Source organism: Botrytis fragariae (genome assembly GCF_013461495.1).
Source record: "Botrytis fragariae strain BVB16 chromosome Unknown tig00000012, whole genome shotgun sequence".
In the NCBI taxonomy this organism is placed as follows: domain Eukaryota; kingdom Fungi; phylum Ascomycota; class Leotiomycetes; order Helotiales; family Sclerotiniaceae; genus Botrytis; species Botrytis fragariae.
Genome location: NW_023500989.1, coordinates 163,095 through 715,686, shown reverse-complemented (window position 1 = coordinate 715,686; position 552,592 = coordinate 163,095). Strand labels below are relative to the sequence as shown.

The window sequence follows — 552,592 nt, the reverse complement described above, 5'->3', positions numbered from 1 at the left end:
TTGCGTGGTCCAGATTAAACCGAGTGAAGGTGTCTTGACATTCTTGGATGAGGTATAAGAAGGGTGCGGATCATCGCCCCAGCCTGTGAACCATCGTTGTTGATGGTCCAATGACATAGGATCTGGTGTTATGACGGAATAATCTCGAGATAATATTCGATTGCCAATGCTACTACCAGGGATACTTGACATGGGAGCATTAACTGAACTGGATGGTATTGGCATAGCTCCGTTTACGCCTAAACTCCTTTTCGCAAGTGGACTGCTTTGCAAGTCTCTTTCCCTTTCCCTCTTTTGACCATAGGCCATCGGACTTGCTCTTCCACTTCCGCCTGTAAATCGATCGGCTACTTGATTGGCGACTACAATAGCCACTCCGTGTTCCCTTGCTAGGTTCCTCAATAGTTGCCCTAATTTGACCAATTCTGCACTTCTCTGAGCCATATTTCCACCTCCCTTCGTCACACCAGGTCTCTCAAATTCAGCTCTGTAGTTTGCGGCTACACTGTCCAGTATAAGCAATCGAATACCATGACGTTTGATAGCGACAGGGACTTGAAAACGAAGAATGTGATCCTGGGATTCGAGATCAGGTGTTGAAATTGAGATAACTCTGTCGAGAGAAGGTGGTGATGGATGAGAAGCAAGAAGAGGGTGAGTGCGCAAGAGTTGGGATAGTCGAGTTATGGGGAGGGATGATTCGGTGGATATGTAAAGAGTGGGAGCTGCGAGACCATGGGGTGCCGGAAGTTGAGCAGAAAGAAGAAGTGTTAGGAGGAATTGCGTTTTGCCTGCGCCGCTGAAATTGTGAGTTAGTTAGAAGACTAGGCAGACAAGGAACAGTGGAATAGAGGGCAATGGAAATGAGATATACCTCTCCCCTGTAACCTCCGTAATGTAGCCTGTTGGAATACCACCTCCCAAAGCGCGATCCATGTCATCATCCAATGTACTTATAATCTCCCACTCATCTACAACTTCTTTTCCTGACTTCCTCAACTTCTTCACCTCTCCCTTTCCATCTACATTATTTTCGCCTGCTGCAGCATCCTTCTCTCCAGGATTCACCTCACCTAATCCAAGGTCTCCTCTTAAATGTTCTAGTACATCCGCACATAATCTTTTGACGTCCAAGAGAGGTAAAGTCGCACGTTTTGCTATCTCAACACAATCGAGAGTGAGCAGATCAGCGACGGTGACGAGATTCTTCTCGAGTGAAGGTAGGAGTCGCACATGTTTTTGTGTGGGGAAGTTGGGGAGAATATCCAGGAGGTCGGTCATGGAGGCATTTGGGGAAGTAGGAAAGTGTGAGGTCAAAATCGGGGAGGAGAAAGAAAGGCTAGAACGCGAAAAGGATCTCGCGTCGCTTGAAATCTCGTATCCACGTGATTTGATGATGTGATAAACTATGTTTTTGTCACTGTTGAAATATTTATGGTCTCAACCTCGGATTATTAGAGGTCTTAGAGTACTTTAATCATTGAAATACTTGCTATTTTTAGTGATCATTCGAAACTTTTGTGTGTGTTTGTGTATTCTAACAACTATCGGATTCTTCCTGATACTTTGCTTTGATTGAGCAAGTGTATCTTATCTTATCTGATGCTCTTATCGTCGACACTACCAAGAGAATAGCTTAGTGGTATTTGGGACCTTAAGGTGGGGAAGAATTTAATATCTACTCTGCAGCCGCCACTTCTACATCGGCTCTCTTTCCCGATTTTTCGGGCTCTGTGAATAGAATCTAGATGCTATTAGCATTGCTGATACTCTATTGTTTCAATTGTTCTACTTACAACTGGAATTGCAACAGTTGCAGTCAAGATTTCAAGACTTGAAACGAAAAATATCCAGCTTCTTTCTCCAAACGCGTAACTAGTCCAAGCAGGGCCGGCAAGAACTCCCGCTGCACTAGCACTGGTATATAAGGAGAAAACTTGACCGCTAGCTCCCGTCTTACCGAAAATTCCGGGCGTCTTCTTTTCCATACTAGCTACCGCTCGACTCAAGTCAGCACCTAATGGTGATGAACCGAAGACTCTGGTGACGCTTATGATTTATATCAGTAACTGCGAGAAGCAATGATCATATAATTGGAATGGGACAAAATTACCATAAAGTGTAAGAAGGATAGCAAGCCCAGCAATCTGATCAGTGCTATTCCTATGTATCAAGACGAGCAAGACAGTGAAGACAGCAGATATGACGAAGTATGATGCAGTGAGCCATCGAGAAGGCCAGACATCAGAGAGTTTACCAGCTATCGGGGCGAAAATTATGGGAAATGTTATAGTCAAGAAGATTCAGCCATCACCAGTTGAGTCCCAATTGAACTTTCGTTCCACAAATATTTAGAGAGCTGCATCGAAACTTGCGAGTAGAAATACAGTCACCCAAACACCGTACAAATCAGCCCATATGCGTGGGGATTTTAACAGAGTTACTAAGGCTATTGTATACTTCCTGTTGTCTGCTGGTGGAGTTTGATTTTGGTTATTCCCAAGCAGTGGTTCGGAGACTATGTTGTTGGTGGAAGGTGTAGACGAATTTTGTTGTTCGAAAATGGCATTGTCAACACTTTGCTGAAAAGTCCTGTACGTGTGTGCTTCGGCTACAGTTTTATCTTTCTTTAATCTTGCGGGAACTTTTTTCTCGATCATAAACAAACGCATGACGATATCGATCGCAATAAGGATAGACATCACGATGAATATAATGATCCGTATCCAAGTTTTGCGTACATTATGCCGCCTATAGTTGGGGAGATCAGCATTCTAATGTTGAGACTCAAAACCACGTATCCCATCCATTGTCTAATATCCTGTGGGCCGAGATTCTGGGTCGGACGTTGTAACCCATGTTCTTTCCTTCCTTTCGCTCTAGGCTTATTAATGTCTCTGTCTTAGCCCCTTGAAAGTTAGCGTTGAATCATACTGATCCAACTGTCTTCTAGAACAAGTGTAGTGAATGCAGATATTTCTCCCAGTACATCTCCTACAAATATTGGGCGTGGAGCAGGCGCAGTCACTTGGATTGTTGATACTGAGGATTCAACCCGTCTTCTACCAATCGGTGCAATTGGTGAACTGCTAATTGAATCACCCGCCATGGCTTCAGGATATCTTGGCGACGAGGTAAAGACCAGAGCCGTTTCTATCGATAGCCCCAAATGGGCTCGTAATTTTGGCTCCAGTCACCGTCATACACGTCTTTAAAAAACCGGTGATCTTGCTCAATACAATTCTGATAGAATAATTGACTATCTTGACCGGAAGGATACTCGAATCAAACTTCGTGGACTTCGCATAGAAATTGCTGATGTGGAGCATCACATACTCAGTCATCCACAAGTTAAAAAAGCCATGGTTGTATTGCCTACTTATGGGCCATATGCTGATCAGCTTACGGCCATCATTGAGCTGGAAACCTCAACAGACTCGGAGATAGCTAGTGGTATTGCGGTAGATTCTCATTTGGAACTTGAAGCTTCCGGATTCAAATGGTCTCGAATTGCCAATCACCTGCTAGATCGTCTACCAAGCTACATGATTCCTTCTTCTTGGGTCGCTATGAAGACCATACCACTTCATACCTCCGGAAAATTGGATCGTCCCAGGCTCACCAGGTGGCTTACTAGTCTTCCTGTGATCCAAAAAACTGAGAGTTACCCCAAGAGCAGCGAAGCACCTTTACTACCATCAAATGGCCATATTGCATTTAAAATTGGCGATAAGATTGCACAGCTTGTTGCTGCGAAGCCTTCTTCTCACCTCAATTCGGATATCATAGGTCGCGATGTTAATCTTGCTTCTATTGGAATTGATTCTATCAAGATCATGTCCCTTGCAGCTTTCATTAGACGATCGTATGGAATAACTATACCTATGCCCAAGCTCATCAACTATCAGACCACAATCTCGGATGTTTCAAAATATATTCGGGCTGCGACCAAGGTCGAAGGTGAGAAGCCCATAGAGTCAGCATCTAGTCTTGATTTGATGCAAGAAATTGCCGATCTAGATATACAATTAGCCTCGATGCAGCATTACTTTGGAGTTGTCTTCCTGACAGGGGCCAGCGGTTTTCTAGGCACTCAGATACTTCGAGAACTTCTTGAAAGACCTGGAGTCAAGAAGATTATCGTACATGTACGCTCTTCATCCAATGAGAATGGCAAACAACGAATCATAGCAGCAGCTAAATCCGCAAGATGGTGGCGTGAAACTTTCGCAACGAAGCTCGAAATATGGACGGGAGACTTAGCTGAACCCATGTTAGGTTTGAGTTTCGAACAATGGCAACACCTAAGCACAGTCGATGCCATCATCCACAATGGAGCTTCAGTGCAATGGAATGCGGACTTTCACACCCTTAAAGCAGCCAATGTCACATCTACCTTTGATATTTTGAAGAATATCATAGGGGCTATTTCGCCTCCGAGATTCGTCTATGTATCCGGAGGTCGTGACTTCGAAGGAGAGATGGATGATAATACGACCGCCATGAAATTGAAGGGACTTGATGGTTACAGTCAAACAAAGTTCGTTTCAGAGCTGATGGTAAGAAACTTTGCTCAGCGAGCCACATCTTTTGCCAAAGGCAATCACGTCTCTATCGTCAAGCCGGGACTGATCGTTGGTACAATCCGGGAAGGAGTTGCCAATACCACTGACTTCCTATGGAGATATGTAGCTGGCGCAATAAGCGTCGGTGCATATCCTATTCCAGACAAAAATGATTGGTTGACTGTTGCACATGCGGATTTCGTTGCAAATTCTACTATCAATGCTTTGGTCAATACTCCAAATAACTCAAATTGTACATTGGATATAACTGGCGGAATCGATATGCAACGATTTTGGGATATTGTCAATAAAACTATGGGACATCGGCTCCACCCGACGACTTCGAATGAATGGGCAAAGTTGATCCAGAAGGATATGGAGAAGAAGACGGAAGCACATCCGCTTTGGCCGGTAGCTCATCTTATCACTGAGGAGGGTAATTTTGGCAAGAGCAAAAGACCAAGGGAATTGGATACTGTGTTTGAGAAGCAGATAGAGGAGGCGATCAAGAAGAATGTGGAGTATTTGAACGAGATTGGTTATTTTAGGTAGGGGGTTTTGGAGGTCGTTAGGCAATAATGGCAGGAAGCTGTTTTTCATTCTATCAAAAGTCTGGATCCTTTGATGCAGGTTTTTTTCTGCTGTACCTCGATGTTTCCTATTTTTTCATAAGTTCACATTCTTTTTAGCTCCAATAAAATCTTGTCCCCAATCAAATCTTCCGTCTTTGGTTCTTGCTGATGATGTTGAGAAAATGAGCTATTTAAATGTTTTGAATAAGATAAGTTTCTTACCATGAGATGCTACCTGGTTACACGGATATAGACGAGTAGCACTGCAGCCTCCTCCGTTGATAAGACACTGGAAAGGCCCGCAAAAGGTATCAAGGAGGTTCTATGGCTCTAACAATTGAGGGTATATGAATAATGATTCAAATGAACTTCTAGTTCTAATTTGTTCAACCTCTAAATATCCGGATCTTTGGACCGATTTGAATTTCCTAAACAATATGCAGTCTCTGATCCTTTTTCCCCATCAATTTTTAGATAGACTGCTATAAAATTATAGTCATAGGATAACGGGGATGTGAGATAGAGAGTTTGTGAGATGAGATCAGGTTGGAAGAAGATGGGGATTGGAATGGGGAAATGTCTTGGTGGTCTGTTTTAGATTTTCGTACTTAGATGGATGGTAATGATGGTGGGAAGATGTACGGCCAGATGGACGAATGCTACATATTTCCAATGAGCTCCTGGTGAGCCGGATAAACCATTCGAAATTCTAGAAATTCGCCCAAACAAATAGTTACCTAGGTGCCAATCAACTACTTTGATCATTCAAAATATTGAATTATGAAACAAATATATTCCTTGCTCGGTATCGAAAACACAGATACCCCTCAGCGAACCAAAAAACAAAGAGCATCGCTCTCACATTGAACCGCGAAGAACCATCCAGATAAAATGTACAAATTGGGTATCTACCTATTGATTCTCCTCCTTACTACAAAAATGCAAATTCGTTTTACTCCATTCCATCTATCCCTACCTACATACAATAACTTTACAATTTATACATATCTCGTTAAACCACCGGAAACTTTTTTCCTAATCCTTCTGCCCATCGCGCATATAGTACATCAGCAAGTTGTTTTGTATGTTCCATTCCTGGCACTATTTGACCTGGTAGATTTGATTTTTCCTTTGCATCTACCTCGGGCATTGCGCTGGATTGTCGACGACGGTGACCTTTAAGGTGTGGGTTACTCGTCGCTAGTACCAATTTTCCATTTGCGCCTTTTTGGGGAGACCCTTGAGGTGTTCCGTCTCGAAGGACCAAAGCTCTGCTTGGAGACATGTGTGAGGCGATTTTGGGTTCTTGCTCTACTTTGTCTATCAAGAGCTTGAGGAGATGATATTCGCCCTCTGGATCAACAGCGTCAAGGGCAGCCCAAGCATCGGCTAGACGAGACAGTGCTTGTCGTTTGGCTTGATCTCCTGTTTGTGCATGCATTTCTTGGAATACTGGGTCAACGACTTTCGTATATGCACGTCGGCCAAGGTATGCTTCTTTAGTATTCGCTTCTGCTACCTGCACAAGTGCTTTGTTTTCATCACCCTGACGAGATGGAATGTCGGCTGAATCTTCGGGGCTGCTTGGTCGAGATGATGACGTTGAGTTATTTGATACTCGGCGGAATAATCGGACTGTTGAACCAGTATTTCCAAAACTCATGTCTGGTGCTAGTGGAGGTCGTCTCGTTGTACCAGTTTGACTCTGTGTACTGTTACCCCGTGGCCTGGTTGGTGAAGAGTGCTGCATCGCTGGTGGTTGTCTTCTGACGGTGCCTCTATCAGATGATAGTGACGGAGGTGAAGAATACTCTAAAGGTGAATCCTTGAGATCTAATTTCTTGAAAGCCTCCTCAGGAGGAGCTTGACTACCCTGGCCATTTGCGTGAATGGCAGAAAGCTTTCTTCTCTTGCTTCCATTCTTTCGTGATGGTGCTACAGTAATCGTAGAAGCCTTGACTGTATCAAAGACCCATCCATCAGGCTCATATTTTGGAGTCATTGTATTGCTGGATTTGTTAGTTGATGAAAACAAGCCCGGATAGCTTCGATACTTACAGTGTTTCCTCATAGAATTTAGGATGTGATGGTCGAGTCCTTGACCCGTCCCACTCCTGTCTTCTCTCCACTAACTCCTGCAAAGCCTCAACTTTTCCTGCGGAGCGTATGAATTTATGCTTCAATAATTCCTTTGCTGAAGGTCTTCGATCACAATCCTTGACCAAACATTGTGCCACAAAATCTTTAAAGTCCTTGCTGTAATCCGAACCTTCTAATCTTGGTGCCGGTGCTTTAGGTATCTGAAATAGAACCTTCATTGGATGTATCGAAGCATGTGGTGGTTCTCCATTAACCATCTCTATTGCGGTGATTCCGAGGGACCAAATGTCTGCTTTGAAATCGTATCCTGCTTGTTGAATAACCTCTGGCGCCATCCAGAATGGGGTACCGACGAAAGTATTTCTTTGTGATTTGATATTCGTGAGCTGTGCTGCAACTCCGAAATCTGCCAGCTTAACCTTGCCAGCAGTCGATAGTAAAATGTTTGCTGCCTTTATATCTCTATGTATCTTTCCCTCTTGATGAAGATACTCGAGACCTAATAAGATCTCTCGACAAACAATCGCAATATGGGCTTCGTGAAATGGAGCAGGTTTCAGCTGTTTCCAATTAGCAGTGTATTTACTTTCCCAAGTGAAAATAATCGTACCAAATCCAAACATGATCCTCCCCCCAGAAACTCCATGACAATCCATAATTTATGACCTCGTAGAAAACTTCCTTTGTACTGAGTAACGTATGGACTGGCGCAGGTGCTGAGGACTGATATCTCTTGTTGGATTTCCTGTATGTCATCTTCACTCGACTCTAAATCAATCAATTTAATTGCGCAAATCTCTCCCGTTGCTCTTTCAATGGCTTTGTAGACGACGCCAAAACTTCCACTTCCAAGTTCCTCGAGAACTTGGTACTGCGTTGTTGACATAATTTTGGGAGTGATGTGATATTTTATCGCAGCTGGTTGTTTCCTACTTATCGGCGGTACCCTACCAAAACAAAATGTATTTCCCTCGAGAAAATCAATCGACTTCAAATATTTAAATGAAAATGAAAATGAAAATAAAATTGATATAGATATTAAATTAAAAACGGCCGAGACCTTTTTCTTTTATTAAAATGTAAACAAAGTACGATCGAACGTGATCAATGTCTCTTAACGAAATCGGATAAGGTTCTTTGTTTACCCAGCTCAGCCATTTCAGCGTTGCCGGGCTAATGGTGAGGTGCCAACAAACCAAAGCTATTATATGTACCTATTCATATTACTGGGAAGATTTGCAAAAATTCAAGATCCTTTAAATTGTCTTAAGTCGAACATTTTGTTACTTTTGCTATATCACAAAATCTCTACATTGATTCTCAGATGCATTGATCTCGGACTTTGGGAATATTCCAACCCCAATGATTCACCGGTAGAAGTCGCAACACCTCAACCATGACGCCAGCCCCGGGTACTTTACCTACTCGCTTTCCATGCTGGTGCCGAGCCATATATTCCTTCAGCGGAGAGGTAAGTGCAATATACATTGCGATTTTCTACAGTCTAAAGCTCTAACCATACGATTGCGCAGTCAAAACGCGACTTGGGCTTCATTGAGGGGGATTTGATAGAATGCTTGAACGCAGGAGATGGATCATGGTGGATGGGTCGATTGCGGAGGGACAAGAGAGTCATGGGATTGTTTCCTTCGAATTTCGTACAAGTGCTGGATGAGAGTTTCCGACCAACAAGTAGAACATCGAGTCCAATGCCGGATCGAAGTCCCAGTCCAAACCCTTTCAAAAATCCAACAGCTCCGACGAAGCCCAAGACAAAATCGATGCGAAAACCATTCCAAGCTTATGCTGCGCCAGATATGGGGGCGTTAAAGAGAGCGGAAGCTAGGGAAAAGGAACGTCTTGCGAGTTTGAATTCTCGAATACCATCACCAGCCGCCAGGGGTGGACATAATGGGGCAAGGGCGCCTTCTCCTCAACCCCAGCCTCCTCTATATCAGTCGCGGATGCGCTCGCCAGCACCATTTTCTCAAATTCCAAGCCATGTATCTCGCGCACCCTCTCCAGGCCCAAGTCATTATACATCTCGCGCACCATCTCCAGGCCCAAGCCATTATACACCCCGCGCTCCCTCTCCTGCGCCAAACCACTATACATCTCGTGTACCTTCGCCTGCGCCTAACCATTATACTGCTCGTATACCTTCTCCTGCGCCCAACTATTACAACCCTCGTGTACCATCTCCTGCGCCAAATCACTACACATCTCGCGCTCCATCTCCCGCTCCTAACCATTACATATCTCGTGGGCCATCTCCCGCTCCTGACCATTACATATCTCGTGGGCCATCTCCCGCTCCTGACCATTACGCATCTCGTGCGCCCTCCCCTAGTCCCAACCAATATGGATCTCGTGCTCCTTCTCCTGCTCCCTCGTTTGGTTACCAAAGTTATTCTCGAGGTCCATCGCCTGCGCCTCAATTTGACAGAGGGGGTACATCGTCTCCACCGCCACCTCCACCGCCTCATCGCAGCACTTATGCTCCCCAAGCATCTAGAGATACATATGAAAGCAATTCGAATACCCATAATATACCATTGGCAGTATCACCATGTCCACCATCGCCGGCGGGCACAGGACGCACTCCCTCCCCTTTGCGAAGTGCAATGGATGATGTAATGCTATCTTTGGCAGATATGGGAGTAGCTCGAGAGTCAGAAATTCCGGAAGCACCAATCGATCCATGGTCTCCTGAGGCATTTGATCAGACGTACATATCATCAAAGCGTGCACCTAGATCTAATACAGCTATTGCAATTCCTGAAGAATATAATTCAACAAGTGCTGATAACTACGCCAATAACATGCAACCTTACCAACCTACAAATACTCCCCCACCTCAACTTAGCAATTACGTTCAAAGAATGGAGAATAGATTAAGTAAAATGTATTCCTCGACGCCTCGTTCCCCAAATGATGATGCCCGACCAGCAGCCCCTCCTAAAGCGAGTTCATATGCTTATGAGAGCCGACCAAAATCGTCTATGAGTACAAATACACAGTCAAGCAAGCTTCGCCACCGAAAATCTGCATATGAAGTCGGTAAATCCATGCTGGGGAGGACTTTCACGACAAGAACAGACAAGACAGATTCAACAACCTCTTCCTCTGGTACTCGCAGCACAACTACCAATGGAAGTTCGAGTACTCAAATGACTGATAAAAGTCTCATGAGTGGACCTTCCGCCAGTGGCATTTCTTCAACTAGTGCCGGAAGCTTAGCCAGAAAGCGGGAATTGCTGTACGGTCGAGCTCAGAGTGCGCTTGGTTCACGGAAGGATAATTATCTAGGGATGAATAACAGCCAACCTGATTTCACTACTGGTCGATCTCAGACGCCAATGACCGGCATTTCATATCACAGTAGTCATGCTTCAGACCCTTCTCGTATGCAGTCACCAACTGGCTGGCCAGGTACTGCAGCGGATGGTAATGCTGCTCTTGGTGGTCTCATGACACCCAAATCCAAGAAAAGCGGATTCTTTAAAAGAATGGTCGAGTCCGCAAAGACAGGTGCTGCGAGCGCTAGGAGCAGTATCGCTGTTGGTGAATCTTCTAGACCACGAGCTCAGGCTCACAGTTCATTTCCAGCGGGGACTACGTCAATGGGGGGTGGTGGTTTTGGGAACATACCGAACTCTAATCCCTCTACTAATGATGTTGGACCTGGAGGTAGCACCGTGGGAGTTGATTGGGTTCAGGTGCGACGAGACATCAACAGATCGAATTCCTTGAGTAAGATTGAGCGAGTTGAAAGAAAGGAGAGATGCCAGATGATGGACTATCCCGCCATAAGCCCTGTGGAAGAGCTTCTCGAGGGGTGCGATGGTGACGAAGGAGTTGATGGTAATCCAGTTGCTGAGCCAACCAATTTTCAAGCAGTAAACCTCAGCCTGGTTGACAAGAACACCAGATTCATCAATAGCCTTCCACCCATGTCTAACCCTATGAGCCTAGCCACAGGCTATGTGTGTCGACCATATAGAAGCGATATCCAGCGCTTACGAGCAATATTCACATGGGTTAGCGAAAAGATCACATGGGAAGAGGGCTTCGATAACGACACTGCCGATTCAAGAAGGGTGATTCAGACCAAACACGGTTCCTCGGAAGAAGTCGCATTTCTAGTTATGGATATGTGTAAAGCTATTGGGATACATGCAGAAGTTATCAGAGGATATCTCAAATCGCCTGGTGAAGTACCAGATATGGGCCCAATGCCTCGACCTAATCATTTCTGGAACGCAGTTGTAATTGATGGAGAATGGCGAATAATGGATTGCTCTTTAGCAAGTCCTTCTCATCCTCGGAGAAGCCAATATACTAGTGCCAGTAGCCAATATGCGGAACCCTGGTGGTTTCTGACTCGGCCAATCGAAATCTGCTGGACTCACATACCTGAGCAGCATGTTGACCAACATCTCTGTCCTCCCATGGCACATGAAATTCTGCTAGCTCTACCATGTGCTTGCCCCGCATTTTTCACTAACGAGATGGAAATGGTGGAATATGATACAAGTCTCATACGTATTGAGGATCTCGAGCTTGTTCACATCAAAATTTCTGTACCGCCTGATGTTGAGTGTGTAGCGGAGGTTGAAGCACGTGCCTTTGAGCGGGATGCTGATGGTGATCTATTCGAGACTGGCGAGATTATAACGAAGCCTGCTTTGGCACAAGCCGAATGGGTAGGCAGTCAAAAAAGATATACGATCAAGGGTCTGCTTCCTGGTGATGAAGGGTCGGGTATTCTTAAAATCTATGCTGGGAAACGTGGTCTCATGCATAGCATCAAGGATATTCCACATCCGTTGGCGGTTGCATTGCCTATCATTCACTCTGGCGACAATCCTCCATACGAGTTTCTGATCCGACATCCAACACCTCATGCGCAACGCCATGACCTTTATGTCGCCCAACCACAATGCCAGCGGTTAGCCATCAATAATACCTTCGTGTTCGCTGTGCGTCAGCATCCTTCCTCGCTATCCACGGGATCTCCAGATCCTGGGAGAACCTCGCCTATCCCATTTATACGACCAAACTCGGCCATGTCTATAACAAGTTCCTCGGCTTCTGGTTCAGGAACTGGTAAAAAGCCAGCCAAATTGGCAATTCAAGCACCTGGTGGAAAGATCTTGAGATTAATGCGAAAGGAAGAGAGAAATGGGGGTGTCAACTTAGAGGGTGGAGATGGGGGAACTTGGGAGACGATAATTAAATGTGGGGAAAGGGGTGTATGGAGAGGACTAGTTTTAGCCGATCGAAGTGCTAGATGGTGCGTTTTTGCTGAATGGACTTGCGTCTAATACTACCTATATATTCTCAATTTCGAGATGAAACGAAAGAGACGATCAATTAAAAGATTGGGAAGGACGAAAAACGGTATCAACATGAGACGAAATGTATGCATTTTATGGCGCCTTGCGGTTGTAATGGACGATTTTTATAACGAATAATTTGGGTTGGATTTTGGCGGTAATAAATGGTAGGCTTAGGCTGGATGGAACGGAATGGATAGGATGGTCGGTAGGTCGGTTGCTCGGTCGGAATTATTGTATAAAAGAATTCGCATTTGAAAGGCGTTTTTGCACATTGGGAGCATGTAGAAGTAATTTGGGGGATTAGTCGTCGCCAAATATGTTTATGCATCTTTGTATCAAAGGTGCTTGTAGTTCTAGTAGTGCATGCGTTCTAAATCTAAAATATATATTATATATTGAATTGTGTGAATGGTTATGGTGAGTTATGGCGTTTGCATCACGAGACTTCTATCTACTTTTTGAGTGAAGGAATGGTGGGTATATGAGAGTGGAAACATGGAAACGCTATTCATTCTGCCACTGAAATCCACGTGAACGTCGAGTTTCCCAGTTGAAGGTTAAAGATAATTGAATGGTAAAATTTGCTTATCGTGAAGGCTCTGCTCAGAGATTGTAGAAGCGTCAAAGGCAAATAGAACGTCTTATACGAAGCATTCGTATTATTGAACCGATTGATCTTGATCACTACCACAGGTTCGTTTACGGTAAAATTTTATGTGAGGATATCACCTAGTTACACATCCATTTCTTTTGGATTTCCTCAATATCGCAACTGGGGCCGCCCTGATCCAGGCCCTTCCATTCAAGTTCCCATACCAAGACCAGATGAATGGATAATCATACACGCCTTCTTTCCCATTCCTCCCCCTCTCAATTTTCATTCCCATCTCTCATCTATTTCTTCTTCCTACTCGACAAGCCCCTCTTCTCCGCATTCTTCGTCTTCCTCGCATTTGCCTTCCTCCACGCCGTCCATCTATCTCCCGGCTTATACAACCTCACCTTAACCTTCGCTCTCTCGGCCGCCCTTCCAATCTCCCAGTTCGCCTCGCGATACATATACCCGGGTCGCAACTGCAAATTTCTTCCCTCCTCTCCCTTCCTCTCCTTCTTCTTCTTCTCCTTCTTCTTCCCCTCCTTCTCTGCCCCCTCCACACTAACCTCCACCGCTACCGGCTGCTCTACCTCCGGCTCCTCAATCTTCGCAACCTCCATTCCTAATCTGCGTCTCCTAACCGTGTTCCGCGGTAAGGGGAGAACCTGCTCGCGCTTGAATACCACGCCGATATATTGGCGTTTGGGATGGCGCTCGGGATCTTTATAGTATTTCACATAACCGGGTTGAGTAGCATAAATCGTATGATCGCGACCCATCGCGCAATTGTCGCCGGGGAACCAGTGGGTGCCGCGTTGGCGGAATATGATGTTGCCGGGGATTACGTATTGTTCTGGGTTTTGTTAGGACGCAGTGGGAGGGATGGGAATGGGGATAGATTTAGATCTGTGTGGGATTGGAGATGAGAGAAGAGAGATACGCACCACCGGATTTCTTCGCACCCAATCTCTTACCCGGTCCATCTTTCGCTTTATTGACAGCTCCTTGTGCAGCGTGCGAAGCATGACGAACGCCAATGAGAGGGGCAAGTGGAGAAGAAGATTTCTTGAACGAGAGATGCGTGAGGGCTTCGCAAAGATGCGTTTCCGCAGCCGATGCTGATGATGTCCGCGCAATGCAGGTTATAGCGCCTCGCAATGGAGGCTGCAGGCGTTGAAGCAACATCTTGGATGTGTGGGTTGGGAGGTGAGGAGTGCGGATATTTTTGTGAGGTTTGGTGATGCTTTTTTTACGGGGACCGAGATGTGTGAGGGGCGCGGTGATGGGATTGAGGGATTGGGGAGGGAGAGATTGTGTATTTGGTAAAAACTCTAAGATAATTTAATAAAAGTAGAATAGAGAATTTGAATCTCTCATCTCATGTGATTTACTCGTTTGAAATTCCAAAAATATTGAAATCCTCCACCAAACCCCCAGTTTTGTCATTTCACCGTCTTATAGTCCCCCGTAAACATTTCTACCACCTGTCAATATCAAGCTATCACTATCTGCTATCTATCACCCATCATTACATTTCCATATTCCCATTCAAACATCACACTCCCATTCCGCATTGAATTCATCACCAGCAAAGATGGGCAAACTACTATTGTCTCTCTTCCCATTCCTCTTCCTAATAATAGGCGTGTCAGCACAATTTCAATTCTTCGAGCAAATGTTCAACGGACAACAACAGCAGCAGCGTCAACCACAAGATGTGCCTAGTGATTCGCAATGGTATCAGGATAATTATGATCGAGGTAATGATGCCTTCTCTTATCCTCCATATATCTCCCAATCACTCTCCCCATTTCCCCTCCTCCTCTCTACCTCTCCCTCCCCTCAACTCTAAAACTAACTCCCCCTCCCCCAGCCCACTGTGCATCCTACCTTTGCCCGGGCACCCTCTCCTGCGTCGCCTTCCCACACCACTGTCCCTGCGCGCACCCAACCTACGAGGAGAAATTCGAGCTCGCAAACGGAAACGCAATCTGTATATCGAAAGGAGGGTTTAAAGCTGGAGAGGCAGCGAGGAAGGTGGAATTGGCCAGGAAGGGATTGATTTGATTTGATCTGATACGATTTTATTTTCGGAGGGGATTGAGCGGAAAAAGGGGAGTTGATTTTGTGTTTTTACATTTGAGTTTGTGCATAGGGTTGGTTGCGTTGGGGTGGGAGATGTGGAGGGAATGGAAGGAGAGGGGAGGGAGGATGGGATATCGAAGAACGACAAGGAAGCAAGTAATGGAGTTCTTTGGGGGGATTATTGGGAGTGTGCAAGTGTCTAGAATGAAGGATGTGAAACAGATGAAAAGAGGAGTATGAAGATAGTTGAGGGATTGAGAATAAGGTGCGGATTCACGTGTACAACATTGTACTGCGTTACCTTTCATGGGCAAGACCTCGGGGTTTAGGAGAATTTCCAATCTACCATCTCCAGAGGGGAAGTTTACTACACAAAGTTCATGCATTCCAACGCTTGTTCGTATGAAAGTCAAGTATTAGCGTCACACGGGACACTCGATTATGACAGGCATAGAGTATAATATTTATCTAGCCCATCTCGCGTATAAAGCAGGTCCTGCAAAATATATTACAATAACAAAATATTGCAGTCGCTGACAAAAGTCTCCCCTAGCTTTCGCGACTCCCGATTTTACCATCCACTGCGCCGCTCCATATCCTCCAACCATCCGAAATCCCAGGTACTTGATAAAACACCGCCCAAAGTAGACCAGACCCAATCCATGCTCGATTGTACTTGTGAAAATCAAGGGTAAATCATTGACGCCAAACTCCATCTACTCAGATCCATCCTTTCCAATTGTTCGTACCATTTCATCCATCATTCATTCATCCGTCCACGCTAATCAGCTTCAATATGATGTACTCTGCTTTCACAATATTGTAGTAGAACGTCGGATTTAAAGAGCCACTATTTAAGGTCATAAAATATAAATATAAAAGGTCGTTCGTTATGCGAATCGTTAAAAATACTATGAATTAGTGATCATATCATGTTGTTGTTGTTGTTTCGGGGACAGTGGGTGCTTGTGCCCGTGTTCTTATTCGGAGAGTGGTTCGGAGTCGACCTGCAAGGCTAGCTCTTCTGCCTTGTTCTTCAACTCCGTCTTGATTTGGTACAGCCTCTTCTTGTTGGGATTGCTCACGTGCGAATTCGCGAAGGGTAGCAATACTCTCTTCAGGAGGAGCATTACGAAGATGCACAAGACGAGAAACGCGGTGGCGGGAGCTGGCCTCTCCGTTTTCAGAAGTACCGGCTGTGTGTTGACTAGCTGCCTCTCCATCACCTGCATCAAGTGGAGGCGGGAGTTCATCATCTGCAGATTGAGCATGGGTTGCTGTGGGTCGGAGATCATGACGACTGTGAAAGTTAGTATATGTTTGTACATTATAAAGTAAACAAGCCTACCATAATGGACAAGTTCCTGAAACATTCAATAGCCAAGGGTCTATGCAAGCAGGGTGATATTTGTGATGACATGGAAGCACTCGAACGTCTTCACCGGTAGCGAAGTCTTCTGTACAGATCGAACATTGTAAAAGCTCGGTCTCCTTCGTGGCCGCCGATGCTTCGTTATCCCCTGACTCAGGATGTGCACCCAAACCCTTCTCGGAGGTTGCTGCCGCGGTAACCGGAAATTGTGATGTGTCGCGGGCCGTGGTATCTGTTGTAGAAGTAACAGGAACATGGTGAATACTGCCATTCTCCAATTCAATATCACTACTCCCTGGTTTTCCCGGTTCTGGATCCCCGAATTTTACAATGGGTAGAGTTTCCAACATAGCTCGTGCAAGACCCTTTGCTCGACTTTGCCTTGGTCTTCCTGGAGCGTTCCGTGGCCCATATCTTTCCGGATGCCTGTGAGCGCGAATGGCTCCTGTGGCTATAATTATCAAGAATAGCAAGGTGATAATTCCAGTGATACTGTATAGAATGCTCATGGCAACAGCTGTAGTTGGTGGCGGTCCTCCATTGTTACTAGTTTGCGATGCCGAACCAGTGTCTGACGAGCTTTGGTTGGGTACGAACCTTGCGACCAAGGAGCCGTTAGAATAATTATTCAAAGTAACAAATAAAGCCATTGAATCGGAGGTAGACACCATTGTGTAAATTGAGCCATAAGTGTAATCGCCGGTAATGCTGCACTCCTGAGAGTATAAGCTATACAATAATATGGCCTTTGGCTGCGCATTTCCTGCGATGATAATAGCTTGTGTTGAATCGATGTTGGAGCTTTCGTTTGGATCACAACTCATATATGCTATATCGGTGATGGATAGATTACTCGCCGTTGACGCATCTCTGAAGACAATGGTTCCGTTGATATTGATTTGCTATACCATACAATATTAGTATTCTGCCTCATATTATACATATACAATGTAATCAGGAACGCATTTCTTACATTTACAGCAGTCTCACTCTGTCCTATTCCCGCCTGAGCAGTGAGCGGGGCAATATTGTACATATTCCTGATCAAGAGATCGCTATTCCCAGACGTCAAAGACAATTCAAAATCCGGGTTCGTCATGTTAGATGGTAAAGTATCATTCGAGGGCGAGAAGGAAGCGGTGGAAGTTTGACCAGCAACCACAGCGACGAAGAGTAGGAGGATCGCAAGGCCTTTCGCCACATTCCCTCCCTTATCTGGCAGAAGCATGATTGAGATGATGTAGTTGAGGAAAGGAAGAGACAATAGAGGACAAGAGAAAAATCAACGGAAAGTGGTAAACAAATAGCAATCGCTCAATTGAATTTCACATATCCATTAATTTAAGAGGACCAAATACTTTGTAGTTTTATCGAGGGTGCATTCCCACTACTACAAAAGTTGAAGTGAAACTCTCTTCTTGGCTTGGAGCTGTTTTGGAGAGGGCGATAGTCAAACTTTAATTGGATTAGTGTGGGTTGGATGTCGGCAGAATGGATCTCCGTGCGTTGAAACTGTAGGATGGATATAGTTCGGATGTTGAGGGATCGATCATCGATCACTCTGCGGCTTTGATTTATGATATGGAAGGATTTTTCTGTTCCTTTTGTCTTTGTCGCAAACACTTTGGGTGACGGGGTTGAGGGAAGAGTGGGAGGGAGATAAGGAAAGAGAGAAAAAAGAGAATGATAAGTGTGGGGGATAACGATAAATTATAGTTTGTGCTGTAACAGTAACAAGACATGTAAAGTACGTAGGTAGGTCGCTTCAACCTTTAACATGTAAGGAAAACGGGAAACGGAAAACGGAAAACGGAAAACTTCAAGAATGCGGAGAGGGAGAGAAGGAGTGCGAGTGGAAGAGCGAATGGAAGAGCGAATAGAAGACCAAATACTAACTAACGAACACGAATACTAAATAAATACCTAGGGGGTTCTTAATGATTCCAAAGGGTCTTGTCGATGATTACATACAGCCCAGCCCACCACGATGCAGACTGCGTACGGTACATTACAACTTCTCACACCTACCAATGATAATTGGAACCTGCGTGACAATTGCCACGGATGAAGACTGCCGGTGTGATTATCTACCCAGGTAGTAGCCATTCATATCAAGCTTTATCAAGATTTCAAAGAATCTGGAGAGATTGTGGGTGTGGGTGTGGGTGTGGGTGTGGGACAAAGAAAAAATAATAATAATAATGAATACAAATACAAATCATCCTCATTACATAATCATTCATGTCGTATTGATATTGATGTTAATGGTGGATCTACGGTATCTGTCAAATTCCGTCTACGTGTGAGAAAACTCCTTGGTAGGTACTGGGTAGATGGCTTTCTTTCTCTCTAGATATAATCATCATCACTTCATCACTTCATCACTTCATCATAGACATAGCCATACTCCACACAGCTTGCCTTCCTTGCCTTGTCTTTCCTTCCCTTCCCTTCCCTTCCCTTCCCTTCCCTTCAATCATAATTGACTAGGGTCGGTTATTACGATGAAACTCATATTCTCCTTTTTATATATTCGTATTTGCACTCCAAACACCAAACATTATGCATTAATTGAATGATGATGAACAGAAATCATTTCTTTCTCAATCATTAATCAAGAAAAGCCCAGCTAAAGCCAAGCTACTCAAGAAGTTTAGGTCGTGTCGTTTAATTGCTGTATCCAATGATGTCGCTAATTGCCACCCTCTCCTTTGTCTTGGAGGTCTTGGGGAAATCATTAATTATCAATAGTTCTTCTTCATCTCTCTCCTCAGGGCCCAATTCTAGAACACAGCCGTGTTCTACAAACCTTCTTTTTATGTGAATTTCGCTCAGCCCCCTCTTCGCCGTCTAATCGTACGTCACACTCCAAAAAAAAAAAAAAAAAAAAAAAAAACCTCAAGTAGTACTTCTGGCACATCACTTCTCGCCTCATCCGGATCTCTCTTTCTCTCTTATTCGGATTTCCCGGAAGAATCGTCTTTCTCAGCTCTTGTCGGCTATCAAATCACATGAAAGCTTGGTGAAGACTTGGTAAATCAAAGCTCAAGGCTTGGCTTACTTGATCTACTTTAAATTTGTTCTCAGCCTCGTCGTTGCCAACAGGCTTGGTGTTTTGGCTTTTTTCTCACTTACGTTTCTTTAATTCCTTGTCTAATTTTTTGGCTCGTCGCCTCCCAAACCTTCTAGAGCTCGGTGTTCTTGCCTTGATTGACACATTACGTGCCGCATGCATGCGGCACGAGCCTTTCAATGAAAGTCGGTCTGGGGTAGCGCAAACTCTATCTCCGCGAATCCAGGTGAGTGAGGTCACGTGCCCTAGACATCTTGCCATATGTTGAAGTTTCGAGATTGTTCCAGTAGTGAGGTTGTCTTGCTGTCAATAATTAGCTACACGTACATGTTTCTTTCTATTTTTGATTCGCATATCGCTGCTCAGATCTTTTTTTGTAATGCCTTATTCGCATAAGGTTATTGTCTCTAGTGAGAGGTATACATAGCATGAGACTCCAAGAAAGATCAAATGTCGGTATGTCGATATCAATCGGGTTTGTTTCGAAAGCGCATTTTCCAAACACTATCATGACTCTCGAGTATGTTTATCGGAAGAATACTCCTGCATGATGGATAAAGATGGAGTCGGATGGGTCGTCGTCGCGCATTCGCTTTCGATTGTCAAAACACTCGAAAATATCTCGATAAACACCCAGATCAAACCCTATCAAACCCTCTCAAACACATCATACTAGCGAGAGTTCAAAAACGAAAGACTTCAAACTTCAAACCCTCAATGAATATAACAACAAAAATTCAGGCGTAAGTATTTGGGAAAATGAACATGTTTCGCGACGTTGTCGTTCGTAAAACTTACCTGTTCTTGACGTTACCCACTTTTGAACTCACCGACGACAACGGAACAAAAAAATAACTATGCTAGAAGGTCTGAACTTCTCAAGGTAGACATTGAATTGAGACCTTGAGATTACGTTCTTACTTCTTTTTTATTCTGTTTTTGGATATATCCAACACCCATCCATCCATCACCTTCCAACTCTCCGTCAACCATCCACCAATCATCTAACTCTAAGCTATCTATTATATTGTTTTTATTGCCTTATTTTTTGGCTACATTCACACATGCATGTCTCACATTGTGGCAGCATACCGAGGGGTATTATCTTCGAGTGCCACGGCTCAGGACGGGCTTCTGAGGGAAGAAGTCGAGTTGCACTCCTTAACCACTCTACCAAGTTGTTCTTGTTTGTATTGACGCTTATATAGTATGCCTGTCCTTGCGGGTTGTGACCGCGCCCGCCCGGTTTCTGTCGAGGTGGATAGAGATCGTGAGATTCACTCAAGGATGCCTCATTTGATATTCTTTGTACGGCGGTAAAGGCTTTCGTAATTTGGCTGTCCTTGAGTACACGTAATCAAGATTCTTACACAATTCAATATTAAGAGATGGCCCTCGGTGCGGTCCAAGCATGAAATGCTGACCTTTGGTCATTCATCATGCCTGCAGGTAATTGGTACTTGCCTGCTACACATCAAAGCGTACCAAGTCAACTGAACAAAAGACCAGAAAGAATGAATTGAAAACGTGCGACTCGTGCTAAGTGGTTCTTCTTTACGCCAACCCTTCAGTGCTTGTTTTGTTTCGGCGATGCTCATTTTAATATGGAAGAGGCAGATTTCATCATTTTTCTATATAGGTGGTCCATTGGCTGGGGCTGATAGGGGAAAAACTCAATGTTCTTTCCGAAGTTCGAAAATGGGTCTCGAAACATCTTGTTTGCCTCTCTTGGTGATTGTTCTGAGTGATGAAGTAGCAAACAGCTCAAAGGTTTATACTGCACTGCTTAGTGAGGTTTCCTAGAGTGCGTGTTCGCTGGATTTTTTTTTCTATTGTCTTCTTCTCTATTTCCCTCTGTTCAAGCCTCTTAGTTCCTCTATTTCCTTTTCAAGTTCCTTCCTTTCTATTCTTATTTCTCTATCTTCCATGCGGATTTCTTCGCAATTTGAACTTATAATCATCTCCATTCTTCTTGATTTACAGACTTAGTCTACAATTTGTATCATAATTTCACTAATTACACGATATCAATGCGTGCCCGTTCATCAGAATCATGTATTTCGCATCAGTGGTACAATATTGTTTATTTCATTCAACGAATCTCACTGTTCAGGATTAGCTGGGTGGGATATGGATTTTTGTGCTTTCATTCAAGGTAAGGGTGGCGGGTAATGAGAACTCCTTTATCCAATTTGGTACCAGTATCTTGGGCATGAAAGATATCGCATTGTATGATAGTATAACGTTTTAGTAGAGTATGACACGATTCTCATTTAAGGTAATCAAGAATCATAGACGGGATTTTGTAAGGTTTAAGCGATATAATCACCAATCTCCATATTCTTCGTGACGAATTTTAATATCTAATACTAGCGCTGATATTTGTAAATCAAGCTTTCCCATTCAACGCACTATTCTCATGAAAAACATCCGACTCAATCTCCTCACTATATTTCAAGTCTCCCTGTCTTCGAACCTCATCCATGACCCTCATGATAGCCTCACTCTCCCTCCAATCCAATCCCTCACTCTCCTTCTTCCCATCCCTCAAACACCTACCCACCTCATCCGCCTCCCACGCCATCCCATGTCCCCAATTCCCCCTCTCCGGATCCTGCGGGATCTCACAATCCACCGCTTTGAAATCTCCCGCCTCATTCGCATTCTTCAAAACCTTGTATCGCAACGGTCTATACGCAGGACCAAAAACTTGGATTTCTCCCTTGGTGCCCTGGATTTTAATCGTCGGAGCTTCATCTTTACTCGCCTCCCCGTGCGCATCGGGTTGCGTCGCCACTCTCATCCCCGTAGTCGCGATCCCCATACTCTTATTCTTAGGAAACTGAAAAATAATACTGGTTTGTTCATCCACGCCTGTCTTGTCGTATTTCTGCACGGCGGCGAGAACAGAGGGTACTTCGCGCTCGATAGAGGGACAGGATTGACAGTGGTACAGAATTTGGAAAACCCATGTGATAGCATAGATACCCAGATCAAGCAGCGCGCCGCCCGCCAAATCAGGATTCACCATGCGGTTCTCAGGGGGAAAAGTAAGAGTGCCATCTTCATTTGCCTCTGCGATCGAGAGATCTGCAAACACGCGATGCACCTCTCCGATTTCTTTATTTCGTACCAACTCCCGGATTTGAATACTCAGCGGGAAATAGCGGGTCCAGACCGCTTCCATAAAAAATAGATTGCGCTCTTTAGCTGTCTCGAACAGTTTACGCGCTTGCGAGGAATTCACCGTGAGAGCTTTTTCGCACAGGACGTGTTTGTTTGCGTGCAGGGCTAACATGGCGTTTTGGAAATGATGGGAATGCGGAGTGGCGATGTAGATGACGTCGATGTTGGGATCGGCGACGAGCTCATGATAGGAACCGTAGGCTTTGATACCGGGCGGCGCGTTGATTTCTTTCAGAAATGTTTCAGCGCGGGAGGCGGAGGAGGAGGAGGCCACGGCGATGATGATGTGCTTGACGTCGTGGACGTCGCGCGTGGCCGGGTTGCAAAGAATGTCTTTGCAGAAGGCTGGGGGTGGTTAGTTTGAGGTTGTTTGGAGATTGGGGGAAGGGAAGGTACTGGTTGCGATGCCGCCGGTGGCTAAGATGCCCCATTTTACTTCGTATGGTTTGGATGCCATGGTGTTGTTTGTATTGATTATGTTCACGGGGCGATGAAGAAGACAGGTGTATAAACAAATAGGGAATTGTTGATGAATTAGAAATTCAACTGAAATCTGGGGTGAATGAGCTTAAGAAGTAAATGATGGGTAATGACGTACAAGGCAATTCTGGCACAATGCAGGTGTTTATAAACATTTATTACCCCGCCACGTCCGCCACCTAGGTATATTAACTCCGCTGTGTGCAATATCATCGGAGCTACTATATCAAGAAGTCCGACAGGACAACACAAACACATCCGGATTCCAAAACAATTGGTGTGCACATGCCCAATTTAACCATTCAACATTGGTAGGTATCACAATCCCACTGTCGCTTCTTCCTTCCGACTCATGGTTGATATTCTACAGCTCTAAGTACCTAATACCAATGCTTACCAATCCCCACATCTCTCCACTCGGGCTTCTCCAAGTTGGTCTTCCATAACATAGAACCAGAGGCCTCTTCCTCCAAATATCTCGTCTCCCTACGGAGAGGCGTGAGTATGGCCCGGCAAAATCAGTTGATATTGGATGGGGAAACGCGAAGAGGCCGACAAGAAATACATTCGCTAGTGCGGATTGAAAAGGGGGCAATGGGGAGACTTTGAATAAAGGAAATAAAGATCACATAAGCGGAGAAGACATTAATACTTCACGAAAGTATAAGAAAGATAAAATGGTCGACTTGTTACCAGAGGCAAAGATAATTTTGTCCTACCGAGCGTATTCAGAATTTGCAAACGAATCCCCATCTGGGAAAGTAAATACAAATAGATCATCTAGACACGCATGTCAATGGGTCGCCTGCCCCCGAAACCACCATCACCATACGCCGCTACGAGATCTTCGGAGAAAGCCCTCAAATTCGCAAAGCCGGATTAGTATGACGAGCCGGCCGAATCGAAGCGGCGCAAGAAATCGACCAGTCAAATTACACATCTCCCAATTCTACAACCTGCTCTCCAGATTACATCGACATGAGTAATCCTTGAAATCCAACTAGTTCTTCGGGTGTTTTACAAGAGTAGATAGGAAAGAGGAAAGAAACAGAAGCAGAATTTGGGATGAAAATTGATGTTAGATGACTTGGTCTAAGAAGGGGCTAGTCCAATGAGAATTCTGGAGGAGATCAAGAGGCAGGAGTGAGGGAGGGGTATTTAATAATGGGAAGAGACAGAAAGTGTACAAGTGTGGGGTAGAGGGACTACGATAGAAGCGTGGGAATTGATGCGGGAGAGAGTGATAGAGAGGAAGAAGAGGAGGTGAGAATTAAAGAGGACGTTGGAGAAGGGGGGGCGGCGACCTTGGGAGGGTGGATCGGTCCACTTAAATGGGAATGGAGGAATGGGGAGGGGAGGTTGGGAAAAGAGGGCGGGAGGAGAGCGCGGTGAGGGATAATATGATGACTTTTATGTGAATCTTCTCATTTCTTACTTCAACTTGGAGATTTTATTGGGATTGTATATAATCGTATTCAAATTTCATATGTAAATATTCCCCTACACATAACTAATTGCAATGGAGAAATCGAAGTTCTATTAGGGAATAACAAAGGATGCGAAAAGAACGTGAATTTTGAAAGAGATGCGAGAAGGACGCTGAAAAGCAATCACAAAATCAACCAATTCAAAAATTCAAAAAAAAAATTCACATCAACCAATCTATCTCAGCCTCCATTATCCAGCAGTATCCTCGACGTCACCGAGACCCTACCAACACGTCGAAGTCTCAAACGCTGCTCTTGCAAATTATGATAAGACTCGATTGATTTATACATAATACAATTTGGTGAGCTACTCTCAGGATACTAGGATTAGGATTTGAGGTTGATTTTCACTAAAAAGGATTTCTTTCACAGAATAGGGGAAATCCTTTTCAGTTCTGTTCGGTGGAGAATTTGTAGGTGAGATGCAGGTGAACGTGTATGTGTATGTGTATGAAGTAGGATATTAGGATTTATGGCATATAAGTAGCAAGTATACGGATAATTTACGAATGAATACGCAGCCACGCACCAAGAAAGTAGAAAATTACAATGAGCAGCTGCGGATGTAGACACAATATGCGATGCCTATGGAAATCAACAAACGAATAAAAGATAGAGAGCCGCAACGAGCAAAATGGTAAAGAGATGAGTACTAAAAGTGCTGATCGAGATGGGTATAATACATGAGAAGTGCTTCGAAGAGAGAGAGAGAGAGAGAGTATACTCTCCAAAATCAAAAGTATCATAATGATAGTAGGCTAGGCTAGGAAGGGAGATGAATCATGATGAGATAGGTAAGTTTGTGTACATGTATGTATATATGTATGTATGTGTATGTGATTAGAGTTCCAAAATCGGTACGAATACCTTATCATTATAAGTTAACAATACGAAAGAGAATGCGACAAGACGATTCAGGAGACGCACAGGAATGAGAAACAGATGTGATTGATTATTCATGAGGTGTTTTTACTTTAGTAAGATGGGAGATAGATGAGTTTTAAGCCTGCGAGGTGATCATCGTGCGGAGGACGTTGCGGGAGGGGGTTTATATACCTACTGGAGAGTTGTCGAGGAATTTCCTGTATCGAGCAAGCTGCTTTGTATGGTTAGATAGTAACAATGTATATTATTTGTTGTATTCGTCTTTTCCCCGGAGTGGATTGGGGAGTCAAGGGGGAGGATTGAAAAGCATAAAGGATGAAAAAGAGGTTTGTATACGGCAGGTTCAAAATAACATGCAATGTACACCTTAATCAATAGGAAGATATATTTTATACCCAAGTGAGAGAATGTAAACTTCAATTTTATGCGAATACAGGTCGCCTCTCGTTCAAAGGTATCTAAAAGGGATGATTCCACGAAAAGATCAATCCCAGTGCAAATGAGTCAAATGCTTTCTCACATTTCCTCCATGTCCTCGAAATCATCCATTGCTGGAAAATCTCCCACTGTCACTCTCTCAGGTCTAACAAAGACACCGAATTTTCCATCACCATCTTTACCCCAATATCTCTTTCCAGCTATGCTGCCATCATTCTTTCCGACGGGTTCATCTAGTTTAACTCCGATCCATTTTCCTGCCCCACCAGGGATTTCTGCAACGTCACCTACATACATCACTTCACCTCTTCTAGAATCGTCTTCTCCGACTCTACATCTCTTTCCTACAGAAATGCCCTTTGCTTTGATCTCATTATCGTAGACAGCAAGTTTGGCATCAAGGAGAGTTGGAGCATCAGGGTTGAATCGTCCGAGCTTTTCATTCTTTTTCCACGCAAGAACACTGTCGGTGCGTTTCTCGTAGGATTCTACGGGAAGGGTGTATTTCTCGACTGCAGAGACATCGGTATAATTCTCACGGAGACCAGGGGCGCGGGTATCAGTTACCTGGGAAGAGTTGTGTTAGCATGTTGATAAATAGCCAAGCCTAATTGGCGGAAGTATCGCTACATAAATTTGTTGGGAGAACCCGGTGGGAAAGACATAAAATGATACGTGTCCTCCAAAGATGATTGCCAAACTTAACAATGGAGAACAGTAGGTTTGTGCTTGCAAGTATCAGGTGCCTGTTAAGTTTTGGAATACAGCACACCGTGACTCAGAGTGAGACTAACGATAATGCAATAATATATCCACTTGATGGAGCTCAGACTGCGGCAAATAGTTCATGGACAACGAACAAAACTTGTCGTGTCCGTGACAAAACACTCCACTCTAAGCAACATGGAACACTTGGCCTAGCTGTAGGGCAGGAAACTAATCCACACAAAGCAACATCAGCGAGTTGAGTAGACTATAATTTAAGATTCATCATCTCAATGGCCCAAGTATCATGGAATGAACTATTGGGGCAACCCGGTAAACATCGGCATGAACTATCATATGATGTTGAAATGAAAACCTTGTCTAGTATGGATACGATACCGAAGATCAAGTCTCATATCGAGTAGAAAATAACATCCGTGGGAGCGAGGTGGACAGACAGCCTTGCAGAACGATAAGGTCTTAGAGTACCACGACATGTTTCGCGTTACGAAGCTAAAGAATTTTCCGAACTCACGTGAATAACGGCGTGTGGTGCCAGAGGAAAGTTTGTCAGTTGTGTATTCTCTTCATCCAGAGCTTGGATGTCGACGGATTGTTGATTGTTGATCCACAAAGTGAGCTTTTGATCTGAGGAAGGGATGCCGGTCACGGGTACAAGTTTTGATTTTAGTTGACCAATGGACCAAGATGGAGTAATGCGACGCTCTGATCCAGAGTTCTCTGACTTGACAATCATGGGGATATCCCCTGCTGTTTGCATACCACTCATGGTTGTTGAAGTTGGAAGGAATGTAAGGCGTACCGGATGAGGCTTTGACGATTGAAAATTTCCGATATAAGGCGACGAGGGAAAAAGGTCCGGTTACACAATCAATCAATCTGCGAGAAAGCTCAAGGTTGATGTTAATTGCGAATGGGATGATGATCCAATGGGATTTCCTTATCGATAAAGGGTTGGAAGGTATGGATGTGTATTTGAAATGTTCCACGCGATAGTATGGAATAGTATGGACGTTTTGGTTTTTTCTTTCCCTTTTCTATGCCTTATGATTCTTGAAATAGAAATCTATCCCGGTTGACGGATCTCTGCAGTTTGCCAGGCGTAAGATGGCCAGGTTGTTGTTACCAGGTTCTGTTTGAACTTTGAAGGCGGGAGGGACAACTGCCGTTTCTTCTCTTCTCTTCTCGTATACAATTATGAATTATCCGATAAGAGAGATTCGATGGGGGGATTCAAATTTCAATGCAGAGCCCGATGGGGAATCTGAAGGTTGGGTTATGGAGACAGATGAGGTGTCACTGTACTTTTCTTGGTAGAAGTAGGATGATTATGGGTCAAAAAGGAGCGAGTGAAGCGTTCATCCATGATACATCAAGTTGTTGTTGTCGACCCATAGAAAAACTGGTCTGGTTGCCACACGTGACACAGCCCCGAAGATTCACACAGAATGGGGAATAATATTAATATTATATTAATAAGGTGTGTTATTTCGAAATCCGTCAGCCAAGTTCCAAGTGACAAGTGACAAGTGACAAGTTCCAAGTGACAAGTTCCAAGTTCCAATCCATATTAGGACACTGGCATACTGGGTGGTGGTACAGAGCACCAGTATATGTAACATGAACGAGAAATAAGGAAGGAGCGTCAACGCATATTGCCGAAAGGTATTGTCAACGTTCATACTGTATGTATAGAGCAGAGAGTAGCAGAGAACAGAGAGCAGAGAGCAGACCAATGAGACCATACAATGGCGTACTGCATGCATACACCAACTGTAACCACACAAGACAGGCACGAGGGAAGCATCAGTTGATTCTGTTCTATCCATCTGTAGTAGACACCGGTTTGGTATACTGGTTTGGTGTACCTGGTGTACCTGGTGAATTTCACACAGAGACAAATCAAACACCATGTCTATCTATCTATTTCTATCACACGCATATCACAATCGGTCAATCAAAATTAATGCGATGTGATGGAAAAATTTGTTCTTTTTCTTTTTCTTTTCCTTCTTCCTCTGGTTCCTTCATTTACCATCATCATCCCTTGAGAAAGAGAGAAATATGACTAAAATTAGAACATGTTTATCACGACATCTCTATTTTTGAAGCTTCATCCATAATCCATTTCAGCAATTGATACATCGCCCATTCTTTCAACACAGAGTGAGCACTTTCTTCAGATCCCCCACCCAATGGATTGAAAAAGTCAATGCTTTAGAAGTTTCAAAGGGACGTTAACCTTCAGTCGATCGCCGGCTTAACTTATTACAGTATAGCAGGATGAAGTATCTGAGTCTCTGACCCATTTATGGATCGTGGATTATGGATTATGGATTGTCTTGTCGCAAGGCTCAAACATGATGAGATGTATGAAAAATAACAAAAGAAAAAAGAGGATCAGGAGGAGATCTCTAACAGTTCTTGTCCCAATTGGCTGGCTAACTTTTCGTTTGCAGTCTGCTTGTTGGTTTGTTGACTTGTTGACTTGTATCAATGTCTTCTACACCATTGGACAAACCTCAAAAAAAGATACGGGAACTCAGCATGAATAATTCTAAGCCCTACATTGAATTTGAATGAGAGGTGATCCTCGAACTCCTCTCGGCGCGATTATTCCTGTCGAAATGACTATAGTTAGTGCTATTGTTCTTCTCTGGGATTGCATAGCATACTACACCGCTCAAACAAACATGGGTTTGGACTTTTCTGAGACGAGTTCTTTTCCATAGCCCTGCCCTGTACAGGATACGCCACTCACCGAAGTGCCACGCGACTTGCATCTTTGCATCTTTGAATACCTATCAAACCAAGTTAAGCTACGCAGCTATGTACATACTTTTGACTTTGGTTTGGTGGTTCGCAAGATCTACCCCCACAATGATCGGACTACATTTGATTCGGGACGAGGGAGCGATAAACACGATAGCTGCATTACTAAGCTTCCCATCTTGGAAATTCTACACCGACGGCTAGAGAACTCACGATGAGATCATGCTTTCATGGCATAACATCGGCAGCAAACCGAGTTACGCTTAAATCCACCTATGCTTGTGCATGAGGCAATTAACATAACAGTTATGTACTAATTTGACAGCCGCCTTACTCAGGCTTCAATGGATGCAGAATACTCCTTTCCTACAACAATGACCATTGTAAATGGGAACAAACGGGCACAGCTACATGTCGACGGATATCTGCAGAATATGTATCCTACCTGAGACACCGCAATCAACAATGACAGCACAGCTATACTATTGTTGTCAAGTGTTGCTAGCATGCTAATGCACGCAATTGGGCGAGGGTGCTTGAGGCGCTATTTTCCAAGGCCGTGCGACAGGAATTGTCTGGTACTCTCGTCTGATCTGACAAGTTTCTATTTTTTGAGGCTAAGACGGATAGCTCAAAGCGTGAACTGGGCATTCACCGCCCCCAATCCTCCCGGATGGGATTATCAGGGCTGAAGGCGAACCGCAGAAAGCTTTGAGTGCCCGCCGTATATGCTATTTGAGATTTAGTCATTTAAGCTTTGGGCTGTATTCATGGATACCATGTTTCCGAAAGTTCTGAAAAAAGCTCTACTGACTCAAACCGTCTACACGATTATGGCGCCGTCTCACATGACAACATGAATTTACACCGCCAGATGTTGGTATCCGGAGGTGTGCTAGAAGGAAAGGACTGGTATGTAATTGTGCTCATTGTAATGGCTACCGACAGAAACAAACGCAGAATAGAACAACGCAATAGACTCCTCTTCATTAGGCATCAAGGGTTTGGACTTTGGATGAGGCATAGCCGACCTAAACGGTCGCGTAAGCTTTATTTTCAGCCACCAACGATCCAAATAAAGGGAAATTTATTCAGTGTGGCTTGATAGATTTCTTCGGTCTTTTCGGCTTGCTTGCCCCACGGAAGATCGTGGTTCATCGAGGACTTAGAGGCGCTGCAAGCCATGAAGATCATACATTATAATCCTTGAAGCAAAGCTCATACTACCCTTGCAAACCAGACCGCCAATTCCTTCTTTTCAGACGTCAATCTTGGATCTACAGTGGTTGGCCGATTGAGGCGACGACAAGCAATCCATATCAAATCATGAGCCTTTTCATTATTGTGGCATTCCAAACCTTCATTCTATTATAAAATTTGGTGAAATGCAGATAATTACATTCAAAGTCAAGTTTGATCACGATTACGCACAGACATGTGTCTAAAACAGCTTTGAGGGGTTGAAGGAGTATAAATCAGTTTCAAGCGCCAGCTCCCAGGTTTCAACTGTTCTTCCATAACTTTAACAATGGAAGCACTAGAATGCAACATTTCTAAAAGCATTACTATGCTCATGTTCATGTTCATGCATGAATTCGTGGCCGGCCTTCCTCCACACTAGCATACCCTGGTTTGGACCCCCCCCCACTAAGGACTCTATTCGCATCTCGCATGCTCCCGACCGACTGTCCAACATTCAACCTAGTTATTTCCTGTGGGGATCAGTTCGAACAATGCCCTTGTCTTCAACAAGCTCGTTAACAAACTTGACGTATGCTTCCGTTGGCGTTGGCTTCTGCTCTTTTCCATTTTCCGTCCAATCTACCGCGATTGGCTGCATCAATGATATATCTTTACCAATCAGGTTTATGGCCATCAAATTATTGGCGAGCCACGCATTTTCCTCTACCATGAAGGCCTGAAATAGGATCGTGGTCCTCCCGTTAGAAATAGTCCAAATCGTCTCAAGATAGTTTTTCTCGAACAATACAAGCTACCACGTCTTAAAGAATAATCTAGTCTGTTTCACGCCACTACATACTCACATCTATCAAAGACTTCTATCTTCTTTAGCATTTTATCTTTCGACCGACATACTACTCTTTTTGATTGTACAGCGCCGATTCTCGATAGAAGCCTCAAATCACCAGTCTTTGTGTCAAATTTGATGATCTACAAATCGAAAATCAACACAGAAACAAACCGTGCACCTCTTCTTCGCAGATCATCCGTCGACCTTGACGGTATCAGGGACTTCACCATCACCGTGGATATCTCCCTCCTCCTCAAGGACCCGGACTCTAATGAGTCCCAGACCACATCACCACCCGACAGAAACCAAACAAGATCTACATCCGTTCAGTCATCAATCACACAACCCGAAATACCAAACTACGCTGCTGCCGTCTCTGCAGCCGGCGGAAAAAGAAGTATGGGGGCCCATCCATCAGAATCTCCTGCTAAGAAGCAAAGTAAATGGTCGGCCGATGAAGATGCTCTAATCATTGATCTAAGAGGCAGTGGGATGAAATGGGAAGATATCTCTAAGAGGCTACCGGGTCGAAGTGCTATTAGTTGTCGGTTACATTATCAAAATTATCTGGAACGTAGGAGTGAATGGGACGAAGAACGAAAGAACAAACTCGCTAGACTCTATGAAAGGTATTACTCTTTCAAATATCAAGCTCATAATAATGTTATTAACATGACTATCTAGATTCAAGCAAGAAATGTGGTCAAAAGTGGCCGAAGAAATGGCAGTTCCATGGCGAGCAGCAGAAGCCATGCACTGGCAACTCGGCGAAAACGACATGGCAAGACGTGCTGGTGTCGTTCCCTTCTCTCTCTCAAGCGTAACTCTCGATGCTCCATCTTCTGGCTCGAGAGCTTCGCCTGCGAGGGGTCATTCATACAGTCAATCCACATCTAGCACAATGAATTCAGCATCTGGAGGATCTCGATACAGTAGACCTGGCACCGCACAAGGAAACCCGAATCCAAGAGGTGTAGGAGCCACTCGAACAATCGCCGCCAGAAGAGAAAGCACACCTAGATCAGTACCGCCCACAAGCCCAACAGATGGCCTGGCCTTGGCGGCTATTGGAGGCGGTGGTGGCATGATGATGGGTCAGGGTAGAGGAGGATATCTACCTAGTTTGTCGGAAATGACCACAGGTATGAGTCCGTATAGTACGCCTGCTTATGCGATGTCGATGCCCGCGCATTCGAGTGGCTACTCGAGTGGATATCCGAGTCCTGGCCCTGGACCCCTCTTACCGGCTATTGGCATGTTGGGGCAGAGAAACGATGGGAAGAGAAGGGGAAGTCCGGAGGGTGGGACACGGGATAGTATTAGGAGGAGACAATGAGGGTCGTCGTGATGTTTGATGAAAGTTTGTTATGTGCAATGATATGATGGATAGATGGATGGATGGAAACGTGTGTAAATGCGATTGGCGTTGAGGAAAAAGTTAATTTCTGTTTCTACACTTGTTTTCTTTTCTTCTAGGGTAAAGTAGGGTATGGACGGGATGGATGGGTAGAGTGAGCATATGGGGATGGACCTTGCATATTGGAATGGCGCGATGTTTTGAAAAAATATCCCTTGGCTTTGGATCAGGGCTTTATGAATTGGAACTTGCATTGAATGGGATGGAATGGGGTTGAGATGGGGTAGCGTAGCACGCATTGCTTGCAGGCACGCATGGTGTTCGAAACTATACCTTCTAGATTGTATTATGATTTTTTGTATCTTAACCCTTTTATATTCTTCTAATTGCTTTTATGATTTGTGTGTCTACTACGTATGCATGTGATGATGATGTATCTTACACAAATATGTTTATAGGGTGTCATTTCTGGATACAGCCTTCAGGTCCAGTGGGTAATGGTACAGTGTTCAAGTTCTCGTGATGGATTAATACTAACAGGCTGAACTTTATTTCTCGGCTGCCGCCTTGGAAGAAGTGGGTATTGACCTCCAGGTCCCTTTTGTACTACACAGGCGCTTCCTCGACTCGGGTCCTGCCACCCTCTCTATGGCCAGAGCGACGCCGATCATGGTTTTTGCATGTGTATATGCAGCCTGACGCGTCAGTGCATGATCGAGAGGAATCAGCATGTCGGCTCAGGCAGATCCCGAGTTGCTGCTGATCTCCCGTGGTCATCCCGTGCGAGCAATATCATACTATGGGTTCAGATGCTCGGGGTAAAAGTGAGTCTCCTTGAGAGCAGATAGCCCACCAATTGTCCTTCTCATACCCACTTTCTAGTACCGTGCCGCCTACGCTCTTGATGTCCTCCTCTAGCTCGCCGGCCCGATACAGGTGATAGTAGCGTTGAAAGGTTTTTTCGGAAGCTGGTTGCGTGATACTTCCATCTGGCGCGACTTTTTTGCCGGTACGCATTACCCAAGGGACCATCACATCTTGAGGATTTGTTTCGTCCCAGCCCCGGCGAGAAGAAGACTGTTCGAGAGCCCAGACGTAGATCAGTGCTTTTCCTGAAGGGGAAAGAGTAGCGAGGATGGATTGAACGGCTTCGCGACGACGATCTGGGGTAGATAAATGATGTATGACCGCTATACTTATCGCGAAATCAAAACTACCTTCTGGATGAGGTAATGCTAAAGTATCGGCTACGATTGCCGAATGGGGTTGGTGGGAACTAGCTATCTTTGCGAGATTTGTAGAGCGATCAGAGCCGACGATGAAGACGTCGGGGTTCACGAGGAGATATTTGCCGTTGCCGCATCCGACGTCGAGACCTATTGATCCGGGTGCGAGACCTTGGAGGAAGGATTTTACAATAGGCCAGGCTTTGTAGCGGGTGGAGGAGAAGTGGGAGGCGATTTGTTCGTAGACTTCGTGAACGTTGGTTTCTTCGTAGGTTTCGGGGGCGGCGGGGGGTGTGGTTATGGGTGTGGATTCGGGTGCTGAGGCGGGTTTGGGTATTTTGGGGTGGGTTTCTTCTGGTTGTGGAGAAGTCATGATTTCGGGGGTGAGAAGGCTGGTCTCGTGACTAGAGTTGGATTGAAGGGTTGGTATGTGAGGAGTAATTTGGTAGGTCCTTGTATTTATAGATTCGGTAGATGAGCGGTAGTTTACTCCCTCCCTTCAATCTGCGTATCTATTATAGAATCCTTTGCAATGTTTCAATTTCTTAATTGTGCATAAGGCCTTGTCAATAGGATGGGTAATATAGATATTCCCTGTAGGCGAAAAAGGGATACCGAATCTCGTGATCAGACTTTGGTGTGAAGGTTGTGTAATGTGCCGGGTAAATTTTGGTATATGAGGGGCAGAGTTTTTATCGTTCTTCTCTCTGAGAATAAGCTCGGTGATGAGTAACGAAAGAGAATGCAGAGGTCAGTTTAAGGTTTTATTGTCTCTGATCAAGCACTGCTGTTTGAGACAAGGGCTTTAATGGAAAAATGGTTGAATGCGACTGTGTGATATACTTTTGGCACTTTGCAGCAAGGAAGTAAACATCCAATGTGAGATGTCGGATGAGTAAGATGGTGGGATGTCAGGTTAGTGGATTAGATCCAGATTAGATAAGCTCGATAAGATAATCGTTGAAATAATTTATCCGGGCCCTCGGAATGATCGGAGCAGTCGGCCGCTCAATCCACAGATATCTCCAGTGGGTATGTGATGTGGATCACTGGTGGATGATGCTTTTTCGAAAAAAAATTATGCTCTTCTAAAATCCAAACCACACGTTCACCTCACTCCGGCGTGAATGAAAATACAACAACAACGATACGTCTTATTGCATTGCAGACAAGTCAATCAGAAAATCCTTCATGGTAAACCTCTCACACTACAAGATAAAACTACTACGCAACCAGACCACGACGATCGCAATTGTCCCACGAACGATACACAATTCCACGCTCCGGACTCGATGTACAGTTCGAAACTCAACGGTTTAAAGGCATCGATCAAGTTCCAACGAGAACTCCAATTTCTTCTACAATATATACAGATTTTTACTACAAATTTAAGAGGAAGCTGAGGCGGAAACCAAGATACAACTCATACTTGAAAACATTTCACTTTCACCTACAATATCGAACATCAACACAATATCAGAAGAGATATATAACCGGCATAAGGTAGACTTCATAGCGAAACTGAGTCCTTTCGAACTTTGGTTAGCCAATCGAGTCGCATTGTCGTCGTTCACAATACACGCTTGCGTCGAGGGAGAAAAGACAATAAACGTACTGTCGAAATTTGCTATTGTCAAAAAACTAACAATTTGACCGCGTTTTACGGCCACCGACCCGACCAAGAAGACAATAGAGGATTGACTTTCTTCAAAATGGCGACTAAAGTTATGAAGATGTACAAAACACCTCTATTTCCATCATTCGATTCTTCAAATACGCCAGCATACAACTATACGGGGGCATTCAAGTACAACCCAAGGTCATTCCTAATGAAGAACCCGCGTCAAAACAAGCTGTACGCACAGTACTTCGCTCAATCGAAGAATTATAGAAGAAGATCGGCGCGTAGTAGGAAGATGTCATCTCCCGCAAGATCAGCATCCTCCTCTAATTCGAGCTCGAAATCGTCTGTGTCTCCACCACCATCAACCAAATCTTCTAGCTCGCATCCCGCAGCAAAGTCAAATTCTCGTTCAAAGGCGTCTGTTTCACCTCCAAGAAAATTATCTGTCTCTCCGCCACCAATGAAAGCAGCTGAAACTACTGTTCACCCTAAGAAAATCGATACTCCTCCGTCGGTAGAGCCATCTACTTCTACTCCTCATTCATTGACGTCTGTTTTCCCTCGAGATAACCCATTTGCCTCCTCATCTCCATCAAAGAATTCCGAAAAGACGTCTACTTCTCCATCTATTTCTTCTATACCAGTAAAGGGATCTGACAGCATAACACTTTCATCTGTTTCTTCTATCTCTTCAAAATTGCCTCCATCTCCACCCCCTTCATCCGCTGCCTCGGCTATCTCAAGGACGCCTCTACCTTCATCTTCATCACCCGCTACTCAAAAGATACCACTACCCTCGCCTCCATCATCTGCAGTTTTAGCTCCTTCGGAGCCAGCCGTCTCCTTACCAAACAAACCACGTTCAGATGATAAAATTGGAATAACCACCAAACTCAATCCTTTTAAGCAAACAACTTCCGAGGCAAAGAGCAACACGATCACTATCAAAAGCGTTGACCCATCAAGACCTCAACCTGTTGTTAAAGACGAAAAGATTACTGTCAAGGTTAGCGCTCCAAAGAGATCACGGCCAGATGATGAGGATGAAAGAACAGCTGCTCAGAGTGAATCCCCAAAGAAACGACGAATTGCTGCCAAGGCCTCGAAAGCCGTTACCAAGAAAGCTACCACTTCCAAGCCGGCTGCAAAGCTCTCGAAAGAAGAACTGGAGAAGTCACGCAGTGACTCGCTAAGAAAGCGAAGATACTTGGTATGTTCATCAACCATCACTTGTTTATTTATACTAATTCTCATATTCTTAGGCCTCGAAAGTACGCAATGACTCAACACGCATGCCATCAAATGCACAGAGGGGGCTGTCCAATGTTACTGGATATGCGTGCTACAGAAACAGTCTTCTACAAGGACTTCTACATCTTCCCAAGTTCTTCAATTTCTTGATTGACCAACATCCTGTGGAAACTTGTAAGCTATTTCCCATTTGGGGGGTTTGTTGTTCATTAGCTAATAAATGTTACTAGGTGACATACCCAAAAGGGATTGTTTGGCCTGTTCTCTAAGCCTCCTCTCTTCAAAGTACTGGACCGTTGATGTTCCTTCCAAGGATATCACACCAATTCTGAGAAAACTCGAGGTTCAGTGCAAGCGTCTTGGGTGGTATCCTGGACCCTCTGGTCAAGGTGATCCCCATGAGCAAATTACCTGGATGTTGGAAAAGATTGAGGAACAGATCAAGGCGTCGTAAGTCTAATGTCCTTTCGGCCGTCTACGAGTAACATGTTACTGACCTTGTTTGTTCAGGAGCGTTGCCAGTATGCAGTCGATAATGCAGCTTGTTTTGAGCAGCAGAATCAAATGCGATCACTGTAATAACATCTCTGTGGGAGACTTACAAGATGAACTAGCCTTATCCATACCCCTCAAGCCGCGTATCCGAGGTGGTTCTGTTTCCTCGTACCTGCACAAGTACTTGGATGAGACCATTGAAGGTTACAAGTGCGAGAAGTGTAAGGTAACGGGGGACGTTCATCGCGTACAGTCGATCAGTCACGCACCGGATATCTTGTTCGTCCAGCTTAAACGGTTTGGTTATGATGGAAGAAAGGATAAGCTTGCTATTCCGATCGACCATACCCTCGACCTCAGTCCTTATCGCGACCCTAGTGGAAGCAAGGACTCCATGGAGTACGAACTTGTAGCATCTGTTTCGCACTCTGGTAGCCTCGACTACGGACATTACACCTGTGATGCTCGTGGACCCGATGGTCGCTGGAGTTGCTTCAACGATTCATATTACAATGCTACGACTCTGGCAAAGGCTTTGGGGGGTAACCAACCGTATTTGCTGCTCTACCAACGCAAACAGACTTAATTGTCGATCTGAGGTCGTATGCTAGCCGCTTTGAAGCGCGCTAGATCCTCTAAGTTTGCTGTTTGGATAGAAAACATCAGTTCTTGGTCGTTGTGCGAGTCGTCATTTAGTTGGCCTGGGTACCCCTACCTCAAACCTTCCTTGAACTGATGAGGAAGAGTCGGTGGTTGAATTGCTGCGTTCTTCCAGATGTTCATAATGGAGTCTAGCTCCCGCTTATGCTTTTGATGCATGTTGCGCTGGAGTTTATGTATAGATTAGGGTTGGATTATTTTGTGATTCCTACTTTGTGGTTCCATGGAGTTTGTGATTATGTCGAGAGAAAGGGATACCCCCTTGGCGACTTTGATGTGGCGTAAATAGCGCACGATACCAACTTTGTTTCTATCTACTTCACGATATAATACGATGAAATTTTTGAACTTTAATTAACGAACTTATGTGAATTTAATGATTCGTGACTTATGAGTCTTGCATGGCTATAATTTGCCGTTCACTGAAGCTAAAACCATATCCAAACATTTATTAATACAATCCGAAATCAGCAGCCTTTTTTCTATCTCCTCTGGGCAAAGAGCCCAAGCTCTTCGGCTCTACGGGAGATTCATGTTTCACATCGTCGATAGATCGTTCGGTTATCACAAGCCCAGACATGCCTTTCTCGATTCTTCCGGCCTCATTCAAGGATGAGGTAGATAACGTTTCCGGAGCGGTCAATTGTATATGCATGTCTAAATCATCATCATTATCAACCATCTGAATTCCTCCTTCATCTTCGGAGCATGAATAATAAGGAGATGGCGAGGATGGAGTGGTGGTATTTGGTGTGGCAAGTGTAGTTGTGCTTGTGGTATTACTAGGTGATATAGTGCCGTTTGAGTGCGAAGCGAAATGAGCATCCGAGATACTTTTGATTGTTGTACTTGTGACTATTTCTGTCGGGGTTGCTGGTGAGCCTAACAAATCTTCCATATCATACGAGTTACTAGCAGTCGAAGAGATGTTGGGATCCTTGCTATCCAAATGTCCGGATGGCAATGGAACATCGGCCTCCAACTCCGCTACCTCTCCAAAATCAATCAATAGCTCTTCCTCTATTTCATCTTTCTTGATTGGGCCCTCGCCATCAATCATGGAAATGCCTTCTTCTCCCTTTCCTCCATTCTCCCATTTCTCCCCATCAATAGCACTCATGCTAGGAAATACGTAGGTCCCCAAAATCCTATCAATGACCTCTTCGTATTTTAGATGCGAATTGAGTTTAGAACTCACGTCGATATTAGTGACGCCTTCAATGTGCTCAATTGGTTGCAGACCGGAAATTCCGTACTGCAGGGAGGTGAAACGATATAGGAAGGCGAGGAGGAGATCAGAAGGGTTGTAAACGTTTAAGAGGGGGCCAGAGATGACCGTGCGGAGAGGGAGAACTGGTGAGATGTTAGAGGGAGAAATAAGGATAGAAGAAGGGGGACTTACGGGAAAGAGTCGATGAGGGGATTGGAGAGCCGATTAGTACAACACTGTCGATGAGACCGAAGGCGTGGCGTTCAGCCAGAGAGCGGAGGCAGGAGTATATTACCTGAGGAGAGAATTAGCCAACTTTGAAAAATGTCTTCTAAACATGTTCTCCAAAGTCTAGACTAGTTCGATCACTTGAAAGTACAGTGAGACTGAAAAGAGAAGTTGACACATACCCGACTCCCCAATGAGTATCCAACCAGCATAACCGGACGTTCTCCTTGTGCTCTATTGATAAGCGCATCGGCCAGGACTTCTCCAGCTTTCTCAGCCCTCCTCTTGGCTCTCGCAAAAGGATTATCAATCCCAGTAGCCATCTTCAATAAATAAACTGGCCACAATGCCCCCCATAAAGTAGCCAAAACGGTCCGTTTCAAGATCTCCATTTTAACCATCGACCACGCATAACTCCCAACCGTATCCTTCAAACTATTTCCCAACTCTACCAATGCATTGGTTTCATACCTCAGCGCAAAAACTTCACATCCATGACCATTGTCCTCATCTCCCTCGCTCACAGCAAATTTTCTCCACGGCCTAATAATATCCCTCTGTTCCCCCACCCATCCATTAACTCCAATCAGCACCCTCAATCTCCTTTTCTCCACTTCTTCTTCCTCTTTCGTCCCAAATTCCCCCCATTCCTCTTTAACATCCAGAAACTTAAAATCCTCCACCTCCCTCGCATACTTATCCATCATTTCCCCCGTCATCCGTGCTCCATACGCTCCAAAAAACGTTCCCACCAGCGCCCCATTCATACAAAAAACGCCCAGAAAAGACGCCAAGCCTCCCAAACCAACTGAGCCCATAAGCCCCCAATAGCACCAGCAACTACAGGAGCCGCAAGCCCGCCCGTGACACCGATCAAAGCGGCGCCTGCTACCGAGGCAAGCCCGACTTTCCAGCGACGGGAAGACGTATTCTGGGTTGCGCGAGCGGCGGTTTCGGCGTCGGCGTTGAGGGCGGCTTTGGAGGCGAGGAGAAGGGTACGCGAGGTTTGGATTTCTTCGTGGGTGAGGAAGGAAGGGGGGAGGGAGAGGGAACTGGTGAGAATGCAGAGGAGAACGCGGGAATGGGCGGAGTAGGTTCCGAGGGAGAGAACAATAATCAGAAGGCTTGAGACGATATGGATGCGGTCTTGAAGGGAAATGGTAGTTAGACGGGTGGGGATTGGAGGGTAGAGAGTCTGAAAAGCTAGGATGTCTTTGCTAGGCTCGTTGTCGTTATTGGAAGCGGGGCTATAAGGAGGCGGCGGTCTCGAAGCGAGAAATTCTTTCTTTTTTTGATCTGCACGGGGATCATCTGGAGAATTCAAAATTTTGCCTAATTGTGTGATAATTGAATCACGCCAAGAATCGAAATAATTCAGAGCTGCCTTTTCCAAAGCTTGTAGTTTGGGCGTTGAAAGGTTTTGATTTAGACGGGCTTCGAGACGGCGCTGTTGGGCTGTTTCTAGATCGATTTCCGAAGTTGGTGTTGAAGCGGGCGAGGAGGTGTTGGAATAGTGAGGATTGGGGTAGGAAGAGACATTTGGATTAGGTCCTGGAATGTTGCTGTTGAGATTGGAGTTTGATTGATTTGAGGGGTTGGAAAAAGAATCTGTAATTGTTTTGCGCATGTGTTCTGTGATGGATCCGATTAGGATGTTGAGGGCTCGTCGACGTGCGGGGTTGAGGATTAGTTTGAGATCTTTTGGATCGGCCGCTGTGGGCGCCATCTTTGCAATTGGGTTTTGGGATCTATGATATGTATTGGTAAATCATTGGGAGTGATAGTATTGATTAGAGTCAAAGGGGTCAGCCATACAATGGGTTCGATCCCAAGGTATATGAGCTGAGAATATGTCATGTAACAGAATCCTGGAGCCTAATATGACTTGCTCCGTGATCTAGATGTGACACAGCCCCACTGTGGGTTTTTCTTGAAGATGTGCCTCTTCCGTGCAGATGAGAATTGAGAGCCAAGAGGTAGACGATCTGAATTTGTATTTCTAATCATGAAGGAAGTTGATCTTGAAGTTAGGAAGACAGGAAGCTTCCCTTGCGCTATACTGCCAAAGGGGTTATGTCAGCGTGGGATTATAATACAGGGGTAAAAGTGGACCAATTCTGCTTGGCCATCCGTATCGGTGTGTTATTAATTCCCGTATATATGAGATAGTCGAGAGTTAGCTGATATAGAAATGAATAACAAAAGAACAAAGAACCAATCATGTTGATTGTTAACTAGGGTATATTCAACGCAACGACGCCATATCTATCAAATACAGCTATCTCATCGCCTCAACAAGTATCGCCCCCCCCCTTCTGAATCTTGATTACAACCCGTTAATGCCATTCACATCATGAGCATTTTGTACCGATGACTCCATTCTGGCCACCAATTTCTTGACATTCGCCCATTCCTCACTTCTGGCACTATCCTTGCCCCCGAGATCCGGACCAACCTCAAAAATTGAAAGCACACCGTCAATACCACCAGTTGCGATACGTTTTCCTTCGGTTTTTTCCCAAGCGAGTTTGTTCAAGCTCTTGGACATAATGCTTCGACCACCCTTTCGACCGCTTGGCTGGACTTTAGACACTGGAACCTCGGTGTCGACGGTTATGTCCCATACTTCTAGATTACCTGCTCCATCAACGAGTGAGAATACACCAGGTTTAATAGGTGACCAGGCTGCATCATAAACAAGATCCTCTCGGGTAAAATCGAATAACGGAGCGACTGCCTGGCCTTCACCTGAGATAGAAGTGGTTGCTGTCGCAGTTGGAGCCCGGACTTTCCACAATTTAACGGTCCAATCCAAGGAACTGGTGAGAACAAGATCGCCAAGATCGACAGGACCCTTTGCTGGATGGAAATTCAAAGACATGACAGGTGCTGCATGACCACGGTAAGTGACTCTTTGATCAGCACCTGCCTTGGCACCTGCTCGATCATATCTATGGCAAGAATATACAGTTCCTTCTTCTGAACCAACGAGAAAATATGTCGGATCTGTTTGTGGAAAAGCCATACAAGTTGGGCTCATATCTTCGGTTTTTGCGGGTGGTGGAGTTGTTAATGTAAGTAATTCTTGTGGTTGCGCAAGCATATCTACAGTCCATCCACACATAACACCGTCTGTTGAGCAGGATATGATATTATTTGCGTTCTGGGTTCCTACGATATCGACAGAATAGACTGGGTGGGTGTGTCCTGATCCAGTCAAAGGCGTCTTTTGAACTGGTGCTGATTTTGCTCTTGTGTCCCAGAGTAAAACTTGACCACTGTAAGCACCTCCAATGATCAGATTGGGGTGGAAAGGGGAGAATTTTGCGGCGAGAACGTCTGATTGTGCATGAAACACAAATTCTGGCCTATCGTGAAGATGCATATTCCAGACCTGAACCAGTCCATCAGGATCATGTGGTGCAGATGGATTCTTTGTATATGCTGCAAGAACGAGCTCGGGAAATTTGGGTGAGAAATCGATGGCACTGATCATCCTCTTCTTTGACCATCGTTCATCGTAGAATTGGGCAACCTCCTTTATCTTCCGTCGACCCCTTCCGCCGGTATTACCGTATTCATCGTCGTCCCCAACTCCATTTGCGCCACTTAACCCGTAATCCGCAAGTACATCGTATTCCTGGTCTAATGCTCTTTCGATAACCTTACTTGATCTTTCAACAAAGTCCATAAAGTCTTCTGACGATGTCACAGCATTGAGCTCTTCATTTGTCAAAATTCTTGCAGGGAAATTTGCTGTTGACAGATGCTGAGAATCTGGTCTTACAGGGCCATCTACAAGATCTCGAGTTGCCTTCAGCTCTTCCTCAATTTCCCGGCGAATGTTCTCCCTTAATTCTTCCTCTCTATTTTTTTCCCTCCTGCTTAGCCGTTTGCTTGGTGAATGAACTCCAGGAGGTTTGTCGAGTTCATCTTCCGAATCGTCGAAACCTCGAGGCCTAGAGGTTTGTGTACCCCATTCTTCCGTTGTTTGTACCCCTTTACTGTATGAGAATACCTCCTTGATTGGAGATGGCGGAAATTCATATACTGTAGATAAGGGAACTGTGGAAAGAGACTGGGGAGTCGATATGGATAATGTTTGGGTCTGCGAGACTTGGGCAGTCGATATGGTCGATTCGGAAGGCTCATTACTTAGTTCACCGGCACTTAATACACTGTTTGGTCGACTCCCTCTCGCTGGTGATCCTGCTCCGCCAGGGCCAGTCGATCCGGGTCTACTATCTCCAACTAAGCTGGAAATTAGATTGTCAAGTTCCCTTCGATTATCGGCTCGTCCTGGTGTCGGTGATGCAAGCTATAGCTTGTAAGTTTAATTCATGTATGAGGGTAAGTTTAATTACATCACTTCCACTTCCTACGCTCTGTCTGCTTACGGAGACTTCTCTCGCACGAAGTTCTCTTTGCCTCTTTAACTCTGCAAGTTTGGCTTTCTTCGCCAGAATTTCATCTCGTCGTTGTTGCATTTTGCGGGAGTTCTATGCCCATCTCATGGGCAAATACCTTTATTTTACCGCAATATCGTGTTGTTGAAGAATCCTGAAGTTCGCAGATGGTGGCTGAGTATTCCAGCAAATGTATGAATCCAAATATGAAGTTGTGTTATTACAGTTCATAAATACAAGTAGACACGCATAACAGAAGTCGCGTTTGTTGAATGCGCATTATTGTAATTTAGATATCACGTGGAAGTCTAGTCCCGCAAAATGCCGCTGAAGCTTGCTCTCTCGCGATATTTCATCCGACCACCTTGAAAAAGTTTATCGCCGACAACAATCACCCTACCTGCCTTTCGTTGTGATACCGAGTTCAATTGGTATTTCTTAAGCCACTACCCTTCTCATCATATCATCCCCGGCATTTCCTACAACTATTCCCGATGGCTTCAACTGGGGTAAACGTACGTTTTAAGATTTCGCGCAATCCTTAACCCGGGGACTTCATTTCAAGTTGAAATTTATTCTTCGCAGGCTTATTGGTGAAAGAAAGTGCTAATATAGATTTTTCTACAGGTTCTGCGGTGGTCAGCCCTTGGTGCGGGTGTATTCTACGGATTCTACCATCAAATGAGCATATCTTCTGCAACCAAAGCAGCAGCAGCAAGCAGGGAATTCGAGCACAAGCAAAAGTTGATTGAGCAAGCGAGAGCAGAGTACGCAAAGAAGAACTTGCCTGCGAGCCAGAAAACCGGAGGTGGTGACAGTACGTGAAGTTTTAACAGATATCAATCTCTACCACATTTACACCTGTCCAAATCCGCAACAGAATGAGGATTTCTGAGTCCATTTTGATACTTCGAACCGAATTTCTTGGATAAAGCATTACTGACATTCAAAAACAGTTATACGGGACCCTATGGACAAGAATTTCGATCTCGAGGCATACTTGAAGGTTCTAGCAGCAGAGAACTAGGGGCATTCGTGGGATGGGGGTTTTAATTATGGGTAATGATAGAGGGGCATCGCTGAATGAGACCATTCGTGGTAGTTGGTATGGGCTCCGGCGATGTTTGGAGAGGGTTTCTAGGGTTTGAGCAAACACACAAAAGCCTTTAGACATCACTTAGGTGATACTTCTTGTACATTGTACTATAGACGACCAATACAGCTGGGAGCTTCTGTTGTTGGAGACCCAATTTTCACCTACGAGGACCACAGAAGAAGGAAGTACACGTCGAATGTTCCGAATTTGGATCATGAAAGATTTCCCAAACTTCCTTTAGTTCACATGGAATGAGTATATTGAGGTAATCATTTTTCTCGTCGACAGGCCAAACCAGCCAGGAACATATATAATCGCTTTACCTACAAGAAATTATAGAGGAAATAATTACACCTCAGCTTTTTACTATAGAGCATAAATCCTTCGCATTGCTTCGCTTGACAATGACTGGATCAGATAATAAAGCAAGGAATGCATTCGTCCCTTCAAATCAGAGCCGTATAAAATTCTTTCGCGCCCCAAAACATCATCACTTAAACATTCCAGCTTCTTGAGATATTGAGATAAGCATCCTACATTTGGTACACATCACAAACAGAGAATAAGCCATTGATGTGTTGACCTGTTCACGTGATGCTCAAACTAGTGCGGCGGGTCATGAACTTAATCCCTGTGAACTGACGCGGAGCTCTGAAAGTGCGGCATTGCGAACAGATATGTGTTAATCCAGAGAAACTTTCAACCAGCGACAACTTTCCTTTTCACCATAGCTGCCATCAACATGGTTGCCAAAACTCAGGAACCGTTCTTCCAAGGGAGTACGGGAAAGAATTCTCGTGGGGTTTTAAGAATTGTAATTCTTTGCTTAATTGCTGGCGCTGCAATCGCCAGTCGACTGTTTTCTGTGATTCGTAAGTACCTCAAGCTTCACACACAATGCTCTAGGCATTTTGCATTCTTCATGGCATTGAAGGACACAACGCTTTCGTTATACTTTCTGCCAATTCCCAAGCTGTGAAACAAACACTAATGTCATTATGTATAGGTTTCGAGAGTATAATTCACGAATGTTAGTGCCCAACGAACCCCTCAATGGACGGAGCACTCTTTTCTCCAGATCTACCCTCAATGAATGCCCGGAAACTAACTTACATTTAGTTGATCCTTGGTTCAACTTCAGAGCTACAAAATACCTAGTATCGAATGGTTTTTACGATTTCTGGGATTGGTTTGACGACCGAACATGGCATCCACTTGGTCGAGTTACGGGAGGAACTTTATACCCAGGTCTCATGGTCACCAGTGGTGTGATCTACCATGCCCTTCGAGCTCTTACTATACCAGTCGATATTCGAAACATTTGTGTGCTTCTTGCACCTGGTTTCTCCGGTTTGACTGCCTTCGCAACCTACCTCTTCACCAATGAGATGTCCACATCCCCTTCCGCCGGTCTTCTCGCAGCCATTTTCATGGGAATTGCTCCAGGTTACATTTCGCGATCGGTTGCAGGCAGCTACGATAACGAAGCCATTGCAATCTTCCTACTCGTATTCACGTTCTACCTCTGGATCAAAGCCATCAAGCTCGGATCCGCATTTTGGGGTGCTCTTTGCGCTTTGTTCTATGGATACATGGTATCAGCCTGGGGTGGATATGTTTTCATTACCAATTTGATCCCTCTCCACGTCTTTGTATTAGTCTGCATGGGAAGATTCAGTCCAAGAGTCTATGTCAGTTACTGTACTTGGTACGCACTAGGCACGTTGGCAAGCATGCAAATTCCATTTGTAGGATTTTTGCCAATTCGCAGTAGTGAGCATATGTCTGCTCTCGGTACGTTCATTCACCTTGTTTTGAAATGTCTATTTTGCTAATCTGTTCAGGTGTTTTCGGTCTTCTTCAATTGGTTGGATTCGTCGAATTTGTCCGCTCGGGTGTACCAAGCAAGCAATTCGCTACTCTCCTTAGAGGGTTTGTCCTGGCCGTTTTCACTATCTCCTTTGGTGGTTTAGTACTCTTGACCGTCTCTGGTGTCATTGCTCCTTGGACTGGTCGTTTCTACTCTCTGTGGGATACCGGATACGCCAAGATTCACATCCCTATCATTGCCTCTGTCTCTGAGCATCAGCCAACCGCATGGCCAGCTTATTTCTTCGATCTTAACCTCCTCATCTGGCTCTTTCCAGCTGGTGTGTACCTTTGCTTCTTGAAGCTTGCCGATGAGCAAGTTTTCGTTGTTGTATACGCAATTCTTGCCAGTTACTTCTCTGGTGTCATGGTTAGATTAATGCTTACTTTGACCCCAATCGTCTGTGTGGCTGCAGCGTTGGTATTGTCCAATATCCTGGACACTTACTTGACCTTCAAGTCGCCTGAAGAACCAACCACAACCGCTACTGTAACTGATGGTGCTAGCAATGGTGCCACAAAGAAGGCCGCTAAACAAGAGGAACTCCGCTCCATGCGTCAACCTCTTGTCGGTATCTATGCTAGCTTCTCTAAGATCACCGTTGTTGGCGCCATGACAACATATCTCTTGATCTTTGTTCTCCACTGTACTTGGGTCACATCAAATGCTTACTCATCTCCATCTGTCGTGCTCGCTAGTAGAATGCCGGACGGTAGTCAGCATATCATCGATGATTACAGAGAGGCTTATCAATGGTTACGACAAAATACCAAGGAAGATGCGAAGATCATGTCCTGGTGGGATTACGGTTACCAAATTGGTGGTATGGCTGACAGACCAACACTCGTCGACAACAATACCTGGAACAACACCCACATTGCAACCGTCGGAAAGGCAATGAGCTCTCGTGAAGAGGTCAGCTACCCTATAATGCGCCAACATGAAGTTGATTATGTTCTTGTTGTCTTCGGTGGTCTCCTTGGATACTCTGGAGATGATATCAACAAGTTCTTGTGGATGGTCAGAATTGCCGAAGGAATTTGGCCAGATGAGATTAAGGAACGTGACTTTTTCACTGAGCGTGGAGAGTACAGAGTTGATGATGGTGCCACTCAAACCATGAAGGACAGCTTGATGTAAGCAACGCTAATCATAATACGTTTGAAAATTTGCTAATATTTCAACAGGTACAAAATGTCATACTACAACTACAACTCCCTCTTTCCACCTGGACAAGCCCAAGATAGAGTCCGTGGCGTAAAGATGCCAGAAGTTGGACCAGTCCTAAACACTGTTGAAGAAGCATTCACTAGTGAGAATTGGATCATCCGAATCTACAAGGTGAAAGACCTTGACAATGTTGGCCGAGACCATGCATCGGCAGCATCATTCGATAGAGGAAACAAGAAGAAGAAGACATTGAAGAAGAGAGGGCCAAAAGTTTTGAGAGTTGAATAAAGAGATGAACTTTGCTTTGTATCATATTTCCTTATCCTCGTTTGGGCGCATTGAAAAATAGCGCGAGTCCAATGTTATGTATAGAAAGAAAAAAAATGTACTCGTAAATATGGCCCTATGTTAGGTTCAATTGGCTTCAGGTATTGATTGATGTGACAGGTATGAGAGGTATGAGATCCATTTGACATTTAGTTTGTTCATTTCATAGTCTCTGATAGAACTTTCAGATGGAGATTTTTTCAACACTTTAGTTTACTAACAGTGATCATTCACTTCATTATAATATACCACCTACCTACCTGACTAGGTAGTCATTACTAGTTTAATGTCAGCTGGAACAAAACACCAGCTCCTTCCCATAACACAGCTAGAAGAGTTGTTTCCCTTCACTTTTCCATCCCACGTTGTTCAACCTTTGGACAAGAGAGCTTCCTCACCTCACCTTCAAAGGTCGAGATGAGACTCTTTAATAACCGAGAAGAACCCGAGAGAACATTGCCCACCACCTATTCATGATTATGGGTCGATAACAGTGAATGATACCTTTTGAATTATCTCTTTTTGTGTATCTATTCATCGATGAGACATCTGGTTGGTCAATGCTAGTGATGTTGACGATAGCCGAATAGGGAGAGCCCGAGAAACCATCATAACATAGATTGAATATCTCGTTCCTCCCGTCTTCTTTTGCACACCTATACAACCAAGTTTTTCAAGACAAAATTGCACTTCAAATTCTCTTCTACTTCTTTCATTGAGTCGGCTTTGTATTCAAATTTTAATATTAATTGCTTAATGGTAGGCAAGAATCTTATGATTTTATGCTACCATTTTACTTCACTTCTTTCATCTACTTTCCGACGTTTTTACAGGATTTTCATTCGTCTACTTTGTGTCGGAGCAGTAACAAGACGACAACATAAAATCCATAGACAACAATCCTAGGACGGTCCTCGGCTGGTGAACAAATAACAATCCCCTAATTCGGTTGCCAATATGCTTACTATGTAAGTCTTTTCTCCTTCATTCGAGTTAAGCAATTCGATTGAGGTTCTTTCTCAACGTTCTCGGCACTAATCATTGATATCAGGTTGCGAGCTGGCTCTCGGAGCGATGACGGCTCTGATACTACCGAGGAGATCGTAAGAGACGGATACCCGTATTATTTTAAGAAAAATAATGGTCGCATGGTGATGGCAAGAAAGATTTCTACAAATCGTGGAAAGAAGAATTTTAGTTTGCTAGGTCAAGCTTTCGGAATTCGCGAGCCAAAGAGAAAAACTTCTATAGAAGCCTTGAGGAAGAAGAAGAAACTGGCGCGTTTTCCTATCCCACGACCTCCTTATTCGACAGCGCACCCACCACAACACTTTCCCGCTTTTGCACCACCACCAATTCCTTATGCACCAAACATCCCTCAACAGCCCTTTCCGAATCCCAATTTCTTTGCTCAAACAGCCCCTGGATTTCCTCCTTTCTACCCTGTTCCTGGATTCCCCGCTGCTCCCGCACCTGTGCCGGCATCGACAACAGCACAACAACCCATGCGATTCGCGTTTCCACCAAAAGCATCAAAGGCCCCAGATTTTGAAGAACTTCGAAAAGTAGAATCCGATTTTCTTAATCGAGCGAAGTCAAAGTCCAAAAGAGACGGAAAAAATGATGGCCATACAGAGATCAAGACAACCACAACGACCGTCATCACCAAGCATATCTGTGTCAGCTGCCAAAGAGATCGTTCTTCTAAATACCATCTTGATAATCCAATCAAGGCTGGTGAGACTCCTACTCCTGGGTTTTGTCGCAGGTGTCGCAGAAACGCTATCTCTACTAGTGGCTCAAGTAGCAATGATAGTGATGACAGTGATTCAAGGATTCATGCGTACGGAGGAAGAGGAAGAAGAAGAAGAAGAACAAAGGAGAGATGTTCAAAAGTGAGTTAATTTGCTCAGTGATTTTGTAGATTCCCTCATTAACATTTTTAAGAAGAATTACACACGCAAATCTGTGTCTCGAGTTCGTTCAATTGAATTTTCAAGCCGAAATGACGAGAGGAGAGACGATGCTCACTCTAACGACGATCGGCATGAAGTCATCGTTGAAGAAGAGGTTACACGCGAACGCGAAACCGCACCCAAAGATCCAGCTCGACGAAGTGAGAACAACTCGAGACACTCAACATCCAGAAGCTACACTCGTACTCTTGAAAGAGATCTCGTTGATGAAGACTCTGCTACTAGAGGAGAGCCAAAGGTGAGAATCAATATCACAAATCGATCCCTATCGGCCAGTCCACCATCAATCGTTGATGAAACCCGAGAAAAGTCAGTCCGCTTTGATCAGCAGGCGAGGAAAGTAAATGCTACTTCTCAAGCCGCCTCTCGACAAGATCTTCATAAATCATACAGATACGTTGAGCCGCTTCACTCAGCTGCTCGTTGCGAATCTCCGCCAATATCTGCTCGTTTCTCGAAAGAGTCTCTTCCAAGCTTACGTACGAAAGATCATGCTCAACGGAGACGTTCTGAGCGTGCATATCCTGAGCATGCTTATGATCATGATGATCATGAGCAAGTACATGAACACGTTCCTCGTCGTCGCTCCGATAAAGATATTATCGTGGTTGAAACTGAACACGAACAGCCTGAATTTCGAACTGGGCCAAGAAACATGCCTCGCCGTCGCCCGCGCTCCTCTGACGAAGACTTTATCGTTGTCGAGACCGAACATGAATTTCCCAGATCTCGAACTGGATCTAGACATGATCTAAGGAGACCACAGGAGAGACTTCGCAGCCCTCCACGTACCCCCATCAGGACTCGAGAAACATATATTACTTCTAAAATTGATCAGCATGGCAATGAGACGCAGTATAAATGGACTACTACAAGCCGAACGAGTTCAAGCTTAAGCTCTCTGAGGAGTTTCGAGCCGAGTATTCGGCGTGCATCTTCAGACATCTATCATCCTTCAACTATTCGTCGTTCTTCAGATTCTAGCGAAGAGTTTAATAGAGCTTGTAAGTCCCAGGTTATCTATTCTATGACATCTGCAACCAACGTGACTAACTCTATCCAGATGAAATGGCTCATCAGAATTTACCAAACCCAGGACTTCGTCGTCGTCAACGTAGCTCATTCAAAAGTTATGGAAGATTTATGGATGGCATCAAGACACCTCCTCGAGCACCAGACCCACCAACTCTGGACGGTAATTGGGACCCTAGATATGTGCCCATAAGTAGAGATCGTTCAACTTCTCAGAGCAATTTACCTAAAGTTCCTCAACATCAAAGCACTCCTCGAAAAAAACAGGCATGGATGAATGCATCGACAATCGATCAGCTTGATCAGCTTGATCAATGCTTGGAACAGAATCGAAAACTACGGGTCCATTCTCGATCATCTGATTCTCAATCCTCCGGCTCAATGGTCACTCAATCCGATTCTTTCACAACAACATCAACATCAGCAGGCTTATATGAATTTAGTGCTTCGGATTCTACACGTTTATCCATGGTCCCTCAACCAGTTTCTGTTCGCGACACCACAGACAGTGGGAATGAAGTTGAATCCACTCTTGCCACACCAAGTACAAAGGCAATTCTCAAAAAGAAGCCAATTATTGAACCTAGCCGTCGTCGTTATGAACGTGCTGAAATTACGAATTCCAAAGTCAACGACAACAGCCATGCTGTCCGTTCCACTTCCCAAAAGTACAGGGATCAAATTGGAAGCTATACAGCCTATGTTGAGTATGGCAATGCAGCAGTGATTGGCACTGAAACAAACCGTTTTAACGCCAACAATCGCACTCGAGATGTTGCAGGCAAAGATTATAATGCTACCATCATTGATGACGCTACTGATCTCACTCTCCGAACAGCTCGTTCCAAGGCTGCTGTGCTTGATCGTGTCAAGCTTCGACGCCGAGTATCTTTTCAAGAGAAGCCTGAGTATTCGGCTACTCCTAAGCCATCTAGAGAAAATTCTTGGGCCGAGACTACCAACCATGATGCGGAGCAATCATATGGTGGCAATACCTATACCAATGATCAATCTTGGGATGCCAATGCAGATCAATCCTATAGTGCTACTAGTAACGGCTATCAATCATGGGGAGGCCAAGCGACCGAAGATTACTCTCGGGGTACCAGTACCAAGACCACCGGCAACAGTTTCTGGTCAAGTCCTACAGATACCGAAACCGTCCTTCCAAACATAGGCGGCTACAGTGGTGGCGCTGGTGCGAAATGTAATCCCTTAGATTTCAGCGGGGGTGGTTATGCATCTACTCCTACACCCAAGTCCAAATCTGGTACGGGAGGGAATGGTAATACTGATGGTGATGGCAGTAATAAGAATAAGAAGGAAGCTGATGATGACGATGATAATGATGGCTGGGGTCCCATCCCTACATTTTCCTCTCTCAAACTTTGAGCTCTTCCCAGCATTTCTCCGTCCGCTTACTTCCAATGTTACTTTAGCAATGGGTCAAGCACTTTTCATTTCAAGACACTACACCACAGGCAGATGGTTCGGCAACTTAGGAATCGGTCAACGGCGCACGACTATTACTCATACTATGCTACCTATGCATACACTTGTTTACAAAAGATATACAAACAAAAGATTTTTGGATGTGTAATTGTTCACTATCAATCAATCACTCACATTCTTTTGATTTTTCTCGAGTTTTCTTTCATTTTTTCCTCTTTGCTTTAAATTTTTTCCTCTTCTTTTTCTTTCTTTGGTTTAGTTTTCGTCGGCTTAGGTTCTAATTTGAATAGAGATAGGAAGGCCGGCTTTGAAGGAGTTACATCTGTGGTCGAATTTGATTTTCATTCGTCGTTCACACGAAGTTGACGGAGTTGGTTTTCTATTTCTTTGCTTGATCTCGTTTTCTCTCTCTCGCTCAAATTGAACGGATACATGCAATCAAGACATGGGAACACAGTACCAGTACCAACACTACAGACTACAGATTACAAGAACCCGTCGCTCATTACATCCAGCATTCCACGAGAGATCTCGATCGGGGATATGATGGGATGCGTGGGGGATACTTTATGGGAGGACTTACTTACTTCGTTACTTGACTTACACTCTGGGATGCGTAAAGTGTCAAGATACACTTATGGGATACACTTATGGGATACACTTATGGGTCAATGACTAGGAATATGGATACACAGACTTGGGGATTTCTACAATGCATGCATGCAGTACTGCTGGCAGATGGCTGTTATGACTTAGGTTATTTTAATAATTGCTACAATACGATTCGCTTAGGAAGGAACTTTGTGGTATGAACTGAGATAGAAAAGTAGAAAAATAGAAAAATACTAATAAAAAAGGATTAAAATGATGTGCTTTCAGTATCAATGTTTGCATTATATCGTGTGAGTGAGCTACATCTGTAGGTAGTGTGAGGAACCTTGAGAAATACTAGATGGAATATACATCGGTGAGCATACCCATTTCTTTTGCAACGATTCCGGAGTTTGTTGATGTGTAAGTTTGCTAAGATACACCCAAATTGTCTCTGCAGGATTCAAACAAAACAATCCCCTTTAGCACATATGTCACAACAAAACTCTAGCAAACGCCAATATGAACATACTATCTACATTCCATTCCACAGAAAAGATGACACGTCTTCTCTTTAAATCTAGATTTATATATCTCATAAATCTCATTTCTTTCAATGCTCCAAGACCTGTGCAGAATATCTTTACAAGATCCACAGATGAGAGAAACTTTACAAGTGAACTCCAATAGATATAGATATTTAGAAATCCTCGATATTGGTGTTAGCACCTAGCAAATCCGTCCGCGAAATCTTCAACATCGATATCCATCCCCAGCCAACCAAACCACTCATTCTCTGTGTTTACCATATCTTCGATATCTTCTGATATATTGAATAGTTCTGATAAGGTATCGGGAGTGGCTCTCAGCGTTATATCTTCTGATGCGTGCTCGATAGGGGGCTTGGGTGAGGGTGTCGTTACATTGATCCAATCTTCAATGTCTGTATCAATATCAGCATCCATCCCTAGCCACCCAAACCATTCATTCTCCATTTTCATGATTTCTTCGACTTCTTCCGACGGGAACAAAAGCTGTGATAGCATTTCGGGAATAGAACTGGGCTAGCTATCTTTCGATGTATCCTCAAATATTGCGTCTCTAGTCTTTGTGCCGTACCGCCTCGCATTGTCTAAAATAACTCCGATATTTTGAGGTATTGAAACTAGCTTTGCAATGTCCTCCTGGTCTCCATGTTCAATAACAGTATCGATTTCCATGTCCAAGTTCTCCGGTAGAAACCCAGCATCTTTCAGCACTGGAAGGAGTTCCCCGTCTTGCGCTCCTTCCATAGCGTGATTTCCTTGCTCATCAAGTTGTAATACTTCTCGACTTTCATTCCTGAGCACGGAAGAACTGTTATGCCAAGGCTTTTGAGGAGCAGCGGGTGCGTATAATGATGAACCTTGATCTGAAAGTGCGGCTCGTTTTTTCACTATCTCCAAATGTGTCTTCTCCGAGACATCGCAAATCTTGGTAGGCACACTCCTTGACTTAGTATTCTCTATTGACAATCTGATCCGTTCCGATACCGAAAGCTCTTGCTCCTGTTCCCTCTTTTCCACCAACTCAACGTTATCTAGTGCTGATAATCTTTGTCTTCGCTCCTTCTCCCTCTGTAATAACACTCTGATTTCATCTGGTATTGAAGTGCTCGGTTCTCGCTCTTTCTCCGATGTAGTATATTTCCCCTACTGAAGTGAGGTTGCAGCATTGTTCTCACGACTTCTACAAATCATTGTGGGATTTTTTTGCGTAGGCTGAGGAGGGGATGCTGCGATTCCATATAATTTCTGTCGATCCAATGCACTTTGCTATGTATGTGCTCTCATCTTATCCCTCTGCTCGCGCAGCCTGACTTGATATGTTTTTGGGCTCTTGGTGATATGCTGATTTGAATCCTTTTTCTGCGGGCTGGCTCCAGAACCAAGATTCTCGCTTCCCATGATTTCGGGAGTTTTCTGTCTATTTTCATCTTCCTGGATGTTAAGAGGATTAAAGATTTTAGCTTCGGAGTTACCATCTCGGAGAGTTCGAATAAAGTTCTCTATCACGTTTTGCCGAGAAGGAGACACAGGAAGTAGACCCTGTGCTTGCAGCAAAGCTTTGCGTGCAATTATTCTCTTGCGTAGATCAGCGATTTGTTTCAGACGATCTTGCTGTAGAGTAAGCCCCTCAGAACTAAATCGCCCCATAGTCATTTCTCTACCCGCTTTCTGCCCTCTTACTTCCAGCTGGTTGTTATTTGACTTGGGGCGAAGAGCTACGCTATCATGCTGCGAAACTGTTCGATTGAATTGCTCCTGTAAAGGTTGCGGAGGAAGAGGAACAGGAAGTAGTCCATGAATTTGTAGCGAAGCTTGACGTTCTGCTGCCTTCTTTCTTTGCTTACTTCGATTTGATTTTTTTCGTCTTGTACGCGAGAGGCTTTCTGAAACGAGATTCTCTTCGTGTATGTCCACATTCGTATCCCAATAAACATCGCCATAGATATCCCCGTACGCGTCCCCATATATACCATTATGGATAGCCTGCTCTTTTTCTTCTTCTGTCCAGCCACTTGTCTCAGGAGCCACAGGTTCCTGCCGATTATTACAAATTGAGTCCTGGGACAACGGCGAAGGTGTGGAAGATACAAGAGGTAATTCTTCTTGAACATTTCGTGTACAGGCCGCTCCTTCCACGCTTCCCATACACTGCTTCCGCGCTTTTCCCCTCTTCATACTCTCCTCCCATATTTCTATTTTGGCAAGGCGCTCTGATTTATCCTTGGCTTCAAATTTAGCGAGCTTGAATGCTTTGAAATTAGGGATTTGTGGCGACCCTTCAATCAACTCTTCTTCCTCCCATCCTTCTTCTCTCATCCATAATATTTAAGTCCTCCAGAGACACATGGATCCTAAGCAATATGTATTGAGTAACAACAGATTTGTGTATTTTACGTTAGAAGCACTTACATTGATATTATGGATATCTTCCATTTTGGTATCCATATTGTGAGATATCAATGTTGATTACAGGATTTTGGTGAGAAGTAAACAAATAGAACGCGATTTGGTATTTTGCGTAGGTTTCGATTAATGTATGAAAATGAATGAAGGTGAAAGGAAAATAAGGTTATGCAACCAGGAGGTAGGCACTTCCTTCCTTCTTTCCAAGGCTCCTTCTGCACTTGAACACAAACAACTTTTACACAACGAAACACCGCACTGGACCAATTCTTGCGGGTTATGAAATATTCAATGTTCCAATTTAGGAATTCAAGTTCAACTGTTGAGTGATCTCTTGGGGTCTAAAGTAACTTTTACGAATCATGGAGTGCCTGGGCAATGGAATCGACATTTGATCGTTTGTTCATATATTCCATGTTTCAGCCCGCAACTACCTACCTCGAATTGCTCATCCACACGTGCATAGGTAGTCATCAAATGTGACGTTCCCATAACTCGTAGGATATACATACCGAGAGGTACCTCTCAGAGATAAAATCACCGAGTATCTTACAACGATACCAAAAGAAAGATGATGCTGATCTATTAGAGATCTGTTCGTGTGTATTGAGCCTCATTTTATGATGCGAGCTTGGTAGTTTAAGCTGCACAACAGGCAATCATTATTAAGATGCACCAGAGTTGGTTGTGCTTTCAAATGTTTGGTAGATGGATGATTGTTCTCTCCGTTGAGTGCTTTTTGGGTCTGAATATTGGGAAAATATACCCTTGTACCTGTTAACTTGAGCTCGCTATCTTTTGATTATCTTGATGAGCTTTGGCGAGACAGATAGTACGAATAAGTTTTCCAACTAGTGTTGCATATTCGTACTCCAACTCGAAAGTAATCATTACTACCATTCTCCTTACCAGAACGATGATGCTATCCGTATCTATAATCTCACACTGTCGGCTTCCGATCATCTTACATGCCAGAACATCTTGGCAAATACCAGACAGCTGGCTTTCTACCGGTATCCCAGTACTGATATTTCACTGGAAACACCAATTGAGATGTTGACGCGAAAAAGGAACTTCATCTTCGGCGCATTCATTTTCTTTCATTCGTGATATCTCGTAAGAGCGAACGCTTCTTGAAACCCTTGAATTAAGCTTTCTCTTCGATACACCATTCTCTCTTTCCACTCACCATATCCACATATGGAAATTTTGACGAAGAAATATAGCCAGTCCAACAACAAATAACGTCGACCTTGGAGCAGCTCTTCAAATCACGTGAGTTGGCAAAATTGGTCAGGCTCCAAGACCTCGTATTCGCCACTGATGCAGAACTAGTCGTTCTTCCGAAACATTGATGGACATTCGTAGATATTGTAAATGCAAGACACAGTGCGGAGGATGTGTTACAGTAGTGTGTGTGACTACGAGAAAGACCCCTCAAAGATCTGTGTTGAACCTCTTGATGATGCAATTATTGCGGAGTTTGATGGATCTATGTTTGAGAAAGAAAAGACTCCGCAAAAACAATCTTCTTTGGTGGTGAGTGGTCGGTGATTTTTAAGAATGTTGTTGTCAAATTTCTTAGAGCAACGAAGCAAATTCAATAATCAAGCCTTTTTGTGATACGCCGGACTACCGCTATGGCTTTAGTTATTGCTAGACAGGAAGGAAAGAAACCTTAATAATGAATCATGATAGGTAGCTAAAAATTACCGCATGGAACCTTTTGGAAAGCGCTCAAACTTTATATCAAATCTTATTTCAATCTCGAGCCGCGAGGTTCATTAGTTGAAACTTCTATAACATTTTAGACTTTGCACAGTTTTTGGATCCGAGTATCGAATCATTATTGACTGAATCTATCTACGGAGTATAAAAGGGACACCCCTTTCGATCTAGGCGACTTGTCAACGAATGGAGACGGGTCGAGAATCGAGATGAGAGCCCGAATTGATTGTTAAGAATTCACCAAGTGTTGACGTTATTTTTGGATATGGAGATGGATATGGATAGGTATTATGAACTACTCCTTTTCCGGAGCTGGATGTCCTTGGGGACGGAAAAAAAGACAACAAAACGCCACGATCTTACATTTTCCTACAAACCACAACAAATTTCCTTGGGAATGTGGAGGAATGCGATATATCAGAAAATCAACGGCTAACTGGATGAGATAATTGGTAGTTATGCCAACCTTTTTGAATGTCTCCTCATGTATAGTGGAATATGTGTGGGCTGAAGTCCGAAGTGAAGGGTAATAATCAAGTGAAGAGTGAAAGTAATAAGTGGGTGAGGGAAGTGAAGTGAAGTGAAGTGAAGTGAAGAAGTGAAGTGAAGTGAAGAAGTGAAGGGAGTGAAGAAAAGAAGGAACGGAATCTCAATTGATGATTGGTTCAATTGGATCAATAGCCCCCTGAGCCAATTTTTCCCCGTATTTTTCCAATTTCACTAACCATCGAGCTCATGCATATAACCATGTCGAAAGAACTCAATTAAAGTAAGCTAAGCCAATACGAGTATGATATAGGAGTACGTGAGAGCTTAGCGTGGAAGACTAGAGTGAAATAAAATGAGCATAAGCATTATTATCCTTGTCCACCTATCGATTCCCCTGTTGATCATCAAATAAACACAACCCTGCCCCGCCTGTCTGCCTACCATAGTACCCGTTAGCAGTACCATAATAAAATAAGCATGACAATAAGAAGAGCAATCAACCCATCTTCCAGCCAATTTCCGTTCCTTCCCAATTCCTTCATCTTCATCTTCATCTTCGTTCTTGCTTCAAACAAAAAGACTATCATTTCCTCTCATTATATATATTCCTTCTTGGATATTCACTGTCGTTCATCAACAACAACACCATTCATCAAATTATCATATAATCTTACTCTTCGGACATTCCGTAAGTGCATTCACGCGCAAAGTAAGTAATAAATATCCACCCCCATCACTCAATCTTTCATCGACACTTCGAATTCGACCTTGTTATATACCTGGTCAATCCTTATAACCAACAAACTGACCGGTTTCTTCTCTACGCATAGTCTTTTACAGTCAATCAATCGTCTTCAAGAACATCCCAATAATCAAAATGCAATTCAGCACTCTCTTCCTCGCCGCTGCAGCAGCAACTCTTGCCAGCGCTGTCAAATTGACCAACTCCAACTTCGCCGTCACCGCCGGAACTCCTTTCAACATCACTTGGTCAGATGCCGAGGGACCCGTCACTCTTGTTCTCAAGAATGGCCCATCCACTGCTCTCACCACCGTCTCCACCATCGGAAGTGGATTGACCGGAACATCCTACTCCTGGACTCCATCATCCAGCCTTGACACCGATCTCTATGCCATTGAGATCCAAGATTCCACCAGCACACCAAACTACAGTCAACAATTCCAAGTTTCAGGTGCTACTGCCGTTGCTTCAACTGTTACTGCTTCTTCCACAAGTGCTTCTTCCGCTTCAGGATCTTCTACTTCTGGCACTTCCACAGAATCTTCCACTGGTTCCTCCACTGGTACTTCCACTGGTTCTTCCACTGCCTCTTCTACTGGCTCTTCTACTTCAAACGGTACCTCAACTTCTGCTTCTTCTTCTCCTACTGCTAGCGGCAACAGCAGCACCACTCTCAGCGGTTCTAGCTCTGCCTCAAGAACCAGTATGTTTCCTTTGAATTGACTTGAACAATGAATTGTAACTAACAAACCATAGGCGCATCCTCATCCAGAACTGCCTCATCCAGCTCCACCGGTGGCACTGCATCAGCAACCTCCGCCCCAACCTCAGCAGCTGCTGAGTTTGCTTCCCCACTCGCATTCATCTTCCTTGCATTTGCAGCCATCGTTACCCTTAATTAAGAATACAATTTCCAAGTTATGGATGCATGATTTTTACTTCGTACCCGATTACTTTCGATTTCAATTCAAATTGTCGAAAGTTTTATTTTAATTCCTATAATGTACTTTACGCATGAACGATGATGGTTTGGAGGTTTAATTTTTTGTGATGGTTTCTTGGTGAAGAAAGGAAGACAGCATGAATGAATGGGTATGGTCATGAGGATTCTTGATTCTTTCTTTTACATTGAGAATACATCATGTATGATTGGTTCGAAAAGACAAAGCGTTTAAAAAGGCGTTTATTTCCGTTTTTCTTCTACAGTTGCGGATTATTGAATTTTGAGAAAGAGGAGTAGAGTTTACACAGCGGCTAGAGAGAGTTGAATTGTGATTTGAGACTACGGGTTTCGAAGACGATAAATTAATGGAATAGAAATATTCATCCACACAACCATAATTTCACTCGATTGATATTAATCATGACTCGTGAATTTTGATTGATCTGACATCATTTTTACCCAGCATTGCGAAATGACATATTTGAGCCTCCAAAAAGTAAGCTTACACAATAGTCTCACAACAGGCTCATCAGTCAGTGGTTATCCAAGATCTATCTATCTGTATGCTGGGATTGAGATTGGTGTTGAGATCTCCCTCGTGCTCATGTGATGCGATGCGATGCGATGCGCGTGAATGCTTATGGGTGATTGAGTCATGGATGGATGGATGGATGGATGCTCGTGTCTGCAGATGCGGATGCAGATGCACGGCGCAGGATCTTGGGATTGATTGATTGTTTGTACGACGTTGGGTGTGTGGTTGGTCGTGTAGATGTAGATGTAGGAGGCGGAGTGCAGAATACTATATGCAGTGTCGAGGTTGGCCTGGCTGTGTTACGGGTTGGGGTTTATGGGTTGGGGTGTATTTATGGGTTGGATATGTGTTGATAGGTGGGAGTTTATGGAGTACATGACTGATTGACTGATTGACTGACTAATGGTTGAGTTGATGATGATTTATTGAATGGATGGATGGGTAGGTGGGTAGGTGGAGAGGTGGAGAGGTGGAAAGGTTTGTATTGATTTGAATGTAAGTAAGATCTTAGTTCGTGAGTGTATGTTCTAGAATGTCGAATGTCAAATGTAGAATTTGTAGGGAAGTAGGAGGGGAAATGAGGGGCAGTGCTTGGGCTGAATGGATTGGATGAGTTGGATAGGGGGATACCGATAGATGGTTTGCCGATCCTCGAGTTGAGAGGTAGCTACTGAGGTACCTAGGTAGGACAAGATGGCAGATGGCCCGATCAACAATACACAAATAGAGACTCGTACATGGGTCGACAAATCAACAAACAAACCTCCAGCTTTGTGTTGTGCATTCCACGAGGTCGCATTCCGGGGGATATCGATGGGAGAGATGGGGAAGGATACCCTTGGTTGAAGATCCTTGCTACGACAACTTTGTTGGAATGTATACACGAATCAATGAACCGACGAGTCAATGAATGAATGAATGAATGGATGGATACATACATGATGAATCAGCAGATATCAAACTTAAAATTCCGAGGTTCGGGCCGGTTTGGAACTGGGTAATGTGATATAAGTAATTTTGATATAAGATAGTATTTATCATAATGGGAAATCCAGGAGAACGCTTGGGAGTTGGAAATTGGATTTCGAGAATGAAGAGAAGGAAGAGGATAGAGAAGAATGGGATTAAAAGGGAATGGAATGCTTGGAATTTGGATTTTTGAATACTTGAATACTTGAATACTACAATAAATACTCCATCTAACCCTACCGAGATTTCAATAACCAGATAGAAACCCGATCGTCAAATCAATACACACTCTACTGCATAAATACCTAATCAATTCGACCCAATGAACAACTCAACTCTAAATCTGAACCTGAATCTAAACCTGAATCTAAATCCGAATTTCAATCACTAATTAACCATCTACGCTAACGAGTCTATCTAACATCATTTTATACATCATCATCATCACCACCACCAACTCCAGACTCGGTATCTACCCATTGGTACTTAATACTAAATGATTATCTCCCTACTTATCTGTCTACTTCTTACAACCTAGTATCGATCTTCCTACCCACCTACCCACCTACCCAGACAGTAGTACAGTAACCAAACCTTCAAATCCACAACTCCAAGCTCCTGCAACTATCATTGAAATCAAATAGACCTCGTAAGTGAGTGAAATACATATCATATCATATCATATCACCTCTCCTCTCCTCTCTTCCCTCCCCTCCCCTCCCCAGCACACCCACCCCAAAACCCAGAACTCAGAATTCAATTGATTTTCCCTACCAAAAACCCTTTCCAAAACCTCACCCATCTTCTACCTGCTTCTCAATCGGCCAATCAATCAATCAATCAATCAATCAACCAACCAGTGATCTCGGCTCGCTCGGTTACAATACAACATCCACGATGATATATTTTTACAAGGTACTCTATTAAAGTTTTCCGCTCACGATTCATCATTCATCTCGGTTGCGATTTTCCAGCTCAATCATCGTAAAAGTGATACCGCGTAGGTAATTATAAGAATTGTTACAGGCGATCCATATAAAATACTCGTATAATATATGAGATGTAAGAAAAAATCATTACTAGTTGCTTCTCCGTATTTGGTTTGAGTGTCAGCTCAAATTTGATGTAGTGGTATGTACCTACTTAAAAGGCCATAGACTGCAAGAAATAGGGGAACTACTCGGTAAGAAAATAGTTTCTCTGCTAACAACCAATGAGGTATAGGGCCGCACTTATGAATAGCGTTAACTACTAACAATGTAAACTAGAGGGAAAGCCAAAGGGAGAGCTGAATATACTAAGAAGCTAGCTAATTCACAGTTTACCTCATCAATCATTTATTTAATATGTTTTTGTATTTTCTCGGATAATCTGAACTATATTTTTCTCTACTACAGTGTACCGAGTTCGCCCATGATACATATCATTCATATTCCCATTCATATCAGCAACCTGCAAATCCAGCCCAATCTGACCCTGTCTTTCCGCGATCCGACTGGTATTCATTCCACCCAATATCATTCATTCATCCCTCCCATACATCCATCTATTATAATGGCAAATTATCCACCCCACTCTCTTAAAGCATCCAAATAAGTTTTTGACCACATCTAAACCTCACACCAGAAGAAATATTAGCTCGTATGTAAACAAGCAAAGAAGTAAAGCAATTCAGCTAAGGAAGCAAACAAATAGTAAAAAGAGAAAAGAAAACAAAAGCTAAGCCAAAGCAGATAGAAAACTCTCGTGTGGTATGTGTAAGCAAAAGATGATAGTACAAAAGGAAAAAATAGGTCTCGTGTTCATAAGAGTACAAAAGGTTGTGTTAGAAAAATATCCCGTCTAGGTGACCCTAAGGAAGTGTTGTGGAGTTGGATTGCCAAAAAGCAATCGAGATCAGATGTCTACAGATTGTGTCCTTTGACGTTTCAACTCCTTGGCTAATTTTTGCTCCTCAATCATCTTTTTGGTGCGCTCCTCAATAAAGGCAGTTTCGAGCATGGTACATACTCTGTCAACCTTTGCAATATGATCTTCTTCTTTGTACAGGAAGAATTTCGACTCGTGGCGATTATATTTACCCATACCCCAGAAACAGTCGAATTTGAGTTTCAAGAACATGTTCTTTGTCGTACTAATCGTGATAATGTCGCCATTACGAATTTCCCCCCAGAACTTCGATTCAGCCAATGTCTCACTGATATTATGACTTGGAAGTTTATGGCCATTGATCTTGAGACCCGCCGAGGACTTGGTAGAGATCAAGAACCTGAAGCCTTGCTCTTCTTCTTCACTATGGCTCTTATTCCATACTTCCGTATACTTTTCACCGGAGTGATAGAAGTCATTTTTGAATAGTATCAGCTTGAATGCGTATCTAGGAACACCTATTCGGACATCTTCACGAGTTGCATAACGGATAGTGTTGGAGAAGCCGCGGCCCCAAGATGTGAATGCTTCCGTAATATTGAAAGCAATGGTTGGTAAACAAGAATCTGGAGTTGCAGAAAACTTTGCAAGCACGCGCTTAGGGACCTGAAAATCATCTGCTGCAGATGCATCGATTTTTGGGATTGTAGCTGATGTACCTTCCGTCGCGGCTTCAATAGAAGAAATTATTTCATCATCATTTGTCGCGTCTATCTTGACTGGTGAAGAAGGTTCTGAGTTCTGAGCTACTTCAGGCACAAGGGCATCGGTGGTGACGGACAAATTTTCCTTAGAAGCTATGCTCTGTTGAACAGAAGCGTCGTCGCTGAGCCTTCGTTCATCGCGCGCCAATGGTAAATATCGTTTTGTTCCTTCAACTAAAGGTTCAGATTGAGCTCGAAACGATACATTCGAGCCAATCGAAGGAGTTTTGCTATTGCTTCTGAAGCTAACCATTACATTCTCAAATATTGTACAGCCATGCTGAAATTTCTCTCCTTTGGATTTGGCAAGCTCAACATATCGATTCCAATCCGCTGCTGACATCGGTGGATAATGTTCATGATGAGTTGACTTATCTCTAGGATTCCAAAATGTTTCTGGGGGTACCATGACATCAATTGTTCGCGCAGACTTTCGGCGTTTTTGCGGTGGAAGCTCCTCAGGTTGCCAGCCACCAACCTCTCGAGGTCTTCGAAGACTAACATTGGCAGCCTGAGCATGCGATAGAGTTGACAAATGGGGAGTTATAATTTTGGTTGGCGAAATCAAGGGAGAATTCATCTGTAGATGACCTAGTTGAGATACAGCACCCAAAAGGCTCGAGTGGTTTTGAGCATGTCCATTTTCAAAAAAGTTCGCAGCTGGAGTCACAAAGCGAGGGTGAGGTGGAGGTGGAGGTGGAGGTGGCAGCGGTGTCTTTGGCATGGCGCTCGCAGTTTCAAGACGACTCCTGAATTTTGCGACTGGAAGTGTGTCGTCTTGTTTCAAAACCTGCTGATGTTTATTATTTCCGATGTGCTGGATGGGAGTTGGGAGATCCACTGGAACAGCCCCAGAACTTCCCAAGGCAGAAGAATTTACATTAACTTCGCCAAACAAGCGACCGGTGTTTGCAGGATTCCGGATGAACTCATAGCTTTCGTCTCCTTCGATTGGTTCGGCGGTTGTGAATTCTGTTCCCGTACCAAAGTCACTCGGAATTGAGCTTGCGAGCTCCAAAGCTCTCTCATCATCCGACTCGTTAGTACTGAAGCTGCCCGGCATCTCACGAGGTTGGAATTGAATCGTCTCGTCGCCGAAGTCGTCATTTTCACCATTTTTTTCGAGATCATCCAGCAAACTCAACTGAGAAGCGGGCACCTCAAGTTGTCCAACGTCTTCATCCTCTGTTTCATCAAGATCTGGGTCGTTTCCTGTCAACCAAGGACTCTGCTCTAGATCCTCGATGGTAGCACGATGCTCTGGATCGGTGTGAAGCATTTTTATGACAAACCTAATTGCATTAGGTGATACTCCACAACGTTGCAAGGGCCTAACATCCAAAGGCACTGTCATTATTCTTTGGAGTATTTGCGTATGATGCGAGGCAGCTCCAACGGGAAATGGCGGAGTTCCACAAAATGAATAAAAAAGCACACCAGCTAGCGACCAAACGTCGACAGCGTGATCATATCTCTGTTGTGTTGTTGAATCGGCACTGCGTCGATTGGTTCTTCGACCCGTACGATCATATTGGGGATATTCGTTATAAACTTCTGGCGCACAATATAGCAATGTGCCACAGAAAGTGTGCAGAAATGTGTCTTCTGTATCAATCATCTTTGACAGACCGAAATCGGTCAATTTAACATGGAGTGGATTTCGACTTTGGCAGAGAATGTTGTCAGGCTTGATATCGCGATGGGTGACATTTATCGAATGAAGATATTTCAATGCGCTAAGTAGTTGAATAGTCATACCCTTGACTGCATGTTCCGGAAGGAAATGGCACATTGTAACGAGGGATGTAAGGTCCCCTTCGGGAACAAACTCCATGATAATGTATAGATAGTCATCCCAGTCGATACATTCGACAAACGAAACCACATTATCCTGAAGCATGTGAGCGTGTGCATGAAATACCAAAGGGGCAAGAATGAACTTACATGATGAATCTTGCTCATGATCTTGATCTCCGAATCAATATTTTTAGCTCCATTCTTCAAGAACTTTTTCTTGTCAAGCTCCTTGGCAGCGAATGGAACTCCAGTTCGTTTATCAGTCACCCTATAAACAACAGCAAAAGCGCCTTTGCCAATCATATCGAGCTTGTTGTACTTCGAACCACCTCTCCATTCTCGCTTTCTAAAGATTGATGAAGACTCCGCACTACCTCGATTGGCAGCATTAGGGAAGAGATTGAGCTGAAATCTTTTAGCAGTTGTGCTTTCCATTAAAGGCAGAACAATTACTTACTGGCTGTCTATCCACACCACTCGCCACACGACGCCGAATTTGCCTTTCTTGAATTCGACGAACGTGAATGGCGAAGTTTGTTTCAAAAGCCTCTTGAGCTTCATCACTACGTCGGGGTATCCGAACAACAAAATTGATACTGAGGGCAACAGGCTTGTTTAAAGCAAGGGATATAATAGTCCCGTTTTCGATAGTTTGTCGATAAGGTTTCCCATTGTTTTTCTTCTTGAGTCGGAGTATAGTACCATCAACAGAGATACCATTAGTAGACATATCTTCTACCATGAGGAAGCCATGTTCATTGAGATAAATGCGGAAGTGTTGATTGCTTATCTGAGGAGGCGTGCCATCTCTTATCATAAAGTCGCATCGTTCCTCACTTCGACCAAAAATCCAGCCCAAATTTTCGTCTTTTAGATTGGCTGATAGTCGAAGTGCCAGGTCGCAGGGAACCTGACCTTCTGCTGTCAAGTAAGAATTACCACCTTCAAGGCTGATTGTATTCTTGGGGTGTAGTTTGTTGATTTCGGCACAAGCTTCGCGCGCCAGATCGGAATCAGGATGGAGAATGCAAACAATATCTGAAGCATCTTCGTCGGTCAAACCAGAATTTCTGTTAGCAAGGCGAATTGCTTCGTCGGTAGGTTGAGTAGCTTCGTAACCAGGATCATCAGTAATTGAGCTAAAAACAAACGCTGGAGTCTTGGGAGGAGGAGGATAAGTAGAAGGAATGAAGAAGGGTTCTTTACAGGGCTGGGTTGCATTTTCCTCCATTTTGAAAAGAGTGTGGAGAAAATGGTTGATTCAGCAGCAAAGTTGTTTTTAACAAACTTTGAGAAGAGGAGGAAGAAGAATCAATTGTCCAATGATGGTAGTATAGGTGAAGTATGCCGAGAACGTTTGCCAGGCAACGGTACTTTAAGAGGGGTATATCATCTAATGTAAACTTGCGTAAACCACACCAATTATTTCTTTCAAATCTTCAATATTGAATATCTTTCTCTGCCATGCAATTGAGTTCGTCTCTTTTATGGTATAAGGTGTCCAAGTGGTGAAAAGAAGAGGCAAGAATCAGGTTCCGATGCTTTCTCCAGCTTAGAGATGAAATGAAGGATAAAGATCAGATGAAAGGGTTTTAATGAATGACAAAACAACATAAATTCTTCTAATATTCACATAACCTCATGATATTCGCAGATAGTGAAGCTTGACTATGGTGATAATGAATGGTTCGTAGGTATTCTGAAGGTACTCGAACATTAGTAAACATCTCTCACAACAAACACATGAACATATCAATAACCTTACATAGCCTTACTCAAGACTCGCCTGCCCTTCGAGGGCCCACCAGTATTCCGTAGATCAATCGAGGATACTAACAAATCTTCATTCATTTATATGGATGGTTGGCTTATAAGATGGTTCATAAGGTCATGATAAGAAAAGTTCTAGACATTTTCCTTCCGTCGTTACATACCTCGAAGCTTTCGGAACGGATTAACTTATGTCATGGCGCGCTATACTAAAAATGATTTAGTGTCAGTGGGGGTTTTGGCTCGTGTCTCCTTTTTTTTCCAGGTCCCATCCACCATCTTCTCCAATTATATGCATTTCATCTATTACGTGCATTGCATCAGTTCCACACCATAATACAGCATTTTGCCGCGCATTTTCCCCATTCTTTATCAGAATTCGATCTTTTTTTTTTTAAGTTTGATTATATCTTCGAAATGCATTTTAGAAGTGGGGCGCCGTTAAGGTCTGAGGTTATTGTGGATGTCAGAATCTTATCTTCTACCCAAGATACACCCACCTTGTAACATATATCACGAGGCGCACAATGCGATCAGGTGTAAGTGTGAACGATAAGTATCAAATGATGCGCCTCGAGAATGTCATGGAAACCAGCATTGTTGCTTGTTCTTATTGAAGCTATTCGACTCATCAAGTAGAGTGACACAGTGTTTGAGACCTGTGACTCGATCGTTACTCATATCACACGAGATCTGTGTCTTGCCAAGTTTCCTCACATCCCACTACTTTGTTCGAGGACCCTTCACAGATTTTCGTGTGACAAAGGTAAAGGATGCTGAAATGAGCAGTCAAACCAGACGGAGTGTTTAATACACAACATCCTATCTCATCTATCTTCCTAACACGCATTAATTCTAAACCCATTGCCAGCACGAGTAGCAGTTGAAGACTTAAGCTTTTCCGAGGCTATGAAAAGCATGATATACTTCAAACTCAATTCACTCTGTCTATCTTTACCACTAATTGCCATTCCTGATTGAATTTATCTTTGTTGCTTCGCCCTTTTCACAGTTCCTTAATTTCTTTTCCAAGTCGACCCTCCACCGTCTTTGCTTTTCTAGAAGTTTATTTACGAGGACGTCGTCAAGGTCCACTTTCCTTTCATTATTCCTCATTCCCAGTTTCCCCAGCTCAACCGTCTCGATGTTTCCATCCTTATCTGTCCACGAACCGAAATTACTGCTCTTCACTTTACCTTGAACCGCCTCTACACAAAAATTCGCGCAATTCTCAAAAGCTGTTCTTCCAGCTTGATTCCACGGCATGAGAGCGAAGCAATGCGGCATACCCACGTGCCCATCAAATATGACTGTAACTCCGGCTTCGTGCAATCTACGCGCGAAAACCTCTGCTTCATCTTGCATACTCTCCCAACCTACACTTACGTAGACTGATGTTACACCACGCCAGTGCTCTCTCTTAGCCGCAAGCGGGCTGACGAGAGGATGAGTGACCATTGATGACTCGCAATAGGTCTCAACACGAGGTGATCGGGCTGGCCAGACTGAATCGTGAGGAAATCTGGGATGAGGCATTGTGCAATCTGATGAAGGTGGTGCTATCATATCGTACTGAATGTTCCTCAATACGGAAGGGAGGGATCGGGAAATATCAAGCCAAGGCGAAGTAATGGCAAGGCCAGCAACTTCGGTCGCATTGATTGGCACATTCACACCATGAAAACGAATATGGTCAATCCCCATGCGATTCAAAGTTGTAAATAGTAGCAAAAGCGACGTCGCTAATCCTGCCCCTGATGAGTCACCCGAGAAAATAATATTATTTGGAGGAATAGGTTCATGGAAAGAGCCAGGTGGAGGCGAGATCAATGATAGATAAGCGATGAACGCATCTAACAGTGCCGATGGAAATGGATCTTGGGGTGCCAGCCGATAGCGAACTGAAAAGCAACGGCCACCAGTTTGTTGAGCCAACGCAGATGTTGTCGGTCGATGGGTAACAGGATCCATGAGACTAGACGTTGAGTTCAGTTTGAGAAATGCAATATCATGATCTCCTTACCAGAAAGCTCCACCATGAAAATAAAGAATCGTGGGACTGTTCGGTGCCACTTCTTTCATCATCATCTCATACTGTTCACACTCAGATATATCTAGTCGGCGGGCAAAGGCTGAAACTCCACTACGATGGCCTGTCCACTCGGCTTCCACGTCGACGATTTCCGGCAATTCAAAAGCATTGTATTCCGTCCCAAGCTCTTTTATTGCTTTCACTAAAGCATGTTTAATACCATAGACTCTTTCGTTGTCATGGCTTTCATCTTGAGGTCTTGGTATTGTATACTTGGCAATCCACATTGGTCCCCATACTCCCCAGTCTATCTGAGATTGTCTTTGAGATTTCAAGATAGCTGCCGGTGTGCTAAGCATAGGTCTTGCAGTCACTACTATGACTTCAGTGATGACATCCTGGACTGAAGCATTTGGGGAACGAGAAAGCAATGCTAAAACGGCGGTTTTTATTACCAAAGGTAAATTAGGAATAACAGCCTTGGCAATTCCAAAAGGGCTAATATCCATTGTATAATGATAGGTAAATTAGGAAATTAGGAAATGAAGAGAATGGAGGAAAATGTTAGAGTTGTGGAAACATTTTTGGTTATCTTCAAGTTTCCGCTATGACGACATGACTTTTGGAACAATGTTGGTTTTGAAAGAAGGCTCGATGTATCAATAGTATTTGAGTGGTAAGTAAGCAGTAGTATACTTACTTCTTTTCTTTATTCGGGCTTGCTATTAGACGGTGATATACTTCAAGAATTCTAGGATCCAGAAGGAAATACATATCAAGAGCTACCCATTAGATAGAATAGCAATGAATACTAGTTAGATACCTAGCTACTTGGTTGCTTGGCCACTTTTGAAGACAGCTCAAGCTTAAGCAAGAGCCACGGAGTGACATGGACATATGAATCTCCACCGAACCACTTTTGTAAGCGAAGAAAGATATACCATAAATACCGTAAATACTACCTAACAAAAGAATAACCTTTAGGTAATTTTATAATCGATTGTTTCCATATTTACCCCATTTCCCCTGACTCATAAAAAGATCCAACAAAATGTCGTAAAGTCTTATAAGTTACTTGCATACATTTATTCCCTACAACCCACCTACCCCGTCCGTACTATCGTTTGTTCAAAGTTCAAACGCGTACCGAGTACTTTACTACTTCCAACCTCTTTCAACAAAAACAACTCATCCCAACCTAAATCGATCGATTATAAATCAAAACATTTCAGACTAAATATCTCAGCCAAGCAAATCATAATTATAGCCAATCATATTCAGATACTCCACCAATCATTGCCCCCTCGAGCCCCCACACAACTTCAAAGTTCCATTCCATTCAAACATCCCGACCTCCCGTATTTAGAAAGGAACAAACCCAAAATCACGGACAAAAGTAATCCGACTCCGCAGCCTCATATCTCCAACGCGCGCGGGCGCAAGCAATTCGCAATGCCCATCCTCAAGATTAAAATGCCTCATCCTACAGCGTCAACCTCAAATTCTCCTCCCTCTGCAGCGCCAACTCCCGCACATTACACATCGACTCAGACTCCCATTCAAGGAACTTCTCCTCCTTCGCATACTCACAAATCATCCAATTCGAGATCCGCTAGTCCCGAGCGTCCTCCTGTTTCTCCCATCACTCCTACATTGTCGGCCGCGAGGCTAGCTTCAAACTCCAATGTAAATACGAATGTGAACCTGGGAGTCGCCGTGAAAAATGGAACGGCGGGATTGGAATCGCAATCATCGGGTTACGCGCAACGAAATCATGTCGGAGGAAAGAATATCGCAATCATGAATAATACCATCGCAGCTCAGAATAGTAGTCCTCAGCAAATGCCAATCCATCCAGCCATGCAAGCGCAAGCCCATGCACTCAGAGAAACGTACGCCCATACACAACAAACGCCACAAGTATCGATGCCGCAACCGAAACCGCCGCCACAGACGATTGATTTGAGTCAGAATCCAGACGCTCTGGCTGTAAAAAGTGCGATTTCGATATTACAGTTGCAGATGAGAAATGCGAAGAGGGATATGGTTACGTTGCAGAGGATTAAAGAGAGGGCGATGGAGGATCCGGAGGGATTTATAGGAAGTTTGAAGGAAGGAGAACAGAGGGAAAGAGAGGAAAATGCAAGGAAGAGGGGAAGAATGGTCGTGGATACGGAAAGTAGTAGTGATGAGGATGAAGATAAAGATGAGGAGTCTGAGGAAGGGCAACAGATCAATGGAGCGCAGGCCCAAAATCCAAAGTGGGAGACCCTACCAACACCGCAGAACGTAGTACGGTGTCCACCGGTTAATTGGGCGAAATATGGAATTATGGGGGAGAGTCTAGATAGGCTGCACGAAGATCAAATCCGAGAACCAAGTCAAGGAATTCCGGCTACCATTAATGCGGATTGGAGCACGACGCACAAATATGGAGATGGAACGAAGAAGGAATACGTGATGCAGAAACCACTTGGGATAAACGAGGTGAAACCGAAGAAAAAAAGATCACCTGCTAGCAAAAAAGATTGAGCAGACTCGAGACAAGACAAGCTTCAATAGCAAACAAGAAACATATCACATGGGAAGGAGTTTTTGCATTTTATACATTTCAGCATCGGGATTGGGGCGGGTCTTAGAACATATGATATTATGAACACGAGGTTATGAATGGATTTTAGGATTGGAGATGGTATAGCGTGGCGTTTTGGTCAGGTAGCAGATGCATAGCAGCTTTGGGTTCTCTCTCTCTCTCTGTATATTGACTAGATTTGGGTTGCGTGGCCAGTTCCATATAAATGGCTGATCAAGCTACACATTCTTATTCTTTTTAATCAGCGTAAATAACACTTCGGGCGTTCATTCATTAATTCATTATTTCATTCTCTTTATATATCAGTCCCTCTTCATTCTTTCCCTTTCAATCCCCATTAATCCTTATCCCATGAAATCAACATCCTCCACCCCTACACTCATCTCTCCCCTTCCCTCCCAACCCCAAGTCCAAACAAGCCCTACTCCCCAGCAGCAAACAATCTAACCTTCACCTCATGAGGCGACATAGTCAAACTCAGTTTCTTCCCCAACATCCCATCTTCTCCACTCATATCAACCGCTTCGATTCTTTCGAATTTTTGAAGGAAACGCGCGATCACAAAACTGGCTTCGTTGAGTGCGTATTGTTCTGTGGAGAGGTGGGGTGTTAGTAGGCTGTACTGTTCTGCGTTGCCCTTGCTATTCACTTGGGATTTATTTCGCATCTATCTTCTCATGTGTCCAAACAATCTCAATAAACTACAATCAATCCAGAAATCCTCACCATCCCTAGAACCCTAAAAAAACAAGAAGAAAGAAGAAAAGAAAAAAACTCACGACCAATACACACTCTCGGCCCTCCACTAAACCCCCCAAACTCCCACCCCAATCGCCTCCCCTCCCACCTCTCAGGCCTCCACTCCAACACATCTTCCCCCCATATATCACCCCGTCGATGCATCACATACGTACTATAAGTAACCCTCTCACCCCTCCTAACCACTATCGGTTTTTTCCCATCACTGCCCCCACCAACCGGTAACACGGTATCCCGGATCGCGACGCGCGAATTCATAGGTACGAGGGGATAGAGCCGGAGCGTTTCGTAGAGAATGTGGGTTAGTGGTTTACAGGCTTTGAGGGTGGTGAAAGAGAGAGGGGAGGAGGAAGATAGAGGGCCAAAGTGAGAGAGGATTATAGAACGATATTTGGTGTAGCGTGTGGGATTGCGGGAGAGGAGGAGAAGTGTCCAAGCGAGGAGTGCAGCGGTGGTGTCGCGGCCGGCGAGGAGGAGGTGGAGCATTTGATCGCGGAGTTCGGTGGGATTGCGGGTTTGGGTGGTGAGTGCGTTGAGGAGGATGTATTTTTCTTTTTCCTCGGGGTTGGCTTTGGGTGAGGAAGGTTTAGGGGATGGAGGTGTAGATGCAAATGGAGAGGGTTTGGGAGAAGTAGATGAAAGAGCCCTCTGCACGAAATCTGCGGAATAATCTTTACAGATCTGGCACGCATCTAGAAACTTCTGAGAGCGCGCCAGCCACCAGAATTTGAAGAGTCGCACGCGGAAGATAATGTAGTCTTGGGAATAAGACATTGCTTGTACGAATTTCTCCTCAGCTTGCAATTCTGTGTCGTTGCCCGAGTCAATGGATTGCAGAGCGGTCGTTTGACTATTGACTGATTTTCCAAAGAGGAATTCTGTGCTAACATCCATTGTGAAACGTAGTAGAAGAGGAAGAAGATCTACCTCTTCTGAACTTTTTTGGGGAAGTGCTCGATAGAGAATCTGGAGATGATGATTTGCGGCTTCTAGATCACTTATTTGATCTCTGGAGAATTGAGGCTTGAGTTGTTGACGATAGTGCGCCCATGCTTCGCCGTCCGCGGTGAAAATGCCGTGGCCGAGTAATTCAAACATGTTTTGGCTTCGGCTGGGGCCGAGCTCGAAATTGGTAAAGTTGGTGGCGAGAATCGCTTGCATGTTTTCGGGGTCGGAGGTTGCTACTAGGGAGTGGAAGGGGTTGAAGATTCGGTAGGTGCCGACGCCCATTTTGAGATAGCGTGCGTGGACGTGGTCTTCGAGGATGTCCATACCTGTGTATGGTTAGGCTTGTGAGCTGGTTGATGAAAAGAAGGTCAGATGTATGGGAGATCCATTAAGATATGTATTGTGTAGAGAAAAACTAGGCTTCTTGAAACGCCCTCTTGACGTAAAGACATACACACAATTACCCAATGGTATTCAGAGAAACTTTGACTTCAAAGTGAAATAAATACATTCTCTTCCATCCCCATCCTATACCTTACCGAACCATAAAAAATCCCACATCATACATACCCTTCTTAAATTTGAGCATCCCCCAGTATCTTTCTATCCCTCCAGGCAATCTATTTTTCAACACCTTTGGCTCTTCACATCCATTCTTCCTCCCAAACCTCCTCAATCTCATCCAATTCACTTCATTCTTTACCCACGCATATACTATCCATACCGTTAGAAATAGAACTGCTCCGCTAAAATACGATGTTGTCATTGTCCTTTAACGCTTCGGTGATTCTCGATATCAGAAGACAAAAGTATATAATGAACAACAAGGCAAAGAAACCAAAAACAATGGTTCCAGACAACAAGAAGAATAAACCACTGCTTTTTTATATGATTTTGATAAGACAACTACAAGCCACAATCTAACGTCCTTGCATCAATACTCATCTGACGAACGCGTAATTTCAAAGAATAACCATATCCACTTCTCACCTAATCTTCATCTTTGTGTACGACCTCACCACGCCGACGGAGTAAGAAATATCAGACGAATCCGAATGCGAAGCGGAGTCGAGACGATAGAAAGTCTTTCATGAGCGGAAAAGGAATGAATATTTGAACCGTTCCCGTTCCCGTTCCCGCTGCCGCTGACGCCAAACTCACTGCGTTCTTTGTAGATCTAGAAGAAGTTTCTAGGGCTGTAGGATATCCCTAGGTGGTTAATTCCACATTGCAAGTCGTAGATTTTATTATTTTGGCGAACTGTTACCGATGTTATTTGCATTTGAATACACCACTGAAGTGGCTGAACTGGTAACGCCTCTCGGGATAACCTCAATTGTAGTCTTCCTGTCTTGAGAACGGGATGTAAACGATCACCCATCACATCTTACCTACCCGTACCCTGAAGTATAACAGAAGTTAAGTGTATTCTATCCAAGAGCGATGAATCTCTCCCTCCTCCCGGACAATTCCCACGTGCTCTCCTCCATCCGGAAATAATACCTCGGAAGTAACATTTTTCTAAAATCACACTCATGCCGAGCTAGTCTCTCTAACTTCCCCACTTTTCCATGTCTCTTTCTTCACTGGTGTCGATCAAATTTCGCTCATTCTCGTTCGTGTAACCGATATGCAACAAAACGATTTTGTCACTCATCATCTTCACGTGATATTCGGTCATAAACGACTAAATTAGGACATTGCCGGCTTCTTCGCATTCGCTAAATTTCACGATTCTGATTGGACATACATTTGCTAGTGATGAAATAAATGGGAAGAGTAAATGAAGATATTCGTAAAACATGCTAATGGTAGTGGGTATGCATTAAAAACGGTGTGGGTATGGAAGAAGGGATGGAGAATGAGAATGAGGTGGCAAGGTAACAAAGGAAGATGACAATCATTTTCCTCCCTGTTTTTGTTTGCATAGATAGGAACTAATAGGTAGACTGGTTAGCAAAAGAGTAATTATAGTATTGTACAGCATGCTGTGCTTCACCACTCACGGATATTAACATCAGCATGCATGAACTGCTCGCACAAATCTCAAATTTTACAGATCCCATGCAGATACCCTCAGCTGAAGAACCATCCCCCTCAATCAAACCTAAAAACTCATCTGTTTCGGCGTTTACGCCAGCCTAGGACATACTAGCTTAGCCACTTCCCAAATAGAGTTATTAGACACCACGTAGCTCAAATAAACGAATGCGAAATGCATCTCGACGTGCAACAAAAAAGTTGAGACAACATTTCCATTCATATGATACGCTGAAAATATCAATGCTAAAGTTGACACGAATCTTGTATCCGCAGTAGAGTACAATTATCCATATATATGACCCCACATATGTCTGCAATATTCCAAGATGTAGTGGCCTAGACCAGTGATGAATATTCCTTTTCCGATGAAATAAAATGAACAGTCGTATAGTCATTATTAAACTAATCCGAATCGCTATCAGGCTCCGAGTCAGGGAATCCATTAAAGGTGCCTTCTTCATCCGAATCTTCCAATGAGACTTTCGACTCCTGTGATGCTTTTCCTGAATCTTCCTCATCATCCTCATCATCATCCTCGTCATCTTTGACACCGAAAGCACCGCTGATGTCCCATCGATCACCTTTTGCGTTGTTACTAACGTATTTGACAAATTTCAACACACCGCTGTCTCTCAAGACAATGCTCATCTTATTCCACGAAGCTGGCATTGTGAAAAGTACTCCATCATCTTCTTCCTCTCCTGCAGCTTTGTAAATTGCTGCATCTTCGTCATTCTCATCATCGCCTGCCATGAATACTAAATGACCTCCAACATCATCTTCTTCCTCGGGTTCTGGTGTAGGTTCCTCTTTGGGCTCCGGTGCCTTCTTCTTGCCATTTGACTTTTCTCTGCCCTTTGACTTTTTGGATTTTGGTTTAGGCTCATCCTCCTCTTCCTCCTCCTCATTGTCATCCCCATTATCATCGTTTTCATCATCATCATTAGCATCGTCGCCCCATCCAGTTGTAGGTGTCAATCCCAAGTCAACCTCTAATCTTGGCTCTCCTTCGTAATTCTTCGCAAGAGCATAATCTAAACCCTTGCGAAATCTACGTGCCAAAAGGTCATAATTCTCAATTTGACATGATGTAGCAATCTCAAGCCATTTGCGGAATTGAGGGCTTGGAAGTAAAACATTAAGGATTTCTTCGATGGGGTTCAATTCCTTTTGACCACCTGAAACTCCACTGGATGGCTTTTGATAGAGGAAACGATGTTTGTGAGGTGGCTTAGCAACCTTCCAAGAACCCTTCTCGATTTCAACGCTGCTATCTGGTAGACCTGCAGCTTCTTGCGCCTCGACGTATTCTCGTACTTTGGTTGAAAACTTGACAGATAGAAGACCATCAAGAGTAACATTTGACTCCTCCTCGAAACGTTCGGCAATTTGCTCCAAGGTATCCGGTGTCAAGTAGGTGGGCGCCATATATTTGAGTAGGAAGTCCAAATCTGCCTCTTCAAGACCATTCTCATCGGCATCTTCAGCCGTAGATTCCGTCACAGTAATTGGCTCTTCCTTCGGGAAGTCATATTTATCTGGGTTGCCCTGCAGTTGCATCAGACTACTATTCTTCCCCCATTTCTCTTCAGCTCCCTTGACGTATCCTTCTTCTCCAATTTGTGGAATGTGAAACCATCCACTAACAGCCATCCTAACTCTACCACCATCTTTTTCCAATTCTTCTTTGTTTGCGGCATGATATACCTCTTCAACATCGTGGAAACTCTGACCTGGTTGAACAGCAAAGAAACTCAATTGATTCCATGCAGGTGGAATAATCTTCGAGATGTCAGGACTAGGAGTAATAGTTGTCACACCATCGTCCTCGAACTCTTTTGTAGGGAACAACCTCAGAGCTCCACCCCATTCTTCCTTCCAAGCCACATCCGGATCAGTTAAATACAGAATGTAACTGACTTTCCGACTTCCAATCACATCATCGTGACACAAGAGATGGCAACCTGGAGTATAAACATTGATAGCCATATCCGTTTTCCTTCCGCTCAATTCTCCAGAGCCTGTAATCTTCGCAACATATTTTCGAAATGAAGATGAGTACAATGCATCTCGTAGCCTGAGTAAAGAAGGCAATTTCTCCAGCGCACCATCATCCAACCCATCCAGATTTGCCAAGTCACCAGATTGATGGATTTTATAGATATCCGTTTCCTTGGGTGTGAAATGCACATTTTCTCGAATTTCGTTGCGAACGGCGCGGAGCAAAGCATCGTCGATTAATGGGCTGATAACTTGATGTTTATATGGTTCCGAGTTGGCATATTCTTTGGTGTATTTCTTGAGGACATCCTTGTCGAAGAGACCTTTTCTAAACGACTTCCTTGCATCTTCATCCGACAATGCTGTTACAACAAGATTGGGTCAGTTTGTGTGGCAGATGAAGAATAGTTGACGGGAATACATACCCTTCTTTGCACGTTTCTTCAAGATACTTTTGCCATTCTGGCCATTAGATTGAGTATCTGCCTTGCGCTTCATCTTGAATATTGTAAGAATGCGTTGATGAAAGATATCAGAGTAATAATTCACGACTGAGAAAATTAAAAGATTTTCGGGATTATCAGTTCATAATAAATTTGAAGCTTGCTTCTCCAATGACGATTTTGCCAGGGCGGTGAATTTATTTTTTGTGGAGCCCACCAGCTCCAAACGCTGAGGTTGTAGAAAAAAGGAGTTTTGACACTTGCACAACGTCACTGGTATATATGGAATGCGTATATTGACCATACGTATTTACTATATAAGGATATGAATCTACGCGCTGTGGAAACGTTGCAGGAACGTCTTCTTGAGATGAGAATAGTCTCAAGTTTGAGATTGAATATCAATACGTCCATCAATACTCCTGCATTGTGTCAGGAAAAGCAGTGAGGAGATACGTCATGCCGATTGGCTTGCGAGATTCAACGATTTTGATAGATTGGTCAATGTGGAAGCGCAAGTGCCTCGAGACTGCATTCGGGTTATTTTCGTCCGCTATTTCTGAAGAGGAAGCTCTATTGGGCAATCCTTGATTACGGCCCCTCAACCCCACGTTGCTATCCATGCCGATGATAACCATGTTATCGTGAAGTAATAAGGACAAGTCAACAATCTTCTTGCCATTCCGAGTCACTTCTTCTACTGTCACACCTACAAGATCAACTATTGAAACCATAACACAATGAGCTCCTTCGATATCACAGCTACAAGAAAGTGCTTCCCATCATTGGACAAGAAGCAAGTGTATTTTGACAATGCCGGTGGTAGTCAAACCCTAGGGACTGTCATAGATAGGTATAGTGCACCTCTCTACTACATTGCCTTATTCCATGGGATGTATAACAGATTATCTCACACATATAAAGCATCCATGATTACCTCATCAATTCCAATGTTCAACTCGGTGGTTCATACAATGTGGGCAAGAAAGCAAATACAAGTTACTCTGCAGGATATGAAGCAGCAGCAAAATACATCAATGCACCCCCATCCAATATTGGTAATCCCCTTTTCCTAATTCTCCTCACCCGTTGAGTGATCTGATCTTTGACGTTATCTATTAGTCCTCGGCTCAAGCACAACTCAGAATTTTCGAAACCTTTCCCAGGCTTTTGACTTTCCACCCGATTCTGAGTTGATCATATCATCCATTGACCATGAATCAAACATTGCCTCCTGGGTCGCTCTCGCTGCATCTCAAAAGTTTACTATCAAATGGTGGACTCCACCTGCGTCAAGTAACCCAATTCTGTCTCCTGAATCACTGTGTGTTCAATTCTCCTCTGGTTTCGTATTTTCAAAGATTAAACCCTGGCTGCATATTTTGTCCCGCCTGATGAACCCCCTTTGCTGCGCAATAGACGCCATAAGCATATATCTTTCTTGTAGTCCATCCCGACTAGACAGCTGATTGATTCGCATTCTAGTCGCCCCCTTCTCTCCTCCAAGACCGCTCTTGTAACCCTCACTCACGCCTCCAACATTCTTGGTACCATCCACGATATTCGCGGCAGTAAGCAATCTCATTCTTTTCACACAGCATACTGAAATTTAAAATCAATCTCGAATTGTTCATATCTCCCTCCATCCAACCCAACTTCCTCTCCAAGTCCTCCCAATTCACACTTCCTTCTCACTAAATCCTCCTCCAGTCTCCGACCTCGTGCACACCATCCCAGGTGCACTCCTCTGCGTCGACGGCGTAGCCTACTCTCCTCACCGCCCTCTCGACGTCCAGGCCCTAGGAGTAGACTTCTACGCCTTCAGCTGGTACAAAGTCTACGGCCCCCACATCTCCCTCCTCTATGCCTCTCCTCCCGCCCTCTCCTCCCTAAAGACCCTCGGTCACTTCTTCAACCCCAGCAAAACCCTCGCCGATAAACTCGCTCTCGCAGGCTCAAACTACGAGCTCACTGGCTCCATCCCAAAAGTCGTTGAGTATTTCGAAAACCAATCCTGGGAGGCAATCTGTCTCCATGAAGAATCGCTTCAGAAAACTCTCCTTCAGTATCTTCTTTCTAGACCTGAGATCCAGATTCTCGGTGAACAATCTTGGGATACGAAAAAGAGAGTTTGTACGATCAGTTTCTTCGTGCAAGGATTCGGAAGTCGGGAATTTGTGGAAAAGGTGGATGAGAAGAGTATGGGGGAGGTGGGGATTAGATGGGGAATGTTCTATAGTAACCGATTGTGTAAAGATGTTTTGGGGTGTGGAGATCAGGGCGTGGTGAGAGTTAGTTTCGTGCATTACAACAGTTGTAAGTTCTTGCTTTTCGTTTGATTTTTGTTTTGATTGGACAAAACTAGTGGTGCTAATATATGCGGCTTTAGTGGAGGAAGTAAATCGCCTGATTGGCATTTTTGACGAGATCCTTGGGAAAGCATAGATGTATGCACGTATATACACTAAGAAAACAATTGATTGTGCTTGGCTTGCATGCTAAATAACAAATTCAAAAACTCAACCGCAAAATCCACTGAACTACCGAGCATTAATTCCCAACCATTTCTTTCCTACTACCAATCTCCCTAACCCTCACTAATGTGAAATATCCAGTTACAGATTCCAAATTCAAGTCCAGGGTATAGTACTCCGTGCTAATTCCATTGGCCCATTCATTGCACGAAAGTTTTCCTTCCCATGACCCTCTCCGATTACCGATATCAAAGCTTCAAAAACACACACCAAAAAAAACAGGACATGTGCAAAACAAATATCAACCTCGTCCCCAGAACATTCCATTACTTCTTTTCGGTGGCCTGAATTTACCAAAAGTTTGCTCCAATTCTTCTTCCGACCAGCGACGATGAGACTCGGTGCCTATGTATTCACCACTGTGACCTCTCGCGAAATGTTTCAGATATCTTGTAGAAAGTTGTTAATCCGTGATTCATAGTCCTAAATCCGTGCTCTGGAAATAAGGAGGAGAAAGGAAGCATGGCTTAAGAAATCATGAACATACTCTTTCCTCGGCATATAGACTACCTTCGTTAACTTCTTTTCCTTATCATCTCCATTTCTGCCTTTGTCTTTCTTCTTCTTCACAAGTCTTGAGACTAAACCGGTTTTACTTTTCTGTGGAATGGTATCGTTATGGCTGCTGTCTGAGCCAGAAGAATCACGTCTTTCAGCGGGAATAACATCGACGACGATGGCGGGAATGATAGAATCATCGCTCACGGGGGTGTTGTGAAAGGAGGGGGCCGCATACATATGTTCAGAGTAGGTATGTGCGGTATAAGGAGAAGTTGAGAGGGCGGAAAGACGATGGGAGTGGGGAAGAAGAGGCTCGTTGTCGGAGCTAGTGATGGGGAGATGCTGTTAGTTTTGAAAGATGTAGAATGCGGAAGAGAGAAGGGGGGTTGAAGATTCCCATCAGAGAAGCATGCAGTGGGCTCTTCCTTTCACCCAAGAAAGTTTTGATTCATGAAGATATTGGAGATGAGTAGTGAGGATCGCGCCTTTAGTAAGACGAAATGTAAGGGAGAATGGAAGTGAGCACTTACTCATAGAGATTGGCGGAAGGATATGCAGCGGAACTGTAACGTTGATGGGGCACAGCGAGGTCGGCTGGGCATCGATAGTATAGGAGCATTGGAGCGGCAGCCATCATGGTCGATGAATCAAACGATTATCAAGAAGACTGGCCAAGGCCTTTAAATAAATAAACCAAGGAATTTCTGGTAGGACTTCCTACAATAAAAAGGCCGACAACGGTCCCGGAAGCTCCAAGGCTATTCAAAATGACCTGGATGAAGAGGCGGTTGAGCAATTTATGCCCTCATCCGAGATCACATTGTACGACTGAGTGGCCACGATCTTTCACTGGCTCGAGGTACTTTGGTCGGTTTGTTTGATCGATCGGTAATGAATATATGATCAATCACAAGATGTCGACACAAACACGAGGTTATTGAGGTTATATTGACAATTTGTATTCCCCGAAATGTGAGGAATATAAGATACACAAGAAATCACTCAGAGTCTAGATGTCGAAAATCAAGATTTAGATAGGGTCTGGTGTATCTTATAAGGTTTTTTTGACCGGTAAACGGAGTCCCGAAGGCTCATATTTATGCCCAGGTGAGACAAGAGTTGCTTGATTAAGTTTCCCCGCATTTCTTATCTCTTATCTTAGCGCATGACTTGTGGGTTGATGATGGATTGATGATGGCATGATATCAAAAAAAGCCCACCTCCAACACAATATGTTGAATGCCTGATATTTCAGTTGCTTAGGTATTGAGTTGAGCTCTCGGTGAGCGGGGACGAGTACGAATAAAACAAATACCCCCACCATAAATACAACTTTGTCTGACGTACTTTCAAGATCCAAATCTGCAAGACTTACTTCTAATTTCTTACTCTTTCTGTCAGCATATCTGCCGAAAGATTATTATCAAAATGTCACCTCAAGCTATTATTGCTCCATCTATTCTATCTGCAGATTTTGCAGAATTGGGGAAAGCATGCTCTGATACAATCGGTCAAGGAGCAGATTGGCTCCATGTAATTGAATACCAGCCCACAATGTTGAATTCATGCTAATCGGTGATTTTGTGATTTGCAGGTAGATATTATGGATGGGCACTTTGTGCCAAACATTACTTTTGGAGCACCTGTCGTTACGAAGATTAGAAGTCATGTCGATCGACCAACGGCTAAACACGGAAAGGGAACATTCGATTGTCATATGATGATTGCTGAGCCAAAGAAATGGGTAAAGGAATTTCAAAAGGCCGGGTGCGATCTTTACTGCTTTCACTACGAAGCTGCAATCTCAAGCACTGCGGCAGAAAGTCCGGAATCGACGAGCGAATCGAAGACGAACCCAAAAGAATTAATCAGATATATTCATGACAATGGAATGTTGGCAGGAATAGCAATTAAACCAGATACAAAGGTTGATGTGCTATGGGATATTCTCGAGAATCCCGAAGAAAAGGAAAGGCCAGACGTGAGCATTTCATGACGCAAACATGAGGGAACAAATCGCTAACAATTGTAGATGGTATTGATCATGACGGTCCACCCCGGGTTTGGCGGACAAAAGTTTATGGCATCTGAATTACCTAAGGTCACCGAACTCAGGAAACGATACCCAGACCTCAATATCGAAGTTGATGGTGGATTAGGTCCTGGAACAATTGATCAAGCCGCAGATGCTGGCGCAAATGTGATTGTTGCAGGTAGTGCTGTTTTTGGAGCCAAAGACCCATCCGAGGTTATTGCCAAGCTTAGACAGGCTGTTGATAGCAGAAGGGGAAAATTGTAATGACAATGCAATGTGACATACAAGTTCGTACACGGCGGTAACAACGGGACATGGGCGGATACATAAAAGTCGATACATGTGTTCGCTCGTATCGCAAAGGCCCAAACTTCAAAGCAAGCGGCTATGCATATAGAAAAATAGACATAGATTCCCCGTCATATCCGTCCAATGTAACTTCCAAATTCCTGAAATTTAACAAAAGTAGTTCCACATAAGAATGCTATGCAACGCAAATCCTTTCGGCTTCGAAGAAAGGGAGTTGAAGAGAATCATCTCATGGCCAAATACTAGTTTTGAACATCCACTTGAAGCAAAATAAGTATAGAGATTCCGAGAGTTCGCCGGCTGATGACTTATACCCCCTCATTATTGGCTGTGTGAGTCGAGTTGCCAGATTTAGCGTGGACCCGAGAACATGGGGATGCGGATGTGCCAGAATCAAGATTGCGGGGTGAAGACGGATTTCATAGTCGGCAGTTTTGAAGCTTCAACTATAATTGAACTCGATGTCGCTGGATATTTTATGTTGAAGTTATCTTTATATTTCAATTGAGGTGTGAACAAGCAAGAATATTTTTAGTGTTGTGAGATACCCCTGAAGCTATTGTTATCATTTTCCCCGGTGTTTAAATCTTGCATCGGACCCTGCAGCACATCCTTCCGGCAAAGGAACCGGTAATTGATCATCGCTCTAGTACACAATGGCCGTTGTCGATTTTCTTCTCACACCTTATGCGATTCCAATCGCATTGGTGCTCTTCTTTGCTGTTCCATATTTCACATCCAACACAGCTATTAGAGATATCCCCGGGCCCTTCGCAGCGAGATTCACAAGATTATGGCTACTGCTACAAGCTCGATTGGGGTATCGATATCTGAGTGTTCATGATGCGCATGCCAAATATGGAAAGATGGTTAGGATCCAACCGGATCATGTCAGTATCGCAGATGATGCTGCTATCCAGCAAGTTTATGGTCATGGCAATGGGTTCTTGAAGTCGTAAGTTGCTGAATGGTCTGTGAAAATTTTCAACTGCTAATTCGGTTCTTTGCAGAGAGTACTATGATGCTTTTGTCTCTATCCAGAGAGGTCTATTCAATACTCGAGATCGTGTCGAACATACGAGAAAGCGCAAGACTATTTCGCATACTTTTTCTACAAAGAGTATTGGCCAATTCGAACAGTATATGCATGGAAATTTGGATTTGTTTGTGAATCGATGGGATGCACTGTCAGATAATGCACATGGCCAATTCGCAAAAATTGACTGTCTTCACGTATGTTCAAATTTTCTGACATGGGCTGTATTGCCATATACTAACGAGTCTGTTTTTATAGTGGTTCAACTATCTCGCTTTCGATATCATTGGCGACCTTGCATTTGGAGCTCCATTCGGCATGCTTGAAAAAGGAAAGGATATCACGGAAATCAGAAAAACACCCGATGCACCAATTACTTATGCCCCCGCTGTCGAGGTTCTGAATCGTCGAGGTGAAGTTTCCGGTACACTTGGTTGTCTACCACAACTCAAGCCATACGCCAAATACCTCCCAGATCCTTTCTTTAGTCAAGGTCTTGCCGCAGTAGAAAACTTAGCTGGTATTGCTGTTGCTCGTGTGAGCCAACGTCTTGATCGTGAGAAGGAAGATGATCGCGTTGACTTACTCGCAAGACTTATGGAAGGAAGAGACGAGACAGGTGCCAAACTTTGCCGTGCAGAATTAACCGCAGAGGCGCTCACTCAACTCATCGCTGGCTCAGATACTACATCCAACACATCCTGTGCAATCCTCTACTGGATTTGCAAGACTCCAGGTGTCCTTCAAAAGCTTCAAAAGGAGTTAGACGATGCTATTCCTGCAGGCGTCGATGTTCCCACTTTCGATATGGTAAAGGATTTGAAATACATGAATAATGTCATCCAGGAAACCCTCCGGATCCACTCTACCTCTTCTCTTGGCCTCCCACGTATTGTCCCACCTGGAGGAGCAGAAGTGTGCGGAAAATTCTTCCCCGGCTACACTGTCCTTTCCGTACCAGCTTACACAATCCATCATTCTAAAGAAATCTGGGGAAATGATGCAGATGAATTTGTACCAGACAGATGGTACAATTTGACAGAGAGACAAAAGAACGCTTTCATTCCATTCAGCTATGGACCGAGAAGTTGTGTAGGAAGAAATGTGGCAGAAATGGAATTGGCACTCATTGTCGCGACGACATTCAGGAGATACGAATTTGACCTGTATCAGGATGTGTTGGAGACGAGAGAGGGATTTCTGAGAAAACCGCTGGAGTGTATGGTGGGGATTAAGAAGAGGGCGAATATTTGATGGGGGGTAGTGGTAGGAGGGGTATGTGTATGTTTAGCTTTTGTCTTGTATTCGGGATCAGATCGAGTGTCATCTGTTGTATATCATTGGAAATTGTATTTATTCATGAATATTGAAGAGATCTGGGTGGAAGTGATTTGCTTAAATGCATCCAATTGTTTGATCTGTAAACATGCAAAACACGGTGAAAATCCCAATAAAACAAAACCATTTTCCATTCACTCAACTGAATCAACAAAATTTATATCTCTCCCGTGCGAATTCCTCCTTCGCTTCATGAAAAGAATTCAAAGAAATTACCCCAAAAATATCAGTACATATACTCAGAACTCGTGCCCCTCCCATCGAACAACCATCCGAATTAGTGTAGGGGTTAACATAACTCGCTTTCATCATCATGTGACCATCACATCATGCGATCTGGAGCCGAGTAGCCCCGGGTTCGATTCCCGGATTCGGAAAATTCGCTTTTGTTTTGTTTTTGTTTTGTTTCTGTTGGTCGAGGGAAGGAGGGCAGAAGAGATATATGACGGATTGGTAAGGAGGAGGAGGTTTCTGCATTTGAGAAACTGGAGAGAAGAGGGTAGAGGTGGAAAAGAAAAGTTTTGTGCATAGCATGTCTGTGCGGCAATGGGATCCGCATTATAATGGATCGGTGGCGTGTGTGGTGAGGGGCGAGAGGGGTACTTGTTAATGTGTGATGAGGGTTTAAGCCTAGGTGTGGTAGGTATGGATATTGTAGGGCTTTAAGAGTTACTTCTTCGCTCTGCTGTTGAGGAAGTGATCGTTAGATTACTCGGAAAGGGGCTTGTTTTATTGATGAAGTGAACTCTCTCTTGAGCGTTATGAAAAATTTCTCAATGATTTTTTAAGATCATTTACACTTTTCACTTATTAAAGGCTTACTCACGTCTTCTCGATCGATTGTAAGAAACTGACTTGAATTCTTAAAAAAAAAGGCCAAAAAAATTACACTCCAAATACAGAAGTCAACACACCATTGCGTCCTATCAGGTTCCCGAGATATTTCTCCTGCTGATATCACTAAAAAGGGATACTGACCGATACTATGGTAGACTTACGTACTACCTAGTATGTATAGAGGTCAAGACTTGTGTTGAAATGTAGCTGAAGTAACTATCGCCTTTGAAGAAAAGAGAAGAATGCAGAGAAGTGAATTACAGAGCAACTTTTGCAAGCGCAAGGGAAGAATGGAATTCCTGAGGGCAAAGTGGGGTGAAGATGGACCCTGAAGTAGGAAGGCTCGCGAGATTCGGAAGAGATTACTGCCATGACTGGACAAAAGCTCAAGCATATCGCCATTCCAGATCTAAGCATAGAACTCAGTTGCAATCTTTGTTCTCATTCATGCAATTGATAAAACTCTTGTTCCGCTCCAGTCCAATCTCGTATGCGGTGTTTGACTGTTCGGCGACTGGAGTAAACTTTATTGATTTGATGACAGACTCGATCTCTTTCCTGCCGCAAAACTTTAAGGGACATATCCAGCGATTTGCAACTTGGTATTCCCACCACTCCAAAAACTCATCAAGCCATTCCTTATCGTGGTTGGCAAAATTGATTGCTCTCTAAAAACTGTTTTACATCGGCAACAACCAGGGTTGAAAGTATATCACCCGATGCTGAGCTAGCGAGACTACGCTCAGCCGATACAAAAGCATAGCGGGCAAGAGACCGAGTCTTAGTTTCTTCCTTTTCTTTCTCTTTGAGCTTGTAGGATTCTTGTTCAACAATCATGACAAAAGTCTACTCATTCGGAATAATCTCTCTAGTGATTTGAAAGATTCCATTGCTCTTTGATGAATCACCAATGCCCAAATCGTCGCTATAAATACCTGCGCAGAGCGGTAAAACCTAATATCCTGGGCCGATATCGTCGATTGGTTCCATGGCGAGAATCTTCACCAGAGTCTTTCTCAAGTCTGAGAACCACATGTGTCTCTCGCTGAAAGAAAATCCAATGAAGCGGGCTAAGCTCTGGACAAGTTGGAAAGGGTGTCGGTTCGTTTCTTTCAACGGCATAGCATGATACCCAGGACCATCAATCCCTGAATGCGACGATGATTTTTTCTGAAATCGATTAAGTATGTCAAGGCCACCTTCACTATCACGTATGCTATTTTCGTCAGTCTCACCACAGGTAATGTATATCATCTGCTCGGTCACAGGCGTAATACAATCCAAATCGCAAAATGGCGGCATTCCGTCTTCGAGAAGATGGTAAAATTTGCTCATATCATTCATGAAGCTTTGAGATTCTTCACTAATATCATTAGTTCGACTTGCTTCTTTATTCTCGGAACCGAGCTTCGGACCGAGCGCTGGAATGGGCTTATTATTGTATCTACGAGAGTTTTGATCGTTGTAGAATTTTTCGCGATATGCGAATGGCAGTGCATAGAGATCTGTGTCGAAAAATTCTCTCAATACTTGGTCTCTAAGTAGCCAAGACTACCTGTGGCTGGCTTGAATACCATGGAATATAACTCCGAATCATGGAAATCTGATACCCTTTTTCCCTTGGAGAATTTTCAGCTTTCTCAAAAGTGGTATTTCAGAAATGTTCAGGAGGTAGACATCTTTGAGATTTGGCAACACAGCGAGAATAGTTTCAAGGGCAGCCGGGCTGATCAAGTCATTGCCGCACACACTCAACGCAGTAACATTTCCTCGGTTCACAGAACTCATTGCTTTCTCCAAGATGTGGAGAATATGACCTGAACTCGGATTATAAGGGTGGCCTAGGTCTATAAATTCTAGCCACTTGGACAGGATGTCAGAAGATCTTGTACGGAAATAAAAGCTGTATCTGTGAAGTGTCTGTTCAAAATTCAAAAGAAGATGGCAACTCATCTTCGAGAAAATTCCTGATGCCACTCACCTACAAACAGGACTAGTAAATGTGCAGCGCTTTCTAATGTTTCTCCATGCTAGTACTTAGTCACATCGTTCATCTTCACTTTGGTGTCTGTATCACAAGGGCACAAAGGTGACATTGTATTGGTCATATTTTTCAATAAAGAAAATGTCTATTTTTATTTTTATTATTGTTTTTGTCGTGTAGTTGAAAAGTCAAGACGTTGTTACAAAGAAAGACTTCTACTTATCTATTCATAAAAGACTAGCTGAGCGCCAACAAAGGAAATTCCAGCTTACCTGTGCGAGGACCAGCCTCCAGGTCGTTGTCGCCCGTGAGCATGTACGAGATGGTTGGTATGAGTGAGAGAGGGTTCTCTCAATCGTTTCCTCCCACCTAGTACTAGTGTCCCCTACGATTCCTATATCTCTTACCTTTACGATCTTCCGCATCCAGCATATCCGCCAATTCCTCAGCATTAACTTGGTTGTTGTCGATTTCCCATCTGAGAGAGAGGGTCTTCTCAACCAATTCCCGATGCTCGATTTTGAAGATATTGATATATGTCTGCATAAACTCCATTTCAATAACTGATTCAAGGTAATGTGCAACGAGTTCTAGGAAGCAGTCGCAGCAGACGCATAAATTAGATGGATCAAGGGGCCGACAATCGCTGCGAATGGAATCTCGGCGTTCCGGTGGCGAGAATTTGATGGAAGAGCCGATGAATTCGTTGAGTGATCTTGCGTAGATTCGATTTACCCTTGCGTACTCTCGTGTCAAATCTCTGTATTCATCTGCTAATTCATATCGCGCCTCGTGGAGGGGCTCGATGAATTTCTGAAAGGACTTGTAACGCTCTAGGTGGTCGCAGCTGTCGAAACAATTTAGGTGGTTAGAAGGATTGCAATCGATTTGTATTGGATCATAGTAGTCTCCCTGTTCCTCTTCGTCATAATAGGAATTTCTAGATGCTTCAAATGAAGACTCAAGATCGCATGACATAGTTGTTCTTTGCATGTTAGCGGCCTTCATATTAACCTTCTGAACTAGTTGAATTCTCCTGGAAAGATAGAACTAAGATGTCCTGTGAAGAAGATCTAAGTTGAGATTATTAGTGGTTATGTAGGTATTAGAAAGCTAGAGAAGATTGAACTGGATTATAATTAATGTGTGAATCATTTCTTGAATAAATAGCCTGAAATTGGAACTGTTCAGAAATTGTTACTTGAATATTCTGCAGTTGAATTTTGAAGTTTGATAGTATCTGGCTCCCACATTGCAAATTGTTTCAACATCTCTGTATGTATAAGCCGGACTGTTATGGTGTTGTTTTCTTCGCCGCAATGCTATTGTACTTTGAACTTATAGTCCTTTGAAGCAGCTTGGTTTGGTTGTTTGATACCTCCAGTACAAGTCCTCTTTGTGACTGCAGCCAGGAAGAATCGAAGCTTAGAACTTCGAAATGCGGTAAGAAAAAATTGACTCGGACTCATCAAGCGCCGAAATATTGCCAGATTTCTTGACTCCATGTTTGCCCTGGCGAGTATCGAGACCAATACCAATTGGACCTGGTATCCCACCCTCTTCCTTTCCTATCACCCAAATAAATTATAACCGGTAAAGTATCGGTAAACCCCAATAACAATAGCCGGGATCGGCTATGCTCCATGCCACTCGGCCAATGTGTAGATACCCTTATCTTCCCGAATCAAGTGGTTTCGGGATATCACGTTTTCCCATAAATCAGGATTATGAGGACAATTCCCTCGAACAATCGATCGCGGGGTAAGCAAAATTGATATTCCGCTTATTTTCCCTTCCTTTTGCGGATTCCAGGCGTCTCTAGGCACTGTGCATATGCGCGTCCGTATCATTGACTAGTGAGAAAGCTGGGCCTCAACTGTTTGTAAAGTCACAGATTGAGGCGAATTGTTATGATCAATATATAAAACAGGCTTCTCCTCTTTCTTGTTAATTATTCCTTTTCATATGTACTTCTGTAGATCTCTTGCGGTACACTTACGCGCGATAATTGATCGGATAAAATTGTTCGAAAAGAGATAGAAAAGTCGCTCGATATGGGACAAAGACATCAACTCTTCGTTATTGCCAAGATAAATGGGCGGTACGTGGCCTAGCAGCAATACACCACTGTGAGTTTCTCTCTTTGACTCCCTGCAAAATTTGCCCTTAATGTTCAACCGCATACTAAAGAACAGCTCGTCAGAAAGGCTCTACGGCGCCACCGCCCTTCAAGCCTGTCTAGATATCCTCAAAATCTTGCAATCTCCGGCCAACAGAATTGCATTATCGCATAAACTTCGCCACGCAACTCGCCTTCAAGAGAAAGATTGGTCGCGGAAAATTGGATTTGCAAAAGTTTCTGTGGCCGACATCCCATTTCGCTTTATTCTTACATGTTTGGTTGTCGAAGCTGGCCTCAGAGCAAAGGATAGTTACCATGCTCGAGTCCACAATATTCCTTTCAATCTATCATTTGATGGGGGCGATAATAACGACGGAATTACGGTATTCGATATACGCTTTTGTGAGCGCTGCTCCTTCCACGGATACTGGAGATCCGACTCTAGACTCATATGTTCCGAAATTTATCATGCGGGATTTTCGTGGATTCCTTGACAGTACTATCCCTGATACGTCAGATTAGCAACAGATATTGGAGATCTGGAATAGAGCTGTAGAGCCGACTCCTCCAAGTTTAGCCATAAATTTGAGTGGAAGACAAGAAGTGGAGTCACTAATGCGTGTGCTTGTGTATCCGCTGAATGATCCAGGAGAACTAGAAAATTCAGGGACTACATTGTCAAGACCAGTAGATCGTGCATCGTCAATATCAATAGATTGAAGCGTGGCTGATATTCTCAGTTTGAGGGGGATGGGGAGAGGGTAGATGAATCTCTTGAGTTGAGAAATGATCATTATGTATCGACGCTTGCTGGGTCCGCTTACCGATAAATAGTGCATGTCTTGTTTCGTAGTATATGTTTCCTGTCCGTATCGACAGACCTTTCTGCTTATGAGCCCTTCATAAGCCACCCAAGACATTCTTTACACCTGCGATTAAATACACAAATCCGAGAGAACATTCTCTTCTAGTACCACTAAGTGAGCATGAAACTGAATGCACATTTGATATCTAGTTTCTTTGAATGAGAAAGAATATTCTGCCATTAGCTGGTCCAAGGATGTTCGTATATCTGTATAATAATAGACTGATCCATCTTGGTTGATGTAGGTATGTAAAGTGCATCCAATTACGTCGGGCCGCGTTTCTGTGGCCTGTCTGAAATGATCTAAAGCATGTTCTGAATTATTTTACATTGACTTCGATGATGCTGGTATTCTTAGGATCTCTCGGAGTATATGAAAATTAGAAACTTGTGAAACCTTTCGAGTCTGTGTTGCCGCCTGTCATCCAAAGAACAGGTAATTCTGATAGGACAACACCAGACTGGTATCTGAGGACTAGCAGGCTGAGTCTATAAGCCGGGCATAATCTGTTGGCCCGGTCAGATGAGAGGTCGGAACACAAGAAGATGACAACTATTCCCGACCATAAAGGACAAGGCTTAAGTGCGAAACATGAAGTCTCAGAAGCATCTGACTACCACGTGAAAGCATTTGTGTTCCAGATATTCAAGAATCAGTCGAACCATCTGCCTATACAGGGCTAGTAGTGCATGCATCAATATTGCTTAGATGAATGCATAGCCTGGCATACAGAATACACAGCGTGGGAGTCCACAAGCACTCTACATTTGCAATGTAAAGTTCAAGCAACTCGAGAGATTAATGTCGTAAAGCACAGAAATCAAATAATGTGGGTGAGTATGAGTAATATCATGTCAATCAGACGTAGCTCGATGCAAAGGTTTGGATTCTTCGGATAGTTGTGAACTTGTGTCAACGTCATTGAAGCAAAGTCGTTGACAATAGATGGAACAAGGAGTATTGAATGTTGGGGCATAATTTTCCGCTGAGAGAATATATAGTTACCCATCCACATAAAATGGTGTCTGAATAGAGAGATTCGGGGTAGATTGAAAATGGTATTCAGCAATCGGATGTAACCTTGTCGAAAAACGTGGTTGTCAAAACATGCAACATTCCCGCTAGATAGTACCAATAAGAGCGATTCAAGTGAGATTTTATGGATGGGTTGTGGATAAATGAGTTGAAGAAAGAGATTTTGGTTCAACTGTAGTCCATTTGGCAGTAGCACGAACGGGGGTTGATTGACCAAGCTCGCCAAGACAATGGATGAGAGACATTGGATGATAGGAAAAAGCACGGACTATGGTAAGGTTAGCGACACGTGACAGGAGCTTACACTTGGTTTGTGGAAACTCTCAGGTGGTATTCAAGATCTCCCATTCATTCAACCATCACATCAATGACACCTCAAACATCTTTCGAAAACAGAGGATCAAAGATATAGTCATGATGCAATAGTCAGACGCCGAGGTACATATATGTATAAAAAGTATACGGATATGAATCTTCACCCGGGACTGCTTAGCTGGCAATTTTTGAATGCAGGTACCTCGATCATACCGCCAGCAAATATACTGTACCTATATTTCTGCTTCACACAATCAGGCTAGCATGACTGGTTGGCAATATTCATCGGCGGATATTTCTACTTACAGAAAGTCAAAGTATATATAGGGAGCCCACCCGTCACCTATTTCTGTCCTCATTTCTACATGGGTACTTCACGAATCAAGTGTATAAATCAGAACATCACATCCAGTCGTGCAAAGTTGAACTACGATCAAGTCAAACCCAGTCTAACTCGTGGTGCATTGAAATCCATCCCCATAGGTCAGTCTTTTAACCATTTCTATTTTTACGCGCCGAACTTGTGGTGTTCCCATGTATTAGCAAGGTTCTGCAGTCGATGAGCACTTTCATTGGTGGATGCTGTATGCAAGCGCTAACGGAGAACCTACCTCCTCAATTAATCGTTGCGCGCGCAATTTGCTAGAAAAATTGATTTTCTTCCCATTTCAGTCCTTACTTGCCAACTATTCGCTGCGGGGCCGTCATTGCCATGCATTATGGTTGAACAGCCACATCTTCTATTGGCTATACGGTCGTGAACCGACGTTGTAGTAGTATCTTAGTCAATCTCAATCTTTTATCCTTATTCTGGATGAATCTCTTGACTAGTGGAGATCATATTGGTCTTGACGCTTGGAGAAGCTTGTGAGTCCCTTTTGGTCGGTTCTTCAATAAAAATAGTTTTCTATTGGTGCCACACCTGCTTGCTCCCCTGGTCGGCTTTTGACGCTACCCAGTGACGATTGTACAGGCAATACAGGTATCGTCAGTATAAACCTTGAGTGGCCCAGTTACCAAACGCAAGTTCTTCTCGTCTCATTCTTTTTTGTAGTCTAGGAGGTGTATTTTTCTTGTCGTCGTTAATTCCTCTCTCTTTTTTTTTGGCATTGTTACAAAGTCTTCGTTGATCGAAGCATACTATCTTTTAATATCTCATTTTCCTTGCCTCACGGGACGCAGCGCGTTTTCGAAAATTAATTCACGATACCCAGTCGACAAGGAACGTAAAACAAAAAGGTCACGTTTTTCAAGTCTACAAAATGGCAACTCTAGATTATTTACCTGCCACAACATACCGGCCGCCAACTTCACCTGTGCAGGCACAGACAAGAAGACGGCTACTTAATACAATAATGGAAGATGAAGAAGAATCTGTACGGGGTTCAAAACACATGGAAATGCGAGGTCGGGATAGATCCCCCCTTAAGGCAGACTTCCTTTCTCCCCTCAGCGACCATTTTCCAACGCCTCGAGCCAATCAATTCATGCAACAATATCGTCCAGCTTCACCATCTTGCTCAGACTCGAGCAAAGACTCTTCTTCTGCTCCTTCGTCAGCACCATGGACAAGGACGAGTTTCACAACCGATGCTACAGATTTCGATGATCTCTATGATGCTTCATCCGACGACGATAATCGAAGGAGCAGCACTATGAGGCAAAGAACTAGTGCTGGGCAGTTTTCAAGGTCAAATAGGTCATCCACGGGTTCGACCCGAAGTAGAAACTCCCTAAGCTCATTGCCTTCACTTGTGATTCCGTCAAATGAAGATCCATGGGCTGAAGTCACCGCTTTCAAACGACAACTAGCCTCTCCAGTACCACCAACACCACCCCCGAGAGTAGCAATGTCTCCCGCTGTTCTCACGTTCCTCAAGAACCAAGAGAATCTATCAATTCCATCATCATCGACTCCGCCTTCGTTAGACGGAAGCATGGATTCAGAGCAGATGGCCCAAATATCTGCTCCACCAACTCCAGATGTCGGCTACGACAGTGAAGAAGATGGTCCCCGGGCTAGCTGGGGCGTTCAATTGCAACCTGCGGCTATGGCCACCTTAGAGGCGATCTCAGGACCTTCAAATGACTACTTTGATGAACAGCAGCCGGAACAGGTCATTGATTTGAGTACCGCACCGCAAGAAATCATACCTGGTCAAGAAATGCAGCAAAGCTTGCCACCATTGAATACAAACATTCATCGCGCTAACTCTCTAGTCCTTACCCCAAGTCAACAGCGAGCTATGGAAAGTTTAACAAATCTGGAGATCCCATCTCCTGGTGGCTTCTTTGCATCTTTGGGCCATGGCGCAAGACATACCTGGCACCTTGTACCTATTACGCCAGACGAGCCTCTTCCGCCTTCATCAACCACCGCCGAAAACTTTTATAACACTCCGTGGGCACCTCATCCAGTTGAGCGTATCATCGAAGTTCCAGAGCCCGCTGATACTGATGGGCCACCGACTGCTAAATTCATCCGACCCGAGATCCGTCACGACAATTCTGATGAAACAATTGTCCCTGTCAGCTCTCCACCACCGAACAAAACTCACTTTGAGGAAGAAATTGTCGCTGATGAGATCCTAACGGATTACGCACCTGGATATATCAACAAGCTTGAGGATACTGCAACTGCCAATGTTGACCGCACAGCACTGTGGCTTGCAGCTCAGCATGACTACCTCTCAGAACTCATCAATCCTACAGAGGCTCGTGATGATGAAGTTGCCTTGTTGAAGCGAGCTGTCAGTGTAAGACTTTCAGCAGCAGAAATAAACATCTCGCCAATTGAGCCTGAACAACTGCCTTTGCAACGTAAAAAGACTGTTCGATTTTCCACAGACCCAATCAATCATGATATCTCCACTCCAGAAGCCGCTACTGCTACACTTGCCACACTGGCTGGAAATGCCTGTCCGCTACCCAAAGCCCTTCCTCAAGAATCGACATACCATCGTGCCTTCAAACGCTCAGTTCGTAAAACTCGTCGCCGTGATGTCTTCGTGCATCGTGTGCCCAGGTTTGAAGCTATCCAATCTCAACGCGTCTCCTTCCCAGCAGCTCATCGTGCCAGTCTTCTCGGTAAATACCAATTGAGCGTTCTTCCCATGTCCCCAAAGCGCCGCATGTCTTCCAACGTGGCTCGTGGCGATGATACCCCATTTGAAGATCCCGAAAAGCTCCAGCATGACAAAGAAGCCGAAGCTCTTGAGCAAATGTCACCTGCAGCCTGGAACGTCACAGCAACTAAAATGCTTAACGGAGGTCGCTTAATCGCAGCTCCGGTTGCCAAGCGCCTTGCAAGACTTTCCTCAATGGGTCCCACCATCAACGGTACCCCTCGAGACCGCGCTCGTATTCTCGACCTGGGTGGACAAGCCACATGTGATTGGGCATGGCATTGTGCTACTGAATATCCCAATTGCAAAGTCTACACTGTAACCACCAAGGCTCTCCGTCAACTCTCAAACTCCAACATTCGCGGTCCTAAGAATCTTCGCCAGGTAGCTGTGGAACGTCTCGTTAAGCTTCCATGGAAAGACAACCAATTTGATCTCGTTTCCGCTCGCGAAATCTATATGATTCTCAAGGAGCGCGGTGAGAACGGTGAAGATGAATGGGAAGCTTGTCTCAATGAATGCATGCGCATTCTTAAGCCAGGCGGATATCTTGACTTCTCCATCATGGATTCTGATATCGTCAACGCGGGCCCAATGGGCTTGGCCAAAAGTGTTGAGTTTGGATTCAATCTCAAGACCCTCGGTTACGATCCCTCTCCCACCAAACTTTGGCTCGGTCGTCTCAAACGCGCGGGTTTTGTAGGTATCAAGCGCGCGTGGGTGTTTTTGCCCATGGGTGCAGATCCTGACCACAGATTGGATGTAGAGAGAAACAGTGTAGGTGATCCATTGGAAATGGAAGCAATGGTTAGCGGAAGTACTGGAGATGCAGCTTGTGTCACTGGGTTAGTCGGTGGCTGGGCTTGGGAAAAATGGTTGTTGAGATGTAGAGTTCAGACAGTGGGTGATGAGGGCACGTTGGAGGGTGTACAGAATCTCATTGAAGAGGGTAGAGCTTGTGGTGCTGGATGGAGAACCGTGAATGGCTGGGCTAGAAAGCCATTGGGAAAGATGTAGGGTCGCCTACTTCGGTGAGGGTGGACGTGCAAATTGGTTTCTTTAGATTGTTTTGATTTGATTTGGTTATCTTGGTGACGGTGATGGGGGCATGATGATAAGGATTACGATGGGACGAGCAAATGGCTGATTTCTTTTGTCGGTTCATGAACGGTGGTTGGCTGGATGGTTGATGAGTGATGAGTGATGAGTCTGTCGGTAGTGTGGGTTGGCTGAAGGGGCATTTGGTGGAGGTTGTATATTATCTTTCTCTTGACATAGCAATTCATGTGTTTTAAACTCATAGTATTATCTCATTATACATACATTGAGTGCAGATTGCTCATTTTCTCATGTTTGTTCTCAATGCAAAGGATACGAATGTTCGTAAAAAGAGGATTCTGACAATTGAAATTCGTCGTGGCATCTTCTCCTTTGACAGATGCTTTGTAACCCTGACAAAGGATTCAAGCTCGAGGACAACAAAATTGTTACCTTTGTTATCCCTCAAGAAGAAAAACATGCATGGCATACATGGAACAGACTTTGAATAGACCTCATTTTTCAACTATATTACACTTCTGGTTTGACTTGTGTATTTCATTTCAGTATAGCTTCCCATCCTCATTCAATACTTCAAACATATAGCTTCTAATCTAAATCTTCCATTGCACATTCAAGACCCAGATTATAATCAGCAAGATGAATTGGACACCAATTTTGATTGACTGGGATACCAGCGATAGAACTCAGATGGATTACACCCAAGATACCATCAAACCAATAAACACATCAGCCATCACAGAAGGTGTTCCTACTGGAGAAGCCGACCCTAGCTCGGGTACCGATATAGAAACGATAGAGGGGTTAGTGATGTTCGGTAAATTGATTTCTTCGGCTCATAAAGAGTGCATGGAGATAGAAACTGACCTTAGACTAGTCCCACAATACTCCAATTTTGAGCACTATTTGGCATATAAATACAAATTTTCTACTTCTGGTAATCATTGCTATTGTAATCGCTGCATTGGATCTTTGGAAATGGCCCACTTCAACGTCATCAAGACCCGGAATATTCTGTACAGCAAGCTTGTTACTTTAGCAAAGAATAATCTAAAGTATCGCGAGAGATATTCAACACTTTACCACCAACTCACCGGCTTCAGTGTAAAATTCTCCGATATGCCTTTTGATTTGCCAATCATGGATAATTCTTGCTACGATTACCAACGTCCCACCCCTCTGGTTCTTGGAATCTGCCACTTTCGTCGTCGTTATGAAAGACTGGAGGCTTGCCATGTCAAAATTGTTCAGACCAAGGATACTTTATGTCAACAGATCGATGCCATGACTATCATGAATGAAGATTTACTCGATAAATGCGATCAGCTATTCGCGATTATGCAAGAGAAGATTTCGGCCAATTCAGAAGCATTTGATGAGCACTACGAATACGACCCTGAGGATTCTTGCCCCTGCCATCATAACTGCAGTGACTGCAAAGAGATGATGGAAGGACAAATCGAGGATCTCTACCGTAAAAGAACCAAATTCCATACCGAGTGCGATACCACCATGGAAAAATACGAGACACTTAAGAGAAAATACAAAGCTCTAGTCCGTGGTGTTACCAACTCTTCAAGGTTTCAAGTTCCTAGGGACCCATACGATGTCCAAGAGCAGCATAAGTCTTACGTGTATCTCAGATCTCAAACAGATGAATCTGTCGTAGAGCTGTTTGGAGACGCCGAATCTTACCAAAACGAAAATTCGGATACACCTCGCGATCGTTGTGGTTCGTGTTCTTACTGTGCTCTTGAGCTGAAACTCATCAGTGCTGCCAAGTTCAACCGCATTTTTCTTGAAATGTTTAATTTTGATAAGCAATACAACGATTTATTCGAGAAGTATTCGAATTTTCGAGATATAGTCACATGAGATTGGTAGAAGCTGGTCTTTGCGCGTATGTTTGGTTTTCCTTCTAGTATTTTCTTTCTTGATATCTAGGAGTTGGAAAATTATGAATTAAATTGAAATTTATAAAATAATTAGATGCTTGTATAAACTGCAAACTTGTGAAATGAAAGTGACCGTGAATATATTGAGAAGAAGATTGCCACGTAGTTTGAGGTCGTGAAAATACTGGCCATTCTGGGGTATCAGAGTCTATGTGGCTCCACATGGTTCTTCCGTGTGGCTTTGACGGCAGTGGTAGTGACCTCTTTAACATATCAAATAGGCGACTTGTATCTTCGCAGACATGAAAGTAATGAAGACTTCCTTTTCTTCATGAGCCTGCTGAATGTATCAATGGTTCGAATACTATAGCTTTGATTTCGATTGCCAGTTGAGTGCATGTAATTTTCTGGATAGATGATTATTTTCAGGATCGAAGCGGGCATCATCATCGCATAACGCGTTTTCAATTGAGAGGTGTAGCATAATTCTTCCGCTCGCTGGTATTTTACAAATCAATCTGGTATCGTCTTGAGAGTCTGTCGATAGATCGGAGGTAAAGCGAATATTGTCGCTTGATAGAATATGAGAAAGAGTGGGAGGTCTCGGATACTTTGTTAGAGTCATGGACACAGATCAGACAAAGGATTGTGATGGAGATAAAGAATTGCGCCTCTCCAACAAAGAACTTGGACCTGCATTCTTTCAAACTGAGTACAACAACAAAGCAAAGCTCGAATAGTATGGAACAACATTGAATAGCTCACATGCTAGCTAGATGATAGAGAAAACTTGTCTTACTAGATTCAGCCGTGTGGAATATTTTCAGGGAGGGAGCCACAAAGGTCCAAGATAACAGATTCTAAACAATTGCATATCTTAAATTATAAGATCATGCAATATCTCCCTTGTAAGCAACATTCCATCCTTATACTCGCCATCAATCGCCTATCACATCACATAAGTATCAACAGCCCCACTCTTCTCTAGACTTACTGCCTCTCAATCCAGTCTTAACAGAAAGAATTCAGCGAATCATTTAGGTTAGACAATCGAACCCGCTAATATGGATCAAATATTGATGATAATTGATAGAGACCTTGCTGAAGTAGTTGAGAGACTCGAGGAGATCACAGTGACTCCTGAAATAGATGGAATTATTGATCTTATTGATGAAACTATTGCGGACATTGCGGAAATAGCCTTCGAACGCGAAAGCGAAAGCATGCCAACCCCAGTGACATATCGAGATCGTGAGTCAAATGATGGAGATATTGCGGGCGTCATTGAAAACTCGGGCATTGTCACATCTGAATCTAACGAAGACCAATTGGAACAAGAATCCGAGAGCAATTGCAGAACACTTGACTGCTACGATAGCTGCTATGGGTACAGATATATGTTAGAACATCAATTTGAAATCGTCAAAGTTCAGCATGCTCTCCATTCCGAACTCGTTGCGCTGGATAGAGAAAATCAGAAAGTTCGCGAGAAGTACGAAGCTTTGGTCCACCAAATTCCCGGACTCTCAAGACTTTCTCTCCCACTCAAAGTAAAGAAGGGGTGTCTTTTTGACAATTGGGAGCATTATAGTCCTGGGGGTGAAATCTGTGAATGCGAGTATTGTTTCAACGACCTCAAAGAAGAACACATCGATTCGCTTGAAATCAGAAAAAGCACACAACAGGCACTCAAAGGCTCGAGAAAGGAGCATCGTCAGTTAATCGAGGAGTATGATGCTTTCAAAAAGTTCATGAGCAGAGACTCATGACTGACAAACTCAACCTGAAGGCTGGTCCTCATACAGGTATGTTTGCACTTTCCTTTGTCGATGTTCGTTCTTGACGTTATTGAAAAACACTAAAATACAATAAAAAATACATTTGCCCTATAACTTAAATATGATATATACTATGGAAACCGCTAGAATAGAAATAACAGTGAAATAAAACTTGTGTGGGAAAGAGCTGGTGCGTTCATTTAGAGCATAATTATGTCTCTCCTTCCATTCTTAAAGAAATCGATATGCAGAAGCTACGTGTTTGGACAACATAAGTATTTGAGCTTTCCGCCTGACCAGCTTTCAAAAACATGTTACTCCCTACTAGAATTTCACCTCCAGATAAAGCCCAATTTTCATCTACGCCGCTTTCTTCAAGCAAGAGATTGCAGAAATAATCGCGATTGGAGCCGCTGTTCCATTTGCAGGAAGTTCGACTATGCTGCGCTGCAAACCCTCTCAGAAATGTGTCAAAGATGTGGCATTCGCTTCGAGTTAGGGATATTTGACACATTTACAAGTCATAGAGATGGAACTTGGGATGATCTAGGTAACAATCGGTCATTTGATCTACCACAAGCTTGGACTTTGTAGATGTTGCTGCGGAGCTAGAACTTGGCTATACCACGACTTTGAAACTAACCTAAAGTTTGGCGTGTTGTAGGCATTTTCTCCACTTATCCTATTAATTCTCCTCAAAAGGAGAAAGAATTGTAACATAACTTCAGTCTGGAAGTCAATAGAAATAACCGAGAATAGCATTAGGCGAAAGGACTGCAAAAAATGGTGATTAGGGTTGAAGGAATTTTCAATAACTTTAGCTATTATCAAAACGAAATGAGGTAGCTATCCAAAGTATTCACGGCAAACTAAATGTCAAGAATGATGGCAAAATGTTATGTGAATTCATAATTATGATATCTCTGTCCATGAGAAAGGAAGTCTGGCTCACGTCATTAAATGCTAAATTTTCAACAGCCTTCCTTCCTGATAATACTGTATTGGAAAAGAAGTCTTTTCGAAAAGAGAGCAGGATGATTGATATTTCCACTACATCAATATTTAGGTAATCAATGTGATCTGATGTGAAATGGAATATACACAACTCTTTAAAAGACATGGTGATATCTCAGAAAACAGAAAGAAACTGCTTTGATTAAATAGATTCATACTCAATTTATTAATTGACTGGTCCTAGACTCCTGGAAGCCCGGTCAAGGCATTTAATGGACTGCCCTAAGTGACAGTTCTCTAAATCAACGATTAGTGATTCTCGATGAATTCTATGCAGAACCTCTTCAATGGCTCCGATCGAGGAGAAAAGAGAGAGAGAAAGCTTAGCATATTGTACTTATCTGTAATCTAGATGTAAACAAGAAATCCGGAGAAGATGGTCACGTGATTGCATTTAGGCGCTGCGCTTAACATGATTTGCAGGACCGAGACTAGGCTTACATATTCCCAAACATCGCAAAATCTTCTCTGTAATTTCGAAGCCTTGCTTATAAAATGTCGCTCCTCAATCTACCCAACGAAATATTTGATAAAGTCATATCGCTTGTTTTGCCAGAAGGATTTGAGAGTCTGGCTTTGACCTGCCAAGAAACTCACGCATTATGCACACCTTTCCTCGAATGTCACAATCAGCTTCGGTCACAATTCCATAGACTAGCATTAGGACCATCGTCATCAATCAAAACATTGCTGGATCTCATCCTACGAATTGATAGCGAGCCTATAATTGCCCGTTATATTATACACGCAGACTTTGGCATTGACAGATATCATTCTTATATTCAGGATTTTTACCGTAGGCATCATGGACCTCTGAAAAAGCTACTCGCTGATTCTCCATATTTGAAGAAAGCAGGACTGGACTGGAAAGAATATCATGATTTAATCAAAGCGGACCTGAGAAGGAATCGGCACTCGAGGAACTATTCACAACATATCACTGCTTTTGTCTTGACACTGTTACCAAACGTCAAGACTCTCGTGCTATCTCCTTGGCAGCCGCTCGAGGCCCCCAAAAGGCTTCTTGAAGCTATCGTTGCCGAAAGCAAGCTGTCGACGTTCCCATTTGAAGATCCTAGTCTCGCTCAACTTACCAAGATCAAGATATCAACCTACACTAGACTCAAATTTGACTGGTGGAAAGACTTTCCGTTGTTAGCACTGCCAAATTTGCGGTCATATCGGGGCCCCAACTTCGTAGCAAGAGGTGACTTATCAATTGCATACCCTTCCAAACCAATATCGGATTTTCGTTGTGGTCAGAAACTCGAAACAGTCTATCTTAAAAACTGCTGTATCAATGACGTAGCCATTGCCAATCTCCTCAAACATGCCCCACATCTTAGGAGCTTTAAATATACCCATTCGCCTGAGAAGGAAAGTGATAGTGAGGTCTGGAATATTTTCAAATTCATCGCAGCAATCGAGGGCGAGGCAGGAAGTTATCTCGAGGAACTTTCCATCAAAATTTGCGCCTCAACGTCCACTGAGGACACCTCTCTGAAAGACAGACCAATAGTTTCGATCGCCCCTAACGAAGTGTTCATGCGTGGCTTCAAGTGTCTCCGAAAGCTTGAATTACCATTGGAAATTGCGATCTGTGATCATGCCAATACCGCATTTCGAGCTACAAATTCAACTTGCATTTTAGCGAATCAAGGACCCAGAAACTTCGAAATATTCATCAATGAGCTTTTACCTGCTTCTGTTTCCTATCTATCGCTATTATCAGGCGGAATAGATGCGGGCGCAAGAAGTGATATCATGAAGGCCATTGGAAATCATTTTGTTACAGAGCAGTCTCGGTTCCCCTCCACCAAGGAAATTCAACTTTTATTGCCAGGGGATAATAGTGCAATCTATTTGTACAAAGAAAATCATTCAGAGGCTGCTGGAGAGGTCGAGAAGGTAGACGTCATTTCAAACTCTGCATCATGTGGTTTTTCTCTCGTCTACTTTCTCTAGTGGGCGCAAATACTGGCACCAGAACGATTTTTAACAAACTGAAGCGAAAATCGAGTAGAATAATATCAGTTGCAAGACTAATAGTGTCACGAGGTTCCTCAGCATGTTTGTAGATATGATACAGGGCACCAAGCAAGTCGTTTTCCAGCGAGAGGGGAAGACGGGTCGCTTGATACAGATCGCTCTCTTTATTGAAGACTGCTCAAAGTCGCCTTCTGTATCTGAGACATGGGGTTCATGATAAATAAAATCTTTTGCAAGTGGAGTCGAGGATCTTGCATTGTTCTTGAATGGTTGTTGTAATGTATTTTGTCTTAGTGGAGTGATTTTGAATATTGGTTGATGTGATTCTGGGAGTAACGGGTGGGAGAAGCAAACAGCAACTGGAGTAACGATCACGGTATAACAGTACTATATAGATAGAGAACTATGTAATATATCCACTTGTTATTATTTACTCATTATACTGGGATGGCAGATGTTCGATGCTATGCTAAGCTGAACTAGAGGTGTACGGTCATAAAGCAAAGATTATCAGTCAAAGACTATCTATTCCTCTACCATCGACCTGCATATGACTCATGAGCCAATTCTGCTCGCGTCGTCCCATTGCCTTAAGTCTTTGACCAAATCGTCCGTTTCAACCAACCTGGCATAGGAACCATCCAAGATCCCCATCGCTACTTTATGCACCTCCTCCGCTCCTATCTTCTCTTCCTTGAAGTAATCGACCCCAAAAGAAGCACATGCATCTACGACAACCACCATGTTTAATCCTAAATCCTTCGCGCCTCTCACGGTGCTGTTGATACATTTTGCACCTTCCATGCCAATCACTACAATCTCTCTGTCCTTACAGTCAAATTCTGGAAGACGTTCCTTCAGTTTACTAGATGCAAATGCACTCCCAGTGTTCTTGATAAAGACTGGCTCATGGGGTAAAGGAACGGCACAAGCATGTGGTGCGATGAAGCTAGCGTTGGCCTCAATTGGGTACAGTTCATCGCTGGGATCAGGCGAATGGTGATGGACATGAACCACTGGGAAGGATTGTTTGCGGAAGGCACTGATAATTGCGGTCACATTTGAAGTCAGGTTGGGAGTAGAGCGCGGACCCCAAGAGGATGGCGGATCGACCAAAACTTGATGGAGGTCGACGATGAGGAGAAGAGGCGATTTTGTGGGGGTGAAGACCATATTTGCTTTTTTTGATCAGATTCAGCTACTATACGAGTTGGAAATATCTATTTCATCTAAAAATGAAGATAGGAAAGCCGCGTTATATGAGTCAGACATGCCGAGATTCACAAGAATGGGCCAGAGTCACGTGGACTTGACGCGGAATCTGTAACAGCTGAATAATTTTGAATCATTTTAGAGTCACGTAGATAAAATAAAAAGTTTAATGTAATACCATGGGAAAACTGTTGGCAGCTTCCTGCATGTGTAGCTTGGAATGATGCCAGCGATTGTGAGATAATCTCAAAGACTTGAACTCTTTAATTTTCAAGAGTACGCCGTTTGATTGTGAGTGATTCGGAGATTTACCATGAAGAATTCACTTTAATAGATTGCGATTTGACAGAAAGGAGAAGTATACACAACACATTGATCTAAATTGCTGAAGGATCTTTTTTCGTTTTCAATCTCTACTTAATTAATAGTATGAACCGAGCACCAATATTCGAAGACCCAGATCTGACCTCTTTATGTCATGCTTGCACAATGCGGATAATGTGGATTCTCAGTGATTCAGTGATGAATGTAAGATATAAGCATTTTCATGCTAGCTTAAGCGCTTTGCTGTTTGAAAGGATGCAGAATTCAGAGATCTTAAGAATCTATGGTTTACATTGGCATCATTACTGGATAACACGCCGCACGCTCAAAGAAAGCTTGTGATTTAGGTGAATTTGACTTCAGCTCATTGAGATCAATATTCCTCAGTATCACGAACTTCTAAATTTTGTGATCCCATGGAGTTTCGGATGAGATAGATGTTCACAATACAAGTTGTGGCTCTCGGTGGGCAGAAGTTGGCAATATGACAACAGTTGCTGCAGGATGCAACCTTTTACATTTCGTAACTTGACTCATTCCATTAGATATTTTGCAGCTTTCTACAACTTCCATCCATCACTGTTAAGCTTCTTATACCTAGAACCCACCTCGCCTTCATCCCCCATGTCCACAATAACCTCATTCACTCTCCCTCGCTTCATTCCGCCACTCAAAAATTCAACCACTCGCTTATCACATAACAACAACAACCAAAAGACATCAAAAGAGAGCTTTCTCTAACAACCAAATCACTGCGATACTTTCCAAGCCAGGGCACAAAAAGAAAAGCCAGTCAGAAATGGCAAAACCTTGCCGCCCCTCGAGAGGGGCGGGAGGAGAAACCCCGCGACGGGATTTTTTCCAATTCGAACCAGGCGTGTTACCACTCCACCACCAGACCGCATTTGACCTGAACAAACAGGCCTGTTTGTCGCCTTTGCGATCTGGATGTGGAAGAGTCATTTATCGCGGTATATATAGTCGTTTGGGGTTATCGTGTTTGATAAGGTGATGAACTGTGCGAGATTTCTGGGTGGTCGGTGTTGAGGTTGTGGTAAGGTTTGGAGGAACTAGAATTATTTCAGGATTGATGGGTCGTACTAGGGCTTCAAAATAATGGTTCCATCTTCTTTTGATTACGATCATGCCATAATAAGAAAATTATTCTTGCAAGGTGGACGTTGAAGTTCAAAGGCGCATTGTGTGTTGGGAACATCTTTCATTCTTTGCTACATAAAGCCAATCATTCACCATAACGTGCAACACATCCCAAATCCCATCATCTCAACATCAATTCCCGACATTTTCCTCACTCTGAAGTCCAAGCACCTATGTTTTAAACTCCATCATGAAACAGTATAAACACCACTTGCGCTGGCGGTTGGTGCAGCAGGGAGCGTTTGCGTAACTGAGGTTGCACCACTGTAGAGAGTAGGACCAGGAACAGTATAATTCGAAAGAGTTCCATAAAGACTGAACAGTATACCCGGGTCGGTCGGAGTATAAAAGCTAGTCGCAGGTACACCAGCAGGTTTTGTTGTTCCAGTACCCTTGATTGCAAGACTGACACACTGTGGATAGTTTTGAGCGCCATTTGCAGAGCTAGCAGAATGGAGAGCAATGATCTCGTGGCGGAGAACATAGTTGCCAGTTGCGATATTTGAGGGTATTGTAACAGTCCAGCTGTTATTATTGGCAATCAATACATCAGTGCCCCATAGCCCACTGGTCTCTGCCGTTGGACTGATCAATCCAACTTGATCAATCTTGAACCATTGCAGTGTTGTTTTGTCGACAGTTTCGCATGGACCATTGCAGTTGGCTAGGTAATCGATGACCGGACCCTTATGAGATACGGGCCATGGTGTCCACTGAAGCTCAACCTTTCCACCTGCCTTAACGGGAGCCTCGATTTGGGCTGATGTTGCGCCAACGTGGCAGATGATATCGGAAGACGTGTACGCAGCCGGAGAGATGAAACCGTTGTCGAGGTCTTTAGGTATCAGCCAGCCAACAGTTACGGGGGCGGGTGAGGTATATTGATAGCTTGGATTGTACCCATTGTAGCTTGATATTATTAGCTCAGTTTCCGGAGAGACGTAGCATTTTTAAGGAGGGGAAATCTTACTAAATTCCATCAGCGACGATTCCAGAGACTGTGCCATGGGCTTTTACGGCTGTGACGAGTACTAAAGCTGTGAGTTGCTTGGAAAACATGATCACTGTCTTGATGGTACAGACTTTGGCGGTTGTATACTCAGACTGTATCTAGGAATTTGGTGACCGATTTATACTTCGACTGCCAAGCGTCGATATCTCCTGCCTTTCCTGGTTGATAGAAGCCAACACGGCAGTTCAATCTTACAAATGTCCAAATGAAACTGCAGCGATGACAGAAATGTTGGCAATCAAACTTCTGGTCACAGGAGCAAATAACTCGTCTTATGATCGATACTGAAAGCCTCTATGTGAAGCAGATCGACTCTATATTAATATGTTGAGTATTGGTGGTCATATAAACTCCGCCTATGGAGTTGCAAATCTTGAGCGACCCTCCTTAAATCTTGCCTTGAAACGCCCCACATGCGGTGTTCCTTCGGCAGTGTTGCCACATACCCCGGATTTTCATTTAACGTATCTCAATTTCCCGGCGAGCCGTCGGGAAGTGTGTATTCACATTTTATCCGGAACCTGGGTTATGCAGGGGTGCGGATAAAAGGAAGCATATGCATTTGGGCGATAATGATATCTCATGATCTTTGATATGATAACAAATGGAAAGGCGAAGAATAGCATGTGTCTACTATATTGGAGCAAACATGGCATATTTGGTGACAAATCTGCGAGGGAAAGCTTTGCAGGGATGGGGGCAATGCTCCGAAATACTTTGCGACGCTTTCGAGTGATTTCATTTAGCACCAGATGTGGAATACTCTTACGAAGCCTTTGCTATCTTTCAAACTTAGCAGGGTAGAGCAGCGAGGGGTTGCGAGTCACTGAATCATTAAAAATGCACCTTCTCCTAAGTCAGATGCACCTCCAAATATTTAACAATCAATCATCATTGGAGGATGACACTTTGATTTGTCCGTCCAATTCTATGAACACTGACAATTGTTTGGATTCGTTGTGGTATTATAATGATACTTGCTACTCTAGCTCAGATATAAACAAAGTTTACAGAGGAGCAATTTCAGAATCTAAAGCTCCCATGGATAAGTATTGATACCCAAGTTTAGGGAGACTCACAAATCACTGCAAGAGTAAAAACCCCATCAAAATTTGAGGGTGGAAGCTCCTTCGCCAGTTTCAAGCACCGCAACAAATTTCAGTGAAATCTCAAGCATGTTTGTCAGAGTAGAGTAGAAATACAAGTCACCAGTCAGTTTGGATGGATCTGATCAAACTAGTGAGATATTTGAAGTGAGATCAGGAAATGTTCCGCATATTTGAACGTGAGATTGGGTGCGATATAAACGTATCTACTGCTCGGTACCAAAAGTTATCATAGCTCGACATCTTAGATGCGGTTGCGGTGTCCAAAATTCCGGCCACAGAATTTGGATTATAGAAAATAAAACACCAATACTGAGACTATTCCAGAGACTGAGATGGTCTTCGATTCAAACAATCTATCTGTCAAAACGGTTCAAATATTATCGTTTTCCAAGGTCTCATGTCTGACTGTAGTCTAGACTACTGAATAATCAACTCTTGAAGTTGATAATCTGGTTGCAAAGTAAGAAATCCATGCACAAGAATAAAGTGGAAATGTAAAATCGATGCTTTCTCAACCCAAATCACCCGGGTCCAGAAGGTTGACCGAGACAGGGTTTGTGGTAATATATACTAGCCCTCAACCTCAACTTTAACTCGAAATCAACATGTGCATTCATTCTTTAGAAAGTTTCCTATTTATATTTCTTCGCCTAATCGGCATGAGCGCTCACTTTGCAGCTGAGGTTTCCAATCGCGTCACGTGGAAAAAAGACCTCTTCAAATTGCAATGAACAAGGTTCAATAGGGAGGATACCGCATAAATTTACACAATTCAACTTCGCGCATATTCACATGGGAAACTTTTCCAGGTGGTTGAAACAGACGGAAGTCTTGATCCACTGATGCTCCAGCTTTTCGTGGAAGTTTTAGCATCTCGCGCATGTGTATGTTTCAAGGGCTGACAGACTGGTTGTTCCTAGCCTATAGAACTACAAGATGAATATAAAGCTCACAAGTATGCTTGAATTGAATCTGTTGATAGTAGTGAACAAATTTGCCAGAATTAGATTCCAGGTGCCAGGCGCCAGGTTACGCACTACATGCTGAGCAACAGCAGAAGAGAAGATCGTAGAACTTCCCACTCCCACTCTCAGCATTGGATAACTTCAAACATTGCGATGGAATCTTCATAAAATTCTCCAAGACCATTTCACTTACAAGAGTCTTTCAAAACAACTTCATGCGCTTATGAAATGCCGTTGAAGTGGATATAAAGTTGTCGTTCAGCTCCACAGCGAGGTGGATCAAAAGCGTAGCTACGTCAGCCTCAGGCCAAAAGATAGCTTCACCACCCGACACCTCTCCTTGAACTGACGCAGCTTCAAGCCCCTCTACATTCACAACTTGTACACCTCTTCCCATATTTACAAACGCAAATTGTTCAATATGCCCGTAAGTGTTTGATACAATCTTATGATTCAATTCTTTTAATCAGAATATAATCTCGAGATAAACATTTTAGAACCACTCTAATCTTCAAACACCTCACCCGTCATACCTTGGACAAAGCTAACATACCACCTCTCCTAGGCCTACAACAGCATATTCAATGAAGACTCCTCCACTCCTCTCCACATAATTGGAAACTTCCCTCTCCTTCCCCTCCGCACAAAAGTCCGCGGACCCGCCTACACACTTCCTCTCGATCCCTCTCTCCCAGCACATCTCTCTCCAGAGCCCGATTCCGAATCCTACGATGCATTAGACGAAGTACTTTCGCTCTTTCGCGCCAACACATTTTTCCGCAATTTTGAAATCCAAGGGCCCCCAGATCGTCTTTTGATTTATGGAATCTTGTGGGTTAGTGAGTGTATTGGGAAAGTGAGACCGAAGATGGAGTTTAGGGAGGCGCAGAAGGAGGTCCAGAATATTGCGCTGGATAGCAATTTTGCCATTCCCGGAGAGCCGGGGTTTCCTTTGAATCAGGTGGGTTTGGTTTCCGTTTTATTTCTGCTGTTGGGTTTCTAGATGTGGGCTTGGAATTGGGAACTGGGAATCGGGTATTGAAATAGGAGTCAAAATAAAAGAAGGGAAGCTAACATGTACTCCGAAACAGATGTTCGAAGCGCCCGCCTCGAGACAAGAAGCCGAAACCCTGCGACAGTATCTAGGACAAGTGCGTCAAGAATTGGCAAGTAGATTGTTAGCACGCATTTACGATACCGAGGACAGGATGCCAAGTAAATGGTGGTTGAGCTTCACGAAGAGGAAGTTTATGGGGAAGAGTTTGTGAGAAGATGTGTAGATATGAATATGAGCTGCTTGAAAAGAAGAAGATGACATTGCAAGTTGGGAGCATGCATTTGTTAGGGAGTTGGCGGTGTTATTATGGGTGATACAAAGATATAGTTGTGGTTACGAAACGAAGCTAGGTGAAGGTGATTGACCAAGAGAAAAGGATAGGCAGACGAAGTTCACCAATCTTCCAGACTACTTTACCGAATAAAATATCGATTCTATACCTCACAGATACGTGCAGTGCAAGGAAAGTGCCATATATTAATCGCATTGGGGTCTAGCTCTATATTCCCATATTTACATCTTGTTCACCATTCGTTTGAACCTCCAAACTCCCGGGTTCCAATTTAATTTTCTTATTCGCACTCCCCTCAATATCCTCCGTAGCTCCCGTACTCGTTTTCTCTCCTTCAACTACCTTGGGTCTTTTCGAAAACTTTCCTCTGGCCGATACTTTTCCCTCCGCAGGAACAACTCTCGTTCCCGTAAACAGATATCCCTCAGCACCACCCTTACTCGTCATCAAAGGATGAGTTCTTCCTGGTAGAACTTGCCATTCGCGTTTTCTGCAGCTCTGTACCGATGTATTTAAGATAAGCGAGGGGTTCAGAGGGAAATCTTCATTTCCTTGCCATGTGGCTATTTCTGCTTGTGACAGTCCCTTTAACTCTTCTGGGGGTGATTGAATGAATGCCGTTCTTCTGCTCGTACTGTAAAGATCTGCGAGGGCGACTAGGGGTTCAATGGTGGGAGAATAGATGGTGATGGTAGCACTGGGTCGTAGAAGATGAATGGTGCGGCGGATAATTGATATAGGGTCCATGTTGGAAGCTACTACCAAGCCGGTGAAGTCGCCATGCTGTGTAGTCGACACTATATGTCTAATTCTCTCACAGCGACGCTTCTTTCGAAAATAGGTTCCTCTCTTGCCCGAACTCCATTTTGATAATTCTTCTGGAGTTGCTGAAGGAGGTGGAAATGAATACAAGCTATCGCTTTCTGGCGAAATGAGTTGAAGCCAGGATATAGGTAGGAGTCGTCTAGTCAGAGGGTGCGATGCTGCAGGACTATCGATATTGAAATTGAAATATTTCAGGAGTGAAAGATTTGGTTGAGAGTTGGTGTGTATTAAAGTCAAAGTATTAGTACTGGCATAAGGTCGATATTGACGATCGTGCTGGTGTCGAGGAGCTGGTTCTTTATCAGCTTGGGCTTCTTCTGACGCCCCTGTGAATTCCGTGGGTAAATCTTGATCTTCTTCTGGGTACAATAGGCCCATTCTCTCGGCCATAGCTGCAACGAGTAAACCACCAGTCTCATCCACAACTAATAGTCGCCCGCCACCACTTGTGTTGAGAGGGTCATCGGTATGCTCGCTTTCTGGATCCTCGGAGAAATGTACATTTGCCCAGCTTCCAGCCAAAGCCAGCATTTCATCTCTGCATTCCATGATCTTGCTAGCATCTTTCTCTTTCATCATCCAGTAATCCATCATTGCAACATCCATTGGTAGAATTGTGAATTGCCGCAGGTATTTCCTAGTTTTCAACAGCTTATATTTTGCTAATGAGAAAGAAGTCTTTTCGTCGAGGGCAGTGTGCGATAGCATTAGTTTGGCAATGAGATCCTTTCCTGCTGCTGCGCCGTCTCTTTTTAAGGTTTCAATTTCCTCTTGAGTTAGGGTCTGTCTGGCAGAGTCATCAATAGTTTCGCGATTCGAGCGCATGATAACTTCGCCATTCTCTCCAACAAGTTCGAATTCGACCCCATCCCCTCCAATTATTACATTTTCATCCGGAACTGGATTCGCTGCTGCATTTTCTTCTGCTATGGTGTCGGCATGGATCTCGGAAGCAGGTACAATCCTCAGATCCGAGTATTTTTGATCCTTTTGTCGGTCGACAAGTTCGTACTTGAGGTTATAGGGACGATCAATTATAAGATTGCTCGGAAATGTACCATATTTTCCCAGTGAGATTGGACTGGTTAAATTGTCAGCATTGAATTACCGTTAAAATCTGAGAAAACTGTAGACAAAAGAAAATTCTCCGCCAACGCTATCGAAACTCACTCACGTATTTGGAACAACTTGTAAGACTTTGAGGTTGTCTGAAGGTAGTCTTAGTGCTACCCAAGCATTTGCTTTAACCAAGTTGTGCATATTCTGAATAGTAAGAACACTCTCTTGAGCGGAGGTATTCAAAGGTATATATGCAATTGAGTGCCGATTGTTATCGTTGTCTATCAATCGATATTTATTTATTTTCGGAGTACAAATGAATCTGGTAGCCTTGCGTTTAGTTAATTTTTTCTTCTCCACAAGATTCCAGATCATTGGCCAAGCCTTTTGCTAGACATTTCAGCCTTCTATGTGTGGCGATGCTCAGCCACATCTTGAGCCACACTGAACTACCAAGTTTGAATAGTAGTAAGCTTTAAGACGCGCAATCAATTCCTTTTGATAAATACAAGGCAAGTTGAATGAAAACTCACTCTCACCAATATATTCTTCTGTGTCAACTATCTTTACCTCATCTTTTGTGAGAAAGAAACATCAAGTTTGTCGCAATTGCTCTAGTACCATTTATTTCCCAACCGCGTACATTTCGCATCAAGAGCGCAGATACGGATACGATACCCACACATCTTACTAGGTACTTATCGATACCATCGATAGTCTTTCAAGGCAATCGACCTTTGGTAGTTCTATTTAAAACATACGAGTAGCTTCTACATTCAAACCCTTTGGAAGAAGCTCGATTGTGTCTTCTTACAAATCTAAAAGCTTTCTAAGACAAATTTGAAAGCAGAGTTGTGGTTGCATTCTGGTGTCGTCTCACTTTGAATTGGTTATGACCTCATGGTTCGCTGATACCGATATTTGAGGAATTCATAATATCAATTTTACCCCAGATATCCAATCGACAGGAACAAACTTCACCCCGCTCTAAATAATACTCCTTGCTATCTAAGGACTATCACTCACGATGGTCACTCGAAAGCCCGTTCCCAAACCCAGCATCCCTTCCAACAACACCTCCTCGCCGCGATACCCCATTACCCCAGTATCTTCGGATCCACATCATGTCTCCCGTCCCGAAACGAATCACAATGCGATTTATGATCATTCTGCAGATAACATAGAGCCTAATGTTTGGAATGAAGAGAAGCATTCTCATCCTGATCACAAAAGCCTTCCCGACGCTTTAAGAGTTGGGCCATCGACAATCCATCCCAAGTCTTCTCAGGATATGCTAAAACCCAATTCCTCAATCACGAACCCATTTTTAAGAAGGCAGCAATCACAAAGTTCGCAAAGTGCAGTATCCGATGGAAAGGAAAGCAGTGCAGATATCTGGAATGAGCTCACAGAGAAACCCACACAGCCGGATTATCCACCACCACCTCCTCCTCAAATATCTCAAGGTTTGTCAGCACCCATCTAACCTGAACTTTGTACTAATCTTCTTTATAGTAACTCAACAGTTCTCGAACATGGGAGTGTCTGGGCAAGACACAAACCCTTGGCAACCCATCACGAACGAAAAGTTGCCATTACAAACATCCAGCCTTCAACGCGAAGATTCAGGAAACGAAGCCTGGTCAGGCGCAAATCCCCCAAATATCGGTACCTCTTCCAGCTTGTCCCAAGATTCGCAACAACCAGTTTTGGTAGATATTGATGAACCTGAATCTCCAGCATGGGATGAGGATGATTATGACGATGGTGAAGGGGAAGAAGGAACGCCAATTAGCCCCAAGAAGTCGACATTACCTACACACGAAACGCAGGAGATACTAGAAGATCAACATGCATGGGACTCAAGTCATGGCCAAAGTTCGAATCAGTCGCAAACGATTCCAGTTCAGTCCTCTGGGAACACACAGTATTCTAACCCTCCTGCGGAAGGGTGGAATCTAATTGATCATGATACCATACCGGAGAATTTTCAGCAAAGCGGTGTAGTCAGAGCAGATGGCACAGAGATTTCTAGAATAACCTCTGAAGAAATTGCTCCAGCGCTTCCACCGCGGAACTCTCAAGAACATCCTCCTCCTCAGCCTCCGCGCCCAGTCTTAGATGCGTCAAACACAAATATAATACCGATTACGACATCTGGTGCATCAGCCGCTGCTCTAAGACAGAAGAAAGAGACCTACGAGATTAAGAAAATATCTTGGCATGACATCAATGCCCAACATAACCCCAGAATTTCACCTATTCTGGTACAAAATGCCAACGGACCTTGTCCTCTGTTGGCCCTTGTGAATGCTCTGACTTTATCGACACCCGCAAATATGGAAACTGCTCTAGTGGAGACACTCCGGTCGCGAGAGCAGGTCAGTCTCGGATTATTGCTCGATGCAGTTTTTGATGAACTCATGTCCGGGCGACGTGGAGATGCTGCACAAGAGCTTCCAGACGTGGGCGATCTATATTCCTTTCTGCTAACACTCCATACGGGAATGAACGTTAATCCCCTCTTCTTTCCCGTTGACTCTACCCAGTCAGCGAATGATCCCAGAAATTCAATGGCACACATTCATCCTGCGCAGCGCGAGAGCTCGCTTCCAGGTACATTTGAGGAGACTCGTGAAATGATATTATATGGTACCTTCTCTGTCCCTTTGATCCATGGTTGGCTCCCGGAGGAAGAATCGCCTGCCTACATGGCACTGAAAAGATCTGCTAAATCGTATGAAGACGCACAAAACCTGATGTTTCATGAAGAGGTATTAGAAGAGAAGTTAGTTGCTGAAGGCCTCAATTTCGAAGAACAAGGGATCCTAGAGGATATTTCAACTATCAAAGCTTTTTTTATCTCCGCAGCAACTCAGCTTACAGCTCACGGCTTAGATCTCATAACTAATTCTATGAGTCCAGGCGCTGTAGCCATTCTATTTCGAAATGACCACTTTTCCACAATCTTCAAACATCCGACAACTCTTCAACTATTGCAGCTCGTGACAGATTCTGGCTATGCAGGGCATGCAGAAGTTGTATGGGAAGGCCTTATTGATGTTAATGGAGAAAGGGCTGAGTTCTATTCTGGTGACTTCAGTTTAGTCAGTGGACCTTCCACATTACACCAAGGAAATGAAGAAGGTAACTGGACCACAGTCACTGGTCGTAGAAATAATAATCGAGTTGAAACTTCACATGATACACCAGTGGGGAATCAACAAGAATCACAGAATCACGATCAAGGTACGAACACAGAACAGGAAGATCACGATTTCGCCTTGGCACTACAACTGCAGGAAGAAGAGGACGAGCGTAACCGAAATGAAACCGCACGAAGGCAAAGAGAGTCAGAGCTTTCACAGCAGTACATAGAGCAACAGGGGAGTGGCAACAATAGTAGTAATGCCCCTGTTAGCCAGCGGGGCGGTAGTGGGCGGGGTGGTACCAGAGGCCGTGGAGTCAATGTACCAGTCCGAGGAGGGTCAATTCGTGGTAGTACTAGTACACGAGGTCGTCCCGCAATTCCGCCTCGCAACAGTAATGTTGCCACTCCTGCCGTCGACCCAGAAGCAGGTATTGATGCACCACCTCCTACATACGAGCAAGCTGCTACCGAACCGGCTTACCAACCTCCAGATAATCATCCTGCACATCCAAACGCAGATCCAAGCCGGAGAACAAGTGCTTACACAGCAACCGCTAATAGTCAGCAACGTCCTCCAGCTAATGCTGCAGGTCGCCGTAATACGGCTTCCTATGGTGGCATTGGAAGGGGTAGTCAGACAATCATAGATCAGGTTCCTGGGCGCAGGATCCAAGCTCCAAATCAAGGGCTACCGACCTCTCAACAGCCAGAAAGGCAGAAAGATTGTATTGTTATGTGATTATTGCATTTTATGAATATATGGCTACGATGGATAAGCAATTGGGACATGAATTGAGCGGAATTTTAAGCCAGGCGTTTGGGCAATAGGCATTTTGATTTACAAGAAGGAATATATCACGAGCTACGGGTGGATGAGGGAAATTTTCTTAATGTATTATACGCTTCTTTTGCAAGTGATTGATTTGCACGCGATGAATGGGAGGACAGAACTGGAGGGTGATGTGGTTGTTAATAATCAGTTTACTAGTATACTTTGAAATTTGTGGACTTGATTTGATAATAGTATATATAGGTAATTCTCTCTTCTGCTTCAAACAAGATCATTCAATGATCGAGATTCGCAAATCAAATGACATTCTATCAATGCTTCAAATTGACTTTATATTCAAAATGAATTCAGGGGACTGTACTTGGAGTTGAAACATGTTGCAATTAATGAATGGATCTTGCTGTACCAGTGTACTTCAAGGAACGGAATTCCTTGGTCAGCCAGCTTTGTCGTGTCTGTAGCTAGATACCGGAATGCTGTTGCTATGCACGATATGCCTTGATTGTATCACAACATGAGAAGATATCTATTTCTTATCCTTAAATCAATATGAGAAATGCGAGTATAAATTCATCTTCCACGAGGATACTTGGAGAAGATAGATGGAACAATTTGCACATCAAGATCATGTGTTTTTAGGCCCAAAAGCGTTCTTCAGTGTTTCAATATGGCTTCAGTTCCTCGGGCTTTGGTTTTCACCTTGGCCTGCGGTTGATTTCTTAGTGGCCCCGGTTTTCTGTGTTGTCTCAACATTTCTTTTCACCATTTTGAAAACGTCTTTGCCCTGTATTGTTGATGTCATTTACGTTTATGATCGCCAAGCTTGTCTATTAAGCCTACGAATCAGAATGGACGAAAGGACCGACTCTGAAGATATTTACCCCTATTTAACCGCAACTAAACTAACCAGCATTATGGATAAATGGATAAATGCAACGAGCCCCCACCACAACCTGTGCCTGCATATAATATCCCCTCCTGTTCCTCATCTTTGGTTTTTATTTCTTTCAATTGCAACGTCTAAATATCTGATCAATTACGTACACCATGTCTGACAAAGAACCTCTTATTACTCACATCTACACCGCCGACCCTTCGGCTAATGTTTTCAACAACACTCTCTACATCTATCCCTCGCATGACATCCCGACCGATATCCAAGACAATGATAATGGAGATCAATATGCAATGGAAGATTACCACGTCTTCTCAATGTCCTCGATCCCCGGTCAGGTAACCGATCACGGCGTTGTTCTCTCTAACTCTTCCGTTCCCTGGGCCTCCAAACAGCTATGGGCCCCAGACGCCTGCACCAAGAATGGAAAATACTACTTGTATTTCCCAGCTCGCGACCATGATGGTGTTTTCCGTATCGGTGTTGCGGAGAGCGATAAACCTGAAGGTCCTTTTACTCCCGATGAGAACTATATCCCGGGAAGTTATAGTATCGATCCTTGTAGTTTTGTGGATGATGATGGAGAGGCTTATGTTTATTTTGGAGGAATATGGGGTGGTCAGCTTCAGTGCTGGGGAAACCAACATAAGGTTTTCGAAAAGGAAAAATATAGCACCATGGAGCCTACTACTGGACCTGCACTGGGTCCAAGAGTGGGGAAATTGAGTGAGGATATGCATTCATTCTCTTCTCCTGTCCAGGAAATATCTATCTTAGATGAGAAAACTGGTGAGAAGATTGGTGCGGAGGACCATGATAAAAGATTCTTCGAGGCATCGTGGATGCATAAATATAAAGGAAAATACTATTTCTCATACTCAACGGGTGATACACATTACCTGTGTTACGCGGTAGGAGACAAGCCTGAAGGGCCATTTGTGTATAAAGGGAGATTATTGGAGCCAGTGGTGGGATGGACGACTCATCATAGTATTGTGGAGTTTCAAGGACGTTGGTGGCTGTTTTATCACGATTCTACTTTGAGTCAAGGAAAGAACCATTTGAGGTGTGTCAAGGTTAGAGAGATCTTCTATGACGAGGATGGTGGAATGAAGGTTGAGTAATTGGAGAAAGATGGGGTGTTCTTTGTTGGCGGTGGCTATTTATTACGTGTTATGGCATGAGCAACTTCTTTTATGGCTCGCTGCCTCGTATGTGTTGAGAATCAAAAAGGAAATAATTCAACGGTACCTTCCTCAGTAACTTCCATCGTTCTTCTCAGTATGTGTACGTTACCGTTTCAACTAAAAACATCATTTTGATCCATATCTATAGAATAGTACTGTTAGGCCAGGATAGACTTGTCCATGGTAATATTAACTTGCGGCAGCTTCTTTACATTATCAATCCTCCGCTTTTCACTGTTTAGTTATTGTGATGACTTCAAAGCTGTAGGTCGTTGTCGAATCAGTTGAACATGTGGCGCCTTCTTTATTACTGTTCAACTAAAAAGCTGTGTCGATCGTAACTTACTCTTCACATTGAGTCTATCTCAATAATATCTCATTACACCTGATGAATTGAGAATTTTTTATTTCTTTATCGGAGCAAAGTATTGAATATTCATAAATTATCGAGTTATTGCACATCTATACTTCTTCTGGTGTCAGTTTACACGGATGGATCCTGCGTTTGTATCTCGGTTGTATGTAGAGAGTTTGTATTTATTTTCAAATTTCCTGCTGACTCCATTATTATAGCAATCCCGGTGGGTTTCCCTGGGCGGCTGAGCAGATTGATCGTGATTTGTTGACGGCAAGACTTTCACATCAATTTGGAGTTCAGATGCCGTTCATAGGGACAGATTGGCTTTAAACTTTAACGGCTTCATTAACTTTCCAAACGACGACGTTTGTATTCGGTTTTTTGAATATTATTTTTCAACACTCGGGCAGCTATTCGACGTCATCGACAAAGACGAGTTTTTTGCCAATAACAAAGCTCAACTCATCTCCCCAAATAAAAATGACAGGTTATTTTACTTCCAGAAAGCAGCTATCATTGCTATTGCATCCCCTCTACACCCGGTGCCAGCCCCCTTTGTGGAAAGCCATTTATCTTACGCAAAAGATATGGCCTTCGCAGCTTGGCTACCTATGCGTCTCAAAACGGTCGATGACTTTCCAGCGGACGTGCTCAGATATCTACAGACTCGTGTTCTGTCCTACCTTGCTAGAGTAAATGTGGGCTGTAGCCTTCTCAGTCTATATTGCGAATCCCAAAAAGTCGTCACAGACGCGGCTAAGATAGCCAGATCAAACAAGGAAGTTGATGAAACACTCAAGTGGAAGCTGCTTATTATTGTTGCCTGCCTTCATTTACAGATTTCATTATTAACAAACACCTCTCCGGGAGATGAATGGAGATACCTACAATTTCGCCTTGAATTTAGAGGAGTGGCTGCACCTAGCTGTTTCGTGCTCTCTTATGAGCATGGATATCCATCAATAACTACGGCCGAGGAATACGAATTTGTCATAAAGAATATTTGGCTTTCTCATATACAAACACAGCTTGATGAACAATGGATAAACTGGTCTCCGTTAAATAGGTTCAGAGGCATACTGGGTATGAAGACTTCCTCATCCGGAACTTATGTTTCCACATTAACATTTCCACATAGAAATTATGCATCTTAACAGAAATAAAAGAAACGATTTGCATCAACGCTTTTGCTTTCTATACGGGGAAGAATCAGACATGAATTCCAACGACAACAATGAAGCAGCGGCAAAATTTCATGACGAAAAAGTTATATGTTACAAACAGATCCAAACTTGCTCTGGACTTTTGTCAGATCAAACAATGACGAGATACAGGGGATTATTCAACGTCATGTTCCGATATGATTTAGAAGAGGCAAAAGCTTTTTTGGATCTGATCAACTTGGATAGTTGGAATGGGATAGATCAGCTACCTGAACTGGAAAAACGGCCGGGAACTATCGGAACCGCCGGCTTCAATGTTGTCATTAAGAAAGAAAAAGAAGATAAACGAGACTATGAGTATGTCATCGATGAGGAATTTTAGTGACTCATTACCTACCAGGGTATGAACAATCATTCAGTTACTCGGTAAATCCATCAGTCGTTGTACAGACTGACAAGTGGTTCAAAAATGTCCCCCAATTCCTCTGAAAATTATCGTTCGAAGAGAAGCGTGAGTATGGGTGAGCGTACGGAATGCCTGAAAGGCTTCATCAAAGCATTATTGATATGAGAAATACCGCGATATTAGAAGAACAGAATCTGGGCATGGAGAAAATCATTGTGCTACTTGGGACTGCAATGCGTTTCTACTGAGATTGATTTGTGCTCCTGCAAGCTGTTGGAAAAAAGAACTTTGGGCGAGGGAGTTGAACAACAAATTGGTATAACAGGTTCACGAAATCATATCTGGAAGTGTCTTCGAGTTTGTTTAGATAATGAGCAACGAATAGATTATTAGAACAATGGATATCTTTCTCTAAGCAACAAAAGCAAAAAGCAAAACTGTCTAGCTGATCTAAATCCCCCCACACCTAATGGCTCCGCATATACTATTGTATCATTCATTCAGTAACTTTGCAATCACACTTCCCGTCACCTGTGACTCCCTAATTACAGATGACCGCCACTTTATTCTCCCACTTCTGTCTTTCGGCCAACTCTACCATGTACCCCGCAACACTCTTCCTCGTACATCCCGGCAAGTGACCCATTCCCTTTCCCTCAGCCCCATACTCCACAACACTCTTCTTCTCTCCCTCCTTCAACATCGCACTTCTCACAACACTGTACTCCAAGCCTGAAGCCTTTAGCACTTCCTCCGCAGCAGCGTGATCCTGAAATCCAACCTTCCCCATCGTCGAATTATTGATAAGTAAACGCATGGGTAACCAAAGCGCACCATTCGAAGAACCCACTCCAAAAGCAGACATATAGACTATTTTCTTGACGCCATGGGCAGCCATTGATTGCGTAACTGTCGAGATGACATTTTTAAGGAAATCAGGAGGAGAAGTCGATGCTGCGAAGGGGGAATCCGACGCCCGACTAGACGAGAGGGTTACGAGGACAGTGTCGATTTTGGGTCCGCTAGTAAAGGCGCTTGTGAGATCGGAGGAGGAAGATGGTGTGCCTTTTATGACTGTGAGGCCGGGGGCTTCGGGGATGGAGGAGGGGTTGCGCGCGAGTGCTGTGACGGTGTGGTCTGGTGGGGTAGGGGTTAGCGAATGGGGATTTTTGGTAGGCTTTTCCTTATGTGTGGGGTGGCACTGAAATGCTTGGCTTGGGACCGGGGTAAAGGGATGAGGTATACATACTTTGTGAGAGAGCTTCAGCAAGTACAAGACTTCCTGTTCTACCAGATGCGCCTAGAATGAGGAAATGCATTTTTTCGATTGTGATTTTTCCTTTCTTTTTGGTTGTTGTTGGTTATTTGTGTAATGGGAAAGTAGTGGTTTGCATGTATCGAACACAAGAAGAAGCAGTTGAATATTGCGATTTTCACTTTATTTTTTTGCTTTCTACAATGCGAACTCTCAAATATATGTACTCGCTTCTCACAAGAAATCCACGAGTAGAAAGAACGAGGCAGTGAATAAGGAGGCTCTTCTTCCATACTCTTCGGATCCGGATCCCGGACCGGAGATAACAACTCCACAGAGCGGCCTCTTCGCGAATATCCCGTTTTTGACATTATGAATCAGCAAATTGATTGTATGACAGACAAAGAGTGAGAGTTTAATGCAGCTGACAAATATTAAAGCTGAGTTGGTCTCTCACAGAGAAATGGTTGGTATGGATGTTGTATCCCGAGTTTGATGTTTGGGGGCGAGGGAGGTGAGATGACTGTTACGAGCTCCGGACGAGGCAAATTTATATTAGGATGGTCAAGGCTGGGAAATCTCTCCTTTAACTTTTTTCTTTTCTATAGATAGATGATTCTACGACGCTTCCGCTATGCCCCATTGAGCAACCTGCAGAATGCGAGTTACTAGTACCAATTTTTGTGTGACTGCGAAAAGGGACATCGATCGGAGGAAGAGGAAGGCACCAACGTGCCCTGGAGGTGGATATCGTTAATCTCCGCAATTCTCTTCTCCGAATAGAGCTTTCGCAAAACACCAACAACTTCGGTATTATTTCATGAAAGGTCTTGTTATTTGCGACATTTGTAAAGATAATAGCAATTGCTACGTGGGAAATAACATACGATCTACACTAGCTCTTCGGTTGATTTAAGGAGGAGCCTAGGATCAAAACAACAGAATCTAAATACCCACGATCGTCTAGTCGCAACAAACCACTACCCATTTCTTCACCTCTATTGCACATCATAAAATTGCAACTCAAATCCTAAACTCCCGTTGAATGTCATGAGTTCACGAGATATACTCTTGTGCCCAGTAGCACTATAATAGATATGTCTTCCCTCGCTAGTACACTCATGACGTAAGTTGGGAGCTAGTGTTAGTATTTGTAGATTTACCAAGAACGAAATTTGGGATCCAATACGCATATACACATAAAATAATACTCGGTGATCGCTGATAATCAATATCGAAGAACAATAGGAACCTTTCACTTACTTTTCCATTTACAAATTATCATTATCAAGCTCTGGGCAAACCACTCAGATTTTCCCTTGAGAATAGGGCGTGTATTAAGCATTTCAAATGACAGCATTATAGTTAGGCAAAAGAAAACCCGACAGAATGGTTTGGAAGCAGCAGAAATTCAAAAAATCTTTAGATTTAGATATAATCTAGAGGATCCATATTTTTATGAATCCCCATCGCTAACGTCAAAATTCCAAATCACACCTCATTTTTGACCATCCATCCGTCACCCACACCTCCAAATATTGTTACATTTTCCCATTATCACCTAGCCTCTCGAAATCTACTTCAAATTCACCAATTATTTGGCAAAATGAAGATCATATCCTAGCCATTTTCTTGCGTTGACCTCGGAGACGCTAAGGCCTGGGTAGCCGTATGTCAATGGTAGGAAATAGTACCATCCAAAAAGCACAACAGAAAGAATGACTCCAACTGCTGCCCAGGACATCATCAAGTTCTGTCCAGCGAGCTTTTCACGTGCAGGAAGATGCTTCTTAACTGCACCTGCCTTCTTTGCGACTCCTGATGGAACATCGTCCATGATAGGCTCTACGTTGAAAATGAACTCAAGTAGCGCACCAGTGATCAAACATGATGCTAAGTGAGCAGGTAAATAATGATGCAAGAACAGTTGACGGCCCATAAGGTAGAATGGTAGATAATGTGTTGCCCAGGCAAGGAAAAAGAAACCGGTAGAATTGTAGAGACGGGATCGGGTACCTAAAATGATCGTTAGTTATGTCCTTTAAAGCTAAGCGAGAATAGGACTCACGGTTGTCTAATGCATCAACTCCGCGACGTAATGACAATTGATCAGCAGCCCAAATGCCGGCATAAACTGCAAGTAAACTACTTGCCAACCACCAACCAAGGGGATTTCCTAAAAAGTAGATTTGTTGTCTGGTGTCATTATGAGTCCAAAAACTAACACCTCTCAATAGAAATGGCCAAACGAAGGGTTCGCTAGCATATGGATGGCTGCTGGTCAAAGCATTGTTGTGATAGAACATTGCTCGTTGCAACTCGAACCATTTCTTCAAGAATGGAACGCTCTTAACCTTACGTTCCTCCTTAATCAGACGTGGAGAGTCCTTTGGAATGGATGGTATCTCATCCACATACCAGATGTTAGAGCTTTGAGCCAAGTTCTTGTTTCCGTTGATTTCTTGTTGTTTGTAGGCCCAATCTGGTAGAGGGGTTGTGTGTGTCCACATGGCAACCTTACTTGGCCAATGAATGAGCTTGAATTGTCCTTGAAGACTCTTGAAATCTTGGCGTGGTTTGCCGTTTTCAATTCGAAGTTCGAAGAGAGTATCATTTAGACGCTCACCCAATGCGTCTTCGATGGAAACTGTTGTGAATTCTTGGTTTGTTGGGTAATATGGAGAAGCAACATCGTGAGACAAGAGCATTGTGTTAGTGACAACGTGTCTTAATCTAACAACTTCATTGTTCTTGACAGGGCGGCCTTCAACTTCTTCAAATGTGCCTGCAGGAATGATTTGCCAGTGGTTGTTGGCATCGGCATAAGGATAACCAGTGACTTGTTGACCTTGACTGGAGACTCTACCATCATCATATCTAAGAGGATATGTATCGGGATGACTGTGAAGGTATCCGTGTGTTTCCTTGTGCTTGATTTGAATGTTATCAAAGTAATTGATAGTAACCGCGTTTGCGGTCATGGCGTTGTCGCTAAGAGTCTCTTGGAATTCAGGAGACATGAAATCGTCACCTGGACCAGACTTGGTCAAGATTGCGAAGTGAACTTGGAACCAAAACAAGTAGAACAGGAAAGGTACAATGATAAGGGCAACGGCGCGAGCGGCGAAATGCTTGCCAAATTCTGGCAAGCTCAAAGCACCCTGACGGCGGTTGATATCCAGCAAACTCCAGAGGTCAATTGCGACGGCAGAACCAATTGTAACAAATGCGAATGTACCAACATATTTGGTGGAGATGTCGCAACTCAAGGCGAATCCAGTCAAAAGGAGCCACTTCCACCACTTTCTCGAAAATGGAATATGTCGGAGTTTATAGAATTTGATATAGCAGAGAAGACTGCATGCCATTGCAAGAACAAGGGTGGCATCCAATAAGATCAAACGAGTTTGCCCAATATGCGCATTGTCGAATAGTACCAACGAAGCGGAGAGGACACAGGCAGGTAGAGTGTAACCAGATTCCCACATGATGGCGAAGACAGTTGGGACTGTCAAAGCTCCCAGAAGAGCAGGCATAGCGCGGAAAGCCACATATGGCACCTTGTTGTCGATGTATGAATCCCCAATGTTTTCAAAATGGAAATGTCCGTCGTATCCCACAAACCAACCCATCAAGGCGAAGAGAAGCTTTCCAAAAGGAGGGTGAACATCGAAAAAGTAGGTTCGCTCAAGGTAATATGAAGCAAACTATTGAACAATGGGTCAGAAAAAGCTAACTTTGAAGGGAGAAATATAATGCAAATTACCTTGCCGAAGTGGACTTCGTCAAACACCACCTCATTAGGATGACTGATTCCCCAGAATCTTGTGACGAATGCCAGAATTGTAATGATTGCCAATGCAATCCTGTAATCCCATTCTGGTCCAGTTTTGGTCTGTAAATCTTTCACCAGAGCATCGAGCTCAGGATGCGGCGCCGCAACAGTAGAGGCGTCTTTTGCTTGAGGTGGAACTGAACCACCTTTCCGTTTTCGAACGGAACCTTGAGAAGACATATTGGAGTATAAAGGGTATAAGAGATTCTAAGGGACGAAATACAGATTAGACATATGTACCTATGCGAGGTGTGGTTGCAGGAGCTATGATAAAACGATGCAACTGTGTCAAAACTGGGAACAACTTACAAGAGTGCTTCACAGCAACTTTTTTTAGAGAGTGTAAGAAGATAGCATTGATCTCAAAAGAGACCAGCAGGAATGAATTGTTGTCTCTCGTGTTGATTGACTTTTTTAAAGAAACTGAAGCCCCTTGACAGAAACGGGTTGAAATTATTACTCCAAGTTTAAGCCGCGTAAGAATAGGACACTTTGTTAAGAATCTCGCCTGTTTAAAGTGAGCTTTAGCTTCATCATCATTTGTTTGATCAACTCAGGGGTATAAAATGTATTTGCTCTTGAAACGGAACATGTTTATATTATTTTTGCATATGTAGCTATTCAGATTTATAGATCAATATTTGAGATCAACATTTACATTTTCATATTCACACCCAGTAATTGACCGGTTTTTATTAACCTTGAGACCAAGTGGGAAGGTACAAAAAGAAATATGAGTCTAAAATTAGCCCGATCACGTGAAGATAAGAGATGAAGATAAGAGCTCTGACAACTGCTCCAAGCAGAACTCAAGCGTCTCAGTAATCAGTTGCAATAGCTGGTATAAAAATACTTGATCGCTATACTGGACTCCCGCTTTGTCCCGAATCCGAACAAAAGTCATATTGATGCCACGGAGAAAAGATGTTTTCAAGAATCGTACTCAGACATCGTGCCATCAGACTAACTAGTCGTTCCTCGCTGACCACTACTCTTACTACAACACCTCAGCGAGGTACGATTTCGACAACACATACTCTGAGAGCTTATAACACAATCTTAGCTAGAGATTGGTCATGCTTCAGATGTGGTAGACATAAATATGCGAATAAAGAAGCGAGTCTGTGTCGTCAGTCTAAGAGGTCTATTACAACAATCAATAGCGCAAATCTCCCAGCTCGTAAGTTTTTAGATTGAGTTTACAAGATTAGATACTAAGCCTGCTACAGCAATTGGTCCATACGTAAGTCAGCATTGTTCAAACAGTATTTGAATATCCGTCCGTATTAATCAATATCTTGGAACAATAGTCCCATGCTGTACAGACACCTTTCGGTATCTTTGTTTCCGGTCAACTCCCTGCAGATTTCGAAGGAAACCTCGTAGAAGGAACAATACGTGAAAAGACGGAAGCAGTTCTCAAAAACCTCCAAGAAGTTCTTGTCACCGCCAAGTCCTCTCTCGATAGGATTGTTAAGGTCCAAGTTTTCTTGACAGACATGAAAGATTTCGCCGAAATGAACGAAGAGTATGAAAAGTGGATCACTCACAAACCAGCAAGAAGTTGTGTAGCCGTTAAGGAGTTACCGAAAGGTGTCAATATTGAGATTGAATGCATCGCCTTGCCCTCAATTACTGGGCCCAGGGAATAAGACTTATTGACTGCGCGGCGGGATTATCTTTCTATCATATGATACCCATCAAGGTATGGTGCAAACACACATAGATTTTATCTCGTTCTGTGTTGTTTTGGTGGGTGACTAGGTTCTGAGCTGTATGAAGGATGAAATGCGAGCTAGAGTAGAGACAGATATTCAAATGATAGTAGTACTTTCTGATTATCTAGCTGGAAATTGGCATGGACATGAGCTTTTTTACGACTTCGAGACTCAAAGTTGCAGTCATAATAGTCCGGTGTCAATGTTCTGGCGAGATTCACTAATGAATTCGGTATTGTGGTCGGCTATTACACGGTTGAGGTTGTAGATCCGGTGAGTGGAGCACAGATAAGACGAAGTATCTATGTATACCCTGCAGTCTGCTCTTTCGATTTACTGCTGGTGCATTTATCAAATCCCGAATAACAGCTTGGGCCCGGCTTCATTTTCTACTTCGGGACTTCAAGAACTGATGTTCTTACATATTCACCCGGTACTTCCGTTAGCCCTCGAACTAAACTGTATGTGACAGTGGGCATGTGACGATGAATTTAAATGGGTATTAGAAGTCTCCATATTATCTCGAACCTACAAAGTATATAATCCTTCAAGCGAAGTCCTTTTCTCACTAGTCAATACGTGGCATCCGCGTAAAATTCACTAGCCTCTGAACTCCCGTTCAAGCGAACCGGATAAATTGAGGCAAAATCACGAGTTCATCAACTTCATCATTTCACGGCCCGTCATTTCCTAGTATTAATAACAAATCTCACATATGCACCCCAGATAGTTCAACGATAATCTGGGGAATTGTGTAACCACTTAGGTTAGACGGCATTGATTAGTGGAAATGTCTGGGCATATTTGGAGTTCTGCAGGGTATGTTGCTGGGGTGGTTTGATAGTTTTTATTCACTTTTTTTTGTATAAATTGGTTCCCCCGAGATTTTTGTATTGCCTTTGAGATCAATGTGCGTTCTTTCCTTTGCTCAAGTACATTCCAGTCCGAATTCTCAAAAGGTTTAGAGCTCTCCAGCCTGTGTTGTAATAGGAATATCGCAACGAACCCACGCAAAGCTTATTAACAATGAAGGCCAATCTCGTTCTCTCTGCTCTTTTCTCTTCTCTTCTTCCCACACTCATCCACGCTCAAGCGTCCGGAAGTGGTACAACAACCCGGTACTGGGATTGCTGTAAAGCATCCTGCGGTTGGTCCCAAAAGGCCACCTTAGCCACTGGTTCCAACCCCGTCAGTTCCTGTGACATCTCAAACAATCCACTCACCGACTACAATGCTGTCTCTTACTGTGCTTCTTCCTCTGGTACTGCATTTATGTGTGGCTCACAAACACCTTGGGCAGTCTCAAATACAATGAGTTACGGCTTTGCAGCTACGACGATCTCGGGTGGAACGGAGGCGAGTTGGTGTTGTGCTTGTTATCAATTGACATTCACGAGCGGGCCAGTGGCTGGTAAACAGATGATTGTCCAGGCTACTAATACAGGTGGAGATTTAGGAAGTAATCAATTCGATCTTGCTGTATGTCTACATTCTCTCCTCGCCCCATCACTGAAACACGTGAATATTTCACTGATTCTCCCCTACTAGATTCCCGGCGGTGGTTTCGGTATCTTCGACGCCTGCACACATCAATATCCATCGACTCCAGCATCCGCATGGGGTGCCCAATATGGCGGTCTCTCTAACCGTACCCAATGCGCCTCACTCCCCGCCGCCCTCCAAGCCGGCTGCTACTGGCGCTTCGACTGGTTCCTCAACGCCGACAATCCCGCCATTACATTCCAACAAGTCGCATGTCCTGCTGCGCTCACCGCCAAGAGCGGTTGCGTACGCGCCAACGATGCTATCAACGAGACGCCCACAGGTTCAAGTGCAGTCCCTACCTGGGCGAGCTCAACCGGCGCTGCTGGCTCTACTTCTTCAACAACTACGAGCACGAGTAAGAGCACGAGTGTAGGTGCAACGATCAGTACCTCTTCGACAACAAGCAGTGCTGCAAGTGGCGGAACGGGAACACCCGTTGTGCGTTATGGACAGTGTGGTGGAATTGGATGGTCGGGTTCTACAGCTGTGAGTTGAGAATCGTTTTTTTTTTTTTTTTTGCGTCTTGAATTTTTCAATGATTACTTGTTGTCTTTTATTGTTGCTGCGTGCTGAACATTGTATCGACATGGCTAATGCTAATTGTTTGAAAATAGTGCGCGTCGCCTTACACGTGCTCGGTTTTGAATGCTTATTACTCGCAATGTGTATAAGGATTTATCGGGTCGGAAGGAAAGGGAGAATAGTTATTAGACAAGCGGAGGGGTGGCTGGCGGGCTGGTCGGGATGTCGAATTTGTACATATCGCGATGGTTCTCTGTACATATGGAGGGGGGTTTTCAATCATAGTACAATTATCGATGCTGTGGCTTCTGGAATATACAATCGGATGCTGGTCTCAGTGAGTATGAATTAGGGCATTGTCATGTTGTGGTGGGAAGCTTTGTGTTTAAGCGCATGTGATCTCAAAAGCACCGTCTAGCCTAGACTCGTCAATGAGATCAATGTGTCGGTTTCCAATGATTTCTTTGCCATAAACTGTCTTTCATAGTAATTCAACTTATCATGGCAAATGAGATTGTGCGCAACACCATCAAAGCATTGTTTCGAGAACTAAGTCAATCGAACACTCGTTTCTCATGAATCCAGATTATACAATGATATTATACAGATAGTTGATCCTCCTACAAGCGATCTATCCTATCAAGCCACTCTCTAAACAATAATATTATCCTCGTCATCAGACGGTGTAGACTCATATCCATCAACCTTCGAAACATAAGGCGGCCTACAAAAAATCCATCAGCAGGCTCCTCACCCCTCTTCCCACCCACAAAACAAACACACTCACCTAGCCCAGTTTCTCAATCCCACCAAGCCCGCCGTACCCACAGCATAAGCCCCCAATAAATTACTCCACCCCGTCTCTCCAATCTGTCTCTGACCAACCGCCAACGCTACCAAATCGTACACTAAACATCCACCGAAAATCCAATCACTATTACTAGCCAACATACCGAATCCCAATCCTGTAACGATTTTAACAGCGGTTGAAGGACCCTCATGGTCAAAATAGGCTACAGAGCCATTGTGCAGAAGATCCAAAACACCGATTCCGGCGAAAGTTTTGGAAACTACATGGGTGAGGATTGAAGAGGTGGATTGTGTGTTCATAGCTGGTTGACGAGCAAATATGTAGTAAAGTTGAGTGAGGGAATTGATCAGCACGAATATATTTGCGGTTTTGAGGGAAGCGGAGTTCCAGAAAATCATCCAGGCTGTTTGGGTTAGCACTGGTGTACATTTCATTTCGTCTAATCATCCCCCTCCATTGGCTTTTGTAGGAAAAAAAAATACTCACAAGCAATACACAAATTCCCCACGCAATAAAACGGTACGAAATCCATCATCTTATCTACCTCCTCCTTCTCCTTGATACTTTTCTTCGGATCCAATTTCCACAATCGATATAACCATACAAGTTGGAAGATCTGTTGCGGGAAAAAGAAGAGTGCAATGGCGTATGGTTGAGGAGACCAGAATGAAAGATGCGCATCGTGGATATCTTTCATATTTGGGGAGGATAGCATGCCATATTGTTGAGCTGCGAAGTCGATGATGAAGGAGAGGGGGCGACGTATCGCGCGGTGCTATGGGAGATGCCCATTTTGAGTTGAGGGTGGAGATGTATTGGTAGAGTTGTGGGATTGGGGTTGGGGGATTGGATTTTATGTTGAAATTTTATGATAACAAGGAGGATGTGGAGAGGCAAAGAGAAGAAGTGAGAAATATATATAAATGGTGGTATTGTATGGTATTTTGTTTTACTGGCGATGACGATGATATCGATTTGATAGCTCGCTCCTTCCGGATAATCCGCCCAAAAGTGATGATGTCAACGATCTAAATAAGTTTTAGGTTCGTCCCGGAGGCTTTGTCCCGCGTTCAATAATTTAATTACTACTCCATATTTTAGTCAATTGACTAATTATGTACATGTTGATTCAAGATTGTGTGTATCGAAATCCAAGTCGAATTTTCATTTATATCGATCGACCTCGCGTCTCGTTCATTCATGAGGGGAAATAAGAGGAGTTAGTTTTGTGGAGACCAAGATCTTCGAAATAGATAAATAGGCCCCCTGTCGTTCATTTATCTGCCTGCTTGTGCGTTTCTTTAGAGAGTTGGAATTGTAATTCTTATGGGTATGTGAGAGATCTATGTTTGATGTAGACACATCAATACAGATTCAATTCATCAGCTTCTGATGTGCTTCTTGTCTCTTCAGTGTGGGTAGTCCAAATACTGTGGATTATACTAGGCTCAAATGTCAAATCCTTCATTATGTCATTGTGAGACATTCGATACCTCGTTGAATCCGATCCGACATCACGGAAAATTTAGTACCATCTTGACTTTTTCTCAAACACTACTCAACTCAATCCTCATCGGCCCTAGACCACTAGCATCACTTCCGCTTCCCGATACCACGCCTTCCGTCTGTATCTCCAATCCTACCAAGATCGGTCCCTTCAATAGCCTCCTCAACCTCATCTTACCATTCATCTTTCCACCAGCATTCTCATCATCACTGCCGCTCTTCGTCGTCAGTCTTTGGAACCCAGCTTGGATATCCTCTAGAGACCTCAATCGCGTCTCTGGCATCCAGATAGCCATTACAAAAACGGCCAGCAATGAGAAGCCTCCAAACATGAAATAAGCACCATAACTAGAATGAGCCAGGAAAATCGGTGTCAAGAACGCCACCAACCAATTTGCGAACTATACAGCCATTAGCAATTTCATCTTCATGCCTTCATATATTCAATACTTACAAAGCTCACCCCCTGAGCCAAACTATTTGCCTCATTTCTAGTCTTCATGGGTTGAATCTCGCTAGCATAAATCTTTCCCATGACCGCCCATGTCGCACAATACGTCAGCGCAAATACAAAAATTAAAACCACGACGACCCAGCGTACAATCCCATAGGAATGGACAGAATCCGAAAGATATAGTGCGCCGATAATGAACATCGACGAGGATAGTATGATACCGCCAACTAGACCGGATGTACGACGCCCCCATTGATCGACGTAAAGGGTAGCTGGGATGGTGATGGCGACCATAAGTATGGCACTCACCCCCGAAGCGAGAAACGTGGACGTTGTTCCGGGTAAACCTGCAGTTTCGAAGAGAGTTGGTGCGTACTTTTTCATGTCAGTAATCTGAAGTTGAAAAGTCTGTGAAAGTGACTGCACACATATAAAACCCCATCAATCCCACTTAATTGCAACGCTCCCAACAAGAAAACTGCCAAGAAAGTTCTGCTCCTATACTCTTTCTCGAAGATTCTCAAGAAACCCCTGATTCCCTTCTTTACATCCACAGCAACTGGGAGTGGAACCAAAATGTCCTTCTCCGCTTCTTCTTTCTCAATCCCCAATCTTTCTAGTGCCCGCAATGCTTCTTCTCTTCTCCCCTTATGTAGAAGCCATCTTGGTGAATCCGGCAAGTAAGCACAGAAGGCTGCGAGGACAACAGCAAGTAACGACTGAATAATGAACGGGGCTCGCCACGACATCGAAGACTCCAAGCGGGCAGAGCCAAAACAAGTAAAATATCCTGCGCAAACACCAGCTGTGCACATGAATTGTGGTAGCGAAACGAGCGTTCCTCGTGATGCACACGGTGCTGTCTCGGTGATATATCTAGCTTGATGTTAGAAATACTACATATTATCCAAGTCCATTCTCTCAGTCAAACTCACACACTAACACACCCCAACCACAAACCCTCGCCTAAACCAGCGAGTGCTCTTCCTGCTAACAAAACCCCCAATTCATCTGCACCAGCTTCCATTCCCGTTCCTAATGCAAAAACAAGCGATCCAGCCATAACCACATAAAGATGGCCGATCCTCTCAGCCAGTTTACCACCGAAAATAGAGGGCATAGCACCAGTCATCATGATTAATGAGACTGTGAAACCACGGAGTAGGGGTGATAAATCTCCAATTTTCGAGGTAAAAGATGACATACTGGTGATTGCACCAATGGATCCGGTATCATAGCCATTGAGGAAACCACCCAGGGAAATAAGAGATGCAAAGATGGTGTAGCCTTTGGGTTTTGATATGGTGATGGGTTTAAGTGAGAACATCGGGACAGATCAATGTTGACTGACAAATTGGATGAAAGTTTTGATGAGAAATGAAATGAAAAGAAAATTGAACAATTGCTCCTTTTTAAGGCATCATCAGATGTAAGAGTTTGGAATATTATTTCGCTGACGTTGCATTAAAACCGGCGATCATATCGACACGCCCTTCACTCGTCGCGCCCTGCACTTGTCTTGTCAAGGCATGTAAGATTTGACATATGATCGACAAAGAATATCCAATCTCGTCATTTGCCATGATTTCGCTGCTGCCTTTATTAAATCAGCGTAATGTACTCTGATAACATTGTTCCACTTACTATTAGCAAATATACAACCTAATCAGAAGAGCGAATGTAAATTAAAGTCAGAAGAGGAAAAGAACAAGAATACTTTCGTACTGTAATCATCATCCGAACCTTGGGAGAAAACCAACCACAGGCTGCCTTTCCGTGAGCTGGGCTGCGAATAGTTGATATCGATGAAGGAGATAGAAGATGCACATTCCAGACCCAATGTGCGGATTGAGAATACGACGTGTTTCTAAATTTAATACTTGGAAAAGAGCGCGCGAAACTCCCCTCGCGCGAACTGCACTGAGTACTACTTGTTCATTATTGCTCCCACCTGAACAGAAGGTTCATCATGTGTGTAACAGAGCCATGATCTAGTTAGACTTGTTAGTAATTTAGGTTGAATGGAATTGCTATTAGGCATCAAGTTTCTAGGGGATTCGTTATTAAAATCCGATGTCCCTGATTGATGGTTGTTGTTGCTCAACCCACCAGGCCGCGTAGACCACAACCGACATCTTAATGATTCAACTACTCCTCTCAAATCTATATGAGATGTTTCACATCCAGATTTTCTTTCGACACTGGTGAATTTAGTTCATTATTTTATTATAACATTTAATCATTTACTTTTCCAATTATCAAGCTCACCGTATATCACTTCCGTGAAAAATGTCTACCGACCTCAAGATTCGTGCTAGTGACCTTCCAGACGGTACAGAGTCCTCGATGGACTTTCTTGATTCTTCATTTTTTCAAAATGATCGTGGCCAGTGTTTACCAACACCAGCAGAAATTCTCGCATTAGCTGGCAATGAGGCGAGGAAACCCCAACCTCCTCCTGTCATTTTCGAGCATTTGAATCTTCTTGTCAAATGGGGTCGTTACGTTACGGTAGCTGAAGCACAATGCCTTTGGATAATCCAAAAGGACCTTGGGGACGAAGTTCCTGTCCCGGAAACCTATGGCTGGAGAGTTGATGGGGATTATGTGTTTATATACATGGAATTAATACGAGGGGTCACATTGAAACACCAGTGGGATTTCATGGATGACTCTGACAAAACCATTGTTTGCGAACAGTTAAGCAAAGTAATATCATCGCTGCGGAGCGTGGAGCAAGATCCTCAGGATCCTTTCATCGGTATGTTATTAGAATACATGAAGACCTTAGCATCGTTCTCAATGTCTAACTTCTTTATAGGCTCCCTCAGTCGGGGTCATCTTTCAGATATCATAATTGAGAACCAACCTCCTGGCGGCCCATTTGCAATTATTGAACAATTCAACGAGTACTTTTCTTCACTACCCTGGTTTCGTTTTACACTTCCGAATAACTTCAAGGACCCTTGGAGAGAGTATCTACCAGATGACGGGTCGATTAAACTAACGCATGGGGACTTACATCGAGGCAATATCATCGTTTCTCCCACAACGCCGCCTCGTGTGCTTGCAATCATCGACTGGGCCCATTGTGGATGGTATCCTGATTATTGGGAATACTGCAAGGCAGCTAACACATGTTCGTATGATGGAGAATGGCGAAATAAATGGATCCCGACGTTCCTGACTCCACGGGTTGAGGTGCATAGAATTTTTGCCGAATATACACATGCGATGGGAGCTTTCTGAACTTGAATGCCTTTTCTGTATAGTAACTGATCTTTGGTTGAAGCTCTCAGTATTTTTGTCTGAATAAAGGCTGTCTAGAGTTAGTTCCTTTATCTTGAAGACGGGAAGGTTGGCGCAAACGCCGAATTTCGAGATGAGTTTTTTTGCATAATCAATTCATGGCATCCCAAGATTTGTATATTACTGCTATTTTCTCATGAATTAATCCTACAATTGCCTTTTCCAAGTTGAACGCACATTCTTTCAGCCCAAAAGTCGAGCTTTAGCCAAGTCATAACCCCCATTTCTTATTCATCAGTTAGCTGTATTAGCTTTGATAGCAAACATAATAAGCCGGTTGCTATTATTTGAGGGTGCCATTTTAAAAGGGCAAATATGAGGATCTAATATTGCTATGTTAGATTGAAAGAGACAGAAAAACGAGGACGCAAAGTGCGTGGCTTTTTGATCTTTATTTGCATGCCTTGCGTGTATATTAATATAGCAAAATTTGATATCTTTCAACCGACTTTCTGATAAATCAAGCAGTCATGTAAAATGAACCAGTACAATTAAGAGCACCGGGATATTCCTGAAAATCTGCAAATGTGAAGAGCGAAAAATCTCATGGCTCGCTACTCAACTTTTGCGAAGTGGATAATTGTTTTAGACGAAGTGAATATTTGATTCATTAATGCTATCTTATACACCAACGCCAGCTAATATACACCCCTCTAGTCTTTAACAGACTTCTAGTTGTATTGCATATAAGTGGCAGTGGAGTTAAACTTCAAGTTACCCTTGATGACCTTGTCAACTGCGCTCAAGAAGTCCTTTTCTGTCGCGACCTTTCTTCTAGCACGAATGGCAAACATTCCTGCTTCTGTGCAAACACTTCGAAGTTCAGCACCGGTAGAGTTAGGGCAAAGACGTGAAATCAATTCCCATCTAATGTCTCTCTCAACAGACATACTCTTGGCGTGGATTCTAAGAATGTTTGCTCGTCCCTCGAGATCTGGTAGCGAGAATTCGATCTTTCTATCGATACGTCCAGGTCTCATCAACGCGGGATCCAGGGTAGAAGGTCTGTTTGTAGCGAACATGACCTTGATGTTTCCTCTCGCGTCGAATCCATCAAGTTGGGTAATCAATTCCAACATGGTTCTTTGTACTTCGTTGTCTCCACCGGCACCATCATCGAAACGAGCCCCTCCGACTGCATCAATCTCATCGAAGAAAATGATACAAGCTTTCTTCGTCCTCGCCATTTCGAACAATTCACGAACCATTCTAGCACCCTCTCCGACATATTTCTGCACCAACTCACTACCAATAACTCGAATAAATGTAGCATCGGTTCTGTTGGCGACAGCTCTAGCGCAAAGTGTTTTTCCAGTTCCTGGAGGACCATAAAGTAAAGCACCTTTGGGTGGGTCGATACCAAGGTTGACAAATCGTTCTGGTGATAACAGTGGCATTTCGACGACTTCTCGTAGCTTTTCGACCTGTTCCTTGCAACCTCCAACATCACCATATGTAACATCAGGCTTCTCCTCAACTGTCATCATTGTAACGCTAGCATCGATCTTCGGAGGTAAGGGTAATAAGATTTGGTACTTGTTGCGGTCGACACTATTTGGGATATGATTAGCTTTTTAAATAATTGAGATCGCATTCCGCATACCCAACTCTCATTCCTTCCTCAATATCTGTAGGACTGACACGGTCGCCAAGGTTCACCACGAATTTCGCGATCTGCTTAACGTTGATGACATATTTGCTCTTTTCCGTATCCTTTTCGTCTTGAATAATCTTCGTACATCTTGCAACTTGTAAAGGTTGCTCTTCTGACATCCGTTGTCTATCTGCTGCTACATCCCACAAATGAGGTGGCGCCAATCCGGTATCTGATTCCTGTTGGAAGTTTAGGCCCTGCTTGTATATGCTACAAATGCTGATCTCCTACCTTTACGCCAATCTTCTCATTCACACTTGTTTGCTTCTCTTTGATCTGTTGTTCGAGTTTCTTTAGCGCGGCACCATATGGAGCTGCGCCATAGGTTTTTAGGACTTGAATATCTCTACGATTCGTTAAATACTGAAAGGATGCGATAATGCGATGACCTGGATAACCTTACTCATCTGATAAAGGTGTGATCTTCTTCTCCTCAACCTCGTCGTCGGCGAAGTCCTATGAATTTGTCAGGAGGAGGAGTCCTAGCAGCTTGGGTAATAATATATACCTTCTTGTAGTTCTCCCAGTTTTGCCCCTTTGCGCTGACCTTCGAGATTGTTAGTCAAATATATAAACTCCAGACAATACAATACGAACCATGATGAGAGCTGAGTGACGAAAGGTACGATGTTGTAAGGTTGTGTTTTAGCTGAAGATTTGATGGATGAAGCTTCGTGAAATTGGTCGTTTGCGTAGAGATTAAAAATTCAAGGGTAATGTAGTATCCTAACCCAAGTTCCTTTCAATGTGGTGGAGAAAATGTGGTTGTGAGAAGTTTAGTTTGTTGTGTTGATAATCCTCCCATAGCTCTTAGGTATCCAAAGGTACGTCGGCGTTGCTTGATAAGCTAGTCCAAGATAAGGTTAGCCGATTTTTCAAAATTCGAAATCTCAAGACAGACGCGCAGTAGCAGTAGAAACGCGACGACGTCACTTCTTAACATATTTTGAGATTAAACGTTCCAGATTTCCTATAGCCAATATCAGATACTTCAAGATGGCTCTTACACAATCAGCAGGAAATTCTACCAACAATGCCTTTAAGGTGGGACATTTAAGTAGCTTAGAGGGGTTGTTCAATATAGCTAATGTGGTCTATAGGACAAGGAAAAGCCTATGGCTGTTCGAAATGCCAACATTCTGGCTGCCAGAGGTGTGTTTGGAAAAGTTAAATCATGCGGAAGTAAAGCTGACAAAATACAGCTGTCGCAGATGCATGCAGAACCTCTCTCGGTCCCAGGGGAATGGACAAGATGATTCAAGACGGCAAAGGAGGAACACTTATCACAAACGATGGAAGCACCATGATGAAGAGCATGGCAGTTATGCATCCTTCTGCGAAGATGCTGGTCGACCTTTCAGCAGCACAAGATGTAGAGGCTGGAGACGGAACTACTTCAGTTGTGGTTATCTGTGGAAGTCTGTTGGGTGCTGCAGATAAATTACTAGGAAAGGGAATCCATCCTTCAGTTATTGCCGAATCTTTCCAGAGAGCTGCTGCAGCTTCAGTTCAAATTCTTCACGATATGTCGGTCCCAGTTGCTCTCAGCGACACCGCAACTCTTTTACAAGCCGCCAACACATCTCTTTCTTCCAAAATCGTTTCACAATACTCAAATCTTCTCGGCCCTATGGCAGTAAACGCTGTTACAAAGACAATCGATATTAAGACTGCAGAAAACGTGGATTTGAAGAACATCAGAATAGTCAAGAAGTCAGGAGGTACCATCGAAGATAGTGAGATGGTTGAGGGAGTTGTTTTGACTCAAGGTGTTTTAAAGAACGGAGGTGGACCTATTAGAATGGAGAAGGCAAAGATTGGACTTATTCAGTTTCAACTCAGTCCTCCAAAGCCTGATGTAAGCCATTTTGAGAAACTATGGATCGAGTGATGCTAACATATTTCAGATGGAAAATCAAATCGTTGTTAACGACTACCGACAAATGGATAAGATTTTGAAAGAAGAGCGAACATATTTGTTGAATTTAGTTAAAAAGATCAAGAAGGCGAAGTGTAACGTTTTGTTGGTATGTTATCTTATAGTTCTTTGCCGAGATGTCTTATTTAGCATAGGAATACTAACAACAACCTCTAGATCCAAAAGTCTATCCTCCGTGATGCTGTTAACGAACTCTCCCTCCACTTCCTCGCCAAACTCAACATCCTCTGTATCAAAGACATCGAGCGTGATGAAGTAGAATTCATCTGCAAATCCACCGGCTGCAAACCTATCGCCGACATTGACTCTTTCACCGAAGATAAACTCGGTTCAGCCGACCTCGTTGAGGAAGCCCAAACTTCCGGTTCCAGACTTGTCAAGATCACCGGTACAAAGAGCGCAGGCAAGACCGTTTCCATCGTCTGCCGTGGCGCCAACTCCCTCATTCTCGACGAAGCCGAGCGCAGTCTTCACGATGCTCTTTGCGTCGTTAGATGTTTAGTCAAAAAGAAGGCATTGATTGCCGGTGGAGGAGCTCCAGAGATCGAAATCGCATCGCAATTAGCACAACAAGCACGAGAATTAACCGGTACCGAAGCTATTTGCTGGAAGGCATTCGCTGACGCCATGGAGGTAATCCCCACCACTCTTGCCGAGAACGCCGGTCTCAACAGCATCAAAGTCGTCACCGAATTGCGCCACAAACATGCAAACGGAGAGAAGAATGCAGGTGTCAGTATCAAGAGTGGAGGTGTCAAGGTTGATATTGCGGATGAAAATGTATTGCAACCGCTTTTGGTCAGCACGAGCGCTATTGAATTGGCGGCTGAGACGGTGAAAATGATTTTACGTATTGATGATATCGCTTTATCCAGATAAAATGTCCGTATCTAAAGCAGAAATTTAAGGAAAAGTTGATGATTATGATATGAGATGTATATTAATGCATGGCGGCGAGTGGGATATCATTATAGAGATGGATATTTCGCTTAACCCCTTTTGGCATCAGCTCTAATGAATGAATCATGATTGTCCTGCGGAACAAATCCATGTTTACTGGTGCAAGTTTAAAAAGGACCTGAGCATGTGGCATTAAAGATGTTTGAATAATTATAAATCGTGAAATGAGGACAAATGTCCAAGTCTCTAAGCAGACAGCTTTGACTTGTGTTTCTGTTGTAATCAAAATACAGTGCAACTTTTTATTCGGTATTTACACTCATGGTCCCATTCATTCCATCCTAGGAATTATACAACCTTCTCTCATGGCTTCAGAGACTAAAAGGGTCTAAAGGGCCTCCAAGGGGCCTATCTATAACGATCAAACTCTAATTCCACTTCCTTTCTATATAATCCACCCGTTTTTCTTTCCCCTCCCACTTCCAAATCTATTTGACACCCACAACTACCAAATTCCTCGGACTCATCCCGTATTCAAAAACCCCCTCCACCCACGCATCCCTACACTCTCCCCTCTCCACCGCCTCTCGCAAAAACACATATCGATCAACTACAATCATCGACTCTATAACCCCAGCACTAAACGCCATTAGTGACCAAATGATACTGAGTTCTTTCTTCCTCGCCAAATATTGAGTTTCGTAAGCTTGGATTTCGGCATCGGTGATATGGCCGACTTTTTCTTGGACCATTGACGAGACATCGGAGCGGGGAACTTGTGGTTCCTCGGAAGAAGCGGGCGTTGAGGTAAGTTTTTGAATAGCGCCTCGCACGTAGCTGGTGAAGGATTCATAGCAGGATTTTCGGAGGGAACCGATTATGATGGGGGTTGTGGTGATGGGCTCCTCTTCTTTGTCGTCGCAACATTCTGTCGTGTTGCACTTTGTGGAAGTGGAAGTCCGTTTGTCGAGATGGTCGGAGGTGTCTAATGGGATGGCTTGTACGACGTCGTAATCTAGAAATAACTTTTGGAGTAAAGCGCGGTAGAAGTGGCGTGTGAAAAATGAATCGCTGTCTTTGGCGGTCCAGTTTGCAGGCGCTTGGACACCCATCATTCGAGATGTTATGTTGAGTGTGATGCCATGTTCGTTGTATGTTGATAGACGGTTAGACATGGGGAAACCGTGGGGATCTGATGTGGGGGCTGAAGTGGAAGAAGGGGGTGGGAGATTCAGAGCGCGGAGATTGGGACGGAGGAGAGGATGTTTGTAGGAAGGAGTGTTGAGTCGTTCGGAGAGTAGATTGTAACAGCAGCCTACGATGGCTATAGCGTGAACTGAAGGATTGAGGAGGAGAGAGCGGATTCCGTGATGTGAGAGGTTGCCGCAGGAATGGATGGATATAGCCATTAGATTTATTTCCGAGGGTATTGCTTCCGAGACGCGGGATATGATATCTTCCTTGGCAGGAGCGGCAGAACCGGGTTCGGAGATGATGTTGAGATCACCATCTGGGGCTGCAATCTTCAAATCCTCAATTTGTGACACCACATCTGATAAATCTCCATCTTCAACTCGATGTTCCACGTATTGAATATATCCCTTTCCAACAGCCGGGGTATATATCGTCTGTAAAGCCCTCGCCGGTCTTAAATCTGCCTCTTCATCTCTATCCACTTTCCCTACTGCTCTTTTAGTCTTCCCAACCTCTCCCATAATCTTCTCCCTAAAAACCTTCTTGTTTCTCATAACCTTTTCCCTCTCCGCCATCCCCGCCAAAATATCCATACTCTTCGCCCCCTCAATATTCCCCCCCTTACTTTCCACCGCCACAATCCATCTATTCCACGGTGGACTCGCCAACGTTCTCCCCAAATAATTCTGACCACTCCCAAAATCCACAAAATGAGTAATTTCCTTTCCACTTTCTTCCTTCACCTCATCTGCAACCCGCGTCACATAATCCGCAAAATTCGTCACCTCGTGTATTTTCTTCGGAATCATACCCACAGCCACATGTCTTGGTAATTTCCTAGCACTGAGATTCTTCTTCTCCACGCTTCGGATCAGAGAATGTTTCCGGATATTGAGGATATATGTGATGAGAGATTCTGGCGGCGGATTGGACGTATCACGTGCCAATGAAAGATCGTCCCGCATGAGCAAATCTAGAAAATCCATGGAGGGATAATCGAGTAACCAGGCGCGCCATTCTTCGGGGAGAATCTTATGATAGAGACTTGGCTCTCTGATGAAGAAGTCGAGAATATGAACGCCTCCGCATAGAGTTTGGAAAAGAGTAGAGGTGGTTGCAAAGTTTAGGAGTGAGTCGACGTATTCATCTGCGGTAGAAAAATCGTCTGAATAGGGAAGTGATTTTTCTGGAGGCATTGTAAGGTTTGATGAATACGTTTTTATTTGCTTTCTGATTTTTGCGGATTTTTTAAAGGAAGATTATATTAAACCTTGAATTTTTTTCATCATCTTTTTTTTCACAATGATACAAACACAGTGTGCGGCTAGTGTCAAAAATTCACGAGCCTCATCTTCCTTAACATTTTCCATTTCATAAACACATACTGTACATTATAATATCATTTCATCAATACATACGTATATATGTATATATCTACCTGGGCCTAGATATCTAATAAATCCCGAAATGTTATAATTCTAATTATCATCATAATCACAATCATCCTTATAATTATCGTTGTTTCATTCGTTATATCTTATAAATATTGATTAGAAATTATCGTATTAATCAGTGTTTGAAGGTCTCAAATCCAAATTTGACCTCTGACTACTAATTCTATTTTAAGCTAAGTAAGTGCATCTTGAATCATGATGGTACAGAATTATTATTAATAATTCAAAGACTTCTGGTATTTATCCAAAGATTTGTCCTGCCAAGGTAAGTCTAATTAATGAATGACATCTCAAAAAGCTTATTGTGTTAATCGGTACCAGACCTAAGGTTACTTCCCCCCCTCCCCCCCCCACATGGAAATCCGACCCTCTATTTGGTAGTCATTACTTCAAGTTGTGAACTCAATCACACAAATTCTAAGGTTATATACGCAGTAATTGGTGAGCTGCCATGAATCAAGATTCTGAACCTTCAAAAAATGGAACCTCCTCCACTACTCAGACTCCGTCATCTGGCAGCCGTCGACATGCCTGCGATCGTTGTCAGAGGCAAAAATTGAAGGTTTGTTCTAGTCTCGGATAAGTATCCGATCATGCTTCAGGGTGCTAGAAATTACATGCTAAAGACGTCTAGTGTGATATCGAAAAACCATGTCTATTATGCGTTCGCTCAGGGGCTTCATGTGTGACAACACCGTCTGGAGCTTCAAGGTATGTGCTATACAAGCTTATGGATGCTATGAAAGCTGACCAGAACGCTCGTTGAAAGAAAATCGAAGCAGACCCGGAGAAAAGCGGCTCGCAAAAGTACCACTGCCCCTAGTGCTTCGAGGACGCCCTTGGCCACCCACAAAGAATGGGACTCTGGACCGTCAAATTCGCGAACTAATGATTTCCTAGATCATACTCACCCCCCTAATGAAGAAGAAAAGGGTATATATTCAAGTTCAGCCGTTTCAAACTCACTGCATGACGATGACACAATATCTCAACAAACTACACCGTTTCCCGCGCCAGATAAGTATGCTGAAATGTCTACGATTGGACTTACAAGCAAGGTAAGTAAACACCATACCTGATAAGATGACCCTTTTGGTAACCTGTAAGATCTGACTGCTAAATATGGACAGCTTTTTCACATTCACAAGCAAGAATCAATCAACTCTTTGGTAGAAAGCTATAGTACAAATGCTATTCCAGGCGGAGACTTCGTAAATACCCAAAACAAAGATCGCCAGACGGTCGAGTCAGTTAGCTTAGACTCGCTTTTTCCAGGGTTTACCTTTCCACCAAGGCCAATTTGCGATTTTCTTGTAGAGTCCTACAAAAAGTCGGTGCATTGGTTCATGTTGCTTTTCCACGAAGCTTCGTTTGAAAGCGAGTACAGGGAGGTCATGGATAGTCAAGCGGCTAGTCCCCGTCAACTTGGAAGCGTTGTACTTTTTCTAATGGTATTTACTATGGGAGCGCGGTACACGACCAATGAAGAAGCTTTGGAAGCCTGTGGGACGAATCTGGACCTAGAAACGCTCCAGCAGCAAATGCTCAAAGAAGTTCAAGCACATCTTTTTGATGTTATCGATATCGGTGGAATTGAGTCGGTCCAGATTTGTGTTTTGCTAAGTTCATTCTACATGTACAATGGTAGACCAAACTTAGCTTTGGCTATTTTGGGAGCAGGGATAAGAAGCTCACAGGCAATTGGACTACACAAGGAGTCTTTGTGGGGACCCCTTACCGAGACTGTCAAGGAGGTTCGTCGCCGCACATGGTGGGCACTGTATGTTTATGATAGGTAAGTCTAGATTCTATATATCATTCATTCTCCGAATGTCGAAAGTCTTTTGTTACGTCGGAACTAAACCTTCTCTCAGGTTCTCGTCGATTACATACGGGCGGCCCTTATCCATCAACGATTCTGATTGTGATGTGCGCATGCCCGGTAATCTGGATGATGCCTCCAACGTTCATCCATTGTTGAATTCTCTAGAACTTGTGGATGCAAATTCTTCGACACAAGTTACCTTAAACTCGTACCATCGATTCAAATTTGCTTTGTATGCTATTGCAACTCCTATTATTGGTGACATTTATAATTTGAAAAACTCAAATCCCTCAAACATGGCACAACAGGCTATATCAATCAACACGAATCTTGTGAGGTGGTTTGACCAGCTGCCATCAGAACTAAAGCTAGATTCAAATACTGATCTCGACGTTAGCAATCTTTCAGCTTCTGAGGTCAATGTCTGCAGGTTATTCCAGCTACAAGCTCTTGTGTTACAGCTAGCATATGACAATATTCAAATAATTCTTCATCGGCCATTTCTTCGATACAATCATTGCTTGGCTGTACTTCCTACATCCGCTCCGTCTGATTTACGTCACACAAGCTTGGAACAATGCAGGCATTGTGCCAGACGAACGTGTAGCATTTCACCGCGTTACGCAAATCTTCTCCTAGCTGCTCGAGATACTCATGCCGTTGCATACGTCGCCATTCAGAATTTTACTGCAGGAGTCACATTAGGCATGGTGGCTCTATCAGACCCAGGTTCAGAGCAAGCACAGGATGCAAAAAGAGGGGTGTCGAATTCGATATCCCTTCAAAGAATGCTCGCGGTATCATCCATCGTTCCATTACAAACGGTGAAGGTTTTGGAGGAGCTTTTCCGGCTCATATTCAAAAGAGAAATGGAGATAATGCTCGAGGGTCCTCCACTAAATCTGGAGACCGGCAAAGTCGCTTCCAACTTTTCGCAGCACGAACAAGAAATCAACGAGTCGCCTCGTAATCTTGTGCAAAATAAGGCAACGCTATCCAAATCTCCATCATTGCAGACTTCGCAAGCCGTTGTGATGGACCCCTTACAAGTTTCCCGTGAAATTACAGACAAACAACCGCAAGTAGCGGAAATGAGGCCAGCGCAAGAGCTTGGTATTGGCATGGACTGGAACAATTGGTCTTTTGATGAAGGAATTGATAGTGCCCTAGAGTCGATCCAACAAGGTATTTTACACTCCACTTCAATAGCCTCCGCTATTTGCGAAATCTCTTATCCCAGCTGTCATTTTACTTTCAAGAAGGGAAGTCGTGCTGAGCTAACATTTTGACTCATAGTTCTCTGGCAAAATTCACATCCGGTGACAAGCTCAGAAACATTGTCTATGAATACCACTGGCTTATGTGGTAATACATGTGGGCCGCAAAGGCAGGTGGCGGTTGACGATTCTAAAGATCCGATCACTATCCCATCAGAAGAAGTTCAATCTTTCAACATAAATGAGACTTTAGGACAGAGTTCCTGCGATCTATATGGGCAGTGTTGGATGTGGAACTGGGATCCTTCTGATGGTGATAAGGGACCCAACTTCGGGTAAGTAAAGGCTTGCCTACCTGTCGGACGATTTAAAGAAAATTCAAACTCACAGCAAACGAACTATTGTAATCAAATATCCTATTTTCTTTTCGACGCTTTCGCATTTGTCATGTTAAGATCACTCGCATGAATTTGTTATTTTCGGAAGATTTTATTGTATCCTGGTATCGAGCCGTTGTATGAAGTACATATAATACAAGTGAGTAGGGATAATCCGCAGTAGTGACAGCGCGCGATGTTCGATGTTCTCTTTGGGAGTTATATTCTGTACAGCTCACCTCACGAACTGATCGACAAAATCTGCGCCCAACCCAACCTTTTCATAATGAGCTTTGGCGCTCGAAAGCTTCGAGAAAACATCCTCCACCCCCACCGGATTACCAGCAGGATCAACATAAATATAAGCGCCCGTAACATGAAACAGCGTAATCATCTCATCCACTCCCTCCGGCACTTCTAATGTATGAATATCCCCCGGTGGCTCAAAAGCATGGCTTCCTTCGGTCGCCCACCAATCGTGCTCCAGATAATGCCATTTTCCACGCAGCGTCGTCGCATGCACAGGACCGGAATGTCGATGTCGTGATAGAATCCCTGAGCGACGCACGCGTAGGATATTGACGAAATAGCCCTGGGAAACGCAGAGCACGAGCGGACGAAACCAGACGTTGGGGGCCTGTGGTACCCAGAGCTTCTCGTCGCAGTCGAAGGATAGCACGTTGGGGATTATGAGGTCCGAGGCGACGTGTGGGAGGGGCTCGCCTTGGTAGGGGATTGCTTCGGTGTCTGGGCGAGCGTGGGAGGTAGTCATGGTGTTTGAGGGGGTTTGTGGGCAGGTGGTTGGTTGGTTTTAGGGAATGCTTGATTTTTTGGTGAAAAGTTTGTTTGATTAACTCTGAATTTTAGTCTGCTATTTGATATATCAAAAGTATTCTACTCTATATAAATTCCCTGGAGAAACCCCTGCATCTGATCTCATATTTGAGCAGGTTTTACTCTGTAAAGTGATCTTCGCTACCCGGTGGAGACTAGCCACTAGACCTTCCACCGGACTCCATACTGAACTAGCCGAGAAGAATATCGAGGCTCACCATATAAACTTACTGCTATCGCTCTTTTCGACATCGATATTGATCTCTTGGATAGTTAGAAATGTGATTTGTTCCATAGATTAATTATGTTCTAAACAACTTTTACATGGAACTCGAAGCAGGAGACGCCGAGTCTGATGTAAGAGAAAATATTTTGTCAGTACTTCTCTCCCTTGAAGACACCTCGTCGGAAAAGTTGGAAAACTAGGTATGCATATGTATCTGGGTATGATATGTGTGATTTTCTACTTATATATTCGTGATACTGTATTTCTGGTATGATGGAGAATTTGATGGCTTATAAATTATGTATGTCACTGTGTTGTTATTTTAAATACATTTTGATATTTGATATTTCTGTAGATGGATTCAACTAGTTTTCTATGGGTGAGAGGCTCGTCAGAATGTTCGGGATTTTGGGGACGGGGATACACGTATGTCACAGTTGTTGATTTGTATATTGTATATAAAGTGCACGAATTAAGATGTGTTCGATGAATATTCAGCAAAAATATACTTCAAAATATTATCCATCTATCCTTAATCTATCCGTTGCCCTTCTTTATATAATAGCTATTCATCTACTACCACAATACTCAAAAACTCCCACCCAGCCAATTCTATCAACTCCAATAAAACCATTCCTCCTACAACTTACAACGACGCCGCAATCGTGGTCTCGAAATCTTCCGGCTCCCGTCCCAATAATTCCCTCAACAAAGGTGACACAACCGCCGCCTCGCCTCTGCGGAACGCTTCAAACGCCGTCGTCCAAAGCATCGAATGATCAAATCCATGGTATGTGAAATTTGGCGAAACCTGGGGCTGCTTTGCGAACTCTTCATTAGAAACCTGACGGATGCGCACATCTTTCTTTGCAAGTTTTGCAAGAATCTCCACCGTCTCCTGCAACGTGAGGATTTTCGCTCCGGAAAGAAGAACCGTTTGAAGACGGTACTTGAATCCCGCGGGATCCTTCACAAAACGAGCGAGAAGCTCTGCAGTGCCCTCACCGAGCTCCTCACGTTTGACCCATGCGATTCCCGGTGCGGCTCCATCGTGCGGAATACAGATCTCCTCGACGGGATTCTTGGGGTCGAAAAATGAGGTATAGAGAGGGTAGGATTCGGAATAGAGTCCCTCGCGCACAATCGTGTATGCGAAACCGGGATGGGTGCGCGTGCAATTTTCGAGGTATTTTTCGGTGTCCAAGTGAGCGCGCATGACGTGGGCGACGGATTCTTGGCTGCTTTCTTTGCCGGCAAATCCTAGAGAGCCGTAGAAGATGTATTTGACGCCGCTGCGGAGCGCGAAATCGATGGCGGTGCGGTGACGCTAGGATTCGTTAGTATTGGCTGGGCTCTGAGATGGAAATGGATTGGAGGGAATGGATCGCCCACCAACCTGGGAAGCTTACCTCTGCTCGATGTTCATATTCTACTGATGCGTAGGAAATGAGAAAGAGAGTATCGATTCCTTGGAATGCATTCTTTAGGGAATTATCATCGTCATAGTTCGCCTGACGAACATCCGCGCCGGCAGATTTAGCAGACTCTAGTTTTGCGGGATCGCGCGCGATGAAAACTAGATCTTGGGCTGGGAGACGGGGAAGCAGATGCTTGACTGTGCTACCTCCAATGCCACCTGAGGCAGGGAAAACACCAACTTTGTGACCAGACATCACGAGAATGTTCTTGAAGTTGACGGTTTGGGATGATTTGAAGTAGTAGATTTTAAGAAAGTAGGAGATCAAGGAAATGGAATGGAATTGATTGATTGATTTCTGGATTTGAAGTTAGCAGATGAGCTGTAGTTATAACTTATATCTCTTTAGCAAAGAATAGGGTTGGTCATCTGAATTCGGAGTGCTTTGAAATCAGATGTTGGAGGGAAAAATTCGACTGATGGAGAGAAAATTAAAGAAGTCAAACTACTACTTACTTTACGTCATGTCAATTTGATTGTGGGGTATCTGATAGAACAAAAAGTCTGTATCATCTGTATTATACACTCCACGAAGACATTAAATTAGATTTTTCCTATTAAACAACCAAGTATTACACAGCAAGTGAACCCCTAGGGCTAACTATGCTCTGTGAGGAATCCAAGCTGAAATAAACGTTGGACATGAGGAAAATAAAGTTAGCTGCCAAGCTATAGCTTAGAAGCTAGAGTTATGTTGTCCCGTTGGCTGAAGCTTTCTCTACAGATGTGTGAACTTGCATGTTTCTCCAAACCTTCAAATTTTCATCAAAGTAAGCGAGTGAGGTTTCTCCTGTCTTCCTCCTTCGCTTTCCCCTTTTTTAGCGACCTTTAAGATTCTGAGACTTGGATGTCTTTGAAGGCTGAGAACCTACCAATAACGAGTATAGCTTCGCCTCCATGCGTACTGAATGTAAGTATGTTATGTTCTGCTCTATTCTATTCTGTACCCATCACACAACTGTCGACTAAAAAGCGGGGGGAACGAGGGGCAAAAAGGACGAACGATTATTAAGCAAATGATTCGACACCTAGCCCAGAACCTACCCGATACAAATCCGTGCTAGTGACCGAACATCCAATCCCGTTATTCGTCCCGTCCCCATACCACACCCGTCTTTGTCATTGGGATTGTAGATGTTGATAGGTATACCGGTGTGAGATAAACTTTGCACAACTTCCACACTATACTTCTTCATGTCAAATCATCAAAGATCTTCGAGCTATCATCTTAGCCCACCGGAAGTAAATATTGGCACTTTGCCCCACATCGTTAGTTCTACATTTAAGTAGCTAAGCAGTCGGAAGTCCGGTGGACCTCCACATTTCAACAAGAAGCTATCTGTATACCTACCACAGTAAGGTACTGATATCACATAATATAATGAAATTTGAAGAAGGGAGTCTTTTTCGTCCGGCTTATAAATACAATTCCATGCAAGACAACACAAGACAGCACAGAAATTCATAACTAAGGTACCAAGCTTACTAACTGTGAAGTTTTGATCGTGGATACTGGAGTCTGATACTATCATCGATGGTCTGTCATTGAGACGATGGTATGATATGATATGATGCTAACTCGCTACTAGTAGTCGTGGCTATCCATCCGTTTCTTCTATGATAAGTTACAAGGTATGACGCAACCCAGTGTTAGCTTGAGTACCTTCTCCAGTAAGAGAGTTTCGATTCTATCTACCTATTCTAACTCGTAGACGCCTTCGTTCCTACTGTAAAATTGATTGATTGATTAATAATACACTGCTTTATCGCCTAGTTCAATCGTAAATCCTAAAGCTTCAGAATTCATCCCCTTTTCTTGTAGATATAAAAGGGTTGACATTACGAGGTAGAAGAGAGATCAGTGTTTTGTATCTTTTATCCGTCTATAAGGTTCAGAGCAACTTCTCAATTCTCTCATAAAGTTCTTGTTCCAAGCATCGTAACATAAGGTCCATTCACCTGCTACAAATCGACCAATAAAATGGCTCCAACACGATTCGCCAATGTCGACGACGAGTCATCTATCATAACAATAGTGAACGAGCCTTCACCAGATGTTAGTGATACCCCTCTCCAAATCTTCAATTTCTGAAAGTATTAACTTTACACAGGTTCCCTATTTCACACCCAAGCAAGATCCAGTTTCAGGCACAGCCATTGCGACAAAGACTGATGGACAAGAAATCCCACCTCTTTTCACCCCCTTGAAAATCAGAGGTGTAGAGCTCCAGAATCGTATTCTGGTACGTGTTTCCTGTTCTATTACTACAAATCCAAATCCAACTCATCACCTCCTCATATCACCATAACTAACAACCCAAAAGCTCTCGCCCCTCTGTCAGTACTCTGCCGAAGACGGCCACCAAACCGACTGGCACTTGGCGCATCTGGGCGGTATCATATCACGTGGCCCAGGGCTTTCCTTCATCGAAGCCACTGCCGTTGTGCCCGAAGGACGCATTACGCCCGAGGATTGCGGGCTCTGGAAAGATTCTCAAATCGCACCTCTGAGACGCATTGTACAATTTGCGCATAGTCAGGGCCAGAAGATTGGTATCCAACTTGCTCATGCTGGACGAAAAGCAAGTACCGTGGCCCCGTGGTTGAGTATGTCGCGTGGCCCGGCTGCAAAGACGAATGTATGTTTATATGACTTGTCTATGATGTTTAGGAGAAAGAAATGCTGATTTGAAAAGGTGAATGGATATGAAAATGAGGGATTTACACCGGTAAGAATATTGAAACTCAATGGGCCAACTCGAATGAATGTGAATAACTGACTTACTTGACATCATCAGGCTCATGGATGGCCAGACAATGTGATGGCACCTAGTGCCATCGCTTACAAGGACAAGAATATTATTCCTCACGAGATGACCCGCGATGATATCAAGTCACTGGTCAACGCATTTGGAGACGCAACCAAGCGAGCCATTGAAGCCGGCTTCGACGTAAGTTCCCAACCCCCTCGTCGTGAAATTCAGAGACAATCAGTTAACAAAAACGAATACACACAGTCCATAGAAATTCACGGGGCACACGGCTACCTCCTCCACCAATTTACCTCCCCAGCAACCAACAAGCGCACCGATGACTACGGCGGCAGTTTCGAGAACCGCATCCGTCTCTCCCTCGAAATCGTAGATACCGTTCGCCAAATCATGCCCAAGGAAATGCCCCTCTTCTTTCGCGTCAGCGCAACAGAATGGCTCGAACATCTTGCTCCCGAACCCAGCTGGGATATCCAAGAATCTATCAAACTAGCCAAGATCCTAGCCACTCGCGGTGTCGATGCCCTCGATGTATCCAGCGGTGGAAATGATCCCCGACAAAAGATCAACGGCGGCCCGGGATACCAGGCTCCATTCGCTCGCCAGATCAAATTGGCTGTAGGAGATAGTCTTTTGGTGGGAACAGTCGGATCCATCACCTCCGGTGTGCAAGCGAACGATTTGTTGAAGGATAATGGGCTGGATATGATTTTCATCGGCAGAATGTTCCAGAAGAACCCAGGTCTAGTCTGGACGTTTGCGGATGAGTTGGGTGTAGATATCAAAGTCGCAAACCAGATTCAATGGGGTTTTGGTGGACATCGCAGAAAGTGATCTATCAGAAGAAAGGAAAGTTAAAAAGTATAGAACAGTCAAGAGAAGGAATAGATGATTGGTAATCATCAATTTTGTTTATAGAGATAGAGAATTTCAATTAAATAGATTCAATACTTCTAATCAATTGTTTTTACTTGTGTTTGGTGATTTTATTGAAGGGCTGGTATGTATCTTCTCCTGGACCCCCCACCCCCCCTTTTCTTTTTTCTTTGCCCACCTAGTATGCATATGTACAACTATCAATGATATAACCATTATAAATACAAGGTTATACCATACCTATGTATTCCTTTTGTCTCAGCTATTCTCATCATTCTACACATGATAATCTCATACGTAATATCACTCTAAATCCCATCAGATATATTTCCAACATACAATCTCATCACTACTGACCTCAATCCCACAATTAACAAAGTAAATCATTCACATATTCTCACTTCACATCACCAGACACCCAAACCCAACAATACACCCACCTTACCAAGGTTATTCAACATTTCAATTTCTCTTGACCTACCTCAAAACCAAGCCAAAGTGTTACGAAAAGATCGATAAAAATGCATTCATTGTCTGTGGTATCCATCGCTCTAATATCCGCTCTTCAGGTTATCTTTTCTTACTGCATCTATTACAACCGTCCGATCTTAATATCAATCAACTCAAAAAAAAATCCTCCTAGTCTGCCATCCTGCCACCTTGCCCAACACTGATTTTGTCCCAGAACCAAACTCCTCCTCAGAGATACCATGCTATCTTTTACCCGACCAAATCTCTATTCCCAAAACCACTCTACTCAGCAAGTACACCTCTTAGCATGCTCAAGAATCCCTCCTTCAACTTATACACCTCAGCCACTTCTGGCTTAGCAGGTTCACCCGCAGTTCTCCTTAAATGATCCTGTTTCCTTGCTCTCCTCTTTCTTTCAGCAGCAATGGGGTCCAACTCATCATCTTCCTCATCCTCATCACTACTGTCTTCGTCTTCTCCATAGTTAATATCCTCGAGATCCCCTTCGTCCAATCCAAAATCAGTACTCTTGAAGGCTAGTGCGCCGGGTATCTGCTCTGGAGCACCTGTACCTTCTGCCGCCATCTTTTGTCTTGTTTTATCAGAATGCCACTTCTTGCGTGCTTCTTGCCAAGTAATCAATTGGTTTATTTCGTTGATAGCAACTTCTTTGTTTAGTTGATTTACGCTTACGGCACCTGTGACAAGAGCATTGATGTCAAGTTTCCCACCCTTAGGACCTTGACGGAGAAACTCGAGGATTCCCTCGATCCAACCCATTAATTGAGTAAAGAGTCCATTATCATGTGTATGTACTTCATGAACGAATTTGTAAAAATTGTGCTCGTGTCGCTGGCATAAATCGATAAATGCTTGAACTGTCTGATTAGGGTCTGCTGAGAAATCTTGCTCTCGGCACTTTTCAACAACCTGTTTTGTATACCGTTAGTTGTTTTGGTCTATCGATGGAATAGAATCACACTCACTTTGATCGTATCCTCAATGAACTCGGCAAAATCAGTGACACTGTCGTACACATTTGCTGATTTATATACTCGTACCAAAGGCTCATAGAAGATTGTGAACAAGTCGCGAAGAAGGCGTAATGTAACCGGCTCCTCAATCATGTTTAGCATCATAGCCTTATCTCGCTGTCTCGTGTACAATTTGAGGAGTTGTTTCAAGTATGAGAATAACTGTGCTCCTTGCTTCATCTCTTCATCAACGTTCTCCACAGCATTATTCCAAGCAACATAAGCGTTGTATATCTTGCCGATTTGAGCCGAGTTCAGGGGCGGTTCGATATCTTCTGACCTTAGGATGGAGACAATCAAGTCCACGCCACTCTCTTCTGCATCAGCTCTTATGACATTCTTGAAATCTTCAGGACTGTCAGAAAACTTCTTCAATTTTTCACAAAAGACAGGCTCATTGATCTTGTTTTGGAGGCCATCGATAGACTTTTGGAAACTTCGGATCCCATCATTTAAGGTCAAAGAAAAGATCCTTTGCATGAGCGATCTCGTTCCGAAAGGTTGAGCTAGGAAGATGTCTAATATGCTAGACATAACAGCCGCTGGATTAGCTATTCGAATTGCATTCTTGATAATTGTGTATGGTATCATTGAGTGAATCTTTTTAGCTTGCGCGAATAATTCCGGAGAGTTGTCTTCTGCTAGGAATAAATGATAAAGAGTCGCTGCTACTTCAATTCGTAGCCATTCCGCAAATTTCTGGTATTGAATGCTAAGATCTTGAATGGTTGGCTTATCCTTAATTTCTTTAAATAACTTGGTAAGACCATTGCTTTCCACAATGTCGCGGCGGAATCTAAATTATTTAGTGGATGTATGAACAGATTCTCAAACGGGGATACGTACTCTTCCATGTAGATGTCTAGTTCAGCGGCGCGCTTCCTGGCTATTTCATAAAACTGTTGTTGCTCTACAACCCTCTTTTCGTCCATCAGCCTTCTTCTCTCAACATCCTCTACATCATCATCGGTTAGTTTGATAGGTTGTTGTGAAAGGAAATCTTGCATCGCTCGGGTTCCAGCAATTTGAGGATTGGCAAGAAGGCCACGGAGGAATGCTCTCAAGGATATGCGTTGATTTTCTCGCCATAGAGTTATGCCCTGAGAAAAATTAGCTCGTGTTATTATAATCTATCAGCAAAACTGACATCTGAGTCTGCAACAGGAGTTGAAGGTTTGAGAAGCCTATCAACTGATGGCCGTGGGGACGATGTTGATGGTCTCGGAGATGACTTTCCGAATGATGCCGCTGATCCAGAGCGACGATGATCTGATAAAATTAGTTGTGATACATCGAAACTTGGAAAAAAAATTGTGAACTAACCACGGACAGACAAGTTCTTCATGCCAGATTCGGCGCCCATAGCCCCCATTGTCGAGACCGAGGAGATTGAAGACGCATCGGAATCTTTGCCACCCGTAAGACCACTAATCAGGTTCGATGCAGTTGAACTCTCCTTGTTTTTCCGAGGCATTGGTGGAAGGACTTTGCCAGGAAGTTCTGTTCGTAGCCTCTTGTGAAGTCTACTAAAGTCACCATATCGGCGTCCGATGAAATATGGGATTTCCCCCTTCTTCTTGACTCGGAGAACGAATTCCTAAAGCGGTATAAGTAGTTGTTCCACAAGTTACAGCCATGATCAACTCACGGCATGTTTGTGGTATCTGATGTTTCGTTTGACTTTTGTCGTTCTCACACCCGCCACATTTACATCCCAACCATGCAAATAATGGCCTTCTGGCAAAGTCGAAAGAACACCATGCTCGATAGCACCTGCATCGACCACTTCGAGTTCAGAGAACCTAATTCGCTCCTCGTATCCTGAAGCCGTAGGTATACCAGATACCATCATCAACTCCACTAGCTTCTGACATTTCAGTGATAGCTTTCTGCGCTTTGTTTCTTCGAGCCTATCTTCGGATGACGAGATGTGTTTCTCAGCGAACGATTGTAGAAACTTGCATAGCAAGTTCATTAGACGTGTTTCCTCAAAGATCCAGAGACTTTCTCTAACTCACCACTTGTAATTTATCCTGCCAGAACTCCTTCTCCTTCGCCTTATCCAAAAATGGAAACTCGCGAACATGATGTACAAATATGTATCTGAGAATCGGTAGCTCGGAATCTAGAGGAGATACTTCCCCGCGATCGGATTTGAATGGGGCGCCGAATCTCTGTAATGCTGTGGGAGAATTCAATTCGGTGATTTCAAATTTCACTTGTTGCGAGAGTAATTCGCGCTTTAAATCTGTAAAGAATGAGTCAGTGTCTATGCCAAAAAAGAAGGTATAGTTGCCGAATACATACAATGTTCTTGCTTTCCAGTAAGTGCTTGTCCTTTGTCATCTCCAAAGACGCTTCTTGTGGGCGACAGTATGGCACCATTTGCTGCCATCTTGGAGGGAGAGGACGGAGGAATAATGGGATTTCTTCCCTCAATCTTATTTTCGTCGTTCATCGAACTGTTATTTTGAGTATTTTGAAGTATGTTTATGAAGAAGATTGCGCGACTTCTAGATTCTTGCGATGTTGTTGCAGGCTGAGGGATTTCAATGTTCCAAGTTGTTTTAAGTTTTGAGGTCGGATGCGATGGGCTATGCAGTGCGTAAAGAAGCTTATGGCGCAGCGGGGTAGCTCATAAAATGATGCTTTTCTTCTGGTAACCTTAACAGATGCTCTTGCATCAAGGATAAATAGATTGGTATGTCACCACCACGAACGGTTCTAAAAATAACTGATGATCAAATACTCGTAGAAGTCAAATCACAAACACTGTCTTACTTGACATTCACACCAGAAGGAAATACTCAGGCATTATATACCATGTATTGGAATTTTGGAATCTCTTGACAATTACAATACAGGGATATATGATGGGTGGCTTAGGGAAATGACGACTGATGTCTATTGTGTGCCGGTCTACGGCCCACGGCACCATGTCACCATTCTAGAATCCAAAGTGTTAAATAGATTCCAAGGTTGGTAAATGTAAAGCCTTTGATTATATATATCATTGGTCATGAACCTTGCATAATCGACTCGGCATTCACCCGTCTATCCATCTACCTAGTATCTACAGACGCGAACCCCCAAGACTACCTGTGAATACATATGAATGTCACTCCTAATGCGTACGGTTAATGTGTATGATATGCAGTGTAATGTTCAACGATGCTAAGAAGAAGATGGGTGAGTATATGGATTGGGGTGTTGGTTTCGACCTTTACCAGCATCCGCTTCTCGGCATGTCAATATTATAAGTCATGGGACCGTCGACCCACTGATTTTTGGGTCCCGTAAGGCGTAGTATACTCGGAAAAGTGGTACTATTCATACTTAGACTCGAGCTGAGAGGTGTAAGCCCTGTGTGTACATTTTCGTACCAATAAATTATAACTCGTCGAGTACTTTAAGTCTTGGGTCCTCTGCCAACTTCTCTGCTTCCTTGTTGACTTCACTTCCAGGTGTTGAACTCTCCAATATATCGAGAGTAGGCTTCAGCATATTTCTGGTCTCATTTTGGGCCTTTTCCAACTCTCTCAGCGCGGTCGGATTAGAGATGTTGAATCTTACAGCCCCATGACCTTGCCCTTTTGAGGGAATATATGCCAAAATGACAATGGATAGTAAAATGGTTGCGCATATCGACATCAAAATCCACATCATCTTGAGTCGTTTTCGTGTTTTGTCTTGCCATTCCTCCTCTGCTTGTTCCCAGCCTTTGACGCGCTTTCTAATAACGTCTACCCGTCCACTCAATGTGGTGACTGTATTTCGTCCTTCCTTCACACGTTTCTCCAATGCTTTGATCTTTTGTTCCTGTGCTTCGAATTCTTCGAATCCTTCTAGTTGTGCTCGACTTTCTTGAACAAGCTCTTCTCCCTCTGTACTAAAATCCTCATTCAACTGTCTAGTCATGGCTGCCAACTCTTTGAGGGATCCGATTGTCTTGTGAAGATCCCTAATTTCTCCAAGACGGAATAATATGTTGCATCTAAATGTCGGGAAGTATTGTCCGCCACAACGTTCACATCCGTTAAGGTATTTCGCAGTTCCCTAATCCAGCGCATTAGTATCCGAGAGTAGAGGTGGTAAGTAAGACAAACGTGGCCATCATGGCGCCCTTCAGTTTCTCAGCTTCGAGTTCGCCCTCCCTTAGAGGCCTTCTCTCGTTGTTCTTAAACAAATCGAAGCCATCTACAGTAGAACCCAAGATACTAGGCCTTCGACTTCCATTCCGGCTCCCATCAGGTGAAACTCCTTCACTTTTGGATTCTCCCGATGGACTGAGAACCCTCTGCAAAGTAGATTGAGACGATTTCTCGTCTTTGTCTCGACGATGTATATGTGGATGGTGATGATGCTGGTGGTGGTGGTGAGATCGGTGAGGTTTCAGGGGAGGAGATGATACCTCAGATACCGACCGTGTGACTTGATGACGAGATTTATTTGGAGAAACATATTTGGATCCATCACCGTTGGAAGACATGACTCTTTTAGTTTGTGATCAGATGTTGTTCCGTTTCATATTGAGGTTCCGATGAATGCATGTGCTATGAAGCTTGTATGGTGGGATTTAATGACCATTGATGCAACTATAGGGGCGGCCGTTAGCACATCGCTGTACAAATTCGTTCATGAATGGTACTAGATATCAGGTATGTAGGTGTGTTAAAAGTACGAGTTAATAAATCAATTTAGAAGATGTAATGGAAGATTGAATCCTTTGGTTATTTCTGATATTATTTATCATGTATTTGAAAAAGCTAATATACCCAACCCAAGGTCCTTACTCCTGATCGAATCTCGTTGAATCGTTGTCGAAGTTTCTGTTTCGGCAATATCATAACGTCCTCCAACTTCCAAGAAGCTTCGCTCAGTCCGGGTTGACTTCGTCCTCAGCGATAGGAGATAGTCCTCGTTGGTGCTGCTGTATCCGACTTCTGGTAGGCATATATCATGCCATCAATAGCTGAATATCGCTCGACGTGCTATATGTGACTTGCGCAAATCAACCACATCACCTATATCAACCGACTGCTTTCAATGTGTTCCAAGTTATTCCATGCGCCATGCTCCGTCCCAGAAGATTGTCTATCATGACTTCAACATCTTGTTTCTCTTCTCTCTTCTCTTTAATCTGTCAACGCGCTTCTGGTGCATCTTTTCGGCCATTTTCTCGTATCGTTCTCTTTCCTCCTTGTTGGCGCGCTTTTCCTTGATTTTTGAAATATGGGCCTGTGATAATGATTAGACATGATCCAGATAGAGCTGAAATGGCGCTGACCTGTCTTGCAGCTTCTTTCTCCTCCTTCATCTCCTTTTCTTTGGCCTTAGTAGCTGCTATAGCCTCATCATTTGCCTTTCTCTTTTCATATGAGGTATTTCCAGCCTTTGGTCGGAAAGCTTTCTTCACGGGGTGCCATTGTTTGCCTACGCATATTGAGTCAGAGACTTGATGCTCGGGAAGGCATTGAGAACTATCAATTGGAGCGCATGCATACCATTCTTGCGCATTCCTTGTGGAAGGACGGTCGACTCAGCTGCAGGAGCGGTAGGGGCCACTTCTGTTGACATTTTGATAGAAGGAATATTAATCAAATATTGGGCAATGATCTGAATATCCGTATGTGAGGATAGAGGTTGAGGGATTTAATTTTTGGGCGTTATGGATCGTCGTACACCAAATTAATTGTCGACAGGAATTCCAAATTCCAAGCACATAAATTACGATGCAGGAACTTTTTTTTCTCGTTAGCCATACTGATAAGCGTGATTGATTGCTTATCAGTCGCATGCATCAATATTTTAACCTTACTAGGTATATAATTTATTATACTAGAGTGACTAAAACGCATCTGGACTCGTCTCTTTCTTCCCAAATTCTTTGAGCCATTTTTTTCGTTATTGCCTACGGTAGGTAGGTAGGTAGGTAGGTAGGTAGTCAGTCCACCGGCATCTCAAATCAATTTATGATGATTGTTGTCATCGTTATTGTTCAATGTTCTATTAATAATACGTTGCCTACATATGTAATGTATATAAAACTATATAAAACTACATAAAACTATATAATTAACGCAATCCTTTAGACTCGCCTCAAATCTCTTCATCAGATTGTATTATCCATCCTTTTCATCATCATGACTATCATGACTATCATGACTACCAGTACCTCCTGATCTTGCCTTATTTATTGAATCCCCAGCTTTCTTGAAAACACAGGACGGGACCGACTGCCAACCTTGAAGAAAAAGTTGTTTAGATTGTGGAGACTTTCGCAGATTTTCAATCTGATAAAAAAATAGCTCCATCTTCCCCCCCACCTCACTTGAAAGTTGACAGCCCCTCCGAAGATGATACTACGATAATCGGACTTCACTTTCCTATCCACGACTTTCAAACCTTCGAAATAACTCCACTAGTACCACTCTCGAGCCACTACATATCTATCTTTTACCTTGGCACACCCAGTCTACACTCTCTACCATGTTCTTCTAGCCATGTGGTTGGCTTGGTTGGGATCAATTCTTCCTTCTTCGTTTGTGGGTCGCACTCTGATTTTATAATTATTACGAGTTCACGGCAATAAATTACGAGAGAGTAAGAGAGACCTGGGTGCAACCCATTGTTGGAGAGAAAATCTTGCCTACAGAAGACCGCAGATATCTTGCAAACAATCACGCAAATCAACTGTTTCCTTATCTTGCAACTGTTATTCATTTGCAGCGTGGGACAGCAACCTCATTATCCACCCGGCACACAAGGAATCCCAAATCTGCCGTGTCTCCTCAACTTATAAAGAGCCATTCAAAACCCCTTTCTCCTTTTCGAACTCAATTCTCGATAGAAGTGCAGAAAGTCGAACCCAAAGAATACACACATTGATACAACCAAATAACAGTTTATTACTCTACTGGAAACATCTTCCTTTACTTTCGCATAAGAGAACTACGATCCAGTCATAATGGCAGCAACTATGACAGCGGAATTCACTCCCGACACACCACAGAAAGTAGTATCCAAGGGAAAAGAGGCTCTAATGAATTCTGTTGAGGATTGCCTCTACGGTTCCGTATGTTACATCCACAAAAACTGAGCAAGGCAATTATTAACAAATGAGCAGATTGCCGGAGTGGCTGGAAAATATATCGAATATCCTTTTGACACAGTGAAAGTTCGATTGCAATCACAACCCTATCATCTTCCTTTGCGTTATACTGGACCTCTTGATTGTTTTAAACAATCAATTCGCAGCGATGGGTTCTTAGGATTATACAGGGGCATCAGTGCTCCACTGGTTGGTGCTGCTCTAGAGACTAGCAGTCTTTTTGTTTGGGAACAAGCAAGTAGAGAAGCACTTCTCAAGGCTGGAGTATACAAAAGAGATCAACCACTTCCCCTGGAGGCATTGTGGATGACTGGTGCACTATCCGGTGCCCTTACTTCTTTAATCCTCACTCCTATTGAATTGGTCAAATGCAAAATACAAGTTCCGGCGACCGCACCAAATGGTTCAGTTCCCGTCGCTGCAAAAACAGTCTCATCAGTTATTCGCGAAGTCTGGCACCACCAAGGTATTCGCGGTTTTTGGAATGGGCAGCTAGGCACTTTAATCCGTGAAACGGGTGGATGCGCCGCCTGGTTCGGTAGCAAAGAGACTGTTTCTTCTCTTTTTCGAAAGCTGAACGCTAAAAATAGCCCCCAAAGTTCTTCCTCGGTTCTATCTACTGAACTAGCACCATTGCCTTTCTGGCAACAAGCTCTCGCCGGTGCCTCCGCAGGCATGTCTTATAACTTTCTCTTCTTTCCCGCAGACACCATCAAATCTCGCATGCAAACCGCCTCTACTTCATCTACAGCACCACGCACTACATTCATGCAAGAAGGTGCTCTTCTCTGGAAAAAACATGGTCTGAAAGGCATGTATCGAGGTTGCGGTATCACGGTTATGCGATCGGCACCTAGCTCTGCATTCATATTCATGATTTATGATGGATTAAAGAGTCGCTTCCATCTTTCTTAATACTTATTCCCCATTTGATCACTTACGGCACGACGCGCATGTACATAGAATTGGAATCTTTGCCGCTTTCCACTGTGCATATCACATTTTACCATACAAGGTGGGCGGATATACAAAACTCGAACTCGGGTCTCGTTTTTTGGCTTTCGGTTATGAAAATCTTGAAATTTTATTGGGGGCAGGCGTTGGGGAGGCGTTCAGGGATGTTATATCATAGATCTGTATAGTCGTTCGGTTGACTCGGAAAGGAGGGGTAGGGGTGAGAGTGAGATGAGCAGAGCTCAGGTGAATCCCTGATCAGCAAGAAGGATTCAAAGCTATTGTGTCGAGTTGGAAAAGCTCGAGACTGGAGCAAGTCAACTTTTGAGCGTTGCATTTTATATATTTATCATAGACGGGATTGGATGAGGTAGCATGGAGTAATGTGGGATTATAGAATTTAGAAATTAGAAGTTGTTTTGAGAATGAAGTGTCTTGTTTTGTTCAGATTGGATTTCCCTTTGTGTGTTTGGTTTGGTTTGGTGTTATTTGTTAAACTGGTAAGTGGGCATGGTGTGCTTAGATGGATGACGGGTATGGTTAGATGCTGGGTATATTTAGATGCTAGAGCAAGTGTATATCTATATGTATTAGAAGTACTAAATGAGATGTGTGTACATGGTAGAAAATACATGTATGTATATACAGATGGTCGCGCCACAAAATAGATGTACATGCGTCAATTATGATTATCACAGATAGAGTATATAGATACCCAAATAGGTAGCGGAAGGGCGTGAGATGACATCCCTGATTCATAGGTTGCCTAGCACTTTTTGTGTTCTTTACCAGACGAGGTGAAGTTTAACGTTATGAGATATGTATTGGTACATCCGCTTCTGTGTGTTCAGAAGCATGGAGTATATAGTAATTCATTCATGATTAAAAGCTATGGTATATTATCTGAAGACAATTAACTCAACGCAGTGCGAAAATCTGCGTGGAGTAATAGACTGGGAACTTGTTCGTTCATAAGATGATCGATCCTCCGAGAAGATGAAGGACTTTGGATTCGCCGCCGCGTGTGAGTTTGTAACGCGTGCTTTGTGCAAATTCGTTCTCGGCTTGCTGGCACCTCTTACTCTTCCTTCTCATCAACATACTTTGTTCCCTTGCCCTTGGGACTCTTCTCGACTTCCTTATCGCTGATGTTCCAATCGTTCAGATATCCGACGCCGGCGCTGAGGTATGTGGCGAATCCGAGCCAGCCGACGTAGGGAGCGAGGGCCCAGGCGGCGACGGAGTCGACTTGCCCCCAGATGTAGGTGAGGTAGGAGACGGTTCCGGTGAGGGCGACGATGTCGACGGTAGCGAGGATGGGACGTTTGAGGGAGAAGAAGAGGGGCATCCAGATTAGGTTGAGGCCGAGTCTGTGGGTGAGGGGAGTTAGTGGGGATTTGCTGGGAAAACTTGTGTGCGGGGGATTGGGAATTGGGAATTGGGGATTGAGAGTTGGGAAGTGGTGCAGGAGGGTGTGTTCGTGAGGAATTGTGGGAGCTTCGCTTACTGGATGGTGTAGAGTGTAGCACCTTGTTTGAAGAGGAGATGTTTTTCAGTAGATGCCAGAGGAGATAATCCGGTAGAGTATGCGCGGTAGGCGGAGTATCCCATCAGACCGTAGAGGAGAGTCCAGGCTGGACCGAAGACGTAGGGAGGTGGACGGTAAGGGGGTTGTTTGAGTGCCATGTAGGTTTTTTGAGTTTCTTTTGCTGGGAGGGGTGTTAGTGATTTGTTTCGGGGTGGTAACTTGCTTTGTGTTGTATGTCATCTAGTCGAGGATGTATGAGGAACAGAGATTCATGATGTATGATCTCGTCGTAGATGAATAAACAATGAAATGGCAAAAGATCAATACTTACGTCGAACTGCGAAACCAATAGCGGATCCAAGAGTAATTGGTAAGAGAACCGAAGCCGTTGGATTGGCAAATATGGCTGCCGGCAGCGTTAAGCTGGGAACGAAGGTCGTCATGATGGATGAACGGAGTAAATTTCTGATTGATGATGGGGTTGTTGATGGCGGCGTGAAAAGAAGTCTTGAGTAGAAGTTGAGCGTACGTTGTCTTTATATCCTTTTCTGGTGGAGAAATCAGTTCATCCCCTCAATGACGTACTCCTCGTGTTATGCGAAAGCAGTAAAAGTATGTGGAGTGAGAAAGTTGAGAAACCTCGGTTTGTGTGGTGGGAAAGGATTGGGAAGGGGAATTGATATGATTGCATGGAGGAATTACGAGTTATTTACTGAAGTTATTCACGGATTCTTTTATAGGGTAACAAGATATCTTATGATATGAATGTTGTGTGTGTATCTACTTATGTTGGGATCTTCTCATATGCTTCAATATACATGATTTGAGAAATACGATCGTAATTACTTACGTGTGTGGTGATCTAGAGATCTCCCTCCCTACCTGGCTCGAGCCTGGGTACCTACCTCATACCTAGCTTGATGAGTTCAATCAATAGAACTGCATTTGGCTGTGTTCGGGAATTGGATAGATTTGATTGGCTCTTGAATATGCCCTGCTTCACATCCTTGTCGCTCTCAATAACCCATTTTAATGATTGGCTGGAACGTGGATTATGGGTAATGTGGAGTAGATTGAGTCATGTGATTGGTCAGCGTATTAGTCAGAAACCTTTCACGATGGCACGCATGTCCATATATTCTTGAAGAGATAACCAATCATGAGCATTCACTACTGTATCACGTGTCCAGCCGAGACACCCTAAGCTACATCCGTCATCCTCATCGATCCACTTTCCGCAAGTGCGATGCTCACTAGTCTCCTTCCGAGTTGGACTGTGCCACCGACCCTAACCACTCTTTAGGCAAAGTTTCTGATCAACACCACTCCTCGCGAGGCTAGTAAGCATGTCAAGCGCGAGAGCTCCCTTTGACCAGCCGTCCGAATCCAATCCTCCGACATTGACCTTTATTAATCAACAACATCATCTATCCAATATTGATTTGGTAGAGGAGCTTTCTTCAAAACAACAGTTGATCATATCTGAATCTTGTTCGTCAGTCCTATTCTTCTACTCTTCTTACTTACACACTTTTGTCTCCCTCAAAAAGAAATTGAGAAACACCACAACACCATCGCACCTCTGATCCTTTTTCTGCCCCCATTATTATCATTGCGATAAAATCTATAGCAATTGCTTTTCTTCTTCTTCTTGATCGATTAATTCAAAATCCATCTTGAAATCAAATCAAGTTGATAATATCATATCATATCACATCACATCAAATTCAATTCAGAGATCGCATATCCATCAACAACAACAAGTTGTCGTCGTTTTTTTATCTTGCCATCTATAGGCACTGAACTTTTTTAATCCTCTTTTCTCTACTCTGCCTATTCTGCCTCTTGTCTCCCTGTTGCCATCGCATTTTTACTTCCCCAATTCAAACATACACTTGTTGATTCTATTACATTTTTGAACAATCCTCTAACGGGCAATCATGTTATCAAACAGCAGTAGCTTCGTTGTCAACACCTCCTCCCGACAATCACCAGGTGTCACTTGACAATCGCAATCGACAAGAACCGATTACCTACATCGATTTCGTCAAAAGGGTTTCTAATAACGAAGTTGTCCTACCAGAACGTCCGACTGGTCCATTACCTGAATATCAAAAGAAAGGCAAAGGCGGAGTAATTTTGGACGGCACCAATTACATCATGGACGGCTACGGAAGTTACAGCAGAGAGCCACCACTCGCTCGTTCACCAACTGAAAGAACAAATTGGGCTGGACGTGACGATGGCTTCAGAAGTGTTAAGATAGAACGCGACGATGGCTTTAGAGGTACCAGACCTGACCGCGACCGTGAATCATTTCACCGCGGTAGATCTCCTGGTATGTTGCTTTTTTTTTCTTGTCCATGATTTCACCTTTCAATGCTTCGTTATTACGATGTATCTGCTCTAGAACGATACCTTCATAAGTTGATATCCATATTTTATTTGCTCTCATGCTTACATAGTTGTTCTTGTAGTCGGTGGTGATAGACAACGTCGAAACACACGCGACCGCGACCGCTCCAGATCTCCTGTAGATCGTTATGAACCTGCTGGTAGAGCCAGAGAGAGAGAACACGATTACAGATCATCGAGGGATCGCGAGGACCGAAGACGAGTTGCATCACCGGCCCCAGCCAATATTGATCGATGGGTACCCGGTCAAGATTCAGGCCCCCCTCCTCCAATCACTGTCAATCCACTTGCGGATCCAGTCATCCTACCTTTTCAGGTAGGCTTTTCATATTATGGAGAATGGTGGCGTACAAACGAAAAGATCAAGGAAGAAAAGGAGCGAATTAGATGTCACAAGCGTGGTGAAATTTTCAGACCTCGCGAAGAAGACCGTGATACTGAAAAGGCACGCATCCAAGTTGCGTATGACGCGTACAAAGAAGAGCTCCAAGCCAGGATGGCACGTACATTTGTACAGGAGCACAAAGGTGAGCAATGGTTCATGGAAAGATATGTACCTGAGATGCGAGACGCTTTACGCCTACAAGTCAACGAGTTCCGCCGCGGCAACTACAGTCAATGGGAACAAGACCTCGAATCCGGAACTTTTGATGAGTACTCTTTAGAAGGCATTCCAAAGAGCGAAAGTAACGGAACGGGTGGAGTTATTGAGAAGGAAGAGGGAGAAACAACCGCGGCCAATGAAGTTCTTGGTGTTGGTGACCTGGTTCCCTCTAGAGGCGGTGATATCCGAGATGAGAACGCTTTCCAGCCTACATTACTCATCAAGACTATTGCGCCACATGTTAGCCGTTCGAATCTTGAATCTTTTTGCAAGGAGCATTTGGGCGAGGATGAAGGCGGTTTCAAGTGGCTTAGTTTGAGTGATCCAAACCCAAGCAAGCGCTACCATAGAATTGGCTGGGTTATGCTTCACCCTGCACCTGATTCGGTTCCCGTTCTCGATCGACCTGAAATCAAAGATGATGAGGAGGGTGACGTCCCTGCTGAACCAGCAGTTCCACTCACTACTGCCCAGAAGGCACTCGAGGCTATCAATGGAAAGACTGTCAAGGATGAGGTCAGGGGAGATTTTACATGCCATGTCGGTGTCCATGTACCACCCAACCTCCCACGTAAGAAAGCACTCTGGGATCTGTTCTCAGCTCCCGAACGTATCGAAAAGGATCTTGATTTGGCCACTCGCCTTGTCAGCAAATTCGAAGAAGATTTCGGTTCAGACTTCAATGCTGTCTTGAAGATTGAGGAGAAAGTAGACGATCTAAAGAATCAAGGCCGCCTCCAACCACCAGTTACAGCCCCTACTCCAAAGAAAAGCAAGACATCTAAGAATGGACTTGGTCTTGACGAAGCAATGGATGAAGGTGAAGATTTCGAGGAGATGGAGGAAGGGGAAGAAGAAGAGGAAGGCGCTTTCGATTTCGAGGATGTCGACGACGATGAACTTCTCGTTAAGAAGAAGCAGCTTGATCTCATGGTTGAGTATCTAAGACGTGTCTTCAACTTTTGTTTCTTCTGTGTATTCGAGAGTGACTCAATCCATGAACTTACTCGAAAGTGCCCTGGCGGACATCTTAGACGACCACGTAATACTCTTACCACGTCGGCTAAAGCAGCTGCTCGCGCTAGCGCATTAGGAGATGTATTCCCTGGAAAGGTTAAGGTTGAGGACAAGATGGATATGGATCCCTCCTCTCCGGATGGTGAGCGCAAAATCAATCCACGAAACAATATTTCCAAAGCAGAACAACAACTTCAACGCGCTTTCAATTGGGTCAGAACGTTTGAGGATAAAATCATGCAAATTTTGGATCCAGATAATGTAGATGTGCGAAAATTGGGTGGAAAGCCAACTGAAGATGCTCTCAAGGAAGAGTTGGTTAAATTCGTGAAGCAAGAAGATGACCACAAATTCAGATGTAGAGTTCCAGAGTGTACCAAATTATTCAAGGAAGAGCACTTCTGGAAGAAGCATGTCGAAAAGAGACATCCTGAGTGGCTAGAAAGCATTAAGTCTGATGTAAGTTATAATCTTTACCCTTCCTCAACGAGCTAAGCTAACCGACATGTAGTTTGATCTTGTCAATACCTATGTTCTTGACCCTGCACACATCGCTCCATCGAGATCAGATGCCAATAGTAACGGGCATTTCCCTCCGGCCAATGGCCATATGCCAGCGGGTACTCCACGAGGTTTCAATCTTCAAAACTTTGGAATGAATGGAATCAATCCTATGACAGGCTTCACGCCTTCTACCGGTTTTCCACCATTCCTTGCCGGACATGCTGTCCAATCACCTATGGGTTGGGTTGGTGGCTCTGATAACCGTGGTCCTGGTCCCATCAGAAGAGGTGCTGGTCGATATCAAACAAATAATCGAACTGGCCCTTATGATCGTCGACCCAATCAGAATCATCAAAACCGTGGGGATCCAAATGCTGGTAGATTAAGCCCTCTTACTGGTGGTGACCGTGGCGGTCGTGGAGGAGCACACCGTTTCGCAGGAGGAGCCAATGCCAATAACCGATGGGGTGACGGAGTAGCGCCGGGTGGTACAACTACTGGACCTCGTGAAGCAACAGCCGGTAGAAGCTTAAAATCTTATGAAGATCTTGACGCTGTTGCTGGAGCTGGATCCGGAGAATTAAATTATTAAATTCGAGGAATGGAATTGGGGTGGTTTAAAGTGATTGAGAGAAAATTGATATCTAGTGCTCATGGTAAATGAATTCCATGAAGAATCTGATTGGGGACAACGGAGAAAATTTGGTAATGGAATGTAGCAGTGTGCGTTTGCTTTTTCAAACTTTCCTTTTGGCGTTAAAACACATCTTGTGCAGGAAACAGTTGCTTTGCATTCTTCAATTGAGAGTCCTTTTTTGCTGGTTACCTTCTTTGATGTATACTAAATCACGGACAGGGGCTCTTTCGTATGCTTGTATTCTTCAAAATTAATGAGATAAATTTGCAACAGTATAGATGATGACTACTTATTGATGTTTTTCTTTTTGGAATCGCATCAATCATTCTTTTCAATTGAGATGAATTAGGAAGACTTTTGATTGATGTATAAATCGGAGCTTTGGGAGTGAAGATCAATGGGGTGTTAATATTGATTTGCCCCAAATCATAAGAATGAATTCGATGAGTGGGATGATCAAAGCCATATGAGGTTACTGTACATCCGCACGATCTTAATATTAAGACTTACTGATTAGGATTGGATTGGACTGGAATTTTCAATTTGCGGCACAGTACACGACCCAGTAGATACCAACGGCTTTGAGTAATGGGTGTAGGGAGGAAGGCAGCGAGGAAGGGGAAAAGGAAGAGTATATGTAGGTGGTGGTGGGTAAGTAGTAGGTAGTTGAAGGGGACTGTTGGTATATGTATGGCTATATAGAGAGGATAGGAAGTCTTTAGTATATATATACTTAGATGTGTGTGTATACAGAGAGATACATAGAGAGTAGAGCCTTCAATGATTCCCTTCCCTCTGAAGTGAAGCTATCTACCTAGGGAGGTATTCTTCGTGATTGTATATGTATCTCCATTTGCATTGTATTGTATTGTATTGTATTGTATTGTATTGTATTGTATTGTATTGTATTGTGCTAACAAGAACGCATAACAATTGATATTGATAACATTACCTTCACACACACAGCACGTGATATCAACCACTTGTAAACAGCCCCATTGGGTCTAGCGTGTATCAAAATGCCAAAATTCTAAGGTTCACAATCGTTTTAACCCCTGAAACTCTACTTACACCGCCGCGTTATCTCCCTGTACAGACGCCCCACATTCAAAATCAACCAAGAGGACTTTGCGAAATTCGAATTTGAACACTTGCCAGCAAATCCACTCTTTCACCCAAATAATACCAGCATTGCTGAGATCGCGCAAAGGGAACATCTTTTGCCATAGCTCAACGACGTCGACGACTTCAACTTAATCTCTTCCCTCATTCTCTGCCATTGCCATTCCCATTTACTTCGAGAAAAGGATAATTCAAGATGACTCGCGGAGAGGTAAATAAACAAATCAATTCTTGTTTGAACGACGCACTACACTACCTCCCCCACCAATTACTTCACTACTTCCCTTGAGCAGTCTATCTCTTCTCTGTTTATTGATTCAATGAATTCGCGTCGCAGTATTATGATTGGTAATTGACAAGTCATGTATTATAGATTCTTCACCTTCATATCGGTCAAGCTGGTACTCAGCTTGGTAACAGTGCTTGGGAGTTGTAAGTTGATTAGATGCCTCGAGTATACTCGATTGTATACTAATTTCCTTCTTTTTCAGATATCTTCTTGAGCATGGTCTCTTACAAGATGGCCGTCCTGATCCCGAGGCAAAGGCCGTCCACGAATCTGGTGAACTCGACACAGTCTTCACTGAAACCGGCAATGGTAAATACGTACCTCGATCCATCTTTGTCGATCTCGACCCATCTCCAATCGACGAAATCCGAACTGGTGATTACAGATCCCTCTTCCACCCCGAACTTTTGATCAGTGGAAAGGAGGATGCTGCCAACAACTACGCTCGTGGTCACTACACAATTGGAAAGGAGATCTTGGATGGTACTTTGGACAAGATTCGTCGCGTTCTGGTAAGGAAATATTTTATGTGTCTTCTGATGGGCGTTACTGATTTTCTACCCCCAGGATAACTGCTCTTCCCTCCAAGGTTTCTTGATCTTCCACTCTTTCGGTGGTGGAACCGGTTCTGGTTTCGGATCTCTCTTGCTTGAGCGTCTCTCCACCGATTATGGCAAGAAATCCAAGCTCGAATTCGCAGTTTACCCAGCTCCAAGAGTTTCTACCGCTGTTGTTGAGCCATATAACGCTGTTCTCAGCACCCACAGCACTATCGAAAACTCCGACTGTACCTTCTTGGTCGATAACGAGGCTGTTTACGATATCTGCCGTCGCAACTTGGACATTCCTCGTCCTTCTTTCGAGCACCTCAACAGATTGATTGCTCAAGTTGTCAGCTCCATTACCTCGTCACTTCGTTTCGATGGTGCTTTGAACGTCGATCTCAATGAGTTCCAAACTAACTTGGTTCCTTACCCAAGAATTCATTACCCATTGATCAGTTACGCTCCAGTCATCTCTGCTGCTAGAAGTTCCCACGAGAGCTTCAAGACTCAAGAATTGACCCTCCAGTAAGCTTCCCCACTTTAGCATTGTCATATTATACTAATTTTATGTAGATGTTTCGAGCCAAACAACCAAATGGTTGTCTGCGATCCCCGCAACGGAAAATACATGGCTGTTGCCCTCCTCTACCGTGGTGATGTCGTTCCCCGTGACTGCAACGCCGCTGTCGCTTCCCTCAAGGCCAAGACATCCTTCAACCTCGTCGAATGGTGTCCAACTGGTTTCAAGCTCGGCATCAACTACCAAAAGCCTATGTCCGTCCCATCTTCCGCACCCAACGATGGTGCCCTCGCTTCAGTCGATCGTTCCGTCAGTATGTTGTCCAACACCACCGCTATTGCCGAGGCCTGGTCAAGATTGGATCACAAGTTCGATCTTATGTACAGCAAGCGTGCTTTCGTGCATTGGTACGTTGGTGAGGGTATGGAAGAAGGAGAGTTCAGTGAAGCAAGAGAAGATTTGGCAGCATTGGAGAAGGATTACGAAGAGGTTGCTGCTGACAGCTTTGATGCTGAAGAGGGTGAGGCTGAGTATTAAGTTATTCAGTCCGTATATGACATTCTGAGCCTTGCGTCATTTTGATCCATATGGGGTGGTTTGTGTTCTGCGAATATCCGAAAATGAGCGTCTGATTATTCGGTGAGGTTGGGAAATGAGAGAGATGAGATGGAATGAGATGAGATATCTTAGTTTGCTAAATGATATTATGAATAGTCAATATGCAATACAAATATGAATCTCGATGACAGAAGTGATTTCAAAAGTCGTGCAGTGCGCTCTGTGCAGGGACTTTGAATTGATCTTGATTGAATAGTTCTTGGGCTGTAAACACTACTAGGTATGTGTTTCTATGCCATTAAGTATTGCCTCGTCTATCGATATATTCAGGTATATAGATAAATCGTTTAAGACATTCAATTACTCGCTTATTATAGAGCACTAGACGAGAGCAGATGCTCCTTCTGTTTTGTTTCGTTTCTTTTTGTTTTTATATCTCAGGTCAAACTTTGAACTTGAACTTTGAACTTTAACTTTGAATTTTGAAACTTGAAACTTGAATTTTGAATTTTGAATTGATGATAATTGGTTTATAGTTGTTATACTTCGCTGTTATACTTATTAAATGTTCGTTGGGTGGTATATTTGCTTGGTGTTGTACTTGCTTAGTGTTGTACTTGCTTGGTATTATACTTGCTTGAGTGATGTGGTTATTGAGGATGTTGGATCTTAATGGGGATTATGGGGTTGGGATTGGGATTGGCATGTTGGGGACTGAGGAGTGGGGAGAGAAAAGATATATTGGTATGTTAGTGGGTATCTTGGTTGGTAGTTGGCAATATTGAGTGGAGATGTGATGAGATGGTGAAGTAGGTAGTGCTGGGAAGGTTTATATGTGTGTGTGTGTGTGTATATTGGTTGTGTAGGAATTTGAGGTGTGTTGTGTATTGTGTATTGTGTATTGTGTATTGTGTATTGGGTATTGGGTATTGGGTATTGGGTAAGTTGATGAGATGAGATGAGATGAAAAGGTGTTGGAGTTGGTGTTGGGGAGTTGGGGAGTTGGTCTTCTATAGATAATGAGTACCTGAGTATTGTGAGTATGTGTTGGATATATTATTTTTGAGGCTCTTGTGTTTGGGAGTGGAAGTGGGAGTGTAGATTTGGTGGTATGGTATGGTGGATGAAGCGAGGAGGGATGCTAGAGGAGGTTTGGAGAAGGGGGTTGGAGAGGGGGGTTGGAGAGGGGGTTTGGGGTTGGGTTGTTGGAGGAGAAGTTTGTTTGGTAGGGGGTGTTGTTTTGTTTTGTTTTGAGGGATGTGGGATGTGGGATGTGGAATTAGACGATGGAGGGTTGGTTTTTTACTTCTTGGGATTGGTTTAAGCGTAAAGATTGGAGAGGAATGATGTAGTGATATTGAGTTTAGAAGGGTTTGTAGACGGGATGGTGATTTGGATTATGTTGTGTTGAAGTAGACAGCTTGCTATCAGATTTTTTTACTGAATTTAATGATTTCCAAGTGTTATCTAATATCATGCAAACTAATTTTCATCATCAAGTCCTCGCACTTTCCAAAGCTCTTCCCGTTTCTTTCCCGCATCATGTCAGAAGCGAAGTCGTGCTGCAGACCCTTGAAGCCCCTTCTTGGCCTTTTACCACATTAGGTAATCTTGCTATAACATGCTCAAAAAAGCTCGTAATAGCTCATGTTCAATTTTAGCTCTTGCTATTGATTCAGGATTTCAAGTATCGGCATATCAGTTGGGTATCATATGCGAAATGGAGGTATAAGACTTCGATCAAATATATAATTTGGCGAGCAATACATAAATATCCCGGAGAATCCACGTAAAGATACAAAACATCCCAACATATCTACCATGACCGACACCTCGGAGCTAGCAAAAGGCTACACCCTCGTCAACGACACCCAATACAAAGCCGGACAGTATCTCCTCGAAAAACTCGCCCTCACCAATACTCCCAACATCCAAATCCTAGACATCGGCTGCGGCCCCGGAAATCTCACCGCGTACATTTCGTCGCTCCTCCCCGATGGAAAAGTAATCGGTATCGATCCCAGTTCTTCTCGCATCGCGCTCGCTCTCTCGACTTATGGAGATCATCCACATCTTGAATTTTATGAAGGTATCGCGGAGGATCTCGCACGATTTGGGGATGAGAGTTTCGATGTGGTGTTTATGAATAGTACGCTTCATTGGGTTGGGGATCAGGAGGGGGCGTTGAGGGAATGTTTCAGAGTGTTGAAAAAAGGGGGAAAACTTGGGGTTTCGGGGGGATCGGGGGATTTTGAAGCGTTGCATGAGAGGATTAAGAGGGAGGTTTTGGGGAGAGAACCGTATGTGAGGTTTGTGGAGGAGGAGGAGGGACCGAGGTTTTTGAAGAAGAGGGAGATGGAGAGGATGTTGGGGAAGGCGGGGTTTGAGAACTGGGAAATAGGGACGAATGGGATTGTGAAGGTGGCGAGGGATGGGCAGGAGATGGTGAGGTGGTTGGATGTTAGTTCGTCCGGGAAGACTTATGGGGGGATTCCGGAGGGGCTGAGGGAGAGTGCGAGGAAGGAGATGGTGAGGGAGTGGGAGGGGTATGAGGGGGAGGGGGGAATCAGAATGGAGATGGAGTTGTTGGTTACGATTGCTGTGAAAGGGGGAGTCGGGAGCTGAGGGGTCGATGATGGATTGTGGGGAACTTTCGTCATTTCCTGAGCGTGTGTTTGGAGACTTTCAGTTCTGTTTCATTCGTATTCTAGAAATTTGAGTATCATGTGATAATTACCAGGTAACGTGTACATGAGTATAGGTCTTCTACCATTCATTTCGGTATCAGAGTTCTATGAAATATACTCAAGGATCCGATGTAACTCAGAAACCACTCCATCAAGTAGAATTTATCATCCAAAAAATCACGAAACTCTTAGCCTTCAACTTGGTAGAAAAGTGCATTCTAAACTTGAAACTTCCGCAGACCTCCCTCTCAAGCAGATCTTTTCCTGCACCATGCAATATATCCCATATACCAAGCATCATACATGGATGTACAGGGAATAGAGGGATTTGGAGCATATAATCTTCGACGTGCAGATAATTACACATATCGCAGGTAATTTTTGACAGAAGAGTAATAGCCAAGTCTTCAGCAATATATGTAGATACTATTAACCGGACGAGCCGAGCTGCAGGTGAGCACGCCTCGCATGTTGGTAATTAGATCAAATGTGCTCATGTGGAAGAGGGGGTTTTGGTAAGGGGGATAGAGAGGAGATGGATGATGGATAGGAAGAAATTTTGATATAAATGGGGTTTGTGTATGCGGTTTCTTGGTGCCAGATATTATGTTCTTTGAGTCGATTATCTGGAATAGATAGTATACTTAGCTATACACTCCAGTGAACTACACAGACACGCTCAGCATCACATCATACCATGCAACAAAGAGTTTCTATTCTCGGCGCTGGACCCGCCGGCCTCGCACTCGCAGCCGATCTCTCCCGCCACGGCACAAATGTCCTAATCTATTCCCACCCCTCGCATACCTCCCACTCTTCTTCTATCCTCCGCCACGGGCATCTCGAGCTCTATTCTCCCACTTCCATTGAATCCGCAAATCCAAAACTCACCTACAATATCCACGACGCGGTTTCCTTTTCAAAATTTCTAATTCTTACTGTTCCATCCACAGGACAGAAAACCATCGTTAATGAATTGCGAATTTTTGATTTGGAGACTCATACTATTATTGCTATACCAGGAAATTTGTTCTCGCTTGTTTTTCGGGAGATGCTAGGGGATATGAAAGTGAAGTGTGTGTTGGAGACGAATTTATCGCCTTATTCGTGTAGGATGAGTGGGGGGGAATTATCTGTGTCAGGGAGGAAGAGTCGATTCTCTATTGCGGCATTGGGGAGGATAGATGGGGGGTTGAGGGAGGAAATTAGGGGGATTTTTCCAATGCAGTTGTGTTGGTGTGAGAATGTGGTGGAGGTTTGTTTGGGGAATATTAATGGGGTGTTTCATCCGGTTATGATGTTGATGAATGCTGGTCGGTGAGTTTGCTATTCTCATCGAATGTAAATTTGAATAGTATGGATGAGCACTGAAATTCTCCAGCATCGAAAGTCCAGGATCTTTCTTCCTTTATAGAGAAGGACTTACACGCTCAGTATCAAATGTTATCCAAGCAATCGATGACGTGCGTCTTCAGATCGGGAGCGAGTTAGGATTTAAACTCGATTCTGTCCTGGATGTTTCGAATAAATGCTATGATCAGCATTTTACAGATTTAGTTGAGTTAGCGAGGAAATCGGAACCGCATAATGGACTCGAAGCGCCGAATGAGATGGAGAATAGGTTCATTGCGGAGGATGTGCCGGATTTGCTGGTGCCGTGGTTGGTGTTGGCGGAGGGGCTAGGGGTTAGGGCGGAGAAGGTTAGAGCGGTGGTGGAGTTGGCGGGGATGACGGTGGGGAGGGATTATTTTGAGGAGGGGAGAGGGTTGAGGAGGTTAGGGTTGTTGGGTTTGGGGAGAGGAGAGTTGGTGAAGAGGTTTGGAAGGGTTGGGTGATGAGGTGATTGACATGCATATGGTAATTGTGCTATACATACACTTGTATGTTGATGGATGTAACGAGATGGTAGCAACTTGACTGTTATGGATTATTGATACAAAGAGAAAATAAGATATGGGTATACTATTGCGCGATTGTGAGATGTATTGATACTTATCAAACACTGTGAATGATTTAATTTCTGCATGTCACTTGACTGTCGCCTTTTCAAAACGTATATTTTGGGTATTTGACATACTCTCAATTTTGATAAAACCAAAGAAAAAGTTCCGTGCAACATTAGAGTAAATATATAAACGTTCTGCAGGGAAACCAAAAGAAAAATACAAAGAGCGTCAAAATGTATAGAGAAAATTTCTTAGGTGTATTGGAAGGGGTTGTCGCTATAGCATTATGAGCGATGGCAAGTATATATTACCAAATGATGCACTTCACTGCAACAATCACTAAATCATTCATGGTTCAGTGGTACCCCGACCTGATCGAGTTCACTCGATTATCACTCTCGGTCGTCTAGTTGGTTTATGACGTCAGACTGTAATTGTTCATTGTAATCTGGATGTCGCGTGTTCGACTCACGCCTGAGAGACTTTCTTTTTGAACTTTTTTGGATTGATCTTAGATGATGATGATGGTAAAAGAAAGACTTTTCGTTTTTGGAGGATATAGCTCGGGCGGTTGGTGGTGGGGTATTGTAGTCTCACGTGCTGATAAGATAATGTTTCACAATGCTATATATAATGTGGACTTCATGGGTATGTTATATACAAATAATACAATACCTACAAGTAATCTAACAAGTAGTCTAAGAAATCTATTTTGACTTAACTTAATTGTAACCCACCTATCAACTATCATCATCGTACCCTCAAGCTAACTATATATCTTCTAACGCTAGCAATATCTTGCTGTCTATGTTGAAGAGCTAGATAAAATAAGAGGTTGAGTACTCGTATGCTAGCGCATTATGACATTAAAATGATTCCACATTCTCCAAAAGAGGTTGGGGCATTGTAGATCATCCGACCTTTACCCGTGTATGAGTCGCACTCATTTCACCGGCGCGGGGAAATTTAAATAATTTTTTTGTCTCCTCTCTCATCTCTAACCCCGCCATTCCCTCAAAATTAGATATCGAAAATTCGAACAATTCTCGAGTTGTGCTTTATCGCACAACAGGCAGAGACAGGATGGAATACCTTAAATTGCCTGGAGATTCTTGCTTCACTCCAGCTGAGGCTACAAAGCTCGCGGCTAGAATCAATGATGTTCATCAAGTGAAGGTGGAACTGACGGGTGTTTGGATTCACTACACGCATTTGAGACACTCGGATCCAGAAACTGAAGCCAAGATCAAGCAATTACTTCCAGTCTCAGGAGTGGATTTGGAGGCTAAATTGGGAAGCAAGATTTATTGTAAGTCGTCACTTATTCATTGTCCGACATAATTGGGCATTGAAGAGTGGTTATTGAGGGATTCAATGCGCGCACGCCATGGCCTCTCGTCACTTTTTACATACTGCAGTGCAGTGTAAGCAAACACTAACCCTCCAATCTACTAGATGTTACTCCAAGAAATCTTTCTCCATGGAGTTCCAAGGCTACAAACATCGCACATGTCTGCGGTCTCGAATCCCAAGTTCAAAGAATTGAAAGAGGTCGGGCTATTTTGATAAAATTTGCGGAACCATCTGAGGCAGAGGTGAGCATCAGTGATTTCATCTCAGTACATGTTTCCTTGTGTGGAGAATTATTTGGAGATTCAATTCTATCTGGATGCTCGAACCAATTACTGACATCCTAATTCTCAAGAGGGAGGATTTACCATTCAAAGATATCCTTTACGATCGCATGACTGAGAACATCAGTGCTGAGGAACCAGATGTGCACAAAATTTTCGAAGAAGGGCAGCCAATTCCTTTGGAAGTTGTTGATCTTTGGGTAGAGGGTTCAACACCAATCGAAGTTTTGAAAGCATACAACGTGAAGCGTGGTCTTGCTCTAGATACCCCAGAAATGGAATACCTTGTCGAAAAATACACCCAGCATGGCAGATCGCCTACCGACGTCGAATTGTTTATGTTTGCGCAGGTCAACTCTGAGCATTGTAGACATAAGCAATTCAATGCGAACTGGACAATCGATGGCATGGGTATGGATATGAGTTTATTTGGAATGATTCGAAACACCCACAAGAAAAATCCAGATTTCACCGTATCAGCTTATAGCGACAATGCTGCCGTTTTACAAGGAGAGATGGCCAGTCACTGGGCCCCCGAATACTCTACTGGTAGTTGGAAACAGACCCCTGAGGTTGTGCATATCCTAGCGAAGGTGGAGACTCATAACCACCCCACAGCGATCTCACCTTTCCCAGGAGCAGCGACCGGTTCAGGAGGAGAAATTAGAGATGAAGGTGCCGTGGGTAGAGGATCCAGCCCCAAAGCTGGTCTTTGTGGATTCTGGGTTTCAGACCTTTTGATTCCAGGACATAAGCAACCATGGGAAATGGATGTTGGCAAGCCAGCACATTATGCCAGTAGTTTGGACATTATGTTGGAGGCGCCAATTGGTAGTGCCAGATTCAACAACGAGTTTGGTAGACCATGTCTTGCTGGAACCTTCCGTACTCTCCTTACAGATGCAGATGCCTCAACGGACGAGTTTCGTGGATACCATAAGCCTATCATGATCGCTGGTGGACTCGGTACTGTTAGACCAGAACATGCCATCAAGAATGGCAACGACGTCAAACCAGAAGCTCATGTAATTGTTCTTGGTGGCCCAGCAATGTTGATTGGTCTTGGTGGAGGTGCAGCTTCAAGTAACACATCTGCTGGAGAAAGCTCAGTCGAGCTTGACTTCGACAGTGTTCAGCGAGGAAATCCAGAAATGGAAAGAAGAGCTCAGATGGTTATTGATCATTGCAGAGCCTTGAAGGATGAGAATCCTATTGCATTCATCCATGATGTAGGAGCAGGTGGATTATCCAACGCTTTGCCGGAGCTTGTTAAGGATGCTGGATACGGTGGTAAATTCGAGCTTAGAAACGTCGAGAGTGCGGATGGCAGTATGAGTCCTTTACAAATCTGGTGCTGCGAAGCTCAAGAACGTTACGTCTTGATTGTCAACAAGGAAGACCTTGGTAGATTTACCAGCATTGCCAGTAAGTTTCGTTTCAAGACGTGGTAAATTTAATACTAATCACTTACAGAACGTGAACGATGTGGCTTCTCCAATGTCGGAACCGTCGTTCCCAAGGATCAAGATGGAGTTGCCAAACTTGTAGTAACTGATCGAGATTCTACAGAGCACCCTACACCCATCGATCTTCCCATGTCTACTTTATTCCCCAAGGACAGGAAATTGGACAGAATCGTGCAGTCTAGGAAACCACAGCTTCTCCCATTCAACGCAGAGAAGTCCCTCAAAGAAGCATACCCCCAAATTCCCGATCATGATCTCTTAAGAATGGCTATCGAGCGTGTCTTTTCCCTGCCATCTGTTGGCTCCAAATCTTTCCTCATTACTATCGGTGATCGTTCCGTTGGAGGTTTGACCGTTCGCGACCAAATGGTCGGACCATGGCAAACTCCTGTCGCAGACGTAGCTGTCACAGCTAGTGCTCTTAACATTGGTGGAAAATTGAAGACTGGTGAGGCTATGGCTATGGGTGAAAAGCCTACGTTGGCTTTGATCTCGGGTGCAGCTTCGGCTAGAATGGCTGTTGCCGAAAGTTTAATGAACATTGGTGCAGCACATCTTCTCGGCAACTTGCCTCGTATCCGTTTATCTGCCAACTGGATGGCCGCAGTCAACCAACCTGGTGAAGGTGCAGCTTTGTACGAGGCAGTTCAAGCCATTGGAATGGATCTTTGCCCTAAGTTGGGAGTTAGCATCCCTGTCGGCAAAGACTCAACATCGATGAAAGCCTCGTGGAAGGATCAGAAGAGTGGAGATTCTAAAACAGTCACAGCTCCTATGACTGTGGTTATTTCAGCCTTTGCGCCAGTCGCAAATGTTCGTAACACATGGACCCCTGCACTCAGAAGACTTGAAGATGTCGGAGAAACTACATTGATGTATGTTGATCTTGCTCAAGGTCACAAGGCTATGGGTGGATCAGCACTTGCGCAATCTTTCGGCCAAGTTGGAGATGAAGCACCAGATGTCAGAGATACTGATCTCATCATTGACTACTTTGATGCTTTACAACAATTACACGAGTCAGGAGTTGTGTTAGCCTATCACGATATCTCAGATGGTGGTTTATTGACTACCATCGCCGAGATGATGTTTGCTGGAAGATGTGGCGCTGAGATCATGCTTGATGGAGTATCTAAGAGCGCATCCCCATCTCACGTCATCGAAGCTTTGTTCAACGAAGAACTTGGTGCTGTTTTCCAAGTTCGAAAATCAGACGAGGTCAACTTTATGAGATGTTTTGCTACCTGCGGCCCTCCACCAGGGCTCATCAGAAAGATTGGACGAGTACCAGCTGCATCGAAACAACAACTCGCCATTCGCTACGGACAGAAGCCAATCTTACACATGTCAAGATCTGAGCTTCAACAACAATGGACCAAGACATCCTACCAGATGCAACGTCTCAGAGACAATGTTGATTGTGCTGACGTCGAATTTGAGAATATCAAGGATGATCGTGATCCTGGTCTTCACTATACCCTCACCTATGAGCCTAAGGAGAACATTCTTCCATTGACGGCATCAATCACATCCACCTTCTCCAAGGCACCTCGCGTAGCTATTCTCCGTGAACAAGGAGTCAACGGTCATGCCGAGATGGCATTTGCTTTCAAGGCTGCAGGATTTGACCCTATCGACGTACACATGACTGACATCATTTCTGGACATTATTCTCTCGCTAATTTTGTTGGTATTGCTGCCTGTGGTGGTTTCTCTTACGGTGACGTCATGGGTGCTGGTCGTGGATGGGCAAATTCCATTCTTATGCATGAACAAAAAGCTCGACCAGAGTTTGAGAATTTCTTCAAACGCCCTGATACATTTGCATTGGGTGTCTGCAATGGTTGCCAGATGCTCAGTCGCATATCTGAACTTATTCCTGGTACTTCTCATTGGCCTGTCTTCACCGATAACCAATCTCAGCAATTCGAAGGCAGAGTCAGCATGGTGAAGATCCAAGACAATGCCAAGAAACCGTCTGTATTCCTCCACGGTATGAATGGTAGTTCCTTGCCTATCGTCGTTTCACACGGTGAAGGTCGAGCTTCGTTCAAAAATGATACAGACTTGGGAGCCTTGAACTCTGATAATCTCATCCCAATCAGATACACAGATAACTTTGACAAACCAACAATGAGATATCCATACAATCCAAACGGCAGTCCCGAGGGTATTGCCGCAGTGAGAAGTTTGGATGGAAGAGTTTTGGCTATGATGCCTCATCCGGAGAGAACTATCATGGCAGATGTCGGTAGTTACATACCAAGGGAGAGTGCAGAGGAGTGGGGAGAATTCGGTCCTTGGGTCAGAATGTTTAAGAGTGCCAGAAGATGGGTGGGCTGATTGGATTGTTGCAACATGAGATGATATGAATGGGATATATGGAGAAAAAATGGCTAGAATTGGGTTAAGATATCATTGCATGCATGCTTGCATTATTAGTGTCGATGGAGTTTAGGGGTGGATATTGAAATAGATAGATGGTTATCACGCGAATATTGAAAAAACTGGATTCTTGTTTTGCATGTTTTTGATGCATTGGAATTAGATGTGAAGTCTGAAGTACTTTGGAGCCAATTGCAACTATTCCTGGATAAGAGAAACGTCATTCTACGCCCTTCGCCCTTGTTTGAATGCATCGTATTACCATCTCTTCTTTTGTGACACCCTAAACTGGAGTGAGAATTTAGTCCCATGCTTAGTATTTGAATCATTCGTGGGCCCGTACTGTGGTGTGCTAGGACAAGGATCGCTATACTACGGCATTGCGTCTTCTTGCCAACGATATCTGGGGTTCCAGTAACCGCCATGCTCATTCTGTTCGAGGCTCGATATTAAGTTTCGCCCGTGGTAGTAATTAGCAGGGTTATTTGCTGATTTTGAAGCTGAGAGCTCTGAAGGATGTTTATATAAGATGGTGCGATGCGTGTGTATTAGAGCAGTAGATCGGCGAGAGGATTCTACGAGGGTCTGTAATTTTCATTCAAGGGTTTCGTCTTTGGCAGTCATTGGGAAAGTTCAGTCGCGAAGATCTTGAGATCTAGAGTCATATATAATGATGTCGTGTGGGTTATCAGACGTGCTAGAGAGGCTGTTGTAGGGAGCTGATTGCCGACTCCTGAAGCAAATGATCGTCGCTTCGAGGACATAGGGGATTGATCTGCTCGATAATCCCTGGAGTACACCTCTCCCCTCGTGCTCAAGTTGAAAGAATCTTAGCTAGCATTCTGAGCCCTGAGACGCTTGATAACTGCTTCATCCATATCGTGTTTATATTCGAGCTGGGTAATCTTTTGTTGGAGCTCTGCAATTTTTGTATCTTTGGTTTTAAGAGCTACGCGTGTGATATCCCGACCTTTCACGATACCCGATATTTTTAGTGCATGTCTGGCTAGCATTTGACGTAGCTGAGCGGATACTTCATCGTCGATATGTTGATCCTTGAGGAGATTCATAATGTCTTCCGTCATGTCGTAATTTTGCAGCGAATCCCCTGCACTGCTCTTTGAAGGAGAAGCCATGAACTTGGGAGGTGGACCCATCGTAGCATCTTTGAATCTCATGGGAGAAGGTGTCTCCGCTGGACTAAATAAAACGGATCGTTCATTCCCATCCCACATTCCACCATTTATTCTTTTGCGGCTTGTAGAAGGAGTGCCAAAAATATCTTCGTCCCGTGTACCTTTTGTCGTGGGCGTAGGATACATATTGACACCATTACTTTCTCCTTCGCCCCGCTTTCTTTTGCTGCCTGGTGTTGCTGTCTTACCATTCGTCGTTCCCTTTCTCGGAGTCTCTGGAAAGCTTCCAGGGTCCGTTCTCTCCACAGTCTTAACCACTTTCTCCTCATCCTCTCGAGTTAAAGGCCATGCCCCAAATTCATCATCTTCTTTCTTCCCAATATCTTCAAGCCATTTGTTACTAGCAATCGCATGCCCTTCCAACGTCCTTTTATCTTTTGATGGAGTCACTGGAGAGCGCGATTCAGGCGTATGAGGCTCTGTACTTGTATTGTTCAGAACTGCGCCCATCTCTCTTCCTTTGGCTTTATCGTCCCATAAGAAAAATCCGCAGCCAGAATCTTTTGGTTCTTGACATGTGTAGAACCATCGACCTTTATTTACTCCTTCTTTCTTGACTTGGAATCTTACGGCCGGTAGTCTGGGGTTGCAATTGCCTGTCGCTATATTAGCTAAATGAAAAATAGATATGTCATTTCGAAATAGCTTACACTGCCAGTTGCCATCAGAAAAGAGTCCATTCAGAGCAACCTTTGTTGGTGTTGCTTTGAATGATGGTGCTTTGGATGGTGTCGCTCTGGATGGTGTCGCTCTGGATGGGGTTGCTTTGGATGGTGTTACTTTGGATGATGTTGCGCCATTGCGCTTTTGAGGTGTGTTAAATACACTATACATTGTTTATTAGTATGGTATGGAATTAGGTGTAGCAAGTCTTTCAAAGTATCATCGTCATTTCAAGAAGTGGTGGTAGTAAAACATCTTGTTGACATCGTCACCATCGCAACCATTGGAGGGATGATTGACTTTATCCGTTATCTTATCGGAGAAGTCGATCTAGAAACTGCATCGATGAATATCGGATTTCGGATAAAGTCAAGAGCCGATCAGTAAAATAAGGTTATTATGTCATCAATTATGGGATTCATTAACTATCTCCAAATTAATTATTGTTGAATCTGTTGATTTGACACAACGTCCAATTCTTTCCAATTGTCATTGTCAAACATTTTTTCGTGTCTATGGACTTTGTATTATAAAACTTATCACGTCTGCCATTGCTGGCTTCGAATTGCCAAAACTACCACAGCCAAAATGGGTCTCGTTTCATTCATCACTGGCTATATAGCCCCTATGTTCATCATAATATCTCCCATAACGTCGTATGCGGATCAGACATACTCGATACATAGGAATAAGTCCAGTGCGGGATTCTCTTTGGATATCCCTTTGATCATGCTTGTAGCATCATTTCTGAGGTACGCTGTCCTGTAATGAGCGTTGGAAGACTGATGCTAATCCTCATCGTAGAGTTTTTTATTATCCTGGAGCCCATTTCGACACCTCCTTACTGATACAGTCATTCATTATGATTGCGATGCAAACCATGTTATTGAAGGTTGCGCTCGATCATCGGCCATCACCATCGTCGAAAGGGGGAGATGCGGCTATACCATTTGCTGGGCACAGAGAAGGGGATGGAGCGTCAAGACCATACAACTTCTGGCAATGGCGTTCCCCAAAACCGTACGCATTGATTCACTGTGTTGCTTGCCAAAGAGTTACATGATGCTAACGAAGAATTCACAGTTACTGGCAATTCCTCCTTTACCTATTCATAGCTCTCATCGCATGCGAACTCATTCTCTCTCCAGCTCCATGGTTCTATTCCGTCTACTCTGACGCGATCGGCTACATTGGACTCGGTGTAGAAGCAACCCTCCCAATTCCTCAAATCATTGCAAACTACAAATCTCGATCCTGCAGAGGTTTCCGTTTTTCAGTCATGGCCAGCTGGATTGCCGGTGATGTGATGAAGATGTTCTGGTTTTTTACTGCCACAAGTGCTATACCCTGGGCTTTCAAACTTTGCGGAATGTTCCAAATGTGCTGCGATTTATTCTTGGGGTTGCAATTTTGGATGTATGGAGATGGTGATGGAAAGAAGAAGGATGACGACTTTAGAGCACCAATTGGGGAGAAAGATGCTCGGTTATCATGAGATGAGGGAGCCGAGAATTGGAAGTAGGGGGAGAGCCGAACAAAATTTATAGATATCTGTTCATGAACAAGCGAGACGAGCGAACGAACGAAACTAGACATGAAAATGACGGGAAATGTTAGTTAGAATACATAATGAAGTTGGAGGATTTTTAAACTTATTAGAAAAATATTAATGGTACATAGAAATTTAATCATGCCCCTTTGTTGATGGGCATTTTCTCCTGAGATTAATGCGGTCCCCTCATGCAATCAAAAGAGCTTCATTTCGGACTCGGCATGGTGAGTAGTTTCCATATTGGTGACACCATTGACTTCCCTGTCAGCGTGTATCTAAAGAACTCTGTCAAGTGAGGGGAATCATCAAGCACCTAGGTAAATTGTCATCCTAGATTTCACTATTCGGCTTGGCACAAATGCTTCGTTTCATTTCTTGGGAGCTAGACGTCGCGCATTTAGCTAGTGCTCAAATTATTTCGTTGAATATACGTTCTAGTTCCATCTCACTTACTGGAGTTTTTTTCTTGAAATTAAATGAAAATAGATGAAGAAATTGTTATCATCAGGTTCATATTCGAAACTATGTTCACTAGGTTGCTGGTTGTTGTAATTTTGAGAAACCAGATGAGTATTCTACCATATAAGTTCATCAAATGTTTAAATGATCCGATCTTTGCATTTTTGATAGTTGAATTATTTTCGATGTAGTTTGGTAACAATTTTCATTTATTAGATGAATGGTTCGAAAGATCCATAACCAAGCCAAGCAATGAACACTCTATGTTGGTCAATTCTCTAATTCTCTTGATTTCATTACAGGATGGCATGTCCCTTGACAGTTTCATAGCCAAGCCTGGAAAAAGCTGGCTTCAGTCCAAGTATTCATCACTAGATTTTGTCCAAACAAGTTTCATTTTATATCCCAATTAGTGTTTGAGTAATTCATAAAGAAGAGTTAAGAGATCCACTTCAAAAAGTACGGTCTTCTTTCCCTCGACTCGTTTACAGAGATAACGAGTAGCGTATTGCTATATTAATGGCTTGAAGCAAGGGGCTTGGTACTTGAAGTTGTTTGGAATCAAGTCGTCTTGCTTATCTTCTCGCAAACCATATAGCCACCAGATCCTGCACTCTCTATTCTCTCAACTATCCATTCATTCACCCATGGCTCTCCCTCAAATATCTGGTTTCTATCACTATCACCTTCACTTCCATCCTCATGTTCCGTCTCGTGGGTTCAGTTACACAGCATTATATTGCACACACGGAATATTTGACAGCATCTCTTAAGCCCGCCCATACAGCTCGAGTCTGCATACCACCCTGCAATCATCTTTTCGAATCATTTATGTCATTAGCCACGCTCTCTATTTCTACACATATATGAACGTCGGGGTTTTCTACAAACTATCTATCGTATGTACGTCAAATTTACTTTCTACTAGCTAGCATTCACGAAATATCCTTAACCGTAATATGAATAGCAAAAAAGTCTCATTTTTAGTCCGTAACTAAGCGACGTACAAGATGATAGGCCATTTCTCGTTAAACATTTTAGTGAATGTATATTTACCACTTATTTTCTTCTGAGCGATGAGACACTGACCTCCTATTCACATGTCGCGTGGGTACCTATTATCTAGGTATGGAAAGGTCCAAAATAGAGAACGACATGAGAAAAGAAGAGCTGTCGGTTACATTTCGAATTTCGAATCGTCGAATGACTTCCAACAAGCAAGTGCACGAACCCCTCAGGATATACGTAAGGTTAAGCAAACCTAAACCATCCAATTGGCTATCTCAATTTCCCAAAGTATAAACGCGTCCATACCCCTCAAAACCCAACCAATCCAGCAACATAAATATTCTCTCAATGTAACACATTCAATTCTCTACAGCCTGAAACTCTCCCATTCAATTGGCCACAAAGCTTCCCGCCAATAAACCCCCAAGCCTCGTCTGTGCGAGCTCAAATGAGGGGTAAATTTAGCGGGAATGTAACAAAGGAGGGGTAAGCAACATCGAACCATAAAATTCAATAATGTTGCTGAAGCTCTCTACGCAATTGAAATCTCTCTTACTTTTATTTATCGCAACTCCAAAGTATTAAACAATCTCCATTGTGAAAACATATCAATTGAACCAGTGCAAAAAAAAAATGAGAGGCGTAGTAATCAAGGCCCGTAATTCCCCCTGGGAAGTCTCTAATGATCTCGAGAGGCCTGTTCCGGGAAAACATCAGGTTTTGGTCAAATCGCTGGTTACAGGAATTAATCCTTTGTGAGTCCTCTATTTCTCAGATTCCACATACACACATTATCTCTCACACTCTCTCATACTCTCTCACTCCCCCTTTTTCGTAAACGACCCATCTTACCAGCTTCCCTCACGAGCACACCACTAAGCCAAAAATAAAGGGACAACATAATGCGTCAAACCGGTTCCCTCATCCCTTCCTACCCAATAGTACTCGGCTGTGACGCCTCAGGAGTGGTTGTTGAATTAGGCCCTGGCGTTGAGAAATTCAGAGTTGGAGATGGCATTTTTGGATGTGCGACAAGAGTTGGAGAGGAGGGTTATGGTACTTTTCAGGAGTTTGTATGTTTGAGGTTCTTTATCCATTCGGACCGGACAATTTGAATGGTGGGTGAGGTGTATAGTCTGAGAAATGAGATTGAGTGGGAATGAGGAATGGAGAATGGCGGAATGAGATAAGATAGAAGCTAACTCTTAACTTTTACAATAGCATTTAATGGATGAGAAACTGGCATTCAAGAGACCAGAAAGAGTTTCGGTTGAAGAAGCTGCGACGATTGGAGTGGGACTTTTGGTGAGCAAACCTTTCCTTCTTGCTAGTTGTCATGTTATGGTGTTTGTGAATGAGCAATACTGACTGCGATAACCATAGACGGCAGCAATATGTCTAGATGAGGGAAACAATATCATGTATCCTACCACTCGCGAGAATCAACCAGAATGGTTTATTGTTTTGGGAGGTACGTCGAACGTTGGCCAATATGGAATTAAGGTCAGTGTGTCTATGATTTCCCCTGAATATATTGGCGTTGACAGACATCTAGCTTGCAAAATTGTGCGGATACCAAGTCCTTGCTTCATGCTCGCAATCTAATGCTGAGGTGAGTTTCGCAAAAGAGAACGAAGTTGAAATGAGATTTGTGAAGTAGCTAATCTAACCCACTACAGCTTGTCACATCTATCGGTGCAGATGCAACATTTGATTACAAACAATCTACCGAAACACAATTGTCTGATATCGAAAAAATTACATCGGGAGAGTTCGCGGGTATATTCGATGCATCGGCTGCTAGTTCCGCAGTAGGCTTAGCTGCTTTGAATACCAAATCCACAGCCAAAACACAAAAAACATTCTCGACTACGAATGATTGGTATGTAAAAACTTCCAATCTCTTCACGTCCCGGAAAAAATTACAACTAAATAATAAATAGGGACGAAATCGACGAGCAAAAGGACATCACAGTTTATCACGTCCACCTTGGACAAATGGGCAATTTCGGAGAGCCATTAGGCGACGCAACCAACAGCATTGTAGAGAAACTTATTCCAAGACTTGAAAGCTTGCTTTGGAAAGGACTACTAGAGCCAAATGAAGGAGAAGTAGTTGCAACTGGATTTGGAGGCGTAAGTTTTGGTGTTGATCTTTCGACGAAAAATGAGATTGGAGGGAAGAAGATATTGGTTAAGCTGCAGGATTCTTAATGCGGAGGCATATTCATCAATATGGTAATCATATGATGCCACTTATTGGTCTTTATTCAGAACCCTTTCGGTAGTGAAGACTTAGTTTATCTGATATGAGTTCTTGAATGATCAGAGTGCAGCCATGTGACGGGAATAGTAAGCGTGAGTGTAACGGGATGTATTTCAAAATCCATTTTGGGAACTTCTGGTTCAGCTATTTGTTGAATGATATGTGTGTAACTCGAACATCTCTTTGAAAAGTCCGGCCTTCCAATCAGAATTAGATGTTGAGCTTACTGCTGTCCAGACTGGGTCACAGCAAGGGACGGCATGTATGTAGGCCTGACTTGGCAATGTAACTCTCGGATGAAGATCTCTTGCAGCCCTTCAGCATTTAAGTAAGTCATTTACCTACCCGCTCGTTACTTGGTACAAGTAGTGAAAGTTTGTACTGTCTTCGCCTTTATACTGCTTCATCATGCGGTCGCTTTCAATCCTCACAATATTATCTTCGCTCACAATTGCGTCTCATGGAGCTTCTCTTAGCGGGAAGATAGTCGGTCGTGATACCACACTGTTGTCTAGTTATGACTTTATTGTTGTGGGTGGTGGAACAAGTGGACTTGTCGTGGGAAATAGATTATCAGAGAATCCAGGTTAAGATTCACTCATTTTGATGCTCTGGATCAAAAGCTTACCGTCATTAGCGACAACTGTTCTCATTATTGAGGCTGGTGAACTGTGAGTGTATGATTGCAGTCTGACGTAACCATCTGATGGCATATAGTGATCAGGGAGAAGACTTCATATACATTCCACTTTACGCAGGAATTGGGAATGGTGCGATAGGAACACAGTATGACTGGAATTTAACTTATGCTCCCCAGTCAGCTACAAACAACAGATCAATTGCCATACCACTCGGTAAAGTTGTAGGCGGTGGCTCTTGTTTGAACAAGATGACTTTCGATCTTGCTGGAAAAGAAGACTATGATCGTTGGACAGAAGTAGGAGCAGTTGGTTGGAATGAACTCTTTCCATATTTCAAGAAAGTAAGCACATTATGTGGAACACATTGAATAAACCATGAACTAAATCTTCTGTCCATCAGTTAACTAATTTTACACCACCTGCACCTGAAATTGCAGAAGAATGGGATATTCAAACGGATCCTTCAGCACATGGATACAAAGGCCATGTAATAAAATCTGTGCTGAGAATCGACGTACTTGCTGACCGTGTCTAAAGGTCCATTCAAGTTATCCAACATTTAATTGGCCATCATCCAGTTGAGTAAATTGTCCTAATCAAACTACTTCCGCTGACAGGTTAGTAGAGTACTTTTTTGCGTCCATGAAATACCTCGGAATACGTAAGGTGTTCGACTCTTTGAATGGGGATGCAAATGGTGCCCTGTGGAATCCACAATCACTAGATCCAGACACTAAGACCCGCTCAAATTCTAGAACCGCTTATTGGAATAGTGCAAGTAATCGAACCAATTTGCACCTCTTAACGGGCCAACAGGTGACGAAACTGATGACTAAAATAAATGATGAAGGGGTTGCAATCATTGGTGTAGAGGTAAATATTCGACCACCGCATTCTTTGGGTAACATTCTGACCACGAGAATAGTATGCAGCTGGCTCCAATTTTTCAGGATCAACCGTGCTTGCGGCGAAGGAGGTAGTTCTCGCAGCTGGTGCTATTCATTCACCTCAGCTGCTCCAACTCTCTGGAATTGGAAGCTCTTCTTTACTTAAACAATTCAGTATCGAAACTGTGGTGAGCTTGCCAGGAGTTGGGGCGAATTTCCAAGATCACCCATTGCTCAGAGCTAGTACCACTTGTAGGTTGCTATAGCAAAAATCTATAAAATCATCCACTAACTGGATCAATAGTGGACATTTACCTTTCCGCGAACAATTTGACCAGTAATGCGACTTTCAATGCTGAGATGCTAGCATTGTATAGGCATAACAGAACTGGTCCGTAAAGTGTATTAAAGTTCCCAGGTCAATCTAATCGGGCAAAATAGGTCCATACTCCACAGAAGGGGGAGGTGCATATGCATTTATTGGAACCCGTTCTTTCACCAATGCAACCTCACAGATTGTATCCTCCGCCTCATCTATCACACCGGCATCATATTTACCATCCGATGTCGACTCGACTATCTTAGCAGGATATGAAGCCCAATACAAGATCCTCACTCGAGATCTCGCATCCAACAAAATGCCAATAATGGAATTCATTTTCGGAGGGGGACCAGTTTTTACTGGTCTTCAGCATCCATTTTCCCGTGGCTCGGTCGCGATCACATCCGCCGATCCTTTCACTTCCCCATCAGCAAAGCCAGGATTTCTTACTCATCAGACAGATCTTCTTCTATTAAGCGCCGCAGCTAAATATGCTCGTAAAATAATAAACACACCAATATTCGCACCACTATCGCCGGTTGAGACAGTACCAGGCCCGAGAGTACAAACAGATGCGGATTTTGAGGCATGGGTTCGTTCGACTATTGGAACGACATTTCATCCAAGTGGCACTACCTCTATGATGAAGAGACAATATGGAGGAGTTGTGGATTCCAATTACAAGGTATATGGGGTCAATAACTTGAGAGTAGTTGATGCGGGTACGTTTCCAATGATACAGAGTGCGCATTTACAAGTGACTGTGTATGCCATGGCTGAGAGAGCTTCCGATGCAATTAAGAAGTCATGGAGGCTTTGAGGGAGATGCTATGATGGAATGATGTGCTGAGTACCATAGGAGCGCATAGAAGGGATAACTTTGGTCATTCCAATCTTGCTGCTCTTCTTGCCGCTGAAGTGTTAAAAAAGCAAAGTATGATGGCATATATTGCCACCCCCATAAATTGGTTTCGTGTTACCCAGTAGAAACTTGAAAATATAGATCATTGTCTACAGATTTAGTAAAGATTCGATAGTCTCATCCAATTGTACCGATTAGGCTTTATCGAACAGATCTTCGCTTTTATGTAGTGTTCTTGAGTTTGACAATTGTTAATTTGAGGTGTGGTTGCCAAAAAAAAACACGCTAGCATATTCTCCGACACAGGCAGGTACGTGCCTATAAGCGAACCAAAGCCGGGCTGTCCATTCCTTCCATCCAACTCTCCAATTACATTCCACATCGATTTCGGCATTTTGTATTTCTCCGTTGTTGATCTACATGCAGGGCAGGTTTGAGAATGAAGTGTTTGCTAAAGTTTACTTGATTATAACATTAATATTACCTTTTCTTCGATGAAGGCCAATAGACCCCCGGGATTGAAAATATGACATCCAGACAATCCGAACCCTGGTAACGGCATTCTTATATTCAGCATTCTACTAACCGTCAGGTCTACAGACGAGAACTCTTCATATATCGATCCAGGTGTATTGGTACATTACCAGAAAATCGCGGCGCAGGTTGCTTCCTCGTGTAAACGCAGTGTTGACGTTGCTCGTACGCATGCCTATGGGGGCTGGATCCATCCGGACTTTGCTAGACCTGTCATGTCTACCAGGCGAGAGTCGTTTGATCAGTGACAGATCGACTGCCTCTTGATAGATTGTAAGGGGACTTTGGGAAATTCCATCCAACGATTTTTCAGCTGAGCTGTCATGCAGCAGCCAAGAATATACTTTCCCTGGGTAACGTTCCACTCGAACCAATCATACGGATAAGCCCAAAAGCTTCTTGAGCCCTATATCATGCCATGTCAATGAATGTATAGTTATGGACACATCCCAGCTGCAGGGTCTACACCGTAACGTCTCACATCAGCCGAAAGTTACACATGAAACAGAAAGAGTACCGGTCAAAACACAGGATACACTCCAGGCTTTCTTGACAAATATATAACACACAACTCCACAATTTGATGAACATTATTAAAGACTGATCACGATCAAATTCACTCACAGCATTGTCGCCGATATTAACGGTGAACATTCACCAATCCTATGAGTTATCGCCTCAGGGCTACCCCACCAAAATCACTCCACCCGCCCCAAACCACCCCACTATAGCTACGAATACCCTCGTATCTAGATACATAAACAAAGCTCTTCCTCAAACATCTTTCAAATCAACATTTCTTCCAAAACATCTCTCAACATGTCTCATTTTTTCCATGAAGCCAAGGCAGCCATCGGCGACTTTGTACACGAAGTCGAGTCAGAGGTGTCGAAGGTTGCAGGAATCTCAGACGGCGAGAAACACAGCCACACTCATATCGGAGAGGCATGCCATGCACTTCATATAAATGGAAATGAGAACAGATTTGGCAGTTTCGCTCCTCCAAGAACTGGCCATGATATTAAATGGCATATCGACGGGTGTGCGTACATGTGGGCTGTATCTGTCGCCTTGGAAGAGGCACAGGAAAGTATCTGGATTCTGGATTGGTGGCTTACCCCTGAGCTTTATTTGAGAAGACCCCCATCGGCAAACGAGGAATATAGAATCGACCGCATGCTTTTAGCTGCTGCTGAGAGAGGTGTCAAAGTGAACATTATCATTTACAAGGAGGTTACTAAGGTCTTGACATGTATGTTTTATACTCATTTCTGGCCACATATCACGTGGACTAACCCCGATGTCCAGTATGCTCTGAGCACACCAAGAAGGCTCTAGAGGTTCATCCTAACATTTCGGTATTCCGACATCCGGATCATGTTCCAAGTGGTATTCACGTCGAATCGGAACTTATTACCGACTTGAAGAATTTCAGTTTGAGAGACTTTGATCTTGCACAACTTCCTAAAGAGGGTATTGAAGCGTTATATGGAGCCCGAAATGATGTTATTCTTTACTGGGCACATCACGAAAAGCTTTGCTTAGTTGATAGCAAAGTTGCTTTCATGGGTGGTCTGGACTTGTGTTTTGGTAGATGGGATGTGAATCAGCATCCAATTGCTGATGCACACCCAAGTGACCTGGACAATATTGTTTTCCCAGGTCAAGATTTCAATAACGCAAGGGTGTATGACTTCCAGGATGTAGCAAATTGGCAAGACAACAAGCTTGATCGTACTAAGTACTCTAGAATGGGATGGTCGGTATGTATTTCGTCAATCCCCAACGAATTGTCGGACAACGAAATCTAATTGTTGTAGGATCTATCAATGTCGTTAACAGGACCAGTTGGTAAGTTAATTAGAGATGCTACCACTATTGCACTCTCAGGTTTTAATGACTAACACTTCGTAGTCGAGGACCTTCGAGCTCATTTTGTCCAGAGATGGAATTTCATTTTCCGAGAGAAATACGACACTCAAGATACAAGATACACAGCATTGTCCTTGATTCCTAATGATATCCCTGATGGATATTATAACGAAGATGGTACAAATATCGGTGCATCTACCGAGGGTGCGATCTCCGATACATTCCGTAGAGCGGGTACATTTTTGGGCAGATCGGGAGGTAATTCAGGGTATGGGGATGATCAAAACGGCGTTTCTATCCAACTTGTAAGAAGTTGTACTGAGTGGAGCAATGGTGTCGCCACTGAGGTAATTATATCGTTCCAAAAACTATGCCGCAGATACTAATCTGGATAGCACTCCATTGCCAATGCCTACATTGAGGTTATTCAACGAAGCCAACATTTCATCTACATCGAAAACCAGTTTTTCATCACCGCCTGTTCCGATGAGCAACATCCTGTTGAAAATAAAATCGGAGCGGCGATCGCAGACAGAATCATTCGTGCTTATCAAAATGGCGAACAATACAAAGTTATTGTTTGTATGCCAGCAGTCCCAGCTTTTGCAGGCGATCTCCATGGAGATGATGCTTTGGGAACTCGTGCAATTATGGAGTATCAATATAATTCAATCTGTCGTGGCGGTAACTCAATTATGGAAACAGTTGCTAAAGCCGGAGTACCCGATCCAAAGGATTACATCCGATTCTACAATTTAAGAAACTATGATAGACTTAACGACAACGGCACGATGGCTCGAACCGAACAAGAAAGTGGCGTCAGTTATGAAAGTGCTAGAAAAGAGCACGATGATATAGTTGGTGCTGGATATGGCGGTTACGGTGAAGAAACTGGTGCTCGCAGAGGCCAAGAAAATTACGAGTATGACCAATACCAAAGAGCCGCCCCTCGTTCCCAAGAACACGACACAGTAGCAGCATGCTATTTGGAAGATGGTCCATCCATCACATCCATTCCTTGGAATGGTACCCCTGAAGCCGAGCTCGATGCCTTCGTCAGCGAGGAACTTTACATCCATACCAAACTTCTTATCGCCGATGATCGCGTTGTAATTTGTGGTTCAGCTAACCTCAACGATCGCTCTCAACTCGGTACCCACGATTCCGAAATCGCGATTGTAATCGAAGACACCGAAACCGTTGATTCATACATGAACGGTCGCGAATTCCAAGCCGCAAAATACGCCACTTCGCTCCGCAGACAACTCTTCCGAAAGCACCTCGGCATGATCGCACTACAAGATTGGACCAGACCGGATGCAAATTATATGCCCATCAACAAAGACCCCAACGATTACGACTGGGGGTCCGACTACGATATCGCTGTTCAAGATGTGTTTTCCCCCGAATTCACAGATTTATGGAATGGTCGTGCAAGAACTAACACAGAAGTTTATTCAAAAGTTTTCCATGCCATTCCGGCGGATAATGTGAGGAACTGGGATGATTACCATGAGTTTTATGAACAGTATTTTGTATCACCTAGTGATAAAGATACAGATGAAGAAGATAAGGAGCCTGCAAGATATCTCTATGGGCATGTGGTGAAAGAAGAATTCCCAGGTGGCGTGGAGGAGGTTAAAGAGGAGTTGAGCAGGGTTAAGGGTATGCTTGTTGAGATGCCGCTATCGTTTATGGATGGGGTTGATTTCGCCAAGGAGGGGTTGAGTTTCAATGCTTTGACCGAGACGATTTATACTTAGAAGGAAAGTTTGGATGGATATCGGAATTGGAAACTTGAGTCCTACTTGGGTTGATTATTGACAATGGTTTTGAAAGCTTTTGAAATCTTTCTAAATTTAGATTTGTCTTAAATATACAATTAGATACAACAATCAGAGAAGCCTGCTTGGTTACTAGTTACAAAGATGACTCGTGGTTGATCTATGTTTCTATTTTTTCTCCACCTTACTCAATTCCATTCCAAGGCTACACACAAACGGCCATGACTGATAGTCAACCCCCCGAAAAAGATGTCAGAAGCACCTATACCTGAGATAGCTCGTCCAATTATCATAACTTTGGAGCTGGTTGCCGTTGCACAGATCGTAGAGCCTGCCTCAAAGGTCACAAGAGCTGAAATAAATAACCACTTTACATTAAACTGAGTATAAAATCTTCCATACGTGAATTGGAAGAATATTATGCTAAAAGGTAAACCGAACCATACCAGCCAATTTCGTTGAGGCCATGGAACTGAGTGACTATCTTGGGAGTCGCTGTCCCTAAGTTTTGATGAAAATAAACATTAGCAATGATAGTGTAATTGGAAGTATAGGGTGACCTATGATGTTGGTATCCAAAGCGATCATGAATGTGGAAATCATGAGTGCAAATGTTAACGGAACAAGGATAAGTCGGCTGGGACGTTGAGCATAATCTTCGTGATCGTCTAGTAGGAATAGCCTAGGCTGTTCTGTTGGTTGGTCTGATAATAATCTTTGAGAAGCTTCTTTTTCATTTGTGTTGTTGTTGCGTTCAGGTGAAGAAATATCACACTTCAATTCCGAATCACGTCTATCTTCCATCACAAGAATAATCGATACAAGGCTTGTTGTCTCTATAGCAACTGAAAGAGAATAACGGCAAGAGCTACTGTCCAGGAATTAAGCGATAGCTAGGAAATATGGGCGCCTTACCAACCAGCCAAGTTTGAACACTTGGTGTAACGTGAATATGTGGCGTAGCAACCAGCGTACATAAAGTCCTCAAATCAGGAATTGTTATCTTTTCTGAAAAATAAAAAACAATAACAGCGTTACGGCTGGATGTAGGTCATCATTTCTAGACTCACGATATCTCGTTAGTGGATCTAAGTGAGCCCCGTAGGCACTTTAGTAGCGTTGCATCCAGGTGATATCATGCAGATGAGTTGCAAAGCCATTTAGGGCGAGGCAGGATGATAATAGTATGGATTTGGTTGATGAAAGATCCAATCTAATGTCGGCACCCCATACTAAGCAGCGTTATACCAGGCAGTACTCGTATCGTCCTGCTTGCACACTTATTTGCTCAATAAAATGCCTATGCGCTGTATACATTCTACGTGTGAAGTAGAAGTTCAAACGACGCACTTTCGAATAGTTTTGGCATACATTTGCTGCTAAATGCTGATCAGAATCTCTCTCGATATCGTTTGAAGCACTCATACTGGCCGGGATCTTGATCACAAAAATATATATTATTCTCAAAAAAAGTATACTACCCTCATCCACGTTCTCCCTACACTCACTCGCGGAGCCAGCAGGGGTTTGGCATCATTGGCTGTTCAAGCGAGCTTACCCATACCTTTACACACCAGCCTCCCCTCTTCAAAATCTCCGATTCTCCATCTCAACGACGAGCGCAGAGCCCTGAAAGCAGCATCCGATGGCAACATGGCTTTAGTTAATACTCCTTGCAGGCAGTGCCAGAACTTCACTGTTGACCGTGGCTTACCTGGCCGTAGTGAGGAAGATTGGGTGTATCAGATTGAAGTGCCATACCGTCGAAAAGATACAACGCCTGACTTCCCAGGTCTTTTGGCCTCGTTTAATGATGGTTGCAACCTCTGCGGAGTGTTGAGAGATGTTCTCTTGCGCAAGTTCGCTGAAAGCCGTTCTTCAAAGAACGGAGGTAGATATCTACATTAATCTTACCTGTGTGGAAATTGCTCACCGTACTGATTCTCCTCAGAGGTCAATATTTCCGCAAATTATGGATGTCAGTTGGAACTGCCAATTTGCAAAAATCTGATATTTGAAGTGGATGGAGCTTGGGAATCTGAGGCAGGTTTTATCTTGTACGCAGAATATGGTAAGATTCAATCCTGTGGGCGACTAGATTGCTAACTCACCTAGGCGACGGTAGAAACACCGCGTCGAAATACTTCCTGGTTCGCCCTGGATCACGGGCATGGAATTATGAAGCTATCAGCATTGCACAGATGTGGTTGAAAATGTGCGATAAGCATGATACTTGTCGAGATACGACGCGCAGTATCCTACCCACAAGGGTTATCGATGTCAAAAGCTCGCCTCCTAAGCTTGTCATGGGTAATGGTATCATCGATAAATATGTGACCCTGAGCCACTGTTGGGGAATATCCAAAGAACACCCATTTGAAGCTCAATATACGAGTCAAACATCAAATCTGTCGTCTCGGATGGAAGGAATGCCCTTGGAAGATTTGCCCGCTACTTTCAGGGACGCTGTCATTGCTACTCGTGACCTGGGATTTCAGTATCTGTGGATCGATTCTATTTGCATTCTACAAGACTCCATTCCCGATAAATCCGTAGAAATCGCGCGTATGGGCGATGTTTACGGTTATGCGGCCTTATGCATCTGCGCCACATCTGGTATCAATAGTAAATCCGGCTTCCTGCCCCCTTATCCATCACTGCAGCCATCGGTCGAACTGCCTTTATACCCGATGGATAACGAACCAGGGTCCTACATTATGTTCAGTCAAGATCTGTACGGGTTGCAGAACGAATTCCCTATTGATTGGACGTGGGACATTCATCAAAGGAGTATCTGGAATACCAGGGCGTGGACTTTACAAGAACGCGTTCTTTCCCCCCGTGTTCTACATTTTACCTGTGGTAGGATGTATTTCGAATGTGCAAAAGGATTTTTTATGGAGACAAGCCCTGAGCAAGAACTTACAGAGAATGATCTCGCAGGCTTACGAGTAGAAGCTGGCTTCATAAAAGCCCGACGGCTTGGACATCTGACTGTACTCAATTCTAATGATCTTAGTTTCGACGCACTTGTACGGCTTTATTACAATCTAGTGGATCAGTACTGTCAACGCAACCTATCATACTCTTCAGACAAAGTAGCTGCTTTCGCGGCTTGCTCTGCTTTGTTTCAGAAACGCCTAAAATTTGATACGAATACTTTTGGCACGTTTCTCGAGGACCTTCCTAGATGGTAAGTGATATTTGCACTGAACTTTCCTTCTCAAGGCGATACTCCAAATCTGAATCAAGTGCCACAAATTTCTTTTGTCCCTTATCTTTATTCCGGATTATGTAGGCCGACTTCTGACTCTCCGGCGCCTTCTATCTCCCTCAAAGCTAATATGAAGTATAGCCTGATGTGGATCCCTCTCGGAGACTCATCACTAGACTCAAGCTGGCCCTCTTGGACATGGTGTTCTCACCAACACCTCTCATTCTACCAGGGGATTTTCCACATGGAAGACTCCGAAGTGCTGAACACAGACCAAGAGCTTTCCCACCAATCTAACCACGAGTACGTACCTGCAACCGACTCTCAACTCCCAATACTCCGCCTTCATGCATTTTCGAAAGGCCCCGGTAAGCTCATAAGGAAGAAATCGTACCCCATGAGCGTCAAATTTTCGGTTAGGGACCATGAGTATGATCTAGAACATGTCGATATAACAAACAGCTGTGCTACCGGTAGAGAAGACCTCTGGCTTTTGAACTTTTGCAAACTCGGTGCCAAGGCCAACCCAATCTCCGGCTTAATTCTGCAGCCTGCTGTGGAGTCAGGTAGCAACCATTATCGTCGAGTAGGATTTTACAGATTGAAGACTGCTGAGGACTCGAGAAACCTATTTCAAACCGAAGCGCGACAATGGATAGATTTGGTCTGACCTCATTATTTAAACACTTCTAATCTCATTCATGGACGTGGATATACCCCTTTCGGATGTAATGTATTCACAATGATGGGTATATAATTGGTTCGTCTGGACTCTCAACTCAGACTGTCGATATATTTCTCTCTCTTCATTTTAATAGATTTTCAGTAGCAGAAACGTAAAGACTGTTGATGACCAAAGCAAATCCGTACAATGTATGAATGAGAAACAAAATTGGTTCAAAAATGAATTTGATTTGAGAGGCTGGAAAAGATTTACAGAGTAGAGAGTTCATGAGGAACCATGTAGTTGTCAAAATCATCATTTACCATACATAACATGATATCTAGAATATGAAGCTGGGTTAACACAACCCCAAAGCCCCCTCGCAACACCAAAAGATTTCATTACATCACTCCAGAGCACCCAACTCCCTCCCACATCCCCATCTCTAGTGGACATCAAATTTCATAAGGAAACTTACCACCCTGTGCAAACGAACCACTTACCTATGAAGTAAAAAATAGGAACCACAGCCAAAATTACCCCTGACAACATTGTAAAATTCCCTTCCAAACCATCGATCTATCTCACAGCTGAGTCTAAAACTCTCTTCCCAAAAAGCAATCCGCAAGTTTATAAATATATATATTCCGAGGCTATACGGCGGTAACATTCCTATCCCCAAAAAGCAAAGCAAAGCACATCAACATATACATACATGCAGTCTCTCTATACAAATCCTTTCCCTCCCATCTATCGCATCCATACACAACATAAATATTATATGAATATCATATAAATATCACAACAACCCCAATCTGGGAAAGCAAGAAGAAAAGCAAAAAAATCTGATCACTGGCGGTTTCGAACCGCCGACCTTGGCGTGCCAAACCCATTTGTTTCCGAAGAATCAGAAGCAAGAGAAGATATTAGCACCACGCTCTAACCAACTGAGCTAAGCGACCTGAGATGGTTTTTTGATATCTCTCCCAGATCTATCTTAGCAAATATTTATCTGTGCATCCCTACCAGCGTGCAAAACCTTCCACCCAAGTGGAGCAACCCCACATCCTCAATCCCAAAAACAAAAACCGGGATGTGCGGGTACTTTATTATTCATTATTCATTAGCGTACATTAGACACCTACAGAATGGATACCTCCCGGTACGCGGAGAAAAGTACGTGTGACAGCGGCATAGGGTGGGATGATGAGAATCACGAGATGAGATGAGGGGAGAAGACGCTAGGAATATTCTATTATGTACATACATATCATGGCGCAGGGATGAGAGGATCGGGAGATGGGGAGGGAGGGAGTGATCATGTGCTGTAGTATGGAGTATGGAGTATGGAGTATGGAGTATGGAGTACGGAGTACCTGGGTATGGATGATGTATCTGGTGGGTATGTTGTGTATGGGGTATGGCATGGTATAGTGCCGGAGGGAGGGAGGGAGGGAGGGAGGCAGAAAGATGATTCAGATAGAATCCTCATACTGATTGTACTTTACTTACCTGGTATCTGTGTTCTCATCTCAGTACTCTGTACTCCGTAGTGCGCACATGTAGGTATACAGGAATAAAATTGCTCAAAGTCGGTCAGATCTTCGAACAAGTTGATTTTGTGCTATTTTGTCTTTCATTCATTCTCTTTGTGATATCCTTTCTGCTTTCTCTCTCTCTCTCTCTCTCTCTCTCTCTCTCTCTCTCTCTCTTTCTCCAAGTCCGTAGAACTAGGAAGGGAGAATACAGCAGCTGCTATATTCATGCGAGGAGTTCCGTTCCAGCCTACTGAGATTCCGGTCCTCATCTCGTCTCATCGAGAGTGTATATCTTCTGCTTTTGATACTAGGAACTTCGTCGATATATCCTCACATCAATCTCATCTCAACATCACAAAATCAGTATTTGTTCACCGCATCAAAATCTCTCAAGAAACCATCCGTTTCAATGAATCAATCTCCATTCGTTTAAGTAATTTAATCATCACACCATAATTCTCATCACACCATTACCCGATAATATACAAAAAAGGCCGGTCATTCATATCCAGCTCGACCCCATCCATTCATTCAATCAAGTGAGAATGCCCCCCATCCCAAAATTCGTACTCCCAAAGTACATACGCGCCCAAGACACCTAACTGCCCATATCATATAACCGGAAATCGATATCATAAAAAAGCCTCCACCAATATGAAATTCCCTGTTGGGTATCATGCTTTTTTGCTCATTGCTTTTCGCTTTTCGCTTTTTGCTTTTCGATTGCTTTTCCCAAGAAAATAAAGAAGACCTCGCGACACAGTGCAAATGCTATAATATAGCCCCAAGATAACCAATTAATTTTGGTTATCCGCGCAAGACCAAGCACCGTGAGAAGTAGCAGTGTCCAAGTTCATAGAATAACCGCTAGCGTATAAACCCGCAAAACACATAATGCACGCCAAAATGATCAAGACAACATTAACGAAACTCAAGAAGATTTGCTTGGAGCCTTGCATGCATGATCCCCAGTTGATATAAAACCAGCAGATACCAGGGAGACCGTAAGAAAACCAAGACGCGAAAAGAGCAGAAATGAAACCGAGGAGATCGGAGAAGACGGGAATGGATTCGGCAATAATCCACGCGACAGTCCATGTTCCGAAAGCGAGAGCGACCCAAGTTCCGGTGGCGACCAATCCTCGGCTGTTCAAGTGTTTGGTTCCGGAGAAAAGTCGGACGTAGATGTATTTAACAGTGACGTGAGCGAAAATAACTCCTGCGATAATGATGGTTGGTAAAGCAATTCCCCATGCAACCTTGCGAACAATAGGACTGTTGCTGTTAAGAGCTGGACTTGCGACGTCTTCACCAGCATATCTGTAAATGACGAGAGCAGCGACGAAGTAAAGACTGATATCGACAGTTTGAAGAAGGATGAGAGACTTTGGAAATTCCTTTGGATCGCGGAGTTCAGCAATGAAGCTGACCCAGGCAACGTGACCACCGTATGCGAAAACGACGTTGGAAATACTGTTGAAAGCGGTTGGGAAAGATGGGCTGTAAGTTCCCTTCATGTCTGCAGCATCGGCTTTTGGAGAAACACCCAAGGCGACCATAGTGAGGACAACGGCGGAAAGAATACTGGTGAATGCTATTGCAATTGTTAGCGCATTCGGTAAAAGAAGACTTGGCAAAACTTACAAACAATGGACAAGAACGAGACATTTTTGAGAGTTCTGTTCAAGGAGAGGAAACTGAAAACAGCCAATCCAACGACACCCCAAATAATGGTACAGGTTGCATGGTTTGTGAGAACATTCATGGCAATGGTGAATGTCAAAAGATGCGATGCCATGCAGAATATGCAGTAAATGACGTAAGCAGCACCAAAGATCTCTCTGCCCCAGCTTCCCATCAAGATACCACCAATGTCTACATAAGTTGTAACCTAAAGAACCGGTTAGAAACTGAAAGTATTGTTCAATCACCATTCCGAGAGCTTAGCATACCTGAGGATATCGCATTTTGAATTGCCACAAGATGTAACCAGAATATGTAGTGAAAACACCAAGAGCAAGAATAGAGATGAGACCACCGATGAGGCCAACCTTGGCCAAGACAGCTGGTAGAGAAAGGATACCAAGTGAGATATTTTCAGCAATCATAACGATTGCTCCTTGCCACCAAGTCATGGTTTTGTCTAATGATACTGTCAGCTAATTCTTTCGCCAATCAAGGAGTAAAGAAGCTTACATTGAACCTCTGCGCCTTCCTCATTCCCAAAAGCATCGAGTACCTCTGCTACCTTCATATCGGAGGACTGATCGTCCGCCCTGATGTTACCACGAACATTGTTGGCGGCTGTGATATCGTCTTTGGTAGCTTTATTCGAAGTTGCCTTTTCGGGATCCATATTTGCAAATTTTTATGATTCTCCGCAAATTTTTGTCTTTGGTCTTTTCTCAACAGTCGAGAGATGTTGCTGTCGACTTCGGATGCTAATGATTGACGTTGGAACAAGAATAAAGGATTGAAGCTATCAGTTGAGGAAGGAGTAGCTGAGTGTTGAAAGAGAGTTGAAAGATGGCAAAATAACATCAAGATGTGGACACGAGACGAAAATATGTAGGGTTTCTGGACGGGGCTAGACACGCTCGACACCGAGATAAGCCAAAGATTGACAATCAATTTCTATTGAATTCAAGTAAGTTCAATGAGGGGAACGTCAGTGCGAATGGTAAGACCATGTTGGAAGGTGGTTCCTAAGACGTAAGTAAAATTCTTTTATATGGAGTTTCATCAGTGACAGTGGACCATTTGTTCCTGTGTGACTCCACTAAAAAGTAACTATTATGTTTTGGCGAGGCGACGTGAACAACGGTCTCCATGAAATCGCCATAATTTGACAATTTTCCAGTGTGATCTCGGTATCGACCATGTACGTTTTGACTAATTCAGGGTATTGAATCTGGGGTAGTGCGTGGTGTTGCATACCAAACCTTGAGGATATGAATCTTGCCAACAGCATGAGTTGGATTGGACTTGATCACTGATGCAAGTAATCGACACGATGTCCCAAAGTCACCACGTTTGGCTTCTCTCTTCTCCAACATCAAAATCTGGAGTAAATTGATGCTAAAAATTCGAATGACTTAATTTTTTTTCCAAGCTTGTACCTGACTGATTTCGCCTTACGTCGCAGATCATGCGAGTCAGTAGCTTTATTCGACAACTCCCGCAGCCTCTTCGGGCCGCCTTTAGACGAAAGTAACCTTAAATGGCTGAGGGTGTATTTTCCATCCATTCACCGTCTTGTATCCACTCCTTTCCTTTCAGTTCATTGAGGCGAAAGTATAAAAAACATACGAAGCACGCACTGTATTCGTACCCCGTAGATAAGAAAACCGAGACGGAATCCGGAATTGGTAAACAGATGTGATCATCTATCTTTGAGACATAAGCATATCTATCTATGGGGTAGAGTAGATGAAAATGGTCTCATATTTTCCCAACCCCTCGCTGCCTTGACGCGATATCCGCAGTGGCTCGAGTGGCTCGAGTGATTGTTATCCCCCCCTCATTTTGGGGAATCATCGGAATCGAAGTCGATGCGTGATGAAGGGGGAAGAGAACCATTGAGGTAAAGCGTGGGTGTTTCCTCCCGGGATCATAGTGTGAAAAAAGCTTCGTATAGATTATACTTTGTTCTTAATTCCGCAGTATAAAATTTCCCAGTGGTAATGCCTTGGCTCTGGGTAAGGCGTACCAAGGCATTATTAGCTTTTTATTAGCAGCATGAGATATTCATTTGAAGACGTTAGATTAGAAATGATACGACACGCTAGAAAACGCGACGAAAAACTTAATGAAAGTCATGACCAATCGTTGCCCTCGAGAAGAACGTGACATAGTCTCGGTGCTCGGAAGAGGCTTGTTTTAGCACCGATGTGGCCGTCGCTGATTACTAATACTGTAAATATACCTGAGGCTCTAACCTTTTCAGATCTCGGGTTGCAACGGCCTTGGACATCTTTTCCTTTTTCTCCATCTGCCGTTGAAACTTACTTTAGTATTACGCCTAGATAAGATTACAACTCATAGTCCGAAGTAGTAAATCTTCACATTTGCACGAAGATTGGTGGACGAAACTCGGAATAACCTTACTTTTCTTGCCTTTACCTTTCCATCTGCGTAGGTAATTGGACCTGGGTATAGATAAATCTTAAAAAACTTGGAACATCATCGCCCATCAATACTCCGGACTCCCGGAACATATGACGACGACTCACGAGAATGACAGGATTGACAGGAATGACAAAATTGACAGGATTTGACCCAAAGCACCGACAGACGGATTGACCGACACAAATGATGTCAATTTGATCTATCGTGCTGTGTCGTGCGTGTTGTGTCGTGTCGTGTCGACGAGCTAATTGGATTGATTTTACATTAAATCGCTCAACCTTTCTTTGCCGATTTCTGGGGTTTCAACTTTCACTTCACAATCAAATCACTGTGTCTTGGGATTGTGAAGATCACAAAACTAGGGTTCTCCAGAAATTGGAAGGATTCATAAGTTGTAGGGTTAATGCAAGCAGTTCTTCAATGCACTCACTGAAGATAAACGCAACTGAAATAAGTTCATCGTCATTAACCATGCACAAGATGATCCATCAAAAGGTACAGTGGTGAAAATGAGAACGAAACATAAGACGAAACCCAAATATCTGCAAGTGAAAGTGCTATTTTTAATTCCATCAACGAGTCAAACTGGAGTGGATATACATTACACAATTTTGTAATGTTTGAAATCTCTCGTCTTCACACCTCTTGCGAACATCAGATCCAATTCTTCATACGTCCTTCCTTTGGTTTCCGGAACTCTAAGCCAACACCAGATAAGACATAACACCGAACAACCACCTATCTAATCATCAGTCACTATGCTCTTTTCGATATTTATAGTTGTGAATAATGATAAGCAATACCTGCATCAATCGGCATATTCCTCTGTTGTGAAAAATGATAGAACAAAAGATTTCACTCACCATAGAAAAATCCAATCTTTCCTCTCCAATTCGCTTGATCCGGATTAATCATATAAGGAATGGCAACCGTCATAACTATCCCAACAAGTGCTTGCATTGCCGTAGCCACAGCAATAGTTTTCGAACGAACTTTAGTCGCTGATACCTCACAGAAAATCGTGTAGCAAACGGGGCCAACACTAAGATCAAAGATACCATTCCAAACGATCATGAGCGTCGATTGTGCCCAGATGACACCTGGACGATTCACATAATTTGGTACACAATCCAGAATCCCAATAAGAAACATAATAGTTGTAAGCATCGCAAGTCCGATGTTGTAGATGCGTCGTCGACCGAATTTTGATATCAGAATCCATGATAAAAGGGTTCCTACGAAGCCAACAGCTAAAAATCCGACGCTCATATCAAATGCTTTGGATCCAGCAAGACCGGCAACTGGAACGGTAAGTTAGTACGTTATCATTTAGTTATACACATAATACCCAAGTAGCATGAATGGATGTACATTCTAGAAAATGACCTTGAATATGCTCAAGGAAGAATCAAGATACAACACCAGAAGAAAAGAAGACTTACGTTGAAAGAAATAGGCCGCATAACCCACCAGATATATCCCACTGAAAACCTGCGTCACAAAAACCGCAATTGCAATCTCCGTTCTCCTGATATTAGTCTTGTTAAAAACATCCCAATAAGTTGTTCCCGTCTCCATCTCCAACTCCAACCTATCCGTCTCAATCATCATCGCCAGAACCAATTTATTATTAATTTCCTTCGATGACAGTCTATCCAGCGATTTCTCTGCATCTTCAAGTCTATCCTTCCTGACTAACCACCAGGGTGATTCAGGCGCGAAAGGAATTCCAATCAAGATGATAAGAGGCCAAAGCCATTGAATTGCAAAGGGAGCACTATATGCCCAATGATTGTCGAGACGAGACGTTCCAGCAATAACCCCATTTGCGATGAGTTGACCCATCACAAAACAAAGGTTAACATAGGAAGTTAGATGACCGCGAAGCGCTATGGACATACCTCCGATGCGTAGGTTGGGGCAATGGTAGTATATGTGCCTAGGATGAGACCGCCGATAAGTTCCCCAACGAGAAGAACAGGGAGAGAGCGCGCGAAGAATTGCATGAAGATAAATGCTGCAGTACCGGATACACATGCCATATATGTCTAGCAATTCCAAGTTAGCTTCGAGCGCACATCAAGTCCTTCGCAGTTATGAAGATTTCGAAAACCCACCCATTTCCTCCCATACCACTCCATCGGAAACCCAATCAGTAACGCTCCCACCACCTGTCCAATCGGGTTCCCCATTCCCAAGGCCGTCTGCCATTGCGCGCTTACGATATAAGCTCCCTTGTATTTATATCCAAAATCCTTTTGGAAAGCAGGAGTCGCATATAAACTTCCCAGTAATTGGGGATCAAAAGCCGTCATGATTATTCCGAGAGAGAAAAATGCAGACCAAGCTATTGCAGCGGGATAGAGACGAAGCGCATCGCGAAAAGACATGGAATGCTCGATTTCTGTTGCAGTTTGCGCATCGAGGTGGGTTTGTTTGTTAGGAAGATGCGGGGGGTCGATGGGGAGAGATACATCTTGGAGGTGTGGTTTTGTGGTCATGTCTTCAGACTTCCGCATCTTGATTCCTGGGACTGATGATGAGGAGGAGATGAGAGAATTCAAGATCAAACCAGTTTCCTTAGAAGGTGAAGCTGATCTCCAAAGATATCGCCGTCTGATGTGCAATACCCAATATTCAATATTCGTAAATCGTCACCCACTATGTATCCTCAAACACACCCGTTGGAATCATGCTATATTGTATGAAAATCTCGAGGAGACCCTTCATTAAATCTTAAATCCTTATCGCGCTTGCGAAAGCAGAAAAGATTGATCCATCCATAGATACTTATCGACGATAAGCTGCAACTCACACTTCTGCAGATACGGGATGCGACGTTATGATATGATATCAGATTGCCAAAATGGGGGTGGGTGCATGTGGGGAAAACCCTATCAAACCCCGCGGACTTGGCACTCCCGGAAAACCGATAACTATAGATAGACGCCACGGAACGGACAACTAAATTGGGAAGGTAGATAGGTAACTTGACGACGTTGCAAAGGTGGTTCAGTATTGAATTGGGCTTGTTTGAAGTTATCTACCGAAGTTGGGGTACATGCTTGCATCCAGTCTGAGTCAGCAGTATATCTTGACGAATAGAACAAGGCAGGTATGTCTTCAGGACGTTTACTTATCATTATCACCGCTTCTACATATATAGGTAGTATATCTAAGAGTGGAGCTTGGTTCATATTGAACTCGTATGTATACATCAGAAGCTAAACTCAATTTCCTCGTATATCTATTCAATGATACGTTACGAGCGGCCCACACGGTATGGAACCTTGACATTACAATTTATTTCTACTATTGCTTGATACAACGACTTGCAGTCGGTGATATCCTTGGTATCGATTTTTCTGCAGCCAAATGCATGAGAGTATTCAGCCGCGAGTGCGGAGTACTAAAGTTGCATGTTTGGAGAAGGGACAGCTAGCCATTACACAGAGAGTGCTCTTGGCTGTTACTTTGATATGCTGTACGACGTGAGAAGGATTGCGGGGTAGATGTTTTAATTTGTAGGAGGCATTCGTGGTTTTTTTAAGGTATGGTCCGTACGAGCTGTATATTTCTGCCTCTGCTTTGTATATGAGTAGTCTTGTATCGAGAGGATACATTATTACAATGAATTGAAAGAGAGAAACAACTTTCTTCACATAGTCGTGAGATAATTGTGCTTGAATATCATTGAGAGTGAGAAGGAAGAATCATTGCAATGTATTTTCCCGTGAAAACCATCATCCCTTGGTTTCTACAAAAAGCATCTCTCATTCACGTTCTCGCTTTAAGCACATCTTCATGTTCTCAAACCTCAACAACAACAACCTCTCCAACCGCCCAAGAATGCTCACCAGGTCCTGATCCCCCAGTTTCCCCACCCCTAAATAACAGTCTCGCCCTCACCCCTCCCATGGGCTGGAGCTCCTGGAATCAATTCGGTGATTTGATCGACGAGAACCTCATCAAGACCACCATTGATGCCATGATATCTAACGGTCTAAAGGACGCCGGCTATATTTATGTGAACTTAGATGATGGTTGGCAGCGATACAAAGGGCCTCGATCCGCTCACCCCCTCGAAGCCGATCCTGTCAAATTTCCAAATGGAATCAAAGCTGTAGCCGACTATGCGCATGAGCGAGGTTTTAAATTAGGTATCTATTCCGGTCCGGGCGATCAGACTTGTGCTGGATATACGGGGAGTCTTGGGCACGAGGAAGAAGATGCAGATATGTTTGCTAGTTGGGGGATTGACCATTTGAAATATGATAGGTAGTCTTATTCTCTTTCCGAGCATAACTTTGAACATTTTCTAATAATCATAGTTGTTGCTCCCATGGAGATGCTCCCAAATCCGTGATTCAAGAAATCGTATTGAAGATGTCCAAAGCACTCCTAGAAAGTGGTCGTCCCATCGTTTACCACGCATGCCATTGCGGTTGGGCCGATATCTGGGAATGGGCCGCTGATGAAGGAGCAAATCAGTGGCGCATTGGTCAAGATATTTCTGATGAGTTCAACTATCCTGGAAATCGGGAAAAGTACTATTTCGACGTCTTGGACATGATTGATCGAGGAAATGACTTGGTGCAATATTCAGGTCCAGGTCATTGGAATGATTATGATATGTTAATCATTGGGCTCAATGGGAATTCGACTCAACTTGTGGGAACTGGGGCGTCGAATATTGAATATCGGACGCATTTCAGTATGTGGGCCATGGTAGCTTCTCCTCTACTCATCGGATCCGATGTGAGGGCTTTGGATACTTATGAACTCCAAACTCTTACCAATAAAGAGATTATTGAGATAAATCAAGATCCGCTTGGAATATCAGCCCAAACAGTGGGTGTAGGCTACGAAGATGATGGAGATCTTCAAGTTTATGCTAAAGAAATGGTGGATGGGAGTTATGCTGTCGCATTACTAAATCGTGGAACTTTCACGGCGGAAATGAGTTTTAGTCCTCGTCGGGATATTCTTATGACTTGGGATCATTATCGAATTCGTGATTTGTGGAAACATAAAGAGGGTCTTTATGATGTTCCGTATACTGTGGAGGTAATGCCCCATGAAGCTAAGATTTTGAGAGTCTGGGAGGTGCAGAAAAATGCGTCTATGTGCTTTTTCCAGTGAGATATCAGAGGTAAGATCTGGGCAAGTGATCTTTGAATAGAGCTGCTAATAGGTACCTATAACCACCATTTGAAATCAGACCGCAAAATATTAAAGAACTCTCGTCTCATTCTGATAAAATACGTATGTGCCATTTGGGAAAATATAATCGATCTGTTGAATCAGTTGTCTGAGTAATAGTTGAATGAAAAGTAGAAATAACTCAAAGGACCGAAAAAATCATTGAAAAGAGACATCGTTGGAGGTGGCGAGGTTGAGCAAAATGAATTTCGATACCATTATTTACAGCATTTGATACTTTCCTCGCTGTCACTAGATTTCGTGAACATCAAAACACCATTCCCAAAGCCTCTTACAGGGTTCATTGGAATCAAACTCCATTTAATGCAGCCTCCGATTCAGGATCATGGTAGTGATGCATTTCAAACCCTCTCCCTTCATAACCACACTTTTCGTAAAAGGGTACCTTTTTGGCACCACAGTCAAGTATACTCTGTAATACGATCAGCTACTGATGTATTCTTAAAACTGCATACGTAACGAAATAAACTCACCTTGTAACAACCTCTCTCAGAGGCAATATGATCCAAGGCCTTAATAAGTTTTGTTCCAAATTGCTGTCCCTGATGATCCGCCGAGATACACACATCTTCCACATGGCCTTGTAGTCCCAAATTCCCAAGGCTTTACCAATAAAGCATTAGCCCTTCTGCTCCTCTCACTGATGTCTTTCCAAAATAGATTCTAGAAAACACTCACAATTTCATTTCCACAACCAGTGTCCCAGTCCCCATGATAAACTCTCCATCACCCTCACCACCCTTCTCCTTCACAATCACCAACACATAATAAGTATCCTCACACTTTTTCATCGCATCGAATCTTTCTTCCCATTGTTCTTCTGTAATGGGTCCTACATACGCTAAATCTCGAAGAACACCTAGATATCCACGATGGAAATCCGAGCGTTGGAGTGCACGGAATTTATAGCCTTCTGGGAGGGTATTTTGACATTCTTCGGAGATCAAATCGTGTGAAAAGAGTGATATTTCGGAGGAGGTCATCGTGAATGAAAAAAAATGCGTATCAACAAACTGTGGGAAGTTGACTATGTGACTAAGTTATGGAAATTTCAGAGACAAGTGGAATGAAATATAAATGGGGTGCATGGAAGTCACGAGAAACAAAAATACGTGGCAGATCACGTGATGCATATACCGACCAGCTTGTACACTGTAGATGAGATCTCCAATTTGTTTAATGCGCCGGATGCGAGTCCCTCTTTTGAAGGTAGCATTTGCTTGTATTCCCGGCGGTATTCATCTGGCCGCTAATGATATACTGCTATAGAGACAATCAAGCCCAGCCAGCAAGATTAATGGTAGATTTCTGACAGTGATTGATTGGTCGATGCGTCGGATGCAACGTATGTTTTGAGGCTTCTCAAAAGTGGGAAATCAAATACAGACTGATAGATATATGTGACACTATCATTTCCTGGTTACATCGTGATCTTCAAGATGACTTTCAATATCCATCTTCCTCTCAATGCCATTGATACCATCAATCAACCTCCACTGTATTACCTCCAAATCCAAGATACTCTCATACTTTCGACGGGGTTCTTTTGGACCATTGCATATCTTCTATACATTCGACAAGCGTATCGAGATGAATCTTATGGAATGCCTATTATTGCACTGTAAACATCATCATTCTATATATCGCTCCAACTAACAACATGTAATAGCTGTGCAAACATAGGGTGGGAGATAGTCTATGGCTTTCGCCTTCCATTCACCCTGACTCAAATCCTAGTTTTTGTTCCCTGGCTTATCATAGATGCCTTTCTTGTGTACACTACAATGAAATTTGGGCCAAACCAGTGGAATCATGCTCCCATGATATCTCAAAATTTGAAGACAATTCTTGGGGGAGGTATTGGAATGATGATGGTTCTGCATTGGGCATTTGCGGAGACTCACGGCGACGATATGGATGCAATGTTTTGGTCGGCGTTTGTTCTTCAGATGTTCCTTGGGATTTCCTCAGTTGCGCAGTTGATGGAGAGAGGCCATACAAGTGGTCATTCTATTGAGATTTGGTGAGTTGTATGGTTGATGGTTTGGCGTTTTCTCTGTGCTAATCAGGACAAATAGGTTTTGTCGTTTCACTGGTTCAGCATCTGCAATTTTGACGTATTGCTGGAGATACTTCCACCATCCGAAGGACTACACAGTGGTAGGCACACCTTTAACAGCATTTCTTTTTGTGGCGGCTGAATTGGCCGATTTATATTATCCTATCGTGTTCAAACACCTGCGAAAAAGAAATGATAAAAGCAAGGTGTTGTAAAATGAGTGCAGTAGGATGCGTTAGGCGGGGACCATGATTCTCGGCGGAAATGCTTCTGATTGGCTGAACACCGCGGCAACATTTAGTTAGTCGCGCAATGGACTTTCTGATTTGTTAAATTGTTCAAAATTGGTCATTTTGATATGGTGATGACAATCATTAATAAATGACCTAGGTAACATTCACTGTGAAGTAAGGGGGAATATATAAATAGGTTCACGCTCGAGTAATTGATAAAATCTGTGCCCCGCGAAGTTCTTTCACCAGTCTGAGAGCAGTAACGATTTACTATAAGAAGTACACGTCAATCCTCAATCAATTCTTCTAAACGTTGATATATATATTTTCGAGGTCAAAGTCTTCAAAGAATTCATCTAGAAAATCATCCAAAGGACGTTCAATAGCTTAGAATATCAGGTACTACTCTCCTTGAACTCTACACTCTCATCGAGTATCATATGGAGGGAGGTTATTTACTCAATCAATAATCAGCCCACATTGACCCGCAGACCCCGATCTCCATAGCTGACAGACCTTCAGACATTCAAAGCTCAACCTCAACCTCAACCTTACCCATCCCATTGTCAATCCATTTCCGAATACCTTCAAAATGTCCTCCAACTCCACTGCCCACGAAGTAGTCATTCTAGGTGGGAACTTTGGCGGAGTCAACGCCGTTCACCAATTGCTTCGTCAAACTTTACCTCAGCTCCATCGTCTCGATCAAACAAAATCCTATCATATCACACTCATCACCCCCAACACATCATTCTTCTTCAAGATCGCCAGTCCACGAGCTCTCATCAATGGAACTTTGATTCCTCATGAAAAAATATTCGTCCCATTGTCCGAGGCCTTTTCAAGATATGACGCCTCGCAATTCGAATTAATCCAAGGCGTGGCTTCAGCTTTAGATCCCGCAACGCGAACAGTCACCATAGCAACAGGTGATGGAACTACAGATGCCACGCGACAAATTCACTACGATTCTCTCATCATCTCCACAGGTACAACCTCCAAATCCCCACTCTGGACACTCCACGGTTCAGAATCCCACACGAAAACCGCTTTGAGTGCATTACACACTGCTCTCCCAAACGCAAAGACTGTCCTCGTAGCCGGAGGCGGCGCCGCTGGTGTTGAAACCGCAGGAGAGATTGCATCAAATTATCCAAATTGTAAAGTTACACTTCTCTCTGGTGCAAACAGAGTTCTTTCGAGGGTCAAACCGGCAACCAGTGCACGAGCCCAAGATTATCTCGAAAATATTGTTCACGTCGAGGTTATCAATGATGTACGCATTGAAAGTGCAAACCCCGCCGAGCCAGGTGTTTCCCCTACTACCCTAACTCTCAGCGATGGTAGTAAACGCGATGTCGATATATACATTGACGCTACTGGAGGAACACCCAACAGTGAATTCCTATCAAAATCATGGCTCGATGAATCAGGACGCGTTATCACACGTGATGCTTATTTCCGCGTCAAGGGAAATGGTTCAGACGATGTGAAGGGTATCTACGTATTAGGAGATATCGTAGCCGGAAGTTCTAATTCAGCCTTGGAAATGGATCCTATGCTTGCAACACTATGCTCTTCTCTCGCAGTAGATCTTGCCACCGATCTCGGCATCAAGAAGCCTGCGGAGCCAACTCCCGGATTGTTGGGCTCGGTATGGAAAATGATTGCTGGGGGTTCTGGAACTGGATTTCCCGTGCAACAGGAATTCAAACCAATGAAGGAAACAATTTTCGTACCTATCGGAAATGGAGGTGGTGTCGGACAGATTTTTGGTTGGAGAATTCCTAGTTTGATGGTGAAGGTTGGCAAAGCAAAATCTTTCTTGATAGAGCTTGTCGGACCAATGATTTCGGGGGAGAAATTCAAGAAGGCTTAATTTGATGCGTATGGATAAGAATGGGATTTATGGAAAGGTTTAGGTTCAGACAGCAGGTGCACTGGTCCCTAGGGTGATATCCTTTCCAAGATTTTAAACAATGGCGCAAATGAAAAATCTTCGTGTTACATTTTTCCATTTCTGAATCAAAGTCGCACGGGTGAGAATAGTTCTCTCAATTCTTCCTAGTGTGTATCTTCATACCAAGATCTAAATCCCATGTAACTTCCCCCGCCAGAAGTTTTTTATTTATCTGGTCTTCTAAAAATCCTCCATTTGCGTCAACGTCTCTCTTCTCATATATCTCCTCCTACTTCGCCCGTGGATTGATATCATTTCGAAGCTGTCATGTCTGTTGTAAAAGAATTGTTGACACAATACATACTAGGTATCTTCCGCTTCTTATACTGAAGGAAACTCTCACATTAGTCTAACCCAAAAGCAATAGACTGATGAGTACCCTCCAATATCGGAATCGCTCATCAAGAGTGCTTGAATATATTGCAATGGAAATGATTATCTGCCACATACGACCATAGACTGAAGAGAATTGGGCATCCCGTCCGCTCTGCCATACACAAGCTTCAGATCGGTGGATTAGTAGTTGGGTGGGTGACCACCAGCGAATCCCCACTGTTGTATGTTCTTTTGACATTTATTTTTGCTCTCTTCGATTTATACATGTGGTAGTCGCGTCGGTTGTTATGGAGGGTCGGATTTTTGCGAGGATATTGAAGGAAGAGAGAAAAGGGTGAAGGATTTGGAGAAATTGTCTGTGTCCGCAGAATGAGGTGATTTCAATAATCTCGATTTCGCAGAGTCTGTATGTGGTATGCGGGGTTCTATTGGTAATTGACAAGCGTCTATGTTTCGTTTCTTATCTTTTCATTTGTAAACACGAACTGGGTTTCGTATCATATACTTCGGAGTACATAATTTCGCAATGGGAAAGGTTTATGAACCCCGTCTCGTGTACCTTGCTTCTGAACAACAATTCAGTCATCTAGTCACTTCATATCGAAGTGTTGCCGGATATTCATTGCCGCGTATCATGGCGACTATATATCATCAGTTATTGGGGCAGGTCAAATTCATCAGATATCTACTGTCAATAATTGGCTTGGAAGGATATCCTCCGCATCTTTGGGATCGATGTAATTTACATAGGATCACACCCTGAACCTGCAATGGGCCCTTTTTGAAATTCACGTGTAGTCAGAACGGGGATAATTGATAGCTGAGAGACTGGATGGTCTCCGACTTGACATTTTTTGAGATCGAGTATCGGACCTAGGTTTAAATTGGATAGGAAAACGTATCGTGAAGGGAAAACATGACATTTTGTAATTGGCGAGCTAGGAGAAAGTTCAACGCAACAATGTTAGGATGCTGATCACAGGTCTGGAGTATTTGGCGGGTGGAAACAATCATGGTAAGAAGATATAGTGTAATGTTTTCTCAGAAATCAGAAGCACAAATATACTAGTCACCATCGATATTCCTAATCTGGTTCTTGATATGTCATATTTGTTTCATGGCGTATTCCTATGATCTCCTGGTATAATCTGCTCCCCTAATAGAACCAACCTATCCTAAAAACTTCACAGGAACCTCAACCCACTTATCCCTCAAGTAATCCGCAAATCCCTTTCCCAGGCAATCCAATCGACTACTGCTACTAACACCTCTCCCCAGATACCCATAGATCACAAAATGCACCGCCATTATTGCCGGAAACTCAACTCTTTCAATCAAATATTCTTCTTTCCAGTCTTCGCCTAATAATTCTTGCATTTTCGAACGACTGAAATAGTTCTGAAGCCAGCTGTATAGTTTCGGGTCAGAGGATGATGGGATAAATATCCCGCAGTTGAGATTCGCGCCTTTATCGCCGGAGCGAGCGAGTGCTATATCGCCTAGTCGAATACTTTTTGTAGGCCCAAATGTGGAGAGAGATTGGGGGGAGACAGTATCGTATGTAGCACGACGAGTGAATGGTTGATATCTTGGTGGGTGTCCGCATTCAAATGTCTGTACTTCATTGTCGGAACTGATGACATGCATTTGTTCATCAAGTTCATCTTGAGGGAAAAGTGCTGGATAATATGCCAGGAATGGTTTGGGGGTCGCAGTACGCATATCGAGGGATGCGTGGAAACCTGAGAAGTGTTGAAGAGATATTTCGGTGAGGGCTTTGACTAGGCCTTGGAGGGTTGCAGCTTCAATGGCTTCAGCGAATACACGACAATAAGTTGTGCTGCTGAGTTGTGTCGAAGGATTCGTTTCGGGTACACCGATGCTATATAATCAGTAACTCGTTTATTGAAAAATTGCAGATACAAAGGGACTCTTACGTTTGAAATTCCAAGAGTTCAAAAGATTTATCAATTCCAGCAATTTGTAATTTTCTTCTCATCTGTCTTTCAAATAGAGCCCATTTCTGTTTGGTGCCATAACCTGTTGCGTTTACTAGAATTTGGCATTGATATCCGGCATGATAAAATATTGCTGCTTTGGTTGTTGGAGGTGGCGGAAGACCAGTAACACCTGTAACTTTGACGCTTTTATCTTTACATGAGTAACAAATCTCGACATGGAGGTAAATTTGTGACACTCACCGGTTCTCTGACAATTGACAGACAGATATATTATCAAGGACGGCAGTCACATCACTATTCAGGTAATGATTACCTTGAATCTCGTAGAGAAATTGGGCCACGACAGTATCAGAAGTAATCATCCCACCAGTAGTTTCATGTTTAGTGATTGTACAAGAACCATCCGCTTCGATTTCCGCAATAGGGAATCCTGGATCAATGAAAACGTCCTGATCATATTCAGTAAAGCCAGAAAAATTGGCTCCAGTAACATAGGCTGAACATTCTATTAGATGTCCGGAGATCAAGGATCCAGCAAGAGAGTCGTAATCAGTTTCTGACCACGAGTGCCAGTACTAAAGCGTCCGGCAGTCAGCAAATGCGTATGATCAAAACATTTTCAACACACAAAATAAAAAGTTGTTCCACAGGAAACCAAGGAAGAAAGGAAGCGAATGAAACTGGAATCATCATTGAACTTACCCATGCAGCAGCAATCACAGGAGATGCGTCAGAAACTCGCCCGCAGATTATAATATCGGCACCTTCACGCAAACCCTTAACAATAGCATGAGCTCCAAGATAAGCACTACTTAACACAATAGGAATCGTTTTATCTTCCAAAAAAGAGAAGGTATTGGCCGGTAATTGTAGGTCCTGGTTCCATGAATCAAAGTGTTTCGGTAAATTTCCACGTAAGGAAGCCATATCTGGTCCTGCATGTGAAATCAGGTCATCCCCAGAAACCCAGCCAACCTTGAGAGCAATGCCGCGTTGTTTGGCAAGTTCATCAACTTTTCTTGCTAAGCCTTCGGGATTCAAAGCGCCACCGTTAATAACAACCTTAGTCTTTTTCTCGGCTAGCAATTCAAGAGATTGAGTCAATCCATCTAAAGCAGTTGAGATATATCCTGGATGATTTCCACTTCTATATGCCTCTGCATTCTCGGCCATATTCATCTCTTCCGAGGGTTTGTTAGTTTTGTTCGTGTTCCTTACACATCCATGACATACCAGCAAGGTAGTCACCGGTAATGAAATCTACATTTCCTAATGAAATCTGTTCGTACATCCTATAAGCGGGATCACCTCAGGGGAGAGTCAGTGTCTTTCTCAGGAACTCATATCAGAAATCACGAACATAAGTAACCCGAACAATTAGCAACTCTGACAGGTCTTCTGGGCTGAAAAGCACCATGGATTGCCGTTTCATTTGTCGTCGCCATAGTATCGAAGCTGGGCTCCGATTGACAAGAAATTGATATGTGAAGGTACTGAAAAAGAAGAGGAACGAAGAAAAGGCGAATCTGAAGAGATCAATGTCACATGAAGCTGATATATGAGTTTGGCTACATAGTTTTTCATCAACCTCGGTGGCTTGTAGTTAACCTCGGGGTTCGAGACTACTGAGGGTGATGCTGCGTTGGGTAATTTTTATACGAGCGGATGAAGAGGATCTGCCGTCAAGATCGGCAGCCATGACCACAACTAAGTTATGTGTAGTGTTTGACATACAACACATACTTCTAGCGATCATCATGGAACAATCAATGATAAGTCACTGCGGCAATGACGGAAATGGCGGGTCTCCTCTCAATGTGGTTGATACCAGGTTGTGGGGTAATAGCATGCGGCCAATCTGCGGCTCATACTGAATACGCAGAGTCTATTCCATCCCAATTCCCAAATAGGAAATTTTTCGTGAAATTATCGACTTACAAGAATCAGACAACAACACGACAGCCCAGAGCGTCTTTTGTGTCATTTGACTCACTCTCTTAATGTTTTCTTGTAGCAAAAATATGGAGAATGCGTGTCACTTAAGCCGAGGCCCGTTGCTGGTTTCCGGGCTAAAGTTGCAATCTGTTAAAAAGCTTGATATGGTAGCTACCACTCTGTTAGTATAAGTACTCCTATAAAGAGATTCCGATGGAAGGTACCTCCTCAAGTATCATCTGTCACTCAATCGATATAACGAGACGACAATGTATTCAGTACCAGAAGAGAGCAAAAAGGTTTTCCAACAAGGGATCTTGGAAAATCCCACAATCATTCCCAATCTGCCAAAGGACTTTCAAGATCATGCCAAGAAGATCAAATTCGAAGGAGAGGATGCTCCAACTATACCAATCAATTGGCGATTCGCTGAGAGTATATCTTCAATCAAAGCTTTGGAAGCGACGGTACTTTTATCGCTGTTGAAAAAGAAATATGATGTGGAGCCGAAAGAAGTTATCATCAACACGTGAGTAACCTTGATCATACTATAGCGACGCCGTCTCGTCTCCTAAATTCACACCCTTGCCCCTTCATCTCACATCACATCCGCCTTCGCTTTCGCAACAGCAGTTAACAAATTATAATAAATGCAGCGATCATGCACAACTTTTTATCATGTCTACTCTATTGTGGGAAATTAACCACGAAGGAACCAAGGTGACACTATTCAATGCCTCTGATCCAAATTCTGAGAATGGAAAACTTCTTGCAAAATGGTTCCCTTCAACCGATATTCACAGATTACAAGGAACACATCATCGTGCCTCTTGTACAAACATTTACAAGACAAAAGATGCAAAGTACTTCCATATACATGGTAAGAGTGCTTATAAATGATTTTGGAGATGATCTATTTGCTGACTTCCTTCAGGAAGCATGAATCCAGATCCTAGCTTGGATAGTATTGGACTACCCCATGAAATGGACCAGCCAAGCGTCGAAGCGTCTTGGAATCCATTCATAGAGAAGATAGGACAAATAGAATCGGATGATATGCAAAGAATAGCATCAGATGAGTACAAACAAGCAGGAACAATTTGTTGGACAAAGGAAGAATATAAAAATAGCGAGCATGGCAAAGCTAATGCTAACGCTGGATTGTTTGAAATCAGACATCATCCAAATACGACCCAAGTTGCAGGTTGGTGGCCCGAAACAGAGCAAACAAGCCCAAAGCGACCTTTGGCTGGCTTGAAAATCGTTGACATCACCCGAGTCATCGCAGCTCCAGCAATCGCAAGGGGCTTAGCAGAATTGGGTGCAAGTGTCATGAGGATCACTCCTCCGCATCTCCAGGACTACTCTCAACTGCACTGTGATCTGAATTGGGGAAAATGGAACACCCATCTGGACTTCAGAAACAAGGGTGATCTTGAGAAAGCCAAAGAATTGATCCGAGACGCAGATGTTGTTGTTACTGGTTACAGACCGGGAGTCCTTGATAAATATGGGCTCGGGAATGATGGCATTCGCGAGCTAGTCAAAGGCAGAAGTCGAGGTATTATTATCGCAAGAGAAAACTGTTACGGATGGCATGGTCCTTGGTCTTATCGAAGTGGATGGCAACAAATTAGCGACGCAAACTGTGGTGTCTCTATGGAATTTGGTCGAGCCATGGGTAACGATGAGCCTGTTACACCTATCTTACCAAACTCGGATTACTGCGCTGGAGTTTCAGGTATTGTTGGAATTCTTCAAGCACTGATACAGCGCTCAGAAACTGGCGGCTCCTACGAAATGGATGTGGCTCTAAACTACTATTCTCAATGGCTTGTCAACTCATGTGGCATGTATCCACAAGAAGTCTGGGAAGATCTATGGTCAAGGAATTGCAAACCTGTCTTTCGACACTATCACAATATGAACTATACAATGCCCAGGCTATTTCAGACGCTGATAAAGTCAGGCACTGGCAAAACCATTTTACGCGATGAATTCTTCGAAGATAGAGAAACTAAAGCTGTCGGGGTAAATATCAAAACTGTAAAACCTATTTTAAGGTTCCCAAACAAAGAAGTGGAATTGAGGTATAATGTTGGTACCAGAACAAACGGTGTTGATGCTGCGCATTGGCCGGCCGATCTGATGACAGAAATAGTAGTATGAATGCCTATCAAATTTAACTATTATTCACTTGTGAGTGACATGGCTACCTTTTTGCAACCAGAGAGGCTGTATCGAGAGGCGATACGCCGCACAACTACTGTGTCAGTTGTTGATATGATATATCGCTGCGCCGCAACATCTTGCGTGCTTTTCCACAATGAGCTGAGTTATCGCCGCCATCAACAATTGATATCTGCTAGTTTAATACTGCATCTACTATTTCTTTGTTAATGTTGCACATCTCTACTCCCCTATTCCCTTTACTAGTTGCGTAACTTCTACCACTTCACAATTACCAGTTAGTAATCTATCATCATGATGTCTCATCCGGAATCAGTTTCCAGCTCTCAACTTCCACAACCAGAGCTTGCACCCGAGATACTTGAGGCTCCATTCTTCGAGCGCTCTAAATAGGTCACCGGTTCTGTTCATATCGATCCCTTCTACACCCTCCCTTTAGGAAAAACTTTAAACCCCTCGGTCCCAGAAACCCTCCTAAAAGTCCAAGAAAGTGTCGATCCTACCTTATACTCTCTTCCGTCTCCCGTCTTTATCTCGCGTATCATTTACCAGTCCCTCGACCATACCGGAGACCCCGTTCCTGCCTCCGCGTAAAACACTTTGGCCTTTTCTCCCATGAAAGAACCCAGATGGTAGCTCCCAAATTGTCGCCCGGGCCCATGGTACCTCCGGTATATTCTCTGAACGCGCTCCTTCTCAACTCCGAAATTTACACCAGCACATCCTCGCGCCCTATGCTCCAATTCTATCCGGCTATGCTGTGGTTGCCACTGATTATGCCGGCCTAGGTGTCTCCAATTGCACTCAGCCACAGAACCAATCGATTATTCACCACTATCTCACCAATCCTGCTGCTGCGAACGATGTAATATATTCGATTAGCACGGCTCATTCCACATTTCCATCCCTAGGATCAGAGTCTGTATCAATTGGTCATTTCCAAGGTGTAGATGCAGTTTGGATCATTGCACAACATAATGCCAAGGAAAACATCGAAGGGTACCTTGGAGGTGTTGCAATCAGTCCTACAACAGATATTAGAAGTGATTTTTATCCTATTGAAAATGTCGTCTGGGCGGGAATGATGCTAGGTCTGAAGAATGTGTTCCCCAAATTCTAGTATCCAGATGTTTTTACCGAGGAAGGGCTCGCTGCACTGAACACTCATAGAGAAGTTGAGGGAGGTGGCACAGTGTAAATGGGTCTATTCTTATCATTGGTACTTGAAGAAAACTTGCTAAGATATGGGTGGAGAGACAATGAATGGGTTATCAAATATAATGATTTGATAATGAATGGAGCCAAGGAAATTAGCGGACCGCTGTTGGTTATCCATGGGGAGAAGGACCCGCTCATCGATTCTACTCTTATGGATTATCCTGATTCTGAGTTGGAATTCATGAGACTACCTACTACGCACGACTCGGCTATCACAGGAAGTCAGTGGATATGGATGGATTGGATTAGAGAGAGATTCGAGGGCAAAGTCATAGAGATGTGTGGCGAGATGCACTCAGGAAAGGGGAAACTGAATCGGGACAGAAGTATTGTTTTGGAGAAACCGGAGGGGAACTGTGAGTTCGAGACTAACTGGTTCATGGCACGCGCAACTGAGTCTTATCATAAATTTTGACCGACATAATTGCGGGACTATGCGATAAAGTTTTCATTAGTTTGGTCAACAATCCAAAAATGGAAGCCTCTCAAATAATGTGCCCAGTCAAGTATTTGATTTCTCTCATTCACTTGAGATATTGGATAGTTTCTAGAAGTAGAAAGTTCATATCTAATTTATGCTTTTGAATTCCCTGCACATGTAAGATAATCGCTTGTGTTTTGGGAATCATAAATGAACCTAATTAAGTGTCTGAATCTTCTTAGTATTGACTAATAATAATGAAAAAGATGTGATACTAGAGCGGATATCAGGACAACTTGCTGACGACGATGGTAGATAAAGTCAAAAACGCCCAAAACCCAAGACCACGGCATTGCCATCGGCTTCAAGAGACATACCATGTTATATGTTTTAGAGAGGGGAAGATAACAGATAAATCACAGGAATTGGTCAAAGTGAGTTGAGGGGTGAGACCCCTGGTCAATACCAAGTATCACACAACTTTAATTATTGGTAAGATAACGAGTGATTTATTTCAATACAGACATGCAATCCAACTCAGGACGTCATATCTCTTTGACAATCTATTTTAGGGAATCTGAGGTTGCATCAAGAGTTTTCTGGGGGGAATACCTATTATCGTCGTCGATAACACAATGCATGTAACCTATGACGAGCTTACGAGATTAGATCCACTTCAACCACACAGCTGTGTTATCAATGCTAGCATCTGGTACTATCTACACTGCCGATTGCGACCCCAGTAATGGCGCAATGAAACGTTAGAGTGTGGGATTTTATGCTGTTAGACGATTGGTTGCTCCGAACGTCGTACACTATCACGGCTGTGGTGCAATATCTCGCCAATTGTGCGAGCTGAGACATGGAGTTATTATGGCTGTCGTAAAGCTGCTTAATTTTGGTACTTATCTATGAGGCTCGCCGTGGACAATGAATATTCAATCACCGGAGACTCATAATCAAGATGTTGGAGACCAAGGATTCAGAAATTGTGGTAAACCGTCATACTGGAGAGGCGGAAATCAGGGAACTTGGAGCGCTGGAATTCGTTCACGAATACGGAAATAATGGATCGAAACCATCGTATCAAGAAGTTTCAGGAGCACCAGTCGAAAATGAATCGCCCCTTGGTTTGCAAGTTACGTGGTTCACTACAATCTTTTTGAACATTGGTATTGTTCACCCCATTCACGATTCAAAAAAAAAATACTAATTAGCTACAGGCCAAATGATTGGCACGGGTGTCTTTTCGACTCGTATGTTTTAACACCTATCACATGTAACCCAGGCTAACGATTTCCAGCTGCAAGTATCTTGTCAGGAGTAGGTTCAGTCGGTCTAGCTATGATCTATTGGACACTCGGTCTACTCATCTCTGGTTGCCAATTTTCAATCTATACCGAACTTGCCAGTTTCTTTCCGAATAGATCTGGAGCTGAAGTAGTGTATCTGGAACAAGCGTATCCGAGACCAAAGTATCTTCTTCCGACCACATTCGCTGTGCAATCGGTCTTACTTTCTTTCAGTAGTAGTAATGCTATTGGTAAGTAGCTTCTCCACCCCACACTTAGCATCAATGAAAACTGATAAGATGATTAGTCATGGGTAATTATCTGTTTGCTATGGCTGGTTACGCACCCTCAGCTTGGGAGCAGAAGGGACTGGCAGTTGCTTGCATAACTTTCATTACCCTCCGTTAGTATCATTCCCCTCATCAGATTAAAAGTGGCTGACGTAGCGTCAAAGTGGTGATCTTTAGCACTAAACATTCTCTGCGAATATCAAACGTGATCGGAGTGATCAAGCTCATAACGCTCATATTGTAAGTCGAGATATTCATTTTGCTTCTTCCATTTCAACTGACATATTCCTTTAGCATCTCAATCGCGGGTTTCGTGGTACTAGGTGGCCACACCAATGTTGCAGATCCCACAGAGAACTTCAAAAACGCCTTTTCCGGTACGACAAATAGTGGTTATGGACTTGCAAATGCACTGGTCAAAATAAACTTTGCCTACTCTGGGTATGCAAATGCATTCAATGTCATTGCAGAAGTGAAAGTCAGATTTTAATATTCCGCAACAGATTTGAGAAAATGCTGATATCTTCAAGGACCCAATTAGAACCATAAAACGTACCGGACCCGCTTCGCTTCTCGTTGTGGCTATTCTCTATATTCTTTGCAATATCGCTTATTTTGCAGCTAGTATTTAACCCCTCCAATCACCTCTAGATCCCTACTAATACACCCTCTAGTCCCTAAAGAAACCCTCAAAGAATCAAGTCAACTCGCCGCCTCTCTTTTCTTCACCGCAGTATTTGGTGCCGGTAAATCTGTTCGCGCGCTCAATTTCCTCATCGCTCTGTCGGCATTTGGAAACATTGTCTCAGTCACCATAGGTTCATCTCGCATCATCAGAGAATGCGGGCGCCAAGGTGTACTTCCCTATCCTCGTATGTGGGCTTCCACTCGACCTTTCGGAACTCCTCTTGCTGCTTATGTTCTAAAATGGGGTTTGACTATTCTCATGATTTTGGCCCCACCTTCAGGTGATGCTTTCAATTTTATCGTGGATTTGTATAGTTATCCGAGTAATCTGTTTTTATTCGCATTGACTGCGGGATTACTTATTATTAGGAGGAACAGAAAGAAACTAGGTATCGTGGACGAAGACTTTAAAACTTGGGATGTAGCGATTTATTTCTCATTGGCGGTTAATATTTTCTTACTGGTTATGCCGTGGTATCCCCCTCCAGGAGGAGCTAATGGTGGCGATGTGAGCTTTTGGTATGGTACTTATTGTGCTGTTGGCTTGGGTATCATGGGTGTGTGTATCCTCTACTACATATTCTGGATCTACATCCTGCCATACTTTGGTAAATACCAGATCCGGCAAGAATTGATAGTTATGGATGGTGAAAGTTCAAAAGCTCATCGGCTGATCAAAGTACCAAATGCTGAGCTGGAAGCTTGGGACAGAGAACATGATGCTCTGGGGAGGAAAATTGATTCAAGTACGCCATCGGAGGATGGTGGGGCTGAGCAGGTGTTGGGAAAAGAGTGAAACATTTAAGGGCAACTGAAAGAGTTTGGAATGCGGGGATGCAGCCATGACATGCAGAGCCATGAGACTGGAACGGTAGTTTTCATTAAGTCTTCGGTAATTAACCGAGGCTTAGGAAAGGACAAGCCGCGCCTGTCTCGGTCTCCTGGCCAGGTTATTCAAAGCATCTTTTAAAACATGAGGCTTATTATTAGGGCTTTAGCCACCGTCTAGTTGCGTAAATTTTACTGTCAATTGAACGTATTCATAATGGTAGCCAAAAAAAAACATTTGCAATGATTTTCTCAAAGTCGAGCATGGATCACTTTGGAGGAAATAATGGGTTGCTGGCCTAACAAAAGCATCTTGACTTCATAAAATGCTATTATATCTCCAAATGCCACTTTCTTTAAGCTAAATCTCAAACTCAACGGCGAAAACGTTGACACTGCCAATAGCTCATGTCATTTATTCTGCTCAAAGAATCATTCGTTGCAGCAATGCTATCCACAATAATTTACAACACGGCCTATCGATGGTTTGCGAAAATCGTCCATCATTTCCCTTGAATTCAGTGTGTTATGAAACTGGCAGCACTTTCAAGGATGTACTTTCCACCTAGTACTCAATGAGATCGAATCTGGAGGAACAGTGTCCTGAATAAATGTCGAGAAAGAGCTGAACTCGGCTGGGTTCTTGATTCTAATCTCAAAGCGCCGTCTGCGCTGAGTGCTCTGTCGTCACTATAATTTCGCTCAAGATATCAGTAAGAGAATCCCAGATTGTTTGTCGGGGCAGCCAATTCGGCCCATGCCAAAGCGAAAGGTGAAGAGCTTGGTTAGGTCTTATATAAAGCATCCAACTAGAGCTTAGAGCCTTTGAAAAATCTGTCGAGATCATTGAAGCAGGGTTAGTGAAGAATCTATTATGCGATTTAGGTATTTTAGCGAACGGTATCGATGCAATGAGAACCTATCCATATCAATAGGGACGAACAGCTACTAGCGTTTAGGTACAAGAGTCATTCAGCTAGGAGTTCTATCTCAATATTTTGATATCTGAACTTATAGTCCAGGCAATTCAAGCGCTGGAGATATTACCAGCATGGCTGCAGCAGGAAGTCAATGGCTTGATAGAGCCAATGTGGCGCCTATGTTAAGCAACCTTTGTAATTTGATGTTTTGTAATACGAGATGATGAATACTAGACCCGATGATGAAATCTAAGACATTTTTGACTCGAGTAGGGCTAACATAACGGCTATCGTAAATTAAGATTGCATCGAAGTCAAAGGTGGAAATCAGAATCTACGAAATGATCGAAATATAAAGAGACGAAGAACAATTGCCTGACTTGCTCCTTAAATAGTAGCCTGCACCGAGGTTTTATAGAGTAGATTGAGAAAGAATGAGAATAAGAAGCGCAAGTCCTTCGAACGTCAGACACCGAGCCCAAAATAGCTCGAGATAACAAAAAGAACAATGGTAATCAGCCGAAAATGGTTGTAGGCAGAGATGGATAATTTAAAATGCGATAATAGATGAAATGTGCCATGAATTAGAGATATGAAGGTTATCGAATTGTAGAGATGATATGGCCACCTCACTTGTTACCTGTCACATGGAAGGCACCTATACATGCGTGTGCGCTATATTGTTTTATATTAACTATCGCATCGTCGTATTGCTATGTTTTTGGCTACTTGAAGGAACCCCTAGGTAGCGAAATGGAGATTTATTTGCATAGCTCTTCTCCGACTATGAGCGTTAATGACTCAGCGAAAATGTCCAAAGTGTCCCTCCTAGTGGTTTGGTTTCGGTTGTGAAATTTTGAGACGCCTGGATATGTGATATGACAGGCTCAGTCGACTTGGAACCATGTTTTGCAACTGCAAAAATACAGAGTATTGCCTTCTCAATCGGTCCTTGGACGTTTGCTAGCCTCATCGCCCTCATCGTGACCATTTACTTCGGTCTCTACATCGACCTCATCGTGTCCCCTTACCCTTCCAGCGCCTTCACCAAGTACCTCAACAGATTCCTCACCTCCAATCCAATTTCCATCCGCGTCAAAATATTCCGAAACATTCTCCGCAGTGATCCAGCCGCCACTACCTGGAAATGGGGGGGGTAATCCACCATCCGTAGCTCCTTGTTGTACTCCCGGAAGTCCGGTGATACCTTCATATCCAACATTACCTTCGAATTGAAATTCAGGACCTCCTCCTTCCATATCTTCGTCTTCTTCGTCTGGTACAAGATTTGAGCAATTCGTTAAAGCTTCGTATAATGTTTGTGTAGAATCAGATTCGGCGGGAATAAGAACCAACTCGATAATCGATGGCATATCATCTCCGGCTTGAGGAGGTGTTTCTAACTGCATGAACAACCCAGTCACCTCTCCTTTCGATGCATTTGTAGGATCAGGCAGACGTTGAATAGCATGTAAGGATATAGAAGTATAGGGAATTGCGAGTCCAGCTGAAGTAGTATTATTAAATATAGTGACATTCCTAGATGGGAAAAGAAGTCAGCCTTCGCGCAATGTGTGCAATGGTGAGAGATGAACAATTACTCAGTAGAAATATAGGCGTCGACTGTCTCTACAACAGCTGCCTCTGAATTCTGTACTGGACCCTCTGCAAAAAATGGCAATTCTTTAATATAGTCTCCATACGCAGCTGCACGCGCACCTTTGGCATGATAATGTAACACAGGTCTAGCATCGTAGAATGTGCTTGGTGTTTGTGTTTGGTGTTCTACTAAAGGTGTGAATGAGTCCAAAGCTGGCGCCGAGTGTATTGTTGATAGAGGCATGTTGGTTCTCGAATGGAGGAAGCAAAGTAAGGGTATCTAAAGCTTCGACGTTCCTGATTCGTTTTAATTCGACTCCGAGTTTACAAGTTTCGTGAATAAATGACAACTGATTGCTGTCCAACAAATCCAACAGACCCCTCTAGAATTGTTTCTATAAGGCTGAATTGAGGGAAGGTATTCGGAGAAAGCGGCCGCTCGGACCAATATTTATCCGCGGAAATTCCCACTATCAGGACTCGTGCAAGTCTCAGTTGTGTCTATTCTATCTATCTATCATCGAGCCTACCGAGCCTACCTAAGATTACCTAGGTACCAGTAGTAAGTACAGATGAATTGCTTTGTTCGTGATTTATCACTTCGGCTCCTTAAACCGCCATGACTCTTTCGAGTGCATGGACGTCAGATATCAGAGCCAGCAAACATGAGAGACCCATCATATTGCACTGCTTCTATTCAAAACATTGAACTCTCAATCAGGGAAGGATCCATCGAAAGTGAGAAACTGAAGCTAACTAGTCCAACAAGCGAACATCTGACAGAAGTCTGTGGTATATATGCGGAACTCCGACGAGTCCTATACGATTCCAAGCAAAAAAGCAAAAGTGCAAATATTATTCCCCTTCTGCACTCTTTATGTATGGTTGTACTTATAGATACCAATTACTCCGTGTTTCCATTATCGTTTTCCTTCTTTTTCTCTTCGCAACTCCCTTCCTCGTTCTCTCTCTCCTCTTTCCACTTGATTCGGCCCATAACTAATTCCTTTAAAAATCCGTTTTCCCCTTCTAGTTCCTTTATTCTACATTCCATCATCCCTATTCTCTCCTTCTGTTCCTTGACATTGGTCTCTAGGCTCTTTTCTCTCTGTTTCTTTTTTTGGCGAAATCGTGCTGAGGCTGCAGTCGATGCATCGCGCTTGGCATTTGGTTCCCTTGGGGAAAGCGACTGTGTGGGCGAGGAAAGTGTTTTGGCATATAGAGGTGCCGATGGTGGGGGCTGAGCGTGCAGATATGGATGCATAGGTATGGCTTATCAGAGTTAGTACCTCGAACTTCATGGACTATAATGGTCTGCGGGGAATATTGGGGTATGACGATTGCCGTTATTCTGTTCAAACACTTTGTTCTAGAACACAAGTACATTTTCAATCGCCCGCGAGCGTATTCTTCTGCCCACAGAGCGAAAGAGATAAACAAGAAGAACTCACCAGTATTCTGCCTATCGACCCAATTCATCACACCTCCCCACATATCCATCGAACCCTCACTACTATCCGAGGCCGGGTATGGCGCTAATGGGGTATCATAGCTTGGATTCTGCGCCAGTCCTTGTGTGAATACTCTAAGATCGTGTTGGGCTAGGGCAGGATCTAAATATGAATGTTGTTGCTGCTGTTGTTGCTGAAAACTGGGTTGTGGTTGAGGATCGAAATGCTGCGATTGGTAGAGAAGCTCCGATTCTGTTATCGGAGCGATAGACGGATATATCTGCGTGGCCGTCATGGCGACTTGTTATATGGCAAATGGTTGTGCTAATCTGATGTGACAAGACGACAAAACAAATACACCAGAAATGCAAATATCACACAATCTTCGGGGTATTTATTATAGCACCCCGCCCAGTTGACTCGAGCACAAAGCTGGAAATCAAAGTTCGACGAGTGGGATATGTTTGATTTATGGATGTTTATTGGCGGTAGAGCGTACGAATGTTATGTAAGTATGCTCTATCTATATGCGATAGCGTGGAGAAACTCCCAGGGTCGTGCCGTGGAGATGGGGTGAGGCGTCGTAAGGCGCAGGTGAATGGATCCCAAGTATGCGGAAAGGAACGCCCGAGACCAGCATCTATGGAAGAAGCAAAAATATGCGTGGGATTCCCTCATTCAGTTTGATCCCAATGTAGAAGTGAAAAAAGAAACGTCTGATTTGATCAGTTGTTCTGCGAATGTGTTTTTCAACCGACCACTTGTACTGTCCAGCGAATGCGCGAAAATATAATCCAGGCGAAATGATACCGGCGAAATTTTAGAGTGACACAAACTCTAGAATACTAACGAATGATGAAGACGAGATAGACGGACTATCGAATTTTACCCGAATAACTTCAACATATAAAGCTTTATATGTTCCATTTAATCAGGCTCTCTCGATTACCGAGCGATAACTCTGTTCAACAAAAGGACCGAAGAAGACGAAGATATTACGAAATGTTGAACCTCTTTCAGCAGACAAAGAAAGTCGAGATCGAAGAATTTTGAACCTCCTCTCACGCAGCCCGCTTTACTAACCAAGTTGAAATTGACAGGACGTATTAAAATCCAATCAATTCTTCGTATAGTAATTAAATTTCCGATTTCCGATTGGACTCCACTTGAGTCGATGGCGTCTTGTATCGAAAACAATGATAGAGTGGATGAAGTGGACACGGTAGCTAAGAGCTTTCATATCTCGCGGACTGTTCCGAGTCCAAGTGCTCAATTCATGATATATAACTTCTCAAATGTCCGTTAAGTCCCAATCATTATTTTCGAATACTCAAGCTGAATAAGCTACGAAACCCACTCATGCAGCTGAGAAACATCAATAAAGCCACCAAGTTTATCAGGAAACCACCAGTGTCACGATTGATGAAGGGGTGGAAAGACATCAGTACAAATTTGTACTTCTTCCGAGTTGCTTACCCGGTCGAGTGGGGGTTCCACAAAGACTTGCTAGCATGCATGTGCATTGTAGAAACAAGTATCTCTACAGGAGTTATCATTTTGGGCCATGCGTCGCTGAACTCAAAATTTTGTTATCACTCCCGCCTTTCGCCGGCAATACTCACGAACCCTTTATCAAAATATTATAAAACATTCCCCAATAACCTTATCTAATTTTCTTTTTCTCTTTTATCTCTTCTCTATGTTACGATTCGAGCATCTTAGGAGCACCAAAGAAATAATCGAAAAGTTCGATTTTCCGAGGTGTATTGAGCACGCAATACAGGGGTTCGATGAGCTCTTCAATTTACGCGAGGTGGACGGCTGGTAGACCAATTTTTCGGAATTTTTATCTCTCTTAAGTTTCAATGCATGCCCGCTCATGCATTTTGTAGAGGATACAAGTTCTTGAAATCAGGATATTCCTCTCAATGATATTGATGATGATGATCATGAAGATCGTCGTCAATGGATGAAATAGGAGTTCGCTTGGCAAGTCTCCCGACATTTCTCCGTTGGGTGCCCTCAGACCTCAAGTTGAGGTTTTTGTGGGAAGATTGAAATTCGCGGCGTGGGGTAAGGAGTGGAGGGTGTGCCGATTTCTCTTATGATATCATATGGTGGCATTTTATCAGATAGTAGGGTGGTATTCCATTATTGAAGGGTGTTGTTATGCTGGGATCTTTGATGAACATTTTCCAAAAATATGTGCCGGTCCTGATAAACAGGGAAATATTAATCTAGATTTGCATAAGGTAGTTTCGTGGCGTTGTCTTGCATTGGAGTGGTCATTGTGGGTGATGGTCGATCGCCTTCAAATCTCCTTGAATACTGTGTATTGATCGGCGCTCAAATACTTGGGTTGAAATACTCATTTGGCGGAGACAATCCTAGTCAGCACTATTCATGATTCATACAGGCCATTTCCTCTCGCTGAGATTGTGTTGACAGAGAATATCGATTTTCTAACACAATATCGAGCTGCAGAGCTGCATTCTAACGATAATGACGTTTGTACACACAATATATCTTTTCGAATAAATAAGTTGTCAAAAATAGCAATTTTGCATCTAAGAAGCAATCTTATCTTGCTCACCACAAGATCTTTGCACTAAATATGGCTTTCAATACTCTCTCAAGTCTCGAACTCAATAAACTTTCTTCAAACAATCACATTTCTGAACTTTCATTTTGACGCGTAGAACTTTGATCATGGATTACGAAGCTAGGTGTACTATGCGTTAACTTCTCATCCACTTCCACCAACACCAGAACCAGCACCAGCATCACATCTCCATCTACCACGCACACATGCACGCACGTACTTCGATAGAGTACGTAGCTTTTCATCCACATCCACAACCACGCGCACCTCCACACAAAGCTTAATTAACAATGATATTGTGATTCGCCCATCTATATCTCCATCTCCATCTCTAACTACAGTTCCAACTACTGCTTTATCTCCGACTTCTCCACACTATCGTATATCTCATCTCAGCGGTGAGAATGACAGATAGCCTCTCCACATCAGCACTATAGCAGCAACAATACAGCAACACAACAATATGAAACTACAATCCTATACAGTAGTATTTTCCATAACAGACATAGTCTGGAGACGTCAAAAAGAAGGAGTGGAGAACGGCACCTATAGCGGTGAGTATTGCGTATGCGAATCTACGTATATATGTATTTTCTATTTACTTCATCATGTTGTAAGAGGTGGGTCATATGTGTATACATACCTAACCATTACATGGATGGTACTCAGAGATGTTCGTTTTGACGAACATAGTATGACGATTTTGGGAATAAGAAAATCGAGGGAAGATGTATCGCTTGATGATTAATGCTAGGTAGGTATGCAGATATTGTACATGTTCATACAGGAAAGCGAATCCTTTGAACGTGGGGAATGATGTAGGGTATCTAGTATCTAGGTATATGGACATAAACTCATCGCCCTCCTCTTTGAATCTTATTGAATCTTTCTTTTTCTCTACAAAATAGATGGAGATAGAATTCTTCATCATTTATAGCAAGATAACTCAACCCAACCTAACGTAAACCAGCCTTGAGGAATTATAATAAGGTTCTATATCTCCCACAGTTCCCACACTTTTTGCAAATTCACAACATCAAATAAGAATAAGTCGCTCGCTACTGTGTTCCCATTTTTCCATCTTCTTATATTTCATCTTCTCCAACAACAAACTCCAAACCTCAGAGCCGATTTCCATATCCCCCCACACCTTCACACCTCTGCATTTTTACATCTCCACATCTTCATATCATTCCAATCTGATATCTTCCAACTTCCAAATTCCAATATCAATTCCCAGGTAGACAATATCAGTTCCCGGATACATCCTACTTTCTACATCCAAACATCCAAATTTCAAATAGCCTTCATACCATTCATATCTTACAATCCCTACATCCTTACATCCTCACATGTCAATCAAATATCAACTTCCCTAAACTTCCCTACACTTCCCCATCAACCTCTCCCCCCATCCCAGAACCCAGAACTAACTCTCAACTCCCAGCTCCCAATACCCGCCTACTCACTCACCCACCTAACCAATCAAGAAATCCAAATTCACAGCCCAAGATAAACATTAACAGATACCAAGGTACTCGAGTATATCTTACAATACAATACAACATAATACCACTAAATGCGTTATCTCCCTCTCCAAACGACCCCCTTATAAATCAACTCCACCCCATATATACCTACCTATTTATTCATATACCTATCTACCTACTCATCCACACTAGACCAGACCAGACCGGAACACCGCACAATCTCCCCTCAAAACAATGGCAAAAGCAAAGCAACCATCCAAGATAACAGGCAAGAATAATTATCAGGCTCAAAAAGTATACTGATGACAATCTACCAGGCACACGGAGCAATCCATGCTAATCTTGATGTATACATTATAAGCGTCGCCTAGGTAGGAAAAATCAGTAAGGAAGTCAGTAATACCGCTTACGAGGTGACGATACCTACCTGTAGCATTATTCCCCCAAAACAACACAACAGTCTGAATTCATACATACACTGGACATAAGAAGCCTCAACGAATCAGGTAAAGACTTAAACAACAACAAAAGTCACGCTTCAGAACTTTCAAATATAAATTTAGACTTAAAATTGTATGCGATTGATGCATCAACAGTCTAAGTACGCAAATCATTGATCAAAATGTATCTATCGACCTAAATCGATCCCCATGGCAGCTTCCCAAAGAATATCACTGAGATGACCTCCAAGACGTTATCGATTATCATAGTAGCTTCCCAAAGTGCTCCCGATTCCCTTCCTCCCTTTGTATATTTGTATCTTATTATTTCTTACGATCACTACCGAGACAACGATGTTAGCTATGGTAAGTTGATTAAGGTTTAGGTTTGTAACTCACGTGCTAAGCCTTCTGGAAAGCAATTGTAACCCCTTGTCATTATCAGCCTCCCTCTTCGCTCTCTCCAATGCTTGCTCTCGTCCCTCTTCATTCTGTCTCGTGACTTCTTCGTGACTAGGTGGGAGACGTTCGTTTTGTAAATCAACCTTTCGTGCATCCTCGAAATTAGTAATCGCATTCTTGATACCTTCTGCTCCAAGCATCAAAGTTCCAGCTGGAAGTCTACCACCAGCTGCGGTCTTCAACTCGGTAACTCTCTCAGATTCTTCTCGTAAAACTTGGAAGACTCGGGAAAGACGACCGATTGCAAGAATTTTGTTCTTGATTGCTCTTCTCTTGTACTCGATGGATTCCGGATCCATTGGAGAATTGATTGGTGGCGATATAGGACCTGGAGAAGTGCTTGATGGAGTTTGATCATCCTTGAGCTCATCTTCCGAAGAAGTGCTAAGGATTGCGAGTAACATATCGGTAATCTTCTCTCCAACGAAGGGTAGAGACCAGGTGAAAACGTCCATGAAATTTGGCAGCCAGTAGGGATGAGGAGTACAGTTGAACTGTCTGATGTTCATAACATTGTTCTCATACTTTAATACAGCGGCCTTGTTGTTATAGACATCGAGGTAATTGGGTGCTGAGAAAATGGTCATAACACTAGGAAATCCGGTTGTGCGAGTCTTTCTGTACATTCTGTAACCGGCGTCTTGTGCCTCATGGGCTCGAATGATCGAGAGAAGGTTGTTTTTCTCAAGGAAGTTGCATGCGGCGGGATATGAGAAGAAGTATGAGCAACCTCGAACGTGATTGTGGATGAAGAACTCGGAAGTTTTTTCCTGTCCAAATTCCTCCAATGGATCTGCCCATAAGATATCGCACATAAGACCATGAGTGGGAGGTTCGCGGAATCGATCAATCTGCCAACCCAAGTTAGTGACGCCCTGAAAATGGTAACAACAGGTGTACATACGCTTTTAAGATCATCCAAGGTGTGTAGCTCAGGGCTCAAACCTCCATGAATACACAAGAATTGTTTGTTCATAACAGCCGCCAAAGGCAATGCACAGAATGAATCCATGCATGCTTCGTAGATTCTCTCCGAATACTTGTGCTTACATTCAAGCTTGAATGTGAAGTAATCTGTCAAATGCCTACATTCATGGTTTCCTCGAAGTAGCCACAAGCTGTTTGGGTACCAGATCTTTAAAGACCAAAGATATAACACACACTCAATACTGAAATAACCTCTGTCGACATAATCTCCCAAGAAAAGGTATCTGGTATCAGCTGGATCTCCACCAACTTCAAAAAGCTTCATTAAATCGTAATATTGTCCATGAACATCACCACAAACAGTAATTGGCGCATCCATCTCCAGAAGGTTAGGCTCTTGCTTCAATACTTTTGTACCCTCTTCGAGGATGAAAAGAGCTTGTTCTTCGGTCAAGCGACCTTCTCTGTAGAAATGTTGCTTCAAGAATTGTAAATTTGGCTTGGAAGGATCTTGTGGCGAAAAGAATTGTTGATCTGTCGGTGGGACCATAGCAGGTGCTTGTACATCTGCAATTATATAGATTTAGCATCGCGCTCCGGCAGTTGCGCATCTTGAATTCAAACATACCTTTGCATACTCTTTCCATCGTGCTCACTTGACTTCCATCTTCCATAGTATGCAGAGTAAAATCAATCTCTGGCACAGGTTTCTTCTGATGAATTGCTCGCAAAGCATTATCAACTTGCATTCTGTTCTCAATGCCCGCTGGCGCAAGTGGGGTCAGCGGGGTTTTGGGTTGGTCCTCGCCGTCCATGATGGCGAACGGTGTAAAGGATGAAGGAATATGGAATTTCCTGGTGACTGTCGTGTCACAAGAGGAATCAGTCGTAAGTGGATATTTGCGATCGGGATAGGAAAGCGGATGGCAAAAAGAAGCTGAAGAGAAAGGGGAGTTTGATCAATACAGGCGAATTGGACCCTTAAAGTAAGCAGACAAATTAAGCCGTAAATAACTTGTATCAGCTCCTGAGCAAATTGAACAAATCCGAACGAAGACTGTAAAGAAGCTTTGTTGAAGATCAAAGGAAAGGGCAGAGTATATTGAACTCGCTGTCGTTGGTAGCTGTTGTCAATAAGGCTGACAATCGGATAAGTTTTAAAGGGTTCAAGTTGTTTGTGTTTCGGGGAAGGTTAAGCCAAAGCTGGAGGTGAAGTTTAATAAAAAGGCGGCAAATCCCAGGGTGCTGCCAGACTGCGAGACTGCCTAACAAAATTGGTAAGGGTGAGTGCCTAAGCAAAAACGATTATCTGTGGGGATTCTTAAGCCTCGACCAACTTTCTACCCATTCACTGGTTCCACATCACCACAACTTATATTATCATTCATTACAAGGACAGACAGGAAAGACGAGGAAAGACGAGGATAGAAGAGAAGACCAGAAGACCAGAAAGTACAAATATCCATCTAACATATATACCTAGGTATATCTACTTCATATATACACATATATACGTCCTCCATATACACACACCTTCTTCTTACATATCTTCACATCTACATATCTACATATCTACATACATAGGCACATCTATCTACACGAAGTAAAGCAACCAATCCAATCTTCAACGCAAACCCATCTTCAGAGTTCATAGTCCTCGAGCCAGATCCAGATCCAGATCCAGGGGCATAATCGATATCGCTTTTCCAAGACTATCCAGAACCCAACCTTCTTCTCTTCCACTTCTTCGAGAACAATACACGCAATCCCTTTTATCGGGAAAAAAGACAAGGGTCGTCAATTGTTTGGTAAATCTTATTCCATTTAATTGTCTGTTATTACTTGGAAGAAACGAAGACCAATTGATAGAAGATTACTGGTCATAGCTCTTTCTCAAGATCCATTTAAATCATGGACAACCGTTGAGTGCCCCCTTGTACAACTTCACCGATAGAGGAACGCAAGAACTAACAATGCTCAGGTACCCATCCACTGTTAGCGCAGGTACCTCTAACGGTCTCACCGTTTGTCTCTCTTCCTACTGCGACTACTCTTCCATACACATATAAATCTCTTCCCTCAACGTTACCACCATCATCTACGGTAGCTTCAGCCTCGTCCAGCGACGGGAGATCGCAATACGTGGTATCATCGTCGGGCCACGCAGCACATCCAGATGAGATAATTGCATCTTGCAAAGCACTTCAAGCTTATATACAGAAAGTTCAAGACGATGCAGATAGGGAGTTGCAGGCATGGGAAGATGCGATAGCTGCAAGAGAACTGGCAGAGAAGCGTAGAGTAGCTCCTGGATGGTTGGACAGCGATGCTCGGATATTAGAGCCAGAGAAGAAGGCAGTTGCAGGAGGTGAAAACCTTATGGATGTTGATGTGTCAAATAATGATGCTTCACGCCTCGCACAAACCCCCGTGGCTGTACCAAATCAAGAAGGTGACGAACTCGATAGAGCGTTTGGAGGAATGGGATTAAATATACCATGATTATGAGACGACTACCAGAAGACGAACAAATGATTAATTTAACAGATACTACATATATCTACTTTTTTACTGTTCTGCAATTTGTGACGTAACTGAAGCTTCGAATATCGCGACATAAGCCTTGTATTCAAGGCACAAACACCAACCTTCAAGGTTGAGCTTCCCAAAATCTTCAAATTTGTCTCTCTTGCTTCGACCATAATGCCTCCACGAATACCTGGGGCGAGAACTGGCTGGAAAAAATCCCTTCGAACGCCAAATAACTTCGAGAAATTGCATATCTGCCCGATATGCACTTTATCTCAATATTCAGAGAGGCCTCGGAGTGAACCTCGACAACGCAAACTCTTACCCACCCCTCAATTACCAGTCCGGCAATCATCTTCTGCTCCTACAAAAGCTATAAATAATGGAAGAACTGGTAACATCTCCAGAATAGACCGCAGTTCTCTTAGAGAGGCATTACTCGACGTACAAAAACACGCCACGAATTATGTGAATATTTCCAGGTTACAACTTGCGTTAAGAGGCTTAGAACAACCTGAGGGTCAAGAGACAATAAGGGTTGCAATATTAGGACTGGCAGATGGTGGAACCTCTCTTCAAAAGGCTAAAGAGCTCCTGAGACTCATTTTGGCAGATCCGTTGAAGGCAGAGGAGGAATGGGAGCGGCGTATAATCCATGGTGATGACATGAATCGGCCACTATTGATAAGAGTGGGACATAATGAGGAAGAAAGCTCGGAGCGGAATGGCAGGCTAGTACATGAAATGAACATTTCTTCTCCGATGTTCAATGGGCACAAAATGGAGATTTTAATCTTGGAAATGGAACCTCCAATAGTCAACGGAACCGAACTTTTCGAAGAAACGGTGTTAGTACCGACAATGGAGATACCGTCTAGTGCAGCCCGTTATACTCCAGTTACAACGCCCGTACATAAATCGTTCCTTCTGGGTCAAGGAGTTATGGGAGCAGTCTCTCTTCTTTCGTATCCTCTGCATGCAAACCGAGAATCTATCGGAAGTGCTGTCAACGTTCCAAACTTCGAATCAAAATCTCTACCTATACCATCTATCGATATTTCATCTGGAAATGAAGCTCTGCAAACATTTCGTAAGAGTATTGAGAATGCGATGGCTTACGAGCGTCAATGGTTGTCAAGCGGTATTCCAGAAGTTATTGACTGGATGAAGTCAGGTGCATCCTCAACTCAAGACACTATCAAAGAACCACTCCTCAGATTGATCTTATCTATCATACAAAATGCGGATAAAAACCTGAAAGTAGAACAAGCCAGACAATTGTCCCTTCTTTTGTCTACTCGAATACCGTCAGCCCAGATGATATCACTACGTCACGAGCTCTCTAGTTGGTCTGAACGTGCTCATACTGAGCTTCGGGATCAATTGGATGTAGCATTTGGTGGTCAGAGATGGCGTAAGCTGGGTTGGTGGAAGTTGTTTTGGCGTGTCGACGATGTTTCTATGATCACGTCTGATATGCTGAGCCGAAGCTTCTTGATTGAGGCCGAAAAAGAGATCATCTTTCTAGCGGGACGGACAGAAGAAGCTGGAGTCTATCGAAACATATCTCTTGATTCTGACTCTACACAGAGCTCTGATTGGGCTTACACACCTGTCCAGGAGGCCCTTCCAGAAGGATTACCTCCTCCACCAAAACTTCGAGATGTTATCCCAATCAAAGCGGATGAGGATACACCGATGAAGATACAGCCGCAGCCTTGGCCTTTACATATTCCCATTGCTAGATCATTCTTATCTACAACTACCATTCCTGCTCTTCAAGCCTTAGCGCAAAAGCTTGTTCTGCAAACCCTCAGTACTTCCTCCTTGACTTCGGCCCTTGCCGGTCTAATGTATGTGAGTAACATGTCTACAACTTTATACGAAGCAGGAGCAGTCGCCGCCTTTGGAATAGTGTGGAGTATGAGGCGGATGCAAACCAAATGGGAGACTACGCGGGCATACTGGGAAGGAGAGGTTAGGGAAGAGGGTAGAAAAGCTGTGAGAAACGTGGAAACGATTGTTGGAGAGAACCTGAACAAGGCAGAGGAAGGCAAAGGATTAGATCCAGTCATTGAACGAGATCTGGAAAAAGCACGGGAAGCCATTAGGTCTGCGCAAGAAATCATACGTTGAGAACCAACGAATAATTAGCATCGATGTAACATTATTGTATTATGAAACAATGCTCAGCTAATTGTAAATCAACAAATAATTACGGAACATCATTTGCAGCTTGTGGTAAACGGGTTTCTTATAGCAAATGCATGGAACACTCAAAACATTTCACAACAGATTCTTTCTTTGCATTTTCACCCTGGTGTTTTTGCATGACATGCAAGGAAAGACTTATGCATGAACACTTCATGAACACCTATAATAGTTTTCCGTTCTTTACCCCATTTTTTCCCAATCAATTCACATGTCAACTTTGCAGTGAATTTTCAGTCACGTGCTGTTAATGTGGATGATATCCTCAGGCAATCATGCTTCTCTAGCGCCTGGCTGTTCCAAGGTTCGAAAGCCATTGGCAATAAACTCTCGAATCTTCAACTTTGCGACACCAATTAACTTTAATTATACAACATTTTGTAATTACTCTTCTCCGCAAATTATCTCTTGTAGCAGGCCACTCCGTTTCTTTTGTCAAAAGCTCTTTCTGATGCATAATAGATCCAGTGCAATATGTCTACTCCAGATTCAGGTACCATAGATACTCAAACGGCAAAGTGGACGAAAACCGATGTCGAAAAATCTCCAGAGGACGAGAACTCATCAATCCACGATAAAACAGAATTAAAGCTTGCAGAGGTCGACGGAGAATCTGCAGAATCTGAAAAATTAGAAAATCATGCGACATCCCAAGATTTATCAACAGGTACAGAAGAGCAAGGCGTCACTTCAGATAATGATACGAATTTGAATGAGAATCAAAATGGTGAAAGTGATTCAGGCGAGAAAGATATTGCTACCGAGGGCCCGCCATTACCTGAAGAACCTCTACCGCCCCTCCCAAATGAAGAACCTCCAGTTGTCGCACAAGAAGACGATGGTTGGGCACCAGTCTGGGATGAGACAAATCAAGCCTTTTACTTCTTCAATCGATTTACCGGAGCCACACAATGGGACAACCCTCGTGTTCCAGAAGTCGCGCAGCCTGGTCCACCAGGCGTACCAGCTACAAAGCCTGCTGTTGTACCTATAGAAATTGACCCAACTTCTCGTCCAGCCGGTGGCTATGATCCTGCTATTCACGGAGATTATGATCCGAACGCCTGGTATGCGCAATCAACGGCAGCCGAAGAACCAGCAGCTGTTGGGTTAGATCCAGCCGCCGCCTACGCAGCAACTGGCCAATTCAATCGATTTACAGGACGTTGGCAAGCCGCAGAAATCAATCCGGAGAACTTCAATGATGAGAACAAGAGTAAAAGACAAATGAACGCTTTCTTCGACGTTGACGCTGCGGCAAATAATCATGATGGTAGAAGTTTGAAGGAAGAACGCAGTGGCAAGAAGCTATCCAAAGCAGAACTAAAGCAATTCAAGGAGAAGAGAAAACAGAGAAAGGAAGAGAAACGAAGAGCGTGGTTGAGGGATTGAATATACCACAATTTTTTGCATGTATTAGCGTTGCATTGGGGTTACATAGGGATCAAATCCGGGAGTTCTTGGATGAATTTGAGTGGAAGGGGTCTCGGAAACAGACTTCAAAGCCAAGGAAGGCACAAATTAAAAACATATTAATCTTTATGTTCCACATATCTTCTTGTTTCCTTTTAAAAGACAATTGGAACGGCTACCGAACTACGGAGACTTACCCTTCGAATACTCCGAGTCCAGCAATCAGATTTTCCGATTGTATATTTCCAGGAGTTGCATGCATGAATTTCGGAATTTTGCCTTATTCGCTGACATTGTATTTTTACGGTCTCGAATCATCATGTTTTTGTTCAAATGCACCGCTGTGAATGAAACAGTCAACACCAACCCTTTAAATGGGCAACAGACTACCATTATATTTCACTTTCTGCCATACAATATCTATTTGGTTTACAATTGTTCTTAAATCTTCCAACTCTACTGCCAATTTCAGACTTCACGAGACAAAAATCTTCATCATGCGGCTGGCTTCGTTGTCAAATTATCAATCCATTAGCCTGCACTCGGTCTCATGTTGATTCGTCGAATGCTGCCCTGGAATAAAAAATCATCATACCATTCATGAGCTACCCCACCCCCACGAAGAAACGTCTCAAGTCTGTAATCAGACGCCACGGCCTTATCCAGGCAGTCTTCCGATAGTCCTTGATCGATATTTGATGGCGACTTTTATGCAAGTGATAAAGGGCGTCCTTACCATAAGTGTTTAAACTTTGCGGATCTTGCAACAATGCCAGGGATGATCTTTCGGCAAGTTTTCCGTATGACGTTTTCTCCAATGGATTTTTGTCGAGCTATCGGTAGACACAAAAATAAATGCTATTTTCGGTTATTTTTGTCGTCGCGTTGAATGCGGAAATCAACTGGCAATGTCGCAGTTGAAAAGATAAGGTAGTGTATCATTGCTTATGCACAATAAAAAAAATGGACGAGCAAGCTAGATAAGAAGTTGTTCTAGTCGGCTTACTGCATACTGCGGGGTGTAGAATGAACAAAATGGCCCCTTGGCGGAGTATCCCTCCTTAGTCATGAAACTCCTTTTTTCCCCGGAGTCGCTCTTTCAGAGACGAAGATCGACCGATTGGTGATAATAGTTGAATATTTGCCAGATTCCTCGTAGTTGAGTGGCCTCCCCCTATCGACCCTTGCCTTCATGTGCTAGTGATATGTCTGCAAGTCTTCGAACCATTTGAGGAATCTCAGAATAAAAATCCAGATCTCTTTTGTAGAGATTTTTTCCCCTGTCCGCGACTCCACTTGTTGATATCATCAAGGGTGCGGGAAATCATTGGATAAAAAAACGTTGGATAACTTTGCATTTCATATGAAAAATTGGGAAGATGTCGTTTACTATATATGTTCCGTAGTACTCCTCTTTTCTCCATAAATTTAAACATTGCACCATTCTTCTCCCAACTTCGTCATCGCCTCACAGCGCTTTCACATTAAGCATGTCAATTGCAACCAATGGAATGATTCAGAAGTCGAGGAATGATGAATCTACACCTCTTCTTTTGGATGCGAAAACCCCAAAAGTCACGAGTTACAATAAATCTTCCATTCACAGCGATGAGGAATCCACAATATGCACGATACCTCCTGCTGATTTATCGCCGGAAGGCTCGCGTAATATAGCAGGCGTCATTTCGATTCTTCTTTTAGGTAGGTGCAATTGTTTGGACTTCTTTTTTAGAGGCTCTGCAAGCCAGAGATTACTCTCTATCTATTTTCCTTTCTCAATATCAATACAACCAATCTTACAAACCCCTAGGTGTCTTTATAGCAAATGCAGACGGATCATTAGTTCTTGCCACGAGTGGAACCATCAGTAGCGAGTTCAATGATTTGGGAAATGCAGGATGGTTAATCTCGTCGTATATGCTGGCTATGTGCGCCACTCAGTCTCTGGTGTGTTGTCTAAGCTTGCTTTCAAGATATAAGATTACCTTCTAATTAGCGGCTAGTATGGGAAATTAAGTGATATCTATGGGAGGAAGAGTACGATATTGGCTTCTTATGTGTTTTTTGCTTTGGGCTGTGCTATTTGGTAGGTTCTTCCTTTGTGAAAAGATCTCGATTTTTATGGGTGTTTGGTGAGGGGGTGAATTGTTAGAGGCTTATTGCCGGTCGTTATTGCTAGCGCAAAATTATACGATTTGGTGGGGCATTACGGAAACAGTTAATGGACTTGATGTTTCTCACTCAAGAGTGTGTCTGATTAATTACTCGCAATAAGCTAACACATCTCTCAGTGGATTGGGATGGAATCTCCCGGTAGTGGTAATAGGTCGACTAGTCGCAGGCGTTGGTGGCGCTGGTATCAATTGTCTAGTTTCGATTGTCATCGCAGGTTTGTTCCTCAACCCTTATTTTCAACAAAGCTAATTTCATATCCACAAGATATGGTTCCAATTAGAGAAGTCGCTAAATGGAGAAGCTATGTCAATATTGCGGCTACAACTGGAAGATCATTGGGGGGTCCAATTGGAGGGTTCTTGACCGATACTATTGGGTGGCGATGGTCAGTACCTGATGCGTATGCAGTACTATACTGTCTAATATCTTTTTGTTCAGGTCATTCTTAGCACAATGTCCACCTACCATCTTGGCTTTGATACTAGTAATCTGGAAGCTGGATATCACACCGCAACAAATCTGCGGCAAACAATCGCACTTCTCGAAATTACGGCGTATCGATTTTCTAGGCTCGATCTTCCTTTCGGTCTCAATCGTTTGCGGACTTATGGTCCTTGATCTCGGTGGTCATCGAATGCCTTGGACTGATCTTAAACTGCTATCACTATTAGGCATCTCAGTTGCAGCTGGAATTCTATTCTTTCTTGTAGAAGGGTTTTGGGTTAAAGAGCCTATTTTCCCCTTGAGATTATTGCGGAATAGAGATGTGCTTACGAGTTACATCAATTTGGGGTTTCAATCGGGTGCTCAGATGGCGGTATGTGCTTTCTTGACTAAGTATTCGTTTAATTCTAGCTACTAATGAATGGTTAGATGATGATGCTAGTTCCGATCTATTTTCAAATAACAGATCATGCTTCTTTCACAACGGCTGGTGTGCATCTCATGCCTTCTGTAATTGGAAATGCAGTAGGAGGTCTTCTAGCTGGATATATTATTCACAAGTACTTCTTCCCGTCTTCTCCCTTTTCTTAGAACTGTTCCCTAATAGCCCCTAGAACCGGACACTACAAGCCCATCCTCCTCCTCGGTGCTTTCTCTTCTCTAACATCCTACACTCTCCTCCTCCTCCGCTGGCACGGCCATACTTCTTTCCTCGAATCCCTCTACATCATTCCCGGAGGTTTTGGTAATGGAATTGCACTTTCAGCATCATTTATAGGACTCACAGCAGGAGTAGAACAAGAAGAGTTAGCAATTGCCACGAGTGGACTTTTTCTAAGCGCAAATGTAGGTTGTGTGGTTGGCGTTAGTGCGGCGGGGAGCATTATGCAAGCGGGGCTTGAAAAGGGTCTCAGGGTTGCGCTTGAGGGGTGGGAGGGGAGTCAGAAGGTATGTAGATTTTTCCTTCCACAATTTTTTTTTTTTTGACTTCATACTTTGAAGTGACTAAATCACATCATCTCTTCGCTTCAGATCATCGAACAAGCACTCTCAGATATCGAATACGTACGGAATCTTGATGGAAAATTGGGAGAATTGGTAAAGAATGTTTATGTGAATTGCTTGTCTTATACTCATGGTATGTAGTGTAATTTTCTTCTGTGGTGTTTGATATTAGTGGATTGTGGCTAATGGGGATGAATTAATAAATAGCTGTTTCTGTTTTTGCGGCGCTTGTGGCGTTGATTGCGGCGTGTTGTGTGAGACAGCATCGTCTTTGAGGATTTCGAGGGGGAGCGGCGTAGGGCGGGGAGCGGAGGAGGAGGGTAGAAGAAAAGCGAAGGTGGGAGGTAACAAGTGTGTGGAGATTATATATTGAAGAACGAGAATAATGGAAACTCACGGGATAATTCATAACTACCAATTTTACACTCATTTAGTTGTATTTTGGTTTCAAGATGTCGTGATGCATGGTCATATGACAGAATTTCGAAAGTCGCGCTTTCAGGGTAAAACAAAATCATCTCAAGAACATCATTCATTCAGAACATTAAGATCTGCAATATTTTAATTTCTACAATATTTGCCTAGTTACGAGCATTGCATTCGGATGTCCAAGACCCGTCGCGTGCTAGAACGTAAAGCTATTGGTAGCGAACCCATATAATCCCATCGGACGCTGTCTCCGGGAAGGGGCTTGGAGGGATTGATGGGGAGATGAGATGGGCGTGAATTGTGTTTTCGATTGTGGGGGGAAAGGCGAAGGAGGGAAAACAGTGTATGATTGAAATATGCGAAGTGCCAGAGGTTCTTGCTTTTAGTTGTATATCAGGAAGTCAGCAGAAGTCTCGTTTGAGACAAGCACAGTTATGCACTTGACGCATTGATTTAATGGAGCTAAGCAGTATGCGATCTAAATACAAGTAGCTCAAAATAAAAAAGCGATCGCCATTACTCATGACTCAAAATTATCATTAAACGGGTATATAAACCAGATAACAACACGACAAAGGGTATCAGAAATGAATTCTAGTTAACAAAACCTCAAAGTCTAACATCGCTGAACGGTCCAAATCAAATCAAATGCAGTATAGATGAGGAAAAGAACGACCCATAACAATCTACCACCGCCTATATTCATAAACGGACTCGGAACGCGAACGAACTTGAGGAAAGCGGACTTCTCTAGAACCTGGCTGTTTCACTCGAATCCTTGGTTGTCTAATCTCCCACACTTCTTGACATGGCACTTCGGGAGCTAAAGGAGGTAAAAAGTATGGCTCCCTCTCTTCTAGCTCTCGCCGTGTGGGACGTCGTCTTGGATATTCGTCCCAACGGTCGACTTGTGCAGGATAAGGCAGGATGTGTACTTCTTCTGAGATAGGTGCAGGTGCTGAAGCCTTTTCTTTCTCTTGTGTCGGCTCATGACTCTTCGTCCCCCCGACCGTAATACCCTCTTTCTTCCCATCCTTCTCCATTTGTAATTGTATTTCCAAATGTGCCTTCTCGTACTCCTTCTCCATCATTCTTCTCTTATGTATGTGATGATGCCATTCATGTCGTACCTCTAACCCCGCAAGAATTAATGGGGCACTCCAGAGAACAAGCTTGCCGAGCTTTTTAACTGGATTCTCGAGTTTCTCGACAGTTTTGTAGACGCGCTTCCCTACTCCGACTACCTCCTCTTCAACATCTTTCTTGAATCTATCTTCTCTATCTCGCGTGTGATGTCGATGTGATCGAGAGTTCCTTGACATTTTGTGCGAATGTTTCCGATTGCCTGATGAGCGTGAGGAATGGGAAGAGCTGGTGGAGGATTCTCGAGACAAGGTTGATTTTCTGTAGTTCGGAGGCATTCGCAGAGCTTTGGGTTCCAGAGCGCACACTGCTGCTTCGTTTTTCAAGTATACAACGAGGAGCACAACGGTATCAGAGAATAATGAGTCAAGTCTGTATAGTTAATCTCGAGTGGTGATCCTGTAGCAATAGAGTTTTGCAAAGCAAGCCCTTCCACTTATGGAAAAGATCAGGCTGCTATATATTGTCATCTTAACATCTGCGTCAACTTGAGGCAGTGATGTTCAGCAGTTGGAGTCATGTGTAATCCATGACCAGCTGACCTACCCTATGAGTCTTTTGTCTCGACACATATACGTTGCGAGACTATATTTCGGGAAAAGATGACTCTTATTCATCATGATGCGCAATCAAATGATATTGAGGGAAGAGAAGTGTTGGACATTTCATAAGATGCGGAAAGTTCATAGAAGATAAGGACCAGAAGCGCGACGCGCTGCTAGCTCATATATTCACGTGCGCTTATATAAGCGAGATATTAACCCGTAGTCTCCGAGGTCCCCCATCGCATTCGCCAGTCACAAAACAAGCAATATTGCTCAAAATAAGCAACTTCTGTGATTTGTCGAACAGTGTCGTATTACATATGCAAGGATTTCTAGTGGAATCTTTTCGGGCATGCTATTCAATCTTGAGCAAGTGTATCTTCAGAGAAGCACCTTTCACGTGGTTATTCTCATGAAATTAGTCAGTTGATTATCTTGTCATCTGATTTAACCCATGTTTCGAAGCTCTATGAAGTGTTAACTGTGTTCTGAGTTTGAACCCGGCTAAAAGTAGTACCTAGTATCTATTAACGAGGATACTTCCATATCTTATCTGTTTTTTCTGATATTCGTTTACTGTTTTCTGGCCCATCGACAGGCCCTGGCACTACGTCACGTTTGTGATCTCTGTTGACTAGCACCATGTAACTTACTGTGAATGCAACATGTAGACTTGCTAGAGCTATGAGCTTTAGACGTTCGATGTAGTCTTTTACTTGCTTGAACGAGACACTTCCTTCAGCGATGCGATACGTATTAAACATCTACTCCTCGTAAAACAACATTCGTCTTTCATTGGATTTAGATAAGACATTCAAAACTATCCTTGTAGAGAACACCTAAAACTTCTCTATTGATTCGCCTGAACAAAATAAAGGGCTTTCCTCCGACGCGTCAGAAGCCCAATAATGAATTGCCGTCTAAATCTAGGGTAGGATTAGGGCACCTGGAAGTGACGTCTACCTACCCCGCTCTCAGCATACGTGGATACTTGATTTTTGTTGCCTTTGCCGCAATAGTGGCGCCTAACAGTTTAAGACACAAGGCTCTGCACATTTCCCCGCATATGGAATTGAAACTTGGTCAACGTCGAGCAGACAACAACAGCACTGAGCTCAACCATCCCAAACACTCTTAACTCTTAGACATTGAAACTCACGTCATGTCTCAATACAGCTATTTCACAGACCCACTGGATTCTGACAGTATTCGCTTGCTCGGTTTAATGCCAGATGAAGACCTGACCTCTCCAATACATTGCCGACTTCATGATTATTCTCTTCGAGAATCGGACAGGGGGATCCATCTCTATGAAGCTTTATCCTATGTATGGGGTAGCCTGGAGAACCCTAAGGTTGTCTATATAGACAATCGTTCTCTATCTATCACAGCAAATCTTCATAGAGCACTGCTACATCTTCGAGATCCCACCTTTGAAAGAATCATATGGGTGGATTCTATTTGTATCAATCAAGAAGATGACACAGAAAAGAGTCACCAGATTCAATTAATGGCAAAGATCTTTGGTCAAGCGAATCGCGTAATTGTTTACCTTGGTGATGAAGCAGATGATAGCAATCAAGCGCTCGAAAGTATACGTATAGCTGCAGAAGATGACTCTCCGACTTTGATAACCAATGAAGTAAACCAGGCGGGAATCTTTGAACTGCTTAAACGACCTTGGTTTCAACGTATCTGGGCAAGTCAATTTACCATCGATGATATCCAAGAAGAATATTAACAAGATTCGATGCAGATTCTTCAGGAGGTTGGCTTCGCTCAACAAATCCTGATAATGTGTGGGTCTGCAACAATAGACGGTTATACTTTCAGCATCGGCTTCAGCAAGCTTTTCTATAACCATCAATCAGACTTGCCAAATCTTATTCGTCCAGTGATTTACCTAATAAGAGGAGCAATATTCCGACCAAAACATGCAATTCGGTCATCAGGTGCACTTTCTCTAGGCGCATTGGTAGATATGTATCATACCCGCAAGGCCACTAAACGTCACGACAAGGTGTATGCCTTACTCAACATGAGTTCCGATAGTTATGATCTAGCCGGATTGTTGCCTGACTATAAAGTTACATGGGTAACGCTCTTGGAGCGACTTGTTAAATTTACAATCTCCCAAGATATATCTATAAAGACTTGGGAGGGCAAGGAGATAGCACTAATTGAGAGCAAGGGCTATGTACTTGGCCATGTACACTCAATAAATATTGACAGTACCAGGCACGAGAGACAGTGTGTTAATATCAAATTTAACAATCAGCCAAGTATCAACAACGAAAAGTACCACACTCGTTGGATTCTCCAGGCTTCGGCGAAATCTATCCAGCAAGGCGATCTCGTTTGTCTTTTAAAAGGGGCTCCAAAACCAACCATCATTAGAGCATACAAGGATTATTTTGTTATCATTGTAATTGCGGTTGCTTTGCAAAACAAAATGCAAAAAAAAGGCGGATGTTTTGAGTCCACACATCCCTTGCCTTCGATGAAGAACTTCTCGCGTGATTTTCTACTTATCTGGGACTGGGAGCAAAGCCCAGAGAATTTGCAATGCCAAGCAGAATATGAGGGTACAATTGAGAGCTATTACTCGGTACCGGAGTATCTAAAGACAGATAAAAACAGAGTAGCCAATTCAATTAATGTAGTACTAGCCTTGGCAGATGCGAGAAACTACGAAAACGAAGAGGATGTGCTTGAAAGACAGATAAAGCACTACGAAGGAATGCTTGGAGGAGAAGATTTACATGTATTAGCATTAAAAGAAAGTCTTGCATGGATTTATTATCAGAAAGATGACAGGATGAAAGCAAAGGAGTCCTTTTTGCAGCTAATACAGGCAAGAAATGTTTTGCAGGGTAAATATCATCAAGATACATTGAGAAGTGTGGCAAAGCTAGGATTGGTCTATATGGAAGGAATCAACTGTGATTTGAATGAGAGAGATGTGACAAGAATTTCGAACCGGATTGAAAGCAATATTCAAATGAGTGAGGAGGATATGATACAACTTGGAAGGTTATCTAATCATGAAATGATGGAACTTCTGTTGGAACAGAAAAAGGACAATGTTAAAGTTACAGAAGAGGTGGTAACAGCTGTAGCGAGGAATTGGATCGATGGGTATCAGATTTTGAAGCTTTTATTTGAGAAACGAGATGAAGAAATAACGATTACTGAAAAGGTATTGACAGCTGCAGTGGGGAATTGGGATCATGGGTATCGGATCTTGGAGCTTTTGTTTGAGAAGCGAGATGAAGAAATAACGATTACTGAGAAGGTATTAACAGCTACAGCAGGAAATCCGGATAATGGGTATCAGATCATGAAGCTTTTATTTGAGAAACGAGGTGAAGAGATAAAAATTACTGAAGCGATGGTTAAAACAGCAACAAGGATTTCAGCAGCAAGGAAATCGGACAATGGGTATCAGATTTTGAGGCTTTTATTTGAGAAACGAAGTGAAGAGATGTCATTCATTCAAGAGATATTAGAGATTGCAGCGGAGATCCGTTATTATGGAAAAGAGATTATAATGCTTTTGCTTGAGAAACAAAGGGAGAAAGTAGTCATTACTGAGGAAGTAGTGGGAGCTACAGGGAGAAGTTATGGTAATGGGAAGGAAATTATGATGCTTCTACTTGAGGAGCGAGGAGAAGCAACGGTTCCTGAAAAGGCAGTGATGCTGATTGCTAGACATTTCCAAGTGAAATTCATGGCACTTCTGCTTGAGAAACAAAGTGAAAAACTAATTATTACTGAAGAGATTCTGAAGGCCGCAGTAGGAAATTATCATTACGGACAGGAGATTACAATGCTTTTATTGGAGAAGAGAGGGAATGAAGTGATAATTACTGAAGAGGTATTAGAAGTTGCAGAAAGGCGTTCTCATTTGAAAGATGAAGTGATGGAGTTATTATTGAAGCACAGGCAACTAATGTCATGATTCCAGAGGAGATGATCCAGACCGCCACTAAAGATGAGTGATTGCCTGTACATAGGTGGATGGCCTCGAGTCACTTAGCTTACTACAATAAAATATGCAAGAGCGCTAGGCTCGTATTAATGCTATAAAAATTGCTTACTCTTGTATATAGCTTAGCTCTCTGGACAGAATACAATATTGACAAACGACAAACTTCCAACTACCGACACCCACAGCGATTACATGAACTGTATAGCAATATTCAGCTTTTGCAGCTTCATTTAGATTATTGGGCAGAATGCAAAATTTAAACAGAGCTGCTCGTTATATGCATCTCTGCTATATTTACTATCCCGCAATTATCTCATCAGCAATTCGATCTATTCTTTGAAGTTCTATCAGCTGTATCAGACATTTGGATTGGATCAAAACGAGATCTCTTATCCATCCCCCGAGAGATTTCTATTTTCCATTTGGGCTTTCTTCTAATCTCTTTTACTATTTTTCGAGTTATGAGTAGACTTTAACGATTTTGTTGTGACGTCGCGGTCTAGATCTAGATGTGGTCCTCAATAGCCGGTTTGAAGTCTACTCATATATAAACTTGATTTAATTTGCGACTGTCTCTTTAAAGGTGTACACGCTTAATTTGCTCTATTAGAATTGCATTGATGACAGTTTTTTCAAAATAGCATGAAAGAATTCTGAGTGTTTCGAGAGACCTAAAAGTTCGGATCGGGTATGTTGACGCTTATGGAACTAGTGACGAGTAGTATACTGAACCTTATTTGAAGAGTCCGTGCCATCTGCAACCCTAAAATGTAGAAGATGAAAGTTGAGGAATGTACGCATTATACAGAGATCAGCTTAATCTACGTCATAGGACTGAGTTATATGACAATGTTTGATCGTGATTTGTAGATTGCAGTGTGTAATATCAACGAAAATTAAACTCGTTTAAACTGGAAAATGAAAAAGATAAAAATAATCTGTCGTAAGCGTGTATATGTATTGCGATGCTCATAAAATTCTGCCCTCTGAAAATTTGTCTTCGTGTATGTTCTATGTAATTTATCTTATGCCTCGCTCATATTGATAGAAGTTTCCTCGTTACCACATCTTCCTCCAATTACTCTTCGAACTGCACCTAAGCCTCTTCGAGGGTTTTCTCTCGGACTAGAGCTGGAAGTCTTGGACTGTTCAGGCGCCACTGTCGTCGCATGTCTTGACATATCACTTTCTAAGCCATCGGAATAACTATTCCCCTGAAATGTTGGCTCTTTGCTTTTTCTCCTTTTCCGCCAGCCCGAGAGAAGCTCGGTCGCTCCATTAACAAAGAAAACTAGACCAATCAACGAAACAGAGACTGCGATGGTGATACCGACCAAAGACCATTAGCAAACTATATGAACTGATAATAGTCCTGCATCTTTCTGTCGAAGTTTTAATAAATAATTGATCTAATCATTTTAAACTCAGTTAGGAGACGCTACACACTCGTTAAAAGGGCCAAGATCTTTATCAATAGATAAAGATAATTAGATGTAAGTTAGTCTAATATGAACATCAACTAGTTCAATCATAAAGGGCAAAAAATGAGAGAGAAGGCTGGAAGGATAGGAGAGTGAGTAAGTAGTAATATAGTAAAGTATAAGAGACTTAGGGGAGACGGGTAGGAATTTGAAAGAGGAAAAATAGAGAAGTATAAAAGATGAATACTAATATACATTAGGAGAGCAATAGAGTAGAAGTAGTACTGATAGATTTTGGAAAGCTGGTTAAGAACCGAAATATTAAATTCGCATTGAAATGTAGCAATAGAATTGTTAGATATTAATAATATCTAAATATATCATTTTCATATTTTAGAGTGATTTCAATCAGGTTTTATAGATTCTATCTATCCACCTATTTTTGTATCCACGCAAAATCACATTAGATCATCTTTTGAGGCAGTCTAGCCATCCATCTAATCCGCCACCAATGTCTCAAACCCAAAACAATTTACCACTCCAATTGACCTCCCTCATAACTCCAAAGTTTTCCCCCATGACTCTCCTTCGTACTCTTCGTGATAAGCGGCACCATCAGGGCACATGAATCTTCGACTGAAACGGCTGCTTGATCCATTCCAAAATAGACGGCACCCGCGTTACCGAGCTCGGTTTGGCACCAGCCGGGATCGAGAACGAAGGCGTTCAAGGGGGGGTTCTCGAAGTTCATGCGTTTGGTGAGCCAGTGTATGGCGGCTTTGGAGGTGCCATAAGCGCCGTTCGGAATGGGGAGTTGGTTCTAGGTGGGAATTAGTGGGTGTTTTAAGTGGTTTGGGTGGGAAGGGGAGATGGGGGAAAGGGAGTTGAAAATGAAAAGTGGAAAGTGGAGTGATGGGACAGAGAGGGGGAGACAAGTGAAGAACGTGTTGCGAAGAGAGAAATCTCATCAAAGATTAGAATCAAACCTCAAGAAATACTCACAGTAATCATCCCCGCTGTACTCCCAATGGTAACCCATTTTGGACCCGTACTCTTCAACAATACTGGCAAAGTCGCCTGATACAATCTCACAGCTCCATAAACATTTGGAATGAAATGACCTTCTAGATCTTCAATCTTTAGATCGATAACGGTGGGCCACGCGTAAGATACACCGGCGTTGGCGATGACGAGGTCTAGGTGGTTTATTCCGAGGGAGGGGAGCGTGTCGATGGCGGTTTGCGCGGAGGTGGGGGAGGATCCGTCGATTTTGATGACGACTGGGGGTGGAGATGGGGTTAGCTGATGTGGGGGAGGGGAATCATGAGATCTTAATCTATTATGGAGTGAAAAAGAGCCTATGGTTGAATTCACAGAATACCAAAGTAGAATTTTGCCATCGCGGTGAAGGGTGATCCAATTCGGGAATCATGAAATCAGAAAAGAAAAGAATAAAAGAGAGTTATGCTCACCGAGCTTCGAATTAGCACCAGTAGGCAGCTCTGAGAGAGCTTTCGATGTTGGATGCGAAGGGTCCCGATTGGCGGCAATGACGATGTGATCGGGTTTGCTGATGTATTGGGCTAGGAGACCTTTTCCTGTTGGGTGAGAGTGTTGTCAGAAGTACGTCTATTTTGTTATATCGAGTTTGGGTTGGAGAATGAATAATAGGTGAAGCAGGAAAGTACTGTACCTAAACCTCTGTTGGCACCACTAATAAGAACGATTGTTGGAGCCATGATGAATTTGCTATAGATCAATCAATGAAACCAATTAACTAAGAATTGAAATGTGCGAAAATATAAGTATAGACTGTTAATCACAAGTTATCGAAGTAGACAAGAGTTTGAAAAGTATGGATCAGTAATCTTTAAATGAAAAAATACCTACACAGATATGTTCCTCCTGAAAGGTCTGTTGGACCAACAACTACGTTTTCCAAGGTTACTTGCATTACAATCTGTATTTCCAATCATGAAAATTACAAACTTACAAATCAACATCAATATTGTGCTTGATAATCAGAATCAAACGATAAGGAACTGAAGAGGTGTTGGAATAATACGGGCAAATGAAGTGTTTCAATAGTAAGATACTTGCAGGGGTGATAAGCAACATACAGATAGATTTGCTTTGCCGGATCATACCATTTGATAGGATATTGTTGGTTTGATAGTGTGGATTTCAATTGGCCTCTGAGGGTTGAAGGAGAGCTGAAGCGTATATACATATCCCCTGCTATAAATCCTGCTATCTAACTAGAGGGCTAAGCAATGAGCTCGGTCGTTTAGGGGTGAGTGCTTACTTTGAATGGGATGCGGGTTGCTTATCTGTGTCCCCGGACCGCCTACCGTGACGGTGTAGTGGGGTTGGGATTTACTAGGTACGGGTACTTATTCATTTATTGTACAACTTAAGAGGTTTATGAAATATACAAGACATATTGAGAGGCACTCCCCCTAGAAGAAGTTAATATTGAATAAGACTTTGAGATTTTCTTGCCAGGGTAGAATTGTTGGTGAATTGTTTTGGAGTTTCTAAGTGATTGAAATCGTTTGAAGATGACTATCTAGGCATTAGACATTAGACTCAGGTGAGGGAATATATGGCGTGATTCTTGAGTTTCCAATTATGAAGGGTTATCAATCAGATGTTTTCACGGGTAGTTAGCGAAAAGTTGCAGGCAGACTGTGTAAACTTAAACTTAAACATACTGCAATATGTATCTAATTCATTCGTCATCGTTTGAACAAGGCTCAAATCTCTATACAAACATCTCATTTTCATATCAATCAATGTATATCAGACATCAAAACATGTGTATCAATCATGAAATCAAAGTTCCATTTCTGTAACCACAAAGATTCTATAGAAAAATCCCAACCAACAAAAGAAACCGAAACTCAACCACTTTTCGTGAGCGGAGGCATCTTCACCACAATCTTCTCACATAAAGAAGTGAGGGAACTAGCATTAGTAATATCAAGCGTCGTCAATTCAGCCCCCAATTCCATTCTCACCCAATTTCGGAACTCGACTGCAGACAATGAATCAAGTCCATACACCGACAAAGGCTTCCCTACTTCCATTGGCTGATCTAATCTCAACATCTTCGTGAATTGCATGTTGACAACTTCAACTGCCGCTGCGACCATAGGAACAGCCTCGGCACCAGAACGGTAGAGAAGGAGGAAAACTTGAAGTTCCTTCGAACTATCATCCGCGCTTCCTTTTCCAGAGCCATTGGAATCCGTACTTGCGAAGAGGTGGCCAAATCGAGCATCTCGGATAAGAGGCGAGTCATCTGGAAGAGGCGCCGCAATACCAGTGATGAGCTGGGCGGAACTCGCTTTGTTGATTGGGGAAACTTGTTGAAAGATAGAGTAGCTGAGAATTTTTCGGAGAATTTGCTCGTTGATGCCTGTCCATTGTCTGTCATCGAAATGACTTGTCATTCCGCCTTGCTCGGCTACATATCCGACATCCTGAATCACACCGAGATCTACAGCATTGGCTGGGAGATTAAGAGATTGTCTGTAAGTAGCAAAGGCATCCATGAAGACGTTTCCGGCGGAATAATTGGCTTGTCCTTTTTGTCCGATGACACCAGAAATACTCGAGAGCATGGTGAAAAAATCGAGGGAGGTTTCTTGCTCTAAAGCTACATTGTGTAGATTCCAGGTTCCTTGCACTTTACTCGATACCGTGGTATGGTAATCTTCAATTGTCATGATCTCAAAAGGTTTATCCTATTCAAATCAGTACATTTCAAAGCAATTCTAAGCCGGATTTTACTAACCCTCAGAACCATTGCTCCTTGAATTACACCTCCGATTGGCTTTTTCGCAGCTTTGAAAGCATTTCTCACATCCTCAATACTCGACACGTCACCTTTAGCCTCTTGTATCTCGCATCCGAGAGCCTTGCAATTCAAGACTGTACCCTGAGATTTCTGATCCGAGCACCCACTTCGTGACATGGAGATAATGTGTTTGGCTCCGTTGCGTGCCATATGGATTGCAAGACTTCCGCAGAGACCTTTGAGACCTCCAACTATTAGATAAGAGACGTCGTCTCGGAGACGAAGTTTCTTGGTTGGTGGGCGCACTGGAAGTTCGATAGAGGCGTTTTCTTCCCTTGTTATCACAATCTTTCCGATATGACGTCCGCTACGCATGAATGCAAAGGAAGCTGCGATATCATTGAATGGGAAGGTTGTGATTGGATGAATGGGGCCGATGTGACCGGCTTCCAAAAGATCAAATATCCGCGTCAGAAGTCTAGGTGGATTGTAAGTAACCGTCTACCATAGAAAGAGATGGAAAAAGATAAGGAATCAGAAGAAACTTACTTGGAAATGAGTTGATCAGTAATGTGATTCGTGTACGAGAAATCTACAGCTTTAAACGAACAATTACGGTCGAATGGCTCCATGGAAAGGTAATTGCGAGCGACAATATCCTTTTTACCAATCTCGATCATGCTTCCACCATCAGCACAGATTCTCCATGATGCATCTAATAGTTCGCCTGTGAGTGAATTGATGATGACATCAATTCCTTTGCCATTGGTGACCTCCATGATCTCAGATGCGAATTTTGTATTTCGAGATGAAAACATGTGGTCGCGAGGGATTCCATATTTATCAGATAAGAGCTGTCGCTTCTCTTCGGTCCCAACAGTTACAAAAATCTGATTTTTTCAAATGTTAGTATGAAATTTGAGGATTGATATTTGAGGATAGATGGAATTGATTACCTCTGCACCGATGTATTGACAAAGTTGGATACATGAGAGACCGACACCTCCAGTGGCGGAATGGATCAAGACAGACTAAATTATCAGCTTATTTATCAAGAAATGAGACCAGAAGAACCGGATTGACATACCTGGCCCTCTTGTAGGTTTCCGATATTGAAAAGAGAGTAGATTGAAGTCAAATAAACAAGAGGGATTGTAGCAGCGTCCTATATGATATTAGCTTACTCATGCCGAGTGGTGTTTGGATAGCGTCACTTACCTCGAAAGACATGGAGTTTGGAATGCGATGAACACGTTCAATTGGCACTTGGACTCTGTTGGCAAAGGTACCGTTCTTGAGAATACAGACACGATCTCCAGGCTTGTATTTTTCGACTCCTGGGCCAATTCGTCGGATTATACCAGAGGCTTCGAGACCGAGCAGGTATTCGTTTTCAGGAACAATACCCATGGTTACAGCAACATCCTTTTCGGAAATTAGTATGATAATCAAGTGATAAGATAATGAATCTAGGAAATTGGAAGAAATATACCTTGAAGTTCAAACCTGCAGCAATAATCTCCACCTCCACGTTTCCAGCAGCAACAGGAAGTACTGTTTCAGACATCTCAGAGTAGCACAAACTCTCGAGAGAACCCAAACGCTCAGCTCTTAACATTGCAACAGTTTGAATCTCCTGCAGAGACTTGACAACCGGCTCAGCACCTGAACTTTCCTCATTCCTCGCATCATTGAGTTCTACATCCGGAATAATCCTATTCACAAAAATAATATTTTCGCGTTCCACAAACTCGTTTTCGGCAGTCTTGCTAGCGTTCTCGATATTCAAATGTTTCAACACGCGTGAAATAGCTGAGATGGTAGCAGCGCCTTCACTGGATTCCACATCCAGTGTTGCGAGTTGCAGACTTGGATCTTCGGCACGAATGGTGCGGAATAAGCCGTGAACGAGAGCGTTTTCGGGGGTTGGAATTTTATACTGGGAGCCCTTTGTAACCCAGAGAACCTTGCATCGTTGGGCAATCAGATGTTTGATTGCTTGCCATTGTTCTTCACCTACTTTGTCGAGTAAAGATCCGGAAAGCTCATCTAAGATTAAGACGGTCTTGCCAGACTCAACATCTAATTTGCCGAGAGTGGACTCGGTGATGTTGAAACCAAATTGACCTAACGACGAAATAATGCCGGATGAAATGGTGTTAGAAACATTGAGATGGGCCACAACTACGTCTTGGACAGAATGACCGACGATCGTAGACTCTTTGGAAGCTAGGTATGTCGAAGTGCTAAAGTCAGATGTTAATTCAATCTTCTTCTGCAAGCCCGCTGCAGAAATAAATGAGTCCAAAGCCCCAGGAGTGTTAATGCCGCGATTTATGTCTTCACCCGAAACAGATTCTGTTGGTGAGCCATCTTGAATTCCCTTATGATTAACAATGACAGTATTACTATCCAGGCTATAATCAGAGTGCGCTTGCTCCTGTTCCATCAAAAGAACATGTCCGCCATCAGAAAGAACATCTGGGATCAATGCAGCAACGTCTGCGAGAGTGGACTCGGAAAATTTGTTGGATCGAATGAGGAGGAGATCGACATCAGATGATGCTAGTCTCTGATCTGGGCTATGTAGATCCAAGAAACTGAATTTGACATCTCTCTGGGTCTCATACTTGGATTGCGCGTCGAGTAATGAACCCGCATCAATGGAAGCGTAATGATATTCAGCATATGCAGATCTATCGGTGTCATTATTATCGAGCCAGAAACTGGTACTATCGGCTGAGTCGAGATTTAGTTCCATGACTTTCAAAGTTGGTTTTTTGTGAGCTGCTAAGCTAGCAATTGTGTCGGACTTGGAGTTCTCGTCTTCCCATGGAAGTGTGGCAATGTTGTCCTGGGAGAGGAAAGTAATGTCAGGTTTCCAGATCGAGCGCATAAATGTATGGCCATCTTTGGTGCTCTTTCCAGTATCGAGTTTGTGGTATCGAAGACCTGTAAGTTGAAGCAGCAAAGACCCATCTTCCGGGTTGTACACTGAGCAAGAAGAGAAATAACTCTTGGCTTCTTCTATTCTTCCTCTTCCTGTGTATTCTGAGGTTGCGATCGAGATACCATTTTTAGGACGGGAACTGACTGGAGTAATTACGAGATTGTCTATCACAGCGGGAACTAAGACCCCATTGATGTCAGTCCTGTCACCTGCCCATAAAGATGGAGTAACTGTTTGGAAACATCCATCAATACTGGCCGGATGCATTGGGTATTCCGACTGGCGTTTCCAAGCGGTTGGCGGCTCTTCAAGTGAGACATACGATCTGCTACGGCGAGAACCAGAAATAGATTCGACTTCGAGTTGTTTTTGAAACGCGGGTCCAAACCCATATCCAATGCTTTCTTGGGACTTGTACCACAAATACCCTTGAGTCGTATGACGGAGTGGACTTAGGTTTGCTTCGGAAGCACCTATTGAGAGTTAGTAAAGCGAAATAAATGGGAGCTAAGAGGAAATCTACTTACGTTGTGACGTTGGCTCTTCAAGACGAATTTGACCATAACAATGCTTCATAGTAGTACCATTATTCAAAGAAGAGACCTCGAAGTTAAACCAGGTACCTTCAGCACCAGGATGAGGTGCGAGTGTAGTCATGACTTGTACCTCAATCTCCTCTTCTAGAACAAGCGCTTTGTCAAAGTTGATATTTCGCAACTTATATTGCAATTGACCAGAAGAAGTAACTTTTTCTTCAAGATCCGTAGCCTGAGTTTCTTGGTAAAGTGCCTCGATAGCCATGGAAATAAAACCTGAAGCAGGAAGAAGAATATCGGGTCCCATTTTATGGTCTCGTAGCCATGGTAGGTCAACAAGTCGGATAATGTTTCTCCAAGATGGCAAGTTCCATGATGTTCCGAATATTTTACTACCCAACAAGTCATGGCGGGTAAATTGACGGAAGCGCCAGTCTTTGCTCGCTTCACTCTCGTGCCAATATTTGACTGAGTGATTCCAGGAATAATTTGGAAGATCCACGACAGTAGATGGGAGAACTGATTTATCGCCACTATCGTCTGAATTGACTGCCTTCAGGTCAACAGATGCACCTGCAATGAAGAGATTACCTGCAACACTGAAAAGGGACTTGATTGACCCAGCTCCTCTAGAGAATGCTGGGCAGTACTGAATACCGGTGCCCTGTCCTGGAAGAGACTTCTTGATTTGAGACACTGGACCAGCAAGTGCACCACTTGGACCAATCTCAATGAGGAAATCAGGACTTTCCCGTCCGTCTGAAAGCATTTCCTTCAAAGCAGCATCAAAAAGAACAGGCGATACCATGTTTTTCTTCCAGTAGCTAGCATCAGCAGCTTGGTTCATTTTCACACCAAGAACTGACGAGAACATTGCTGGCTTGTTGTCGCTTCGGGCAGATTCCGAACTGAAATTTTGCTCGAGGAGCTCAAGATATTTATCTCCAATTTCGGTCATGAATTTAGAATGGTATGCAAGATCGACTTGGAGAAGCCTAGCGAAATGATTGTCTGCCTTCAGACGAGTGCTGAGAGCCTCGAGACTTGGACGCGCTCCTGAAATTGTGACGCTGTTTGGACTGTTGAAACAAGCAATTTGAGCCGTCCCTTCAAATTCCGCGAGATATCTGTTGACTTCTTCGGCGCCGAGTCCGACAGCCAACATTCCTACGACGCTTTCGCTGTCTTTTCTATTGCAGAGAACTGCTGCTCGTCCTCTGTAGAATGCGGCTTTGATGGCATCGGCTCGAGAGATGTAGCCAGCTGTGTAGGCTGCGGCGATTTCTCCAGATGAATGGCCTGCGACGGCTTGAGGTTTAATACCCCAGCTCTCCAATATGGAGACCATGACTAATTGAAGTGCAGTTACCAAAGGCTGTGAGAATTCTGGTTGCCGTAATGCCTCTGCCGTTCGAGGTTCAGAAAGCTCAGCTAGAAAAATCAGATAGTCTACACATTATTCTAGCAGATTGTGGACTTACTGATTAATGACCATGCAGGTGGATCTGGAATACTCTGAAGAACTTCGTCTAGCTCTTTCAATATGATCAATGAGGAGGGAAACGTCTCAATCAAAGCTTTACCCATTTGAGGCCATTGTGCACCTTGGCCTGTAAATACGAAGCCAATACGTGGAGTTTCCGCATCCTTCTTCCCAAACACAAAGTCATTCATCGATAAATCAGTACTGTTGGAAACAATATAAGCTCGATGAAAATGACGACTTCTACGTTCCGACAGGGTATACGCCAAGTCAGTTAATTTTGTCGTCACAGAAGGATTGATCAAGTGTTTACTGATATTTTCACAGTAAGCACGGAGTGAGTTCTCATCGTTAGCTGAGAAAACCAATGTTTGGGCTCTGGCAGACTCTTCGTCAATAAAGTCGTCGCTACCATTGTCTTCCATGGCATATGAAGATACATGGCGTATAGGGGCAAGAGATTTGCCATCCTCTAGCACCGCGTGGAAATTGGTTCCACCATACCCAAAGGAGTTGACACTTGCACGCTTAAGAGCTCCTTTTGGCCATGATATAGCTACTCTCGTAGCTCGAACTTTCAGTGCTTTGAAGTCAATTTTTGGATTGGGGGTTTCAAATGTAGGATTTCCGGGGATAATGCTGTGTTCCATGGCAAGAATGACTTTCAAGAGACCTGAAATACCAGCCGAGGGCTCCGAGTGGCCAATGTTGCTTTTAATCTTTGAATTATTAGCCTCGCTGACTGATGTCTCGTTCTCTGTGAAATCAAAATTATACTTACAGAACCGATTATCAGTGGTTGATCGTCTGAGCGCGTCGCAGCAAAAACAGAAGCAACTCCACCCACTTCAGCTGGATCACCGGCCTAAAAAAAGACTTCTATTAGCAATCAAAGCATTCAATGTACTACCTTAGAGTGTGAATGATCCTAGAAAACCCACCGGCGTTCCTGTTCCATGGCATTCTAAATATGTAGTATCGTTGAAATTTGTGATACCAGCATTCGCATATGCCGCACGAATAGCTTTTGATTGGGCCTCCGCACTTGGACTTGCAATTCCTGGTGTTCGTCCATCACTATTCGTAGCAGTGCCACGGATAACGGCTCGAATTGGGTCGCCATCTTGAATTGCGTCGGCTAATCTCTTTAGAATAATGGTACTAACAGCCTCAGCCTTGATGTAACCATCAGCTTTGGCATCAAAGGTGTGGCACTTTCCAGTGAGAGAGTGTGCATTTCCAATAGCTCCAGCTAGATCGTAAATAGTTAGCCTGTGCTATTTACTACTAGAACACTGGGTGATATATGATGAGAAAAGGAGTAGACTGAAGACCTACTATCCATGACATGCTCTGGGCTGAGATAAAGATTGCTAGTGGCGACGATCGCTCCGTTGATTTCGCCAGATTGTAAATAGCGGCAAGCAACATCGAGCGAAACAAGACTGCCTGAGCAAGCAGTATCTATAGTCATACTAGGTCCTTTGATGTTCAAGTAATGACTTATTCTGTTACTCAAGATTGCTCGCCCTACTCCCACCTCAATGTTTGGTGGTCTGTCCTCAGGGTCGCGGTTCTGAATATCGTGGTAATCTATAATATAGTCAGTAAGGAGATCATCTATTTAAGATTGTAACAGAATAAGCGAGCGCACCTGAGGCAAATGAGCCGACAAAGCAGCCTACAGAGGCTCCATTCAATGACTCAAGAGGAATTCCCGAGTTCTCAAGTCCTTCGTATACTACTTCAAGCATTTGTCGTTGATTGGGGTCCATAGATACAGCCTCGGACTTTGATATCCCAAAGAAAGGGGCATCGAATTCTGCAGGGTCAATATTTTCGAGGAACATCCCTCCTGGGGGACGCATGGTGCCGGGCTTGGTCGATCCATCATAGTGAAATTTAGAGAATCGAGTCTTGGGAATTTCGTTGCTAGCAATACCGCCTTGCTCGAGAAAATCCCAGAGTTCCGTTGGAGAATTACTATTGCCAGGAAGACGACAGGCAAAGCCAATTACCGCAACGGGATTTTGTACATATGCTTTAGAAGGCATGGTTGGATGATTAGTCTTTGTAATCGATAATGAAATCGACACAGAATAGTGAAAGAAAAGACAAGTTGTGACGAGCCTTTTTCACATTAATATTGAAATTTGCTCTGCCACAGAGTTTACCCTATCTCTCACCAGACTGATAAGGATGTTTGCTCCTCATTCCTTTCACATGTCATTGATTATGCGCTTGTTTACATCTTCACGAGAATATGCATATTGCTGACCAGAAATCTTAATACATAGGTCAGAAAGTAGTAGTAATAAACGTAAACTACTTCAATGCTGCTGACAGTAAGCCATTATCAGGTAAGTGAGAGATTACTGGAGCCTCTACTACGTGATATGCAATTTTGGTTGATATCCTATAAATATACTTGGAAAACCAGAAGTACCAAAACCACAGCAATACAGGCTCTTTTTCTTCTTTTTCCTCATATCCTATCATGCCTTCTTTAACAGGAAGTCATCATGAAGATGTCAGTTTCAAAACGGTGGATGGGCTCACTTTGCGAGGGTGGCTTTACCCCGTTGCTGGAAAGGCACCTGCAGTTATAATGTCTCCTGGAGTGATTCATCCCTTGTTTATCATTAATATCAATCAATTATCTAACTTAAATAGTTCAACTGCACCAAAGAAATGCTTCTTCCAGATGTAGCATCACAGTTTCAACTCTCGGGTATCAACGCCTTGATTTATGACCCGCGGAGTGTAGGTCTTTCGGACGGAACTCCTCGCAACGAAATTGACCCAATGAAACAAACTGAAGACTATTCCGATGCCTTGACGTACATGAGCGGTCTTTCGTCAGTGGATTCCTCAAAAATCGCTTTTTGGGGTATGTCATTTGGCGGCACAGTGGCTATGTGCGCTGCTGCCCTCGATAAACGTGCTAAAATGTGCATTGCCGTTTGCCCTCTCATGACTTTCTACACCGACTCTCGATTACGGAGTGTACTCAATAGATGCATGATCGATCGACAATCACAACTTCGCGGAAACCCTCCATTTAGTATAGCTCCCTTCACTGCCAACGGTGTCAATCCTGCCGGCATGGCTGATGGGGGTGGATTAGAAGCTTACGAGTTTATGGTTAATGTCAGAGATAAAGGAGCAGCGAGTTTTGTAAATAAAACAACTATCCAGTCGTATTACAAGATTGCTATGTGGCAGCCACGTAGCATTTTCAAGCTAGTGCAGACGCCAGTCATGATGCTGGTACCGGAACTAGATGTTATCTCGAGTCCTCAAGATCAGATGGCTGCATTTGATGGTTTGAACGGCGCAAAGAGAGCGTATATGGTCAAAGGACAGGGTCATCTGAATGTTCTTAGTGGTGATGAATTTCTCGGACTGATGGAACGACAGGCAGATTTCATTAATGATGTGCTGGAAGGAACATTAGACGATTGTTAAAGTTGTGCGGTTCTGGTTTGGTTTTTTATCGGAGTCTCTAGACCCTAAGTCTGTTAGTTAGAACAATCAGTCCATATATGAATAAGAATCAATGGCTCTAGCATTTGAATATCTGGTATTTGTGGCTGCTAAGATAACCAGAAAAACATCCGATGCTGCGTAAAATTTGAGTAGTCTATGAGTCTTGTAAGCACCTAATTGGTCTGAAATAGTTTTCAATCTACATGCAAAGCTGGAATCTCTGTCTTGGACAAAATATCCTGAAGATACTCTACTCTGTGACATTCGAAGCTCGACAAAGCCTTCCATCGCCGGCAACACTCCATTCATCGCTACCTACCGAGACAACGGCATAGAACAAATCATTTGGATCGTACTTCCTCTTCACCTCCCTCAACATTTCGTAGTTGATTCCAAAATAATCCACTTTCCATGTCTTCAGTCGAAAATCTCCTTCATTTATGTAGGTTCCAGAACCAGGAGTAATGCGCTCCAATTGAGGAACAATTTCATCTGTCATCTCGTATGCCGATGCTATACCTTCTTCTATAGCTGCTCTTGGGTCCCACAGAACCACAATAATGATTGACATGATTGATGTACGCCATGCTGGAAGCACCGCATTTGACTCGGGTTTGTTTCCTACCCGAGAATGGGCAACATTAGATGCTACACAATTCAAAACGAATCGCCCGCCAACCGTAATATTGCGCAGAGTGGCCGTGAAGCCAGAGTTTGTATCTTCCGACTCAACGATAGATCGCGGAATCAGTCGCCCTCCTGTTAGTTCGGAGATTTCGTAGTCGCCATAAGGCAGTCCCGGCGTGTAATGAGTGTAATGATCATAAAACCGAGGAAAACTAGTGTATTCGAATTGATAAATGATGTGAAGCTGATCCAGTTGGGAGATAAATGGTTCTAGTAAAGATTTCAATTCCTCTCCAGTATGGCCTGACCATGTCATCGAGTATATGCTAAATATTTCGTCGGTGAGCATATAAGTAGACTGAATACCTTCATCCACAACCTTGGGAAGGAAAGCATTCCAGAGATCAACAGCTTGCCAAAAAACGTCAATCGAATTTCCAGACGTGGTGAGGGTCAAATTTCCGCCACCCATGAGCCCCTCAGGATGTGCTTTAGTTGTCATCGAAAGAACAACGGCGTAGGTTCCTCCCCCTCCGCCGCTCAATGCCCAGTATAGATCGGAATTTTCGTAAGGTGTGGCTACCAGATGCTCTCCAAGTGCAGTCACAACCTCCCATTCTAAAGTTTGATCTGCTGCTAGACCGTACTCTCCGATTAGAGGCCCATGACCGCCGCCTTGTGTATACCCCCCGACGATACCAACAGTCGGGCACCATCCTGCAAGGACTCGTACTCCAGCCTCATTGGCGGCAGGTAAAATCTCATACGCTTGTCGACCAGCTCCAATCTTTGCAGCCCGTCCAGTATACAACTTGCTTTCGTAGTCCAGGAACTCGAGTTCCTTCAAATTATGGGTCCATATACTCAGAGCACCTGCACCAGAAGAACGACCGACGAAACTAAAACTCGTCAAACCAATTCATATTTTAGGGAACAGCGATCGTTTCAAACTCACTCATGGCCAGTATTCTTGATTATAACTCGGATATTGTTTTTCTCGGCAAACTTAAGGCCTGCTGCAACATCTGCTGCAGAAGAAATGTTGATTGCATATTCCGGAAGATTACCATTCAGGCAGGGCTTCGAACTGTCTGTAAATGGATCACAAGACTGGTTCAAGAAATATGGGTTCATGACCGAAGCAGAGTTTTCAGAGCTATTAACCGTAAACATGTGACTGACACTGAGGTCCTACAAAATGCTTACTGTGGCATAGGCCATGTCCATAGCTCCCGGGCTCTTGTGCACTCAGTCTCATCATAATTAGGCTCATGACAGCTAAAAGCAATAGGTTTTGTAGCGATTAATCTGCCATTGACAGTAGAATTGAGATTATCCCACTCGTTTTGACTTGGCCAAGACGCATCACCGGGCATATGACGACACAAGCTGTCAACTCTCGAGGGTATATAATTTTCGAAGAAGGATGAAAAAGAGATCCCCCAGGAAGCAAGGTACAGTTTAGATTGAGAATACAGCATGTCTTCAAAAAGTTCAATAGGAAAGAAACTGTGCTGATGGAAGTTATCCCAGAACTACCAAACTCACGCCGAATTAATCTGTATTATCACTTCGAACTTGAAATTATTCAACACAATTCTTTTGTCACACATTCAACCGCTAATTACTATCATAGCACGATTAGTCTCATAAAATTGGATACTTGATGTTTCTACCCTTAACTAAAGCTCATTCTACCCCACTTTCTTACCCCGCTGAGCTTATTTTTAACGATTATGCTTATGCTTATTTGTACCCATAGTTAAGCCTAAAGCCACATTTATGCTTATGCTTATGCTTACCCACACGGAGATACTCATCGAGTGCTAGAGTATTCTATCTTGCAGGAAAGTAAGAAAGTTGCAGGAAAGTAAGAAGGTTGCAGGAATGTGAGGAAGCTTGCCGTTGTGTGATCTAGCTTGCGCGAAATCATGCTGCCAAAGTTCAACATCATCAAACTACTCTTGTTCAATAATGAACCTTTAATAAGGTCAATATCAGACCATATTACGTGTAGGATAGAAAACTTTGGTCATTTTTGATATCGATTGAGGCTTCTCTGAACCAAGATGTCCACCAACAGCACCATGGAGTCCTTACCAGACCTCATGAGCCCTAAACTCGGATCTCTAGCAGGCTTCAACTTGCTCAGTAAGGAGTCTGCTATTGTTGCAATTGGCCTTTGGGTTACATATCTTGTTTGTGGTATCATTTATCGATGTAAGTGTACCTATTTTCCACGGTAGATGAATTAATTTTGAACTTTTGATAATACAGTATACTTTTCACCACTGGCATCAATTCCTGGCCCAAAGCTAGCAGCTATGACCACATGGTATGAAGCATATTACGATATCTGGCTTGGAGGTCAGTACGTGTGGAAGATTGAAAAACTGCACAAGAAATATGGTATGTGATTCGAGGATTGGAGGTATTATAACAAATGTCTGAGAACTTTGAACATAGGACCTGTAATCAGAATTAATCCCCATGAGATTCATGTCAGCGACCCAGATTTCATCGATGATATCTACACAGGCACATCCCGAAAAACAGATAAATATAGGTTTACGGGAAGAAGAACACAAAGTTTGTTTGCCCTCCATCTTCCCCGTTTCTTAACTGTGTCACAATCTGTTATAAAACATACTCATTGTGGTGGAAAGCTGCAATGTCAATGGTAGCGACAATTCCGCACGATATTCATAAGCGAAGACGCGGGGCAATGAGCTCTTACTTCTCAAAATCAGGCGTCCGATTGCTCGAGCCGATCATCCAGCGTAGTTTGGAGAAATTGTTGGCCCGGATGGAAAATGCTTCAAAAACCGGGGAGATTATGGAAATGATATATGTATTCAAAGCTGCCACTAACGATATCATTACCGACTACGCCTTTGGCAAACCCTCAGGCTTCATGGACCGGGACGATTATAACGCTGGATTCTTTAAAGATATTGAGAAGATTTTTTTGATATCACACACACTTATGCATGTGGGATGGTTGGGTCCTTTGCTTGAAAGCTTACCGAGGTGGATTACAACCATCCTCGCTCCTGGAATGGCTGGTTTATATGTGATGCAAGATGTAATTCACATCTTCTGGGGCAAGTCTAATGAATAATTGGCTGACGATACTTAGGGATGGTCAAAGCAGATCGAAGATATCAAAAGCTCATCTGATAAAGACGCAGGCAAGAATACAATCTTCCATGGGTTGCTCAATTCAAAACTGCCCGATTCAGAAAAGGAGACTCCAAGGTTGGTACATGAAGCTCAGTTGACGGTATTTGCTGGTCAAGACACTACAGGTGAATTAATTTCTAGAGTGTCGCATCGTCTGTATTTTTTCTAACATTACAAAAGCATCAACAATGGCTGCTACGGTCTTCGAGCTCCTGGCCAATCCAGACAAGCTCATAAAGCTCAAGAAAGAACTCGCGATTGCTATCCCGGACCCCAACATCTTGCCAAGTTATGCGCAAGTCGAGCATCTACCTTATCTATCTGCTGTAATTCAAGAATGTCTCCGCTGCCACCCAGGAGTTATTACTCGAATGGCTCGTGTATCGCCAGAAGTTCCTGTCATATATAATCGAAACGGACTCAAGTATACAATGCCACCAGGAACACCAATGAGCATGACTTCAACCATTATTCATTACGACCCCAAGTACTTTCCCAATCCCAGGAAGTTTGAGCCCGAAAGATGGTTAGAGAATCCTCGATTGGATAAATATCTACTTGCCTTTTCTAGAGGCACAAGGAACTGCCTAGGGTTTGTCACCACATTTTTTCCTCTCAATTTTTGCTTTACTGATAGATTCCAGAATTAATCTTGCTTACCAAGAAATGCATACTTTCATTGCCGGTGTGTTCAGAAAATATGATCTATATGATGGAACTGGAACCCAGAAAGGGCCTACCTTTGAATTGTTTGATACAATTCGTGAAAGAGATGTCGACATGTACGCCGACATGATCGTCCCGTTTCCGGTACCAGGAAGCAGGGGTGTTAGAATTGCTGTTCGTACCGTACACAGTTAGTTGGTGAAATCTTAGAAAAAGAGAGCGTAAATGTTATGTTACTTCAACCCTTTTGACGATTTAAGCTGTTTAAATGAGAAAATTTCTGCTTCGACTAACGCAATATTCAGCGATTTTACTAGAACACATTCATTTGGCTAGAGCTTTCTTTCAGAAGGAAGTGTAATTTGAGCTCAATAAATCAAAACTGTTACCTCCAGCCTGTCTCCATGCTTTCTGAAGCTCAAAATTCATTGTGAAAGTAGAGCTCCACATTCCCAATCTATCTAGCGGCCAATATCGTACTTCTTCCTTAATAGCGAATTCTGTGTCGACTCTAATACTTCTCAGCCTACTAAGAAACTAGTTCCCTTTGACAGGATCTACCAAAAAGTGAGACAATTCACTCATTTTGATATCCTTCCAACTCCAACTCAAAGTCTTGCCTCTAACGCAGCTTTAGTTGCCAAAGCCAACGCCACGCGAGGTGCGGCGAGCATGAATTAACCACGGCAGTGTAAATAATTTTATAGTGAGTTGTAGTCCAGATGCATCTTCTCATTTCGGTTTCTTTTTTGGTGCATATCTATTAGAGAACATGATGACTGCCATTTCATGCTCAATTGTAGTTGATGTTTATTTGCAAGCTAAGAAATTCATCCACCCTACCACCTTGGTTCCCGGTAAAATGGTACAACAATGGTGCGCGAGCGGCGATGCAAATTATCAACGAGAACGCCTAACATTTTGCACGTGAAATTTTAATCAACAATGGCGGCTTCTCCCAAAATGTGAATAGCTTCTGTCTAATCCAATATTGACTCCCCTCTTGTATCGCGAAATCGAAATCAAGGACAAGCCGAGTCAAAATAAGGCGCATCTCAGCGTACGCCAAACTAACAAACATCAGTAAGCTGATTCTCGTAATTGGATTATTGTTTTATCTCAGAACTAAACTTACTTTTTTCCTACACAGTTTCTTCCACCAACACTAAATGGCTGAGAGGCTTGTTTGTCGTCCTTTTCGAATCTCTCATCTCCCAGCCAGCGTTCAGGCACAAAAGCATCCGGATCTACAAAATTGTGTTTTGAATGCGATGCTGCCCATGCCGAAATACCTACTCCCGTCCCTGCTGGAACCGTCTTTCCATTGATGACAGATCCACCGTGTGGGACTATTCGTCCAAGGGCTAAAGAAGCTGGAGGGTAGATTCGTAAGGATTCTTCAAGAACTGCATGGAGATATGGAAGCGTTTGGCAAGATGTCATGGTAACTTCCTCGGCGCTCTTAAATGTGGAACGGACTTCTTCTTGGAGCTTTTTCAGAACTGGTTTGTTGCAAGACAGGTAATAAGTGGCCCCACTGAGAAGTGTAGCTAGCGTTTCACTACCTAAGGAACATTAGAACTGTGCCATAATAAGTTGGATCCAAAGATTTTTTACCAGCGGTGATAAGGAGATTAATTGAACTTTGTAGCTCTGGGTTCGTCATCCCCTTCTCATCATTTGCTCTACATCGATATTGTCAGTATATCGTATGATATTCAAGCTAATTCAAGTGTATACTTACTTGAGAATAGGTGTGATGAAATCTTTTCTATCAGTCTCTTGAGTCAGGCGAATGTTCACTTGGTCAATTGTGAATTCAGCATGTTGTCTTCGTTGACTGAGAAATGGTTTGATCAAAATCAATCCGGTGTCGTATACAATGGTCGGAAAATGTTTGAAGGCCAACAAGTATGTCATCGTTCTTGCGGCACCCGGCAACAAACTAATCCACGGATGTTCTTCGCCGGATTCCAGGCAGTCAAAGGAGTGGCCGAATGTCAAGTCTCCGATAATATCAAAAGTTGTAAAATTAATCCATTTTGCCTGTTTACGCATAAGTCTCTGAGTATAAAAGGACTGATCACTCCTACCAAGTCTACAACCCCCCCCTGAGGGCCATCTAAAGTTTTATGCAGCTGAGAAATCAATAAATTGACGTATTGCTGAAGTATGGGCTCTTGGTCTCGAAGAGCTTTCTCTGAGAATGCATTTGCGAGTAATCGACGGAATCTAGCATGGTCTTGTTCATCCGCATCGACCTAATTGGGATTGTCAACAGTCTGGTTTGAGTTTGATACGGTATTAGAGCAGTCACTTACAATTGAAGGAACTCCATTGTATCGACGAAGATAGACGCTTGGATCTTTGTCGAACCACCTCATACGTTTTTGTGTGCGATGTCCTTCATAAATTAGTCACACATCAAGCAAAAAATTAGAAAAATTGTCTAACCATGAATATCAAACCAGGCCTGAGATTGTGTGAATGATAGTTTGTTCGGGGCAAGTCGCACAGTAGGTCCATACTTTTCATGTGTCCTCTGTGAGGCATGAACAAGCTCTCCAGTGGCAAGCCAATATATATATGGAATGATTGATGCCCGCGCGTACCAAGGGCCAGGATAGACGCGGAGTGGTGAGATGTACATATTGTACACCATCCTACCAATACAAGTCACGACCACCTTGAACACCATGCTTAGCAAATACTTGACAATCCTTGAAGCTATGCCTTACTAATATGACCATGGAATATGACAATGAGACATTCTCCAATTTCCCTCTGACCACCGAATCCATGTTCATGGCAAACAAACAAGTATTTTGATAGGTATTCTTTGAAGCGTAGATTCTATCCACGTCGAAGTGACTGAGCCGCAAGTGGACGAAAAAGCTAATCTGCGCAGGATAATATACAATGCTTTCAAATGAGTGTGCAGATATAATATAAGCACCGAATCCTCACTTAAGAAGGAATAGATGGTCGAATAAATGCGCTTTTCAAATAATGCTTATTTGACATAAGACAAGATTATCCAGATTTATTGAGAATTTTGGTGATCATATCGTAAGGTCAAGAGATGATAGTATCTCTATAATCTCATCAGCTGATACTGCTGTTTTCTATCATAAATTGTAAAGTGGTGGTGAAAAAAGACAATCTTGAGGATCAGATAAACCTAGTTAGGAAGCTTCAGGGGGGGTGTTATCTGACATGGTACACTGACAGCTTCTTTGTATTGTATCGCATTGGTCATGTCTTACGACTTGATATGATCAATCTAAGCAAGTAACACTTCTCATTACTGATTTTGAAAGTGTTCAGAGACAGGAATCACAAAACTTCCATGTAACTTGTCTCCACATCTGATTGATATCGTCTCACATCGAGTCAAGAATGTAAGATTGTAAGCAAAGAAACCTAAAATCTGACAAGAATAATCACTCTGCATAGTACTCGTAGGTTCAAAATCCAGCAATATCTCGGTCTAACCTGTCTTTCGCCTAGGTGAAGTTGTCAGCTCGCCTTTTCTCCTCCACCATGCCACGGGAACCATTAAAAACTTATGGGAGATCATGTCCCGAAACATACTCATAGATATGATGTATAGTAGTATTAGAAGGTGTTTATCAGTAAGATTTAGTTGGGTATTCATGTAGTATACGCCCGATAAAAGAATTTGGAATTGGGCTGACAAAGCTCATCAATCGAGGAAGTCCTCGTCACATATCACGGTGTAATCTTTAAGACAAGTTGCTACTCTTGAGTTGGAGTCTGCGAAATTTTAAGAAATCTCGTGGCTAAGAGTTTACCTAAAGCATCCATCATTACTATACTCGATGGGTAACGTACGCAAGTTGAAGTGTTATTCAATTTTTCCATCTTTAGTTCCAACAGTTCCTGTAATTGCCGCAGCCACCGCATATGCTTAATCTCAGGACTGAAGAAATATCATGCAATCGGATGGGTTCGTGAATTTATCCTCTTTTATTAAAAATATGTAAGTCACGATGAAAGGGATATATTCATAACATACGTATTAGTGGCAATACTACGTACTGATTTGATACTTCGACATTTTCACTACTATCTTTCGTTTGAGCTTAATATTCATCTTACTGAGGCTTAAAGAAAGAATTTGAATAGTATACTAAGAATTGATTTCTGTCTAATACCATTTTTGATTTATGACTTATGTAATATACTTGTAGAAATATTAAAGAAGAAGTTAATACTATGTAAAATGAAATCTCATCGTATATTACTGTTATAGAATCCAATAGGAATTACAAAAAACAAATTCCATTCTTAGAATAAGATTTATAATATAATATATTAGATGAAGATAATTGTATAAAGTTCTTCCCCCCTATTGGACTAGAAAAATTAATCTTTAATCAATTAAAAGTTGTATATCTTATCTATAGTCTAATAGAAGAGGTTTTGTAGATCTATAAATATAAAAATAAACTTCTTATATGGATATACAATTATTTAATATATGTTAATTTTGTTACGGATCGCACTCAATCGCAATACAATCGCTCACATATACATAGCTACGTAATTAAGCATAGCACTTCTTTAAAGTGCCTATTCATATAATCACAAAACACTCTTTTATTATTAATATTAATAAGCTCTATTAACCTAATTAAACAACTCTATTGCTTGATTCAGGTATATAAGGTAGGTATAATCCTTATAATCATATCCTCAAGTTAATCTAGTTTATTATCACTATATATACCTATTTCCTAATCAAGGTAACCAATTGATATAGCTATCCTCCGTGATAATTAATTAACTAAAATAAGAAAGTTAAAGAGAAAAGAAATTCTAAAGGAGTTTCCTTATCTCTTATATAATCACAATTGCTCAGTTCAAGCTAACCTTGAATCAAGGTAACTGTGATAAGTAATTACAATTTTATATAATATTTGTTATAGTTATTCTAAGAACGCGTTTAGATCGATTTTCTTAATTAGTAGACCTAATTAACAGAAAAATATACGCTAAATTAATATAATTAGTTATCAAGTGAATTTAAATTCTAAATATAAATTAGAAGAAGTTGATGTAAATAATTCAAAACTATTTCGAATAACAAATATATAAACTTTACTCTTTTAATTATTAATAGTAGCTTTTTAAAACTAGTTAAAATTATTATTCAGATATTTTGATTACAAATCACAACTACTTCTACAAATATATTGATCTAATAATTTTATTGATTGAATAATAATTAATTATTTGACACATAAACAGAAAATCGATCAGAAAGCACCCTAAGCTACATTAGAGTTCCTATGGGGCTAGATTCGGGCCCGGAGGGGCCCAATCGAGTCTCCCGTGACTGATTTAAATTGTACCGTGACATGCACGTGGTGCACCGGCCATTGCCGGATACAGCCGACAGCACCCGATTTCTTATAAAATTAAATGTGAACACGGCTGTGTCCATGCATTATCATTGAATACAACCTCGAAAGAGATTTGTCATTGTTTTCAGCAAGTTCTCTTATTGCAGGCTGAGTCCAGGCCTTCCAATAGCTCCGGGCTTTTCTATAGTTTTTTGCCCGTATACGGGCTGCAACATGTATATACTTGCCAATGATATGACTTGTATTGTTGAAAGATCCTTATCACTATCCCTGCGGTGATGAATGTCTGCCTTGAGGCCGCGCCTCACCAATCAATTTCACAATTGCAACTCGGGCAGCCGTCATCATGCCACCAATTCCTGACCAAACGGCTCAGAAGAAAACCAAATGCCTGTCACTTTGCGACGTCGCTTATCTTGCTTCTACCCGTTGTAGAAAGTCATGATTTATTATGTTCGCTGGAAAACACGTGATGTGGTCCGTGCTCACAGCATCACCATAAGACTTTTCTTGATGATCTTACTAGATATATAGATTAACCATACAATATACTATATGTGTGAACAAAAGGTTGAATGAATGGCCTGAAGTCATTCAGAGCCTACATCAAAGGAGCTAGTCTCGTAGTAAGGCCTATATAAGGCTTGCTTCTTCATGTAATTGGCTAGCTCGTTAGACAGAATACATATTAACAATGAGAGCCTACATTCTAGGTTCTACGTCATATTTATCCTTCTCAAACAAACACTATATCTTATGTACAACTTGCTCTCTATTTCTGACGCTTTTAAACGTAAAAATAAAATTGATCTTAATTCCATAAATCGTTTTAATAAAAGAGGATTTAAACTAAAAGGAAAAGTAATACTATTATTAATATTATTATTATCAGTTTCAAGAATTAAATTGAATTGATAAAATTATCTTGTAATCAGATTTCAGATCATAATAATTTTGAAGCAAATTTCAAACATAGTTAAAATAGTATTATATATAAAAATAAAAGTATATACATAACAGGGTCGTGTATGTAGCGGGAATATCGGTTATTAAAGCGCAGGGGAATAAATTTCATCAATTGGTCGGTTTACACGGTTCCGGGCAGCTATCTTACTTCTTGATACAGTAGATAAGCAATTTACCAGCACACTGGCTCACTGGTTACAAATGGGAACATCGTAAGACCGACCCACTTCCCGCTGAGAAGAAACTGTAGCTCAACAATTTGATCCCAAGAATACACCTCATTGGAGTTCACTCCATGCGGAATCAGAATGAAACCTTCAAGCATGGATTTATCTTCAGCAGCGAGGCGTCTTTCGATCTGTCCGTTATATGCATGTCAGAAAAAAAGTATTCTTATCATCTTAACTTCTTCATTTGCTAGTAGGGCAGATTGCGACATGGCCGAAGGAATGCCATGGCATGTCTGACGTGCATACATAGTATGGAGATACCCTGCGAGCCTCGGCATAGATGTGAAAGTGAAATCACGGGCCGGTATCCATGCCGTCTTTTAGCGACAATATTCGAACTGAACACACCATTGCGGGCCTTGTTTAGATTGCGAATCATAGGTCCGAGATTGCGACATTGTAAGTTATGATTCAAGGCTGTGATCTGAGTTGCCCGTCGGGGTTATGGTTCGGAGTCATGTATCAAGGTCGTAGTGCAGAGTCGTGTTCACAGCATTGTTCAAGGTAATTTCTCAATGAAGAAATAGCGAGAACATTTCATTCCACCAATCCTCTTCTTTCTCTCATCACCTTCCCTCGAGCATCGGCCAAGCTCGGGGGAAGATTTTGGGAAAATATGGCTTTCTTGTTCCAGGTGCTCCACTTGACCATCTCCCAGAATATGAATTCCTGGTTCAATATCAACGTAGCAATCATTGACAATCAAAGTAAAGGGGGTGAACACGTTGGATTAGACCCTATACGAAGATCATAGAATAGTAGGGATTAAGTCTGCACCCCCACATATCGGACACCCCCACATTTCGGACACTTCAAAAACTGAATTTATATATATTTCAAACTTCAATTATTCAATAATCCTTGAACTTCAATATAATCGTTTGTAGAGTTACTATCTATAGTAATAAAAGATTCATTTCTATCAATTTTATAATCTCTAATTTCAATTTGAGCCTTTTTTATAGCTTTAATCTCTATAAACTTTGAATTTGGAGATATTCAAACTTTATATCTTTTTTTAAAAGCAAATTGATTTAATTGATATTCTAATTTCCTAATCTTATTCTTTATTTCTAAAAGTTTATAATTCTTGATATCGAATCTCTTTATAATCTTATAAAATAAAAATTGTTATGTTACTAAATTCAGGGTTTTATTCTGAATTATTATATCTTTATATTTTTGGATATTAAATACTTTATAAAAAGTTTTCTATAAAATAAAAAATGATTTTATATTTAATTAAATCAGAGGATTATAATTAATCTTAGAATTGAATAATAGAATTTTGTTATTATTATTTTTGAATAAAAATCGATTTATAAAAGATTTAGTTATATTCTTAAATCAAAGATCACTAGCTTTCTATTTAATTATAATATTTTGAAGTGTTAAATCTTTTATTCTAATTTTCTAATAATAGAAAAAAAAGTTTCGCTTTTTAATTAATATAGAATCTAATAATAAATCTAATTGATTAAGTTTCTTTTAATATATATTTTTCAAAAACAAAAACATTAATAAATTAAGTAATTATAGTATATATAATATATATAATAATAGAAATAAGAGATATATTTTATTAATAAAGTATTCTAATATAAATTTTATAGTTTTATAATTTCTGTATTTATTCAAAATAAAGAATCTTCATTCTTTAGAATTGAAGGAAGTATTTTAAGGAATAAACATTTTTTTTAATTATTTTAAAGCTGTACTATTTATAATTCATTCATTTTCTATAGTAATAAATTATTAGTTTTTATATAGAATAAGATTTATAGGAAATTATTATTGTTATACTGATTTTTCTTTATATATAATAAGTAAATTAAGTACTTTTCTAATAACTAAAATATATTTAATAAAAAATATTCAAACTTTTGAATTAAATTACTTTTTCTAAATAAATCTTTGATTAATATTTTCTACTATTAGTTTATTAAATCCCTAACTCTTTATAATCCTTATTTTATTTATATTCTATTTATTTTCTAATTTAATAATTTTGATTTCAAGAATTAAGAGATATTAAAACTACTTTTTAATAATATCAGATATAGTATTAAAGATTTATATAGAATTGACATAATATAATCTTTTGATTCCAATAAAAGGATTCTATTTGAAAAAGCTTTTTATTTATCTTTTTCCAATTAATAAATCCTTTTCTTATATAATAAAAAGATAATTCGCTATATCTTTTATTTATTAATATATTATATTAATATTAAGAGATTCTTATACTAATATCTAATTTGCTAATAGTTCCTCTTAAATCGGAATTATCTTTTATTAACTTTAAGTATTTTCTTGATATAATATATTATTATATATACAATTGTAAGGTATACTACATAGTACACCATAATCCAAGCTAGTTTTTCTAATACTAGCTCCATTTACTATTATTCTAAACACTTCCTAAAGATTATCTTCAAGATAATCATTCTTTATTATATAAATATAATAATTTCAAAATTTCGAATTAATTGATTAAAGAATTGTAGAGTTATTAAAGCTCTAAATATAATAATGACTCAAAGTAGGGTGATTTTTGATATGTCCGAAATGTGGGGGTGTTCGATATATAGGGGTGCAGACTTATTGACCAGTGAAAAACCTTACCAAATTTACCGAATTGAGCAAACCTGTTGCTAAAACTCACTTGCCAGGGTCTAGTCCAAGCTGTCCACCCCCTTTATATTGATTTCGTTCGATTTTGTCGCTCTACAATTAAATATCCCAGTGGATTATCGGGAGCTTGATATTGCTTGTGGAATTTAGCTCTGTACGGTGCTTAGACCCTGAGGGCCAAGCAGGTAGCTTTTTAATTTACAAAATTGATGACGGTCTAGCTGGGTGAATAAAAACGAACTATGAGGACTGATGCCCTTTCGCTATACGCGTTGCGTATTTTAAGCCTGTAAGAAAGGCTTGAAGGTATCAAGAGAGCATCCCTCACTCTCTTCTACTATGTTTTCCTCCCTTTCTTCCTGAATAATAGTTCTTAATGGATGTTATAATTTTCTTACGATCCTAGTAGTATTGATGAGTTCGATAGTCAGTCCTATATTAACTCTTATTTGGAGTATAAATTATATAGTGAGCTTGAAAGTTAAGATCCTTATGAATATTCTCTTTCTTTCTTTCTTACATAAAGAGTAACTAAGGAGAAAATGATATAGTGATTCTATATTTCTATGAATATATTTATTATTAAAGATACGATAATAACTTAATATAGTAAAACTTTATATGAAGGTATCTTAAATGTTAGAGTTTATAATTAATATAGTTTTATCTAGTTTTCTTAATATTCTAGTTTTGTCATTTCATACAATAGTCTTTTTTTAAATCTAAAAACTATTGATTTTAAGAATCTAATGTGTTGATTTTTCTTAAGAAAATCGAAAGAAATTAAGAAGTCGAAAAAGTAAAAACACTACAAAATTCACGAAAAAAATCAAAATTAAATGAATTTCTGTTCTTTTATGAAATAAGATAAAAATTTAATTGTCTTGTAGATTTTTTTACCCTAAGAATATTCCTAGTGATATTCAATATTGAAATATTACTAAATATCTTTAGTAATCTTTAGATCGATATTATTTACGAAAATATTCTCGAATAAATCGATATGTATCACCATACAGATCAATATATGGAATACGGGAAATACTAGCAAGTACACTGAGGTAGATTGTATCAAGGTTGCTTCCTCTACTAGTTTATCTACTAGTTCGTTTCCCTTACCTGAATAGTATCTTAGGACCCAACTTAGGGATATTTCGGCTCCTTTTGCTTGAATAGCTTCAGCTGCTTTGGTTGCTCTTATTTGATATACTTGTCCTGAGTGACCTGAGGGTGTTGTTAGTCGATATAAGCCTGCTTGATTGTCCGTAAAGATCTCAAATTTCTCGTTAATACAAGCAATTGAGCTAGTATGTTCGATAGCTCTAATAAATACACAAAGCTCTCCATTATATACTAGTTGATTATTACTAATATTAAGTTGTTCAAGATATCAGATTCGATCATTTCATTATATTACTACTATACCTATTCTTTGTTCAGTGGAGGAGGTATTAGTATATCATAGGTAGTATATTCGTATCTCTATATTTGAAAAAACAAAAGAATTTATGAATAATTATAGCACCTTCCTTTAAAGCGTTACTGATATCGACTCTGGTAGGGATTTCCTTTTTCCATGGCGGGAAATTGAAGTAAGTCTTTTCCTTCCTCGCTCTCTTCTCCGCAAAAGTTTCGCGTATCTCTCTTCTTCTATAATTTGGTCCATATCACAGGGGATGTAAGCCACAAGGCCCTATAGCCGACCTCTGTATCTAGCCCCTTTAAATACTACCATGTACGAGTAAAGTGGGTATCGAATACATGGATATTTTGTACTTATATCTCACCAGATGGAACTCAACGTTACAATTGATTGACGCCATTTTCGTTCTGAATACTATCAATCAGATTGGTTCGAGATATGAAGAGATGCATTCCTTGATACCTTGCTAAGAACGGTACTTGATCCTTCTGCATAGGTTAAATTTATACCAATAGCAATCGCTACAGGAGAGGACTATCATCAACGCCATCGTGGCCGTGATGCGGCATCTTAGTCAACAATGCAGAAGGTCTATCTCTTGGGATGATAGAATTTGCTTCTCTGGGTATTTCACGGCATCCAGTTTATTTAAGCCATCTATTCCATCTTTTTGTTCTTCAGTTGAGCACCGGAATGATAATCGGAGCGTGGGGTTAACCAGTCTTATCCTTGCTTCTTCGAGTATTCGTCTGACTCCCGGCTGCATATCGTCAGTTTATAATCTTACATCTACGAATACCTAAGTGTGAGGCTCTAGACTCAGCGGTACAGTAAACCGTGAAATCAATGGTTTTTGACCTTCTGAGCTTCCATCCTGTTTAAGCCTCCACCCCACACTTAGTATGATGCAATGGATTCGGCCGAAATCTTGCCTTCAAATCCCTTAGTACGCCGACGAATTCAGAATCGAAATGCGCAGAGGAAATTTCGCAGTATGTATACGAACTCTTGGATAGCTGCGTTTGATCACTTTTAACCCTGTACCCTAGATAAGAAGAACAAGGCTAAAGCCGAAAATCCAAAAACAGAGCAAAGCTGGCCACCAAGCGAGCCGTCTCTACCCGATAGGGAATTTCAAATCGAGGAAGATGCTCTGATGGATCTTATCGATCCTTTCTCCAGTTTCCTTCACGATCAGCTCGTAGAAAGCAACTTTAATGACTGCGATTTGGGACCTACGTCACTTAGTAGCGGATTGGGCTTACCAACATCGTTTTCCACAACACATAGTGACATATCTCATTCTATTGTTACACCCGATCCGATAGATCAAGGGAAGATGATATCTTCCAATAGCCTCTCTCTGTCGCTAAGTACCGCGGCATCCTCAGTTTCCACTCAACAAGCTGACCTGAACACCGATGGATGGGATCTGCACTCGATGTACAAAGCAGGTGAAAAGAGTGCGCCTGGGCTTGGAGAGGAAGGAAGCATGGATTTACTCGAAAGTAACTTCCAGCCCAATGAACCAGGGAAAACAGATAACAAGGTTAACACGCAAAATCCATTCGAAAGCAATGAAAAGCCATTAGTACATCTTGCTGCTGAAAAGGGTCGAGACGGGATTCTCAAAATTCTGTTGAAGCGAGGTTTATACGTGGACGAAATGGATAGTTCGGGTAGAACGGCATTACATTTGGCAGTGATGAATGGCCATGAAGATGTACTTAACTTACTTCTAGCCTGCCGAGCTAGTGTGAACCATAAAGACGCATCGGGGCGGACGCCCTTACATATGGCTATGTTGACAGAAAACGAAGCTGTGGCGAGATCGCTTTTAGGGAATGGTGCTGATGTTAATGCTATCGACGGGCTCAATTGGACGCCACTGCATGTAGCTGTTGATGTTGGGTTTGAGGCCGGATTACGGCTGCTTCTATTACATGGAGCTAATCTCAGTATGAAAGTAGGAGGTAAGCAAGATAGATGAATTTATTTAGATGAATAAATAGAATTAGAGGCATTTACGTTTCGCTGGATCCCACCTGAATGGTTAGACTAGTGATGGCTGCGAACAGACTACTGAGTCCGATCGTGCCATCTGATCAACTAGTTCTGTGTACTCAAGCTGATGGAGCCAGCCAAACACGTTTTTTGTTGGCGAATCGATGCGAAATTCGAGACAGAAGTAGAGGGAGAAAGTAATATGGATATTGCAAACTTCCGCTTACCCCCACGACTGCGGTGAAGTATCGCAGTGTTCTTCCACAAGACAGACTTTTGGCTTACATTCCTGCCAGTTTTGGCTTACACTCCCCTGACATTGTTGCCGGTATTTTAGCTCTTACAATATAGCAACTGCTGCCTTATTTTGAATAAGTCTCACGTTTTGTGGCCCACTTGATTATTGGCGGTGTGCGCCATGGCTCTAGCACGCGGCTAGAACGTGATGCCAGGGATTAAACACTGCCTCCCGGCCTGCTGGTACTAAGGGAACGCGAAAGCGAGGTTTACCCTGATAATGTCGAAGGATCGTGTAGCATGTTCAGCGACCCTGTTTTTGACATTCGGACATCGTATCAATTATGAGCCATCATTTTCATCGTGGAAAGTACGACAAAAGCTGATGATTGATGATAAATATGAAATATCAGCTTCAAGAAGTCCGAGCTCAGAAGAAGGTGAGATGGGTATATAAAGTTCCAGAGATCTGGTGTGAAGTGATTTTATAACCAGTCTTATCTCAAGCATACACTGCGTCGTAAGACAATAAACTCTCGTCTCTCCGCTTTTCATATTTGAAGAATGCATATTACTTCGTTACAACTCGGCATGGCCGTAACGGCTATAGCCTCCTTTCTTCCTACAGCAGCAACTTTAAGATTTCACAATACGACCAGTTGTCGCTATCTTCCAGGAGACTTGGGATGGCCTAGCGAAGATGAATGGTCATCACTCAACAGAACTGTTGATGGTAGACTTATTGTCGGAACACCTGTGGCACAGTCATCTTGCTATGGTGCCGCTACCAATTCTCTGGAGTGTGCCGTGATGCAGTCAACATGGCCGGATCTAGATCCTGTGTGAGTGAAAAATACATTCGTATCTTCCACTACCATTGCAAATTCTTTCTATCTCGGAGGAAATATCAAGACTTCTCGGATGTTCTTCTCTCACTCGCGAGTTACTATTCTTGAAACTTGGAAGAGTGCTTGTGTTGATTGGCTCTAGTGAGCACCAATGCCATCCGCAATCACTAACAAGTCTTTTCATAAGTTACGTCAAGAGTCATCATTCATATAGCCCATGGTTTACACTCCCCTCTTGTTACACAAAGCTAATTTCACATTCAGCCTGGTTAATCCCGTTAATGTTATGTCTCCCTACTGGGTCAACAATTCATGCAGTCCATTCTTAACTGGCGACGGATCATGTTCACTTGGAAACCAAGCTTCATACGCCATAAATGTGTCTTGCGTGTCAGACGTTACCGCTGGAATTAAATTCGCGCGTAAAAAGAACATTCGTCTTTCAATCAAAAACACAGGTCACGATTATCTTGGCCGATCAGCGGGTAAAGGTTCCTTGGCATTATGGACCCACAACCTAAAAGACATGACATTTATGAACTACAGCAGCGCCAACTACACGGGTCCAGCAGCCAAGGTCGGGGCCGGTGTTCAGGTTTCCGAGTTCTACAAGGCGGCGAGTGAACATGGATATCAAGTCGTAGGAGGCTCGTGTCCTACTGTGGGTGTTGCTGGTGGATGGGTACCCGGAGGAGGCCATGGGCCTCTCACTGGTGCGTATGGACTTGGTGCCGATAACGCGCTTGAGTTTGAAGTTGTTACAACAGAGGGTAAACATCTCATCGCTTCGCCCACCCAGAACTTTGATCTTTACTGGGCCCTCAGCGGGGGTGGTCCCGGAAACTATGCAATAGTCATTTCTATTACGATGAAAGCCCATATCGATGTCCCTGTCGTAGGTGCAAAGTTCGATTTTGAGAATACCGATGACGATAATTTCTACGCGGCCATTACAGCATACATGAAGCACTTGCTTGTTCTGGATAATTTTGTTGGGTTCAAGGCCGTGGGAACCTTCACCAACGATCTTTTCAGGATGGATTTTGCCACTTGGCCAGGAGCTACAGTTCAAGATATGAATGCCGCATGGGCACCTTTCTTAAGCGAGCTCAAAACCCTCAATATTTCACTGACATCCAACGACACGAGATTATTCCCTACCTTCTATGAGCACTACGGGTATTTCGGAACCGATGTTTACACCAGGAATGCAACCGCCGGCAGCCACTTTATTCCGCGCTGGCAAGTAGAGGATACTGAGTCTAGTCTTCCCGAACTAGTTGATACCATGAAAAGTATCGCGAAAAACTATTCAGCAGTTCTCAATGTGATTAACTCGAACGTGACACATTTACGTGTTGGCAACACTCCCGAGTCCAACTCTGTTTACCCGGGATGGAGAGATTCGCTGGCTAATTTGGTCATTGTTATTCCTGTTCTTGATGATGCGCCATGGTCTGAATTGAAAACCCACCAAGCGGTAATGAATGACTGGGAAGATCAGCTTAGGGACTTGGCTCCTGATGCTGGTGGATATATCAATGAGGGTACATATGATAATGTCCTATGGAAGGAGGATTACTTCGGAGTAAACTATGATCGATTGAGGGCCGTGAAGAAGAAGTATGATCCGTCTTTCACACTCTATACAGCCACGGCGGTGGGAAGCGATGCATTTACTTTTGAGTTGGGAGAGGGTAGATTGTGTACCGCTTAATCTTTGGTACTGTAATGCACACTAGTATGGGACGTATCGTCAAATTTTACAACTTCAAGCTTGTTTTCGATTTTGGAATTCTTCGCTTCAATAAAATTTAGAAATATATTATAGAAAGCTCATAGAATATTTGTCCTCAATACTTCATAATCCGCCCTAATAAAATTCTCTCTGCTATCCCACTTGGGATGTGATCCAATCAAAGAACTAATTCTCTTCAGCAAAGGAGCGGCCTGATCAAGTACCCACCTACATAAACCGAATTTGCGCCGCTTGGCAATTTTTTCAGATCTCTACTCCCGGAGAATAACTTCAGAATCCAGCAGTTGGCTCCGCTGGTTCCAAAGCATACAGTATCTGCTGCACAATCATATTCTTTTGGACGGAAATCGGTCTTATTGTACGATGTGGATTGGTAGAGATGATGGTACGACGCAAGTACGTTGTAATCCATCATTTTCCCTCACAAATTTGTTTCGTTGAAGGCACAGTCAATTTAATCATTGTGGCTATCACATAGGTTTCTAGGATATTCTTCTTCCCATTATTATGGTTCATATTCGTTTTTTGTTTGCTATGCAATCTGATATTTTTCTATTATCATCAAGATCCTCATTAATATATGGAGATAGTCAAATCGAAATTACTCTAATATGGATTTCAACTGGCAAGCATCGGCTTCAACGGAATCCTGATTCCGACCACAAATCTGGATACCATCACCATCAGCTCGAACAATTAGATATCTAGTATCGGCTCGGGACTACCATGGTGTGCTTTGTACTGTTGAATATCACGCTAATGCGTCATATCCATCCTCGATAGTATTCAAAGAGAACCTACACCCCCTATATATTGAAATAATAGGCATCTTTTTCTCCTCTCATACTCCTCCTGTATTCAACATGTACGAAGCGCTTAATCTATTGAGCTTATCAGTTATCGGTGGTGGAATTTCCCAGGCTGGTATGGATTGTTTAAATGTGAGTGGTATATGTAAAACGATCCGAATAATAGTTGCGTCATAGTGTTGATCGATTCTAGGTGGCTTGTCTTATTTTCGACTCGGTACGGATTGGCAGCTGACAATGTAAAGAACTTCGTGAGTGACAAGCTTCAATGTATCAACTCCGCGGCACTAGTTTTATTTGCTCCAATTTATCCATCTAACGTCCTTTTTCAGTCCATAACTGTGTAAATCTTATCATCTCTTGTCGCAGAACCTGAAGCGCGAGGAAGTAATCCAATGGGTGTTTTATCCCAAGTATGTTCATATTTGTATCTACAAACTATTTCAAGGTATATTTAGTAATAAATATCTATCTGATATTTCCAGAAGATAGATTAGTATAACTAATTAGACTTTCGCAAATAATAATAATAATAGCGTATCGAATACTACCAAATTAATTAATAACCAATTCAAAACATTTAACGCACTTTGAATCTCCATTATTGATATAAAACCCAAAATTCTCTGGTTCAACATGCATTCAGAAATATCAAGGAGATAATCCTAAGGAATATCTTGATCTCGTATGTAATGAGAGATCGCTTAGTTTAAGCTAGTCTTGAACTAAGGTTAGCATGATGATTAATCACAGATATATAATATTCGTTATATGATCTATAATTTACTCTCCCTCCCCTTTTCACTTTCCCCGTCTAGCTCACAAACCAGCACCCCCACCCCATATCCTCCCCTTCCTCTCCCTCTTCCCATTGATCTTCCTCCCCATCCCCAAAAATCCACTTCACAACCCCGTCCTTCTGACTCCTAACCTCAACTTCCATTTTCATCTGTCTGATCACACAGATAGTCTGGCCAGCCACTATCTGATCCCCTTTCTCTACGCAGACTTCGATGAGTTTTCCCGGGAAGGGTGCTGTGATGTGGTTTGGATTCTGGGAGTCACCTAGACGGTGGGCAGATTGTTGAGAGGTGGGAGTAGAGGAGGATGAGGTGAGGGAGAGTGTGTAAGGGGTCGTTTTTGTGGTGGTGGAGGAGGGAGAAGTGAATTGGATGTTGGCTTTCAGAGAGGAAGGAAAGTTGTTGGTGAGGATGCGGGTTATTCGCATGTGATATGGGATCGGCGTCGAATTCGCGGATTTTGTATCCATATTGGAGGATTCATCAGGAGTAAGTTCTATATTCCACGCATCTCTCGGACGGAACACCACACTCGATGAAGATGGTAAAGTTGGTAATGAGCTCATCGATACCGGTACTGCCGAATTCTTCAAGCCCTCGCTTATCTTCTTGGCGGATCTGAGTAACACCGGTAGGTTCATCTCCAACCATCTTGTATCGCACTCTTGCTTCTTAAATGCAACACTGTCGATCATTGCTCTTAACAAATCCAGGTTAGTTTCAATGCCAGTGATATATGTATCATCTAATGCTCGTTTAGCTTTCGCAATGATACCTTGCCAGGTAGGTGCGGTGATAATGAGCTTTGCTAGTAGACTATCGAAATCTGTGCCGATGATTGCAGGGACTGAAGGATGCAGATGAGTGTCTACCCGAATGCCGTTTCCGGAAGGGAAATGAAATAATGTGATTTTCCCGGGAGTGAGTGAGAAGTTTTGAGAGGGAGATTCGGCTGTGATGCGGAGCTGCAGGGAGTGGCTTTGAGGTGGGGTTAGTGGGGATTGAGGAAGAGATGATGGGAGGAGAGATAAGAGGGGGTGTCCTTGGGCGAGAAGAAGCTGTACTTGAACGAGATCAATACCGGATGCCAGAGATTCGGTAATGGTATGTTCGACTTGTAAACGCGGATTAATTTCCAGAAAATAGAACTCAGGCGATGATTGCCGAACCAAAAATTCGAAAGTTCCAAGCGAGTAATAATTTACCTTCCTCGCCATTCTCAATGCACTCTCAATAATCTTCTCCACTACCCCCTGTCGGGAACTGAACAAGGAGCAAACTCCACCACTTTTTGAAATCGCCTCTGGATACTACATTCCCGCTCCCAAAGATGTCTTACCCCTCCTTGGCCATCGCCAATAATTTGTACTTCCACATGTCTATATCCATCCACAGCCGCTTTCTCCGCAAAAACTTTCTTGCTTGGACTTTCTCTCAATGCTGCTTTTAACATCCCTTCTAGCTCGTCTTCTTTTGTCACGATCCTAATGCCACGACCTCCGCCTCCATCTACTGCTTTGATGATAATAGGATAGCCGACCTCTGATGCAAATTTCTGGAGTTGAATCACATCATCTGTGGGTACTTGAAGAGCTGGGAGAATAGGAACGTGACATTCCTGTGCCAGATTTCTCGCCATTAATTTATCACCTGTTCTATCTAGAATTCGGAATCCAGGTCCGATAACAACCGCATTAGCTTCTCTCCACATCCTTTCTGCAAACTCGGCAGATTCGGAGAGAAACCCATAGCCTGGATGGATAGTATCGATATTGTATTTTTGAACAATGGAAATCAGAGTTGGGATATCGAGATATGAAGATGGAGATGGAAGTTGAATCGATTGTGTTGAGTTGAGAGTGTGTGATGAGTCATTGGTGGTGTAGAGGGTGTAGGTTTCTATGCTCAGTTCACGTGCTGTGGATAAAATACGCGTTGCTATTTCTCCCCTTTCGAGGATTAGTTTGGGTGGAGATAAGAGGGGGCTGGTGGTTACCTATTTGCTATGAGAAGACGCTTGATAGGGCGGAAGGGTTGTTGTGTCATTTTCTGAATTGTATATAGAAATCTGGAAGTATGTGGAGCTGTATCCTTTCTGATAGAATTTGAAAGCAAAATGAATTGTGAGCTGATAACTATTGAAGCTTCCTCGATGTTCGAGATGTGGCCGAGCTCCAAGGTGTGGTTAAGCTTCTCCACAAAACACGGGGCGGGGGGTAAGCCGAGGTCCAAATCATGTAGATCATTAGATCTTCATCAACAAGCTCTCGAATCTTGACTTGTACTTTTATAAAGGGGTATCAAAGAATGTCATTTGAGAACCAAATATCACCTCATACATCATGACAAACGATAAGAAAGAGGAAAGCTCTTCCAAAATCGCGTCAGATCGAATATCTCAAGTAGCCGGTCATATCTCTAACACATCCAGTAAACGTCGAGGGCTGAAAACAAAAGATGATCTACCAGCCGATTATTCAGATATTCTCGGGACAATATCCTCCTTACAAAAGATAGCCCAAGCACCTGATCTCTCAAATAAAGGATACATCCGACAAAAGCAAGCCGGGAAACTCTGGGTCCGAGAACGAGTTCTTCAATTACTTGACGTAGATAGTCTTCGTGAGGTGGGTTCTATTTCTGGGACCGTGTCATGGAAGAAACTAGACCCGTCGGGAAACAAAGGAAAGAGAGAAGAGCCAATTTCTTATATACCAAGTAATAATGTACAAGGCTTTGGTTTATTGAGAGGAAGAAAAGTATTATTTACAGCGGATGATTTCAGCATTCGTGCTGGACATGCCGATGGTGCATTGACAGAAAAAACGATTTATATGGAAAAATTGGCTGTCGCGTTGAGATTACCTATTGTCAAATTGGTGGATGGCTCTTCGGGAGGAGGGTCTGTGACAACTATCAGGAAAGAGGGTTTTTCGTATATACCGCCCATGCCGTCTTTCAATCATGTGGTCGAACAGTTGAATATGGGTATTCCAAATCTAGGAGCTGTGTTGGGACCGGCTATTGGGCTTGGAGCTGCGAGAGTTGTTTCATGTCACTTTTCTGTGATGGCTGCAGATGTTGGGGCGTTGTTTAATGCTGGACCGAAAGTTGTTGCTGGTGAGTGCATTGTGTTGGCGGAAGGAAAATGCTAATCATCAACAGGTGCAACTTTTGAGGAAGGACTTACTTTCACAGATCTTGGTGGCCCAAGTATGCACTGTACCAATGGCACGATCGACAATATGGCGGGAAATGAACAAGAATGTTTTGAACAATTGAGGACGGTCTTGAGCTACTTACCAAACTCTGGTGCTTCTTTACCTCCAATTCTAAACACTGATGACCCAGCTGATCGACTTTGCGAAAGTCTAAGAACAATCATTCCACGCCGAAAAGCGAGAATGTATGATCCCAGAAAAATCATAAAGACTGTAGTCGATGCAGAAAGTTGGTTCGAAATTGGAGCACTTTGGGGAACTACTGCAATTGTTGGTCTTGCCAGACTTTCTGGTAGACCTGTTGGAATCATATCTATAAATTGTGAGATAAACGCTGGAGCACTTGATGCTGCTGGAAGTCAAAAGATCACTCGGCATCTCAAATTCTGTGATGTTTTCAATATCCCTGTACTCCAATTTGTCGATATTCCAGGGTATGCAATTGGAACCGTTGCAGAACGAGCAGCGACGATGAGGCATGGGGTAGCACTTGGGACAACATATTATTCTACAACGACTCCAGTCTTTAGTGTTGTGACGAGGAAAGTGTATGGGGTAGCTGGTGGAATCATGCTTGATTGTAGAGATCCTCGTTTCCGAGTGGCTTGGCCAAGTGGAGAATGGGGAAGTCTTCCATTAGATGGAGGTATTGAAGTTGGACATGCTGCAGAATTGAAAGCAGCAGACGCCAACGGAAAACGAGAGGAAAGATATAAAGAGTTGGAAGAAGAATATACTCGATTGATGAATCCAGTTAGAACAGCGAATGCGTTTGGAGTCGAAGAGATTATAGATCCCGCTGTTACACGACAAATAGTTTGTGAATGGTTGAAGCATGTGTGGGTACCTCTTCCTCTATAGTTTGTGATATTGACTAATGACATACAGATATGAGGAACTATTGCCCATCAGACTTTTGGATCGTGCGAATAAGAAAATACATCCAATCTTTTACTGAATTAGGACGTCGTCGCCACTGAGAGTTCATTTCTATTCCAAACTCCTCAATCACTGAACCGGCTAAATTGAAGGTGGCCACACCCCAATAGTTGATCGATTCGTAGACAATCCAGATTGACCCTCTTCATTGGTCGTGGAGAACAATTTACACCAACATCAATGATTTTGAGCACGTGCGATGACACTGCCCCTGCATCGAATGTTCTTCCTTTCTTCGCTGGCCCACACGTTCCCATTCATTTGGTGGCGCAGGCAGTACATAGGTGGCTTGCCTGTCCTGCTGGCTAGAGGAACAACGTATCTTATGAAGATCATAACCAATGGAATCTGATTCATCTCGTACAAAATCTGTGCTTGATATGTTGATGTGGCTCAGATTTGACGTTATAATGATTTGATCGACGTGACCATCTGATATTATCGCCAACGCATTGTGTATCAACCCATAGTAGATCTCACCAAGAAAATCAAGGCAAACCAGACTGCACCTTCCGAAAATTTCGCACAAATAAATTTTGAAACAGGGGAAAATATAAATTGTTATAAAAAGTAATCAATTATTTCTGTACCTGAATCCTGATATCGGTCGTTCAAGGACTACCTAGCATACGTCACTGGCACTAAGCGAGTGAGGCAATTCCAAGATCTATATCCAAGTTCCGCATTTTAAAACGTGAATATTTACCCCCTCCACCAAGACTATTTTTTCTCCACAAGAAAAGCAATCATACTTTGACATACTTTTGATAAATCATATTTTTGAAGTTATTCCCAAATTTCTGGAAAACTTTATAGAAAAAAAGAAATTCTACAAGACAAATTCGCAAATATGGGTGCTGTTTCAATGAGTGAGTTAATCTTACATGTGTTTTACCAACAACAATGAACGGCAGCTAACAATCCACCAAAGTTCTTTTGATCCTCGTCACCATCTTTATACCTCCAGTTGGTGTCTTCCTAGTATCAGGATGTGGACCTGATCTCCTCATAAACATATGTTTAACACTTCTTGGGTACACCTCTCTTTCTCTCCACCCGAAATCAAAACTAACATCCAAAAGATACATACCAGGACACATCCACGCATTTTACATCGAATATGTGTACTATGAACGACGAGAAGCAGGTAGAGAAGGAAGATTCCAAGCGGCGAGAGCTCCGGGAATTTATTCGGATAGGGTGCAAGGAGGTGGTTACGGTACGATCGTTGAACCTACGCATTAATGGGGGACATTGTCTGAGTTCAGCTTGTTTTGCAGTTCATGAGGCGAGGCCATAAATCGATTGGGAGTTCGAGACCGGAGAGGATGTAATGATGGGGTGTTTGGGGGGTTAGGATGAAGATAATATGGGGCACATAATGATGGAGATGATAGACGGTAGAAATTGTGCTATATATGGGAGAATCTGGGGAGAGACTTGGGGAGTTCACGAATAACTACTTGGGATACCAGCTTGTCTTTTGAAAGCAATATAAAAGCTGCGTTGGGTTGGCGATACCAAATTTGGATACCTGTTTCATTTTTCCCCTTTGATTGATTACAAGAGAGAATCTTGAATACAGAAAGACTCTGCGCACAAAGCCTCTCTTGATGCATCTGCAATATCGAGTACACAATACATACAATTTCCCCAATTTCTCCAATATCAAGTACACCGCCACACCGTGTTATAAGCTTCAGCCACATCTTACCCCACAATCCACTAAAATAGCTTAATCATGAAGCTTTCAGATTGAGACGTGTTAAACCCGAAAGTCCAGATTGCGACAATATCTCTATCTATCGATTCCGTCCACATTTGACGGAACATCGACCACTGCACTACTATCAGGACCCATACAACGACGGCGCATGTAGGAAAGGACTTTGACCGCATATACAATACCTTCCAATTGGACGCAGAACAATTCAAGCAAGCATGCATTCCTCAGTAGTGCGCATCCAAAATGTCTTTGGATTCTTCACCACAGTGGCATTTGTCGTCGCGGCTTTGATCGCATGTACAGATATTATTTCGCCGCGTACACCCAGTGCCAAAGTAGAAGTGAAAGATATTCAAGTGTACGTTTCCCTCCATGACTCTCTCTCCCTTCAAACACAACTAATTCTCCCCAGCGTAAAAGGACGTCCACATTACTATTCCACGAAGAAAGAAGAATACGCACACATCCGATTCTCCCTCAACGCAGACTTTTCCTCCCTCTTCAACTGGAACACTAAACAAGTCTTCGTCTATGTTTCTGCATCATGGCCTTCCAATTCTTCGGAACCTCAAGTTCTAAATAACGAAGCGGTCATTTGGGATACGATTATCACGAATCCAAGCGCGGATCATTTGCAAAATATTGGACCGGCTGCGATGAAGAAATTGATTAAGAGTAGTAAGGGAAAGAGTATTGATCCTTCGAGGTTGGTTTTCTACGTTTCTTTATCTTGATTGGAGCTTCCTCCCTTTGAAACTTATGCAATAGAAGAGATGTACTAACAATCACCACCCACAGAGGTATTCTGAAACTCAAGAATCAAAAAGCGAAATACCAAATCACACAACCGGGTGGAAAACTCGCATCAACAGAAGGAGTTGTGTTGAAGGTTCATTATAATGTGCAACCATGGGTTGGAGCCCTTACTTGGACTCCTCAAATAGAGTTTCTGAGATGGAAAAAGGTCAAGGGGGGTGTGAGTAAGGTTTTTGGATTACCCGCTTTGAAGGAGAAGAAGAAGGCTGCAGAATAGGGGACCAGGTAGAGGGGTGTTTGGTGTGATCTGGAGGGGAATGGGGTTAATGAGATAATGGTTATGGAACTATTTTTCGAGGATGGTATTTATGTATCGTTATAGATTTGGACTGGAAGAATGCGGATGCGAAATATACCATATTGGATTTCAGCAATGAACCATTATTTTCTAAACATCATTGTGCTGATTGCATTCCTATTCTTCTCCGTTGAGACATCTCCGCCATTGCTTTATTCTCAAGCGGGGAGACTACACTCCACTCTATCAAAAGCCTACAAGTGCATGCCACCATGGAGAAGTGGTATAGATCCACAACAGTTATCAGGTATCAATCCTCTTTTCTTCTTCTCCACGCCTGTTTATGAAAGGCATGAAGAGAGCGTACAAGCGATCAAATTATGCTCTGATCGCAGAAATGATCGACTGCCATGGAGAGGGCTTTGTTTTTCTTATGGGAAGGAGTTTGAGGTTCGTGCATGCAAATGAAGTTGTATGGTGCAAGTAGCAATTCAAGGGGGGGTGAGGGAGTGGTGATCATGTCTATCGAACTCTCTTTTTCCATCCTCTCCTTTCGTATCCCTGTCCATATCCCTCTCCCTAAAAGAGAAATATGAGAAAGATACCGCATGATTCCTCATCTCGATTTTACTTCTCTCCGACTCCCAAGCAGAACAAGCGAAAGTAACAAAAAATAAAGGAACGTGACTTGAATCCTGAATCATGTATAGAGGATAATAAGATATCAGCTAGAGATGAGAATCAAGGGGAGAGGCAGGAGGTGCAAGGTTTCCGAAGGCGTGAAGGTAACCGTTGATATTTTATTAACTTTATTGCTTTCTCTCGAGAAGACAGGGGCTTGAAGTGAGTAATCGCATGAATAATATATACTGGATACTATACGCTATTAGAGTATAAAAGCTTTGATTTCTTCACGCCCAGCAAGTCAAAGCTTTCTATGCGAATAGAGTTGTGGATTGATGGTCCTGGGCTGCGAATGGGCTACTAAGTTATTGGAAAGAGTTTCTACACTTTGTCATCATATCCTGAAGTCGCTTGAAGATTTGGAAGAAATTAGATAGGTCTGGGGAAGCACTAAGCGACGATGTTTTTCGTGAGTCGCAGTGATGAAGTGGAATGATGAAAAGGGTGGATGGTATAATGAGAATTCAATGACATTAAGAAAGTGAATAATGGTAAAAGTCTAGGACTATATACCTGTTTTAGATTTTGCAATTACATCCTGTGGTTTTGTCGGAAAGATCACTCTTCAGATATTGGTATACCGGGTAAGAGGAGGGGAATGTAATGCGCTAAGGGATTTTAGGAAGAAAGGACGAAGAGGGAATAGCGTCGTTTATATACTACAATAAGCTTCCGGAGGGGAGGGTGCAAGGCCATGGTGTGGTGCTCATGAAAGAAGCTCTAGTAATTCATGATCTTGTAGTGAATGAAATTCTCTAATGGTCGTGGGGGTTTCATATGGTAGAGTAGATGAATTATTCTCGGAGTGTGACATTATGTGAGCGAGGAGATCAAGATATTCATTTCTCTACTAAGGGTGACCAGGATTCAAGACCAGATGTGACTATAAAATACTTTGAAGTCTGAGGAATTTGAAGTTCGATATGTGCTGGTAAACTTCTGGAATGTCAACTAACAGGGAGTTGATCATTATGTGGTTGATCCCATTTCTAAGGCTCGATATGAATTACATCCCAAAAGATTTGGGCTATCAGAGTAGGAGCGAGTATTTTGAAGTGATGATGGAGAGCAAATTCCTGGCAAGATGATAGCAGTTAAGAAGTGACAACAATTATTATTTTGTATAAGTGGATGGCAATAATCAGATTCTCATCGTTGATACTCAACGTTCATTTACTCGCCTTACACTCTTCCCCATGCGCTTTATTTCACATGTCACTCTGTCTCATGCGCTATATTCTTTTTCACGTCAACCTTGATTCAATTTAGATTTGAATGCTCTGGAGTCCAGAGCAATGGAGGAAGGAAGGAAACTGGGCATGTATTTATGTGTATCTCCTCCATTTTCTCTCTGGCAAAGGAATGAAAAGTTGAACTTGCGGTGTCTAGATAATTTAGAAGATACAATTTTGGTGAACGGATTTGCTTGTGAGCTAATGTAAAAACCCGAATTGACGAGAGCTCGAATCTGTATCGCAATAGGACATCAACAGAACAATGGATGATGTAGGAGCGGGTAAGAGAAAAGGAGAAAATGGCATTTCAGAGTCAGAGCAAGTTTGGTAGTTGTTAATAAGGCAGATATTGAAGGCACATTGTTTTATGGTTGTTGAACCTTTTTATCAATGATGAGAATGTTAAAATGACAGCGAAATAGGCGAAGGTTCGTCGACAACATTAACGACAACGGAGCCTGAGTTTTAATAGTGAAATTATTCAGTCATCGTAATGACAAAAAGAAAGAAACGGCCATCTTCAACACATCTGACAGGTTTTGTGTAAAAATCTTACACCTCTTAGCTCATCTTAGTTTTGATCTAGGGCAAGGCAAAAATCATGAGAACGCCGGCACAAGCTAAGCGAGTAAAGTTGTGTTCTCTTGGCTAGATTGACTTTGGGTTAGGGGAGACTGATTACCGGAATGAGTATAGCGCGTCAATGATGAGCGTAATTCATGAATGATTCACACATTATGGAAGATAGCGCGAATAATTCACCAACGATTTGCACAATAGAGTTATTCATTTGCTTGTTACAAGAGTGTCGCACACGCACTAAGTGTGTGAATTACACACTATGTACATGATTAATGGCATACGTGATTCAAAATACCTATCTTCAGTAGATACAGAAGACTTCTTTCGAAGGGTATAAAGTCTCGACTTTGGCCTCCCCATTATCTTCAAACAATTCTCACATACATTCAAAGACTGAACAAAAACTCCTTCACGACTCTTCCCTTTCATTATCACATAGCATAGCTTCCCAATATGTCTTTATCTTTTGAAGGACTCAAACCCGAGGAGTTTCAAATTCTCGAGCAGGAAAAAATCATTGGCGCTTCCATAAATGGGAAGAGAAAGGTTTCCACCGGACTTTTGAGTAAGTTTTCTTGGCAACATCCTTCATTGATATCTTCCGGCTCCATTATACCAGCTACTGATATCAACATCTTTAGGTCCAGATCACAGCGATGGGAGCACTACATCTTCATTAAGTTCTGGATCCACAGCTTCAATCCGAGTCCTTCACAAAGCTGCAGCAAGTGTTGGAAGTTTCGAACTTCCGGAGAGCCTCGAGTGTCTAACACTTGTCGAGTATCTTGGATACACGAGAACCAAAGCTGCAGAGATCTTCACAAGATGGACTGCTCGTCCAGATCCAGACTCTAATCCATATTCCCTCAAGGAGTAAGTAGCAACACTTCTTGTCACTCACGCTACTAGCAGCCCTATGTTTCGCTTTTCTGAGCGTGTAGAACATTACTGACCTTGGTTCCTTCTAGTCACGCCCTTGTTGAGCTTAGCAATCTCGAGAGAGAGCCTCTCAGAGATTTTCTTGATCGACCAGCCGAGGCAATGAGACGTCTAGGGATTGCAGAGGAAATGGTGAACTGTATGACGGCTCCAGAGCATAAAGCTATGTTCAAGACCGAGACGCTTGCTGCTTGGTTGGACACTGCCATGCGCTCTAGATATGGAACCGCGATGCGATATCTGGATATCTTGAAGGCTCAAGCCATCCGAACCATCCGCTTGAAGAAGGGCAAGAAGAGAGGAAAGATTGATGGCGTTTTCCAGCCTGGTGGTTCCACTCCTGACACCGATGTCGCTTTAGCCACGAGTACTGCTTCCATGAGCTTGGAGTCCAAGTTTGCAGGTGAAATGTTCCCTCGCGAGTATGTAACGATTGTTCAAACCCCACCGCAAGCTCGCCCAGGATTCGTCACTTTGTACAAAGGAAAAAGCACAGGATTCGACTATCAGAAACCAACGACGCTCATTAAGGAAAACGGAAATCTCAACATGCAATTCATAACAACGTACGCTGGGGGGGATTTCAACGGCCAGGATTTAGCGTGGTATTGGACGAGGGAGAAGGAGACTGCGGAGCAGTACCGCGAATGGGCAGCAAAGTACGATGTCCACGGCGAAACATGGATCATGCAAATACAAGTTCCGGAAACATTTTTGCAGAGCGTCAAGATTGAGAGATTGTGGTATGGATATGACTGGAAGCAGTATCTTTGGTACTGCAAGAAGATGACTCGCAATTCCGACTTGCCGGAGAACTTGCACAAGTATGCCACCGCTGATGTCATGGAGGGACATATTTGTAAGCGCCATCCTTCCATTGTACCAAAGATTTTGAAACAAGATGTTCAGCGGAAACTCACGGAGGACGATTGTTTGGTTTTTGGCAATGGACGAAATTCGACACAGACGGTGTTCATGAACTGGGAGGTAGTCGATAGGCTTGAGCCTCTCATTAGAGGAAACATGTACATAGAAGTTCATCTCGCTTCGGTCAAACAAGCATAGATGATGAAGGGGCACGGTGTAACATAGTAGGTTGAAGCATGGGTTTTTGAAACGTAGTTTATATAAATAGCACAGTCTGAAGTTTTACTTTTCTGCAAATCGGTAGGGACATGTTGTTGTTTGGGATATACATAAGCTTTCTATATCACGTCTTTTAATCTAATTCTTAGATATATTCTCTCATTCTCATTTGAACAATCAAAATTCCCTTTCTCACTTATTCCCCCATTGTCCCATTCTTACCTGAACTTTGAAAATTCACTTTATTCCTCTTATTCTCTCCAATACACTCGGACATTCAGGATCCTTATATTCTCTACATCATCTCATCCCGATCAACATTTCAAAGTTCATACATTCTCTCATTCCTAATAACCAATTAAATTCTCTACAGCCTCTCATTCTCATCCCCATCCTCACTTAAACATTCAAAATCTCTATATTCGTTTATATTTCAATCAAACATCTAAAATCCAAACATTCTCTCATCCCATTCGTACATCCAAAGTCTCGATATTCGATCATCCTCACTTACTATTAATATTTAACATTTACCCTCATCCGAGTTCTACCATACAGATAGTCCACACTCTTCTTCTCACTCTCCTTTTCCTTCTCTTATTCTCTTACAAAGCCTCAAGTCTTCCCTTTTATTCTCATCCTCACTTAAGCATTCTCACCCAAGCATTCAAACAATCTCCCAAACATCCAAACCTTCAAACTCAAAACCCACCCCACAGCACTAATTCTCACTCTCTCCTTCCCTTCTCCCTCTCTCCCTTCCCCCTCATTCCACCTTGCACCTTCCAAATTCCGCCTTCCAAATTCTCCTACTCCCCAGTTCCTCATTCCCACACCCCCAAAGAATCTCCAAACCCTTAAAACCCCCTAGAAATCTCAAAAATCTCAAAAGTTATAGAAGATCAGGAAATTAAGAAATGAAAGATTATACACACACATTCTCAAACACTTTCGAGCACCACATCCTCACAAATATCAAGGGTTATCAAAGTTTAGATATCAAACATCATCACCTCTCCTCCATTCATCATCCACCACCCAACCTCAAATTCCCAAGACGGAAATCCCAAGACGAAAGTCCCAAGACGAAAATCCCAAGACGAAAATCCCAAGACGAAAATCCCAGAATCAAGATACCAAAAGTACCCAACTCCTCAATACCTACCTATCTAATAAACACTCAAAAATATCCATAAATCAAAATAAATCAAAACAAATCATACCTAGAAGGAATCCCTCTCTTATTTATTTTTTTGATTGAAAAATAAAACAATGGAGAGAGATTGTTTTAGTTATGAATGAATGGATGAATAGATAGATAGATAGATAGATAGATAAGAATAGTAACGAAAAGCCAGTACTAATACCGGGATATATACCTATATATCTATGTATGGATGGATGGATGTATATACACAAACCCCTCCCAGAAAGGAAAGAAATCCCAAATCTGGACTCCTTTTTCCGATTCACAATCTCGTTCATCTCCTCCCCCAAACCCTACAACCCACAAACCCCACTCCCAACCAACAGCGACCTCGGGTAAAAAATCCTCGGCGCACCCCCTACGATCTGCACTGCCAAATTTCCACTCCCATCCGTCGTATACGATACACAAGTTAAGATCTCGATTACTTGTAATGATGCTGTGAATCCCGTTTGGGAAGTGGTGAGGGTGAGGCTTGATGCTTTTTGGGGTTAGTTTGGGGTTCTGTTTTCGTGGGAGAGATGATGAATGAGTAGAGAGAGAGATGAAATTGAATGAAGCTTGGGATATCATTGAAAAGGATGAAGGATGGAATGACATGAGAGACATCGGTGAAGAGGAACATAACTGCATAAGAAAAATACCAAAAAGAAAGAAAGAAATATCCACATACTACTCCCCGAAGCCCCCAAATTACTAAATACTGCAATGATTTGTTTTCCTGTAAATCCCTTTCTCATCACAATCGTATGGGTATCGCTGTAAACTGGATATGCTTTATATGTGAGATAGGTTGGATCTACATAGATTGCCTGGTTGCGGATTTGGTTTACCGAGGCGATGACTATAGTTGTGAGTGGTGTTAACGGGGATTTTTGGTGAGATGATGAATTTTGAAGGGGGGATTAGAATATTAGTTTGGGGGGGTAGGGAGATGACTGAAGAGATAAACTCACGCTTGTAGTATACTCCTGTTTGGGAATACGAATTTGAGTTTAGCCAGAGGGCTTCACGGTTGTTAGGCACGCCGTTTCCAGATAGATGTTGTTCTTGGCCTTGGTATACTATAGAAAGAAGCTCACGATTAGTTGTGCGTCTTAGATTTCAAGGTCAAAGATACTTATTTTCGGAAAAGAAAGGGGAAATGAAATAGGAAACTTCTTACTGATAGGTACTCCATCCGCCAAGATCGTAAAAGCAATAGCATTTTTCGCAAGTGATGCATCGGATGTCAAAGAGGGAAAACGAGCTACATCGTGATTTTCGATAAAGGAACCGAGAAGTGTGGTGTCGGAACAGGTGGATTTCATGGTGTTGATTCCGTTTGCGAGGTTGGAGATGCTACCGGTTGTGGATTGGAAAGCTTGAGTTATCCAGTAGTAGCTGAGTGAATTGGGTTAGTGATGTTCAATGGAGTTTCATAGAGAGAGAAAGAAAGAGGAAGGGGAAATTGAGGAGAAAAGATCTTGAAAACTTACGCAGGATAGTTAAGAACTCCATTCATATAATTCTGATACGGACATACATATGTCGGATCACCATTGAAAATTTCTCCAACAACATATACGCCCGCTATATCCTCTGTTAGCTTAGTTCTTCTATCCTCTCTTTCTCTAATACTACACCTCTTCTCTTTTTCGACACAAAAGAAAAACAACTCACCTGCACTTTGAAAGCTCGGAAAAAATCCCACTCCCGTCTGTTGCGCACTATCAACTCTCAACCCATCAATCGAGTAATTCGCCACCAACTCTCCAATCCACGAATTCCACTCTGCCTGTACATTTGCATCTTCTGTGCGTAGATCAGGGAGTGAGACGATGTTGTCGCCTTCCCAGCAGACTTTGATTGAGGTGGCATTGTTATAGTCAATGAGACAGGGAGAATGATAGTAGGATTGCTGTTTGTGTTAGATTTGGAGAGTGTGGAGAGACTTTGTGGAAGCTTGGGAGGTGTATCTGCGGGACAATCTGAGGAAACGGATTCAAGGTAAGAAAAGAACGCACAGAATTAAACGGCGTATAGATACTATAATCCACACTCGATCCACTACCCATATATGCCATGTGGTTTGTCACAACGTCAACCATCAAATACATCCCTCTAGCATGTAGCTATCTCACAATTGTATCAGCACTCTAATCACTCTTAACTTATATAGCAGAGAATACTCACAGCAGCAGACAATGCTTTAAGATCTGCCGAAGTACCAAAATTTGGGTTTACTTGGTAAATGTTTTGAGCCCAGTAGCCATGGTAACTTGAACCATCCTAATTCTTTTGTTAACATATGTCCATTTCACTTGAAACTCAGCAAATGATTCCAACATCCATTGAACTTCTTCAATTTCTGTAGGGAAACAAGAAAAACGTGATTAGAACATACCACACTATCTCCCCCAATATTTTGCACAATTGGGGAGACCCAAATCTATCCAAATTGCATCAGCATTATTCCATTAAATTTCCTCATTTCCTCATTTCCTCATTTCCACTTCCTCTTCCCATTCTCATCTCCATCCACATTCACATCCACACCATCCTACCCCATCCCACACACTCCCCACGCTAGAAAAATACTCACAGCCGTAAACCCCATACTCTGGATATAATCCAACTTCGCGACAATACCCTCCCAAGTGCCTCCACAATACTCATTCACATTACACGCTGCCGTTGTCGAGCCATCTGTGCGTGCAAACCGATCTGTGACGACTTGGTAGATAGATTGTGCGCGCCAGTTTGCGGCGGAGAGGGCGGTGATGGGAGATAGATTGAGGGAGATGAGGAGGAGATGCTGGAGGAAGATGAGGGACCTCATGTTTGGATGAGAGAAGAGGGAAGAGGGGGTTGAGAGTCGGTATACTACGGGATTGAATGGATGTGATGGGATGGTGGGATGCGAGAGTTTGATATAAAAATCTCACTCGAGGCTCGGGAGCGGAAGGAAAAGAAGAAAAGATAATCGATATCGATAATTCTGAGACAGAAAAGTGAAACACAAAGCCCCTGTTGGGAAATTGAACTGAAAGTCAAGAAAAAGAAAGAAAGGATACACATATCACCAGAAGATTCATGTCATACTTATACCCTCAACCACGCATACAGTTGACCATAATGCGCGTATGAATGTACCCCGAGTCTGGATATATTCATGTGTACGTGGAGTGTATGCGTATGTATGTATGTATATACCCGTCCCGTTCTTGAAGGGGCATAGTAGAAATTCACAGTCATGGAATGGGAGCATGAGAGGATCTTCTCACGGGAAGTTCTTCAAGGATGGTGTTATAGGCTGATTATCCCACGCGTGTTGGTTTGAAAAGACCATGTTGAAGAATACTTGCAAAGGTGTCATGATAGAAGGAAGTTTCAAGTCATCATCTCGCTGACGGTGCAACGTGATAACTGTCCTATTTCAACTCAAATAAATTAGATATGAGCGCAGGAAGTTAGAGTTTCGATAAGATATCATTAATCAAATAGACTTTTCACAGCGTTGGGAAGAAACGTATAAACTTCGGTGCGCATGGCAATGGCTGGTCAATGTTAATTTCCATCAAATTAACCATATATCATCTCATTATCATTGTAAAGTATCATAATTGAAGACTTCTCCAATTTCACAACACAATCTTTGGATCCCTTCATAAGTATTCGGTCCTTTCCTTCTCACGATTCATCATCACTCTTGTAACCATGACGGATTAAGTTAAAGCCATGAAATCCCAGCCAAGTCCCCTCTCTCCAGAGTCCAGAATCCTTCTCACACCCCGCAACGCCCGAAGGCCAAAGAGACGTGATGTGATGCACCCCACAATGGCGGGGTAACAGCCAAAAACAACAATCATATGTCAAAATGTAGTGAATGTAGTGTAGACTTTTGATATTTCCAAAAAGAACTATCTGGATTGTATACTTGATCAATCGTTTTCCATGATTTTGATTTTGATTTCAATTTCAATTTCAATTTCAATTGATCAATTATCGATTTCTTCTCTCCATTGAATTCTCATCTCTCAATTCTCATCTCTCAAACCCAGATCAATTAAATAAAATTCTCAATCCAATTCCTTTTTCCATCCCGGCACCCCTCTCCCCCACTCCCACAAACAGCCCTCCAAAAGAATCAACAAATGCCGAGGACAATTCCCTTCCGCACCTTCCGAAAGAAGCCTTTTGCGCCGCATCTTCAAACAATCCGATCCAGATCACCAGTAACTAATTAAAGAACAAATCACTTGGGTCTTCAAAACGGACCGAATAAACTTTGTCCATCTCCCACCCCATGACTTTGTCACTGACATCTGCAGAATGCGCACGATGGTACCTGATCATCCGGATCATAAACCACGTGCTTTGAACGGCGTCGGAAAAGAATTTCCGTTTATGCGCTGCAATCAGGACTGTGTTACATCGTGCATTAGATGGAATAATGTCGGAAGAGAGTATATTTATTGGTTGTTCCTTTGGTCCAGAATTTTGAAACCGGAATTCGAATTTATAGTCGAGATAACTCGGCGCGATTTTGGAGCTTTGAACAAGGTGAAGGAACAAACCTGTTTGTCCTCTCGGTGAATGCACCTCTGACCCTCGCTCTCAAAAATAAGATATAAAGGAAAATGTGTGGATAATCGATGAAACTTGTCATGCGAAACATTAGCATGAATGAAATAGTCAAATGTGAAAGAAAGAGCATTTACAAAACCGCAAAAATACAAATACTCCAGGAAGGAGAGCCGATAAAATTCCATATCTCATGAACTCCCAATCGAAGCCCAGAAAGGATGGAGATCCTTGGAGAAATATTCCATCGTCTAAACAGAATTGATGAACGTCGAGAAAATATGTCTTCAATCGTATCTTCTCGTCTTCACTGGTAGTACATCTATTCCTTGTATAGACGTTGGAGTTCCAACATCATCACAGTATCCTCACAATAATGTTTTTCATCCATGCTACTTAGCAATTGTGCGATAGATCTAATACCATAGAAACAATATCATACACGTACCTGTACTTTCCACCATTTCATACATACATACAAAAATGAAATACCTACCCATCTATCAACCTCACCAGATGAAAATGAATCGATACTACCTAAAGCACTCTCTGCTTCCCTAATACTGTTTTCCTTCTTCCATCCATAAATACATACAAAATACACCCTCTCGCGAAGATCAACCGAATAATTCCTTCAAACATCGCAAATCTCACCATTTGCCTCTCTCCTCTCTCCTCCTCTCTTCATCTCTTTTCTTCTTTCCACTTCTTCCTATACCAACCCAATTGAACCAATCTATGGGAAAAAAAACCCCAAGAAAACCAATTACACGTCTTACTCTATACTCGCCCTCTCTTCTCTCCCTATGCAGCTAGCGTGACTTCCCCTCCATCTCGAAAAATTGCACTTTTGTTCCCTCATTTCCACACAACAATCACTCTTACCATTCCCAACTCCGATGCGCATCCCTCATTCACCAACTCCATTTACTTATTCCACAGAACACTATACCCGATATACACTGCCATCCATGTCCATCCATAGCTTTGTTGCATATCGCGTTATTCACCGCCTCTCCAAATAAACTCCATTGATGAGTGAAATGTGCTTTGTTGCATATCGCATTATCCACCTACATCTGTCCATAAAAGCTTCATGTCTGCTTGACCGAGTGATATATACATATCCACATACATAATCATCGCACTCCTCATCATCCATTAGATTTGCATCTCTTGCCCGATACTAATATCTCATATCACAAATCGTCTCGATACAAACACAATACCATTTCATCAGAGAAACAACCATATCCCTCTCCCACTACGATGCTACTTCATCATAGAAACAATTTTTTGTATCAAGTTAAAGAGAAAACTTCTCGCAGCAAAGTGAAGGCAGACTTGAAACCAAATAATCTCAGGCTATTGATCCTCAACATTTCTCGCGCTTGCGCGAAACGGAGAATGTATATCAACAAGTTTTAAAAAACTTCGAGGAGGTATTTATGGTGGCTGTAATTTTGGAGCTGGGAGGTAGATAGATATAAGTATTGAATTGAATTGAATTGGATGGGAAGCGGAAATTTAATGTGTAAGTGAGATCTCTTGTTCCATTTCAGGAGCTTTAGCTGATGATATAACTCGCCATGAGAATATTTCTGCTGCAATAAAGACTGACATGATAGCAAAGTATACTTCAAAAATAACCACAGCACTTAATAAACCAGAGATAGAGTTAACACATCAAAGCTCATCGAACCCGAATTCACAATCAAGAATTCCGTTACCAAAGCAATAAAACACACAACAAGCTAATCCATGAAACACCTCCAATCCAGCATCCCAAAAACCCAACCCATTGACGAATCAAAACATAGCAGCTTTTCGTATCCGGCAGCCGCACATTTTATCCGGAAGCTTGGGATGCCCAGTGCAAACGAGCAAGGATGATCCAAGCACGAATGTTTTAGGTATTGAGAGGTTCGTTGGAGAGGTAAAACAACCGAGATAGTGAACCCCTGGTTCCTGTATCAACGTTGAGGTTGTTCATGGATTGCTCGGATAGATGGGAATGAGGCTGGTAAGTAGTGCTGGTGAGTGGTGCTGGGCTTGTGAAGATTTGATGTCGAGAGTTGAATTGTCAGCGTCAAATATGCGATATGCATGGATTTTGATATTGTAAAGATCAATGTATTGCAGCTTTTGCAGGGCTTCAATTTGTAAGCGCCGCCCTGAACAGATAATGTGATGGTCGAAGTAAACTCCATCGAAAATATGAGCAAATATGAGCAAATGTACCAATCTCAGAGTTTCTGTGTTCCAATATCTCTTGAATACGGTGCTGGGATCTGGATATGTATGCGATTCATTTGTGCGATAATCGATCTCATTCTTTGAGAACCGCAGCCTCAAAATGTTCACGCAGTGAAATAGGGCTGATGATTCTGAAAATGTGTATGCCGCACACTGAATGAAGAGTAAAAAAAAACAAAAAATAGAACACTGCATTAACATTTATGACACGAACCATATCGGTTACTGCTCCTCACTGAACTGCAAAGCACTTGGTTCGAAATCCGAATCTCCCTTGAATGGATGTTTCCAGATCATTGATCTAGTAAGAAGTAACGCAAACACTCGATTGCTGAACTAAATGGGTTGCAATGAAAAATGAAGGATGATGAACATGAGAAGGATCAAGATTTCAATCCATCACCATCATCCGTAAAGCACGGCGTCTCCGAGCCATTGATATCTATGTTGCAAAAGAATCAAAACCAATATTACATGGGTGATACTATCACCATGCAGATATCCTCAAGAAGATTTGTACACTCTCCATCGACTGGTAAAAAGGAATCCAAAAATCTCGGAGGAATTGGATTGTGATAAGACTACTACACAATCACCACTGACTCGTAAGCTTGCATTTATCACACCAATACTCTATACTTCGAATCTACATTTTTGATTGGACAATTGTGAGTAAAATCATCGGAATCGATATTGTAAAGATGATGCCAAGGTAAGTCATGTAATCGTTTGGGTTGAAATACAGTATGGTGACGTGATTGATGGTTGTGATATTCATTCGTTGTGTTTCGGCCAAGTGACAGAGCACGCGCTTTCCATATTCTTGGTTTGACGGTTTTATTGGTGACCGGAATCATCAGTGATAAGAATAGAATGACGAAATTCCAAATTGTTCGGGTTTGAAGCCAATAACTCTTCAGGAAACAAAGTGTAAGTCAAGATCGAAATCAAAATCTCACTGTCAGATCCAGTGTGAGCCATGAGGCATGAAAGGTTCATCGAATCATGATGTCTGCGGAAACCGGTGCGAACCCGAACTGATGGTAACATTAACAAAAAGGACAAATCGAGAATCTACTAGGTAGTCAGGGGGTCTAAATATCATGTAGGCAATTCCATTTTCATCATAAATTTTGTCCAACTGTCACATAAGATTTCCCCTCAAAAATATGTGTGGAACGGCGGCTATCGCGTCAAGGTCATTTTTATACTTTCGTTTGCTGTTCCCTTGATCAAATCTCCGAGCCGATTTTGGATGCCGTATTCTGCAAATAGAAATATGTGATTATCCGTTTGGTGATATCAGACTTATCGAATACTTCAAGATATGGTGGCAACGAACAGAAACGCGATCACAAGAAAGAATCCAAGGGGATCTCTTAATCTCCAGCCTTTTTTTTTTTTCCCTTTCAAGAGGTATCATTAAGTCATATCAAGACCAACGTTTTTAGATAAACAATCCAGTTATGGTTATGAACAAGTGGCGGTGGATTACAACGGGTTTGAATGGTGATCGTTCTGAGTATAGTGGCACTGTGGTTCCTAATCGTATGAGAATGGGATGGAAAACTTATGGACGGACCCCCACGATGATGTACTGTTGAATGGATAGGGGCTTCAACAGATCTCAATGAATTGAATTGCACTGGACATTTTCCTTGGGTAATATTACCCTTTGCGTTACCGCTTGTTTTGAACATTTGATATGTTGTCCTTTCTGATTTTCTAATTACCCATTGGTTCATCAGATATTGTTGGTCGATATGATGACTCTTTGGTGAACCCGGATGGAGCCCGGGTATTCAAATATGATGATGAGGTTGTACAGGTACGGTACCGGTATGGGTTGTTTCTGAAAGACGGTGTACCAGTTGCGTATTTTGGGTTCATTTTGGATGCAGTGGAACTACTCAGCTGATTAATCAACGGCAGCCAAGCAGGATGGAAAGCCGTTGTAATTCATCAATTGGGCAAGCATTAGAAACCGATTGGTTATAGAAGAATGAAAGGACCGACAGCGGTGGATGATGATAGAGGTGACTCGTGGCATCGTGGCTTTCACGCAGTGTATCGTGTTTACCACGGGTTGTACAACTACTTGAATGAAATTCCACTCTCACACAGATACAAATGAGAAGTTCACAGGAGAAAGCTTCCGTCGCCCTGGCGGCCCCTTGGTGATACTTTGTAGGACTGTGGATCCCCTTTTGTTCCCGATGCTACGAGAAAAAGATATGGGTCAATTCCAGAGAAGTGGATTGAAAAAATCATCTGATCGATGCCGGTATATTGGATGTTCCCATGTACATATGGTTCCAAGCTTTATTACTCTGTCCTCCGTGAATTTGGGACAAAGTGTTGAAGATATCTGACCGGTAAATTGGAAGAAGGTAGTATTTCGAGATACCATACTTTGTAACTGGGTGGTAACTCGCTGGCCACTGGGTGGTACCTGGTCTGGTCTCTTATGTGGTGAAGTTATGACTCGGTAGAGATGAGCCCCCTGGGGATGATGTTTGGAACAAAAAGAAGATGTATATGTGAGACAAGGACCCATAAAGTTTTGACAGAAATCAATAAATATATATTTACTTATCCTCTCACCCTGGTCCTTGGTGGAGGAGACCGGGTAGGAGAACCGTGCAAAAAGCATAGTACGGTACCTACATACCTAGTAGGTTAGAAGAGCCAACGAGGGATAGCAGTCGTGGTAACGGTAGGTACGGAAGACTCACCGATCAATTCTTTAGGGCTAGAATAGCCGGGAAACTCAACCCTTTTTCCTCGCCTTCCCCATACTTTTTCAAGTGAAACTGACAGACAGGGAGATGGAGAAGGAGTCAGAATTGACGCTTTCCAGAAGACGAATCTGAATCATTTTATATCCCATTTTGATTGACAGGTACAAACGAATCCGTTATCGACTGGACCTGATTAGTTAGGTAAGTGCCAGTATCAATACCAAGGTACAGAGCCCTGGGTAGGTGTTGTTGTTGACATACATGATATACTCAAGTAGGTAATGATCGATAGCAGCTAACATGATTCGGTTAGAGTGACGGACACTAGAGAGAAAAATAGTACCTAGGTAAGGAAGGGTAGATGAGTGTAAGTGTAAGTTACTCTGTAAGTGGAAGTGTAAGTATAAGTGCAGAGTATAAGTGCAGAGTATAATTTTCCAGAACCTCTTTCGATGAGCAAGTACTAGGCATAGTACAGGCACTAGACATAGCGATTTTCACTCACCCGGAAGCTATGAATAATAAGAGTGTACTAGACAGAGATATCTGGCTCGGAACTGGTTGCTGGATGAACAAATAAGCTTCACACTACTACTGCTGCTACTACACACTCCGTGTATTGTATGTACGCATGTGTGGGTAGGGTTACCGCTGGGCCGGCGTAGAAAGATAGACCTCACCTATCCTTTGTAGGTATGAGAGATGAAGTCAAGAATCATCTCAAACCCCGAGCTCGTAACTAATACAAGAAGTAAATATCAACCAAAGTATCAAGGGCCAATCCGGACGTCCCTGAACTCTTACTTGCGTGAGGGCGCGATATAAAAAGCAAACTTTATCTAGGTCGGAAGAGGATGTCATTACTCACGATATGACAACAATTGAATGTATGGAGTCGGAGTCGGAGTAGGAGTTGGAGTAGGAGTAGGCGTGGTGAGTGATGAAGGTAGTGATGATATTTGAATGCTACCAATTTGAGTACCGATACCTATCTGAGTAAGTACATGAACAATCCATTGCTCTTGTTAAACATGTATGTGTATATATGTATGTGTGTATATATATATATAAATAATTAATCTGTAAGTAACGATATATCTCAATTGATCTGTAATGTGATGCGGTGCACAATCTTCTTTGGGGGATTTAAACTACAGGTGAAGTGTAATTTTTATTGTCTATATATTGACATGTTAAAATATCATCCTTTTTATTTAATCCTTCATATTCAATAAATATTTATATATCTCATCCTCTCTTCTGTCTATCTTCACTCCATATTATGGTCCCAAAGCTCCATTTCACTCACAGATCTCTTCTTCTTCGTCCTCTTTTCTCGTCCCGCTAAAATCTTAAATGTTCCCTGCCCGTCAAATTTCAAACTTGCTGTTTACCGTTTACCACAAGATTTTTTAGCTCCACATCCTCCTTTCCCTCTTTTCTCCAATTCTCAACCAACCTTCCTTTCCCGAAGGTTAGATATTGAATACCTAAGCTTAAAGCACATTTCTTTAAACTTTCTCTTCTTTCTTAATCTGGTTGCGAGTACCTGTTTACCTCTTTACCTCTTCCTTACCTCCCTATTCGTTTTTCGGAGGTCCCATCGATTACATCAACTACCCCCCTCCCCCCAACAACTCATCTCTCTCAATTCGGAAGAATCGTTCAGTCCCTCTACTTCGCACACTTCCAAAGCTTCCAAAAAAAATGTCGACAGCTATTCAAGGCCAGCAAGGCAACTTAGATCGATATGTTGTCATTCACGTTGCTACCACTTGTGATGAACATGGCGTTTACGTTACCAAAGATTCCGCTGAGGTGATAGAGCTTGGGTGGATTTTACTCGACGCAAAGACTTGTGATGAAGTGAGTTTTCATCTCAATTTAGCTTCCCTCTATCTACGCAAGTCAACTTGCTAATCAATAAATTTCCTAGCTTCACCGAGAGAGTGTTCTTGTTAAGCCCATTAACACTCCAATTACTCCTCTATGTAGTAAGTGCCGAACGGAACCATCTTATCAGATACGAACCTCAATCCTTCAGGACGACCTCGATACCGATCCTTCCGAATATTGGCTAACTAAATATCTACAGCGAGCTTGACTACTCTCACTTGGGAACATGTCCGCACTGCAGGTACCTTCCGCGATGCGATCAACCGATTCGATACATTTGCTGCCGAGCACCTCACATCTCAAAATCTCGACTTCTCTTTTGTTACACTTGATTCATGGGATCTTCGAGTCCAGCTTCCCCGCGAAGCTCGTGACAAAGCTGTTGTACTGCCTCCATATTTACAACATTCTAGAACTTTTGACCTTCGAACTGAGTACCAAAGATGGCAACAACATCACCCTGAATCTCTGCCATTCGGTCCATCCATGCTTTCAAATATTTGCGCTGCGTTGGAAGTCGAGCCTGTTCAAGCTAGTGCTCCAATCAAGCACAACCTTCCTTTCCACCTCCAAGCTTTGGCCCCGGCCTCCCCTCGTCGTGCAATGGAAGAAGCGGTTACACTTGCTAGAGTCCTCAGAGGGTTGATTCGCAAGTCACAACCTCCTCATGAACATCCTGATGTTCTTACGAGACCCATGGATGCCCGTGCTGATGTTAGAGCTTTTCTTTCGGAGCGCAGCAAAGTTCTCCATATGGCAGGACTTCCTCATGATACCACTCAATCTGAGCTCGAGAGCTGGTTCACTCAATTTGGTGGTCGTCCCATTGCTTTCTGGACGCTCCGAACGCCAGATCAACACAAGCCAACTGGTTCTGGATTCGCAGTATTTTCATCCCATGAAGAGGTCAGCCAAAATTCCCCCACTCATCTTTTCCTTTTTTGTGTGTTGTGCCACGAACATCAAATCGTGGTTTCAGCTTCTCATGAATACATTCTTTTACTTTACGATAAATTGCTTAGTCTATCTATTGCTTCACTTATCAAATTTTTCAATATTCGTGGCCATTCTCTAACACATTTTCAGGCCGCTGAAAGTCTCTGCATGAACGGACGAGCTCTCAATGAGAAAGCTATCGAGGTTTCACCATCTTCAAGTCGCGTTCTTGACCGTGCTGCAGAAATTCTCACTCCTTTCCCACCTAGCAAGAACAGACCTCGCCCTGGAGACTGGACATGTCCATCATGTGGTTTCTCTAACTTCCAGCGTAGAACTGCTTGTTTCCGATGCTCATTCCCAGCCATGGGTGGTGGCCCAGCTGCTGAGATGGGTGGTGGATATGGTGGTGGTGGTGGTGGTGGTTACGGCTACGGTCCACCAGCAATGATGCCCCCTCCACAACACATGGGTCATCACGGAGGTATGGGAGGTGGCCACGGAGGTGGAAGGATGGGAGGCGGTGGTGGCGTTGTTCCTTTCCGTGCCGGTGATTGGAAATGCGGATCTGAAGGGTGTGGTTACCACAACTTTGCCAAGAATGTCAGCTGTTTAAGGTGTGGCGCAAGTCGTGCTGGTGCTGCTGTCGTTGCCGATTCTGGTTATCCTTCCCCAATGGACGCTGCGAACAACTATAGCATGGGTTCCAACTCGATGGCTGGTACACCTGGCCCAGGTCCTTTTGCCTCAGCTGCTGGTGGCTTCGGTCCATCCGGTGGTTATGGTGGTCAACACTTTGGTGGCCCACCTAGCACTTACGCTCTTCCATCCGGTCTTGGCGCACCAACTGGTTCATACCCTTCATTGAATACTCACTTCGGTCCTGCAAGTGGTGTTCACTCTGCCGGCGCAGGAGGATTTGACAGCCGATCTGCAGAGGCGGCATTCCAATCAGCCAGCAACGGTCCAGCATCCGCAGGGCCTTCCAACAACTTTTATGCTAACCAAGGTGAAAGTGATCCATTCGCTTTCCTTTCATCTGGAATCAACAACTTGTCTATGGGTAGCGGTGATGCTCGTCAGAATGGTGCTGCTGCTCCAAGCAAATCTCCAGCTTAAGGTGTTCTTGGTATTTGCGCTCATCCTTTTCCATTTATACGTTTCGACTATCTCTTCTGTGACTATATTTCAGGACGGCTTTGGGGTTTGAATGAAAGATAGACATTTATCGGTCGGGGCTTTGTGGATTTGTTACAATGGTTTACAAGGTGGATTTAGCGCATACATGGGTGGTTGGGATGGGTAGTCGGTTGGATTGGTAGCGGTATAAAGAAAATGGCAAGGAAAATTTATATGATGTGGAAAATTGACATGGAACAAAGTTTGGAGGACGGAGTTCTTTTAATGCGGAAGGTGGATTCTGACTTCAGGGCTGCAAAGGGAAAGCGAGCAAATGGAAACGGATCGAAATATGCTTGATGGTGTATAAAGGGACGATTTCGACTTGAATCGGTTGGATCTTGGCTTGGTGCATAGCGAAGGAGTGCTGTCGTTAATGTGGTTGGGGTGTTTGGACGGGGTCCTCGGTCTTCTCTGTCTAATATCTGGTCTGATCTTCCTTCTTCGTACCGGAGTATGGAAACATGACGAACGCATTTTCGATCAAACAACAAAAAAGCATGGCGATGGCGATGGTGATGGATATTGGCAAAGGGGATTTTTCGAGAAGGGTTAGGATTTCTGCATGTTGTTTTGAAGTTTCTTTATTGCGCTTTCTTGTATTTTTCCTTTCGGTTTGTGTGTGCTCGCGATGAAGTTGTCTTTACCTTGTTTCGGCTTCTCCAGCACTTTGTGTCGAATATTTTGAGTCTCTTCTCCTGTTCTTTTTTTTTCCTTCGTAACATTTCTGGGAGAAGGGAAAACACATACTAGCATTCAAGCATTTATCGTTTTCTTTATTGATACGATAATTGGTTAGTTTGGGTGGGGGTGTAGGTGGATATTTAGGACATTTGGAGCTGGGTTGCTAGAAGGTTTGATCGTTTGGTCGCTGGGCTGGGGGTACTTGGGCATGGATGGGGTGGACGGATGGAAGGTGGGTGGTTTATTGGGTGGGTGTGGACGGTCTGATGACGGTCGATGGTTCGAGGATGGTATGCATGGACGGATGGATGGATGGATGGATGGATGGATGGATGTGATTAGGTTGTTATTATTTCTTTCATTGTAGCAAGCTTACTTTTCCTCTCGTGTCTACTCTTTCTGCTTTGCGGTGGTGCGTCGAGTTTCGTTGTGTGGTGGTGGATGGAGGGGAAAGGATCTAGAGGAGAGGAGTGAATTGCTGGATTGGTGAAATCAGTAGTATAGTAGATAGGCTGAAGGATGCAGATAACACTTCTCGTTTTTTCTGCTTCACCAATGAATACATATGGTTGAAGTTGAACTTTTTGGAACGTTGTATCTCGTTGTGATGGTGAATTTTGTGATGACTACACACTACTATGATTGGTCTGTGAAATAAGAGAATATCCTCGGACTTCTTTGTGACGATGGAGTACTTTCACCTGGGTTTGTGCTTGTGGAATCTGGGAAGGAGGATTTGGAAGAGTCATGAGATCGGGATGGATTGAAGCTTTAAATGGAGAAAGAGAGGTATTTCTTCCAAGATTCAAAGATTGTAGGCTCGTGCTTTGTGAGGTTCACATGTGGTAGTGGAAGATGTGAAAGATGTAAATTAGGATGCATTCGAGACTTCTTGCTGTGTTCTTCTTGCCTTCCTTGGAGCTGTTACTAGGATGTGAGGTTTTTGTTTGGAGATTTGGAGATTCATATTCATGGACATAGACGCGGGTAAGGTATGATAAGGTTAGGTAAGTAAGTAAGAGAGGTGGGTAGGTATTGAGTACTGGTGATGCATTATTTATGTAGATGGTTTCTATAGTACAATTAATGTCTTAAAAAAAGTATGTCTCTTCTGTTTTTTGGCCTGATATGATGTGGTAGAATAGCCTCAAGCTATTTATGTGTTTCAGAAGTGCGAATTTCTGTTCGTCCAATCTGAATTACAATCACAACCAAGGATCATCTTGAAAATCGTTTTCATCTTCCCATTCCTCTTCTCCCTCCTGCTCATCATCCTCATCCTCATCCTCATCACTCCCTTCCGCCCTCCCCAAAACAACCTGTTCCAACCTCTGCATATTCATCCCCGTCCCCTCCCACGGATCCCCCTCACTCTCCGCTTCCTCACCCTCCCCATCACTCATATACATTTCCTCTCTACTCGGCTGCAGATTCTCCCCCGTCAGCGGATCCACATATCCCCAGAGTAACATCATCACGATATGTTCTTTAAACCCTAATTCTCTGCGCGTGGCTTCGCGCATCACGAGTTCATCGATTCGCATGAGATGTTTGGATCCTTTTCCCCAACCTTCTAGATGCGCGATCCCGATTTCATGTTCCGGGACGTCGAAGAGTCCGAGATGCAAGTCTGGGGCGGGGGTTAGAGGGGTGTAGGAATAGCGCACGCTGTATTGGTATAATTCGTAAAGATCGGTAAAAGCAGTTCGTGTGAGCAATCGAAAGAGCGGAGTCAGTCCCCGCTGACCGAGCATGAGTTTGCGGAGGAAATCGGACCCCGGTCCGTCGGTGGGACAGTTGAGTCGCATGTCGAGTTTGACGATGAAGTGCTGGATGTTGTAGAGATCTTGATCGGTGAAGAAGGTGCGGTTGTGGATTAATCGGACGCGGTCGAGGGTTGTGGAGAGGTCCATGAGGAACCAGACTTTTTTGAGAGAGTGATTTGTACCGGGGGGACAGCGCAGATGCTGGCGTGCGAGAGAGGCGAGGATATCGCGGACGACGCGGCAGCGGTGGAGTACCATCTGGTGGTATTTGAGGCTGGGGACGCGGCGGATTTGACCGGAGGAGTTGAGGGTGCCGAGGGGATCGGGAATGCTGAGCTCGCGGTAGAGGTAGAAGGGGTAGATGGTGTAGGAGTAGGGGGCTTGGTGCTTGACGATGGATTTTATGGAGTGTGCCATCCAGTGGGAGAGGATGGTGTGGAAGGGACGGCAGATGGAGTAGAGTGTGAGGAGGGTTTTGGGGGAGAGGTGAAGGATGAATTCGAGGATTATCTCCGGGGTGAGGAGGAGTGATTGGAAGATATTGAAGGGGCCGGGGTTGCGGAGAGAGAGGTAGGGTGCTGGTCGGGGGGTGGCTTTGAGGTCTTCTTCAGAGGGATGAGAAGGATTGGGGAATGTGGCTGGGAGGATAATACCGGTTGCTGCGAGCTCGGGATCTGCGGTTGCGGTTTCGTTTTCGAGTTCGGAGTTATTGGGATATCGTGTGGTGTCGTAGCCACCCTGTGCGGTATCATTGTCCTCGAAGAGATGATCGTTATTATCCTCATTCCATTCTTGTTCGTTCCCAAAAGATCGCAAACCCAACCCCTCGGCCCATCGAGCCGTCTCTGCAGAATCTCCAAATAGATAATCTTCAACTTCCATTTCCTTTGGAAATTCAAACACTTTTCCCTTTCCTTTCCCCATGTTCTTCTCCTTGTTAGCATATTTCCTAGCAACCTCTTGCTCATCCAATTCTTCATCTGATTCCGCAGCTCTACCCTTTCCTTTCCACTTTTTGACTGGGGAGCCTTCATCGAGATCATCGTCTGAACCAGCAGTTCTCGCTTTTCGTTTCCCTTTACCGAATGACTTTGGATCGAAGTGATTCGCATCATACCCCATACAACTCTCCGTATCATCAAATAATGACTCAACATCCATTGCGTCAAAATCCCTATCAAAACCAAATCCTGGAATCTCTCCTCGCTCCTTGCCTTTCTTCCTGGCGAGTATTTCTTTCACCTTCCTCGCCATCATCGCTCGATACTCCACTTCCTTTCTCCTCTCTTCATTCTTATCTAATTCCGGTCCGTGAGTTAATGCCTGCTTAACCCATTTCGGGACTCCTCGTAACTGTTCATCTTCCTCCCCTTCATCTTCGTCATCGTCCTCGTCTTCTCCCTCTTCCTCAATTTCCTCCTCCCCTTCACCCCCATCACACCAAACTCTCTCTCCTTCACAACCATCCACATAATAGAACCCCTTCCCATTCCCATGAAACAACCCCCTGCACCCACAGTTCTCCTCACCGATCTCTCTCCTCTTCGCCTTGTCCCAATCCCTAATAACCCCATTGTCATCAAACGCACCCGGAGCAATACTCCACACGCGATTCCCAGGACCAATAATCGGAGGGGGTTTATTCCTCGCTCCGTGGGGGTTTATCTCATTACTCGGAAAACGAGGCGGAGGTCGGGGAGGCGAAGGCGGCATATTTGCGGGTCGGGGGGTGGAAAAGATGTTTGGTGGTGGAGAGCGCATTTCGTCGGGATGGATGGACCAACCGTCGGAATCGAGTTCGCATTCGGTTTCTGCGGCTTGGTCTTCTTGTCGTGGGGGTTCGGATTGTTCTTGTTTTTGTTTCTGTCCATATTCCTGTTTTGCGGTCTGAGACTGAGACTCAGTACCTGTTACCTCCTCTTGCTGTTCGTCGTCTTCCTCGTACTCTTCAATTGTTTCCGGGGGTGGAGCTGGATGGGAATTTTGGTCAGCAGTGTTACTTAGGTTTGGATGGGGATGATGAGGGGAATAACCATGGAAGGAGCTGTACTCAAAAGGTTGACCGTGGTGATGGTATTGCTGTGTTTGACTCGCATAACCACGGTGATGATATTGCTGTGGTGGATCATAATTGAATCCGACATTTTGATACGAGAAATCCAAAGGCCTATTCATACCTTGATCCATAGATGGATGAAGGAAATTACTTGGATGAATCAATGGATATCCTCGCTGATTCTGCATACCGTAATGTGATTGGAAAGTCGGACGAAAATGTTGGGTGATGAGAGGTGGAGGACGAAATTGCGAGTTTAGTTCTTGAGCTGACACCTTGTGACTTGCAACGACCTCTTGTTCCGAGCCTACTGGTATGAAAGATCTATCATCTGGATGATGAGAGTGACCCTTGCCTACGAGGCGATAGTCTCTTGGATCCTGGCCGAAGACTGGTTCTCCATGGTCGGAGGTAAGAACGTAATTTGGTGATACATCTGGAAATGAAGATGTAGGTTGTAGAGGAGGCTCATCACCCTCCTGAGTGTTTTGATTCTCTTCAGGTGGAGGAAGCTCAGGCAAACCTGCTTCTGCCCTGAGTCGTGCTTGTTTCGCGTTGAAATTCGATTTGATTGACTCAACATGATCCATGAATTTTTGGATATCCTCATTGCATGTTATCGGCCAATTATCCAGTCCTAAACTTTGCATCATTGTAATAACGCCTTCTTGCTCTGCAGGAGTAAAGTGAGAAATACATGATCCAGGTAAGATATTTTCGATGATCCAATGTTGAACAGGCCACATTGAGCGATGTGTGTCGAATCCATTCCAATATCTTTCTTCGGGTGCTCCACCTTTCTTTCCGGGAGCACGACCAGAAGATTTTTTGTTGCGGTTTGAGAGACTTCCTTGTCTTGCAGATGATGAATTTTGAGCTTGGTTGCCAAGTTGATTTCCTTGCATCTGATTTGTATTGCTGCGCACTGAACGAAATCGACTGGGCCTCAAGCATCCAGGCTTTGGCTGAAGGCTCAAACAATCGCTCACTTCGCTGAAATCTTCTTGGTTCCTGTACAAATTTCGATAGGTCTGAAGATTATAGGATGGGGAATGTGCAGGATCTTCTTGGTGCTGCATGCCTGCGGGAGACATGTACTGCTGATTGTTGTTCTGTGTCAATTGCTGAGATTGCATACCAGAGATTTCAAAACCATGTTGAGTATCCATTCGATTTTGGGTTGACATATCCTGGAAGCCATACTCAGATTGATCATGATTATTGAATTGAGGATCTGCACCAAACTGCAAAGATTGAGGGATTTTTTGGCCATAGTCGTTCTCTGCAGCAAGAATGGCATTCATATGACCCTCGAGATGTCCATTCTTTTCCAAAGGATGAAAGGAAGTGTTCGACCGACTGTATTGATATGGTTGATCATGGGACTGAGCTTGCGCACCTCTTGAAGCTTGATTGATGGGGGTGAACTGGTTTTGGTAAGAGATGTTTGGTCGGGAAGTAATCTCTGGATGAGCAAGTTGAGACTCAAAGGATGCTTGGTCTCGTGAAGTCTCTCCGTTATCTTCCATCTGCTGACCATAGTGAACTCGATGACCGTCGTCGGATTCAATTGCTTCTTCGTAATTACCATCAAGTTCCTCAGATTCCGAATGGTTTGTGCCAAATGATATGCCAAGACCGTTGCTGAAGTCCATTTCGTATGATTTGTCTGATAGACAGATCGAACCTTGAGGTCGGAGTAATTTGTGTTTAGTGAGAAACAATTATTGCACTGCAAGTAATGTTTTTACACAATGTTTTTTGGAATGTAGAACTCAAGAAAAGAAGTAAAGACTTTGTTTCTGTTATGTCTTTTTGGGGACTTGTGTGTTTATCCTACTGAGAATATAATGCAAGGTCACGAGAATATTGCTCGAACTGATAGAATACGCTAGTACAAAATGAAATGAGCATGGAAACTGTTCGAATGACCTTGGGCTTCTCAGATTCATCTGTTTTCGATCAGTAAATCTGAAAAAGTGAATGTACTGAAGTTCAGTGTTCGCATTGACAAATCAGTATTTCCCCCTTGAAGTTTCACTCGAACTTCGCCTATTTATTTCTTCCTTCTCTACCAAAACATAAAGATGAAAGACATCCCACTTGGTCATATTGAGTTTCAAACAAGAAAGGGTACAAGTAAAGCTTTGTCCAAGAATGGGACACTCATCACAGTCATGCAGAACCTGTGTGATTGTATGTCTATAAATCTTTTTTGACTCTATGGACTGGCTTCTCGTTTCAGCAAGGCTTTGGCTTCTGTTAACTAGGTATACTGCATACTCAAACCATCTGTGGAAAGTGTGTACTAGAATTATAGGAAATGTTAGAAAGATTCATCTTGCAAGTGTTCTTGGTGGCTTTCTCGATTGTTACATAATTTCTCGTCAAGTTTTTAAGTTTTTCGTCTTCCTAGCTAGGGGAAGATTCACTGGTTCGAGTCGATAGAGTAGCAGCCCTCAACCTGTTGGAGCATCAACGAGAATATCTCCCTCAGTTTTCTTTTGCAAATTGCTCTCCATCACAAGGCCATTCATCCTTGTAAATCTCAAATAGTCTCTCCCGTTTTCCCCCGTCCTCCCTCAAAGAACGCCTAAATGAAATCACATACCTCATCCAGCTACCTATCAATAACATAAAACTCTACTGAGATTCCAATTGTCTATGATCAAACCAATCAACTGGATTGAAAAGATTTGAGGACCTGAAGTGAGGGGGTAGAAGAACTGAAGAGCTAAGCCGCCTTTATCATCTGATTTCTTTGCAGCTATTTGTTGCTACTGAGCAGAATTTCTCATTCCTTGGGCGTTATACATTGAGCAAGCGTTGGTGAATGTACGTATCTAGTAGTATGCAGCTTATTATCAGATCTGCCTCTCATCAACTGAGAACCTACCAGAGCAGCAGATCAACGAACACTACATACTCAACCTGACCGCTTTGGATGGCCCAGCACATCATGTCATTAAACTACCCTCCATGCCTTGATGCCTGCTGACTTCTTACAATGCTAGGCTTCGACTTCGTTTCTGTATCGTGCACGCACTTGAGCCTGAGCTCAAGTTATGATTGGGGCAACCTTGTTGGGACATAATGTTGCCGCACAGTATGCTGGTTGACGACTTAGAAACGGTCCTACGCACATACCCACCACTCTTGAGGCGAGTCCGAGACGTCAGAATCCATGTTGAATTCTCATTCCACAGAATGGAGGTTTCAATCAACCAGCAGCAGCGTTATAAACTTGGGTAGCTCCGAAGATTGACTGAGGTCATCATGACCTCGTTCCCAAGTCTGGAATTACCAAGCATAGGCAAATTAAAGGTTCGCTTGCATGCTAATAGTTCGTCATCGGAAGATCTCGAGGCGCTGATGCCTATCTTCCACATGAATGTTGCTCACAAGGAGTTATTGGAAGTAGGATATAGAGAGAGGACAAACTTTACAATCGGTAGGAGGAATCGCGAGGATCATCGAATGAATTTCGAGAACGCAAGAGGTAGATTTACATGTCGATTGGTGAAATCATTCCTTTTATTGAACCAAGTTAGTATGTCCCTCTCACAAATGCACAACTCCAAGGCAAGCTGTCATTCCACGGCAGTTGACATATGCCAGTGATGCATGGCTAATCTGTTATCAGCTTTGGATAAGTGGTATGAAGACGTCGACAACGATAGACATGATCCTTTCATTGAAAGCCACATTCCATTCAACGGAAAGGACAAGGTACTCTCTTGGAGCAGGTGCAGAGTTTGGGAGCAAGTCGTACATTCAGGTTACTGGAATAAACGTGCCAGAGATCGTTGCAAGAATGCACTATTTCGTAAATTTGGAGCAGGCAATTCTCCATTGTCATTGGCGCAAAGATCTAGCTGAACGGTGTTTACTAATTTTGCCACACAATAAACTATGAGGAAATGAGGTTCTTAAGACGAACAGGATTCTGGCAGCCACATCAAGAAGCAAGTGTATGAGTGACTTTGACATAGCGATTGCTTTTCATGGTAGGTGGTGGTCAAACAAGTACAAGAAATCACAACACTCAAAACAATATAGAGCAACAGACCGGAATCAAACCACGATCCAGAGAGAGGTTGATCATCGTCACCATATTTGATTCATAACGACTATTCTCAATTCTTGACCGTTCATGTCGTCGATTTGGATTCATCAACGGCGCAAAATTATGCAGGTAATTTCAAGTAGTATGTAGCAGCCGGCGGTAAGTTGCGCATTCATAAAGCTTTTTTGTAAGAAAAGATTTCATTTGCATCCATTCCAGCGCTCAATATATGTTCTTCTAGAACACAAGATAGAGGAAGACTCGATTGATTGTGAATTGCTTCACTCAAGTACACCCACAATAAAAGTGTCCATTACAATTTAAATGAAGAAGAAAAGAAGAAAAAGATTAGAAAATTTCCGAATGTGAAGAACTTTATAGTGTGGGATATTAGTCATCTTGGGTGAACCAATCATGATGACGGGGAACGGGATTAGTAAATTCCACGATGTACGCTAAGAAGTTACATCCGAACGACGAGAGCTTCAAATGAATTTGGGGTAAAGAAGTAGATAATTAATCAATTGAAGGGTTTCCCCTCGCCACCTCTTTTGTACTGCGGAGTTTCTTTCTTTCTTCTTTTCATACCCAGATTCTACATACACACCATGCTGAGGTCAACGTTATCGAGATCCGCTCTACGAAGCAGTAGACAAAGTTTATATGTTGCAAGAACATTCGCGACTACAAATAGAAGACAGGCAGAGGTTACTCTTACTGTTGGTAAGCAGCATTAGATCTGCGAAGGATATCATAGAAGATTTGGCTAACTTCTATACTAGATGGCAAACAAGTTTCCATAGAAGGTATGCTGGGAATGATTCCATTGAGATACGAAAAAGTTGTTGACACGCCACAGCTGGTTCTGCTTTAATTCAAGCATGTGAGAAGGCAGGTGTCACAATTCCAAGGCAAGCTTTCAAAAGGAATACTATGTGCTGAGGTTTTCTGCTAACACTTTCATAGATATTGCTATCATGAGTAAGTCGACACGAGTGCACATATTACAAACGAACCCCACTGATCCGAATATTTTACTATAGGAAGCTTATGATTGCTGGAAATTGTCGTATGTGTCTAGTTGAAGTCGAAAAAGCACCAAAACCAGTTGCATCATGCGCATGGCCGGTACAGCCCGGTATGGTCGTCAAGACCAGTTCACCCCTCACACACAAAGCCCGAGAAGGAGTTATGGAATTTTTGTTGGCCAACCACCCGCTAGATTGTCCTATTTGTGACCAAGGAGGAGAGTGTGATTTGCAAGATCAATCCATGAGATATGGAGCTGATCGCGGACGATTCCACGAAGTTGGTGGCAAGCGTGCCTCCGAGGATAAAAATATTGGACCCCTCATCAAGACTTCGATGAACAGATGTATTCAATGTACAAGATGTATTCGATTCGCAAACGATATTGCTGGTGCACCGGAACTCGGATCGACTGGACGTGGAAACGATTTACAAATTGGAACATACCTCGAGAAGAACCTGGATTCTGAGATGTCTGGAAATATTATAGATTTGTGCCCTGTTGGAGCTCTTACATCAAAACCATACGCTTTCAGAGCTAGACCTTGGGAATTGAAGCACTCCGAATCTATTGATGTATTGGACGGTTTAGGATCAAACATTCGAGTCGACTCGAGAGGTCTCGAGGTTATGCGAATTCTCCCTAGATTAAACGACGATGTCAACGAGGAATGGATCAACGACAAGACACGATTTGCCTGTGATGGATTGAAAACTCAAAGACTTACTACCCCATTAATCAAGAAGGATGGAAAATTCCTTCCAGTCAGTTGGGAGCAAGCTTTGGTTGAGATTGGTGCAGCATACAAAGATTTTGCTCCAAAGGGTAACGAGTTCAAGGTTATTGCTGGAGAATTAATTGAGACCGAGTCTATGGTTGCTATGAAGGATCTTGCCAACAAGCTTGGCTCTGAGAACTTGGCTCTTGATCAACCATCTGGAAACGCCCCTATGCCACACGGAATCGACGTTCGATCGAATTACTTGTTCAACTCTAAGATCTGGGGTGTAGAGGAAGCCGATGCTATTTTGATCGTTGGAAGTAACACCAGACACGAAGCTGCTGGTCTTAATGCTCGTATCCGCAAACAATGGTTACGTTCTGACCTTGAAATTGGTGTTGTTGGTGAAGCATGGGAATCAACCTTCGAATTTGAGCACCTCGGTACTGACGCTGCCGCCTTGAAGGAGACCCTCGCTGGACCTTTCGGTAAGAAGCTGGCAGAGGCCAAGAGACCAATGATTATCGTTGGTTCAGGTGTCACTGACCACGCTGATGCCAAGGCCATGTATGAGACGGTCGGTACTTTCGTTGAGAAGCACGCCTCCAACTTCTTGACAGAGGAGTGGAATGGATACAACGTTCTTCAACGTGCTGCCTCAAGAGCTGGTGCTTTCGAAGTTGGCTTTACCACACCTTCCCAAGCCGTTGCCGAGACAAAGCCTAAATTCGTTTGGTTACTCGGTGCTGATGAATTCAATGCTGCTGATATCCCTAAGAACGCCTTTGTTGTCTACCAAGGTCATCACGGTGATCGTGGAGCTCAAATCGCCGATGTTGTTCTTCCAGGTGCCGCTTACACTGAGAAGGCCGGAACTTACGTTAACACTGAAGGACGTGTACAAATGACCCGTGCTGCTACTTCATTACCTGGTGCCGCAAGAACTGATTGGAAGATTATCCGAGCAGTCAGTGAGTTCTTGGGTGCTCCACTACCATATGATGATGTCGCTGCTTTGCGTGATCGTATGGTGGAGATCAGCCCTTCATTAGCTAGCTATGATGTCGTTGAACCAGTTGCTCTGAGACAGTTGAGCAAGGTTCAATTGGTAGATCAGAACAAGGGTAGCAAGCCAACGGGTGCGCCTTTGAAGAAGGTTATTGATAACTTTTATTTCACAGATGTTATTTCAAGAAGGTTAGTTCACACACATCCTATTTCCCTTTTCCCCACCCGCACCCTTCTCGCCCCTCAATCACCGGAGACACGAAAACTAACACGAATTACAGTTCCCCAACAATGGCCAGATGTTCAGCAGCAAAGGAAACAGGAAACCCAGAAACTAATTTCCTGGCCCCAGGCTACTCGAGCGAAAATCCTCGTGGAAGAGTCGCTTATGGTCCTTGATCTTGATCTGGATGGGTTTTTGTATTTGGGTTTCTTGCGTGCGTCAAACGATGGTGTTTGTGTATATATGGGTTGTAGGCAGTCAAATGAAAAAATGACAATTTAAGAAAATGATGATGTCTATTACCGGGTGTTTGGGGGTGGATAGAATGCATAATAATGTGAAGCTTTCGAATTGACATGAAGTAGACAGATATGTTTACCTTATCAATCACTTTAGGGCTTAGTTTGCACTTTCAATGGGTCAGAGATCATACTCTATGCATTTTACAAATACTGTACAAAATTGCTGGAGAAAACCTGAGCCTCATTTCCATACCCTGCTGTGCCTCGAGCAGAATCTAGACCCGTCTCCATTCAACGCCAAACCATGCTCATCATATCTTATTTTGTCTGTGGCTTCCATTCGACAAGGAGCCATTTGTCGTACAGGTGTTTCTTCTTCTTCTGTTAGTCTTTCTCTCCTTCGCGAACTGACTCGTCTGCGCATCGTTTTCCATTCATTCCCTTTGTATCGATCTCTGCTTTAGTAAAATAAAGCTTGGATTCAATAAAACCCTTCGAGAAATTTACACGGGTAAAGTAAATCTCTTTCCCTTCATAACCTTCGTGTAGTAAATCCAAAAGAAATCCGAATAAAGAACCGTCTGAATCACACCCGCAAACACGGCAATTCCATCCCAGTGACTCTCTTGGAAATATCTCCACAACCAATTCGGTATATATAATGCTCTGTAACTTCCCAACGCAAAGAGATAGTTCGCAGTAATCGTCTCGGCTTCTCCAGTTCTTTGGAGTAGGAAGAGTTGTGGAAGGATGGCGACGGATTCAAGCCAGATGCTGAAGGCCCAGAGGATTTCAGAGGGGTGTAGGCGTAGGGGTAGATGAAAGCGAGGGCGAGAGAACCACCAAGGAGATACTGTACGCGGAATGTGTCGAGATTGGGGTCGTGGGTGGGTTTGAAGGAGGTGGTCATGAGGTAGATTGTGTAGCCGGAGGAGCAGAGGAAGAGAAGCTTGAAAGTGGTGTTGTAGAGCGAATCGGTGAAGGTCCAGAAAAGATCGAGGTACCGGGTCACGTAGACGAGGAGGTAGAGTGCTTGGGATTTGAAAGATATGCCGGCGCAGGACTGGAGGGGGTTAGATGGTTGATTGGGGGGAGAGGGGAAGGGGTAGGGGAGGGGACGTACGTTTGTTTGGTGCATTTTATGGAGGAGGATCAGGATTGAGAGGAGATGGGAGAAGTCTCCTGGAAGCGCAACAAATCAGCTCTTGAACCTCAATGTGCGAAGATAACTGGAGGGATAACATACCCAGGATTCGAAAAAGATTCATGATGAGCAAGTCAAGGGAGTTTCCCTACACATGCGCAATCGCCGATACTTTGTTTCAAAGACCCAAAGGTTCAAAGAAAAGAGATTTAGAACCGAGTCAAGAATCAAGCAAAACAATTGAGATCAATAAATCAATTGATATAACACATTCAATCGCACAGTTGTCGTTGTAGTTGATGGACGGGATTGAGGACACGCAGCTTGAAGCTTAGCTAAGTGCTCTGAGTCTCGATTTAGCCTTGTAAAAAGGTACAAGCAGGCCAGGGATGATGAAGTAAGGTTATTGGCGGCGGAGGATCGGAAAGCTTGGCAAATGATGATTGTGGATTATGTAATCTTTAGCTTGCTTTTGTGGCAAGACGTCTGCTTTGAAAGTTAATGATTACGAAGCGGTTTTTTGCCTAGAAAGTTCTACTTATGATTACCATTAACTTAGTTATATTAAACTATGTATATTATTTAGCTTTCAATACAATATAATACATTCTTTTTACAAGTACTGGTATAGCTATTGCATTCATTCATTAGTTCATTCGCACTGTGTTGTGAATCATAAAACTATAAGATCTGGAAATCGCAGAGATCATGGATACCAACAACGACGACATGTCTACTAATCCCCAAGATCTAGTTTCCATAACCATCACTCATCATGGCAAACCTCACATCTTCTCTCTATCTCTAACAGCAACCATCACCGACCTCTCCGATTCCATTTCAAATACCCTCTCAATCCCCCTCAAAACCAAAAACTCATGGTCTCCAAACTCGGTCTTCTAAAACTCCCCTTCAAAGATCCCTTTCTCCCCATAACATCCCTCACCGACAAAAAAATCACTCTTATGGGTAGCACCATCGCCGAAGCATCCTCCGTTGCCGCCGGCGCCCTCGCCGCCTCCCGCAGCGTCAACAGTCCCGCCACCCGTCCCGCGCAAAAAGTCTCCGCCTACAAAACTCGAGATTGGAAGCGCGAACAAGAGGAAGCACAATACACATTCCAAACCCTACGTCCTCTTCCCTACCTCCCCAATCCCTCGAAATCTCTCCAATTTCTGCAACGATTGAAAGATGACGCGGGCATCAAGGCGGCGATGCGCAAACATAAATTTACCGTTCCTCTCCTGACGGAAATGAATCCGATCGAACATACGGTTTCGAATCATGAAGGCACATCGCGCACTTTGGGTCTGAATAGGAATCAAGGGGAAGTGATTGAATTGCGGCTGAGAACAGATGCGTATGATGGGTATCGAGATTACAAAACTATTCGCAAGACGCTGTGTCACGAATTGGCGCATAATGTCTGGGGACCGCATGATCGGAATTTTTGGAATTTGTGTAAGGAGATTGAGAAGGAGGTGGAGGGGAATGATTGGAAGAGTGGAGGGCATGCGCTGGGGGAAGAGGAGTATTATAGTAGAGAAGAGGTGGATGATCATGGGGGGTGGAGTGGAGGGGAATTTGTACTGGGAGTTGGAGGGTCGGGGGGTGCGGAAAGTACGGGGATGAATTCGGGGGTGAACTCGGGACAGGGAATGAGTAGGAGGGAGATTTTGGCTAAGGCGGCGGAGGAGAGAATGAGGAAGGTGAGGGAACAGAGTGGTGGAGAGGGGGGAAGTGCGGGTGAAGGGTCTGCTTGAGCATAGTTTTATGATTGAGTTGGGGTGCGTTCTTTTAGCGATGGCGTTTTGGACAATTGGATTTTGAGGGCTGAGCAGTTCTTAAGGCGTAGCATAGATCTTGAAGCAATGCATGTAGTGTCTGGCATTGATGTAGATAATCGATAGACTCATTTATGAAATTTGAGATTCCAATAATGTGTCACATGCGATCAGAAGAAATTTCTTGAAGTATCTGCCTGTGGCGATTTACATGGATTGTTTGTTCATGATATAATGCAATCGCGCAGTCAAGCCGATTGATTTTTCAGACCAAGGCCTCCTTCTTCATCTCACCCATTGAAGTCATTCATCACAAACGAACAATACCAATCAGCTCTCTAGAAGTGAAGCATATCCGATTGACCATCGAGTTACCTAAATCTACAGACCTACCACAATCAGATTAGGGATCAGCCAGCCAGCCAGTCAACCAACTACCGAAATCCATACCTGCTCACTGGCAATACTGCAGCATCCGAGTAGTAAAAGTCCAAATACAATCAGACAACCAACCGAAAAACACGCAAGCAAATATCTAAATCGATATCTAAATATCTAAGTATCTAGGTATCTAGGTATCCGTAAACCCCCTACTCTCAAGAAATGTGATCAAATTCCCACACACATGCAATGCTATGTAATGTAACGCAACACACTGCAAAATCCTCCCGCTTTCTTCTAAATCGAAAGTCGAAAACTTTTCCCGCCCCAATGCCATTTCTAACATTCTTCCTCGAGAATAATCAAAGTTCTAAACTCCATTCCTAGCCTAGATATGTACACCCCATGGTCAAATGCTCAATGTTTTTCATCCCACCCCTACCTCTCTCTTCCCATTTCTTGCCGTATCGTACAATTCACTTCTCTAGAAAGACTCCCTGACAATCGATGGGTTCCGCGACGCCCCTTTAATCTTAAATTTGGTTTTGTCCGATTGTCCTTGCTGCCATTGCTCTTGGTGTACACCATGCCTCAAATTCCCAGGCGTAGAGATTCGACTAGGAGGCAAATCAACATCCATACCATCTTTCAATCTCTCAGCAGTCTCGATATCCTTCCAATAATTATCCAACTTGACATGTCCGGTTTCGCCACTCGTAATATTGAAGCAGCGAAAGGTCGAGCCGGAGACGAATTTGTTGATTGCAATCATATCACCTATGGAGACAGATAACGTGATGATGTCTGAAGGCCCTCGAGGACTCTGGCTACTTGTTGCTGTGAAGACTTTGTTGATGTAATGGTGAGGTGAAGCTTTATCTTGGGGTTCATGTGCGGAATGGTCGTCCGGGATTTCATCAGCAAAATGGCGATGTTCTTCGTTTCCCCGGTTGTCATAAATACCAGCATAATGACCACGTGTGACATCTTCTCGAAGCAGATCAATGTAGAACTTGCCTCCCATTTGCCCGGTGCTTAGGTTGTTTCCCGTGTACAAATCTCGGCCTATGATGTTCGTGATTTCAATGGCATCACCAATGTTGATCTGTAGGGCATTAAAATCCGGATCGTATAGGCTGCTCGTGGCTGTGAAAATCTTTCCAATGTAGTCAAGAGCATCAATATCTTTCTGAAAGAACCTGGCTTGAAATCGGCCATACCTCTGAGTCCTGATATTGTAACCCTCATAGTTCCCCTCAAAATTGTCGTTGATAATTTCAATAGTATCGCCAAAGCCTATTGCAAGATCAATACCATTATTAGGAAGCCAAGAGTGTGATGAGATGAATTTTTTGCCAACATGTGTAGCGGAGGTGATTTGGGGATAATACTCGGAGTCGTCGGCACCGTCGGTCTGTGGAATACCAATATCATATGAGTAATTTTCGGAACGTCGAAACCCCGTTGCTGAGAAAGATTCTCCATTTTTATCAACAGAATTGACATCTCTCTTAAAGTATGAGATATTGACTAGCCCCATCCTATCTGTTCTGGCATTATACCCTTCAAACATGTCACCAAAATCATGCCTGACAAGTTCGATGGCATCTCCATATCTTATGGGCAGATCATCAGCTGCATCACCACGTGGATAATAGTCGTGTGATGCAATGAAAGTTTTGCCAACGTGTACATTCATGCTGTTTTGGGGGTTCTTCTTGGATGTGGATGGTCTGCCAATAGATTCAAGACTAGATTTCTTGACATCCTCCCAGAAAGTTTCCATGTTGAATTGCCCTTTTTCTTTTGATATCTTATTGAAACCCACAAAAGTGTTTCCAGAATTATAATTGGTAATTTCAATTTTATCGCCAATTCTAATATTTAGCGTAGCCACATCTTTAGGGTGTTTTGGACTCTGCGTATCTGTTGCCATGAAGGTTTTACCGATATGTGAGATAGGAGAATCGACATTATGATTGTAACGGGGGCCAGATCGCATGGCGATTTTGTTGATAAGCTGAGTGTCTTCGATATCCTTCAAATAATATTTCGTATTCAACATTCCCGCCCTTTTTGTTCTCATATTGAAGCCTACATATGCCTCGCCGGAGTGATGCGACGTGATTTTGACTTTATCACCATAATCAATCTCTAAATCATAAAAGTTGTTGAAAGATTTAGGATGATATTGGCTTGGAGATGTAAAGGTTACACCAAGCAGTCCGATGGGCTCAATGTCCTGCTTGAAATATTTGATATCAATATGGCCCGGCTTTCTCGAAGTCTTGTTAAATGCAATATAATCGTCCCTTGATTCATGTTTAGTAATTTCAATCTCATCACCGATTAAAATCTTTAGATCACATGGATCACCAGGCTTTGGGAGCCAGGTGAATGATGATATGAAACTTTTGCCAACGTGGAAATCAGTGCTTTTAGAATCTGTCGATGGTGTAGAGACCATGGACGGCGAAGCTGAACCACCTCGCAGACCAGCATTAGATGGCCGACGAGGAGAAGTAGAATCCTTTGGCGCACTCCGAGAATGGGAAAGATTGGGTGTAGATGCATTGGCATTCGCAGAGCCGGCGAGGAAGGTCGGCATATTGGGACTCTGCGGTCGACTCGAGGAGCTTGATGGACGCCTGGAATATTTAAGATTTGCCGGATCCTTCGGAACATTCGGTGTATTAGGAGTAGGAGGTCCACTCGAAGAATTTGAGGAACGCCTGGACTTTGCTGGGCCCGTGGGAGCATTCGTCGGGAAAGAAACCTGGCTCCGTGCACTGGTTGGAGTATTTATGGACAGCGGAGTTGAACTTGAACTTGAAGGGCCAGTCCAGAAGGGATCGTCAAGACGGACTTTCTTTGAAGCTCTACCAGTAATGTCCATTGGACTGTGTACAAGTGGTCTCCCCAGAACTCCATTTTGAGTTTTGGGTGGTATTTGAAGTGATATGGGTTTCTTTGAAGAACTACCACCATTCTCTTTTAGAGGATGGATTGATACCGACTTCTTCGAAGTACTACCGCAATCAGCCCCGCTCTCCAATGGAGTCTGGATCGATACCGATTTTTTCGGAATACTGGCTGTTGAATCCACAGGCGTTTGCATCGAAACAGACTTCCTTTTCAGTATACTCACATGAGGCCCGGAAGGAGTTGGTAAATTGATTTTCGACCCTATGTTCTTCAGTTGTTCACCCTCCGTTATGTCCAATCCAAGGCCATTGATAATATCCTGCGCCAATCTGTCTTTAAACCGTTTCACGGAATTGTCCGCATGAACATCATACTCCTTTATTCTTTTGATCCCCTCTTCCAGCAATTGCTGTAGATCTCGATCCAGCTTCTGTTCGAGCTCATAAAGTGCCGTCGTGTTAGACGGAGTAGTGAGTTCTGTGGGCGACACACTCGATGAATTCAACCCTCCCATCACAATATCTCTTTCACTATCCCTGTTGCCACCTATGTCTTCCGTAGTCTCACTCTCCGGCGTAGGGCCACGGAAATCCTTAGGGTTCCACTCATACTCTTCACTCTTATGCCCCTCCATTTCCTTCCTCAATCTCCTATCCCTATTCTGCATTTCCTGGTGGGAAACATCATTGACTCCCCCATTCCTATCCTGTGCTTGCAATTCCAACAACCATCTTGGACCTCTCAGCCAAGAGAGATCTTCAAGTTCCTTTTCATTGTTCTTCTCCCTCGCATGCTCCTTGATCGAAATCACAACTCGATTAGCTTTTCCTGTGTCAATAGCATCTTTCTGCTTCGCAATATCGTCTTTAAATTTCTCCAACAGCTTCTCTTTCTCAACCACGAAAGCTTTGACAATATTCGCACGAACAAGACGATTATGACGCTTCAGATTCTTGATTTTAGTATCGCGATCAGTGGATGCAGGGGGTCCAGTTGGAAATCCATTGAAGGCGACAAAGATTGAAGCATTGATTGCGGTATCCAGAGGCGTCTGATAATTTATTAGTCTTCACTCTCTCAAAGCAAACAGTAAGTGGAAAAATGAAGATCACTCAAGAAGAAGACTTAGGAAGAGTAGGGATGCAATCAATATCACGTGTGGACGTGAGATTCCAACTTACATCTCGTGGACGCGTTCCCAATTCAGATGTTTGGCCCATCGTGAAACGCAGGCTTGAAACTACTCCAATAGAAAGCCTGGAGTTATTACACAGATATCCTTAACCATTGATCTTCGTGCTTGGATGGTTTATTTTAGACTCCAGGAATTACTAGGTGACTTTGGATAACGCCGAACGCTGTGTCCAGGACTAGAATCTTGTGGTGATGTAAGGTTGCTCTGTACTTAGGGATAATAGATTGTCAGTTGTGGGGAGGGAGATAGAGGGGTCAAAGATTGCCGACGCGCTTTGTTCGATCATCAAGCTTGCTATATATCCTTGTTGTCCTTGCAGATATTGAATCTATGGATTATCAATTTGAAGGTCAAAGTGGCTTTAATTCACTCTGTACTAATTTTATATCATATTACCCAAAAATTCAGACATCGAAATTCACTTTTTGTTATATTTTGTCAATATCCGCCAGAGACTTTGACCCAGTGATCCCATCCATCCTCCCATCCTATCTCAATCACTCTAGCGGGATCTATTTCGTTGGAGCATGAAGAGGAAGCTGTTATGTCTATTTTGGTTGATTGTGGCGCATCTAGAGAATTCGTAGATAGAAAATTCATCGTTTCAAACAACTTGTCTTCACACTTGCAAAAACTTGACGTCCCAATTAAACTACAAACTATCGACGGAGCAACTACCTCCACTAATGATATCACGGACTCAATTACACTTAACGTTATTGTCGACAAACAAATCTTTACTGAAACATTTCTCGTTACTAAACTCGCACCGGAACATCCTCTTGTCTTTGGCCTCACATGGTTTAGGCGATATAACCCGACATAGAATGGACTACGTCCACTATTCTATCCTATCGCAATGAACAACCGAAACCTGTACTTGTCTCTTCGCCTGGGGGAGTAAAAACCCCAGGAAAACCATACAATCAAGCCGAAGAACAAGTACGAACCCTTGTACAACTCCGAACAGCCATTATTCACGCATCACACCTGAAATCGTTGACTAACGCAAAAACCTGTTCATCCACCTCAACGCCTCTGCCGCCTCGATCAACGGACTCACCAAAAATGACGAAAATTGGTTACTATCTATCCCGGAAAAACACCGCCGTTTTGCCCAAACAATCTTCTCTGACGACTCAGCATCTAAACTTCCTCCTCACAGAAGAGACCTAGACTGTGCAATCAACGTCAAACAAGGAGAAACACTCACCACAAGCAAAATTTACGATATGTCTAAATCACAACTAGATACCCTGAAAAACATCATCGACGAACAACTCTCAAAAGGCTTCATTCAAGAATCCACAGCCTCCAACTCGTCCCCTGTATTTTTCGTAACCAACGACAAAACCGAAAGACTCGTCATTGATTATCGAGCCCTGAACGCCCGCATCGAGCTCAATGAATACCCAATACCCTGTCCCGTACCGTCATGGAACGACTGCCCACCGCTAACATCTTCACCAAATTCGACGTACGCGCAGGCTTCTACAACCTACGCATACGAGAAGGAGACGAGAGCAAAACGGCATTTAAAACCTTCTTTGGCCTTTACGAATTCAAAGTCATGCCCATGGGACTGGCTACAGCACCCTCGGTATTCCAGCGATTCATCAATTCTGTCCTGGCCCCATATCTCGAAATCTTCTGTTTTGCTTATTTAGACGACATCATCATTTTTTCTGCAAACCCTGAGGAACACGATAAACATGTCACCCTTGTCCTGGAAGCTTTGGAAAAAGCAGAGCTCCACTTGAAACCTTCAAAATGCGTATGGTCCGTTCCTGAAATCGAGTTCCTCGGCTTTACTGCCGTTGCCGGTAAAGGGATCCGTATGTCCGATGATAAGCTTCAAGCGCTCCGTGAATGGAAAAGGCCCACCAATGTCAAGGAAGTACGCATGTTCTCGGCACTATCAATTTCTGTTCCAAAATGATGCCCCATTTCGCCGATAACGCAGCCCCTCTTAACTCTCTAACTAAGAAAGGCAAGGTTTTCGAATGGACTAAAGAATGTGAACGCTCCTGGTCACGCATGATGGCATACCTCCGTTCCGATCAATTTGTCTTCGCCCACCAACCTGACCTCCAGACGATCCTGGAGACCGACGCATCTGACGTAGCCTACGCTGGACGTATTTCTCAATTACATCCTGACGGTTCTACCCGAACAATCCTTCTGTATTCCCACAAATTCAAGGATGAAGAAACCCGATGGACCGTAGCCGAGAAAGAACTCTACGCTATCATTTTTGCTCTACGCCGCTACCCGTATTTTCTGACAAATTCTCTCCCGCTACAAGTTTATTCCGACCATCGTAATCTCGCACGATTTATGTTGACAACTAAACTCACCGGACGTCTCGGACGCTGGTACGACGAAATCACGCAATGTGGAATAAACTTCCAAATCCAGTATCGCCCTGGAGAAGAAAACACGATCGCCGATGCTCTCTCTCGCTACGGACTAAATTCCAAAGATGACGAACCCTCGTATGATGCATTACTACCTCGCCACCGATTTTCGTCCAAAGCATTGTCAGACATTGATGCCCAACGCACGCAGCCTACACCGCTACTTCCACCATTGGACAGCAAAAATCACGCATCTCCACCTTCGTCTCCACAGAAAAACAGGTTTTTAGGATTTTCGGTTGATCAGTACCTTGTTCAGAATAAGGCAGGCAGATGATTTGTATTCATGTTTTGGATCTTTGATGATATGAATTTCATAGGGGAAGGAAGAGGTATATATATAGTTCTTAAAGAGACAGCCAACGATCCATATCTATAATCATCTTATTGACTACTCACAACTACGTCTAACCTTTCTCAACTGCAATATACTATTAATTCGAAAATGCCATCAGGAGGATGTTTCTGTGATGCGGTATTTTGCCCCTCCTCCCAACACCTATCTGTCTCATGTCATTATAAGATTACAATATATATATATTACAACTGCCCACCTCCGTCTTATTCCATATATGCTGACTACGCAAATCCCATAGATCCGCATAAGCTACACCGGCGAGCCAGGAGCCCATCTCCTATGCCACTGTACCGATTGTCGAAAGATTACTGGTGCTACTTATAGTAACAACATCGTATTGCCGGAAGGACAATTCAAGCTTGAATCTGGTTCGTATTTCCCACGCCTTACAGCGGTTTCCCAATTCCCGCCCATTTCCCTGTTCTTCTCCTCTTTCCCTTTTTCCACCCATATCCCACTCCTCAAGTCCACCATTTAACACCTCCAGGAAAACCCAAAACTATCAGCAAGAAAGCCGATTCCGGCAATCAAATTACCTCCCACTTCTGCGGTGATTGTGGCACCACTCTCTACCGCACTGGTGATTCTTTCCCCAACCAAGTAATTATTAAAGCTGGCGTTTTGGATGATGGCAATTGGCCGAATGAGAATATTCCCAAGGGGGAATTGTATGTTAAGGAGAGGGTGAAGTGGCTGTCCGAGATTCCTGGTGCTGCGCAGATGGAGGGTATGCCTTCGTAGATGCCTCTGTGCGAAGAGCAGCGACTTGATATATGGTGGTAGTATATGAATATTGTTTGATGGGTATAATATAATTTTATCTTTAACAGGGAGTCTTTGACCGATCTCTGAATGTTTTCGTCCAATCTGAAGCAAGAAATCCGGCAATTATATCCGCTCTTGGTCGTTATTATAAGTTGTAAGTTTCAAAGGTCGATCCCTTATCACCGAGAGGGTAAGACTTTCCTCACGTATTCCCTCCCAATCCTTAGTCCTTCTCTTACGAGATCCTCTACTCTCCTGTCCTTCTTTCGTCTCATCCATAACAGAATAAGACCTAATAGCGCCATATCCACCAGAAAGTGTTTGATGGCGATCCATATAAACCAAGCCAGCCATTTTCTTGGAGACCTTGACTTCTTGCCCTGGTATTCTCTTCCCGTAGCAATCTGCTCTCTCAATGCTGCGATCTCAGCTGTCATTTTCACTAGCGCTTGTTCCACACTCTTCCTCCATTTCGTCTTGTTGTTTTTGCCGTCGGTATATACCTCTTCATCTTCACCATTGCGTCCCAACCGTCTCTCAGATTCCCTTTCCGCCTCATCGTCCTGGCTCATTGGACTCAATACTCTCATTGCGCCGTCGGTCCCTGACACTGGTTCTAGAAATTGTCTCGGTTGAGTCGTATACGATGGCACGCGATGGCCAGGCGAAGATCCCGTGGATGATGGAGTATTATTTTTGATTTGATCCCAGACAAATTCTAATTCCGCAACCAATTCTCTCGCATCTCTGCATTGCCACATCTGAAATTAGCTTATTCTCAATCCCCACAGATTGCGCTCGAAAAGCAGGAGATCCATGACTTACGCAGTAGTACTAGCATACTTATGCATAGTATCAATCAACGCTTCAATATACCTTCTCTTCGCTTCTGTTCTACTAACCCCTCTCTGCGCATCCCACGCATCCCATTTATCCCTTTCCCTCTTCAATTCTTCTCCCTGTAGTCCCGCCTCGCCATCTTCTCCCTCACCTCTAGAACTCGGCCGCATCATGACACCATCCACATCCCCCTCCATAGCTTGTTTGTATAATCCATAGAGACGTAATCGATCTGCAGGAGGGGGCCGCGATGCTCCAGTCTTGGGTATCTTTTTTACTGTGTTGAGCGCGTGGACGAATACTCGGTCTGGCATTTTGGGCAGAGTCAGACTTGTACAATTGGGAATCTCTGCAGCAGTTCGGGACAGATTTGGCAGGATAGGGTAGATATGTATCGTCATCAGGAACCGACAGCGCATTACTTACCCACAGAATCCGCCATCTTATCTCCAGAGCGTTCCTTCCTCTCTCATCTATTCAGCATAAAAGGTCCCAGCCCAATGTTATAAATCAACGGCTTGATTCTCGGCCAGGAAATGCGATCTTCACAAACTTCGAGCAAATGTTTCAAAAAGTAAAGGAATATTATTATAGATAGCAAAGTGGGAGATCTGAAATGAAAAGAAAAGCAAATATTAAATGATAATCATGCGCATCTTTTCGCGTTTGTACCTGCAATGACCAACCGAGGCTCGAAGAAATGGAGTAATTGCAAGGATCAGCGGTGCCGGAAAGGACCGCGCTAGTAATCTTACCTTGAGATCGTTACTTACACCCCTGACTCGGGGACTTTTTATATGTTGTGAAAGGTTGCTTTGGAGTGACAATATGGAAGAACAGAATATATTGCAGTTCCTGAGATACGGGAACATGAAACATGTAGAAGTGTCAATTGACAAGTGTTTGTAAGGATTCTTGAGGGTTTTGACTCAATGATCCACAAATGATGTTTTCAGCGCAAGGGGAACAACCAGTAAAATGATAACACACATTAGTTGATTGCTTGAGAATGGATCCAAGGTCGCTGAAAGTATGTATGATGGATGCATTCGAACACCTCATGAACGCCTTCACACAAGTAGCCCATGGAGAGGCGGATATGTTAATTATTTCGTGTCCTATCGGGAAACTTGATTCTTGGGTATCTATTCCCTGCTAACAAGTGACTTTTCAACAAATGCACTGTAACGAACCCGAACTCATGTTGACCGCTGCAACCCAAGCAATCCTTATTCATCTATGAATATCCCTCAAGATGAGAGCCTTTACTGACCATTCGACTCAAAGGTCATAATTTTCCTTTTGTAGTTGTTGGTCATGATCAACTTTCTTCTTGTTTTTGAAGCGCAATTCTTTCTCTTTCCTGTTGTGTATCGTAGATCTTCTTCTTCTCCAAGTACTTGGCCATCATCTTCTTGTTATTCAACGCCATCTCTGCGGCTTTGAAGCCAGCCTCTTTCTTGCCATTTGCACTTCCAAACCCAATCTGCTTGTCAACTTCACCCCATCCATCAAGAAAAACGCCCACTGTAAACACTGCGAGTTTAGTATTCTTGTCCTTCTTGGCTGTTCCAATATCCTTATACGTCAATTTACTGACTTTCGAACTGAGGGCCTTTTGTAATTTCTCTTTGGGATTAAGTACGCTTTTAGTTTTTGTCTGGACTTGGTCAACATTTCCTCTTAATCTCCATAAGGGGCTATCCAATTTATCCTCATTCCGCTCTTCTTGTTGGATTTCTTTCGACAATACCATGGCCCAAAGACTTTTCAGCCATTCTGATGCACGGGAAACTCCATTTTTCGGATCTGAGAGCACGATAGCTGCGACATACGCCTCAAAAATATCTCCCATTGCTTTGACTTTTTCCGGTTCTTTCATAGGATGGAGAGTATCTTCTGGCAATTTCGCGCGCTTTTCGAAACCGTATTTTCGTGCGAAATCAGCCAAAGTGACATTCTTGACGAGTCTTTCACGAAGTTGGGAGCATTTTCCGGGCAGTAAGGCAGGGAATGTCTGTGATATGAGAAGGGTAGAAATGGTGTAGATATATGCATCTCCTACCCATTCTAAGCGTTCATAACTCAAATCAGCAACGCTACCATTAGTACGACCATGGTGAGTGAAGGAAGCCAGCTCAAGAGTAGGATCATACACTTCTGGAAGGGGTGGAAGTTTTGATGGAATGGACGACAAAGTCCATGGTGTAATTTGTAGAGCTGTTAATATTTTCCCCGGGTTTCCAATGACAGGTTCTTGAGATGAACTTTCAACCTTAAAGTCCCGAGAACCACTATGGCTGGTATTATTCAAGTATGACTGCACTTGGTCTCGTAATGTATTACGAAGTTCGTTTGCTCCTGAAAATGCTGCACCACCCATCAAGGCCTCAACTTCGCCCACATCGTCTTCCCCAAGAAGTTCTTCTAATGCACCCAATAATTTGGAGATTTTGTTATGGGACGAAGAATCTATCTGATATTTGGATTAGCGTTGTGGATGTATTCAAGAAATTTGACTTACGTTTCTTTTCTTGTGCTCCTTACCGCTGCCATTCTCGAAGGGAAATGGACGCTTAGATGCCATTTCTAGCTTGACTGGTTTTCCCAAATTTGCTTCTGAGTCGGATGCATGCACCATTCCATTACAATGCTTGAAGTGCAACTGACTGTTCACAGTAAACGTCAATGAAGTGAAGAGAGGATTACCCAAAAGCGATTTTATCGATGAAAGAAAAAAATGTGTTAAGATTGTTTAATTGAAAATTGAAGAAATCGTCAATTATCTACATAATAGAAGATTCAAAAGCTCGCGAGCCTGAACTTCGAGAAAGGCACGTGATAGCCGGATCAATCAAGGCCCGAATTCCCGGACAGGGCCGCTAAAATCCACTGAGTTGATGAACAACCAGACTTGAAAAGTAAATCCACGCCCATATCACTAAACATGTCGGTCGCGAAGTCGAGAGTGCTGGAATTGATGAAGGTATTGATCTGTCTAATTTCAAAGCCGGGAACTTGAGACTAATCTCAGTTGTACAGGTCCAATGCCGGATCTTCTCAACCACATTCAATCCTGATAGACTTCGAACAGGAAACAAGATTCTTCGACAAAGATTAAAGGGACCGGCGTTGGCTGCATACTACCCACGAAAGATGGCTACGATCAAGGATCTGCAGAAAGCTTATGACGAATATGACGTCGAGACCTATGATGACGCCGAGGAAGATAGATTTGAACATATTACAATGTATGTGTATCATGTATACCAGTGTTTGAGAACTCCTTCTAATTATAATGTAGTCTGAAAGCGAGAGGAAAGGGAGCACCAAAAAAGAAGAGGACTGCAGAAGGTATGTGGTTCACTGCAGGCATGATGTTATCTACTAACAAACTCAATCAGATTCCAAGAAGTTCAAGGGAAAGAAGAGGTAGATGAGGATAAGCGTTATATCCTGAACATAACTTGTACAGCATTTTACAACTGTAGCATTACTGGCGTTTGGAATCAGCTCTTGGGACGGGGCTTGGTGGAGGGTTTCCTGAACTATTGCCAGGATCTTGAACGCAAACTGCAGAAGCTCAGTCAAATGAGAAAGATTATTATGAATCTGCATATATTGCTCTTGAAAGCGTTGAAATCTCGGCTAGAAGTCACAACACTGCAAGTGATTGCAGCCTTGGAATGAACTAGCTTCTTCTATGGTTACGAAGCATTGAAATCACGCCGATTTCGATTTCAAATCCCTCCCTGTCAGCTTATGGCTTCAACTTTCCAGATCGTGATGAAAGTTTGAGCCATAGATGGTTTCTTTCTATTGTAACGTGGAAGTATACAGTAATCAACGGAGGTCATGTGTGTTAAGTACTATTCATACCTACTACCATCTCTAGGCATGATCAGAGGACATGACGACCTGTCGTGCTTTCTACAAATTTATACAAGTCGCTATTTCCTTATATCACCATCATGGCAAGACGGTATTCTCAAAACAAATCGTGGTTTGATACTTCGGCCCGAAAGGTAATCTAGATTCATCGAATGTAAACTTTGGAAGTAGTTAAGATTCTTTCAGAGAAGTTATCCATGTGGGAATTTAAGTGATATTAGCACTCAGAAGAAGAGGCAAGAGCAACCATGCTGGAACTTTATATTCATCGAGCTTTCCGGATTTTCTCTCTTGCAGTACTTGATTTGTTTTCCTCTTTCACGGAGCCTCTTTACTTGCGTCTCCTATTTACCTGATCGATAGAAAATTCTGCCCATCTAATCATGCAAAGACTTTAGAGTTGAAATATGCGAGACGATAGAGCGTAAGATTCTCTGAGTGAATATAAAGCTTGCCGAACACCCGCACAAAATCACTTTCGACCTATTTTTTTCTCATCAACGACGGGACCTTCTTTCTTTCTTCAAACCTCAATTCCAAATATAGTGAATTATACTTTAATTTTTGCATGCCATTTGATAAAAAGGATAGAGCAGCTGTAAAGGATAGACGTTACTTCTCTATCTAAGTCTCCTTAGAGCTACGACTCTCATTTGTTTTTTTTGATCCTCCATACCTTCATTTCTCTTCATCTACTTTCAACTCATCTACGAGCGAGCCATTCAACAGTCAATTTCGATCTATTCAGTCAGCACAATCTGCGTTGGATTCTTACTTTCCTTTCAAGCGACTCATTAAGATATCTCACAAGCAACATGGCTTCCTCAGTTGCTTCCAATGGATCACCAACCCTCCGTCGTACAATCGATCGTAGCAGCCATGAGAACCCTGGATTCGGTGACGATGCTGTTGACAAACTAACAACAAGAATAGTGAGCCTACCTCTTCCTCAATTCTTCCGTCTTTTCCCTCATTTATTGCCGTTTCTGTGCCTCTGACACCTAATAAAACTTTACCATTTTTTCTCGAGTGAGCTCACTAGCAGAGTCCTCACTGCTTACCTTCCAATCAAACGCCGTCTATGCAATCTTGTTTTCTATATATCTCGCATATCTTACTGACCAATATCATTCAGGACAATGCTAATACTCTCAAAAAGGCAGCTACAGCTCTTTCTACAAACAAGTTGGGCAACCAAGCTGCTCCTAAGGTAACAAACCCCTCCACACAATGCTTTAATGCATACTAACGGATACAGAAGATGAAGTTAAGCCACGATACTTTCACTGCCCCTACTACCACAGCTTCGTTCCAATGCCCCACTTTCGACAACTCGCCAAATCCTGTTGATAAATTATTGGCCAAGCTTTCGGAGCAACAAGCAGTTCTCAATCGCCAACATGAAGCTTTGAGGAACTCGGATGACTATAGTTCGAACAATTCACGAACTCTCGACTACTGTTCTGCTCCTACTTCTGTCCCAATTACACCTGCCACGGAAAACTTTGACTCTGGCACAGCAACAACTGCTCCAACTACTCGTCCTCAGAGTCGTGGCGATGGCGATAATCAGCCTAGTGCTGAAGAGGTTCTACGTCTCAAGATTGAGTTGGAGGCTGCAAAAGGAAGAATTGCACGCATGGATCAAGAGCTTGCACAAAACCGCATTACAAAGCATACTATTGACCAAGCTATTGGTAGTGTTTCTGAAGCAGACTTTCCTCTTGGAAACGTTTCAGACCCCTCTGTCGGTATCCCCCCAAACCATTTCCGTCCTCACGTCACTCGTGAAAGCTCCTGGGGCAACCAAGAAGATGCAAATTCTGACCATAGTGATGCTCTCTCCGCAAGTGGCTACAACCGTACTCGGGCTATTTGGGGCAATAACAAACCAAATTTCCCGAGTGCTCCACCAATGCCTTCCTTTCAACCTTCTGGTCCACATACTGCTGGACAATGGATGGGTCGTGGTAGTTGCAATCAACCATTCGTTGAGCCAAACATGGCATTTGGTGGACCACCTCCAAATACCTTTCGTGGTGAGAGATATGAGCATGATATGGCAATGCCCGGTGGTGGAATCCGTCGTAACAATGGCAACAGATTCAACAACAATCGTAATCTAGGTTCCATTCCTTACTCGAGCAGCTCAAGCTCCTTTGAAGGTTTCACACCAGCTTCAAGTTCTTATGGATCAATGGGGGGAATTCCAACACCACTGGGCAATCAGATGAACATGGATATGAATATGGGAAGTGGAATGTACTCAGGCTACCAACCTCAGCCAATAGGCACACCTCTTTCGCCACATGCACCAGAGTTTACTTCAGCCAGTGGAACATGGAAGACCGAGGTAAGCATCAATCAATTGATTAGGTAGCATTAACTAACTTATCTTCAGTCGGTCGCTAATGAAGGCCACCAAACTTATCTACCAACCACTGAGCCATTGAACTATCGTCGTCTCCTGGACAGAACCGTCAACTGTAACTGGAAGTATATTGTTGACAAGATTGTTTGCAATAATGATCAACAAGCTTCGATCTTCTTGCAACAGAAGCTCAAGGTTGGTACAACCGAGCAGAAATATGATATTGTCGAGGCTATTGTTGCCCAGGCTTATCCTCTAATGGTCAATCGCTTTGGAAACTTCTTGGTTCAACGATGCTTCGAGCACGGTACTCCAGAACAAGTCATCAAGATTGCAGAGGCTATACGTGGCAATACTCTCAATCTCTCCATGGATGCTTTTGGTTGCCATGTTGTCCAAAAGGCTTTTGATTCTGTTCCAGAAGATTACAAGGCTATTATGGTCCACGAACTGCTCCGTAGAATTCCAGAAACTGTCATTCATAGATACGCTTGCCATGTCTGGCAGAAGTTGTTTGAACTTCGCTGGACTGAGTCTCCCCCTCAGATCATGAAGTACGTTAATGAAGCTCTTCGTGGTATGTGGCATGAAGTCGCTCTTGGTGAGACTGGTAGCTTGGTGGTTCAGAACATCTTCGAGAACTGTCTGGAAGAAGACAAGGTATGTCTGTATATTTGCCTCATATCGAACTGGGTCTAACTGTATCATAGCGTCCTTGTATTGAAGAAGTCCTTGCTAGCATTGACATTGTTGCCCATGGACAGTTCGGTAATTGGTGTATTCAACATATCTGCGAGCATGGAGCACCAGCTGATCGCAGCCGGGCTATTGACCATGTTATCCGCTACGCTTCCGAATACAGCATGGATCAATTTGCTTCTAAGGTTGTCGAAAAGTGCCTCAAGATTGGCGGTGTCGACTTTCTTGGTCGTTACCTTGATCGTGTTTGTGAAGGTCGCCTCGACCGTCCCCGCATCCCTTTGATCGATATTGCCAGTGATCAGTATGGCAATTACTTGATCCAGTACATTTTGCAGCACTCTAACCCACAACATCGAGAAATTGTCGCTTCTCATATTCGCAAGCATATGGTCTCCCTTCGTGGTTCAAAATTTGGTTCCCGAGTTGGTATGCTCTGCACCAACCCTGCCCTTCAAACTCGTCCAGGCCCAGGCTCTGGCCCTACAATCAGCAGCGCTCCACCACCACGTATGCCACCAACCAATGTTCGATACGGTAGTACCTACCGCTAAGCTACTTACAACTCATCATTTGCTTTTCCTGCTTTGTCATATTGCCTTTTGTGTTCGGGTCTTCATACGATCTTCACAAAGACAAGATTTTATGCAACCAAGATAACAGTACAACATATCCTCCGGGGCTTTTTGTTTTCCAACTTTCAGTCTCTCATATCTATGAAAACCTTACATTGGTTCTACATTATTCAGCAGATACAAAGTCAAGCTTGTATTGTCCACACTCTCGCTGTAAATTGGGATTTCCCTTCGTCGAATTACGACATGTTCATTCTGTTTAATCAACATTATCTTCGAAAAGCTATTCTACCATAACGAGTCATCCTAAGCTGAGGATTATCTTCAGTACTTTGGACAGATCATAGTTACTACTTTTGCATTACGTTATGCGAGAGGTGATATGTTTTCGAGTCTCTTATCGCCAAAATCTTCTCTTTTTATCGACTTTTGAATCATCCATTGTGTGGAGGTTTACTCCGCTTTAGTGTTTGTTCTCAGATCGGATACACTGTCTCTCCCTTCTTTTTTGTCAGATAAAAATGTTTCGGTGTGGTAGAAATTAATGTGGTGGAGAGGTTTGATCATACTCATATACTTCATTGTGCTCTTTCTGCTTGTACTTAAACAACCAAAGAAACACCAAGAGCTTTGTTATATAGTCACTCATTAGTAAATATAAAGCTTTTGGTCAATAGAATCCAAGCAGTCATGCATGCTCACTAAGAATAATGTAATGTGTATAAAGAATGAGTAACTTGATGTTTTGTAGGATGACACCGCGTAAGAGGACAGAAACTTTGTGAAACTCAATTTTAACTCTGATTTTGGAGGTACAGTACAATGAACTAAACGCCAAACCATCTCGTTCCAGGTCATAAAAATACATGCCCGTCATCCATCAACACTTCAAGCATACCACCCAAAAGCCTCATATTTATCAAACCTTTGAGGCCCCACTCCCAATTTGGATTCCAATCATCAACCAATCAATCATCCTCAATATCATCATCGCTCAAAACAAATTTCTGCTCCAACTGCTGCACAGGCATTGCTCTCTGACTACTAATTCCCTTCTTCATTACCACCCCCATGTTCCCACCTCGCTTCTCCTTCTTCGGCGTGCCCATACCATTATCATTGGGTTTATCGGTGGCCCAGTTTACAGCATCGGGATCGGGAGATTCGTCATCGGAAAGAGAGGCGGGATCGTCGGAGGTTTGCGCAGGACCAATGCCGGCGAAGGTTGTTATTTTGGAGAGGGAGGCGAGGAGGGGGTTGGATTGGAAGTTTGTGATGGTGGAAGCGGATGAAGAAGAGAATGGGTTGCGGGATTGGTGGGGGGAGGATTTGGATTTGGTGATTTGGATCATGTAGGGGAGACGCTCGAGGAGCATTTCTGTGCGAGCGGAGACGCCGAGGGTGAGGAGCGGTGGGGTGTCTTCTTCTTTTGGAGTGTTGGGGTTGGAAATGGATTTCGATTGTGAAGATAATGAGGCAGCGGTTTTGATTTTCCAGCTTTCGACTGTGCCAGCTTTAGGACGAGCGAATGCTGCGGCGCCAGATGTAATACTTGACGAATGCGTATTCGTAGGATCAATTTCTCCTTTCATTAAACGCGTGACCCAGAGATCTAACGTACTTTCCATTTCTTCTTTCATGCGCCAGAGCTTGAGACTGGTGGGATAGAACATTTTATGTGCATCGCCTGTTTTGCCAGTTCTGAATCCGGCTGCTGCAGGTGCTTTGCGGGATACGGGGTGAGGGAGTGAGAAGAGGATACCGCGGACGGCAATTTGAAAGGAAATTTCGTCTTGGCGGAGAATGTCGCCTCCGGTTCCTGTTATGCCCCCACCGAAGCCGGAGGATTGAAGAGAACCGTCCCAAGAGGGACAGAGGAGGTCACTGTCGGAGAGGGCATCGATGCAACCATTGACGTGATCGAGGGATGAGAATTCGAAGGAAGAGGGCGGTGCTTCGCATGAAAGGATATAATTCTCATGGAGAGCAGCGATAAAGGTTGGCGTGTCGGTGCCAGTCTCGTCGATAAGCTCGTTTATGCCTACTTCAGATTTTTTGGGACGAGAGTGATGAGATATGAAGTGTGGCAAAGATTCCACATTGTCTGATACCTTCCCTTCACGCTTGTTATAAACAACTTTTCCGACGGCATGGAAGATTCCCAAGCTAGCTTCGCGGCGAGTGATCAGTTCTAACGATTCCTCTTCCATTTTTGTCAAAGATGTATCTTTGCTTGTTTTCTTTCCCTTGCCAAAAACAACTTTGCCTCCCCAGTCATCGACGTCTCCTCTTAGACACATAAACTCCAGAGAGCCAATTGCACTTCTAATATCGCCCACCTCGCCAAGCTTTTTCAATACCTGGGGTCCCGGTGTCTTTTTTCTGCCTGATTTTCTCGACTCTTTTTGTACCACTGTCTCAAGAGCTTTTGCTAATATAGTCGGGGCAATAGCATTGAATTCTATCACTCCTACTCCCGGATGCTGAAGAATTTCTGGCCCAAGAAGGCGATGAGCAGTGAAGCTATCTGCAGACGCCGAGGTCGTTGTAAGCAAGGTTTCTGATACAATCATTACCACAGGAGTGATAGGATCACTTTTAGCTTTAGGATTGTATGATATTGAGAGAGGAGGAGTATTAGAGGCAAGGTATTGAAGTATCGCAGATCGAAATGATTGCAAGGCACTCGAAGAACGTGTGAAAGTGTTTGGAAATTCTTCGACTAGTATAATTTGCTTCCTTCGATCCAACGGTTTTACCTCTGCTTTCGCTGGAATATCTCCATGGTCGTCGGTGAATAAATCTAGTTGACCAAATTTTCCACCCCGACCCATGAACTCCTCAAATTGTGCAGCCATTGACTGAAAGCCGTCTGAGGAAGGGATCGATCCAACAGGGTTCCTCCATTCTAGAACATCACACCCCATATCTTTCGCTAATAGCTGTACTGTTGTGGTCTTTCCGGTTCCGGCAGCACCTTTCAAGATCAATAACCGTTGTCTCATCTGCCCTCCTATAACATTATCAAGCCAGGTTCGAACATCAATTACTTTCTTCTTGTGAACTCCAAGCTCTTCCAGATTATTTGGCCCAAAGCGTTCAGCCCAAGGTCGTATATCCTCTTCCTCAGCCACACGTTCTATTATAGACCCCTGAGACGGTATTACAAATCTTTGACTGGCGCTGGGTGTGTTTGTACCTGAATTTGTGAATACGTTCTTTCCAACTCCCCGTTTGGCGGCTTGCCCAACAATGCTAATTGCTTGCGCTCGACTCTCTCCCACATCGTCATCATCTGATATTAAATCATCTATTAAATCAGCCTCCTGTTGAATATCTCTCGAATTGAGAACCTGAATTCTTTGTTTAGGTATCGTCTCGCCTTCCGTTTCTGCCTGCTGCCTCTGTGATTGCCTTGCAAACAACGTATTAATATCTACATTCTGCCGCTTTTCCTCAACTTTTCTTCTACTTCTTGGTTTCTCTGGACTTGTACTCGGACTCTTTGTAGTGGACTCCTTGCGATGATTTGGTAAGTGGATCGGGGCAGCATTGGGAGGATAAATGGTCGCTTTTGTTGGAGGTTTCAAAAAAGAAGAAGATCTCGTGGAATTACTGGATTGCGACATAGACCTTGGGGCAGGCTCAGAAGAGCCCGATCTTTGTGGAGGAGAATGTGCCAAACTGCTCAATCGACTTTTGAACTTGTTCACCTGAATCGATTCATTGTCCTCGTTATCAGAGGAATGGGGAGAGGACTCAATGACATTGCGCTTCCGTCTCTTAGCTGGAGGTGCCATGACGGCAATAATGTATTCTTACCGGGAAACATAACCTTACTCATCAGAAAGGTTGAAGTATGGTGGGTCGACGTGTTAGTTGCCTAGAAGATCGAATGGAATCTCAATCTTGAAATGCATTGCAACATCAAACATTAAGCTTATCTTATCTCTAGTCACATGACTGTGTGATTATTATGTAATCTGTGCCTATAGCCAATTTCAGACCGGTACAATAACTCCTCATCCAATACTGTTTACCTTACTCATTACTCGTTTATCATACTACCGTAGGTACAACCAGCTGCACGTTTCTATCATCATGTTTTTATTAGATCGAATACAAAGTTGTTTCCCGGTCACTCATTCGATAGAGATATAAACCCTGCGCAGCAAAATTGCACGACGCATCGTGGGAGTGTTTGAAAGGGGGTTCAATCCACTCTGAATTACAGCCAAGGTTATTATGTTTGGACGAAAGCCGATGAAATCCTGATTAGAGAATTGAAATTTTATTCATCTACCTGATTCTGATTCGAGGCCAAACGACTTTGCCGTGAGGATTTTACGTAGTGCCGATCTATTCTGTATATTTTAAGTGGTCGCATGGAGCTTGTCTATTTCCTTGACTTCCAGTGTGGTCAGCAATCACTAGGCTATGCAAATTACAGAGGCTGAATTTTGTTGTGGAAATCATGTCTCGTGGTTCAGTTACGGTGTACCATGAATCGTGGCTATACAGCCCAACTCTGCATACTTGGCGGGGCCCCGCGTTGGGGAATATTTGTGCTGTTGCCTTCATACAAAGCATATGATTAATTTATGCGAATAGAGACGGGATATCTCAGCGCAAGCGAACAAGTCATTTCGAAGTTTGTGTTTTTTAATATAAATTCCTTTTCACATTGATGCTTCCCCTTGCAGAATGGGCTTGTCGCTCTTAATTTTCATTGGAAGTATTAGACAAGCAAGTCAATTGTTCACCCGCCCTACGTACTGCCTTGAAGACAATTGGTATAGAGTCTAGTGACTTGTCAGCCTCAACTTCTAGAAGCCATCCTTTTCCTTTGGTACAAGGGGAATGCTGTATCTAAAATGTCAGACTACACACAAACTGTGCCATTCAGGATTGAAGTGCTGCCTTCTCGTGCTTTACGTTCACGCACATTGATGATATTGAATACGTCAAACCAGGATTAAGTAAGTATTTTGCATACTAGGGCAGCCATTGTTTCTCAGGGTCGCTTAGGTAGTATAGAAATGACCAGAGGCTGCATTACTGGTGGTATATATGTAAATCTTATCCCCGATTTTCATTCATCGTCATTTTATCGCTCGTTTCAAGACAATGAACGAAAGGTGTGTACAATGCCAGAACCAAAGTACCTTGAAGAACATGTGAATTTTGTTCATCCGGAATGGTATGTTGTATTTGATACTCGTTGGGGTGAGTTTCTTATTTAATGTTGGCTGATAAAAGTCCAAGGACACGGTCGCATGCTACCGGCAATAATTTAGGTGGTTATACCGTCGAAATCGAAGCCAATCAGCACCATATCAACCTGAACAGCAACTTGGATGCTAAGTGAGAATTGCCTCGGATTCTCACAATACTCAAAACTTTGTTAACCCTCTAAAACAGGATCCAAAACCCGTTGTCTGGAATTCCAACGTCTTTGCTATACGATCAGGTCAAAGCATTTGCAACCAAGAATCAATTGCTGAGCGTCCTTCCAATATTGGTTAAAGGGGCACTGGTGGCACAAGATCCGACCAATTACGAAGATATTAGAGGGGAAAATGCCCTGAATGAAGAAGAAATTGAATGCTTGAGGGACGAAATCCTTCATAGATGGAAGCAGCCATGGGCGCTGTACATCACTATTATTACATGTTCCATTGGGTACGTCTCCACCCTACCTTAGCACTTCACTTTTTTAGCTCTCTGACTTTCGTCGTAACAGAGCTGCCGTTCAAGGATGGGACCAAACAGGTGAGTTAACTATAACTTTTCATGCTCGCACTGAAGATGGGGCTTGAGAACAAGGATCAGAGTGGTTTCGGATAAGCGAAGTTGAGGTGAATCCAAATTGCAACGACTCAAATCGGAACAACTTCGATTGTCTCTTCTCACTGTCCTAGTGGGCTCAGAATAATAATAGCTGTGATCTAAATACTTCCATTTGCCGTAAAATAATTACTAATTGATAAACAAATGCAGGCTCAAACGGTGCAAACCTATCATTCCCTGACCTCTTCGACATTGGAGGAAAATCTACCCGCGATACAATGCTAGTTGGACTCTGTAATGCTGCCCCATATATCAGCAGCGCATTTATAGGTTGTTGGATTTCTGATCCTCTCAACAATTATTTCGGACGCCGGGGAACCATCTTTGTCGCCGGCAACTTCTGTCTGTGGAGTGTGATTGGTAGTGCGTTCACAACAACATGGCAAGAACTTTTTATTTGCCGTCTTATACTTGGACTCGGGATGGGTGCGAAAGCTTCGACTGTCCCGGTATATGCGGCGGAAAACTCACCTGCAGGTACGTTCGCTCTTTTCTTCCCTCAATTCAATATTTTGACCTCGGAGCTAATGTTCGTTTAGCTATTCGAGGTGCGCTCGTTATGTCTTGGCAAGTGTGGAATGCTTTTGGGATCTTTCTTGGCTTCTGCGCAAATTTAATAGTTGCCAACGTTCCTCGAATAGCCTGGCGTCTTCAACTCGGCTCTGCATTCATACCCGCTGTACCTCTTTGTATCCTTATCTTTTATTGCCCAGAAAGTCCCCGCTGGTATATGAAGAAGGGCCGATATCCAGAAGCATATCAATCTTTGTTGAAACTTCGGAACAATCCTCTGCAAGCTGCGCGTGATCTTTACTATATCCACTCCCAGCTTGAGCTGGAGGCAGAGATTGTTGGAAACCATACTTACTTGACACGGTTTACACAGTTGTTCACAGTGCCTCGGTTAAGAAGAGCGACGCTGGCTAGCTTTACAGTCATGTTGGCTCAACAAATGTGTGGAATCAATGTCATTGCGTTTTATTCATCGACTGTCTTTCAAAAAGCGGGTGCCGGCAGGATCAATGCACTTTTAGCGTCATGGGGGTTTGGTCTAGTTAATTTTATCTTTGCATGGCCGGCTATATGGACAATTGATACTTACGGCAGACGAACGTTGTTATTATTTACGATTCCTAACATGGCTTGGAGCATACTTGCTGTGGCACTTTGTTCATTGATACTGGAATCCAGTCGAGCACATCTAAGCCTTATGGCGTTGTTCATATATGTTTATGCTGCTTTCTATAGCCCTGGGGCAGGTCCAGTTCCATTTACATACTCTGCTGAGGTATTTCCGCTATCACATCGTGAAGTTGGAATGGGTTGGGCTGTTGCTACGAACTTCTTTTGGGCCGCTGTATTAAGCATTACTTTGCCTAGAATGCTTGATATCTTTACTGTTGCCGTAAGATATACACTCATCTGAATCAGGGTCTCTCTCTTGGCTTGGTTGCTAATTGATCATACAGGGAACTTTCGGTTTCTACGCTGGATTAAATGTCATATCATTATGCATGATATTTCTTTGGGTACCGGAAACCAAGCAACGTACACTTGAAGAACTAAATTTTGTATTTGCTGTTCCCACGCGCACACATATGCATTACCAGCTTACTAAAGCCTTACCGTGAGCTATCTCCTCTTTTCTTCACAGTAGATAGCATCATTGACTGAATCAAATAGATGGTGGATAAAACGATATGTTTTGCAGCAAAAATACGCAACCCTCGAACCACTATACGATTTTGAGAAACCAATAGGCCAACAAGAAATCGACGAATTATATGAAAATGATAGGCTGAGAGCCCAGAGGAGACAGGATAGTGAGTGGATGGCAAAGCGTCAGAAACAAAGCTTTGTTGGAGGGGGGAGGCCCTGAGGGGAAGCACTCCGATTGGCAGGAGGGATCTATGATGTATTATCATAGGCTGTATTTTGTGTCAAACAGGTTCATAAGGTTCAAAATTTCGACTGAGGTATTTCTCCCTCATCCCAGCCAATCTACTAATCAAACCGTTCTTCAATCTATCATTCAAATGAAAACAATGAAAATCACTTGTTCCTTGACTTTATACTGTGAATCAACCCATAATCCTCGGTTTCACTGTTTCGAGTCGAGTTCATGATATAAAGTTGTGTGGAATAACCAGTAGTTGCTGGCTAGTTTGATGTAAGTATTATTTCAATTTTCCAGTACATGTTGAGGTGTTCAACCTGATAGCTAGGATCTAGTTATGATCTAACTACTTCGGTAACTGAAGAAGTTTCGATGTATTCGATGTGCATCCGCCTCCAGTCTCCCAAACCAAGTTCATTGCGCAACTCAACCACTCGGTAGACGCTAGTTACTTGATAAAGGAGTCGTTCTTGTAGGCGTGGAAGGGGGTGTAGAATTATCAATACTATGGATCTATATTATATATTGATCTACTACCGAGGTCGCACTCATTTTGCAAGAAAGTTTTATATCTTCAATACTGATGATGATGTGCTGATGATGGGCATATACTATACTTTAATTATTAACCTCTCTTGTTTCACTCCATTCAGTGGATATTACATGGCACTGAAATGTAAAGCCCCTAATATAAGTTGGAAAATTCTACGACCTCTGTATAGTCGCACTTTTTACATTTATCCGTAATACCGAGTTCCCCGCATTGAACCACACTTGTTTTCAAATTCCTCGCATTTGAAGTGCCGCTCAAAAGCTCCGTCTTATTTATGTGTTGACTATGCATTGCAAGCCGAGACATGTCCGAAGTGTGTTCAGGTGGTAGGAATTAGGAATATATATCTTGCCATCTCTCGTCATCTCTTGTCACTATCCATGTTTTGCTAATTCCTTTTCTTTCAGGGAATGCAAAACAACATGCTTCAAGAATTTATCTCCATGCCAATATGGGCACTTATTGCGATCCCAGTATCCATTTACGTCCTAAGTACCGTATTCCTTGCAATCATAGACCCTCTTCGCCATATTCCAGGACCGTTCCTCGCACGCTTTACTCGAGTCTGGTATTGTTGGGAAATATACAAAGGTCATTTCGAACGTACCAACAAACAATTACATACTCGCTATGGCCCTATTGTCCGCATCGCACCGCATGAATACTCGATTGATGATGTTAATGCTGCCAAAGGCATCTACTCTATTGGTGGAGGTAGTTTTCCAAAAACAGCATGGTATTGGGCATGGCAACCTCCAAATCTAAACGCAGCTTCGCTATTCTCTGAGCTTGATCCACATCGTCACTCTGTACAGCGACGTAAGGTCGCAAATTACTATAGCATGAGTTCTATGGTTGGATATGAAGGCCATGTGGATAATTGTTCCGAGTTACTCTCACGACACTTCCTGGAATCGACAATTTCGGGAGATTTTGTTGATATGCAGCATTGGTTGCAATGCTATGCATTTGATGTCATTGGAGAGATTACATTTGGCCAACGCTTTGGCCTTTTAGATATGGGAGAGGATAAGGATGGTGTGTTCAAGGCAATTGATAATAGAGGATGGTATTCTACATTTATTGGGATTTGGAGCTGGCTTCACGCTTGGCTATTTCCGTTATTGCCTAGTACTGGCGGGATGGCATATATAGTCAAGTTCACAGCAGATAAAATTGCAGAAAAAGAAAAAGTGTTAAAAGAACGAAGAAGTGGCGACAGGAAAGAAGAGGGCACTCCAGACTTCGTGACGAGGATTTTGATGGCTTCTGAAAAAGATCCTGAGAAGATTACGAGAAGGGATTTGAGTACCACATGCCAGTCCAACATTGGTGCAGGAAGTGACACAACAGCTATTACCCTTTCGAGTGTGCTTTACCACTTGTTGAAGTACCCACATACTTATCAAAATCTGCGAGACGAGATCGAAACTGCGGCAAAGGAGGGAAGAATATCAGACCCTATTACCTTTAAAGAAGCTCAAGGACTACCGTATCTACAAGCGGTCATCAAAGAAGGATTAAGAGTCCACCCTGCTGTGGGTCTGGGGCTACAACGAATCGTGCCAGTCGAAGGTACTACCGTCGCAAACCAATTCATACCAGGTGGCTCTACAGTAGGCATCAATGCATATGTAGCTCATCAAAATACTGCTGTCTGGGGTTCGGACGCAGATCAATGGAGACCCGAAAGATGGCTCGAAATTGAGGAGCAGGGTCGAGGTGCAGAAGTAGAAAAGTACTTCTTCTCTTTTGGCATGGGTTCGAGAACCTGTGTTGGCAAGAATATTAGTTTGTTGGAGATGAACAAGCTGATACCGCAATTGGTGAGGAGATTTGATTTCGAGTTGGATGCGGATGTGGAGAGAGATGGGGGAATAGTTTGTAAGAACAGATGGTTTGTGAAGCAACAGAATTTCAGAGCAAGGGTTTTGAGAAGGAGGGACGGTAAGATTGAATAGGATCGAACTTTATCTTATGTTTGCAATGTTTTGATTAGAATTGTTGATTTCAATAATTTGGTACTGGAAATTCGAGTTTGACCACGATAGGTGATAGGGAGGGAGATATATAGGATATGATTGGATCGGTAACAAAATTTGGATCAAATCATTTATCTCAATAATGATTGAATTGTGCGTCTCGATGATAATCATCACAAGTCTGCGATGTTATCGAATAATCAAAATATTTGAATCAACGTCGACGCTTCAAACACCATTATGTAACTCTACGCTAATTGTAGTTCCCACTCCTAAATCCATGACCTCATTATCTTCTCCAATTATCGACTCCACCAAGTCCTCCAACTCACCTAAAAACAACCATCCATTTCATATTTTTCCTTCACACATTCAAAAATGTCTCAACCATTTATCCTAACCCTCCGCCTTGACGCCGCCTCCGAAAAACTCCTCACTGCTCTCCGGGCCCGCTATTTTCCTTCTTCTCGCAACTACCTCTCTGCACACATAACTCTCTTCCATGCCCTTCCCTCTTCCCAGCATTCTCTTTATAAATCCGCTATCTCTTCTCTCTCATCACGAGAACAAAAATTCAAAGTCGGTATTAAAGATCCTTTTCCATTGGGAAAAAAAGGTGTAGCGCTCAATATTGCATCCTTCAAATTACGGAAGATTCATGAAGAATTACTAGGAGAGTTTAGAGAAAAGGGTGTTAAATTGACGGAACAGGATGATAGAAAAATTAGACCACATGTTACGGTGCAAAATAAGGTTGGAGAGGAGGAGGCAAAGAGGACGTTGGAGGAGGTGAAGGGGGAGTGGATGATGCATGGGGATGGAAATGGGGGGATAGGGGGGATGGCCGAGGCGATCAGTTTGTGGAGGTATGAGGTTAGTGGGGAGTGGACGCACTTAGAGGATTATGAGTTTGCGTAATGGAAAATTGAATGATGGAAAGAGGAAGGAGAGTTGTTGCACAACAAGATCTGCAAGATATCATTTACGAAAAATGATTGAGGAGATATTTGGTATCTCAAAGCAAAGATATTCACGCAACACTTGACCGTACATTCAATGATGGTCATTTTTTCTATTGCGAAACCATTTTCAAGACCAGTCATGAAATTTCAATATAAAGAAGTTCTTTTCCGGTCACTCTTCTATACGACTCTCCAAAGCATATTCTACCCAATGTTTATACTTCTGAAAGTCTGAGAATCTTGGTTTCCAATACTTATCAAAGCTACTAACTTCAAGCAGAGTTGGAAAACCCAAAATTAAGCTCTTACGCAGCATCCAAGATGAACGGTCCCTATTCAGAGTATTAGTACCACCCCCTTCACCATCAATATTCCTCACTTCATTACTCACAATAAAAACTAAATTTCGATTCACAATCTTCCAAGTTCCATTCGCCTTCTTCCACGTATCTTCATACCTCCCTGTCGCAAAAAGGGTATGACTATCATCCTCTATAGCCGGCGACGTATGCGGTAAGAAAAAATGGCTAGCTTCAAGATACGTTATGGAGATCGCTGACGTAGGCGAACATATCGCTATATATTGGGTACTGTATCTATGATGCGTCCCTGAGAATTGGGTTATTTGGGCTGCAACAGCATCGGTTATATTTTTGAGTCCATAGAGAACAGGTAGGGGCTCTGAATAATTCGCTCGGGCGTCTGGGGCAAAAACCCGGGAGAATGCTTGCCACTGGGTTAGGGAATGGGGTGTTAGGCTTTAATTACTTGACATTTTGGAGTGGGTATTGAGAAGTCATAGGGAAAGTAGATTTTTCATCTTTATCTTACATTCCGTCCGTCAATGGCAAATGCATATAGAGATAATATGTTACGGATAGTCTCTGTAGCAATGTGATCTGTGAGAGGGGATATGGGTAGAAGTTCCGCGAGTTGGAATGAGGATGCTGGACCGGGAGAGATGTTGGGACACTTTGAGGATTCTGAGGAGATAGCGTGCGATATCAGCCCCGTTGAAAGGACCAGAAATTTGAGGAATTGCATTTTGAGGAGATATGAATGCCGAAGAGGTCTGGGAGAGAATGGTGTTCATTTGGATATTTCCAGGAAGAGTGCTGTGGCTATAAAGTAATATGCTCGAGTACTTTACCCCTCATCCCACCTCACGCAATGTAACTATACCATCCCTTACTTCCACCTGCAGCCAATAACATCCATGCAGCTTTTGGCAGAGCTCCTCATATACTTGGTGGGGCAAGACGGACGAATCCTTCATCTTCTACACGGAACTTACAAAGTCACATAGCATTGTCTGATGCGGAATAATAATTGATTGGTCCTGGGTTACTGATTTTTGTTTCAGCCAACGAAAGTCTTCGCGAGGAATACCATCTATACTTGTTTTTTTTTAACTCATCAGACGCAAAAATGCTTGAATCTCCTAACTTAGAGACTGTAATATTCGTCCTGCTTAGGTAGTTGCATTGTTACTGGCTGGAAAGTTTCATCTTGAGTTGATTAATTGCCGAAATTCCAAATAGGGGACGCTTGAATCAAAGCCCAGATAATTTATTCAACCCTTGGTCTGAATGATGAGTCACTTCTTCTTGCTCACCGTTCACAAATTCTTTGTATGATTATAGCCTATGTGATTGGAAAAGACGCATATGGAGAATAAGATTTGAATCGATCAGCTTTTAGATACACCTTTGCTAAACAATTGCTTCATAAATGCTGTTATTCTAAGATTCATTACATTCAACTAGATAGAAACGATACAAACAATGATTCGAAACCTAAATTCAAACCCCTCAATTCAAAAACACTGAAAAAGTGTGCAAATCTCAATTCCCCCCCCCCTTCCTCAATTCCTCTGAACAATTTCACGCCTGCGATTAATGACTTCTGAGTTCCATCATCTTAAAAACACCTCACAGTACACTCGGCCACGAGGGTGAAGATTTAAACCCCAGAGAAAGGTCTACACTTATTCGCTGCACAGAATCCATCACAGCATGATCCGAGGAATTGTCCGTTCCTGTAGCAATCGCCTAGTATCATGAGATTAGCATTTTTCTTACTATTTCTCTCCTTTTACCTCGTTTTATCACGGCCACACACTCTATTTCTTCTCGTCTATCACTTTTTCCATTCTTCACAAACAACTCTCCAAGCCCCAACGCAAAATTCTGGAAGAAAGTAAGAAGACTCACTATAATTAGGAATGCACCTCTCATCCGTCACTTGGCAGCTCACCCCCGTAATGGGTGTTGGAGGACCCACACTAACAATGCCTCCATTATTCACTAATGCGACAGCATTATCATGGTAGAAAGTGCAGAGATTAAAGACGTCGAAGTTGGAGGAGCGGATGAGGGAAATGGAGAGGGGGTTGTCTGTGAGTACAAAGTTAGTTTTTTGGGGAGACTCAAAGGGTGGAAGTGAAAGAGGGAAAAGGAAGGAGGGGGAATCAAGGGAGATAGGAAGGGAGATGTACTAGTAGCGTGAAATTGTCCATCCGCAGGAACGGTCAAACTGTAACTCGCTGGACCACCGATAAATGTAATATCAACATCGAAGTAACTGGCAGGCGCAGCTGCGACTCCGCTGATAGCTGCGAGACCAAGAGTCAAAATGGTGGAGAATTGCATTTTGAATGTTTGAATATGTTTGGAGAGCTTGGATTGAGGATTGAGTGTATGAGATAGTGATGGTGATGGTGAAAAACCCCTTGACTTCAGGAAGTATCCTGAGTTTATATACTCTATTTCCCCAGACTGTCATGTCATTCCTTACTTACGTATACTGTGCTAGTCCATCTTCAAGATACCAATAAGCATACATCATAAGCTTAATTCCATCAACCCGTTGTCGTTGCGCTGTCAGATCATTGCTCGTACCCGTCACTCATCACCCACTATCCAAGACCCAAGCTCTCCCGATATCTCACTAACGTGTTCAAATTCCATGTAATAATTATCAAATCCGAAATACGAGCATCATCACTTAAACTCAGCTCTCCTCCCAAAAAGCACAAATATCGTAAGAAACACAAACTAGTAGAAGTCCCCAGCAGCCAAAAGCTTAAAATCACGAAAATATTTGAGAGTGTTATAAATAGTTTGACAATTCACGCGCTATGGCGTGATGTGGAGAAACTATTCTTCAGGTGATGCGGGCGGATTAGTGAGGTTCGTGATGTTTTGTTAAGCGATGAAGTCATGGTCTGATGTCCCGCTTACCGCCAAGACGGATCCGCGTTGAGGCTGAGAGCGTGCGGTGCTACAATACGATATGGCTCGTGATTCACGTGAAGGATACGAGATTGGGTTGCTGATGGCTTGGAGAATGAGGAGATAGATACGAATGGCGGTATTGAAGTGGGAGATGGAGATTGGGCGGTCAAGAACTTTCAATTTTTGTATTTGATTGAATGACTCGAGTATTTTAGAATACTGGATTTACTTTGGAAATTGTACGTATTAAGGGCTTAGTGGATTGTCACTCAAAATTATGGATTTTCTTGGAATTGAATGTATGAAGCTTCCTCGAACACTCAAAGTTAAACGCGCGTGTATTGTCAAGTAATATCCTAAACTTGTTAAATACGAGACAAGACACATGTCCAATCCACTTCATATGATCCTAAGCTGGTACCAGACCGTTAGACACATGAATATGCATACGTGCTTTATTTCCCTCCACACTCATAACTGTTCGAACATGTTCCAACTTGAGAAGCTCACCCTCGTGGCTAGCGAGCAACTTAGCCGTCTTCAAAACATTGTTAATTTGTCTTCCATTGATGTTTGAGTCCGCCAATTTGCCAATCTCAACATCAGTGATTTGATGATCATGTTCTTGATCCTCTCCACGCGATAGAAAGTTTCTCCAAATCTTCTCTCTAGCATTTTTATCCAAATGCTTTTAATCCATACTTAAATGAATGCGTGATTTGAAAGCGGGATCAATATTGTTTACACGATTTGTAGTCATGAATAAGATCTCTTCATAATATTCAAATGTTCGAAAGAAGATCGAAACAATCTTGTTCCGCTCAAGTGAGTTTGAAGTTAGTGCCTCTAGGAAAACATCACATTCGTCCAACAATAGGACCGCATTCCAACTGGTGACCATCTGAAGGACTGAACGCAAAGTTGACTCAACGTCTTTAGATTCTGTGCCCAAGTCACCGGCCAAAAGCATGTAGAGTGGAATTCGCATTTGCTCGGCAACAGATTCGGCAGTCAAGGGCTTCCCAATACCAGGGCTACCCGAAAGCAAAAAAATTATGCCTTTGCCCTTGCCGCTAATGACATCATCGAACTTCGAAGAGTTTGAGATCTGAGAAGTTGCGATGGCGTGAATTAGTTCTTTTGTTGAAGGAGGAAGAACTAAACTTTGAAATGTAGAGTTGCTCCAGACGATGTCGGTCGGAACATCAACCAAGAATTCGAGCCAAAGTTTCTCTTTTAGCGCATATCCTTTGAGAAGAGGGGAACAAATTATGAGATGTTCTGGCTGAGGGGTTTGATGGTGAACAGGTAGAATTCTTATCAGTTTTCAAAGTTGAGTTTCTAGGAGAGTAATCGACTTCGTCCTTGTACAGCTCGAACTCATCTTTTTCATAGTCTGACTCTAGATCGACAATTTCAGAAGCCTTCTTGTGGTCAAGAGCCTTGAGGGACGAAACTTTGTTGGGATTGAATTTGCCATATGCACGGGTATCACTGATGTCAGTATTGATCAGTGATTGTCAGCTGCGATGGAAGGAAATACTTACATGTTGATACGACTATCAACAGTTACTTTGGTAGGGCAGCCAAATCCAGGATCTTCACCAATGGCAAAAGACTTATAATATCTAAAATTATAACCACGATATTGTTCAAATAGCTTTCCACGTTTGAAAAGCTCAGCCTTGATCTTCTTTCAATCTGGATGAAACTCGAGTGGAAAGACAGGAAGTGTATCGATCTCGGCCGTGCATACAAACTCTGAAATATCGCAATGAACCAAGTCAAAGCCAAACTTTTCACCATCCAAATTCACCATCTGGCAGTATACTCGATAGAGGTGTCCTTTCTTCTCATCGTTGATAGGAACGTCATAAGCAAACTTTACAGCAGAATCACGACCCCATATTTGCTTGTATAATATGCAACCTGGTTGGAAAATTGTCTAAAGGTGATCGTAAGTGACAATTTTGTTTTCGATGTAGTCAATTCTGGCCTTGATCACGTTTTTGAGTTCTGATTCGAGAATCTTTTGTAAAAGAACAATATGAGCTTTTGTATCTTCGCATTTCTCGTTATGAATAGCCTGCGACAGCTGGATCTAGCGATGAACGAGTGGATTGAAGGGAGATTTGAATTCAAGTCTCTACAAACTTGTAGTTACACCCGGATAATTCTTAATAACTTTGTTCAGAACTCTCTTGAGCAATGGAGTCTGGATGATGATACTGTGTATTCCCATTTTCTTGCGAAAATCGAAGCATTTCCTGTAGCGTACAAGAATAGCATAACGGGCGGTCTCCTTATTCTCAGCAGCATCTTCCACATCATCAGGATACTTTGCAGACCAAGTGGTATTGCCGTATCGATCTTGCTTGACCTCATATATCTCCTTAGTATCACAATCCATGCCGTCATTGATAGGAGTAAATTTGTACATGTCCTGGCTTTCGGCTTCTGTTGATATTTTGCAATGAGTTCAGTAATCTCAATACCGTTTGGACAAGAGGATAAGAGAACAATAACTGAGAACTTAGGGCGAAACTTTGGTGGTGGGGGTTTGAGGAAGAAGGAGGGAGGAAGAGGTGAAGGTGGATGTATGAAGAGAAGAACAAAGAGGTGGATGGGGGAAGGTGGAGGACTATAAGCTGGTAAGAACACATAGTGGTGCCACTCGATACGGAGAACCATCGAATCACTTGCCAACATCAACATACCATATTGTTAAGTGAATGTAGTATCGTTGCGCCATAATCGCTGTATCCTATTAGCCTGCGTCCAAAGTTTGAGTCAAATTTGTACTTTCACGTCAAAAGTGTTTTCCTCTCTTATATCAAGCTATATCCAGAGGTTCAAATCATATTATCATGACACTAGGTAGTCAAATGGGAGGGATTTGCGGCACATCAGCTTTTAGAATGCATTGAGTTTGCGAAGTGGAAGATGTATGTCTCCCACACGAATGGATCACTTGATCACACCACAACACAAAAAGCAAGCCGCCAAAAGGGAGTTCGTCGACAACTGGATGATGCTGTCAAATGATTTCGATATACAGATATCACATATATATGTGGAATGGGCCTGCTAAGGAAGACGTTCAGATGTTTGATTCTCGGTCAACAATGAGAGGTATTCAGTGGACGATATAAGGGAGTATGGAGTCAGCATCAAAGATTGCTCTACCTATAGATGAATTTTATAGAAGCCTGTGCCAGCATGGGGTACTCCTCTTTTTATTTGGAAATTGGATAAGTTGTTAAGTGTATCTCCAACTACAACTTGGAGATTTCTGATCAAGGAGATATTCAGATGCTTCTTAAATTTGTCTCAGATATCCAATGTAGTTCCTACTTGTTAGTGTGCAGAAGTTGAATATGATGAAAAAATTCATGTACTGTAGGTGTCTTGCATTGTTCCAATCATTGTGATTCATCCAGATTCTCCTGTACTGTTAGTGCCTTCTTTTTGGTATTAGCTGGGGCAATGGAAACATTTAATGGATCACGTGTTGACGCACCAAAACCTTAAAAGCTCGTCGCGTTTTACTTCTTTCGCCACGATAATCTTATCTTACAGCATTTTCTCTTCATCATTCTACTCAAGATAACATTTTACTTATACTTCGACCTCAACTACTGCTTTAAACTGACCGACCAATTTGATCTTGAATATGAGAATATCATCATGTTTAAATCTGTCAGTTTGGCCGCCACGGCGGCTTTGAATGGAGATGGTGCAGAGGAATTTGATACGCAGAGGTGTCTGCAACTGCAAGAAGAAATCATATCGGTAAGCCACATATGTACTGATTTGATTGTTCTCCGCTTTCACACTCTGCAACCACCATTCCACAAATCACAGCATGGCAAAAGCTTGCAAGGGCAGCATTGACATTTTATCTTCACCAATAGAGTAGTCCGAGAGACCAGCCGCGGATAACGATATGTCATTTCCCGTCGTCGCGTCAAGCAATTTTAGATATAATATCGACGCGACAAACAATGAACGTCATGTTACAGGACATGGAAAACACCACAATCAAGCCCAGGAAGTTTTTCATGAGATAAGGACCGCCAGAGACTCCGAAATTAATGCTCGAGCATACGGAGAAAGTCCATTACATCCAAATCCTGTACATAAATACGAACGAACGAGAGATGGCCTACCAGTATTCCCAACAGTAAAGCGAGACAATGGAAAAAATTTGAGGCCATTCGATATTAACGGCAACCCATTTCCCTTGCCTTGTGCCCAATTAAGAGCAATGGAGAGCGAGGAATATACGCAGAAGAGCAATTTATCTTTGACTCAAGAGAATCCTGAGTCTCTTTACGAAGCCTTAGAATTGCAAAGGTTAAAAGACCAGGCTGTGCTTGGAACAAATACCCAATTTTCTTCAAGCCCACCGATTCCATTCGAACGGGATGATCTGCCAGGCCCACGATCAAATGGCATATCAGGAGACCCCAATTATACACATACTGAGTCGACTGCACGTACATATGAAGAGAATGACACGGGGCACATAAACTTTGATACATTTCAACCAGCGTCGGTACCTGATGAAGGTTATCTCCAATCAGAAGATCCGCCTGCTATTCATAGTACTCAAGATCCTGAGCAAGAAACTCTTCTTGACCCTCAGACTCCGGCTCCGTCGGTCAACCCATTTTCTGAAAAGGGTAGTGTGATGAAGCAGCATGAGCTCTTTGGCGCAACACAACCATCATCGATTGGTCGACTTGGTGGCAGTCCCACTTCCTCCAGGCCATCGCCTGATGTTTTTAACGGCTATCGATCCTCACAGGAAGTTGAACCCTCACCACTTGTACGACGCTCGGAGGTCGCTAGCGCAACTACCCAACAATCTGAGCAATCTCTTGACCGCTCAACATCTACCGAGACATCTATTCCAATTGAATCTGCCCCAGTGTCAAATAAAATCCAATCCTTTAATTCTGCTCTTCGAGAATTAACGTTGGTACGTGAACCTCAGGATACATACATACCTATGAAGGAGTCCCAAGAAAGAAGAAACAACTTAATCGCACGTGAGGTATCTTCTGGCTCGGACTCGGATTCTGACATTGAGGCACTACCTAAGAAGTTCCAAAAAGCAGCGAGAGAGAAAAAGAAGTTACGCGCGCAGACAGCCTTGTCTAGGAGAAGACCAACTCCATCGGATAGACCGAATTCCGCGAAAGAAGTCAATTCTATTCCTGTCACAGCTAGTACACACCAAAGGTCAATTAATCATCAGCGCAAGTCTTCAGAAGTGACATCTTCTCATACACCCCAAGTCTTCGAGTCAACTCCGATCGCTGTGGAGGTTCCTGCTAGTGGCCGACGCCGAAGTATGCAGGAGGACTATGTAGCCCAGTGTGAAGGCTTTGATGCACGAGGCACCCAACCAACACAGCAGGACATGATTGCTGATTCCCAAGGTGTTCCTTTGTCAAGCAATCTTGTTACAAGTTCTCCAGTATCCGGACCACGAAATCGAGCGCCAGCCTGCTCTGATGTTGAAATGGCAGGGCCGGAATCAACGAGCTCATCTCAGAGGCTACCAAGAAAGCTTCAACAGCCTCTCAGCCAGGATCGAAACCAGCCTTTGGAAAGCAAAAACGTCGTTCATGCAGATGATATTCAAGAAAACGATCCTTCTTTACCAGCCCCGTCCGACCAGAATATAACTGCATCACCTAATGAAGTATCTGTCAGCGACGTTGTTGAAGGACCTCTCACCCAAATACAGAATCCACCCTTGGACGGTGTCGCCTTCACTGTCCCGGAGACTAGTCCAGCTACTGATAGATTAATTCCTATGACTGAGATCGCAGAAATCTCTCTCAGCATAGCGAATAATGAGGAGTTAGATGACTTGCCAGGATTTAACATGGATGATGAGTTTAACGAGGTCATTGGTGTATCTAGTTATCATACCCCGAAACGCCAATCTCAGTTTCGACCACCGCTAGCTACTACGCCTCATCCCTTCGAAATCATCCCTAACGGTTCTGCTGCTACAGCCTCGTCAGGGCTTTCATCGGCTCCCAGTACAATAGAACCTCCGACTCCTGCCGCAAAAGTTGCTTTGACTTCCGCATTTCGAGAGGTCTCCGAAAGAGAGCTGTCGACTGAGCCTTCTAACTCAAACTTTTCAGCAGATACTTCCAAGACTGCTCTGGAAGATGTTTCTTCTCCGTTGGCTTCAAGTGAACATGATGCGAAGCTTTCCGAAACAGCCCCGACTGAAGAGGCACAACTTCCACCCACAAAAAGAGAGCAAGAAAGCGTACATCAAAGAACGCCACGTAAATCTACTCGATTCTCGAAGGGCCAATTCGGAAAGCCGCCTATCACACAGCAAGAACCAATAGTTGCTCGAAATACTAGGCTTTCGAGTGTGTCGTCTACAGTTTCGAATCCTCTTTCATATACTGCTGAGTCAGATTTGGTATCTCCATCCGTTTCTAATTCTAACTCAATCACAAGAGGTCGATCAAGAGGTCGACCGAGAGGCAGTGCTGCTAATAAGGTCAAGGGATCAATCGGAGGAACTGATTTACCAGCTACGAAAATACATCATACCCGAAGCTCTGTGAGCCCGGAAGAGCAAGAACATTCCATTCCAGCACCTCTCTTGAATCGAAAATCAATTCTGCCATCACAGGCAGAAAGTGAAGATCCACTGGCACTATCAACACCGCCTTCAAAACCCTCATTGGATAGTAAGAAATCAATGGACAGTCTATTCGAGGGGATGGCTTTCGCTGTCTCATACGTGGATGCAGATAAAGATAAACAAGTCGCGATCCGTTTAATCAAACAACACGGTGGTCGAATATTAGACGACGGATTCGAAAACCTGTTTACTCCGACGATTCCCCCTCCAAATCTCGTGCCGGAAATAGTGAGATTGGAGAGGCGGAGCTTGAGATTGCTTCTTCGGAGGTCAACATTGGTTTCGTCGCCCTAATTGCGGATGAGCATTCGAGAAAGGCCAAATACATGCAAGCGTTGGCTCTTGGACTCCCATGTATCTCAGGACGATGGATTTCTCATTGTGTTGAAAAATGCACTATTATCGATTGGCTACCATATCTTCTCTCGGCTGGGAACTCTTCATTCCTAGGTGGAGCTGTGAAAAGTCGATATTTACGCCCATATTCTGCTTCTAATGCAAATCTAAATGATACTTTCACTCAGAGATTAAAACTGCTCGATGGGAAATCTATCTTGATCGTTACTGGAAAGGGAAAAGCTAGCGAGAAGCGAAAACCCTACACATTTCTGACTCGTGCTCTTGGCCCAACCCGCCTTGGCCAGGCACAAGATCTCAAACAAGCAAGAGAAATGCTTCTCGATGCAGAGAGCAAAAATGCCAGCTACGATTGGCTTTATGTGGATAGAAAGCAAGATGTGGAGGCAGCTGTGTTCGAAAACACCCCAGCAAGCACTTCAGGTGGTGGCCGAAAACGAAAGCGAGCTTCGATACAGGAAGAGGATGCTTCATCACCATTGCCTAAACGCATCAGGGTTGTCAATGATGAGGTCATGATTCAAAGCTTGATATTAGGTCAACTTATTGAGGATTAAAGGCACACAAATTTCTTTTCAAACTTTCTTTAAGCTATCACTTTGGCATGTACGATTACGATTTGCATAATTTATATAGCGGGACAGACCATGAACATGTAAATTCATGGATAACTGGGTCATAAACGGCGCATGAAAAGGTGGGATTGCATGGGAGAGCTTGCTTGCATTAATGGATGGGCGGGAATACCAATTTACTTTTAGGGCGTTTTGTTAGAAGAATGATAGGGAATTGATATAAAGTCGAAGTGTAAGATATATAGCGAGCTGAAGATTGCTAGGAACTAGTCGAACAAATAATGCAGTTGATGTTGTAACTTCGCGAAGTTTTGAGAGTAGTGCGATGCTTGAACGTGTAGGTGGCATTGATTCCCTTTGTAATGATGTAGATACCGTTGGTCTTTGAGTAGAGTGCATTGGGATAAAGTCTTATTCAAATTGCATGCTTTTGTGCACCCCTTCATCATCAACAACAATATTTCAATGTACCAAGCGCTCTCGAATCATAGTACATCAAGGTAAGACTGAAGTGAATTTCTGTTGAAATATAGTGGTTCTGTTTTATTTACCACTTATCAGCTGTAAGTTCAGGATGATGTTGATTCACTTTGACAACGCATTAGATGTCTTTTTGAATTTAAGTACATTCCTGTACAAAGTCGATTGATCAATTGGAAGTAGTATAACATTAATCATCGGATTAGGAGTTCCGTTAGCTCTGTTTCACCTCTGTATTGTTCACTTTTCAGGATGCGTACTTCGGTATCTACAACAAATATTCACCAGTTCGATTGTATAATGCTTATGTAAGAATTTGATGCTAAGCGAGAGAACCTCAATATGACTTGAAGGTTGTATAGCTCTGGCTTTCTTAATGGAAGAGTGCTCTGTGCGGTATTGACCTAGGTAAGGCTCGCGAGTTCTTGCTTTCAGCCTTATCCTGATGGTATATCATTACTCCTATCGTGCAGAATAATGTCATTTTAGTAATGGAGAGTAGTTCTAGGTACTTTCTCTTTTTGGCATATTTAGCTTAGTGATTGAGCTTAGTCCGTGTCGTCGTATCCAATTAGATGAGCTCTTACTATCCTATTTTATTAATATATATTCCTGTTAACGTAAGCGCCTGCCGGATTTTATGTTTACGCGACGCGTTTAGAATTTTTCTAGTCGCGTCTGACTTCTGTCACTTTTAGTGTGATGTACTACTATGATTTAGCGTCATTTTAAGTAGATATTGAAAATTATTGGAAAGAACCGGTCCGTTCGGAAGCTAGGAAATCAAACCAAATGGTTCCAAATATTTCGATCCTCTAGACTTGGCTTTTGGATATATACTTTCTTTCGGCAGGAATTGGGGATGCGTCTACATGTAGATCTGAAATCGCTAGGTAGAAGTAAGTATCATCATGTTCAAATCACTTGAACAAATCGATTGCAATGGGCTTTAATTTGCAGATTTTTTTAAGGTACATACTAAAGTTTTTCCTTCATGCTACGATGTAGATTTCCTAGTGTACCGAATGATCCCGCAATTCACTTCAGCTTCAAAGGTCATCAAACTTGTGATACGCAAGTATATTTTACTTTCACAAATGGCTTGGGATCTATGATTATAACAAGCATGTATGCACTAACCATTCTCTAAGTTCTAGAGCATTTTTTTTAGCTACTCGAATGAGTTCAGTCAGTAAGCAAATGGAATGGTCAACTAAGTGCTCGTAGCCATTTCACTTTATAGACTATTAAAAGTGAGAGCGATTTTGACTACCCGTTACATGACAACCGTTAGCGTCGGGCTCGTCGCACAAAACTAACAAAATTATACTTTCAAAGTACATCGCGTTGTCAACAAACTTTTAGTAGTCTGGAAATCAGAATCTGTAAGTATTTATCTTCCCTCCAACTTTTCTACTCTTCTTTTCTTTTCCTTTTTGGCCCGATCTCGATTTTCAAAGTGTACGTATCCTCTTTTTCCAATGATCCAAATCTCTCTGGTATTTCACTTTGCTAATTTTTGAATAGAACAATCCACGACAACAATAAAAGAACTACAATAGCAGCAGCAACAACAACAACAACAACAACCATTATGTCGGGATCAGAGGTAAGACACCATTTCATAATGTCTCTCCCTTGGTCTGCCAGCCTTCACTTTCTCTATATACATGGCGTAATATCCCCAATGGGAGTTGCATTACCATTCCTCCTCTTTGAATGACTTGGGCATGTACGACTCCTATTGGATCAGTGGGATCATCAAACCAGCCTACTTTGGTATGGGGGAGTCGTCCTCAGACTTTTCAAGGAGCAGTTGCCTTGTATGAAGCAGTTGTTCAAAAAAGAAGCGAAATCCTACTTTTAAAAGTAGGCATAGTTGGACGCTCGGGATGCAGTTTCACCCGAGCGGAGCGTTAGGAGCTTGCCGAGTACTATGGTCCTGTGCTGTGCGTGTTTCACCGGCCAGTCCGCTTCCGTTCGTTCCTTTGGGCTGTGAGTGTGTCGCCGGCTCAGAGACAATCTTGAACACTCTCTTGAGATGCTGGGCCTTGGGTCAGACATTGGTGTCTTACTCAGCATTGCACATTGCTGACAGCTGTCTTATATAGAATCGTCGAAGACACCAACCTCGCTCCGAACTTCGTCGGGGTGCCGCGGCGGAGATTTCCTCTCTTCCTCCGACCCTCACCAACGACCATCACCACATACATTTGACGAACCAAGGTGATGGTCGTTCCGTGGAGAAGGAGAGGGATCTCCTTTTATTTGTAAGTTACTCTTGCCTCCCCGTCTCTGATTGTTTCGATCCATCTGGTGGTATGAACACGTCTGATTGTCCGACTTGCTCTGATGGTCTGCAATCAAGTGATTGTTCAAAATGACCTAAACCACCTCAATCACTCAGTTGTGTAAAGCTTCTGTATTTTCCCAAAGCTAATACCACATTCAGGAACACCAACTGCGAGAGGGGGAGACGGTGCGGGCTGCCGAGCTCCAACTGGAGCAAATGGAGTTTGTAAGCAATCCTTGCAAACCTACTTTTGAATATCCAATTTCTAATCATACCATCAGAATCATTATCTCCGAATGAGGGAAATGAGGCTGGCCCCGGGGTTCCGGGAAAGAGAAATCCTCCTTCGGGAGCGAGAGATGGGCCTTCGGGAACGTCATTGGCGCCTTCGGGCACAGAAGATTATTTTCTTCTCTTTTTTCGCGCTCTTCGGAGCTTATGTTCTGCTTCTGTTTCTCCGCCTTCGGGCAAACAACTATATTGCGGGGGTAAGGGGGGGAGGGGGTTGAGTGGGTGGATGAGGTGGTGGAAGTGGTAGCGGGATGGGTGGAGGGGGAGGTGGATGGTTGGTTGGGTGAGTGGGTGGATATGGATGTATAGTATTTTTTTCTTTTCTTTTTCCTTTTTCTTCTTTTGTTTTGTCTTTTGTTTTTGGAGTTTTGGGTTTCGGCGTTTTTGCTTTTTTGTATTTAATATGCTTTACTTGTTTCAATTCGCTATTTTTCCTGATATCAAAAAGTGAGTTCTTCAACGTCGCACAATGATATCCCATTCAAGTGAGCTTTATGATCTATCAGGGTTTAAAGAAACAAAATCAATTCAAGAAATCAAACTTCAAAATCAACATCCTCCATTTTTTTTCATGCCAAATTTTTATAGATCCTATCAAATCCCCATGTCTGCCCTCGAGAGCTATCTTTCACTTTCAATGATAGATATCTCGTTCTAGCCCCAAGAATTAATCTTCCTCTTCTCTTACTGAATACTTGTGCTAGTAGCCTGGCTTGACACCACCAAACTATCCCTCCAAGTCAATCCCTCATCATCAATTATAATTGGCGAGAAAGTCGACGGAGTAGGTGTGGGCCAAAACCCATTATCATCCCAAGTAGTGGTGCTTGTCTCTGTCGTCGTAGCCGTGCATATTCCAGCCGTTATCGTCTCGGTGGTCGTGTGTTCGATGGGCATAGGATCGATTACTAAAGTTACCGTTGTTGTAGTCATTGGTTCACATATTGCGGGCGATGGAGGTAGAAATGGAAGACCGGCAGTGACGGTACTGGTTATTGTAATGATTCGTTCGGATATTTGATCACAGTATGGTGTGTACACTGTAATGGTAGTGGCGCTCGGTGATTGCCAAGGAGTAGTGTCACATGGATAACGACCTGCCTGGTAGGTAGTGGTTATATACGTGAAGTAGTCGTAGATGGCTGTTACTAAAGTTGTAGTTAGGACATTTGTGGTGGTGGTACAAGGTGCCGAGAGATCTGAACGCGTTATGAATTGTGTGGTTGTGGTAGTAATGCGATTTGATAGTACCTGGTCGGCGACTAGTGTTATAATGGTGGTCACTGTCTTGACAATTCCGTCAGCAGTTCTAACGATAGTAGTGGTAGTGGGTACAGATGTTGTGACGATTTGTGTTTGAATGGGTGGACAGGTAGGACAGATCGTTACGAATGCTGTAGTTGGAACTCCGGGGCCAGCGTAGCAAGAACAAACTGATGAGATGGAGGACTGGATGGTAGCATTTCCAAGACCTTTTGTACATGCGCCTGCGGGTCCCTTCTTGTCAAATGAAAGAGTATTCCTGCGTCCTGGGGAGGTAAATGAGGAACAGAATGATTGCACGTAGGCATTAGAGGACGTGAAAGCTGTTGCCCAGGCACTCTGGCAAGCATTTTCTATTAGAGAAAGTTAGATATTGATAAAGAGGGAAAGAGCTATTGTGTTTTTGAATTTAAAGAATGGGATAGTAACAAAAATTAAGACAAAAAAAGAATTAGAAAGTCGATATACATACTTCCACATCCTATACTAATGGCCGATGTGGTACATGTTATAGGGATATCATCTACAATTGGAGAGGGACGAACTGTAGATCGTTTATCAGGTTGCAATGGTGGTGGAAGATTGGTAGCATGTACTTGAGCCGCAAAAACAAACGCGCAAAAGAGCTGAGCTAGATTTGAGACTCGTGTCATATTGAAGGAGAGAGATTGTAGCAGACACTCGTGTGTATATCTTCATGATTGAAGGATGCATTGTGATCTTTATATGTTCAAACTTATGGCATGTACGTGGTACTGAAACCTTTGACCAAATTCCAAAGTCACACGGGTCGACTTTTATTATGGCAGTAGCGATAAGTCAATAACAATCACAAGAATCTCCAACCCCGCCATAACTGTATCCTGAGATGATAGGTCAATTTGGCGCGTAATATCCCTCATAATTCTGGTGGAAGTCAGGAGAATACCCACATTCCTTTTTAAGCCTTGGCGGAATTGTCTCACATATCTAGAGCTTGAGAACGAAAGCTTCTCCGGGGTCCTCACTTACTATGAAGAATTCATGACTTTTTGAAAGAAACCTCTCGAGTTTATCCGTTGAACGAAAATTGAATGGTGCTGGGTCAAGTACAAGATCCTCGGCGATTCGAAAGGGAAACTTCATTCCGTTGTGGTTTGAAAGAACGATAGGCTGGATCTTTGGAAATCTCTAGGTACTTTTGTTTCTATTTTAGTAGTAAGAAACTCGTCAAAACTTTCTGGATTTAATTTGTAATAATTATTGAATATTATAATAATCAAAGAGCTCTAGCATTGACTTATACTAAAAGTCTAATAACCTTGAATCTTCAAGTCAACAGTAAATTATACAGCTTAATGCTTTCTAGGCGAGGGTTATCTCAAGCAATTGAGCTCCTACTGCAGTCTCGACACCATCCACATCAACATTCATTCCACTACCACCACCAGTTGTAACGTACAGCTTGTTGAGTTGACCTTGGGCACGACCAAATGCGGCACCAGTCGGCTCAGCAATTTTGGTTGAGTCCAGAGCACCAGCAATAATAGCAGTCTCATTATTACCACCAGTCTTAGCATCGAAGCTGATCTCCATAATTGAGTTGTTAACGGATGTAGCGAGGTATGCATATTTATGACCCTCGCTATTTGTTTGATTGGTCTTCCAGCCGTTGGGGGATAGGGCGAAATCGTCAAAGTTTAAAGAGGAACCGTCTTCCGAGCCGAGGGCAATCACTTCAGCAGTACTGATAGTAAAATTGGAGTACAACTCTGCACGGCAAAAGTCGGAACCAGCAGTCCAATATATATAACCATCTTGGATCTTGATACCATTGATACTGCTCATTAAATCATCCTCAAACGCTACCCAAGTTCTCCCAGTCTCAACATCGACGGCAGCGATGGCATTGTCGTGGCTGGCAGAAGCGAGGATGATGGATTCATTATATGCGGCTAGGCCATTGAAGTCGATAATGGTTGGATAAGTGGGGCTTGCGACGTGAGTTATAACTGGTTCCGTTGTGTTACCAGAGTAATCAACACGCCATACCTGGGTAGCGTTTTTGGGTGGATCACGAATGGTAGCAGAAGTAGTGTTGGCGCCAGTGATATAAAAAACATTGCGAGCACCTTCAGTGATTCCAGTGAGACCCAAAACGTTGGTAAAGGTAGCGACGACCTGCTTTTCGGGGGTTTCTTGGGTTGGATCAAAAGCCAAAAGTCTTGCAGGTGGACCAATCTCGGTAGCAAGAATGACCCCATCGGATCGAACAACAAGGTTTTCTAACCAAGTATCGTTGGACGCAAATTGATAAACAGTTCTTACTGGGAATTCTGCGGCGACCTGAAGGCCTGAAATTAGGGTTAGCCCAAGGCCGGCGAAGATTGATTGACGCATTCCAGCGGGCTTCGATTAAGAACAGTCAATGAGTGATGCACTAGAAAGGAGCAAGTCAATTGGGCATTCAATGTCAAATGGTTCATATCACACATACATATACACTTTGTATCCTAGCTGCGTCAGTACGCATATACCTCAGAATTTGGATAGCACATCTACGTAAACAAATAAGAGCCACAGTCCATTACGAATTTCAAAATGTTTCATCAGCTTTCTCGACAAGTGGTCTTGATTACGTAGTCTTTCAAGGGGATATCAGGGAATAACATTCAAATTAATGGGTTGAATTAATTTACTTTAATAATTTCAGAACTTTCCTGGGAGCTTTGATCTACCAGCCACGCCAGCTCACGCAAACTACCTGGGTAGCTCTAAGTCTTGGAGGGCCGTCCACTAGCCCCCCTCTTAACTCCCCGCGAACCCCACTTAAAACCTCCGACCCTCCAAAGAAAATAAATTTCCTTGAACAATCCCTCTTCTTAAACAGTCCTCGTAAAATTTTACTATGAAATATATAAAAGTCATATGAAATAATTTAATCAGTTAGGTATTATTATATAATCAATCAAAAGCTTTGATATTTCTTACTACAAATAAGAAAATTAGTACATATGACACTTTGCCTTAAAAGAACTGCGAGAACAGGGTACAACTTATCCTTAGAATCTACAACTACAGAATAGGAAGCAAAGCGCTCCTATATACTAGCTATGTATACGTGAGCGATCGCATTGCGATTGAGCGCGATCCGTGACAGCATATTGAATTCATTAAAACCAACAATATTTATGAGAATTCTATTACTTTGAAATTGAAAAACAATTTGAAAGAATATTCAAAACTTATGAATCAAAGATGTATTATATTTCAAAAGTATTTTTATATTTATATATAATCTGTATACAGAAGTATTAATGATTCGATTTAATAAAGAGTTTTAAAATATAGTATACTTTTTGTGACACTTTGCCTTAGAAGAACTACGAGAGTAGAATACAATTTATCCTTAGAATCTATAATTATAGAATTAAGAGCAAAGTGTTTATAAAGTGTTTCTATATATTAGTTATATACACATAATTATATATATATATATACATGTATATAAACAATCATATTACAATTAAATGTAATCTGTAATATTATCCCCCTCTTTAGAAAAGTTTGTTCTCAAGCTTTATAATTATCTATTTAATATTCAAATCAGTAATTATAATATAGTATCAATTATTATCTAATCAAATAATATAATAAATAAATGTATATATAAGTTTTTTTTTTTATAACAGGAAGGTATATGAAAAGCAAAGGAAATTATTTTATAGTTTAATAACAGCTCGAATCTTTTGAGGTATATAAAACTTCCAAATCTATTCTTCTTTTAAAATCCTTTTTAATTATTTATTCTCTTTTATTCTTTATTATTGTTATACCTTTAATACTATTAACAAAATATAATAGTAAGAGTAAATTGTTACTAATACAATTAAGATAACTAGAAGTAGTATATATAATAGTAAATTATTTACTTTGTCTTTTATATTTAATATATTAATATATTTTCCTAATAGCTTATAACAAAAAAAGGATCTATCCCTTCTGTTGCGCGAAGTGAGTGTGTTTTTGTAAAGAAATCGGATAATAATAAAGATAGAAGGGACTCTAATAAGGGTGAGGGTAGTAATAGCAAACTAGATTACAAGAATATATATAAGTGGGATTTTCTTTTATTTATTCTTGATATGTAATCAATTTGTCTAATAAATACAATTATAGATACTAAGAATAATATACTTAAAGATAAAGTTGATCTTTGATATACTTAATAAATATATCCATTTTATTATCTATTAAAACAAAATTTGAAAAAGGAATACAATCTATTTATCGATTATATTAAAGATTACAAAACAAAGTTCACTAATAAGTTGGCTATAGTGATATATTATTTTCGCGAATTTGGGGTTGATAGAAATATTATAACAGAAAAAGAGATCTTAAAGGCTTTACACCAAAATCAATCTAGTCATAAATTTGATATAGTCCGTCACAAAAGCATTGGTTTTATTAATATTAACAAATTAGAATCTTTAAGTAAAAGATTATTAAAGAAAACAGCATCACAATAGGAATAATATATTTAAAAGAACAACTAAATCTATACTAACTATATTCACAATTGTATTTCTAATAAAAGGAATAACATCTACTATCAACTTCCTAACCAATTATCTAATTAATCTTACTACTTACTTTACTTAACCAACAAGCATAAATATAAATACTTATCTAAGAGGGATATTCGCAAGATATTTCTTTAGTACCAATTGGTTATAGCCCTATACAGCAATATAGCAAAAATAAGCACTAATTGTTTTGAGATTAATAGCAATACTAACTTTTATCTAACTCAACTTACAGAAAAAGCTAAAGAATCATATTTCAAAAAAATACTTTTTTTTATTTTTAATTAGGAAAATATAAAATATTATATAACCAAAACTATAAAATAAGGAAATAAATTAGAGTAATAGTATCAACTTGCTATAATTTAAATAAAAACAAAGCTTTTAGTAATTTACAAGTAATTAAATAAAATTAAATATAAGCTCAATCTTATTATCATATATACTACAACTAAAAGTCACCTTATCTTTAAACTTATAATTATTATATATATTCTTATTATTATTATTAATTAAAAACTCAACTAATATTTCGATTTAAACCATCCAGTTTTTACTATTATATCTTATTCAACTATAACCGTTAATACTTATAGAGACTTTTTTTCTAGTTTGATCTAAACTTATTGAATAGGGGAAAAGACTTTCTTTATTATATTAGCTTAGCAATTCAGTTTTTATTTAGTTGTTTTTAACCTTTTGTTAGATTAGGATTTTCTTTATTACAATAATAAACTAAAAAAGTTTTTTTGATCTTTTTTATTTATATATTGATTATTATTTGTAAAATTGTAATTATTCTTTTTATTTTTGTAGAGACAAATCCACTTTGATAAGTGTACAGAGGGTTTTAATAAAATGGAATTTTATAAATAGAAATTATAGAGATGGTGTAGAATAGTTTTTAAATTAGAAGTAAAATATTAGATAAGGTTGTTATCAATATTTAATCATAATATCCTATATTTAAACTATCTATATATTTTCTTAATAGCAAGAACATGCTCTATTTCTTATTTAATATTATTGATAATATTTATTAAAGGTGGTGGTTCAAGGATTTATTTGGGAAGTGAATTATTAGTTGTTTTGTAGAGTTTATTAAATAAAAATATTGGGTGAACTTTTATAATTGGTAATAGATCTAATTTAAAAGAATCTCTGGTATATCCAATAATCTTGAATTTTCTCTAAATAAAGTAATCCAGTTTCTTGAAAGGTTATTATATTAGAAAGTCCCTTATATTAAATTATATCCAATCTCTAATATTGAAGTCTATTAGTTAGTGATACGAATTGACTAATTGAAATATCTTTTTTTATATATATAAAATATTCTTTTTTGCTTGATTGAAAGCTAGTTTATTATATTTAATATATTTTTTAGTATCAGTTATATTCAGATTGTTGGTTGGTGGAGTTGAATTGAGTTTCTAATCCCAGGGATTGCAAAATAGATAGCTATATAAAGTTTTATATGGAAATTGGCTGTCTAAAGATTTGTATAGAAGTATAAATTGAGTATAGTTTATTATTGGTAAGAATTTGGATTAGTTATCTTAATAATAGTTTATAAAAGGTTATAAGTATTGCTGAAGATATTAATTGTAAATCTCAGTTTAATTATTAATTTGCGGATAATAAATAATCAAGTACTTAATTTATATTCCTAAAATATTATTGAATTCTTCCTAGAAAATTGATATAAATTAAGGATTACAATTAGAGATTATAGATTCTAAAGGCTTGTAGTATTTATAAACATAATATAAGTATAAACGGACTTAATCTCTTGAATTAATCAATTTGTAATAAGATATAGAAATTGCTTGTTTAATAAATCGATCAATTATAATAAATATATTATTGTAATTGTATTTATTTTTATTGAAATTGTAATAATCCATAATGATATATTGTTAAGCTCAGATTAGAATAAGTAATGAGTATAAAAGATTAGGAGTATAATCTTTTGGAATAAAGTTATATTTGTATTAATAATAGTTCTATATATATTATTCTATAATTTGAATTATTTTATTCTAATAATATTGTTTTGTTAAAAAAATAAATATCTTTTTTATATCAAAATATACAATTGAGATTGAATTATGAATTTTGTAAATTAGGTAGATTTATAGATTATTGATATTTGATATATAAAGTTGATTATTGTAAAGCAAAAGTCCTTTCTCGAATATGAGATACTTATGCGTTTTGGTAATTTGTATATATAGAGCTTCTAAATTCGGATAGAATCTATTTACTTTAATAATTCGATTTACGATATCGAAAAGCGGGGTGATTATATGTATATCAATGTTTACAATTACATCTAGATCTTACTACAGAGATTTGTGTATAATCTTGGTATTCATTTAATTATTCTTAATAAATTATTATAAATAATTCTTCTTCTTAATATTATTTTATTAATCCAACTCTTTGGTATGGTATATAAGTGTATTTACGAGGGGATTGTTCTTTTCAGCATGGTATATGATAATGAAGTTATAATTAATGAATAGTTCTGCTTAGTGTGCTTAACAAATGTTTAGCTATTTGATTAATATAAAATATTTAAGAGCTTTGTAATTAATATATACTTTGATTTGATACAGGGATTCAGCAAGTTTGGCTTTCTAGTAGCTTAGGGATTTGATAATTATAAGCATTTCTTTATTATAAACTTTATAGTTTAATTCAATGGCAACTATCGTTTTCGAAAAATAGACAATTAATAGCTATTTATTACTATACTTCTAAAATAGTATATTAGCGACTATACTATTGGATATATCAGTTTCCAATATATAGGATAATATATAATTATAATGCTATAGGAGAGGGGTGGAGATGAGTTTATTTTTGAATATATCAAACGTAATTTAATAAATTTCATCAAAATGGAATTTAATATTCGCTTTTGTAAGTTTGTGGAAAAGTTTTGTTATTATACTATAATCCTTAATAAATTAATAATAAAAATTATAAAAACCTAGAAATAATTAGATATCTTTTATAATAGTGGGATAAGTCCAAATAGCAATCACTTTAATCTTCTCTAGATTAATCTGTATTCTTGTTACGGGAGCTGCCTCTAGGGTCACGTGGAAGTGTTTAGAGATCTCTCGAAGTGATTTAAACTAAACTTTAAATAGGAATTCAATAAGGTTATAACTGATTGCAATTCTTATAACTATAGTAATAAAACTAATGATTATTCTTGAGCATAAAGCTCTACATTATAATGAAATCTATTCCCTATATAGATCTTTATATTGAAGTTGATTGACAAATCAATTAACAAGTTGATCAATAAGTTGATCAGCTTTTGATCATATAACACTTATTCTATGATTTCTATTGTCCTAGTTTATTCTTTTATTCTAAAACTAATTCTCTGGGATATTATTAATTCTAATAAAGTCTTTTTATTTACTATATTCTATCTTTTTTAGGATCTATTATCCTAGAAATTATATTCTAGGTTTTTAAGATATCCTATAACTAATATTATATACATACCTAAGGCTTTCCTTAGATGCCTAGTGTTTCCTGGTATATTGTAATTAAATCATTAAGGCCTATAATATTATTATAGTTTATACATTAATGATTCTACAGTCTATTATTAATCCATTGTAATATTATTCTCTTCTTAACCTAATGTTTATCCCAAGTATTTATATTAGTACATCTTCCCTTTTGTTTATTTAAATAATTATAATATTTTCTTTTTTATTATATCTACTATACAAACAATTTCTGTTTACAATATTCTTAACTTGATTCATTATATCAAATATTCTAATATTAAAAGAGATTCTTATAATTTGTATATCAAATTCAATCATCATTATATTATTAATAATAGTTTATTACAACATTATGCCAAATATATTCATCACAAAAAAGGTTGTTATTGTTTTGAATCAAAAATGTCTATAAATTATAAATCCTTAAAGTGATAGTAGGAATTATTATATTTAGAGAAAGAAAAAGCTTTTGTTTAATTGTAAAAGATTAATATCTAGATTCTTCGATTATATAAATAATAAGAATTTTTTTATAAATATAAAAAGAAAATAATTTGTTAAGATTTTTATATACTAAAAAAGCTCAATCTAGCTAAAGAAAATAAATGATTAAAAAAGGAAAAATTGGAAAAAAAGTATATAGAAAAAAAATCAGCGAATATTACTATTGTGCCTACTTTTAATGGTTCTTTTTCCTTTAACTTTTTCGATCCCTTATTACCTTTACTATCTAAGGCAGAGCTTAAAGCTTTATTAACAGATATGAATACTTCAGGTAGAATGCCCATAGTTTCTCAGAACAGCTGAGATCTTTCTTGAATTCCTATATATTTTCCGAATATAAGTAGTCTAATTATTTGATCAAATATTTGATCTTATTTCTAATATATTTACAATTTAATATTATTTCAACATTGTATATAACATTTGGATTAACTAATTCAATTTCTATAAATAGCGCATTTAATACTTTTGATAATATTGGTTCAAATAAGGATATATAAAATACTAGGTGGATATTCATTATATTTAATAATTTCAATCGATAATTAATTATTCCTATTATTTTATCAATTTTAAATAATCCTAGTTTCCTATAATTGAATTTATTACTTAATCTCTTGATTTTGATATTTTGTTATAACAAATAAACTTTATTCCCCTTTTTAAATATAGATTCCATATTATGTTTTATATTATAATATATTGCTATTCTGAAAGATATGAATTTTAGATTAAAAACTAATTATTTCTAAAGATCTTTTAGCTATTTGATTTATACTATTATTAATTCAGTATTGATTTTTTATAATATCAGAATTTTATATACTTATGAATTAAATCCAAAATTAGCTTGTACTAAAGTGATTTTTGTAATTTCCGTTTCTAATGTATTATATACGAATTGTACTATGGGTAATAGCTCTATCCAATTATCTTATTGATAATTTATATAGTATTTAAGATATGCTTCTATTGTTTGATTGATTCTTTTTGTTTAACCATCTATTTGTAAATAAAAAAATATTAATAACTTTTTTTTGATATTTATAAGTACTAATAAGGTAATTTAGAATTTCAAGATAAAAAGCTTATCTCGATTCGAGATTATCTTATCTAATACTTCATATATACTTATTATAATCTTAAAAAATATATATACTAATTGCTCAGTATCCTATATTTCTTTGAATAGTATTATATATATAAATTTCATTAGCCTATCTACTATATTGAATATTGCATCATACTCAATTCCTATAATAAGATTCTTTAAGAGTAATAATTTGATTATAAAGTTCTATATAATGAATTTCTATAATTGAAAAGGTATATCTAGAATCTAGAACTAACTATACAACACATATCGTAATAATTTATTACATATACAAATATCACAATTTCCAATAACTTTTTTAACTATTGTTTTCATTTGTGGGAAATAACTGGTTTTCTATATTCTTACAAATATTCTTGTAATTCCTTGATATCCATATACCAGCAACCCATATTGTTCTATCACAAATTCTTTAATCATTTGATTTGGAATATATACTTTTCCTCAAAAGTATATAATATTATCTACTATAATGAATCCTGATTCTATTGTTTTATATATACATATAGCTATAGCATCCTTGTCATAATATAATTGGATTTTGGTTCTGAGATGATTATCTTCCAATACATAAATAACTGTAAGTTGTAATACATTATAAATTAGTGATTCACCTTCTTTCTTAAATATAGTGTATGATTTGTATGACTTATTTTCCTAATATTCTGATTTTCGGCTAAGAGTATTCGTTTTAGTGTTTTCTGATTCTTTAATATATGAAATCTTAAAATTGTAATTAGTCATAGTCTCTAACTATTTAATCTGTTATCTATTTAATTGCTTTGTTGTAGTGAAATAAACTAAGTTCTTATAATCTATATATATCTATACTATATATTTTGATTCTTTTAAATAAATTTGCCATTCTCTAAATACATCAACTATCACTAATAATTCCTTATTATATATTTTGTAATTTAGTTTGACTAAAAATAGTTTTCGAGAATAGAATGTGATTAGTTGTTATTTCTCATTTTGGTCCAATTAGCTCAAAACTGTTTTTATAGCGAAATCCAAAAAATCCATCTCCACTATGATTTCTTTTTTTGAATCGAAAATCAATAGTATTGGTTTTTTTGTCACTACTTGTTTAAGTATATCAAATGATTTCTATGCCTTGGTAGTTTATTCGAAATTTCCTTAATCTTTTTTGGTTAATGTAGTTAAGAATATAGTAATCCCTAAATAACTTTTAATAAATCTTTTATAGAAGTTAATGAATTTTAGAAAAGATTATATTTCCTTAATTATAATTAACTACTTCTATTCAAGCATTGTCTTAATCTTATCCTTGCTTATCTTGAGTTTTTAGCTTGATATAATGAATTCTAAGAATTCTGTTTCTATAATATAAAATTCGCATTTACTTAGTTTGTATAATAAATCAGTCTTAACTAAACTTTCAAGAATATTACTAATATCCTTAATATGTTGGGCCTTGTTATTTGAATATACTAGGATATCATCCAAGTAACATATACAACAAGTATCTAGATAATATAATAGCACATTGTTTATAAGTTTTATGAAAGTAGCTGGTATATTGGTTAGTTTAAATGGTATAATTTAATACTTGTATAGCCCATATCTGGTTTTGAAAGCGGTTTTTTATTTTTCGTCTTTTTTTATTCTAATCAAGTAATAATTATTGTGTAGATCCATTTTAATAAATATTGTTATTTTGCCTAATTGATCTTTTAATTCCATAACTAATAAAAATAAATATCGATCCTTTTTTGTAAGTATATTAAACTTTTTATAGTTTATAACTAATCTATCAAACCCATCTTTCTTAGGTACCCATATAATTGAATTGGCTATTTGGAATACGAATTCTCTGATTCATTCTTTAGCTAAATTATTATTGATATATTTTCTGAGCGTTTTTAGCTTATTCACTGATATTGAATAAATTAGGGTGTGTATAGACATCTTGTTTTCCTTTAATATTATTTTATAATCCTATGGCTTATATTTTGATAAAATCTTATAAATCTCTAGTTCCTTGAAAACATGTTTATATTTTTTGTACTATTCTAGTATCATAGACTTTTTTATTTTGATTACAATTTTTTATTGTGTCGTTGGTTTTTGTATTTATAAAAAAAGTATATTAACCTTTACTTTTAATAAAGAATCCTAAACTAAATATCTTATATTACCTATATTGCTTGTGTTTAATTCTTTTTAGTGTATATTATGTTTTATGGATACCTTGAATATATCTTTGTAATTGTTTTTATACTAATCAAATATCACTATTTCTAGTGATTAATCTATTATAAGATTATATACCCTTAACCATAACATCCCTAAAATAATCTATTATTAGCCTAGTAGCATAATGTCAAACTATATAACCTCCGAATATTAGATTATACTTATTTATACTAATTATATCTCCTATAAAACATTCCTGTTAAATCTTACTAGTTATCCATCAACTAATTGTAATTAATAGGGATTCTGTTTCTATTGAAATAGAACTCCCAAGTATTTTATAGTTTCTAGTATAATAAAATTTCCTATAACCCCTGAATCTATTATAACAACTTATATTTATCCATTTATCTTGATTTTGTAATAGATTTGTTCTGTCTATTCTGTAATATTCAATTGTAATATAACTTGCTTATTCTTATTATTCTGAGTAATTTTATTAGTAAATATTATTTGTTAAGATTCTTTTTTTCTTAGATATACAGTGTTTATTCCTAATCTTATTCTATTATTAAGTAAGTCTTTTTATAAAATATATTAATAGTTCCTTTAAATAACTTTTATTATTATATCTATAACTAATAATAATAATATGGCTTAAGCTTGGATATAATATTTTTTTCCAACTTTTCGATATAGGAATAAGTTCTTGTTTTTATTTTATTCGAATATATATTAATAGAATATTTCCCATAATTTTTCTTTATCTGGCTATTAAAAATGCTCTCCACTAATCCTCTTTATAAAGAATGTATTTGTAATAATCCCAAGCTATAGGATTTAGTACTAATCGATATATTTCATCTTGTACGCTTTTTCTTTCTCAGCATTTATTACACTAAGATCCTTATTGATAGTTCCTTTATCCATATCCTCAAATTTCCAGATATAATAATTCTATTAATCAATTTCCTGGATTGACTATGATTCTCCTAATTATAGGTTTTTGTTTATTTATAAAAGGTACTCGGCCTCCTCTTCTTTTTCGAATTCATTTTCATATACTGGTGATAGCGTGACTAGTTTTGTTATACTTGTGATATATAATTATAACATAAAGATAATATTAAGTTAACCCTTGCCAAACTTACCCTTAAAATTGCCCTTCTTATCTTCTATTTTCTTGCTTCGATATTTGGCTATCTAATGCCCTACTTTTCCATATTCAAAGCATAAGTTATTTTCTCGTCTTCATTTTTTTTCCTAATTATTATTTCTAGATATATAATATATAGCATCTAATTCTATGGGGTCTCTATATCTCTATGGATTATAATATAATCTACCCTTATTCTTGTAATAACGCTCTTACTTTTGATTTCTCTAGGGTTTGTATAATCTTTAACTTTGTCAATATTTATAAAGATGATTATCTGATTCAATAAAGTTTTGGATTAAGTTGTTCAAATTTGTATTCTTAACAAATCTTTTTAATTCCAGTTTAACTTCTAATTTGAGTTCTTTATAGTAGTAATTTATAATGGTAATATTATCCCACTTAATTGTTTTTGTATATCTTTGGAATTCTATAGTATACTTTAATGCTAACCCTATCTGCTTGAGATTAAAGATTTTATCTTTTGTTACCTCTAGCTTATTGAAGTTCCTAAAGATTCTATGAATCTCTATTTTAAAACCTTCAAAACTGTTGAAGATTATTTGTGTGAATTATATATAATCCTTGTTATCATATTCGAAATAGTTTTGTAAATATGATTAAATCCATTTGTTTACTTCTTCTTATAAATAGAATATAATTTATATACTCTTGGATTCTGTGACTGTAAACTTATTTTCATTAAATCTAAAATAGATTTCTAATTATAAGAAAAAAGTATCAAGTTTTTATTAACTATCTTGATATTTATTTAATAAGACTATCTTAAGAGTTTCATTAATAATAATCTCCTTTGGAGTATTAGCTATCTCAATGTCAATAATATCTGCTGCTAATGTAGACTAATTTATAACAACATTTCTGGATACTATATTTAGCAATGATTTATTGAATCAATACTTGAAGCAAAAAAGGTGTTCAAAGTGTTACAGGAACTGCCTCTAGGGTTATATAGAAGTATCTAGAAATCTCTTGAGATAGTTTAAACTAAACTTTAAATAGGAATTCAATAAGATTATAACTAATTGTAATTCTTATAACTATAATAATAAAACTAATAATTGTTCTTGAGCATAAAGCTCTATATTATAATAAAACCTATTCCTTATATAGATCTTTATATTGAAGTTAATTGACAAATTGATTGGCAAATTGATCAATAAATTGATTAGCTTTTGATTATATAATATTTGTTCTATAATTTCTATTGTTCTAGTTTATTCTTTTGTTTTGGGGCTAATTCTTTGGGATATTATTAATTTTAGTAAAGCCTTTTTGTTTATTGTATTCTATCTTTTCTAGGATCTATTGTTCTGAGAACTATATTCTAGGTTTCTAGGGTATTCTATGACTAATACTATATATATATTTGAGGCTTTCCTTGGGTGCCTAGTGTCCCCCGGTATACTATAGCTAAATCACTAAGGCCTATAATATTATTATAGCCTATACGTTGGTGATTCTACAGTCTGTTACTAATCCGTCGTAACAATTCTCTCAATAGAAATAATAAAATCTAAATACTTAATACATTTGATATTGAATTTGTATTTCTTGAGATCTACTTGTAAGCCAATAGACTCAAATTATTCGAGAATATATTTAATGTGTTCTTCATATTCATCTTCGTTTTCAGAGTAAATTAGTATATCATTAAGATAGGTAATACAGAAGTTATCTAAATAATCAAATAGAATATTGTTTATATATTATTGATAAGTCGCAGGGCCGTTTGTCAGTTCAAAAAATAAAACTTTGTATTTATAGAAACCATATCGAATACAAAAGGTAATATATTCTTCGAAAGCAGAATCTATATAAATATAATAGAATGCTTGTCGAATATCTAGTTTGGTATATACCTTTGTATTAGCAAGTTATATAAGTATTTTATTAATAAGAGATAGAGGATATCTATTTTTATATATTAAAGAATTAAATAATTGAAAGTCTATATAAAATCTTAAGTTTTCATTTGACTTTCTTATAAAGAGAATTGGTATTATAAATAAAGCTTGGCTAAATTTTATAAATCCTTTTATAAGATTTTTGATAATATATTCTTTAATGATTTTAAGCTGCTTGAGGGATATCTTATATAGAGGATTATATTTAAAGGCTTTTTCGCCTTTTTCTTTCAATATGATTTTGTGGTTATATAATTGAAGGAGAGGTAGGATATTCAATTTGTATTTGGAAAATACTTAGTGATATTGCTGATAAACTTTGGGAATCAATAGTTTTATCTCAATATCTACAATGATATAATTGAAAGCTATTAAAGTTTTTGATTTCAAACTTTTCAAATTAGAGATTATATTTGAGATATAGTAGTCTTTTTCTTAATTATATTTGTAAAGTAAAATAATATTATTGATCTTTATATAAATAATTATAAAGATCTTATAATCTTTATTTTTTTTACAAATGAATTAGAATTAGATTAACTTAAGTATACAAATATTGAATATATTAGAGATATAAAGAGAAAAAGATTTGTATATTATTTAAATAGATATTTGATTAAGAACAAATTTCTTTTCTAAATTAACTAAAATCTAAGCTTTAATAAATATTGTTTTTATTATATTAATCTTTTTTGGAAATATAATAAATATTTTTAATATAATTATTATTATACTCTACTATTTATTATTTAGTTAATAGTATATTTAATTCAATCAAATATTCTGATTATTTGTGTTTTTTTATTTCAAATAATTGATTCTATAATTTTAAAGATTATTCTTAATTAAAGGTATATTTTTTAATAATAAAATAATAAAAGAATGTTCTATAGACTAATTGAGATTTTGATTAAAATAATCTACCTTAACTCGAGTTTTTACCAGCTATATACAGCCTAAGATTATATTATATAATCCTAAATTGATAATAAGAAATAATAAATAGAACTATTATCGAGTGTTAATAATAAAATTAAGAAATATATAATAAATAATTACTTTATTTTTTGTACTATTATAGCTTTTGATTTCAATAGAGGGATTAAGCAATAAATAACAAGATTTAAATATAGGAAATAGTAATATAAAAAGTATCTTATTAATAAAAGCGAAATTGTTTATTTTGGAATTTATAAAAGATTGAGTTTGAAATAAATATTTATTCTTTGAAAATATGTAAAATAGGTTTATAAAATCATCTCCCATTAATTTTGTTAAATTGAGAAATCTTATATTTCAAATTATATTTAGAAAAAAACTTCTATCTAAGCATATTAATTTAAATATTAGTTTTCAGTATTATAAATAGATTTAATAACTTCCGCTTATACTTCTAAATTCAAATCCTTCTCAATATTATAGAAATCTTTATGAGAATCTTTATTCTCTCTAGTTTCTTCGATTTTAATCATAATAATAAAGTTGTCTGTATATAAAATCGAACTATAATTAGCTTCTAGTAAAAGAGATATAGTACTATAATTGAAATTGTTTCCTAAAAACAAAATAATATCTAATCTAAAGATTCCTATATAGCCATTTGAAGTATAAAAGGGATTTTGGAAATGAGATTAAGGAAATAGAGTAAAATTATTATATATATAGAAAGTACTCTTAAATATACTTTATATAAAAACACTATTAATAACTTTTTTGTTTGAAGTTTCTTTAATTTATTTATAATAATTATATTCTCGAATAATAATTTTGAGTTCATCAATCTCTATAAATTTATTAATAAGGTTTTTAATAGTAATATAATCTTTAATATAAAGATTAATAGCTTATTAAAGGAAATCGAATATTTTTCTTTTCAAATTGTAAAAGAGAATCTTATTATTAGTGATTTCCACTTGTATAACAAGCAATTGAAATTTCTAATATTATAATATAAAGTTACCTTTTTGGGCATTATTAGATATAATCTAGTATTTATATTCAATTTGTATATAATCGATTTTGATAGGATTCTTATAAATTGCTATGAGCTTATCAATTAATTATAGTCTTATTAAAAGGGGGATTTAGGTATATAAAGAGTATAGATATTATTAAGCTTCTTTTTCTATTTGATTTGTTATGTAAGATTAATATTGTAATTCCAAAACAAATGATATTGTATATAGCTCTAATCGTTTTATAACTAATAGTTACTATAAACCTACTTTTAGTTTTATATTATCTTTAAGTTTTAATAAGAGATTAATGAGTTTTGGAATATATGATTTTTCTATAAAAACAATATCAAAATGAAAGTAGAATATTTAATAAAATAACAAATTATAATTAAATATAATTATCAGTAAATAAATACTCTTTTCTAAATAAAAGTAAGATTATTCCAAAATATATTCTTAAAAACGATTTTTCTTTTTTCCAAACATAAAAGTATTCTATTTAATAAATTTTATAAAAATGTTAGAAATCTAGACTCCGCTTTTTTTAAAAAAAGATATATAAGATTGCTGAAAAATAATATAAGATAAATTAATAATACTTTGAATATTATTAATTTATGCTTATAATCTAATAACTTATTTTTATAAAAACTTGAGTATCTATATTTAATCTATAATTAATTATATTTGAGTATTAATTTGAATAGTATTATCTTGAGATTGATAAATAATTCCCTTTTTCTTATTCTTTTCTTTTTTATTAAAATTAATATCAAATCCAAAAACGATATTGTTATCATTTATATAAGTCTGCTTTCAATCGAATTGAATAGATGGGCTAATTGGGGACTATTATATATTAGATATTAATATAAATAAATTAATATTAGAATTAATAAATGTAGATATAATAATAATATTTATAATTTGTATATTCATTAATAAATTATTTTCATTGAGAATTATTCAAAATAAATCTTTTTCTTATAAATAATATCAAATTTATATAATTTATCTAAAAAAATATTAAGTTATAAGATATTATTTGATTAATTATTAAATAGCTATACAATCGTATAATAAATTATAGATAATATAACACTTTGTTTTAAAAGAACTATAAGAATAGAATATAATTTATTCTTAGAATTTATAATTATAGAATTGAGAGTAAAATGTTTATAGAGCGTTTCTATATATTAGCTATATATATATGATCGTGCATGTACGTGTATATGCATATAAGCGATCGTATTGCGATTGAGTGCGATCCGTGACACTTTTGATATACTATTTTTTCATTCATAATGAAACTTTTAATTAGAAATTTATTGAATTATAAAAACATATATAAATTTTATAAGGATCATTCAAGGGAACCTACTCCCTCTGGAGATCGAGTGTTTTAAATGAATCGATGAGAGGGGCTAAAAAGAGGGGACTAGTAGGCCTACGATTATGAGTTTTCTAAAGCATTTTGTTCATATCATAGCATTCAGAATAGAGAGACAAGAGCACCTTCTATCGAATTGAAGTGCCGTTATTTTGAAATATACTTGATGATTTGGATAAATCAAAGTACTACCTATCATTCCAATTTCTACAAGTTATAAAATATACTGGTACGATCTTTTCCAAATCCACCACCTCAACGTAAAGCAGTTATTGAAGCAAATAGATGATGTACACAATTAAGAAAGAATGACAGGGGATATCAACCCCCTCCCGGCATTCACGCAATTATTCTACGATATACTATGTTCTATCTTCTGATGTTGTCGACTTCGTAGTTCCATTTCGAACGCGTGTTTTTGCATGGAATTGTCTCATAAATTCGGCCCCTAAAATATGGTTTCTTCAGTTTAAGCTTTAAGGTTTGCTGGTTAGAGTTTCCAGTCTTCAATAATGCTTGGCGTGCTAGATATCAACCCTTGAAAGTTATTCAGATTTCATCCATACTACGCTGATAATACCGGCGATTTCGGACTATATCCCCTGTGGGATTACGTTGAAGCTCAACTAATACTGGTTTGAATATGATTAACGCGTATGCTTTTCAATTCGATCAGTTGAATACTTATATATGTTCATTAAAGTTACATAGAAACCAAACCATCACAGCCAACTTTTACATTCATTTCCTAACATTAAACAACTCGTCATGAGACGTTCAATCACAGCGCTCGCTACTTTTGCAACGTGCGCTAGTGCCGCGACTAATATCACGGAATCACTTGTTCAACTTTGTACTGTTGCCAATTCAGAGGCATCTTTACCCACCGATGGGATTGCTGGTATCACCATGGTCCCATCGCTTAAATCAGCAAATATTTATAATGCAACCGATTCCGTCTTAGGAGGTGGAGGTACAACCGGAACTTGAACCTATTGTAACGCAACCGTTTACTATACCCACAGTGGTTCAAGTGACTCGGTCTTCATCAATTGTGCTCTTCCTGCTCCTTCCGCATTTGAGAATCGTTTCTATGTTCCAGGAGGACAGGCTTATTTGCTTTCTACCGATCCACTTGGTGGTCTTATATATGGAGCAGTTGGAGGCATGACTTCTGCTGGCTATGATAATGCAAATTCTGCCTATGATGAAGCGGCCTTGCTTGCAAATGAAACTATTAACTGGCCTGCTACCATGAGTTAATGATCGAACTTGGCTTGAAGTACCAATAAAGCTGACCATATTCTCTGTACATGTTCAGATACCAGGCTATAGATGAGATGATTATTATTGGAAAAGCACGTACCAAGGCTATCTACAACATATCCATCAACACCAAGCTTTACACCTATTTCGAAGGATGCTTAGATAATGAATATCAAGGTATAAGTTGAATTCAACATTGGAATGAAGAATACAATAAAGCTATCACTAATACCTCCGCATTCCACTATAGTCAGTAGCAAACTACTTATATGTTTCCAGCTGTAGAACAAACTTTGGCATAGTATCCCCCTCCATACGAATGGAATAAAATTATCACTTCTATCATTACTGCATGTGACTCATTGGATGGAAGAGCGGATGGTGTTATATCTCGCTCAGATCTATGTTCACTCGAATTCAATTTTACCTCAATTGTCGGACAATCCAATTACTGCGCTGCTGAGAATAGCACGTCCCTTGGTCTTGGTTTCAGCAAGCGCCAAGTTGCCAGTAGCACCACTACTTACCAACGAGCGCAAGATGGAACTGTGGGTACCGAGGATGTCGCTGTTGCTCAAGCTATTTACAATGGTCTTTTCAACTCTAAAGGCCAGCGTGCTTATATCTCTTGGCAAATCGGTGCTGAGCTTTCTGATGCTGAGACTTAATACGATTGATAGCGATTCTTGGGTTCTTGATATCCCATCCACCGGTAGCGAATACATTGTTAAGTTGATTGAGTTGTTGAACATTGACAATTTACTTAGTATCGATAATGTTATATACGATACTATGATAGAATGGATGAATACCGGGATGGCCAAGTACTACGATAGCTTGCAGACTACTCTTCCCGATCTCACTCCATGTCAATCTTCAAAAGGGAAACTTCTTCATTACCATAGCGAATCAGACCCAAGCATTCCCACTACATCATCAGTCCACTACTGGCAATCTTTTCGCTCTGTGATGTATCCAGATTTGTCTGAAGATGACAGTCTTGCTGCCCTTGCTGATTTGTATCAATTCTATTTGATCCCTGGTGCAACTCACTGTGGAGCAAACACTCTACAACCCGATGGTCTATACCCTAAGGATAATATACACACAATGATCGATTGGGTCGAGAAAGGTATTAAACCTACTGCTCTTAACACCACTGTTGGCGGTGGTGCCGTGGAAGGTGATGCTGTGAGCCTCTGCCAATGGCCAACTCGTCCTCTTTTTCACTCAAACACTAGCAGTGGATTTGACTGTGTCAATGACGCGAGATTTATTGAGGCCTGGACTTACTCCTTCCCAGCATTTAAGATCCCAGTTTATTAAATGGGACACACAAGATTCGGTGAGGTAGAAGATGTGATGCGCCGTTATAGAGATTGAATTCAGATGTATTATAAGTGCCTTGTAAAAGGAAGTCATAAATTTCATTGTCATGCTTGAGACTTTGTATTATTATAATCTCCAAGGCTTTTGGCTTTCCAACTGTGTATATAGATATGTAAATCATTTGTATATTCAATTATTTTTGTATAAATCTGAGATCTGGATATGATGGTTGTTAGTCAGAGTAATAGGATAGCCTTAGCGATTCCTTCAAAGATTTTTTAGTGATAAGTATTAAGAAAGGTTTATTCTGATAAGGAAATGATAACTCATTGAAAACAACGGTAGATCACTCTCATACTTCTCAAAAGCTATTCAATTATTCTCATGCTCTAAAATTGTAAGATGATTTATTTATATACTCTCTATAATCTATAATAGAATCTATGACAGGATTTAGTCTAAAGTGGCTAGATTCTGTCCATTTAGGATAAATTTTATAATAGAAGGGGGTAAATAGATCCAATATTGAAAGGCTAGATTTTATAGGAAGAGAGTAGATTCTATAATAGGAGAGTAGAATTTAGCTTAAGATGACTAGATTCTATAAGGCATGAGAGTAATCAATCAACATTTGGGGGATATGAGAGTAATTTGCCGTAAATACAATAATTTAATTTTTTCCTTTATTAGAAATTTAATTTATAAAAGATATAACAATTCGACCTCAAGTCTCAATTGTTTATCTACTTACTCCACGAGATAGAATAACTATTTTGTTTATTCTAAGTTTTATCCAGATTCTATTCTGGTTCTATCTGACAGTGTCTATAGAATTCTGCTTGAGATTCAATTTTTGTATGATAGTTTGTTATTATCACGAATCGCACTCAATCGCAATGCGATTGTATATATGTGTGTCCGCGTATATATATGATCATGTGTACATAGCTAGTATATCAAAGCATTCTACAAGCACTTTGCTTTTAATCCTGTGGTTGTAGATTCTAAGGATAAATTGTACCCTGATCACACAGTTCTCTTAAGGCAAAATGTCATAGTTATTCTTTAAGATAGTTTATTAGACTAAATATATATTAACAATTAGACCCTACATCTAGGTTCTATGTCTTCTGTGTTCTACTCAAACCGAAAAAGGTATAATAATGAAAAGATCAATTATCTAACTAATTACAAATAGAAGAGCTCATATACAAGGGCTATTGAAAGAGCTAGCCTTCGCTTTCGCTTAAATGAGACTATAAAGGCCTTTGACTTGAACCTATGTTCACACAACCTTGAAAATCTTTATTGTCATAGGCTCTAAAAAAGTAATCTATCTTCTTACTCTCTATTCGACTGTTTAAATTTGATTATATATATACTATAAAACCTCTGAATTCTCTTACCTCACTATCACTATATAATAATCCGCTCTATTTGCTATATATAGCTATTTAGAATTACCTTATGGTTGTATAATATAGGTAAAGGCTTTCTTGTATGACCTCCTTTTTCACAGTACATAATTCAAATACATGAAAACGCTTCAAAGAAAATTCTACAAATTTATGTAAGAGTGTAGTGATTCGATGGGGAGTTCAAAAGTGAATAATTGAAGGTTTCAGTAGGAAAATCGTTACATGTGCGATGAGTAGGTTCCAGAACTCTTACTCAACCTCTGGCACTTCTGAGTTGGTGCCTGAAAAAATCTTTCCACGTCGAAATGATTCGACAGACGAAGAGAAATGTCAAAAATAGTCTGATCTCATCCTGACTTCAAAAATATATCTTATTTGCCCTTATATGAGAGAGTGCTGGCTTCATTTATCAAAGCACTAACGCTGTATTACCTTCCCTCTCACCTCCCCCTCCAACCCCTATCACTACCATTCGAGTTTGAAGCAAACCAACAGGTCGACTATTCTGCCCAAAGGCACCACTGATCCTCTGAAACGACCATTTCTTGCTGCTGAAAGAGATCTCGTTCCCGGTCACGGAACGACCATTTCAGCTCCTGGTTTCGGAGTTTGTGGTTCTAAAATGTGAAATCAGAATTGGGATAACCGAATGCTACGATAACTTCCTTACGAGGATCAGTTTATTCATCTGCAGGCCAGAAACCCGTTCAGTCTTCTTCTCGCTCTCCCCCTCGCGTAATGGGTGTTCCTGATTGTTCAATTGGATTTGGGACAATGGAGTCCCAAGACAAAATGAAGATGATTACTTGGCTCTCACTCTAGCTATTCAGAAGTTAGTGCTAAGTAGTAAATTAATCGTGGAAATAGCCTCACGATCATTCCCTACTTGGAGATCCGAGAATTGAACGTCTCTGCTCTTCACAGATCTTTGCCGATGATTAGTTTGAAAAATCTGCTTCTGGTTTGGTAATGCATCAGCACGAATCATGAGTAATACTTATGTTTGGATAGGATTTGCATCTTACAATTTGTGTTGGGAGTTTTTTGAGATAACACGAATTCGAGGTCTTCCCTCAGCAATACCGGACAGTGTGGTGGGGTGTGGCCATGTAGCCGATACTTACGCATCGGCAATGAAAGTCAAATATTGGAATACGGTTTTGATAGAGCGTGCTTTGTAAGATAGAGAATAGTTCGTGATAGTGGCCAAGGTCAATTTTTGAAATTCACGATATCGGGTTATGACATTGGATCTTTACTAATTTTCGAGTTGAATCTATCTCTGTTTTGCTCCGGTCTCTCATGTCGTACTTACGCTCCAGATCTTGACAAGAACCACTAGCGAAGTAGTGAAATCATATTCGAAAGTAGTCAGCGCGAGAGTCTGGCAATAGTCTCTCATTTGAGTAAGATGCCATTTCCTATGAGAATTGAAAGCGTATGAATGTACTTATTCAGAAATGATATCAATTAATGTGCAGATAAGACTAACTAGTCAACATCTTTCTACCCAATCCCTGTTGGGACTTTCCACTATCAATTGAAGCTATTATTGAACACCACAAGAGATACATCCCTCTACAATCATGTGTACCGTGGAGATCCAGAGACTTTTCAATTATCAACCCTCGGAATACAAGATTCAAGCTTATAAGATCAGCTTGAACCGCTAAATTCATATCGAGTTTTGAGCTACTCTCAGACATCACAAATTACCATCTACTCTTGCAAACGGGAATCCCACACATATCAGCGAGATAAGAACCTCTAGTACAGAAAAATGGCCGTTTTCCCTCTTACTTACTGCGCTACTGACACCTTGAGCCTGGATCTCCCAAAACTTTGAAGAAAATTTGGAGATGATAGTCGTGAGAGAATCGATCTGAATTGGTCGACCATGTATATATGTAAGAGTGAGACGGGATCCGTATCCTGCAAAAAAATGTGGATGACTACTACTGCTACTTCCTTTCTAGTATAAAACTACATCAAAATGAGCACAGTATGTATCAATGACTCAATTCATTACTCAATCCATCACTCAATCCATCACCCACTTCACTTTCCTCACTTTCCCCCGGCATTCATGAATAAATATATGAATATATAAATAAATCAATCAACAAGTGAATCAATCACTCACCCACCCACTGACTCACTCACTCACTCACTCACAGATAGTAGGTAAGCAAGCAAAGTTGACTAAAATTCTAGACACTTACACCCACCCACCCATCACTATACATCCGACCAATCCATTCCATTCCATTCTATGCCATTCCATTCCATTTCATCCCATGCCATCCCATGCAGTCCCAAAACATACACGTAGCAAGATAATAGCAAGATAACAGCCCGCAATTAGCTATCTATGTATTGCGCCCAAGACTCCTCCATTTCGTTTCGTGCCATGCCATACCATGCCATGCAATCATATTGCTCCAACTAGCGTCCTTGTACTCCCTCCTAGTCATTCATCTCCTCACCCATGCACTCTCTCCCCCTCCCCCTCCCCCTCCCTAAACCAAAACCCACCTCTTCTCCGCCTCCTTCCCCCCCACCCTCTTCGCCACCAAATCCAACGTCGCCTTAATCGCCCCGCCCGTCCTCCCCGGAAACTTCTTCTTCAACACCTCCACCAACCCCACCTTACTCAAATCACTTCCCTGAATTGCTTCTTTAAACGCCGGGAGATCCGAGTCCGGGAGGTATTTTTTCGGTTTCGTGTCTGCTTTTGCTTCTTGACCTTGACCTTGACCTTGACCTTGATGGATTGGGAGAGATGTAGTTGTAGTAGAAGAGGCCGGAGTGCCAAAGAAAGATAGCGGTGTGGATTTTTGATTGGGGTTGGAGACTTTCTTGTTATTGGACGTAGAGCCTAGAGGAGATGGTGAAGTTTGGCGGGCGTTGGTATTTGTTGATTTTAAAGGAAGACGTGGAGGGTCCATTGATCCTGTTTGAGATAGAGGTACGATTGGGTCCCAATATTGTGTCGAGAAAGGATCTATAGATTTCATTTTTGGATCTGTTTGATATCAGTAGCTATCTCAGATATCCGTCGAGACACGAAAAACAAGCGTTAAAAAAAGTTCCAAGCAAAAAAGCTTACCAAGAATAAACTCCATCCTAAACGGCATCATCTTAACATTCGTACTCCTCTTCTTCCTATCCTCCCAACATAATCCCGTACTAACAGGCTCCAAATCCCCCTGTACACCACCCATGGCACGTCTCGAGATCAATAGGTCATCATTTTCATCATCGAGGAATCCATCCATATCCTCTGCATCATCAAGACCCTCTTCATCTTCTTCCCCCTCACTATTCAAATCTTCTGCATCTTCATCTTCAATCCACTCCGCCTCACTATCATAATCGTAGTTCGTATTCGGGAGATCCCTTCTCATAGGATTGCGTGCTAATTTCGATATACCATTGATAGGTATGTGTGTATAAGTACCTTGATATGGAGGTCTAACATCTTCCTGAAATTTCAGGAATTTCATAGGAACATCCTTGAGTTGAGCTTTGGTACGTTTGATTTGAGAATTTTGTGAGTCTGCGGTGAGGTCGATGGGTTTTGTAGGATTGCCAGATAATTCCGCCATGATTTCGCGAACTGGTACAATTGATTTTCCCCGTTCTAATGAACTGCTTGATGACAGATGGAAAAGTTCTATGGCGTCAAACGCTCGTTTTCTTCCCGGACTTCGATTGCCCAATATGTACGCATCGATTGTAGACTGTACAATTTGTGATCTTTCCTCATCTCCCGCAAAATGATTGATCGGTGCCAACCTAACACCACTCTGAACGAAGAAAGCCGGAAACATTTTGTCATATGGTGAGATTTCCTTCTTACTCGGAGTCAAAGTCGTCGAGGTCATAGGAATTGGAGCCATAGAACGACTTGCTGAAGCAGGACTTGTCGATACATCATCCTTTGAAGTCTTTGCTGAAACTGGCGTTCCAAAGAATGAAGATAACGTCTTTTGACTTGCCGCCTTCTTTTTCTTCTCCTCCTCAATTCTCTGCTTTTCTTCATCCTTCTTACGCTTTTCCTCATCCTTCAATCTCTTCTTTTCTTCCCTCGCCGCCTTTTCTTCATCTTTTTTCTTTCTCTCAACCTCTTTCTCAGCCTCTTTTCGTTTCTTCTCCTCTTCCTTCTCCGCCTCTCTTTTCCTCTTCTCCTCATCTCTCTCCTTATCCTTCTTCCTCTTCTCTTCCAACTGTGCCTGTTTTTCATGTTCCTTCTTCTCCCTCTCCATCTTCCTCTCCTCCTCCTTGAACTTCTTCTCAATCGCCCTCGCCTCCTTCTCCGCAAACGACAATTTCGGTTTCTTCGCCGGCGGCATCTTATTCGCATTCGCATTTCCATTCAACGCCGCAAAAGCCGACCCCCTCACTGGCGATCCCCCATTCAAACTCGGCGTACTCCGCGATCCCAAATCACTCAGCGAACTAACAGTGCTTTCCGCAGGCGTAACTTCCCTCTCTCGTTCGCGCTTGGTAGATTGTATGCTGACAGGTGGAGTGGGTAAAGATTCGGCTGTGGATTCTGCTTCCGATTCATCTGCAGATTCTTTGGACGGAAGAGGAGGATCGATATCCGCCTGCGAATTCATATCTTCAATTCTCTTCCTCTCTTCCTCCTCGAGATGAAAAGGTTCAATCAACCCAAAGCTCTCCTCGAAATCCCTCTTCTTCAGCCCCGAACTTGGTGATCCCCTCCTTGTCTCCATGATTTCAATTATTCCTATTCTCGATCCTTTCTCAGCTTTCGTTCCGATTGAATTCGTCGTCGTGGATCGAGACGAAAGAAAGCAATTCGTCGCTATTCGTTCTTCCACGAAACCCCAACAAATTTCATCTAAAATCTGCAAGTCGATCTTTCTTAACTTAAAGGAACAGATCTCAAAGATCGTACCGTACCGTACCGTACCGTATCGAATCGTAGTACTGAATGAACGGCAACAAACCACAACTTGATCAATCAATTGAATCCCCTCCAAATCCTCTCTTCTCCTCTCCTTTCCTTTCAAATATCCGTTGAAAAACCCACCCGTCAAATTCCTTCTTCCACGTTCTCAAAGTCAAAATCTCAAAGTCAAAAATGGAAAACTTTGTCAATATCACTCAATCCCTAGTATAATTCGCAACGCGTCTCTCACTCTCCAGTACAATACCACACCATTATCGTGTTCCTTCGCGTCTTCCTAAAGTGGGTTTCGCGTTTACGGCATTTGCCGTCCGTCCCTGTAGTACCCGTGGCGCACATTGATACGCACAGTCCCCTTCGACTTCTCTATGTACATTACCGGTGCTGAGTAATTTTTCATACCTTTCTACCATACGTGACTTTAACAAATTCCTTTCATTTTCATTTTCATCTTCATCTTCATAACTCGAACAATAACAATCACAATAACACACACACCTCCCGACTTATATCTCTATACATTCACCCATCACACATCCACCCATCACACATCCACCCACCAAACCTCCCCTCCCAAAATCCCGTTCCGATCCGTTCAATTTCCACGTCCATGTCCATGTCCATGTGCATCTCCATTTCCATTTCCATTTCCATCCATCTCCAGCCACACACCCCTACTTTCCCTCCTCCTTCCCTTCCCTTCCCTACTTCTTCCTCACCACACCCCCCTACTTTCTCTCCCTACCCACCCGACCTACCTACCCCATCGTGGCTGTGCTTGCTGTGCCATGTCTCCTCCTCTCTTTCGGAAATGAGCAAAACAAAATTGCCGATCAACAATATGAAACATTAACATAACATAACATAACATAACACAACATAACAGCATAACATCTACCCTAGCAAAACAACACTCATAACTAACACAATTTGGAATACCATCATCATGAAAATACCTACCTACTACCTACCTACAGTAACCTGACGGGTATACTTCATAAAGACCCCAGGTAGGGCACAGAACATAATATTTTATGCTGAGATTGCATACCCACCTACCCACCTGTCTATCTACCTATCTACCTACCTAGGTATGTATATGTAGATCTGATCTGATCTCCCTACTACCTAGGTCCTTCCATACCCTACCGAGCCTACCCTACCCAGGGATTACGAGTATGAATGTATCATCGGTGAGATCATAGGTACGTAGGTACCCAACTATCTCCAAAAAAAAAAGGAAGTTGGAAATCTAAATTCAAAATTCAAATTCGGATCCAGTCAGATCAACTTTACATTGACGGTCCATCTCCTCAGGGTCACGAGTACGAGGACAAGCATGAGCATAAGCACCATCAAAGATAGAGCCAATTCAATATTCCAGACTCATTCGTCTTCATCATTCAGTATACCATTATCTCCTTCTAAGTATATGTGCGTCCAGTGCGTATATCAGTATGCGCCATCTAGGCCATACCATCCATCCATCCATCCACCCATCCCATCCATTCATTCATCCATCATCCCTCCCCCTAATCATGCCTCTCTCCCAGGCCAGTCAATCCACTAAACACAATACCCCGTTAAAAACGATTGTTCTCCATTCAATTCTCCTCAACCCCATCGATTCCATCCATCAATAACCTCAACAAACAAGCAGCGTTGATTAAAGCACCATATGCCCAATCCAAAACCATCCACTTCCATGTATAAAAAGGAAGACTGTATATCAACCACAAATAACCCCAATAAACCAATCCAAATTGATATTGCCATGTAATCCCAAAGTACTCCAATGCTACGCCTTTTGAATGCAGTTGCTTGCTTTGCTCTTTTGCTCCAAAACGAAGTGATGTTATTTTCATCAACGTAATATGTTGTGATGTTTGTGACGTGAATTCCGTCGTCTAAAGGTATCTCCTTTTGTACTCGCAGGTTCCTTGCAGGTTCCTTGATATCGTATTTCTTAAACTCATAGAGTGCTCCTCCAACCTGTCTCAATCACTATCCGAATGATCTGGGTTGGCAATAAATAATCGGCCAGCACCAAGAGTCATGGTTGTCGTTCGTTCATCGACACTTCCTCTTCTCCTTAATTCGTCAGGATTCTTGACACTTTTTTCGCGCGTGATTGTTGATTTCAACAAGCTGTTACTTGCCAATCTCGCTGCATCATTCGAGTTCAAATCCGCAATACCATCCGCTCGTTCTCCACTACTAATACTTCCTCCTGCACTTCTCGTTCCATCACCACCTTCAAAATAATTCTTCGCGTTAGGGTGTTCAGCGGGCACAGGAGTTTCCCCAGCTTCTGCCACATCTGCGAAAGATTCTCGTCTTTCTCTTTCGCTAGGTGGCGTGTGGCCTGAGCTCCATCTGCCAGCTGTCGAACTTGCACCAGATTGTCGTGAATATGTAAGACCCCTCCTAGCACTGCCAACACTACTGCGTCCAGAACCTGTTCTTCGATGATATAAAATCCTGCCGCTGTCTCCATCATCATCACTGTCTCCACCTTCCACTTCACTAGCACTTAATCTCATTGGCACACCGACTACACCTCCGACAAGATCTCCCGGACTATATCCTACCAATCCAGCTTTCCCATGATGTCTTATTTTCGCCGTCACTCGATTACTTCCGACCAAACTATTTGTGCCACCAGTAGATATCCTTCCTTGTAAAGGTCCACCCAGTACTGCAGCCGCTGCTCTTTCCTTGGCCGCTTTTTGTTGAGCGATCAATCGTGGATCTTCATGTTGCGATCTATCACACCACACCGTCGCCTTTTGTTTTCGCATCAGAGCCACATAACCTTGAGGTTGTAAGTTTCCCGATCGTGAAGACGTGGATCTCCTCAGGTCTTGAGAACCACGATATGGCACAGGGCCGTTCCCACTACTTGCCGTTGTCGAAAAGGTGCCCGTCGAAGGAGTTCTCCTTGAAGAGAATCCGCTTATCTGCATGTTTCCTGGATAGAGAGTCTGTGGGTTTTGAGGTTGAGGCGGGTAATTGATGGAAGGAAAGGTGTTGGAAGAAATCGTGCGAGTTCGACTATGGTTGTTGTATGAAGGACCAGAAGGAGAAGTTTGGAAACCAGGTGGCATTGGTTTCCTTCGAGGGACATCGGCCATCATATTGATGTATGAGAAATGGAGACTGCGGGGACAATAATGAGGAATCAATTAGAAGAAGGATTTAATTGGTCGCAAACAAAACGTAAAGGCTCGTAAGAGGTTTGAATTAATCCAAGTAAGCTGCAGTTGGCTAGAGTGTCTGCTGCGAGGCTATAGACCAAGGAATATTTTTTTCCAGTGAAGCTAAAAAGAGTAGTCCCAAATGGAGGCCTTTCAGAATCGGGATACCGTATGTATGCGTAAGTTTTTTGGGGGTTGGCGTGAAATTGAGTAGTGGTGGTGTATGGATGGTATGGATGGGCTCGGAGCAAGCTTAATTTTTTTTCTCCCCTTAGGTTGGAGTTTGAGTTTGGGGTTGGAAGGGGAGGGGGGGGGGTGTGAATGGATAGTCGGTCTTTTGGGATATTAATATAATAATCAATGTTCCTTCCTCCTGTCTTTCCTCACAACCCAAATACAAAGAAGGAGAGAAAAGAGAAGGAAAGAAAGAAAGCGAGTAAGTAAGTAAGCAAGTAGGAAGAAGTAGGTGTGTTGTGTACTAGGTAGATATTATGCTACTCGTTTTCAATTGAAGAATAAGTAAAGGAGCGATGAACCCGGGTGGTATGGTTTAAAAGGAAAAAGAGGATGTTAGGATAAACCGGGAGGACGGGTATAAATTTGAATGTGTGAAGTCAGGGAGGGAGGATTTGAGCGATTTGAGACTCTGAGGCTTGGGAGGAATTATGATCGAAAAAGTATTGGGCGGAGGGGGGGGAGAGGATAAAGTTGTTGTTATTGTTGTTTGATTTACTAGGTAGGTAGGAGAGATATATTATGACTAGGGATGATTATTTATTACCTAGTATAGAGGTGGTGAGTGAAGTGTGCGTGAATAATAATAAGTGTGAGTGAAGTGTGAGTTAATAACAAGTGTGAGTGAAGTGTGGTATGAGTGAATGGAGTGAATGGAGCGATTTGAATGATTTGAATGATTTGAATAACTTGAGTGATAAGTCGGTAGCAGACCTAGTAGGTGACAATGGTTGATTTTGGTTAGCTACCTACCTAATTAGTGACATCTCTAGTGACGACTAACACTCTTTGGGTACTTTACTGCTTCGGTGAAAGATAACCCTAGTTAGGCATTTTAAGGTTGTGAGTATACCGGTGGATTGTGCTGAGGTTGGTGCGTGGGTGCGAGTGCGTGAGAGGGTGGGTGCGTGGATGTGTAGCTGTGCAGCTGTGTAGCCGTGTTTTTATGCCTATATCAGCGGCGTGAAAGGATAAATTGAGTTGGGGCTTGAGGCGTATAGAGTCACATATAGTAGAACGCTGATTGTGCTACCTTGTATAGAGATCGGATAGTGGTGGTGGTGGTGGTGGTGTATTGTACTGTACTGTACACGATCATGGTATGTAATAAGCTGAAAGGATACAAAATATGCAAGATACCACAGCATCACTTCTCCGGGTTGATTGTTCACTGCTCGCGGTTCGCTGTTCGCTGTTCAAATATCTTTTTTGCTTACCTGACCTAGTGAGAATAAAACTTGGTGCAACCCAGGCGATAGCAACCTTATCGCGACTTAATACTATCATTTATTATTGTCCAAGATCTTGTTCGTGGTCATTTCTTGCTTTGTTCCTGGTCTAATAATTCTTACCACTTTTATTATGACTTACCTACACACCTAGCTATTCTTCTAAATAATGCTTAAATACTTGGAAACTTATTTTCCCCTCAGAATCCAACATGGAAGTTCCTGTGTGGGCGATTGACAGGATATTCGCCATCGTCTGTTGGTTGGAAGATCCTCTCGTTTGGGTGCTCGTGAATGATTGCTTCCTCGTACTCTTCTAGCGCTTCTGCTTCTAATGTTGGATGATTTGAAGGAAGACCATGATGTGTTTGTGATTGGATTGCAAAGCGGCGCGGATGTCAGAAGGTACTGACTGTATTGGCACAGAGTAGTTCAGCCACGCTCAAAGATCTAACCTTCAAACTTAAGCATTAGCATCTAGATAGTCCCGTATGTTACATGGTATGGTCCTTCACCCTGATGCACACCCAGCCGAGCATTGAAGGCAGTAAGTTTCGTCTTAAAAGTACCTTTTTATGCAAGCGACAGATAGATCAGCATGTGAACTGTGCCTTTGATTTCTTGACTTTTCTTCCCTCGGTCTAAAGTAGATGATGGTCGTCCTAGTATCTTCCTTCAAGAATGGAGTGCTAGCCCAGGATCATCTCGTAGCCGTTCCGATATCTGGTGAATGAATGCGTTTTGGGATGGGATTCGGAAAACGTGCGTAACCGTCTACCAATCACACGTTATTGATGAAGGGTTGAAGCCTTTTCGAGGATGTATATGTGTGGAGGAATAATACTCCACAGCTGGATCAAAGCTGGGAAAATAAATTAGAATGGTCCGGTTGGAGTAAGATCAATAAGAATAAGGCCGAGGGTTTGATTTTTCACGTATCAATAAGCAAATGGGTCAATAAATGTGAAGCAATTCAGTTGTGGTCATAATATACATGTTCAAGCAAGAGAGAAGGTGGTAGTCACGAGTTGTCATGAGTTTGTCAAGTTTACGAGATATCCCATGCGGAATTGGAAGATTCGGATTGATAGAAGGATGTGGGATGATGGTGTAAGCAACAGCACTCAGTATTCCAACACGTCTCATCTATTTTGATCGAATTTGACTACCAGATATTATATATTGAAGTTTCTATAACAAAATCCATTTATTCCTCCTATAAAATCTACCTACCCTTTTCCAGTCGCATCCCCGCCAAACCTTCCAAACCCAGTTTAATCATCCATTATGCATAAAATTCCATAGTAGATAACCTACCTGTGATCATCTCAACCGAACAAAACGTCCCGACACCTTTTCCGTTGGTTCGGTATCTATCCCTATCACACTCAGCTGTTACAGACTGTGCGGTACATGAGAAATCCCGGTTTGTGGGCTCCTCTCAGAGCTGTCATCGATATATGCCACAAAATGTATATCAGATGGGTGTGTCCTAGATACATATGTATGTATATACGGTATTTCCAACGTGCAGTTAATATATATTCATGCGTAATATATATTCATTTGATGTATGCTAGGTTCATCTGTATGTATATCGGAGATCTCCAGATGACTTCTAATGTTACACTACCTACTTAAGACATGTAGTTCTCAGCAGCTAATCTGCAAGTACTTCTTCACATTAGTTCAGCTGGAATCAAGCATCTTATGACTTGACGTGAGTAAGCATGGTTCGTACCAATGTCTAGGTCTGGATGGTTACATTGACAAAGTGATTCTTTCTTATTCATCGGATGGAATAATGCAATATCGTATCTCATTAGTATCGTTACTCGCATCTCAAATTTTCCAAAACTCGAAACTTCCAAAGACGTCACAGTTTTTAGATATCGCCGTATCATGGTACGATTTTTGTGATTGCCAAGACCATGTTCATTATCGACATCTTCTATTGACCGGCATCTCTGCTCTTCTCGCTTTCACGGACCACATCCACTTCCACTTCCATTTCCATCTTTCCACATGCAAACTGTTTTTCTGGAGACAACCTCTCTAGGTGAGTGGACACCGGCGTTGGACTGGGGGTGGGCGGAGGAGGGAGAAGGAACTTCCTCTGCGTCTACAGAGGATCTCGCATTTTGCATAGACTTCGTACAATCAACCACCTGTGAAGTGCTTGCGAGAGGTGTCCATTCATCCTATTACATACGAATCATGGCAGAAACCATTACAAACCATCTCTGTCTTCGCTGTTAATGTCGATATATGACCGGTAGACATCTTGAGAAATCTCTTCCAACACTAATATTCGATATATACTTCCCCCCGTGTTTCCCCTCCTGTGGCGTGTATGCGGACCTGAACCTAACGGGCCATCTACACCCCTCCCTCGCCTTTCCAATTGCATCTCAAATCGCATATTATATTATATACTGTATTACATTGCAAGCATACCCATCCCCGAATCAAGCTTCCACCAAAAACCCCATCCTAATCCGAGCCATCCTCCCACCCATCCACCCCCTCCCCAAAACCAATCATCACACCACGCACACCATCACCACAACGGATTCCCACCCGCTGCAACGAATCCAAAGCAGCGAGTCGCCAGTACGCTAGGACTCTCGCATCAAAAAGTGCGTGAATACACTTACCCATTCCAGGACCCCTGTTCCGGACCCAGTCGTCCACTTAAAAATCCAAGTTTTGAGAGGAAAGAAAAACGTGCATTGGTAGTTATGTGCTGAGTGCTGAGCAGGGGGACGACAAAGGAAAGAGTGGAATTGGGAATTTCGGTACTGGATGGGTTTTTGAGGGTAGGAAATATCGATATTCATGAGATTCTTGTGGTTTTTTTTAATTTTTTCTTATCTTTGAGTGGGTGTTGATGGTGGGTTTGCTGGGGGTGGGTGGGGGTGAGAAGAAGCGCTTGGCTTGCGTTGTGCTGAAGAATTTAGTTACTCCGTATTCGATTTTCGGATTTTAAACTTCGGATTGGAAGAATCTTGTATCGCGATTATTTCAAAATTTACAATAAATATATCTTTCCCCTCTGCAGGTGATATGTCAAGATTTACCGAGTCATCGTCGGAAGTTAGATAGAGACCAACTACAACACTCTGTGAATATCACATGCACGAAAGATAAGACAAGCCCAGACCGACATATTTCGATCTGGATCTATGAATCCTTCCTTCTCCCATTCCTCGATTTCTAGGTTATCACTATTTTCCTTGTTGTATACCCAGATGCATTTCCATATATTTTGACAATTATATCTATAGCCTCAGCTAGTATTAATCGATACCACTCACCAATCTACCTCCTAGTACTTACTCTACTCCCTGACATCTAGTATCAAGATGTAACCATACCATACCAAACCCATCATCCAAGCTCCTCGGCTCTACCTATCAATCCCCAATCAACACGGAAACATCAAAGCTTCACACCCACAGACTATACAAAATTCCCTACCGGTAGGTATGTAAATATAATACGAAACCGTATGACTTCATTCTTACATCATAGTCGTTGATATTCCCACCAAGTATCTTTCTTTCTCCTTCGTCGGTCACCCACTAGGCAATACATGTAAGTCTTTCAAGCATCTCTGACAAAGAACTAAAAGCACACATACATTCAAAAAGCCCTATACCTAAACTTCATAAGGGGCTACACTCCGCTAGTATTAACACTATTATCGCGAACGATCTATTCTGCAGGCACGAGGAAATCAAATCATCAAAATCTGATTCATTCATTCATTCGCTTCCCTTTCTCTCTTTCACAATTCATCTAGTGCACAAATTTACCTACCTATGTATTACCGTATTTCATGTACATATATATATATAAACCACATCCCCATCTCCTCTTCCACGAATCAAACAACAACATCACAAGACAATTTCATCAAGATTCAAGATCACGATATAAAAACCCAACGTACCTAGGTAAGTAGCTCGGGTCGGTCAGCAAACAGCAACAAAATTCTCGCGACTTTGATCGCGTCTTGGCGGAAACGAGAGAGGGCACTAGAAGATCAGGCTAGGACTTGTCCGATGGGTTGGTTTGCGGAGGTATTCGGTCCGTTCGTTTATGGTGCGGGCGCGAGTGTGTTTGGGTAGGTACTTACTTGGATTTGTAGTGTGGATTGTGGATGGTGGATTTATTTTGGTGGGATTTTTAGGGAAATAGGTAGGCAGCTGGGTATGGGTACTAGGAATTGGGATTTGTGAAGCTTGGGGTGGATGGGTATCTAGGTAGGAAATGTTGGCTGCGCTAGGTAGATAGTATACTGGCTCTAGGTACATAGTAGATATATGTATGTAGAGACTAAATACAAAGCTTTAGGGGGTGGATAAGATACCTGAAGTGGGTGGGAGATGGATGCTGGAAATTACAATTTGTATAGACTCGAAGGGCCGAGAAAATTACTGGGGTGGGGAAAGGCTTGATGAGGATGTTTGTTTATTTGTAGAAAGGGAAAGGGAAGGATGGATCATTAGAGGAAAGTAAGTAGATATGGGATCATAACTTATGCACATCGGCTACGACCGCTCGGAAATCTTCCATGTCTCGGGGAAAACGACGGGAGTGCGAACGAGCGAGCGAGTATAGCTTAAGCCATACAGATATCTATTGAAGCCGAGAAGTTCCCAATGCATTATACTATGGGCGTCCCAAGGATCTTTCATAATGAGGGGAAATGCACGCGTGCATCAACTATCGACGCCATGGATGGGCACAGTGCCAAGAGGCGCAAATGCATTGTCATCGGTCAGATGTGTTTGTATGTATGTATATGTATGGACAATGCTTACTTCCACCTCCAGTTCTTAGGGAAATACATTCCGCGCTGCAGATATGTCCTCCTCACTAATCGCACATAATCAAAGAAGTATTGCTGCATATTCAACCCCTCATGAGATGGTGGAGAGGGACTTCCTTGGTGTAAGATTACCTACCTGGCTAGAGACTATTCACATGATCAACACCTCCCTTCATATCCTACAATATCTCCTTCATATCCCCATCCGCTAAGGAAAAACTTTACTTCATCAGACCTCTTTTTCACATTCATCCTCAACTAGCTAGCGTATACAAATCGCACATATCATATTCGGGAAACTCGTGTTGCACATCTCACCCCTCATACCCCTCACACCCCTCATTCCAACCGCAGAATTGACTATTGGCGCTTACCTCACATGTTTCCCCTCAATCCTTCACTCACATCAGGAACACACGCGTTCGAGATACCAACATCCTATCATCTGTAATCGCACGTGGAAGAGCAGGAATCTCTTTTGCGTTTGTGTGGCTGGGAGACATAGTATTGTAGCATGTGCTGAATTGGGATTGAGCTATCAATCACGTCTTCTGTTGAGGAACTTTCTTCACTCTGTGTATTCGTATTGTATTCCACATTGTCGTTTTGTATTATGATCTTATCTGTAGTGCACATTTACATAACCAGCTGGGATCTGACTATATTCTATTTCAATACAAATTATATCTATTTGTCTACCCCTCATCGCCAGAAATCAATATCGAAACACCAACATCCATGGGTGGGCGGGGACCGGTGGCGGGGAGGGAGGAGGAACTTTCTCATGCTGTGTACATGTGTTGCGTCTCATGTGATTATTCGCATTGCGAGTTCATTTTCAAATTGACATTTGGCTCGTCCTATTTTACTTACAAATTATACTCATTCATCTACCCCTGATCATGAGCCAGAATCGAAACACCAACATCCAGCCCCTCATTTGCCACGAAAGCCACATTACTGTCACATTATCACATTATCACATTCTTATCGATCGGAACCCCTCTCCGAAGATTCGGTAACGGATTGGCATGCTTTGATTCGTTCTATCAAATACACATTGTGATGCGGTTCACTTGATGCCGAATCGGCTTCAGCCTCGATGTACATGTTGCATCCTGGCGGCATGTGGATGAATGGATTTGTATTGTTCTTAGTCTTGGCGGGTATCCTTCCATGTGAAACGTATTTCATAAATTCTGCAATGTCTTTTGATGGGCTGAGGCTCTATGCAATAGGATTAATGATTTTACTAATTTTGTCAATCATGTGGTTGGCCTTTGGATATCACTCAATTCGAAGGATCGATAAAGATTCTTATATACGGAGTTTTCCCCGTGTTCTTCATTAAGTACTACTATCAAATCCACATCTGCTTCCAGTGGTTACACTAGGCGCGCGGCCATCATGACGACCATCCTTCACACGTCTCATTTTCTCCTCTTCGTCGCTTGTTTGTCAATTCGAAAAACGGTTCCAACGTTACATTTCACTAGTGAGTACAAGGTACATCGAGCGTCGTCTGAATTCCTTCTTCATCCTAGGGGTGGCGAGGTCATATTTGAATTTCCATTTCGTATTCCATTTGTCCCATCTCATTTTCACATTCCGTATGGGGCGTCTCGGAGGTTTTCGTTCCAGTAGGTCTCTTGCCGCTGGACCGGGTTCCTGCGAATGGCGTCTCTGCATATAATCATAGGGCTGCGTATCAAATATCTTCCGATGAGGGATCTACACGAGCCCTTTTTCTTGGCGCTCGTTTGCTATTTCCTGAAACTGAATAATGTTCTCTCTTTCTTTTTTTGGCCCACATCCCATACGATCACAATCTCTCTGAGTCTTGAAGATCTTCAGGATTGATTCTAGCGGGTGCAAATGTGTCTGCCTGGAGCAACATCATCCCCGATTCGTCGATTTACGGACTTGGGCGATACTAGAGTTTTAGTTTCGCGCTTGGCGGAGAGAGTTTTATGGTGTTGATTTTGATTCGTTAAAATCGGTGAAGGCTTTGTTATTTGCGCGGATAATGTATCGCGCGGAACTAGATAGATACACTTCATTTATTACTATGTTGGCTCCCGCTGGCCCGTCCTCTGCGCTTTATTACCTAATATCTATCCAACAAGGTCATCGACAAGTAAGGCAATGGTGTGGACAATATTATTGTATACAGAGAGTCGCTCTCTCGCAGGCAGTGTTTTGATATCTTTCTCGCCCCGCAAATTCTCATCTCACAAAATCCGATCATTTGCCGAGATCTCGTTCAGCATCTCACATTCCACATCTCCGCCCCGCTGTGCAGCGTCGAATTCCACGCTTCGTACCTATGACATTCTTCCGCGTGTAGATACATCATGTCTGGCATGTAAAAGTTCCCCCAGTCTTTCCTCCTTTCATCATAGCCCGATGTGTGCGCACGGAACATGATTCCGCGTACGATCCATCACGGCTCCATAATAATATTTCTCATCAGAATGGGAGGATTGGAAAGTCGTGCCGATGTGGATGACAGGTGTGGATTATGATGTCGTGTCGTGGCAACGCGTCTGTGAGTGGGGTGGGTTGGTGGCTAGTAGGTGGAACTGGAGGTGGAAGTGGAGGTTGCTTGGTTAGTTAGTTGAGATGGATGTTATTAGGTAAGCATCGATGGGGAGAAAGTAAGATGGGAAAAAGGGGGTGGAGGAGAAGCGAGCGGGTGAAGGTACACGTGATAATGGCAAGGCAGTGAGTGCTTGAATGCTCTTTGGGATTCCGTGTTTGGGGTCTCGTATCGAGTATACTAACATGTTTTGATTCGTAACTTGAGCTAGAATTTAGAGATGGAGTAGTGAAATTATGAGATTCCCGAAATCTAGTAGCATAGTTTTTGAAACTGAAACGCTGACGACGAAGATGACTAGCACATGCTTCATTTATGCAGCCTTAAAACTAGTGGATTATCAATTCCAAAAGATTGTTTGGAATTGAGAAATGTTCCCGGGACTATACTCGGGACGCGAAAATGAAGTACTTAACATGACGCATCCACTACATTGTATTTCACCGGTTGGGCTGTTAAACACGAAAAATAACTTATTGTCTACAAACATTCTTCTTACTCATATGCCACGTGCTCGTCTTTCATTTATCAATGCTATTGTACTGAATTGCTAGGCTCACGTGTATTTTCGGAAAGTTACGACTTCCTTGTAGGCGAATAACTCACACGCTGCATTTTTGTATTTTCGCAAAGAGTACTGGTGACGTGATCAATATTCCATTTCTATTGTGGTAGACTTTCCAACATTTGAATTTCACATGAAACGACAGAAAAAGTATCAGAAAGTACAGGGTTGTAAATTCGACTTGATACTTATGTCATGACCAGTCATATAGCACCATTCAACCTGGTAAAGCTAACCCCTCGATAGTTCTATAAACACTACATAATTGAATTCCGGTATGAGATGATCTGTGTAATTCAAAATGACTATTATCTCTGATATAACAGTTGATATAGAAAAAATAGGTAGATCAAGATGATCTGACGGTCATATTACAACCCTAGAAAGTATGAGTTTTAATGACAGGGAAGGTCGATCCTACAGGGATATACTGTCTCGTACTTGGAGTGGAAAGGAGCAAGTTTACGATGCGCGAGGCGGGGAGGGGGCAAGGAGCTCATAGTATGGAGTTGCGGGATAATGAGATGGGAATGGGAATGGGCTCAAGAGAAGAAGGGTGTGAAAAGTCGCTATGGAAGCATGCCATGGCGATGTAGAGATAATTTTATTATTATTTTGATACGGAATAGTAGTCTCTAGTCTAGCTATCATGGGACTAGGTGAGGAACGTAAATCGTGTATCCAGTGTCATTCACGTCTAGGCTCGGTAACGGGTACCCGCGGGGCGGATAGTGACCTCGACAGATAATCTGCAAGGCGGGTAAGACCTGAGACCTCTGACGGATAACCCGTTCGGCGGATCATCTACAGATTACCCACGGGTATAGATTATTTTTGCGCAGCCTATTCACACATTCCAAAAATTTGATGGAACCCGAGGTTGGGATGTAGAAATATGATTCCACAATTAGATCACTTCTCATGGGATAATCAGGATTTTGACGTACGGACAACAAGGGCTTTGTATGTAGCCAGTCCCAAATGGATAATAGAAAGTGCAGTGTTGGTGGCTCAGAGACTTGTTCTCATCTAGTTTGATTTGATGCTAATCTTCGTTTATCTATCTTGGTTTTGTTCTCATGGAGGAATTCAGTAGCATATGAGATAGTTCTTTCTGTGCAAATAGCTCGTAACTTTGAATTTCATGGAATGATTTTTGCTTCGATTGAGACGTGCTTTGGTAAGGTCTATCTTGAATGAAGTATAGCTGTATAATTCTCAGATGGAGAGAAAGGAGTGCACAACATGACGATTCGAGAAGCGAGTTTCCAAATATTGAGATGGGGGTTTGCTTCTCTTTCTCACTCATCATTCGGGTATCGATATTAGCTAATTATTAATTTTCAATGACTTAGATGTTTTGGGATTGTGTAGACTTATCAAGCAGAAAATGGAATTGGCAAGAGCAAAAGATGAAATAGACAGGGGAAGGAAGGTATGGGGAAAAGGATGTCGTCCATTCTTGGAAAATATACTCAGTTAAATAACAAAACCGACAGCATGATTACTTGAGATTGAAATTGTGTATATTGACTTCATGGTGAGGTAATATTGAATAGCGATTCAAATTCTGAGTGACTGACTTCAGAAAGTAAAGCCGAGAATCAAGCAGTTAAAGGTTGAAAATGGTCTTGAGAGTGGTCTTGAAAGTGGTCTTGAAAGTGAAATATCTTCAACGAGAATGTCAGTTCTTAAACTATAATCAAGAATAGCTTTAGCTCCAGCTCCAGCTTGGAATAGTGTACTATTCGACATTTCGATCGAGACAATATAGTTCCCAATAAGGATTCACCTCTCAATCAATATCGTACAAAGTGTCTTGATGGTCCCGTGGTTAACATTGCCCACCGAGAACCCCGGTCCCTTTGATATTAGATTAGCACAGTAAACGTTCACGGTTTCTGGATACCGCTCTACGAGCGGCATTTCTTTTGACCTTTTCTTTTTCTTTCTAACTTTTGGAGACAGAATTGAGAGATTGTGCTTTGGATGAAGGTTTGAAGTTAATTTTTAAGAATGAAAATAATAGATGGGAGTGTATCTTGGGAAGTGTTCTTTTCGGAGGAATTGCGGCAAATCGTTTTGTGGTTAATTGGGAAGTACTCATCCACATACATAAGAGAAGATGTAGATTCCTGGTATATAATCCAAAAAGAAGTACATCACTCATCGACATCAAAGTGAGCTGATGGTCCCGTGGTTAACACTGAGAACCCAAATCCTTTGATGTCGATGTCCATAGAAGCAAACCCACGGGATTTCTTCGTACTACATCCTTCGGGATGGTATTTCTTTTTCATTTTTCTCTAAATTTATAGATGTATATCAGAGGCCTTTTTAAGGATTCCAATTATGAGTGTTTTTTTCGGTTGTGAAAGATTTGGGTAGGAATTTGCCGGGCAATCTTGATGACTAGAGATTAACGCTCCGTGCGTAGCGAGCCGAAGCGAGGACTGAAAAGGCCGCAATGTGAGAAGCTAGATGTTAAAAGCTAGAGAATGTTGCAAAGAAACATGACGTGAGGGTCAGTAGAAGACTTATCATCCAAAGAAGAATTGATCACGGTAATTATTGCTGCGAAAACTAGGGGTATCATCTCATTTTAGATCTATGAAGTACAAATAAGTAACATCATGCCACATCCAAAAGTACAGAACGCTGAATGTCATCCTCGAACATTTGTGCCACACCAGTATATCTATCCAGCGTCTTTCCATTCCAACAGACTGGGATACACGTGCTCAAGCTAGCTCAATGTTCTTTGGTTGTTCAGATTGACATTTGCAGGCATTGGGCACCAAAGGATGGTTACAAAAAATGTATAGCGATGTTGAAATGGGTCTTAAATTCTCCCAATCAAGCGTTTTTTCTCGCCCAGGGCATCGTCGCCTTTGATATATATGAACTGATACGAATGCCGCAAGATCCTCTTCTTCAAATCATGAATAGCCTAAATTGTGCACAAAAGCTTGTCTATCTATATATGGAAGCCAAAATACTGTCAGAATAACCATCTCCAATGGAATCCTGTTTCTTGCGCCGTAAGTAGCCCAAACTAAGTCCACGCAACCTCCCATGATATCTCTAAAATCACAAAAGAAATAAAAAGCTTCAAGTGAGCCAATTCAATTAAGCTGACAACGCGCGCTGTCCAAGTTTCCAATGATCCTTCCTCTAAATGCTCCGATGACCAGACTGACGTCTCTTCTGTCTCATCTCGCGTGCTGTATGTGACAGATTAGATATCGGATCAACACTTCCCGTGTCATTCGTCGTCCCATCCTCTCGTTTTCTCTTCTTGGATGAGTCTGAAAATCCATTTTCCTCGCTTCTCACGCCTCCACTAGTTCCGATCTCTGGTGTAGGACTTGAAAGCGACCGCTCTGGACTGAGCGTAACATCGATGCTATCTTCGGATGACACTGTTGATTCTTGTTGTAATGTAGGTGTAACAGGTGTCATGGGTGTTATGGGTGAGAATTGCGCGCCATCTAAATTGGATCTATCTCGTTTTCTTGATAGGTTCTGCCCAATGACATGACTGACAACATCACGGAATGTTTTCTTGATCGAATTAGAAGTATTTAATCCCTCCCAAAGAACTGTAGATGCCACAAAATCTCCTTCGCTTATGAGATTGGACACATCTTTCGCGAGCTCTCTGATTATCTTTCTGGTGATTTTCCCATTAAAGACGAATCGAAGACTTAGCGTTTCTTTAAGTTTTATCTCATCCATCAGTTCCATGTTTTTCTCTTCCGGGACCCCAGATATTAACTGTTGATCGAGAGGGACAAGGACAATTTTTCTCAAAGACCCTATCGGGCCTCTCTCCGTTAATCTTGGAGCCTGGGCTCTAGGAAACTTAGGTGCTTGGGAGATCTTTCGGATCAGTTCCTGCGTACTGAAACGCTTTCCGGGTTTGGAAAGAACCATTTCTTTCAGGGCCCAGATGAGAGCGGCGGTAAATGATTGAGGGCCTGGCTTTCTGGTGGTGGATCTCTGAGAAGTTGCAGCCATGTATTCGAATGCTCTTCTAGTAAAGTCAGCACCGCGGACTCCGCGATCCATTTCGCCAGCATTACAGCAGTCGAATATAACAAGAACATCGCTTTGGGTGTTTTGTATGTTGTGTTCCGCGGAGCTCCAGACAATCTCATGTAACTCATCGTCTTCATCTGGAATACTTGTTGATCTGATCATATGTCAGCAATGTTCATGAGTTGGGTCACCTTTGCATATATTACCCAGTTAAAGCTAGTCCATTCTCCCCATCCGTAAGCTTTCCATGCCCGGCATAATAGACAATTAGAAGAGTATTTGGATCATCGTGACTGTGAACAAACTCGGCAAGATATAGGTTTATCTGAGTCTGTGGATGCTTCTTCGGATTTTGCTGCAGAATCTTTTTTGTTGTTTTGTATTTGAAAATATCCTGGAAGACATGCTCAAGATCTGCCACCTACTGAAGTCAGCTTCATTGAAGATGTAACCCCCTCTAAGAAGTTTATTACCTCTTGTTGTACATGGAGGTCATCATCTTTATGATCCCATGATAGCAAAAGAACATGTGCTTCACGATATGCGACCGATGCATTCTTCGCGCTTATCTGCTCATCCCAAATGGCCTTCAATTTAGAATCGTCCGATGCCTCTTTGTCTTGATAATCTTTTTGAGGGATGATAATTGTGGACGGTGTAAGTTTTACAATGTCGTGGCCAGCTATTGAGACAGAATTACCCTTGATGGAGGCCATGCTGAGCTTAGAATGTGGGACAGTCTAGAATATAATTTAGTATTTTCGTATAATGGAATCTTTCTGGTTGGAGTTTCGTAACGAACGGCGGGATCTTTTAAAACATTGCCACTTATGTATGAGTTCTCAATCCACAGAGAAACGATGAGGCATAATGTGGCTGAGCACACTGAAGATAAGCCCCACTGTATACCTTTCGTTCTTTGGTTGATCCATCGGTGACCACATTGATCGTAAGCATGTGAGCGCTTGTAATCCATGTCATCATGCAAGTCGTACCACATCGAGGCTCTGTAAATCCATAGAATGATTGATTTAAAGGTCTTCTCGTTAGGCTTTCCTTGGGGCAAATCCATTTCTCTTCAAATCAAACCCTCGCAATTATTGTCTTTGATATATACCATCCCAAAAAGACAATCCATAAATCTGCCTTACACAATGGCGGAAATAGTGTCAATTGAGGCAGAGATTATTGTGAGTATACAGCTTACACCAGATCATCACTAGACTTACTGATGATTCTCGAAAGAGACCACAAACACCTGAAGACCGTTCGAATTATACAGATTCCAGAAATCCTGCGGGTGTGAGTACACCCTCAAATTTCATTGTGAACGGATGTTTCTGATTAAAACTTTAGCCACTTGCCTTATTCAATGTAGAAGATACCACTTGGTTGAAGATTTCGAGGAAAGGTGACTTTGAATTCAAGATCTTTGCAAGAAAACAAGAAAATGGAAAATTTGTGTATCAGGTCAAGGATCCAAAGACTGGGGCTTTGTATAAGGAAGGTGAATGGGTCAAACAGGAAAGGCTCACTGCAGCTTGATTATGCGGCTTATGGTGGGGTGGGGATTTCATTGGTTGTACACGAGTAGGCTGTACTTGCACAAGCTCTCGTGCAAGCCCCTGTTTTTACCAATGTATTTAGGCTGAGTGCTTCTCGTGGGCATTGCAGTCGCCCATAATTGAGTTATGAAAAACGTCGTGCGCAGCTCATTGCCGTCCTCAATTGTGACGAACGTCAATATAAACTACAATATTCCGTTTAACAGATGCCATAATTCAGCTCATTAATTCAGCAAGAGTCGAAAATATGACTTTAAACACGTTGCCATTGTTCAATTTCCCGTGTACTTCACCTACCACTTCCACTAAATTTTCTGAAGGAAGCACTTTTGCGACAAATTCATCTACTCCTACAACCAAAACGCTTTCTCAATATCGAGAAAAGCTCACTCAATGGCATCCTTGGAGAATGTCGAAATCTATTAGTGATGACAACCTACGAGAGCCGCATGTGAGAACTCGTAAGTTTGTGTAACAGAAGAGCACATGAATCCGATTAGCCAATAATTTCTCGTCTAGTGTCTGAACATCAAAAAAGCTACCGATCTCTAAGTACATTTCTCGACAGCGATGAGAACTTCAAGATCTATCGACGTTTCGGATATCTACATTCGCGTTTACTTCTCCATAGACAGGACGAAATTCGTCGACTCGAAATGGAACTCGATGAACTAGACGATCTTGATGAAGCAGAGAACGCACCCGATAAGAGACGCGCACGATCTAGAAACGCAGATATAGCAGCCGAGAAAAAGGAACTTGCTGAAGATCCAACAATTCGGACAAGGACTATAGTCTTGGCCGAGATAGAAGGAAAGTTAGCGGCTTATGGTAAGCATTCCCAATTGGCCACAATTAAAAGCGTGTACACAAACTTACTTATACTAGACGAGCTACTACTCCGGTCTCAGCATGTGAATGCCATGAACCGTCCTGCTGATAGTGATTATCGAAGCGTTGAGCGATATATTTTTGACAAGAGACCTCTCGTCGATGAGGAGCAAGCATTTATATATGAGAAAAATGATCTCATCACTTTGCGTGAGGGGAGAGAAGGGGCATATCTCGATACCATGACTGAAAGGTTCCTCCAAATCTTTCATTGTGCATTCTTACAAGTACAATACCCACATTTCTTTTTCAGTAAAATCATAAGCTAACAATCCAGTCAATTTTTTGCACCTCAGAAGACCGACAAAAGACAACAGATCCAAATCTCCACTTCTACAGTAAATCTCGAAAAGACACATTCGTAACCAGTCTTCTCGTTCTGGTCTTACTCCTACTTCTGATTCTCCCAGTATTTCTTCTATATCGCCTCACCGAGCACCATAACTTGAATATCACGTATACAGTTAGTATTGGTGTGCTACTTGTTTTCACACTTTTGTTTTCCGCTGTTTTGTCACTCTTTACACAGGCCAAAAGGCATGAGATCTTTGGTGCTGCTGCTGGGTGAGTCGATCCCCTCTGATCTACAGAAACTCGGTTTGGTGAAAACCGCTAACCAATTTTAGATATTGTGCTGTATTGGTAGTATTTATTAGTAATATTCCGAACGCTAATTGATAATCGGGCTTTCGTCCACGCAAAGTCACTTGACTGTATTATTACTTTTTGTGAAAGAAAATGGGAAAAGCATTGATCATCACTGGAGGATGTCGAGAAATTTACGGTCGACTTATTTTAATTTCAAATAGATACTGAACTTAATTATTGCTTCATCTTTTGCAATCTGGACGTTACCCCTCCATGTATCTCATGTACTTTAACTAAAAGGCTCCTTCTCCAGACTGTTTCATACCATCCAATTCTCTCAACCACCCCACTCTCCCCTCGGTAAACTGTTCTACCCTTGGTCTCAACTTAGTCTCGTGCAGATGAAAATCATCCACAGTTCCAATTCTCAGAATACTCATTTTTGGAAACCTCGAGCCAACACGATACATGAGCGTACCACAAGTTCCACAAAAGTGATTGGCCATTGTCTCCTTGGTCGCGATGGTCTTAGATTGACTGAAGACTTTCAGATTCTCACGACCACGGACGTGTCTTAAGTGAGAATCAGCGATAGTGAAATTAGAAGCGAACATTGAGGCTGTGATTTTGCGACAGTCGTGGCAGTGGCAGATGAACGTAGTAACCAGGCCAGGGCCTTGGGTTGGCTGTAGGGTAGAATTAGTGTCAGGATATTGTATCTAGTGTTCTAATTTTAGACTTACGAATGCAAGTTGCACAGCACCACAGAAACATGTTGCCGTTGCTTCATCTTCATTAGACCACCCGTCGTTTGCTCCGCCGGCGAGGGGGAAGTAAGGCTTGGATTTATCTGTAGCGCTGGTATTGGCCATTGCTATCAATTTCGTGACTCTCTTTGGATTTGATGGTGAAGAAGATTGATAATTAAGAGAAGAGTAAATGCGATGATGAGCAGAATGTTTTGGGAATTGAGTGTGAACAGCATGATTTATATAGACAAGTTGTCGAGGAATATATCGACGATTAGTCCGTGCACCCACCGTTTCTAGATTATTAAGCTTTTTGGCTCGCTACCGGAATAGGAGATGTGGATTACCGCATTGGGAAAATGCCACTGAATTGCATGATCCAAGCGTCAAGAATTACAAACACCAAGAAGCGATATCTGAATAAGCAAAAAATCTGATGCTGCGACTGGGATAAAAGCTTCTTAGCAAGGAAAGAGTAAATGAACTCAACGAGCGAGGAAGGCAATTGTTAGTGAGATGTATGTTGTCATTGCTAGCATCGATTTGCTTGAATATTTTGACCGCTAATCAAATTGGATTGCTAGCTGAAAGATGATCATGGCCAAGGTAGATCTTGTTTCTGCACTGTATATTCAAGATGATACACGCATTAACTGCGCTATTTCTTTTGCAATTGCATCAATCCTTCAATGACTTATGGGGCTTGAAGTAATCTGTTACACCAACAACATACGATGATCCAGAATCCAGATACCGGCTTTCGCGGGTCAGTCACACCGCGATTTCGTGTTACCCAATTTACAAACGCGCAAAGGATCCAAAGAAAAAGAAACACAAAGCCATAGTTCACTATATATATCCAAATTAATTTTCATTGGGCAACGCTTGGAGCCTAACAATGTAACACAAGTGACTAACAGCCTACTAAGTAATGCTTACAGGGCGACCAAAGTTTATGGATGGACTCTTATTTGCACAGGATTCGTCACTGTCTGTCATATCAGTCCAACTACTGCCAAACATAATCTAAAGACAAAACATCATCACGACCTCCCAATTTGAAGCCACCACTCGGCAGAATGTGCAAGGTTTCATCTATCATCTTGCAATCGGCTGGCTGTTTGCTTCTTCTAAATGGTGAACTTGCACACAAATGGACGAAATGGACCTACCAACTCTGCAGTATGTCCCGAGACGATAGACTCTGCAAAAACGAAGAAAACCTCAACAGTCTGGGAGACGATTACGGATATCGGTCAGGCTCCTGTCTCGTCTGCGATAATGAATACAGAGCGAGGTCTAATTACGAAATTGCATTAGCTACTGCTCAAAATCAATACAATTTGATGATTAATGCTGCATGGAGCAAGAAACTTGAGGAAGAGCAAGAAGCCAGTTACACTATAGACACGGTAATTCTGACTGCTTGACATAGATTTAGTTGTACTGATCAAGTGTAAATACTAGATTCCATTCATCGATCGACAGAAGCGACTTCGCTACCATCACTATCGCTCTCGTCGCGGCTACTCGAAAACCTTACACGGATGAGCTAGTTGGTGGGCAAATTGATCCGGATTGATCTGCGCAGCTTAGGTTGGAATTCTATTTAACAAATCGGCTGTGGCCTTTTTGTCGAATAGGGGATAGACAGTTATGCATTTGGTTTAATGCCTCGTGAGTTTTGATATTTGGAGCAGTATGGCGATGCTAAAGATATGTGTTAGCCACAAAAGCCCACCTTGCTATCAGTCCACATTATAGCTTAGCAATTAGAAACAGTTGAATTTTGGGTATACCGACTTGCTTTTGAGTATCGTGTCTGTGACATACACCATTTATAATCCCGAGAAGTTTTAATTCTTACTGAAGTGTTAGTGGAAATCCTGGTTCTTCAAGGAATTCCTTGTGCTTCACCTGTATTTTCTCTTCGTTGACGTTAATCTCGAAAAAGAGATAATGAAGGTGAGGCGGGCATGAGAATTCTAAAGAAAAAACGATTCCGGAGAGAGAGACTCGCTGCAGCAAGTAGTCCTTTTAGATTATACTTGAACTATAATCATCTGACTTGATAAAGTGTTCAGAGATTTTTCTCTCCAATTCTAGTGCCGGCGAATTCGCAAAATTTGGCTTTTTGGCATGTACTTGTTTCAATTCTCCCATAGAGCCATAGATTTCCCTTGTCAGTGGTTTCGAAGATTGATCTCATGAATTTCAATCTAACTTTGTTGCCGTAGTTTCATTTGAGGTATTCCAAAACTGTGCCATCTCACTTCAAAGATCTCACAGTATTGGATGACTGGCGATACTAACTTCCATTATACCTTAACTTACGAGCTTCAACCCAATGGAATAAAGCTTCATTGCACAGTCGTCATTGGCTACTAGGGAAAGAGCGAATGTTTGAACCTCAATCAATTTAACTTCAAATTCACTGAAGTGGTACAAACACATCATGTAAACGATAGCTCATTCCAGTGTTTGCACTAGTATACGGTAGTGTAACGGTGGCGCGTATCAAGCCTTTAATATGATATCTCGTATATATAAAGGGGGATTACATCACTTCTATTGATATTCAATAGTACTTCTATACAGAATATCTTTAGTGATATATGAATCGATATCACCTACATGAATCATTTCGAAAATATTGATACGCACCACCATACGGACCAATATACGAAATACGAGGAATACTAGTAAGAACACTGGATCATTCTAGCAGACCCGTATGAAATGTATCGCAATTGAAGGGGATTCGGATAAAAACAAAGATGCCAATCAGCAACTGACAATCGCTTTCGAATTGACGGGCAGAAGAAGAGCCTCACAAAGTGTCTGTGGGATTGGGCCAAAGTTGCTCAGTCTTATCAGTTCATTGAAGTGAATGAAATCCAGTACGAGCATGAAGTTTCATCGGCGGTAGAGTCAAACATATGTAATCCGCTCGGTGATTACTCATCAAACGGATCAATTACTCATGATCTCACAAACTTTATCAGCTTCTACTGTCACCAACGGCTAATGATTAAAACTGTTGTGGCTTTTGGGAAACAGTCTCTCGAAGTAAATAAAAGACGGACCGTCTTGCACAATGACTCAGACCTTTCAAAGTTCTCTGTTGAGGATATCATATATTTTATTTTTCTGCATTTATATACCGATATCATCTTGATCGCTCTTCCGAACAATTTGAAATGTCTATTCTTTTCTTATCAAATTCGTAGAATATTTGCGTGTTCGATGTCTGCTCTTGATATTCTAGTTCCAACTACTGCATTCTCTGCCATCTGCCTCAAGTGCTGTTCTGCTGTCCCCATTAAATATTATATTACCATTGCATTGTGAGTAATTCTACTCATTCCGCATATCATCGTTTTAAGTAGTATCATGGCTATGTAGCTATCCAGCTCAAAAAGCGTCATTTATCACACAATATGACGTACAATTAGTTTTTTCATTGCAACAAGAACTTTATCCTTCCATAAATTTGCAGCTTCATACTCTTGCTTTCCTGCAAATTCAACTCTATGGTCGTACCAACCATATATTCATAGCAAATTCCTTCGTAAAAACATCTAAATCGCTGATTTACATCTTCCTTTTGATGATACGCATAGTCAAATATCCATGTTTACAAGAGGAGAATCATCTTTTGCTTGTTCCTTACAGTCAGCATGAGAATTCTTTTGCTTTTGCTCCAAATTTAGGCATGAATTTGATTGTATCTTCTTTTCAACGACACCGTTAGATGTAAAAGACCACCGTTCATTGTCTCCTACAACTTTCGCACCACATAGATTCCGGCAGACCATCACCATATAGATTTGAAACTTCATGTTATGCACAGTATCAAGTGAACATAGAGATGCGTTATACTGTTATACTGCAGCTTGCTTCTTGCTATCTGTGCATTTCATTAGAATACATTACTTTAAGGAATATCATCAGATGTACTCTTACCATAAGCCCAGGAGCAAAGAATGACACAAGGGAATATCTTTTTTTAATCATTCTTCTTCGGATTTCCATGTTAATCCTTCTTGTTGCCTCCAGATCGTTCAACCTTTCTTTGTCTAATACCCATGTACAAGAATTTTGGGAAATTCACTATCTTGCTATCCACTGGTTCACCAAAGAACTTAATGAAATTTTTTGGTGAATCATATTCATTCAAGCCCTCGGCTACAAAGTGTCTCCCACACTTTGATGCTCGAGCTTTCATACAATAAAACAAACTAGAGTTTCTGCATCTCGTCTTCTGCTGTACTTATCACTTCTTACTAAATTCTCACCAAGACATCTCAGTCATTTGATCAAATCCACCAAGTCAATCATGGCACCGCCATCAGATAGCTTTCCTTCCCCAAACAACTCCATCGAGATTGTTACTAGGACGATTGATAAATTCATGGACAAGTTGCGACTAACTTGGGCTATCAACGCTGCCAAGGGTCTTGTTGGTGAGTGACACATTCCATGAATAGCCTATCTTTTCATTGCCTAAATATTGCTCGTTTTTCGTTTCGCATGACTAATATTTCCAAGAACTCAAGGCTGGTTCTCTGCTCTGCCGAGAAATAGAGCTCGCACTTCTCCATGTCATCGCTCAAACCGTCTCCCCCGAAAAAGTTTACATCCGAATCGGCAATGAATTGAACCATTTCGAGCGGCCTGCCTATCGCGCAGCCAATCCTCTTTTCTACACTATCCTACTCTGCTGCTTCCAAATGATGCAAGGTTGGGCCGATGAAGGATGGTTTGAGAATCTTCCAACGATTGAACAGAGTTTGCGGGATGTAGTTAATATGGATGCGCAAAGACTTGCTGGTGGCTCTGGTATGCGGGCTGATAATGACTTCTTGGTTTGGAAGTGCGCAGTACAGTTGCTAACTTCTCTTTAGGACTGTCAACACTGATGGACCTCGAGCTGTATCGAAGCCTGGAACACACAATGTATACTGATCATTGTTTGAGAATGCGTATTGATACCCAAGTCGAGATATTAGAGGGGATTATTGCGAGGATGAGGGCTGAGGAGAGCAATCATGGTCATAATGATGAAGCTGACATGGAGAATCGAGAACTAAATGGCGAAATCTAATGTTAATTAGATATTATTGAACTTGTATGATATCTGGAAAAAGACTTGGGACCCTAGATTTAGTTCGTCGATTAGCTCTTCCGCGGTTTACACCGTACAGAATGAAAACATATATTCATTGACACCATGATATATCTTCCGCGATATTTTGTATCTATCGGAAATGACGTTCGATGCATGGTGCTCTGCCGAATACCAGACTAGATAGCAGATATCTAATCACATTGCAGTCTCCCAGACTACTAACTGAGAAATTCAAGAACAGATATCAGCACATAAGATCAGACTCATAACAATAAATCTGAATACCAAGACCACCATCATTAAACAGGCATCTTAATAAGTGACAAGAATCTACATTTACAAAAAAGAAAATCCCTCGCAAAGGTCTAACAGCATCGGAAGCATTTAGTTGAAGGACCAAAATAAATCACATCTAATCTGCAATCTGAAGACTCATTCAAAAGCTAGTACCCTTATCTCTTATCCAGATACGCAACATATCCCAAATTTCCCTCCTAACAACACTAAAACTATGCTAACCAATTAAGCGAGCTTCTGGAGTGTAACTCATGGCTTCTAGATCATTACTTTAAAGTCAAATACTCTTATCTCTTATCCAGGTATGCAACAAATCTCAGGTCTACCACCCTAGAATTCTTAAAATCGTACTAATACTTCGATAAAGCTTTGATTGTTGAACAAAATGGGAACGTATCGTGGAAGACCTGGTGTAATTTACGCAGCAGCGTCTGAGCAATCAGTCACGGTAGTAATATTGAAAATAAATTCAACTGCGTTCCACTAACGTTGGCCAAGACCCTCACTTCAATCGTCTAGAACTTTTTAGTCACGATTGGCTGTTCATTATACTATGTTAACATGCAGTTTAGACGAACTTAGTAGATTCGTTGATGAATGAGAGACGCCATCGTTCACATTCATTGAAATCTAAAATTCCTTGTGAATTGGCGGAGAATTCATTTTCTCCAGAATTTCGGGTCTCAGATTGTGGTGCCTTAGCTTCGAGCTATACATGGTAGGTATGTAGTGTGTAAATACTCATAATAAATGACGATGAGACATTATGATGCAAATCGATTTTGAGGTATTCTTCCGAGAGTATCTAGCGGGCTACATCTTTGGACCTAATGTAGGGGTCTTTATATCCAAGAGTTATCCAGTGACTTATTAACGCTGAAACTATCGGTGATGTAGCCCTGGCTTTCTACGGTCCTACCAGAAAATGGATTTGGCATAAGGGGCATTTCAAGACCCATTACCTATCTTAAACAAGCTATCGACACGCAAATCATCGGAAAGAAAGTAGGGTGCAAAGCAAAGGAGTTTTCAATGGTATTCTATATTTGATTTTTTATTATGCGTTTTGGTTTCATCAGAGATGCCCATGTAGTTCCCATTCGTGAAGCGGATACATTTATTGAGTGCCGACTATCACATCAATAATAGCGCAAATTCAATGGACCTTCTAACTTCAGTCATCCAAATGCCAGCACTATCTACGCCTGATCATTAACACAGAGCGAGACAGGCTTGACTAGCCGTCATGAGTCTCTTCTTTAAATTGATTCTTCAAGACTCTCACTTGTTCATTTCTCCCCAGCACTGCTTCCACCAATGCCCAATTCCTTAACCTTATCCACCAGACCCTCTCCCTCCGCAACTTCCACAACTTCCACTCCCTCCTCCCCCTCTCCACTCTCGCCCTCATCCCCGGCAATTCCCTCCTCCAACCCTTCACCTCCCTCTTTCAAAACCCATTCCACAACTTCAGTCTTATCCGCCAATTCTGCCTCGTAGACCGCATCATGCCCCTTCTGATTCTGAATTGTTGGATCTGCTCCATTTTCTATCAAAACCTTGACTGCTTCTAAATGTCCATTCAGGGCTGCCCAATGTAAAGGTGTGTTTCCAGAGGCGTTTTGCGTGTTAAGTATTTTGAGCATTTGGGGATTTTGAGGAGAGGGATTAGAAAGGTGTTTTGCGAGGAGGGTGAGAAGTTCTGTTTGGGAGTTAGTTAGATTTGAGGTCCAATTTCGGGAGGAGGCAGATTGCGACTGGATAAAGGAGGAAAGTACCGTGATGACCATTGGCGGCAGACATATGTAGCACGCCATTTCCACTCTCGCTGTCTCTTGCAATCTCCAACAACTCAGTTGCTGAACATTCTTCCCTTTTACATAATTCCTCTCTTAGAGTCTCGAATTCGTCTTTCTCCCCGACTCGAGCAAAATAAATCAAATCATCGATTTCGTCTTCTGAAAATTTGGGTGCCATTTTTTGTAGCTGTTCTTAGTCGTAGTATTTGTTTTCCAGTTAATTACAATTACCAGTTCTTATTCGTGATATTTCTTTCTTGAGATTATGAGTGAACTTTTCCAAAAGATAATGAGGGGTCGATCCAAGCGGCCGCATCAACACCGAAAAAAATTAATTTTCGACATGTGGTCGGCCAAAGAATAATCCGATGAATCTGGGGCGCTTATCGCGCCTTATCATTATCCCTGCACATAACTCTAATTATTACACGTGCCAGCCCCTGATACGCACCCCTGAAAGACATCTCACCGGTGTTAGATTCACTCATCCTTCCTTCCAACCCTCATTTGCATTGATTCATTTCCTTTCTTTTTCTTCATCTTTTCTTTTTATCATTTATCCCTTATAAACTCACATCCGAACCCCCTTCTTTATTCTCTTCCTTCTTTTTTGTTTAAAAACAGGAAAAATCATTGGATTAGTAAGGTCAACAGGAAAGAGAATCAACCATGCCTCGACCACGTCTTAATGCCTTCGACTCAAGCGAACCACTTCTCCGAACTACCAATGCTGCCAACGCTGCACGTAGACATATTACGGGATTTTGGGAGGGATTTGTCGATTTTGCTTTCAATGACAATGTGCTTCATGTTGCTATTGGTTTGATGTACGTTTCTCTCTCCTCAGCTATCCCCTTCATTCATGACCTTCTCTATTCCCTACACGTGACGTACTTCCTCAAACAATCGCTTACAAAAAGACAGAATAGCGCAATCCTTCACAGCTCTTATAACCTCACTTGTCTCTTCTGTTCTCCTCCCACCGCTTTCTCTCCTGCCTTTCCTAAACAAGAACCTTGAAGAGAAATTTGCGGTTCTGAGGCCTGGTCCACATTATGATGGTATGCTTCATAACCGCACTGAGATTAGTGATGGAATTGGAGAGGGAGTAGAAGGAAACGCAACTATGGTCGTAAATATGGGGATGGAATTTTTGTATGGAGCAGGCTATAACACCTTGAAGCAGGCGATAGATGACGGGGCTATTGTTTTAGCTTGGGGGTAGGTTTTTGGTTTCTCTATATTTACCTTTCTTAGCGCCTTCTCTTCTCTCCCAATGAAGTCACAAACTAACAACCTCTCAAGTTCCTTCCTAAACAAAGTGATAAACTTCATAGGCGTTGGTCTCGCTCTTTACGGCATTGCAGGTCTCTACCAATATTTCAGTCAAGATAACGCTATTATCAAACACACCGTCCGTTGTAGATATTGTCGCAAGAAGATTTTCGAGAAGGTGTGTTATTTCCTCCTCACTTTTTCACCTTTTCATTTCCCTCTATTTCTCTCCTTGCGAGTTCTTATCCTCTTATTTTATACCTCCTACTTACTATTCCTCTTCCCTATCACTATTTCCAATCACCCGTCAAACAACTCCAACCCCTTGCATAATCTAAACCTGCTCACAATTGTAAACCCCAGGCACAACGCTGCGTATTCTGCACCTCCTGGCAAGATGGCCGCGAAGATATTCGTCCCGCTGCAGCTACTATCTGATGATTTCTCTTCTTATGCTTCTCCATTTCCTTCCTTTCTCCTCTTGCTCCTGTCACCTACTCTCTCCTGCTCTCTCCACAACTTCCACTCAACATCCATACACGATGTACACAATTAACTACACGACTATACGACTACACGACTTACACGTACATACACTATATCCCCCAACGAGACCAATACATTAAACCAGCAATCAGAATGAAAATAAAAAGAAATTAAACCTCAATAGACAATACACAATACCAAAATAGAGGCAAAGCAAGGCTTTGTAATCTTACATGTGTATACGTGTACCTAACTGCATGACTACATGACTACATCCAAACAGCAAAAAAATACACACTCAATTCATAGCGAGGAGTTCAGGAAGATAGATTGACCACAACCACAAACCACGGTGTTAAGCGAAGGCATTCCTAGGAGTGGGCGTTCTTGAATTCGAATTTGGGTTTCTTTTATCTCTGGGGTCTGGAGTTTGGGGTTTAATTTTAAACTTGGCTTTGAGATTCAGTTTGGGTAAATTTCACTTGGTTTACCGATTTTCGTTCGTTCGTTCGTTCATACTTCATAGCGAGGAGTTCTAGGTTTCCGTGTGATTCTCAATTTGAAAATTGTACTTCGTGGATTGGATGGAAGAAGAGAAGATAAATAGAAAATGATCATAGACGTCTTTAGATCTTAGCTTCAAAATCAGTGTGATGTGATGCTGGGAATGAATTATCATGGCATAGTGTACTCATATTGTTCAAATGGTATTGGAATAAAGGGGGACTTTCAAAATTTCATGACAGTAATATTACCAGGGTAATTTCACTACTCAAGAAGGGAGCTTTGCTACTTTCAGATCTTGCATATGGATAACAATTCAGTTCAATTCGTCATTTCCTATCCTCATCTTAATCCTAAATCCTCCATTTAAATCTCCACCTTCTTCATCGGTGCGAAATCACAACTACAATTCCGTCTTTCCTCCCTCTACAAACTCCACCTCCCAATCCTCTCCAATAGCTACCTTTGGCGCTCTAACTAACGCCCAAGCAGCTTTGCTTCCTTCCCCTGCGTGGTAAGTGATCTCGGCCGTTGTGCTGCCCACCTTCACACTCTTCAATCCACTCCACTCCTTTGGCGCACCAACAACAAGAATCTTCTCCACGACTACTTTCTTCATACTCTTCAGATATTTGTCTGTCAATTTGCCCTTTGTTCCAATATCCTTACTGCTCAATACCCCATTTTCAAAGGAGAAAGAACGATGAATGTAGGCCCCAGATTGATAATCAAAAGTCTCACCATCATCCACATATAATTCTCCGGTTGCCTTTCCTTCTTTATTGAGGACGAGAACAAGAGTATATGGATCCCATCTCATAAGACCCGAACTTCTGCGAGGACGATCTTTGCGAGGGATGATATGACCACCTTGCATAAGTAGAGGAATTTTCTCAAGAGGAGCTGCGACTGTAGTTTTACCCGCGCCGGTATAGATGGTATAGTCGAAGTAATCGTAGTAAACTTCGCTATCAGGAATATAGATCTCGACGCTATCGGCACCTTCTGTGACGACTGGCTTGGCCAGTAAACCAGTACTACCGACGAAAAATTGATCATCAATTGCAAATCCAGATTCGTCTTCTGGATATTCAAAGTAATGTGGTCTGATAATGGGTGTTCCGTCTGTACTGGCTTCATGGAAAGCGGTGTACCAGGCAGGAAGAAGAGAATAACGGAGACGGAGGGCTTGGGTTATAATATCCGTGTATGGATCACCGATGAGATATGGTTCACGTCTTCTAGTATCGATATGTGCATGTCCACGGAAGAAGGGGTAGAAAGCACCAGCTTGATACCAACGGGTAAGAAGATCCTTTTCAGGGTTACCAAAAAATCCACCAACATCTGCACCAGCAAATGGGAAACCTGCAATACCATTGTTAAGAATCATAGGGAACGCAGCTGCGAGATGGTCCCAGCTAGCTTGATTATCACCAGTCCACATAGCTCCCATGCGTTGACTTCCGGCGTAAAAAGAACGAGTGAGAATGAACGGACGGCGAAGTTCACCCTTCTTGCGCTCGACCATTGCTTCATAAGTTGCGTTGACAAAGGTCAAACCATTGACATTATGAACATCACGGTGCTCCCAGTTTCCGAAATGTAAGTTATCCTTAGGCATAGTTGTTTCTGGTCCATTGAAAACCGATGGCTCATTCATGTCATTCCAAAGGAAAAGGTTAGGTGTATCAAAGGCAGCAGTCTTGAAGAGAATCTTCCACCATTCGATTGCTGCAGGATTGAATGCGTCAACCCAGTGGGAAGATCCTGGCCAACACCAACCTTCATAGATACTGCCCTCTTTGTTGTGAACAGCCAAATCTTTACTCTTTAATTCATCAACAACCTTATAATTTGCTTCATTCTTGATGTGAGGGTCGATGATTGCAACAAGTTTTCGATCGGATTTATCCAAGTGCGACAGCATATCAACGTGGTTTCCGAAAGTGTGAGGATCCCAAGTGAAATATTTCTTTCCGTCGGTATACTCGATGTCAAGCCAGATAACATCATATGGGATTTGGAATTTGTCGAACTTTCTGTCAACATCCTTCACATCCTCATCGGTAACATAGTTCCATCTACATTGGTGGTAACCAATGGCAAATTCTTGAGGAAGCTGTGTGAAGCCTGTAAGCTCTCCATATGCTTTTGTAACATCCTTTGGTGTTGGTCCAAGGAAGACAAACACATCGATTAAACCACTCTCTGAGAACCAATGAGTTTTTGTGTCAGTTTTTCCACTCAAAGGGTTCATGGATGCTTTCTCCTTGATAATGTCAATCCAAGTCTCGGCTGCGTTCAGCCAAAAGACACCAACAGTTGACGCTGCTCGATGTGCTTGCATGAAAGGAATGGCTCCATATAGAGTCATTTCACTATCCATGATATACTCGAAAACATCAGCGTTGTATAAACGATAAGGATCTTTATGGTTGCCTTCTCCGCCTCGGGTTTGCTTCAATGACAAGGGTCCAGCATGTTCTGGGATACCAAAGACATGCTCATATCCGGGAAAGGTAATATCAAGAGAAACACTCTCAGGACCCTTGGGTTTTGAGTCGGTATTTCCACCGAAAGATTCATCCCACCAAGTCGACTCATCTTCGCCGGTTTGAACTTCGGCTGATTCTTCTTCGCCTTCCTTCTTTTCTGGCTTCTCAATCTTCGGTCTCCAATGTTCCATGTTCATCAATCCCCGTTCATTAAACTTAATTTGTATCTCGTCGTCCCTCTTGAAGTCGATTGCAAATGGAGCATGTGTAACTTCCGCCTTGAACTTGCCATCTGGACCAAAGGTAATGTGCGAAACTCCAGGGTACTTCTTGTACTCTGCATCCTTACTCAAAGTCAACCCACCCACAATTGCCCAATTTGCAGCCTCATTATAGCGTTCCTTCCTAGCTTTACTACCATGTCTTAATTCAATCTCGCCCGTTTGCCGTTTTTCTTCATCAATCGTAACTCTCGCAGATCCCGATTCGAGGAAAGAAATGGTAATCGGTAACCTGACCGACACTCCTCCACTCAATTTCTTGAGGATGGTTCCCTGTAGCTGACCATCCTTCCATGTTAACGTCTCTGAAGCCAGTCGATAAGGAGCTTGTAAGCTCCAATTATCTCCCACTGCTGTTGCTTGATCCGCATATGCTCGATTTCGTTTGCAGAATCCAGATTGATCGCATGTTTTGAAGTTCTCATGCTTAACAGATACTATTTAGATTGTCAGTGAACTCTGCACAGAAAGCTGTTGTTGGCATCCTTACTAGCTGGTGTAATCAAGCTGCCAAATGTTGATAACAAAACTAAATATCCTGTCCATTGTGAGGACAGATTTAATGGTGACTTCATGATTGAAAATACATGCAATATTTAGCAATTGCACTCAATTCGGATGAAATCAAGTTGCTAAATAGCTAAATATATGAACAAATGGCTTGTACAACAGAACCATAAAGAATTGAAGTCTTGTGTTGGGGGGGTTTGAGGTTTCCAAGCTGTCCTATTCTACTTCACCAATGACGATCAAAGCTCAGCTCCCCGGTCGTACCTTTAGCATAACATGTGTATAAAGCTTTATTGGCGATACAATTGCCCACGAGCCATGATAGGAATTTGTGCATATTACATAAAATTACCCTTGTTCACGCCTCACATCTAAGGCTTCATCGACAGAGAAAGGGTACCCTTCCGCCCCTCCTGCCAAACCCCACCAAGGAAACCCCACTAAACAACACACCTCAACCTAAAAGAATTTAAAATATGAGTGAAGCCCCCGAATCGATTTTAAAGCACGTCAATCCTAAAACTCAAGCACTCTTAAGAGCATCAGCAAAACACAGAGAAGAATCTGCCAGATCAAACGACGATACCATGTCTACCGAACAAACGTAAGTTCCTTATTCTATCGATCTATTTCTATGAGAGGGATGTGTGCTTTACTCTTGAAAGAGAGTTACCCCACGTCAACAAAGTATTAGCGGTGTATACTAACGTTTTTGTGTCGAATAGCTTCATTGCCATCAAGCCAGATGGTGTCCAAGTATGCAAATACCATTCTACATAGAGAGAAGAGGATGAAAGAATACTGATTGATATTGAATTCAGCGTGGACTCGTTGGCCCAATCATCAGCCGATTTGAGGCTCGTGGGTAGGTTTACCTTTTGCAAAGAATATTTGTGCTTTGTTGACATGAGAAATAGTTACAAGCTTGCTGCCATCAAGCTCACCACCCCAGGAAAGGACCACCTCGAGAAGCATTGTAAGTACATGATGAAATAGGCGTTATATGACTATTGATACTAACACCTTTCCCAGACGCTGATCTCTCCGACAAGCCATTCTTCGCTGGTCTCGTCAACTGTACGTATCTGCCAATTTGAACACACCTACATACCACACACGCATCTAACAATACTTAGACATGAACTCTGGCCCAATCTGCGCCATGGTCTGGGAAGGACGTGATGCCGTCAAGACTGGCCGTAGTAAGTAACCCCTTTCTCTCACTTATCCCACCAATCACCATCTAACTATTTTCCTTTAGCCCTCCTCGGTGCCACCAACCCATTGGCCTCTGCCCCAGGTACCATCCGTGGTGACTTCGCCATCGATGTCGGACGCAACGTCTGCCACGGTTCCGACTCCGTCGAGAACGCCAAGAAGGAGATTGCTCTCTGGTTCAAGGAGGGTGAGGTTCTCTCATGGAAATCCGCTCAACACGACTGGGTCTACGAGAAGTAGATTAGATTTGATGTTCTGTCATTTAGTCCAACAAACAATTAGCTCCAAATATCATATCTGAAGATTGTTTCTGATGATGGTGGGTAGGCATATACACGAATAAAAAGTCAATCAACCTCAAGCTATGTATGTCCATATGAGATTGAGTTTCGTAATCATCCGTGCCATCCTTCTCATTCCGCATTGAAGTCGTATCTTAATTTCCCGGCCAGCTTCTATCATCTGAATGTACCCGGACACAAATATACATTTCCATTCTAACCACATAAGTCCCATCCCACGATCTATATAGTAAATCTCACTTGCCAACTCCCCTTCCTAGCCTCCCAATTTTCCCCATGACACCTGCAAACCAAGGCGCGCCCCAAACTGAAACCACTATTCTCACGGGTAACAACACCTTCGTAATCACATACGCCGTCGCAACTTCTAATACTACCCTCTTCCCACTCGTATTACTATCTCCTCTCATTTCCCTAATCATTCCTTCACCCAGCTTCACATTCTTCCCCCCGTCACTCTCACCAACCCCATCCGACCTAGACCCCGCAGTATAACCGAACCATCCTCTCCTCCCAAACCACCTCTCAAACATTCCTTTCGCCTTCTCAACTCTGTCCTCAGGTATCAAATCAGAAGGTAACCATCCCGAATAATGAAATCCGCTGGCGAGAAGCAGAATAGGTACTATAGCAGTGATCTCATGCAGAATTAAAAAAGAAATAATATATGTCTTTGGCGCATTGAGTAGTGGAGCTGTATACGGATGTAGAAACTTAGGCAGTCGGGATTGCAGCGTTTGCATACGATTCTGCAGACGAGAACGAGAGGATGAGAATGAGGTCGCGGATATGGGGGTGTGTGATTTGGGGGTCGAAGTGAGAGGATGCGTGGATGAGAAGAAGCGTTGGGGAATTCGGATTTGCTTGGATTTGGAGGGAAGAGGAGAGGAGGTGAAGAAATTTTTGGAGGTGCGATTCAGGACGGTTCTGCGGAGATGGCAGATCTGAGGGGTAGACATTACATTGTTTGGAATGGGTTGTGTTGGGGTGAACGAGAGAGAAGCTGTAATCGTTCGAGTTTGGAGATTCAATGCTCATCAAGCTGTCGAGGCTAGCTTTAGAGCTTGGATCTAAAGTGATTCTTGGCGTGGGTTTCCTAGGGCCGTGCGTCCTGATGTCACGGTTGATTGATTGACGAATCTTGGTTTGTTCGCGTATTCATTGATTATTACTCTATGTTTTCCGTTTAAAGATCTCGAGGGTGAGTTCTTGTTATATTATGAAGTGACCATGCTCAACTTCAAGCACACTATCATCCCAGCTCAGTGGAAAGTTAGGACTGTCTATCAGTGAAGTTGTCTTGGAAGAGAAGTAAATACAGGTCTCAGAGCCAGAAAATGGTATTACAAGGCTGTCAAGACCCAGTATGATTGTTTGCCGTTGAAAGTTCTCGGGGTGCTAGCTTTGATACTGGTAATCTTTGATGCATCACTATCTCCCGCATCTCGATGTTTTGAATGGTTACTATTCTGCTATGCCATCACCCTGTCTTCTTGATCAATGGTATGGATGTTATCTTTCTTCCTGCAATATCCATATCGAGCTCCATATCGAGTGATGAATTACATCTCGATTTTCTTGGCTTGCGGTTTCGAGGTCGCAATTACTCTTTACTTAAGAAGAATTGGACTTCCTAATATGGCTTGATTGATTATTTATTTCCTTTCATTTCAATATGTGAGACAAGAATGATAATTTTACGCTCATCTCATGGTTTTGGAAGTTATCATTAGCTTGCTTGCAGTCATCAAGAAATTGAGATGAGGGTAGTCCTCATGCAGAGATACAAAACGTTGAGACTTTCGAAAGTCAATCACTATCTTTTTGTGAGATACTGTCTGAAGCCCAAACTACGGATCCCGCGACATTTTGAGTTCAGTCACTAGTCTCTGCAGGCGCATATAGTGCTGAGAGCCACACTATTGTATATCTGTGAAGCCGAAATTTTGTCTTTTGCTTATAGCTTGGAATGATAATTTGTTCCTTGAAAACGCATTCATTGCTGGTGAAATTCTCTCTGCGCTCTCGAGTTTGATAGGTTTATCCGGGGTGGTTCCCGTCCGAACTAAATTGTGTATTCAAGAACTTGGTTCGGGATTTCTGATACCATTTATTCATTTCGAAAGCTACAGTTTTACTATCATGTTGGAGCCTATCTATACATCTGCGAGTCATATTTACGTCTAGTTTAACCTCTGAGTACAGTATCAAAGTATTACATACGTATTAATTTCAGCAATCTCAGGTTCATCAATTAGGTAGCTTCAATTGTTCGCTTCCGCATTTTCTAACTCTCGATACTCGCACCGTTGCACATCTCAGAATCTCTGCGCTTTCAATTTCGACGGCAGATTTCAGTGTGTCTAACACAAAAAGCCACACGCTTGCACATGAAGAAACTTGACGTTGTGAGATGAAATAATACGCTGTGCCTTAGTGGCTTTGCAATAGTCTAATTAAATTTGATCGACAATCCCGCTGAAGGCTATCCTATTCCAAATCAATGCAAAAGATGCCAGATGAACCAAACACCGGTGGCAAAAGACGCTGTCAACAACCAATGTACTAAAAGTTCCATGAAGCTTACTTCCATTGCGATCTATATTGGCATTTCTTGGTTAGTGTGATTTGTACTGAAGACTTGGAGAAATATTCAAAATCTATTATTCTTCTTCCTGTCTTGAGGCTGGCCAGAGGATTCTGGAACTTACGGATACTACGGAATCAACATTGTCCGCTGGGGGAACAACAAATGCTGAATTAGCAACAGACACTGCACTTGAGGTATTTGGAGCTGCGGTGCTTGTGTGCCGATGGACGGGGATAGGTCCATCCCGGCGAAGTTTTGTTTGAACCACTTTACCATGTTATTGGTTTAGAATTATTTGTGGAAGGATTCCTGAGACTGACTTTTTATGAAGATAATGGGACAATAATAGAAAAGAAGACGCTGGAAATGATATTCTTGCTCTTGGAGATTGGTACTAAACTTGACAAGCGGAAGTTAGTGAAATTTGTCATGAAAGCAATAGTATGAACATGATACGTACATACTCAGGGTAGAGAATGTCTCTATGATTGATTCAGTGATTACAGCTAAGATTGACAAGTGTAAAAGTATAAGGCTATTCGTGAATAATGTAACAAGTTGACGTTATTGAGGATCATATGTTAAGAAGAACGGATGTCTAGAGATGAGAGACCTTACAAGATGAAGAAGGAACCTTTCTCATATCAAAATTGCTTTGTCCCAATGGCAGGACCGATGTTAAGATGCCCACCTGAAGCATGTGGAAGTATATTTGCCGTTTGAGGAAGAAGTCGCGATCGAGTAAATGGAAGAAACGCAACATCTTCTATCATGCTTCATATTTTACGGTATATCGATGTTTACGTCGAAAGTTTCCGACAGTCCAGAACATTGCTTTGATTTGACGCTCCAGCGAGAACAAGATCTATCGTTATTCCCGACAATAACTACTATGATCTACACATCATATACTCCCATCCAACCTTTTATACCCCTTAAACTCCAAATGTATCCCAGAGTCAAACAATTACAACCCTCGGATGACAATTATCAAGCCTCTAAGAGTTTTGTTGCATATCTGAATTCTTATATATGCTAGCGTTCTGCTAGCTCGCTACTAGCTCAGTAGAAAGCTGCTAGTTTGTATATGCTAGCTTATCGCTAGCCTGATCAACCACAGGCACTACGACACATAACTCCAAGCGGTATGCAATACGCACTCGGACGTGCAACAAAACTTCTCAAGCCGCGACCTATAGGAAAAATACTCAATCACCTGATCCATTTACCTCTAGTGCGTGATGAGTAGAGTGAATATTCCGAACCAACCCCTTGGAATCCCGAAAGACATCTCCAAATAAATTCTTTACTCCTCTACAAATGACATCTACATCAGCGACGTATGAATCGTTCGCGCTCCGCAATTCAGCTTCTTAAACTAGGGGAGATCGAGCGATCGATTTTGTATGTGCGAGCACACGAATTCAAGACAGTATCATCCATTCCAATACCAGGTATTCCCTCACTTACCCTCTAGAAATCTCAAGGAAATATATCCATGATCTATCCAACCGAGTATATCCAAACCTTCATTCAAATCTCCCTACCACACATCTCCAGATAAATATACATATTCCCACATATTCCCATTCACCATCTTTACACCTCTACACCAAGAAACTCTATCCTAACAGACAACCCAGAAAAGATCCCACCACCCCACTATCCCACCATCCTACCATCCCATTCCACAAGTTACGACTATTCAACACAGCACACACACAATTACTACACCAAACCCGATACAACAAAAACACACTATATATCACATATTTCATATCCCATATCACACCACCCACACACCACACTCCCCCTCACAACCCCTTTCTCAAACTTCAAAAACATATAATCATGATAACCACCACCTTCTACTTCCTCCCTCCCTTCCTTCCTTACTCCAATCCACCACGAATAAAAAATCCTCCACAACACAACACAACACAACATCAAGCTTAACCGAGTCACCGAGAAACTGCGTATGAATTTCCTTCATTACACCACACCATAGATCTTTTCGTTTAAACTCCGGAGCACATCCACATCGATCCACATCGATCCACTTCATCCACTTCCTTGTTCCACTCTGCAATCCTGCTTTATATTACTTATTAACCATAGTCCAAACATCTAAAGCGGGCTTGTGGTTTAGTGGTATAATGTTCCCTTAGCATGGGAGAGGTCCGGCGTTCGATTCGCCGCTAGTCCATCCATATTCAAATCGCAATGATTCATTCATTTGTGATACTTTTTTGAAACATTTTTGAAGAGGGAATTCGAAGCTTTTGATATATTTTTCGGTTAGCCGCGAAAAATGTGCGCGCGGGATGCGAGCTTTTCCGCTCCGATGCACGTTTGTCGCAACGCGGCTGGCTCACTCTGAACGCAAAAACAGGCATACTAAAACCGTCAAAATCAAGATTTTCGATAAAACACTATTATTTCAAAACTGAATAATAATCGAGAAAGATATAACGTTAATAAATTGATTAAATCAAAGATATATTATAGATTAAAAACTCTTAAATCACCTATTTGAGTTTGAAATTATAAATATTGATTATTGATCTAAGAAGATAATTATAAAAGTGATGCCCATTTTCTAGTGTGCCTGTTTTTTCGTTTAGAGTGAGCGTGGGAGAGCACTAGTTATTCGAACTACCTAGGTATGTATGTACCTACTACCTGCGTAGTGTAAATGCTGATCTAAAAGTATAGGTACTCGTACCAATGATCCTTACTCAAGTATAGTATCAAGCACAACACAAGAGAGAACAAACAAACAAGTAACAATCACATCAATGATTAAAGCTTTTGCAAATTTTGTCTAGGATCTTATCATCTTTATCTTCATCTCTATTGTCATCATCATAATTTCATTTTTACAAATCCAATCATTCAGCATCTCAGCATCCCATCTTCTCATCACAGAACATTTCCTTCTCTACATGCCATTTTGCGCTTTAAAACTATCCCAACTCTCGTTCAATGTCGAGAAGACCATTGCGGCAATCATCCTCACTTCTTGGGATGCATCTTGTGGTAACTAGAATCATGACTATTAGCATCCGTTCTCATTTCCACCGATTTCACATCCATCTTCACCCTCAAGGAAAATGTAAAAACGGAGAGAAAACTAACCTTATCAGGATGACACTTCCCAATCGCCTTCATGTAATTAATCTTGACTTTCGAATTAACAACCAATTCATGCAAGCCGACCTTTTTCCAACCACTCCCTTCCCAAAGTACATTTTCCATACTCCCAATTAGCGCTCTCAAATTATCTCGTTTTCCTTCCCTCCATTTGTTAACTCTCTCCTCTACCTTATCCACCAGAGCCAATTTCTCATCGTCTGCCTTTTCAGCAGCTTGATTTGCAGCACGTAAGCGCAGAACCGCATCCGAGTCAGGAGTTGGAGCTAAGGATGCGGTAGCCGAGGGTTTCGGTCTAGATTTTTGAACGGGACGAGACGCTGGGCGAGGAGCGAGAGCTTTATCACAGCGTTGACGACCTTGGATAGCTGTAGCTCCACCAACACCACTTTCAATACATAGTTTCCAGACATCACTGGCCTCTTTCCATTTCTCAAGTGCTTCTAATGCTTCGGCTTTACTTGTCAAAGCTTTGCCCCAGTATTCTTTCATAGATTTACGGTCATCTGCAGCACCGGTACTCAAGTCGATTATTTCATCTTGACCACGAGAAGGCCCAATGATCTCGATAGCACGATCAGAATCAGATATGGCCTCACGTGGATGGCCGGTTTTGACCGAGCTAATCGATCGTTCAGCAAGTAAGAGGATAATTATTGGATGATTTTGAGGTAAGGGTGAGAGAGATGAGGTGTAAGATGTATGTGCTGCTGAGTAATCACCACGATCAAAATGTGCTTTGCCTTCTAGGCGATGTTGTGTCGAAGATTTCAGAGCGATGGGAGAAATAGCAGGGATTGTACGTGGAGGTGCCTTTGGCCTAGACGGAATTGGTGTAGAAGGTTTTGATGCGGCTGTCGCTTTCGGTGCTGGCCTAGAAGCTGCTGGTGTGGAAGATGGCCTTGACTGTGATGATCCGAATAGAAGATCTGGTTCCGGTTCTCGTGTGGGTTGAGGAGTGGGTGTTTTCCGTCGAGCAGAGCTTACGTATGCCTGGGCACTTTCTTCTTCTATTGCTTGCCGGTTCACTCGTACCCTAGGAGCCGCTGGGGGTGGAGTAGGTCGACTCTGGGGTCGGGTTTGCTGCCAGCGTGGGTTAGACATAGGCCGTTCGGGAGGGAATCTTGCAGCAGCTGGAGAACTGTCACGTGAAGTACCCGAATCAGACGTGGCTACTTTCGGTTTCCTTGGCTGAGGCCTAGATCCACTTTCTAATGCAAGAGCTTCATCCGTGACGTCAGGTGTGCTTTTAGCAGCTTCAGCTTCAGCTTTCACCCGCCTTGCACGTTGCTCAGACGCAGCTTCTCTTTCTGCAGCTTCTCGCATCCATTTCGGTTGACTGGGATCGGCGTCTGCTTGAAACTCGGCAACCGCTTTCTCAATTTTCTTTTGAGATGTCTTCCAAAAAAAATTCGCGGTCTTGAAAATATTGCTTCCAACAGCAGCAGCAGTTTTGGAAAAGTCATTCTCATTGTTCGGTGAATGATTGTCTTCCCTTCGAGGTTGCTGTGATTGAGACCTTCCTTCTTCTCGCATCCATGCGGGATTGGCTTTCCGCCCGTCACTTGATACATTCCTCCTTTCCCCATGTGAAGTAGAACCATTCCGGTGACTAGATTCTTTAGGTTGCGTCTTTGCTTTGGCTTGCGCATGCGCATCGTTCAGTATCCACCCAACAGCTGCTTGAATATCGAGACCAGTGCCACTTTCGGTTAAAGCACGCCTCGACTGTTCTGCCGTAAATCCCATATCCACAAGTTCAGCAACAGCTTTATCCCAAGGGTCATTAGGTTCTTCATCGTCAGAGCTTGATTCTTCGCGTAATTCCGGCACCGCAGGTGTAGACCTCCGCACTTCTTCCACTGGCTTTCCCAAATCTCCCAAGAAATCATCATCGTCCGCTGTGTTCGAAATCGGTACTGGCACAGAGGTTGGTTGTTTCAATTGACCCAATCCAAATGGATCATCGTCGTCACCAAAATCCCCCGAACTGCTTATAGGTTGATCCCAGGCTTGAGGGTTACTTAAATCGGGTATTTTGGTTGTGCCAAATCCTGGAGTATGCGTACGACTTGAGGAGGTAGAAGGTGGTGGATAGTGACTTGAATTATCTACTTTAGTATCTTTGTTGAAGGCCGCAAAAAGATCATCGTCCCCAGAAGCATCAGTACCAGTTCCAATTGGCGGAGGGGACATAGTTGGCGCAAATGGTGATGTGGAAGGTTGGCTCGTCATGGCAGGGATTGGTGAAGGCACTGGCGACAACCCGGCCAAATTCTTTCCTGAATTGCCCAATCCATCCCAAAATTGTGTATTTCCAAACTGCGCATCATATTGCTTGCGTTGTTCCTCCTCCCTCTTCCTCTTTTCTTCTTGTAACTTTGCTTGCTGTTGTTGTAATGTCAACGTGTTCGTTTTCGAAGATCCAAAAGATACAAGGTTCGAGAAGCTGTCTGGAGCTTTCGTCTTGGGCTGCGCAAATGATTTTGAAGCTCCCGAAGCTTGAGCAGACAGAGGGGTATTCCGTCCAGAGTTCGCAGGCGATGGAGTTGGACGTAAGGTGGGATAATAATTGCCTGTGCCAGGTGATACTTTGTTTTGTTTCGTGTTCGAGGTAGAAGACCAATCTAGACCATTGAGATCATCCATTTTTAGACGTAAAAGGAAAAGACAGGATGCATGAAATGCGTAAAGGGCTAAAAGATGTGCGTAGGGAATCAATTATTAGAGGGGAAGTCACTATTCAGGTATTTGCGGGAGGATATTGTTGAAATCATTGAACATTCATGATGACGTTCCTTCCCCAATGATATTGCGTTTGGTGACAGTTTCGCTTACCGTAGCCATCATGTCACGCTTTTTCCTTTCGGCGACAATGACTGACTGACTAACTGACTGACTGACTGACTGACCTTGGAATTCAGGCTACAACGATTGGGCTTCAATCTTCGGTGCGAGCACAAACCAATATTTCCCAGCACAATGGCCCAAATGGTTGATCTCCCGAAAGAGAAATGAAGCTTATGAAGCTTTACGATTTTGGCCTTGATAGCTTCGGAGGCTGCTGTTAGCTGTTCTTTAGGATGAGTTTGAGTTTACCTACTTTCCGTCATTTCGGGCCACCAAATTAAATCAAATCAAATCAATATCAAATCAGTATCAATGTCGATTCATGATGCACTCATTCCAGTAAATCCTCCGGCTCCGAGTACGATCAGCCGAAGAATTTCCCCCTTGATTTCAGTCTGGCTCATAAGTCTGGCTACATAGATATGGATGTCTGGCTATGTCTGGCTGTGTGGAAGAGGCTAAAGCTTCGTTTGACAATTAAACTTCTTTTGCTCCAGATGCTCCATTTGCTCCGTGCAGTCACTACTCAATACTCACGACTCACTACAAAAGTAATCATTGCACGATGTGAGCAAATCTTACCAAACAGAGGTATCGATTCCATGAAACACTTTTCTCAAACAAAAACCTGCAAAATCAGAGCAAGGGAATTCGAATTCTAGACCGTATTCATATTTACATTACATTATTATTATATGATATGATACATATTGCCCACCTCTCCCTTCCGTCTTCAAGTCTTCCAGGGTCTACTAGGTCTTCTTTCGGTGTTCCTCAATCCGTCAATAGAGCACCAACATAGCCGATGGGAATTATATTAATTTATATTGAAGATCCAAATTATGCTTTCTGGCAACAACAGAAGAATAGCCCGTCCGCCGTGCACACTTACATGTGAGTATGGATAATGTATTACGTATGTGTTGGGCCAGCGTTGTCACTGAATGGTCACTGAATGGTCACTGAACGGGTGTAAAATCCCAATTGAGTTGAATTGATGCTAACCGGTCGTCCGTACCGTACCGATGGTAGAACTGTAACCACAAGGTAACCACATGGAGCAGTAACGTCAACGGCAATGAGAGATGCAATTCAAGGGAAACTTGGAGGTCGATCTCGTCACCCGTTTCGGGGACCATTCACTTCCCCATTCTCTCTGGGTAGAGAGAACAAATGAATTGAAGCGGCTCGTGAGTCAACCAGCAGCTGTGCAGGAAGGTGCATGAATAGATCATCGATTTCCATACTCGGTTTCAGGACATGTTGCGTTGCAATTTACACCAAATTCAAAATCTGTTCATGATGTGCACCGTGATTAAACCTTTTTTTCCAAACCCCATCTTTGGGTTAATGGGCAATGAATGGTTGATCGATACTCGAATGGTCAGATCGTTAGCAGAAGCCAGAAGGTGCCGAGGGATTTTGATCTCAGCACAAGCCCATCTGTGCCTCTTTCTTCATACTATCCATCCCTCGTAACGGGTGCTACCTTTTGTAAGGTTAATGTCGTCTTAAATCCTACCTTCCTCTTTGACCTCCTTGTCATCATCTTATCTCTCCTAATCGAATCTCTCATCTCTCGCCACCTTTCAATAGATCCAAGAATCCTCCTGCTCCCTCATCTTCGTCTTCCTCACTAGATTATGCAATTTGGGTGAATCATCACTCCCTTCGAGAATCGTTTACTGTTTAGCTACTTTCATAATCATGGCATCCCGCCCATCATAGACTAATAAAATCCTCACTATTTGTCCGCGAGCCGGCCCACTGGAACCCTTGAAATATGGATCTTAGGTTTCCATTCGTTACTCGTACCTGCATATTCGGGATGGGGATAGAATGGTTGTGCTCGGTGCTAAAGGCCTCAATCCTGGTTCAATATGACTCTCTGGGACAAGATGCCGATACCAATCATGTCAAGCCTCATTCTTTATGTACGAGAGGCTTTCCACAACAGTGTAGGTACTCACATACAAGGTAGACATGCAGTGTCCACGGACTTGGAAAACTAGAAGCAATTTAGGAAAGACTTGGAAGGGTGGTGGATATGGGGACACTTACGTCGGTACCGTATTTTTGGGGCTGAATCCGTGTTTCCAACTCTTTGAAGGGTTGAAGCTGGAGCCCTCGAAGCTTCTGCATTGTGAAGCATCCACCACTCCACCCAGCAATCGAACAGGCGAGAGAGGGAAGGCTTACCCGTACCGAAGTGTCAACAAACTGTAATAGATGAAAACCCATTTTGTGTAACAACCAACCATGGTCATCGTCGCCCACCATAAACTGGCCTTTATGATCGTACCTAAATGCCTATTACCAAGCTCGAACAAATTCCCGAGCATCCATGAATCGTGTCAGGCATGGTATGTATGGTAAACGGAAGTTCCGTAGATGGCGTGAGGCGTTTTCGGATAATCGCGATTCCCATCCAATCCTCCAATCCCACTAGCTGGTCCAATGGTAGGCTTAGACACAAGCTCCCCTTACTCCCTATCAGCCAATTAATCCTAGACATTGAACGTGAATCCATAACTTCTACCAGCGTAGTATCATTCCTCAGGAAGCAGTACATAGTCCCAAGCACAAATCAATTTCTCCATTCCCACAGAGTACGCCATCGCCGTTGCTTCTTTGTGTTGAACCCTAGAAAATCGCAATGATGTAGACTGGGGAACGAGTAAGTCAACGTCGCTTCGTCCATTTTGGTGGTATTAGGGACTTTCTCCCGGACTTGTCCTTGGTCGATTTACGATCTTTGAAGTTTCGTTGGACAATGACGCTCAGCATTAGTCGGCACTCGCTGAAAACTGACCATACGGAATGAAGTTTTAGTAATAGTCGCATACTACGCAGGCTCAAGAGTGACGATGGCGTTGAGGCTCGAACCGTTACTTAGATAGTTCATACTGGCCATCAATCATCTCGCTTTGCACGACTTTCCCCGTATGCAGGAATGAATAGTTTGGCCCGTTTTGCGCAAGGAATACAATAGGCAAATGAGGACAAATCAACGCCTCATATTGCCTCATGCATGGAGAAAGGGATTTAGCCGGTAATCAATATGCCACCGGCCTTTTCGGTTTATGGATCTTTCTTAAAATTTAAGTACGCAACGCATTTTGGTGTACGTTCTGCATGGAGTAATACCCAGGTAGTCTCGGTGGCTTATTAGAAGCGTATTCTTGTTCTCTCACACTCTTACAGATCCTGAAAGTATACCGGCCCCTAACTGAGTTGAACCCCTCCCTTAACGTCGTCGTGTGTGTGGATCTCGCATCATCCGGATTGCTTTGCTAATCTTGACATCCCAAGGACCGACAGGAATATATTTGCTCATATCGCATTGACTAATCATTCCTTCGTATGTATTTTCATGTAAATGATCTAATCCTACATGGCCACTCCGTATATACTACAAGCAATTAATTATACATTATCTGCCTACACAGATTGCATGCCTACATAGGTATCCATTCATCAACTTCGTTTTGACTTGATGAAGAAGCTCTGCACTCTCTCCATGGTCCTAGATATCATCACAATTGGCCATATGTGATCCTCCCAGGACGACTAGATCAACGAATCTACCTTACCATCCACCACGTTTTGATAAATCATAACTTTCACCTTGGATTTCATACGTACAGATCCAGATAGGAACGTGAAGCTAGCCATAGTACATACCAGCCGGTATCCCTAAGTATGCTTACCGGAAGACTATCGATGTTATCCGAATACCTAATAGCTACATCTTAATCGCTGTTGTCTCCACTATCAAACATAGATCTTGAACCTCGTACCAATAGTATCACCTGTCTAGGCCTCTTGTGTGCCATTGGAAGCGTCAAGCAGCAGAATTGCTGAAACCTGATATCAGCAAATCAAGTCAAATATAAAGCAAAGCAAAGCAGAGCGAAGCAAAGCAAAGCAGCTTTTCATCCGATATTGTCCAGCTCCATCTTGATTCTTGATAAACTTTTTCCGGGTACTTTATATGCCATCAATTTCTTACAAGGTACTTCCTACTATTCACAATAATCACTGCCAATGATCCTTTAGCCACCTCTTCCTCCACTATTCACAATCCACTATTCCTAATATCACCGCATTTACAGTTGGTACCTTACCTTATTCTGTGCTTATCTACGGGAAAAGTCGAGGAGAAAACTGGAGGTGGGAATCCGAGCAAAATTGTTCTGGAGTCTGGACCTGGTCAAAAAGAAAAGAGACGAGACGATCATATCACATTCATTAGTACTTCATACGAATCCATACGAAGAAACACTCTTTTCTCACCTAATAATAATACACCAACCATACATAGATCATACATCATAGATCGATCATACATCATACATACACAACATACATCTTCTATTCCAGATTCGAACATCTTTCTTTCTTCCTGCCAAAGATCATTCCTCTTCGTCTCTCTCCCTCTCCCTCTCCCTCTCACTTGCTCACTCATCCACTCACTCACTCACTCATCCACTCACTCATCCACTCACTCACTCACTCACTCACTCACTCACTCACACACTCACTCACACACACACGCACACACACACGCACACACGCATATCCTTTGCCTACACCTAAAGGAATATATAAAACTCGTACATACCATACCTACATAGGTCCTTGGGTCCAATCACGTCCCATCTACCTTATTAGGTACTACTTACTACACACATACTTACTCACATACGGAAATATATAACTAATCGGAATAATTCATCCAACACTCATTATTCCTTATTCGTTATCACTTGCTACTTATTCCTTCGTACTTTCGATTATCCTTCCTTCCTCTTTGGAAAATTAAGAAAAATTTATTATTAGTATCCACAGTTACGACTCTCACTCACTCACTATCCTATCCATCCTATCCTATCTCGCTCGCTCACTCGCTCTCTGTCTCTCTCTACTACAGTAGTACCCTCTCTACTTTCCCCCACTTACTATCCACACCAAAAGTCTCGGGCAACCATCAAATCATTTTTCTCTTCCTTCTTCCCTCTTCCGCGGTGTGAACCCGTCGATCCCCATTCCCGAGACAACATTTCAAACGCAAGGACCTAATATCGACCTACTCCGTAAATCTATAGCTATCCAAGGGAAAGGATCAAGTAATTACGGATATCAACAAGGGCCGCAAGGACTACAAAGCCCCCTCCCCTCTCCAAATCAGCTACGGGCTTATCGAAACCAGAGCGCTGTCTGTACTGTGCATTTGCCAACAACGATAATCAAAAAGGCCCCGTTACGAGAAAAAAAAAGTGATTCGAATTAAAATAAAATAAAAAGACCGACCTAGCTTTTCCGCAGATTAACAGGGCATCCGGTGATTGTGACCAAGTACGGCCAGCCAACGAAACTACGAGTTATCTACCAGGGGACGAAAAGGACGCACTGCGCTGCATCATACAGGGCATCTGCATAAAGAAGGCATACCGACCAAGCAAGGGGAGACGTTTAAATACGGAAGTATGGGCCTCTTTTCACGCAAAGAAAAGACTTCTCCTTCGAATGGTTCATCATCAAGAACAAACTCTACACAATTAACTGAAGTTCAATCTTTTCGCTCATCACAATCCTCACTAAAATCACCCTCCACTCCTGGCTTTTCAAGAATGTCTATCCCCACCATACCCAAGATCGCACTTCCCAAGGCACCAGATCCAAATGTCGACCCAGCTGGATATTTGAGAAGCATTGGTGCTGTACGGGAAAGATGTGGCATCGTATTGGAGAAGGCCAAGAAGAACGATTTGAATCATTTCGAAGTTGATATGGGAAGATTCAAGGATACCACAAAGTTTGTCGTCTCGGTGATCAAGGTATGTATTCACATCTCCATTGCACACTGCACTGGTGCAAAAGAAAACGTTCCTAATGTCTGTTGTGATTATAGCGCGATTTTGCACCCGATTATAACGCCATTCCTCCTCATGGTCGATGGCAACATTTCAACGTAGGAGGTAGAGATAGAATCGGAGAACTCTTAGGAAGCTGGCCAAGCCAAGTTGATCCTTCCGAACGATGTCGCCGAATTCTCGATCTCTTCCTTATATCTGTTTTACTCGATGCCGGTGCCGGTACATCATGGAAGTATAAGAGTATTGAGAGTGGTCGCACATACAGGAGAAGTGAAGGCTTGGCAATTGCCAGTTTGGAAATGTTCAAGGCTGGTACCTTCAGTAGTGATCCAGAACAACCACACCAAGTCGATGCAGATGGATTGTCCCGATTGACTGTGGAAATCATGAGCTCAGGTCTACAAGTCACTGAGCAGAATCCGATTGCTGGCTTGGCAGGTAGAACCGGCTTACTGGTTAAACTTGCTAAAGCCTTACGAAATCCTTCTCTCTTCGGTGTAGATGCCAGACCTGGAAACATGCTAGGTACGTAATATCTTTACAACATTTTGCAGAATCATATCCTAATATTTACAGACTTCCTCATCTCCCATCCTTCTACACAAGCCGCATCTGTACCAATCGTTCCTCTGCCCACCCTTTGGAGTGTCCTGATTGATGGTCTTGCACCAATCTGGCCAGCATCTCGCACAGAAGTTGATGGTACATCCATCGGTGATGCATGGCGTTTAACTACTATGCCTGCAGATGCCGCAACCCCTCTTTGGGAAACAATCGTTCCTTTCCACAAACTCTCTCAGTGGCTTTGTTACTCTCTTATGCAACCAATGACTAAGCTCATGAACATACATTTCGCCGGAGCTGAATTATTGACTGGTTTACCCGAATATCGAAATGGAGGTCTATTCATTGATACTGGCGTATTGACGCTGAGAAGAGATGAAACAAAGAGAGGCCTCGAAGCATTCCACCGAAATGCAGAAAGAGAAGGCAAACCAAGTTTGGAAGTTGTTCCAATGTTCACACCAGATGATGATGTGATCGTTGAGTGGAGAGCTGTGACCGTTGGGTTCTTAGATTTGTTATTGGAAGAGGTCAATGCCAGTCTAGGACTTTTTGGTCAAGATAAGTTGTCTCTGCCACAGATGTTGGAGGCTGGTAGCTGGAAGGTATGTCACATCGATTTATCCATTCTGTGTCATTGTACTAACATATCAAATAGGGAGGCAGAGAAATGGCCGAAATCTCACGACCTAACACTCAATGTCCACCAATCGCCATCCTCAGTGATGGAACAGTCTTTTAATTCGCTTCGTACTCGCTTTGCCCTTTTTCGCATTCACTACTTTTTTCGAACCGCTGGCTAGGGTTTTACGACGAGATGAAAAATGACATATGCGAGTTGTTTACCTTTTATTCTCCTACATTCTGTCTGCTTTGCTTGCACTTGCGCGAACTGGAATTCAATGAAAGGATGTCAGAACTACGCCTGGATACCCTTTTGTGACTGCGATGCGAGCGAGATTTTAACTTCGGTTTACTACTACTTGGCTTTTGGATTGAACGAAAGACATTTTTACATACAACACATTACATTACATAAAATTATACGGCACATATTGGACGGGCAGGGCAACTGACGGAGGGATGAATGGATGAATGGATGGACAGGTGGCAAGGAAAATTCTAAATTCGAAGATTGTCATCAAGGATGGCGGTGGTGGTGGTGGTATCCTTTGTTTGTCTTCTGAATTATTGTGTTATTGAGATATAGGTTTGGTTGAGTGATTGGGATGGAGAAGTACATGTACTATTTGGAAGGAGATATTGGGAGGAATGGATGGATGGGTGTTTGGCCTGGATTAATCGTCACGGCGGCCAACCAGATGTTTCGGGGATTAGCCCCAATCTTACATACGAATGGAAGATAATAATTGAATATCTGTCAAACCACTTTTTCTCGCTGCTCACCTTCATCGATCATCTTGACGTTTCAGATGCTGGTAAGAATTCCGGGCATAAGAAAATCTCCGTGGATTTCAAGATACTGGGAAGTTTCCCTGCATCCCGCGTTCCCGTTGTTACAGTGGTACCTGTTGCAATCCGGTCTAAGCTTGTCCGTCACATCACATCATGTCTCCACTATCACATTGCTTAAATTACTGGCGGGTCAACTCTCTATCACTTATCACAAACATCATAATCTGCAGTTGATGTATTGAGTAGTATATCCGTTCACTCGGATTCGGCTAATCTTTCTTGCCATGCACGAAGATGGGATGGCTTCATTTCAATCCTAGTTGTAAGAATATTCCATGGAGTATATGATTATCATACTATTCTGTGATCCCTTCCTTCTTTCTGTAGGCTAGACTAGTTGATATCTCTTTATTTCTGTCTCTTGTTTATCATCCACTCTCACTGTCACTGCTTAAGTACATATTTTTGTTATTTTGCTCTCTCTTGTTGAGCTCTTTTTTTTCGTCCACACAAATGCAAGTATGACTTATCCGGGACATTGTTAATACATTTAATTACCGGGTCCGGAGAATTTACTCGGCTGATTTGAGAATCATACCACTTAAATTGGAGCATTAGCAATCCTTATTTTATTTGACTGAGACATTCATGTGAGGTGTATACCGAGGTTTATACCGAAGTAGGAAATGTTTTAATGTATCTTGCCGGAAAAGCTTCTGTACTTCTCTTGGGAAATGTTCATGTGCTTCAATAACTAGATTGGCATAGATCAACCGATGCGTGAAGGAAACGATGAAATGTGATAGGATCGGCCATGGATCTTCGGGTACGGAGATTTGGTGGGGACCACGGAGAAAGTTAACGTGCCATTCCACATTGGCGGGTACTACCGGTCTTGATTAGTGCTAGAACATATTGAATTCACACGCGATGAACAAGACATTCTAGGAGATCGCCTATGGGCTTGGGCGCTTGAATTCTTTGATTTTGGAAGATTAGAAATACAGCCCAAGACGCAACGTTACGGCATGCAATTTTGCCAAGATGAAAGAACCGTGGTTGTGGGATTTATGACAGCTCGTCAAGATAAGATTTTGGTCGTTGATGGTGTATGATGTGCCGCCTCTCATGCGTCTGGGTTGCATAAGCACGTGCGTTTGGATGCGAAGGATTGCACTATGCTTACATCGTGCGCTTAAACGTGGCCTGGGGAAATGAGACCGTTATGTCGGAGCTCGGATTGCGGCGCTATGTGAGACCCGAGTTCGTTTTGGGGGGCGGGGGGGGCTCGTGGAATTATCCGTTTGAAAATACTTCGAAGATGATTTGGGAGAACAAAAAGAAAAGAAGATGGGTGTTTGGGAAGAGAGTGGAAGTTAGATGGTGATCGTCATCAAGCATCTTCTTCTTGGAATAAACGAGATTAGATGGCACACGTACTCAGGTCTAAAGCGGGGGCTGGGAAGTGGTGCATGGGGTGAAACGTGGTGGAAGGGTGTGGAACGTGTCAAAAACGTGTGAAGAACGTGGGATGTGTATATGGGTACCAAGATGGGTTGGGACTGCTGTAAGCGAAGAATTGGACATCGAATAGTGGAAATAGCCTCTGAGATGAGTATGAGGGGTTCTATCCCTTCTGTCTATATTCAAGCAAGGGATAGTCATGAGCTTTTCACTTTGGATGACTGCTTGATGGTCAATACAAACTTAAAACACAGTTTGTGGGATAAGAAAATCCGGCACGTATGTATTCACTTGACTATTAAGCTTGTTCAATTGGGAAGTACAGTATTCACAATGGACATTCACTAGGAAGGAAAATTCCCACGCAGGCTTGACTCCATGCTTTCTAGGATTCATCAAGGAAATAAATTGAAATGCTCAGTATGATGGCTGTAGAAACAACGAGCGATGTTGTTTAGCTCCAGGTACTTTCCGACAAGTCATCGCGAGCCCTATCACAGTTCAAACGACCACTGTGTGTATACGCAAGCCCGGCCACTCCTGCCCCCCACATAGCTCCGCATTCCCACATGACAATTGCCAAATCCCACAACTCCATAATCTTTTGCCCATGAGGATAAGCTATTTCCACCGCGAGGACAGCCCCAACATATTCATTTTCCAATGGAAGGTGATCTCCGCCTTTGACGTATGCAAGAACAGGGCTGACGAGGAGATCAATGACAGTCTGGGTTTCTGGCAAAGGACCTGAGGAAATAATAGATTGGAGCCGTGCCTCAGCGTTGGCTAGGGCTTGTGAGCTGCGTTCTATTTCGATACCAGAGGCTCGAAAATGCTCTAGTGATGGTCTTGCATCTGGAATTGTGGCGATAATGGACTTGTCGACATCAAGATCGGTCCGGCCAAGAAGGGTGATGGGTCTGTGGCGACAGTTGGCAAGTTGCCACCAGTGGGTGAACAAAAGGCAGAGAGCTGCAGGATTATATGGGTCGTTATCGCGATACCAGATCATTGCACCCGTCAGACGCGAGTACACTTCGGCGAGTGGCTTCTCCTCCAATGATCCCCTTGTTAATGAAGGAATAATATTGCTGACTTCGCCGCATGCTACATCGGCTCCTAGATCAATCCAATCGTGTGCCACGCATCCTAGCCCTGCAATTGCCGCCATCTGTTCCCCGCCACCTGCATCGTAATAGACATGACAGAAAACGGCATCTGCAAGCTTATAACGTGCTAATCGGGCTAAGTCATTCCACACGACAATACACGGGCGGGAGCGTCCTGGGTCATCATCTTCAATTATCGCTTTCTGGCGTAAACATGAATAATTGCACCCTTTGACAACTCGAATGTCTGTGATGTGTGGACCTGCGGACACGGAGGTTTCGGCAACAGCTGCCACTTCAGCGAAGCTGAAAGCCAATTTATCCGCCATCTCCGGGCTATCTTTTCCAATGGAATAATCGAGAACGAATGCTGAATCCATGATTGCCCATAATCCGGAGATGGATCCACCATAGACACCACGATTGTAACCAATCGCCATTGAAAAGACGCTGGTGTTGAGTAGCGGCCCCTCGCAATCTTCACGTGTGAGGACGTCGAGTGTAACCTGATCATTTGAGAGCGCCACGCCACTCAATTTTGGAGGAAGAGGTTTACGCACTGAGCATCAAGTGGGCATCAGTACCTCTTGCACCTCCGCAAAGGGAAGACGCTGTGTATTTCCTGTTGCTAGTACCTTGTTGCGTGCGGTCAAGAGTTCTGCGGCGTCGGAAAGTAACCCCACTGCGCAATCGACGGCATCTGCTACGCGTGTATTTCGTATCCAAGAGATACCAGTAGCAGCGCTCAAAACTCCTCCGGTCAAAGGAGTATCGACTCGACGAGCCAAAGCGACAGTCGTGACCAAGGTCTTGCTTTCGGCTACGTATTTTTGAGAAAATTTGCTCGACTCCGCGTCGACCGCCGAGATGCCATGAGTCTTGAGCGACCAGCAAGGCGCTCCAAGTGGAGACTGCATGGTGGCTCCTTCTCCAATGACATGAATGCTCTCCCAAGTCGATGATAGACGGACGGTGACCGCAGAATCTGCGGCCGAAGATTCATCGGTACGCTCAGCCCAATGAGATACCACAGGCAGACAATCAAAAGCAGGAGATCGACTCAAACCACCAGTGGTGACTAGCCCCGGGACGAGATCCGACAAAGGTTGTCCCACATTCTGTTTAGCGCCAGGTTTTCCAATCTCCTTGGCACGAGAAACAATCTCATCAAGTTTGGTCTGGCTCTTGCTGTTTCGTTTGCCCTGTTGAGATGTCCTGTTGGATCCAGGTTCCAAAAGCGAAAATTCTGATGTGTTGGATATGAAATCCTTTACGTCTCGACAAGTCATTCGCTGTTTGAAAAATGCTTGGTGAGATGCTCGGGGGTCTTCTAGCCCACCATTAGCAACTGATTCAGGGAGATTCTTTGATCGGGCATTGTAAGGCATTTTGAATTGATCAGAGGATGTAATGGAAGTGAATGAATTGTTCTCTTCTGATTGATCTTTTTCTCTGTTCCATAACTCGACTATTTATCTTCTTTTTCTTTCTCTTTGATGCTTCAGTAAGACTACCATTCAGTACAGATCGCAAGCATGACAAGTGATGGAGTTATGCGCCAAGGTTTACTTACATTACTTACGTACAATTCAGCTTGTAACTATTCAGGCCGAATTTACATTTCTGCGGCAGAACACATGTCGGACACAGCTTGCTGTGGCAACATCATCTTCTAGTATACATCGTCATCATTTCAAACGATGAAGATACACGCTAAACTTCACTAACATTACCTGTCTGTAGTTCAGCTTGAAACTATTGATATGAGGTCTAGATTTTCAAGGTAGAATATGTATACTGGGTTTGACTTGCAGTAGTTGTGTTGCATACACCTTTCACGAGTCATGAGAGATCCATGTACAAACAGGTTCGTATGCATATATGGTTCTAAGTGCACTACCCATGTATGTGCAAGCCAATCAAGAAAATTCATCCAAAACCCCTGTATAAGAGGGGAAATCGATCAGATTTGCAGGTGAAATGTTTCTCGGCAGCGCTAGACACTTTTGTCCGAACTATCGCCTTCGATTTGTGGTTCAGCTAGAAATTTAAAGTTAATGGCTACCTGTGGTACCTGATGCATGTGCATGCATTGGTAGTCGATCAATGGTGTCATTCATGCATTGATCGTTTTGACTTATCTTGGTTGTTCGTTGGAGTACCGCGGCAATGAAGAACTGTTAACAGGGGGTTTAGGGGAGGGGGTGTGTTCAGCCTATACATGCGGTTAATGCTCGTTTCAATTCCTGTATGTATGTGTCTTGTTGTGTGTCGTATCGTCAATCTCAAGGTCTGCAGGCGTGATATACCAAGCCTGTGACCCTTCATTTGTCTGAAAGGTCGGTTGCGGCGTGCTGAGAGATTAGAATGCGGGATTTTCAGATCTAGATCTTTTCACCCTGCAGATAGATGTTTAAGCATGGTGTCAACGATTAAAAGATGCACATGGGATCATGGGATATTCGTTCTCGGTATAGGTTATTCGAGAATAACGGATGAACTGTATCAGGTGATGACCTTTCGAGTGATGGAGGTCTTGTTGTGTATGCTTTTTGCTCCGTCTGGCTTGAATTGGGTAGCGGGTGTGAAGGTGTATTGAGATCTAGTTTCCTTTGCTTTCACTTGTAGTGCTGCTTGCTTAGATGTGTAGGTAACTTTAGAAGGGTGGAGAGCGTGTGAACTTTGAACAGGTGTTAAAACTGCATGTCATGATCATCTAGAAGGTTTGGAAGGTTATTGTGCGATTATTGTGTATTACTTTTCGATTGGTGTTTGTGCTATATCGAGCTAGTGTGATCTAGCAGAGACCAAGCAGGAATACATTTTCAGATGTGCAACACAACTTTTAGATGATTATGATTATGGTATGATAGCGAGATATAGCGTGTAGGGTGGATAAATAGTAAGGGATTATACTCGGAAATTATGGGTTAGGGTCTACGTATTCATTTATTCAAAGGGGAAAGCCCTGATTTCATAATGCTTAGGACTGAATGACGTTGTCGACATTTTCTTTAAACCCATCACCTGCTCTCCAGATGTTTTAGGAAACGTAATTATGAGTGCTATCGTTAGGATGTAATTGTTGTCGTCGAGTTACGTGTTCGATTTTCCGACACCTCAATCCAAATCATAGCTGCTCATATTTACTGTCTCTGGCCCCTCATCGTCTTTGCTACGGGGGGAATTTCTCGATTCTTACTTCGGTATGGATAACTTTGCGTTTATGATATACAGAGTAAAATTTAGCTTGTATGGTATATATCGGAAAGGGATTCGCAAAAATAACTTCATGTGACGCATAAATGGAATTACTTCTTCCGCTCATCACTTGCACACCGTCAAGCTCAAAGTTTGAAGCCTTACAAAATCTATATAATCCACCAATCCCATCTCATTTCATCTCATTAAAAACGGCGATGCTGGCTCCAAATCATTTCAGGAAAGCATAAAGATGAGATCCAATAGCTTGTGGAGAAAAGTGTCTGAAAAGTCGTTGCAAATTGCTGAATGAATTCTGTGAAGTTCTGGAGCTGTCTTAATATTTCGTTGTTGTCTTGATATCGTTTATCATTGTGAGTAAGTTCATTAACTTATCAGCATCTACAAATCTGTGTTTTCGCCCTCTTGTTCACGTTCTCTATTTGCTATCAGTCAGTATCATTATCCTTCCATCTTCAAACACAGTAAGTAGTCTCCGTAAGTAATAAAAATGCCTCATACGATTCTATAATCTATTCATTGTGTATCGCGGAAACTACCAATCCTAACCCTCTCTATTTAAATTTCCGTCCTTCTCGTGGAATCTTATCCGCATCTTATTGCTTGGAGGAAAAACAAAAAGGCGTTTTTATAGTCTCGGATAATAACATCCCCTAACACAGTTTTAGTATTTGGAGAAATCTTGAGAGAATTTCCAATCCTGTATTTCAGATTCTCTCTCTGGACTCTTGGTGTTTCGAGACTGCGTAATTCGAAATTGCACTGTCATATCTTCTTATGTGATAACGAACCTCGGTTATTGAGATGAAATTTCAAGAAATATCTCAAAGCGCTGTCTGGATAATGATCTCGTATACTCGATTGCCATGTCCTGCTTTCGTTGCTATCACTACTATCGTTATGTGTTTTCTCCAAACTTTCTGAATTAGCAACGTATAACTTCTCATCATCAACCCTCCTAGTCTCACCACTACTTGCTATCCTCTTACGTTACACCTCCCTGCTAAATATCCTTCTCTTCCTCCACCTAGGTAGTCTCTTCGACAGAAATATCACCTCCACATTCAAGGCCCCAGGGACATGGCTAATATCTTCGATTCAACTTCTTTCAACAATCTTCCGTGTCAGTATTTCTGTCCAATCCAAAGAAATAGTTATCCATTCCCACATTCCCCTCCCAGCATTGAAAAATATCAGAACTACTGCAGAAAACAGTAAATCCACCAATCCAGCAAGATCTCCAGCTTCTACAGACACGAAATAAAATTAGAGGAATAACTCTGAATACACTGTGCTTTAATAAGTATACACAATCTTCGCTTCCGAGAAAGAAAGAAAAGTTCACCAAAGCCGTTGCATATACAAACATAGAATAGAGAGATCATATGTAGAAACATCCACGTATCCCACGTATCCTACTATTCTACTCTATTCCATCTATTCATCTGACATATACTCGAGTACTCCAATGCATAATCTATCAAAAAGATATCAATATACTAACAAGCACAAGAAATAAACCGCTATGGCTCCAATACTCAACATACACCGAGTTCTTTATCGTCCCTTCCCTGCCTCCTTCCTCCTCATACTATCTACCATGCATCTCATTCCATCTCACTCTATTCCGTGATTTTCCGTCCTTCGTCGGTTTGGTTACCATCATCAACCCACTTACACACGCACACACTTGACAATCCATAAATCGGCTCTCGTCTCATACCAATTGATACTGTCGAATGTATCTATACCCGAATCAAGTACCTGCTCGCAACCTCCTCTCCCACAAGATAGGAACCCAATCCCCTACCACTTCCTGCATTTTTGATATTTTCTCATTACCCGCGTCTTTGGGATGCAATGAATTTCTCAACAAAGTAATTTCTATACCCGCTCGCTTCTATCAACCACTCAGCCACCCAACTGCACGTAAACCCCCCTCTCCTTTCCATTTCCCGCCCAGGAGCCCCGTTACCCCACCCTCCCACTAGTATTCTCCTCAAACAAGAACATCAATATCAGAATCAGAATCAGAATCAAACATCAAGACCAATCTCACCTTCCATCTTCCAGTACAACTCCCATTCCCATTCCGAGAACCCTCCATCTACACAGCCCTTTTATTCTCCCATCACCTACCCACCACCATCTCATCTCCTCTTCTCCTCTGCCCTTCACAAACATCCTCTCCTCCCCTCACTTCTCTTCACAAAATCCCCATTCACTCCCTCGCTCAACACCTCACTCTTCAACTCTCCTTACATATAATAAATCAAAGTTTAATTAAAGTTACTACAAGACTATAATGTTAGCTTACCATTTTCCATATACCACATACCTACCACACACCTCATCCCCAAGAGCGATTTCCTATTTCCCATACCCCTCCCCATCTACATCCCAATCAAGATCCCCCCCCCCCCCATCAACTATCCATTTCCATTCCCATTGTAATACCACATCTACACTACCAAACACATCAATCACACCTACCTACCCATTCGAACATTCTCCCCCTACTTTTAACTCTAACCCCTAACCCTAATCTCTCTCATTTCATCTCATCTATCTCATCTCATCTCATCCTATCTACTAAACTATTTCCCACTTATAGCTTCTGCCCGTCACTTCTCCCGATTCCATACTCAATAAACATTTCACATGATAAGAAACGGATGAGATATCTGATATCACTTCACTTCATTTCACTTCATTTCATACCAACCGTACCAAACTATACCATGCCATATCATACAACTCAATCGGCTCACGATACCACTCTTCACTCATTTCTTCAAATTGAAAAGGAAATGATGTTGTGTACTATCAAGATATCGAGAAGCCAAGAAGCCAAGATAGGTAAATAAGTGAAAAAAGAAACATTCATTTCTATAACTCACTCATACGCCTACATACTCCAGGCTCTAATCCAAGCACAACTCATGTGCATGAGAATGAGCATGAATAAGTATGACCTTGATCTTGAGTACCTAGATACCAAATATAAATCTCTTTCTTAAACCATCCCATGCATCCATCTATTCATCCTCTTCTACTATCCATCCATTCACTGCCTACCACCTACCACTCTCCCCACAAGGTATCAAAAAATAAAGAGATCCTTCCTCCAATTCAAATCCCAAACCTCAAGCTCCAACTCCAACTCCCCATTGCAATTGTTGATAATCTATCATCTTATCTCAATGCATTAATTAAATTTCATTGCATCCAAACAACTCAATCAATCCGATCCGAATCGCAATTGCAATTCCGAGTCAAAAGAACACCACGCCATCCAAGCAAACCATCCTTTTCCTACCTACCCCGAGAAATTCAACCAAGATATAAAAAATAAACAAACTTTTCATATCCATTCTGAAAATCGCATGACCCAATCAACCCTTTTAAAGACCCTTTATAAAACCAAATCAATCCAAAGAAGATATCTGATCCTGAAGATTAAGAGGATCTTTGTTTCTTGTTTGGTCTCTCTGCTTCATTCGATTCTTCTTCTTCTTCATCATCATCATCACCATCTGATTCAAAATCTGCATCTGATAGTGCATCTTGTTCTTGTGCTGCGGCTATAATTATGTGTCAATACAATTCTTATGGTCAAGAAGCAAATAATTGCTCGTTAAGGAATCAAGGGGTAGACCAACTAAAATATTTGATAGCACCAGGCCATAAATCTTCCGTAATAGCAATAGCAAGATCATCACCATCCGGAAAGATTTCCAATTTCATTCCCAAATCATCCTCATCATCTTCATCGACCTCATCATTATCCGATTCGACCACCTTCTCTCCATTTTTTCTAGCTTCTCTCTTTGCTAAATCTCTCGCATTTGCTTCTTTACTTTCTTCCTCACTAACTTTTCGACCAATAAATCCAAACCATGCGAAGAAACTTAAACCTCCCATACTTGTATTGTTCATTTTCTTCTCGAGTGATTTGTGTTGTGGAGTAATTTTCGAATTTTCCTTTCGTTCTGCATCCCAAGCATCACACACCATATCCAATAAGCCGCCGGTTAAATCTTTCCCCTTTTTCCAATGAATCCTAACTGGTTCACTGACCAAACCACACCAACCTCCAAGACTCTTTCTATACCAGAACTTCTTGACCAATTTTTCATCTGTAAAATATTCATTTGGAGAGAAAGTCCACGTAATTGATACAGATCTTGGATCTCCTCCATTGTTGGATTGTGGATCTTCGAGTTCGAAATGCGATACATGTAGGGAGGTAAGTGAGGAAAGTAGAAGAGCGGAATCGGAAGGTTGAATGTATTGATCTATATCTGGAGGAGCCTGTTCGAGTACCAGGGCCCAGAAATTGGGAATCTGAGAGATAGTTTTGTTGCGACGGGCATACAGAGGTTGAGTAAGGGAAACTTGTTGTCGAACTGATAGGAAGTTAGTCAATTGATATTTAAGCACATCGAACCATAGAAAGATTATTGGCAGGTCCTATAAAGATACGGAACAATCATCAAAAACGAATGTAATGTATACAGGCACATCCATGGAGTGTCGTACAAAAAGATGGACCCGATTTGATCTTGATCTGATAAAGTCCAAAAGTCGTGGCGCACTTGACCCCTCCAAAGTAGGCAAATTAGAGTACCTCCAACGTCACAAGGGAAAGGAAAAAGAAAAGATAATATGACATACTGATTTCCGTTTCAACATCATCAAATTCCCTTTCAATTTCTGCCAAATCTTCGTAGGAAACGGGGGTATCTTCTAAAGCTGCTGCCATAGCTGCGGTTGTAAATGCGAAGGTTTGTCGCATAGCCAAGCTCGAATTTATACGCGTGAGTGGAGGATTTCGCGTATGCAGGAAAGGGCGAGGGGTACCGGGAACGAAGTAAGGGCGGGCTGGATTGCGGTGATCACTTTCGACTTTCTGGTGTATATTCTTTTTTCTTTTTCACGAAATTCAAGAGAGAAATAGAAGAGAATGAATGTCACTATTATGCTTATATCGGAATGGAAAAGAATTGAAGGCTTGGCAAAAGAAATAAAATTGTATGTCACCCGGATTGATGGAGTGGTTGAAATTGGGTGTAAGTCGGACTTTATCTCGGGACCGAGTCCTGTGGAGTTTGAAGCTTTTAATGTGATTCTCGATGGATAAGGCAATGGTGTGGACTAGGTAGGGAAAGGTCCCTGGATGGGCTGGATGGACTGGATGGTAAGAATTGAGTGGTAAGAAGTAGAGTAGGAGTGGTGGTAGTAATAGAGAATGAAGATTCAACTTGATGTCGATGATATTTGATGACATTGTCGCCGTGAAGGGAATTGGACGATATTTAAGGATATGGAATGTATGTATGTGTGAATGTACGAGGAAAGAAAGGAAAGTATATTTTGTTATATTTTTTGCTTGGATGCTTGAATGCTTGGATGGTTGGATGGTTGGATGGTTGGATGGTTGGGATAATGAACTTTGTCTCCCGAGTCCATCGGTGGTCCTCCAGATGATTTTGATACAGGCATTGATTAGTAATCTCGGTGGTGTGTACGTAGTAGTAAGGAGAACGCCTCAATATATATAAAAAGTCTTGGTACGGATGGATAGAGCCCGTCGAATCCATCAAGCCAGTCAAGCCAGTCAAGCCAGTCCAGCCTATTTCGGTGAAAGGTTAATTCGTTCCCTTGTACGGAGTTGCATGAAAAGGGAAGAGAAAGGAAGGAAGGAAGGATGGATGGATGGATGGGGTACAAAGTAACATCAGACATACGATTGTGAATAAATAATGCAATTTTCTTGGAATAACCTCAATTTTGGCGACGGGATATGGATACTTTTACTTCCGTGCATCACGAGATGGTTGGTACTGGCATACTAGACCGAGAGACTTGGACTGGTATGTAGGTGGAGGGTAGGGTAGGTGGGTAGGTATGACATTCAATCAATCAATCAATCAGTCAATTAATCTTTCACTCTCAATCTCTCAATCTCTCAATCTTTCAATCATGACGATAAGATCTTACCAAAGGTTGCATACTACCACATACGTCCCGATTAATAAGCTGGTAAACTCGGATAGTCTGAGCCTTGAAGTGAAGTTTGCTTTTCCTTTCAAAATTTCAACAACATCCTCAACCCTCAATTCTAATTGGTCAATTACGTTATAGTTTTCCTTTCGTGAAAGATGATTGATCGAAAAAATATGGATGTGGATGTTTCTGAATAATTCATTCATTCATTCATTCATTCATGTGAACACAATCAATTTTTTCCTATCTTCACATTACATTCATGTATTGAATCTAGACCACGACGACGACCACATCATCACATTTCCTCATATCTCATCACGTCACTCCTTCGTGTGGTGTTGGATCTTCAGACGATATCATACTTTGACTTTGATTTGGATAAACAATATCAGACCTTGACTTCGATTTGGGCAAACAATATCCCACCATATTCTTCTCGTGCTATCAAGGAAATTAAAAATCTCCTACCCCTCGTTGCTCAAGCTGTGTTTGAACCCCAAAACATTCCGGGTTCAAGTACAAGCCCTTACGAAATAGTCTCCTAGCGACCCATACATTTCTCCTAAGATCGCTACCGACCTTCACTTCAGTGTTTCCTCCAACCGCGCACCATCATATCACCATGTCCACCATGGCGACACAATCTTACCCAGAGGGTAGAGTCCTCATCATTATGACAGGAGGTACCATTTGTATGAAATCTTCACCGGAAGGCTTGGTTCCAGCAAGAGGGTTCCTCAAAGAAGGAATGGCTACTAGACCGTCATTCAACGACGGCTCAAATCCAGGTAAGAGATTTTCTTATGTTGTGAAATTTTGTTATACAATCACAATCACAATCATACGCGCGATGAACGTACGCAATTCATAATCCAAAACCCCGAGTCTGTAGTCTGATGGAGGGGCATTTCGATTGTCACATGTCAATCGACATTGACAAGCATTTCATTGTCAAATCCAAATTGATGCATTGAAATGCAATTGATAGTAAATCGGGTCATCAAAACATTCAAATTTGAAGGACCGTTGAATCGAAAAGCATTTAGGTCTGAAGGATCACTTGGTTGTCAAATTTAGATTTGGTCAATCATTGGAAATTGCTCTCAAAGTCTAGATTTATTCGACTTTGGCATTATTTTCATTCTGTCGTCCATTGTGTGATAGTATGCTTCTAGACTCTTCTGGTTTCTATATCAGTATGATATAATTTCATATCGTGGAGAGCTGGACATCCTTCAATGACGTCCAATGTCTTCAATTTCGAACACCATCAAGATATTTACGCCGATATGACGAAAGTCGTGTAAGGTCGCTAGGAGGTGTTCGCTGAGTGTTACACATTTCGAAGATCTCAAGGGACTTCTTGTACACACAATCGCGTCTCCAAGTTACACCGAATGGCTCGAGTGAGTCTCTCTAATTAATTTCATTTCGGAACATGTCAGTAGTAGTCCTTCGGTGACATCTCAATCAATTCTCATTGAATGATCTATATTAAGAAATATCACACGCATCCCATCGTCGTTCATTGCATTGCATTATCTCCGCTTTGGATATGCATTGCTTTATTCCGACAACGATAATCCACCGCATACGTAATATGTTTCGGAGAATTAATTAGTGACTAACTTGTACTTAGATCCTATGCCAGTTATGACCACAAACACTACAGAAGAATATTTACCCAGTTTACGTACTCCTCCGAGCACGTATTCTCGACATGTTCGTTATACCTTGTACGAATTTCCTGTCTTGCTAGATTCCTCATCAATATCTTCAAATGGTTGGACACAAATTGCTACCACGATTGAAAGAAATTATCATTTATTTGATGGCTTCGTTGTTCTTCATGGTACAGATAGTTTGGCATACACGAGTTCAGCTTTATCTTTTATGTTGTCACATCTTGGAAAACCTGTTATTCTTACGGGATCTCAAGCTTCAATCTTTGCTCTTCAATCTGATGCCGTGGATAACCTTCTTGGATCATTAATCATAGCCGGAACTTTCATGATTCCGGAAGTATGTCTTTTCTTTCATCACAATTTATTCCGCGGAAATCGCACTACCAAAGTTTCGGCTACCTCCTTTGATGCTTTTGCTTCACCAAATTGTGAACCATTAGCAAAGGTGACTGCTTTAGGAGCAACAGTCAATTGGAATCTGGTTCGTCGCCCACGATCGATTGCTAAATTCGGAGTACAATTAAATCTTGATACTTCCCACGTAGCATGCCTTCGTATCTTCCCTGGTATCAAACCAGAAATGATCGATGCCGTCCTTCGTATTCCAAACCTCCGTGGCCTTATTCTCGAAACTTTCGGAGCCGGTAACGCACCCAGTGGAGATGATGGAAGCATGATCAAAATCATGAAAGAGGCATGTGAGAGAGGTGTAATCATAGTCAACGTATCACAATGCCACTCCGGTTCCGTCTCCCCGCTGTACGCACCAGCCACCATTTTGGGCAGAGCAGGTGTAGTTTTCGGTCACGACTTAACAACTGAAGCTGCCCTCACTAAACTTTCATTTCTCCTCGCTCTTCCTGATCTTTCATACGACGATGTCACCATGCAAATGCAATGTTCCATTCGAGGAGAAATGACCGAGGAAGGTAGCACAGCCTTTTCACATCCACCAACCGAAGTCGCAGTTACAGCTCAACAACACGCGTTTACGGGATTAGGATACGCCATTGAAAAAGGTGACACGAATGCCATCATCAATATCCTCGACCATGATCGAGCTGGTCTTCTTCAAACAACCGATTACGTAGGAAATACCGCTTTACATTTAGGGGCTGTAGGTCCTTCAGTAGACCTTTTAAGAGAAGTAGGTAGTGCTTCCGCTTGAGATATTTTCTCTTCTTTTTCCTGTAGATTTTTTCCAGGTTTCTAATCCTTCGAACTCCTGTCCGATAATGAAAAGTTTTGATTTTTTTTCTTCAATGGAGCAGTCTGTTGCATTAACGTACGCAATGATCTTTTACTCAAATCATTTGAAGTGTTCAAATTATTTGTTCATGAAGTTTGAATTGCTTCGAGGATTCAGGAGTTTTCAAAAGCACATATACATCATTTTGAAAGACTCCAAATATCTGGAATTTTTATATATAGGTTATGACATGTTTCCGATATTATAAATTATTGAATGAGACAGTGAAATCTCATCTCACAGCCTGAAAAACTGTTCACATATCATGTCATCCGGTCTGCTAGTCCAGACAATCAATCGCATGTCCCTGAATACTCGACTTCCTCAAGTTTCCTCTCCATATCCCCCAAATTTTCTATGAACTCTCCGAATTTCCTCTTCTTCCTTGACTTATCATCTCTCCATTTCTCTATCTTAAAATCTTACTTTTCAATCTCCTAAAATTTCCCCCCCAAAAACCATTACTAAACACTTACTAACCCCCCACCCACAAATAGTTACTCAAGCGTGGTGCAAGCGTACATGCCCGTAATAAAGCGGGGAATACCCCGTTGTTTTTGGCGAGAAAGGCGGGAGAGAAACAGAGGGAACATGTGAGGGTTTTGGAAGAGGCGGGGGGTCATTTGTGGGTTGAGGAGAGGAGGAGGTTGTAGGGTGAGGGGTGGTGTGTATGGGGATGAGTGGATGGGGAGGGGGAGTGGAAAGTGGAAGGTGGATGAGTGACGATAGATATGATGAGGAATGAGAAATGAGGAATGAGGAATGAAAGAATCGAAAATTGACACTGGAAATAAACGTTGTTAGAGAACTAGACAATACACTAAGCACGCAATCCGCAATCCGCAATCTATAAATATTGAGAGATCATCAAGGACCAAGGGCCGAGTATCGAACACTAAAGATTAAAGACTGAGAATCGAAATCCGAAATCCAAAATTCAAAATACCTTTCCCGGTACTATAATCAAAATCATAGATGATTCTTCTGGACTGCAGTCTAGGAGTTCAGCAGTTGGAGGGTAAGTTTTACACTTGATGCTTGATTCAACATATCATCTCGGTAGTTTGGAAAATTGCGTGGGTTTAGAGATGTGTGGGTTTATGTAATCCTATACCAAGAAGAAGTTTTTCTTTGGATGATATGGGCGAGTTGGATATTTGTGTTATTTTGATCAATGAAGCGCGGGGGTGGGGGGTGTTGAGCGCTGGATTGATGTATGGCATTGAGTTGAAAGATTAGTGATTCGTTGGGGTTTCTGTTAGCTGAGTAAGATGGTGCTTCAAGGAGATTATCGATAGGAGCCTGCAAGATGGCACTTTTGATTTTGTGAATGCTGAACGAACTGTTGGATTTTTTGGGGGGGAAAACCTGATCAAATCTTGTTTGGCTCATTGACAAGTGCACTTGATCTTTAAGTATTTGATGGGAGAAGTGCATATATGCTTTCCAAAGCAGTGTTTTCCGTTTCGTCTTTTTAACAACAAGGTCGTCTCCTTTGCTGTGCAAATCTATAACTGCATTAGTGGTGGTTGAACTGCATCAGAATAAGTGACCACTTGCGGATTGAGTGGCTTTGGGAACTTGCCAGAACATAATATAGCCGTCTTCACAGATACACAATTAGCGTACATTCCAAATGCACTCTCAGCATGCCAATAGATTCTTGCAGTTGATAAGATGTGTTCTAGAGTCCAGTTTGCGATGAATCATACTTATCTTGTCAAGCCGCTCACGGATTGAATTGCTGGCACAAGAACGTCGTCAGAGTTACACGCCTTGATTTTATCGGTCCTAAGCCATCATGGAGTGTGATATTGCGATTGAAGTGGTAGGTTGGCGACTTTGAATGGTGGCGGATGATGTGTGATTCGGACGGATGTCGATGTATTCATGTAAATTGTGATTAGTGTCTTCAAAATCGGTATTTCTCTACTCACTTCTTGGGAGGAGAGTTGAGGCAGATAGCTGTGTTGATTGATTGTCTTTGAGACTAATTCGATGCTCTGAGCACAGATTGCTATTCTAAGACATGCTTTATTGCGATTTAGAGCAAGGTTTTATCGCGTAGAATATCGTAGCATACGCGGGATCGTAAGTGGCAATGTTGACTCGGTATCCTCAAACTTTTGCATCCAATGCAATGCTACATCAAACTAATTTTGAAGAAAGAATAAAGCTTCCTCCCCGCTTCTCGCAAGTTCCACCCTTCTTTTTCTTAGAAGCAGCCGCTACTTGATGCAAGATCATTAAGAAAGCAACCTGATAGACTCGCTGTTTGATCCTCATGTGTGTTTTGCTTGAGCCTATGTAATGATATTCCCTATATAGCTTCATGTGAAGTGATTAGAAAACGTATCGGGGAAAATGCTAAGTTTGCTGTCGATGTCGCTGATGGCATGTTGTAGAAATTGCAGATATCGAAGAAACAAGTGAAAAGATCGTAAATGAGGATTGCCAGACGATATTCTCATAACGGCAATGGTAGCACCTGTTACACCACTGCACACCGCAAATACACCGAGCCATAGCCTTGAACTAACGAGGCAGTTTCGAATTGCTTGAGGAGTTGGCCATTCACTTGGGAGGTACCTAGATTACCACTCTGCGAGTTTCGACTGGTGTAGCCACACGGAATAAGTCTTCATAAGATATGGGCGACAACTGATCAAGAACTATCAAGTAGGTAGCCTGGCTTTTCGTTCGACAATGTAATGCCCAATTAGTTTGTGTGTTTCCGGAGGCGCACTTCTCACCAGCATACAGATGTTGGAGGAAATACGCCATCTTTCTATCTTTGGCACATCTGTATTCCAAGAGCTCTGAGTTGTCTGTCTATGAAACGTACCTCCACACTCATAAATAAGAATCAACAGAAGCAGCGTCTTTCGACTTCCATTCCTGGAGGAGAGGAATCATTGTTTGTGAGATTTATGAAAAATCTCTAGTTTTAGCCTTTAAAAGAAAAGCGACTGGACTTGATGAACGCAAACTAGGAATAGCATTTTTTGATCTTGAACATGAATACCAGACTTCTAGAGATTGTACCATCATTGAATGTGTGGGCAGGTCCATGACGTGGTTGCTGAATAGTAGCTCGAAGCCAAACAGTGTCATGTGATGATAACCATGGTCGTGCGCGATAAACGTACACCTGTATCATTCTACTGAATTCTTCACGAAACACAAATTCTGTTCCATTCTCCTACTGTTGTGATTTGACATAATGTCTAACTCTCGCAACTATTGGTTTTGTTGTAAACCAGATGACGTTTGAACAGGATGCTTCCATGCCATATATCCAACATAAGCCTGAAAGCCGCCCAAAGCCAAACTCAACAACCCTAGGAAAATCGCAAACATAACGCCGGCGATGGTAGCCATCATCACGAATCTTGGACTGCTTTTTCTCTCGAACCATTTTTCAAAACCTCTAGGGGTCGGATTCATTAACTCCTGGTGTAGCTCTGCCAATCGTGCCCCGAAATAATGATACTGAATATTCTGCTCCTCTGGTTTGCGAATTGACACGCTCTCATATCGAAGAATATCCGCTGGAAGATCAAGATGTTAGCTAACAATATCAGATCTCTGAGAGGGTTGTCAAGCATACGATCAAAATTAAAAGTTGAAGCCGAGGTCAGCGATAATAGCAGCTCTTTGGATTTGACATCTGTGAGATCAAAGATAACCTTCTGTATGGAATCGAGCACCTCGATAACAAGTGTACGAGGGAGCGCGCCACTACAATTTACCAATATTAGCACCATACTTTCTATTGATTTTTTAACGCTAATAATCAAAAGCCCAGTTGTGTTCTTCTCAACTTACATTCGAATCAGATCGGATACAGATAAACTTTGCGGTTGTTCTTTCGTAAGCCTCAATTGCTCTTTCAAGAAAGCAGTATGGTGGAAAATTTCGACAACTCCTGAACTTTTGTCAAGCCTCAAATGATTTCTCAGGTCGTCTGTTGGCCGAAATTCCAGTCGCGCATTCTTCTTCAATTTGGTCGCCAAAAGCTCGCTTTTAATTTCATCAATGCTTGGGTGGGACGTCTTTGGGAATACGTCGTTAAGAAATTGCGAAAACGTATCGTTGAGATGCCACCGTGCTTTTTCGTTTCCGTACTCTAGCAGGACGGAAGATTGACGAGATGCTGAGCAGTTGATCATCACCACCACCTGAACAGCTAGATTGAGAGCACGCTCTTGGTACGGTCGCGTGGGACGATCAGTGAAGAGTTTCTCCAATAACTCTGCTTTACTGAGCTCAGGGCTGGCTTTCAGTTGTTCAATTATTTGGAATAAGTCATTGTAAGATGACAGACCCGGAGACTGACCAGGAACTATATTGCACTTGTAAGCACTTGTGGATATCTTGAAGAACTCGAAATATCGGCTGAGCGTCGTTGATCTGGACCACGAGCAATTTGTGGTCTTGCAAGGCGTCTCTGTTTGACAATCCGAGCATATAAACCAAGACCACAAAACCTTCGTAAGGGCCTGTAGTTGGGAGGTAGTGACTCTTCCAAGTGGGTATTCTAAAGTCATACTTGATTAAACATAGGGAAATTATTTTGCCTTTTGTCACTTGTGTTGTAAAGTTACATTTACATGTGGTAATTCGTTTCCAAAGAAGATCAATAAAAGTCTGGTCTGTTATCGCGTAAGGGGCTGTGTATGTTACATTTCAGAGGCCCAAGGATGCATAATTTGGGAAAATCTACTATGTCAGCGAGTAAAGTATCGAAGACTAACTTGTTGAGTGGCGACTCAATCCAATGAAGCCCCTGCTCAAATAATTGCAGCCCCAGCCACTTTACACTACAATGTCGTCGAGGCTTCACATTGAACTACTTAAAACCTGCCCCGCTTTCAATTGCTATGTTCTCTATAATTCTTGACTTTTATTGTGCTAGCTACCACGATACTCATATTTGACTCAAGTTTTTCAGTGCGGTCGAGAACGACAAGTGCCGATAGCAATCATTCATGTCTTGTTCAGGCATATCCACCATGAACTCAGACAATTTTTCCACAGCCCTACCAGTCACACGCAATGAACCGAACGAGGATTCAGGATACGCTTCTCTAGAACCTTCGCCTCCGCCGAATAGTTCGAAGTCCCTTACGGATCGTGCCATTGCAAAAGGGAAAAGTATAATGCCTAACTACATTCGAAAGCCTAAAAAACTGCGACCGTATGATAAACCAATCCCGCAGCTGACATGGGATCGTTTTTCAGATCTGCGTGAGCAATACGCAGAAAGTCTTAATAGCTTAACACGCGGTCTGCCCAATTGCACCTCGATTCTGATGACTTTGCAGGTCTTGGGAGAGAATGAAGAGAGCGCAGAACCTTGGGTATTCATTCAATGTAACAAGGCAGTTGTCGGAAAGATTACCAGATTTTTTCAGAGAAGTGCGATTAGGCGTGATTTCGAACCATCTCAGCCAGATGATCGTTTTCCCCGTTTGAGGGTACACATTTACCCACAGAAGCCGAGGCCGCTCGTCAATACCGCGAATGCGCCTCCACAATTTGATTCCCCGGCGATTTCAGAAGGAAACGAAATATATGTGTTAAAGTCTGATGTTACACCAGGCGCTCGTCGTGGCAGGCAAATCATGACAGGGTATTCGCATGGGGTGCGCCTGGCCACCATGGGGGCTTTATCAAGACGATTGACTCAGGAAATCTGGAAACAATTTATGGAATGACTGCAGGTCATTTCGTCTTTGAAGAGTTGTATGATGACGCCGAATATTCTCCAGTGAGCGATTACGACGGCGAATATGAAGAGGATGTGGAATCTTTCGAATTCGAATTAGGTTTTATCGAAGCTAATTCAGAGGATGAGAATGATCTACATGTTTTGAATAAAAGTGGAATTGAAATTGATGAGGAGGTGAACATGAACGAATGGTCAAGATTGGGAAAGCTTTCAATGGCCTCCCATAATCTCTTCACAGATGAAGGCAATCTTGATTGGGGATTGATCACTATCGACAAAAACTCTTACAGCCCCCCAAATGCCGCATTCAATCCATATCCAACACGATCCCAATCTAGAGGGGGACAGTCCTCAGTACAAATGAGTTCTACCCGAGGGCCACTCAATGGGATTTTACATGGCTCCTGGTCGTATATAATGCTCCCTCCAGGCAAGGTGTTGGTCCAAACACGTCTTCTATCACTTTCAGACGGTAAGAGTAAGTGAATGAATTTTGCCTCAACGCAATCTAGTCTATAACAGATATGAAATCGCGATGGCTCTACTTGGTACAGCGAAGCTGACCACACTATAGAGCTTCATGTTGGTGATAGCGGTGCGTGGATCGTTGATTCATCAAGTTTCCTACGGGTGTATGGCCATGTCGTTGCTTCGGATGTGTTAGGCCGCGGATATGTCGTTCCAATACATGACACGCTTGAAGATATCAAGAAAGGACTTGCACGGTTGTTCTCAAAACCCTTCTCGGTGAGTCTTGCCTACAGCATAAACGTTCTTCGTCCAAACGATACCGGAACAAAACATCCGCCGAAGGGGCCAATGAAAGGTGTTGAAGATCACGGTGACGCGGATGGAAAACATGTTCCATTACCTTCTAGGTTTAGTGAAGCAGACTCCAAGTATTCAACGATGGAACCAACGCCAAGCCCGCCACGGCCGGGTAAATCTCCAAGACCTGAATTACAGCCACCAACCGTTGCAAAGAAACAGTCAGACGCTGAGTCCTTCAAGGCTTTAACTCCCTCGCCAAATATTGCAGCAGCATATAGTAGAGGGTATCCTGGTCAGCTCAGTATGGGTGAGATGTCCTGAGCACTAGAACTTTTGAAACAAAGAAAACTGACTTATGTACAGACAAAGAAGAACAGGAGCTAGAGAAAGCCCTTTTGAAATGCGAGAAGAGATATGACGAAAGGGAGATTGAGTTATTAGAAGCAGGAGAGGATACTGACCACAATAAAGATTTGAAAAATCTCGAACACGCCCGCGATATTGCCTCGAGATATTATCTCATAAGGAAAGCCGAGTTGCGTAATGATACGAAACTTGCAGCTCAGCTCAAGATGGAACTTGAGAATCTTCCAGGGTACGGAGACTATATTATCTCGTCTAAGTCGGATACCTACGGGTCGCACGAGTTGCCAAGTGCTCATGAGATCAAACATCGTGCAGGCAAAAAGATTCCAGAAGGCGAAATCGGTGAAGGAAAGGGGTCGATATGAGCGACGTATTCATAATTTCCAAGCAAACGTTGGAGATTCGCGTGACTATTTAGAACTTCACTACTCTGTTCAAGTTCCTTCATCATGTATTTCTTAATATATAAAACTGCCACAGCAATTTACTACAACCATGTATTCCTTGTACCTTATGGTATGTTGTCTATCCGATGACGTCATTACTCAACGACAGTAGGATCGTTTGAAGCTGGCGAAAACATGATCATTGAGTATCCGATCATATAAGATTAGGTAGATCTGGATCATATACGATATTTCCATGCATTCATTAAAATCGGCAATCATACTAGTACAAAACAGAGCCAGCCACCTTAATCCAAAATCAAAGATGCCCACCAACACGATCAGACTCACTGGTTCCAAATCCCGTCCATCCATTAAAATCATCAGCGAAGGTGACAGCCATGGACAGGTATCTCTCATGTACATCTCCCCAAGTAAAAGCTGCTTCCTTCATGGCCCGTATTGCTTTCACATAATGTGGATCTGTTGACCATACACCATTGATAGCTTTATCTTCTACATATTTCCATCCCTTTGCTGGTTTTTGCTCAATGTCTTCGTTTATTTCCGGTCTCATCTGCGAACAGTAGACGGCAATTGTTAATAGCCACCATTGACGTATCAAACTTATTTGAAATTTTGCTGGAACGAAGGGGAGTAGAATTCGAACTGCGTGGCTTGTAGTGAGGATATGTACCATGAAGAAGTCGTATGCGTGAGTACCAGACTCAACCGTTTGTACCAGCAAGTTCACAGCTGCTTCTTGGGAATCTTGGAATTGTTTATGGGGATCGGTAATACTCCAGGCGTTCCAATGCTCGAGTATAAACTCCTCATGTTCATCGAATAATTTGGTTATATTTGAAGGCGAAGGTCCATCCAAGACACCATCTAACCGCGAATCTGTATGTATTTTGTGGAGAATTTCTAGGGGCGAGGTTGTACTATAGGTAGATGCTTTGGTATAAGATGGATCATCAAGATATTTATGCATAAAGTCGTAGCAGCTCGACGCCAGGGAGAGGGCTTCGATGGCCAATTCGCGACTATTCAATTCGACTGCGTAACCGAGATGGATAAGGGGGTGACCGACTAAGACACTCATTAGTATAGATGCGGTGAAATAGGAAATATACGTACGTCCTGAAGTCAGGCCATTGACAAGAGGAGCTTTCCCGCTGTAGAGATACTCTTCTACCAAAACCTTCCAATCATAACTATATTTTAAAGCCAATTCATCTTCAAAGAAATCAACGTACGCCCTCTGGTATACCTTCTCTCCTAAAAATTCCCTCCAATCTGCATCTGTGATTTCTCCAGGAGAATCCTGCCATTCTTCAAGATGTTTTGATTCTTCTGCAAAAACTTTTTGTAATTGATCGTAATCTGCGCCTAGAAGATACGCGGATCCTAGATGATGTGGTAAATGGTTGTGGAATCGATTGTGGTTGTAAAGAATTGAATGATTAATATGGTTCGATTTCAAGAGATGTTTCAACGTCCTTGGCCGTTTCTCTGGAGCGGTTTCAATGTCGTGAATTTCGACTGGCAGGATATTTATTGGCTGCGTTGATGAAGCGATAGTAGTGTTTGCAACATATTTGTAGATTCTGTTCACAATAGGAACCCAATTTATCATAGGAGCCGACATGATTGTTGTGGTGTTGGACTTTGAAGGTCCTGGGATGCAAGTCAAAGTGTGGGGAAGCTTGAACTGAAATATGGCAGAATGATTTAATTGGTGGCTGAATAAAAGCGGTGACATGAACTTCGCTGAGCGCGTCGTATTGTGGCTTGTAAGAGCGGACCACGGCATCGGAACATCACCCGCGCCGAGTGATAAACCAACTTGATATATTTTATAGAACGCGACGCGACAAACTCAACACAATCTCAATCATGTCAGTCAATCCCATGAAGTTATCAACTTCTATCAAGCAATGCCTCCAATCAAACCCTTGATATATGCGGAACTTCTGTCAAACATTCGACAGATATCTATCCTGGCGTTCTTGGACACACCATCTGATTCTTCTACAAAGGCTGAATTATTGGCTGATGGAACCATATTGAAGTTGAACCATGCCGAACAGGATATCAGACTAATGCTTCCCAGTCAAGTGGTATCAAATTCACCACTACGAGAATTTCCCCTTAGGAGCCTTGAATTATCATGGCGTCTTCCTTTAGCAGGAGACTTTCAAAGGGCTGATGTAGAAATTTCACAAACCATTGAAGCACCATGGTCCGCAAAAGATATGGTTATTGGTGAACAATTTTTTGAATGCCGCAGGTGCTCTACGACTATCGTGGAAGCAGACCGTATCAAAGAATGGAGGGATCTTCCAAGTGAAGGTTGGGCAGAAATGATGGATTTCTGGCATTGTCACAAGCCATCGGACCATGCTGAACATAATCATGAAAACGAAAATTTGGCTTCAACAAAAGGTTATGGAGCAAACACAAAGTTCAATGCACAGCCAGGAATCGGTTTCGTGGATCATTCAACTTTTCTCTTGGCGGAAACCGATTGTACTCTTCCCCAAGGAGGTAACGAGGTAAATTATATTTCTTTCTCTATGTTCATTTGTAGTCCGAGTATATGCGGGTAACAAGAAGGAGACCAGGCGCTCCTCCATAGGCTGGTCACCGATACAAATACCCAAGATTAAGTACTTGCTGTTGCTCTGCTCCGGCAGCAGTCAATTTTTTACCCTCTTCTTCAGATTATGGGTTTCTAACTTGATTGAAGGTCTTCGAACCTTGGCATCCTCCATCACCGTATCTTCTTTGAGATTTCAGAAGTTATGGATTCAGCACAAGTGACATTTATCTAGCGTATTCTGCGTCAAGCAATGTTCAATTAGCTTATCAATTTCTAACTTTGGTTTCACTTACAGAATAAGTGTACTATAAATTGTGAAACGTGTCTCGCTACGATTGGAACCAGTGATCCTCAAAACGAAGGAATCCGACTTTTCAAATGGAGTTTGCGCATGGGAACTTTCGAGGGCTCTCCATTATCCAACCTTTCGGATAAGTTTCTTGAGCCGTCGATGGCCAGAATCATTTCGGCACAATTTTTGGCAATAATGAACTCATCTTGTGTTTCCCGTGTGAACATATTGCCTTTGAAAAATCCAAGCGATGTTGGACTAGTAGAGTGGGGAGGCCTTAGTATTTGGATCTTCAATCCCTCAATTAGATATACTACTTCGTACTTCTACCATCGTAGGTGGATGCGTATCTCGGACACACCTGGCAGGCCTGGAATACTGGCTATGAAAGTCCTTTCAAAGCCCTTTTCTGTGGCCAAGTATCCATCGACACATGATGAGTCCGTGGAGGAGCTAGAGTTGCCGGGAGAAGTAATACATGAGTTCAAGCATTACCTAGAATTGAGTGCAATGCGGTATCTTCCACCAAGTGCGAGGAAATTTCAGGAGTGGAATGTATCAATTTTGGATAGGCATGAAGCAACGACCTGAAAAGACAATCGACTGGTATTTCTATGTATCCCAGCGCTGGAGATTACAGCTTCAAGCTATAGTTTTGTTCTGCTGGTGGAATCGGATACTACTTATTGAAAATAAACTCGGGATCATACTTTCTCTTAATCTCTCTCAATCTCGCATAGTTCTGTCCAAACATATTTTGAGTCCTTTCCGTTCCACTTCCCAAATTAGCATTCGTGAACTTTCCAGACCCTTGCTTTTTGACTGCTTCCTTGACTGGCTCAATCATCCTTTTAATATCGTCTCTCATAACCGTATGCGAAACCTGAGAGCTATCATACTGTGCCCCCATAGTAATAGAAACAGTCTTTTCTCTGGCCGCCAACGCGGTCGCCGATGCAGAGATTGCACCAGAAACCTTGTAAGAACGCATCTCGATTATGATTCGTGAAGGTGCAAGTGCATCTCCATGCTTGTTGTGGAAATCATCGAAGTCTTGTATCAACTTCTCCATAATTTCGACATCGAATGGATGGGGCATGAACACGCTCGTATTTGAGAAGTTCTGATGGTTTGGCGGTTCGTCTACGAGTCCTGATGGCTTGGTTGTGCTGGCAAATGGCTTCATTGATACCGCCGACATTACAGGTTGCAAATCCCACAACGGAGCAGTAAGTTTTCGTGCTTCTTCCTCTGGTCCATCATAGGATATGATACAGATTGGGTGAATGCCCGACATTGGCACACTTGGGATTTTCGTTATCGCCAAAAGAAGGCGTAACTTCCCGTCAGTTTGCTCTGTTATTTCTTGCATAGTGTCGACTAATTCGAGAAGGGCTTTCGTCTTCTCTGGCTTGTATACTAAAGGACCACTAGGAAGTTTGTTAGCTCTTCCCCTTATCTCACCCACCGATTTCTCATGCACGTAGTCAAACTTACTGGCATACGTCAACCTGCTTATGCATTCGATACGTAAATTCAACCACAATACCAAAGTTTGGTCCCCCTCCTGATACCCCAGAACAGATCTGAATTTTCATTTTTGGAACAATTTAAAACTATACCATTGGCAATTACGACATGGGCCGAGAGTAGATTATCGATTTCGAGCCCATATCGGCCGGTTAAAGGGCCTGAACCGCCACCTAGAGTTAGACCTGCAATACCTGTATTGCTTGTTACATATGATAGGGAATAGAGGGTAGATGATGGGGGCTGGGAAAGGAAAGAAGGAATAGAGGGAGATACCTCTATCACTGGCTAGGCCCATGACCACTGATAATCCTTCCACTGTACGATATTAGTCAATGTCCTCTAGTATTAAGTTTCTTCAATGCGTAAGGTCCATGTTCTATTTGAATAATTGCCCACCAATCTCCCAATCATTACTATTCCAATCTAACTCGTACAGCCCAAAGAATATGGAGAATCAAGAATCGAATAACATAACTTTACTCTACGCACCTTGAAGTGGTGTTTCCAGATCCGCAGCTCTGCAATCGTCTTGTGCTGTGATCTTCATATTCCCCTTATCGATGTTTACTTTTCTCATTTTCCTAAGATCTAGATTCGGATGTTAGTAGATGTCTCATCCTTTCGTATTTCCTACTCGTCCGGATCTGTTAAAAGGAAGTGAAGAACAAAGAATGGGACAAAACACATCAATGGTTACACCATCGCAAGAACTAACACCATAATAGCTGTGTCTTCCTCCGGCGATGGTGAAATCAAGATTGTGTTTCTGGATGTGGGAAAGAGAGGCTATGATGTCATTTTCGGAGTGACAGAAGATTATGAGAGATTAGATGGTTAGCTCGGACGTAATAGGGAGAGGAGAGATAGGAAGCATGAATGATAATTGGTTGTTAAATTCGTTTTGGGTCATAGAAGGAACTCTTGGGGTTGAATTGAAGGATAAAGTCTCGGGTTATCAAATATATTGGGAGAATGATACTTCATTCTCCATTATCAATTCAGCCATTCAGCCAAAAGCAATAACCCAAGTGCAACAGTCACACAAAAATTACCGACACATTCAAGTGCGGCATTCTTTTCTTCGTACTCCTTTTCACAAGCTTTTCGGGAATAGAAAAGTAAGAAGCTCAATACAACTTACTTATTGCTTGATGAATGCTTTATTATATCTGTTGATCGCATTCTTATAGTCTTCAGTCAATTCCTCATTCTCAGGCTTGAAGAAAATTTCTCTTTGCAAAGATACTTGTAGTGCTTTAATTAATGGGTGGGTAGGATGAGTCGGGGAAGAAGGATGAGTGTCGGATGCCGAATCCGCGGCTGATGGAAAAGACATTTTGAGAAGGATTGTGAGGCAGAACGAGAAGTTTGAATGGAAGTTGAGACGATGAGAAATATATCATGAGATATTTGGAAGAATTTATACAAGTCATGGGGAAAACCGCGTAGATCCATATCTAACAATTAGCGAATGTTGGCAATCCACTACATCACGCATTTAACATCACTCCAACAGTTACACTCCAACAATTCAGTTTCGCTAATGACTTCGTGTGTCGCGAGTTTATGGCGTACCTGATTGTTACTACACATATTACAGCGGGCCAGTGGCCAACTGCATGTGTTGGTGAGTAGTGAGGTGATGTTTCTTGATAAGGGGATTTTGGAAAGAAGTCTCACTCTGGAATTTCGACATATGCAAGATAAAGCAAGTGTGTGTGAATTAAGTCTAGTTTATCGTAGTTTAGAGAAACTGTCGGACAATGTGTTCTGAACATGCCACCCACCTGACTTCAGCAAAGTCTATTTTGAAGTACTCGAATTAGCCGATAGCCCCAAACCAATGGAATTGTAATACCGAAGTTCGACGGCAGATTATTGAAGATCGAGTGGATTATACAACACTGAAATACTTAGAATGAATCACCAACTCCAGCTGTTCAAATTTAACCATCACAGAATCAGTTCAATAATTCAAATTTCATCGAGCTCAATACTCGGCAAACAAGACATTCGCTTCAAAAGCGTGTATTGAACATCTTCCCACAGGGACATTTCTGATCACTTAGCTCCTCATTTGAGGGTACCCAGCTAGCACCAACGGGGAGGTGTGATCAAGGCTAGCCACCCTATAGACGAATTAGCAATCAACGGAGGAGATTATACTTACCTAAAATAATGCTGTGGTGGCCTTCGGTTGACGAAGGCGAGGGAGGGTGTCGAAAGAGGTGTATCGCTGAGGGTGGGGCCATGAAGAGTAAGAAGAGAATCGCTGGTGAACTAAATGTCCAAAGAGAAAAGGAAATCGCTGGTGGACAAATGTCCAAAGAAAAAAAGGAAATCGCTGCTGGACCAAAGGCCCATACAAAAAAAAAAAAGGAAATAAGAAAGATTCACTGGTGGACTCGGGGTCCAGGAAAAAAAGGTCCTGAAGTGAAACTCGAAAGAAGAATGCCTAGAAAAGTAAGCAAAAGGCGCAAAATGTTTTTGGATTTTAGAATTTTTATATTTTTTTTGGATTTTTAATCGCAAGATTACCCAGCAGACCAGTCCGGCGTTAACAGGAATGTTCATCCGAAGGTTACGAATAGCCAATGGCCTCATAGGTCCTTGGATGTCCCCTAGCAGGATCCCGAGACTGGTGGCCCGAGGTAAAGGCTCCCCTTCCCGTAGTCCTTGGTCCCTCCTTAGTCAGGTACCCGGCCAAGGGTCCTGAGGCTGGCACCAGGTGTTCCAGTAGAGGGATACCGCGAAATTTTATGGAAAGAAAAGAACGCCAGAACTCCAGAAAAAGAGAATACGACCACTCGAAGTAGCTATCGACCTGGTAGATCCAAGTGAATGACTCAAGGTAGCGATGGACTTGGTATGTCGCATACGGATCCAGGTACAACCACTCAAAGTATCTATCGACCTGGTAGATTCAATTGAATGACTCAAGGTAGCGATGGACTTGGTATGTCGTACGTAGATCCAGCAACTACTCGAAGTATCTATCGACCTGGTTGACTCAAGTGGATGACTCAAGGTAGCGATGGACTTGGTATGTCGTATGAAAACTCAGAGAAGAATACAACCACTCGAAGTAGCTATCGACCTGGTAGATTCAATTGAATCACTCGAGGTAGCGATGGACTTGGTATGTTGTATATGGATCCAGAGGATGTCTCAGAGTCCGAGATCGCCTAGCCTAGCGCTCTCAACCTCTGAGTCATCCTCTGGATCCAGTCCCGTAGGCGGATTGATGAGGCCCCCGTGCAAGATGTATGGGATCTTGTATTTATCCTTGTTGCTGTAAATTAGCTCCCTCTGGGAGAGAGCCAATCCATAAAAGGGCTCGGGTTTCCTAAAAGACAGGGGCCGTGGGTGTTCAGGGCAGGGCAGGACCGGGCTCCGCCATTCCCAAGCTGGAGATCTTGGATCGGTCTGGTGGTTGCCTATATTGGTCCAGAGTTGCTTGCAAATGGGACAAGTCCATGACCCTGACCTGCGTTTCCCAGGCGTCAGGCCGGGTTGATGCAGGATAGCATCATGGAAGGGAATCCAGGAGTTAGCTGGTTCCTCTGGGTCGAATGGACGGTATTTATGCAGGTTGAACCCGTCATATTCTCGGAAATGTACCTTCCTTATTGCTTTTACCTTTTTAAATTTGAATGAGAGTGGGGCGGAAGGGCAAACCTTCCAATTTTCCAGTGTCCTTGGAAATCCGTGGATTTGCATTCGGTCAACGACAGTGGAGGGCCTAAGGCCGGGCCGGAGGATCCCGGTGAGAATGTGTCCGGTATTTGTAGGTACCGGGGCCTGTTTGGCAAAGTCCGAGGTGAAAGAGGGATCCTCGGCTGAATAGTCAATTAGCAAAGGTGGTGAGAGGCTATACTCACCAGAAAGAATGGCATTGCTGGAGGTGGGCGCAGCGGGGGTTGAGGTTTCGACTTGTGGGGTGGCGAATCCGACAAGTGCGAGGGTGGACTTAAATGTATTCAAGAAGAAAGACATAATAAGCTGAAGAAGAAAGAAAAAGAAGAAGAGAAGAGTTGAGAGGGAAAGGCGTGGAATATATAGGCAATGGAATGGGTAGCTTGAAAGACGTCACCACTTCACACCACTTTGCTAGCACTCGAGACTAATTGTAACTTCGTAACACTTAGATTTACAGGCGAAAATCTTATTGTTGATCCCTCATCCACAATATCAATGTGTATAATCAAACGACGATCAAACAATGGAAGACTCTGGATGCTCCAATCTACTTTAAAACACCAAACCACTTCGAGACTCTGGATCAATTTGAAATCCTTAAACACTTACAAAGAATTTGTAGTTATGATTTAATGGACTTAGTTTAGACATTGAAGTATTGTAAAATGTTAGGACATTGTATCGATTTGAATTACTTAACACGTCTCGGATACCAACATGATGTTAAACAATCGATGTGATTAAGATGTTGAGTTCGTACAAGAAATTCACTCAGCTTGGAAGATTGAGCTCATTTAAAATCTCCATCTCAATTCGGAGTTTAAAATCATTTGAAATACTGAGATCATATGAAAGATTCAATCTCCGTGAAGCTTTGAGTTCATCTAAGATACTTATTACTGAGCTGGCTTAAGATGCTGAGTCAATGGAAACCAAAATGATATCAGTGAGTTATTTCTGTCTATAAGGTATTGAATTGAAGCTCATGTACTTCAGTAAAGCGTTGAAGAGGTCTGAAGAACTCGCAGTATTCCGACGATCGAAGGCCTTGAATCGAATCTGCATGACAGAGAACTAGAGCAGCGCTACCAATTGAACCTATTAACTACTTGATGTGTATGGGTGTAGAAAATAGCTTTATGCAGGGTATCTGACACTACTATATACGATAACCGTTACTAGCCTCCTAGATAATAAAGTGGCAGTTTTAGATAATTACCACTAATTTAGCAATACAACGACAATGTGATCTTGATGACGATCGAGCGATAATGTCACTGCTTTTCCTTTACTGACATCCAAAACTTAATTCCACTAAATAAATCACTAGGTCAACTGGCAGGTCATGATATCACGCACTACACTAGCAATTTTTGTGAAAGCCTTGAATACTCAAATTTCAGTTTTCGGAAAGCCATTGCGTGGCAGCGGTTTTGGAATAATGAGAGTCAAGTATAGACTTCAGGATTCTACTCAATTGTAATTGACAAAGGCAAATTACAAGAGTTCCTTACAAAGATTCATAAACAGATAGCTTACAATTAAGGTAGAAGCTAGTAGCTGCTAAGTGTGAACGGTGTATTGACGAGTCGGTAATCGTTAATCGGTATTTACCGATTGGCCGGGTGGTCAGCGATAGCCTAAAGATTTTTTAGGATATACCTGGTTGTTGAAAGCTCATAGATATGCAATAATACTGCACAAAAGTTTGATTGGAGGGGTAATCAGGCGAAAATTAAAGAGATGTATGAAAAAAAAGGTATGAGAAACGGTGAGATAATTGATGGATTCACTCTAGTATTGGAACCATTTGATAGACATGACCTAGCGTCTGAGGCTCCTGAAAATTTGACACCTGGGCTGAGCTATGTAAATTTTGGGTTAGCGATGTGCAACAAAACGATCTCATACTGTATGATTGAAATATTTCAGTCTAGGATCGTTCCATACTAGATCCAAATCGGTAGCCAGACTCTGCCGGACAGATTCTACCTGAACATTATTCGAACACTTATTAGGATATACCCTGTTAAATACAATCTCAGATGTGCAACAAAGGTATCCCACGCAAGTTTAGGAAATTTGATTGGAGTATCCTAGTTTTAGAAATTCCCTCCATTGGCATTAATCTTTAGTTATAGCGATCGATAATTCGTTGAAATATCATTCAGAGCCCTGACAACCTAGTCCAAGGTCTAAGTCCAACTTCCGGAGGGGACAGCAGACTGCTAAGCTCTTTAATCCCTTGTATACGAGAAATTTGTACGAAAAATCTACAAAACTATGGAGGAATTCTATCACTGCGAGATATTTGGCTGGAAGAATTTGCAGGGCATATCTAAAAGCATGAGGAGATATTTCGACGGCCGTAAATCAAATACAACTCTTGGAAATAAAGATCGGGCAAGGATTTTGGACAGTATTATAGAATGTCCATGTACGCCGGATGAGATATGAGAAACTAGCTTCGGCAATGGGGGAAAATCTTCAAGTCTCCGGATCCGTGAACAACACCGGATGTTTCGACAGGCTACGCAGGCTAAGCTTTTATGAATGAAGACAGCATAGTGTAACTTGAAACGAATGTGAACTGAAAACTAAAGCATGCTTTGCAGGCGCAACTAGTATCTACCAGACGAACGTAACCACTTGAACATTTTGCACTGACAGATTCTCAATGCATCCCAATCAAAACTTTACTCACAGTGCACAATATCAATGTTTATAGAAACAACGGGGCTCCAAAATACTGATAAGTATTGACTTTGCACTTGCAAATGACAAAGCCGAATCAGTACCGTGAACGCATCGCTCCATGGCAGCAACCAAGTTGGATGATAGCCTTACTACTCCCAGACATCAAGAATTGCTCAATCGTACATGAGGAATGAGAATTTTTGGCACTTCATGACAGAATGAGGTATGAATACTTCTAAGTAGAGCGGTATCAATGATTTCTTGAAATTTTGGACACAAAACGGTACTCAGGATAGCAGGTGTTGTTAAAGGAGACGACCGAAAGTTCTCACCGCCCAAAACTGCCGCAAAATCCTTAGGTCTAGCTTACATAAACCACTTAACGCGCCCAAAATCTCGACGCGTCTCACAACTCCAGATAGGTAAATGGAAATGTTCTTTTTATTGTAGCCTCAATCCCAATTCACGATCAACAATCTTCAGAGCACCACAAATATCCTTCGCAAAGATGTCCGACTACGAGGATGATATGGAAATTGATGTTGCCCCCAACGCGAGTGATTCAATGATATTTGGCTCCGATGCTACGACTTCAAAGGGCAAACGGAGCGCAGCAAATTTACCAGTGGAGGCAGAAGACAGTCTTCCATGGTGAGTCGGATCAATTCAAAGGCGTAGAATTGTTGTATATACTGATATGCTATCTCAGGGTCGAAAAATACCGTCCAGATACTCTAGAAGATGTCTCCGGTCATCAAGACATTCTTGCTACGATAAACAAATTCGTGGACACAAATGTATGCCTTCCTGCTCTACAAATCTTTCCCACCCTAACATTCCCTCCAGAGACTTCCCCATCTCCTCTTCTACGGCCCCCCCGGAACCGGTAAAACCTCCACCATCCTCGCCCTCGCCCGTCGCATCTACGGATCCAAAAACATGCGCCAAATGGTCCTCGAACTCAACGCCTCAGACGACCGTGGAATCGACGTTGTGCGCGAACAAATCAAAACATTCGCCTCTACCAAACAAATCTTCGCCTCGAAATCTTCATCCACATCACCCGGCGCATACAAATTAATTATTCTCGACGAAGCAGATGCGATGACTTCCACGGCACAGATGGCGCTGAGACGAGTGATGGAGAAATATACTGCCAATACACGATTTTGTGTGATTGCGAATTATACGCACAAATTGAGTCCGGCACTATTGAGTAGATGTACGAGATTCCGATTTAGTCCGTTGAAAGAGGCAGATATTAGGGTACTTGTTGATAAGGTGATTGCGGAGGAGAATGTGCAAATCAATGCTGAGGCTACGGATGCACTGGTTCGACTGAGTAAGGGAGATATGAGACGGGCTTTGAATGTTTTGCAAGCTTGTCATGCTAGTAGTAAGTAATTTATTTTTATTTTTATAAAGTTTGAGGAAGCTAATACAATGCAAAGGTACTCCAATCCATATCCAAGGCACACCCAAGATCGAAGAAAAAGATATCGTTCGGGACCTCATCACCGAAACTACTATATACGATTGTATCGCCTCTCCCCATCCAGCCGACATATCCAAAATCATGAACACAATTCTCAAAACCACCGATGTTAAATCCTGTTTACAAATGATCAATGCGGTAAAATCCACACAAGGACTCGCATTGGCAGACATCATCACTGCTCTCTCAGAAGAGCTTACAAAACTGGATGTCCCAGCAAGCGTCATGATAACCTGGCTGCAAGGGTTAGCAGAAGTCGAATATAGATTGAGTGGCGGAGGAAGCGAAGTCATACAGACGGGAGCATTGGTTGGTGTAGTGAGGGAAGGTGCGGAACTTATGAAATAATTAATGAATGACATTTGTAATATGATTGTATTGCATTATGGCTATGGAGTTTAATGGTTTGGGTAGACTTCTGGGGAATTAACAAGGTGTCTAAAATAAACTAACCTAGGCCTCAAATTTCATTGAGCGATAGCTAAGGTTAACAATAATCAATGAATGTCCCCATCTGACAAACCGGAGCGTGTATGGACAGCAATTTTCACACACCTATAACTGTGTAAAGCAGATTCTTACGTTCCCATTTCCCTGCCCATTTCTCCGTGTAAAAAACAGAAACACAAAGAACAAGGACTAAAACTTCTCGAATCTTCTAAACATTATATTCGTTCCATCAGCCTCTTGCAGAAATGAAAAAGGTATAGTGTAACGCAGTATAGCGTAATCGATTCAATATTAACGGGGAGGTTATTAAGTATGCACAATTCCTTCGGCCTTTCCCCGTTCCCCCTCCCGTCCTGCCCTTTCTCTATCTTCCATCTTCCATCCCTTCATACACTTCAGCACTTCCGGCTCATCCGTCAACTACTGACCTGCCAAATAGTTGGCCGCCTAAGACATTTCATAATTAGCATGTGTATGTTCGTGTGAACCCCGCAACCCCTGAGTCCAAAACAACCTGGACAGAGAAAGAAAATTAAAAGAAATCATACCCTTTCCAAATTATAATCATACTTCTCCAATGCCGCCAAAGCATCATTTCGCTTATATCCCATCCCTGTAAGATTTTTTAAAATTGGATCATCATGTTCACCACCTTCTGTCAGTGCTCTTCCAATTTGTGGCCTATCTGCTGCTGCTCCAGTTGATATTGTTCCTAGGTTCTATATTAGCCCTGAGATACGATTGGGGTGGGGATAAATAGTCCTTCCATTCCATGCCGGCGGTTGCCCACCACGTATGAGCGCTATGAACCCTGGAGGACGGGGAGGAGGAGGAAATCCATCCGGAAGAGGAAATGTATACCTACCAGCATGTTCTGTTTCTTTCGAGGCCGTACCACTACCGTTACCCTGGCCAGAACCACTACCTTCAGCACCTGGTCCATCAAGACCGGCGAAAATTGCATCCCAATCATGATTATCGTTCACGGCAGCTGGCGCAGCAGTTTGCTGTGTTGGAGATGCGGTAAAATCTCCGAATCCAGAACCGTCACCACCAAAAGCATTGCTAGAATGATCTTGTTGTTTAGATGATGGTGGACTATCGAACATGGGATTGAAGTCATCTAAACCATTTCTCGATTCATGGATAGATGATGCTGCATTGGCAAATTCATCATCTGCTTCACCTTCTTTAGCATCCTCAAGGTCATCGAAGTCGTCACCGAAGTCATCATCGAAGGGGACCTTGGCGGGCGGGGCTGGCTGTGTTGGAGCTCCAAAGCTAGTCTGAGGAGCTGCTGCAGCGGAGGACGTAGAATGTTCAGGAGATGGAACTTCTCGAGATGGAAGAAGTCCAGAATATTGCTGAACCTCTGAGTGTGCTTGATCAGCCGGAGAAACGGCCTTATCATAAGCAGGTGGCGAGGCTTGAGCATTAGGAGTTGGAGGATCACTGCCAGCAGTAGGAGCGGAAGCTGGTGCACTTAAAAATTCCTTTGCACTTCCAGTTGTACTACCCGCAGCCTGTGATAAGACGGGACTCTCAGGGGCTTTCCTAACTTGGTCGGGAGAAGCTGGGTTAAAGTCATCTTCAAAACCACCACCACCAAACCCATCCTCACTAGCACTATCACTTTCGTCATCAATTTCCAATTCCGAGATGGGAGGAAATTCCTGGCCAAATCCAGATTGGGCTGCTACAGGTGCAGCGGGCTCCACGGAGTTTCCAGTATTTGAACGCTCTGGGGCTTTGCCAGAGCTACCAAATCCTGCAAATGCTGCATCGAAGTCATCCTTTGCTGTACCAGAACGTACAGGTTCTTTCGTAGTTGCAAATGGATCAGCGGCAGCTTGCTCACTCAAAGTAGTACCGCCAGTAGGCGTGGCAACAATGTTAGAATTATCATCACCTGGGAAAGCTCCGGGAATTGTTTCCTTGGTATCTGTAACAGCAGGAGATGCGGTGGATCGACGATCGATATCAGGAGAAATGGCCCTGGCTGCTACAACGGGTTCAGCTTGGCTCGCGGAAGAGAAACCAGTCGTCGGAGTGGTTCCCAGGAAGTTTGTTGGGTTATCAACTCCCGTGGGAGTATCCCCGAATCTGCTGTTTGGGGCAGAAACTTGTCGCGATGAGCTTACAGAATCATCGTGGGATGGAAATGGCAAGTAGCTTGAGCTTATCTGTCTTGATGCAGGCATTGGTGGGGGTGCTTCCCCCGAAAGGGATGGAGTAGCAAATCCACCACTTGTTTGTGGTCGGGTTGGGAGATCTTGCTTAAAGGAAGTGACGGGTGCTGCTATTTCTTGATGTGGAAAACCAGAAGTAAATGCTGGTCCGAATACATTTTCGAATGAACGGTCAGTCTGCTGCACGGGTGAAGTAGCAAAAGGAGAGCCCATATCATTATTACTTCCACCAGTAACTTGGCGCTTGAAGAATGGGTTGTTGGCGCTCATAGTAGAAGGTGCTGGACTCGCAACCAAAGCTGGGCTCTGAGCTCTAGCCTGAACAGGGCTTTGGCTACGAGCCCTAGCAGCTGCTGCAAGGGTTGCAGTGTCTTCCTCAATACTTTTAGTCAAATCTGAAGCCTCGCCCTTCAGCTTGTCTCGTTCACTTTCATTAGTTGCCAATTGCTTCTTATTGATTGCGACTAAGCCCTTCTGCTGACGCGCTTCGGATCTCAACTTTTCAAGCGATGGCTTTAGCTGTGTGATTTCTGCATTAACAGCACGCATGCGCTCTTTCAAACTGGCATTTTCCTGTTGATCAGCTTGCAGCGCTGTGACAATCTGCCCATGTTGAGTTTGAAGATCCACAAAAGTCGCTTCAAGCATAGCACTTTCTGTTTGAAGCTTCTTGGTCTCATTGCGCGAGGCAGTCAATCTCTCTTCTAAACTTCGCACGTCTTTGACCTCTTGCTCGTACGCTGTTCTAAGTTGGGCAAGACGGGCCTCAATTTGTTGTCTCTGAGAATCGGATTGAGTTAATTCATGCTGTGTTGCATTCCTCTGATCCTGAACTTGCTTCGTCTGTGTCACCAAATTTCCAACCTGGTTAGATAAGTTTGCGAGTTCAGAAGTCTCGTTGGTTAATTTGCTGCTAATTTCCGGATCATTGTCTCCAAGAAGATCCTCGCTGACTGATGGTTGCTGCGAGAATCCTCGAGAGGGCGCAGAGTTGTTAGATCCTCCAGTGCCTTGCGCAGTAAGGGTATGTCCAAATGAAGAGGATGGAATAAAAGGCTTGAAGACAGATCCTGTATGTTGTGGAGATGCTTGAATTGGAGAACTTGGGCTCAAAGGTCGAGCACCATTTCCGAAAGGATCAGTATTCAATTGACGATTCCCACCAAAGGATGCAGAACCTCCAGTTAATTGTGGTGCTTGGATAGGCGCGGGTGGTGGTGATGATAGTGCATCTAGTCCAAACAGATCCTCAGCAGCTGACTTGGGCATTGTGGGTGGAGGAGCTTCAAAAGCTGGAGCTGTAGTCATGGGTGCCGGTCTGACTTGATTTCGCATGCTTGGCGGGATAAGATTTGGAGGTAAAGTGGCTGGTAAAGAATCTCTGCCGTCCTTTTTACCTCGCTGCTGTCGAATAAGGTACATAGCAACAGCGAACTCATCCATGGTAAGAAAACCAGCTGAATTTATGTCGGCAAGATCCCAAATCTGTGCTAACACCTCCTCTGGAAGTTTCGATTCTGAAAAAAATGGTACAGCTTCATCTCCCGTGATAAAACCCTTGCCAGATCTGTCAAGACCTTGATAGATAGTATCGAATTTCTGTTTATCTATTGGACTAATCGCCCAATCTCCAGCGCTAGGTTGTGGAATTGGAGGGGTGAATGCAGGTCGACTGAGAGGACTACTAGCCCTTCCATGCTGCCCGCTGAATTGTCTTGGAATTGCCGACATGGCTCCATTGCCGGTAGATTGACGACTGGCAGGTCCTCTTCGTGTAGCAGCTTCATAAAGACCAGCAGGAAGAATATTGGGCAGGGCTCGTAGTTGTCCGGATTTGAACGAAGCGATCAAATGCATGGCAATCACGAACTCGGTAGATGTAAGAGCCCCTCGTTGTTCCGTGTCTGCCAAATTCCATATTCTACCTAATATCTCATTCGGTAGACCAGCGCGTTCGAATATCTGCTTGGCAAGTTCGCCTGGAAGGATACCTCCTTGAGCCCCTGATTTCTCGAAAAGTTGTGCATATTGTGATGATTTGTCGGCGGGAAGAGGAGGGACTCGAATTGGACCGGATCCGCTGGGTTGAGGTTGTAAGGCGCTGGGAGGTGGCCCAAGGGGAGCTTGAAAGCCACCAGTAGGGCTGATATTACCTAAACCTCCATCGAATTTTGGTAGTGGTCCGGGGCGTAGAGCTAATTCAGGGGTGGGATCTCGTCCAGCTTGATAATGTCCAATCAATCTTAGTACGATACCAAAGCCCGCCGGTGTCAGAAGCCCTCGATTCTCCTTATCCGCAATTTGCCATATCTAATAGCCAGAGAGTCAGTATGATATCGCCCACAGAGACAACTCATCTGCGCCACACCAAGTAAAACAAGTAAGCCAAGTAAATAGCATAAGACATACCTCTCCCAAAATTCGGGGTTCCAATCTCGTCTTCTCAAAGAATTTGACTGCGACTTCTCCTGTAACAACCCCAATATTTTCCGTATCTGCCTGTCGAAACAATTGTCCAAAGACACGCTTCTCCTCGGGACTTAGATTTAAGGCTGGGGTCGCTGGCAGCTGTTAGTAAACGCATTCATCCATCCGCAGATCCCGTGTAGCTATAGCTATTGAATAACCATCCCTCACTATCCGCGACAGCCATCAAGCTCAGAAAATCAAGAAATTCTTACCTGGATCGTCGGCCATTCTGCTCTCCTGAATATTCGAGAACAGTTGTTAAAACGAAAAGTTGTCAATAATCACTGAAGCCGCTTGCGACAATCGTGAAGCTCCTGGAGCATGTAAATAATACCTGAACCGACGCTAACTCAGAAAAGTCAAATACGAGAAATCTTTTTCCAAATTCAAAAAACCAAGGCAGCTTCCTTCCGTACGTAGTAAATATAAGGAAACGTGGGAGTTGGACGTTCTTTTCAAAGTTCAACCTAATGCGGACGAAGTAGTGCAGTGTTATGATGGTAGGTACTTATTAAGAGCGAAGGTGATTAAGGTACTAAGGTTAAAGCAAGGCAAGGCAAGGTAAGGCATGTACGGTAATGTACTAAAGTAAAGTAGCTACAAATAACTACCTGCCTACTTAGCCACAGCCAACCCAGGCCTAACATTAAATTAGCCAGCAGAAGCGAAAGGCGGAGAAATCGGATCGGCATCAAATCAATTTCCATCATACCATCATATCATCATCTGCTTCACTTCATTTAGAATGATTGGATCAACGCAACCACGCTGAATCTTTTTATACATCTTTTCTGTGTCACATTTTGCTGTCATTTCGGATCCCTTTGCCTAAACTCAACATTCTTATACTTTGCTGTCGTTCATTGTCGTGCATTGTGATACATTAGTAGCTTTATGAGATGTATGACATACAAGACAATTTCATGCATCATTAATGAGGGGGGAGGATGAGAAATGCATGTTCCTGGTTAGCATAACTGATCATGAACACAAAAACGATGAATATCCTATTTAGAAATAAAAATCACATCTGTCTAGATTTTTCTTATTGGTATCTGTATTGACTACTAGGATTTGTGGTATTTGGGATTACAAAAAAGCATTCTGATTAAAAAACAAGAGAAATTCCTTCATGAATTCGTTGAAAGGAAGAATGTCTTTATAGGCTTGTCGGAAAACATGAACCTGTTCCAAAACAAGCCTTAAAGAACATCACGCTACGATGTCAAGTACTAAATAAAGCTCTGTAAATATTTGATCTCATGGGAGATAAACATATGGAACGAGAGAACGATTTAGTACTCAGCATCGGCACCCTCATCACCCTCAAGAGAATCGGTCGCGACTTCTTCATAATCACGCTCCAAAGCTGCAAGATCCTCACGGGCCTCAGAGAATTCACCTTCCTCCATACCCTCACCGACATACCAATGCACGAAAGCACGCTTGGAGTACATGAGATCGAATTTGTGGGAAAGGGCGGACCATGCCTCAGCGATAGCAGTTGTGTTTGAAAGCATGCACCTTTAAAAGGGATTAGCAAAATCATTTCGAAGGGGGTTACTTTAACTTACACAGCACGGTTGACCTTAGCCAAATCACCGTTAGGAACCATTTGAGGTGGCTGGAAGCAGATACCGATCTTGAAACCAGTTGGGCACCAATCAACGAATTGAATGGTACGCTTAGTCTTAAGGGTGGCCACAGCAGCGTGAACATCATTTGGTACAACATCACCACGGTACAACAAGCAAGTAGCCATGTACTTTCCGTTACGTGGGTCACACTTGACCATCTGGTTGTTTGGCTCGAAGCAGGACATGGAGATTTCTTGAACGGAGTTGGCCTCGTGGGATGCCTTGGCAGCGGAAACGACTGGGGAGTAGGCAACGAGAGGGAAATGGATACGTGGGTATGGAACCAAGTTGGTCTGGAACTCGTTAAGATCAACATTGAGGGAACCGTCGAAGCGGAGGGAGGCGGTGATCGAAGAAACAACTATAAAATATTAGCACGAGACAAATTTCCTATTTCCAAAACTATCATACCTTGGGCGATCAAGCGGTTCAAGTTGACGTAATCAGGTCTCTCGAGACCAAGGTTCTTTCGGCAAATGTCGTAGATAGCCTCGTTGTCAACCATGAAAGAACAATCGGAGTGCTCAAGGGTAGTGTGGGTGGTCAAGATGGAGTTATATGGTTCGACGACGGAGGTAGCGGTTTGTGGTGCTGGATAGACACAGAACTCCAACTTTACTTTCTTTCCAAAATCGACTGACAAACGCTCCATGAGAAGAGCACCGAAACCAGATCCGGTTCCACCACCGAAGGAATGGAAAACGAGGAAACCCTGGAGACCAGAGCAGTTATCGGCAACCCGGCGAACCTTGTCCAAAACTTGATCAATCAACTCCTTGCCAACAGTGTAATGTCCACGGGCGTAGTTGTTTGAGGCATCCTCCTTTCCTGTGATCATTTGTTCCGGATGGAACAAGTTGCGGTATGTACCGGTACGGACCTCATCGACGACATTTGGCTCGAGATCACAGTAGATCGCACGTGGGACGTATTTTCCTTGACCTTTATTTGAAATGCCATGTCAGCAATCTGACCCATCATGATATATGTACATGGACTGTATGCATACCGGTTTCGGAGAAGAAGGTGCTGAAGCCTTGGTCGGGGTCGGCGGCTTTACGTTCCTCGGTCAAGTATCCATCGGGCTGTAGAAAGATGGTGTAAGTGAAGGTTCGAAAGTCTTCCGAAGGGTATTGTTAGACTTGGAGATTCTTACCTGAATACCATGCTCGAGACAGTAGAGCTGCAAGAGAGAAAAGCATGTGTCAGTCATACGAGTTCCATGTCAACATCCTGCAACAACCACAGTGCGATAACATGTCTTGTTAACTTGTAAACATACCTCCCAGCAAGAGTTTGCGATTTGACAACCGGCTTGACCGACTATAGAGAAAGCAAATCAGTATGTACTTTCCACCATCAATATTGTATATGTTTACAAAATACCAAAACAACCCCTAGTTATAGCGGTGTATAGTATAAACACGTCGGAAGAAACGTACCGTTGACACTAATAACTTCACGCATATTGAATAGTAAATAGGTGAAGAGGTAGATGTAGATTTGAGATTATTTAGAAGAAGAAGATGATCTTAGCAAGGAAATCTCTTGCAAGAATGTTGCTCAAATATGGTACTTTTCGGGAGGATTTGATAGTGGGGAATTGGGAAAGCACCAGGGGAAGGATGTTGAGGAATTAAAGTCGTCGCTTCTTGAAAAAGTGGAGAGAAAATAAACAACGGGATTTTTATCTAAAGGGGCGACCGCGTTGGCGTTTTGTGTGCTAGTAAGGATTGGGAAATTATAGTCAGAGCTTCTAGAATTTATCCACTTGGATAGATCAATTAAGCTCAAAAAGGATTAGTCGGTTGGATTGATTGGTAAAAAGGTGAGCTAGTGGAAAAGAATGATATGAAACACCTCGGGATACGATGGAAGGTACAGAGTAGGTAGACTGACTGACTTCTAGAAGAAACATTGGTAGCTGGACGAGCTGGGAGGTAGAAATTCATAATTGGGATGAACATCATCATACGGATTCTGGCACAAGACATTCAGGAAGGAGGGAAAATCATATCCAATACGAGGCTGGATCCAGCACAATCAATCCTACACCACAATTCCAAGGTGCAATACGGCAGCACCATACAGCTTCATACAACAAAAGCCGAGAATTCCATAGTGCAATACAACAACACAACACAGCTCCAAACCTAAAATCACACCAAAACTAGTACCATCCATTCATCACACCAACCAACCAACCAACTCATCCCATCCAAGATGCAACCCACCACTCTCCTCCACCACAACCTACCCAATCTCCTTACTCTTCTCCTCCTAACAACCCACCTCTGTCCCGTCCACGCCAACACCGAAAAAGCCATCTTCCTCGCCCCCTCCGCCCTTAGCATTCCGCTCTCCCACCCCACCCTCTCCGATCTACACCTCCCATCTCTCACCCCCGATCACCACACTCTGCGCACGCATATCCGCGCCGAATTTCCCACGGCAGATGCACAATATGGAGTTTCATCATGGTATCTACTCGATGGGTTGAAAGAGGGACAACGATATGAAGTGCGAGTATGCTGGGCTGCTACGGTATGATTCTATTCTTATTCCTGTTCCATTTCCACCTTGCATATCTCATGTTAATATCATATTTCACATTTCACCCACATTTCATATTTCACATTTCATACATCGCAACTCCCGAGATCCAAAACTCACTATTTAATATTCCATATATACAAATCTGAATCAAGCTAATTTCTACCTTGCCTCCCTTCTCTCCAGGATCCAACTTCATTTCAGCTTCAAACTTATGATCTACCTACGGTATTCGAAACTTCGGACTTAATCACATCTCTTGCACAATATTCCGAGACCCATCAACCTCTATTCAACGATCTTCCCGATCCCACATCCCAAATTCAAGATTCCAACTCCAGACACAAGCATAAGGATGCTACATCATCAACTTTATTCCTGCAGATTTATGCAGCAGCCGATTATTACACCATGAACCAAACTCTTATGGAAAATGTTCCGCCCGTATTAATTGATATAATTCTCGACCCCTACATATTCAATCTCCTGCCTCAATCATTGGTACCAACAATCGCCTATATAATTTTACTTGCTATCGGAAGTTGGTATATCTCCCGATACGTCATGACATGGATATGCAAAATAGGAACTGAAGAATCAAATCATGAGAAGAAAGATTTATGAATAATAATAAGCAGGCTATCATTTTCTCCGAATTGTTTGCCATCAAAGAAAGCCATGCAAGTTTTGCATCTACAGGATGCCATATCCATTCTATCAAAAAAGAAACCCGACCATCCCAAACACACCAATTTTTTTTAGATTGCTACCTATATTCATCATATCATAACGCGAGTAAAAACACTACCATCCTGGTTGTCCGGGATAACCACCCGAAGGAGGAGGAGGGTAACCACCAGATGAACCACCTTGTGAGCCATGTTGTTGATTTTGACCATGGTGAGGATGGCTTCCATGTGGTACAGGAGGTGCTCCACCACCATACATTCCTCCTGACATTTCTGGACCAGGTGCACCACCATATTGATGTTGTTGGTGCTGTCCATGCTGTTGATGTTGAGGTGCACCATATCCACCGGGAGAATTTTGACCAGATCCATAAGCTGGAGCTCCTGGGTATTGATTATGTTGTGATTGTGGTGCTTGTCCAAATGAAGACTGATGTTGAGGGCCACCGTATTGTGATTGTTGACCTGGAGCACCATATTCATGTTTTGGTGGCATACCGTGAGATGGGTTTTGTGGATCATATTGATGTGATGTAGCAGATCCTTGAGAGTAGGAAGGTGCATGTCCTTGAGAATAGGACTGTGACGATGGAGAGTGTGTAGCTCCTTGGCCATAAGATTGCTGTGCAGGAGCTGGAGAGCTGTAACTATTTTGACTTGCACCACCTGGTTGATAGGAACTTGGAGGAGCAGCACCGGAATAGCCTCCTTGGCTTCCACTGCTATTGTTTGAATATCCATAGTTTCCACCACCCTGCTATTGTAAAGATTAGCACAATACCAAAATGTATCAGAATGATTTTACTTACAGATTGACTCTGATGACCAAACATTCCTCCCAAACTTCCCATCAATCCACTTCCACTACTTTGTCCATGTTGACCATTCTGCGAACCAGAATGATTCTGATTCTGATTTTGCGCGTTATCTGTTTTCTTTCCACCGCCCAATAGACTGCCCATCAAAGCACCTGCAATACCTGATGTACCACTTCCACTCGTCGAATGCGAATTGTTATTATTGTGACTTGATCCGGATGATCCTCCTCCAAGGAATGAACTGGCGAGTCCGGCGATACCTGATGAACCACCTCCACTCGTCGAATGCGAATTATTATTATTGTGACTTGATCCGGATGATCCTCCTCCAAGGAACGAACCGGCAAGTCCGCCTAGTCCTCCCAATCCACCTTGTGAACCGGAACCACTACTGCTTCCACCAAGAATGCCTCCGGTTTGTTTCTTAAGATATTGGTTGGTGATGAAAGACTATTGTAGAGAATAGCATTAGCATGATGCATGATAAACTTCCCAAAATAAAACACATAGGAAATGAACTCACTCCAATACCCCTCTCCCCATCTCCGCCCGCATTCTCTCCCCCAAATCCTCTGGTTCCATCACCGCCCATCTCCTGCGCATGACCCTGATTTCCATTCTCTCCCGGTAATCCATATGGGTGTTCTGTTCCCTGTGGTGTCGCTTGGGGGGTGGGTCCCGTAGGTGCAGCGTGCGTAGGTGTATCCCATTGCGAAGCTCCGGTGCTGAGTTGCACGAAATAGTATTTCTTGGAGTTGCCATCCCATTGGGCAATCCAGCCGGATGGGAGAGGAGGAGGTGCGAAGGAGGGCCCTTCTTGGCCGGGTCTGTTGCGATGGTGTTAGTGAAGTTCACATGTGAGCGATGCTTGAGATGGGGAAAGGGAAAGGGAAAGAAAAGTGGAGGGGTTACGTTGAAGGTCCTGTCATTTCCGCAACTGTGTTTGTATTTGTGTGATGTGATGGGATGTGCGACTCGAGAGATGATGGGGTTTGAAAATCGATGGAAAAGTCAAAATCGATATCGAAATCGAAGTTGTGGAAATCAAATGGTGGTAAGAAATAAAAAGGTATGTTAGGTATGTATGTCTGTTGGACAAAAGGTGGTCCGCATAGCCCCGCCACTATTTGTTCATATGTTTTATTCAGCCACACAATTGACAAGTGAATCTGACTCTTTACTCAGCTGGACAAGGGAGGTTAGGTAGGGATTTCATATGTAACATGACCATTTTATCACGAGGATTTATATGCAGGTGTATATATATAGATAAGTATATATATAAATATATATATGTATACATCTTTGAGTATTTCTTCTTGATTACTTCCCTTCTTTTTCGAGTGATAATAATGTTTTACAATTATCTACCTAGCTAGGTTGAGAGAGGGGAACTACCAATATCTAAAGAGTCCCAACCAATTAAAACCCCCCGCATTTCGTCCTTTATAAGATTTGTGGCTTGAATTTTTGGTGGCCGATTCGCATGGAAAATCAACTTTCCCATCATCGTGAATTTATCACCCAAATTGGTGAGAAATCCACAGCATTTTGATCTAGAGAGGCAAGCGCTGCACTACTGGATACCCAGGTAGGTTAACAGGTAAGTCATGAATCTCTTGAGTGAGGAAATATAATTCTTTCCTCTGGTTATACTTCTTTCTTCCCTTGCAATGATCTTGAGTTTGTTCTGTTGATCAATATCAATCAACCCTTTCATTATGTCTGCTCTACATCCAGATGCGAATCTCTTTCCACATGCCACTGGCTTGGCCGCCGAGATGGTAAAACAACATTCTAAAGAAGAGCCAGTTAAGCTCTATGCTGGATGGGTATGCATTCTCCCATCCCCATCCCCCTTCCTCTTTTCACCATCTCGCACTCACTCACGCTACCCACCAGTTCTGTCCGTTCACCCAACGCGTCCTCCTCCTTCTCCTCGAAAAACGCATCCCCTTCCAATACATCGAAGTAAACCCATACCAGAAACCCCTATCCCTCCTCAAACTCAACCCCCGCGGTCTTATTCCCACCCTCTCCTACGAAGGCAAAGCCCTCTACGAAAGCACAATCATATGCGAGTTTCTCGAAGACGCCTATCCATCTCACTACCCTCGATTACTCACTCGTGAACCATTCGAAAGAGCCAGATTGAAGATTTGGACCGATCACATCACATCACGTGTTGTGCCGGCTTTCAATCGCTTTCTTCAGTATCAATCGGTTTCACAGATGGATCCTAGGTTTGTGACGATTCGTGATGGGTTTCTTACATCGCTTTATGAGTTTACGCAGGAAATGCATCCCATTGGACCTTATTTTGCAGGCAAAGAACCGTGTATAGTAGATTATGTTCTAGCGCCCTGGGCACTCCGTATCTGGGTCTTCGATTATTTCAAAGGCGGTCTGCATCTTGAGGAGTTAGGAGAATTGAGAGGAAGATGGGAGAAATGGGTCGAGGCTATTGAGGAGAGAAAAAGTATTCAAATGACTTTGAGTGCGACGGAATACTATCTACCTATTTATGAGAGATATGCCGATGATGCTCCACAGGTGGAGATTGAGAAGTCGACGGGAGAGGAAGGTGAAGTCTTTTGAATGGATGGGGAGAGAGTTAATGATGATGATTTTCTAATTCTAGATTGTCTATTTCTACATCTCTTTCGATTACAAAAAATTATATACAATATTAATACCCTACTCTTCGATTTTCGCTTGCTTTGCCCCCTTGTGCATACGCTCAGCGTATCACGTACCGTCATCTCAATAAACATAATATATTAACCCGAATAAGCATTCTCGGATTCCATCAGACCTCATTCTTCCCTTATCCCTGACTCTTCACCATGCTCTCAGATTGGTTCCTTAATACTGATTTCCGCCCGATCCTCCACTTGATCCTCCATTCGACGGTCCATTCGACGGTCCCGATGAACCGTTTCCATTCGAAGGTCCATTCGACCCCCACTAGGACCCCCAGAGCTAGGGTCATTCGAACCACTAGGACCATTATTACTCTGTCCATTCGACGATCCCGATGAACCGTTTCCATTCGAACCGCTATTACCTGGTCCACTACCACCCGGTCCACTCGACGAAGGAGGAGGTCCATATCCATTTCCGTTCGATCCGCTATTTCCCGGTCCACTTGACGAAGGTGGCGATCCAGGAGGAGGCCCCCGCTATTACTTGGTCCATTCGAAGAAGGAGGTCCAGGAGGAGGTTTATTCCCATTCCCATTCCCATTTCCATTGCCATTCGATCCGCTATTTCCCGGTCCGTTCGATGAAGGAGGAGGTCCATATCCATTTCCATTCGATCCGCTATTTCCCGGTCCACTCGACGAAGGTGGCGATCCAGGAGGAGGCCCCCGCTATTACTTGGTCCATTCGAAGGACGAGGCCCAGGAGGAGGTTTATTCCCATTCCCATTCCCATTGTTCGATCCCGACGACTGACCACTAGGAGGTGATCCCGATGATCCCTCATTCCCTCTTGAGATTACCGGTGTTTTCGATACCGGGAGTGCAAATCTATATTTTGTTAGTTATATCTTTCTTTCATATCCCATCTTCTATCTATATCCCTTGTGTTTGAATACAAACACAAATACGAATACAGATATACAAAAAAAAAAGAATACACATACCCATCCACCCGTCTCTCCTTCTCAAACGAAACAGCACTCTCCTCCTCAAAAGATTTCCCATAAACCACAAATGGTTCGCGAGCGACTAGGTTCTTGGATACGGATGTGGATGCAACTGTACCAGATATTCCTACCGGAGCAGCGAGAACGGAACTAGCAAGTGCGACCAGCGCGTAGGTGTAGAGGGTTTGGGTGTGCATTTTGAGTGATGATTAGGGGTATATCTTTAAAATGTAAATAAGTGTGTGGTAAAAGAATTCAACGGGGTTATAAATGTGTAAAAGTTATTAAGTAAATCAAATTGAACCTGTCAATTGTATGTATATTATTACAGAAAATTAAAATTGAAGAATAGGAAATAAAAAGAAAGCAGAGCACAGAAAGTGTCGAGAGAATTGAAGAAAGAAGGAAAATCAGATAGAAAGTTGAGGTGAACAGTATAATATATATATGCACATGAATCGACGAAAACCATACCACCCCCTCGGAACCGAAAGCACATAACACCTAGCACACAAGAACCACATCCTCGAACCACCAGTCAAGAAACATCATACTAACACGAATCGCACAAACTCATGTAAAACAATCTGGCACACGACTTCTCGTGTCGATATTCGGTACGTATTCGATATCCGATATCCGATATCTTCCTACCAATTACAGATTCATCAACACAAACCAACACATCACGAGTAGTGATACTCCGCCTCACACGCATCGTGTCCTCCCCGCTCCCCCAAATCCTCACCACAAACAGCATCCCAAACCACAACAAAAACCACAAACTCACCACCATGAAACACCCCACGCATCAGCAAGTATCTCCCCGAAGAGTATACTTCTTCTCAAAACATCATCATCAGAATCATCATGAGTACCCATCTACCTAACCCACAACATGCCAAGCTCCGGAGAATACAAATCAAAAGACGTCACACGAACCAGGAGAGAAAATTAAGCTTAACTTTAAACATACCAAGCATGAGCATATCATATCATATCACACCATAGAAAATCTCGGTTCTCATGCCGTGAAACTTCAGGGTGATGAGATTTGTCCCGGACTTGCGATTTGAGATTCCTGCTAGGGCTTGGCTGTGGTGCGATGGTGAATGTACCAACCGACGAAAAAACGAAGACAATGCAAATGAAAGCAGAATACTCTTGTAACGACCAATCATTAAACGTAATTCGCCTCTTTTCATTCTTTCCCCCATCTTCGTGATCCCCGGGAAAATACACCATGCCTTTTTGACATCGCCTTCACTTACACTTACACTTCCACTCACACTTACTCTTCCGCAAACCTTCACAGACCATTCATCCCGCTCCTCAACCAAGCCCCCGTCCATCCTTGACTAGCCTAGTAACCACTGCAGTGTAACCCTCTTCTCACAAAGTCAAAAAGTCACAGACTCACAGATTCACAGCCTCCATGTCGCCTTCACCCGGCCAAACCCCCCGAAAGTTCCCTCTCCCTCTCCCTTTCCCCTCCTCAACCTCAAACCTCAAACCCCAAGCCTCATTCCCTCAAACTTTGCCCTCCACAACACAACATAACCACGTTACAATTCACAAACATTTCTCACACGAGTCTCGTCAAAATAAGCTTGATTCACATCCACCTTTCCGTCCGTGCATAAGAGCGCATCCGTGCGCGCATGTAGATCTCTAACGCTCCCTACTCCCTGGCGTTTCGCATGTTTCAATATTCTCAAGAAACTTCTCGAAATCCGGCTGTGGAGCTACTAACCATGTTGTCATTTTTTGTCGTTGCAACTGGATCGAGTGAAAAACAAAGACCGTGTTGGTTCCGAACTTACTCATAAAACACTCCATGTGTCGACTTCAAATCACAAACAAACATCAGCAAAAATTCGGACAAATCACACTTTATCCCCCTTCAAATAAATTGATCAATTAAATATGATATAATATCGATATAAACCTCTCTCCTATAGGTACCGCTACGCCCTTCCCAATATATCCATAGCCACGGATACGTGACCACGTAAACGAATTTCTGTCAAAGTAAAATGAAAAAGATATTAACATCTCAATCCTTAGCTATGCATGCCTATCCACCTATTTTACAACGAGAAAAACAATGACAGCCGGGGTAAAGTGTACATTTGTTTACCATCAACTCAGAATCCAAATGGATTTTGAGGAGCTGTGTTGCATTAGTGTTTGAAAGTGATGGAGACATAGAGATGAACTTACTGGCTTGTGAGAGGTTCGCGCGTCTGCCAGTGGGTTGTGGCGCGATGTTATTAGTGCCATTAAGTCCGAAACGAACTGGAAATTGAATTAGTTGCAGATTCATATAATAGTATGGTAAAAGAACAAAATTACCTGGTGGTGCTGGCCCAGTCGCTTGAGGGATTAAGGGGGATGGATGTTGCTGTGGCGCAGGTGGAGCTGGTGGCGCAGGGAAATTCTGGCCACCAAAACTGGTTGTTCCATTCATCATGCCTGTTTGCTGAGGCTGCATGGCAGGAGGCAAGAATGAGTTTACACCGGTAGGTTGAGGGAATTGTTGTCCAGTAGGGAATGCACTCTGGAAGCCTGTAACTTGAGGTTGAAGTGGTTGTGGCTGGAATGGCTGGACTGGAGGGTTTGAAAATGGTGTACCTGTTTGATTCGGTATGAATTGCTGAGGAGCGCCCGTTTGCATGGGAAATTGTTGAAAGTTGTTGGGTGCGCCAGGATTGAATTGATTAAATCCGGTAGGCTGTTGCATCATGCCAGTTTGCTGTTGCATAAACTGTTGTTGTTGTTGCATTTGCTGTTGCTGTTGCTGCTGTTGCATACGTTGTTGATTGAGGTCATGCAGACTTTGTCCAGGAGGAGCAATTTGAGGTTGGAAGGCTCCATACCCAGTAGCTTGAGCTTGAAGTGGAGGTGGGGCGTAAGCGGTCGCAGCTTGAGGAGCTGATAAAGGTCGCGAAGGAGGAAGTGGTGGTATTAGAGTCGTGTTTGCACCCATTTGAGGGGGTCCAGGACGTTGACGCGCTAAGTTTGCTGGGAACAAAGGCCCAGAAGGAGCAGGTTGCTGTTGAGGGAGCCCAGTTTGTTGATTTCCAATTCCAGCAAATATTGAAGGAGTGACGGCAGGTGGGCCTTGGGGTTGCGGTGTTGCTTGAGCAGTCGGCTGTGCTTTTACTGGTTCGAGAGGAGTGGACAACAGGGAAAGTTCTTGCATCGAGCCAGTGATAGCTGGCTGCTGTGGAGCGGGAGCCGGTGTAGACTCGACGGGTGCACTGCTTGTGGCTTCTTGTTTAGATGGCTTAACATCCCATGCATCATCATCGAACCCTCCTCGCTTGACGTCCTTTCCTGCTGGAGTTGGAGCAGTTGCGAGGGGTGTGGCAACACCTTGAGGGGATGACTTGTCGGAACCGTTCTGCGAAAAAGCATGTGCATCCACCACATCATTAGTTTGTACAGCAGGAGCGGGGCGACCTTTTCGAGTATTATTTTTCAATGTACCACCGGGTCCAGAAAAGAGACCAGCTTCACCCTCATCGTCACCAAGGCTGACGTTTCGCTTCCCATCTTTCCGCATGTATTTCTTGTCTATGAATCTTATTATCTTGATGATATCCCCCTCGCGAATTCCAAGGTTCCGAAGTACAGTGGCATCAATATCAGGCAAAACACTCTCATCCATAGAATCTCGCTTGAATGCCTGTGCATATCTCTCACAAAGACCCACAGCAACGTCGCAGGAGAGGAAGAATTGGAACCAGTCATACTCTGGACGTTCAATGCTTGCGCCGACACTTGCACCATTGCTTGGCTGTCTTTCGGCTGCTCGTGACTTTTGCTGCTTTTTAATGTCTGATAACGGCTTATCTTCATCCAAGGAAATACCGGTCATTCGTTCAACATATTCCAGATCTTCAACTGACATTTTGACAACTGGGACAGCAATTTTCACGCCGTTCATTTTGTGAAGATTTATCTTACCGTCTTTCAGCGCTAGAAATTGTGCCTCAACACTGAAGGACTTCGAGCGGTCCGTCCAGGTTCTTACTTTGGCAGGATCAGGTTCTATGGATTGTCAGCTACAATGCATTGCGCTGGATTGAAGTATTACTTACTGGATTTCGAAGATTTCGAAGAGCTACTTTCTCGGCCATTTTCTCGTCTCTTCTGTTGCCCAGATTGGTTACCATTGTCACGAGCATAAAGACTGCTACCTCGTTCGGGTAGTCGCATTCCAGGGCCTACCTCAACCTCGTCTCTCTTCGCTGTCTTCAGAGCCTCCCTTGCTAATCGCGCTTCCTCAAGTCGATTTTGTTCAACGGTTGATCGCCCCGCGTTTATTCCAGCCGAACTTTGTGGCTGCACTGTACCAACAACTTCGATGTAACTACTTGGAACAACTCCTTCTTTCGCATTCTTGACCCGCCGTACCATCCACCATTCCTCACTTTTGACATCGTCAATTATAACGACTTCATCCCCAACATTCACATCTACTTCATCCTCTCCCTGTGCCACAAAATCGTAGAGAACTTGTCCTCTCTTCTGGCCAGATCCAGATCCTGCTGCAATAACCTCTCTTAATCCTTCTGCTCGAACAGCGCCCGCAAGTTCTCCCAATGCACTCACAATTTCCGTCGCGGTGTCTTTAGCCCCGGCGTGGAAATCAATACTCTTGGTAGGGCGTACTAGTTCCATGAAAACATGCTTGCCTTCCAATGAATAATGCGTCATTTTCTCCGCTGTCCAAGTTTGTTCTGGTCCATCTCGGGCTTGCTCCGGGGCGATCAAAATTGTACCTGTAGCGATATTGATACCTAGAGTTGTAGGCATTTTCTTCTTTTTACCCATTACATGCACCATCTCGCTGATGTTATACATGTGAAACCCACCTGGTGCACGACTCGCTCTAGGCTCATCTGGGGCGTCTACGCCCATTGTAGCGAAAGATACTCTATTATAAGGAGGGGATGCGGCAACACCAGTGGGAGATGCAGGAAGCCTTGGGGAGTAATGCCGGGTAGACTCTCGATCCCGTTCTCGACTAGGCTGCGGTACAGATACTTGCGATACTGGTCTCGCAGGTAATGTAGGTGTGGGTGGTTCTTCATCGGAGGCTTCGGGGGTGAATTCTGGTGGGGCTCGAGCTACTGGAGCGGACGATTTCCTCTGTTGTTGCTGATTTAATATACCTGCAATTGCAGTGGCCGGGGTCGCAACTACTGGGGATTCGGGGGACTGAGGTGATAGAGGAGACTCGGGCGCCTCCGGTGCTTCTTCTTCTACTGCAACTGGTGGTGGTGGTCTTGGTCGGCTTGGAAGACTTGGAGCAGGTGCTTCTTTGGGCTCTTCTAGGTTCTCAGATAATTCGATATAATTTGCAGGTACAAAACCATACTCTCCCTCAAAGCCGACCAAGATCCAGTCCGGATCTGATGTGTCGAAAACCTCGAGTTGTGCATCTTCCGTGAATGATAGCTCCTCGTCTGTCTGTCTTGTGTAGTCGTAGAGAGCTCTAGCTTTGCTAGATGGTACTGCCTATAGAGATAGAAGTTAACATACGCTGCACCATCGCCAAAAATTCCAGCATGTTCATATTGGCATATGAACGGGTAAGTTAATCCCCTATTGCCATTGTAATGAATCGCAGATCTAAATTGAATATTCATACCTCCTGGATGTAGTTATTTGGGATTAATCCCACGGGTTCATCCTCATCGTCTGCAGAGGCCTTCTTTTTTGCTTTCCACCAGTCGTCTTCTGTGCTCTTCTCTAGCACGTAGAGGATATCACCTTCGTTGATAGTAAGTTCTCCCTCGCCTGCCGGAACGTAATCATATACTGCGGTATAAACACCCAGGAAACCCATCTTGTATAATTCGTCTGTGAGGTTGCTATGAGGGGAATACTCCTCCTGCTCGGTTTCGAAGTTGTTATCGTCCTGCGAAGTGGTCTAACGACTGCCCCATGTAATTTCGGAAATTCAGTGGTTCCAAGTTCGCGATGCCGGATTTACCCAGATTTGGATGAGCTTGCCGCTTTGAACAAATGCCAAAGTTGTGTTGGGCTATTGGGCTGTTGAAGTCGATGGTCTATGTATGCCGAATGATTAAATGATACCGAAGCAAATGAATATTCTAAGATCTTAGGAGCAATACCTAGGCAGCTTCAACAAATGAGTGTAAACACGGATTGGGTTATTGTGAGGTGAGTTGATAGGAAATGATGTTACGTAGTTGGTCTCAAAGGGTTTCCGTATCTAGGGTCACATCTAGATGCTAATGCTAATAAGGTTGTTTAATGTAAATCATAGCGGTTCGTTCGCTCTGCATAACAAGTCCTAGAACATTTTAGAGTGCAGCATCTAATTCACCAATTATTACTCGACTCAATCAAGCCAAAGTTCTTTTGTTCATATTGAAGAATGCTACTACTTATCTCTTCTATTCACCAGTTCACCAGACATCGAGATACAAAGACGTGGTTGAGCTGCATCCACCAGCTACGTCAGTCAGCATGGTATGTAACGATACTGTACGTCAGGCATTGGCATGTCAAGATTCATGCATTGATTCTTGGGATGTCCCGATGGATGATCAAGCATAAACTGTATCATGTAACTTTTACTGGGGTGTGAACGCACATAGAACACACATGCTAACAACTTGGAAGTCAATATAAGTACCTGGGTATTGCTTTCATAGGCTCGTTCGAAAAAACAACATCCGATGAACCATTGTTTACAGAGTTGAGCTGATATAGTCGTCGTGAAGTTAGCCGAAATAGACGATTCCCAGCAATGGGTGCCCATTCTCTTAGGGTGATAGCAATAGTACTCATCGAATGCGTCAACTGTCTGTCGTACGAGATTCTTTGAGAAGTTGTATGTTCAGAGTGTATATAGCTAGCTACTTCATGAGATTTTTCAAAATACGGGAGGCGTTGGGATTGTCAAATCTTCAATCAAATCACCCAACATTACATTATCAGATTTTAATAAGTATACCTGAAGTTCATGGTCCTCTCTAGTAAGACCATCCCCTTTCTCTGTCGGCCGTTGGCAGACCAAAAATATATCGAGAAAATGCCAACAATGGCAATAATGAAAATTTGGGAGCCAATACTGACCCAAATTGCTGTCAGATATCGAGGCGCCTCATTATACTTGATAATGAATGCCCCGGCAATTCCTCCTAACCCATTACAGGCAGTTCCGGCAGCCGCAAAGGTTGCTCTTTTCCACTGTCCGACAATATTGGATGATTGGTATGCATTCATTGCTGCCCAGTTTGACACATAACCTCCTGTCGCCAAATACGTTCCAATATATCGAACTGTGTCTTGACTAGCGAATCCCAACATGCAGAACCCCACAATGGTACAGATGGAATTGAAAATTATGACTAAGCCTCGAAGTTGATAACGATCACCAACTATCGAGGAGATAATGACGGGAATCACAGCATAGAAATACGGTGGTGCTGATAACATGATGGAACTGTCCTCGGAAAATCCCATTCCAGTTTTCAGAATGATGGGTAAAAAGTAAGACATGCCTTTGGTTGGAGTTAGCATATCAGTCCCATTAATGTTACTGGTGATGAATACTTACTTGTCGATACCAAGTTCAAGCAAAAAAGCAAAGCACAGAAACCGTAGATCTTTGGGTCTAGAAAATGGACAATACATTCTCCGAACGAGAACTCCTCGGCCTTCACGTCGCCTCTATCATCAGAAATTCTTGTCAGTGCCAGATTTTGCTCTTCGGCCGTCAAGAAACGAAAACTTTTATGAGCATTTTCTGGGAAATCCACCATCCAGAAATAGGTTACGCATCCCACAACTATCAACAAATTAGCTTTCGACACCGGGCCATCAACCGGAGTAACATACCTATAGCAAGCAAACCTTGCACTAGAAACATCCACCTCCAACCGGCCAAGCTCCCTTTACCATTCAAATGGTTCACACCATAGTTAAGGAAAATTCCCAGACCAACAACAATAACTTCGCCCGTCTGCAAAAAAGCGAAACGAAGTTGTTGTTCTTTTCTGGTATACCAAGTTGAAATAAGGTAGCTCAGTCCTGGAAAGATAGCAGATTGAGCAATTCCCAGGAGTAGACGAAGGGCTACCATCTGTTGCCAGGTATTGATGAAAGCCGTACACTTCGCCATGCCATTAGAATTTCCTTCTTCAAATTAAGCCTGGGATTGACTCAGAGTCTTTCATACCAATGTTATAATGCCAAAGCCAATCGTAATCAATGAGAATACGAATCTTGGTCCACACATCCTCACACACAGTGTAGCTGGCAACTGAAATGCTACACTTGCCACTGTGTACACTAAGATTGATACAGACTGCAGTATATACTATCAGTACGCAGGAGCAAAATCAATCCACATAGCACCGGAACTTACATATCTATTCCCAACTCCCAAACCTAAATCCGCAAAGAAATCATCTGCGACACTGGCCGAACTAATGATTCCCGAATCCATCAGATTCAAGCTACACAATATTCCAGCGATCGTACATAACCTCCAGTCCACCTTCCTCACCAACCTCCTTTCCAAATTCTTCCTGGACGCTTCATCGATGTCAAGATCTTCATTTTGATATGTAATGGGGGCAGCATATGCTGTTTTCCCATCATCATAATGAGAAGAATGGTGAGGCGAAGAAGCTGCTGCGAAATCGGGGGAGCCCATTGCTGATCGAATCCCACGCCGTTCCTTGTAAATTCCACAAACACACAAAAATGATACTTCAAACAACAATTATACGCACTCGCTCACAAAATCAAAAACGTGAAAAATTTCGACAGCACCGGATAATTATAAATCAACATCTAATCCAATAAAATATTGACTCGTGAATAAATAAGCCGGAGATGAACATTTCTAAGTACCCAGGTCGTTCTTACAAAGCATTTGCGCATCCGCTGCAGAATGACCAGATAACGCAGGTCCCCATGTACACTTTGTGCGGGGATTCTACGGCTTCGGAGCTACGAGGGAAGGATGGGAGTTCGGGTCCGCGGGAGAGACTTTCTATAGTCCATGGCGGATTTGTTCCGATTGCTTACACAGGATTCATTGTTCGTAGAGGTGTCCTTTCCGAGAATTGATATTTGGAGAGACAGCCAGGGGCAAGAACGAGGGCGGAAGAGATTGTAGAAGATACAACCTGGCTTTGCGGGAGGGTGGGTTACCGAAGTTCTCGGATATGAGATGTTGTTAATCTTTTCCTACTTGGCTTCCAAAATATTCATCCACTCGAGCCACTCTCATTGGATTGACTCTTTAATCTTTGAACTCATGTTACATTCGAATTTTGTCGTTTGATAGCTTCGAGTCGATACTCCTTTACATATCGCACGAAAAGAGTTATAGGAAGACTGCTTTTTCATGTTGCAATATGATTTCATATCTTATCAGTACAAGGTTAAGATCTCAATAGCAATAATCTCTTCAAGAAATCGGATCTGAATTTGGATAATCTTATTTGAAATACTATTCGTATGTGAAGTTGTTGTCTAAGATTTCTTCCATGCTGTATTATCAAATTGATTATAGAGCTTCATGAGTTTCTTTATTATATAACTTTTATATCTTTGAGATTTATTACCTGTTACGTCAAGTTTGTATTCCTCAATTGGATGGGAGTATACAGGAGTTGAGGTCTCGGAGTATGAAATCAGTACGAGATATTCTCCTTCATAACCCTTGAATCAATAGACCGAAAATACTCGAGTACAGTTGTATGAACAATTACTCTAAGTAAGTGAAAAATGTGCTTGAAGGTAGATGTGAACTATTCCTTGATAGTTTCCTGGGATTATATGGGAGGTTTATGATGGTTATATGATGTACTAGGTAGGTAATTACAATTCTTCGATAACATATATATACATTTAGATTTCCCCCCTCCTTGTAGAATCCAGAGAATTCATCGCACAAAATGAAACCCAGAATCAACCTTGACATTCTCCTCGTCAAAATACTCAATCTTGAATTCTGTAATTCCCACACCCGCAAAACAGAATGAATGTATAATTCTATATCTCAAATCTACATCAGGACTTCCTTTGGCTACAACAGTAACTCGATTCACATCTGTTTGTTCCTCGACGATGCCGTTGTTAAAATCGAGAACATAACATTTCTTATCAGCTACTGATCCGCTTTTCGAATCAACACTCCAAACCTCGATTTGGTTTGCGCTTTCGCGGAGTCGGTAGATTGATCGGGGGAGGGGATTGCTGGATTCTTCACACTGTGTGATGCAGAGATACTCGAGATCTGAAGTTGTATCTGTCGGGTAGCGGGGGTGGAACGAGCTCGAGCTCTTGGGGGATGATTCAGGAAATTCGGTTTTTGCGCTGAAGTCCTTCCAGTTTCCTTGGAGGCCACGGAAAGTGGATTTAGCGAAAATGGCCTTTCCGTCCCGGGAGTCTTGGAGTGTTTTTTGGAGTTTTTGCATGACTATCTGGGCTTCGGTGATGTTGCACTGTGAGTCGACGTATCTAGCTGGACTCACCATTCCTTCTCTTTCGCCCCATGATAGGTTTATCTTCTGAAGCCCTAGTTTTCGAGCGGTTTCCTCCATTAAGCCGGGGTAATCACTGAAGAAATTTTGGGGGACGGATGAAGGGTCTTTATCCATCATGATCCTCAGTTCTTTCATAAAGGCACGGAGATTCGAGGAATCATCGTCGTCTATCTCTTCACGATCATGAGCAGGAGAAGAAAGTCCGCTGGCTTGCTTGCCCCATTTCCTCGCGATCACGCGCGCTTGACTCTCCAAAATCCCCCAATATGATCCGTCGAAAAATCCCATGAGTGCTAAGTTGCTGGGCGAATCTCTAGAGCTGCTCATACAATCTTCATTTAGCAGCAAAGGAAGACGGGGATATGAGGCGTTGTAGCCTAAACTCTCTTTAATCTCTTCTAGTAGGAAATTCAACACTGGAGAGGTGGAAAATCCCGTCGCGTACACGACGGCTGCGATTTCTTCTATTTTGATTTGCTCGGATTGCGATTCAATGGTTGCGAGCATTAAACTGCTGTTTTGCTTTTACGTGTCAGATATCGTTCAATGGAAGAATCAAAAGAATTGACTTACTGTTTGTGGTTCGAGCTGAGAGATCCGACCAAATACTTGTTTGATCGCACCAGATCTGATGAATTCCGCATACTTGTCACCTACAACCGCATACGGAGCTCCCAAATCAACTTCGTCGTCGTTTCCTACATCCACTGTCCCAGACATAAGCATATTAAGCGTATCTGTTAATTTTTTCCTCTTCTCCGCATTCGAAAGTCCAAAAGTGAATAAAATCGGTCCCTCCGGTCGCGACGAGAGATCGTAAAGACGCGAATCTAATTGCACAAATGAAGGGAGTTTTTCATTTCCGCTGCGGACAAAAGATGGTATGGAAACGAGAGGATGAGGCATCACGTGTATTATCTCTGTAGGAAGAGTTCCAGTCCCAGTTCCAGAAGACGAATACTGCGCGTCGGATATCTGCATGGCGATTAGGGAGGCTACTTCAGCACCGGAATGAGAACCCCCTATGATGAGGATTTTTCCTGGTAGGGGTTGTGGTTGGGTGGGTGAGAGATCGGAAAGTTGCCGGTATTGGGAGCTGTGGAGGATGGTAGATGGTTGGCCATCTTGTTTTTGAATCAGGTTGGTGCATGGAAATGGAATTTTTCTGGCCTGGGAAAAAAATCCAGATGCAATGATCAGATAGTCGAAAATCTCAATCTTTTCGATGGGAGTTTCCCCTTCGAGCGCGAGGCTTGTGATTTTCCATTTCTTGGTCGCCTCCTCTGGAGAGGTTTGGATGTGTTCGATCACTTTCACGCAGGTTTGGAAAGCGATGGTGCCAGCTGGTATATATCTCGCAGAATATTCCTTCAAGTATCGATGAACTTGCCACGCTTTAGGATATATATTGGCCGGAGGCTGCATCTCTACCGAATCCCAGGCAAGATCAGAAAAACAGACGGTGAATTGCGAAAGATTGGTATGCATTTCAGGATTGATGATTCCATTGGGATTTGATTCCACGGCCCAGAGACCCCCAACGTCGGTCCCCTGCTCGAATACTGTGACTTGGAAGATGGAATCTTGGGAAGATGACTTGAGGAGTGTTTTGGCCGCAACGAGACCTGCTGGGCCGGCCCCAATAATTGCGACGGTCACCATGGTGGTTTGTGATGTTGCTGCGTGTGTCAAACTTTCAGGGCTCATTTACTGCATCGATGTTGTACTTGGACTCGATGAAACTAGTAGGGTTTAGGTACACTATAAATACATACGGAACTTTTGTGGGACACACCAACTGTTGCATTTATGACTTATCACCATAATATGATTGGCTATGGAACATGATATGATCTGATTCTTTGGGAAATTGATCTCTGTTTGTGTTGGCCATTTGGGCTACGATCATCACGAACTACCGAGAAATTCTATCTGGACTGTTGAACATGATGGGTAATATATAAACATAACTAGATCCCATGGAATGGAGACTTCGAAGAAACTATCTCTCAAATACAGCTAAATTACAATTTCGTCTTTCAATCCTTATGAGCCACCATTGCCAAAAGCACAAACACGTGTTTCCAAAAAGTACAAGCAATCATGTTCTACAAGCGTGCATCTCGGCGTTCAATCAAACAGCATGCACATCCGCGTGGTGTCCCAATACAGATCGAGTAGAAGCCAGAATATACACACTCATATCATCCATTTCATGGGGACTTGAAGTATTGCCAGACTTGGTTTTCCGAGTACTCCTCGTTCCATGCATTCCCTGGTATGAAGTCGAAGGTTCGATCTTTTTTCGAAAAAGTAATGTTCGGTAGGGGGGCAGTGCGCACACCATTACGGCAATGGTGGGTTCGCAAAGAGCCCAGACTGCATTGGCATTGGGAAATGGGTTTGTGTAGCTTCCCTCGGTGTAGATGGTTCGGAGGACGTCAAAAAGTATGTCAATGATCACTAGGCCTGCGATAGCTGCCACACCCAATTTTCGAGATGTGGGCATGTGCATTGCACGCAGCATGCCTAGAGGCAATGTCACCGCGGGTGGAAGACCTTGTTAGCTACGTCGATCAAAAATGCTGGAACTTTTGACGTACTCAAAATATCTCCCACTGTGTTGAGAACACACCACAAAGTCTCGAGGCCAATGATGAGCTCCTCAGATATGGTGTTGCATGCTTCTTTAGGTTTGTTAGTTGAAGTTAACCTTACCAGGTGGGAACACAATACCAACATCTTCAAGATGACTGGGGGTTTTACAAGACCAAAAAATGGCGAAAAAGGTTGCGAGAAACGAAATCCCAGTGTAGATTGCGACTGCTAGCCACCATTTTCGAAAGGCATTGGATACCGAGGATAGAGCCCAGTAGAGAGCTAAGAAAGATGCTTTCACAAGGTATATGGTCACCCAAAAGAAAACAATATTGACGATGCCCACGTTTTGTGCATACATCAACTGATCGTCGCTGGGAATATATCCTCCGAGACCAAGTGCATATAGTTGGTAGCCATATTGGATCGGAAGGTAAACCTGATATGTGATGGCAAAAGCGAGTAAGGATCCAAGAGCCAATGCATTAAAGATGTCATTTAGATGCAAACTCTTTCCTTTTTGCCATCTAATGTAGAAACAGCCAAATGTAAGTACAGTTGAGATACTTAATAGGGTCCATGCCAGCGCCTACCAATACAATTAGCGTTGCGTACTCGACGGATCAATTTAGGATGCCGCTACTATACATTCAGATTCTCGAGTGGAACAACAAGAACCACAGCTCTGGGGGTTTCGGCTATGGATATAAGGTATGTGCAAAATTATGGGAGCGGAGTACGACTCCAGATTGCAAAAAAATGAGGTGTCGACGAACTTAGCCAGTGTGCGTGTGAGGAGAATATGCTTCCTTGCGGGAACTGGGCGCTCCTCTCATCTTCTTAACACCATCTTACAATCACGGGGGTAATAACTGTACCGCCTGTTGCCTACCTTGTCCTGCTGCAAAAACAATCTTCAAGAGAATTGAATAACATCCTGCAATCTCTTTCCCGTTCTTCAGTGTGCATCATTTTTGTGTGATATCGACCCCAGCCTGCATTCTAAATTTGACAATTGATGCAAGGGAATGGCAATCTATGATTACAATATAAGAAGGACTCAACGCAAAGATGGGGAGCGATACTGAATCAGAGCTGTTTTCGTTCGTTTGAATGACTTTCAGTATTCGGGCAGATCTACACCTGAAGCTACCTTTTTGGAAGCTTGAACGAGTAAGTGTTTTTCTCTGTCACATCTACCTACCTACAATTTATCCATGTACTATGCCGCTCAGTTGAACTTGAGCGGCGCGGTATATTCTAGACACACGAATTGTGGATATCGAGGATCTGCTGATAATTCTTTGTTTGGAAGGTCACAAGTTTGGGGGCCGAAGATGATCTATCTCGAAACGAAATATGGTCATCAGCAGCCATTGAACACGCAATGCCATATTTGAGAATACTCCAGTAAGAAAGCTACTAATTGGGTATGTATACACGGCGTTAAAGCAAGAGGTAGTCGGGGCAATCCTTTTTGGTTATAACTCCGTACCAAGCACGTGCCACCCACGACCCTGTTATCTGCACCCACCAGGGTTGAGGCCGGAGAAGCCTGAATTTGTACCATTCGTGAGCGTGGGTAAGGATCTCCCATCTTTGTAGAATCTCGTTAATTACCTAGGATGTATAAAGATAATTCTTCGACTTGATTGGGTGCCCGCAGATGATGTTATCAAAATTCTAGCGCCCATCGAGCCATCAAAATTGTCACCGAAGCTTAGACCATTCGTGCCGACAATTCCTGCTTCCCATCAAAGGAGGATCGCCAATGACGGATACGCAGATTCCGAGCACCCTGTTCGAGCACGCAAGGATTGCAAAGATCTGTGGAACCTAAGGTTTCATGCACAAACGGTCCGTACCGTTTAAATGTACAGAGCAGAAAGTGCGCGGTGCTTCTCAGAGTAAAAGAACTTCTGAATGTATGTACGCAGTCCTCTAGTGGTGGTTTGATGGCCGTCCATCGGCAAGAGGATCAAATGGAGGTTCCTCGAACTCCATTACAGAACCGTCTTTAGGCTTTTCAAAATACATCTTAGGTAGGTTAGAGCCATCAAGGGCATTTTCCATGACATACTGTCTGACGGCTTCAAAACTTCGACATTGCCTTGCCGTGTTGAAACTGGGATGTGGAGCATCGTGGCCTTTCGACCAGTTATAGGCGACTAGATGTACATCAGCATCGCACATTAATTTTTGACGTAACATGCCAACACAGTGATCTGGAGGTTCGTTGTATCGTTAGCATAAAGATGAAGAAGCAACTGTCCAAATAAGGGAAGAGCACCCACCCATATGGTCGTGCCACTCTTGGTCGTTTGTTTTGATTTTTCTTGCGGCTTCTCTATAACAATCTGGATATGTATGTCGCCATAGCGATTCCTGTATTCAATCGTTAAGTAATGTTGTATGTTGAAAAGGGTGGGTATAACCTACCAAGCAATGCAATTGGTGAATAGCTTCCGCGAAAGCTAGTCTCCCGCCCCCATATTCGGCTGGAACCTTTACAGGATTTTTGGAAGCATTTAGCTTCCCGAAAGTCTCCTCTGATATGCTGATTGCGCCATCTATCGTCATACGTCAGATTCAAGAAAGGAGGTTTATGTGGAGGTCTTACAGTCGGTCAATTCGGCCCATGCGGCATCAACAGCTGGCAATGGAGGCCCTTTGTAAGGAGACGAGGATCGATTGAAACTACCGACCAAGCGCTCAAAGTGATGAGTGTCGGGAACAGAATTAATGGTGATGGCTGTGATTGGTTAGCACGAGACACATGAATGATAGCAATTTCAAGTTGCACATACTCCATTGGAGTCTATCCTCTACACAAATCGCAGGTAAAGACCTTTGTATGAGGAGAGTCTTTATAAGGAGTCCCAGTGATTTAGATAGCAGGGTTAGATGTAATACCTATGGTAAAACTCTCCGAAATACGACATTTCGTCCACCGCATTTCTTTTGAAATTTGGACGTCTTATGCTGCTGCAACTCGGCCAGACTTTGTGCAGCTTCTTCGTCACTACAACAAGCTTCGTCCGAAGAATCATGGAGGTTTTCTCTTTCCATTTTATTGCACCCGAATTGTAAAAGTAAGGAAAATGTCGAAAACGTGAGTTTAAACTTAAAAATAAAGTGACCAGTAGCCGGCAACTGTGTTCAAGCCGGGAAATTTCCTTGGTCTGATCAAAATAACTTGGTGTAAGACTTGATCGCAGAAAAGAGCTCGAGAAGACAATTATCTTTTCAGTGTATGTCATTGTTCAAAAACATGGCGTATGAAGACAGAAAGAAGGCCAAGAATGCTTCTCGTTATTCAGACTTGAGTTTCCTCTTGCAGCGGTTCTGTACATAGGTAATGAATATCAATACCGGAAATTTGGTCTGGACCGATAAGTTCTTATCATCATACTCACAGTAATCGGCCCCGCAGCTTCTTTGCCACTTGGTAGATGCTATGATATCCGACCGTCTAGTCCAGTGCAGATTTTCATTATTGGATATTATCCGTCCACATATTGACATGAATTATGAGGGGTAAGAAATCTTTGGATAGGATTGCTTCGCAGTGAACTACAGACCTGCTACACGAGCAGCTAAGAGAAAGAGCCAAGAAGATTGCCAGGACATAACTTCGACTTGTGGTTTCAATCCTGGTGGGGTTGAGTCGGGTTGATACCTCCAACAGTGCTGGTACGAATATCGCCATGTAGCATATCGGCGCGCTGTAATTGAGTTCAAGTCTAGTATGGTATCATTGGATAACTGATCAACCAGTATGGTATAGGAACTCAAACCCAAAGATATATAAAGACCGATCATATTCGGTTTCTTGTGCATTTCGAAACATCAAAACATTATTCATAACGACAGGTTTTCAACCCTTCCTCACTCTATTTAGACGCCAAGTTCGAAGCTCAAACATATCCAGGTCTTTCATAGTGCAACTCGCGTTCGTAATCGGCCTTTTTGCCATTGCCCCGGCAGTTTTGGGTGCTCCTATCTTGACTAAAGGTACACGTCTGCCGGCTCTCACTGATTTAAAGTCGTTAACGCGTTGCTAACACATTAAAGACGAGACCACGCATGCTTAGCTTAAAAGCAGAATTCCTGCCCCAAGCGAGCAAGTTTCGAGCATGATTTTGGCGTACAACGACGATTTGTCTGTGCCGGAATCGGCAGATGTAACCCCCAGGGCGGCTGTTGCGAGTGACAAGGTTTTGAGCATGATTCTTGCCTATAATGATTATTTTTCCGATGCGGATAAATAGATTTTGACTATCCAGAGAGTGAGATGAGTGGAGGCGGGGGGGATTTGCGATTGATTGGTTGTTCGTGGTTAGATTTGAGTTGGTTGGAAGCTTTGGCAAAATTATCATGATCTCGATTTGTAATTCAATCTAGAACTTTGCGGTACATGTCACGCCATGTATGGGAGTAGAAACTACAGGCATCTTCAACCACAAACGAAAGAAGTCCAACTGTTACATTTGACATGCCTTTTCTTCGCACCAATTGTATCCCTATATGTGACGTTTGAACGGTATCTACCGGTGCTGGTGATTAAATTTTCTCTGATTGGATTATCTTAAAAGATTCCAAGATCAGAACCAGATGTTAGTTTATACGCCGCAGATTATAATGCTTATGTTATTATGCTACCATACGTCTGCACTATGTATACATCGTCTTGAATGACCAGCAAATTGTTAAGAGTATGTTCAATCATTTTGGGGCGAAAGGGATCATTTTGTCTTTTTGTCAGAAAAGTTCCGTAGCATATTCTTATCTTTTTTTGATTCACTACACCCATTCTGTACAGAGGCTTAATGGAAACTATTAGCCACGATACGGCCCTGCCCAGAGCTCAAGTGATGAATCGTTCGTGGCCGGCTTTTCTTGATGCATCAAGATGGTCAGTGGATATTCTCCAGCTCGTAGGAATTGCAGCAGCAATTGGTGCTGGAACGGCACGGCCACTAATGCCCCTGATTTTTGGAGGGTTAGCAAACGAATTTAACAATCTCCAAGATGCATCTGCTCTGTAAGAAACTGTTGATTCTGAAGTCCTGTACTTGCTGTACCTTTTTTTTGGTCAATTGTTTCTTACCTGCGCTTATGGTATTTACTATCAATATCTGCAATGAATCGTTCCAGGAGACTCAGAGCATCGTATCTGAAGTCAGCTATCCATCAAGATACGAGACTAGTGAGCCAAGGAAAAGTTGCCGAAAATTTTGCTTCGAGCATCAATAGTATTGAGGATGCATTGGCTGAGAAGCTTGGGGTTGTCATGCAAGCAGGTTCAACCGTCATTGTTTCCCTGATCATTGCCTTTGTACACAGTTGGCAGCTCACTTTGGTCCTTTTCTCTACAATTATGCTTCTGTTCATTAGTAACTTTGGTACTGCTGCTCTGGATGCATGCTTCGAGCAGAAAATCCAGCAGATTGAGGAAAGCGCGGCGAACTTAGCGGAAGAAGTGTTCAACGGTATACGTATGGTCATGGCCTGTGTTGCGGAATCGAAGCTGGTTGACGACTACACCACAATTCTCGAGGCTGCTAGGATAAAAAAAATGCAGAAGAGTCCCATCCTTGCAGTGCAATTTTCGATGAGCTACTTTGCTCTGCTCTCTTCGTATGCTCTTGCATTTTGGTATGGAACGATTCTGTTAAACCAGGGGAAGATTACCAGCGGTGGGACAATCGTCATGTATATTCAATTATAGGCCGACTTTCTTTGTTTTCACTAACGTTGTCAACAGTGTGATTTTTTCCATCAATCAAGGGACAAACGGTATGAGAAAGATTTTGCTAATCTATGGAATTCTCTCCAAGGCGAGGGCAGCCTCAATAAACCTGAAAAAAGTGATTAAGAGCACGTCAACTATCAATTCCCTTAGCAGTGGCGATGTAATACTTGAAAATATCAGGGGCGAGATGAAATTACATGATATCTCTTACTTTTATCCCTCCAGGCCTTCTGTCAATGTCCTTGATCACTTGAACATCCGCTTTGAGGCCGGTAAGATGACAGCTATAGTTGGCACCAGTGGCTCTGGAAAAAGTACTATTGTTGGCTTGATTGAGAGATGGTATGAGCCTACACAAGGTACCGTCTCGATTGATGGATTTGCTATTAATGAGCTGAACGTGAAATCATTGCGAAGCAAGATTTGACTAGTGCAGCAGGTATGTCTCTTGCTCTCTGATAAGACTATTTGAAACTTTCTAATCGCCCGATAAGGAAGTTACACTTTTTAATGATAGTATATTTTACAATGTTGCTCGCGGACTTTATGGCACGTCCTTCGAAAATTGTTCTGACAAGGACAAGCGAGACTTGGTGGTCAAGAGCTGCATGGATGTCGAAGCGCACGCCTTCATTAAAAGTTTACCCGATGGGTATGATACTAAGGTGGGAGATAAAGGAGATCTTCTCAGTGATGGCCAAAACAACGCATCAGTATAGCTCGAGCTATAATATCGTCTCCAGAAATTTTGATCTTCGACGAGGCAACGTCAGGCTTGGACATAGAATCAGAGCGGATTGTAGAGGCAGCGATAAAGAAGGTTTCAACAGGTATGACGAGTATTGTCATAACACACAAGCTATCCCTCGTTCAAAAAGCGGACCAGATCGTCTTGTTTAAAAATGGAACTGTGCTTGAAAGCGGCACACATCAATCTCTACTGGCAATGAACGGTAAATATGCCCAACTTGATGAAGCGCAACGGCTCGACGAAACAATTCAATGCACCGATCAGCCACTTGAAAAATCTGAAAGTCAAGAAGAAAACAAAATCAATGTCACTAAGTTGCAACTTGATGAGGTGGCACAATCCACGAAAGATTTTGACGGCATATCTACTCCTGCGACGCTGGGTCCGCCAAGGTCTTCATTATTCCAATCTTTATGGCTAAGTCTACTGGACCATCGAGTACTCATGCGACTTTTTGCAGCGGTGGTACCTATATGTGTGATTGCAGGCGGCGTATACCCAGCCCAAGCAATTATTTTTGGACATAGTGTTTCCAGGCTTGGAAAATTCGACTCCAACATTCAGAAGACGGAAAATTTTGGGTCTCTCATGTAGTCTGTGGTTGCTATCGGAGTTATTATTGCCTTTTGTTTAATGGGTACCATTTCTTCAATAATGGGAACTACCACGAAGTTCTATTACCAAACTGAGTATTTCAAATCCATGACACGGCAGGATCCTCTTTTCTTTGACAAGTCACAAAATTCGAAAGGAACTCTTGTGGCATCTCTCTCATTGCATACGAGCCACATCCGGATATTGCTTACAGTTCTTGGATCTCTTTCAGTCGCTTTGGTAGATTTAACATCGTGCAGCATTTTAGCACTAGTAGTTTCATGGCGACTGGCACTAGTGGGGTTGTTTGGCAATGTGCCTGTTATTCTTTTGGCCGGTTACCTTCGAGTTCGTTCAGCCTCTGCAAAAAGTAAAGCTCTTTCTGGGCCCCTACTTAACAGTGCAAAATATGCGTCAGAAGTCATCGGAGCAGTACGAACAGTCGCAGCTTTGACCATGGAGGACGAAGTTTGTCTTCAACTCGACAAGAGAATGCAGGAATCTCTTCCGGTCTTCTACAAGAATATTCTCATAACAATGCCGCTGTTTGCCTTTTCTGAGAGCGGAGCTTTTCTTGGTAAATTCATGTCTTGATTCTGTATAATACTGTGATTAACACTCTTCTTATAGGTATGGCTATATTCTGGTACGGAGGTAACCTACTGGCCAATGGCAAGCTGGAAACTGTTGAACTATGGATTGTTTTCTTGGCGATATTGTCCGGTGGAGAGGGTGCAGCTGAATTCTTCGCAAGTTCCCGTAGTAAGTGTTTTACCGCATTCAAGAATCAATCAGCTCATGGAAATTTAGGTATATCGCAAGCAGACGATTCTATTAACAAAATTCTCTGCTTAAGATCAAGAGCCGCTTCCATACCTGACGGAATAACACCTCAGCAAGAGAACTACAATGACGAGAAAGGCAGAGAAACCCCAGTTTTTATCGAGTTTCAAGGCGTTACATTTAGCTATCCAAACTCTTTACAACATCTAGTTCTGAAAGAGATCGATGTCTCAATTGAACCAGGCCAAAATCTAGCGATTGTTGGCCCATCAGGCTCTGGAAAGTCTACCATTATTGCTCTACTCGAGAAGTTCTACACAATCAACGATGGATCCATTCTCATTAATTCATCTCCCTTGAACGAGATTGATACCCAGTATCATCGCAGTCAAACGGGCCTAGTCTCTCAAAACACCACTTTGTTTGAAGGTACCCTTTGAGAAAACATTCTTCTCGGTGTTCGCGATTTGTCTTCGATTGACGAACGTCTCGAAAATGCCGCAAAAGATGCAAATATACACGATTTCATTATTTCTCTACCAGAAGGTTACAATACACAATGTGGAGAGAAAGGTTTCGGTTTCAGCGGAGGTCAGAGGCAACGAATAACACTTGCCCGAGCACTAGTACGCCAACCCAGAATTTTTTTGTTAGATGAGGCGACCAGTGCGATTGATTATTTGAGCGAGAAGGAAGTGCTCGATGCTTTGAATCGAATTTCAGGTCAGACTACCACGAACGATCACAGTGGCACATAGACTTGCGACCATTAGGAACGCAGATTGTATTTTAGTCCTCGTGAAGGGAAGAATTGCTGAGAGGCACACACCTAGAATTAATGGAGTTGAGAGGTACTTATTGGGCATTGAATCAGGCACAAGCTTTGGATAAAGATTTGTAGATTTCACAACACTGTTGCATCTTTTTCTGTATTACTTATTCTATTAATATTCGAGTATGTGATGGTTTTAAGAACTTTGTAATAATACGTATGCTCAACGTGCAAGTGAAAGTGTAATTAGCCTCAGAGCACAGTTTTCATCTTCTTCTTCAATGATACTAGTAAGCTTCTATTTGTGACTCTGCGGCTGAGAACGTCTACATCTAATTCTTCATATATCACGAGATTAATGGTGGGAGTTACTTCAATATTTATGTTTTTCAGTCCCTTAAGACCTACAGATATTTCGAACCAACAGTTTCACTCTCTATATCTCTACGAAATGTTCTATATGTATTTAAGGAAATTCCATCAAATGACTGCAGGAGTCATCGGCCTTGCACTTCAGTTTATGTTTTCTTTTTCTCGGTTAAGAAAGGGACATCGATATCTTAAATCGCCAGCAAGATTGGTTACAAATTGTACGGCACCGACATCGAACTGCGAGCTGCTTAGTTACATCTACATTTCATCTGAAGACTGACAATCCTATGATATCCTCAATGTATACTCTTTTGCTGCCAAATTCAAATTGTTCTCACAGTCCCCATCTCTTTCATTACGTCATCGATGTTCACACGCATGCATCATAACCGCAAATTGAAATTTTCGTTAGAAGCTCCCTAACCGCAAACTATAAGACTTTTCTGGGCTGAAACTCAAATTTCAATAACCCAGATAGAAGTCGCGATGATCATTTTCAAGCACAATATAGAATCGCATCTATCGTGAGTTTAAGGATCTTCATGACAGTTCTTGACGTCAAATATTGGATTGTAATAAGATCATCACGCGTATTTCGTTTGAAGGGAATTTCTAGCGGATCTCCAAATCTTGTAGATCTTCATATCTAGAAGATCTCCAGATCTACTTCAATTTCGTAATGACATGTACATAATCACTAGTTGCGATATTCTTCGGGTGAATCCGTAGGGCTTTCCGAAATTTGACGTACTAAGTTTGGTATCTTCTGTGAGTCATTCACGTACTAAGAGATAATCATCATAAATTCCTGTTAAGATTAGATTTAGTAGTAATAATGAAGATCATTGAGTTTCGGGGCCGCGTGGTAGGGCTGGTGTCATGTAATTTTAGGTTTATAACGGGATTTACGGCTGTCAGTCATTTAGTGTGATGTACTCTTAGCGTGATTTACTGCTAGCGCGATGAACTTTTATTAGTACCTAGGTACGATTGACTCATAGTAATGTGGGGGCAAAGTAGCACCATCAAATCCTGTATTATGATTGTTGCGAATGAATTAAATATCTCAAATGAATTCAAGATCTCATGTTTAGACAATATTTTACATCGATTCAATGTCTGCATTGAATTCAGTCTCTTAGGCAGTTTCAATATTTCAAATCAGTACAGTATTTCATGGGGATTCAATGTCTAGATTGAATTGAGACACTCACACAGTTTGAATGTTCCAAATCAGTACAGCATTTCATAGGTATTCAATGTCTAGATTAACTTCAGCCCCTCATGTAGTTTAAATGTTCTAAGGTAGTACATCAGTTTATATGGATTCAATGTCTAGATTCAATTTGGGTTTTCATGTAGATCAAATGTTCCAGAACAGTACAGAACTTCATAGTCATTCGATGTCCAGATCAAATTCAGTCTTTTACGTAGATCAAATGTCCCAAAGTAGTACAGCATTTTATAGTACTTCAATATCTCAAATCAACTCATTTTCTCAGATAAGCTAGTCACTCGAGCCAGATTGACACATTAAGCTTTTCTTATGATCTACATCTAGCTTGTACATCTAGCTTGTACATCTGGTGTGGGGCTCCAACGATCAAAAGTTTTTGCCCTAAATTAGCGACATCATGAACGTTAGCTTTGATTCAGCACCCGCAAGACTCCGAAGACTAGCAGTCCTTGATGGCCAATTTTGTCTATATAAGGGGCTCTTCCCTTTCAATCAATCCTCTTTTCTTCTTCGTACGAAAACGATTAACTCTTTTTACAATCAAAACTTTCAAGCTCACATACAAACACTCAACCATTCACCTCTTTCACTCACATCTTTCACCACCACCACCACGCCAACCACGCCAACCACCACCCACACCACCCACACCACCGATCCCACGATGTCTTCCTCCATGGACACATCCATCTTCGACCGATACGCTTCGGTCTATTTCGCCTGGGCTAAGCCCAAGGCACCCAAACAACATCCAGCTGAGTGGCACCATCCCTATCTTCCATCCTTTGATTACCCTAACGTTGCAGCAAATCTTTGCGGGTCATCAATCCTCCCAGTAGGATTCAGACCCTTGTGGCTTTACGGGGGCATGAAGACAGAGCTGGCGGGATGGCTCTGTGAGGTGGACTAATCCCCCACCTCTTCTTCTCTTATGACACTCTTCTGTCTTTTTTCTTCTGCTAACAGAAGATACATATACCAAAAAACACCATCCCGCACCAAAAAAAATTCAAAATAATAAACAATCACCAAAAAATTTCCTTTGTTCTTATCGGCGCCTGGAGTTTTTCCTTTTTTCCCTTTTTTTTTCCTTTTCTTTCCTTTTTTTTTCAATCTATCTCTCTGGGCTCTTTCCTTTCTTTCATACCAAAAACCCTTACAAACAAAAAATCACACCGTGGATCTCCTTCCACCAGCGAATCTAATTTATTTATCCTTTGCTTTTTTTTCACGGAGCCCCTCTGGGCTCCTCTAGCGATATTTTTCCACTTAATCATTTTTTTCTTTTTCTTCCATGGACATTTCCGGCTCCATTAGCGATATTTTCCCACTTAACCATCCTTTTTTTATGGAGCCCCTCCGGGCTCCTCTAGCGATATTTTCCCACCCTTTCCCCTTTTTTTTTCATGGCCCCCTCCGGGGCCATCAGCGCCACTCCCTCACCCACTCCCATTTTTTAAGGACAAGATAAGTATCCCTCTCCGCTAACTGCTAATTCGTCAATAGGGCGGCTGGCTTGATCACACCTCCCCGTTGGTGCCAGCTGGAAATTCTCAAATGAGAAGCTAAGTGATCACGAATCGAACCGACACGAACGAAGCATGTCATCTGCTCCACCCTTTACGTATTTGTGAGTTTCCCTTTTCCCTCCCCCAATCTCACTAGATAACGCGCTAATAATTCACACACATTTGATATTCTAGCGGGCGAGAAAACCACCATGCCAAGACTCATAGACGCATTCTCTCTGCCGCAGAGGGTCAAATTTTATGCCCCTTATATTCAACAAGCGGAGAGCTCCATATTTTGTAAATGTGATCTCTCCTCTCCCAGATTCAGTAGGAACCACGCTAACAATCTACGCATTTCCGAGACCCCAAAACTGGCGAGAAACTCACCCCGCCAAGACTCCTCATAAAAGCATTCTATATGCCGCAGGAGATCAAATATTTCATCCCTTAAATTACACATGCAGAAAGTTCTGCCTATCTAGGCACGATGTGATCACACAACCTGTGGAGAAAAGATCACCATAATCCTACCCTCTCGTAAATAAACCTCCTACACAGAGCATCCTTCTGTTATGCTCTCCAATTCACAAGCTGATTTGACATCTGTGCCAAGAGGATTAGCATTTCCCAAACTGGAATAGGATGTTGCTCGTTTCCCTTGTGATACGTCATCAACCTAAATGGCTAAGCGAGAAGTTGAGAAGATTGACCATCCCCAGGTATGTAACTGGAACCACACATTGCGGAATTGTCTTGTAGTTAAACCGCCATCGACGAATTTGACTGATATAATGTATTGTGTATATAGTCTATTCTTTAATTCTATTCCATTTAACTCATATGCAAAATCTCTATTCATATCCTTTTATTATCTCCATGTTTCTATGTCCCTGGTTACTCCTCTCCCGAACACCAACGCCAAAATCAATTGTGCTCCACCCCAAATAATATAAATCATAAGAACCGCCCTAATGCAATCTCAATGCCCCCAAAGAAACACCTCTCCAAAAACCAGCCAATAGAAGCTTATGTAGGCAGACAACTAACTAGGTTGTCTCCCGTAGCATGTTCCTCATATTTTTGACTCCGTGCCCGCCACAACCTCATTTGTCATAACCACATCCGCGGGTTCTACATCAATACTTTTCTCACCATTTCCCTCTTCCTTTCCAATTTCGACTTGTTTTCCGTCCAATTTTTTATCCGTGACTTCCGATTCCTCCCCCTCATCCAGCTTTCCTGTCCCCGCATTATCATAAACACTCAACCAATTCCACCCTCTGACTCCCCCATCTTTTCCAAAGATCTTCAAATCATTGTCTGTTTCCTCTTCTCCACTTTCTAATTCCAAATCTTCTTTACAAGTTTTCCCCACTTCTACCCCTCTTTCCCTAAGCAGTTGCATAATCGCTCTAACATTTAATTTCATGATCCTCTCTGGTTCCTCTGCCGCAAATACTTTCTTCGTAACCCATGGGAAAAGGACGCCGAAATCTGATTGACTCAGATGAGCACTCGAAGTAGGATAATAGAAATGTGGTTCTGATTGTCCATCACTGGATGGATTATGAGAGGATGGGTCGGCAGAAAGAAGTCGTTTAGTAGCGTTAAAATGTTCAGTCCATTTGTAGAAGGCTTGGGATTCGACGGCGAGGATTGCGGAACCACCAGGCCCAGAGGGAGCGTATGACGGAAGAGGACGATCCCATAACCAGCGAGTCGCTTGGGAGCGAAGTGGGAAACACCAACAATCTAGAAGTACGACTGGATTGTTCGGTGTGATTTGAGAGCATATGGGAGAATTTGGAGATGGTGAATAAACAGGTTTGTAAGATTTTGGAGCGGAAGATGCTTCAGGGGCATAGAAGACTGATTTGATGAACTGAACCACTGTTGCTGCCCCAAAAGAATGACCTGCGAAAGTGATCTTCCCAGGTTCATGAACATTCATTTTATCTTTGAATATTGACAACGAAGACGAAGATGTATTGAGGTTCGTAATTTGCTTTCCCTCATCCAATTTCAGTAAACTGTCATGAATCAACCCCATCTCCCAGAGTCGAATCTTCAATTGTTCATTTCGTCCCTCCTCAACTTCAGGACTCGGTGTATGCGACAATTTGACATAGTCGATCGTTTTCTTGACTTGTTTCTTTGAATGTTTTTCTTTATCCGTCGAAGAATCGGATGGTGGTTCTCGAATGTAGGATATAGGGGTCGACCCATCACGATGTTCTGGTGCAATAACTATCATCCCATGGCTTGCCACTGATCCTACAATGTGTGAATACGCATTTCTTGAACCACCCAACCCGTGCGAAAATATCATGACGGGCCAACGATCATTGCTTGTCTTTGGTTGTAGAAGAGGCGCATTTTTGCGAACTGGAATCGTAACATAATGAAGTAATCTTGGAAAATATCTGTTGCACCCCAAAGTATTAGCATTTGCCCCTTGCCCTAAGAATCACCTTAACTTACGAGATAACCTCTGCCAATGTACTGCCAGCTCCCAAAAACCTCGAATATGCACTTATATAATCTCTTTGAGGGGCGGGTATCCAATTCACACTCTTTGCCTTATGTTTTGTTTCCGTTTGGCATGGGTAAAAGATTCGATATTGAATTGTTGGAATATTTCCTGCATTGTTCGGTGTTTGGGCTGGAGAGTCGAGTTCTGAGATAGGGATTTCGACATCAATTGTTCCTACTTTATGAGGCCCAGTATATTCTGGAAATCCTGGAATTGGACTTAGCCGTGAGAAGTAGGATGTCATTTGTGGTGGTTGTAATGTTGTTTTGTTTGGAGCAGGTGGCAATCGTAGTCGCAAAGGGAGTTTGATGATATAATGAAGAATGTTGTTAGGAATTGAAGACACTGTTGCGATTTTTGATGCGAAAAAGAGAAAATAAATATGAATCTATTCCGAGATCTATAAATCTAGATATTTGAGCTATGTGATTGAGTTCTATATTATGTTAATGTTAACGTGAGCAAAAACTTGGTAAAAATAAATTTATGGGAAAGTTTTGGGCATTATTTTGGAACGGACCGAGGTCTCGTGTGCCCCTTCCCGAAACGTCATAGCAAAATGTGGCGTATGGTGGGTGGCGTTACGATATGTTCAGCCACTCAAGAGGATTTTTTAGATGTAAAACAATCTAACATAATACAGTGAAATGACCTCATCTACTCAAGTACTTCCATACTTTTATTATAGGCAAGAGTAGAACTCAACTAGTCACATAGTATGAAAAGAATCATTTCCTCTCCGGAATTTTCTCATTTGCACTTCACATATATTATACATATATAATTAATCCCCTATTCAAGACCATGCTACTATCCGTAAAGACTTTACAATTATTTCAATCTATGAAAGATTGCAAGTCGAGTGTCGTAATTCGCGATACTTACAATCAGATGTTTTAGTTCTTGATAAGTACATAGATAGATAGTGGTCAGATTTTAGTTTATATCGTCTTAAAAACAAATTCTTCTGACTTGGCTGAGAAATATGATATTAATCTGATATGTAGGAAGATGTTTGTGTCACTATACTTCACAAAACAATTAGACTCGTGGATACCTGCAGGAAAATAACAAGAGGATAACGGCAAATAAATTGTCTTCGCACCCTCAAAATCATCGAGACACGCGTTTCCAATAACAAAGCACATCACAATGAACTTCCCCAGATGGTTTGGGACTTTCATTTCGCCTGCTGAGCCTTGTACAACCGTCTCTCAGTGTAGCAGTACGACATCAACCCACTCCTCACGCCGGATGCAAGCACGAACGAGATTAGCCTCGATAAGTGTAGCGCGAAGGTCGACTCTTCCCAAAGCCTAGATAATCACGTTGTTGCTGGTTTAGAACAGCACGTGAGCGAAGAAAATGCTGATCAACCTGCTGCGGAGTCTAAGCGCGTTCAAAATCCAAATGTTCAACTTGTAGACAGAGAACATAACTCGGGATGATTCTGACCAGCATATCGCAAACTATAACTCTACTTTTCATAGCAAAGTTACCAGGATTGTACTGACAAGTAGTGTCATTCCTCTTTTCCGGGTCACCGACTACATTAAAAGCTGTAGTGTACCTGATGCTCAGAAGCATTTGTTCATACAGGAAAGCAAGAAGGCGGTGATGATGGCAATGCTATCAGATGTGGGCCGGGTTATACTTATTGCAAGCCTTCAGGAGTTTGAGGAAGAAATGTAATACTATCGAGCGGTCAATATGACAAAGAAAGATGTAGGAGCAGAGCCAGAAATTTTCAGAATTTGCCAAAATGACCTTTGACTCACGAAGAACGATGAACATAGTGAAAAAGAGCTCGGAGGGACATCGGAGCGAAAATTCGCTATCCGGCATTTCTTCTACAGCCAAATTCTTCAATACGTCAAAGGAAGCGATTTCAATAGACCTTTCGCTAGATGTTTCAGCCTGAAATGCACAGAGCGAGAAGTTTGTCGAGCCTTGAATGCTGAAATAATCTCACGCCTCATCGAGTATAAAAGTCTGTGTAGATTCCATAGAAGTCGAGATCCTGAGCTCTCGACCAGGGATGCCAAATTGGCCGGAAAGGTACTGAAGAGCAGAGGGACTATCGAAGCACCTCAATGCACTTTGTCATTCATGAAATGCTTTGATATTAACATGATGCCGTATGGCTTGCTTGCCCATTGTAATAGCGGGGAGATCTACACTGCATCAAGTTTTTTCACAGATGAGCCCTCGAACCAGAGCACCCTCTCTGTTACCATGGATGAGCCGGCTATCGATACCAGCCATATGCCGACAGTCATTAAGCCTTCTACCTGAACCAATATGACGACCATCGACCCAGACAGTGATCGAGAGCTCTTAACAATTGCGAAACCAATACCACAGAAGCGTAAATCTGTCATCAAGGAGATCCCGGTAGGAAAGAAAGCGGAGAAAGGAGATGAATTCAGAAGAAAACGGATGCTGGCGAGGAATGATATCGAAAAAGGGATTGTCAATGAAAATGAAAGTGGAAGTGAGAGTGAGAATGGGAATGAGAGTATTATTGTGGTTGAAATAAGATAGTCATTAAAACTAAAGATGACAGTGAGCGACGAAAGGGGAGAGTCATCACAATTGAAGATGATAGCGAGAGAGATTACAATAAAATCAAAGAAGAGTGTGATGACTCTGATTCCAGTGTGGAACTCTTAAGCCAAGTCTCTAACGAATTAAGCTTACTCAACAGTAAGAAGAGAACGAAGCAAAAGAAGGAGGAGGATAAAGATTAGTCTGATAGCAAACGGGTCAAAATAGAGTGATTTGGATAGGAAACTTGGTGGAAGATGTTGAGCCTATTAAGTTGGTTGATGACGCTGTGGTGTATTTGGTGTTTTGACTTACAAGTCGAGAATATTGTGTGTTTAGCTGCAACTTACAACTCGAGAATATTGTGTGTTGAGTATCTTGACTTGATCGACGATATGGTGTGCTTAGTCCTATATACTAGTCGTGATTTGTGTTTATTATAGTCTATTTTGTTATTCCAATCGAAAGAAACTAACAATCATGATGAATTATCATCGCTTCGGACCGCTAATCCGTCCCTTGTACCTCGCACTAAGATAACAGATTTCTCGCCCCTTATCAAACTTGGCAGGGGAAAGTCAAGCGATCTATGAATCAGTTTATGTTTATTATATGGAAAGTCTGACTCGCAATTGTACGTATTAGCCGACAGCTTTTACAATTAAATGTACCGTCGTATTGCCCAGTGTGATTATGATAACAAAAGTACATCCAATTGCTACGCTTGAGAGTTGATCTCTTCCCTGACCAATTGCACTGTTGCCAAAGACAGCTCCAGGTACAAATCTGTGCATTCTCAAATCTCCACTTTCCCATCTATGCCAAGATGTACCCCGGAGAATAATCCAGGACTCCTAGGATTCAGGAAGAACAATCTCGCAGATAAGAAATTCCAAAAGACAATATAAAAGTATGTCTTCTACACAACACCGATATCTGATATATCGTCCGAAGACATCGATATATCAGGAAGAATATTAATAGACACGTATTTTCGCTGTCTTGTTGTCTAATCATTGTTTCACCATCGCATCCGCATCTCACGGCAACGATAATGATCCACGTTGGCTTGCCAGTGACATAAAATGACATCATGAATGTTCCACCACCACCAAAAACCAAGGTCAATAAATGTACCTCGTAGTAATAAGTACTAGGTAAGATGAAGGGATCATGACTTCTATGATACATTAATTCGTGGTAAATATATCAATTGATTCAATCTTTCTATTCTCTCATTCTTTCAATCTTTTATTCTTTTGTTCTTTGCTTTCCTGTCTTTCCTCCATCTACGACAGCATCAATATCATCAATTCAACATGGCAGGTCATCGAAGCCGAGCAACAGGGAATGATAATGCACATGATGCCAAACAAAGTACCTATCTTCGCCGAGACTTAGAACAAGGCAGGCCATCAAAAGATAGGAAATATAGATTTCGCGATCATGGACCTCTAGAGCCAGATGATCGAAGACGAGAAGAATTCAAGACAAAATTATTAGATGGAGTGAAAAGTTCGAGTTTAGAGGGCTTCCGCAAGAAAGATGAAGAGGTATGTTGTTTTCCACTGTGTTTGATCCTTTCCACATGCTCAAATACATCCATCTACATGCAAAAGGGAACATCTCACTGATTCTCCCCACAGCTCAAAGAAATGCCAAAATCCGTCCGCAGTTTCTACGAAGAACAAAACAATCGTCTAGATGACTGGCTCGAAGTCAATGCCCTCGTCCAAGCACTTGCAGACGATATCCTCGAATCTTTCGATCCGCGAGATGACAATGGAGATGGAGTTGCAGAAGGCGGTGGCGCATTACAAGATACCCAAGGATTTGTCGAACCTTTCTTACCGGATGCCGAACAAGAAAAACGTCAGAAAGCTCGGAGAAGCGCAAAATGGGCAATCAATATAAATGTTATCGCGAATATCATCTTGCTGGTTGCAAAAGCGGTGGCGGCGTTCTATTCCTCGTCTCTTTCTCTGATTGCTTCGTTGGTTGATTCCGCTCTCGATCTTTTATGTACGGTTATTGTATTCACGACGAATCGACTGGTGCAGTGGCGATTGATGAGCTTGAAACGGAAATTTCCAGTGGGAAGAAAAAGATTGGAACCCATTGGGATTCTGGTCTTCTCAATCATCATGATTATTTCATTTCTACAAATTCTTCAAGAATCCGCCCAGAAACTCATGTCCAAGGGTCCGCATGAAGCAAAGGAATTACCCGTCATTGCTATTGCGTCAATGGCTGGTACGATTGGTCTCAAGGGACTTATTTGGTTCGGATGTATTAGGATTAAAACTACTCAAGTACAAGCGTTGGCTCAAGGTATGTTTAATTTATACCCCTGACCTCTCTCAACGCGAAGATACAATTTCACTCACTAACGTAAATTAAAGACTGCAAAACCGACGTCATCTTTAACACTCTCTCCCTCATCTTCCCCTACATCGGTCACGCTGCCAATCTCTGGTGGCTCGACCCCCTCGGCGCCGGACTCCTCTCCCTCTTCATCATCTACGACTGGGCATCCACCTGTCTCGATAACATCTTCCGCCTCACCGGTTCCGCAGTCGACGATCGTCTGCAACAAAAACTCACATTCCTCGCGTGGCGCTTTGCCCCGCTGGTAAATGGATATAAAAGTATCACGGCGTATCATGCGGGCGATGGGGTGTGGGTGGAAGTCGATATTTTGTTGTCCGAGGGAACGACCCTTGAGGAGGCACACGATGTGGCGGAAACGTTGCAGTATTGTTGTGAGGGGCTGCCTGAAGTGGATAGAGCGTTTGTCACGTGTGATTATGCGGTTCAGGGACCATCGGGGCATGCAATGGAGGGGATGAATTGAGGATGAGGGGCGGGGAGATGGAGTTCCTGCGTTCTGAATTAGAGGTCGATGGAGGGAAGGTGTGATGAAATGGAAATTTTGGATAGAACAATGGGTCGGAGGAAGAAAAGAAGAAAAGAAGAGCAGGAGATTTGATGACTTGATAGATGAATCTAGCAGTTGGATGGACATCAAGATATAATGATGAGATGGATAAAACGCGTTTTTCTCACGTATGGGAACAGGATAATTGAGCTTTTAGGCGCTTTGGGACATGGGGTGGCAGCGGAGTATAGTGTAGAAGGCGTTGATCACTTTTGAAGCATGGCATATATAAAATTACTAGTCAAGTGCGGGAGAATAAAAATGTCAATATTACTCTATAACAGGGACATGGATCAAAATATAACATTTATTATCAGTGTTCTCTATATTTACATCTCCATCTCCATCTCCTCACAACTCATCTTTCCCATTCCTATCCCCACACCCACAACTCCCTTTCTCCTCATTCTTCTCCTCATCACCCAACCTCAAACCCCTCCCCCAGCTCCAATGTCCCCTTACCCCTTTCCTTCCCCCAATCCACCTCCTCATCTCTTTTACTCCCACCCCCCTCCACCCCTCACTCCCCCCCATCGCCTCCACTGCCCTCTCGATATACATCCTTGTCTCCCACTCCTTTCCCGCCACACTATACGCCAACGCCGCACTACGATATCCATCCCCGATATGACTCTCCAATTCTTCTAATCTATATAATTCAATAAGATAGAGTGATTTAGAGATGAAATCTGCAGGGGGGAAAGGGGAGGAGGAATTGTATTCGAGAGAGGATTGGAGGGAGAGGATGGTGCGGATGAGATGGTTGGAGTGCTGGAGTTGGGGGTTGGGGAGGAGACAGTGGGGACAGGTGCAGTGGAAACCCCAGGAATGACGGAGGGCGGAGCGGCGAGAACCAGAGGGAATGAGGGGTTGGTGTCTAGAAAATTGTTAGTGTGGGTTCTGGAAACTCAAGATCCCTTTCCGTGAATTTTCGAAAAAGGAGAACGATTGTGGGAAAATAGGGATAGGATACATACAAGTAATCGTAACTTCTTCCCCTACCGCAATCTCCCTCCCCGCAACCGTGTAATGCATCAGCGTTCTCGCATCAAAATAATAATTCGCATTAGGTCTGCAATCGTGATTTAATCGCGCGGTTTCAGGAACAACGATGCTGTGTTCTTGGCCGAGAAAGTCTTCGCCAAAGGTATTGGTGTTGAGACGTCCGATGACGCCTTCGCCGTTGTGGACCTGGCGGTGTGGTTCGTGTGCTGCGAGGGAATAAAGGAGGTTTGAGGTGGAGGGGGGGAGTTGGGTGGCGGAGAGGGAGAAGAGAGATGTGTGGTTTTGAGAGGAAGAGGAGGAGTTGTGGGTTTTGGGAAATGCAGAGTTGTGATAGATTCCGATGGTGGGATAGGCGAATAGGATAGTACCGCGTTTGATGGGGCGAGTGGCTATTACACCCATTCCTCTGCCGGGAAGTTCGCGGATTTCAAAAGGTGCGGGGTTTGAGGAGTTGTAGAGGGGTTGGAAGGGGAGTGAGGAGGTGAAGGCGGGAAGAGAGGCGATTCTGGAAGCGATCTTTGGGGTGGTGAGGAGAGAGATGCCGCGGCCTGAGGCGAAGGTTGTGGATGTGTAGACGCAGAATTGAGGAGTCTTAGGGGAGGTCGAGGTTATATTGGAACAGACGGGTGGATATTGCCATGGTGGAGGTGTTGATGATGTGGATAAAGTTGAATTGGATTTATTGCTGTTGATGGAGATGAGCTGTGAGGATTCACTTGGGTGATGTTTGTTTCGCGATAATTCGAGATTTGAAGGACATATAGAATATGAAGACGAGAGAATTGAACTCGAACATTGTGCATGTGATAGAGAATCTAGGATGTCGAATTGAAAATCTGATTTCGCATTTGAGAATGCTATTAATGATATTGTCGCAATGAACGACGAGAAGTACATTTTGTATGTGTAAAAAAGAATCAACGAATCGAAAAAAGAGAAAGAAAGCTCGAGTACAACGACGCATCTGTACATAACACAGGATAATATATCGCACTCCTTCATTCAAAATATCTCAAACTGTCAATACGTCGGTCCCGATGCTGAAGGTCTGTTCTGCCAGTCTCACAGGGCTGAAAAAGTATATCTTGTGATAAATGAAACATCAATGCGGGAACCAAAGATCGTGACTTTCCATCAAAGGTTTCCGGATGCCCAGACTTTGACAGCCAACTGAGCTTTCAGTATCCGTACAACAAAGTTTCATACTGTTTGTTCCTCAATTGGCGAAACTTGAGCCACGTCTTGGATATTGGGAATTCTCATTTTAGAACACTAGCTCTGGTTTTCAATGAGGGTTCTCGGAACCAGCTGCCCTGGGTATGTGCTTACTGTCTTTGATATATCAATGCGCAAAGCTTGTTTTGAGATGGTAGAGAGATTCGAGACTTTCTCAGATGATTGTGAATCAAGGATGAAGTTTGAGATGAAGAAATGGGAAAGCTTGAGAAGGTCAAAGCAATACGGGATGAGAATGTGAGGAATCATGGGGAAAGCATTCTTTCATGCTGAATAAGTGGAAATCATTAAAACTCTCCATGTAAATAGGTCGCCTCCACGGCAGTGGCCCTCGGAGAGCCAGCAAAGCGTCATTGCTCATTTCTATCATGGGCCTTCTTTTGATACGACTGATTGTTCGATATTGGGGATAAAGGCATTATGTTCAAACTGGTTGCTGCAACACAGTCAGTCATTTCTATCGAATGGCAATATTTTAACGACTAGGGTAAGGTACGGTATAGATAAATAGATAATTGAAATAAGAAAGTTTAAGCAATCGAACGACGACGACATCTACAAGAATTGAATTTTGTGTTGGATGGAACGAGATGGGTTGAGATGGCATGAGATGGGATATATTCAATTTTCGTCAAGATGCTTTAAATTTAAGCTTCCATGACGATACCATTTTCTTTGGTTAGGTCACCACTCAAAATCCCTTCTCGTCAACTTTCCTTTATTATGAAGTTGGAATTAACTACAAAAGAAACAAATTCCTACGAACTATATAAAATATCAATGTATCGTCATTCGATTAAATCAGCAGCAGTCTTCCGAAAAATTATCAAACCTTCCTACACCACTCAAAGTCTCACCTGTATCAGAACAATGACTAGCAACTCCCCACCAAAGTTCCCTCTACCAAAAATTACACCACTTCCACGATCCCTCTATCCAACAACATTCAATTTCGCAGCTTCAGATTTCCGTCGACAAGATGAATCTCCAGATACAGAATGGTATTCTCAACCAAGATTTGTTCAACACATTGACGATGGCGCTATATCCATGTTGAAACACTACTATTCCACCTTCATCATGCCGAAATCATCCGTTCTGGATATCTGTTCATCATGGGTTTCGCATTTACCTTCATCCCTCAAACCAAGCACTATGATAGGAATTGGGATGAACGAAGCAGAATTACAGAGGAATGAACATCTTACCAAGTATTTCGTCAAAGATTTGAATCTTGATCCCAAATTGGAGGGGGTTGAGAGTGATTCTATGGATGTGGTGATGTGTAATGTATCGGTGGATTATCTGACCCAACCGATTAAGGTTTTTGAGGAGATGCATAGAGTGTTGAAGGAGGGAGGGGAAGCTCATATGGCTTTTAGTAATCGATGTTTTCCAACGAAGGTGGTGGGGAAATGGATGAAGATGGATGATGAAGAGAGGAGGAAATGGGTGGGAGGATATTTTTGGGCAAGTGGGGGATGGGAGGATGTTGAAGAGGTGGTATTGAAGGAAGGGGGTGGGAGTGGATTCTTGGGATTGAGGGGATATGAAGATCCGGTGTTTGTTGTGAGAGGGAAGAAGATGAGACGGGTTTGAGAGGGGGGGGGGGGGAGAAGGAGGTGTCTTGATAGGTGCACGTGGAGGATTAGAAGGTGTGGAGAGTGTGGATTTGACAGTTAATTGTGATAGTTGGAGAAAGAACGGATGATGATTTTGAGATTTGAATATCCGGTTGATGTGACAAGAGGAAGAGGTATAGATAGATATTTGAGGTGAGCCGGGGTGAGGGGCTGTGTATCAGTCGATATTGATGCTGTGAATGGTGTAGCCAAACAAAGGATCATAACAGAAGCTACTGGACAATAATACTGAGAAATGAAGACAATTCATCTTGACAGACCGAAAAACGAGAAGGAATAGATCCGGTGAACGCTATACACACGAACGGAGTATCGGGAGTCTCGGGAGTCTCGGAACCGATATACAATCTGAGAATCTGAGAGGTCGAAAATTAAGGAGGATTGAAGATTCCGAATCCTCCATTGTGATTGGTGGATTCACGGGTGAGCTTCGGAAATGGTTCGTTCACGTTAACGATATCATTTGAAGGCGGGCCAGGGGTTGAAACAACGATGAAAATTGAGTTTACAATTTGTCTCGATAAATAAGATCCATTGTCTCATCATCTACGCATTCAACGATTTCCAATCTATTCCATTCATTTGACGATGCTATTCTGGGCATGAATGTTGGTCGTTGGCAGAGATATCACGTCAAGGCCAGAATGTGGCTCCACGTGCACTTTCCAGCATGCTGGTAACCTGAGGTGATAAATGCCCAACTGGATTCCTCCACACAAAACCACACGAACCATATAATTACAAACATGCACAACATTTGTCAGACAACGTTGACAACAAGAATGGGCTCAACACTTGGAATTCGACGACTTGTTCATTCCAGGCCACTATCTGGCGGCAGTATCTCCAATCTCCTCGTTCCATCATGTCTTAATAATGTGCTTACATTCTCGGTATGCTGGGCGAGGATTTAACCTTAACCTTACCCTCGTGAAATCCTTCTCTTGCTTGTCATGTTACATTCGCAGGAAGCATGCACAATATTCTATTTTTCCACGTATTTGCATCTGAAATTACTTGATTTACCAATCATCGAGTTGTGATTGATATAAAATCATGATTCTCTGGGGCCTACGCCACCTCCATATTCAGCCATACTTGTAATTTCCACCGGTATCGTCTTGTCAAGGTCGGATGGGTTCGCTCGTTTCTCCAATTTCGTGTAAAAGCTTACACTATGCCTTATGAACTTGACAAAGTTTCAAATATATGGATACGAAGATGCTGCATCGGTACCAAAATCAATACTTACCAGCAAAAGAAACTTTCGCTTACAAGTCGTCGTCGTGCTTTTAATCAATTAGAGTTTTCGAAAGTGGATGGGAAGTCGAGACTTCGATCGATTCGGAATGTGTTCAAGAGCAAATATCCTCAAAATTAAGCTCCTGAATTTTCAAATCAGGTACATGAGAGGGTCTCTAGAAGACCCTTTGCTTTAGATTGCGCTGGTCGCAGAATATAATTCACCTTTGTGTAATGCACTTTTTCATGGCCACACACTTTACTACTCGGTCGTTATGGCAGGCCAAAGGACTTCTTATCCCGTGAGTTCTAATCGTTACGTGCCTATGGCCAATCACAATCACGAGGCCTCAGATTTGCAGGATGTTATCGAAATGAAGGATCCAAGAAAGGAATCGCACTTATTTCCTAAAACAGACCACGATGAAGAATCCTCATATGCTTTCCACACGATCGAAATGGAGGACCAAAGAATCGAATTGCATAACGTTACCAAGACAAATCATGATCAAGAAACTTCATATGCTTTCCATTCAATCGAGATGGAAGACGAAGAAAAAAGACCATATCCCGTTCGAATGGATTCGCTACAATCAACTCATTCTACGAAATCTGAGCATTCCGAGACTGGGAGAAGTCATTCAACAATCAGACCATTCGATACACAGGAAGAGGACTTGGTGGGTAATTTGGAACCAAGTCACCACCATCATGATGGTATCTTCTGGCGCTCACCAATTTTGATGGGTGGAAATCTATTCGTTGGAATTATTGCTAGCATTGCTCATCATGTATTTTATAGTTGCATGGTAGGAAAACAAGTCGGAGATGACTTTTCTCAACAATGGACTTTGAGGTAAGTTCTTCTAGTTGCATCAGCATCTCTCAGCAACACTTCTCAATTCCTACCCCTCGTCTCTCAACCCTCATGTCTGACATAAGAATACCTGGACTAACACAAGCATTTAGATATGGAACAACCTTTGCTTTTGTTTCACAAGTATGCCTTGTCAGCTCGGTTGGATTTGCTTATACACAATGGCTTTGGAAATCTTTGTACCATAAGGATACTAAAGTTTCTGTGAACTGTCTCGATGCTGCTTTCGTTGCTGATACATCTGTTTTATCAATCTTGAATACAGAAATGCTTTGGAAGCTTAAACTGGGGTCTTTACTCGCGGTAGTTGCATGGTTAGTCTATTTTGATTCTGTTATGCGTGGCACTCTTCAACGTTACTTGGGCCTGCTCTATCTTATCAGCTTTGCCGTCTCTTCAATCTAAGCTTGAGAAGTGAAGCCACGGGATTGTGACAGGCTATCATGGAACCTTTATACTCATTCTAATACAGGTGTCTACCCATTGGCTCTCTGCTTACTCCCGGTACACTCTACGTTGTACCCAGTACCAAATCCATTCATACGTACGCCAATGTCTCTTCCCTCGACATGTATGGTCATGATCAACCTGCAAGATTCACATACTCAGCTCCTGTAAATGTCACAGATGGTGTACAAAACGAACTATTTCTTGGGCCACGAACGATCATTACACGTTTGTCAACGGCCACTGCAACACAAGGAGAAATTCTTTCAATAAATGCTCCCTTCTCGAATGCAACATATGATGTACAATTTTACGGACCTTCCGTCAAATGCAATGAAGCTGATTCAACTACTGCCACGATCATACAAAATCTTCGAGATGAATCTGTCGCCAATATCACAGGATCAGTTACAGAAGTATCAAATTATTATTACGCTTTTGTTCCTAACCTAGGAAATTATGACAATAGCTCATTACCCAACCACGGCGTTACAGTAATCCCTCAAGCCCGACTCCAACAACCTCAGAATGCTTCAAATCAACTCTGGATGGGTTATTCAAGATACACTCGATCAAAATCCTTTCAAACGGAAAATCACTACACAGTTTGTACACTCTACAACGCATCCTACAACATCAACATTAATTTCGAAGAAGGAATCCAAACCGTCACATCCAAATCCCTCTCCGTCCTTAACTCAGTCCCTTATCCCGATATTAACACTCCCCTATCCAACTCCCTCATGGTTCAACATGCATACTCAGCCTACATGTGGTCAATTGCCGATCTGATGGTTGGTGCCATGGGTATTTTCCAAGCTGCACCTTCAGCTCCTGGTCTCCCATCTACATATTTCTCAGAAATCACAACGCAGATCGCTCATACATCCTTACTTGGCAGCTCGGACTTGGACGCGTTTTTTGAAAGAAAGAGTAATGATCCTCTGGGAAACAATAACACGGCGGTTAGTGATCAGAGGGCGCAGGATATTAGTTTGGCGGGAAATGCGACTCTGGAAGCGTTGGTGGAGGAATTGGCTTGGAATGTTACATGTGGATTTTTGAATAGTAATTTATTGTCGTATGTTTTTCGTTTCATTATCCTCATCAGAATTCTATCAAAGAGAAGAAATACTAACAAACACATACAGCCCCTCCGTAAATACTTCAGTCCTCTCTACAACCTCCATAAATATATACGCTTATCATTCTTCGACTCTTCTTCTTTCTTACGGTATAGCAATATTCGTAGCACTTATCGCAAATTCTCTGGGCGCATACGCATATCATATCAACGGACGTTCGCATAATAAAAGTTTCTCGGCCATCCTGGCAGCAACAAGGGATAGTGAGTTTGGAAGACTATTACCAGGGGGAGTAAGAGGGAAGATTCCATTACCGGAATGGGTGCTGGAGACGCAGTTAAGATTTGTGGATGTAGACGGAGGTGGAGTTGATGAGTGTGGGATGGGTGGGAAGAAGGGAGGAGGAAGAGAGTTTAGAGTTGTGGGAATGAGGAAAGGATATGAGGCGAGAATGGGGGATAATTTGGAAATGTTCTCCCGGAGAGGCAATGAGTCATGATTTGGAATTAGTATGGATGGCGATTTGAAATTTGGCATTTGAAGTATTTTCAGCGATGGAGTTGAGGCTGGGAAGGAGAGGGGATAAGTACAGTATCCTGGGGTCTTCGATACTTACACAGGAGCTACAGGAGTTGATATTTGGGTCGTCTATACACATAGATAGATTTGCTTTACAGTTATATAATGATTTCCAAGAACGACTCCTCAGTTGTTCCCTTGTCAATTTTGTAATCATTATTCATTATCATGTATGTCACCTGAATATATCTCGAATTATATCGCATTACATCGCATTACATCGCATCACAGCACAGCACATCTCATCACAGCATATAATCCAATCAAGCACCTCAAGAACAATATCCCAATTTTTGATTCTGATACTGTTCAATAAAATAAATACCATTCAGATATATCCTGTGCACTCGATGCACCAAATAACGCAAAACCTCCTGCCTGGCTGGTATCATGAGAATAAAATCCCCCTTAAACTCCCAATTGCAGTAACCCAGTCCTGTCGAACTCAGTGTCGCTAAAGAACATCATTAATGATCTGATCCCCAAAATTAAAAATTTCCCCCACGATTCATACAACCCCCCCTCCCTCAAACCCTCAAAGTTTTTTAAGAAAAGGGGAAATGCAGTAGAAAAAGTCATTACTGTTAAAGTAATCCCTCTCTCCTCAAAATCTGTTGCTCATCTTGACCAAACTCCCAATCGTAGTAACCTAACCTTCTTTCCAGTCTCTCCAAAGAACCTCACCGTTTATCCAACTCCCTATTCACAGATTCTTCCTCTGTTTACTGAATCCTTCATAATTCTTTGAGAAAAAGGAAAATGGAGTAGAAAGAGTTATTACTATTCAAAGTAATCCCTCTCTCCTCAAAATCTCCTCTTGAGAAAGCTGTTGTGCATCCTCATCAAATTCCTCTTCTTCTCCCTCTCCAAACCCCTCTTCAATCGGACTCAAAAGCGTAGTATTCATTTCTTCCCTCTTTATCTCCTCATCCACAATCTCTCTCTCCTCTCCCATAACCTCACCAACATCTCCTACATCCAGCTCCTCCTCCGCATCCTCAAACCCATCAACCGCATGCGTAATCGGACACTTTGGTCCCCCCAACACATTCTCCACATCATCGAATACAAACCAACGTGCGCCTACCCCCGCACTACTAATTTCTTCTTGGGCCCAGCCGCCGTCTACAAAATCGGGGGAAGGTTCGCCGTAGCGACCCCAGATGTATGGTTCCTCATCCTCATCCCCATCTCCCTCGATATCCTCATCATTATCCTCATTCTCTTCATCTTCATCTTCGTCTTTCTCCACACACCCCTCAATCTCCCTATCCAACTCCTCACTCCTCCACTGTCTCACTTTCTTTATGACCTCGAAGTCTCGAACCAACTCCTCTAAGAACCCATCGATCTCTTCCTTTTTAAGTAAATCTTCCTTTCGTAGTTTGGGAAGCGTAGCGCGGATGGAGTCGAGAGGAGCAGTGCTATACCAACCGCGGGGTTTGGTAGTGAGGTCTTGAACGGGAAAGGGAACCGAAAGACCAGAGTGGGGAGAGGAGAGGGAGGAGGAGCGAAGAGGCCGAGTGAAGTATTGAGGGACGGGAGGGAGAGCCGGGAGTTTTCCCTTTTGTACAGCACTCAAGACGGGAGATGGTTTTTCTTCTCGGGAGTAGGAGGTGAGGATTTTTGAGATGCCGGATTGGGATTTGGATGGAGTGTTATCGGTATCGTCACCATCAACAGCACCATGACCCTCCAAGCGAGAATGAGAAGGAGTAGAAGTTGAAGCCGCAGAACCAGAAATCAAAGGCATATCCTCGCTCTTCACCCCCATCTCCCTCAACATCTGCTGAATTTCCTCCGGTGTCTTCTTCACCATGCCCGTTGGCGCACCAATCTGCATTTCTTTTCCTGCTTTCGCATCTCGCTTCTCCTTTGCATCTTTCGAGAATGCACCCGCCATGGCAGGGAAATTTGCAAATCCTGAAAAAGACGAAGATGATGAAGGTGCGGTTTTCGGTCTCGTGGGTTCATCTGCCGATGCGTCCGAAGGGGAAAGTGGAGAAGATCCAGAACTGGAAATGGAGAGAGCAGAGTGCGAAGATTTTTTTCGCAGCAGTAGACTGGGTTTCGGGGAGATGCTATGAGTGTGTGTGCGCAGGGTGGAAAATGCTTTGTGCATTTTTTGGTGGGCGAGAGTGAGGTTGAAGCGGTGTTTTCGAGGAGCTTCAATAGGGAGGGAGGATGAGGGGTTGGAGGAGGTTTGAGACGGGATTGAGGAGCTGAGTGAGAGGCTGGAGGTTTCGTGCGCGAATGTTACGTGCCGGAGATTGCTGGGGCGGGCGGAATTGAATATATTGGATGAGGAAGAGGATGGAGTGGTGGAGATGGGTAGTGCTGGTGGAGGAGTTGATGGATGAGGAGGAATTGCGGGAAGGTCTCGAGAATAGCGATCTGTGCGACTGATTGCGCCATTGCGATTGGGTGTGTATTCTTGCTCCTCGGTAATGGGAGAGATGGTTGAAGGAGCTGATAGATCGGGAGAGGTGGCTGAGCGAGAGAGGTGGGGGGAAGACATGGTGATGCGGGGTTGGTGGGATAGGAATTTTGTGGAAGGTGAGGAGATTATATGATGAGGGATTTGTGGGTTTTCGGTAGAGGAGCGCGGGTCGGGGATTATATGTGCCGGGTAGTGAATATCGTCGAGGTTTCCGTCTAATGAAGCGCGGAGTATGGCTTCCTCGCTCACTTCGGGGACTGAGACTGGAAGATTGTGTCCGGCTAGGTAGGATAATGGAGGAGGAGCTCGAGAAGGAGAGGGAGGAGTAGGAAGAGGGCGAGAGAAATCTATTCGAATGTCAGTGAATTTCAAGAGACTATTGTTCAGGTGGAGTTGATTACTTGGGGAGTTGGGAGAGTGCATTTTTCTGTTTTAGTAAGTTAGTAGTTGGATCAAGTTAGAGATTCATATATTCTCGTCGAAGTGTCATGAGTTGGGAAGACTGGGCAAAGAAAGAAGAACAGGAAAAAATCTAAGAACTGTTTGTCTACGTGTGCAAGTAGCAGAAGACTTTCAATAAGAGAGGTCAGGATGACACAACTCTCGTCGAAGCATGACAGATCAAAAGAGCTAGATAACAAGACAAAACAAAGTCAGAGACTTCTGATTATCTATCTAGCTCTACGAAGAGTAGAGAACCTCAAGATCACACCTCAACAATAGAACTACTATCGTCGAAGTATAACAAGCTGGAAGAGTTGGAACAAATGATGTAGTGATGATAAACATGAGAAAAATCTTTCCACTGAGCAAGTGTAAGGAAATTCAAGAGCTTGGAAAAAAGATTAGAACTACTCTCATCGAATTGTGATGAGCCAGATAAACTAATGAGTGAAATGACAGGTGTAAGTAACCATGCTACTCTCATCAAAGTATCATGAGTTGGAAGATAGAAAGGGAACAAAAGTAACAATAGAAGACAGTCAAACCCAGATCTTTTTGGTCAAATTATCTAGTAGTAGAAGAGATTATAAAACAAAGCCAAACAAGAGTATTACTCTCATCAAAATATAGTGGATGAAAGATCGAAAACCTAGAAATATCAATTCAAACCAGACATAAACTTCAACCTATTCCTAGATTGAAATGAGAAGTGTAAGATTCCATAGGAAAAGACAAGATACCAATAAGAGCAATCTCAAACTCTATCAATAAAAAATACCCAAAGTAACAGCCAAAAAAATACAATAAACTCACCCAGTAAGTAACCCTAAACCCACAAAAACAACCCTAAACAACATAAATATCAGTCTTTAGAGACTAACAAAAGAGCTATAGAAGAAAGCGCAAAGCTAGTGCAATAGAAGTAGTTGATACCCCAGTTGTTGAATTGAAAGTTCGTTGTTGTTATTGTTACTTGAAGAAAGAAAGAAATAGTAAATTTCCCCCACAAAATACCTACTGATAAGGTTATTTGAAAGGTGAAAGCGGCTGAGCAATTACTTAATCGAGGCTGAGGCAGAGGTGATTAGAATTGATTCTTTAGTTCTCGGCGTTGGGTTTGGACTAGAATATTGGGTTTGGGTAGGGAAAATATAATGGGAGTGGACTTACAAGGACTAGAGGTTATTATTTATTGATTAGATGGTTGAGTATTAATGAATGCGATATGTTATACAGTAACTACCTTTTTGAGTGAGATCAAGGCTCTAAAAAGTTGTTCTTCATTGTTTTGAAGGGGGTTTGAAGTGGTTGTCTGTTTTGTTCAACTTGATAACTCGGGTAATGTGATCACGTGTAAGGGGTATAATTGTGGACTTTTTAGACACTTATTATTATTTACTTTGTGATGTAACAGTAAGTTCATCTAAGAACTGGTCTTCACCTTAGGTAACTGTATATTTTATCTAATGAATTCATCACTTCTTCAAATGGAATGTAAAGTATATAACGTTGGAATTCAGCTGTAGCAAATGTATTAGTAGAAAACAGCTTTTGAAAATGACGGAACCACTCAAATAAAGTAGATTAGAATGGGAAGATAACAAATGAGTATTAAGCTAATTATCTATCATCAAATAAACTTAGTATTCTACGTAAGAAAATTCGACGTTGACAAGGGACATGATAATCTGACCAAGATCCGTTAAGATTACGCTGGTTCTATGCACGTGAGCATAGAATCGATGGTTTTGGCTTGATAAATGTATGGATTCAACGACGATTTTCGCATTATACAAATCTTAAGCTAACATCAAGAATGAGTTCTATCCTAGTATTCAGTCTCACGGAGCATGAATAGATGGGTTCGAAAAGTGTAAAAGAATTCGACGTGAAGCACTCTCAAACTTCCTAACACCATGACGCTGTTCCCATTCACGGATTCTCGAAATGGAGTTTCTGAGAGAATCTTCTCAACAATGTTCATTTTCAAGACATCCACCCTTAGTTTCGCGCATCAAACCCGATTTATCTTCCAGTGACGATACTCCCAAATATGTTGTGAATGTGCACAAAAATTGATTGCACACTAATCCCCCGAAATAACAACCCGTAGTTCCAAAATACGAAGGTTTCGGAATTATCGTACATAAAACCCCAATCAAAACGATACGCAGCTTTATACCAGCGAATAAACCATTTCATAAACACAATCTCGCACCTTGAAATTAATCCAATGATTGCACAAGTACATTTCTGCCATCTTGTATGACAGAAGCATTCTGCCGTACCCATCATTCTCCGACAATTTCTAAGCGCAAGGCTCTGTCGCCTCTCTGTAGAGTAGCCGATTTTATATGATTTCAATAACGTATTTGGAAGAGGAATATCTTAGTTCTAATTCTAATTTTCTTTACTCATGGCTCTTAGTGACTATCAAACTGTTGTGTCTGCAATTTTTTAATTTTTTGTGTGTTCAAAAATGATGCGAGAAATGAGTCAGTTTTTCCACGTACACTGATGATTGCACGTGGTTGTCTCGTAGATGCCAAGTCCGTCCATGGGTATGATACTAAGAGTAGGAGCGCTGTGTTATAACTCGTTGTGTAAATGATAAAAGATGTAGAGGGTATGATGAGAAGTATTGCGATTGCAAATCAGATCCCTAAGTTTCAGAAATGCGTGTTCATTCATGAAGGAAGTTGGCGACATAAGATATCAAGTCCGGAACCTCGCTTATCCGGTTCCAGCGATCTTTGAGACTTGGTAGGAAGTGTAGTAGTGTAGTAACAGAGTTACCTATGTCTACAGCTTACTGGTTTCATTTACTTAAAAGAGTAGTAATGTAGTGAAAATGGATACTGGAAAGAATGTTTGACGAGACATATGACCATTTAATTTAATAGGCAAATTCAAAGATCGCGGCTGACAACCTGTAGAGAGCATAAGAAACCGCCCGTTTATCAGCAGATCACGAAACATTTCTCCCAACATTCATACAAAAAAACTTAAGTATCCCTCTTAAACTAAAAAAATATCTCTCGTCGCCCTGTTCCTATCTTTCCCATCCTCAACCAAAAACTCCACTCTCGGCCCTATGAATTCATGATTCCATTCTTCACCCCCATCTTCCTCCCACTCCTCTCCCGCCCCCGTACCTTTCCATCCCAAAGGTACTAATCCATGTACTCCCCACTGCAACCAATTTCTGCCCGTGCCCGGTCCGGTCCCACGAGGTCCCGTTTCTCCCTTAATCAGCGGTTGGAAAAACTGTTCTCGGGCATTAATCATCATGTATTCCCTCCCATTTTGTATATAATCTCCTTGTTTATGAAAGCGGTCTTTGTACGTTTCAAAACATTTATTTCTGATATAAGGCGAGGGAGTCGTGAGCTTGGGGATTTTGGAAGTAGACGCTGCGGCGTGGGTGCCATGTACTTTCCTATTTCGTAGTGTTCTCCTCTCACCTTTTTCTTCGGATACGAAAACAATCCTTCGTATTCCGTAGAAATCCTTACTTAAACCGCCCCAGCAGAAATGATGTCTCTTCACTGGAATATCAAAGCTGAACCCGATGTTTCTCAATTCTTTCCTTATATCCATGTTTCCAAATAATAGACGAAGTGCATCATTCACTGGAAACAAAAGGTCTGAGCAGGGCTGACAAAATTGTGGCTCGTATATAAGACGATCTTCCAAATCTGCATGTGTACCTGACATTGGAAAATGCTGATTCCCCGTTTTGTCAAAAATATCGTGATTTGTAAAATAAACGATATCCTTCTTGAGATTAACATAGATACCCGTTGCTTCATCGCCATACGTGGAGGGTACACTGAGTCGAACGCCCATGGCGTTGATCTTATTTTGATGACCAGTTTTATTGGACATGCTCACGAGCTCATAGATAGGCAGAGCTAGTGAGCGAGAGATAGAACAGACATGTAACAGCGGAGGTATGATAGAAATGGGTGTCAGAAAGACAGGAGTCTTATTCTTCATTTCGTTGTACCTTTGACTCGAGCAACCAGGTGTCCAATGAACAATAATTGGTATGACACGAGATTCATCAGTGGCGGAACTGGCGGCGAGCTTCCAAATCTCTGTTTGAATCTCGACCGGAAGCAGAGCAAATTGGTGAAATGTTGTGGGGGCCATGATCTGCTCCAAATTTGAGGGCGAGGTGTCTTTCATGTGCAAATTGTGGCATTGGCTACAATTTTTCCTTGCAGTCAAGTGTATTCTACACTCTGTGTTGGCGGATACACGACCCTCCTGTAGGATCAAAGTCTTCCTCCCAGCGGCCTGTGAGGACTAGGCGGCACTGTGGATTTGCAGACGGTCCTTTTTCGTCTTGGCATTGAAAATGGGTGACTGAGAGGATAATTTGCAGGGCGATGAAGATGAGAAAGAGAAAGTGTAAGCGAAGAAGATGGAGGGTGTAGGTAATTTATATCATCCGGGAAAGTTTAGCGAGCGGCACAGCCACGAAACGGAGAAACACGTGATAATTTATCAACACAGGACTGCTTTTTCAGATCAGGGAGTTACTAATGGCTCCCAGTCAACACCATCCGATATCATCGCATAGGAAGGGGGATTTCATATCCAGAGTTTAAAAAGTCGTTTGGTCTATAGACAAAAGATGAATAAATGAACCCCATTTTTCAAGTAAACTCCATCATGACTCGTCACAACTGGAAATATATAGACTAGCCTTGCCCACCATATCATGTCAACTAGATCCCTCTTCGACTCTTTCTCCTTCCTCTTTTGCCTTGTCCACCTCTGACTAAACTATCTGCATCCAGGCGATCTTGTGCATCTTGCTCATCATCATCATCGTCCTCACTACTAGTAGCACGGTCAATATCGACATCAGTCTCATCAGTTCCGTCCAAATCCTTTCCATTATTCGCAGCAGGTTTTTTCTTCTTCTGAAAGTCTTGGATATGAGCATCGGCCAAAACTTTAGTGAAAGTTCTTTGTGGACGACGGCGTGTCGAACTGGTATTGGTTTGCTGTTGTGAGAGACCACTAGTATGGGTGCGCTCTCTGTCAAGTACCGATGATATATCATTTGTTTCAGCAGGGGTAATAGGCTGAGAGTCTTCCGATTCTCCGGACTCCAGATCATATGGCAACGCGACATCGCGAAATGCTTTGAAACGAGCGACATTGGAGCAGTGTTCATTCTCGACACGAAACAATGTCCACATTCCTCTACGAGTGATTTCAGAAAATCCGACAAAAAAGGATACGGTACTGCTGTGCTGGAGGTTGTGCGTATATATCGAGTAGAATATCCAATTGAATCGAAGGATTGGATCAATAATCATAGCTGCATAGTACCACCAGGTACTCTTGAATCCTCTAACATCGCGAAGAAGTGGCTTGTTAGCTCCAGGTTGAAGCAGAGACCAATCCATCAAAAGATCCCAGGTACCTATATTTGATCAGTAAGAGATCACGAATCACAAAAGATATAATACTCACTGACGTATACCGCATTCAATGCAGCAAAAAAGCTGAACACAATTAAATTCGTTCTGTCTCTGTCTATTCTGTAGATGCTCAAAGTGACATAATATACTATGGTCATAGCATATTTACCACCATTAACTAGCATATTGATCAGCATACGGATGTCTATGACATTAAATTATCTGGAGTAATTGTTTACCTAAATGCGGGAACATATTTTTGGTATCATGATAACGTCGGAAGCATTGAAGTAAACGCCATATAGCTGGTAAGGTCGAAAAAAATCCAAGAAGGCGAGAGTTTGTAGAATTACATTTCGTAGGATTATGCCAGGATGTCGCATAGAGGCAAAAGAAGAGCTCTATATTCTGTTCAATGCGTGAGATTTGATCTATGATTCATTTGACGAAGAAACTTACACTCGTTAAATAGGTAAGGGAGCAATACATATCACCCAAGAAGAAATCTCTAAACTCTACGGGGTATAACCCAGCCAAAAGTAAACGCCACTATTATAGGTGAGTACGAAATTTATGTAGTAAAATGATAATGAGAGACCTACATGAGAATAAACAAACCATTTCCGGCTTCTGTGAAAAATTATGGGGGCAGGCATAAATATTATCATGACTGTAACGAAGATCAAAATGATGGGATAGTATATAAACATTTCTGGTGTCCCATAGCCAGAGAAGTTGATCCACAAAAACAGGCCGAATAGAAGGATGAGAAATGCTGGAAATTCGCTAAGTTGCCGCCAATCCAGATCATGCCGAGGATCCAATTCGAAAACGAATTTGTAGTTAATTTTGTGTCGAGTCCAAACACTGCAATCGAAACAGAATAACGAAAATAAATATAAACCGAGAAAGTAACCACCGTATATTTGCAGCAGATAGCCGGTTTGAAATCGGATCGTAGGATCAGGGTGATCCAAGTATTCACTGCCGGAGATGATTCCCTGAATCGAAAAGACAGCACCAATTCCAATCAGCACTCCATTTCTGAATGCACTACCGGATTGGTCCATTGACTTTCCAACGGTTTTGCGCAATTTTCCAACAGCAATTTTATGATTGCCCTTTTCAAAATATCGTGCGTACAAATCTTCAACCGTATGTATGTGCCCATCAAGTACATCGCTATTGACGAACCATGCCTTGCTAACCTTTTCCGTCATGAACCGAAGGGGGGATGCGCATTGGTTGCCTTGTCATACTTTTTGTTGATCTTACGAAACGCAGTCCGATTCAACAGCGCATAGGACTTTAGAAGTTCCATACCTCGGTAATGTTCTTGTAAAGCCAGCTTCAACTTCCGTTTCGCGGTTCGATAGGATACATCGTTTTCGTAAGGCCGTCTTACATAATCGCGATTGCCGTTCGTTGCAACTCCATCGTCTGGCTGAGACTTAAACTGCAACTCGGGTGAGTTTCTCATACTAGCTAATGCCCTAGAGTTGGCTCCTGGATGTGGCCCCAGTGCTGTTGCTTTTGCATTATCTACCATTCTCCCAAAAGGTGCCAGCCAAGGAATTCGATGTTCTTGAGAGGAATGCCTGTTGAGATCTTCATCTCCAGAATGCCCACGAGAAATCCTTCCCATTACTGAGCGCTCGTCATCTTTACGCATTGACCTTGCATGTTCTGCATCTGCCACTTCTTGTATCCTGCGGTTTCGCATCTCATGCAACTGTTCTCTCAAAACTTGTAATCTGATTCCCGCCTCATCCTCTTTGGACCTGTAGAAAGTTTCGACCTTGTCAAGCTCTTTATCCATCCAAGAGAGAAATTCTTGCTGACGTATTCGTACATGATCAAAGGCAACCATATCGACGTCAGGACGACTGTGAGGTTTAGATAAGGGAGTGCCGACTGAGAAGATTCGCTTCAGGATCGGCTGTCCATGAACATCATGGGATTCAGCGCGCGACCCGGGGGCCCTCAGTGAAGCAAACTTAGGTCTGGTCGGACTTTCTGTTGTACCTACTTCATATGCGCTCTGATAGGCTGATATGGGATTCCTTTCTGGGGTCCTTGATGGGACTTCAATCTCCAGAGAATTTTTCCTACTTGTGATGGTGGACATTATGCGCTCTGAGGATTCGAGGGGAGAGTCAGCTTGTATCGCTGGATCCGGAAGTTCGAAATTGTGCATGTCCATCGCAGGAGGGGTTGGCACAAAGCTGCCGTACATTCCATCATGTGTATGCTCTATTGGTACATGCCTGCTTGCGATTGGTATCGATGTAGCAGGGTTCGATGACGCCGTTTCCGCCCCAGTTCCGTGAGATGCCCCATCTACCCTCCCAGAAGCTGATTGAGGACGGTCGGTCGTACCATCGAACCTTCCAGACGGTTGAGGCTTTCTTGGAGCGAGAGGAGATGTAGCACCGTATATACTGCCACTCTGCGTATTCAGATTCGTTCGCGCATCTGATCGAGGGGTTGAATTTATACGATTGGTTGCACGAGCGACTGCTTTGACCTTCTTCTTGCCTTGCTTATAATCGAGGTATTTTACGCGCCATTCTACACGATTATTAGTAGCAATTCGAGCTGAAATATACGTAAACAGTAGTGAATATCATACCAGGCACGAGGCTTTGCTCAAGTTCCTTTGCAAACTTCATGGTGACTTGGTAATGTTTTTTGGTAGGACGAATTCGTGGTTTTGCCGTGTAGATGAGATGTTGGACAGGATATATCCCCCCCTATGGCTTTCTGTATCACCTTTCTACCCAAACAGATTTGAGATAATGCATAGTCAGTTCGTCAAAAAAGTGTGTGACTATTTCTGTGTTTGGCTCAGGGTTCTTAGTTGTTTAGTTGATCAATTGAGGTTTTGGTATAACCCAAGAAATAAATTGAGGTGCTCGGGCAATTAATCAACAAGGTTCTCAAGCATCAATTCTAGATTTGGATGTTCTTATCAGAGAAGTGGAGGATGATTTTGTTTATGTAGTTTTTGATTGGGTGACATTGGGAAACCATTCGGAATAGAGTGGAACAAGCCACTTTTAGCCACCTCTGGCTACTCATGTCCACCTTTAGCCACTTTGAGCCACATTTTATTTCTGTGTGTATTATGTAATACATGATATCATGTATTGACACTACCACGATCCCACTCCGTCACCATATTTACTGCTTCATGGCTTGTGTTGACTTGATGATTCCAAATACGCTTCCAATAGACATTTAATTGACAACCTTATTGTTATCATTCATGAACGCCCAAATCATGGCTCGGACTTCACATATGTCTCTGTCCCTGCTTCTTTACCCCTGGTCAGCTCCCCCTTATTGACTCAGAACATCATTATGTGTGCTATCTATAGGTTAAGCGGTGTGGCGGTCAAGCCTAACACGAGGGTTTGCTTCTAATTTGGGCGGTAGCATCCCTTTACTGATTATTTCTCATCAGTCATGATATTTTATGAGAACATAGAGGATTATCTTCAAATGCCACATGTTTGAGCATCGACAGGTTGAACTTCTGCAATGGGTTAGAAATGCCCGGAGATCAACAGTTTTAGCAAAGTCGTTGTTTTAACCTTTTGACTAATACTATCAAGGGAATGCGAAAATCTGGGGTAGGGCTATTTCAGCCACTCAATCATCAATTGGATATCTTTTTTTCAATATAGATCTTTCTGATGCAGATTGCTCGAAGGATTCTGCGCCATGAAGGAGGTCTTCCAAGGAGTGGAACATGGCTGATATGTCAAGGCTGAAACATATCCAGAAGTCCTGGAGCCAATGCTTCTAGACACGTGATATTCATCACATGACTCTTCTGGGAAGCATCACTTGTGATGATGTTGACATTGACTGAACAGTGTTTGATACTGTCATCAGCCTTGTCAACAATGTGGAGATTCATTAG

The 552,592-nt window shown here is 42.5% G+C and overlaps 182 protein-coding genes across 182 annotated transcripts in view; 87 read left to right on the top strand and 95 right to left on the bottom strand.

Annotated features, from left to right (window-relative positions):
* Positions 1–1,281, bottom strand: part of Bfra_002447 (putative dna repair protein rad57 protein) — a gene marked incomplete at both ends in the record, with an annotated part of 1,533 nt that extends 252 nt beyond the window's left edge. Inside the window, 2 exons of the mRNA XM_037332866.1 lie at positions 1–799; positions 875–1,281. The exon at positions 1–799 is cut by the window's left edge and continues 252 nt beyond it. Coding sequence (XP_037194994.1) covers positions 1–799; positions 875–1,281 — 1,206 coding nt within the window. The remainder of the gene's footprint in view (positions 800–874) is intronic.
* A 397-nt stretch (positions 1,282–1,678) lies between these two features.
* On the bottom strand, positions 1,679–2,702 carry Bfra_002446 (putative mfs transporter protein; the record flags this gene model as incomplete). Its single annotated transcript, XM_037332865.1, has 4 exons — positions 1,679–1,744; positions 1,797–2,040; positions 2,071–2,260; positions 2,372–2,702. The coding sequence occupies 4 exons, from the start codon at positions 2,700–2,702 to the stop codon at positions 1,679–1,681; spliced, it is 831 nt and encodes a 276-aa protein (XP_037194993.1).
* Positions 2,703–3,836: 1,134 nt separating this feature from the next.
* Bfra_002445 (putative hc-toxin synthetase protein) lies at positions 3,837–5,117 on the top strand (the record flags this gene model as incomplete). Its single annotated transcript, XM_037332864.1, is given in 2 exon segments — positions 3,837–4,559; positions 4,578–5,117. 2 exon segments carry the CDS (start codon positions 3,837–3,839, stop codon positions 5,115–5,117), a joined length of 1,263 nt encoding a protein of 420 aa, XP_037194992.1.
* A 1,032-nt stretch (positions 5,118–6,149) lies between these two features.
* On the bottom strand, positions 6,150–8,123 carry Bfra_002444 (putative mst3-like protein kinase protein; the record flags this gene model as incomplete). The annotated part of the gene is made up of 3 exons (XM_037332863.1): positions 6,150–7,146; positions 7,196–7,797; positions 7,848–8,123. The coding sequence occupies 3 exons, from the start codon at positions 8,121–8,123 to the stop codon at positions 6,150–6,152; spliced, it is 1,875 nt and encodes a 624-aa protein (XP_037194991.1).
* A 510-nt stretch (positions 8,124–8,633) lies between these two features.
* Positions 8,634–12,564, top strand: Bfra_002443 (putative variant sh3 domain-containing protein; the record flags this gene model as incomplete). The annotated part of the gene is made up of 2 exons (XM_037332862.1): positions 8,634–8,708; positions 8,770–12,564. The coding sequence occupies 2 exons, from the start codon at positions 8,634–8,636 to the stop codon at positions 12,562–12,564; spliced, it is 3,870 nt and encodes a 1,289-aa protein (XP_037194990.1).
* A 909-nt stretch (positions 12,565–13,473) lies between these two features.
* Bfra_002442 (putative 50s ribosomal protein) lies at positions 13,474–14,359 on the bottom strand (the record flags this gene model as incomplete). Its single annotated transcript, XM_037332861.1, has 2 exons — positions 13,474–14,027; positions 14,119–14,359. 2 exons carry the CDS (start codon positions 14,357–14,359, stop codon positions 13,474–13,476), a joined length of 795 nt encoding a protein of 264 aa, XP_037194989.1.
* A 409-nt stretch (positions 14,360–14,768) lies between these two features.
* On the top strand, positions 14,769–15,241 carry Bfra_002441 (uncharacterized protein; the record flags this gene model as incomplete). Its single annotated transcript, XM_037332860.1, has 2 exons — positions 14,769–14,934; positions 15,048–15,241. 2 exons carry the CDS (start codon positions 14,769–14,771, stop codon positions 15,239–15,241), a joined length of 360 nt encoding a protein of 119 aa, XP_037194988.1.
* Positions 15,242–16,189: 948 nt separating this feature from the next.
* On the bottom strand, positions 16,190–17,859 carry Bfra_002440 (putative ring-7 protein; the record flags this gene model as incomplete). The annotated part of the gene is made up of 3 exons (XM_037332859.1): positions 16,190–16,559; positions 16,608–17,533; positions 17,605–17,859. 3 exons carry the CDS (start codon positions 17,857–17,859, stop codon positions 16,190–16,192), a joined length of 1,551 nt encoding a protein of 516 aa, XP_037194987.1.
* Positions 17,860–22,093: 4,234 nt separating this feature from the next.
* On the bottom strand, positions 22,094–23,347 carry Bfra_002438 (putative nadp:d-xylose dehydrogenase protein; the record flags this gene model as incomplete). Its single annotated transcript, XM_037332858.1, has 2 exons — positions 22,094–23,235; positions 23,287–23,347. The coding sequence occupies 2 exons, from the start codon at positions 23,345–23,347 to the stop codon at positions 22,094–22,096; spliced, it is 1,203 nt and encodes a 400-aa protein (XP_037194986.1).
* A 2,911-nt stretch (positions 23,348–26,258) lies between these two features.
* Bfra_002437 (putative cap-gly domain-containing protein) lies at positions 26,259–27,675 on the bottom strand (the record flags this gene model as incomplete). Its single annotated transcript, XM_037332857.1, has 2 exons — positions 26,259–26,747; positions 27,421–27,675. The coding sequence occupies 2 exons, from the start codon at positions 27,673–27,675 to the stop codon at positions 26,259–26,261; spliced, it is 744 nt and encodes a 247-aa protein (XP_037194985.1).
* Positions 27,676–30,534: 2,859 nt separating this feature from the next.
* On the top strand, positions 30,535–30,881 carry Bfra_002436 (uncharacterized protein; the record flags this gene model as incomplete). The annotated part of the gene is given in 2 exon segments (XM_037332856.1): positions 30,535–30,721; positions 30,739–30,881. 2 exon segments carry the CDS (start codon positions 30,535–30,537, stop codon positions 30,879–30,881), a joined length of 330 nt encoding a protein of 109 aa, XP_037194984.1.
* Positions 30,882–31,383: 502 nt separating this feature from the next.
* On the bottom strand, positions 31,384–31,590 carry Bfra_002435 (uncharacterized protein; the record flags this gene model as incomplete). The annotated part of the gene is made up of 1 exon (XM_037332855.1): positions 31,384–31,590. The coding sequence occupies one exon, from the start codon at positions 31,588–31,590 to the stop codon at positions 31,384–31,386; it is 207 nt and encodes a 68-aa protein (XP_037194983.1).
* A 255-nt stretch (positions 31,591–31,845) lies between these two features.
* Positions 31,846–33,046, top strand: Bfra_002434 (putative myb dna-binding domain protein; the record flags this gene model as incomplete). Its single annotated transcript, XM_037332854.1, has 2 exons — positions 31,846–32,339; positions 32,395–33,046. The coding sequence occupies 2 exons, from the start codon at positions 31,846–31,848 to the stop codon at positions 33,044–33,046; spliced, it is 1,146 nt and encodes a 381-aa protein (XP_037194982.1).
* Positions 33,047–33,859: 813 nt separating this feature from the next.
* On the bottom strand, positions 33,860–34,666 carry Bfra_002433 (putative trna (uracil-5-)-methyltransferase trm9 protein; the record flags this gene model as incomplete). The annotated part of the gene is made up of 1 exon (XM_037332853.1): positions 33,860–34,666. The coding sequence occupies one exon, from the start codon at positions 34,664–34,666 to the stop codon at positions 33,860–33,862; it is 807 nt and encodes a 268-aa protein (XP_037194981.1).
* A 1,339-nt stretch (positions 34,667–36,005) lies between these two features.
* Bfra_002432 (putative ubiquitin carboxyl-terminal hydrolase 36-like protein) lies at positions 36,006–38,249 on the top strand (the record flags this gene model as incomplete). The annotated part of the gene is made up of 4 exons (XM_037332852.1): positions 36,006–37,127; positions 37,180–37,342; positions 37,399–37,618; positions 37,679–38,249. 4 exons carry the CDS (start codon positions 36,006–36,008, stop codon positions 38,247–38,249), a joined length of 2,076 nt encoding a protein of 691 aa, XP_037194980.1.
* Positions 38,250–38,774: 525 nt separating this feature from the next.
* Bfra_002431 (putative ysirk family gram-positive signal peptide protein) lies at positions 38,775–41,487 on the bottom strand (the record flags this gene model as incomplete). Its single annotated transcript, XM_037332851.1, has 4 exons — positions 38,775–39,676; positions 39,726–39,828; positions 39,944–40,456; positions 40,531–41,487. The coding sequence occupies 4 exons, from the start codon at positions 41,485–41,487 to the stop codon at positions 38,775–38,777; spliced, it is 2,475 nt and encodes an 824-aa protein (XP_037194979.1).
* Positions 41,488–42,087: 600 nt separating this feature from the next.
* Bfra_002430 (putative cytoplasmic dynein 1 intermediate chain 2 protein) lies at positions 42,088–44,248 on the bottom strand (the record flags this gene model as incomplete). Its single annotated transcript, XM_037332850.1, has 2 exons — positions 42,088–44,079; positions 44,126–44,248. The coding sequence occupies 2 exons, from the start codon at positions 44,246–44,248 to the stop codon at positions 42,088–42,090; spliced, it is 2,115 nt and encodes a 704-aa protein (XP_037194978.1).
* Positions 44,249–44,661: 413 nt separating this feature from the next.
* On the top strand, positions 44,662–45,194 carry Bfra_002429 (putative mitochondrial f0 subunit e protein; the record flags this gene model as incomplete). Its single annotated transcript, XM_037332849.1, has 3 exons — positions 44,662–44,682; positions 44,795–44,984; positions 45,124–45,194. The coding sequence occupies 3 exons, from the start codon at positions 44,662–44,664 to the stop codon at positions 45,192–45,194; spliced, it is 282 nt and encodes a 93-aa protein (XP_037194977.1).
* An 811-nt stretch (positions 45,195–46,005) lies between these two features.
* Positions 46,006–48,591, top strand: Bfra_002428 (putative oligosaccharyl transferase stt3 subunit protein; the record flags this gene model as incomplete). The annotated part of the gene is made up of 5 exons (XM_037332848.1): positions 46,006–46,135; positions 46,270–46,293; positions 46,383–47,057; positions 47,108–48,269; positions 48,321–48,591. The coding sequence occupies 5 exons, from the start codon at positions 46,006–46,008 to the stop codon at positions 48,589–48,591; spliced, it is 2,262 nt and encodes a 753-aa protein (XP_037194976.1).
* A 996-nt stretch (positions 48,592–49,587) lies between these two features.
* Positions 49,588–53,030, top strand: Bfra_002427 (putative oligosaccharyl transferase stt3 subunit protein; the record flags this gene model as incomplete). The annotated part of the gene is made up of 4 exons (XM_037332847.1): positions 49,588–49,598; positions 49,682–50,525; positions 50,578–51,610; positions 51,670–53,030. The coding sequence occupies 4 exons, from the start codon at positions 49,588–49,590 to the stop codon at positions 53,028–53,030; spliced, it is 3,249 nt and encodes a 1,082-aa protein (XP_037194975.1).
* Positions 53,031–54,403: 1,373 nt separating this feature from the next.
* On the bottom strand, positions 54,404–56,545 carry Bfra_002426 (uncharacterized protein; the record flags this gene model as incomplete). Its single annotated transcript, XM_037332846.1, has 3 exons — positions 54,404–54,740; positions 54,801–55,372; positions 55,541–56,545. The coding sequence occupies 3 exons, from the start codon at positions 56,543–56,545 to the stop codon at positions 54,404–54,406; spliced, it is 1,914 nt and encodes a 637-aa protein (XP_037194974.1).
* A 3,181-nt stretch (positions 56,546–59,726) lies between these two features.
* Positions 59,727–60,493, top strand: Bfra_002424 (putative extracellular matrix protein; the record flags this gene model as incomplete). Its single annotated transcript, XM_037332845.1, has 2 exons — positions 59,727–60,294; positions 60,348–60,493. The coding sequence occupies 2 exons, from the start codon at positions 59,727–59,729 to the stop codon at positions 60,491–60,493; spliced, it is 714 nt and encodes a 237-aa protein (XP_037194973.1).
* Positions 60,494–63,934: 3,441 nt separating this feature from the next.
* On the bottom strand, positions 63,935–67,699 carry Bfra_002423 (putative serine threonine-protein kinase-like protein; the record flags this gene model as incomplete). Its single annotated transcript, XM_037332844.1, has 3 exons — positions 63,935–66,562; positions 66,616–66,873; positions 66,926–67,699. 3 exons carry the CDS (start codon positions 67,697–67,699, stop codon positions 63,935–63,937), a joined length of 3,660 nt encoding a protein of 1,219 aa, XP_037194972.1.
* A 1,499-nt stretch (positions 67,700–69,198) lies between these two features.
* On the bottom strand, positions 69,199–70,779 carry Bfra_002422 (putative lipase esterase protein; the record flags this gene model as incomplete). The annotated part of the gene is made up of 2 exons (XM_037332843.1): positions 69,199–70,213; positions 70,262–70,779. The coding sequence occupies 2 exons, from the start codon at positions 70,777–70,779 to the stop codon at positions 69,199–69,201; spliced, it is 1,533 nt and encodes a 510-aa protein (XP_037194971.1).
* A 943-nt stretch (positions 70,780–71,722) lies between these two features.
* Bfra_002421 (uncharacterized protein) lies at positions 71,723–72,802 on the top strand (the record flags this gene model as incomplete). Its single annotated transcript, XM_037332842.1, has 1 exon — positions 71,723–72,802. One exon carries the CDS (start codon positions 71,723–71,725, stop codon positions 72,800–72,802), a length of 1,080 nt encoding a protein of 359 aa, XP_037194970.1.
* A 482-nt stretch (positions 72,803–73,284) lies between these two features.
* Bfra_002420 (putative cytochrome p450 family protein) lies at positions 73,285–75,336 on the bottom strand (the record flags this gene model as incomplete). Its single annotated transcript, XM_037332841.1, has 3 exons — positions 73,285–73,454; positions 73,778–74,896; positions 75,141–75,336. 3 exons carry the CDS (start codon positions 75,334–75,336, stop codon positions 73,285–73,287), a joined length of 1,485 nt encoding a protein of 494 aa, XP_037194969.1.
* Positions 75,337–77,015: 1,679 nt separating this feature from the next.
* Bfra_002419 (putative pkhd-type hydroxylase tpa1 protein) lies at positions 77,016–79,112 on the bottom strand (the record flags this gene model as incomplete). The annotated part of the gene is made up of 2 exons (XM_037332840.1): positions 77,016–78,976; positions 79,040–79,112. 2 exons carry the CDS (start codon positions 79,110–79,112, stop codon positions 77,016–77,018), a joined length of 2,034 nt encoding a protein of 677 aa, XP_037194968.1.
* A 142-nt stretch (positions 79,113–79,254) lies between these two features.
* Positions 79,255–79,695, bottom strand: Bfra_002418 (uncharacterized protein; the record flags this gene model as incomplete). The annotated part of the gene is made up of 2 exons (XM_037332839.1): positions 79,255–79,330; positions 79,514–79,695. The coding sequence occupies 2 exons, from the start codon at positions 79,693–79,695 to the stop codon at positions 79,255–79,257; spliced, it is 258 nt and encodes an 85-aa protein (XP_037194967.1).
* Positions 79,696–79,797: 102 nt separating this feature from the next.
* Bfra_002417 (putative aminotransferase class-v protein) lies at positions 79,798–81,502 on the top strand (the record flags this gene model as incomplete). Its single annotated transcript, XM_037332838.1, has 6 exons — positions 79,798–79,910; positions 79,982–80,115; positions 80,180–80,381; positions 80,543–80,628; positions 80,768–81,373; positions 81,447–81,502. The coding sequence occupies 6 exons, from the start codon at positions 79,798–79,800 to the stop codon at positions 81,500–81,502; spliced, it is 1,197 nt and encodes a 398-aa protein (XP_037194966.1).
* A 330-nt stretch (positions 81,503–81,832) lies between these two features.
* Positions 81,833–82,729, bottom strand: Bfra_002416 (uncharacterized protein; the record flags this gene model as incomplete). The annotated part of the gene is made up of 3 exons (XM_037332837.1): positions 81,833–81,980; positions 82,079–82,417; positions 82,623–82,729. 3 exons carry the CDS (start codon positions 82,727–82,729, stop codon positions 81,833–81,835), a joined length of 594 nt encoding a protein of 197 aa, XP_037194965.1.
* Positions 82,730–83,520: 791 nt separating this feature from the next.
* Bfra_002415 (putative ribulose-phosphate 3-epimerase protein) lies at positions 83,521–84,391 on the top strand (the record flags this gene model as incomplete). The annotated part of the gene is made up of 3 exons (XM_037332836.1): positions 83,521–83,625; positions 83,687–84,073; positions 84,125–84,391. 3 exons carry the CDS (start codon positions 83,521–83,523, stop codon positions 84,389–84,391), a joined length of 759 nt encoding a protein of 252 aa, XP_037194964.1.
* A 701-nt stretch (positions 84,392–85,092) lies between these two features.
* Bfra_002414 (putative benzoate 4-monooxygenase protein) lies at positions 85,093–86,726 on the top strand (the record flags this gene model as incomplete). Its single annotated transcript, XM_037332835.1, has 3 exons — positions 85,093–85,391; positions 85,447–85,669; positions 85,731–86,726. 3 exons carry the CDS (start codon positions 85,093–85,095, stop codon positions 86,724–86,726), a joined length of 1,518 nt encoding a protein of 505 aa, XP_037194963.1.
* Positions 86,727–87,831: 1,105 nt separating this feature from the next.
* On the bottom strand, positions 87,832–88,049 carry Bfra_002413 (uncharacterized protein; the record flags this gene model as incomplete). Its single annotated transcript, XM_037332834.1, has 2 exons — positions 87,832–87,870; positions 87,909–88,049. The coding sequence occupies 2 exons, from the start codon at positions 88,047–88,049 to the stop codon at positions 87,832–87,834; spliced, it is 180 nt and encodes a 59-aa protein (XP_037194962.1).
* Positions 88,050–88,069: 20 nt separating this feature from the next.
* Positions 88,070–88,484, bottom strand: Bfra_002412 (uncharacterized protein; the record flags this gene model as incomplete). Its single annotated transcript, XM_037332833.1, is given in 2 exon segments — positions 88,070–88,315; positions 88,332–88,484. 2 exon segments carry the CDS (start codon positions 88,482–88,484, stop codon positions 88,070–88,072), a joined length of 399 nt encoding a protein of 132 aa, XP_037194961.1.
* Positions 88,485–88,601: 117 nt separating this feature from the next.
* Bfra_002411 (uncharacterized protein) lies at positions 88,602–90,609 on the bottom strand (the record flags this gene model as incomplete). The annotated part of the gene is made up of 3 exons (XM_037332832.1): positions 88,602–89,152; positions 89,258–89,494; positions 90,039–90,609. 3 exons carry the CDS (start codon positions 90,607–90,609, stop codon positions 88,602–88,604), a joined length of 1,359 nt encoding a protein of 452 aa, XP_037194960.1.
* A 4,622-nt stretch (positions 90,610–95,231) lies between these two features.
* On the top strand, positions 95,232–98,111 carry Bfra_002410 (putative methyltransferase domain-containing protein; the record flags this gene model as incomplete). Its single annotated transcript, XM_037332831.1, has 1 exon — positions 95,232–98,111. One exon carries the CDS (start codon positions 95,232–95,234, stop codon positions 98,109–98,111), a length of 2,880 nt encoding a protein of 959 aa, XP_037194959.1.
* A 681-nt stretch (positions 98,112–98,792) lies between these two features.
* Bfra_002409 (uncharacterized protein) lies at positions 98,793–100,028 on the top strand (the record flags this gene model as incomplete). Its single annotated transcript, XM_037332830.1, has 1 exon — positions 98,793–100,028. The coding sequence occupies one exon, from the start codon at positions 98,793–98,795 to the stop codon at positions 100,026–100,028; it is 1,236 nt and encodes a 411-aa protein (XP_037194958.1).
* A 1,084-nt stretch (positions 100,029–101,112) lies between these two features.
* On the top strand, positions 101,113–101,817 carry Bfra_002408 (uncharacterized protein; the record flags this gene model as incomplete). Its single annotated transcript, XM_037332829.1, has 1 exon — positions 101,113–101,817. The coding sequence occupies one exon, from the start codon at positions 101,113–101,115 to the stop codon at positions 101,815–101,817; it is 705 nt and encodes a 234-aa protein (XP_037194957.1).
* Positions 101,818–103,335: 1,518 nt separating this feature from the next.
* On the top strand, positions 103,336–104,805 carry Bfra_002407 (putative f-box domain protein; the record flags this gene model as incomplete). The annotated part of the gene is made up of 1 exon (XM_037332828.1): positions 103,336–104,805. The coding sequence occupies one exon, from the start codon at positions 103,336–103,338 to the stop codon at positions 104,803–104,805; it is 1,470 nt and encodes a 489-aa protein (XP_037194956.1).
* A 579-nt stretch (positions 104,806–105,384) lies between these two features.
* Bfra_002406 (putative isochorismatase family protein) lies at positions 105,385–106,002 on the bottom strand (the record flags this gene model as incomplete). The annotated part of the gene is made up of 1 exon (XM_037332827.1): positions 105,385–106,002. One exon carries the CDS (start codon positions 106,000–106,002, stop codon positions 105,385–105,387), a length of 618 nt encoding a protein of 205 aa, XP_037194955.1.
* Positions 106,003–107,711: 1,709 nt separating this feature from the next.
* Positions 107,712–108,582, bottom strand: Bfra_002405 (putative glycoside hydrolase family 61 protein; the record flags this gene model as incomplete). Its single annotated transcript, XM_037332826.1, has 2 exons — positions 107,712–108,432; positions 108,494–108,582. The coding sequence occupies 2 exons, from the start codon at positions 108,580–108,582 to the stop codon at positions 107,712–107,714; spliced, it is 810 nt and encodes a 269-aa protein (XP_037194954.1).
* Positions 108,583–111,030: 2,448 nt separating this feature from the next.
* Bfra_002404 (putative arp2 3 complex 21 kda subunit protein) lies at positions 111,031–111,877 on the top strand (the record flags this gene model as incomplete). The annotated part of the gene is made up of 3 exons (XM_037332825.1): positions 111,031–111,036; positions 111,175–111,570; positions 111,701–111,877. The coding sequence occupies 3 exons, from the start codon at positions 111,031–111,033 to the stop codon at positions 111,875–111,877; spliced, it is 579 nt and encodes a 192-aa protein (XP_037194953.1).
* Positions 111,878–112,165: 288 nt separating this feature from the next.
* Bfra_002403 (putative trna (adenine-n -)-methyltransferase non-catalytic subunit trm6 protein) lies at positions 112,166–114,043 on the bottom strand (the record flags this gene model as incomplete). Its single annotated transcript, XM_037332824.1, has 2 exons — positions 112,166–113,864; positions 113,958–114,043. The coding sequence occupies 2 exons, from the start codon at positions 114,041–114,043 to the stop codon at positions 112,166–112,168; spliced, it is 1,785 nt and encodes a 594-aa protein (XP_037194952.1).
* An 826-nt stretch (positions 114,044–114,869) lies between these two features.
* Positions 114,870–117,732, top strand: Bfra_002402 (putative duf544 domain-containing protein; the record flags this gene model as incomplete). The annotated part of the gene is made up of 2 exons (XM_037332823.1): positions 114,870–115,308; positions 115,358–117,732. The coding sequence occupies 2 exons, from the start codon at positions 114,870–114,872 to the stop codon at positions 117,730–117,732; spliced, it is 2,814 nt and encodes a 937-aa protein (XP_037194951.1).
* Positions 117,733–118,830: 1,098 nt separating this feature from the next.
* Bfra_002401 (putative glycoside hydrolase family 43 protein) lies at positions 118,831–119,802 on the top strand (the record flags this gene model as incomplete). The annotated part of the gene is made up of 1 exon (XM_037332822.1): positions 118,831–119,802. The coding sequence occupies one exon, from the start codon at positions 118,831–118,833 to the stop codon at positions 119,800–119,802; it is 972 nt and encodes a 323-aa protein (XP_037194950.1).
* A 2,531-nt stretch (positions 119,803–122,333) lies between these two features.
* Bfra_002399 (putative flavin reductase) lies at positions 122,334–123,111 on the bottom strand (the record flags this gene model as incomplete). The annotated part of the gene is made up of 2 exons (XM_037332821.1): positions 122,334–122,929; positions 123,042–123,111. The coding sequence occupies 2 exons, from the start codon at positions 123,109–123,111 to the stop codon at positions 122,334–122,336; spliced, it is 666 nt and encodes a 221-aa protein (XP_037194949.1).
* Positions 123,112–124,641: 1,530 nt separating this feature from the next.
* On the bottom strand, positions 124,642–127,062 carry Bfra_002398 (putative glycosyltransferase family 39 protein; the record flags this gene model as incomplete). The annotated part of the gene is made up of 3 exons (XM_037332820.1): positions 124,642–125,063; positions 125,116–126,754; positions 126,814–127,062. 3 exons carry the CDS (start codon positions 127,060–127,062, stop codon positions 124,642–124,644), a joined length of 2,310 nt encoding a protein of 769 aa, XP_037194948.1.
* Positions 127,063–127,806: 744 nt separating this feature from the next.
* Positions 127,807–128,534, top strand: Bfra_002397 (putative endoribonuclease l-psp protein; the record flags this gene model as incomplete). The annotated part of the gene is made up of 3 exons (XM_037332819.1): positions 127,807–128,062; positions 128,094–128,125; positions 128,193–128,534. The coding sequence occupies 3 exons, from the start codon at positions 127,807–127,809 to the stop codon at positions 128,532–128,534; spliced, it is 630 nt and encodes a 209-aa protein (XP_037194947.1).
* A 1,092-nt stretch (positions 128,535–129,626) lies between these two features.
* On the top strand, positions 129,627–130,816 carry Bfra_002396 (putative glycoside hydrolase family 45 protein; the record flags this gene model as incomplete). The annotated part of the gene is made up of 3 exons (XM_037332818.1): positions 129,627–130,079; positions 130,149–130,631; positions 130,760–130,816. 3 exons carry the CDS (start codon positions 129,627–129,629, stop codon positions 130,814–130,816), a joined length of 993 nt encoding a protein of 330 aa, XP_037194946.1.
* Positions 130,817–131,318: 502 nt separating this feature from the next.
* On the bottom strand, positions 131,319–134,765 carry Bfra_002395 (putative mfs sugar protein; the record flags this gene model as incomplete). Its single annotated transcript, XM_037332817.1, has 7 exons — positions 131,319–131,391; positions 131,455–131,881; positions 131,965–132,253; positions 133,032–133,385; positions 133,439–133,813; positions 133,876–134,314; positions 134,374–134,765. 7 exons carry the CDS (start codon positions 134,763–134,765, stop codon positions 131,319–131,321), a joined length of 2,349 nt encoding a protein of 782 aa, XP_037194945.1.
* Positions 134,766–135,727: 962 nt separating this feature from the next.
* On the top strand, positions 135,728–136,687 carry Bfra_002394 (putative serine threonine protein kinase protein; the record flags this gene model as incomplete). Its single annotated transcript, XM_037332816.1, has 2 exons — positions 135,728–136,199; positions 136,260–136,687. 2 exons carry the CDS (start codon positions 135,728–135,730, stop codon positions 136,685–136,687), a joined length of 900 nt encoding a protein of 299 aa, XP_037194944.1.
* Positions 136,688–137,418: 731 nt separating this feature from the next.
* On the bottom strand, positions 137,419–138,948 carry Bfra_002393 (putative 26s protease regulatory subunit 7 protein; the record flags this gene model as incomplete). The annotated part of the gene is made up of 5 exons (XM_037332815.1): positions 137,419–138,298; positions 138,351–138,580; positions 138,633–138,747; positions 138,805–138,857; positions 138,910–138,948. Coding segments are annotated over 5 exons (1,317 nt in total), but the record flags the coding sequence as incomplete, so codon positions are not given.
* Positions 138,949–139,397: 449 nt separating this feature from the next.
* On the top strand, positions 139,398–141,219 carry Bfra_002392 (putative t-complex protein 1 subunit delta protein; the record flags this gene model as incomplete). Its single annotated transcript, XM_037332814.1, has 5 exons — positions 139,398–139,445; positions 139,502–139,553; positions 139,604–140,259; positions 140,309–140,428; positions 140,497–141,219. 5 exons carry the CDS (start codon positions 139,398–139,400, stop codon positions 141,217–141,219), a joined length of 1,599 nt encoding a protein of 532 aa, XP_037194942.1.
* A 509-nt stretch (positions 141,220–141,728) lies between these two features.
* Bfra_002391 (uncharacterized protein) lies at positions 141,729–143,630 on the bottom strand (the record flags this gene model as incomplete). Its single annotated transcript, XM_037332813.1, has 1 exon — positions 141,729–143,630. One exon carries the CDS (start codon positions 143,628–143,630, stop codon positions 141,729–141,731), a length of 1,902 nt encoding a protein of 633 aa, XP_037194941.1.
* Positions 143,631–144,339: 709 nt separating this feature from the next.
* Bfra_002390 (putative c6 transcription factor protein) lies at positions 144,340–147,269 on the top strand (the record flags this gene model as incomplete). The annotated part of the gene is made up of 6 exons (XM_037332812.1): positions 144,340–144,450; positions 144,523–144,599; positions 144,643–144,946; positions 145,019–145,683; positions 145,763–146,898; positions 147,010–147,269. 6 exons carry the CDS (start codon positions 144,340–144,342, stop codon positions 147,267–147,269), a joined length of 2,553 nt encoding a protein of 850 aa, XP_037194940.1.
* Positions 147,270–147,542: 273 nt separating this feature from the next.
* On the bottom strand, positions 147,543–148,079 carry Bfra_002389 (putative cupin 2 domain-containing protein; the record flags this gene model as incomplete). Its single annotated transcript, XM_037332811.1, has 1 exon — positions 147,543–148,079. The coding sequence occupies one exon, from the start codon at positions 148,077–148,079 to the stop codon at positions 147,543–147,545; it is 537 nt and encodes a 178-aa protein (XP_037194939.1).
* Positions 148,080–149,013: 934 nt separating this feature from the next.
* Positions 149,014–150,040, bottom strand: Bfra_002388 (putative quinone oxidoreductase; the record flags this gene model as incomplete). The annotated part of the gene is made up of 2 exons (XM_037332810.1): positions 149,014–149,694; positions 149,777–150,040. The coding sequence occupies 2 exons, from the start codon at positions 150,038–150,040 to the stop codon at positions 149,014–149,016; spliced, it is 945 nt and encodes a 314-aa protein (XP_037194938.1).
* A 1,785-nt stretch (positions 150,041–151,825) lies between these two features.
* Positions 151,826–153,449, top strand: Bfra_002387 (putative nadh-dependent flavin oxidoreductase protein; the record flags this gene model as incomplete). Its single annotated transcript, XM_037332809.1, has 6 exons — positions 151,826–151,900; positions 151,956–152,087; positions 152,169–152,483; positions 152,541–152,573; positions 152,643–152,795; positions 152,862–153,449. 6 exons carry the CDS (start codon positions 151,826–151,828, stop codon positions 153,447–153,449), a joined length of 1,296 nt encoding a protein of 431 aa, XP_037194937.1.
* Positions 153,450–154,244: 795 nt separating this feature from the next.
* Positions 154,245–157,454, bottom strand: Bfra_002386 (putative px domain-containing protein; the record flags this gene model as incomplete). Its single annotated transcript, XM_037332808.1, has 8 exons — positions 154,245–154,892; positions 154,949–155,792; positions 155,843–156,096; positions 156,144–156,265; positions 156,320–156,593; positions 156,645–156,953; positions 157,015–157,244; positions 157,304–157,454. The coding sequence occupies 8 exons, from the start codon at positions 157,452–157,454 to the stop codon at positions 154,245–154,247; spliced, it is 2,832 nt and encodes a 943-aa protein (XP_037194936.1).
* Positions 157,455–158,386: 932 nt separating this feature from the next.
* Positions 158,387–159,485, bottom strand: Bfra_002385 (uncharacterized protein; the record flags this gene model as incomplete). Its single annotated transcript, XM_037332807.1, has 2 exons — positions 158,387–159,052; positions 159,099–159,485. The coding sequence occupies 2 exons, from the start codon at positions 159,483–159,485 to the stop codon at positions 158,387–158,389; spliced, it is 1,053 nt and encodes a 350-aa protein (XP_037194935.1).
* Positions 159,486–160,093: 608 nt separating this feature from the next.
* Bfra_002384 (putative rrna processing protein) lies at positions 160,094–160,670 on the bottom strand (the record flags this gene model as incomplete). The annotated part of the gene is made up of 3 exons (XM_037332806.1): positions 160,501–160,670; positions 160,284–160,429; positions 160,094–160,234 (listed from the first exon to the last, which is right to left on the bottom strand). Exons 1-3 carry the CDS (start codon positions 160,571–160,573, stop codon positions 160,094–160,096), a joined length of 360 nt encoding a protein of 119 aa, XP_037194934.1. The 5' UTR covers positions 160,574–160,670.
* Positions 160,671–161,963: 1,293 nt separating this feature from the next.
* Bfra_002383 (putative amino-acid transporter arg-13 protein) lies at positions 161,964–163,022 on the top strand (the record flags this gene model as incomplete). The annotated part of the gene is made up of 2 exons (XM_037332805.1): positions 161,964–162,071; positions 162,123–163,022. The coding sequence occupies 2 exons, from the start codon at positions 161,964–161,966 to the stop codon at positions 163,020–163,022; spliced, it is 1,008 nt and encodes a 335-aa protein (XP_037194933.1).
* Positions 163,023–164,139: 1,117 nt separating this feature from the next.
* Positions 164,140–165,063, bottom strand: Bfra_002382 (putative translocator protein; the record flags this gene model as incomplete). The annotated part of the gene is made up of 3 exons (XM_037332804.1): positions 164,921–165,063; positions 164,569–164,770; positions 164,140–164,431 (listed from the first exon to the last, which is right to left on the bottom strand). Exons 1-3 carry the CDS (start codon positions 165,030–165,032, stop codon positions 164,140–164,142), a joined length of 606 nt encoding a protein of 201 aa, XP_037194932.1. The 5' UTR covers positions 165,033–165,063.
* An 872-nt stretch (positions 165,064–165,935) lies between these two features.
* On the top strand, positions 165,936–169,721 carry Bfra_002381 (putative arsenite resistance protein ars2 protein; the record flags this gene model as incomplete). Its single annotated transcript, XM_037332803.1, has 4 exons — positions 165,936–166,080; positions 166,544–166,927; positions 167,055–169,084; positions 169,137–169,721. The coding sequence occupies 4 exons, from the start codon at positions 165,936–165,938 to the stop codon at positions 169,719–169,721; spliced, it is 3,144 nt and encodes a 1,047-aa protein (XP_037194931.1).
* A 1,363-nt stretch (positions 169,722–171,084) lies between these two features.
* On the top strand, positions 171,085–172,779 carry Bfra_002380 (putative tubulin alpha chain protein; the record flags this gene model as incomplete). Its single annotated transcript, XM_037332802.1, has 5 exons — positions 171,085–171,099; positions 171,262–171,320; positions 171,380–171,689; positions 171,745–172,247; positions 172,296–172,779. The coding sequence occupies 5 exons, from the start codon at positions 171,085–171,087 to the stop codon at positions 172,777–172,779; spliced, it is 1,371 nt and encodes a 456-aa protein (XP_037194930.1).
* Positions 172,780–174,621: 1,842 nt separating this feature from the next.
* Bfra_002379 (putative trans-aconitate 2-methyltransferase protein) lies at positions 174,622–175,425 on the top strand (the record flags this gene model as incomplete). Its single annotated transcript, XM_037332801.1, has 1 exon — positions 174,622–175,425. The coding sequence occupies one exon, from the start codon at positions 174,622–174,624 to the stop codon at positions 175,423–175,425; it is 804 nt and encodes a 267-aa protein (XP_037194929.1).
* Positions 175,426–176,184: 759 nt separating this feature from the next.
* Positions 176,185–177,322, top strand: Bfra_002378 (uncharacterized protein; the record flags this gene model as incomplete). The annotated part of the gene is made up of 2 exons (XM_037332800.1): positions 176,185–176,804; positions 176,869–177,322. The coding sequence occupies 2 exons, from the start codon at positions 176,185–176,187 to the stop codon at positions 177,320–177,322; spliced, it is 1,074 nt and encodes a 357-aa protein (XP_037194928.1).
* A 1,194-nt stretch (positions 177,323–178,516) lies between these two features.
* Bfra_002377 (putative phosphoribosylformylglycinamidine synthase protein) lies at positions 178,517–182,876 on the top strand (the record flags this gene model as incomplete). Its single annotated transcript, XM_037332799.1, has 4 exons — positions 178,517–178,742; positions 178,889–179,028; positions 179,139–180,492; positions 180,541–182,876. 4 exons carry the CDS (start codon positions 178,517–178,519, stop codon positions 182,874–182,876), a joined length of 4,056 nt encoding a protein of 1,351 aa, XP_037194927.1.
* An 872-nt stretch (positions 182,877–183,748) lies between these two features.
* On the bottom strand, positions 183,749–184,948 carry Bfra_002376 (uncharacterized protein; the record flags this gene model as incomplete). The annotated part of the gene is made up of 2 exons (XM_037332798.1): positions 183,749–184,710; positions 184,765–184,948. The coding sequence occupies 2 exons, from the start codon at positions 184,946–184,948 to the stop codon at positions 183,749–183,751; spliced, it is 1,146 nt and encodes a 381-aa protein (XP_037194926.1).
* Positions 184,949–185,365: 417 nt separating this feature from the next.
* Bfra_002375 (putative pq loop repeat protein) lies at positions 185,366–186,272 on the top strand (the record flags this gene model as incomplete). Its single annotated transcript, XM_037332797.1, has 3 exons — positions 185,366–185,529; positions 185,582–185,797; positions 185,861–186,272. 3 exons carry the CDS (start codon positions 185,366–185,368, stop codon positions 186,270–186,272), a joined length of 792 nt encoding a protein of 263 aa, XP_037194925.1.
* Positions 186,273–188,429: 2,157 nt separating this feature from the next.
* Bfra_002374 (putative zinc-binding oxidoreductase protein) lies at positions 188,430–190,010 on the top strand (the record flags this gene model as incomplete). The annotated part of the gene is made up of 7 exons (XM_037332796.1): positions 188,430–188,551; positions 188,689–188,869; positions 189,018–189,101; positions 189,180–189,299; positions 189,352–189,408; positions 189,476–189,678; positions 189,740–190,010. The coding sequence occupies 7 exons, from the start codon at positions 188,430–188,432 to the stop codon at positions 190,008–190,010; spliced, it is 1,038 nt and encodes a 345-aa protein (XP_037194924.1).
* A 460-nt stretch (positions 190,011–190,470) lies between these two features.
* Positions 190,471–192,732, top strand: Bfra_002373 (putative gmc oxidoreductase protein; the record flags this gene model as incomplete). The annotated part of the gene is made up of 9 exons (XM_037332795.1): positions 190,471–190,648; positions 190,700–190,733; positions 190,780–191,044; positions 191,104–191,190; positions 191,241–191,280; positions 191,329–191,576; positions 191,629–191,842; positions 191,895–191,981; positions 192,032–192,732. 9 exons carry the CDS (start codon positions 190,471–190,473, stop codon positions 192,730–192,732), a joined length of 1,854 nt encoding a protein of 617 aa, XP_037194923.1.
* A 1,395-nt stretch (positions 192,733–194,127) lies between these two features.
* On the top strand, positions 194,128–196,943 carry Bfra_002372 (putative phospholipase d active site-containing protein; the record flags this gene model as incomplete). Its single annotated transcript, XM_037332794.1, has 5 exons — positions 194,128–194,560; positions 194,617–195,071; positions 195,129–195,159; positions 195,223–195,527; positions 195,576–196,943. The coding sequence occupies 5 exons, from the start codon at positions 194,128–194,130 to the stop codon at positions 196,941–196,943; spliced, it is 2,592 nt and encodes an 863-aa protein (XP_037194922.1).
* A 209-nt stretch (positions 196,944–197,152) lies between these two features.
* On the bottom strand, positions 197,153–197,768 carry Bfra_002371 (putative mfs transporter protein; the record flags this gene model as incomplete). The annotated part of the gene is made up of 2 exons (XM_037332793.1): positions 197,153–197,465; positions 197,488–197,768. 2 exons carry the CDS (start codon positions 197,766–197,768, stop codon positions 197,153–197,155), a joined length of 594 nt encoding a protein of 197 aa, XP_037194921.1.
* An 849-nt stretch (positions 197,769–198,617) lies between these two features.
* Bfra_002370 (putative heterokaryon incompatibility protein) lies at positions 198,618–200,848 on the top strand (the record flags this gene model as incomplete). Its single annotated transcript, XM_037332792.1, has 4 exons — positions 198,618–198,855; positions 198,916–199,035; positions 199,080–200,157; positions 200,320–200,848. 4 exons carry the CDS (start codon positions 198,618–198,620, stop codon positions 200,846–200,848), a joined length of 1,965 nt encoding a protein of 654 aa, XP_037194920.1.
* A 2,329-nt stretch (positions 200,849–203,177) lies between these two features.
* Bfra_002369 (putative amino acid transporter protein) lies at positions 203,178–204,783 on the bottom strand (the record flags this gene model as incomplete). Its single annotated transcript, XM_037332791.1, has 4 exons — positions 204,577–204,783; positions 204,333–204,523; positions 204,025–204,271; positions 203,178–203,974 (listed from the first exon to the last, which is right to left on the bottom strand). Exons 1-4 carry the CDS (start codon positions 204,734–204,736, stop codon positions 203,178–203,180), a joined length of 1,395 nt encoding a protein of 464 aa, XP_037194919.1. The 5' UTR covers positions 204,737–204,783.
* Positions 204,784–205,913: 1,130 nt separating this feature from the next.
* Bfra_002368 (uncharacterized protein) lies at positions 205,914–206,353 on the bottom strand (the record flags this gene model as incomplete). The annotated part of the gene is given in 3 exon segments (XM_037332790.1): positions 205,914–206,007; positions 206,025–206,074; positions 206,306–206,353. 3 exon segments carry the CDS (start codon positions 206,351–206,353, stop codon positions 205,914–205,916), a joined length of 192 nt encoding a protein of 63 aa, XP_037194918.1.
* Positions 206,354–207,363: 1,010 nt separating this feature from the next.
* Positions 207,364–208,719, bottom strand: Bfra_002367 (putative maltose permease protein; the record flags this gene model as incomplete). Its single annotated transcript, XM_037332789.1, has 3 exons — positions 207,364–207,809; positions 207,951–208,556; positions 208,626–208,719. 3 exons carry the CDS (start codon positions 208,717–208,719, stop codon positions 207,364–207,366), a joined length of 1,146 nt encoding a protein of 381 aa, XP_037194917.1.
* A 1,510-nt stretch (positions 208,720–210,229) lies between these two features.
* On the top strand, positions 210,230–211,650 carry Bfra_002366 (putative alpha-galactosidase protein; the record flags this gene model as incomplete). Its single annotated transcript, XM_037332788.1, has 2 exons — positions 210,230–210,786; positions 210,840–211,650. The coding sequence occupies 2 exons, from the start codon at positions 210,230–210,232 to the stop codon at positions 211,648–211,650; spliced, it is 1,368 nt and encodes a 455-aa protein (XP_037194916.1).
* A 370-nt stretch (positions 211,651–212,020) lies between these two features.
* Positions 212,021–212,714, bottom strand: Bfra_002365 (putative glucosamine 6-phosphate n-acetyltransferase protein; the record flags this gene model as incomplete). Its single annotated transcript, XM_037332787.1, has 3 exons — positions 212,021–212,143; positions 212,205–212,334; positions 212,410–212,714. The coding sequence occupies 3 exons, from the start codon at positions 212,712–212,714 to the stop codon at positions 212,021–212,023; spliced, it is 558 nt and encodes a 185-aa protein (XP_037194915.1).
* Positions 212,715–213,170: 456 nt separating this feature from the next.
* Bfra_002364 (putative integral membrane protein) lies at positions 213,171–214,005 on the top strand (the record flags this gene model as incomplete). The annotated part of the gene is made up of 3 exons (XM_037332786.1): positions 213,171–213,352; positions 213,401–213,754; positions 213,810–214,005. The coding sequence occupies 3 exons, from the start codon at positions 213,171–213,173 to the stop codon at positions 214,003–214,005; spliced, it is 732 nt and encodes a 243-aa protein (XP_037194914.1).
* Positions 214,006–214,615: 610 nt separating this feature from the next.
* On the top strand, positions 214,616–215,902 carry Bfra_002363 (putative apoptosis-inducing factor 1 protein; the record flags this gene model as incomplete). The annotated part of the gene is made up of 1 exon (XM_037332785.1): positions 214,616–215,902. One exon carries the CDS (start codon positions 214,616–214,618, stop codon positions 215,900–215,902), a length of 1,287 nt encoding a protein of 428 aa, XP_037194913.1.
* Positions 215,903–217,489: 1,587 nt separating this feature from the next.
* Bfra_002362 (putative duf1446 domain-containing protein) lies at positions 217,490–219,725 on the bottom strand (the record flags this gene model as incomplete). Its single annotated transcript, XM_037332784.1, has 6 exons — positions 217,490–218,201; positions 218,257–218,463; positions 218,521–218,855; positions 218,983–219,461; positions 219,514–219,588; positions 219,641–219,725. The coding sequence occupies 6 exons, from the start codon at positions 219,723–219,725 to the stop codon at positions 217,490–217,492; spliced, it is 1,893 nt and encodes a 630-aa protein (XP_037194912.1).
* Positions 219,726–220,484: 759 nt separating this feature from the next.
* On the top strand, positions 220,485–224,038 carry Bfra_002361 (putative alpha methylacyl- protein; the record flags this gene model as incomplete). The annotated part of the gene is made up of 7 exons (XM_037332783.1): positions 220,485–220,744; positions 220,872–221,095; positions 221,150–222,378; positions 222,799–222,995; positions 223,042–223,496; positions 223,551–223,599; positions 223,648–224,038. The coding sequence occupies 7 exons, from the start codon at positions 220,485–220,487 to the stop codon at positions 224,036–224,038; spliced, it is 2,805 nt and encodes a 934-aa protein (XP_037194911.1).
* Positions 224,039–225,008: 970 nt separating this feature from the next.
* On the top strand, positions 225,009–227,109 carry Bfra_002360 (putative high affinity methionine permease protein; the record flags this gene model as incomplete). Its single annotated transcript, XM_037332782.1, has 8 exons — positions 225,009–225,216; positions 225,268–225,300; positions 225,348–225,587; positions 225,644–225,739; positions 225,791–225,866; positions 225,921–226,104; positions 226,157–226,250; positions 226,301–227,109. 8 exons carry the CDS (start codon positions 225,009–225,011, stop codon positions 227,107–227,109), a joined length of 1,740 nt encoding a protein of 579 aa, XP_037194910.1.
* Positions 227,110–229,002: 1,893 nt separating this feature from the next.
* Bfra_002359 (putative benzoylformate decarboxylase protein) lies at positions 229,003–229,904 on the bottom strand (the record flags this gene model as incomplete). The annotated part of the gene is made up of 2 exons (XM_037332781.1): positions 229,003–229,600; positions 229,663–229,904. The coding sequence occupies 2 exons, from the start codon at positions 229,902–229,904 to the stop codon at positions 229,003–229,005; spliced, it is 840 nt and encodes a 279-aa protein (XP_037194909.1).
* A 660-nt stretch (positions 229,905–230,564) lies between these two features.
* Bfra_002358 (putative regulatory protein cys-3 protein) lies at positions 230,565–231,406 on the bottom strand (the record flags this gene model as incomplete). The annotated part of the gene is made up of 2 exons (XM_037332780.1): positions 230,565–230,932; positions 231,112–231,406. The coding sequence occupies 2 exons, from the start codon at positions 231,404–231,406 to the stop codon at positions 230,565–230,567; spliced, it is 663 nt and encodes a 220-aa protein (XP_037194908.1).
* Positions 231,407–236,038: 4,632 nt separating this feature from the next.
* On the bottom strand, positions 236,039–237,847 carry Bfra_002357 (putative serine threonine-protein phosphatase 2b catalytic subunit protein; the record flags this gene model as incomplete). The annotated part of the gene is made up of 3 exons (XM_037332779.1): positions 236,039–236,980; positions 237,010–237,599; positions 237,661–237,847. 3 exons carry the CDS (start codon positions 237,845–237,847, stop codon positions 236,039–236,041), a joined length of 1,719 nt encoding a protein of 572 aa, XP_037194907.1.
* A 1,096-nt stretch (positions 237,848–238,943) lies between these two features.
* On the top strand, positions 238,944–239,534 carry Bfra_002356 (uncharacterized protein; the record flags this gene model as incomplete). Its single annotated transcript, XM_037332778.1, has 2 exons — positions 238,944–238,953; positions 239,014–239,534. The coding sequence occupies 2 exons, from the start codon at positions 238,944–238,946 to the stop codon at positions 239,532–239,534; spliced, it is 531 nt and encodes a 176-aa protein (XP_037194906.1).
* A 201-nt stretch (positions 239,535–239,735) lies between these two features.
* On the top strand, positions 239,736–241,697 carry Bfra_002355 (uncharacterized protein; the record flags this gene model as incomplete). Its single annotated transcript, XM_037332777.1, has 1 exon — positions 239,736–241,697. The coding sequence occupies one exon, from the start codon at positions 239,736–239,738 to the stop codon at positions 241,695–241,697; it is 1,962 nt and encodes a 653-aa protein (XP_037194905.1).
* A 549-nt stretch (positions 241,698–242,246) lies between these two features.
* On the top strand, positions 242,247–243,164 carry Bfra_002354 (putative ww domain protein; the record flags this gene model as incomplete). The annotated part of the gene is made up of 1 exon (XM_037332776.1): positions 242,247–243,164. The coding sequence occupies one exon, from the start codon at positions 242,247–242,249 to the stop codon at positions 243,162–243,164; it is 918 nt and encodes a 305-aa protein (XP_037194904.1).
* A 1,511-nt stretch (positions 243,165–244,675) lies between these two features.
* Positions 244,676–247,084, top strand: Bfra_002353 (putative major facilitator superfamily transporter protein; the record flags this gene model as incomplete). The annotated part of the gene is made up of 10 exons (XM_037332775.1): positions 244,676–244,886; positions 244,996–245,132; positions 245,189–245,271; positions 245,477–245,574; positions 245,625–245,745; positions 245,799–246,177; positions 246,234–246,364; positions 246,419–246,752; positions 246,837–246,942; positions 247,017–247,084. The coding sequence occupies 10 exons, from the start codon at positions 244,676–244,678 to the stop codon at positions 247,082–247,084; spliced, it is 1,668 nt and encodes a 555-aa protein (XP_037194903.1).
* Positions 247,085–247,924: 840 nt separating this feature from the next.
* Bfra_002352 (uncharacterized protein) lies at positions 247,925–248,560 on the bottom strand (the record flags this gene model as incomplete). Its single annotated transcript, XM_037332774.1, has 1 exon — positions 247,925–248,560. The coding sequence occupies one exon, from the start codon at positions 248,558–248,560 to the stop codon at positions 247,925–247,927; it is 636 nt and encodes a 211-aa protein (XP_037194902.1).
* Positions 248,561–250,088: 1,528 nt separating this feature from the next.
* Bfra_002351 (putative het domain protein) lies at positions 250,089–252,887 on the top strand (the record flags this gene model as incomplete). The annotated part of the gene is made up of 2 exons (XM_037332773.1): positions 250,089–250,625; positions 250,683–252,887. 2 exons carry the CDS (start codon positions 250,089–250,091, stop codon positions 252,885–252,887), a joined length of 2,742 nt encoding a protein of 913 aa, XP_037194901.1.
* Positions 252,888–254,870: 1,983 nt separating this feature from the next.
* Positions 254,871–256,077, bottom strand: Bfra_002350 (putative aflatoxin biosynthesis ketoreductase nor-1 protein; the record flags this gene model as incomplete). Its single annotated transcript, XM_037332772.1, has 4 exons — positions 254,871–255,158; positions 255,341–255,618; positions 255,811–255,936; positions 256,032–256,077. 4 exons carry the CDS (start codon positions 256,075–256,077, stop codon positions 254,871–254,873), a joined length of 738 nt encoding a protein of 245 aa, XP_037194900.1.
* Positions 256,078–257,241: 1,164 nt separating this feature from the next.
* Positions 257,242–265,163, bottom strand: Bfra_002349 (putative polyketide synthase protein; the record flags this gene model as incomplete). The annotated part of the gene is made up of 13 exons (XM_037332771.1): positions 257,242–258,087; positions 258,138–258,618; positions 258,690–259,030; positions 259,097–259,171; positions 259,228–259,305; positions 259,359–259,565; positions 259,633–261,563; positions 261,618–263,057; positions 263,108–263,828; positions 263,891–263,974; positions 264,051–264,361; positions 264,448–264,702; positions 264,764–265,163. 13 exons carry the CDS (start codon positions 265,161–265,163, stop codon positions 257,242–257,244), a joined length of 7,170 nt encoding a protein of 2,389 aa, XP_037194899.1.
* A 443-nt stretch (positions 265,164–265,606) lies between these two features.
* Bfra_002348 (uncharacterized protein) lies at positions 265,607–266,577 on the top strand (the record flags this gene model as incomplete). The annotated part of the gene is made up of 2 exons (XM_037332770.1): positions 265,607–265,729; positions 265,783–266,577. The coding sequence occupies 2 exons, from the start codon at positions 265,607–265,609 to the stop codon at positions 266,575–266,577; spliced, it is 918 nt and encodes a 305-aa protein (XP_037194898.1).
* A 271-nt stretch (positions 266,578–266,848) lies between these two features.
* Bfra_002347 (putative fad binding domain protein) lies at positions 266,849–268,601 on the bottom strand (the record flags this gene model as incomplete). Its single annotated transcript, XM_037332769.1, has 3 exons — positions 266,849–268,124; positions 268,181–268,381; positions 268,432–268,601. 3 exons carry the CDS (start codon positions 268,599–268,601, stop codon positions 266,849–266,851), a joined length of 1,647 nt encoding a protein of 548 aa, XP_037194897.1.
* A 693-nt stretch (positions 268,602–269,294) lies between these two features.
* Bfra_002346 (putative cytochrome p450 protein) lies at positions 269,295–271,269 on the top strand (the record flags this gene model as incomplete). Its single annotated transcript, XM_037332768.1, has 7 exons — positions 269,295–269,445; positions 269,503–269,634; positions 269,692–269,814; positions 269,892–270,310; positions 270,365–270,533; positions 270,589–271,000; positions 271,053–271,269. 7 exons carry the CDS (start codon positions 269,295–269,297, stop codon positions 271,267–271,269), a joined length of 1,623 nt encoding a protein of 540 aa, XP_037194896.1.
* A 718-nt stretch (positions 271,270–271,987) lies between these two features.
* Positions 271,988–273,724, bottom strand: Bfra_002345 (putative toxin biosynthesis cytochrome p450 protein; the record flags this gene model as incomplete). Its single annotated transcript, XM_037332767.1, has 7 exons — positions 271,988–272,144; positions 272,210–272,639; positions 272,692–272,759; positions 272,819–273,120; positions 273,168–273,335; positions 273,396–273,478; positions 273,529–273,724. The coding sequence occupies 7 exons, from the start codon at positions 273,722–273,724 to the stop codon at positions 271,988–271,990; spliced, it is 1,404 nt and encodes a 467-aa protein (XP_037194895.1).
* A 7,513-nt stretch (positions 273,725–281,237) lies between these two features.
* Positions 281,238–281,946, bottom strand: Bfra_002344 (putative reverse transcriptase protein; the record flags this gene model as incomplete). The annotated part of the gene is made up of 2 exons (XM_037332766.1): positions 281,238–281,650; positions 281,823–281,946. Coding segments are annotated over 2 exons (537 nt in total), but the record flags the coding sequence as incomplete, so codon positions are not given.
* Positions 281,947–284,552: 2,606 nt separating this feature from the next.
* Positions 284,553–286,526, top strand: Bfra_002343 (putative fad fmn-containing isoamyl alcohol oxidase protein; the record flags this gene model as incomplete). The annotated part of the gene is made up of 2 exons (XM_037332765.1): positions 284,553–284,803; positions 285,074–286,526. 2 exons carry the CDS (start codon positions 284,553–284,555, stop codon positions 286,524–286,526), a joined length of 1,704 nt encoding a protein of 567 aa, XP_037194893.1.
* A 1,665-nt stretch (positions 286,527–288,191) lies between these two features.
* On the bottom strand, positions 288,192–290,223 carry Bfra_002342 (putative carboxylase:pyruvate acetyl- propionyl- protein; the record flags this gene model as incomplete). Its single annotated transcript, XM_037332764.1, has 3 exons — positions 288,192–289,430; positions 289,517–290,126; positions 290,174–290,223. The coding sequence occupies 3 exons, from the start codon at positions 290,221–290,223 to the stop codon at positions 288,192–288,194; spliced, it is 1,899 nt and encodes a 632-aa protein (XP_037194892.1).
* Positions 290,224–290,519: 296 nt separating this feature from the next.
* Positions 290,520–292,356, top strand: Bfra_002341 (putative propionyl- carboxylase protein; the record flags this gene model as incomplete). Its single annotated transcript, XM_037332763.1, has 3 exons — positions 290,520–291,297; positions 291,343–292,237; positions 292,287–292,356. 3 exons carry the CDS (start codon positions 290,520–290,522, stop codon positions 292,354–292,356), a joined length of 1,743 nt encoding a protein of 580 aa, XP_037194891.1.
* An 831-nt stretch (positions 292,357–293,187) lies between these two features.
* Bfra_002340 (putative microsomal signal peptidase subunit protein) lies at positions 293,188–295,096 on the top strand (the record flags this gene model as incomplete). Its single annotated transcript, XM_037332762.1, has 6 exons — positions 293,188–293,206; positions 293,269–293,371; positions 293,420–293,556; positions 294,295–294,421; positions 294,476–294,769; positions 294,862–295,096. The coding sequence occupies 6 exons, from the start codon at positions 293,188–293,190 to the stop codon at positions 295,094–295,096; spliced, it is 915 nt and encodes a 304-aa protein (XP_037194890.1).
* A 2,975-nt stretch (positions 295,097–298,071) lies between these two features.
* On the top strand, positions 298,072–299,622 carry Bfra_002339 (uncharacterized protein; the record flags this gene model as incomplete). Its single annotated transcript, XM_037332761.1, has 3 exons — positions 298,072–298,183; positions 298,260–298,491; positions 298,587–299,622. 3 exons carry the CDS (start codon positions 298,072–298,074, stop codon positions 299,620–299,622), a joined length of 1,380 nt encoding a protein of 459 aa, XP_037194889.1.
* Positions 299,623–301,143: 1,521 nt separating this feature from the next.
* On the bottom strand, positions 301,144–303,671 carry Bfra_002338 (putative alpha- protein; the record flags this gene model as incomplete). Its single annotated transcript, XM_037332760.1, has 10 exons — positions 301,144–301,331; positions 301,524–301,694; positions 301,807–301,914; positions 302,016–302,233; positions 302,329–302,422; positions 302,513–302,750; positions 302,857–302,964; positions 303,026–303,121; positions 303,237–303,281; positions 303,435–303,671. 10 exons carry the CDS (start codon positions 303,669–303,671, stop codon positions 301,144–301,146), a joined length of 1,503 nt encoding a protein of 500 aa, XP_037194888.1.
* Positions 303,672–312,120: 8,449 nt separating this feature from the next.
* On the top strand, positions 312,121–314,364 carry Bfra_002337 (putative rna binding protein; the record flags this gene model as incomplete). The annotated part of the gene is made up of 4 exons (XM_037332759.1): positions 312,121–312,279; positions 312,350–312,407; positions 312,509–313,215; positions 313,396–314,364. 4 exons carry the CDS (start codon positions 312,121–312,123, stop codon positions 314,362–314,364), a joined length of 1,893 nt encoding a protein of 630 aa, XP_037194887.1.
* Positions 314,365–316,313: 1,949 nt separating this feature from the next.
* On the bottom strand, positions 316,314–320,585 carry Bfra_002336 (uncharacterized protein; the record flags this gene model as incomplete). Its single annotated transcript, XM_037332758.1, has 1 exon — positions 316,314–320,585. One exon carries the CDS (start codon positions 320,583–320,585, stop codon positions 316,314–316,316), a length of 4,272 nt encoding a protein of 1,423 aa, XP_037194886.1.
* Positions 320,586–322,206: 1,621 nt separating this feature from the next.
* On the top strand, positions 322,207–322,809 carry Bfra_002335 (uncharacterized protein; the record flags this gene model as incomplete). Its single annotated transcript, XM_037332757.1, has 2 exons — positions 322,207–322,480; positions 322,574–322,809. The coding sequence occupies 2 exons, from the start codon at positions 322,207–322,209 to the stop codon at positions 322,807–322,809; spliced, it is 510 nt and encodes a 169-aa protein (XP_037194885.1).
* Positions 322,810–323,604: 795 nt separating this feature from the next.
* Bfra_002334 (putative nadh-ubiquinone oxidoreductase 78 kda mitochondrial precursor protein) lies at positions 323,605–326,227 on the top strand (the record flags this gene model as incomplete). The annotated part of the gene is made up of 6 exons (XM_037332756.1): positions 323,605–323,719; positions 323,779–323,802; positions 323,856–323,907; positions 323,963–323,977; positions 324,040–325,944; positions 326,037–326,227. 6 exons carry the CDS (start codon positions 323,605–323,607, stop codon positions 326,152–326,154), a joined length of 2,229 nt encoding a protein of 742 aa, XP_037194884.1. The 3' UTR covers positions 326,155–326,227.
* A 496-nt stretch (positions 326,228–326,723) lies between these two features.
* Positions 326,724–327,488, bottom strand: Bfra_002333 (putative er lumen protein retaining receptor protein; the record flags this gene model as incomplete). Its single annotated transcript, XM_037332755.1, is given in 4 exon segments — positions 326,724–326,801; positions 326,813–327,283; positions 327,344–327,402; positions 327,467–327,488. The coding sequence occupies 4 exon segments, from the start codon at positions 327,486–327,488 to the stop codon at positions 326,724–326,726; spliced, it is 630 nt and encodes a 209-aa protein (XP_037194883.1).
* Positions 327,489–328,242: 754 nt separating this feature from the next.
* On the top strand, positions 328,243–329,127 carry Bfra_002332 (putative ubiquitin metalloprotease fusion protein; the record flags this gene model as incomplete). Its single annotated transcript, XM_037332754.1, has 1 exon — positions 328,243–329,127. The coding sequence occupies one exon, from the start codon at positions 328,243–328,245 to the stop codon at positions 329,125–329,127; it is 885 nt and encodes a 294-aa protein (XP_037194882.1).
* Positions 329,128–330,013: 886 nt separating this feature from the next.
* Positions 330,014–333,674, bottom strand: Bfra_002331 (uncharacterized protein; the record flags this gene model as incomplete). The annotated part of the gene is made up of 2 exons (XM_037332753.1): positions 330,014–333,505; positions 333,636–333,674. The coding sequence occupies 2 exons, from the start codon at positions 333,672–333,674 to the stop codon at positions 330,014–330,016; spliced, it is 3,531 nt and encodes a 1,176-aa protein (XP_037194881.1).
* Positions 333,675–336,387: 2,713 nt separating this feature from the next.
* On the top strand, positions 336,388–337,258 carry Bfra_002330 (putative duf636 domain protein). The gene is made up of 3 exons (XM_037332752.1): positions 336,388–336,541; positions 336,663–336,792; positions 336,912–337,258. Exons 1-3 carry the CDS (start codon positions 336,512–336,514, stop codon positions 337,163–337,165), a joined length of 414 nt encoding a protein of 137 aa, XP_037194880.1. The 5' UTR covers positions 336,388–336,511; the 3' UTR covers positions 337,166–337,258.
* Positions 337,259–337,368: 110 nt separating this feature from the next.
* Bfra_002329 (putative acyl binding family protein) lies at positions 337,369–338,343 on the bottom strand (the record flags this gene model as incomplete). The annotated part of the gene is made up of 2 exons (XM_037332751.1): positions 337,369–337,936; positions 338,015–338,343. 2 exons carry the CDS (start codon positions 338,341–338,343, stop codon positions 337,369–337,371), a joined length of 897 nt encoding a protein of 298 aa, XP_037194879.1.
* Positions 338,344–339,350: 1,007 nt separating this feature from the next.
* Positions 339,351–340,736, bottom strand: Bfra_002328 (putative ribonuclease 3 protein; the record flags this gene model as incomplete). Its single annotated transcript, XM_037332750.1, has 2 exons — positions 340,554–340,736; positions 339,351–340,505 (listed from the first exon to the last, which is right to left on the bottom strand). Exons 1-2 carry the CDS (start codon positions 340,668–340,670, stop codon positions 339,351–339,353), a joined length of 1,272 nt encoding a protein of 423 aa, XP_037194878.1. The 5' UTR covers positions 340,671–340,736.
* Positions 340,737–340,976: 240 nt separating this feature from the next.
* On the top strand, positions 340,977–341,465 carry Bfra_002327 (putative mitochondrial 37s ribosomal protein rsm27 protein; the record flags this gene model as incomplete). Its single annotated transcript, XM_037332749.1, has 4 exons — positions 340,977–341,015; positions 341,072–341,280; positions 341,334–341,383; positions 341,434–341,465. 4 exons carry the CDS (start codon positions 340,977–340,979, stop codon positions 341,463–341,465), a joined length of 330 nt encoding a protein of 109 aa, XP_037194877.1.
* A 1,270-nt stretch (positions 341,466–342,735) lies between these two features.
* On the top strand, positions 342,736–345,544 carry Bfra_002326 (putative pumilio-family rna binding repeat protein; the record flags this gene model as incomplete). The annotated part of the gene is made up of 5 exons (XM_037332748.1): positions 342,736–342,852; positions 343,056–343,130; positions 343,179–344,273; positions 344,322–344,951; positions 345,002–345,544. 5 exons carry the CDS (start codon positions 342,736–342,738, stop codon positions 345,542–345,544), a joined length of 2,460 nt encoding a protein of 819 aa, XP_037194876.1.
* A 989-nt stretch (positions 345,545–346,533) lies between these two features.
* Bfra_002325 (putative cell cycle checkpoint protein rad17 protein) lies at positions 346,534–349,365 on the bottom strand (the record flags this gene model as incomplete). The annotated part of the gene is made up of 1 exon (XM_037332747.1): positions 346,534–349,365. The coding sequence occupies one exon, from the start codon at positions 349,363–349,365 to the stop codon at positions 346,534–346,536; it is 2,832 nt and encodes a 943-aa protein (XP_037194875.1).
* A 1,347-nt stretch (positions 349,366–350,712) lies between these two features.
* Positions 350,713–353,294, top strand: Bfra_002324 (putative hexose transporter protein; the record flags this gene model as incomplete). The annotated part of the gene is made up of 8 exons (XM_037332746.1): positions 350,713–350,765; positions 350,831–350,929; positions 350,987–351,247; positions 351,309–351,337; positions 351,566–351,892; positions 351,955–352,820; positions 352,885–353,042; positions 353,099–353,294. 8 exons carry the CDS (start codon positions 350,713–350,715, stop codon positions 353,292–353,294), a joined length of 1,989 nt encoding a protein of 662 aa, XP_037194874.1.
* A 993-nt stretch (positions 353,295–354,287) lies between these two features.
* On the top strand, positions 354,288–355,826 carry Bfra_002323 (putative cytochrome p450 pisatin protein; the record flags this gene model as incomplete). The annotated part of the gene is made up of 1 exon (XM_037332745.1): positions 354,288–355,826. The coding sequence occupies one exon, from the start codon at positions 354,288–354,290 to the stop codon at positions 355,824–355,826; it is 1,539 nt and encodes a 512-aa protein (XP_037194873.1).
* A 399-nt stretch (positions 355,827–356,225) lies between these two features.
* On the top strand, positions 356,226–356,765 carry Bfra_002322 (uncharacterized protein; the record flags this gene model as incomplete). The annotated part of the gene is made up of 1 exon (XM_037332744.1): positions 356,226–356,765. One exon carries the CDS (start codon positions 356,226–356,228, stop codon positions 356,763–356,765), a length of 540 nt encoding a protein of 179 aa, XP_037194872.1.
* A 216-nt stretch (positions 356,766–356,981) lies between these two features.
* On the bottom strand, positions 356,982–357,853 carry Bfra_002321 (putative small subunit of phenylpropionate dioxygenase protein; the record flags this gene model as incomplete). The annotated part of the gene is made up of 2 exons (XM_037332743.1): positions 356,982–357,542; positions 357,641–357,853. 2 exons carry the CDS (start codon positions 357,851–357,853, stop codon positions 356,982–356,984), a joined length of 774 nt encoding a protein of 257 aa, XP_037194871.1.
* Positions 357,854–358,771: 918 nt separating this feature from the next.
* On the bottom strand, positions 358,772–359,467 carry Bfra_002320 (uncharacterized protein; the record flags this gene model as incomplete). The annotated part of the gene is made up of 3 exons (XM_037332742.1): positions 359,307–359,467; positions 359,023–359,205; positions 358,772–358,860 (listed from the first exon to the last, which is right to left on the bottom strand). The coding sequence occupies exons 1-3, from the start codon at positions 359,458–359,460 to the stop codon at positions 358,772–358,774; spliced, it is 426 nt and encodes a 141-aa protein (XP_037194870.1). The 5' UTR covers positions 359,461–359,467.
* Positions 359,468–360,454: 987 nt separating this feature from the next.
* Positions 360,455–362,485, bottom strand: Bfra_002319 (putative atpase aaa+ type core protein; the record flags this gene model as incomplete). Its single annotated transcript, XM_037332741.1, has 6 exons — positions 360,455–360,733; positions 360,791–361,330; positions 361,404–361,539; positions 361,593–361,729; positions 361,802–361,990; positions 362,324–362,485. The coding sequence occupies 6 exons, from the start codon at positions 362,483–362,485 to the stop codon at positions 360,455–360,457; spliced, it is 1,443 nt and encodes a 480-aa protein (XP_037194869.1).
* Positions 362,486–363,732: 1,247 nt separating this feature from the next.
* On the top strand, positions 363,733–367,647 carry Bfra_002318 (putative dna damage repair protein; the record flags this gene model as incomplete). The annotated part of the gene is made up of 3 exons (XM_037332740.1): positions 363,733–363,837; positions 363,965–366,918; positions 366,963–367,647. 3 exons carry the CDS (start codon positions 363,733–363,735, stop codon positions 367,645–367,647), a joined length of 3,744 nt encoding a protein of 1,247 aa, XP_037194868.1.
* Positions 367,648–369,139: 1,492 nt separating this feature from the next.
* Positions 369,140–370,947, top strand: Bfra_002317 (uncharacterized protein; the record flags this gene model as incomplete). Its single annotated transcript, XM_037332739.1, has 7 exons — positions 369,140–369,273; positions 369,708–369,754; positions 369,899–370,014; positions 370,044–370,211; positions 370,257–370,415; positions 370,598–370,663; positions 370,720–370,947. The coding sequence occupies 7 exons, from the start codon at positions 369,140–369,142 to the stop codon at positions 370,945–370,947; spliced, it is 918 nt and encodes a 305-aa protein (XP_037194867.1).
* Positions 370,948–371,413: 466 nt separating this feature from the next.
* On the bottom strand, positions 371,414–372,645 carry Bfra_002316 (uncharacterized protein; the record flags this gene model as incomplete). Its single annotated transcript, XM_037332738.1, has 2 exons — positions 371,414–372,345; positions 372,465–372,645. 2 exons carry the CDS (start codon positions 372,643–372,645, stop codon positions 371,414–371,416), a joined length of 1,113 nt encoding a protein of 370 aa, XP_037194866.1.
* Positions 372,646–373,336: 691 nt separating this feature from the next.
* Positions 373,337–374,371, bottom strand: Bfra_002315 (putative six-bladed beta-propeller -like protein; the record flags this gene model as incomplete). The annotated part of the gene is made up of 1 exon (XM_037332737.1): positions 373,337–374,371. The coding sequence occupies one exon, from the start codon at positions 374,369–374,371 to the stop codon at positions 373,337–373,339; it is 1,035 nt and encodes a 344-aa protein (XP_037194865.1).
* Positions 374,372–381,669: 7,298 nt separating this feature from the next.
* Bfra_002314 (uncharacterized protein) lies at positions 381,670–382,109 on the bottom strand (the record flags this gene model as incomplete). Its single annotated transcript, XM_037332736.1, is given in 5 exon segments — positions 381,670–381,777; positions 381,829–381,900; positions 381,954–382,019; positions 382,047–382,053; positions 382,066–382,109. 5 exon segments carry the CDS (start codon positions 382,107–382,109, stop codon positions 381,670–381,672), a joined length of 297 nt encoding a protein of 98 aa, XP_037194864.1.
* Positions 382,110–391,080: 8,971 nt separating this feature from the next.
* On the top strand, positions 391,081–392,904 carry Bfra_002313 (putative tannase subunit protein; the record flags this gene model as incomplete). The annotated part of the gene is made up of 4 exons (XM_037332735.1): positions 391,081–391,285; positions 391,415–391,570; positions 392,048–392,126; positions 392,259–392,904. 4 exons carry the CDS (start codon positions 391,081–391,083, stop codon positions 392,902–392,904), a joined length of 1,086 nt encoding a protein of 361 aa, XP_037194863.1.
* Positions 392,905–396,844: 3,940 nt separating this feature from the next.
* Bfra_002312 (putative chromatin assembly factor 1 subunit protein) lies at positions 396,845–399,067 on the bottom strand (the record flags this gene model as incomplete). Its single annotated transcript, XM_037332734.1, has 2 exons — positions 396,845–397,350; positions 397,435–399,067. 2 exons carry the CDS (start codon positions 399,065–399,067, stop codon positions 396,845–396,847), a joined length of 2,139 nt encoding a protein of 712 aa, XP_037194862.1.
* Positions 399,068–401,261: 2,194 nt separating this feature from the next.
* Positions 401,262–402,401, bottom strand: Bfra_002311 (uncharacterized protein; the record flags this gene model as incomplete). Its single annotated transcript, XM_037332733.1, has 1 exon — positions 401,262–402,401. The coding sequence occupies one exon, from the start codon at positions 402,399–402,401 to the stop codon at positions 401,262–401,264; it is 1,140 nt and encodes a 379-aa protein (XP_037194861.1).
* A 3,505-nt stretch (positions 402,402–405,906) lies between these two features.
* Positions 405,907–406,207, bottom strand: Bfra_002310 (uncharacterized protein; the record flags this gene model as incomplete). Its single annotated transcript, XM_037332732.1, has 2 exons — positions 405,907–406,092; positions 406,163–406,207. The coding sequence occupies 2 exons, from the start codon at positions 406,205–406,207 to the stop codon at positions 405,907–405,909; spliced, it is 231 nt and encodes a 76-aa protein (XP_037194860.1).
* An 8,892-nt stretch (positions 406,208–415,099) lies between these two features.
* Positions 415,100–416,682, bottom strand: Bfra_002309 (putative homeobox domain containing protein; the record flags this gene model as incomplete). The annotated part of the gene is made up of 3 exons (XM_037332731.1): positions 415,100–416,120; positions 416,173–416,387; positions 416,440–416,682. The coding sequence occupies 3 exons, from the start codon at positions 416,680–416,682 to the stop codon at positions 415,100–415,102; spliced, it is 1,479 nt and encodes a 492-aa protein (XP_037194859.1).
* Positions 416,683–417,120: 438 nt separating this feature from the next.
* Bfra_002308 (uncharacterized protein) lies at positions 417,121–419,216 on the top strand (the record flags this gene model as incomplete). The annotated part of the gene is made up of 8 exons (XM_037332730.1): positions 417,121–417,156; positions 417,212–417,268; positions 417,323–417,473; positions 417,738–417,992; positions 418,051–418,362; positions 418,420–418,649; positions 418,700–418,986; positions 419,049–419,216. The coding sequence occupies 8 exons, from the start codon at positions 417,121–417,123 to the stop codon at positions 419,098–419,100; spliced, it is 1,380 nt and encodes a 459-aa protein (XP_037194858.1). The 3' UTR covers positions 419,101–419,216.
* An 87-nt stretch (positions 419,217–419,303) lies between these two features.
* Bfra_002307 (putative duf636 domain protein) lies at positions 419,304–419,882 on the bottom strand (the record flags this gene model as incomplete). The annotated part of the gene is made up of 2 exons (XM_037332729.1): positions 419,304–419,696; positions 419,754–419,882. The coding sequence occupies 2 exons, from the start codon at positions 419,880–419,882 to the stop codon at positions 419,304–419,306; spliced, it is 522 nt and encodes a 173-aa protein (XP_037194857.1).
* Positions 419,883–420,943: 1,061 nt separating this feature from the next.
* On the top strand, positions 420,944–421,310 carry Bfra_002306 (uncharacterized protein; the record flags this gene model as incomplete). The annotated part of the gene is made up of 2 exons (XM_037332728.1): positions 420,944–421,171; positions 421,227–421,310. The coding sequence occupies 2 exons, from the start codon at positions 420,944–420,946 to the stop codon at positions 421,308–421,310; spliced, it is 312 nt and encodes a 103-aa protein (XP_037194856.1).
* A 2,788-nt stretch (positions 421,311–424,098) lies between these two features.
* On the top strand, positions 424,099–424,866 carry Bfra_002305 (uncharacterized protein; the record flags this gene model as incomplete). The annotated part of the gene is made up of 3 exons (XM_037332727.1): positions 424,099–424,225; positions 424,311–424,601; positions 424,667–424,866. 3 exons carry the CDS (start codon positions 424,099–424,101, stop codon positions 424,864–424,866), a joined length of 618 nt encoding a protein of 205 aa, XP_037194855.1.
* A 1,610-nt stretch (positions 424,867–426,476) lies between these two features.
* Positions 426,477–427,164, bottom strand: Bfra_002304 (putative ankyrin repeat containing protein yar1 protein; the record flags this gene model as incomplete). Its single annotated transcript, XM_037332726.1, has 2 exons — positions 426,477–426,889; positions 426,966–427,164. 2 exons carry the CDS (start codon positions 427,162–427,164, stop codon positions 426,477–426,479), a joined length of 612 nt encoding a protein of 203 aa, XP_037194854.1.
* A 491-nt stretch (positions 427,165–427,655) lies between these two features.
* Bfra_002303 (putative anditomin synthesis protein) lies at positions 427,656–428,699 on the top strand (the record flags this gene model as incomplete). Its single annotated transcript, XM_037332725.1, has 4 exons — positions 427,656–427,813; positions 427,911–428,207; positions 428,292–428,439; positions 428,625–428,699. The coding sequence occupies 4 exons, from the start codon at positions 427,656–427,658 to the stop codon at positions 428,697–428,699; spliced, it is 678 nt and encodes a 225-aa protein (XP_037194853.1).
* A 955-nt stretch (positions 428,700–429,654) lies between these two features.
* On the bottom strand, positions 429,655–432,605 carry Bfra_002302 (putative glucosidase ii alpha subunit protein; the record flags this gene model as incomplete). The annotated part of the gene is made up of 2 exons (XM_037332724.1): positions 429,655–432,467; positions 432,521–432,605. 2 exons carry the CDS (start codon positions 432,603–432,605, stop codon positions 429,655–429,657), a joined length of 2,898 nt encoding a protein of 965 aa, XP_037194852.1.
* A 411-nt stretch (positions 432,606–433,016) lies between these two features.
* On the top strand, positions 433,017–434,040 carry Bfra_002301 (putative nucleoside diphosphate kinase protein; the record flags this gene model as incomplete). The annotated part of the gene is made up of 7 exons (XM_037332723.1): positions 433,017–433,144; positions 433,266–433,296; positions 433,362–433,405; positions 433,458–433,516; positions 433,573–433,617; positions 433,677–433,742; positions 433,802–434,040. The coding sequence occupies 7 exons, from the start codon at positions 433,017–433,019 to the stop codon at positions 433,996–433,998; spliced, it is 570 nt and encodes a 189-aa protein (XP_037194851.1). The 3' UTR covers positions 433,999–434,040.
* A 2,520-nt stretch (positions 434,041–436,560) lies between these two features.
* On the bottom strand, positions 436,561–437,132 carry Bfra_002300 (uncharacterized protein; the record flags this gene model as incomplete). Its single annotated transcript, XM_037332722.1, has 4 exons — positions 436,561–436,659; positions 436,772–436,917; positions 436,971–437,049; positions 437,111–437,132. Coding segments are annotated over 4 exons (345 nt in total), but the record flags the coding sequence as incomplete, so codon positions are not given.
* Positions 437,133–439,591: 2,459 nt separating this feature from the next.
* Bfra_002299 (putative uba ts-n domain-containing protein) lies at positions 439,592–442,452 on the bottom strand (the record flags this gene model as incomplete). Its single annotated transcript, XM_037332721.1, has 2 exons — positions 439,592–439,693; positions 439,789–442,452. The coding sequence occupies 2 exons, from the start codon at positions 442,450–442,452 to the stop codon at positions 439,592–439,594; spliced, it is 2,766 nt and encodes a 921-aa protein (XP_037194849.1).
* A 2,167-nt stretch (positions 442,453–444,619) lies between these two features.
* Positions 444,620–444,894, bottom strand: Bfra_002298 (uncharacterized protein; the record flags this gene model as incomplete). The annotated part of the gene is made up of 2 exons (XM_037332720.1): positions 444,620–444,661; positions 444,715–444,894. 2 exons carry the CDS (start codon positions 444,892–444,894, stop codon positions 444,620–444,622), a joined length of 222 nt encoding a protein of 73 aa, XP_037194848.1.
* A 3,248-nt stretch (positions 444,895–448,142) lies between these two features.
* Positions 448,143–449,934, top strand: Bfra_002297 (uncharacterized protein; the record flags this gene model as incomplete). The annotated part of the gene is made up of 4 exons (XM_037332719.1): positions 448,143–448,493; positions 448,568–449,057; positions 449,109–449,701; positions 449,755–449,934. 4 exons carry the CDS (start codon positions 448,143–448,145, stop codon positions 449,836–449,838), a joined length of 1,518 nt encoding a protein of 505 aa, XP_037194847.1. The 3' UTR covers positions 449,839–449,934.
* A 1,370-nt stretch (positions 449,935–451,304) lies between these two features.
* On the top strand, positions 451,305–451,627 carry Bfra_002296 (uncharacterized protein; the record flags this gene model as incomplete). The annotated part of the gene is made up of 2 exons (XM_037332718.1): positions 451,305–451,395; positions 451,452–451,627. The coding sequence occupies 2 exons, from the start codon at positions 451,305–451,307 to the stop codon at positions 451,625–451,627; spliced, it is 267 nt and encodes an 88-aa protein (XP_037194846.1).
* Positions 451,628–452,430: 803 nt separating this feature from the next.
* Bfra_002295 (uncharacterized protein) lies at positions 452,431–454,473 on the bottom strand (the record flags this gene model as incomplete). The annotated part of the gene is made up of 2 exons (XM_037332717.1): positions 452,431–453,591; positions 453,670–454,473. The coding sequence occupies 2 exons, from the start codon at positions 454,471–454,473 to the stop codon at positions 452,431–452,433; spliced, it is 1,965 nt and encodes a 654-aa protein (XP_037194845.1).
* A 5,293-nt stretch (positions 454,474–459,766) lies between these two features.
* On the bottom strand, positions 459,767–461,105 carry Bfra_002294 (putative nap family protein; the record flags this gene model as incomplete). Its single annotated transcript, XM_037332716.1, has 3 exons — positions 459,767–459,891; positions 459,970–460,716; positions 460,985–461,105. The coding sequence occupies 3 exons, from the start codon at positions 461,103–461,105 to the stop codon at positions 459,767–459,769; spliced, it is 993 nt and encodes a 330-aa protein (XP_037194844.1).
* Positions 461,106–462,941: 1,836 nt separating this feature from the next.
* On the top strand, positions 462,942–465,906 carry Bfra_002293 (putative 60 kda lysophospholipase protein; the record flags this gene model as incomplete). Its single annotated transcript, XM_037332715.1, has 3 exons — positions 462,942–463,107; positions 463,959–465,151; positions 465,751–465,906. 3 exons carry the CDS (start codon positions 462,942–462,944, stop codon positions 465,904–465,906), a joined length of 1,515 nt encoding a protein of 504 aa, XP_037194843.1.
* Positions 465,907–468,493: 2,587 nt separating this feature from the next.
* On the bottom strand, positions 468,494–469,803 carry Bfra_002292 (uncharacterized protein; the record flags this gene model as incomplete). The annotated part of the gene is made up of 3 exons (XM_037332714.1): positions 468,494–468,804; positions 468,864–468,994; positions 469,082–469,803. 3 exons carry the CDS (start codon positions 469,801–469,803, stop codon positions 468,494–468,496), a joined length of 1,164 nt encoding a protein of 387 aa, XP_037194842.1.
* A 465-nt stretch (positions 469,804–470,268) lies between these two features.
* Positions 470,269–472,489, top strand: Bfra_002291 (uncharacterized protein; the record flags this gene model as incomplete). Its single annotated transcript, XM_037332713.1, has 4 exons — positions 470,269–470,840; positions 470,888–471,465; positions 471,562–472,065; positions 472,122–472,489. 4 exons carry the CDS (start codon positions 470,269–470,271, stop codon positions 472,487–472,489), a joined length of 2,022 nt encoding a protein of 673 aa, XP_037194841.1.
* Positions 472,490–472,829: 340 nt separating this feature from the next.
* Positions 472,830–474,161, bottom strand: Bfra_002290 (putative mgs207 protein; the record flags this gene model as incomplete). The annotated part of the gene is made up of 2 exons (XM_037332712.1): positions 472,830–473,602; positions 473,651–474,161. The coding sequence occupies 2 exons, from the start codon at positions 474,159–474,161 to the stop codon at positions 472,830–472,832; spliced, it is 1,284 nt and encodes a 427-aa protein (XP_037194840.1).
* A 289-nt stretch (positions 474,162–474,450) lies between these two features.
* Bfra_002289 (putative snf2 family helicase protein) lies at positions 474,451–475,998 on the top strand (the record flags this gene model as incomplete). The annotated part of the gene is made up of 2 exons (XM_037332711.1): positions 474,451–475,068; positions 475,411–475,998. The coding sequence occupies 2 exons, from the start codon at positions 474,451–474,453 to the stop codon at positions 475,996–475,998; spliced, it is 1,206 nt and encodes a 401-aa protein (XP_037194839.1).
* An 88-nt stretch (positions 475,999–476,086) lies between these two features.
* On the bottom strand, positions 476,087–477,517 carry Bfra_002288 (uncharacterized protein; the record flags this gene model as incomplete). Its single annotated transcript, XM_037332710.1, has 5 exons — positions 476,087–476,837; positions 476,905–476,974; positions 477,030–477,131; positions 477,214–477,255; positions 477,430–477,517. 5 exons carry the CDS (start codon positions 477,515–477,517, stop codon positions 476,087–476,089), a joined length of 1,053 nt encoding a protein of 350 aa, XP_037194838.1.
* Positions 477,518–478,081: 564 nt separating this feature from the next.
* Bfra_002287 (uncharacterized protein) lies at positions 478,082–478,276 on the bottom strand (the record flags this gene model as incomplete). The annotated part of the gene is made up of 1 exon (XM_037332709.1): positions 478,082–478,276. The coding sequence occupies one exon, from the start codon at positions 478,274–478,276 to the stop codon at positions 478,082–478,084; it is 195 nt and encodes a 64-aa protein (XP_037194837.1).
* An 842-nt stretch (positions 478,277–479,118) lies between these two features.
* On the top strand, positions 479,119–479,438 carry Bfra_002286 (uncharacterized protein; the record flags this gene model as incomplete). The annotated part of the gene is given in 2 exon segments (XM_037332708.1): positions 479,119–479,403; positions 479,415–479,438. 2 exon segments carry the CDS (start codon positions 479,119–479,121, stop codon positions 479,436–479,438), a joined length of 309 nt encoding a protein of 102 aa, XP_037194836.1.
* A 670-nt stretch (positions 479,439–480,108) lies between these two features.
* Positions 480,109–480,936, bottom strand: Bfra_002285 (uncharacterized protein; the record flags this gene model as incomplete). Its single annotated transcript, XM_037332707.1, has 1 exon — positions 480,109–480,936. The coding sequence occupies one exon, from the start codon at positions 480,934–480,936 to the stop codon at positions 480,109–480,111; it is 828 nt and encodes a 275-aa protein (XP_037194835.1).
* Positions 480,937–483,844: 2,908 nt separating this feature from the next.
* Bfra_002284 (putative replication factor c subunit 3 protein) lies at positions 483,845–485,179 on the top strand (the record flags this gene model as incomplete). Its single annotated transcript, XM_037332706.1, has 4 exons — positions 483,845–483,987; positions 484,046–484,133; positions 484,183–484,732; positions 484,788–485,179. The coding sequence occupies 4 exons, from the start codon at positions 483,845–483,847 to the stop codon at positions 485,177–485,179; spliced, it is 1,173 nt and encodes a 390-aa protein (XP_037194834.1).
* Positions 485,180–485,701: 522 nt separating this feature from the next.
* Bfra_002283 (putative uba ts-n domain containing protein) lies at positions 485,702–490,167 on the bottom strand (the record flags this gene model as incomplete). Its single annotated transcript, XM_037332705.1, has 5 exons — positions 485,702–485,728; positions 485,830–485,993; positions 486,147–489,780; positions 489,880–490,031; positions 490,152–490,167. The coding sequence occupies 5 exons, from the start codon at positions 490,165–490,167 to the stop codon at positions 485,702–485,704; spliced, it is 3,993 nt and encodes a 1,330-aa protein (XP_037194833.1).
* A 1,067-nt stretch (positions 490,168–491,234) lies between these two features.
* Positions 491,235–493,043, bottom strand: Bfra_002282 (putative tubulin alpha chain protein; the record flags this gene model as incomplete). The annotated part of the gene is made up of 7 exons (XM_037332704.1): positions 491,235–491,463; positions 491,514–491,937; positions 491,988–492,518; positions 492,586–492,661; positions 492,733–492,759; positions 492,859–492,899; positions 493,019–493,043. 7 exons carry the CDS (start codon positions 493,041–493,043, stop codon positions 491,235–491,237), a joined length of 1,353 nt encoding a protein of 450 aa, XP_037194832.1.
* A 756-nt stretch (positions 493,044–493,799) lies between these two features.
* Positions 493,800–494,753, top strand: Bfra_002281 (uncharacterized protein; the record flags this gene model as incomplete). Its single annotated transcript, XM_037332703.1, has 2 exons — positions 493,800–494,120; positions 494,316–494,753. The coding sequence occupies 2 exons, from the start codon at positions 493,800–493,802 to the stop codon at positions 494,751–494,753; spliced, it is 759 nt and encodes a 252-aa protein (XP_037194831.1).
* Positions 494,754–494,933: 180 nt separating this feature from the next.
* On the bottom strand, positions 494,934–496,565 carry Bfra_002280 (putative ww domain-containing protein; the record flags this gene model as incomplete). Its single annotated transcript, XM_037332702.1, has 4 exons — positions 494,934–495,575; positions 495,628–496,086; positions 496,160–496,463; positions 496,549–496,565. The coding sequence occupies 4 exons, from the start codon at positions 496,563–496,565 to the stop codon at positions 494,934–494,936; spliced, it is 1,422 nt and encodes a 473-aa protein (XP_037194830.1).
* Positions 496,566–497,357: 792 nt separating this feature from the next.
* Bfra_002279 (putative glutathione transferase omega-1 protein) lies at positions 497,358–498,234 on the top strand (the record flags this gene model as incomplete). Its single annotated transcript, XM_037332701.1, has 2 exons — positions 497,358–497,468; positions 497,539–498,234. 2 exons carry the CDS (start codon positions 497,358–497,360, stop codon positions 498,232–498,234), a joined length of 807 nt encoding a protein of 268 aa, XP_037194829.1.
* Positions 498,235–498,488: 254 nt separating this feature from the next.
* Bfra_002278 (uncharacterized protein) lies at positions 498,489–499,484 on the bottom strand (the record flags this gene model as incomplete). Its single annotated transcript, XM_037332700.1, has 3 exons — positions 498,489–498,818; positions 498,892–499,168; positions 499,285–499,484. 3 exons carry the CDS (start codon positions 499,482–499,484, stop codon positions 498,489–498,491), a joined length of 807 nt encoding a protein of 268 aa, XP_037194828.1.
* Positions 499,485–501,434: 1,950 nt separating this feature from the next.
* On the bottom strand, positions 501,435–507,991 carry Bfra_002277 (putative cytoskeleton assembly control protein sla1 protein; the record flags this gene model as incomplete). Its single annotated transcript, XM_037332699.1, has 11 exons — positions 501,435–501,460; positions 501,511–501,585; positions 501,643–503,343; positions 503,394–504,816; positions 504,950–505,231; positions 505,730–505,780; positions 506,407–506,834; positions 506,891–507,121; positions 507,172–507,445; positions 507,512–507,640; positions 507,701–507,991. The coding sequence occupies 11 exons, from the start codon at positions 507,989–507,991 to the stop codon at positions 501,435–501,437; spliced, it is 4,911 nt and encodes a 1,636-aa protein (XP_037194827.1).
* A 1,240-nt stretch (positions 507,992–509,231) lies between these two features.
* Bfra_002276 (putative flavin-containing monooxygenase protein) lies at positions 509,232–511,641 on the bottom strand (the record flags this gene model as incomplete). The annotated part of the gene is made up of 3 exons (XM_037332698.1): positions 509,232–510,356; positions 510,408–511,527; positions 511,610–511,641. The coding sequence occupies 3 exons, from the start codon at positions 511,639–511,641 to the stop codon at positions 509,232–509,234; spliced, it is 2,277 nt and encodes a 758-aa protein (XP_037194826.1).
* Positions 511,642–511,968: 327 nt separating this feature from the next.
* Positions 511,969–513,268, bottom strand: Bfra_002275 (uncharacterized protein; the record flags this gene model as incomplete). Its single annotated transcript, XM_037332697.1, has 5 exons — positions 511,969–512,393; positions 512,438–512,521; positions 512,553–513,021; positions 513,081–513,130; positions 513,253–513,268. The coding sequence occupies 5 exons, from the start codon at positions 513,266–513,268 to the stop codon at positions 511,969–511,971; spliced, it is 1,044 nt and encodes a 347-aa protein (XP_037194825.1).
* Positions 513,269–514,373: 1,105 nt separating this feature from the next.
* Bfra_002274 (uncharacterized protein) lies at positions 514,374–515,501 on the bottom strand (the record flags this gene model as incomplete). The annotated part of the gene is made up of 6 exons (XM_037332696.1): positions 514,374–514,657; positions 514,727–514,817; positions 514,872–515,002; positions 515,053–515,184; positions 515,240–515,297; positions 515,370–515,501. 6 exons carry the CDS (start codon positions 515,499–515,501, stop codon positions 514,374–514,376), a joined length of 828 nt encoding a protein of 275 aa, XP_037194824.1.
* Positions 515,502–517,575: 2,074 nt separating this feature from the next.
* Bfra_002273 (putative abc multidrug protein) lies at positions 517,576–520,755 on the top strand (the record flags this gene model as incomplete). The annotated part of the gene is made up of 7 exons (XM_037332695.1): positions 517,576–518,147; positions 518,200–518,529; positions 518,705–518,839; positions 518,902–519,531; positions 519,793–520,109; positions 520,163–520,294; positions 520,343–520,755. The coding sequence occupies 7 exons, from the start codon at positions 517,576–517,578 to the stop codon at positions 520,753–520,755; spliced, it is 2,529 nt and encodes an 842-aa protein (XP_037194823.1).
* A 2,605-nt stretch (positions 520,756–523,360) lies between these two features.
* On the top strand, positions 523,361–523,606 carry Bfra_002272 (uncharacterized protein; the record flags this gene model as incomplete). The annotated part of the gene is made up of 1 exon (XM_037332694.1): positions 523,361–523,606. The coding sequence occupies one exon, from the start codon at positions 523,361–523,363 to the stop codon at positions 523,604–523,606; it is 246 nt and encodes an 81-aa protein (XP_037194822.1).
* A 1,673-nt stretch (positions 523,607–525,279) lies between these two features.
* Positions 525,280–526,984, bottom strand: Bfra_002271 (putative platelet-activating factor acetylhydrolase protein; the record flags this gene model as incomplete). The annotated part of the gene is made up of 2 exons (XM_037332693.1): positions 525,280–526,630; positions 526,689–526,984. The coding sequence occupies 2 exons, from the start codon at positions 526,982–526,984 to the stop codon at positions 525,280–525,282; spliced, it is 1,647 nt and encodes a 548-aa protein (XP_037194821.1).
* A 2,057-nt stretch (positions 526,985–529,041) lies between these two features.
* Positions 529,042–529,490, top strand: Bfra_002270 (uncharacterized protein; the record flags this gene model as incomplete). Its single annotated transcript, XM_037332692.1, has 2 exons — positions 529,042–529,234; positions 529,285–529,490. 2 exons carry the CDS (start codon positions 529,042–529,044, stop codon positions 529,488–529,490), a joined length of 399 nt encoding a protein of 132 aa, XP_037194820.1.
* A 1,116-nt stretch (positions 529,491–530,606) lies between these two features.
* Bfra_002269 (putative cation efflux family protein) lies at positions 530,607–532,141 on the top strand (the record flags this gene model as incomplete). Its single annotated transcript, XM_037332691.1, has 3 exons — positions 530,607–530,840; positions 530,934–531,618; positions 531,690–532,141. 3 exons carry the CDS (start codon positions 530,607–530,609, stop codon positions 532,139–532,141), a joined length of 1,371 nt encoding a protein of 456 aa, XP_037194819.1.
* Positions 532,142–532,869: 728 nt separating this feature from the next.
* Bfra_002268 (putative set domain protein) lies at positions 532,870–534,127 on the bottom strand (the record flags this gene model as incomplete). Its single annotated transcript, XM_037332690.1, has 2 exons — positions 532,870–533,102; positions 533,203–534,127. The coding sequence occupies 2 exons, from the start codon at positions 534,125–534,127 to the stop codon at positions 532,870–532,872; spliced, it is 1,158 nt and encodes a 385-aa protein (XP_037194818.1).
* Positions 534,128–535,336: 1,209 nt separating this feature from the next.
* Positions 535,337–536,065, top strand: Bfra_002267 (uncharacterized protein; the record flags this gene model as incomplete). The annotated part of the gene is made up of 1 exon (XM_037332689.1): positions 535,337–536,065. One exon carries the CDS (start codon positions 535,337–535,339, stop codon positions 536,063–536,065), a length of 729 nt encoding a protein of 242 aa, XP_037194817.1.
* A 1,561-nt stretch (positions 536,066–537,626) lies between these two features.
* On the top strand, positions 537,627–540,259 carry Bfra_002266 (uncharacterized protein; the record flags this gene model as incomplete). Its single annotated transcript, XM_037332688.1, has 4 exons — positions 537,627–538,207; positions 538,321–538,542; positions 538,701–539,756; positions 539,827–540,259. 4 exons carry the CDS (start codon positions 537,627–537,629, stop codon positions 540,257–540,259), a joined length of 2,292 nt encoding a protein of 763 aa, XP_037194816.1.
* An 864-nt stretch (positions 540,260–541,123) lies between these two features.
* Bfra_002265 (uncharacterized protein) lies at positions 541,124–543,202 on the bottom strand (the record flags this gene model as incomplete). The annotated part of the gene is made up of 1 exon (XM_037332687.1): positions 541,124–543,202. One exon carries the CDS (start codon positions 543,200–543,202, stop codon positions 541,124–541,126), a length of 2,079 nt encoding a protein of 692 aa, XP_037194815.1.
* A 3,039-nt stretch (positions 543,203–546,241) lies between these two features.
* On the bottom strand, positions 546,242–547,414 carry Bfra_002264 (uncharacterized protein; the record flags this gene model as incomplete). Its single annotated transcript, XM_037332686.1, has 1 exon — positions 546,242–547,414. The coding sequence occupies one exon, from the start codon at positions 547,412–547,414 to the stop codon at positions 546,242–546,244; it is 1,173 nt and encodes a 390-aa protein (XP_037194814.1).
* A 545-nt stretch (positions 547,415–547,959) lies between these two features.
* Positions 547,960–551,336, bottom strand: Bfra_002263 (putative signal transduction protein; the record flags this gene model as incomplete). The annotated part of the gene is made up of 7 exons (XM_037332685.1): positions 547,960–548,666; positions 548,717–548,842; positions 548,904–549,072; positions 549,124–549,213; positions 549,267–549,913; positions 549,940–551,235; positions 551,297–551,336. 7 exons carry the CDS (start codon positions 551,334–551,336, stop codon positions 547,960–547,962), a joined length of 3,075 nt encoding a protein of 1,024 aa, XP_037194813.1.
* Positions 551,337–552,592: the final 1,256 nt, after the last annotated feature.

Bases quoted from the DNA above. Each gene is read 5' to 3' on its own strand.
- Bfra_002330 (XM_037332752.1), top strand. From the start codon at position 336,512: ATGCCATCAGGAGGATGTTTCTGTGATGCG. The intron at 336,542-336,662 runs GTATTTTGCCCC...CAAATCCCATAG, and splicing joins GAGGATGTTTCTGTGATGCG to ATCCGCATAAGCTACACCGG. The intron at 336,793-336,911 runs GTTCGTATTTCC...TAACACCTCCAG, and splicing joins ACAATTCAAGCTTGAATCTG to GAAAACCCAAAACTATCAGC.